General features: G+C 58.3%; 25 protein-coding genes and 3 long non-coding RNA genes across 59 annotated transcripts; 16 read left to right on the plus strand and 12 right to left on the minus strand.

Annotated features, from left to right (window-relative positions):
* The first annotated feature begins 3,393 nt into the window (after window positions 1–3,393).
* On the plus strand, window positions 3,394–23,047 carry LOC104054245 (syntaxin-1B). Its single transcript, XM_054053039.1, has 10 exons — window positions 3,394–3,479; window positions 8,053–8,127; window positions 10,174–10,273; window positions 11,232–11,306; window positions 13,760–13,833; window positions 13,917–14,025; window positions 14,114–14,187; window positions 17,433–17,570; window positions 20,436–20,546; window positions 22,933–23,047. Exons 1-10 carry the CDS (start codon window positions 3,450–3,452, stop codon window positions 23,011–23,013), a joined length of 867 nt encoding a protein of 288 aa, XP_053909014.1. The 5' UTR covers window positions 3,394–3,449; the 3' UTR covers window positions 23,014–23,047.
* Window positions 23,048–25,702: 2,655 nt separating this feature from the next.
* MAPK7 (mitogen-activated protein kinase 7) lies at window positions 25,703–44,789 on the minus strand. 4 transcript variants are annotated; one of them, XM_054053031.1, is made up of 7 exons: window positions 44,679–44,789; window positions 42,958–43,099; window positions 41,456–41,621; window positions 37,641–38,740; window positions 34,358–34,770; window positions 31,388–31,515; window positions 25,703–26,044 (listed from the first exon to the last, which is right to left on the minus strand). In XM_054053031.1, exons 2-7 carry the CDS (start codon window positions 43,097–43,099, stop codon window positions 25,897–25,899), a joined length of 2,097 nt encoding a protein of 698 aa, XP_053909006.1. In that variant the 5' UTR covers window positions 44,679–44,789; the 3' UTR covers window positions 25,703–25,896. The 4 variants fall into 4 exon arrangements, with proteins under 4 accessions (XP_053909006.1, XP_053909007.1, XP_053909009.1 ...); XM_054053032.1 differs by lacking the exon at window positions 44,679–44,789 and having other exon boundaries at window positions 41,456–41,616; window positions 42,958–43,097; XM_054053034.1 differs by lacking the exons at window positions 42,958–43,099; window positions 44,679–44,789 and adding an exon at window positions 42,784–42,798 and having other exon boundaries at window positions 41,456–41,616.
* Window positions 44,790–48,292: 3,503 nt separating this feature from the next.
* On the minus strand, window positions 48,293–97,539 carry SETD1A (SET domain containing 1A, histone lysine methyltransferase). The gene is made up of 20 exons (XM_054053027.1): window positions 97,467–97,539; window positions 94,364–94,516; window positions 90,792–90,890; window positions 87,112–87,382; window positions 85,851–85,939; window positions 83,754–83,929; window positions 81,309–82,071; window positions 79,330–79,474; window positions 78,806–79,140; window positions 76,877–77,020; window positions 73,331–73,446; window positions 71,049–71,172; window positions 70,611–70,948; window positions 66,994–67,368; window positions 66,601–66,863; window positions 57,842–57,981; window positions 57,651–57,761; window positions 55,033–55,152; window positions 51,899–52,036; window positions 48,293–48,546 (listed from the first exon to the last, which is right to left on the minus strand). The coding sequence occupies exons 2-20, from the start codon at window positions 94,499–94,501 to the stop codon at window positions 48,373–48,375; spliced, it is 4,059 nt and encodes a 1,352-aa protein (XP_053909002.1). The 5' UTR covers window positions 94,502–94,516; window positions 97,467–97,539; the 3' UTR covers window positions 48,293–48,372.
* A 3,283-nt stretch (window positions 97,540–100,822) lies between these two features.
* On the plus strand, window positions 100,823–102,073 carry LOC128850105 (uncharacterized). The gene is made up of 3 exons (XR_008447551.1): window positions 100,823–101,093; window positions 101,756–101,890; window positions 101,932–102,073. It is a non-coding gene; the product is annotated as an uncharacterized LOC128850105 (long non-coding RNA).
* Window positions 101,884–125,334, minus strand: FBXL19 (F-box and leucine rich repeat protein 19). Its single transcript, XM_054053082.1, has 10 exons — window positions 125,282–125,334; window positions 122,242–122,437; window positions 120,534–120,677; window positions 119,676–119,744; window positions 118,053–118,169; window positions 117,816–117,893; window positions 113,794–114,248; window positions 108,950–109,113; window positions 103,802–103,960; window positions 101,884–102,323 (listed from the first exon to the last, which is right to left on the minus strand). The coding sequence occupies exons 2-10, from the start codon at window positions 122,410–122,412 to the stop codon at window positions 102,019–102,021; spliced, it is 1,662 nt and encodes a 553-aa protein (XP_053909057.1). The 5' UTR covers window positions 122,413–122,437; window positions 125,282–125,334; the 3' UTR covers window positions 101,884–102,018.
* Window positions 125,335–129,053: 3,719 nt separating this feature from the next.
* On the plus strand, window positions 129,054–148,728 carry LOC128850101 (TBC1 domain family member 10B-like). The gene is made up of 10 exons (XM_054053075.1): window positions 129,054–129,494; window positions 133,414–133,513; window positions 134,823–134,930; window positions 136,760–136,866; window positions 138,476–138,590; window positions 138,698–138,763; window positions 140,707–140,896; window positions 143,989–144,143; window positions 146,395–146,553; window positions 148,409–148,728. Exons 1-10 carry the CDS (start codon window positions 129,094–129,096, stop codon window positions 148,445–148,447), a joined length of 1,440 nt encoding a protein of 479 aa, XP_053909050.1. The 5' UTR covers window positions 129,054–129,093; the 3' UTR covers window positions 148,448–148,728.
* A 913-nt stretch (window positions 148,729–149,641) lies between these two features.
* On the plus strand, window positions 149,642–160,407 carry LOC128850073 (CD2 antigen cytoplasmic tail-binding protein 2-like). Its single transcript, XM_054053028.1, has 7 exons — window positions 149,642–149,770; window positions 151,242–151,327; window positions 153,223–153,319; window positions 154,475–154,662; window positions 155,900–157,028; window positions 159,561–159,643; window positions 160,303–160,407. Exons 2-7 carry the CDS (start codon window positions 151,262–151,264, stop codon window positions 160,405–160,407), a joined length of 1,668 nt encoding a protein of 555 aa, XP_053909003.1. The 5' UTR covers window positions 149,642–149,770; window positions 151,242–151,261.
* A 470-nt stretch (window positions 160,408–160,877) lies between these two features.
* LOC128850088 (uncharacterized) lies at window positions 160,878–164,993 on the minus strand. Its single transcript, XR_008447545.1, has 4 exons — window positions 164,930–164,993; window positions 164,757–164,810; window positions 163,686–163,790; window positions 160,878–161,179 (listed from the first exon to the last, which is right to left on the minus strand). It is a non-coding gene; the product is annotated as an uncharacterized LOC128850088 (long non-coding RNA).
* Window positions 164,994–165,049: 56 nt separating this feature from the next.
* Window positions 165,050–182,666, plus strand: THOC6 (THO complex subunit 6). Its single transcript, XM_054053040.1, has 12 exons — window positions 165,050–165,264; window positions 167,155–167,219; window positions 169,276–169,379; window positions 171,154–171,191; window positions 171,295–171,343; window positions 172,822–172,890; window positions 174,170–174,269; window positions 175,283–175,332; window positions 176,219–176,281; window positions 177,158–177,268; window positions 179,510–179,638; window positions 182,451–182,666. The coding sequence occupies exons 1-12, from the start codon at window positions 165,095–165,097 to the stop codon at window positions 182,532–182,534; spliced, it is 1,032 nt and encodes a 343-aa protein (XP_053909015.1). The 5' UTR covers window positions 165,050–165,094; the 3' UTR covers window positions 182,535–182,666.
* A 917-nt stretch (window positions 182,667–183,583) lies between these two features.
* TUFM (Tu translation elongation factor, mitochondrial) lies at window positions 183,584–199,869 on the plus strand. 2 transcript variants are annotated; one of them, XM_054053004.1, is made up of 10 exons: window positions 183,584–183,729; window positions 185,380–185,529; window positions 187,955–188,121; window positions 191,504–191,608; window positions 193,951–194,115; window positions 195,379–195,511; window positions 195,888–195,992; window positions 197,296–197,447; window positions 198,199–198,318; window positions 199,674–199,869. In XM_054053004.1, the coding sequence occupies exons 1-10, from the start codon at window positions 183,690–183,692 to the stop codon at window positions 199,845–199,847; spliced, it is 1,311 nt and encodes a 436-aa protein (XP_053908979.1). In that variant the 5' UTR covers window positions 183,584–183,689; the 3' UTR covers window positions 199,848–199,869. The 2 variants fall into 2 exon arrangements, with proteins under 2 accessions (XP_053908979.1, XP_053908980.1); XM_054053005.1 differs by lacking the exon at window positions 193,951–194,115.
* A 981-nt stretch (window positions 199,870–200,850) lies between these two features.
* ATXN2L (ataxin 2 like) lies at window positions 200,851–226,764 on the minus strand. The gene is given in 24 exon segments (XM_054053030.1): window positions 200,851–200,915; window positions 201,862–201,985; window positions 201,987–202,034; window positions 202,794–202,844; window positions 203,876–203,985; window positions 205,192–205,315; window positions 205,968–206,170; window positions 207,035–207,098; window positions 207,250–207,394; window positions 208,316–208,405; window positions 210,352–210,536; window positions 212,484–212,533; window positions 213,290–213,436; window positions 213,922–214,005; window positions 214,106–214,233; window positions 215,656–215,877; window positions 215,965–216,056; window positions 217,881–218,011; window positions 219,387–219,540; window positions 220,337–220,408; window positions 222,131–222,187; window positions 222,300–222,336; window positions 224,109–224,281; window positions 226,618–226,764. Coding segments are annotated over 24 exon segments (2,688 nt in total). The 3' UTR covers window positions 200,851–200,865.
* An 85-nt stretch (window positions 226,765–226,849) lies between these two features.
* Window positions 226,850–249,668, plus strand: SH2B1 (SH2B adaptor protein 1). Of its 2 annotated transcripts, none has more exons than XM_054052997.1 (10): window positions 226,850–227,012; window positions 229,012–229,959; window positions 232,189–232,290; window positions 232,943–233,034; window positions 233,861–233,952; window positions 235,859–236,038; window positions 237,794–237,997; window positions 243,596–243,767; window positions 247,161–247,251; window positions 249,402–249,668. In XM_054052997.1, exons 1-10 carry the CDS (start codon window positions 227,010–227,012, stop codon window positions 249,624–249,626), a joined length of 2,109 nt encoding a protein of 702 aa, XP_053908972.1. In that variant the 5' UTR covers window positions 226,850–227,009; the 3' UTR covers window positions 249,627–249,668. The 2 variants fall into 2 exon arrangements, with proteins under 2 accessions (XP_053908972.1, XP_053908973.1); XM_054052998.1 differs by having other exon boundaries at window positions 237,777–237,997; window positions 249,402–249,551.
* A 5,371-nt stretch (window positions 249,669–255,039) lies between these two features.
* ATP2A1 (ATPase sarcoplasmic/endoplasmic reticulum Ca2+ transporting 1) lies at window positions 255,040–292,821 on the plus strand. The gene is made up of 23 exons (XM_054052995.1): window positions 255,040–255,213; window positions 257,174–257,191; window positions 258,245–258,327; window positions 259,710–259,814; window positions 261,913–262,051; window positions 264,231–264,311; window positions 265,381–265,466; window positions 267,355–267,652; window positions 268,967–269,133; window positions 271,354–271,442; window positions 275,141–275,243; window positions 275,351–275,482; window positions 278,206–278,331; window positions 278,417–278,635; window positions 279,887–280,222; window positions 281,982–282,202; window positions 283,483–283,685; window positions 286,754–286,839; window positions 288,045–288,178; window positions 289,772–289,889; window positions 290,534–290,651; window positions 292,363–292,388; window positions 292,687–292,821. Exons 1-22 carry the CDS (start codon window positions 255,096–255,098, stop codon window positions 292,365–292,367), a joined length of 2,985 nt encoding a protein of 994 aa, XP_053908970.1. The 5' UTR covers window positions 255,040–255,095; the 3' UTR covers window positions 292,368–292,388; window positions 292,687–292,821.
* On the plus strand, window positions 280,248–327,508 carry SPNS1 (SPNS lysolipid transporter 1, lysophospholipid). 4 transcript variants are annotated; one of them, XM_054053002.1, is made up of 14 exons: window positions 280,248–280,252; window positions 313,704–313,732; window positions 314,794–315,067; window positions 315,843–315,908; window positions 316,138–316,274; window positions 317,252–317,403; window positions 318,040–318,106; window positions 318,988–319,130; window positions 320,123–320,275; window positions 322,053–322,242; window positions 324,206–324,271; window positions 325,049–325,147; window positions 326,177–326,333; window positions 327,320–327,508. In XM_054053002.1, exons 3-14 carry the CDS (start codon window positions 314,809–314,811, stop codon window positions 327,394–327,396), a joined length of 1,566 nt encoding a protein of 521 aa, XP_053908977.1. In that variant the 5' UTR covers window positions 280,248–280,252; window positions 313,704–313,732; window positions 314,794–314,808; the 3' UTR covers window positions 327,397–327,508. The 4 variants fall into 4 exon arrangements, with proteins under 4 accessions (XP_053908977.1, XP_053908978.1, XP_053908976.1 ...); XM_054053003.1 differs by lacking the exons at window positions 280,248–280,252; window positions 313,704–313,732 and adding an exon at window positions 313,559–313,645; XM_054053001.1 differs by lacking the exon at window positions 280,248–280,252 and having other exon boundaries at window positions 313,653–313,732.
* Window positions 293,976–299,546, plus strand: QPRT (quinolinate phosphoribosyltransferase). The gene is made up of 4 exons (XM_054053007.1): window positions 293,976–294,024; window positions 295,834–296,398; window positions 299,136–299,267; window positions 299,349–299,546. The coding sequence occupies exons 2-4, from the start codon at window positions 295,838–295,840 to the stop codon at window positions 299,535–299,537; spliced, it is 882 nt and encodes a 293-aa protein (XP_053908982.1). The 5' UTR covers window positions 293,976–294,024; window positions 295,834–295,837; the 3' UTR covers window positions 299,538–299,546.
* Window positions 299,555–300,299, minus strand: LOC128850064 (uncharacterized). The gene is made up of 3 exons (XR_008447540.1): window positions 300,184–300,299; window positions 299,890–300,121; window positions 299,555–299,805 (listed from the first exon to the last, which is right to left on the minus strand). It is a non-coding gene; the product is annotated as an uncharacterized LOC128850064 (long non-coding RNA).
* Window positions 301,338–308,743, minus strand: MYL11 (myosin light chain 11). Its single transcript, XM_054053017.1, has 6 exons — window positions 308,587–308,743; window positions 306,187–306,262; window positions 304,411–304,515; window positions 303,876–303,954; window positions 302,448–302,496; window positions 301,338–301,578 (listed from the first exon to the last, which is right to left on the minus strand). Exons 1-6 carry the CDS (start codon window positions 308,620–308,622, stop codon window positions 301,474–301,476), a joined length of 450 nt encoding a protein of 149 aa, XP_053908992.1. The 5' UTR covers window positions 308,623–308,743; the 3' UTR covers window positions 301,338–301,473.
* Window positions 327,509–327,636: 128 nt separating the features above from the next.
* On the plus strand, window positions 327,637–332,762 carry LAT (linker for activation of T cells). Of its 5 annotated transcripts, none has more exons than XM_054053013.1 (11): window positions 327,637–328,281; window positions 328,663–328,696; window positions 328,771–328,820; window positions 328,882–328,973; window positions 329,739–329,776; window positions 330,301–330,358; window positions 330,435–330,468; window positions 331,279–331,332; window positions 331,690–331,737; window positions 331,904–331,950; window positions 332,638–332,762. In XM_054053013.1, exons 1-10 carry the CDS (start codon window positions 328,188–328,190, stop codon window positions 331,945–331,947), a joined length of 546 nt encoding a protein of 181 aa, XP_053908988.1. In that variant the 5' UTR covers window positions 327,637–328,187; the 3' UTR covers window positions 331,948–331,950; window positions 332,638–332,762. The 5 variants fall into 5 exon arrangements, with proteins under 5 accessions (XP_053908988.1, XP_053908990.1, XP_053908987.1 ...); XM_054053015.1 differs by having other exon boundaries at window positions 328,898–328,973; window positions 330,431–330,468; XM_054053012.1 differs by having other exon boundaries at window positions 328,898–328,973.
* Window positions 332,763–333,913: 1,151 nt separating this feature from the next.
* On the minus strand, window positions 333,914–338,215 carry LOC128850058 (serine protease 27-like). Its single transcript, XM_054053006.1, has 6 exons — window positions 337,990–338,215; window positions 337,790–337,822; window positions 337,375–337,543; window positions 336,239–336,510; window positions 335,210–335,379; window positions 333,914–334,371 (listed from the first exon to the last, which is right to left on the minus strand). Exons 1-6 carry the CDS (start codon window positions 338,078–338,080, stop codon window positions 334,123–334,125), a joined length of 984 nt encoding a protein of 327 aa, XP_053908981.1. The 5' UTR covers window positions 338,081–338,215; the 3' UTR covers window positions 333,914–334,122.
* A 4,274-nt stretch (window positions 338,216–342,489) lies between these two features.
* Window positions 342,490–350,570, minus strand: PAGR1 (PAXIP1 associated glutamate rich protein 1). The gene is made up of 5 exons (XM_054053010.1): window positions 350,473–350,570; window positions 349,735–350,138; window positions 349,204–349,286; window positions 348,766–348,954; window positions 342,490–342,628 (listed from the first exon to the last, which is right to left on the minus strand). The coding sequence occupies exons 2-5, from the start codon at window positions 350,094–350,096 to the stop codon at window positions 342,531–342,533; spliced, it is 732 nt and encodes a 243-aa protein (XP_053908985.1). The 5' UTR covers window positions 350,097–350,138; window positions 350,473–350,570; the 3' UTR covers window positions 342,490–342,530.
* Window positions 344,710–348,852, plus strand: HIRIP3 (HIRA interacting protein 3). Its single transcript, XM_054052996.1, has 4 exons — window positions 344,710–346,759; window positions 347,449–347,602; window positions 347,998–348,096; window positions 348,601–348,852. Exons 1-4 carry the CDS (start codon window positions 344,726–344,728, stop codon window positions 348,708–348,710), a joined length of 2,397 nt encoding a protein of 798 aa, XP_053908971.1. The 5' UTR covers window positions 344,710–344,725; the 3' UTR covers window positions 348,711–348,852.
* Window positions 350,571–352,041: 1,471 nt separating the features above from the next.
* TAOK2 (TAO kinase 2) lies at window positions 352,042–365,931 on the plus strand. Of its 6 annotated transcripts, none has more exons than XM_054052991.1 (17): window positions 352,042–352,167; window positions 352,838–352,909; window positions 352,987–353,088; window positions 353,569–353,614; window positions 353,700–353,796; window positions 354,307–354,420; window positions 355,244–355,335; window positions 355,418–355,593; window positions 356,234–356,389; window positions 356,804–357,034; window positions 357,302–357,655; window positions 358,129–358,257; window positions 358,636–358,839; window positions 359,552–359,791; window positions 363,369–363,668; window positions 364,138–364,269; window positions 364,983–365,931. In XM_054052991.1, exons 1-17 carry the CDS (start codon window positions 352,057–352,059, stop codon window positions 365,505–365,507), a joined length of 3,081 nt encoding a protein of 1,026 aa, XP_053908966.1. In that variant the 5' UTR covers window positions 352,042–352,056; the 3' UTR covers window positions 365,508–365,931. The 6 variants fall into 6 exon arrangements, with proteins under 6 accessions (XP_053908966.1, XP_053908968.1, XP_053908967.1 ...); XM_054052993.1 differs by having other exon boundaries at window positions 365,040–365,931; XM_054052992.1 differs by having other exon boundaries at window positions 363,369–363,581; window positions 364,087–364,269.
* Window positions 365,932–366,735: 804 nt separating this feature from the next.
* Window positions 366,736–369,837, plus strand: CDIPT (CDP-diacylglycerol--inositol 3-phosphatidyltransferase). The gene is made up of 6 exons (XM_054053011.1): window positions 366,736–366,894; window positions 367,434–367,568; window positions 368,058–368,211; window positions 368,688–368,769; window positions 369,099–369,180; window positions 369,629–369,837. The coding sequence occupies exons 1-6, from the start codon at window positions 366,840–366,842 to the stop codon at window positions 369,778–369,780; spliced, it is 660 nt and encodes a 219-aa protein (XP_053908986.1). The 5' UTR covers window positions 366,736–366,839; the 3' UTR covers window positions 369,781–369,837.
* Window positions 369,838–370,399: 562 nt separating this feature from the next.
* On the minus strand, window positions 370,400–373,937 carry LOC128850060 (microfibril-associated glycoprotein 4-like). The gene is made up of 6 exons (XM_054053008.1): window positions 373,863–373,937; window positions 373,332–373,398; window positions 372,885–373,033; window positions 372,128–372,224; window positions 371,441–371,623; window positions 370,400–370,734 (listed from the first exon to the last, which is right to left on the minus strand). The coding sequence occupies exons 1-6, from the start codon at window positions 373,866–373,868 to the stop codon at window positions 370,487–370,489; spliced, it is 750 nt and encodes a 249-aa protein (XP_053908983.1). The 5' UTR covers window positions 373,869–373,937; the 3' UTR covers window positions 370,400–370,486.
* A 150-nt stretch (window positions 373,938–374,087) lies between these two features.
* LOC104065396 (serine/arginine repetitive matrix protein 2) lies at window positions 374,088–390,198 on the plus strand. 8 transcript variants are annotated; one of them, XM_054052988.1, is made up of 13 exons: window positions 374,088–375,001; window positions 378,903–379,096; window positions 379,878–379,938; window positions 381,631–381,729; window positions 381,820–381,978; window positions 382,062–382,139; window positions 382,922–382,975; window positions 383,243–383,275; window positions 383,365–383,415; window positions 383,528–383,623; window positions 383,698–383,803; window positions 383,889–387,799; window positions 388,252–390,198. In XM_054052988.1, the coding sequence occupies exons 3-13, from the start codon at window positions 379,925–379,927 to the stop codon at window positions 390,044–390,046; spliced, it is 6,396 nt and encodes a 2,131-aa protein (XP_053908963.1). In that variant the 5' UTR covers window positions 374,088–375,001; window positions 378,903–379,096; window positions 379,878–379,924; the 3' UTR covers window positions 390,047–390,198. The 8 variants fall into 8 exon arrangements, with proteins under 8 accessions (XP_053908963.1, XP_053908955.1, XP_053908956.1 ...); XM_054052980.1 differs by lacking the exon at window positions 379,878–379,938 and having other exon boundaries at window positions 378,822–379,096; XM_054052981.1 differs by lacking the exon at window positions 379,878–379,938 and having other exon boundaries at window positions 378,822–379,096; window positions 383,537–383,623.
* Window positions 390,199–392,639: 2,441 nt separating this feature from the next.
* Window positions 392,640–395,859, minus strand: ELOB (elongin B). Of its 2 annotated transcripts, none has more exons than XM_054053053.1 (5): window positions 395,801–395,859; window positions 395,001–395,184; window positions 394,230–394,364; window positions 393,570–393,678; window positions 392,640–392,854 (listed from the first exon to the last, which is right to left on the minus strand). In XM_054053053.1, exons 2-5 carry the CDS (start codon window positions 395,181–395,183, stop codon window positions 392,742–392,744), a joined length of 540 nt encoding a protein of 179 aa, XP_053909028.1. In that variant the 5' UTR covers window position 395,184; window positions 395,801–395,859; the 3' UTR covers window positions 392,640–392,741. The 2 variants fall into 2 exon arrangements, with proteins under 2 accessions (XP_053909028.1, XP_053909027.1); XM_054053052.1 differs by lacking the exon at window positions 395,801–395,859 and adding an exon at window positions 395,642–395,660 and having other exon boundaries at window positions 395,001–395,075.
* Window positions 395,860–395,874: 15 nt separating this feature from the next.
* INO80E (INO80 complex subunit E) lies at window positions 395,875–403,278 on the plus strand. Of its 3 annotated transcripts, none has more exons than XR_008447546.1 (7): window positions 395,875–396,003; window positions 396,905–396,975; window positions 397,782–397,834; window positions 399,172–399,241; window positions 399,735–399,802; window positions 400,676–402,375; window positions 402,503–403,278. XR_008447546.1 is itself a non-coding variant. In XM_054053051.1 (6 exons), the coding sequence occupies exons 1-6, from the start codon at window positions 395,908–395,910 to the stop codon at window positions 400,762–400,764; spliced, it is 447 nt and encodes a 148-aa protein (XP_053909026.1). In that variant the 5' UTR covers window positions 395,875–395,907; the 3' UTR covers window positions 400,765–403,276. The 3 variants fall into 3 exon arrangements, 1 of the variants encoding a protein (XP_053909026.1); XR_008447547.1 differs by lacking the exon at window positions 402,503–403,278 and adding an exon at window positions 400,203–400,301 and having other exon boundaries at window positions 400,676–400,816; XM_054053051.1 differs by having other exon boundaries at window positions 400,676–403,276.
* A 638-nt stretch (window positions 403,279–403,916) lies between these two features.
* On the minus strand, window positions 403,917–409,329 carry MAZ (MYC associated zinc finger protein). 5 transcript variants are annotated; one of them, XM_054053078.1, is made up of 6 exons: window positions 409,268–409,329; window positions 406,890–407,530; window positions 406,459–406,522; window positions 405,981–406,152; window positions 404,944–405,145; window positions 403,917–404,385 (listed from the first exon to the last, which is right to left on the minus strand). In XM_054053078.1, the coding sequence occupies exons 1-5, from the start codon at window positions 409,301–409,303 to the stop codon at window positions 404,955–404,957; spliced, it is 1,104 nt and encodes a 367-aa protein (XP_053909053.1). In that variant the 5' UTR covers window positions 409,304–409,329; the 3' UTR covers window positions 403,917–404,385; window positions 404,944–404,954. The 5 variants fall into 5 exon arrangements, with proteins under 5 accessions (XP_053909053.1, XP_053909055.1, XP_053909056.1 ...); XM_054053080.1 differs by lacking the exon at window positions 404,944–405,145 and having other exon boundaries at window positions 403,920–404,397; XM_054053081.1 differs by lacking the exon at window positions 404,944–405,145 and having other exon boundaries at window positions 403,922–404,385.
* Between the last annotated feature and the right edge of the window lie 22,638 nt (window positions 409,330–431,967).

Raw genomic sequence — 431,967 nt, forward strand, 5'->3', positions numbered from 1 at the left:
CATCAGCGCCACCTTCGCCTCCTCCTCATCCTCCTCTGAGCTGCGGCTCCCGCCCTGATTTGGGGTCAAAACTCCCAGTTTAGGGTCAAAGCTCCCAGTTTAGGGGTCAAAGCTCCCAGTTTGGGGTTAAAGCTCCCAGTTTGGGGTCAAAACTCCCAGTTTGGGGTCAAAGCTCCCAGTTCGGGGTCAAAGCTCCCAGTTTGGGGGTTAATACTCCCAGTTTAGGGTCAAAGCTCCCAGTTTGGGGTCAGAACTCCCAGTTTGGGGTCAAAACTCCCAGTTTAGGGGTCAAAGCTCCCAGTTTGGGGGATCAAAGCTCCCAGTTTGGGGCTCAAAGCTCCCAGTTTGGGGGTCAAAGCTCCCAGTTTGGGGGATCAAAGCTCCCAGTTTGAGGGTCAAAACTCCCAGTTTGGGGTCAAAGCTCCCAGTTTGGGGTCAAAACTCCCAGTTTAGGGCTCAAAGCTCCCAGTTTGGGGGTCAAAGCTCCCAGTTTGGGGTCAAAGCTCCCAGTTTTGGGTCAAAGCTCCCAGTTTGGGGTCAAAGCTCCCAGTTTAGGGGTCAGAACTCCCAGTTTGGGGTCAAAGCTCCCAGTTTGGGGGTCAAAACTCCCAGTTTGAGGGTCAAAACTCCCAGTTTGGGGTCAAAAAGCCCCAATTTTGGGGTCCCCAACCCCAATTTTAGTGTCAAAACTCCCAATTTTGGGGCCGAAGCCCTCAGTTTTGGGGTTCCCAACCCCACGTTGGGGTCAAAGCTCCCATTTTTGGGGTCCCAGTTCCTATTTTTGGGTCTTCAGCCCCAGTTTTGGGTTCAAAGCTCCCATTTTTGGGGTCCATTCTCCCTTTTTTGGGGTCCCAGACCGATTTTGGGGGTCTCAAACCCCATTTTTGGGGTCTCAGTTCCTATTTTGGGGTCCTCAGCCCCATTTTTGGGGTCAAAGCCCCCATTTTTGGGGTCCCTTCACCCACTTTCACGCCCTCAGCCTCATTTTTGGGGTCCCAGATCCTATTTTTCAGTCCCCAACCACACTTTTGGGGTCCCCAACCCCATTTTTGGGGTCCTCAGCCCCATTTTTGGGGTCAAAGCTCCCATTTTTGGGGTCCATTCTCCCTATTTTGGGGGTCCACTCTCCCTTTTTTGGGGCCCCGGTCCAATTTTGGGGGTCCCGAACCCCATTTTTGGGCTCCCAAACCCCATTTTTGGGGTCTCAGTCCCTATTTTTGGGCCTTCAGCCCCATTTTGGGGTTCAAAGCTCCCATTTTTGGGGTTCCACTTCTCACTTTTGGGGCCTCAAACTTCATTTCTGGGTCCCCAGCCCCATTTTTGGGGTCCCAGCCCCATTTTTGGGGGTCTCAACCCCCATTTTTGGGGTCCCAGACCCATTTTTTTGTACCCCAAAACCCCTTTTCGGGGTCCCCAGAAACGCTTTTGGGTTCAAAGCTCCCATTTTTGGGGCCCCTTCTCCCATTTTCGCCCCCTCAGCCCCATTTTTGGGGTCCCAAACCCGTTTTTTGGGGTCCCAAACACGTTTTTGGGGGTCCCAAACCCGATTTCGGGGTCCCCAGACCCGATTTTGGGGTCCCCGGACCCGATTTCGGGGTCCCTCCCCCCCACACCTGGTTTAGCTCCCGGGTCCGATCCCGCATGGTGGCGCGCGCGGACCCGGAAATGGCGCCGGGGGAGGAGGGAGACGCTCTGCGCATGCGCCCAGGTGAGCACAGAGCGCGGGGACCGCTCTGGCTGCGCGGTCCTCCAGGGTCATAGAGAGTGGCTGGGCGCCCTCATGGTTCTATTGAAGGGGGGGGGGGGGGGAACCATAGAGATGAGCGGCAAGAGCGGCCGCAGAGAGCCCCTATTGGGGGCCGCTGTGGTCCTCCAAGGAGGGGGCGGCCCCCCCTATAGCGCCCCATAGACCCCAATAGCCGCCCTATAGCCCCCCATAACCCCCTATAGGCCCCCACAGCACTCATAGTGCCCCATAGCGCAATGGGGTCTATGGGGTTCCATGAGGTCTATGGGGTGGCTATAGGGCGCTATGGGGTCTATGGGGCACTATAGGTGACTATGGGTTCTATGGGCTCTATGGGGGCTCTATGGGTTCAATGGGGCTCTATGGGGGCTCTATGGGGCTCTATGGGTTCAATGGGGCTCTATGGGGCTCTATGGGTTCAATAGGGTCCATGGAGGACGCTATGGGGTCTATGGGGAGGTCTGGGGGGGGGGGGGTCTATAGGGCTCTATGGTTTTCTGTGGAGGGGTCTGTGGGGCTCTATGGGGTCTATGGGCGGCTATAGGGGCAATGAGCTCTATAGGGCACTATCGGGGCTCTATGGGGCGGTCTATGGGGCTCTATGGGGGATCTCTATGGGGCTCTATGGGAGGGTCTAAGGGGCTCTATGGGGCTCTGCTGGGGGTCTATGGGGCTCTATCGGGGGGGTCTAAGGGGCTCTATGGCTCTCTGTTGGGGGCTCTATGGGTCTCTGTGGGTCTCTATGGGTCTCTGTGGGTCTCTATGGGGTCTCTATGGGGCTCTGTGGGTCTCTATGGGGTTTCTATGGGGTCTTTATGGGGTCTCTATGGGTCTCTGTGGGTCTCTGTGGGTCTCTGTGGGTCTCTATGGGGTCTCTATGGGGCTCTATGGGTCTCTGTGGGTCTCTATGGGGTCTCTATGGGGTCTCTGTGGGGTCTCTATGGGTCTCTATGGGGGTTCTATGGGGCCCTAAGGGGGAGTCTATGGAGCTCTATGGGTTCACTGGGGTCTATGGGGGAGCATCCCAAGCCCCACCCACTACCCAAAGCCACGCCCCTTTCAACAAACCACGCCCCATCTCCCACAAAGCCACACCCACTTTTGCCCTTCAACCAAACCCCGCCCTCTCCCCAAACCCCGCCCCCTTAGCGCAGCCCCCTCAGCAGCATCAGGCCACGCCCCTTCCATCAGGCCACGCCTACACCGCACACACAGTACACCATCAAACCACGCCCCCTCCAAACCACGCCCCCTTAGCGCAGCCCACCCGGAGCCACAAGCCACGCCCCTTCACTAAGCCACGCCCCGACCCCCTCTTAGCGCGGCCCTGAAGCCACGCCCCTTCCCCATAACCACGCCCCTCCTCGCGCCCCGCCCCTTCGCGCGACCCCCTCAACTGCAAGCCACGCCCACTCCCTGCAAAGCCCCGCCTATTCCCCCTCAAGCCACGCCCTCATCCCGCCTTTAGCGCAGCCCCAAGCCACGCCCCTCTCCCCAGAGCCCCGCCCCCTCCCTCCAAGCCCCGCCCCCTTAGCGCAGCCCCCTCTGCGCAGCCGCCCCCCCCCGCAGCCGCAGCCGCCGCCGCAGCCCCCGCAGCTGCCGGGTCCCCCCCGAGCCCCGAAGCGCGCCTGGGGGACCCCCCCCCACGGACCCCAAAGAGCCCCCCGAAAAGGGCTGGGGGACCCCCGAACCCCCCCCCGACATGAAGGACCGGACCCAGGAGCTCCGCAGCGTGAGCGGGGATGGGGGGGGGGGGGGTATGGGGAGCAATGGGGTGCAGTGGGGAGCAGTGGGGAGCTGGGGGGTGCAGTGGGAGCTGTGGGGTGCAGTGGGTGCAATGGGTGCAGTGGGGAGCTATGGGGTGCAATGGGTGCAATGGGGAGCAATGGAGGGTGTGGGGTGCAATGAGGTCTGTGGGGTGCAGTCGGTGCAATGGGGTGCAATGGGTGCAATGGGGAGCTATGGGGTGCAATGGGGTCTGTGGGGAGATGGGGGGTGCAATGGGGAGCAATGGAGGCTGTGGGGTGCAATGGGTGCAATGGGGGCTGTGGGGTGCAGTGGTTGCAATGGGGTCTATGGGGAGCTGTGGGGTACAGTGGGTGCTATGGGGTGCAATGGGTGCAATGGGGAGCTGTGGGGTGCAATGGGGTCTATGGGGTGCAATGAGGAGCTATGGGGTGCAGTGGGTGCTGTGGAGTGCAATGGGTGCAATGGGTGCTGTGGGGTGCAATGGGTGCTATGGGCTACAATAGGGAGCTGTGGGGTGCAATGGGGTCTGTGGGGTGCAATGGGTGCAATGGGGAGCTGTGGGGTGCAATGGGGTATATGGGGTGCAATGGGGTCTATGGGGTGCAATGGGGAGCAATGGAGGCTGTGGGTGCAAAGGGGTGCAATGGGGAGCAATGGGGTCTGTGGGGTGCAATGGGGTCTGTGGGGTGCAATGGGTGCAATGGGGTGCAATGGGTGCAATGGGTGCTGTGGGGTGCAATGGGTGCTATGGGCTACAATAGGGAGCTGTGGGGTGCAATGGGGTCTGTGGGGTGCAATGGGGAGCTGTGGGGTGCACTGGAGTGCAGTGGGGGCTGTGGGGTGCAGTGGGTGCTATGGGGTGCTGTGGGGTGCAATGGGGGCTGTGGGGTGCAATGGGTGCAATGGGGAGCTGTGGGGTGCAATGGGGTCTATGGGGTGCAATGGAGGCTGTGGGGTGCAATGAGGTCTGTGGGGTGCAATGGGTGCTGTGGGGTGCAATGGGATCTGTGGGGTGCAATGGGGTCTATGGGGAGCTGTGGGGTACAGTGGGTGCTATGGGGTTCAATGGGTGCAATGGGGAGCTGTGGGGTGCAATGGGGTCTATGGGGTGCAATGGGGAGCTGGGGGGTACAATGGGGTCTATGGGGAGCTGTGGGGTGCAATGGGGTGCAATGGAGTGCAATGGGTGCTGTGGGGTGCAATAGGATCTATGGGGAGCAATGGGGTCTATAGCGAGCTGTGGGGTGCAGTGGGTGCAATGGGGAACTGTGGGGGCTGTGGGGTGCAATGGGGTGCAATGGAGTGCAATGGGGTGCAATGGGTGCAGTGGGGTGCAATGGGTGCAATGGGGAGCTGGGGGTGCAATGGGGTCTGTGGGGTGCAATGGGGTCTATGGGGTGCAGTGGGGAGCTGTGGGGTGCAATGGGTGCAATGGGATCTATGGGGAGCTGTGGGGTGCAGTGGGTGCAATGGGGTCTATGGGGTGCTGTGGGGTGCAGTGGGTGCTATGGGGTGCAATGGGTGCAGTGGGGTGCACTGGAGTGCAGTGGGGAGCTGGGGGGTGCAATGGGGTCTGTGGGGTGCAGTGGGTGCAATGGGGAGCTGTGGGGTGCAATGGGTGCTGTGGAGTGCAATGGGTGCAATGGGGTACAATAGGGAGCTGTGGGGTGCAATGGGTGCTGTGGGGTGCAATGGGTGCAATGGGGTACAATAGGGAGCTGTGGGGTGCAGTGGGGAGCTATGGGGTCTGTGGGGTGCAATGGGGTCTATGCGGTGCAATGGGAGCTGTGGGGTGCAATGAGGAGCTATGGGGTCGCTGTGGGTCTCTATGGGGTTGCTTTGGGGTCACTATGGGGCACTATGGGTCTCTATGGGGTCTCTATGAGTCGCTATGGGTCTTTATGGGGCGCTATGGGGTGCAGTGGGTGATGCTGTGGGGTCTCTGTGGGTTTCTATGGGGTCTCTGTGGGTCTCTATGGGTCTCTGTGGGGTCTCTATGGGTCTCTGTGGGTCTCTATGGGGTCTCTATGGGTTTCTATGGGGTCTCTATGGGTCTCTGTGGGTCTCTATGGGGTCTCTATGGGTCCCTATGGGGTCTCTATGGGTCTCTGGGGGTCTCTGTGGGGTCTCTGTGGGTCTCTATGGGTCTCTATGGGGTCTCTGTGGGTCTCTATGGGTCTCTATGGGGTCTCTATGGGGTCTCTATGGGTCTCTATGGGTCTCTGTGGGTCTCTATGGGTCCCTATGGGTCTCTATGGGGTCTCTATGGGTCTCTATGGGTCTCTATGGGTCTCTATGGGTCCCTATGGGGTCTCTATAGATCTCTCTGAGCCGCCATTGCTCCGCTCTATGCAAATGAGCGCACCTTTATGCAAACGAGGTCTGACGGGCGCCAATGCCGTGGGGGGTGGGGTTATGCAAATGAACTCAGCTTATGAATGGGGTGTGCGAACCCGTATGCAAATGAGGGGGGGGGGGAGCAGGGTATGAATGGGGGGGTGGGGCTGAGCCCCATTTTGGGGGTCAAACCCCCACTTTTGGGGTCAAACTCCTCACTTTGGGGTCAAAACCCCCATTTTTGGGGCCAAAGGCCAAATTTTGGGGGTCAAACCCCCCATTTTTGGGTCAAAACCCCCATTTTGGGGGTCAAACCCCTCATTTTTGGGGTCACACTCCCCATTTTTGGGTCAAATTCCCCATTTTTAGGGTCAAACCCCCCATTTTTAGGGTCAAACTCCTCTCTTTTGGGGTCAAACTCCCCATTTTTGGGTCAAACTCCCCATTTTTGGGTCAAATTCCCCATTTTTGGGGGTCAAAACCCCCATTTTTGGGGTCAAACTCCTCATTTTTTGGGCCAACGCCCCCATTTTTGGGGTCAACCCCCCCATTTTTGGGGTCAAATTCCCCTTTTTTGGGGTCAAACCCCCCATTTTGGGGTCACACTCCCCATTTTGGGGTCAAATTCCCCATTTTTGGGGCCAAACCTCCCATTTTTGGGTCAAACCCCTCATTTTTGGGGTCAAACTCCCCATTTTTTGATTCAAACTCCCCATTTTTAGGGTAAAACTCCTCATTTTTGGGTCAAACTCCCCATTTTTGGGGCCAAACTCCCCATTTTGGTGTCAAACTTCACATTTTTGGGTCAAACCCCCCATTTTTGGGTCAAAACACCCTTTTTGGGGTCAAACCTCCCATTTTTGGGTCAAATTCCCCATTTTTAGGGTCAAACTCCCCATTTTTAGGCCAAAGCCCCCCTTTTTGGGGTCAAGGCCTCAATTTTGGGGGTCAAACCTCCCATTTTTGGGGTCAAACCCCTCATTTTTGGGTCAAACTCCCCATTTTTGGGGTCACACTCCCCATTTTTGGGTCAAATTCCCCATTTTTAGGGTCAAACTCCTCTCTTTTGGGGTCAAACTCCCCATTTTTGGGTCAAAACCCCCATTTTTGGGGTCAAATTCCCCATTTTTGGTGTCAAACCCCCCATTTTTGGGGCCAAAGCCGCCATTTTGGGGCCAACACCCCCATTTTGGAGGTCAACCCCCTCATTTTTGGGGTCAAACTCCCCATTTTTAGGCCAAAGCCCCCCTTTTTGGGGTCAAGGCCTCAATTTTGGGGGTCAAACCTCCCATTTTTGGGGTCAAACTCCCCATTTTGGGGTCAAACCCCTCATTTTTTGGGTCAAACCTCACATTTTTGGGTCAAATCTCCCATTTTTGGGTCAAACTCCCCATTTTTGGGTCAAAACGCCCTTTTTGGGGGCCAAACTCCCCATTTTTGGGGCCAAACCTCTCATTTTGGGGCCAAACTCCCCATTTTTGGGTCAAACTTCACATTTTTTAGGCCAAAGCCCCTCTTTTTGGGGGTCAAAGCCTCAATTTTGGGGGTCAACCCTCCCATTTTTGGGCCAACGCCCCCATTTTGGGGGTCAAACCCCTCATTTTTGGGGCCAAACTCCCCATTTTGGGGACGAACTCCCCCATTTTTGGGCCAAAACACCCTTTTTGGGGCCAAACTCCCCATTTTTGGGGTTAAACTTCACATTTTTAGGCCCAAGCCCCTCTTTTTGGGGGTCAAAGCCTCAATTTTGGGGGTCAAACCTCCCATTTTTGGGCCAAAACTCCCATTTTTGGGTCAAAACCCCCATTTTTGGGGTCAAATTCCCCATTTTTGGGGTCAAACCCCTCATTTTTGGGCCAAACTCCCCATTTTTGGGGCCAAACTCCCATTTTTGGGGTCAATCTCCCCATTTTTGGGCCAAACTCCCCATTTTTGGGGCCAAACCCCCATTTTTGGGGTCAAATTCCCCATTTTGGGGGTCAAACGCCTCATTTTTGGGCCAAACTCCCCATTTTTGGGGCCAAACCTCTCATTTTTGGGGTCAATCTCCCCATTTTGGGGCCAAACCCCCCATTTTTAGGCCAAAGGTCCCATTTTTGGGGCCCAACCTCCCCGTTTTTGGGGTTCCCCCCAATTTCTGAGGCCAAAGGCCCCGTTTTGGGGTCAAAGCCCCCATTTTCGGGGTCCCCCTGACGCCGATCCCCCCTCCCCCCCCCCAGGCCAAGGACAGCGATGATGAGGAGGAGGTCGTCCACGTCGACCGCGACCACTTCATGGATGAGTTCTTCGAGCAGGTGCGGCCACCAGAACCCCCCATGGGGCCACCAGAACCTATTTGGGGCCACCAGAACCCTCCGTGGGGCCACCAGAACCCCCTGTGGAGTCACCAAAAGGTCTCTGGGGCCACCAGAACCCTCTCTGGGGCCACCAGAAGGTCTCTAGGGCCACCAGAACCCCTTGTGGGGCCACCAAAAGGTCTCTGGGGCCACCACAACCCCCTGTGGGGCCACCAGAACCCTCTTTGGGGCAACCAGAATCCCTTGTGGGGCCACCAGACCTCACTGTGGGGCCACCAAAACCTATATGGGGCCACCAGAACCCCCTGTGGGGCCACCAAAACCTATATGGGGCCACCAGAACCCCCTGTGGGGCCACCAAAACCTATATGGGGCCACCAGAACCCCTTGTGGGGCCACCAGAACCCCCCATGGGGCCTCCAGAACTGTCTCTGGGGCCACCAGAAGGTCTTGAGGGCCACCAGAACCCACTGTGGGGCCACCAAAAGGTCTCTGGGGCCACCAGAAACCCTTGTGGGGCCACCAAAACCCTCCGTGGGGCCACCAGAAGGTCTCCAGGGCCACCAGAACCCCTTGTGGGGCCACCAGGACCATCTCTTGGGCCACCAGAACCCCTTGTGGGGCCACCAGAACCCTCTCTGGGGCCACCAGAACCTCTTGTGGGGCCACCTGAACCCCCCATGGGGCCTCCAGGACTGTCTCTGGGGCCACCAGAAGGTCTTGAGGGCCACCAGAACCCACTGTGGGGCCACCAAAAGGTCTCTGGGGCCACCAGAACCACCTGTGGGGCCACCAGGACTGTCTCTGGGTCCACCAGAAGGTCTCCAGGGCCACCAGAACCCCCCGTGGGGCCACCAGAACCTATATGGGGCCACCAAAACCTATATAGGACCACCAGAACCGTCTCTGGGGCCACCAGAACCTCTTGTGGGGCCACCAAAAGGTCTCTGGGGCCACCAGAACCCTCCGTGGAGCCACCAAAACCTATGTGGGGCCACCAGACCTCACTGTGGGGCCACCAAAACCTATATGGGGCCACCAGAACCCCCCATGGGGTCACCAGGACCATCTCTGGGGCCACCAGAACCCCTTGTGGGGCCACCAGAAGGTCTCTGGGGCCACCAGAACCCCTTGTGGGGCCACCAGAACCTATATGGGGCCACCAAAACCCTCCATGGGGCCACCAGAACCCCCTGTGGGGCCACCAAAACCATCTCTGGGGCCACCAACACCCTCCGTGGGGCCACCAGGACCATCTCTGGGGCCACCAGACCCCCTTGTGGAGCCACCAGAAGGTCTCTGGGGCCACCAAACCCCCCTGTGGGGCCACCAGGACCATCTCTTGGGCCACCAGAAGGTCTCCAGGGCCACCAGAACCCCTTGTGGGGCCACCAGAACCCTCTCTGGGACCACCAGACCCTCTTGTGGGGCCACCAAAAGGTCTCTGGGGCCACCAGAACCCTCTCTGGGGCCACCAGAACCCCCCATGGGGCCACCAGGACCATCTCTGGGGCCACCAGAACCCCCTGTGGGGCCACCAAAAGGTCTCTGGGGCCACCAGAACCCCCTACGGGGCCACCAGGACCATCTCTTGGGCCACCAGAAGGTCTCCAGGGCCACCAGAACCCTCTCTGGGACCACCAGAACCCCCTGTGAAGCCACCAAAAGGTCTCTGGTGCCACCAGAACCCCTTGTGGGGCCACCAGAACCCTCTCTGGGGCCACCAAAAGGTCTCTGTGGCCACCAGGACCACCTCTTGGGCCACCAGAAGGTCTCCAGGGCCACCAGGACCCTCTCTGGGACCACCAGACCTCCCTGTGGAGCCACCAAAAGGTCTCTGGGGCCACCAAAACCCCTTGTGGGGCCACCAGAACCCTCTCTGGGGCCACCAGAACCTCTTGTGGGGCCACCAGAAGGTCTCCAGGGCCACCAAAACCTCTTGTGGGGCCACCAGGACCATCTCTTGGGCCACCAGAAGGTCTCCGGGGCCACCGGAAGTTGCCGGCGGCCACCGGAAGTTGGTGGTCTGTGGTTTCTGGTCAGGTGGAGGAGATCCGGGGGTGCATCGAGAAACTGTCGGAGGATGTGGAGCAGGTGAAGAAGCAGCACAGCGCCATCTTGGCCGCCCCCAACCCCGACGAGAGTGAGCGCCAACGCCGGCCCGGGGGGGACCGGAAACTGGGGGGGACCAGGGGGACAGGGAAATGGGGGGACAGGGAACCGGGGGGACGTGGGACGGGGGGACACCGGGAACCTGACGGACCAGGAACCAATCAGACGTGGGATGGGGGAACAGCAGGAACTGGGGGGACATGAAATGGGGGGACACCGGGAACCAAAGTCACCGGGAACTGGGGGGATAGGGAATTGGGGGGACAGGGAATTGGGGGGACTGGGAATTGGGGGGACTGGGAACTGGGGGGGACTGGGAACCGGGGGGGATGCGGGATGGGGGGACACCAGGAACCAAAGTCACCGGGAACCGGGGTGTCATGGGATGGGGGGACAGCAGGAAAAAGGGGGGACCAGGAACTGGGGGGACATGAAATGGGGGGACACCAGGAAGCGGGGGGACCAGGAACCGAAGTCACCAGGAACTGGGGGGACACCAGGAACTAAAGTCACCGGGAAATGGGGGGACATGAAATGGGGGGACACCAGGAACCAAAGTCACCGGGAACTGGGGGGACGTGGCCTGGGGGGACACCGGGAACCAAAGTCACCGGGAACCGGGGGGGACACACACGTGTTCCGGGGGGACACCATGAACTGGGGGGGAGGTGTTCTGGGGGGACACCAGGAACTAAAGTCACTGGGAATTGGGGGGACATGAAATGGGGGGACACCGGGAACCAAAGTCACCGGGAACCGGGGACACACACACATGTTCCGGGGGGACACTATGAACTGGGGGGACCATGAGCTTGGGGGGGGATGGTTCTGGGGGGGACCCCTGGGTGTGGGCCCCGTGTTCCGGGGGAAGACCATGAACTGGGGGGGACCATGAGCTGGGGGGGGGGGGACGTGTTCCGGGGGGGACCCCTGGGTGTGGGCCCCGCGTTCCGGGGGGGTCGGTGACGCGGGTGCGGCGCTCCCCCCAGAAACGAAGCAGGAGCTCGAGGACCTCACGGCCGACATCAAGAAAACGGCCAACAAAGTGCGCTCCAAGTTGAAAGGTGACCTCGCGGCGGCCATCTTGATTCCGTGGGGGCGGCCATCTTGGGGGGTGGCCATCTTGGGGGGCGGCCATCATGGGGTGGTGGTCATCTTGGGTGGCCATCTTGGGTGGTGGCCATATTGGTTGGTGCCATCTTGGTTGGTGGCCATCTTGGTGGCCATCTTGGTTGTTGGCCATTTTGGAGTGGCCGTCTTGGTTGGCGGCCATCTTGCTTGGTGGCCATCTTCGTTGGTGGCCATCTTGGGGCGGCCATCTTGGTTGGTGCCATCTTGGTTGGTGCCATCTTGGCTGGTGGCCATCTTGGCTGGTGGCCATCTTGGGGCGGCCATCTTGGTTGGTGGCCATCTTGGTTGGTGGTCATCTTGGCTGGTGGCCATCTTGGTTGGTGGCCATCTTGGTTGGTGGTCATCTTGGCTGGTGGCCATCTTGGTTGGTGGCCATCTTGGTTGGTGCCATCTTGGCTGGTGGCCATCTTTGGGCGGCCAATTTGGTTGGTGCCATCTTGGTTGGCGGCCATCTTGGTTGGTGGTCATCTTGGTTGGCGGCCATCTTGGCTGGTGGCCATCTTTGTTGGTGGCCATCTTGGCTGGTGGCCATCTTGGGGCGGCCATCTTGGTTGGTGGCCATCTTGGGGCAGTCATCTTGGTCGGTGGCCATCTTGGTTGGTGGCCATCTTGGTTGGTGGCCATTTTGGTTGGTGGCCATCTTGGGGTGGCCATCTTGGTTGGTGCCATCTTGGCTGGTGGCCATATTGAGGCGGCCATCTTGGTTGGTGCCATCTTGGGGCAGCCATCTTGGTTGGTGGCCATCTTGGTTGATGCCATCTTGGTTGGTGCCATCTTGGTTGGCAGCCATCTTGGTTGGTGGCCATCTTGGTTGGTGCCATCTTGGTTGGTGGCCATCTTGGTTGGTGGCCATCTTGGTTGGCGGCCATCTTGGTTGGTGCCATCTTGGTTGGTGGCCATCTTGGTTGGTGGCCATCTTGGGGTGGCCATCTTTGTTGGCAGCCATCTTGGTTGGTGGTCATCTTGGGGTGGCCATCTTGGTTGGTGGCCATCTTGGTTGGTGGCCATCTTGGGGTGGCCATCTTTGCTGGTGGCCATCTTGGTTGGTGCCATCTTGGTTGGTGCCATCTTGGGGTGGCCATCTTTGCTGGTGGCCATCTTGGTTGGTGCCATCTTGGTTGGTGCCATCTTGGTTGGTGGCCATCTTGGTTGGTGCCATCTTGGTTGGTGGCCATCTTGGTTGGTGGCCATCTTGCGGTGGCCATCTTTGCTGGTGGCCATCTTGGTTGGTGGCCATCTTGGTTGGTGGCCATCTTGGTTGGTGGCCATCTTGGGGTGGCCATCTTTGTTGGTTGCCATCTTGGTTGGTGGCCATCTTGGTTGGTGCCATCTTGGTTGGTGGTCATCTTGGTTGGCAGCCATCTTGGTTGGTGGCCATCTTGGTTGGTGCCATCTTGGTTGGTGGCCATCTTGGTTGGTGGCCATCTTGGTTGGCGGCCATCTTGGTTGGTGCCATCTTGGTTGGTGGCCATCTTGGTTGGTGGCCATCTTGGGGTGGCCATCTTTGTTGGCAGCCATCTTGGTTGGTGGTCATCTTGGGGTGGCCATCTTGGTTGGTGGCCATCTTGGTTGGTGCCATCTTGGTTGATGCCATCTTGGTTGGCAGCCATCTTGGTTGGTGGCCATCTTGGTTGGTGTCATCTTGGTTGGTGGCCATCTTGGTTGGTGGCCATCTTGGTTGGTGCCATCTTGGTTGGTGCCATCTTGGTTGGTGGTCATCTTGGTTGGTGCCATCTTAGGGTGGCCATCTTGGTTGGTGGCCATCTTGGTTGGTGGCCATCTTGGTTGGTGGCCATCTTGGGGTGGCCATCTTGGTTGGTGCCATCTTGGGGTGGCCATCTTGGGGTGGCCATCTTGGTTGGTGGCCATCTTGGTTGGTGGCCATCTTGGTTGGTGGCCATCTTGTTTGGTGGCCATCTTGGGGTGGCCATCTTGGCTGGTGGCCATCTTGGTTGGTGCCATCTTGGTTGGTGCCATCTTGGTTTGTGGCAATTTTGGCTGGTGTCCATCTTGGGGCAGCCATCTTGGGGCGGCCATCTTGGTTGGTGGCCATCTTGGTTGGTGGCCATCTTGGTTGTTGGCCATCTTGGAGCGGCCATCTTGGTTAGTGGCCATCTTGGTTGGTGGCCATCTTGGGGCGGTCATCTTGGTGGCCATCTTGGTTGGTGGCCATCTTGTTTGGTGGCCATCTTGGTTGGTGGCCATCTTGGGGTGGCCATCATCTTGGTTGGTGGCCGTCTTGGCTAGTGGCCATCATGGGGCGGCCATCTTGAGGTGGCCATCTTGCCTTCTGGCCATCCTGGTGTGGCCATTTTGGCTTATGGCCACCATCTCGGTGCCTGGAGTCTACCGGTGTCTCCGTTGATCCCCTCCCCCTTTCCCGCAGCCATCGAGCAGAGCATCGAGCAGGAAGAAGGCCTCAACCGCTCCTCTGCCGATCTCCGTATCCGGAAAACTCAGGTATTGTTTATTTTTTCACCGCCTTTCTTCGTTGTCCTCCATCTTTGCGACCTCCGGAGGTCCATTCCGCGCCTTCTCCGCAGCATTCGACGCTCTCCCGGAAGTTCGTGGAAGTGATGACGGAGTACAACGCCACTCAATCCAAATACCGCGACCGCTGCAAAGACCGAATCCAACGGCAGTTGGAGATCAGTGGGTGGCGCTGGGAATTTTGGGGGGGTGGGAAAAGGTTCCGGGGGAGGCGTTGACGCGGACGACGCCACTTCCTGTTTGCTCGTAGCCGGAAGAACGACCACCAACGAGGAGTTGGAGGATATGTTGGAGAGCGGGAAGTTGGCCATCTTCACCGATGACGTAGGGCGGCGTCCGGCGGGGGGGAAAGGGGGGGACGGACGGGAAATGGGGGGGGACCGGGAAAAGGGGGGGACCGGGGAAAGGGGGGGGACCGGGAACTGGGGGGATGTTGGATGGGGGACACAAGGAATGACGGGGGACATGAAATGGGGGGACTCCAGGAACCAGGGGGACATGAAATGGGGGGACACCGGGAAAAGGGGGGACTGGAGATGAGGGGGATGTGGAATGGGGGGACACGAGGAACCAGGGGGGACGTGAAATGGGGGGACATAAGGAAAAGGGGGGACTGGGAACTGGGGGGACATGAAATGGGGGGACACTGGGAAGAGGGGGGACATAAAATGGGGGGACATAAGGAAAAGGGGGGACCTGGAACCGGGGGGGACATGAAATGGGGGGACACCAGGAAAAGGGGGGACCGGGAAAAGGGGGGGACATGAAATGGGGGGACACGAGGAATAAGGGGGGCCATGAAATGGGGGGACAGCGGGAAAAGGGGGGACCGGGAACCGGGGGGACATAAAATGGGGGGACACCAGGAACCAAAGAAACTGGGAATGATGGGGACGTGAAATGGGGGGACACCGAGAAAAGGGGGGACTGGAGAGCAGGGGAACATGAAATGGGGGGACACCAGGAACCAGAGAGACCGGGAAGGAGGGGGACATGAAATGGGGGGACAGCGGGAAAAGGGGGGGACATGAAATGGGGGGACACTGGGAACGATGGGGATGTGAAATGGGGGGACATAAGGAAAAGGGGGGACTGGAGACCAGGGGGACGTTGGATGGGGGGACACGAGGAAAAAGGGGGGACTGGGAACTGGGGGGACATAAAATGGGGGGACACTGAGAAAAGGGGACATCGGGAAATGGGGGGACACCGGGAACCAGGGGGACATGAAATGAAGGGACACCGGGAAAAGGAGGGAACATAAAACAGGGGGACACTGGGAAAAGGGGGGACTGGGAACCAGGGGGACATGAAGTGGGGGGACGGCGAGAAAAGGGGACACCGGGAACCAGGGGGACATGAAATGGGGGGACACCGGGAAAAGGGGGGACTGGGAACCGGGGGGATGTGGGATGGGGGGACACAAGGAACCAGGGGGGACATAAAATGGGGGGACATAAGAAAAAGGGGAGACTGGAGACCAGGGGGGACATGAAAGGGGGGGACACGAGGAACGAGGGGGACGTGAAATGGGGGGACACCGGGAAAAGGGGGGACGTGAAAGAGGGGGACACCGGGAACCAGGAGGACATAAAATGGGGGGACACCAGGAACCAGAGAGACCGGGAAAAGGGGGGGACATAAAACGGGGGGACACTGGGAACCAGGGGGGCATGAAATGGGGGGACACCAGGAAAAGGGGGGACTGGGAACCAGGGGGATGTGAAATCGGCGGACATAAGGAAAAGGGGGGACCTGGAACTGGGGGGATGTGGGATGGGGGGACACAAGGAACCAAAGGGGACATGAAATGGGGGGACACCGGGAACGAGGGGGATGTGAAATGGGGGGACACCGGGAAAAGGGGGCACTGGGAACCGGGGGACATGAAATGGGGGGACGCCGCGAAAAGGGGGGACTGGAGAGCAGGGGGACATAAAATGGGGGGACACTGGGAAAGAGGGGGACTGGAGACCAGGGGGGACGTGAAATGGGGGGACACTGCGAAAAGGGGGGACTGGAGACGAGGGGGATGTGGAATGGGGGGACACCGGGAACCAGAGAGACCGGGAACGAGGGGGGGACATAAAATGGGGGGACACCAAGAAAAGGGGACATCGGGAAAAGGGGGGACTGGAGAGCAGGGGGACATAAAATGGGGGGACAGCGGGAAAAGGGGGGACTGGGAACCAGGGGGACACCAGGAACCAGGGGGACATGAAATAGGGGGACACCGGGAACCAGAGAGATCAGGAATGAGGGGGACGGGAAAAGAGGGGACACCGGGAAAAGGGGGGACTGGAGAGCAGGGGGACATAAAATGGGGGGACACTGGGAACCAGGGGGACGTGAAATAGGGGGACACTGGGAACCAGGGGGACACAAAATGGGGGGACACGAGGAACAAGGGGGACGTGAAATGGGGGGACACCGGGAACCAGGGGGACTGGGAACTGGGGGGGACATGAAATGGGGGGACACCAGGAACGAGGGGGACTGGGGAGCAGGGGGACGTAGGATGGGGGGACACCAGGAACCAGGGGGACATAAAATGGGGGGACACTGGGAACCAGGGGGACCGGGAACTGGGGGGACACAAAATGGGGGGACATAAGGAAAAGGGGGGACCGGGAACTGGGGGGACATGAAATGGGGGGACTCCAGGGAAAGGGGTCACTGGGAACCAGGGGGACATGAAATGAAGGGACACTGGGAAAAGGGGGGACGTGAAATGGGGGGACACCAGGAACCAGGGGGGACATAAAATGGGGGGACACCAGGAACCAGAGAGACCGGGAAAGAGGGGGACGGGAAATGGGGAGACACCAGGAAAAGGGGGGACATGAAATGGGGGGGACATAAAATGGGGGGACCCCAGGAACCAAAGAAACCGGGAATGAGGGGGACGTGAAATGGGGGGACACCGAGAAAAGGGGGGACTGGAGAGCAGGGGGACATAAAATGGGGGGACACCAGGAACGAGGGGGATGTGAAATGGGGGGAAACCGGAACGAGGGGGACATGAAATGGGGGGACACTGGGAACCAGGGGGACATGAAAAGGGGGGACACCAGGAAAAGGGGGGACTGGGAACTGGGGGGACATAAAATGGGGGGACACTGTGAAAAGGGGACACCGGGAACCAGGGGGGACATGAAATGAAGGGACACCGGGAAAAGGGGGGACATGAAATGGGGGGACACCAGCAACCGGGGGGGACATAAAATGGGGGGACACTGGGAACCAGGGGGACTGGGAACTGGGGGGACATGAAATGGGGGGACACCGGGAACCAAAGAAACTGGGAACGAGGGGGACGTGAAAAGGGGGGACACCGGGAAAAGGGGGGACATAAAATAGGGGGACACCAGGAACCAGAGAGACCGGGAACCGGGGGGACGTGGAATGGGGGGACACCAGGAAAAGGGGGGACCTGAAATGGGGGGGACATAAAATGGGGGGACCCCAGGAAGCAGAGAGACCAGGAATGAGGGAGACGTGAAAAGGGGGGACCCCAGGAAAAGGAGGTCCTGAAGGTTCCCCCCTGCTGTGTTTCCGGGGGTGCGCAGATCAAGATGGACTCTCAGATGACCAAACAGGCGCTGAACGAGATCGAAACGCGGCACAATGAGATCATCAAACTGGAGACGAGCATCCGCGAGCTCCACGACATGTTCGTCGACATGGCCATGCTGGTGGAGAGCCAGGTACCGCCCCCCGGGGCACCAACGGAACCCACCGGAAACCACCGGAAACCACCGGAACCCACCCTGATACCACCAGAACCCAAAAGAACCCAAAAGAACCCAAAAGAACCCAAAGGAACCAAAAAAGAACCCAAAAGAACCCAAAAGAACCCAAAAGAACCCAAAAGAACCCAAAAGAACCCAATGAGATACCACCAGAACCCAATGAGATACCACCAGAAGCCAATGAGATACCACCAGAACCCAAAAGAACCCAAAAGAACCCAATGAGATACCACCAAAACCCAATGAGATACCACCAGAACCCAAAAGAACCCAAAAGAACCCCAAAAGAACCCAAAAAGAACCCAAAAGAACCCAAAAAGAACCCAAAAGAACCCAAAAAGAACCCAAAAGAACCCAAAAGAACCCCAAAAGAACCCAAAAGAACCCAAAAGAACCCAATGAGATACCACCAGAACCCAAAAAGAACCCAAAAGAACCCAAAAGAAACCAAAAGAACCCAAAAAGAACCCAAAAGAACCCAAAAGAACCCAAAAGAACCCCAAAAGAACCCAAAAGAACCCAAAAAGAACCCAAAAGAACCCCAAAAGAACCCAAAAGAACCCAAAAGAACCCCAAAAGAACCCCAAAGAACCCAAAAGAACCCAAAAGAACCCAAAAGAACCCAAAAGAACCCAAAAAGAACCCAAAAGAACGCAAAAAGAACCCAAAAGAACCCAAAAGAACCCAAAAAGAACCCAAAAGAACCCAAAAGAACCCAAAAAGAACCCAAAAGAACCCAAAAGAACCCAAAAGAACCCAAAAAGAACCCAAAAGAACCCAAAAGAACCCAAAAGAACCCAAAAAGAACCCAAAAGAACCGAAAAAGAACCCAAAAGAACCCAATGAAACCCATTCAGATCCCCCCAAAACCCATTGAGATCCCCCCAAAACCCAACGAAACCCATTGAGATCCCACCAAAACCCATTGAGATCCCCCCAAAACCCACTGAGATCCCACCAAAACCCAACAAAACCCATTGAGATCCCCCCAAAACCCATTGAGATCCCCCCAAATCCCAACGAAACCCATTGAGATCCCCCCAAAACCCAACAAAACCCATTGAGATCCCACCAAAAGCCAACGAAACCCATTCAGATCCCCCCAAAACCCATTGAGATCCCCCCAAAACCCAATGAGATCCCCCCAAAACCCATTGAGATCCCCCCAAAACCCAACGAAACCCATTGAGATCTCCCCAAAACCCATTGAGATCCCCCCAAAACCCAACGAAACCCATTGAGATCCCCCCAAAACCCATTGAGATCCCCCCAAAACCCAACGAAACCCATTGAGATCCCCCCAAAACCCATTGAGATCCCCCCAAAACCCAACAAAACCCATTGAGATCCCCCTAAAACCCAACGAAACCCATTGAGATCCCCCCAAAACCCAACAAAACCCATTGAGATCCCCCCAAAACCCAACGAAACCCATTGAGATCCCCCCAAAACCCATTGAGATCCCCCCAAAACCCAACAAAACCCATTGAGATCCCCCTAAAACCCAACGAAACCCATTGAGATCCCCCCAAAACCCAACGAAACCCATTGAGATCCCCCCAAAACCCATTGAGATCCCCCCCAAAACCCAATGAAACCCATTGAGATCCCCCCAAAACCCAACAAAACCCATTGAGATCCCACCAAAACCCAACGAAACCCATTGAGATCCCCCCAAAACCCATTGAGATCCCCCCAAAACCCAACGAAACCCATTGAGATCCCCCCAAAACCCATTGAGATCCCCCCAAAACCCAACGAAACCCATTCAGATCCCCCCAAAACCCATTGAGATCCCACCAAAACCCAACGAAACCCATTGAGATCCCCCCAAAACCCAACGAAACCCATTGAGATCCCCCCAAAACTCAACAAAACGCATTGAGATCCCAACGAAACCCATTGAGATCCCCCCAAAGCCCATTGAGATCCCCCCAAAACCCAATGAAACCCATTGAGATCCCCCCAAAACCCAACAAAACCCATTGAGATCCCACCAAAAGCCAACGAAACCCATTCAGATCCCCCCAAAACCCATTGAGATCCCCCCAAAACCCAATGAGATCCCCCAAAACCCATTGAGATCCCCCCAAAACCCAACGAAACCCATTGAGATCCCCCCAAAACCCATTGAGATCCCCCCAAAACCCAACGAAACCCATTGAGATCCCAACAAAACCCATTGAGATCCCCCCAAAACCCAATGAAACCCATTGAGATCCCCCCAAAACTCAACAAAACCCATTGAGATCCCAACGAAACCCATTGAGATCCCACCAAAACCCAACGAAACCCATTGAGATCCCCCCGAAACCCATTGAGATCCCCCCAAACCCATTGAGATCCCACCAAAACCCATTGAGATCCCCCCAAACCCATTGAGATCCCCCCAAAACCCATTGAGATCCCCCCAAAACCCAACGAAACCCATTGAGATCTCCCCAAAACCCATTGAGATCCCCCCAAAACCCAACGAAACCCATTGAGATCCCAACGAAACCCATTGAGATCCCCCCAAAACCCACCAAAACCCATTGAGATCCCCCCAAAACCCATTGAGATCCCCCCAAAACCCAACGAAACCCATTGAGATCCCCCCAAAACCCAATGAAACCCATTGAGATCTCCCCAAAACCCATTGAGATCCCCCCAAAACCCAACGAAACCCATTGAGATCCCCCCAAAACCCAATGAGATCCCCCCAAAACCCACTCAGAACCCAACGAACCCCCGTGAGATCCCCCCAGAACCCCCTCCCCCAAGACCCGGAGTTCCCCCTGGGTGGGAACTGAGGCGGCGGCGGTGGTGGTCTTCGCTCAGGGGGAGATGATCGACCGCATCGAGTACAACGTGGAGCACTCGGTGGATTACGTGGAGCGCGCGGTGTCCGACACCAAAAAAGCCGTCAAGTACCAAAGCAAAGCGCGACGGGTGAGTGACCCCCGGAAAAGGGGGGGCTTTGACCCCAAAACGGGGCCTTCGGCCTCAGAAATGGGGGGGGGACACCCCAAAAACGGGGAGGTTGGGCCCCAAAAATGGGACCTTTGGCCTAAAAATGGGGGGTTTGGCCCCAAAAAATGGGGAGTTTGGCCCTAAAAATGGGGAGTTTGACCCCAAAAATGAGGAGTTTGGCCCCAAAAATGAGGGGTTTGACCCCAAAAGTGGGAGCTTTGGCCCCAAAAATGGGGAGTTTGACCCAAAAATGGGGAGTTTGGCCCTAAAAATGGGGAGTTTGGCCCCAAAAATGGGAGTTTGGCCCTAAAAATGGGGAGTTTGACCCCAAAAATGGGGAGTTTGACCCTAAAAATGGGGAGTTTGGCCCCAAAAATGGGGAGTTTGGCCCAAAAATGGGGAGTTTGGCCCTAAAAATGGGGAGTTTGACCCAAAAATGGGAGGTTTGGCCCTAAAAATGGGGAGTTTGGCCCCAAAAATGGGGAGTTTGACCCCAAAAATGGGGAGTTTGGCCCCAAAAATGGGGAGTTTGACCCAAAAATGGGGGATTTGACCCCAAAAATGGGGAGTTTGACCCCAAAAATGGAGAGTTTGGCCCCAAAAATGGGGAGTTTGACCCCAAAAATGGGGAGTTTGGCCCTAAAAATGGGGAGTTTGACCCAAAAATGGGGAGTTTGGCCCTAAAAATGGGGAGTTTGGCCCCAAAAACGGAGAGTTTGGCCCCAAAAATGGGGGGTTTGGCCCTAAAAATGGGGAGTTTGGCCCCAAAATGGGGAGTTTGACCCAAAAATGAGGAGTTTGATGCCAAAAATGGGGAGTTTGACCCAAAAATGGGGAGTTTGGCCCCAAAAATGGGGAGTTTGGCCCCAAAAATGGGAGGGTTGACCCCCAAAATTGAGGCTTTGACCCCCAAAATGGTGATGTTGTGGTGACGCCGCTCTCTCTTCTCCTTTCAATGCTGCACGGATGCCCTTCTTTGGTGGATTTTGGGGGTTTTGGGGGTTTTTGGGGTTTTTTGGGGGGTTTTGGTTTTTTTTGGGGAGGATTTTGGTTTTTTGTTTTTTTTTGGGTTTTTTTGTGGTGGTTTTGGTTTTTTTGTTGTTTTTTTTGTTGGTTTTTGGGGTTTTTTTTGATTTTTTGGGGGGTTTTGGTTTTTTTGGGGGGGTTTGGGGTTTTTTCTGCTGATTTTGTTGGGTTTTGGGGTTTTTTGGTTTCTTTTGTGGGGTTTTTGTGGGGTTTTTGGTTTTTTGGGTTTTTTTCTTGGTTTTTTTCTGCTGGGTTTTGGGCTTCTCTGATTTTTTTTGTGGGTTTTTCTTTTTTTGGGTTTTTTTTGTGGTTTTTTTTGTTTTTTTTTGTGTTTTTTGTGGTTTTTTGTGGTTTTTTTGTGTTTTTTTTGCATTTTTTTGCGGTTTTTTGTGCTTTTTGTGGGTTTTTTTGTTTTTTTTGTATTTTTTTGTGGTTTTTGTGTTTTTTTTGGTTTTTTTGTGTCTTTTTGTGGTTTTTTTTGTTTTTTTGTATTTTTTTTGTGGGTTTTTTGTGTCTTTTTTTTGGTTTTTTTTTTGTTTTTTTTGTGGTTTTTTGTTTTTTTTGTATTTTTTTGTGGATTTTGTGGTTTTTGTGGGTTTTTTGTGTCTTTTTGTGGTTTTTTTTGGTTTTTTTGTATTTTTTTGTGGGTTTTTTGTGTCTTTTTTGTGGTTTTTTTGGGTTTTTTTGTGGTTTTTTTGTTTTTTTTGTATTTTTTTGTGGTTTTTGTGTTTTTTTTGTTTTTTTTGTGTCTTTTTGTGTTTTTTTTGTTTTTTTTGTATTTTTTGTGGGTTTTTTGTGTCTTTTTTGTGTTTATTTTGGTTTTTTTTGGTTTTTTGTATTTTTTTGTGGTTTTTTTGTGGTTTTTTTTGTATTTTTTTGTGTTTTTTTGTGGTTTTTTGTATTTTTTTGTATTTTTTTGTATTTTTTTTTGTATTTTTTTGTATTTTTTATGGTTTTTTTGTGGTTCTTTTTGTGGGTTTTTTGTGTGGTTTTTTTTGTGTGGTTTTTTTTTGGTTATTTTTTTTTTTGGTTTTTTTGTGTTTTTTTTGGTTTTTTTTGTTTTTTTTTTCTATTTCTTTGCGTTTTTTTGTGGTTTTTTTTGTTTTTTTTCTATTTCTTTGCGTTTTTTTGTGTTTTTTTTGTGTTTTTTTTTCTATTTCTTTGCGTTTTTTTGTGGTTTTTTTGTGTTTTTTTTCTATTTCTTTGCGTTTTTTTGTGTTTTTTTGTGTTTTTTTCTATTTCTTTGCGGTTTTTTTGTGTTTTTTTTGTGTTTTTTTGTGTTTTTTTGCGTTTTTTCGGCGTTTTCGGTTGTTTTGGGGTCTCTTTTCTCCCCGCGCAGAAGAAGATAATGATCATCATCTGCTGTGTGGTGTTGGGGGTGGTTTTGGCCTCTTCCATTGGGGGCACTTTGGGGTTGTAGGGACCCCTCCCCCCTCCCCCCTCCCCCCTCCCCCTTTCCACCCCTCCCCCCAAACTCCGCTCCCCCCTCAACGCCATCACCGCCCCTCCCCCACCCCTCCCTCCTCCCCTCCCCCCTCCCCTCCCCCCTCCCCTCCCCCCCCGTTAACGAACCCTTCGGTGAATAAAGGAGGAGACCCTGCGGTGTCCGTTCCGATCCCAACGGAAAAAAGGGGGGGGGGGAAAATGGGGGGGACCTCAAAGGCCTTCAGGGGCCGTCATGGCGGCGCTTGGGGTGCGGTGACCTTCAGGGGAGGTCATGGGTTGGGTTGGGTGGACCTTCAGAGGCCATTTTGGTGGCAGTTGGGTTGGGATGACCTTCAGGAGAGGTCATGGGTTGAGTTGAGATGACCTTTGGGGGCCATTTTGGTGGTATTTGGGTCGGAGTGACCCTAAGAAGAGGTCATGGGTTGGGTTGGGAGGACCTTTGGAGGCCATTTTGGCCGTAGTTGGGTTGGAATGACCCTAAAGAGAGGTCATGGGTTGAGTTGAGATGACCTTTGGAGGCCATTTTGGCCATAGTTGGGTCGGAGTGACCCTAAAGAGAGGTCATGGGTTGAGTTGACCTTCAGGAGAGGTCATGGGTTGGGTTGTGATGACCTTTGGGGGCCATTTTGGTTGTATTTGGGTCAGAATGACCTTCAAGAGAGGTCATGGGTTGGGTTGGGAGGACCTTTGGAGGCCATTTTGGCCGTAGTTGGGTCGGAGTGACCCTAAAGAGAGGTCATGGGTTGAGTTGGGAGGACCTTTGGAGGCCATTTTGGCCGTAGTTGGGTCAGAATGACCCTAAAGAGAGGTCATGGGTTGGGATGACCTTCAGGAGAGGTCATGGGTTGAGTTGGGAGGACCTTTGGAGGCCATTTTGGCAGCAGTTGGGTCGGAATGACCTTCAGGAGAGGTCATGGCTTGGGTTGAGATGACCTTTGGAGGCCATTTTGGTGTCCATTGGGTCAGAATGACCCTAAAGAGAGGTCATGGGTTGGGTTGACCTTCAGGAGAGGTCATGGGTTGGGTTGGGAGGACCTTTGGAGGCCATTTTGGTGGTAGTTGGGTTGGAGTGACCCTAAAGAGAGGTCATGGGTTGAGTTGAGATGACCTTTGGAGGCCATTTTGGCCATAGTTGGGTTGGAATGACCCTAAAGAGAGGTCATGGGTTGAGTTGGGAGGAGCTTTGGAGGCCATTTTGGCAGCAGTTGGGTCAGAATGACCCTAAAGAGAGGTCATGGGTTGGGTTGACCTTCAGGAGAGGTCATGGGTTGAGTTGAGATGACCTTTGGAGGCCATTTTGGTGGTATTTGGGTCAGAATGACCTTCAAGAGAGGTCATGGGTTGGGTTGGGAAGACCTTTGGCGGCCATTTTGGTGTCCATTGGGTCAGAATGACCCTAAAGAGAGGTCATGGGTTGGGATGACCTTCAAGAGAGGTCATGGGTTGAGTTGGGAGGAGCTTTGGAGGCCATTTTGGTGGCATTTGGGGTGCGGTGACCTTCAGGAGAGGTCATGGGTTGAGTTGGGAGGAGCTTTGGAGGCCATTTTGGTGGCATTTGGGTTGGAGTGACCCTAAAGAGAGATCATGGCTTGAGTTGAGATGACCTTTGGCGGCCATTTTGGTGTCCCTTGGGTTGACCTTTGGGGGGCGGTTGAGTTCCACCATCGCCGTTGGACCCTCCATGGATGGAGAAGAAGGGACTCCACCCCATGAACCACCGCCCCACAACCACCCATCCGCCCCCCACCCAACCCCCCCCGGGCGGGTTAACCACCACCCAACCAGTTAACTAGTTGCTCAACTAGTTAAGGACCAACTCAACTACCCGCCCCCCCGCAAAGGGGGCGCAGGGGTTTAATGGAGGAAGTGGGGCAGGAAGTGGATCTATGGGGCAGGAAGTGGGGCGGGAAGTGGATGTGTGGGGCAGGAAGTGGATGTGTGGGGCAGGAAATGGATTTGTGGGGAAGGAGATGGATCTGTGGGGCTGAAAATGATGGATGTGTGGGGCAGGAAGTGGATCTGTGGGGCAGGAAGTGGGGCAGGAAGTGGATGTGTGGGGCAGGAAATGGATCTATGGGGCAGGAAATGGATCTGTGGGGCAGGAAATGGATATGTGGGGCTGAAAATGAGGGATCTGTGGGGCAGAAAATGGATCTATGGGGCTGGAAATGGATCTATGGGGCAGGAAATGGATCTGTGGGGCAGAAAATGGATCTATGGGGCACAAAATAGATCTGTGGGGCACGAAATGGATCTGTGGGGCAGGAAATGGATCTGTGGGGCAGAAAATGGATCTGTGGGGCAGGAAATGGATCTGTGGGGCAGAAAATGGAGCTGTGGGGCACAAAATGGATCTGTGGGGCTGAAAATGGATCTGTGGGGCTGAAAATGAGGGATCTGTGGGGCAGAAAATGGATCTGTGGGGCTGGAAATGGATCTATGGGGCAGGAAGTGATGGATCTATGGGGCAGAAAATGGATCTGTGGGGCAGAAAATGGATCTATGGGGCAGGAAATGGGTCTGTGGGGCACAAAATGGATCTGTGGGGCAGAAAATGGATCTATGGGGCACGAAATGATGGATCTGTGGGGCAGGAGATGGATCTATAGGGCAGGAAATGGATCTATGGGGCAGGAAATGGATCTATGGGGCAGGAGATGGATCTGTGGGGCTGAAAATCGATCTGTGGGGCAGGAAATGGATCTGTGGGGCAGGAAATGGATCTGTGGGGCAGGAAGTGGATCTGTGGGGCAGGAACCGATGGATCTGTGGGGCAGGAGACGAAGTTCCGAGGCGGGCGCTGAGATTGCGGCGGTGGTTCGGGGCCGGTGGTCGATGCCGTGGGTCGCGCCGTGGGTCACGCCGTGGGTCCGTCGTCGGCCAGGACCATGGGCGAGGGCAGTTGGAGGTCGCGCTGAAGGCTCTCGAGGGCGTCGGGGCTGAGGCGGTGAACCTCGAGCCAATCGGCCAAGAGCGACGCCGACAGCGGCGCCGAATCGCCCTGACTGCGGCCACGCAACGGCACTCAGCCAAACATGGCCGCCGGGAGCCAAACATGGCTGCCGGGAGCCAATCATGGCTGCCGGGAGCCAAATATGGCCGCCGGGAGCCAAATATGGCCGCCGGGAGCCACCAAACGGGGACACCAGGAGGCAAATATGGCCGCCGGGAGGCAAATATGGCCACTGGGAGGCAAATATGGCCGCCGGGAGCTAAGTATGGCCACCGGGAGCCAAATATGGCTGCCGGGAGGCAAATATGGCCGCCGGGAGGCAAATATGGCCACCGGGAGCCAAATATGGCCACCAGGAGGCAAATATGGCCGCCAGGAGCCAAATATGGCCGCCGGGAGGCAAATATGGCCGCCGGGAGGCAAATATGGCCGCCGGGAGCCAAATATGGCCACCAGGAGGCAAATATGGCCGCCAGGAGCCAAATATGGCCACCGGGAGGCAAATATGGCCGCCGGGAGCCAAATATGGCCACCAGGAGGCAAATATGGCCGCCGGGAGCCATCTATGGGGCTGAGGGATCATCTATGGGGCTGAGGGGTCAACTATGGGGCTGAGGGGTCAACTATGGGGCTGAGGGGTCATCTATGGGGCTGAGGGGTCAACTATGGGGCTGAGGGGTCATCTATGGGGCTGAGGGGTCATCTATGGGGCTGAGGGGTCAACTATGGGGCTGAGGGGTCATCTATGGGGCTGAGGGGTCAACTATGGGGCTGAGGGGTCAACTATGGGGCTGAGGGATCATCTATGGGGCTGAGGGGTCAACTATGGGGCTGAGGGGTCATCTATGGGGCTGAGGGGTCAACTATGGGGCTGAGGGGTCATCTATGGGGCTGAGGGGTCAACTATGGGGCTGAAGGGTCATCTATGGGGCTGAGGGGTCAACTATGGGGCTGAGGGGTCATCTATGGGGCTGAAGGGTCAACTATGGGGCTGAGGGGTCATCTATGGGGCTGAGGGATCAACTATGGGGCTGAAGGGTCATCTATGGGGCTGAGAGGTCATCTATGGGGCTGAGGGGTCATCTATGGGGCTGAAGGGTCATCTATGGGGCTGAGAGGTCATCTATGGGGCTGAAGGGTCATCTATGGGGCTGAGAGGTCATCTATGGGGCTGAAGGGTCATCTATGGGGCTGAGGGGTCATCTATGGGGCTGAAGGGTCATCTATGGGGCTGAGGGGTCATCTATGGGGCTGAGGGGTCATCTATGGGGCTGAGGGGTCAACTATGGGGCTGAGGGGTCAACTATGGGGCTGAGGGGTCATCTATGGGGCTGAGGGGTCAACTATGGGGCTGAGGGGTCATCTATGGGGCTGAGGGGTCATCTATGGGGCTGAGGGGTCAACTATGGGGCTGAGGGATCATCTATGGGGCTGAGGGGTCAACTATGGGGCTGAGGGGTCATCTATGGGGCTGAGGGGTCATCTATGGGGCTGAGGGGTCAACTATGGGGCTGAGGGGTCATCTATGGGGCTGAGGGGTCAACTATGGGGCTGAAGGGTCATCTATGGGGCTGAGGGGTCAACTATGGGGCTGAGGGGTCATCTATGGGGCTGAAGGGTCAACTATGGGGCTGAGGGGTCATCTATGGGGCTGAGGGATCAACTATGGGGCTGAAGGGTCATCTATGGGGCTGAGAGGTCATCTATGGGGCTGAGGGGTCATCTATGGGGCTGAAGGGTCATCTATGGGGCTGAGAGGTCATCTATGGGGCTGAAGGGTCATCTATGGGGCTGAGAGGTCATCTATGGGGCTGAAGGGTCATCTATGGGGCTGAGAGGTCATCTATGGGGCTGAGGGGTCATCTATGGGGCTGAAGGGTCATCTATGGGGCTGAGGGGTCATCTATGGGGCTGAGGGGTCATCTATGGGGCTGAAGGGTCATCTATGGGGCTGAGAGGTCATCTATGGGGCTGAGGGGTCATCTATGGGGCTGAAGGGTCATCTATGGGGCTGAGGGGTCATCTATGGGGCTGAGGGGTCATCTATGGGGCTGAGAGGTCATCTATGGGGCCGAGGGGTCATCTATGGGGCTGAGGGGTCAACTGTGGGGCTGAGGGGTCATCTATGGGGCTGAGGGGTCATCTATGGGGCTGAGGGGTCAACTATGGGGCTGAGGGGTCATCTATGGGGCTGAGGGGTCAACTGTGGGGCTGAGGGGTCATCTATGGGGCTGAGGGGTCATCTATGGGGCTGAGGGGTCAACTATGGGGCTGAGGGGTCATCTATGGGGCTGAGGGGTCAACTATGGGGCTGAGGGGTCATCTATGGGGCTGAGGGGTCAACTATGGGGCTGAGGGGTCATCTATGGGGCTGAGGGGTCAACTATGGGGCTGAGAGGTCAACTATGGGGCTGAGGGGTCAACTATGGGGCTGAGGGGTCATCTATGGGGCTGAGAGGTCAACTATGGGGCTGAGGGGTCAACTATGGGGCTGAGGGGTCATCTATGGGGCTGAAGGGTCATCTATGGGGCCGAGGGGTCAACTATGGGGCTGAGGGGTCAACTATGGGGCTGAGGGGTCATCTATGGGGCTGAGGGGTCAACTATGGGGCTGAAAGGTCATCTATGGGGCTGAGGGGTCATCTATGGGGCTGAGGGATCATCTATGGGGCTGAGGGGTCATCTATGGGGCTGAGGGGTCAACTATGGGGCTGAAAGGTCATCTATGGGGCTGAGGGGTCAACTATGGGGCTGAGGGGTCATCTATGGGGCTGAGGGGTCAACTGTGGGGCTGAGGGGTCAACTATGGGGCTGAGGGGTCAACTATGGGGCTGAGGGGTCATCTATGGGGCTGAGGGGTCAACTATGGGGCTGAGGGGTCAACTATGGGGCTGAGGGGTCATCTATGGGGCTGAGGGGTCATCTATGGGGCTGAGGGGTCAACTATGGGGCTGAGGGGTCATCTATGGGGCTGAGGGGTCAACTATGGGGCTGAGGGGTCATCTATGGGGCTGAGGGGTCAACTATGGGGCTGAGGGGTCATCTATGGGGCTGAGGGGTCAACTATGGGGCTGAGGGGTCATCTATGGGGCTGAGGGGTCAACTATGGGGCTGAGGGGTCATCTATGGGGCTGAGGGGTCAACTATGGGGCTGAGGGGTCAACTATGGGGCTGAAAGGTCATCTATGGGGCTGAGGGGTCAACTATGGGGCTGAGGGGTCATCTATGGGGCTGAGGGGTCATCTATGGGGCTGAAGGGTCATCTATGGGGCTGAGGGGTCATCTATGGGGCTGAGGGGTCATCTATGGGGCTGAGGGGTCATCTATGGGGCTGAGAGGTCAACTATGGGGCTGAGGGGTCATCTATGGGGCTGAGGGGTCAACTATGGGGCTGAGGGGTCATCTATGGGGCTGAGGGGTCAACTATGGGGCTGAGGGGTCATCTATGGGGCTGAGAGGTCATCTATGGGGCTGAAGGGTCAACTATGGGGCTGAGGGGTCATCTATGGGGCTGAGGGGTCATCTATGGGGCTGAGGGGTCAACTATGGGGCTGAGGGGTCAACTATGGGGCTGAGGGGTCATCTATGGGGCTGAGGGGTCATCTATGGGGCTGAGGGGTCAACTATGGGGCTGAGGGGTCATCTATGGGGCTGAGGGGTCATCTATGGGGCTGAGGGGTCAACTATGGGGCTGAGAGGTCATCTATGGGGCTGAGGGGTCAACTATGGGGCTGAGGGGTCATCTATGGGGCTGAGGGGTCATCTATGGGGCTGAGGGGTCAACTATGGGGCTGAGGGGTCATCTATGGGGCTGAGGGGTCAACTATGGGGCTGAGGGGTCATCTATGGGGCTGAGGGGTCAACTGTGGGGCTGAGGGGTCATTTATGGGGCTGAGGGGTCATCTATGGGGCTGAGGGGTCATCTATGGGGCTGAGGGGTCAACTATGGGGCTGAGGGGTCATCTATGGGGCCGAGGGGTCATCTATGGGGCTGAGGGGTCAACTATGGGGCTGAGGGGTCATCTATGGGGCTGAGGGGTCATCTATGGGGCTGAGGGGTCAACTATGGGGCTGAGGGGTCATCTATGGGGCTGAGGGGTAAACTATGGGGCTGAGGGGTCATCTATGGGGCTGAGAGGTCAACTATAGGGCTGAGGGGTCATCTATGGGGCTGAAGGGTCAACTATGGGGCTGAGGGGTCATCTATGGGGCTGAGGGGTCATCTATGGGGCTGAGGGGTCAACTATGGGGCTGAGAGGTCAACTATGGGGCTGAGGGGTCAACTGTGGGGCTGAGGGGTCATCTATGGGGCTGAGAGGTCAACTATGGGGCTGAGGGGTCAACTATGGGGCTGAGGGGTCATCTATGGGGCCGAGGGGTCATCTATGGGGCTGAGGGGTCAACTATGGGGCTGAGGGGTCAACTATGGGGCTGAAGGGGTCAACTATGGGGCCGAGGGGTCATCTATGGGGCTGAGGGGTCAACTATGGGTCTGAAAGGTCATCTATGGGGCTGAGGGGTCATCTATGGGGCTGAGGGGTCAACTATGGGGCTGAGGGGTCAACTGTGGGGCTGAGGGGTCAACTATGGGGCTGAGGGGTCAACTATGGGGCTGAGGGGTCATCTATGGGGCTGAGGGGTCAACTATGGGGCTGAGGGGTCAACTATGGGGCTGAGGGATCATCTATGGGGCTGAGGGGTCATCTATGGGGCTGAAGGGTCATCTATGGGGCTGAGAGGTCAACTATGGGGCTGAGAGGTCATCTATGGGGCTGAGGGGTCATCTATGGGGCTGAGGGGTCAACTATGGGGCCGAGGGGTAAACTATGGGGCTGAGGGGTCATCTATGGGGCTGAGGGGTCATCTATGGGGCTGAGGGGTCATCTATGGGGCTGAGGGGTCATCTATGGGGCTGAAGGGTCAACTATGGGGCTGAGGGGTCATCTATGGGGCTGAGGGGCCAACTATGGGGCTGAGGGATCATCTATGGGGCTGAGGGATCAACTATGGGGCTGAAGGGTCAACTATGGGGCTGAGGGGTCATCTATGGGGCTGAGGGGTCATCTATGGGGCTGAGGGGTCATCTATGGGGCTGAGAGGTCAACTATGGGGCTGAGGGGTCATCTATGGGGCTGAGGGGTCAACTATGGGGCCGAGGGGTCATCTATGGGGCTGAGAGGTCATCTATGGGGCAGAAGGGTCATCTATGGGGCTGAGGGTCCCCCTGAGGGTGGTGGAACCCCATCCCACGTGGCCTCCAACGTCCCCTTAAGGTCCCTCTGAGCCCCCCGAGTGTCCTCTGAGTGCCCCCCAAGTGCCCCCCGAGTGCCCCCCAAGTGCCCCCCTCTGCCCCCCAAGTGCCCCCCAAGTGACCCCTGCGTGACCCCGGGGTCACCTCTCCTTGGGGTCTCCGTCCATGTCGAGGGACTGAGAGAGGAACTCCTCGAGGTCGAAGCCGAGGCCGTATCCGGCGCCGCTGCCTTTGGGGGTCCCCGCGAAGACCGGCGGCAAAGGGTCCTCCACCTGCGGGGACCCCCGCGGCGCTCACTCAGCGCACACTCAGCGCACACTCAGAGCACACTCAGCGCACACTCAAACCACACTCAACTCAACCTCAACTTCCACTCAACTCAACCCCCACTCAACTCAACCCCTACTCAACCCCCACTCAGCCCCCACTCAACCCCCACTCAACTCCACTCAACCCCCACTCAACTCCCACTCAACCCCCACTCAACTCCCACTCAACCCCCACTCAACCCCCACTCAACTCAACCCCCACACTACTCAACTCCACTCAACCTCAACTCCACTCAACCCCCACTCAACCCACACTCCACTCCACTCAACCTCAACTCAACCTCAACTTCCACTCAACTCAACCCCAACGGCACTCAACCCCCACTCAACTCAACCCCAACTCCACTCAACTCCACTCCACTCCACTCAACCCCCACTCAACCCCCACTCAACCCCAACGGCACTCAACCCCCACTCAGCCCCCACTCAACTCCCACTCAACTCCACTCCACTCAACTCCACTCAACCCCCACTCAACCCCAACTCCACTCAACCCCCACTCAGCCCCCACTCAACTCCCACTCAACTCAACCTCAACTCCACTCAACTCAACTCCACCAACCCCCACTCAATCCCCACTCCACTCAACCTCAACTCAACCTCAACTCAACTCAACCCCAATGGCACTCAACCCCCACTCAGCACACACTCAGCACACACTCAGCTCACACTCAGCACACACTCAGCTCACACTCAGCACACACTCAGACCACACTCAGCTCACACTCAGCGCACACTCAGACCACACTCAGCCCACACTCAGCCCACACTCAGCGCACACTCAGCGCACACTCAGCGCACACTCAGACCACACTCAGCACACACTCAGCGCACACTCAGCGCACACTCAGCCCACACTCAGCACACACTCAGCACACACTCAGCTCACACTCAGCTCACACTCAGCGCACACTCAGACCACACTCAGCGCACACTCAGACCACACTCAGCGCACACTCAGCACACACTCAGCTCACACTCAGCGCACACTCAGCGCACACTCAGCGCACACTCAGACCACACTCAGCACACACTCAAACCACACTCAGACCACACTCAGCACACACTCAGCACACACTCAGACCACACTCAGTGCACACTCAGCGCACACTCAGCACACACTCAGACCACACTCAGACCACACTCAGCCCACACTCAGCCCACACTCAGCACACACTCAGCACACACTCAGACCACACTCAGACCACACTCAGCCCACACTCAAACCACACTCAGCACACACTCAGCACACACTCAGACCACGCTCAGCACACACTCAGACCACACTCAGCGCACACTCAGCACACACTCAGCACACACTCAGCCCACACTCAGCACACACTCAGCACACACTCAGCCCACACTCAAACCACACTCAGCACACACTCAGCACACACTCAGACCACGCTCAGCACACACTCAGACCACACTCAGCGCACACTCAGCACACACTCAGCGCACACTCAGCTCACACTCAGCGCACACTCAGCGCACACTCAGCACACAGCGCACACTCAGACCACACTCAGCACACACTCAGCGCACACTGAGCACACACTCAGCTCACACTCAAACCACACTCAGCACACACTCAGCACACACTCAGCGCACACTCAGCACACACTCAGCACACACTCAAACCACACTCAGCACACACTCAGCGCACACTCAGCGCACACTCAGCCCACACTCAGCGCACACTCAGCGCACACTCAGCGCACACTCAGCCCACACTCAGCTCACACTCAGCGCACACTCAGCCCACACTCAGCACACACTCAGCACTCACTCAGCGCACACTCAGACCACACTCATCGCACACTCAGCACACACTCAGCCCACACTCAGCACACACTCAGACCACACTCAGCGCACACTCAGCGCACACTCAGCGCACACTCAGCACACACTCAGACCACACTCAGCACACACTCAGCGCACACTCAGACCACACTCAGCGCACACTCAGCGCACACTCAGCGCACACTCAGCTCACAGTCAGCTCACAGTCAGCGCACACTCAGCACACACTCAGCATACACTCAGACCACACTCAGCACACACTCAGACCACACTCAGCACACACTCAGCTCACACTCAGCACACACTCAAACCACACTCAACACACACTCAGCGCACACTCAGCGCACACTCAGCGCACACTCAGACCACACTCAGCACACACTCAGCCCACACTCAGCACACACTCAGCTCACACTCAGCGCACACTCAGCGCACACTCAAACCACACTCAGCACACACTCAGCGCACACTCAGCGCACACTCAGACCACACTCAGACCACACTCAACTCACACTCAGCCCACACTCAGCTCACACTCAGACCACACTCAGCGCACACTCAGCACACACTCAGCTCACAGTCAGCGCACACTCAGCTCACACTCAGCGCACACTCAGCACACACTCAGCGCACACTCAGCACACACTCAGACCACACTCAGCACACACTCAGCCCACACTCAGCGCACACTCAGCACACACTCAGACCACACTCAGCTCACACTCAGCACACACTCAACTCAACCCCCACTCCACTCAACCCCCACTCAACTCCACTCCACTCAACTCCACTCAACCCCAACTGCACTCAACCTCAACTCAACCTCAACTTCCACTCAACTCAACCCCCACTCAACTCCACTCCACTCCACTCCACTCCAACTCCACTCCACTCCACTCCACTCCACTCCACTCCACTCCACTCCACTCCACTCCACCTCCACTCAACCCCCACTCCCCTCCCCTCCCCTCCCCCCCCCCACCTGGGACTTGGAGAGCTGTTGGGTGACGGTGGCCACGTCGGCGTCGGTGGCTCCGGCGCCGCCCGGAGCGTCGTTCCACCCCTCGGGCGCCGTCCAGGCCTCGGCGTTGGCGTTGGCGATGGCGGTGGCGTTGGGGTCCGTGTGGGGCGGCGGCGGCGGCGCCGTGGGTCGCGGTGGGGCTCCGTCTCTCATTTTGGTCCATCGCTCCAGGAGGTGGCGGTCGTCGTCGGTGAGGACGATGCCGCGGAGGCCATCATTGCGTCCCTCCCGGCGCTCGCGTTCCCGTTGCTTCTTCTCCCGTTCCTTCGCCCGTTCCTGGCGGCGGCGGCGCTTCTCCTCCCGTTCACGTTGGCGTTCCGCTGCCGTCACCGGCTTCCGGCATTCCGGAGCCTCCGGAGCCGCACACGGGGGCTCTGCCGGGAGGGAGGGGACGGAACCCAATGGAACCCAATGGGACTCAATGGGACTCAATGGAACTCAATGGGACCCAATGGGACCCAACGGAACTCAATGAAACCCAATGGAACCCAATGGAGCCCAATGGAACCCAATGGAACTCAATGGAACTCAATGGAACCCAATGGAGCCCAATGGAACCCAATGGAACCCAATGGAACTCAATGGAACTCAATGGCACTCAATGGAACTCAATGGAACCCAATGGGACCCAATGGGACTCAATGGAACTCAATGGAACCCAATGGAACTCAATGGGACTCAATGGAGCCCAATGGAACCCAATGGAACCCAATGGAACTCAATGGGACTCAATGGAGCCCAATGGAACCCAATGGAACCCAATGGAACTCAATGGCACTCAATGGAACCCAATGGAACCCAATGGAACGCAATGGAACCCAATGGAACTCAATGGAGCCCAATGGAACCCAATGGAACTCAATGGAGCCCAATGGGACCCAATGGAACTCAGTGGAACCCAATGGAACCCAATGGAACTCAATGGAGCCCAATGGAACCCAATGGAACCCAATGGAACTCAATGGAACCCAATGGAACTCAATGGAGCCCAATGGAACCCAATGGAACTCAATGGAGCCCAATGGAACCCAATGGAACTCAATGGAACTCAATCGGACTCAATGGGACTCAATGGAACTCAATGGAACCCAATGGAACTCAATGGAACTCAATGGGACTCAATGGAACCCAATGGGACTCAATGGAACCCAATGGAGCCCAATGGAACCCAATGGAACTCAATGGAACCCAATGGAGCCCAATGGAACTTAATGGGACTCAATGGAACTCAATGGAACCCAATGGAGCCCAATGGAACTCAATGGAGCCCAATGGACCCCAATGGAACCCAATGGACCCCAATGGACCCCAACGGAGCCCAATGGAACCCAATGGACCCCAATGGAACCCAATGGAACACAATGGAGCCCAATGGAACTCAATGGAACCCAATGGAGCCCAATGGAACTCAATGGGACCCAATGGAACCCAATGGAGCCCAATGGAACCCAATGGAACTCAATGGAACTCAATGGAACCCAATGGAACCCAATGGAACCCAATGGAACCCAATGGAGCCCAATGGAACTCAATGGGACCCAATGGAACCCAATGGAACTCAATGGAACCCAACGGAACTCAATGGAACCCAATGGAACTCAATGGGACCCAATGGAACTCAATGGAACCCAATGGAGCCCAATGGAACTCAATGGAACCCAATGGACCCCAATGGACCCCAACGGAGCCCAATGGAACCCAATGGACCCCAATGGAACCCAATGGACCCCAATGGAACTCAATGGAACCCAATGGAGCCCAATGGAACTCAATGGGACTCAATGGACCCCAATGGAGCCCAATGGAACCCAATGGACCCCAATAGAGCCCAATGGAACCCAATGGAACCCAATGGGACTCAATGGACCCCAATGGAACCCAATGGAGCCCAATGGACCCCAATGGAACTCAATGGGACTCAATGGACCCCAATGGAACCCAATGGAGCCCAATGGAACTCAATGGAACCCAATGGAACACAATGGAACCCAATGGGACCCAATGGGACCCAATGGGACCCAATGGAACCCAATGGACCCCAATGGAACCCAATGAAACCCAATGGAGCCCAATGGAACCCAATGGACCCCAATGGAACCCAATGGACCCCAATGGAACTCAATGGAACCCAATGGAGCCCAATGGAACTCAATGGGACTCAATGGACCCCAATGGAGCCCAATGGAACCCAATGGACCCCAATAGAGCCCAATGGAACCCAATGGAACCCAATGGAACCCAATGGGACTCAATGGACCCCAATGGAACCCAATGGAGCCCAATGGAGCCCAATGGACCCCAATGGAACTCAATGGGACTCAATGGACCCCAATGGAACCCAATGGAGCCCAATGGAACTCAATGGAACCCAATGGAACCCAATGGAGCCCAATGGGACTCAATGGGACCCAATGGGACCCAATGGAACCCAATGGACCCCAATGGAACCCAATGAAACCCAATGGAGCCCAATGGAACTCAATGGAACCCAATGGAACCCAATGGAACTCAATGGAACCCAATGGACCCCAATGGAACCCAATGGACCCCATTGGAGCCCAATGGAACCCAATGGACCCCAATGGAACCCAATGGAACCCAATGGAATCCAATGGAGTCCAATGGAGCCCAATGGAACGCAATGGAGCCCAATGGAGCCCAATGGACCCCAATGGAGCCCAATGGACCCCAATGGAGCCCAATGGAGCCCAATGGACCCCAATGGAGCCCAATGGAACCCAATGGAGCCCAATGGAGCCCAATGGAACCCAATGGACCCCAATGGACCCCAATGGAGCCCAACGGAACCCAATGGACCCCAATGGAGCCCAATGGAGCCCAATGGAACCCAATGGAGCCCAATGGAACCCAATGGAGCCCAATGGAGCCCAATGGACCCCAATGGAACCCAATGGACCCCAATGGAGCCCAACGGAGCCCAATGGACCCCAACGGAGCCCAATGGAACCCAATGGACCCCAATGGACCCCAATGGAGCCCAATGGGACCCAATGGAGCCCAATGGAACCCAATGGAGCCCAATGGACCCCAATGGAACCCAATGGACCCCAATGGAGCCCAACGGAGCCCAATGGAACCCAATGGGACCCAATGGACCCCAATGGAACCCAATGGACCCCAATGGACCCCAATGGAACCCAACGGAACCCAATGGACCCCAACGGAGCCCCAACGGAGCCCAACGGATCCCCAACGGAACCCCTGGGATGGGCTCATCCCCCACCTTTGCTTTTATTCCTCAGCGCCGATTTGAGCAGCGCCGCTTTCAGCGCCGCTTTGGTGTCGTCCGAGATAGCGCCGTCGCGTTTGGGCGCCGCCGCCGCCGCCACCACCGCCGCTCCTCCCGGTTCCGCCTTCACCCGCGGAGACTCCATAGGACAATCGCCACCAGCGCCGCAGCCGGGACTCGCCATATCCACATCGGCGCAACGCCAAACGGCGTCGGCCATCGAGGAGGCGGCGGTGGTGGTGTTGACGTTCGCCGCGGCGATGGTGGCATCATGGCGGCGGTCGGGCGCGAAGGCGATTTGACGCCGGATACCGTCGCGTCGGGCGTGGAAGTCCTCGATCTCGGCCACGATGGCGGCTTTGATCTCCTCTTTGGTGAGAACGCGGCGGTCGAAAGCGAAATCGAAGGCCGGAACGCATTCCGGTTCATCTTCCGGATCGTGGTATTTGGCCAAAAAGGGGTGGCGAAGGGCTTCGGCGACACCGAGGCGTTCGCGAGGATCGAACCTCAACATCCGTTCCAACAACGCCAACGCCGACGCTTCGGCGTCGCCGAAAAGGTGGCGCCACGGTACGGGCGGTCGCGGCGGAAGGCTCTGTAAGTAAGACCTCACCCTTTGGGCGCCGATGGCCGCCATGACGGAAGGCGGCGGTGTCCCCAGGACGGCCATAATGAGTTGGAGTTGATGGATATAATTCCGACCGGGAAAAAGTTGGCGCCTTCCCAACATTTCGGCGAAGATACAACCGACCGACCACACGTCGATGGCGCGGCTGTAGCGGTGGAGGGAGAGGAGAAGCTCCGGGGCGCGGTACCAGCGCGTGGCCACGTATTCCGTTAAGAAAGCTTTGGAATGGTCGGGATCGGAGCCGAGGCCGCGCGCCATTCCGAAGTCGCCGATCTTTAACTCGCAGTTCTCGTTGACCAAAAGGTTGGAAGGTTTGAGGTCGCGGTGGAGGACGTTGGCCGAGTGGATGTATTTGAGGCCGCGGAGGAGTTGGTAAAGGAAATAGCGGACGTGTTCCAAAGTGAGGGGTTGAGAGGAGTGGATGATCTGGTGGAGGTCGCTCTCCATCAGGTCCAGGACGACGTAGCTGGGGAAGGAACGGGAGATGGTCCTATGGGTTCTACCACCACTATGGAGCCATATAGACTTCACCCCACGTCTCCTTGTGGCTCATAGGAGGAGTTGGAGATGTTCCTATGGGTTCTACCACCACATAGACTCCACCCCACGTCTCCTCGTGGCCCACAGGAGGAGTTGGAGATGTTCCTATGGGTCCCACCACCACACAGACTCCACCCCACGTCTCCTCCTGCCCCATAGGAAGAGTTGGAGATGTTCCTATGGGTTCTACCACCACATAGACTCCACCCCACGTCTCCTCGTGGCTCACAGGAGGAGTTGGAGATGTTCCTATGGGTTCTACCACCACATAGACTCCACCCCACGTCTCCTCGTGCCCCATAGGAGGAGTTGGAGATGTTCCTATGGGTTCCACCACCACATAGACTCCACCCCACGTCTCCTCATGGCTCATAGGAAGAGTTGGAGATGTTCCTATGGGTTCCACCACCACATAGACTCCACCCCACATCTCCTCGTGGCTCATAGGAAGAGTTGGAGATGTTCCTATGGGTTCCACCACCCCTTTGGCCCCACATAGGCTCCACCCCACGTCTCCTCGTGGCCCATAGGATGACTTTGAGATGTTCCTATGGGTTCCACCACCACATAGACTCCACCCCACGTCTCATTGTGCACCATAGGATGACTTTGAGATGTTCCTATGGGTTCTACCACCCCTTTGGCCCCACATAGACTCCACCCCACGTCTCCTCGTGGCCCACAGGAGGAGTTGGAGATGTTCCTATGGGTTCCACCACCACATAGACTCCACCCCACGTCTCATTGTGCCCCATAGGAGGAGTTGGAGATATTCCTATGGTTCCGCCACCACATAGACTCCACCCCACGTCTCCTCGTGGCCCATAGGATGAGTTGGAGATGTTCCTATGGGTTCTACCACCCCTTTGGCCCCACATAGACTCCACCCCACGTCTCCTCGTGCACCATAGGAAGAGTTGGAGATGTTCCTATGGGTTCTACCACCACTATGGAGCCATATAGACTCCACCCCACGTCTCCTCGTGGCCCATAGGAGGAGTTGGAGATGTTCCTATGGGTTCCACCACCACATAGACTCCACCCCACGTCTCCTCGTGGCTCATAGGAAGAGTTGGAGATGTTCCTATGGGTCCCACCACCATATAGACTCCACCCCACGTCTCCTCCTGCCCCATAGGATGACTTTGAGATGTTCCTATGGGTTCTACCACCCCTTTGGCCCCACATAGACTCCACCCCACGTCTCCTCGTGGCCCACAGGAGGAGTTGGAGATGTTCCTATGGGTCCCACCACCACACAGACTCCACCCCACGTCTCCTCGTGGCTCACAGGAGGAGTTGGAGATGTTCCTATGGGTTCTACCACCACATAGACTCCACCCCACGTCTCATTGTGCCCCACAGGATGACTTTGAGATGTTCCTATGGGTTCTACCACCCCTTTGGCTCCACATAGACTTCACCCCACGTCTCCTCGTGCACCATAGGAAGAGTTGGAGATGTTCCTATGGGTTCTACCACCACTATGGAGCCATATAGACTCCACCCCACGTCTCCTCATGGCCCATAGGATGAGTTGGAGATGTTCCTATGGGTCCCACCACCACATAGACTCCACCCCACGTCTCCTCGTGGCTCATAGGAAGAGTTGGAGATGTTCCTATGGGTTCCACCACCACTATGGAGATACATAGACTTCAACCCAGGTCTCCTCGTGGCCCATAGGAAGAGTTTGAGATGTTCCTATGGGTTCCACCACCACATAGACTCCACCCCACGTCTCCTCGTGGCCCATAGGATGAGTTGGAGATGTTCCTATGGGTTCTCCCACCCCTTTGGCCCCACATAGACTCCACCCCAGGTCTTCTCCTGCCCCACAGGAGGAGCTGGAGATGTTCCTATGGGTCCCACCACCACACAGACTCCACCCCACGTCTCCTCGTGGCTCACAGGAGGAGTTGGAGATGTTCCTATGGGTTCTACCACCACATAGACTCCACCCCACGTCTCCTCGTGCCCCACAGGAGGAGTTGGAGATGTTCCTATGGGTTCCACCACCACACAGACTCCACCCCACGTCTCCTCCTGCCCCATAGGAAGAGTTGGAGATGTTCCTATGGGTTCTACCACCACATAGACTCCACCCCACGTCTCGTTGTGCACCATAAGAAGAGTTGGAGATGTTCCTATGGGTTCCACCACCACATAGACTCCACCCCACGTCTCCTCGTGCCCCACAGGATGACTTTGAGATGTTCCTATGGGTTCCACCACCACTATGGAGATACATAGACTCCACCCCACGTCTCCTCGTGGCTCATAGGAAGAGTTGGAGATGTTCCTATGGGTCCCACCACCACATAGACTCCACCCCACGTCTCCTCGTGGCTCATAGGAGGAGTTGGAGATGTTCCTATGGGTTCTACCACCACTATGGAGATACATAGACTTCACCCCACGTCTCCTCGTGGCCCATAGGAAGAGTTGGAGATGTTCCTATGGGTTCTACCACCACATAGACTCCACCCCACGTCTCCTCGTGGCCCACAGGATGACTTTGAGATGTTCCTATGGGTTCTCCCACCCCTTTGGCCCCACATAGACTCCACCCCAGGTCTTCTCCTGCCCCACAGGAGGAGTTGGAGATGTTCCTGTGGGTCCCACCACGCCGTGGACTCACACGGAGCGGAAGTCTCCGTAGGGGACGGTGGGTTTGAGGATGTCTTTGATGGCGATGATGTTATCGTGTTTGAAGTGTTTGAGGATCTTCAGCTCTCGCAGCGTCCGTTTGGCGTTGGTGACCACATCGAAGGCGTTGGGGATCTTCTTGATGGCCACCGCCTGTCCTGGAGGAGCACCACAACCAATGGGGGGGGGGGAACGAGGGCTTCTGGAACGTTCCGGAAGGGGTGGGAAGGGGGAATGAAGGTCTGGAGGGGCTTCAGAGAGGGTCGGGGGGGGTATCAGAAGGTTCTGGAAGGTTTGGGGGGGTCTATGGGGCAGTTGTGGGGCATTATGGGGCAGGTTATGGGGCTCTGTGGGGCAGAGGTTATGGGGCGCTATGGAGCACATTGTGGGGCGCTATGGGGCAGTTGTGGGGCGCTATGGGGCAGAGGTTGTGGGGCGCTGTGGGGCAGGTTATGGGGTTCTATGGGGCAGGTTGTGGGGCGCTATGGGGCAGGTTGTGGGGCGCTATGGGGCAGGTTATGGGGCTCTATAGAGCAGTTATGGGGCGCTATGGGGCACATTGTGGGGCACTATGGGGCAGGTTATGGGGTTCTATGGGGCAGGCTGTGGGGCGCTATGGGGCAGAGGTTGGGGTGCTATGGGGCAGAGATTGGGGCGTTATGGGGCAGATTATGGGGTGCTATGGGGCAGATTATGGGGCGCTATGGGGCAGAGGTTATGGGGCACTATGGGGCAGTTATGGGGTGCTATGGGGCAGGTTATGGGGCGCTATGGGGCAGGTTATGGGGCGCTATGGGGCACATTGTGGGGCGCTATGGGGCAGTTGTGGGGCGCTATGGGGCAGTTGTCGGGTTCTATGGGGCAGGTTATGGGGCGCTATGGGGTACATTGTGGGGCGCTATGGGTCAGGTTATGGGGTTCTATGGGGCAGGTTGTGGGGCTCTATGAGGCAGTTATGGGGCACTATGGGGCAGGTTATGGGGTGCTATGGGGCAGAGGTTGGGGCGCTATGGGGCAGGTTGTAGGGCGCTATGGGGCAGGTTGTGGGGCGCTATGGGGCACATTGTGAGATGATATAGGGCACATTGTGGGGCGCTGTGGGGCAGATTATGGGGCACTATAGGGTACGTTATGGGGATCTATGGGGCAGTTATGGGGCACTATAGGGTACATTGTGGGGCACTATGGGGCAGGTTATGGGGCGCTGTGGGGCAGGTTATGGGGTTCTATGGAGCAGAGGTTATGGGGCGCTGTGGGGCAGGCTGTGGGGCGCTGTGGGGCAGTTGTGGGGCGCTATGGGGCAGCAGTTGGGGGTCAGACCGGTGTCGCGGCGCCGCGCAGGGCAGGTTATGGGGCGCTGTGGGGCAGTTGTGGGGCTCTATGGGTCAGGTTATGGGGTTCTATGGAGCAGAGGTTATGGGGCGCTGTGGGGCAGGCTGTGGGGCGCTGTGGGGCACTTGTGGGGCGCTATGGGGCAGCAGTTGGGGGTCAGACCGGTGTCGCGGCGCCGCGCAGAGCTGACGACGCCGTAGGCGCCGGTGCCGATGGTTTCGATCACTTCGTATTCGTCGCCAACGTCGAAAGTGACATCGAGAGAGCAAACGCCGAGAAGGGAGAGGGGACCGCGGCGCAGCATCTGTGGGGCAGACCCATAGCGTGACCCATAGCGACCCATAGAAACCCATAGAGACCAATAGAGACCCATAGCGACCCATAGACACCCATAGACACCTTATAGTAACCCATAGAGACCCACAGAGACCCATAGAGACCCACAGAGACCCACAGAGACCCATAGAGACCCCATAGAGACCCACAGAGACCCACAGAGACCCCATAGAGACCCACAGAGACCCACAGAGACCCCATAGAGACCCACAGAGACCCATAGAGACCCCATAGAGACCCACAGAGACCCACAGAGACCCATAGAGACCCCATAGAGACCCATAGAGACCCCATAGAGACCCATAGGGACCCCATAGAGACCCATAGAGACCCACAGAGACCCACAGAGACCCCATAGAGACCCATAGAGACCCACAGAGACCCCATAGAGACCCACAGAGACCCACAGAGACCCATAGAGACCCCACAGAGACCCATAGAGACCCACAGAGACCCATAGAGACCCCATAGAGACCCCATAGAGACCCATAGCGTGACCCATAGCAACCCACAGAGACCCATAGTGACCCATAGAGACCCATAGAGACACACAGAGACCCATAGAGACCCATAGAGACCCCATAGAGACCCATAGAGACCCATAGAGACCCCATAGAGACCCACAGAGACCCACAGAGACCCCATAGAGACCCCCAGAGACCCCATAGAGACCCCATAGAGACCCATAGAGACCCCATAGAGACCCATAGAGACACCATAGAGTGACCCATAGAGAAGGGAAAGCAGCCCCCGATGCAGCATCTGTGGGGCAGACCCATAGCGCGACCCATAGAGCCTGACCCACAGAGCTCAAGCCAGTAGAGCCTGACCCATAGATCAGGGACCCACACATCCCAAGGACCCATAAGTGCCACAGACCCATAAGTAGCACAGACCCATAACCGCCACAGACCCATAACCACAGACCCATAAGTGCCACAGACCCATAAGTACCACAGACCCATAACCACAGACCCATAAGTGCCACAGACCCATAACCACGGACCCATAAGCGCCACAGACCCATAACCACAGACCCATAAGTGCCACAGACCCATAAGTGCCACAGACCCATAAGCGCCACAGACCCATAACCACAGACCCATAAGTGCCACAGACCCATAACCACAGACCCATAAGTGCCACAGACCCATAACCACAGACCCATAAGTGCCACAGACCCATAACCACGGACCCATAAGCGCCACAGACCCATAACCACAGACCCATAAGTGCCACAGACCCATAACCCCCCCCGCCCCCCCGTGGCTGTTGCCATGGTGACCGCTCCCCCCCCCCCGCCCCTCCCGGGGCTGTTGCCATGGTGACCGCTCCCCCCCCCGCCCCCCCCGTGGCTGTTGCCATGGTGACCGCTCCCCCCCCCGCCCCTCCCGGGGCTGTTGCCATGGTGACCGCTCCCCCCCCCCCCGCCCCTCCCGGGGCTGTTGCCATGGTGACCGCTCCCGCCCCGCCCCTCCCGGGGCTGTTGCCATGGTGACCGCCCCCCCCTTCCCCCGGGGTCCCCCCTCTCTCTCTCTCTCTCTCACCTCTGTTCCCCCTCTCGCGCCTCTCCCGTCCCGGAGTCGCTCCCGGATGTGGCGCCGCTCAGGCCACGCCCCCTCCTGGGCGGCTTCAGCCAATCAGAGATCAGAGCGTCTGGCGCTGAGGCCACGCCCCGTTTCCTCGTTCCGCGCCCCTGAGGCCACGCCCCCACCCCTCCCCGTTCCCGCCCAGTCAGAGCGCGTCTGGCCGCACAGGCCACGCCCACGCAGAGTTCCCGCCTAAACGAAGCCACGCCCCCCCGCCCTCCGCGCCTGCAGCCAATGAGCGAGCGACGGGCGCTGAGGCCACGCCCACCCCCGGGGCGTCTGTGGGTGACGTCAGCGGAGGAGGAGCCGCGGCGATAACAGCGGCGAGAGAGGAAGTATAGAGACCTATAGAGCCCTATAGGGACCCCATAGAGACCCATAGAGACCCCATAGAGACCCATAGGGACCCATAGGGACCCCATAGACCCCATAGAGACCCACAGAGACCCCATAGAGACCCCATAGAGACCCAATAGAGACCCATAGAGACCTATAGGGACCCATAGAGACCTCATAGAGACCCACAGAGACCCATAGAGACCCCATAGACCCCATAGAGACCCACAGAGACCCCACAGAGACCCATAGTGACCCCTAGAGACCCATAGAGACCCACAGAGACCCATAGAGACCCCATAGAGACCCACAGAGACCCATAGAGACCCCATAGAGACTCACTGAGACCCATAGAGACCCACAGAGACCTATAGGGACCCCATAGAGACCCACAGGGACCCATAGGGACCCCATAGAGACCCATAGGGACCCACAGAGACCCATAGAGACCCACAGAGACCCCATAGAGACCCCATAGGGACCCATAGAGACCCCATAGAGACCCCCAGAGACCCCATAGAGACCCATAGAGACCCCATAGAGACCCACAGAGACCCATAGAATCCCCACCCACCCCTAATGCCCCCCAAAGCCTCCAGGAGCCCTTTGACCCCCCACCATGAACCCCAAACCCTGTTTGCCCCCCCCGACCCCCACGTAACTCCCATTTCCCCCCCCAAGGACCCCATTTGCTCCCCCGGACCCCCCTTTTCCCCCACATTTGCCCCCCCCCGGACCCCCATTTGCCCCCGAAACCCCCCTTTTTCCCCCCCAGACCCCCCTTTTTGCCCCCCAGACCCCCCTTTCTGCCCCCCCAGACCCCCCTTTTTGCCCCCCCGGACCCTTTTTGCCCCCCCGGACCCCCATTTGCCCCCCAAACACCCCTTTTTGCCCCCCCAGACCCCCCTTTTTGCCCCCCCGGACCCTTTTTGCCCCTCGAGTCTCTGTCAAAGCCGGAGGCGCTTTATAAAAAGTGGGGGTCCCCCCCCATTTCCACACTATGTACAAGGGGGGGGGGGGTCCGCCATATTTACAGGGGGTTTGGGGGGGGTCTGGACCCCCCTTTGGTATTTACAGAGAGGGAGGGAAGGGGTCACGGCCCCCCCTGTCCCCCTCGGGGGTCCCCAACCCCCCCCGAGTTTCTACAAGAAACAGCAAAGGGGGGGACGGCGCGGGGTGTCATGGCCGCCGGGGGGTGTCATGGCTGCCAGGAGGGTGTCGTGGCTGCCAAAGGGGTGTCATGGCCGCCAGGAGGGTGTCATGGCCACCAAAGGTGGGTGTCATGGCCGCCAGGAGGGTGTCATGGCTGCCTAAGGGGGTGTCATGGCTGACAAGAAGGTGTCATGGCCGCCAGGTGGGTGTCATGGCTGCCCAAGGTGGGTGTCATGGCTGTCAGGGGGAGTGTCATGGCCGCCAGGGTGGTGTCATGGCTGCCCAAAGGGGGCATCATGGCTGACAAGGGGGTGTCATGGCTGCCCAAGGTGGGTGTCATGGCTGTCAGGGGGGTGTCATGGCCGCCAGGGGGTGTCATGGCTGCCCAAAGTGGGCGTCATGGCTGTCAGGGGGGTGTCATGGCCGTCAGGGGGTGTCATGGCTGCCCAAAGTGGGCGTCATGGCTGTCAGGGGGGTGTCATGGCCGCCAGGGTGGTGTCATGGCTGACAAGAAGGTGTCATGGCTGTCAGGGGGGTGTCATGGCCACCAGGAAGGTGTCATGGCCGCCTAAGGGGGTGTCATGGCTGCCAGGAAGGTGTCATAGCAGCCAGGAGGGCGTCATGGCCACCTAAATTGCTGTCATGGCTGTCAGGGGGGTGTCATGGCTGCCTAGGGTGGTATCATGGCCGCCACGGTGGTGTCATGGCTGCCAAAGGGGGTGTCATGGCCGTCAGGGTGGTTTCATGGCTGCCCAAAGGGGGCATCATGGCTGCCAAAGGGGTGTCATGGCTGCCAGGAAGGTGTCATGGCCGCCCAAGGGGGTGTCATGGCCACCAAAGGTGGGTGTCATGGCCGCCAGGAAGGTGTCATGGCTGCCTAGGAGGGTGTCATGGCCGCCCAAGGAGATGTCATGGCTGCCAAGGGGGTGTCATGGCTGCCTAGGGTGGTATCATGGCCGCCAGGGTGGTTCATGGCTGCCCAAGGGGGTATCATGGCCGCCAGGAAGGTGTCATGGCTGCCAAAGTTGGTGTCATGGCTGCCAGGGTGGTGTCATGGCTGCCAAAGGGGGTGTCATGGCCGCCAGGAGGGTGTCATGGCCGCCAGGAGGGTGTCATGGCCGCCATGTCAGCCATGACAGTTCCGCGTCAGCCATGTCAGTTCCGTGTCGGCCATGACAGTTCCGTGTCGGCCATGACAGTTCCATGTCAGCCATGACAGTTCCGCGTCAGCCATGACAGTTCCGCGTCAGCCATGACAGTTCCATGTCGGCCATGACAGTTCCATGTCGGCCATGACGGTTCCATGTCGGCCATGATGGCCACCATGATGTCCTCCACGGCCGCCATGATGGATCCATGGCCACCATCATGTCCTCCACGACGGCTCCATGTCGGCCATGATGTCCTCCACGACCACCATGATGGCTCCACGTCGGCCATGATGTCCTCCACGACCACCACGATGGCTCCACGTCGGCCATGATGTCCTCCACGACCACCATGATGTCCTCAACGTCAGCCATGATGTCCTCCACGACCACCACGATGTCCTCCACGTCGGTCATGATGGCTCCACGTTGGCCATGATGGCTCCACGTCGGCCATGATGGCTCCACGTCGGCCATGATGTCCTCCACGTCGGCCATGATGTCCTCCACAGCCACCATGATGGCTCCACGTCGGCCATGATGTCCTCCATGACTACCACGATGGCTCCACGTCAGCCATGATGTCCTCCAGGACCACTACAATGGCTCCACGTCGGCCATGATGTCCTCCACGACCACCATGATGTCCTCAACGTCGGCCATGATGTCCTCCACGACCACCACGATGTCCTCCACGACCACCACGATGTCCTCCACGACCACCACGATGTCCTCCACAGCCACCATGATGTCCTCCACGTCGGCCATGATGGCTCCACGACCACCACGATGCCCTCAACGTCAGCCATGATGGCTCCACGTCGGCCATGATGTCCTCCACGACCACCACGATGCCCTCAACGTCAGCCATGATGTCCTCCACGACCACCACGATGCCCTCAACGTCAGCCATGATGGCTCCACGGCCTCCACATCCACCCTGGTGGCCCCACGTCCATCCTGGTGGCCCCACGTCCATCCTGGTGGCCCGCGGTGACCCGGCGGTGACCCCGGGCCTAGTTGAGGGTCCCGCGGCAGCTCTCGGTGCGGCACAGGCAGGGGATTTTGGTGTCCTCGATGGGGAATTTGTAGTCGTAGGTGATCTCCTCGTTGACGCCGATGGGCTGCTTGGAGTAGATGACGATCTTCTTCTGCGCCTCAATGGTGATCACCTTCGCGTAGCAGTTGGGCTGCAACGGGCGGGGAGAGGTCAGAGGTCACCGACCAGAGGTCGGAGGTCATCAACCAAAGGTTGGAGAGCATCAACCAAAGGTTGTGGTCATCAATCAGTGGTTGGAGAGCATCAACCAAAGGTTGGAGAGCATCAACCAAAGGTTGAAGGTCATCAATGGAAGGTTGTGGTCATCAACCAAAGGTCGGAGGTCATCAACCAAAGGTTTGAGGTCATCAACCAAAGGTTGAGGGTCATCAATCAGTGGTTGGAGATCATCAACCAAAGGTTGAGAGCATCAACCAAAGGTTGGAGAGCATCAACCAAAGGTTGGAGAGCATCAACCAAAGGGTGGAGAGCATCAACCAAAGGTTGGAGAGCATCAACCAAAGGTTGGAGAGCATCAACCAAAGGTTGGAGAGCATCAACCAAAGGTCAGAGAGCATCAACCAAAGGTTGAGAGCATCAACCAAAGGGTGGAGAGCATCAACCAAAGGTTGAGAGCATCAACCAAAGGTTGGAGATCATCAACCAAAGGTTGGAGAGCATCAACCAAAGGTCGGAGAGCATCAACCAAAGGTTGGAGAGCATCAACCAAAGGTTGGAGAGCATCAACCAAAGGTTGGAGGTCATCAACCAAAGGTTGGAGAGCATCAACCAAAGGTCGGAGAGCATCAACCAAAGGGTGGAGAGCATCAACCAAAGGGTGGAGATCATCAACCAAAGGTTGAGAGCATCAACCAAAGGTTGAGGTCATCAATCAGTGGTTGGAGATCATCAACCAAAGGTTGGAGAGCATCGACCAAAGGTTGGAGAGCATCGACCAAAGGTTGGAGAGCATCGACCAAAGGTCGGAGGTCATCAACCAAAGGTTGGAGAGCATCAACCAAAGGTTGGAGAGCATCGACCAAAGGTTGGAGAGCATCGACCAAAGGTCGGAGGTCATCGACCAAAGGTCGGAGAGCATCAACCAAAGGTCGGAGAGCATCAACCAAAGGTCGGAGAGCATCAACCAAAGGTTGAGAGCATCGACCAAAGGTCGGAGAGCATCAACCAAAGGTTGGAGAGCATCAACCAAAGGTTGGAGAGCATCGACCAAAGGTTGGAGAGCATCGACCAAAGGTTGGAGAGCATCGACCAAAGGTTGAGGGCATCAACCAAAGGTTGAGGGCATCAACCAAAGGGTGGAGAGCATCAACCAAAGGTTGAGAGCATCAACCAAAGGTTGAGAGCATCAACCAAAGGTTGAGAGCATCAACCAAAGGTTGGAGAGCATCAACCAAAGGTTGGAGAGCATCAACCAAAGGTTGAGGTCATCAATCAGTGGTTGGAGATCATCAACCAAAGGTCGGAGAGCATCAACCAAAGGTTGGAGAGCATCAACCAAAGGTTGAGAGCATCAACCAAAGGTTGGAGAGCATCAACCAAAGGTCGGAGAGCATCAACCAAAGGTTGAGAGCATCAACCAAAGGTTGAGAGCATCAACCAAAGGTTGGAGAGCATCAACCAAAGGTTGGAGAGCATCAACCAAAGGTTGGAGAGCATCGACCAAAGGTTGGAGAGCATCGACCAAAGGTTGGAGAGCATCAACCAAAGGTTGAGGGCATCAACCAAAGGTTGGAGAGCATCGACCAAAGGTCGGAGAGCATCAACCAAAGGTTGAGAGCATCAACCAAAGGGTGGAGAGCATCAACCAAAGGTCGGAGAGCATCAACCAAAGGTTGGAGAGCATCAACCAAAGGTCGGAGAGCATCAACCAAAGGTGGAGAGCATCAACCAAAGGTCGGAGAGCATCAACCAAAGGTTGAGAGCATCAACCAAAGGTTGAGAGCATCAACCAAAGGTTGAGAGCATCAACCAAAGGTTGGAGAGCATCAACCAAAGGTGGAGAGCATCAACCAAAGGTCGGAGAGCATCAACCAAAGGTTGAGAGCATCAACCAAAGGTTGAGAGCATCAACCAAAGGTCGGAGAGCATCAACCAAAGGTGGAGAGCATCAACCAAAGGTCGGAGAGCATCAACCAAAGGTTGAGAGCATCAACCAAAGGTTGAGAGCATCAACCAAAGGTTGGAGAGCATCAACCAAAGGTCGGAGAGCATCAACCAAAGGTCGGAGAGCATCAACCAAAGGTTGAAGGTCATCAATCAGTGGTTGGAGGTCATCAATCAAAGGTTGTGGTCTTCAATCAGTGGTTGGAGGTCATCAACCAAAGGTTGAGAGCATCGACCAAAGGTTGGAGGTCATCAACCAAAGGTTGGAGAGCATCAACCAAAGGTCGGAGAGCATCAACCAAAGGTTGGAGAGCATCGACCAAAGGTTGGAGAGCATCAACCAAAGGTTGGAGAGCATCAACCAAAGGGTGGAGAGCATCAACCAAAGGTTGGAGAGCATCAACCAAAGGTTGGAGAGCATCAACCAAAGGTTGGAGAGCATCAACCAAAGGGTGGAGAGCATCAACCAAAGGGTGGAGAGCATCAACCAAAGGTTGGAGAGCATCGACCAAAGGTTGGAGAGCATCAACCAAAGGTTGGAGAGCATCAACCAAAGGTCGGAGAGCATCAACCAAAGGTCGGAGAGCATCGACCAAAGGTTGGAGAGCATCAACCAAAGGTTGGAGAGCATCAACCAAAGGGTGGAGAGCATCAACCAAAGGGTGGAGAGCATCAACCAAAGGTTGGAGAGCATCAACCAAAGGGTGGAGAGCATCAACCAAAGGTCGGAGAGCATCAACCAAAGGTTGGAGAGCATCAACCAAAGGTTGAGAGCATCAACCAAAGGTCGGAGAGCATCAACCAAAGGTTGAGAGCATCAACCAAAGGTTGAGAGCATCAACCAAAGGGTGGAGAGCATCAACCAAAGGTCGGAGAGCATCAACCAAAGGTTGGAGAGCATCAACCAAAGGGTGGAGAGCATCAACCAAAGGGTGGAGAGCATCAACCAAAGGTTGAGAGCATCAACCAAAGGTCGGAGAGCATCGACCAAAGGTTGGAGAGCATCAACCAAAGGTTGAGAGCATCAACCAAAGGTTGGAGAGCATCAACCAAAGGTTGAGAGCATCAACCAAAGGGTGGAGAGCATCGACCAAAGGTTGGAGAGCATCGACCAAAGGGTGAAGAGCATCAACCAAAGGTTGGAGAGCATCAACCAAAGGTTGAGAGCATCAACCAAAGGTTGGAGAGCATCAACCAAAGGTCGGAGAGCATCAACCAAAGGTTGGAGAGCATCAACCAAAGGTTGAAGGTCATCAACCAAAGGTTGGAGGCCATGAACCAAAGGTTGGAGGCCATGAACCCAAGGTTGGAGGCCCTGGAGCCAAGGTTGGAGGTCGCGGCTCGGAGGCCGTCGGCCATCTTGGGGCGGTGGCGCTCACCGTGCAGCAGTGGTTGATGAACCGCGCCAAATTGCCGCATTTGGTGGCGTCGATGATGGTGTCGTGGTCCACGCGGAAGAGGTAACTGCTGCCGATGCCCTCCTGGGCGTAGCGCTTCTCCCGCATGTCGGCCACCACCTGCTCGGGGGGGCACCAAAGGGGGGGGTTGGGGCGCTTGGGGGTCACCAGGAGGGGGTTATGGGTCAGGAGGAGGTGGTTTGGGGTCACCAGGGGTGGTTGGGGGTCACCAGGAGGTGGTTCGAGGGGACCAAGAGGGGGTTGGAGGTCATCAAGGGAGGGTTTGAGGTCACCGGGAGGTGGTTGGGGGTCACCAGGGGTGGTTGGGGGTCATCAGGAGGTGGTTGGGGGTCATCAGGAGGGGGTTGGGGGTCACCAGGAAGGGGTTGGAGATCATCAAGGGGGGGTTTGGGGTGGTTGGGGGTCACCAGGAGGGGGTTTGGGGTCATCAGGAGGGGGTTGGGGGTCACCAGGAGGGGGTTGGAGGTCATCAAGTTGGGGTTTGGGGTGGTTGGGGGTCACCATGGGGTGGTTGGGGGTCATCAAGGGGGGGTTTGGGGTCATCAGGAAGTGGTTGGGGGTCACCAGGGGTGGTTGGGGGTCACCAGGAGGTGGTTGGGGGTCACCAGGAGGGGGTTGGAGGTCATCAGGAGGGGGTTGGGGGTCATCAAGGTGGGGTTTGGGGTGGTTGGGGGTCATCAGGAGGTGGTTGTGGGTCACCAGAAGGTGGTTTGGGGTCACCATGAGTGGTTTGGGGTCATCAAGGGTGGTTGGGGGTCACCAGGAGGGGGTTTGGGGTCATCAAGAATGGTTGGGGGTCACCAGGAGGTGGTTGGGGGTCACCAGGAGGGGGTTGGGGGTCACCAGGAGGTGGTTTGGGGTCATCAAGGGAGGGTTTGAGGTCATCAGGAGGGGGTTGGGGGTCACCAGGGGTGGTTGGAGGTCACCAAGAGTGGTTGGAGGTCACCAGGGGTGGTTGTGGATCACAAGGAGGTGGTTGGGGGTCATCAGGAGGTGGTTGGAGATCATCAAGGGGGGGTTTGGGGTGGTTGGGGGTCACCAGGAGGGGGTTTGGGGTCATCAGGAGGGGGTTGGGGGTCACCAGGAGGGGGTTGGAGGTCATCAAGTTGGGGTTTGGGGTGGTTGGGGGGTCACCATGGGGTGGTTGGGGGTCACCAGAAGGTGGTTTGGGGTCATCAAGAGTGGTTGGGGGTCACCAGGAGGGGATTGGGGGTCATTAAGAGGTGGTTGGGGGTCACCAGGAGGTGGTTGGGGGTCACCAGGAGGGGGTTGGGGGTCATCAGGAGGGGGTTGGGGGTCACCAGGAGGGGGTTGGGGGTCACCAGGAAGGGGTTGGAGGTCATCAAGGGGGGGTTTGGGGTGGTTGGGGGTCACCAGGAGGGGGTTTGGGGGTCACCAGGAGGTGGTTGGGGGTCATCAAGAGTGGTTGGGGGTCACCAGGAGGGGGTTGGAGGGGACCAAGAGGGGGTTGGAGGTCACCAGGAAGGGGTTGGAGATCATCAAGGGGGGGGTTTGAGGTGGTTGGGGGTCATCAGGAGATGGTTTGGGGTCATCAGGAGAGGGTTATGGGTCACCAGGAGGTGATTTGGGGTCACCAGGAGGTGGTTTGAGGTCACCAAGAGTGGTTGGAGGTCACCAGGAGGTGGTTGGGGGTCATCAAGGGGGGTTTGGGGTGGTTGGGGGTCATCAGAAGGTGGTTGGGGGTCATTAAGAGGTGGTTGGAGGTCATTAAGAGGTGGTTGGAGATCACCAGGAGGTGGTTGTGGGTCACCAGAGAGAGGTTGGAGGTCATCAAGGGGGGGTTTGGGGTGGTTGGGGGTCATCAGGAGGGGGTTGGGGGTCACCAGGAGGTGGTTTGGGGTCACCAGGGGTGGTTGGAGGTCACCAGGAGGTGGTTGGGGGTCATCAGGAGGGGGTTGGGGGTCATCAAGGGTGGTCGGAGGTCACCAAGAGGTGGTTGGGGGTCATCAAGAGGTGGTTGGAGGGGACCAAGAGGGGGTTGGAGGTCATCAAGGGGGGATTTGGGGTCATCAAGAATGGTTGTGGGTCACCAGGAGGTGGTTGGAGGTCATCAGGAGGTGGTTGGGGGTCACCAGGAGGTGGTTTGGGGTCATCAAGAGTGGTTGGGGGTCACCAGGGGTGGTTGGGGGTCATCAAGAGGTGGTTGGAGGGGACCAAGAGGGGGTTGGAGGTCATCAAGGGGGGATTTGGGGTCATCAAGAATGGTTGTGGGTCACCAGGAGGTGGTTGTGGGTCACCAGGAGGTGGTTGGGGGTCACCAGGAGGTGGTTTGGGGTCACCAGGAGGTGGTTGGGGGTCACCAGGAGGGGGTTGGAGGTCATCAGGAGGGGGTTTGGGGTCATCAGGAGGGGGTTTGGGGTCATCAGGAGGGGGTTTGGGGTCATCAAGAGTGGTTGGGGGTCACCAAGAGGGGGTTGGGGGTCATCAAGAATGGTTGGAGGTCACCAGGAGGTGGTTGGGGGTCACCAGGAGGGGGTTGGAAGTCATCAAGGGGGGGTTTGGGGTGGTTGGGGGTCATCAGGAGGTGGTTGTGGGTCACCAGGAGGGGGTTGGAGGTCACCAGGAGGGGGTTGGGGGTCACCAGGAGATGGTTTGGGGTCATCAAGAGTGGTTGGGGGTCACCAGGGGTGGTTGTGGATCACAAGGAGGTGGTTTGGGGTCACCAGGAGGTGGTTGGGGGTCACCAGAGAGGGGTTGGAGGTCATCAAGGGGGGGTTTGGGGTGGTTGGGGGTCACCAGGAGGGGGTTGTGGATCACCAGGAGGTGGTTTGGGGTCACCAGGAAGGGGTTGGAGATCATCAAGGGGGGGTTTGGGGTCATAATGGTTGGGGGTCACCAGGAGGTGGTTGGGGGTCACCATGAGGCGGTTATGGGTCAGGAGGAGGCAGTTATGGGTCAGGAGGAGGTGGTTATGGGTCACCATGAGGTGGTTGGAGGTCACCAAGAGATGGTTATGGGTCACCAGAAGGTGGTTTGGGGTCACCAGGAGGTGGTTATGGGTCAGGAGGAGGCGGTTATGGGTCAGGAGGGGGCGGTTATGGGTCAGGAGGGGGCGGTTATGGGTCAGAGGGTACCTGTCGGACGCTCTGCCCCACGTACTCGATGACCATCTCGTCGGCGGCGATGGGTTCCAACGCAAAGAGTCCCCACTCGTGGATACGACTGCGCCCGAAGCGGAGCCGCTTCTTCCGGAACTGAGGGGAACCACATCAGCGCCGCCACGGAGCCGTGGGGGACGGATATAGGGGCGGACACACATGGGGGAGAGGGGGAACGGAGAGGGGGGAACACACGGGGAGAGGGGGAACGGAGAGAGGGGAACACACGGGGAGAGGGGAACGGAGAGAGGGGAACACACGGGGAGAGGGGAACGGAGAGGGGGGGAACATACGGGGAGAGGGGAACGGAGAGAGGGGAACACACGGGGAGAGGGGAACGGAGAGAGGGGAACACACGGGGAGAGGGGGAACGGAGAGAGGGGAACACACGGGGAGAGGGGAACGGAGAGAGGGGAACACACGGGGAGAGGGGAACGGAGAGGGGGGAACACACGGGGAGAGGGGAACACACGGGGAGAGGGGAACGGAGAGAGGGGAACACACGGGGAGGAGGGGGAACGGAGCAGAGGGGGAACACAACGGAGGAGAGGGAAACGGAGAGAGGGGAACACACGGGGAGAGGGGAACGGAGGAAGAGGGGAACACACGGGGAGAGGGGAACGGAGAGAGAGGGAACAACAACGGGGAGAGGGGAGAACGGAGAGAGGGGAAACACAACGGGGAGAGGGGGAACGGAGAGAGGGGGAACACACGGGGAGAGGGGAACGGAGAGGGGGGAACACACGGGGAGAGGGGGAACGGAGAGGGGGGAACACACGGGGAGAGGGGAACGGAGAGGGGGGAACACACGGGGAGAGGGGGAACGGATAGAGGGGAACACACGGGGAGAGGGGAACGGAGAGAGGGGGAACACACGGGGAGAGGGGAACGGAGAGAGGGGAACACACGGGGAGAGGGGAACGGAGAGAGGGAACACACGGGGAGAGGGGAACGGAGAGGGGGGAACACACGGGGAGAGGGGAACGGAGAGGGGGGAACACACGGGGAGAGGGGGAACGGAGAGAGGGGAACACACGGGGAGAGGGGAACGGAGAGAGGGGAACACACGGGGAGAGGGGAACGGAGAGAGGGGAACACAACGGGGGAGAGGGGAACGGAGAGAGGGGAACACACGGGGAGAGGGGGGAACGGAGAGAGGGGAACACTCGGGGAGAGGGGAACGGAGAGAGGGGAACACACGGGAGAGGGGAACGGAGAGGGGGGAACACACGGGGAGAGGAGAGGAGGGGACACATATAGGGGACGGACGTATGGGGGGGGACATAAATAGGGGGGACACAGATGGGGGGGACCAACAGAAGGGGGGACCAAGAGAGGGGGGACACAGATTGGGGGCGGACAGATGGGGGGGACACGGATAGAGGGACACGGATTGGGGGGGGATGGATATGGGGGGGACCGAGAGAGGGGGACACTTATAGGGGACGGACAGATGGGGAGAGGACACAGATAGGGGGGAACCAAAGGGGGGGGGGAACCGAGAGAGGGGGGAATGGATCCGGGGGGACCGAGAGGGGGGACGGACGGATGTGGGGGGGACGCAGAGAAGATGGAGAGAAGGACGGGGAAGGGAGGAGATGGAATGGAGGAGGTGGAAAAGGTGGAGGACACAAACATGGAGACCATAGAGGACACAGGAGAAGAGTGGAGAACATGGAGGCCATGGAGACCATGGGAGACCATGGAGACCACAAACATGGAGACCATGGAGACCATGAAGAACATGGAGACCATGGAGGTCATGGAGAAAATGGAGGCCATGGAGCCCATGAAGACCATGGAGCCCATGAAGACCATGGAGACCATGGAGGCCATGGAGACCATGGAGGCCATGGAGGCCATGGAGGCCATGGAGGCCATGGAGGCCATGGAGGTCATGGAGACCATGGAGGTCATGGAGACCATGGAGACCATGGAGACCATGGAGACCATGGAGGCCATGGAGACCATGGAGACCATGGAGACCATGGAGACCATGGAGGTCATGGAGACCATGGAGGTCATGGAGACCATGGAGACCATGGAGACCATGAAGACCATGGAGGCCATGGAGCCCATGAAGACCATGGAGACCATGGAGGCCATGGAGGCCATGGAGGCCATGGAGACCATGGAGGCCATGGAGACCATGGAGACCATGGAGGCCATGGAGACCATGGAGACCATGGAGGCCATGGAGACCATGAAGAACATGGAGACCATGGGAGACCATGGAGACCATGAAGAACATGGGGACCATGGAGACCATGGAGGCCATGGAGACCATGGAGACCATGGAGACCATGGAGACAATGAAGACCATGGAGACCATGGAGGCCATGGAGCCCATGAAGACCATAGAAACCATAGGAGAACATGGAGGCCACCATGGAGAACATGGACACCATGGAGCCCATGAAGACCATGAAGACCATGGAGGCCATGGGAGGTCATGGGAGACCATGGGAGCCCATGGGAGGTCATGGAGACCATGGAGGCCATGGGAGGTCATGGAGGTCATGGAGACCATGGAGAACATGGAGAACATGGAGACCATGGAGGCCATGGAGGCGGCCATGGCGGCCATGACAGACCTTGAGCTGGTTGAGCTTGAGGAGGTCGCTGTCGGGCAGCGCGGTGGCTCCGATGGCGCTCAGCAGGCGCCGCTGCTCCGACCGTCGCTCCGACAGCACTCGGTTCGACCCCTGCGGAGGAGAAGGAGGAGAAGTGGGAGGAGCCACCGCCATGATGGCGGCCATGACGGTGGGAGGGGCCATGGCGGTACCTGCGGGTCCGGGGGGTGTCGGTGCGGGCGGGGGTGGAGGTACCGCGTCTTCTCGCGGCGGCTGATGGGGTAAAAGCCTTCGGTGCGAGCGCTGCCCGTCCGGTGCGGAGCCGGCAAATGGCGGCCACCGCCGCGCGTCAGTGAGGGCGTCAAGGAGCAACATGGCCGACAGCGGGGAGAAAAGATGGCCGACAGAGGAAAGATGGCCGACAGAGGAGAGAGAGGGGAGAAAAGATGGCCGACAGAGAAGAGAGAGAGAAGAAAAGATGGCCGACAGAGGAGAGAGAGAGGAGAAAAGATGGCCGACAGAGGAGAGAGAGAGGAGAAAAGATGGCCGACAGAGGAGAGAGAGGAGAAAAGATGGCCGACAGAGGAGAGAGAGGAGAAAAGATGGCCGACAGAGGAGAGAGAGGAGAAAAGATGGCCGACAGAGGAGAGAGAGAGGAGAAAAGATGGCCGACAGAGGAGAGAGAGAGGAGAAAAGATGGCCGACAGAGGAGAGAGAGAGAGGAGAAAAGATGCCGACAGAGGAGAGGAGAGAGGAGAAAAAGATGGCCGACAGAGGAGAGAGAGAGGAGAAAAGATGGCCGACAGAGGAGAGAGAGAGAGGAGAAAAGATGGCCGACAGAGGAGAGAGAGAGGAGAAAAGATGGCCGACAGAGGAGAGAGAGAGGAGAAAAGATGGCCGACAGAGGAGAGAGAGGGGAGAAAAGATGGCCGACAGAGGAGAGAGAGGAGAAAAGATGGCCGACAGAGGAGAGAGAGGAGAAAAGATGGCCGACAGAGGAGAGAGAGAGGAGAAAAGATGGCCGACAGAGGAGAGAGAGGAGAAAAGATGGCCGACAGAGGAGAGAGAGGGGAGAAAAGATGGCCGACAGAGGAGAGAGAGGAGAAAAGATGGCCGACAGAGGAGAGAGAGAGGAGAAAAGATGGCCGACAGAGGAGAGAGAGGGGAGAAAAGATGGCCGACAGAGGAGAGAGAGAGGAGAAAAGATGGCCGACAGAGGAGAGAGAGGAGAAAAGATGGCCGACAGAGGAGAGAGAGGGGAGAAAAGATGGCCGACAGAGGAGAGAGAGAGGAGAAAAGATGGCCGACAGAGGAGAGAGAGGAGAAAAGATGGCCGACAGAGGAGAGAGAGGGGAGAAAAGATGGCCGACAGAGGAGAGAGAGGAGAAAAGATGGCCGACAGAGGAGAGAGAGAGGAGAAAAGATGGCCGACAGAGGAGAGAGAGGAGAAAAGATGGCCGACAGAGGAGAGAGAGAGGAGAAAAGATGGCCGACAGAGGAGAGAGAGAGGAGAAAAAGATGCCGACAGAGGAGAGAGAGGGGGAGAAAAGATGGCCGACAGAGGGAGAGAGAGGAGAAAAGATGGCCGACAGAGGAGAGAGAGAGGAGAAAAGATGGCCGACAGAGAGAGAGAGAGGAGAAAAGATGGCCGACAGAGGAGAGAGAGAGGAGAAAAGATGGCCGACAGAGGAGAGAGAGGGGAGAAAAGATGGCCGACAGAGGAGAGAGAGAGGAGAAAAGATGGCCGACAGAGGAGAGAGAGAGGAGAAAAGATGGCCGACAGAGAGAGAGAGAGGAGAAAAGATGGCCGACAGAGGAGAGAGAGAGGAGAAAGATGGCCGGACAGAGGAGAGAGAGGAGAAAAGATGGCCGACAGAGGAAGAGAGAGAGGAGAAAAGATGGCCGACAGAGGAGAGAGAGGAGAAAGATGGCCGACAGAGGAGAGAGAGGAGAAAAGATGGCCGACAGAGGAGAGAGAGGGGAGAAAAGATGGCCGACAGAGGAGAGAGAGGAGAAAAGATGGCCGACAGAGGAGAGAGAGAGGAGAAAAGATGCCGACAGAGGAGAGAGAGGAGAAAAGATGGCCGACAGAGGAGAGAGAGAGGAGAAAAAGATGGCCGACAGAGGAGAGAGAGAGGAGAAAAGATGGCCGACAGAGGAGAGAGAGAGGAGAAAAGATGGCCGACAGAGGAGAGAGAGAGGAGAAAAGATGGCCGACAGAGGAGAGAGAGAGGAGAAAAGATGGCCGACAGAGGAGAGAGAGAGGAGAAAAGATGGCCGACAGAGGAGAGAGAGGGGAGAAAAGATGGCCGACAGAGGAGAGAGAGGAGAAAAGATGGCCGACAGAGGAGAGAGAGAGGAGAAAAGATGGCCGACAGAGGAGAGAGAGGGAGAAAAGATGGCCGACAGAGGAGAGAGAGAGGAGAAAAGATGGCCGACAGAGGAGAGAGAGAGGAGAAAAGATGGCCGACAGAGGAGAGAGAGAGGAGAAAAGATGGCCGACAGAGGAGAGAGAGAGAAAAGATGGCCGACAGAGGAGAGAGAGAGGAGAAAAGATGGCCGACAGAGGAGAGAGAGGAGAAAAGATGGCCGACAGAGGAGAGAGAGGAGAAAAGATGGCGGACAGAGGAGAGAGAGAGGAGAAAAGATGGCCGACAGAGGAGAGAGAGGGGAGAAAAGATGGCCGACAGAGGAGAGAGAGAGGAGAAAAGATGGCCGACAGAGGAGAGAGAGAGGAGAAAAGATGGCCGACAGAGGAGAGAGAGAGGAGAAAAAGATGGCCGACAGAGGAGAGAGAGAGGAGAAAAGATGGCCGACAGAGGAGAGAGAGGAGAAAAGATGGCCGACAGAGGAGAGAGAGAGGAGAAAAGATGGCCGACAGAGGAGAGAGAGAGGAGAAAAGATGGCCGACAGAGGAGAGAGAGGAGAAAAGATGGCCGACAGAGGAGAGAGAGAGGAGAAAAAGATGGCCGACAGAGGAGAGAGAGGAGAAAAGATGGCCGACAGAGGAGAGAGAGAGGAGAAAAGATGGCCGACAGAGGAGAGAGAGGAGGAGAAAAGATGGCCGACAGAGGAGAGAGAGGGGAGAAAAGATGGCCGACAGAGGAGAGAGAGAGGAGAAAAGATGGCCGACAGAGGAGAGAGAGGGGAGAAAAGATGGCCTACAGAGGAGAGAGAGAGGAGAAAAGATGGCCGACAGAGGAGAGAGAGAGGAGAAAAAGATGGCCGACAGAGAAGAAGAGAGAGGAGAAAAGATGGCCGACAGAGGAGAGAGAGAGGAGAAAAGATGGCCGACAGAGGAGAGAGAGAGGAGAAAAGATGGCCGACAGAGGAGAGAGAGGAGAAAAGATGGCCGACAGAGGAGAGAGAGGAGAAAAGATGGCCGACAGAGGAGAGAGAGGAGAGAAAAGATGGCCGACAGAGGAGAGAGGAGAAAAGATGGCCGACAGAGGAGAGAGAGAGGAGAAAGATGGCCGACAGAGGAGAGAGAGGAGAAAAGATGGCCGACAAGAGGAGAGAGAGGAAGAAAAGATGGCCGACAGAGGAGAGAGAGGAGAAAAAGATGGCCGACAGAGGAGAGAGAGAGGAGAAAAGATGGCCGACAGAGGAGAGAGAGAGGAGAAAAGATGGCCGACAGAGGAGAGAGAGGAGAGAAAAGATGGCCGACAGAGGAGAGAGAGGAGAAAAGATGGCCGACAGAGGAGAGAGAGAGGAGAAAAGATGGCCGACAGAGGAGAGAGAGGAGAAAAGATGGCCGACAGAGGGAGGAGAGAGGAGAAAAGATGGCCGACAGAGGAGAGAGAGGAGAAAAGATGGCCGACAGAGGAGAGAGAGAGGAGAAAAGATTGGCCGGACAGAGGAGAGAGAGAGGAGAAAAGATGGCCGACAGAGGAGAGAGAGAGGAGAAAAAGATGGCCGACAGAGGAGAGAGAGGGGAGAAAAGATGGCCGACAGAGGAGAGAGAGGAGAAAAGATGGCCGACAGAGGAGAGAGAGGAGAAAAGATGGCCGACAGAGGAGAGAGAGAGGAGAAAAGATGGCCGACAGAGGAGAGAGAGAGGAGAAAAGATGGCCGACAGAGGAGAGAGAGGGGAGAAAAGATGGCCGACAGAGGAGAGAGAGGAGAAAAGATGGCCGACAGAGGAGAGAGAGAGGAGAAAAGATGCCGACAGAGGAGAGAGAAGAGAGAGAAAAGATGGCCGACAGAGGAGAGAGAGGAGAAAGATGGCCGACAGAGAGAGAGAGGGAGAAAAGATGGACGACAGAGGAGAGAGAAGGAGAAAAGATGGCCGACAGAGGAGAGAGAGGGGAGAAAAGATGGCCGACAGAGGAGAGAGAGAGGAGAAAAGATGGCCGACAGAGGAGAGAGAGAGGAGAAAAGATGGCCGACAGAGGAGAGAGAGAGGAGAAAAGATGGCCGACAGAGGAGAGAGAGAGGAGAAAAGATGGCCGACAGAGGAGGAGAGGAGAAAAGATGGCCGACAGAGGAGAGAGAGAGGAGAAAAGATGGCCGACAGAGGAGAGAGAGGGGAGAAAAGATGGCCGACAGAGGAGAGGAGGAGAAAATATGGCCGACAGAGGAGAGAGAGGGGAGAAAAAGATGGCCGACAGAGAGAGAGAGAGGAGAAAAGATGGCCGACAGAGGAGAGAGAGGGGAGAAAAGATGCCGACAGAGGAGAGAGAGAGGAGAAAAGGATGGCCGACAGAGGAGAGAGGAGGGGAGAAAAAGATGGCCGACAGAGGAAGGAGAGGGAGAAAAGATGGCCGACAGAGGAGAGAGAGAGGAGAAAAGATGGCCGACAGAGGAGAGAGAGAGGAGAGAAAAGATTGCCGACAGAGGAGAGAGAGAGGAGAAAAGATGGCCGACAGAGGAGAGAGAGAGGAGAAAAGATGGCCGACAGAGGAGAGAGAGAGAGAAAAAGATGGCCGACAGAGGAGGAGAGAGGGGAGAAAAGATGGCCGACAGAGGAGAGAGAGAGGAGAAAGATGGCCGACAGAGGAGAGAGGGGAGAAAAGATGGCCGACAGAGGAGAGAGAGAGGAGAAAAGATGGCCGACAGAGGAGGAGAGAGAGGAGGAGAAAAGATGGCCGACAGAGGAGAGAGAGAGGAGAAAAGATGGCCGAGCAGAGGAGGAAGAGAGGAGAAAAGATGGCCGACAGAGGAGAGAGAGAGAGAAAGATGGCCGACAGAGGAGAGAGAGGAGAAGAAGATGCGCGAACAGAGGAGAGAGAGGAGAAAAGATGGCCGACAGAGGAGAGAGGGGAGAAAAAGATGGGCGGAGACGCAGCGGAGGCCCAATGGGAGACTCAAAGGTCATCTAAGGGTCAAAGTAAGGGTCGACCCAAGGGTCTCAACGCTCCATACTCAACACTCGACCCCAAAGCCCATCTGGGGGGTCCCCAAAGCCCATCTGAAGGTCTCAAAAGCCCATCTGAAAGGTCCCCAAAGCCCATCTGGAGGTCCCCAAAGCCCCTCTGAAGTCCCCAAAGCCCATCTGGAGGTCCTCAAAGACCATCTGGAGGTCCCCAATGTCAACACACCCAAACACCCATGACCCAAAAACCCATCTGAAGGTCCTCAATGTCACGATACCCAACATCGAAAGACCCCAAAGCCCATCTGGAGGTCCTCAAAGCCCATCTGGAGGTCCTCAAAGCCATCTGAAGGTCCCCAAAGCCCATCTGGAGGTCCTCAAAGCCCATCTGAAGGTCTCAAAGCCTCTGAAGGTCCTCAAAGCCCATCTGGAGGTCCCAACGTCAACGATACCCAACGTTGAAGACCTCAAAGGCCCATCTGAAGGTTCCCAAAGCCCATCTGAAGGTCCCCAACGTCATGATACCCAACATCAAAGACCTCAAAGCCCATCTGAAGGTCCTCAAAGCCCATCTGGAGGTCCCCAATGTCAAACACACCCAACATCCATGACCCAAAACCATCTGAAGGTCCTCATGTCAACGATAGCCAACGTTGAAGACCCCAAAGCCCATCTGAAGGTCCTACAAAAAGCCATCTGAGGTCCCCAACGTCATGGATACCCAACGTTGAAGACCCCAAGCCCCATCTGGAAGGTCCCAAAAGCCCATCTGGAGGTCCTCAAAGCCATCTGGAGGTCCCAACGTCACCGATACTCAACATCAAAGACCCCAAAAGCCCATCTGAAGGTCCTCAACCTCAACGATACTCAACATTGAAGACCCCCAAAGTCTCATCGTGGAAGGTCCTCAAAGCCCTCTGAAAGGTCCAACCGTCCAACCGATACCCAACGTCAAAGACATCCAAAGCCCCTCTGAAGGTCCCAAACGCCCCATCTGGAGGTCCCCCAACCTCCAACGAATACTCAACCGTCGAGAAGACCCAAAAGCCCATCTGAAGGGTCATCAAAGGCCATCATGAAGGTCCTCAAAAGCCCATCTGAAGGTCCCCAAAAAGCCTCTGAGGGTCCCCAACCTCAATCAATACTCCAACATTGAAGACCCCAAAGCCCCTCTGAAGGTCGCTCAAAAAAGGCCCCTCTGAAGGGCCCAAAGCCCATCTGAAGTCCCAACCTCAGATGACAACTCAACATCGAAGACCCCAAAGCCATCTGAAGGTACCTTCAAAAGCCCATCTGAAGGTCCCCAAAGCCCATCTGAAGGTCCCAACCTCAATGACACTCAACCATCGAAGACCCCCAAGCCCATCTGGAGAGTCCTCAAAGCCCATCTGAAAGGGTCCCCACGGCAACGATACCCAACGTCGAAGACCCCAAAGCCCATTCTGAAGGTCCCCAAACCCATCTGAAGGTCCTCAAAGCCCATCTGAAAGGTCCCCAATGTCAACATCAATAGGGACACCCAACACCCATGACCCAAAAACTCATCTGAAGGTCCTCAACATCAACGATACCCAACGTCGAAGACCCCAAAGCCCATCTGAAGGTCCTCAAAAGCCCATCTGGAGGTCCCCACCTCAACGATACTCAACATCGAAGACCCAAAAAGCCCATCTGAAGGTCCCACAAGCCCATCTGGAGGTCCCCAAAGCCCATCTGAGGTCCTCAATGTCAACGATACCCAACGTTGAAGACCCCAAAGCCCATCGGGAGGTCCTCAACCCCCTCTGAGGTCCCCAAAGCCATCTGGAGGTCCCCAACATCACCAAAACCCACACCCATGACCCAAAAACCCATCTGAAGGTCCTCAATGTCAATGATACCCACATCGAAGACCTCAAAGCCCATCTGGAGGTCCCCAACGCCCATCTGGAGGTCCCCAAAGCCTATCCGGAGGTCCCCAACCTCAATGATACTCAATGTCGAAGACCCCAACGCCCATACTGGAGGTCCTCAAAGCCCATCTGAAGGTCCCCCAATGTCAACAATACCCAAGTGCTGAAAGACCCCAAAGCCCATCTGAAGATCCCAATGTCACAAAACACACCCAACACCCGTGACCCAAAAACCCATCTGAAAGGTCCACCAACGTCAACGATACCCAACCATCAAAGACCCCAAAGCCCATCTGAAGGTCCCCAAAGCCCATCTGAAGGTCCCCAACGTCAACGATACCCAACGTTGAAGACCCCAAAGCCCATCTGAAGGTCCTCAAACCCCTCTGAAGGTCCCCAAAAGCCCATCTGAAGGTCCCCCAACCTCAACGATACTCAACATTGGAGACCCCAAAGCCCCTCTGTAAGGTCCTCAAAGCCCCTCTGAAGGTCCCCAAAGCCCATCTGAAAGGTCCCAACCTCAATGACACTCAACATCAGAGACCCCAAAGCCCATCTGAAGGTCCTCAAAGCCCATCTGAAGATCCCCAAACGCCCATCTGAGGTCCCCAACGTCAACGATACTCAACGTTGAAGACCCAAAGCCCCTCTGAAGGTCCCCAAAGCCCATCTGAATGTCCCCAAATCCCATCTGAAGGTCCCCAACCTCAACGATACTCAACGTCGAAGACCTCAAAAAGCCCATCTGAAGGTCCTCAAAAAACCCCTCTGAAGGTCCCCAAACCCCTCTGAAGGGTCCCCAAAGCCCATCTGAAGGTCCCCACGTCACGATACCCAACGTTGAAGACCCCAAAGCCCATCTGAAAGGTCCCCAAACCCCATCTGAAGGTCCTCAAAGCCCATCTGGAAGGTCCCAAACGTCACCACCCACATAGGGGGCAACCCAACATCTAAGACTCAAAGCCCATCTGAAGGTCCTCAAAGCCCATCTGAGGTCCCCAACCTCAACAATAACCCACGTCCACGAAGACCTCAAAGCCCCTCTGAAGGTCCCCAAAGCCCCTCTGAGGTCCCCAAAGCCCATCTGAAGGTCCCCAACCTCAATGACACTTAACATCGAAGACCCCAACGCCCTCTGAAGGTCCTCAAAGCCCATCTGGAGGTCCCCAAATGCCCATCTGGAGGTCCCCAATGTCACAATACCCAATGCTGAAGACCTCAAAGCCCATACTGAAGGTCCCCAACTTCAACACACTCCCAAACATCGAAGACCTCAAAAGCCCATCTGAAGGTCCTCAAACACCATCTGAAGGTCCCCAAAGCCCATCTGAGGTCCCTAAGGCCCATCTGAAGGTCCTCAAAGCCCATCTGAAGGTCCCCAACCTCAACGATACTCAACATCAAAAGACCCCAAAGCCCTATCTGAAGGTCCCAACCTCACGATACTACACATCGAAGACCTCAAAGCCCATCTGAAGGCCCCAAACCCCTCTGAAGGTCCTCAAAACCCCATCTGAAGGTCCTCAAAGCCCTCTGAAGGTCCCCAAACCCCATCTGAAGGTCCCCAAACCCCCTCTGAAGGTCCTCAACCCCTCTGAAGGTCCCCAAACCCCACCCGGAGGCCCTCAAACCCCACCCGGATGTCCCCAAACCCCACCCGGAGGTCCCCAAACCCCACCCGGAGGTCCCCAAACCCCATCTGAAGGTCCTCAACTCCCACCCGGAGGTCCCCACCCGCCCCCGGTCGCCGCCGCCATGAGGATATCGGTGTGGTGCACCCAATGGGTGTCGTTGAGCCAATGAGTGCCGCTGTCCTCCTGCAGTAACCGCTCGTAGGTGACGCGCAGGAACCTCATGTCCTCAGCGTCCAACCCGGAGCTCCAAATGTCGTAGAGAATGGTCATCTGCTCGAATTCGCTGCGCGGCGGAAACTCACGCGGCGGCGTCGGTTGAGGGCCGCGCGGCCTTAACCACCTCCTCACCCCTTCTTCTTCGTCGCCGTTGTCCTCCTCGTTGTCCTCTTGGCCGCTGCTCGTCTCCTCTTACGCTCTCGCTGGAACGACGGCGGCGCCGGGCGGTGCCGTTTGCGACGCGGCGGAGGCCTTGGCGTCGGCGCGGTGGAAGGGTTTCGGGTCTCCTGAGAGGCCTCGACCACCACCGCCTCAGGGGGGCTTCGAGGACTTCGGCCACAACGGCTTCGAGCGAAGGCCTTCCGGGCCGTGAACTGCGGCGGTGGTAGAGGACAAAACCGCGGGCCGTCATGGCGTAGTTGTGCTCTGAGAGATGGGATGGAAGATGGCAGTGGGTGGTATCGTCGTCGTCATCGTCTTCCTCGCTGTCCTCCGTGGGTGAGAGCGACGGTGGCCAAGACGGCGAGGTGTGCCGCGGTGCAGGCTGGGGGTTGGTAGCCACCGCGAGCCAATTCCGTAAGGAAGTGGCTCCCAAGCGCTCGGCGTGGGCCGCGAGGGCGAGGAGGGCGGCGGCGGGGAAAATGGCGGCACCGGTGCCGGCCGCAGGGGTCTTCCATCCAAGTCTTGACCAAAAGAAGCGTGGTCGGCCGGAAGGTTCGACACCGGGCGCGGCGGCGTTGGCGTTGGCGGTGGTGTTGGCGGTGGTTGTGGGCGTCGCGGAGGGGGAGGAGGGGGGGGAGGGGGTGGAGAGGGAGGAGGAGGGGGAGGGGGAAGGGGAGGGGGGGGAGGAGGAGGAGGAGGGGGGAGGAAGGGCGGGGGGGTTCGGCCTTGCGGCGTTTCTTGGGGGGGAGGAGGAGGGGGAGGGGAGATGGGGGGCGAGGGGGAGGGGGGGCGCTGTGGGGGGGAAGAGAGAGGGTGAGAAAGGGGGGGAATGGGGGGGAAATGGGGGGGAAATGGGGGGGAAGTGGCCCAAAATGGGGGGAAATGGGAACAAAATGGGGAGAAATGGAAACAAAATGGAGGGAAATGGGTGGAAAATGACCCAAAATGGTGAGAAATGGACCCAAAATGGGGGGAAATGGACCCAAAATGGGGAGAAATGGACCCAAAATGGGGGGAAATGGACCCAAAATGGGGGGAAATGGACCCAAAATGGGGAGAAATGGACCCAAAATGGGGAGAAATGGGGAGAAATGGGCCCAAAATGGGGAGAAATGGACCCAAAATGGGGGGAAATGGACCCAAAATGGGGGGAAATGGACCCAAAATGGGGGGAAATGGACCCAAAATGGGGGGAAATGGAACCAAAATGGGGGGAAATGGACCCAAAATGGGGGGAAATGGACCCAAAATGGGGGGAAATGGACACAAAATGGGGGGAAATGGACACAAAATGGGGGGAAATGGACACAAAATGGAGGGAAATAGACCCAAAATGGGGGGAAATGGAACCAAAATGGGGGGAAATGGACACAAAATGGAGGGAAATGGACCCAAAATGGGGGGAAATGGAACCAAAATGGGGGGAAATGGACACAAAATGGAGGGAAATAGACCCAAAATGGGGGGAAATGGAACCAAAATGGGGAGAAATGGACCCAAAATGGGGAGAAATGGACCCAAAATGGGGAGAAATGGACCCAAAATGGGGGGAAATGGACCCAAAATGGGGGGAAATGGAACCAAAATGGGGAGAAATGGACCCAAAATGGGGAGAAATGGACCCAAAATGGGGGAAATGGACCCAAAATGGGGGGAAATGGACCCAAAATGGGGAGAAATGGACCCAAAATGGGGAGAAATGGACCCAAAATGGGGGGAAATGGAACCAAAATGGGGGGAAATGGACCCAAAATGGGGAGAAATGGACCCAAAATGGGGGGAAATGGACCCAAAATGGGGAGAAATGGACCCAAAATGGGGAGAAATGGACCCAAAATGGGGGGAAATGGACCCAAAATGGGGGGAAATGGGACCGAAATGGGGAGAAATGGACCCAAAATGGAAGGAAATGGGTGGAAAATGACCCAAAATGGGGAGAAATGGAACCAAAATGGGGGGAAATGGACCCAAAATGGAGGGAAATAACCCAAAATGGAGGGAAATGACCCAAAATGGATCCAAAATGGAGGGAAATGACCCAAAATGGATCCAAAATGGAGGGAAATGACCCAAATTGGATCAAAAAATGGAGGGAAATGACCCAAAATGGAGGGAAATGACCCAAAATGGATCCAAAATGGAGGGAAATGACCCAAAATGGATCCAAAATGGAGGGAAATGACCCAAAATGGACCAAAAAGTGGAGGGAAATGACCCGAAATGGATCCAAAATGGAGGGAAATGACCCGAAATGGATCAAAAATGGAGGGAAATGACCCAAAATGGAGGGAAATGACCCAAAATGGATCCAAAATGGAAGGAAATGACCCAAAATGGATCCAAAATGGAGGGAAATGACCCGAAATGGATCAAAAACGGAGGGAAATGACCCAAATGGATCCAAAATGGAGGGAAATGACCCAAAATGGACCAAAAAATGGAGGGAAATGACCCAAAATGGAGGGATATGACCCAAAATGGATCCAAAAATGGAGGGAAATGACCCAAAATGGATCCAAAATGGAGGGAAATGACCCAAAATGGATGGAAATGACCCAAAATGGATGGAAATGACCCAAAATGGATCCAAAATGGAGGGAAATGACCCAAAATGGAGGGAAATGACCCAAAATGGAGGGAAACGACCCAAACCGGATCCAAAATGGAGGGAAATGACCCAAAACGGATCCAAAATGGAGGGAAATGACCCGAAATGGATCAAAAATGGAGGGAAATGACCCAAAATGGAGGGAAATGACCCAAAATGGAGGGAAATGACCCAAAATGGATCCAAAATGGAGGGAAATGACCCAAAATGGATCTAAAATGGAAGGGAATGACCCAAAATGGAGGGAAATGACCCAAAAATGGATCCAAAATGGAGGGAAATCACCCAAAATGGATCCAAAAAGGAGGGAAATGACCCAAAATGGAGGGAAATGACCCAAAATAGAGGGAAATGACCCAAAATGGATCCAAAATGGAGGGAAAGGACCCAAAATGGAGGAAAATGACCCAAAATGGAGGGAAATGACCCCAAACTGAGGGAAATGACCCCAAACGGAGGGAACCGACGGCAATCGGGGGCTCACCCGGCTCCGGCGTTGGCGGTGGCGGTGGCTCCGGGGGTTCCTCGGCTGCGCTTTCGTCCTCGGAAGAGGAAGAGGAGGAAGAAGAGGAGGAAGAGGAAGGCGAGGAAGGGGGGGAGGAAGAGGAGGAGGAGGAAGAGGAAGAGCGGGGGGGCGAGGAGGACGAGGGGCGAGAGTTTGGAGGAGGCGTCGCTGGCGGCGCCTTCGGCATCGTCCTCCTCTTCTTCTTCTTCTTCTGAGGGGACACAAAATGGCGTCAAACAGTGTCCATCGGGGCCTCAACGTCCCCATTGTCCCCAAACCCAACATCTTTGAGGTCCTCAACGTCCCCATTGTCCCCAAACTCAACGTCCTTGAGGTCCTCAATGTCCTCAACGTCCCCATTGTCCCCAAACCCAACGTCTTTGAGATCCTCAATGTCCTCAATGTCCCCATTGTCCCCAAACCCAACGTTCTTGAGGTCCTCAATGTCCTCAATGTCCCCAAACTCAACGTCTTTGAGATCCTGAATGTCCTCAATGTCCCCAAACTCAACGTCTTTGAGGTCCTCAATGTCCTCAATGTCCCCATTGTCCCCAAACTCAACGTCTTTGAGATCCTCAATGTCCCCATTGTCCCCAAACCCAACATCTTTGAGGTCCTCAATGTCCTCAATGTCCCCATTGTCCCCAAACCCAACGTCTTTGAGGTCCTCAATGTCCCCAACGTCCCCATTGTCCCCAAACCCAACGTCTTTGAGGTCCTCAATGTCCTCAATGTCCCCAAACCCAACGTTCTTGAGGTCCTCAATGTCCCCAACGTCCCCATTGTCCCCAAACTCAACGTCTTTGAGGTCCTCAATGTCCTCAATGTCCCCAAACTCAACGTCTTTGAGATCCTCAATGTCCTCAATGTCCCCATTGTCCCCAAACTCAACGTCTTTGAGGTCCTCAATGTCCCCATTGTCCCCAAACTCAACGTCTTTGAGGTCCTCAATGTCCTCAATGTCCCCAAACTCAACGTCCTTGAGGTCCTCAATGTCCCCAACGTCCCCCATTGTCCCCAAACTCAACATCTTTGAGGTCCTCAATGTCCCCAACGTCCCCCATTGTCCCCAAACCCATTGTCCGCACCGTCCAAGGGCTCTCGGTGGCCCCGACGTGGCCCCCCCGGGGGTTCCCCCCCCTTCGGTCTCCGCCGGCGCCGGCGCTGCCGCGGTTCCTCCTCTTCTTCGGCCTCGTCCTCCTCCTCCTCTTCCTCCTGGGGGGGAAAAAAATGGGGTGTTTTGGGGGTCCCAGAGGGGTTTGGGGGGGATTTTGGGGGTCTCAGTGGGGTTTTGAGGGGAGATTGGGGTCCCTAAAGTCATTTTGTGGGGTCTCGGGGGGGGTTTTGGGGTCCCCCGAGGAGGTCTTTGAGGGCTCAAGGGTGGATTTTGGGGTCCCCGGGAGGATTCTGGGGGGTCTCGAGTGGGTTTCGGGGTATCCGGGTGGGATTTGGGGTCCCCGAGGAGGTCTTTGGGGGCTCTCAGTGCTGTTTGTGGGGGTGGGGGAGGGATTTTGGGGTCCCCGAGGTGGGATTTGGGAGGTCCTGGTACTATTTGGGTCCCCAAGCTGGGTTTTTGGGGTCCCTGAGTGGTTTTGGGGTCCTCAAGGTGGGGTTTTGGGTCTCCAAGTGGGGTTTTGGGGTCCCAGGGAGGATTCCGGGGGGGTCTCAGTGGGGCTTCGGGGTATCCTGGTGGGATTTGGGGTCCCTAAGGTGGGTTTTTGGGGTCCCTGAGTGGTTTTGGGGTCCCTGGGTGGGGTTTTGGGGTCCCCAAGGTGGGGTTTTTGCATCTCCAAGCAGGGTTTTGGGGTCCCCGGGAGGATTCCGGGGGGGTCTCAGTGGGGCTTTGGGGGATCCTTGTGGGATTTGGGGTCCCCAAGGTGGGTTTTTGGGGTCCCTGAGGGGTTTTGGGGTCCCTGGGTGGGGTTTTGGGGGGTCTTAGTGGGGTTTTGGGTCTCCAAGTGGAGTTTTGGGGTCCCCGGGAGGATTCCGGGGGGGTCTCAGGTGGGATTTCGGGTTATACTGGTGTGATTTGGGGTACACCGAAGTGGATTTTGGGGTCCCTGAGGTGTTTTGGGGTCCCTGGGGTGGGGTTTGGGGAGTCCTCAAGTTGTGAATTTGCGTCTCCAAGTGGGGTTTTGGGTCCCCAAGGGGGATCTGGGGGTGACACTGGTGGGATTTGGGAGTCCTCAAGGGTGGGTTTATGGGGTCCCTGAGTGGTTTTGGGGTCCCTGAGTGGGGTTTTGGGGGGGGTCTTAGTGGGGTTTTGCGTCTCCAAGTGGGGTTTTGGGGTCCCCGTGAGGGTCATCCAGTGGGGTTTTGGGGGGGTCCTCAGTGGGTTTTGGGGTGTCCTGGTGGGATTTGGGGTCCCTGAGTGGTTTTGGGGTCCCTGAGTGGGGTTTTGGGGTCCTCAAGGTGGGGTTTTGTGTCTCCAGTGGGGGTTTCGGGGTCCCCGGGAGGATTCCAGGGGGGTCTCAGTGGGGTTTCGGGGTATCCTGGTGGGGATTTGGGGTCCCCAAGGTGGGTTTTTGGGGGTCCCTGCGTGGTTTTGGGGTCCCTGGGTGTGGTTTTGGGGGGGGTCTTAGTGGGGGTTTTGGGTCTCCAAGTGGGGTTTTGGGGTCCCCGGGGAGGATTCCGGGGGGTCTCAGTGGGGTTTCGGGGGATCCTGGTGGGATTTGGGTCCCCAAGGTGGGTTTTTGGGGTCCCTGAGGGGTTTTGGGGTCCCTGGGTGGGGTTTGGGGAGTCCTCAAGTTGGAATTTTGCGTCTCCAAGTGGGGTTTTGGGGTCCCCAGGGGGATTCTGGGGGTGTCCTTGGTGGGATTTGGGTCCCCAAGGTGGTTTTTGGGGTCCCTGAGTGGTTTTGGGGTCCCTGAGTGGGGTTTTGGGGGGTCTTAGTGGGGTTTTGGGTCTCCAGTGGGGTTTTGGGGTCCCCGTGAGGGTCTCAGTGGGTTTTGGGGGGGGGTCTCAGTGGGTTTTGGGGTGTCCTGAGCGGGATTCGGGGGTCCCAAGGTGGGATTTGGGGTCCCGGGGTGGGTTTTGGGGTGCCTGGGTGGGGGTTTGGGGGGTCTTAGTGGGTTTTGGGGTCTCCAAGTGGGGGTTTCGGGGTCCCCGGGGGGGTCTCAATGGGGTTTTGGGGTATCCTGGTGGGATTTGGGGTCCCCAAGGTGGGTTTTTGGGGTCCCCGAAGGGGTTTTGGGGGTCCCTGGGGTGGGGTTTTGGGGTCCTCAAATTGGAATTTTGCGTCTCCAAGTGAGTTTTGGGGTCCACCCGAGGATTCCGTGGGGGTCTCAGTGGGTGTTTGGGGGATCCTGGTGGGATTCGGGGTCCCCCGGGTGGGGTTTGGGGTGCCCTGGGGGGGAAGTTTTGGGGTCACCTTCCCCGAGGGACGACTCCTCGCTGGCCTCTTCGACCTTCGCTGTCCAAGCGGAAAAGCTTCCGGCGCTTTCCGGGGGCGTCGGGACGGGGGGCCGCCGGGGGGGGGTTACTTTTCTGGGGGGGGTCAGCAGGTGGGGGCAAAAAGAGGGGGTTCCGGCAGGGGAGATCAGAGGGGGTTTAGGGGCCAAAAAGTGGGGGGATTATTTGGGGGGGGATCCAGGGGTCACAAAGGGGGGGGTTTGGGGTCAAAAAGGGAGGATGTGGGGTCAAAAAAGGGGGGTTTGAGGGGGGTCAGGGGCCAAAAAGGGGTGTTTGGGGGTGTCAGGGGTCAAAAAGGGGGTTCAGGGGCCAAAAAGGGGGGGGTTTGGGGGGCAAAAAGGGGGAGTTGGGGGCCAAAAAAGGGGGGTTTCAGGGGGCCAAAAAAGGGGGGGTTTGGGGCAAAAAGGGGGATTTGGGGGTCAAAAAGAGGGGTTTGGGGGTCAAAAGGGGGGGGTTTGGGGGTCAAAAAGGGGGGGTTTGGGGGTCAAAAAAAGGGGGGTTTGGGTCAAAAAGGGGGGGGTTTGGGGCCAAAAAAAGGGGGGGTTTGGGGCCAAAAAGGGGATTTGGGGGTCAAAAAGGGGATTTGGGGCCAAAAAGGGGGATTTGGGGCCAAAAAGGGGGGATTTGGGGGTCAAAAAGGGGGGGTTTGGGGGTCAAAAAGGGGGGGTTTGGGGCCAAAAAGGGGGGAGTTTGGGGGGTCAAAAAGGGGGGGTTTGGGGTCAAAAAGGGGGAGTTTGAGGGTCAAAAAGGGGGAGGTTTGGGTCAAAAAAGGGGGGGGTTTGGGGCCAAAAAGGGGAGTTTGGGGTCAAAAAGGGGAGTTTGGGGGTGTCATGGGGCCAAAAAGGAGTTCACGAAGGCCAAAAATAGGGGGGTTTGGGGCCAAAAAGGGGGAGTTTTGGGGGCCAAAAAAGGGGGAGTTTGGGGGGTGTCAGGGGCCAAAAAGGAGGTTCACTAGGCCAAAGAAGGGGGGGGTTTGGGGCCAAAAAGGGGGTTCAGGGCCAAAAAGGGGGAGTTTGGGGCCAAAAAAAGGGGGAGTTTGGGGGTCAAAAAGGGGGAGTTTGGGGTCAAAAAGGGGGGGTTTGGGCCAAAAAGGGGATTTGGGGGCCAAAAAAGGGGGGAGTTGGGGGCCAAAAAAAAGGGGGGCGTTTGGGGGCAAAAAAGGGGGAGTTTGGGGGTCAAAAAAAGGGGGAGTTTGGGGGGCAAAAAGGGGGGGTTTGGGGCCAAAAGAAGGGGGGGTTTGGGGCCAAAAAGGGGGGGTTTGGGGGCAAAAAGGGGGATTTGGGGGTCAAAAAAAGGGGGGGTTTGGGGCCAAAAAAGGGGTCCAAAAAGTGGGTCCGGTGTCCAAAGTGGGGTTCGGGGGGTCCAAGTGGGGTTCGGGGTCCAAAGTGGGGTTCGGGGGTCCAAAGTGGGGTTCGGGGGTCCCTCACCGTCCTCGTCCTCCTCGGGGGGGGGTCCGGCGGGCCGCGGGCGTTTCTCCTCCCCCCCCTCCGCCAGCTCCGATGGTTCTTTCCCGCTTCACCTGGAAAAAGGGGGGGGATGAAAAAAAAAAAAGGGGGGGTCAGGGGGGGCTGCACCCCAAAATAACCCAAGACACCCCCAAGATGTCCCCTTTTTTGCCCCCCCTGAACCCCCTTTTTAAACCCCCGAACCCCTTTTAGTTCCCCCCAAACCCCATTTTTGCCCCCCCAAAACCCTTCAAACCCCCTTTAAGTCCCCCCAAAACCCCTTTTATGCCCCCCTGAGCCCCCCAAAAACCCCCTTTTTAAATACCCAAAAAACCCTTTTACACAACCCAGAAACCCCCTTTTATGTCCCCCCAGAGCCCCCCAAAACTCCCTTTTTAACCCCCAAACCACCCTCTACAGCCCCCCAAAAACCCCTCTATGCCTCCCCAAAACAACCCCTTTTTTGCCCCCCCAGACCCCCCAATTTTGGGGTCCCTGGAAGAGAGGAGGCTCAGAGCCCCCCCCAGGACCCCCTTTTTTGCTCCCCCAAACCCCCCATTTTGGGGTCCCGGAAGGAAAGGAGGCTCAGAGCCCCCCCCAACCCCCCAAATTTTGGGGTCCCTGGAAGGAAAGAAAGCTCATAGCCCCCCCAAACCACCCTCTATGCCCCCCCAAACCCCCTTTATGCCCCCCAATCCCCCTTTATGCCCCCCCAAAACCCCCCATTTTTGGGGTCCCCGGAAGGAGAGGAAGCTCAGAGCCCCCCCAAACCCCCTTTTTGCCCCCCAAACCCCCCATTTTGGGGTCCCCGGAAGGACAGGAAGCTCATAGGCCCCCCCAAACCCCCTCTATGCCCCCCCAAACCCCCTCTATGCCCCCCCAAACCCCCTTTTTGTTGCCCCCCAAACCCCCCAATTTTGGGGTCCCTGGAAGAAGAGGAGGCTCAGAGCCCCCCCAAACCCCCTTTTTGCTCCCCCAAACCCCCCATTTTGGGGTCCCTGGAAGGAAGAAGCTCATAGCCCCCCCAGATCCCTTTTTTGCCCCCCCAACCCCCATTTTGGGGTCCCTGGAAGGAAAGAAAGCTCAGAGCCCCCCAGATCCCCTTTTTTGCCCCCCCAACCCCCCATTTTGGGGTCCCCTGGAAGGAGAGGAGGCTCAGAGCCCCCCCAAACCCCCTCTATGTCCCCCCAAACCCCCTCTATGCCCCCCCCAAAAAACCCCCTTTTTGCCCCCCCAACCCCCCATTTTGGGGTCCCTGGAAGGAAAGGAAGCTCAGAGCCCCCCCAGATCCCCTTTTTGCCCCCCCAACCCCCCATTTTGGGGTCCCTGGAAGGAGAGGAGGCTCAGAGCCCCCCCAAACCCCCTCTATGTCCCCCCAAAAACCCCTCTATGCCCCCCAATCCCCCTTTATTGCCCCCCCAAACCCCCCCATTTTGGGGTCCCCGGAAGGAGAAGAAGCTCAGAGCCCCCCCAGATCCCCTTTTTGCCCCCCCAAACCCCCAATTTTGGGGTCCCCGGAAGGAAAGGAGGCTCAGAGCCCCCCCCAACCCCCCCAATTTTGGGGTCCCTGGAAGGAAAGAAAGCTCATAGCCCCCCCAAACCCCCTCTATGCCCCCCCAAACCCCCTTTTTGGGCCCCCCTCAAACCCCCCATTTTGGGTCCCTGGAAGGACAGGAAGCTCATAGCCCCCCCAAACCCCCTCTATGCCCCCCCAAAACCCCTCTATTGCCCCCCAAAACCCCCTCTATGTATGTATGCCCCCCCCAAAACCCCTCTATGGCCCCCCAAAACCCCCTCTATGGCCCCCCCAAACCCCCTCTATGCCCCCCCCAACCCCCTTTTTGCCCCCCAAAACCCCCCATTTTGGGGTCCCTGGAAGGACAGGAAGCTCATAGCCCCCCCAAGACCCCCTTTATGCCCCCCCAAACCCCCTCTATGCCCCCCTAAACCCCCTCTATGCCCCCTAAACCCCCATTTTGCCCCCCCAAAGACCCCCATTTCGGGGTCCCCGGAAGGACAGGAAGCTCAGAGCGCCCCCCCCCCCATTTTTTTTGGGGTACCTTGAAGGAAGGCAGGCGCAGGGCCCCCCGCAATCCGGCGCCGCCCCCCCGCGCCCACTCCACCAACGACAGCAGCGCCGGGGGCTCCTTCGGCCTCGCTCGCTCCTTCTCCTCCTCTCCTCGCTGCCGGCTCGACTGGAACGGCTGCAGGGATTTGGGGGGGTCAGGGGGGCACCCCAAAACCATAGGAAGGCCAAGGGGAGCTTTAGGGGGCGGTTGGGGGGCTCTCAGTGCCCCCCCACTACCTCAAAAGGAGGAGGAGGAGGATGGAGCCACCGAGATAAGATGTTGCCGAGCGTTCCAAAGGGGGGCTTTTGGGGTTCCCGGGGGGGTTTTGGGGTCACTCATGGGGGGGTTTGGGGTTCCCAGGGGGGTTTTGGGGTTCCTGGGGGGGGTTTTGGGGTTCCCGGGGGGGTTTTGAGGGTCCCTGAGTGGTTTAGGGGTCCCTGAAGGGGGCGGTTCAAGGGTCGTAGTGGGGATTTGGGGTCCCCAACGCGGGGATTTGGGGGGTCTTGGTGGGATTTGGGGGGTCCTGAGGGGAATTGGGGTCCCCAAGGTGGGGATTTGGGGGGTCTTGGTGGGATTTGGGGTCCCAAGGTGGGGTTTTGGGGGGTCCTGAGGGGGTTTGGGGTCCCCGAGGTGAGGACTTGGGGGGTCTGGGTGGGATTTGGGGTCCTAAGGTGGGGTTTTGGGGGTCCTGAATGGGTTTGGGGGTCCCCAAGGTGGGGATTTGGGGGTCTTGGTGGGATTTGGGGGTTCCTGGTGGGATTTCGGGGGTTCCTGCTGGGATTTGAGGGTTCCTGCTGGGATTTGGGGGTGTCCTGGTGCGATTTAAGAGTTCCTGATGGGATTTTGGGGGTTCCTGGTGGGATTTTGAGGGTTCCTGGTGGGATTTCGGGGGTTCCTGGTGGGATTTGGAGAGGTTCTGGTGGGATTTCGGGGGTCCTGGTGAGATTTGGGGAGTCCTGGTGGGATTTGAGGGTTCCTGGTGGGATTTCGGGGGTTCCTGGTGAGATTTGGGGGGTTCCTGGTGAGATTTCAGGGAGTCCTGGTGGGATCTGAGGGTTCTTGGTGGGATCTGGGGGTTCCTGGGGGGATTTGGGGGTGTCCTGGTGGGATTCTGGGGGTTCCTGGTGAGATTTTGGGATTCCTGGTGAGATTTGGGGGTTCCTGCTGGGATTTGGGGGTTCCTGGTGGGATTTCAGGGAGTCCTGGTGGGATTTTGGGGTGTCCTGGTGAGATTTGGGGGGTCCTGGTGGGATTTTGAGGGTTCCTGGTGGGATTTTGGGGGTTCCTGCTGGGATTTCATGGAGTCCTGGTGGAATTTTGGGGGTTCCTGGTGGGATTTCGGGGAGTCCTGGTGGGATTTGGGGTGTCCTGGTGGGATTTGGGGGTGTCCTGGTGGGATTTCGGGGAGTCCTGGTGGGATTTTGGGGGTTCCTGGAGGGATTTTGGGGGTTCCTGGTGGGATTTAAGAGCTCCTGGTGGGATTTTGGGGGTTCCTGGAGGGATTTAAGGCTTCTTGGTGGGATTTTGGGGGTTCCTGATGGGATTTTGAGGGTTCCTGGTGGGATTTTGGGGGTTCCTGGTGAGATTTCAGGGGTTCCTGCTGGGATTTGGGGGTTCCTGGTGGGATTTTGAGGGATTCTGGTGGGATTTTGGGGGTTCCTGGAGGGATTTAAGGCTTCTTGGTGGGATTTTTGGGGTTCCTGCTGGGATTTTGGGGTGTCCTGGCGAGATTTTGGGGGTGTCCTCATGGAATTTCAGTGGTCGTCTCCAATCAACCCCACATTCACCCCCCAAACTGCCACCAAAAAGGGACCCTTTGAGGTTCCCGGTGGCGTTTTTCGGGGGGGGGGGGTTTTGTATTCCTGATGGAATTTTGGGGTTCAGGGATGGGGGGGGCCAATAATTTTGGGGTGCCTTTACCTTCACCTGTTCTTCTTTCCTCTCCCACCACGCGTCGAAGGCCCTGAAGGCCACGTTCTCCACCATCTTCCGGTTGAGATCCCTTTGCATCGTCGCCTTCATCTCCTGCACCAAAGCCGCCAACACCCCCTCGATGGGACCCCCAATATTTTGGGGGGGCCCCCCTTCCATCCCATAATTCCCGGGGGGGTCAGGAGGTGGTGGTGGCGGTGGCGGTAACGGTTGCGGTGGGACCGGATCGGTACCGGGTGGTCTTTCTTCAGCGTTAGGAGGGAAATGCGGAGCAACCGGGGGGTACGGGGGGGGGTTGATGGAAATGGGGGGCAAAAGGGGGACCCCCAAAAAGATTTTTCACACCCCCCCCACCACGTAAACGGCTTAAAAGTTGCGTTTGGAATTGAAAAGAAGAAGGGACCCCCCCCCAACGCCCCCCTAAACGACCTAAAAGGTCATAAAGGCTTTGGGGGGTCCCTCCGGGAGATGGGGACCCCCCTAAATCGCGAGGAGGGGGGACGGGGACGGACATGAGGGGGGGGGGGGAAGGTTTGGGGGGGCGGTTCGGGGGGGCGGGAGAAAGGAGAAAGGGGGTAACGGGGGTAACGGTGAGGGGGGCGGTTCCGGAACCCCATCGTCCTCTTCCGAGATTTCCATATCTTCGCCGGAAGAGAGCTGAAAAAAAAGGGGGGGGCGGGGGGGGGGGACCCCCCAAAAATGAGCTTTAAAAGTAAAGGGGATTCCACTCCTTAAAGTAAAGGGGAAATGTCCGTTTAAAACAAGGGGGGGGGGGGACGGTCTGTGAGGAATGGGGAACCCCCTTAAAAGAGGGGGACCCCCACCTTAAAGTAGGGGAACCCCCTTAAAGTAGGGGAACCCCCTTTAAACAGGGGAACCCCCTTAAAAGAGGGGAACCCCACCTTAAAGCAGGGGGAACCCCACCTTAAATCGGGGGAACCCCACCTTAAAGTAGGGGGAATCCCACCTTAAAGTAGGGGGACCCCTTAAAAGAGGGGAACCCCCTCTTAAAACAGGGGGAACACCACCTTAAATCAGTGGGACCCCAACTTAAAGCAGAGGAACCCCTTAAAACAGGGGAACCCCCTCTTAAAGCAGGGGGAACCCCAACTTAAAGCAGGGGGACCCCCTAAAAGAGGAGAACCCCACCTTAAAAGAGGGGAACCCCAACTTAAAGTAGGGGGAACCCCAACTTAAATCAGGGGGAACCCCACCTTAAAGTAGGGGAACCCCCTTAAAAGAGGGGGAACCCCTCTTAAAGTAGGGGGACCTCCAAGACCTCCTCAACCCCCTCCAGGACCCCCCAAGATGTCCCCAAATCCCCACCAGGACCCCCCAAATCCCCCCAAGATGCCCCCAAACCCCCTCCAGGACCCCCAAACCTCCTCAAGATGCCCCCAAATCCCCTCCAGGACCCCCCAAATCCCCTCAAGATGCCCCCAAATCCCCTCCAGGACCCCCCAAACCCCCCAAGATGCCCCCAAACCCCCTCCAGGGCCCCCAAACCCCCCCAAGATGCCCCCAAACCCCCTCCAGGGCCCCCCAAACCCCCTCAAGATGCCCCCAAACCCCCTCCAGGACACCCCAAACCCCCCCAAGATGCCCCCAAACCCCCTCCAGGACACCCCAAACCCCCTCAAGATGCCCCCAAACCCCCTCCAGGACACCCCAAACCCCCCAAGATGCCCCCAAACCCCTCCAGGACCCCCCAAACCTCCTCAAGATGCCCCCAAATGCTCTCCAGGACCCCCCAAACCCCCTCAAGGACCCCCCAAAACCCCCACCAGGACCCCCCAAACCCCTCCAAGATGCCCCCAAACCCCCTCCAGGACCCCCCAAACCCCCCCAAGATGTCTCCAACCCCCCCAAACCCCCTCCAGGACCCCCCAAACGCCCCCAAGATGCCCCCAAACCCCCTCCAGGACCCCCCAAACCCCTTCAAGATGCCCCCAAACCCCCCAAGATGCCCCCAAACCCCCTCCAGGACCACCCAAACCCCCCAAACCTCCTCAAGATGCCCCCAAACCCCCTCCAGAACCCCCCAAACCCCCTCCAGGACCCCCTAAATGCTCTCCAGGACCCCCCAAACCCCCCCAAACCTCCTCAAGATGCCCCAAACCCCCTCCAGAACCCCCCAAAACCCCCTCCAGGACCCCCCAAATGCTCTCCAGGACCCCCCAAACCCCCCCAAACCTCCTCAAGATGCCCCAAACCCCTCCAAGATGTCCCCAATCCCCCCCAAACCCCCCCAAATCCCCTCCAGGACCCCCAAACCCCTTCCAGGACCCTCCAAACCCCCTCCAGGACCCCCTAAATGCTCTCCAGGACCCCCCAAACCTCCTCAAGATGCCCCCAAACCCCTCCAAGATGTCCCCAATCCCCCCCAAACCCCCTCCAGGACCACCCAAACCCCCCCCAAACCCCCTCCAGGACCCCCCAAACCCCCCCAAACCCCTTCCAGGACCCCCCAACCCCCCCCTCCATTTCTCACCCTCTCCTGCCCGTTGGCTTTGGGCGACTCGGGGGGCTCCTCTCCCGCTCCCCCCGCGGCGGCGGTGGCGGTGGGGGTACCCCCTTCTTGCCTTCCCGCATCCGTTGGGATCCCGTTTTTAGGGGCGTCGGCATCGTCGGGGGTTTTCGGGGGGAGTTGAGGAGGAAGAGGAAGATCTTTATCGTCGTCCTCTTCGTCGGCGGGGAGGAAGGAGAAATGGGAGCGTTGTTCTTTGAGGAGAGCTTCGATGCGAGAGTCGAGGCTGCTGTGTTGGGCGAAGGGAACGCTTTCCGGGGTGGCTTCGGGATCCGGGGAACCCCCTCCTCTGGGAACGACGGGGGGCGGCGGCGGAGGCGGCAGCGGCGGCGGCGGCGGAGGGAGGAGGAGGAGAGGAGGAGGAGGAGGTTCGTTGGGAGCAGCGCCGAAGGCTTCGGGAGCCTTCAGGAGGCGAAACTCTCGCTGCTCTTGGGGCGCATCCGAAGAGCCGAAGGGGGGAAAAGATGGAGGAGTGGCGGAAGGAGCGGGAAAAGCGGCGGCCGGCGTGGAGGAAGAGGAAGAGGAAGAGGAGGAAGAGGAAGGAGGAGGTTCGTCTTCGCGTTGAGGGCGTTGGCGGCGACGGGAAGAGGAGGAGGAAGAGGATGAAGCCGAAGGTTGACGGGAATAAAGGCCGGGAGGGTCGTAGGAATACGAAAGGAAAGCTCCGGAACGGCGAGGGAACGCCGATGGCTCCGTGCGGCGCGCGGGGAAGGATTCGAAGCCGTGCCTGGAAAAGAGAGGAAAAAATGGGATTATTTTTTGGGGGAAAAAGGTGGGAATAATATAAACTACAAAAAGGCTCTTCTGGGATCTTCAAAGGTCGCTCCGGACCCCCAAAAAGTCTATCCCGGACACCCCCAAATCCGCCCCGAGGGCCTCTGGGCTCTCTCAAGATCTTCTCAATGTCCCTAAAATGGCCCCGAAATCTCTCCAGGAGACCCCAAAATGCCCTTAAAGTTCCCCAAAATCCTCTCAACACCCCCAAGACACCCCCAAACCCCCTCCAGGACCCCCCAAATCACCTCAAGACACCCCAAGATGCTCCCAAACCTCCCCAAAATTCTCTCAATCCCCCCAAGACACCCCCAAACCCCCTCCAGGACCCCCAGATCACCTCAAGACACCCCCAAACCCCTTCCAGGACCCCCCAAACACCCCCAAGATGCCCCCAAACCTCCCCGAGATCCTCTCAATCCCCCCAAGACACCCCCAAACCCCCTTCAGGACCCCCCAAATCACCTCAAGACACCCCAAGATGCCCCCAAACCTCCCCAAGATCCTCTCAATCCCCCCAAAACACCCCCAAACCCCCTTCAGGACCCCCCAAATCACCTCAAGACACCCCAAGATGCTCCCAAACTTCCCCAGGATCCTCTCAATCCCCCCAAGACACCCCAAAACTCAACCAAGACACCCCAAGATACCCCCAAACCTCCTGAGGATCCTCTCAATCCCCTCAAGACACCCCCAAACCTCCCCAGGATCCTCTCAATCCCCCCAAGACCCCCCCAAACCCCCTTCAGGACCCCCCAATTTCCCCCAAGATGCCCCCAAACCTCCCCAGGATCCTTTCAATCCCCCCAAGACACCCCCAAACCTCCCCAAGATCCTCTCAATCCCCCAAAACCCCTTCAGGAGCCCCCAAATCCCCCCCAAGACACCTCAAGACACCTCCAAACCTCCTCAGGATCCTTTCAATCCCCCCAAGACACCCCCAAACCCGCCAAGATATCCCCAAGATCCTCTCAATCCCCCCAAGACACCCCCAAACCTCCCCAAGATCCTCTCAATCCCCCCAAGACACCCCCAAACCTCCCCAAGATCCTCTCAATCCCCCCAAGATGCCCCCAAACCCCCTCCAGGACCCCCCAAATCCCCTTAAGACACCCCAAGATGCCCCCAAATCTCCCCGAGATCCTCTCAATCCCCCCAAACCCTCTCCAGGACCCCCCAAATCCCCTTAAGACACCCCAAGATGTCCCCAAACCTCCCCAAGATCCTCTCAATCCCCCCAAGACGCCCCCAAACCCCCTCCAGGACCCCCCAAATCACCTCAAGACACCCCCAAACCTCCCCAGGATCCTTTCAATCCCCCCAAGACGCCCCCAAACCCCCTCCAGGACCCCCCAAATCCCCTCAAGACACCCCAAGGTACCCCCAAACCTCCCCACGATCCTCTCAATCCCCTCAAGACACCCCCACACCTCCCCAGGATCCTCTCAATCCCCCCAAGACACCCCAAAACTCACCCAAGACACCCCAAGACGCCCCCAAACCTCCACAAGATCCTTTCAATCCCCCCAAGACCCCCTCCAGGATCTCCCAAATCCCCCCAAGATCCCCCCAAACCTCCCCAAGATGCCCCCAAACCCCCTCCGGGACCCCCCAAATCCCCCCAAGACGCCTCACCTGGCGTAAGGGGTGCTCTCGGCGGCGAAGGGGGGCGGAAAAGGGGGGGCCGGGAGGGGAAAGGGGCTGTAACCCCCCCCGGCAGTCGAGGATGGGGTAGGGGGGTCCGGGGTGCCGTTGCCCGGGGGGGCCGCGAAGGAGGAGTCGGTGGAAGAGCGTCGTCGAGGCTCGGGGGGCTGTGAAAAACAGGGGGGACCACAGAGTTTGGGGGTTCAAAATGGTTCGGGGGGGGGAAAAATGGCTCCATTTGGGGGTAAAAAGGGGTTGGGGGGGCAAAAATGGCTCCATTTGGGGGTAAAAAGGGGTTTGGGGGGGCAAAAATGGCTCCATTTGGGGGTAAAAAAGGGGTTTGGGGGAGCAAAAATGGCTCCATTTGGGGGTTCAAAATGGTTTGGGGGTCAAAAAGTGGCTCCATTTGGGGGTAAAAAGGGGTTTGGGGGGGAAAAGTGGCTCCATTTTGGGGTTCAAAGTGGTTTGGGGGGAAAAAGTGGCTCCATTTTGGGGTTCAAAATGGTTTGGGGGGGAAAAATGGCTCCATTTGGGGGTTCAAAATGGTTTTGGGGGCAAAAATGGCTCCATTTGGGGGTAAAAAGGGGTTGGGGGTCAAAAAATGGCTCCATTTGGGGGTAAAAGGGGGTTTGGGGGGGGCAAAAATGGCTCCATTTGGGGGTAAAAAGGGGTTGGGGGGGCAAAAATGGCTCCATTTGGGGGTTCAAAATGGTTTTGGGGGGGAAAAATGGCTCCATTTGGGGGTAAAAAAGGGGTTTGAGGGGGAAAAATGGCTCCATTTTGGGGTTCAAAACAGGTTGGGAAGAGCAAAAGGGCTCCATTTTGAGATAAAAAGAGGTTGAGAGGAGCAAAATGGCTCCGTTTTGGGTAAAAAGAGGTTGAAAGGAGCAAAAGGGCTCCATTTTGGGGTAAAAAGAGGTTGAGAGGAGCAAAATGGCTCCATTTTGGGGTTAAAAAGAGGTTGAGAGGAACAAAATGGCTCCATTTTGAGGTAAAAAGAGGTTGAGAGGAGCAAAAGGGCTCCATTTTGGGGTAAAAAGAGGTTGAGAGCAGCAAAAGGGCTCCATTTTGGGGTAAAAAGAGGTTGAGAGGAGCAAAATGGCTCCATTTTGGGGTAAAAAGAGGTTGAGAGGAGCAAAATGGCTCCGTTTTGGGGTAAAAAGAGGTTGAGAGGAACAAAATGGCTCCATTTTGAGGTAAAAAGAGGTTGAGAGGAGCAAAAGGGCTCCATTTTGGGGTAAAAAGAGGTTGAGAGGAACAAAATGGCTCCATTTTGAGGTAAAAAGAGGTTGAGAGGAGCAAAAGGGCTCCATTTTGGGGTAAAAAGAGGTTGAGAGCAGCAAAAGGGCTCCATTTTGGGGTAAAAAGAGGTTGAGAGGAGCAAAATGGCTCCATTTTGGGGTAAAAAGAGGTTGAGAGGAGCAAAATGGCTCCATTTTGGGGTAAAAAGAGGTTGAGAGGAACAAAATGGCTCCGTTTTGGGGTAAAAAGAGGTTGAAAGGAGCAAAATGGCTCCATTTTGGGGTAAAAAGAGGTTGAGAGGAGCAAAATGGCTCCGTTTTGGGGTAAAAAGAGGTTGAGAGGAGCAAAATGGCTCCGTTTTGGGGTAAAAAGAGGTTGAAAGGAGCAAAATGGCTCCGTTTTGGGGTAAAAAGAGGTTGAGAGGAGCAAAATGGCTCCATTTTGGGGTAAAAACACATTGGGAAGAGCAAAAGGGCTCCATTTTGAGGTAAAAACGAGTCGGGAGGAGCAAAATGGCTCCGTTTTGGGGTGCAAAACAGCCCCAAGGCGGAAAACGGGGGGCTTGGAGCACCCCAAAATTGCCCCAAATTATGCTACGCCTCTCCCCACCCCCTCCCAATATTGGGGTCCCCCCATGTGCCCTCCACACCACCCCCCTCAATTCTGCCCCCCCCAAACCCCTTAATGTTGGGGTCCCCCCCCCTTAATCTCCCCAATTTTGGGGTGCCAAGTCCCTTCCCTTGGGTTTTCAGCCCTCCCCCCATGGATTTTGGGGTCCCCCAGCCCCCACCCTTTGGATTTTGGGGTCCTCCAACCCCCTCCATGGATTTTGGGGTCCCCCCCTACCGTTTCGGGGTCCCCCTGGCCGGTGGGGACGGTTTGGGGGGTGTAGGCGCCGCTGACGATCAGCTCGTAGAGACGCAGCCGCTGCTGCCCTGCAGGGAACCCCAACATCAGCCTTCGGGGGGACCCCAAAAATGGGGATTTGGGAGGCAGGAAGGGGTCCGGGCACCCCAAAATTGGGGTTTCGGGGGGTTGAACCCCCAAAAATTGGGATTTGGGGGGCAGCAAGGAGTCAGGACACCCCAAAATTGGGGTTTTGGGGGGGGTTGAACCCCAAAAATAGGGATTTGGGGGGCAGCAAGGAGTCAGGACACCCCAAAATTGGGGTTTTGGGGGGGTTGAACCCCAAAAATAGGGATTTGGGGGGGCAGGAAGGGGTTGGTCCATTGGAAAAATGGTGGGTTTGAGTTTGTGGGTGCTCAGAACCTCCCCAAAAGGGGGTTTTTGGGGTGTAGGAGTGCCTGTAGCACCCCAAAAATGAGCCTTCTAAATGTATTGACCCCCAAAATTGGAGGTTTTGGGGTTCCGGAGTGCTCACAACGCCCCAAAAACACGGATTTCAGGAGTTGAGACGCCTCAAAACGCAGGTTTTAAGCGCTGTGGCTGCTTCCAATCTCCCCTAAATGCGGGTTTTTGGGGTGCAAGGGCGTTCCTACCCCACCCAAAGTGGGGTTTTGGGGTCCGCAGCCCCCCCAAATCAGGGTTTTGGGGTTCAGAGGTGCCCACGAGCCCCCAAACCACTGATTTTAAGCATCGCAGCACTTCCAAACACATATTTGAAGCGCTGCAGGTGCTCAGAACCTCCCCTATATGTGGTTTTTTGGGGCGCAAGGGTGTTCCTACCCCACCCAAAGTGAGGTTATGGGGTCCGCAGCCCCCCCAAATCAGGGTTTTGGGGTTCAGAGGTGTCCACGAGCCCCCAAACCACTGATTTTAAGCGTCGCAGCACTTCAAAAGGCGCATTTGAAGCGCTGCGGATGCTTAAAACCTCCCCTAAATGCGGGTTTTTGGGGTGCAAGGGTGTTTCTACCCCACCCAAAGTGGCGTTTTGGGGTCCGCAGCCCCCCCAAATCAGGGTTTTGGGGTTCAGAGGTGTCCACGAGCCCCCAAACCACTGATTTTAAGCGTCGCAGCACTTCCAAACGCGCATTTGAACTCCCCTAAATGCGCATTTTTGAGACCCAAGGGCGTTCCTACCCCACTCAAAGTGAGGTTTTGGGGTCCGCAGCCCCCCCAAATCAGGGTTTTGGGGTTCAGGGCTCACCGCGGACGTCGAGCTGCGCGTGGATGATGTTTCCCATGACGGAGGTGCGGTGAAGGTGTTTGACGGTCTCTTTGGCGGCGCGGGTGGTGGCGAAGAGGACGCGAGCCAAACCGAGGTGTTTGCGGGTTTTGGGGTGCAGGAGGATCTCCACCTCTTCCACTTCTCCGTATTTCCGGCACATTTCGGCTAAAAAGGGCTCCCGGACGTTGTCGTTGAGGCGAGCGAACGTTACCTCTTTCAGGGGGATTTGTCCCACGTAGAACTCGTCCAACTGCACCCCAAAAACAAAGAGGGGGGGGGTGAGATCAAAGAGGACCCCTAAATCCACCTCAAGTGCCCCCAAAACCAACGCAGTGGTTCTCCTAAAAGAGCGTTACAGGGGATTGAAATCGCGGAGAACGCCCAAAGATAACGGAAAGACCTCAAAATCCAACAGGGAGACCCCCAAAAAACAGCCTGGGGGGGGTGAGATCCTGGAGACCCCCAAATCTACCCCAGAGAGCCCCAAATCCACCCCAGAGAGCCCCAAATCCACCTCAAATGCCCCCAAATCCACCTCAAATGCCCCCAAATGCAGCGTTAGGGGTGACTGAGATCAAAGAGACCCCCAAATCCACCCCAGAGAGCCCCAAATCCACGCCAGAGAGCCCCCAAATTCACCCCAGAGAACCCCCAAATCCAGCGTTAGGGGTGACTGAGATCAAAGAGACCCCCAAATCCACCCCAGAAACCCCAAAATCCACTCCAGAGAACCCCAAATCCACCTCAAATGCCCCAAATCCAGCGTTAGGGGTGACTGAGATCACAGAGACCCCCAAATCCACCCCAGAGAGGCCCCAAATTCACCCCAGAGAACCCCCAAATCCACCCCAGAGACCCCCAAATCCAGCATTAGGGGTGACTGAGATCACAGAGACCCCCAAATCCACCCCAGAGACCCCCAAATCCACCCCAGAGAGCCCCCAAATCCACCTCAAATGCCCCAAAATGCGGTATTAGGGGCGACTGAGATCACAGACACCCCCAAATCCACCCCAGAGACCCCCAAATTCACCCCAGAGAACCCCCAAATCCACCTCAAATACCCCAAAATCCAGCGTTAGGGGTGACTGAGATCCCAGAGACCCCCAAATCCACCCCAGAGACCCCCAAATCCACTCCAGAGAACCCCCAAATCCACCTCAAATGCCCCAAATGCAGCATTAGGGGTGACTGAGATCAGAGACCCCCAAATCCACCCCAGGGACCCCCAAATCCACCCCAGAGACCCCCAAATCCAGCATTAGGGGAGACAGAGATCAAAGAGACCCCCAAATCTACCCCAGAGACCCCCAAATCCGCTCCAGAAACCCCCCAAATCCAGCATTAGGGGTGACTGAGATCAAAGAGCCCCCAAATCCACCCCAGAGAACCCCCAAATCCACCTCAAATACCCCAAAATCCAGCATTAGGGATGACTGAGATCAAAGAGAGCCCCAAATCCACCCCAGAGACCCCCAAATCCAGCATTAGGGGTGACTGAGATCACAGAGACCCCCAAATCCACCCCAGAGAGCCCCCAAATCCACCCCAGAGAGCCCCAAATCCACCCCAGAGAGCCCCCAAATGCAGCATTAGGGGTGACTGAGATCAAAGAGACCCCCAAATCCACCCCAGAGACCCCCAAATCCACCCCAGAGAGCCCCAAATCCACCCCAGAGAACCCCCAAATTCACCCCAGAGAACCCCCAAATCCAGCATTAGGGGTGACTGAGATCACAGAGACCCCCAAATCCACCCCAGAGAGCCCCAAATCCACCCCAGAGAGCCCCAAATCCACCCCAGAGAACCCCCAAATCCACCTCAAATGCCCCAAAATCCAGCGTTAGGGGTGACTGAGATCAAAGAGACCCCCAAATCCACGCCAGAGACCCCCAAATCCACCCCAGAGAACCCCCAAATCCACCTCAAATGCCCAAAATCCAGCATTAGGGGTGACTGAGATCACAGAGAGCCCCAAATCCACCCCAGAGAGCCCCCAAATCCACCTCAAATGCCCCAAATCCAACATTAGGGGTGACTGAGATCAAAGAGACCCCCAAATCCACTCCAGAGACCCCCAAATCCACCCCAGAGAACCCCCAAATCCACCTCAAATGCCCAAAATCCAGCATTAGGGGTGACTGAGATCAAAGAGACCCCCAAATCCACCCCAGAGACCCCCAAACCCACCTCAAATGCCCCCAAATGCAGCATTAGGGGTGACTGAGATCACAGAGACCCCCAAATCCACCCCAGAGAGCCCCAAATCCACCCCAGAGAGCCCCAAATCCACCCCAGAGAACCCCCAAATCCACCTCAAATGCCCCAAAATCCAGCGTTAGGGGTGACTGAGATCAAAGAGACCCCCAAATCCACCCCAGAGACCCCCAAATCCACCCCAGAGAACCCCCAAATCCAGCGTTAGGGGTGACTGAGATCACAGAGACCCCCAAATCCACCTCAGAGAGCCCCAAATCCACCCCAGAGAGCCCCAAATCCACCCCAGAGAACCCCCAAATCCACCTCAAATGCCCCAAAATCCAGCGTTAGGGGTGACTGAGATCACAGAGACCCCCAAATTCACCCCAGAGACCCCCAAATCCACCCCAGAGACCCCCAAATCCACCCCAGAGAACCCCCAAATCCACCTCAAATGCCCCAAATCCAGCGTTAGGGGTGACTGAGATCAAAGAGACCCCCAAATCCACGCCAGAGACCCCCAAATCCACCCCAGAGAGCCCCCAAATCCACCTCAAATGCCCCAAATACAGCATTAGCGGTGACTGAGATCAGAGACCCCCAAATCCACCCCAGAGACCCCCAAATCCACCCCAGAGACCCCCAAATCCAGCATTAGGGGAGACAGAGATCAAAGAGACCCCCAAATCTACCCCAGAGACCCCCAAATCCGCTCCAGAAACCCCCCAAATCCAGCATTAGGGGTGACTGAGATCAAAGAGACCCTCAAATCCACCACAGAGAGCCCCCAAATCCACCCCAGAGAACCCCCAAATCCACCTCAAATACCCCAAAATCCAGCATTAGGGATGACTGAGATCAAAGAGAGCCCCAAATCCACCCCAGAGACCCCCAAATCCAGCATTAGGGGTGACTGAGATCACAGAGACCCCCAAATCCACCCCAGAGAGCCCCCAAATCCACCCCAGAGAGCCCCAAATCCACCCCAGAGAGCCCCCAAATCCAGCATTAGGGGTGACTGAGATCAAAGAGACCCCCAAATCCACCCCAGAGACCCCCAAATCCACCCCAGAGAGCCCCCAAATCCACCCCAGAGAGCCCCCAAATCCACCTCAAATGCCTCCAAATGCAGCATTAGGGGTGACTGAGATCACAGAGACCCCCAAATCCACCCCAGAGACCCCCAAATCCACCTCAAATGCCCCAAAATCCAGCATTAGGGGTGACTGAGATCACAGAGACCCTCAAATCCACCCCAGAGACCCCCAAATCCACCCCAGAGACCCCCAAATCCACCCCAAAACAGCACTGGGGGGATGCAGAACCCCCAGATCTCCCACAAAAGGAGCATCAGGGGGACCCCAGAGCCCCTCAGACCATCATTACGGGTGGGAAAGAAAACGGATGAAAGAGAGGGGTTCCCCTCTTCGTTAGCATTAACGAGGGGGGCCCCCCCTTACCTTGAATTTAGGGACAGGCAGGGAGAGGTCACGGTGTTTGGCCCAAATCCGTCGCGGCCGAGGGTCCTGCACGGCACCTGCCGGGGCGAGCCCCGAGTCCTGGGGGGGAGAAACCCCAAAATCAGGGGATCAGCCCCAAAAAGGGGGGATCCGGCCCCAAAAAGGGGGGATCCAGACCCAAAAAGGGGGGATCCAGACCCAAAAAGGGAGAATCAGCCCCAAAAAGGGGGGATCCAGACCCAAAAAGGGGGGATCCAGACCCAAAAAGGGAGAATCAGCCCCAAAAAGGGGGGATCCGGCCCCAAAAAGGGGGGATCCGGCCCCAAAAAGGGGGGAGGCAGCCCCAAAAAGGGGGGAGGCAGCCCCAAAAAGGGGGGATCCGGCCCCAAAAAGGGGGGAGGCAGCCCCAAAAAGGGGGGAGGCAGCCCCAAAAAGGAGGGATCAGCCCCAAAAAGGGGGGATCAGCCCCAAAAAGGGGGGAGACAGCCCCAAAAAGGGGGGAGACAGCCCCAAAAAGGGGGGAGACAGCCCCAAAAAGGGGGGAGACAATGCCAAAAAGGAGGGAAAGAGCCCCAAAAAGGGGGGAGACAGCCCCAAAAAAGAGGAAGACAGACCCAAAAAGGGGGGATCAGCCCCAAAAAGGAGGGATCCGGCCCCCAAAAGGGGGGAGACGGCCCCAAAAAGGGGGGAGACAACCCCAAAAAGGGGGGATCAGCCCCCAAAAAGGGGGATCAGCCCCCAAAAAGGGGGATCAGCCCCCAAAAAGGGGGATCAGCCCCAAAAAGGGGGGAGCCAGACCCAAAAAGGAGGGATCCCACCAAAAACCCCCCAAAAATGAGAGGATCCCGCCCAAAAATGAGGGGATCCTGTCCAAAACACCTCAAAAATGAGAGGATCCCACCCAAAAACAAGGGGATCCAGTCCAAAACCCCCCCAAAATGAGAGGATCCAACCCAAAAATGAGCGGATCTGACCCAAAAACGAGGGGATCTCACCCAAAAACGAGGGGATCCCACCTTAAACCCCCCCAAAATGAGAGGATCCTGCCCCAAAACGAGGAAATCCCACCCAAAAACCCCCCAAAATGAGAGGATCCCGCCCAAAAACGAGGGGATCCCACCCAAAAACGAGGGGATCTCGTCCAAAAACCCCCCAAAAATGAGAGGATCCCACCCAAAAATAAGGGGATCCAGTCCAAAACCCCCCCAAAATGAGAGGATCCAACCCAAAAATGAGCAGATCTGACCCAAAAACGAGGGGATCCCACCAAAAACCCCCAAAAACGAGGGGATCCCACCCAAAAACAAGGGGATCCCACCTCAAACCCCCCCAAACTGAGAGGATCCTGCCCCAAAATGAGGGGATCCCATCCAAAACCCCCCAAAATGAGAGGATCCCACCCCAAAACAAAGGGATATCACCCAAAAACGAGGAGATCCCACCCAAAACCCCCCCAAACTGAGAGGATCCCGCCCCAAAATGAGGGGATCCCGTCCAAAACCCCCCAAAATGAGAGGATCCTGCCCAAAAATGAGGGGATCCCATCCAAAAACGAGGAGATCCCACCCAAAACCCCCAAAAATGAGAGAATCCCGCCCAAAAATGAGGGGATCCCACCCCAAACCCCCCCAAACTGAGAGGATCCTGCCCCAAAATGAGAGGATCCCATCCAAAACCCCCCAAAATGAGAGGATCCCGCCCCAAAATGAGGGGATCCCATCCAAAAATGAGGGGATCCCGTCCAAAAATGAGGGGATCCCACCAAAAACCCCCCCAAAATGAGAGGATCCCACCAAAAAATGAGGGGATCCGACCCAAAAATGAGGGGATCCCACCCAAAACCCCCCCAAAATGAGAGGATCCCACCCAAAAACGAGGGGATCCCACCCAAAAATGAGGGGATCCCACCTCAAACCCCCCCAAAATGAGAGGATCCCACCCAAAATGAGGGGATCCCATCCAAAAACCCCCAAACTGAGAGGATCCTGCCCCAAAATGAGGGGATCCCATCCAAAACCCCCCCAAAATGAGAGGATCCCGCCCAAAACTGAGGGGATCCCGCCCCAAACCCCCCCAAACGGAGAGGATCCCGCCCCAAAATGAGGGGATCCCGCCCCAAAACGAGGGGATCCCGGCCAAAAACGAGGGGATCCCGCCCCAAAACTGAGGGGATCCCACCCCAAAACTGAGGGGATCCCGCCCAAAAACGAGGGGATCCCGCCCAAAACTGAGGGGATCCCGCCCAAAAACGAGGGGATCCCGCCCCAAAACGAGGGAATCTGCCCGAAAATGAGAGGTTACCCCCCCAAACTATCCAAAATTAATGGATCTGCCCCAAAACCGACAGAATTCAGCCCGAAAATGAGGTATTACCCCTCAAAACGTCCCCAAAATGAAAGGATCTGCCCTCAAAAATGGAGGGATTTGCCCCCAAAATGGAGGGATCAGACCCCAAAATGGAGGGATCAGACCCCAAAATGGAGGGATCAGACCCCAAAATGGAGGGATTTGCCCCAAAACGGAGGGATCTGCCCTCAAAACGGAGGGATTTGCCCCAAAACGGAGGGATTTGCCCTCAAAATGGAGGGATTTACCCCCAAAATGGAGGGATCTGACCCCAAAACGGAGGGATCTGCCCCCAAAACGGAGGGATCTGCCCCCAAAATGGAGGGATTTGCCCCAAAACGGAGGGATCTGCCCCAAAACGGAGGGATTTGCCCCCAAAATGGAGGGATTTGCCCCCAAAATGGAGGGATCTGCCCCCCAAAAAGAGGTATTACCCCCTCACCCACCCCAAAATGAAAGGATCCACCCCAAAACGCATGGAATCCGCCCCAAAACGAGGGGATCCACCCCCCACACCCCCCTCCCCCATTCCCTACCTCGTTAACCTCCCTAATTATGCTCCTAATTAGCGTTAATTACCCACGACGATACCAACGCGCAGCTCTCGCCCCCCGGGGGGGGGTCAACTCCTGCCCCGTTACCCCCTTAATTACCCCCCAACCACCCCTCTATACCCTCTGCTGTTGCCCTGCCTCATTACCCTCCCTAATTAAGCTCTTAATTAGTGTTAATTACACACAAACATCACCTCATGATACCGCTACGCTACCCCAGAGCAACTCCTACCCCATTACCTCCCCTTTTACCCCCCTAATTACCCCTCCGCGCCCTCCCCTGTTGCACCCCCTGCTCCCTGCCTCGTTACCCAACCCTAATTAACCCTCTAATTAGCGCTAATTACCCACAAAGACCCTCAACCAGCGCTCCTGGAGACCAATTCCCACCCCTTTCACCCCACTATTACCCCTCTCCTCGCTTCTCTATGCCCTCCCTAATTAATTCCCCCTATCGCCCTCATTAATTAGCACGCTAATTAGCGCGCTAATTAGCACTAATTAGCACTAATCAACGCATCAATGCTAAAATATATCACATAATAGCGTTACATCACTTGTGGGGCGACTTCAACCCCTGTTACGCCCCATTACCCCCTTTTCATACCCACAATTACCCCCCCTTCGTTACTGCCTTTTTAATTAGCATATTAATTAGCGCTAATTACTCACGGGGACGCTGAAGTGGAGGCCATCGTAGCGGTAAACCTTCTGTGCGCCGCGGCGCAGCGCCGGATCCACCACGAGCTTATAGCTGCGCCACGGGGCGCCGGCGGGTCGGGGGGCTTCACCCCCCCCCTCGCCCTCCATCCCCACACATGGGCTCTGGGGGGGGGGGGAAGGGGAAAGGGGGTCACGCGCTGCCCCATAGCGACCCACAGCGACCCATAGAGACCCATAGAGACCCTATAGTAACGGCCCAGTGACCCACAGCGACTCCTCAATCCCCACATATGGGCTCGGGGGGGGGGAAGGGGGGAAAAAGGGGGTCACGCGCTGCCCCATAGCGACCCACAGCGACCCATAGAGAGCCACAGACTCCCATAGGGACCCTATAGTGACCCTATAGTGATGCCCCAGTGACCCACAGCGACTCCTCGATCCCCACATATGGGCTCTGGGGGGGGGGGGGAAAAGGGGGTCACGCACTGCCCCATAGCGACCCATAGAGACCTTATAGAGACCCATAGAGACCCTATAGCGATGCCCCAGTGACCCACAGCGACTCCTCCATCCCCACACATGGGCTCTGGGGGGGAAAGGGGGGAAAAAGGGGGTCACGCGCTGCCCCATAGCGACCCATAGAGACCCACAGACTCCCATAGAGACCCTATAGTAACGGCCCAGTGACCCACAACGACTCCTCAATCCCCACATATGGGCTCGGGGGGGGAAAGGGGTCACGCGCTGCCCCATAGCGACCCATAGAGACCTTATAGAGTCCCATAGAGAGCCTATAGTGATGCCCCAGTGACCCACAGCAACCCATAAAGACCCTATAGAGACACTATAGTGACCCATAAAGACCCCACAGACCCATAAAGACCCATAGAGACCCATAGAGACCCTATAGCGACCCATAGACCATATAGTGACCCACAGAGACCCTATAGTGACCCATAGAGACCCCATAGAGCCCCTATAGTGACCCATAGAGATCCTATAGTGACCCACAGAGACCCCATAGAGACCCATAGAGACCCTATAGTGACCCATACAGACCCATAGAGACCCTATAGTGACCCATAGAGACCCTATAGCGACTCATAGAGACCCCACAGAGACCCCATAGACCCATAGAGACCCTATAGTGACCCATAGAGACCCTACAGTGACCCATAGAGACCCTACAGCGACCCACAGAGACCCATACAGACCCTATAGTAATGTCCCAGTGACCCACAGCAACCCATAAAGACCCTATAGAGACAGTATAGTGACCCATAGAGACCCATAGACCCCACAGTGACCCACAGAGACCCTATAGTGACCCACAGAGACCCTATAGTGACCCATAGAAACCCCATAGAGCCCCTATAGTGACCCACAGAGACCCTATGGTGACCCATAGAGACCCCATAGAGCCCCTATAGTGACCCATAGAGACCCACAGAGACCCATAGAGACCCTATAGTGACTGCCCAGTGACCCACAGCAACTCCTCGATCCCCGCATATGGGCTCTGGGGGGGAAAAGGGGTCACGCGCTGCCCCATAGCGACCCACAGTGACCCATAGAGACCTTATAGAGTCCCATAGAGACCCTACAGTAATGTCCCAGCGACCCACAGCGACTCCTCCAGCCCCACATATGGGCTCGGGGGGGGGAAAGGGGTCACGCGCTGCCCCATAGCGACCCACAGCGACCCATAGAGCCCCTATAGTGACCCACAGAGACCCCACACAGACCCCATAGACCCATAGAGACCCTATAGTGACCCACAGAGACCCCACACAGACCCCATAGACCCATAGAGACCCTATAGTGACCCATACAGACCCCACAGAGACCCATAGAGCTCCTACAGTGACCCATAGAGACCCTATAGTGACCCATAGAGCCCCTATAGAGACCCATAGAGACCCTATAGCGACCCTATAGTAACTGCCCAGTGACCCACAGCGACTCCTCGATCCCCACATATGGGCTCTGGGGGGGGGAAGGGGTCACACGCTGCCCCATAGCGACCCACAGCGACCCATAGGGACCCTATAGAGACCCACAGAGACCCTATGGCGACCCATAGAGCCCTTATAGCGGCGCCCCTGTGACCCACAGCGACTCCTCCAGCCCCACACATGGGCTCTGGGGGGGCAGAGACCATCACCGCCTGCCCCATAGCGACCCACAGCCTCCTGTTCCCCCCACACCCCCTTTATACCCCACACCCCCTGTGCCCCCCATCTCCCTCCATCACCCCCAGATTCCCCCCAGACCCCCAACTCCTCCCCCAAACCAACTCCCCCCCCCAGACCCCCAACTCCCCCCCACATCCTCCTCTCTCCCCACATCCCCCCATTTGCCCTCACAGCCCCCAAACCCTCAAGTCCCCCCCAGACCTTCTTTCTCCCCCCACACCCCCCATTTCCCCTCACGCCTCTGAGACCCCCAAGTCCCCCCCCAGATCCTCTTTCTCTCCCCACACCCCCACTTCCCTCCACACCCCCATTTCTCCCCAGCCCCCCTTTCTCTCCCCACACCCCCAAGTTCCCCCCCGTCTCTCCCCACACCCCCATTTCCCCTCACATCCCCCTTCCCCCCACACGCCCAAGTTCCCCCCACACCCCCTTTCTCTTCCCACACCCCCATTTCCCTCCACACCCCCAAGTTCCCCCCCACACCCCCATTTCCCCCCAGACCCCCAAATTCCCCCCACACCCCCTTTCTCTTCCCACACCCCCATTTCCCTCCAGACCCCCAAGTTCCCCCCTACACCCCCTTTCTCTCCCCACACCCCCATTTCCCCCCAGACCCCCAAGTTCCCCCCACACCCCCTTTCTCTCCCCACTCCCCCCATTTCCCCCCTCACCCCCTTTCTCTCCCCACACCCCCAAATTCCCCCCCACACCCCCAAGTTCCCCCCACACCCCCTTTCTCTCCCCACTCCCCCCATTTCCCCCCTCACCCCCTTTCTCTCCCCACACCCCCATTGCCCCTCACACCCCCAAGTTCCCCCCCACCCCCCCTTTCCCTCCAGACACCCCCATTTCCCCTCACAGCCCCCCACACCCCCTTTCTCTCCCCACACCCCCTTTCTCTCCCCTCCCCCCCTCACCTGCCCGCTCCGCCGCCCCCTCAGCGCCGGGGGGAAGGGGGGAAGGCTCGGGGGGGGTCCCCGGTAGGTCCCGGAGGGGGGGTTCGGGGGGTCCCGGGGGTTCCGGAGGCTCCGGAGCCGCCGCTGAGTCTGAGGGAGGGGGCGGAGCCGCGCGCGCGCTCTCGCGAGACCGCGACCTCTCGTCGGCCGCCAAAGTCTCGCGAGATTTCACCCCTCCGCCCGCACTTTCGCCACATTTCTTCCCTCCCTCTCTCCCTCCCTTCGCTTTTCACCGATCCCTTTCTCTTTCACAGCGCGTTCTGCCCTACGCGATCGCTCCGGAGCTTCGCGACTCGGTAAGGAAAAAAAAAAACCCCAATACTATATTTATTGGGATTTCGTTTCAGTGACGAATCTGCCGAAGCAAAATCTACCGCCGAGCGCGCGGCGCGCACTGCGCATGCGCGGTGACCGCGCGCACCACCACCCCCCCCCGCGCGCGCCCTTAAACCCGCCGTTCGCGCTGCGCATGCGCAATCACCACATAATACACCCCCCCACCCCCCCCAGCGGCTCGGCGCGATCTGCGCATGCGCGGCGCCCGCCTGGTTCCCACGCCTTCATTCATTGAAGCCCACCCACCCCGTTCCCACGCCCCCATTGGGCCTTTCCTGCGCTGCGCATGCGCGGTGACACTCTTCACCTGCCAGACTGGGAGAGAATGGAGAGGGTGAACTGGGAGGGACTGGAGGGGTACTGGGAGGGACTGGGGTGGACTGGGAGGGACTGGGAGGGACTGGAGGGGGCACTGGGGTAGACTGGGAGGGACTGGGAGGGACTGGAGGGGGCACTGGGGTGGACTGGGAGGCACTGGGTGGGACTGGAGGGGGCACTGGGGTGGACTGGGAGGGACTGGAAGGCACTGGGATAGACTGGGAGGAACTGGGAGGGACTGGACTTCACCCCAGTGCCTCCTCCAGTCCCTCCCAGTTCATCCCAGTGACTCCTCCAGTCCCTCCCAGTGCCCCTTCCAGTCCCTCCTAGTTCACCCCAGCTCATCTCAAGACGCCTCCAGTTCCTCCCAGTGCCCCCCAGTCCCTCCCACTTCCCCTCCAGTCCCTCCCAGTTCATCCCAGCGCCCCTCCAGTCCCTGCCAGTTCACCTCCAGTTCATCCCAGTACCCCTCCAGTCTCTCCCAGTTCACCTCCAGTTCATCCCAGTGCCCCTCCAGTCCCTCCCAGTTCCCCTCCAGTCCCTCCCAGTGCCCCTCCAGTCCCTCCCAGTCCATCCCAGTGCCCTCCCAGTGCCCCTCCAGTCCCTCCCAGTCCATCCCAGCGCCCCTCCAGTCCATCCCAGTGCCCCCCCAGTCCCTCCCAGTCCATCCCAGTGCCCCCCAGTCCCTCCCAGTTCCCCTCCAGTCCCTCCCAGTCCCTCCCAGTTCCCCCCAATCAAAACACTCCTTTTATCCTTTCTTTTAATTAAAAATCCCCTCCTGGCCCCGCCCCCCGGGTGGGGGAGGGGCAGCTTTGGTCCTGGGGGGGAGGGGCGACCCCATTCCCCTCCCCCTCCCTCCCCCCCCCCCCCCCCCCCCCGCGGGGGTTCAAGTATCGAGGAGGGGGCGGGGCTTTACCGGAGCCACGCCCACTTTAGGGCCGGGCTGGGCAGAGAGCGAGGAGTGACTCGTTAAGCCACGCCCACAATCACAACCCAGGGCGTGGTTTAACCGCTTGGGGGCGTGGCTTAGGCGCCGGAGCACCTTTAAGCCAGCAGGAGGGCGTGGTTAGAGCCGGAGGGGCGTGGCTTCATCACGGGGGTGTGGTTAGGGTGTGAGGAGGCGTGGTCAAGGCGAGGCCACGCCCCCTCAGTCAGTGCATACGGTGAATAGAGGCGCTAATGGGGGGGGGGGGGGGTCTCCCAGTGCTCCCAGTATACACTGGGGGGGCTCCCAGTATCCATTGGGGGCTCCCAGTGCTCCCAGTATACACTGGGGGGGCTCCCAGTATCCATTGAGGGCTCCCAGTCTCCCCAGTGCGGTCTCCCAGTGCTCCCAGTATACACTGGGGGGGCTCCCAGTATCCATTGGGGTCTCCCAGTGCTCCCAGTATACACTGGGGGGGCTCCCAGTATCCATTGGGAGCTCCCAGTCTCCCCAGTGGGGTCTCCCAGTGCTCCCAGTATACACTGGGGGGGCTCCCAGTATCCATTGGGGGCTCCCAGTCTCCCCAGTGGGGGTCTCCCAGTATACCCTGGGGGGGCTCCCAGTCTCCCCAGTGTCCTCTCCCAGTGTCCATGAGGTCTCCCAGTATCCCCAGTACCCTCTCCCAGTTCCCCCAGTGCCCTTACTGGGCCTCCCAGTCTCCACGGCGCCTCTCCCAGTGCTCCCAGTTGCTCCCAGTTGCTCCCAGTTGCTCCCAGTGTGGCCTCCAGCCCTCCAGGAGCCTCTCCAGGACCATCAGGAGCTTCCGGAGGTCCCATCAGGAGGTTCTTGAGGTCCATCATGGTGGTCCTGAGCCTTCCAGAAGGTTCTTGAGATCCATCATGAGGTTCTTGAGATCCATCATAAGGTTCTCAATCCCTCCAGAAGGTTCTTGAGGTCCATCATGAGGTTCTTGAGGTCCATCACGATGTTCTCAATCCCTCCAGAAGGTTCTCGAGGTCCATCATGAGGTTCTTGAGATCCATCATGAAGTTCTTGAGATCCATCATAAGGTTCTCAATCCCTCCAGAAGGTTCTTGAGGTCCATCATGAGGTTCTCGAGCCCTCTAGAAGGTTCTTGAGGCCCACTGTGATGTCCTCAAGGTCCATCATGAGGTTCTTGAGGTCCATCCTGGTGTCCCTGAGCCCTCCAGAAGGTTCTTGAGGTCCATCATGAGATTCTCCAGCTCTCCAGAAGGTTCTCGAGGCCCATTGTGAGGTTCTTGAGATCCATCATAAGGTTCTCAATCCCTCCAGAAGGTTCTTGAGGTCCATCATGAGGTTCTTGTTGCCCATCATGAGGTTCTCGAGGCCCACCATGATCTTCTTGAGCTCTCCAGAAGGTTCTCGAGGCCTATCATGACGTTCTTGAAGTCCATCAAGATGTTCTCAAGCCCTCCAGAAGGTTCTTGAGATCCACCATGATGTTCTCGAACCCTCCAGAACATTCTTGAGGCCCATCAGGATGTTCTTAAGGTCCATCATGATGTTCTTGAGGTCCATCAAGATGTTCTCAATCTCTCCAGAAGGTTCTTGAGGCCCATCATGAGGTTCTCGAAGCCCATCGTGATGTTCTTGAGATCCATCAAGATGTTCTCAAGCCCTCCAGAAGGTTCTTGAGGTCCACCATGACGTTCTTGAGGTCCATCAAGATGTTCTCAATCCCTCTAAGAGATTCTTGAGGCCCACCATGACATTCTTGAGGTCCACCATGATGTTCTCAATCCCTCCAGAAAGTTGTTGAGGTCCATCAAGATGTTCTCAATCCCTCTAGAAGGTTCTCCACGCCTACCATGACGTTCTTGAGACCCATCATGATGTTCTCGAGGTCCATCAAGATGTTCTTGAGCCCTCCAGAAGGTTCTCAACGTCCATCGTGATGTCCTTGAAGTCCATTATGAGGTTCTTGAGGTCCATCAAGATGTTCTCAAGCCCTCCAGAAGCTTCTCGAGGTCCACCATGATGTTCTCGAACCCTCCAGAAGGTTCTTGAGGTCCATCGTGACATCCTTGAGGCCCACCATGACGTTCTCGAGGCCCACCACGACGTTCCCGCGCCCTCCAGAAGGTTCTTGAGGTCCATCATGAGCTTCTTGAGGCCCATCATGAGGTTCTTGAGGTCCACCATGATGTTCTCAATTCCTCCAGAAAGTTGTTGAGGTCCATCAAAATGTTCTCAATCCCTCCAGAAGGTTCTCAACGTCCATCATGACGTCCTTGAAGCCCATCATGATGTTCTTGAGGTCCATCAAGATGTTCCTGAGCCCTCCAGAAGGTTCTTGAGGCCCACCATGATGTACTTGAGGTCCATCAAGATGTTCCCGAGCCCTCCAGAAAGTTCTTGAGGCCCACCATGACGTTCTTGAGGTCCATCAAGATGTTCCTGAGCCCTCCAGAAGGTTTTTGAGGTCCACCATGACGTTCTTGAGGTCGATCATGAGGTTCTTGAAGTCCACCATGATCTTCTCAATCCTTCCAGAAGGTTCTCACGGCCCATCATGGTGTTCTTGAGGTCCATCATGATGTTCTTGAGGCCCATCAAGATGTCCTCAATCCCTCCAGAAGGTTCTTGAGGTCCATCAAGATGTTCTCAATCCCTCCAGAAGCTTCTCGAGGTCCACCATGATGTTCTCGAGCCCTCCAGAAGGTTCTTGAGGTCCATCAAGATGTTCTCGAGCCCTCCAGAAGATTCTTGAGGTCCACCAAGATGTTCTCGAGCCCTCCAGAAGGTTCTTGAGGTCCACCATGACGTTCTTGAGGTCCATCAAGATGTTCCCGAGCCCTCCAGAAGGTTCTTGAGGTCCACCATGATGTTCTCGAGCCCTCCAGAAGGTTCTTGAGGCCCACCATGATGTCCTCGAGCCCCACCGCAGGTCCCTCATGGTGCCGCAGCTCCCCCGCGCACTCCTCCTGGTGCCGGCGACGTCCGCCACTCTCCGGCGTCGTTTCCTCGTGCGAGGCTGAGCTCGGCCAGGCTGTGCCGCAGCGCTCCGAGGGGACACCGAGCGCCGTTGTCACCGTCACCGCCGTCGCCGCCGCCATCATGGCCGCCGTGGCTGAGGTCCAGCGTGGCCAAGCGCGGCGCGTGCCGCGCCACCAACCGCAGCGACGCCTCCGTCACCTCCAGGCCCGCCAAGCGCAGCTCCACCAGATTGGCCAAACGCACGCGGCCTTCGGGGGGCGCTGCGCACAACGGCGCCGTCACCCGCGCCGCCCCCGACCCCAACGGACCCTCGGGGACCCCCAAGGGACCCTCTGGGACCCCAATATCCTCTCTGTGATCCACAATGGGCCCCCAATGGCCCCTCTGGACCTCCAATGGCCTCTCTGGGACTCCAATATCCTCTCTGTGACCCCCAATGGCCCCTCTGGGACCCACAATGGACCCCCAATGGCCCCTCTGGACCTCCAATATCCTCTCTATGACCCCCAATGGCCCCTCTGGGACACCAATATCCCCTCTGTGATCCACAATGGCTCCTCTAGGACACCAATATCCTCTCTATGACCCCCAATGGCTCCTCTGTGACCCCAATATCCTCTCTATGACCCCCAATGGCCCCTCTGGGACCCCAATATCCTCTCTATGACCCCCAATGGCCCCTCTGGGACCCCAATATCCTCTCTATGACCCCCAATGGCTCCTCTGGGACACCAATATCCTCTCTGTGACCCCAATGTCCCTCCCGGGAACCCCAATGTCCCCTCTGGGACCCACAAGGGACCCCCAATGGCCTCTCTTGACCTCCAATGGCCCCCCTGAGACCCCCATAATCCTCCCTGAGACCCCCAAAGTCCCCCCTGAGACCCCCATAATCCTCCCCGAGACCCTCATATCCCCCCAAAATCCCCCCAAAACCCCCATAATCCCTCGAGACCCCCAAAGCCCCCCCCGAGACCCCCAAAGTCCCCCCTGAGACCCCCAAACTCCCCCCCAAGACCCCCATAATCCCCCAAACTCCCCCCCCAGACCCCCATATCCCCCCAAAGTCCCCTTGAGACCCCCATAATCCCCCCTGAGACCCCCATATCCCCCCAAAGTCCCCCCTGAGGCCCCCAAAGTCCCCCCTGAGACCCCCAAACTCCCCCCCGAGACCCTCATATCCCCCCAAAGTCCCCCCTGAGACCCTCATAATCCCCTCTGAGACCCTCATATCCCCCCAAAATCCCCCCCAAGACCCCCATAATCCCTCCTGAGACCCCCAAAGTCCCCCCTGAGACCCTCATATCCCCCCATAATCCCCCCCTGAGACCCCCATTTCCCCCCAAAATCCCCCCTGAGACCCTCATATCCCCCCAAAGTCCCCCCTAAGACCCCCATAATCCCCCCTGAGACCCCCAAAGTCCCCCCTGAGACCCCCAAACTCCCCCCCGAGACCCTCATATCCCCCCAAAGTCCCCCCTGAGACCCTCATAATCCCCTCTGAGACCCTCATATCCCCCCAAAATGCCCCCCAAGACCCCCATAATCCCTCCTGAGACCCCCAAAGTCCCCCCTGAGACCCCCATATCCCCCCAAACTCCCCCCCCAGACCCCCATATCCCCCCAAAATCCCCTTGAGACCCCCAAACTCCCCCCAAAGTCCCCCCATATCCCCCCAAAGTCCCCCCCAGACCCCCATAATGCCCCCAAAGTCGCCCCCCAAGCCCCCCCTCCGTACCGTGGCGGGGGTCGTGGGGCAGCAGGAGCTCTCGCAGCCGCGTGTCCGACAGCTCCGGCACCCAACGCAGATCCAAGAGCCGCAGCGACGCCAACGGCGCCGACCCCAGCGCCGACACCGCGCCCCACGAGCAGCCGCTCAGCACCAACTCCCGCAGCCCTGGCGGCACCCGCGGCCTCAGCGCCAAAACGCACCCAAACCCACCCGAAACGCACCCAAACCCACCCGAAACGCACCCAAACCCACCCGAAACGCACCCAAATCCACCCGAAACGCACCCAAACCCACCCGAAACGCACCCAAACCCACCCGAAACGCACTCAAACCCACCCGAAACGCACCCAAACCCACCCGAAACGCACCCAAACGCACCCGAAACGCACCCAAATCCACCCGAAACGCACCCAAATCCACCCGAAACGCTCCCAAACCCACCCGAAACGCACCCAAACCCACCCGAAACGGAACCAAACCCCCCCCGAAACGCACCCAAACGCACCCGAAACGCACCCAAAACGCACCCAAACCCACCCGAAACGCACCCAAACCCCCCCGAAACGCACCCAAACGCACCCGAAACGCACCCAAACGCACCCGAAACGCACCCAAACCCACCCGAAACGCACCCAAACCCCCCCGAAACGCACCCAAACCCACCCGAAACGCACCCAAACCCACCCGAAACGCACCCAAACCCACCCGAAACGCACCCAAACCCACCCGAAACGCACCCAAACCCACCCGAAACGCACCCAAACCCACCCGAAACGCACCCAAATCCACCCGAAACGCACCCAAATCCACCCAAACACACCCAAACCCACCCGAAACGCACCCAAAACGCACCCAAACGCACCCAAACCCACCCGAAACGCACCCAAACGCGCACGAAACGCACCCAAACCCACCCGAAACGCACCCAAACCCACCCGAAACGCACCCAAATCCACCCGAAACGCACCCAAACCCACCCGAAACGCACCCAAACCCACCCGAAACGCACCCAAACCCACCCGAAACGCACCCAAACCCACCCGAAACGCACCCAAACCCACCCGAAACGCACCCAAACCCCCCCGAAACGCACCCAAACCCACCTGAAACGCACCCAAACCCACCCGAAACGCACCCAAACCCCCCCCGAAACGCACCCAAACCCCCCCGAAATGCGCCCAAACCCCCCCGAAACGCACCCAAACCCCCCCGAAACGCACCCAAACCCACCCGAAACGCACCCAAACCCACCCGAAACGCACCCAAATGCACCCGAAACGCACCCAAACCCTCCCGAAACGCACCCAAACCCTCCCGAAACGCACCCAAACCCACCCGAAACGCACCCAAACGCACCCGAAACGCACCCAAACCCACCCGAAACGCACCCAACCCCCCCCGAAACGCACCCAAATCCACCCGAAACGCACCCAAATCCACCCAAACACACCCAAACCCACCCGAAACGCACCCAAAACGCACCCAAACGCACCCAAACCCACCCGAAACGCACCCAAACGCGCACGAAACGCACCCAAACCCACCCGAAACGCACCCAAACCCACCCGAAACGCACCCAAACCCACCCGAAACGCACCCAAACCCCCCCGAAACGCACCCAAACCCACCCGAAACGCACCCAAACGCACCCGAAACGCACCCAAACCCACCCGAAACGCACCCAAACCCACCCGAAATGCACCCAAACCCACCCGAAACGCACCCAAACCCACCCGAAACGCACCCAAACCCACCCGAACGCACCCAAACCCACCCGAAACGCACCCAAACCCACCCGAAACGCACCCAAACCCACCCGAAACGGAACCAACCCCCCCAAAACGCACCCAAACGCACCCGAAACGCACCCAAACTCACCCGAAACGCACCCAAACCCGCCTGAAACGCACCCAAACCCACCCGAAACGCGCCCAAACCCACCCGAAACGCACCCAAATCCACCCGAAACGCACCCAAACCCACCCGAAACGCACCCAAACCCACCCGAAACACACCCAAACGCACCCGAAACGCACCCAAACGCACCCGAAACGCACCCAAACCCACCCGAAACGCACCCAAACCCACCCGAAACGCACCCAAACCCTCCCGAAACGCACCCAAACCCACCCAAACGCACCCAAACCCGCCCGAAACGCACCCAAACCCACCCGAAACGCACCCAAACCCACCCGAAACGCACCCAAACCCACCCGAAACGCACCCAAACCCACCCGAAACGCACCCAAACCCACCCGAAACGCACCCAAACCCACCCAAATCCACCCAAAATGCAACCAAAATCGGCCCAAATCCACCAAAACCGCATCCAAACGCGCCCGAAACAGTGTTTTGGAGTGTTTTCGGGTATTTTTGCCATTTTTAGGGTGTTTGGGGTATTTTGAGGGGTGTTTTTGGGGTGTTTCAGGGTGGTTTTGGGGTGCTTTTGCCATTTTTGGGGTGTTTTTGGGTGGTTCTGGGGTGTTTTGGGGTGTCTTTGCCATTTCTGGGCTGTTTTTGTAACTTTCGGGGTCTTTTTGGTCTGGTTTTGCCGTTTTCAGGGTGTTTTGGGGGTATCTTTCCTGGTTTTGGGGTGTTTTTGCCGTTTTCGGGGTGTTTTTGGTGGTGTTTTCAGAGTGTTTTTGCCATTTTGGGGGTGTTTTCGGGATGTTTTTGCTGGTTTTGGGGTGCTCAGGGGTGTTTTTGGGGTGCTTCGGGGGCATTTTCAGGACTTTTCGGGGTGTTTTTGGGGTGTTTGGGGGCGTTTTCGGGGTGCTCAGGGGCGGTTTTGGGGCGTTTTGGGGGTTTTTGTGCTGTTTTGGGGGCGTTTTCGGGGCATTTCGGGGCATTTTTGTGGTGTTTGGGCTGTTTTTTGGGTGCCGGATTCCGTTTTCAGGGCGTTTTCAGGGTCTTTGAGCTGTTTTCGGGGTCTTTGGCCTGTTTTTGGGGTGCTAGGGTCTGTTTTGGGGCCGTTTTTGGGGTGCCGGAGGCCGTTTTCAGGGTGCTCAGGTCCGTTTTTGGGGTGCCGGAGTCCGTTTTCGGGGTGTTTGGGCTGTTTTTGGGGTGTTTTCGGATTGTTTTTGGGGTGCCAGGGTCCATTTTTGGGGTGCTGGGGGCCATTTTCGGGGTGCCGGGGTCCGTTTTTGGGGTGCTGGGGTCCATTTTTGGGGTGCCGTGGGCCATTTTCAGGGTGTTTGGGCCGTTTTCAGGGTGTTTTGGGCCATTTTTGGGCCATTTTTTGGGGTGTTTGGGGCATTTTTGGGCCATTTTTGGGGTGCTGGGGTCCGTTTTCGGGGTGCCAGGGTCCATTTTTGGGGTGTTTGGGCCGGTTTTGGGGTGCCGGGGTCCGTTTTCGGGGTGCTGCGGACCATTTTAGGGCTGTTTTCGGGCCATTTTCGGGGTGTTTGGGCCGTTTTTGGGGTACTGGGTGCCATTTTTGGGGCGTTTTCGGGGTGTTTGGGCCGTTTTCGGGGTGCTGGGGTCCATTTTTGGGGTGCCGGGGTGCGTTTTCGGGGTGTTTGGGCCGTTTTCAGGGTGTTTGGGCCGTTTTTGGGCTGTTTTAGGGGTGCCGGGCTCCATTTTCGGGGCACCGGGGTCCATTTTCGGGGCGCCGGGGGCCGTTTTTGGTGTGTTTGGGCCATTTTTGGGGTGTTTGGGGCCGTTTTTGGGGTGCCGGGGTCTGTTTTTGGGGTGCTGTGGGCCATTTTCGGGGTGTTTGGGCCGTTTTCGGGGCGTTTTTGGTGTGTTTGGGGCCGTTTTTGGGCTATTTTTGGGATGTTTGGGGCCGTTTTTGGGCCGTTTTTGGGGTGTTTGGGGCTGTTTTCAGTGTGTTTGGGGCATTTTTGGGGCCGTTTTTGGGGTGTTTGGAGCGTTTTCAGGGGGTTTGGGCCGGTTTTGGACCGTTTTGGGGGCGTTTGGGGCCGTTTTCGGGGTGTTTGGGCCATTTTTGGGATGCCAGGGTCCATTTTTGAGGTGCCGGGGTCCATTTTCGGGGTGTTTGGGCCGTTTTCGGGCCGTTTTTGGGGTGTTCAGGGGCATTTTTGGGCCGTTTTTGGTGTGTTTGGGGCCGTTTTTGGGGTGTTTGGGGCATTTTTGGGGCCGTTTTTGGGGCACTGGGGTCCGTTTTCGGGGTGTTTGGGGCATTTTTGGGGTGCCGGGGTCCGTTTTTGGGGTGCCGGGGTCCGTTTTCGGGGTGTTTGGGCCGTTTTTGGGCCGTTTTTGGTGTGTTTGGGGCCATTTTTGAGGTGTTTGGGGCTGTTTTTGGGGTGTTTTGGGGGTACCAGGGCCGTTTTTGGGGCGGTTTTGGGGCGCCGAGGGCTGTTTTTGGGGTGCTGGGGGCCATTTTCGGGGTGTTTGGGCTGTTTTCGGGCCATTTTTGGGGTGTTTGGGGCCATTTTTGGGCTGGTTTTGGTGTGCTTGGGGCCGTTTTCGGGGTGTTTGGGCCATTTTTGGGGTGCCAGGTCCATTTTTGGGGCGCCGGGGTGTGTTTTGGGGGTGTTTGGGCCGTTTTCGGCGTTTTTGGGGTGTTTGGGCTGGTTTTGGGGTGCTGGGGTCCGTTTGGGGGTGCCGGGGCCGTTTTTGGGGTGCCAGGGTCCATTTTTGGGGTGCCCGGGTCTGTTTTTGGGGTGCCGGGGTCCGTTTTCAGGCCGTTTTTGGGGTGTTTGGGCCGTTTTTGGAGTGTTTGGGCCGTTTTTGGGCCGTCTTTGGGGTGTTTGGGCCGTTTTTGGGGTGTTTTCGGGGCGCCGGGTCCGTTTGGGTGTGCCGGGGGCCGTTTTCAGGGTGCTGGGGTCCATTTTCGGGGTGCTGGGGTCCGTTTTTGGGGTGCCATGGGCCATTTTCGGGCCGTTTTTGGTGTGTTTGTGCCGTTTTTGGGCTGGTTTTGGGCTGTTTTCGGGGTGTTTGGGCCGTTTTTGGGGTGTTTTCGGGGCGCCGGGTCCGTTTTTGGGGTGCCGGGGTCCGTTTTTGGGGTGCCGGGGTGCGTTTTTGGGGCGCCGGGGTCCATTTTCGGGCCGTTTTTGGTGTGTTTGGGCCGTTTTTGGGGTGTTTGGGCCGTTTTTGGGCCGTTTTTGGGCCGTTTTGGGCGTTTTTGGGGTGTTTTTGGGGCGCCGGGGTTTGTTTTTGGGGCGCGGGGGTGCGTTTTTGGGGCGCTCTCACCGTGCAGGCGGGTGACGAGCCAGGAGAGCTGCTTGCGGGAGACGCGGGTCCAGCTGAGGTCGAGCGCCGCCGGTTGGCGCCGAACGACGCCGCTGAGCATCGGCGCCGTAATGGCCGCGCGGCCGCTCAGGTCGATGCGCGTCCACAGCCGGCGGTCGCAGCACCTGCCCGCGCACCACTGCTCCCAGTATGGACACACCGGCACTCCCAGTATGGCCCCACCGGGGCTCCCAGTATGGCTACAGGGCTCCCAGTGCCCTCCCAGTATGGCTGCAGGGCTCCCAGTATGGCCACAGGGCTCCCAGTGCCCTCCCAGTGCCCTCCCAGTGCTCCCAGTATGGCTGCAGGGCTCCCAGTGCCCTCCCAGTGCCCTCCCAGTATGGCTATGGGGCTCCCAGTATGACCATAAAGCTCCCAGTATGCCCAGTATGGCCACAGGGCTCCCAATATGGCCACACCAGTGCTCCCAGTGTGGCTATAGTGCTCCCAGTATGGCTATAGTGCTCCCAGTATGGCCGCAGGGCCCCCAGTGCCCTCCCAGTACTCCCAGTATGGCTACAGGGCTCCCAATATGGCCACACCAGTGCTCCCAGTATGGCTATAAGGCTCCCAGTATGGCCACAGGACTCCCAGTATGGCTATAGGCCTCCCAGTATGGCTATAGGGCTCTCCCAGTGCTCCCAGTATGGCTGCAGGGCTCCCAGTGCCCTCCCAGTGCTCTCCCAGTGCTCCCAGTATGGCTACAGGGCTCCCAGTATGGTCACAGGGCTCCCAATATGGCCACACCAGTGCTCCCAGTATGGCTATAGGGCTCCCAGTATGGCCGCAGGGCTCCCAGTATGGCTATAGGGCTCCCAGTATGGCCGCACAGCTCCCAGTATGGCTATAGGGCTCCCAGTATGGCTACAGGGCTCTCCCAGTGCTCCCAGTATGACCACAGGGCTCCCAGTATGGCCACAGGGCTCCCAGGGCCCTCCCAGTATGGCTACAGAGCTCCCAGTATGGCTACAGGGCTCCCAGTGCCCTCCCAGTGCCCTCCAAGTGCTCTCCCAGTATGGCCACAGGGCTCCCAGTATGGCTATAGGGCTCCCAGTATGGCTATAGGGCTCCCAGTATGGCTGCAGGGCTCCCAGTATGGCTACAGGGCTCCCAGTATGGCCACAGTGCTCCCAGTGCCCTCCCAGTGCCCTCCCAATGCTCTCCCAGTATGACCACAGGGCTCCCAGTATGGCCACAGGGCTCCCAGTATGGCTTCAGGGCTCCCAGTATGGCCACAGGGCTCCCAGTGCCCTCCCAGTGCCCTCCAAGTGCTCTCCCAGTATGGCTACAGGGCTCCCAGTATGGCTATAGTGCTCCCAGTATGGCTACAGGCCTCCCAGTATGGCTATAGTGCTCCCAGTATGGCTACAGGGCTCCCAGTATGGCTACAGGGCTCCCAGTATGGCTATAGGGCTCCCAGTATGGCCACAGAGCCCCCAGTGCCCTCCCAGTGCTCCCAGTAAGGCCCCTAAGCCCTAAAACCACCACTACGGAGCCCCATAGCCCTCCCAGTGCCCTCCCAGTGCCGTCCCAGTGCTCCCAGTAAGGCCCTTAAGCCCTAATACCACCACTACGGAGCCCCGTAGCCCTCCCAGTGCCCTCCCAGTGCCCTCCCAGTGCTCCCAGTAAGGCCCCTAAGCCCTAATACCACCACTACGGAGCCTCATAGCTCTCCCAGTGCCCTCCCAGTGCTCCCAGTAAGGCCTCTAAGCACTAAAACCACCACTACGGAGCCCCGTAGCCCTCCCAGTGCCCTCCCAGTGCTCCCAGTAAGGCCCTTAAGCACTAAAACCACCACTACGGAGCCTTATAACCCTCCCAGTGCCCTCCCAGTGCCCTCCCAGTGCTCCCAGTAAGGCCCCTAAGCACTAAAACCACCACTACGGAGCCCCATAGCCCTCCCAGTGCCCTCCCAGTGCCCTCCCAGTGCTCCCAGTAAGACCCCTAAGCCCTAATACCACCACTACTGAGCCCCATAGCCCTCCCAGTGCCCTCCCAGTGCCCTCCCAGTGCTCCCAGTAAGACCCCTAAGCACTAAAACCACCACTACGGAGCCCCATAGCCCTCCCAGTGGCGTCCCAGTGGCGTCCCAGTGCTCCCAGTAAGGCCCCTAAGCACTATTACCACCACTATGGAACCTTATAACCATCCCAGTGTCCTCCCAGTGCCCTCCCAGTGCTCCCAGTAAGGCCCCAAAGCACTAATTACGCCACTATAGAACCTCGAGGCTCTCCCAGTGCCCTCCCAGTGCTCCCAGTAAGGCCCTTAAGCCCTAATACCACCACTACGGAGCCCGTAGCCCTCCCAGTGCCCTCCCAGTGCTCCCAGTAAGGCCCTTAAGCCCTAATACCACCACTACAGAGCCCCATAGCCCTCCCAGTGCCCTCCCAGTGCCCTCCCAGTGCTCCCAGTAAGGCCCCTAAGCCCTAAAACCACCACTACGGAGCCCCATAGCCCTCCCAGTGCTCTCCCAGTGCCCTCCCAGTGCTCCCAGTAAGGCCCCTAAGCCCTAATACCACCACTACGGAGCCTCATGGCCCTCCCAGTGCTCTCCCAGTGCCCTCCCAGTGCTCCCAGTAAGGCCCTTAAGCCCTAAAACCACCACTACGGAGCCCCATAGCCCTCCCAGTGCCCTCCCAGTGCCCTCCCAGTGCTCCCAGTAAGGCCCCCAAGTACTAAAACCACCACTATAGAGCCCCATAGCCCTCCCAGTGCCCTCCCAGTGCCCTCCCAGTGCTCCCAGTAAGGCCTCTAAGCCCTAAAACCACCACTATGGAACCTTATAACCATCCCAGTGCCGTCCCAGTGCTCCCAGTAACGCCCCTAAGCACTATTACCACCACTACGGAGCCCCATAGCCCTCCCAGTGCCCTCCCAGTGCCCTCCCAGTGCTCCCAGTAAGGCCCCTAAGCACTAATACCACCACTACGGAGCCCCATAGTCCTCCCAGTGCCCTCCCAGTGCTCCCAGTAAGGCCCCTAAGCCCTAAAACCAGCACTACGGAGCCCCATAACCCTCCCAGTGCCCTCCCAGTGCCCTCCCAGTGCCCTCCCAGTGCTCCCAGTAAGGCCCATAAGCACTAAAACCACCACTACAGAGCCCCGTAGCCCTCCCAGTGCCCTCCCAGTGCCCTCCCAGTGCTCCCAGTAAGGCCCCTAAGCACTAAAACCACCACTACGGAGCCCCATAGCCCTCCCAGTGCCGTCCCAGTGCCCTCCCAGTGCTCCCAGTAAGACCCCTAAGCACTAAAACCACCACTACGGAGCCCCATAGCCCTCCCAGTGGCGTCCCAGTGGCGTCCCAGTGCTCCCAGTAAGGCCCCTAAGCACTATTACCACCACTATGGAACCTTATAACCATCCCAGTGTCCTCCCAGTGCCCTCCCAGTGCTCCCAGTAAGGCCCCAAAGCACTAATTACGCCACTATAGAACCTCGTAGCTCTCCCAGTGCCCTCCCAGTGCTCCCAGTAAGGCCCTTAAGCCCTAAAACCACCACTACGGAGCCCCATAGCCCTCCCAGTGCCCTCCCAGTGCCCTCCCAGTGCTCCCAGTAAGGCCCATAAGCCCTAATACCACCACTACGGAGCCCCGTAGCCCTCCCAGTGCCCTCCCAGTGCCCTCCCAGTGCTCCCAGTAAGACCCCTAAGCCCTAAAACCACCACTACGGAGCCCCATAGCCCTCCCAGTGCCCTCCCAGTGCCCTCCCAGTGCTCCCAGTAAGGCCCTCAAGCACTAAAACCACCACTACGGAGCCCCATAGCCCTCCCAGTGCCCTCCCAGTGCCGCCCCAGTGCTCCCAGTAAGGCCCTTAAGCCCTAAAACCACCACTATAGAGCCCCGTAGCCCTCCCAGTGCCCTCCCAGTGCCCTCCCAGTGCTCCCAGTAAGGCCCATAAGCACTAAAACCACCACTACGAAACCCCATAGCCCTCCCAGTGCCCTCCCAGTGCCGTCCCAGTGCTCCCAGTAAGGCCCCTAAGCACTATTACCACCACTATGGAACCTTATAACCCTCCCAGTGCCCTCCCAGTGCCGTCCCAGTGCTCCCAGTAAGGCCCCTAAGCCCTAAAACCACCACTACGGAGCCCCATAGCCCTCCCAGTGCCCTCCCAGTGCCCTCCCAGTCCTCCCAGTAACACCCTTAAGCACTAAAACCACCACTACGGAGCCCCGTAGCCCTCCCAGTGCCCTCCCAGTGCCCTCCCAGTGCTCCCAGTAAGGCCCCTAAGCACTAAAACCACCACTACGGAGCCCCGTAGCCCTCCCAGTGCCCTCCCAGTGCCCTCCCAGTGCTCCCAGTAAGGCCCTTAAGCACTAAAACCACCACTACAGAGCCTCATAGCCCTCCCAGTGCCCTCCCAGTGCCGCCCCAGTGCTCCCAGTAAGGCCCCTAAGCCCTAATACCACCACTACAGAGCCTCATAGCCCTCCCAGTGCCCTCCCAGTGCTCCCAGTAAGGCCCCAAAGCACTAATTACGCCACTATAGAACCTCGTAGCCCTCCCAGTGTCCTCCCAGTGCCCTCCCAGTGCTCCCAGTAAGGCCCTTAAGCCCTAAAACCACCACTATAGAGCCCCGTAGCCCTCCCAGTGCCCTCCCAGTGCCCTCCCAGTGCTCCCAGTAAGGCCCTTAAGCACTAAAACCACCACTACGAAACCCCATAGCCCTCCCAGTGCCCTCCCAGTGTCGTCCCAGTCCTCCCAGTAAGGCCCTTAAGCACTAAAACCACCACTACGGAGCCCCGTAGCCCTCCCAGTGCCCTCCCAGTGGCGTCCCAGTGCCCTCCCAGTGCTCCCAGTTGCCGTACCAGCGGCTCCAGGTGCGGCAGACGCGCATGCAGACGCAGAGCTCGCGGGCCGAGAGGTGGGCGAAGACTCGGAGCCAAAGGTCCCTTTGGAGGACGTGAGCGGCGCCGGTGGCCAACGGGAGGCGGTCGGGATCCGGCGACGCCGGCGGCGGGCGGATCACGTGACGTTCCAACCGCGCCGGCGGCCGCGGCGACGATACCAAAGGCCACGGGCGAAGGCGTCGCGACGGAGAAGGCGCCGGAAGGCCGCGAGGACAACAAATGGCGGCGGTGGCGGCGATGGGAGGGCGAGAGGGGACATCGTGGCGGTGACCGTCGTCGTCGTCGTCGTCGTCGGGAGGAGAAGAACCGCCGGAATCGGAGCCGGAGGTGGAGGTGGTGGTCGGAGGGAGGCGCTCCAGGAGGCGGCACATCTGGCGGAAGCGCTCCAGGCGTTCCCGTTGGCGCGAGAGGGCCTGAGGAGGAGTTTGGGGGCGTTCCGAGAAGGTTTGGGGCGTGAGGAGAACCTCAAAGAGGTTCTGGAGGACATCGGGAGAAGGTTTGGGGCGTGAGGGGAACCTCAAAGAGGTTCTGGAGGACATCGGGAGAAGGTTTGGGGCGTGAGGGGAACCTCAAAGAGGTTCTGGAGAAGATTGGGAGAAGGTTTGGGGCGTGAGGAGAACCTCAAAGAGGTTCTGGAGAACATCGGGAGAAGGTTTGGGGCGTGAGGAGAACCTCAAAGAGGTTCTGGAGGACATCGGGAGAAGGTTTGGGGCGTGAGGAGAACCTCAAAGAGGTTCTGGAGGACATCGGGAGAAGGTTTGGGGCGTGAGGGGAACCTCGAAGAGGTTCTGGAAGACATCGGGAGAAGGTTTGGGGCGTGAGGGGAACCTCAAAGAGGTTCTGGAGAACATCGGGAGAAGGTTTGGGGCGTGAGGAGAACCTCAAAGAGGTTCTGGAGGACATCGGGAGAAGGTTTGGGGCGTGAGGAGAACCTCAAAGAGGTTCTGGAGGACATCGGGAGAAGGTTTGGGGCGTGAGGAGAACCTCAAAGAGGTTCTGGAGGACATCGGGAGAAAGTTTGGGGCGTGAGGGGAACCTCAGAGAGGTTCTGGAGGACATCGGGAGAAGGTTTGGGGCGTGAGGAGAACCTCAAAGAGGTTCTGGAGGACATCGGGAGAAGGTTTGGGGCGTGAGGAGAACCTCAAAGAGGTTCTGGAGGACATCGGGAGAAGGTTTGGGGCGTGAGGGGAACCTCAAAGAGGTTCTGGAGGACATCGGGAGAAGGTTTGGGGCGTGAGGAGAACCTCAAAGAGGTTCTGGAGGACATCGGGAGAAGGTTTGGGGCGTGAGGGGAACCTCAAAGAGGTTCTGGAGGACATCGGGAGAAGGTTTGGGGCGTGAGGAGAACCTCAAAGAGGTTCTGGAGGACATCGGGAGAAGGTTTGGGGCGTGAGGGGAACCCCAAAGAGGTTCTGGAGGACATCGGGAGAAGGTTGGGGGCGTGAGGAGAACCTCAAAGAGGTTCTGGAGGACATCGGGAGAAGGTTTGGGGCGTGAGGAGAACCCCAAAGAGGTTCTGGAGGACATCGGGAGAAGGTTTGGGGCGTGAGGAGAACCTCAAAGAGGTTCTGGAGGACATCAGAAGAAGGTTTGGGGCATGAGGGGAACCTCAAAGAGGTTCTGGAGGACATCGGGAGAAGGTTTGGGGCGTGAGGAGAACCTCAAAGAGGTTCTGGAGAACATCGGGAGAAGGTTTGGGGCGTGAGGAGAACCTCAAAGAGGTTCTGGAGGACATCGGGAGAAGGTTTGGGGCGTGAGGGGAACCTCAAAGAGGTTCTGGAGGACATCGGGAGAAGGTTTGGGGCGTGAGGAGAACCTCAAAGAGGTTCTGGAGGACATCGGGAGAAGGTTTGGGGCGTGAGGAGAACCTCAAAGAGGTTCTGGAGGACATCGGGAGAAGGTTTGGGGCGTGAGGAGAACCTCAAAGAGGTTCTGGAGGACATCGGGAGAAGGTTTGGGGCATGAGGGGAACCTCAAAGAGGTTCTGGAGGACATCGGGAGAAGGTTTGGGGTGTGAGGAGAACCTCAAAGAGGTTCTGGAGGACATCGGGAGAAGGTTTGGGGCGTGAGGGGAACCTCAAAGAGGTTCTGGAGGACATCGGGAGAAGGTTTGGGGCGTGAGGGGAACCTCAAAGAGGTTCTGGAGGACATCAGGAAAAGGTTTGGGGCGTGAGGAGAACCTCAAGGAGGTTCTGGAGGACATCGGGAGAAGGTTTGGGGCGTGAGGGGAACCTCAAAGAGGTTCTGGAGGACATCGGGAGAAGGTTTGGGGCGTGAGGGGAACCTCAAAGAGGTTCTGGAGGACATCGGGAGAAGGTTTGGGGCGTGAGGGGAACCTCAAAGAGGTTCTGGAGGACACCGGGAGAAGGTTTGGGGCGTGAGGGGAACCTCAAAGAGGTTCTGGAGGACATCAGGAGAAGGTTTGGGGCGTGAGGAGAACCTCAAAGAGGTTCTGGAGGACATCGGGAGAAGGTTTGGGGCGTGAGGAGAACCCCAAAGAGGTTCTGGAGGACATCGGGAGAAGGTTTGGGGCGTGAGGAGAACCTCAAAGAGGTTCTGGAGGACATCAGGAGAAGGTTTGGGGCGTGAGGAGAACCTCAAAGAGGTTCTGGAGGACATCGGGAGAAGGTTTGGGGTAGAGGGGAACCTCAAAGAGGTTCTGGAGGACATCAGGAGAAGGTTTGGGGCGTGAGGGGAACCTCAAAGAGGTTCTGGAGGACATCGGGAGAAGGTTGGGGGACATTGGGGGACATTGGGGGGATTTGGGGGGACATTGGGGGGATTTGGGGGTACATTGGGGGGACACAGATAGACATTAAGAGATATGGGGGGACATTGGGGGGATATGGGGGGACATTGAGGGATTTGGGGGTCATTGGGGGGGATATGGGGGGACATTAAAGGATTTGGGGGGACATTGAGGGGACACTGTGGGACATTGGGGGATTTAGGGGTACATTGGGGGACACTGAGGGGATATGGGGGACATTGGGGGATTTGGGGGGACATTGAGGGATTTGGGGGGACATTGGGGGGACATTGAGGGATTTGGGGGTACACTGAGGGATATGGAGGAACATTGGGGTCCATTGGGGTATATAGGGGGACATTGGGGGACACTGAGGGATTTGGGGGTACACTGAGAGATATGGGGGGACATTGGGGAGACATTGGGGGGACTTTGGGGGGACATTAAAGGATTTGGGGGGACATTGGGGGACATTGGGGGGACTTTGGGGGGACATTAAAGGATTTAGGGGGACATTGGGGGACACTGAAGGACATGGAGGGATTTGGGGGTACACTGAGAGATATGGAGGGGACATTGGGGTACATTGGAAGGTATTGGGGGGCCATGGGGGGATATTGGGGGGACATTGAGGGGATATTGGGGGGATATTGGGGGACACTGGGGGGATATTGGGGGCCATGGGGGGATATTGGGGGACATTGGGGGATATTGGGGGGACATTGGGGGATATTGGGGGGATATTGGGGGGCCATGAGGGGATATTGGGGGACATTGGGGGATATTGGGGGGCCTTGGGGGGCTATTGGGGGACATTGGGGGATATTGGGGGGCTATGGGGGGACATTGAGGGACACTGGGGAGATATTGGGGGACATTGGGGGGATATTGGGGGACACTGGGGAGATATTGGGGGGACATTGGGGGATTTGGGGGTACACTGAGAGATATGGGGGGACATTGGGGAGACATTGGGGGGACATTGGGGGACATTAAGGGATATGGGGGGATATTGGGGGGACATTGGGGGATTTGGGGGGACATTGAGTGATTTGGGGGTACACTGACGGATACGGAGGAACATTGGGGTACATTGGGGGATATTAGGGGGACATTGGGGGACACTGAAAGATATTGGGGGGCCATGGGGGGATATTGGGGGACATTGGGAGATATTGGGGGGCCCTGGGGGGATATTGGGGGGCCATGGGGGGCTTTGGGGGGGTCTCACCTCGGAATCGGGGGTTCGGGGTTCGGGGGGGGCCCCCCCGGGGGGCTGCGGCGCCCCCCACGGCGCCACATCCGTTACCTGTGGGGGGGGGGGGGACACAAAAGGGGGGGACCTTCAGCACCCCAAGATCGGGGGGACCCCCAAATTAGGGGGGGGGCAAAGAAAAAGGGGGGGGGGACCCCCCCAAAAATAGGAAAGGGGGGGAGGGGAGAAGCGTCACCCCAAAAAAATCTTCACCTTTTTGGGGTCGGGGTCCCTCTTGCGTTTTGGGGGGGCCCCGTCGGGGGGGGCGCCCCCCGCTTTGCGTTTGGGGGGGGCCTCGTCTGCACCCCAACCCCCCCCAGAGCCGGGGGCCTGCGGAGAAAAGGGGGGGCAGCGGGGGGGACCCCAAAAAATAACCCCCCCAAAATGCCCCCCAGGACCCCCCAAAATCCCCCCCAAACTCCTCTGCACCCCCAAAATGCCCCCCAGGACCCCCCCAAACCCCTCTGCACCCCCAAAATGCCCCTCAGGACCCCCCAAAACCCCTCTATCCCCCACAAATACCCCTCCAGGACCCCCCAAAATCCCCCCCAAACCCCTCTGCACCCCCAAAATACCCCCCAGGACCCCCCAAAATCCCCCTCAAACCCCTCTGCACCCCAAAAATGCCCCCCAGGACCCCCCAAAATCCCCCCCAAACCCCTCTGCACCCCCAAAATGCCCTCAGGACCCCCCAAAACCCCTCTGCACCCCCAAAATGGCCCCCCAGGACCCCCCAAAATCCCCCCCAAACCCCTCTGCACCCCCAAAATGCCCCTCAGGACCCCCCAAAACCCCACCCAAACCCCTCTGCACCCCCAAAATGCCCCCCAGGACTCCCCAAAATTCCCCCCAAACCCCTCTGCACCCCCAAAATGGCCCTCAGGACCCCCCAAAACCCCTCTTCCCCCCACAAATACCCCTCCAGGACCCCCCAAAATCCCCCCCAAACCCCTCTGCACCCCCAAAATGCCCCTCAGGGCCCCCCAAAACCCCTCTATCCCCACAAATACCCCCCCAGGACCCCCCAAAATTCCCCCCAAACCCCTCTGCACCCCCAAAATGCTCCTCAGGACCCCCCAAAACCCCTCTATCCCCCACAAATACCCCTCCAGGACCCCCCAAAATCCCCCCCAAACCCCTCTGCACCCCCAAAATGCCCCCCAGAACCCCCCAAAATCCCCCTCAAACCCCTCTGCACCCCCAAAATGGCCCCCAGGACCCCCCAAAATCCCCCCCAAACCCCTCTGCACCCCCAAAATGCCCCCCAGGACCCCCCAAAATCCCTCTACCCCCCACAAATACCCCTCCAGGACCCCCCAAAATCCCCCCCAAACCCCTCCGCACCCCCAAAATGCCCCCCAGGACCCCCCAAAATCCCTCTACCCCCCACAAATACCCCTCCAGGACCCCCCAAAATCCCCCCCAAACCCCTCTGCACCCCCAAAATGCCCCCCAGGACCCCCCAAAATCCCTCTGCACCCCCAAAATGCCCCCCAGGACCCCCCAAAACTCCTCTGCACCCCCAAAATGCCCCCCCAGGACCCCCCAAAATCCCCCCCAAACCCCTCTGCACCCCCAAAATGCCCCTCAGGACCCCCCAAAACCCCTCTGCACCCCCAAAATGCCCCCCCAGGACCCCCCAAAACCCCTCTGCACCCCCAAAATGCCCCCCAGGACCCCCCAAAACCCCTCTATCCCCACAAATACCCCTCCAGAACCCCCCAAAATCCCCCTCAAACCTCTCTGCACCCCCAAAATGCTCCCCAGGACCCCCCAAAACCCCTCTGCACCCCCAAAATGCCCCCCAGGACCCCCCAAAACCCCTCTGCCCCCCACCTGCCGGCACTTGGGGCACTCCCAGCAGTTGGGGATCTCGGGGTTAATCAACGCCTCCGCGCACCCCATCTTTTTTTGGGGGGTAAAGAAGAAAGAAATTGGGGTCCCCACTAAGTTTTGGGGGTCCCCCAAATTCTTACGGGGGGTCCCCAAATAGGGGGGACGGCAAAAAGGGGACAGAAATTCCCATTTTAGGGCAAATTGGTGCAGTTTAAGGGGAATTTGGTCATTTTGGAGCGGATTTTTGGGGGGTGGGAAAGGGGGAACGCCCCAAAAATGGGGTCCTTTAAGCGGGGGGGTCCCCAAAATTGAGAAGGGGGTCCCCAAAACGAGGCAGAACCCCCCATTTTGGGGTGAATTCTGTCGTTTTAAGGAGAATTTGATCATTTTGGGGAAGAATTTGGGGATCTGAGAGGGATTTTTGGGGTGCGGGAAAGTGGGAACCCCCCAAAAATGGGGTCCTTTAAGCGGGGGGGTCCCCAAAATTGAGAAGGGGGTCCCCAAAATGAGGCAGAACCCCCCATTTTGGGGTGAATTCTATCATTTTAAGGAGGATTTGCTCATTTTGGGGAAGAATTTGGGGATCTGAGAGGGATTTTTGGGGTGCGGGAAAGTGGGAACCCCCCAAAAATGGGGTCCTTTAAATGGGGGGGTCCCCAAAATTGAGAAGGGGGTCCCCAAAACGGGGCAGAACCCCCCATTTTGGGTCGAATTCCATCATTTTAAGGAGGATTGCGGTGTTTTAAGGCGGATTTGCTCATTTTAAGGGCGATTTTTGGGGCGTAAAAGGGGTTTTGGGGGTGCAGTGAGGCGGGGAAAAAGGGGGGACCCCCCCAAAAGTGGGGTTCTCCATCTGACCTGGAGGCAGCGGGGGTGCACGATCTCCCCGCAGAGCGCACATTCCATCAGGGAGAGTTGGAAGCGCTGCTCCGAGCCTTCGGCCGCTTCCTCGCGTCCGGCTTCGCCGCAGGCGCCGCACACGGCCGTGTGGGGCAAAACGGGCTGAGGGGAACCCCGAAATCAAAGGGGGGGGACCCCCAAAATCGGTGAGGGGGGAGGGGACCCCCAAATGTACACAGCTCCCCTAAAACTACCCCAGGGATGAACCCACAAATCATTACAGAGTGCAATGAAAGAGCCTTTCGATGCCCTTCGAAGAAGCAGGAGAGGAGCGGGAAAGAAGTTGGGGACCCCCAAAATCAGCCCGGGGACCCCAAAATTAGTCCGGGAACCCCAAAGCAGCCCAGGGAGCCCCAAAAGCAAACCAGGGAGCCCCAAAAGCAGCCCAGGGAACCCCAAAAGCAGCCAAGGGAGCCCCAAATTCAGCCCGGGGAGCCCTAAAAGCAAACCAAGGAGCCCCAAAATCAGCCAAGGGAGCCCCAAAAGCAGCCCGGGGACCCCCAAAGCAGCCCGGGGAGCCCCCAAATCAGCCCAGGGACCCCCCAAACCCTCCCGGGGACCCCCAAACCACCCCAGGGACCTCTCAAACCACCCCAGGGACCCCCCAAACCACCCCAGGGACCCCTCAAACCACCCCAGGGACCCCTCAAACCCTCGCAAGGACCCCCCAAACCACCCCAGGGACCCCCCAAACCACCCCAGGGACCCCATAGGGACCCCCCAAACCCTCCTGGGGACCCCCGAATCCCCCACAGGGTCCCCCAAACCACCCCAAGGACCCCTCAAACCACCGCAGGGACCCCCCAAACCACCCCAGGGACCCCCTAATTCCCCACAGGGACCCTCAAACCACCCCAAGGACCCCTCAAACCCTCGCAGGGACCCCCCAATCCCCCACAGGGACCCTCAAACCATCCTAAGGACCCCTCAAACCACCCCAAGGATCCCCAAAACAGCTCCAAACCACACCAAGGACCCTCCAAACCACCCCGGGAACCCCTCAAACCACCCCAAGGACCCCCCAAACCTTCCCAAGGACCCCCCAAACCACCCCAAGGCCCCCCCAATCCCCCACAGGGACCCCCAAACCACCCCAGGGACCCCTCAAACCCTCCCGCGGACCCCCTAATTCCCCACAGGGACCCCTCAAACCACCCCAGGGACCCCTCAAACCACCCCAAGGATCCCCAAAACAGCTCCAAACCACACCAAGGACCCTCCAAACCACCCCGGGGACCCCTCAAACCACCCCAGGGACCCCCAAACCACCCCAAGGACCCCCTCAAACCATCCCAAGGACCCCCCAAACCAACCCAGGGACCCTCAAACCACCCCAAGGATCCCCAAAACAGTTCCAAACCATCCCAAGGACCCCCTAATCCCCCACAGGGACCCTCAAACCACCGCAGGGACCCCCCAATCCCCCACAGGGACCCTCAAACCACCCCAAGGACCCCCTAATCCCCCACAGGGACCCTCAAACCACCGCAAGGACCCCCCAAACCACCCCAGGGACCCCCTAATCCCCCACAGGGACCCTCAAACCACCCCAAGGACCCCCTAATCCCCCACAGGGACCCTCAAACCATCCCAAGGACCCCTCAAACCACCCCAGGGCCCCCCCAAACCCCTCCTGGGGCCCCCCCGAACCCCCTCTGCGGCTCACGGCTGTGCACTGTCGGAGCAGACAGGACTGTTTCATGCGCCCGGGCCCCCCGAATTTTTTCATGTCTCGGCAGAAGTGGCACTCCCCGCACTCGGAACGCAGGCAGGCCCGGCACCTCCGGCACCGCGTCCGGCGCCGCCGAGCTCCTGCCCCGGCCCCGCGGCTCCGCATTGGCCCCCGCTGCCGCTACGCCGCCCTGGGGGGGGGGAAAAAGGGGGGGGGATACCCGCGTGAGAAGGGGACCCCGAGATGGGGGGAGGTGGCGGGGGGTTTGGGGGGATTTTGGGGGGGTCCTGGGGGGCGTTTGGGGGGGAGCAGAGGGGTTTGGGGGGGATTTTGGGGGGCATTTGTGGGGAGCAGAGGGGTTTGGGGGGGATTTTGGGGGGCATTTGTGGGGAGCAGAGGGGTTTAGGGGGGTCCTGGGGGCATTTGGAGGGGGGCAGAGGGGTTTGGGGGGGATTTTGGGGGAGATTTGGGGGGACAGAAGGGTTTTGGGGGGATTTTGGGGGGTCTTGGGGGGCGTTTGGGGGGGGACAGAGGGGTTTGGGGGGGATTTTAGGGGGCATTTGTGGGGAGCAGAGGGGTTTGGGGGGATTTTGGGGGGTCTTGGGGGGCGTTTGGAGGGGAGCAGAGGGGTTTGGGGGGTCCTGGGGGGCGTTTGGAGGGGGGTAGAGGGGTTTGGGGGGGATTTTGGGGGGCGTTTGGAGGGGAGCAGAGGGATTTAGGAGGGTCCTGGGGGGCATTTGTGGGGAGCAGAGGGGTTTGTGGGGATTTTGGGGGGTCCTGGGGGGCGTTTGGGGGGGGGAAGAGGGGTTTGGGGAGGATTTTGGGGGAGATTTGGGGGGGCAGAAGGGTTTTGAGGGGATTTTGGGGGGTCTTGGGGGGCGTTTTGAGGGTGGCAGAGGGGTTTGGGGGGGATTTTAGGGGGCATTTGTGGGGAGCAGAGGGGTTTGGGGGGATTTTGGCGGAGATTTGGGGGGAGCAGAGGGGTTTGGGGGGGATTTTGGGGGAGATTTGTGGGGAGCAGAGGGGTTTGGGGGGGATTTTGGGGGTCCTGGGGGGCGTTGGGGGGGGGAAGAGGGGTTTGGGGGGGATTTTGGGGGGCATTTTGGGGGGGCAGAGGGGTTTGGGGGGGATTTTGGGGGAGATTTGGGGGGAGCAGAGGGGTTTGGGGGGGATTTTGGGGGAGATTTGGGGGGGCAGAAGGGTTTTGGGGGGGATTTTGGGGGGTCTTGGGGGGCGTTTGGAGGAGGGTAGAGGGGTTTGGGGGGGATTTTGGGGGGCATTTGTGGGGAGCAGAGGGGTTTGGGGGGATTTTGGAGGGTCCTGAGGGGCGTTTGAGGGGGGCAGAGGGATTTGGGGGGGATTTTCAGGGTCCTGGGGGGCATTTGTGGGGGGCAGAAGGGTTTTGGGGGGATTTTGGGGGGTCCTGAGGGGCGTTTGGAGGGGAGCAGAGGGGTTTGGGGGGATTTTCAGGGTCCTGGAGGACATTTTGAGGGAGGCAGAGGGGTTTGGGGGGTCCTGAGGGGCATTTTGTGGGGAGCAGAGGGGTTTGGGGGGATTTTGGGGGTTCTGGGGGGCATTTGGAGGAGGGCAGAGGGGTTTGGGGGGGATTTTGGGAGGGCAGAGGGGTTTGGGGGGGATTTTGAGGGGCATTTGGGGGGGGCAGAGGGGTTTGGGGGGATTTTGGGGGGTCCTGGAGGGGCATTTGTGGGGGGCAGAGGGGTTTGGGGGGGATTTTGGAGGGTCCTTGGGGGCATTTTGGGGGGACAGTTGGGCCAATGGGAGCGCTGGGACACAGGAATGAGGGGACATTGGGGGACACCAGAATAGGAACACAGGGGGACATTGGGGGGATATGGGGACACCAGAATGAGGGGACATTGGGGGACATCAGAATAAGAGAGGACATTGGGGGACAGCGGGACACCAGAATAGGGACACAGGGGGACATTGGGGGACCCCAGAATGAGGGGACATTGGGGGACATCGGGGGACACCGGAAGAAGGAGACATTGGGACACGGGGGGATATGGGGACACCTGAATGAGGGCTCAAGGGGACACGGGGACACCAGAATAGGGGGACATTGGGGGACATTGGGGGACACCAGAAGAGGGGGACATTGGGGGACACTGGGGGACACCAGAAGAGGGGGACATTGGGGGACACCAAAATGAGGGGACATTGGGACATGGGGGGATATGGGGAGACCAGAATGAAGGGACATTGGGGGACATTGGGGGACACCAGAATAAGGGTTCAAGGGGACAGGGGGACACCAGAATGAGGGGATGAGGGGACATTGGGGGACATTGGGGGACACCGGAATGAGAGGATATTGGGGGACATTGGGGGACAGAGGGACACCAGAATAGGGGGACATTGGGGGACATTGGGGGACATTGGGGGACACCAGAAGAAAGGGATGAAGGGACATTGGGGGACAGGGGGACACCAGGATAGGGGGACATTGGGGTACACCACAAAAAGGGGACATTTGGGGACACCAAAATGAGGGGACATTGGGACATAGGGGGATATGGGGACCCCAGAATGAGGGAACATTGGGGGACATTGGGGGACATTGGGGAACACCGGAATGAGGGGATATTGGGGGACACTGGGGGACAGGGGGGCACCAGAATAGGGGCACAGGGGGACATTGGGGGACCCCAGAATGAGGGGACACTGGGGGACACCGGAATGAGAGGATATTGGGGGACACTGTGGGACAGGGGGGCACCAGAACAGGGGGACATTGGGGGACATTGGGGGACATCAGAATGAGGGGATGAGGGGATATTGGGGGACATTGGGGGGGACACCAAAATGAGGGGACATTGGGGTACAGGGGGACACCGGAATAAGGGGATATTGGGGGACACCAAAATGAGGGGACATTGGGGTACAGGGGGACACCGGAATAAAGGGATATTGGGGGACATTGGGGGACACCGGAATGAGGCCATGGGGTGAAGGGGGACGCGGAAGGACACCCCCACCCCCCCCCGGGGGGGTTCCCCTCCCGCCGCCTCACCTGCAGCCGCGTCGCGGAGGCGGGAGCGGCGCCATAGCGGTGGTGAGGGGGGGGGGAGGGGGGGGCGGCGGGAGATGAAGGGCCCCCCCCCAAACCGCCCCCCCCCCCTTCCTCCGCCCCTCAACGGGATTGAAGGGGGGACACGGTTCAAAGAGGGGGTTCAGGGGGTGAAGGGAGGGGTGGGGATTTCCCCCCCCGTGAGAGGGGGCGAACGGCGGGAGGGCGAGAAGGGGGCGAGCCAAGATGGCGGCGGCGGCGGCGGCGCGGGGAGAACGAGGGGGACCTCCACCTCCTTGCGGCGTGCGACCATAGAGTTGGGGAAAGGAGGCGTGACCATAGAGTTGTGGGGGGAAAGTGCGTGGAAAGCAATGGGGAAAGGCGGTCCGCCGAGATGCCTAGAGAGGCAGCGTAGGGGGGGGGGGAGGCGCGTCTTGCCGCGTGCGATCATAGAGTTGGCTAAGAGGGATTTAAGCCATAGGGAAAGGGAGGTCTTCTGAGATGCCTAGAGAGGCCACGTAGTGGGGTTCTTGGCGCGTCGCAGCGCCTCCAACCATAGAGTCCGCGTAAAGGGCTTTAAGATAGAGGAAAAGACGGTTTTCCGAGGTGCCTAGAGAGGCCCTACAGGGCTTGAAGAGGAATCTCTGCTCTCCTCGAGCCATAGAGTCGCTTTAGTGTTGGGGGGAGAAAGCCGTAAAGAAACGTGGTTCAAAGGGTCTGAGCCGTAAAGTCGGTTTAGAGGGTGAAAACCATAGAGATTCCGCTGCTCTGGTCCTCCAGGCCGGCTAGAGTGGCTCTATGGGGGGGGGGGGGGGGGGGTCTGAAGAGAACTCTCTGCTGCCCTCAAACCATAGAGTCGCCTGGGAGGACTTTAAACCATAGAGTTCTGTCCTACTGAAATGCCTCAGAGCAACTCGGGGTCGGGGGAAGGTGGCTGGAGGGGGGGGTATTGGTTTGGGGGGATCCCTAGTTGGGTTTAAGGGGGATGAGAGGGGGTCGATAAGGGGGGGATGGGGATCCCTGGGAGGGTTTTGGGGGGTGGGGGTTCCTGATGGAGTCTGGGGGGGTATAGGAGGGGCCCTGGTTGGGTTTTGGGGGGCTGTGGGGGGGTGTGAGGAGTCCCTGATGGAGTTTAAGGGGGGGGGGGGGGGCGCACGAGGCGGCTCCGAGCTGAGAATGAATGGGAGACCCAGCCCCGCCCGAACACGTGACATGACGATATCTAGCCACGCCCCCTCCTCTCCCATTGACCACGCCTCTTTACCTTATATGGACCACGCCCTCTCTCTGGCCACGCCCACACCGGCGCGCGTTGATGGGCAGCGAGCGCCTTCCTCCCCCCCCCCGCGCGCGCCGCTCTGGCCACGCCTCCCTCCGCTCTGGCCACGCCCCTTCTCCGCCTTATATGGACTGCGCGCGCGTTGATTGACAGCGAGCGCCTCCCTCCCTCCCCCCCGCGCGCGCCGCTCAGGCCACGCCCCCTCCGCCTTATATGGGCCTCGGGCGCGTTGATTGACAGCGGGCGTTTCCCCCTCCCCTGCGCGCCGTTCTGGCCACGCCCCCTCCGCCCCTATTGGCCGCGCGCCGCTCTTTCCCCGCCCTTATCCCTTATATGGTCTCCGCCGCTCTATGGCCACGCCCCCTCCCCCGCCTCAGCCAATGGCGTCTCGCGCTGCGGACGTGGGGGGGGGGGAGTGTAGCTGCGCGCGCAGCGGAGGGGGGCGTGGCCTGTGGGGTCGCTCGCGGCCGCCGCCAGCGCCGAGCGCGCGCTCCCTCCCTCCCCCCCCATCGTCGTTACCATGGAAACGGCGCCCCCCGCGCCCCCGCCCCGCCCCCGCCCCGCCGCGCGCGCCGCCGCCGCCGCCGCAGGTCAGGTGACCCGCGGGGGGGTGGGGGGGAGCGGGGTCACGGCGGGGTCAGCGGGGGGGGGAGCGGCGGCGGCCAAAGAGCGGGAGGGGCGCGCGGCGGCCATCTTGGGGTCAAAGGTCGGCGGAGAGGGGGCAGAAGTGGCCACTAAAGGGGAGATGGTGGCTACTGAAGGGCCAAGAGGGGCTACGAGGGCCGTGTCAGCCATCTTGGGGTCAAAGGTCACCGTTGAGGGGGCAGAAGTGGCCACTAAGGAGGTGATTGTGGCTACTAAAGGGGCAACGGTGGCTACTGAGGGGGCAGTGGTGGCTACTAAGGGGGAGTTTGTGGCTACTGAAGGGCCAAGAGGGGCTGTGGGGGCCGTGTCAGCCATGTTGGGGTCAAAGGTCAGCGTTGAGGGGGCAGAAGTGGCCACTGAGGAGGTGATTGTGGCTACTAAAGGGGCAACGGTGGCTACTAAAGGGTTAATGGTGGCTACTAAAGGGGAGATTGTGGCTACTGAAGGGCCAAGAGGGGCTTTGAGGGCCGTGTCAGCCATCTTGGGGTCAAAGGTCACCGTTGAGGGGGCAGAAGCGGCCACTAAGGAGGTGATTGTGGCTACTAAAGGGGCAATGGTGGCTACTAAGGGGGAGATTGTGGCTACTGAAGGGGCAACAGTGGCCACTGAGGGGCCAAGAGGGGCTGTGAGGGCCGTGTCAGCCATCTTGGGGTCAAAGGTCACCATTGAGGGGGCAGAAGTGGCCCCTAAAGGGACAATGGTGGCTACCAAAGGGGCGGCGGTGGCTACGGAAGAGTCGGTGGTGGCCACTGGAGAGGCCCTGGTGGCCACCACGGGGCGGTCGGGAGCCAACGTGGAGGCAGAAGCCACTGAGGCACCAACGGTGGCCAACATGGCGTCGGCGGTGGCCACCGTGGAGCCGGGAGGTGGTGGGAGGCCATTGGTGGCCACCGCGGCCTCAACGGTGGCCAATGCGGGGCCGACGGTGGCCAAAGTGGAGCTGGGACCTGCCGCCATCTTGACGTCGGCCATCTTGAGGCCTTCCGGGACCCTCAATGGGTCAACGTCGGCCACTTCGGAGCCAACGGAGAGCGTTCCCACATCAACAATGGCCGTCTCGGAGCCAACGGAGAGCGTTCCCACATCAACGTCGACCATCTCAGCGTCGGAAGCCACCACCGCCTCAACGTCGGCCACTTCGGAGCCAACGGAGACCCTTCCCACGTCAACGACGGCCGTCTCGGAGTCAATGGAGACCCTTCCAACCTCAACGTCGTCCATTTCGAGGTCAACGGAGACCCTTCCGACCTCAACGGTGGTCATCACAGTGCCAGAACCCACCACCACGTCAACGTTGTCCATCTCGAAGTCAACAGAGATCCCTCCAACCTCAACATCGTCCATCTCGAAGTCAACGGAGACCCTTCCAACCTCAACGTCGTCCATCTCGAAGTCAACGGAGACCCCTTCAACCTCAACATCGTCCATTTTGAGGTCAACGGAGACCCTTCCGACCTCAACGGTGGTCATCACAGTGCCGGAATCCACCACCACATCAACGTTGTCCATCTCAAAGTCAACAGAGACCCTTCCGACCTCAACATCGTCCACCTTGAAGTCAACAGAGACCCTTCCGACCTCAACAGTGGTCATCACAGTGCCGGAATCCACCACCACATCAACGTCGTCCATCTCGAAGTCAACAGAGACCCTTCCAACCTCAACGTCGTCCATTTCGAGGCCAACAGAGACCCTTCCGACCTCAATGTTGGACATCTCAAAGTCAACGGAGACCCTTCCGACCTCAACAGTGGTCATCACAGTGCCGGAATCCACCACCACGTCAACGTTGTCCATCTCAAAGTCAACAGAGACCCTTCCAACCTCAACATCGTCCACCTTGAAGTCAACAGAGACTCTTCCAACCTCAACGTCGTCCATCTCAAAGTCAATGGAGACCCCTTCAACCTCAACATCGTCCATTTCGAGGTCAACGGAGACCCTTCCGACCTCAACGTTGGCCATCTCGGCGTCGGACCTCACCGCCACCTCGACGTCGGCCACCTCGGAGCCCTCCCCGGTGGCCGTTTTGGGCTCTTTGGGCGAGCAGAGGCTGTTGGGGGCCAACGGGCAGGGTCGGGGCTCGCGGGGCAGCCTGGGGCCGGGGATCCCTCCTCCCGGCGGAGGAGACCTGGACTCGGTCAGCGTCTTGTCGGGGACCTTGGAGTCCTTGGCCGGTTCCTTCGCCGACGACATCAGCTCCGTGGGCTCCGATTCCGAGGCTGCGGCGCCGTCCTTTCGACGCACCGACCGCTACGGTTTCCTGGGGGGCAGCCAGTACAGCGAGGCGCTGTGAGTAACCCTGAAACGGGGCGCTTTCACCCCAAAAGTGGGCTCTTTCACCCCAAAAATGGGCTCTTTTACCTCAAAAATGGGCACTTTCGCCTCAAAAATGGGCACTTTCGCCTCAAAAATTGGTTGTTTACCTCAAAAATGGGCTCTTTCACCTCAAAAATGGGCACTTTCACCTCCAAAATGGGTTCTTTCGCCCCAAAAATGGGCTCTTCCATCCCAAAAATGGGCTCTTTCACCTCAAAAGTTGGTTCTGTACCTCAAAAATGGGCACTTTCGCCTCAAAAATGGGCTCTTTCAACTAAAAAATGGGCTCTTCCATCCAAAAATGGGCTCTTTCACCTCAAAAGTTGATTCTTTACCCCAAAAATGGGCTCTTTCACCTCAAGAATTGGTTCTGTACCTCAAAAATGGGCTCTTTCACCCCAAAAATGGGCTCTTTCACCTCAAAAGTTGGTTCTGTACCTCAAAAATGGGAACTTCTGCCCCAAAAACGGTCTCTTTCACCCCAAAAATGGGCTCTTTCACCCAAAAACGGTCTCTTTCACCTCAAAAATGGGCACTTTCGCCTCAAAAATTGGTTCTTTCAACCCAAAAATGGATTTTTCATCTCAAGAATTGGTTCTTTACCTCAAAAATGGGCTCTTTCACCCCCAAAACTGATCTCTTTCATCCCAAAAATGGGCTCTTCCATCCAAAAATGGACACTTTCACCTCCAAAATGGGGTCTTTCACCTCAAGAATGGGCTCTTCCATCCAAAATCGGGCTCTTTCACCTCAAAAATGGGCTCTTTCACCTCAAAAGTTGGTTCTGTACCTCAAAAATGGGCACTTTCACCTCAAAAATGGGCTCTTTCATCCAAAAATGGGCTCTTTCACTTCAAAAGTTGGCTCTGTACCTCAAAAATGGGCTCTTCCGCCCCAAAAATGGGCTCTTTCGCCTCGAAAATGGGCTCTTCCATCCAAAAATGGACACTTTCACCTCAAAAATGGGCTCTCTCACCTCAAGAATTGATTCTTTACCTCAAAAATGGGGTCTTTCACCCCAAAAATGGGCACTTTCACCTCTAAAATGGGGTCTTCCATCGAAAAATGGGCTCTTTCGCCTCAAAAGTTGATTCTTTACCCCAAAAATGGGCTCTTTCACCTCAAAAGTTGGTTCTGCACCTCAAAAATGGGCACTTTCACCTCAAAAATGGGCTCTTTCACCTCCAAAATGGGCTCTTTCACCTCAAAAATGGGCTCTTTCACCTCAAAAATGGGCCCTTCCATCCAAAAATGGGCTCTTTCACCTCCAAAATGGGCTCTTTCACCTCAAAAATGGGCTCTTCCATCCAAAAATGGGTTCTTTCACCCCAAAACTGGGCTCTTTCACTTCAAAAATGGTTGTTTCACCCCAAGATCGGGCTCTTTCACCCAAAAATGGGTTCTTTCACCTCAAAAATGGGCTCTTTCACCTCAAAAGTTGGTTCTGTACCTCAAAAATGAGCTCTTTCACCCCAAAAATGGGCTCTTTTACCTCAAAAGTTGATTCTTTACCCCGAAAATGGACTCTTTCACCTCAAAAGTTGGCTCTGTACCTCAAAAATGGGCTCTTTCGCCTCAAAAATGGGCTCTTTCACCCCAAAAGTGGGCTCTTTCACCTCAAGAATTGGTTCTTTACCTCAAAAATGGGCTCTTTCACCCCAAAATGGGCTCTTTCACCTCAAGAATTGGCTCTGTACCTCAAAAATGGGCACTTTCACCCCAAAAATGGGTTCTTTCACCCCAAAAATGGGCTCTTTCACCTCAAGAATTGGTTCTGTACCTCAAAAATGGGGTCTTTCACCCCAAAAATGGGCTCTTTCACCTCAAAAGTTGGTTGTGTACCTCAAAAATGGGCTCTTTCACCTCAAATATGGGTTCTTTCACCTCAAAAATGAGCACTTTCGCCTCAAAAATGGGTTCTTTCACCTCAAAAATGGGCTCTTTCACCCCAAAAATGGGCACTTTCGCCTCAAAAATGGGCTCTTTCAACCCAAAAATGGGCTCTTTTACCTCAAAAGTTGGTTCTGTACGTCAAAAATGGGCACTTTCACCCCAAAAATGGGTTCTTTCACCCCAAAAGTTGGTTCTGTACCTCAAAAATGGGAACTTCCGCCCCAAAAATGGGCTCTTTCATCCAAAAATGGGCTCTTTCACCTCAAGAATTGGTTCTGTACCTCAAAAATGGGCTCTTTCATCCCCAAAATGGGCTCTTTCACCCCAAAAATGGGCTCTTTCACCTCAAAAGTTGATTCTTTACCCCAAAAATGGGCTCTTTCATCCCCAAAATGGGCTCTTTCATCCAAAAATGGGCTCTTTCGCCTCAAAAGTTGATTCTTTACCCCAAAAATGGGCTCTTTCACCTCAAAAGTTGGTTCTGTACTTCAAAAATGGGCACTTTCGCCTCAAAAATGGGCTCTTTCACCTCAAAAGTTGGCTCTGTACCTCAAAAATGAGCACTTTTGTCCCAAAAATGGGCTCTTTCACCTCAAAAGTTGGCTCTGTACCTCAAAAATGGGCACTTTCACCCCAAAAATGAGCACTTTTGCCCCAAAAATGGGCTCTTTCACCTCAAAAGTTGGTTCTGTACCTCAAAAATGAGCACTTTCACCCCAAAATGGGCTCTTTCACCCCCAAAATGGGCTCTTTTACCTCAAAAGTTGGTTCTGTACCTCAAAAATGGGCTCTTTCGCCCCAAAAATGGGCTCTTTCATCCAAAAATGGGCTCTTTCACCCAAAAATGGGCTCTTTCACCCAAAAATGGGCTCTTTCACCCCAAACTCGGACTCTTTTACCTCAAGAATCGGTTCTTTACCTCAAAAATGGCCTTTTTCACCCCAAAAATGGCCTTTTCCCCCTCAAAATGGCCTTTTCTCCCCCAAAATGGCCTTTTTTTCCCCCAAAATGGCCTTTTTTCACCTCAAAAGGCTCTTCTTCCCCCCAAAATGGCCTTTTTCTCCCCCCAAAATGGCCTTTTTCACCCCCAAAATGGTCTCTTTCCCCCCCAAAATGGCCTTTTCCCCCCCAAAAATGGCCTTTTTCCCCCCCAAAATGGCCTTTTTCACCCCAAAAGGCTCTCTTTTTCCCCCCAAATGGTCTCTTTCCCTCCAAAATGGCCTTTTTTCACCCCAAAATGGCCTTTTTCACCCCAAAAATGGCCTTTTCCCCCCCCAAAATGGTCTCTTTCCCCCAAAATGGCCTTTTTCCCCCCAAAATGCTCTCTTTTTCCCCCCAAAATGTCTTTTTTCCCCCCAAAATGGCCTTTTTCACCCCAAAAGGCTCTCTTTTTCCCCCCAAATGGTCTCTTTCCCTCCAAAATGGCCTTTTTTCACCCCAAAATGGCCTTTTCCCCCCCAAAATGGCCTTTTTCACCCCTAAAATGCTCTCTTTTCCCCCCAAAATGGCCTTTTTCACCCCCAAAATGGTCTCTTTGCCCCCCAAAATGGCCTTTTTCCCCCCCAAAAATGGCCTTTTTCACCCCCAAAATGGCCTTTTTCCCCCCAAAATGGTCTTTTTCCCTCCAAAATGGCCTTTTCCCCCCAAAATGGTCTTTTTCACTCCCAAAATGGCCTTTTTTCACCCCCAAAATGGCCTTTTTCTCCCCCAAAATGGCCTTTTTTTCCCCCAAAATGGCCTTTTTTCACCCCAAAAGGCTCTTCTTCCCCCCAAAATGGCCTTTTTCTCCCCCAAAATGGCCTTTTTCACCCCCAAAATGGTCTCTTTCCCCCCCAAAATGGCCTTTTTCCCCCCCAAAAGTGGCCTTTTTCCCCCTAAAATGGCCTTTTTCCCCCCAAAATGTCTTTTTTCCCCCCAAAATGGCCTTTTTCCCCCCCAAACGGTCTCTTTCCCCCCCAAAATGGCCTTTTTCACCCTAAAACGCTCTCCTTCCCCCCAGGCCGAGTTCGGTGCCGGTGGACGTCGCGCGGCAGCGGGAGCTGAAGTGGCTCGAGATGTTCAACCATTGGGACAAGTGGCTCACGCGCCGATACCAGAAGGTGGGGCTGCCCCACGGCGAGGGCCCCGACCCATAGCGGGGGGGGCTGGGGGGGGCCCTTCTGCCCCATAGAGCCATCTCGGGGGGGTTTTCTGCCCCATAGATGGGTTTGAGAGGGTTCTTCTGCCCCATAGATGGGTTTGGGAGGGTCTTTCTGCCCCATAGAGTGATCTTGGGGGGGTTTTCTGCCCCATAGATGGGTTTGAGGGGGTTCTTCTGCCCCATAGATGGGTTTGGGAGGGTTCTTCTGCCCCATAGATGGGTTTGGGAGGGTCCTCCTGCCCCATAGAGTGATCTCAGGGTGTCCTTCTGCCCCATAGATGGGTTTGAGGGGGTTCTTCTGCCCCATAGATGGGTTTGGGAGGGTCTTTCTGTCCCATAGGGTGGTCTGAGGGTGTTCTTCTGCCCCATAGATGGGTTTCAGGGGGTCCTCCTGCCCCATAGAATGATCTCAAGGGGTCCTCCTGCCCCATAGATGGGTTTGAGGGGGTCCTTCTGCCCCATAGATGGGTTTGAGAGGGTTCTTCTGCCCCATAGATGGGTTTGGGAGGGTCCTCCTGCCCCATAGAGTGATCTCAGGGTGTCCTTCTGCCCCATAGATGGGTTTGAGGGGGTCCTTCTGCCCCATAGATGGGTTTGAGAGGGTTCTTCTGCCCCATAGATGGGTTTGGGAGGGTCCTTCTGCCCCATAGAGCGATCTCAGGGTGTTCTTCTGCCCCATAGATGGGTTTGAGGGGGTCTTTCTGCCCCATAGTTGGGTTTGAGAGGGTTCTTCTGCCCCATAGATGGGTTTGGGAGGGTCTTTCTGCCCCATAGAGTGATCTCAGGGTGTTCTTCTGCCCCATAGATGGGTTTGAGGGGGTCCTTCTGCCCCATAGAGTGTTCTCAGGGTGTTCTTCTGCCCCATAGATGGGTTTGGGAGGGTTCTCCTGCCCCATAGAGTGATCTCAGGGTGTTTTTCTGCCCCATAGATCGGTTTGGGAGGGCCCTCGTGCCCCATAGACGGGTTCCGGGGGGCCCTCGTGCCCCATAGATGGGTTCTGGGGGTCCCTGGTGCCCCATAGATGGGTTCCGGGGGTCCCTGGTGCCCCATAGATGGGTTCCGGGGGTCCCTCCTGCCCCATAGATGGGTTCTGGGGGTCCCTCCTGCCCCATAGATGGGTTCCGGGGGTCCCTCGTGCCCCATAGACGGGTTCTGGGGGTCCCTGGTGCCCCATAGACGGGTTCCGGGGGTCCCTCCTGCCCCATAGCGGGCCCTGCGGCCCTGACGGGGTGTCGTGGGCCGCGCCGTGGGTCGCGCCGTGGGGCAGGTGAAGCTGCGGTGCCGCAAGGGGATCCCATCGTCGCTGCGGGCCCGAGCCTGGCAGCTCCTCTCCGACAGCAAAGCGCGGCAGGAGCAGAACCCGGGGCTCTTCCAGGTCAGGGGTCAGCGGGGGGTCAACGGGGGTCAATGGGGTTCAATGGAGGTCAATGGGGTCAATGGAGGTCAATGGGGTCAATGGAGGTCAATGGGGGTCAATGGGAGTCAATGGGGGTCAATGGGAGTCAATGGAGGTCAATGGGGGTCAATGGGGGCAATGGGGGTCAATGGAGGTCAATGAGGGGCAATGGAGGTCAATGGGAGGCAATGGGGGTCAATGGGGGGCAATGGGGGCAATGGAGGGCAATGGGGGTCAATGAGAATCAATGGAGGTCAATGGGGGTTAATGGAGGTCAATGGAGGGCAATGGGGGCAATGGGAATCAATGGGGGTCAATGGGGTCAATGAGAGTCAATGGGGGTCAATAGGGGCAATGGGGGGCAATGGGGGCAATGGAGGTCAATGGGGGGCAATGGAGGTCAATGGGGGCAATGGAGGTCAATGGGGTCAATGAGGGGCAATGGAGATCAATGGGGGTCAATAGGGGGCGATGGGGGCAATGGGGGGCAATGGGGGTCAATGGGAGTCAATGGAGGTCAAAGGGAGGCAATGGGGGTCAATGGAGGTCAATGGGGATCAATGGGAGGCAATGGGGCAATGGGGTCAGTGGGGCAATGGAGGTCAATGAGGGGCAATGGGGTCAATGGAGGTCAATGGGGGCAATGGAGGTCAATGGGGGTCAATGGAGGTCAACAGGAGGCAATGGGGGCAATGGGGGTCAATGGGAGTCAATGGAGGTCAATGGGGGGCAATGGAGGGCAATGGAGGGCAATGGGGTCAATGGGGGCAATGGGGTCAATGGCGGTCAAGGGGGTCAATGGACGTCAGTGGGGTCAATGGAGGTCAAGGGGGTCAATGGAGGTCAATGGGGGCAATGGAGGTCAATGGGGGTCAATGGAGGTCAATGGGGGTCAGTGGGGGGCGATGGGGGTCAATGGGAGTCAATGGGGGTCAATGAAAATCAGTGGAGGTCAATGGAGGTCAATGGAGGTCAATGGGAGTCAATGGACGTCAGTGGGGTCATTGAGGGGCAATGGAAGTCAATGGGTGCAATGGAGGTCAATGGGGGTCAGTGGGGGTCAATGGAGGTCAGTGGGGGTCAATGGGGGCAATGGAGGTTAATGGGAGTCAATGGAGGTCAATGGGGTCAATGAGAGTCAATGGGGGTCAATGGAGGTTAATGGAGGTCAATGGAAATCAATGGGAGTCAATGGAGGTCAATGAGGGTCAATGGGGGGCGATGGGGGTCAATGGAGGTCAATGGGAGTCAATGGGGGTTAATGAGAATCAATGGAGGTCAATGGGGGTCAATGGAGGTCAATGGAGGTCAATGGAGGTCAATGGGAGTCAATGGACGTCAGTAGCGTCAATGAGGGGAAATGGCGGTCAATGGGGGCAATGGAGGTCAATGGGGTCAATGGGGGTCAATGGAGGTCAATGGGGGCAATGGGGGTCAATGGGGGTCAATGGAGGTCAATGGGGGCAATGGAGGTTAATGGGAGTCAATGGGGGTTAATGGAGGTCAATGGGGGCAGTGGAGGTTAACGGAGGTCAATGACTGTTAATGGAGTTAATAGAGGTGAATGGGTTTAGTGGAGGTCAAGAGGGTCAATGGATGTCAATGGAGGTCAGTGGAGGTCAATAGAAGTCAATGGAGGTCAATGAAAGCCAATGGGGTCAATGGAGTCAATGGAGGTCAATGGGGTCAAAGGACATCAATAGAGGTTAATGGAGGCCAATGAAGGTTATTGGGGTCAGGGGAGGTCCCGGGGGGGTCACTGGGGTCCCGGGGGGGGGTCAGGTGCGTCGGCCATTGTCGTTGCTCAGGAGTTGGAGCGCCAGGCGGGCGAGCGGCGCTGGTTGGACGCCATCGAGAAGGACCTCCACCGGCAGTTCCCCTTCCACGAGATGTTCGCCGCCCGCGGGGGGCACGGGTAGGACCGCCCACTTCCGGGAAACGACACGCCCACTTCCGGGAAATGCCCCGCCCACTTCCCAGAAGAGGCACGCCCACTTCCTGGAAGAGCCACATTCACTTCCTGGAAGCCACACCTATTTCCGGGAATCACCAAATCCACTTCCCAGAAGCCACAACCACTTCCAGAAACGCCCCGCCCACTTCCCAGAAGCCACACCCACTTCCGGAAACGCCCCGCCCACTTCCCAGAAGCCACACCCATTTCCCGGAACCCCCAAATCCACTTCCCAGAAGCCACAATCACTTCCGGGAAGAGCCATTCACGCTTCCCGGATGCCACGCCCACTTCCGGGAAGGAGCCATGCCCGCTTCCCGGAAGCCACGCCCACTTCCGGGGAACGCCCCTCCCACTCCCGGGTGGGGCATTTGGCTCCTCCCCAATTTGGTTGCCCACTTCTCCCTTTTGGTTGCCCACTTCCGGTAGCTCCTCCCCCTTCCAGTAGCCCCTCCCCTGTCCCAATAGCCCCTCCCAGTAGCCCCTCCCCCATCCCAGTAGCCCCTCCCCCATCCCAGTAGCCCCTCCCCCTTTCAGTAGCCCCTCCCCCTCCCAGTAGCCCCCTCCTCCTCCAGGTCGCCCCCTCCCTTTCCCAGTAGCCCCTCCTCCTTCCCAGTTGTCCCCTCCCCCTTTCTGGCCCCTCCCCCATCCCAGTAGCCCCTCCCCCTTTCAGTAGCCCCTCCCCATCCCAGTAGCCCCTCCTCCTCTTGGTCGCCCCCTCCCTTTCCTGGTTGTCCCCTCCCCCCTTCCTCCCCCCTCCCCCTTTCTCCCCCCTCCCCCCTTTCTCCCCCCTCCCCCTTTCTCCCCCCTCCCCCCTTTCTCCCCCCTCCCCCCTTTCTCCCCCCCTCCCCCCTTTCTCCCCCCTCCCCCTTTCTCCCCCCTCCCCCTTTTCTCCCCCCTCCCCCCTTTCTCCCCCCTCCCCCTTTCTCCCCCCTCCCCCCTTTTCTCCCCCCTCCCCCCTTTCTCCCCCCTCCCCCTTTCTCCCCCCTCCCCCCTTTTCTCCCCCCTCCCCCCTTTCCCCCCCTCCCTCCCTTTCTCCCCCCTCCCCCCTTTCTCCCCCCTCCCCCTTTCTCCCCCCCTCCCCCCTTTCTCCCCCCTCCCCCTTTCTCCCCCCTCCCCCCTTTCTCCCCCCTCCCCCCTTTCTCCCCCTCCCCCCTTTCTCCCCCCTCCCCCCTTTCTCCCCCCCTCCCCCCTTTCTCCCCCCTCCCCCCTTTCTCCCCCCCCTTTCTCCCCCCCTCCCCCCTTTCTCCCCCCTCCCCCCTTCTCCCCCCTCCCCCCTTCTCCCCCCTCCCCCCTTCTCCCCCCTCCCCCCTTCTCCCCCCTCCGCCCTTTCTCCCCCCTCCCCCCTTTCCCCCCCTCCCCCCCTTCTCCCCCCTCCCCCCTTCTCCCCCCTCCCTCCCTTTCTCCCCCCCTCCCCCCTTTCTCCCCCCTCCCCCCTTTCTCCCCCCTCCCCTCTTTCTCCCCCCCTCCCTCCCTTTCTGCCCCCTCCCTCCCTTTCTCCCCCCTCCCCCTCTCCTCCCGGTAGCCCATTCCCCTCCCCCAGTAGCCCCCTTCCCCTCCCCCCCCGCAGGCAGCAGGACCTCTACCGCATCCTCAAGGCCTACACGGTCCTTCGGCCGCAGGAGGGGTACTGCCAAGCGCAGGCGCCGGTGGCCGCCGTCCTCCTCATGCAGATGCCCGCCGAGGTGGGGGCGGTGGCCACTGGGGGGGGGGCTCGGGGTGGCCACCGAGGGGTGGGGGTTAAAGGAGAGGGGGGAGGGATGGATTCTTACTCCTCTCTGTGTTTTCCCAGCAAGCGTTTTGGTGCTTGGTGCAAATCTGCGATAAATATCTGCCGGGGTATTATAGCGCCGGATTGGTGAGAGGATGGGGGAGGGGGAAAAGATGGCGGACGGGGGGGGTGGGGGGTGATGGGGGGCAATGGGGGGCAATGGAGGGCAGTGGGGGTCAATGGGGGTCAACAGGAGGCAATGGGGGGCAATGGGGGTCAATGGAGGTCAATGGAGGTCAGTGGGGGCGATGGAAGTCAATGGGAGTCAATGGAGGTCAATGGGGGCAATGGGGATCAATGGGGGTCAATGGAGGCGATGGGGGTCAATGGAGGTCAATGAGGGTCGATGGGGGCCAATGGGAGTAATGAGGGGCGATGGAGGGCAGTGGGGGGCAATGGAGGTCAATGGGGGTCAATGGAGGGCAATGGGGGCAATGGAGGGTAGTGGGGGTCAATGGGAGTCGCTGGGAGTCAATGGAGGTCAATAAGAGTCGATGGGAGTCAATGGGGGTCAATGGGGGTCAATGGAGGGCAATGGGGGCAATGGAGGGCAATGGGGGCGATGGGGGGCAATGGGGGGCGATGGGGGTCAATGGAGGTCAATGAGGGTCGATGGGAGTCAATAGGAGTAATGGAGGTCAATGGGGGTCAATGGAGGGCAATGGGGGGCAATGGAGGGCAATGGGGGGCGATGGGAGTCAATGGAGATCAATGGGGGCAATGGGGGGCAATGGGGGCGATGGGGGGCAATGGGGGTCAATGGGAGTCAATGGGGACAATGGAAGTTAATGGGGACAATGGAGGTCATTGGGAGGCAAAGGGGGGCAATGGAGTCAATGGGGGTCAATGGGAATCAATGGGGGTCAATGGGAGTCACTGGGAGTCAATGGAGGTCAATGGGGGTCAATGGGAGTCAATGGGAATAATGGAGGTCAATGGGGGTCAATGGAGGGCAATGGGGGTCAATGGGGATCAATGGAGTTCAACAGGAGACAATGGGGGTCAATGGGAGACAATGGGGGTCAATGGGAGTCAATGGGGGGCAATGGGGGCAATGGGGGCAATGGAGGTCAATGGAGGTTAATGGGGAGCAATGGAGGTCAATGGGGTCAATGGAGGTCAATGGGGGTCAATGGGGGTCAATGAGGGTTAATGGGAGCCAGTGGGGGCGATGGAGGTCAATGGGGGTCAGTGGGGGTCAATGGGGGGTGATGGGGGCAATGGAGGTCAATGACGGTCAATGGGGTCAATAGGGAGCAATGGGAGTCAATGGGGGTCAGTGAGGGTCAATGGGGGTCAATGGAGGTCAATGGGGGGCAATGGGAGGCAATGGGGGCGATGGAGGTCAATGGGGGGCAATGGGGATGATGGGGATCAATGGGGGTCAATGGGGTTCAATGGAGGGCAATGGGAGGCAATGGGGGTCAATGGAGGCGATGGGGGTCAATGGGAGTCAATGAGGGTCAATGGAGGTCAATGGAGGTCAATGGGGCAGTGGAGGTCAATGGGGTCAATGGGAGGCAATGGGGGTCAATGGAGATCTCTGGAGGTCTCTCTTGGTCCCCATTGGCCAACATTGGCCGCCGGTGGTCAGTGGAGGCCTCTGGAGGTCCCCGTTGGCCGTTGTTGGCCCCTGGAGGCCCCTGGAGGTCACTCTTGATCCCCGTTGGCCAACGGCAGCCATTACAGTAGAGGTCCATGGAGGTCACTCTTGATCCCTGTTGGCCAATGATGGCCAATGGAGGTCAACGGAGGTCACTGATGGCCACTGGTGGCCACTGGAGGTCCCTCTTGGTCCCCGTTGGCCAACGATGGCCAATGGAGGTCAACGGAGGTCACTCTTGATCCCCGTTGGCCAACGGCGGCCATCACAGTAGAGGTCCATGGAGGTTCCTCTTGGTCCCCGTTGGCCTCTGGAGGCCCCTGGAGGTCCCCGTTGGCCCCTGGAGGCTCCTGGAGGCCCCTGGAGGCCTTTGGAGGTCCCCCGTTGGCCCCCGGTTGTCCGACGCGGTGTTGGGCGTTGCCGGCAGGAGGCGGTGCAGTTGGACGGGGAGGTGTTTGTGGCGCTGCTGCGCCGCGCGGCTCCGGGCGCTCACCGGCACCTGCGGCGCCTGCGGGTGGAGCCGCTGCTCTACCTCACCGAGTGGTTCATGTGCATCTTCGCCCGCACCCTGCCCTGGGCCGCCGTCCTCCGCGTCTGGGACATGTTCTTCTGCGAGGGTACGGCCGCCACCTCCCTCCACCTCCACCTCCACCTTCCGCCTCCTCCTTCCGCCTTCAATTTCCTCCTTCCGCCTTCGATTTCCTTTTTCTTTTCCATTGTTCTCCTCTTTCATCTCCATCTTCATTTCCATCTTCATCTCCATCTTCACTTCCATCTTTATCTCCATGTCCATCTTCATCTTCTTCTTTACTTCCATCTTCATCTCCATCTTCATCTCCATCTTCACCTTCATCTTCATCTCCATCTTCATCTCCTCCTTTACTTCCATCCTCACTTCCATCTCCATCTCCATCTCCATCTCCATCTTCACCTCCATCTTCACCTCCATCTCCATCTTCATCTCCATCTTCATCTTCATCTTCATCTTCTCCTTTACTTCCATCCTCACTTCCATCTTCATCTCCGTCTTCATCTCCATCTCCATCTTCATTTCCATCTTCATTTCCTTCTTCATCTCCATCTTCATCTCTGTTTCCATCTTCATCTTCATCTCCATCTTCAGCTCCATCTCCATCTTCACTTTCATCTTCATCTCCATCTTCACCTCCATCTTCATCTCCTTCTTCACTTCCATCTTCACTTCCATCTTCACCTCTATCTTCATGTTCTTCTGCGAGGATATGGACACCACCACCTCCTTCCACCTTCTCCTTCCACCTTCCATTTCCATTTCCTTGTTCGTCGTTCTCCTCTTTCATCTCCATCTCCATCTCCATCTCCATCTTCATCTCCATCTTCTTCTTTACTTCTATTTTCACCTCCATCTTCATCTCTATCTTTGCTTTCATCTCCACCTCTATCTTCCTCTTCATCTTCATCTCCTTCTTTACTTCCATCCTCACTTCCATTTTCATTTCCATCTTCATTTCCATCTCCTTCTCCATCTTCATCTCCATCTTTATGTTCTTCTGCGAGGGGCACCACCTCCTCCTTCCATCTCCACCTCCACCTTCTCCTTCCACCTTCCATTTCTGTTTCTTTCTTTGTTGTTCTCCTCTTTCGTCTCCATCTCCGTCTTCATTTCCTTCTTCATCTCCATTTTCACCTCCATCTTCACCTCCATCTTCATCTCCTTTTTCACTTCCATCCTCACTTCCATCTCCATCTCCATCTCCATCTTCATCTCCATCTTCACTTCCGTCTTCATTTCCATCTTCATTTCCATCTCCATCTTCATCTCCATCTTCGTGTTCTTCTGTGAGGGTACGGACACCATCTTCTCCTTCCACCTCCTTCTTCCACCTTCTCCTTCCACCTTCCATTTCCATCTCCTTCTTCGTTGTTCTCCTTTTCCATCTCCATCTTCACCTCCGTCTTCACCTCCATCTTAATCTCCATCTTCATTTCCGTCTTCGTCTCCATCTCCATCTTCATCTTCTTCTTTATTTCCATGTCCATCTCCATCTTCACCTCCATCTTCACTTCCATCTTCATCTTCATCTTTATTTCCATATTCACTTCCATCTTCACTTCAATTTTTGCTTCCATTTCCATCTCCATCTTCATCTCCTTCACCTCCATCTTCATCTCCATCTTCATGTTCTTCTGTGAGGGTACGGCCACCACCACCACCTCCTTCCATCTCCACCTCCACCTTCTATTTCCGTTTCCTTCTTCGTTGTTTTTCTCTTTCTTCTTCATCTTCATCTCCATCTTCACTTCCATCTTCATCTCCATCTTCATCTCCATTTTCATTTCCATCTCCATCTTCATCTTCATCTTCACTTCTGTTTTCACCTCCATCTTCATCTTCTTCATCTTCTCTTTCATCTTCTTCTTCACCCCACATCCATGTCTCTCACCATGTTCTTCACCCCATGTCCTCATCCCTCACCCCGTATCCACGTCCTTCACCCCATATCCACGTTCCTCAGCCCACATCCATGTCCCTCACCACGTTCTTCACCCCATATCCCCATCCTTCACCCCATATCCATGTTATTCACCCCATATCCTCGTCCCTCACCACGTTCTTCACCCCACATCCATGTTCCTCACCACGTTCTCCATTCCATATCTCCATTTTTCACTCCATATCCACGTCCTTCACCCCATATCCGCGTTCCTCACCCCACATCCATGTCCCTCACCGTGTCCTTCACCCCACATCCATGTTCCTCACCCCATATCCCCGTTCTTCACCCCATGTCCATGTTCCTCACCCCATATCCACGTTCCTCACCCCACATCCATGTTCCCCACCCCATATCCATGTTCCTCATCGTGTTCTTCACCCCATATCCTCATCCCTCACCCCATATCCATGTTCCTCACCATGTTCCTCACCCCACATCCATGTTCCTCACTGTGTTCCTCACCCCACATCCCCATCCCTCACCCCACATCCATGTTCCTCACCATGTTCCTCACCCCATATCCATGTTCCTCACTGTGTTCCTCACCCAATATCCTCATCCCTCACCCCGTATCCATGTTCTTCACCCCACATCCATGTCCCTCACTGTGTTCTTCACCCCATATCCATGTTTCTCACCATGTTCTTCACCCCACATCCATGTTCCTCACCCCATATCCATGTTCTTCATCCCACATCCACGTTCCTCACCATGTTCTTCACCCCATATCCTCATCCCTCACTCCATGTTCTCATCCCTCACCCCACATCCATGTTCCTCACCCCATATCCCCGTTCCTCACCCCATATTCACGTTTTTCACCCCACATCCATGTCCCTCACCACGTTCCTCACCCCACATCCACGTTCCTCACTGTGTTCTTCACCCCATATTCTCATTCCTCACCACGTTCTTCACCCCACATCCACGTCCCTCACCCCATATCCATGTTCTTCACCCCATATCCATGTCCCTCACCACGTTCCTCACCCCACATCCGTGTTCCTCACAGTGTTCTTCACCCCATATCCATGTTCTTCACCCCACATCCACGTTCCTCACCCCATATCCATGTTCCTCACCGTGTTCCTCACCCCATATCCTCGTCCTTCACCCCACATCCATGTCCCTCACCACGTCCCTCAGCCCATATCCCCGTCCCTCACCCCATATCCCCGTCCCTCACCCCATATCGATGTCCCTCACCCCACCTCCGTGTCCCCCCGGCGCAGGGGTGAAGGTTCTGTTCCGGGTGGCGCTGGTGCTGCTCCGCCAGGCGCTGGGATCGGCCGAGAAGCTGCGGAGCTGCCCCGGAATGTACGAAACCCTGGAGAGGCTCCGCAGTGTCCCTCCGCCCGGCCTGAGCGACGACAGCCTCGTCCTGCAGGTGGGGGACAGCGCGGGGACAGCGGGGGACAATGGGGGACAATGGGGACATTGGGGACAATGGGGGCGTTGGGGACAATGGGGGCGTTGGGGACATTGGGGACAATGGGGGCATTGGGGACAATGGGGGCGTTGGGGACAATGGGGGCGTTGGGGACAATGGGGGCATTGGGGACAATGGGGGCGTTGGGGACAATGGGGACAATGGGGACAATGGGGGCGTTGGGGACAATGGGGGCGTTGGGGACAATGGGGACAATGGGGACAATGGGGGCGTTGGGGACAATGGGGGCGTTGGGGACATTGGGGACAATGGGGGCGTTGGGGACATTGGGGACAATGGGGGCGTTGGGGACAATGGGGACAATGGGGGCGTTGGGGACATTGGGGACAATGGGGACAATGGGGGCGTTGGGGACATTGGGGACAATGGGGACATTGGGGATATTGGGGACATTGGGGATATGGGGGACATTGGGGGACATTGGGGATATGGGGGACATTGGGGACATTGGGGACATTGGGGACATTGGGGATATGGGGGACATTGGGGACATTGGGGACATTGGGGACATTGGGGATATGGGGGACATTGGGGACATTGGGGGACATTGGGGATATTGGGGGACATTGGGGACAATGGGGGCGTTGGGGACAATGGGGACATTGGGGACATTGGGGACATTGGGGATATGGGGGACATTGGGGGATATGGGGGACATTGGGGACATTGGGGGATATGGGGGACATTGGGGACATTGGGGATATGGGGGACATTGGGGTCAATGGGGACAGTGGGGACATTGGGGACATTGGGGGATATGGGGGACATTGGGGGACATTGGGGACAATGGGGGCATTGGGGGACATTGGGGGACATTGGGGACATTGGGGGACAATGGGGGGACATTGGGGAGATGTGGCCACCAACTGCCCCTCATCCCCCCTCCCACCCACCGTGTCCCCCCATTTCCTCCCCAATGTCCCCCCAATGTCCCCATCTCCCCCCAATGGTGTCCCCAATGTCCCCCAATGTCCCCATCTCCCCCCAATGTCCCCCCAATGTCCCCCAATGTCCCCATCTCCTCCCGATGGTGTCTTTGTGTCCCCCCAATGTCCCCCAAATGTCCCTCAATGTCCCCATCTCCCCCCAATGATGTCCCCGTCTGCCCTAATGTCTCTCCAATGTCCCCCCAACGTTCTCATCTCCCCCCAATGATGTCTCCGTGTCCCTTCAATGTCCCCATGTCCCCCCATGTCCCCTCAATGTCCCCTCAATGTCCCCATCTCCCCCCATGTCCCCTCAATGTCCCCCCAATGTCCCCATCTCCCCCCAATGATGTCCCATCTCCCCCCATGTCCCCCGATGGTGTCCCCAATGGTCCCCCAATGTCCCCGTGTCCCCCCGTGTCCCCCCAATGTTGCCATCTCCTCCCCCAATGTCCCCCCAATGTCCCCCCAACGTCCCCATCTCCCCCTAATGATGTCCCCAATGTCCCCCCGATGTCCACATGTCCCCCCGTGTCCCCCCAATGGTGTCCCCAATGTCCCCCCAACATCTCCATCTCCCCCAATGATGTCCCCATCTCCCCCCATGTCCCCCAATGTCCCCCCAATGTCCCCATCTCCCCCCAACGATGTCCCATCTCCCCCCATGTCCCTCGATGGTCCCCCCATTGTCCCCCCAATGTCCCCCCATGTCCCCCCAATGTCCCCCCAATGTTCCCATCTCCCCCCAATGATGTCCCCAATGTCCCCCCAATGTCCCCATCTCCCCCCGATGGTGTCCCCAATGGTCCCCCAATGTCCCCCCAATGTCCCCATCTCCCCCCAATGTTCCCCCAATGTCCCCTTCTCTCCCTGATGGTCCCCCCCATGTCCACCCATGTCCCTCGATGGTGTCCCCAATGTCCCCCCAATGTCCCCATCTCCACCCCAATGATGTCCCATCTCCCCCCAATGTCCCCATCTCCCCCCAATGGTGTCCCCCAATGTCCCCCCGATGTCCCCATCTCCCCCCAATGTCTCCCCAATGTCCCCATCTCCCCCCGATGGTGTCCCCATCTCCCCCCATGTCCCTCGATGGTGTCCCCAATGTCCCCCCAACGTCCCCATCTCCCCCCCGATGATGTCCCTGATGTCCCCATGTCCCCCATCTCCCCCCGTGTCCCCCCCGCGGGTGTCCCCAATGTCCTCCCAACGTCCCCATCTCCCCCCGATGTCCCCCATCTCCCCCCCCGTGTCCCCCCCAGGTGTCGTCGGTGCCCCTCTCGGAGGCCCTCTTGGAGCGGGTGACGTCTCTGCAGTTGCGCCAATGGCGTCAGACCCGGGGGGAGCTGCAGCGGCCGCCGCCCCCGCGGCTCCACGGCGCCCGGCACATCCGGCAGCAGCGCCTCGCCGGGGCCGAGCAGGTGGGGAGGGGGGCGAGGGGGACCGGGGGGGTCAATGGGGGTCAACGGGGGTCAATGGGGGTCAATGGGGGTCAATGGGAGTCAATGGGAGTCAATGGGGTCAATGCAAATCAATGGGGGTCAATGGAGGTCAATGGGAGTCAATGGGGGTCGATGGGAGTCGATGGCAGTCAATGAGGTCAATGGGGGTCAGTGGGGGTCAATGGGATCAATGAGGTTAATGGGAATCAATGGGAGTCAATGGGGATCAATGGGGGTCATTGGGAGTCATTGGGAGTCAATGGGGGTCAACAGGGATCAATGAGAATGGGAGTCCATGGGGTTCAATGGGATCAATGGGGGTCAATGAGGTTAATGGGAGTCAATGGAGGTCATTGGGAGTCAATGGGGGTCAATGGGAGTCAATGGGATCAATGGGGGTCATTGGGAGTCAATGGGGATCAATGGGGGTCATTGGGAGTCAATGGGGGTCAATGAGGTCAATGGGGGTCAATGGGGTCAATGGGAGTCAATGAGAATCAATGGGGGTCAGTGGGGCTCAATGGGGGTCATTGGGAGTCATTGGGAGTCATTGGGGGTCAATGGGGGTCAATGGGGTCAATGGGAGTCAATGGGGGTCAATGGGGGATCAATGGGAGTCAATAGAATCAATGGGGGTCAATGGGAGTCAATGGGGGTCAACGGGGATCAATGGGGGTCAATAGGAGTCAATGGGATCAATGGGAGTTAATGGGGGTCAATGGGAGTCAATGGGGGTCAATGCAAATCAATGGGAGTCAATGGTGGTCAACAGGGGCCAGTGAGAATCAATGGGATCAGTGGGGGTCAGTGGGGGTCAATGAGGTTAATGGGGGTCAATGCAAATCGATGGGGGTCAATGAGAATCAATGGGAGTCAATGGGGGTCATCGGGAGTCAATGCAGTCAATGGACGTCAATGTGCTCAATGAGGGTCAATGGGGGTCAATGAGAATCAATGGGGGTCAATGGGGTCAACAGGGTCAAAGGGGGCAATGAGGGAAAAGGTGGTCAATGGAGGCCAATGGGGGTCAATGGGAGTCAATGGGAGTCAATGTGAATTAATGGGGATCAATGGGGTCAATGAGGGTCATTGGGAATCAATGGGGGTCAATGGGGGTCAGTGAGAATGGGGGTCAATGGGGGTCAGTGGGAGTCAGTGGGGGTCAATGGGGGTCAATGAGAATCAATGGGAGTCAATGGGGGTTGAGAATGGGGGTCATTGGGGGTCAATGGGGTCAATGAGAATCAATGGGGATCAATAGGGGTCAATGAGGGTCAATGGGGATCAATAGGGGTCAATGAGGGTCAATGGGGTTCAATGGGAGCGATTGATCGATAGAGACAATGTGATTGATTGGCAGCCGATAGGAGTGATTGATTGATACCTGAGATCCATTGATAGCGGTGATCAATTGATAGATGGGATGGATCGATAGATGGGATCGATCGATAGATGGGATTGATTGATAGTGGGGATCAATTGATAGATGGGATCAATTGATAGATGGGATCGATTGATAGCTCGGATCGATCGATAGATGGGATTGATCGATAGATGGGATCAATTGATAGCGGGGATCAATTGATAGATGGGATCAATCAATAGCTCGGATCGATTAATAGAGGGGATCAATTGATAGTGGGGATTGATTGATAGATGGGATTGATCAATACCTCAGATTGATTGATAGTTGGGATTGATTGATAGTGGGGATCAATCGATAGCTGGTATTGATCAATCGATAGCGGGGATCGATAGCTTGGATTGATTGATTGATGGTGGGGATCGATTGCTGATACCGATCGATTGATCGATTGCCTCTTCCGATCGACAGCTCCGGGAGAGCATCGCGGCTCCTATTGACGACCCTTGATTGATCGATCGATCGATCGACAGCCCCCATCGACACTCCAACCGCCGTCGCCGCCTCCGATCGATCAATAGCTCCCGACTGCCCTCATGGAACTGATAATTGATTAATTGATTAATTGATTGACGGCCCACGAGGATCGATTGACGGCTCCGGGAAGGATTGGCAGCGGCGATCGATCGATCGATCGATCGATCGATTGATTAACAGCTCCGAGATTGGCAACTCCAGCATTGATCGACAGCTCCGGGATCGATTGATTGATGGATTGATTGATTGATTGATTGACGGCGTCCGTTTATTGACTTCTGTTATTGCTTATCGGCCCTATTGATTGATTAACAGCCTCGTTAATTGATTGATTGATTGATTGATTGCCCCGCTGATCGATTGGCAAACCCATTGATCGATTCACAGCCTCATTGATTGATCGATTGATTGGTCTGACGCCCCCATTGATTGATTGACAGCCCCATTGATCAATGAACAGCCCCACCGATCGATTGATTGATTGATCCAACAGCCCCATTGATTGATTTATTGATCAATTGGTCGATTTATTGATCGGCATTGCCATCAATTGACAGCGCCATTGATTGACGGCCCCATTGATTGATTGATTGATCGATACCACCATTAACTGATAGCCCCATTGATTGATTTATTGATCAATTGGTCAATTTATTGATCGTTATTCCCATTATATGGCAGCGCCATTGATTGATTAATTGATTGACAGCCCCATTGATTGACTTATTGATCAATTGGTGGATTTATTGATCGTCATTGCCATCAATCGGCAGCGCCATTGATTAATTGATTGATTTATTGATCAATTGGTTGATTTATTGATCGTTATTCCCATCAATTGACAGTGCCATTGGTTGATTAATTGATTGACAGCGCCATTGATTCATTTATTGATCAATTGGTGGATTTATTGATCAGCATTGCCATCAATTGGCAGCGCCATCGATTAATTGATTGATTTATTGATCGACCGACGGCCCCATTGATTGATTTATGGCCTCATTCGATCCATTAATCGATTCATTTCCCCTCTATTTAAACCCCTTTTTCCCCCCTTTCCTTTTTGCTCCAAAAACGCCCAAAATGCGGTTTTCAGCGCCGCTTTTATTCCTTCAATGAATGAATTTGGCGGGAAAATAGGGGAGGGGGAGGAGAGGAGGAGGGGGCGTCGCGCTGCGATGACGTCACGCCCGCGCGCCGCCTACCGCCGCCACTTCCGGTTCGCGCCACTTCCGGTTCGCGCCATTTCCGGCCCGGCCGTTCCCGCGCGCGGAGGCGAATGAGGGACGCGGGGCGGTAATTAAGGGCTTAAAGGGGGGTTTTAATTAAGGGGTGTGGGGTTAATTAAGGGGGGGCTTAATTAGGGGGGGGCGTTAATTAAGGGGGGGGACGCGCGTCAGCGGGTGAGCGGCGCTAATTAAGGGTAATTAGGAGCGGGGGGGGCGGGTTTGTGGGGGTTAATTAGGGTAATTAGTCGGCGTTAATTAAGGGAGGGGGTGGGGCCCTGCTGGGGGGTTAATTAGCGCTAATTAAGGGCGGCGTTAGGGTGAATGAGGGGTTAACGGCCGCTAATGGGGGCTTTGGGGGGGAGTTAATTAGCGGGTGTTAATTAGTCTTAATTAGTTGATTTAATTAACTTAACCCTTAATTAGTTAGTTTAATTAACTTAACCCTTAATTAGGGTTGATAATGGGGGTTAATTAGGGGTTAATAATTCATTTGGGTTCTCGGAGGGGGTTAATTAGTGGATGTTAATTAAGGGAGGGGATGTTGGGGGTGGGTCGTGGGGGTTAATTAGCGCTAATTAGGGCTGACGTCGGGGGTTTGGGGGCTTAATTAGAGAAGGTTAATGAGGGCCGTTAATAGCTGTTAATTGGAGAGGGCGTTGGGCTCGTTGGGCTCATTAATGGGTTAATTAGCGTTGATTAGGGTAATGGTGGGTGTTAATTGGGGGCTGATAACGAGGGGCGTTCATTAAAGCCCTTAATGGGTGTTAATTAGCATTTGTAGTGGGGTTAATTAGTGCTAATTACTCATGTTTAGCTTTATTAGAGGCCAATGGGCTGATAACGAGGCTTGGGAGGGTTAATTAGGGTAATTAGTGGGGTTAATTAGAGTTATTAGTGGGGGTTAATTAGAGTTATTAGTGGGGGTTAATTAGAGCTATTAGTGGGAGGTTAATTAGAGTTAATAGTGGGGGTTAATTAGAGTTATTAGTGGGGGTTGATTAGGGTTATTAGAGGGGGTTAATTAGAGTTATTAGTCGGGGTTAATTAGAGTTATTAGTGGGGTTAATTAGGGTTATTAGTGGGGTTAAGTAGAGCTATTAGTGGGGGTTAATTAGAGTTATTAGTGGGGGTTAATTAGAGTTATTAGTGGGGTTAATTAGGGTTATTAGTGGGGGTTAATTAGAGTTATTAATAGAGGTTAATTAGAGTTATTAGTGGGGGTTAATTAGAGCTATTAGTGGGGGTTAATTAGGGTTATTAGTGGAGGTTAATTAGAGTTATTAGTGGGGTTAATTAGAGTTATTAGTGGAGGTTAATTAGAGTAATTAGTGGGGATGAATTAGGGGTCAGGAGGGGTTAATGAGGGCTAATTAAGGTGGATCGATGCGGTTAATTAACGCTAATTAGGGCCGATAATGTGGTTATTGGGGGCTGTTCCGGGGTTGGGGGTTAACGAGCGCCGCTAATGAGGTTCGGGGGGGGGGGGGTGGGGGGAGGGGTTAATGAGGGGTTTGATTAATCTCGGGTTCCTTAATTAGGCACTAATTAAGCTCCGGCCATGGCGAAGCGACCGCTGCCGAGCTGGGAGGAGGGGGAGGGGCCGGAGCCGCCCCCCAACAAGAGGGTGAGGGGGGGCGCTGTGGGGCACTGTGGGGCAGTTGTGGGTCACTATGGGTCCCCTATGGGGCACTATGGGGCGTTGTGGGTTCTCTATGGGTCACTTGTGGGTCGCTATGGGTCGCTGTGGGTCGCTATGGGGCAGTTATGGGTCACTGTGGGTCCCCTATGGGGCACTATGAGGCAGTTATGGGTCCCTGTGGGTCACTATGGGTCGCTGTGGGTCACTGTGGGGCACTTGTGGGTCGCTATGGGGCGGTTGTGGGTCACTATGGGTCACTGTGGGTCCCCTATGGGTCACTATGGGTCACTGTGGGTCCCCTATGGGTCACTATGGGGCGGTTGTGGGTCACTTATGGGTCACTATGGGTCGCTGTGGGTCGCTATGGGGCAGTAATGGGTCACTATGGGGCGGTTATGGGTCAATGTGGGTCACTGTGGGTCCTCTATGGGTCACTATGGGGCAGTTATGGGTCACTTTGGGTCCCCTATGGGTCACTATGGGGCAGTTGTGGGTCACTGTGGGTCCCCTGTGGGTCACTATGGGTCACTGTGGGTCCCCTATGGGTCACTATGGGGCAGTTATGGGTCACTATGGGGCAGTTATGGGTCACTGTGGGGCAGTAATGGGTCGCTATGGGGCAGTTGTGGGTCACTATGGGTCACTGTGGGTCCCCTATGGGTCACTATGGGGCAGTTATGGGTCCCTATGGGTCATTGTTGGTCCCTTATGGGTCACTATGGGGCGGTTGTGGGTCCCCTATGGGGCACTATGGGGCAGTTATGGGTCCCTATGGGTCACTGTGGGTCCTCTGTGGGTCACTATAGGGCAGTTGTGGGTCACTATGGGTCGCTGTGGGTCTCCTATGGGTCACTATGGGGCACTATGGGTCCTCTATGGGTCACTATGGGGCAGTTGTGGGTCACTATGGGTCGCTATGGGTTGCTGTGGGTCGCTATGGGGCAGTTATGGGTCACTATGGGGCAGTTGTGGGTCACTATGGGTCACTGTGGGTCGCTGTGGGTCGCTATGGGTCACTTATGGGTCTCTATAGGTCACTATGTGTCCTCTATGGGTCGCTGTGGGTCACTTATGGGTCTCTATGGGTCGCTATGGGTCACTTATGGGTTGCTGTGGGTCACTATGGGTCACTTATGGCTCGCTATGGGTCGCTGTGGGTCGCTGTGGGTCCCCTATGGGTCGCTGTGGGTCTCTATGGGTCGCTGTGGGTCTCTATGGGTCACTTATGGGTCGCTGTGGGTCGCTATGGGTCACTGTGTGTCTCTATGGGTCACTATGGGTCACTTATGGCTCGCTATGGGTCGCTGTGGGTCTCTATGGGTCACTTATGGGTCGCTATGGGTCCCCTATGGGTCGCTGTGGGTCGCTATGGGTCACTTATGGGTCTCTATGGGTCACTATGGGTCACTTATGGGTCACTGTGGGTCACTTATGGGTCTCTATGGGTCACTATGGGTCACTTATGGGTCACTTATGGGTCGCTGTGGGTCACTTATGGGTCGCTGTGGGTCTCTATGGGTCACTTATGGGTCGCTGTGGGTCCCCTATGGGTCACTTATGGGTCGCTGTGGGTCACTTTTGGGTCACTGTGGGGCAGTTATGGGTCGCTGTGGGTCACTATGGGTCCTCTATGGGTCGCTATGGGTCACTTATGGGTCGCTGTGGGTCACTTATGGGTCACTTATGGGTCTCTATGGGTCGCTATGGGTCACTTATGGGTCGCTGTGGGTCCCCTATGGGTCGCTGTGGGTCACTGTGGGTCACTTATGGGTCACTATGGGTCTCTATGGGTCACTTATGGGTCGCTGTGGGTCACTATGGGTCACTTATGGGTCACTATGGGTCGCTATGGGTCACTTATGGGTCGCTGTGGGTCGCAGGGCCCCGGCAGCCGCTTTCCCGCACAGACGTCTCTCGACAGCAGCGAAGAGGAGGAGGAGGAGGAGGAGGAAGAGGGGCTGTGGGGCGGCCTTGAGGGTGAGAGGGGCTGTGGGGCAGCTGTGGGGCAGCTGTGGGGCAGCTGTGGGGCAGCGGCGGCCCATATGGGGCGGATGGGGGCATATATGGGGCGGATATGGGGCTGATGGGGCGGATGTGGGGCTGATGGTGGTGGATATGGGGCAGATATAGGGCTGATGGCGGTGGATGTGGGGTGGATGTGGGGCAGCTATGGGGCTGAAGAGGGGGCTATGGGGTGGATATGGGGCTGATGGGGGCATATGTGGGGCAGCTGTGGGGCGCGATGGGGTGGATCCGGAGGGCTATGGGGCAGCTGTGGGGCTGATGGGGGGGTTTTGGGGGCGCTATGGGGTGGATATGGGGCTGATGGGGCGCTATGGGGCAGATCTGGAGAGCTATGGGGCAGCTGTGGGGCACTATGGGGCAGATCTGGAGGGTTATGGGGCGCTATGGGGCAGATCTGGAGAGCTATGGGGCAGCTGTGGGGCGCTATGGGGAAGATATGGAGGGTTATGGGGTGCTATGGGGTAGGTTTGGAGGGCTATGGGGCAGCTGTGGGGCGCTATGGGGCGGATATGGAGGGTTATGGGGCAGTATGGGGCAGATCTGGAGGGCTATGGGGCAGCTATGGGGCGCTATGGGGCAGATATGGAGGGCTATGGGGCAGCTGTGGGGCGCTATGGGGCAGATATGGAGGGTTATGGGGCGCTGTGGGGCAGATATGAAGGGCAATGGGGTGCTATGGGGCGCTATGGGGCAGCTGTGGGGCGCTATGGGGCAGATCTGGAGAGCTATGGGGCGCTATGGGGCAGATATGGAGGGTTATGGGACGCTGTAGGGCGCTATAGGGCGGATACAGTGCAGACTGCAGGGCAGGTGTGGGCGTGGCCTGAGCGGAGGAGGCGTGGCTTACAGCGAGCGGAGGGCGTGGCCTAACGGGAAGGGGCCGCGGGCTGACGGAGTGGGCGTGGTTTTGCTGAGAAGGGGTGTGGTCAGAACGAGGCGCGGTGGGGCGTGGCTTGAGGGGAGGAGGCGTGGCTTGGCGTGAACGAAGCGCGCTGTCTAACGGGGGCGTGGTGTGCCATGAAAGGTGGGCGTGGCCTGAGAGGGTAAAGAGAAGCGTGGCTTACGCGGGGGGGGCGTGGTTTACGCGGGCGGAAGGGCGTGGCTAAGGCGAGGTGGGCGTGTCCTCAGGGCAGGAAGCGGCTCCGGACGAGGCGGCGCTGGGGGAGGGTCCGGTGCCGTTAACCCCTTTTAACCTGGAGGAGGAGTTGGGGGAGGGGCGCTTCGACCCTCAGGGGCACTTCCTGCCGCGGGGGGAGGGGCAGCCCCGGGACCCCTGGCTGGAGGCCATCGAGGGGGTGAGATTTTGGGGGGGTCACCGACCCCTGGGGGGGGTTAGGGGCGGTTGAAGGGGGAGTTTGGGACCCCTGGAGGGGATTTGGGGGGGCAATGGGGGGGGAATTGGTCCCCTGGGGGGGATTTGGGGGGGTTGGAGGGGGGATTTAGGACCCCTGGGGGGGATTTGGGGGGGGTTCGGGACCCCTGAAAGGGATTTGGGGGGGTCTGGGACCCCTGGGGGGGATTTGGGGGGGGTAATGGGGGGATTTGGGGGGGTTGGAGGGGGGGTTTAAGACCCCTGAGGGGGATTTGGGGGGGTCTGGGATTCCTGGGAGGGATTTGGGGGGGTTGAGGGGGGGGGGGTTTGGTGCCCTGGAAGGGATTTGGGGGGGTCTGGGAGCCCTGGGGGGATTCGGGGGGGATTTGGGGGGGTTCGGGACCCCTGGGGGGGATTTGGGTGGGATTTGGGGGGGGTTCAGGACCCCTGAAAGGGATTTGGGGGGGCAGTGGGGGGGTCTGGGACCCCTGGGGAGGGTTGAAGGGGGGGTTTGGGACCTTTGGGGGGGCAATGGGATGGGGGATTTTCCCCTGCAGGGGATTTGGGGGGGTTTGGGACCCCTGGAGGGGATATGGGGGGGCAATGGGGGGTGTGGGATCCCTGGGGGGGGGATTTGGGGGAGATTTGGGGGGGCGTAGGACCCTTGGAGGGGATTTGGGGGGGCAATGGGGGGGGAATTGGTCCCCTGGGGGGGATTTGGAGGGGCAGAAGGGGGGGTTTGGGATCACTGGAGGGGATTTGGGGGGGCAATGGAGGGGTTTGGGACCTCTGGAGGGCATTTGGGGGAATGGAGGGGGGGGCTGGGACCCCTGGAGGGGATTTGGGGGGGCAATGGGGGGGTTTAAGACCCCTGGAGGGGATTTGGGGGGGCAATGGTGGGGTTTGGGACCCCTGGAGGGGATTTGGGGGGGCGGAGGGGGGGTTTGGGACCCCTGGAGGAGATTTGGGGGGGCAATGGGGGTGTGGGACCCCTGAAGAGGATTTGGGGGGGCAGAGAGGGGGTGTGGGCGGGGTCAGGATGGTGATGAGGTTCACAAAGTGGACATTTTGGGGGTCCGGGGGGGGGTCCTGACTTCCTTATGGATATTTAGGGGTGCGCGGGGGGGGGTCATTGTGTTTAGGGGGTACACAGAGGGAATTGGGGGTGGTTATGGGGGGGTCTGTGTGTTTTTAACCCCTCCCATTCCCCCCCCCCACAGCTGCCGATCCGCCCCCGCGTTCCCCCCCGCGCCGTTCCCGCGCCGGAAGTGGTGGAGGAGGAATCTCCGCCGCCGCTGCGGGAATTGCTGAGAGGAGCGGTGGAGCTGCTGCGCCCCGGGGAGAGCGTCGGGGGGGCCCTGCGGAGGCTCGGGGGGCGGGGCCAGGGCCCGAAGGGGCGGGGCCAAGGCCCAAAGGGGCGGGGCCAAAGCGCCAAGCGACTCTCAGAAGGGAAAAGGGGGCGTGGCCAAAGCCCCCAGAAGGACTGTGAGGGAGAAAGGGGGCGTGGCCACAGCTCAGACCATGAGGGAGATGAGTTAAAGGGGCGTGGTCAGGAAAGGGGGCGTGGCCACAGCCCGCAGTCAGACCGTGAGGGGGATGAGCAAAGGGGGCGTGGTCATAAAAGGGGGCGTGGCCACAGCTCAGATCATGAGGGGGATGAGCTAAGGGGGCGTGGCCATAGCCCACAGTCAGACAGTGAGGGGGATGAGCTAAGGGGGCGTGGTCATAAAAGGGGGCGTGGCCACAGCCCGCAGCCAGACCATGAGGGAAAGGGGCGCATGCGCAGCGCTTTAATAGATGCAAATGAGAGCGATGGGCGTGGCCTTGAGGAAAGGGGGCGTGGCCAGAGCGCTGGGGAGAGAGAGGGAAGTGAGGCCGAGTGCCGTGGGCAGGAAGGGAGGGGGCGTGGCCATGATGCTGAGGGGCGGGGCCAGAGCCCCGAGTCCATAGGTGGCGATGAGCCAGGGGGGCGTGGCCAGAGCCCCGAGTCCATAGAGGGTCATGAGCCGAGGGGGCGTGGCCAGAGCCCAAAGTCCATAGAAGGGCGTGGCCAGGACTCAAAGGGGCGTGGCCAGAGCCCCCATTCCGCAGCACTGGAGGCAGAAGGGGAGGGTCCCAGGGAGCCGAGGGGGCGTGTCCAAGGCCCGAGGGGGCGTGGCCAGTGGCAGCCCCGCCCCCGGCCCCCCCCGGAGCTGGAGGCTCTGTCGGCGTTGGCCGATGGCCTCGTGGCTCACGGACTCTTCGGGATCTTCCAGGAGACGCGGGAGAGGTTGGAGCTGCGCCTGCGGGGGCTGCGGCACCACGAGGAGGAGGGGGGGGACGGCGACGAGGAGGAGGAGGAGGAGGAAGGTGAGTGGGAAATGGGGGTTCAGGGGGGCTCTGGGGCTGATTTGGGGTCTCTGGGGGCTCATTTGGGGGTTCTGGGGGGGCTCTGGGGGCTGATATAGGGTCTCTGGGGGCTGATTTGGGAGCTTTTGGGGCTCATTTGGGGGTTTTGGGGTTCTGGGGGGCTCTGGGGGCTCATTTGGGGCCTTTTAGGGCTCATTTGGGAGTTTGGGGGGTCTCTTGGGGCTCATTTGGGGGTTCTGGGGGCTGATTTGGGGGTTTTTGGCTCTTTTGGGGGGCTCTGGGAGCTCATTTGGGGGTTTTGGGGCTCATTTGGGGTTTCGGGGGGGCTCTGGGGGCTGATATGGGGTCTCTGGGGTCTCATTTGGGGTCTTTTGGGGCTCATTTGGGGGTTTTGAGGCTCATTTGGGGGTTCAGGGGGGCTCCGGGAGCTCATTTGGGGCCTTTTAGGGCTCATTTGGGGGTTCTGGGGGGGCTCTGGGGGCTGATTTGGGAGCTTTTGGGGCTCATTTGGGGGTTTTGGGGTTCTGGGGGGCTCCGGAAGCTCATTTGGGGCTTTTTAGGGCTCATTTGGGGGTTTGGGGGGGCTTTGGGGGCTTATTTGGGGGTTCGGGGGGATCTGGGGGCTCATTTGGTGCCTTTGGGGGCTGATTTGGGGCATTTTGGGGGTTCTGGGGGCTCATTTGGGGCCTTTTAGGGCTCATTTGGGGGTTTGGGGGGGCTTTGGGGGCTCATTTGGGGGTTCTGGGGGGCTCCGGGAGCTCATTTGGGGCCTTTTAGGGTTCATTTGGGGCTTTTTAGGGTTCATTTGGGGAGGCTCTGGGGGCTGATTTGGGGCCTTTGGGGGTTCAGGGGGGATCTGGGGGCTCATTTGGGAGCTTTTGGGGCTCATTTAGGGGTTTTGGGGGTCATTTGGGGGTTCTATGGGCTCATTTGGGGGTTCAGGGGGGTCTAGGGGCACCTTTGGGGGCTCATCTTGGGGTTTTGGGGGGACTCTGGGGGCTTATTTGGGGTCTCTTGGGGCTCATTTGGGGGTTCTGGGGGCTGATTTGGGGGTTTTTGGCTCTTTTGGGGGGCTCTGGGAGCTCATTTGGGGGTTTTGGGGCTCATTTGGGGTCTCTGGGGGTCATTTGGGGGTTTTGAGGGCTGATTTGGGGGCTTTGGGGGCTCATTTGGGGGTTCGGGGGGGTCTCTGGGGGCTCATTTGGGGTCTTTTGAGGCTCATTTGGGGGTTCGGGGGGGGCTCCGGGAGCTCATTTGGGGCCTTTTAGGGCTCATTTGGGGGTTTGGGGGGGCTTTGGGGGTTCAGGGGGCTGATTTGGGGGCTTATTTGGGGGTTCTGGGGGGATCTGGGGGCTCATTTGGGGTCTTTTGGGGCTTCGGGGGTCTCTGGGGGCTCCTTTTGGGGTTCAGGGGGGCTCTGAGGGCTCATATTGGGCCTTTTGGGGCTGATTTGGGGGTTCAGGGGGGCTCTGGGGGCTGATTTGGGGTCTTTTGGGGCTCATTTTGGGGTTCAGGGGGGCTCTGAGGGCTCATTTTGGGGTTCTGGGGGCTCATTTGGGGTTCAGAGGGTGACGTTGGGGTTTTGGGGGGTCTTTGGGGGTTGATTTGGGGGCTACGGGGGATCTTGGAGGGAAGATTTTGGGGTTCAGAGATTGATTTTGGGGTTTGGGGGAGATCTGGGGGCTGATTTGGGGTCTCTGAGAGCTCATTTGGGGGTTCAGGGGGGCTCTGGGGGCGCATTTGGGGGTTCGGGAGAGCTTTAAGATATGATTTTGGGGTTCAGGAGGTGATTTTGGGGTTTAGGGGGAGCTTCAAGGACTGATTTTGGGGTTCAGAGGGTGATTGTGGGGTTTGGGGGAGTCTCTGAGGGCTGATTTGGGGGTTCAGGGGGGTCTGGGGGCTGATTTTGGGGTTCAGGGGGTGCCTTTGGGGCTGATTTGGGGGTTCAGAGAGTGTCTTTGGGACTGATTTTGGGGTTCAGGGGGGTCTTTGGGGGTTCAGGGGGGGCTCTTTGGGGTTGATTTTGGGGTTCAGAGGGGGTCTTCGAGGCTGATTTTGGGGTTCAGAGGGGGTCTTTAGGGTTGATTTTGGGGTTCAGAGGAGCTCTTTAGGGCCGATTTTGGGGTTCAAAGGGGTCTTTGGGGCTGATTTTGGGGTTCGGGGTCTTCGGGGCTGATTTTGGGGTTCAGAGTGGTCTTTGGGACTGATTTTGGGGTTCAGGGGGGTCTTTGGGGCTGATTTTGGGGTTCAGAGGGTGTCTTTGGGGCCGATTTTGGGGTTCAGAGGGGCTCTTTAGGGCCGATTTTGGGGTTCAGAGTGGTTTTTAGGACTGATTTTGGGGTTCAGAGTGGTCTTTGGGGCCGATTTTGGGGTCCAAAGGGGTCTTTAGGGTTGATTTTGGGGTTCAGAGTGGTTTTTAGGACTGATTTTGGGGTTCAGGGGGGGTCTTTAGGGTTGATTTTGGGGTTCAGGGGGGGCTCTTCGGGGCTGATTTTGGGGTTCAGGGGAGGCTGATTTTGGGGTCCCCCTCAGGTCCGGTGCTTTGGGAGCTGCAATGGGGGGAGGGGGCGGGAGAACCCGGAACCTTCGGCCCCTTCAGCAGTGCCCAAATGCAGGTGAGGGGGGACCCCAAAACTAAGGGGGGGACCCCAAAAGTAGAGGGGGACCCCAAAAATAGGGGGGAGAGGGGCTCAAAATGGGGCAAAAAGGGCTCAAAATGGGGCAAAAAGGGCTCAAAATGGGGCAAAAATGGGGCGTAAGGGTTAAAATTGGGGGGGGTTAAGGGTGGAGGGAGGAGCTTAAAGTGGGGGGGAACCCCAAAAACTGAGGGGGAACCCCAAAAAGTGAGAGAACCCCAAAAAAAACTGAGGGGGAACCCCAAAAAACTGAGAGGGAACCCCAAAAAACTGAGAGGGAAGCGCAAAAAATGGCGGAGGGACCCCAAAAAGTGAAAGGGCTTAAAGTGGGGGGCAATGAGCTGAAAGTGGGGGGCTGGGGGTTAAATTGGGGGGCCCTAAAGGTGGGGGGAGGGGTTTAAAGGCGGGGGGACCCCAAAAAACTGAGAAGGGAGGGGGTGGTGAAAGGGGGGGACACCCCAAAATCTCCACTATTAAAGCGCTGCGGAGGGAGGAAAAGGCGATGACTTTTGGGGGTCGCCCCCCCCCCCTGTTTTCTGCCTTTTCCTTTCTGATTTTGGGGGTGTCCGGGGGGGTTTTGGGGTACCTGAGGGGGGGAAGAAGGTTTTGGGGACCCCCTGACCCCCCGTTTCTTGCAGGAATGGGCGGAACAGGGGTACTTTTTGGGGGGCGCTCGGTGCCGCCGTCTCCCTCAGGGCCTCTTCTACGACTGTTCTCGCGTCGACTTTCAGCTCTACACATAAGAGGGGGGGAACCCCAATATTTTTGGGGGGGTCCCCCCCTTTTTTTGGGGGGGACCCCCGAATTTTTGGGGGGGGTTGGGGGGGGAGCAGGAAAAAGGGGGGGTTTGGGACCCCCAGAAGTGTTTTTTGGGGGGGAATTAAAGGCGAAAAGGAGCTGAACCCCAAAATGTTGTTGTGTTTGAAATGAAAAGGGGGACCCCAAAAGTGGGGGGGGGGCAAAAAGAGGGGGTGGGGGGACCCCAAAAGTGAGGGATGGGGTAAAAAAGGGGGTGGGGGGACCCCAAAAGTGAGGGGGGGGCAAAAAGAGGGGATGGGGGGACCCCAAAAGTGAGGGGGGGGCAAAAAAAGGGGGTGGGGGGACCCCAAAAGTGAGGGGGGGCAAAAAAGGGGGTGGGGGGACCCCAAAAGTCCAACTTTCTCCCCTTTATTGGTGTTTAATGGGGGGTTTGGGGGGTCCTGGGGGGGTTTTGGGGAGGAGGGGACCCCAAAAATGGGGTGGGGGGACCCCAAAAGTGCAGCCCCGCCCCCCCTTGGTTTTTAAGGGGGGGTTTGGAGGGAGTTGGGGGTCAGAAGAGGGGGTTCGGGGCCCCCCCAAAGCCCCCCAAGTTGACGCTGAGGCCGTTGTGGGCAGTTGGGGTTTATTGGGGGGCTCAGAGGGACCCCCAACACAGCCGAGGGGGCGGGGCTTGAGGGAGGGGGCGGGGTCTGAGGGAGGGGGCGGGGCCTGAGGGAGGGGGCGGGGCCTGGAGAGTGACGTCAGAGGAGGGGAGGCCTGCGGGGAGAGAAAAGGGGGTGAATGGGGGGGGGGGGGTCTGCCCCATAAGTGCCCCCCAACTGCCCCATAGATCGCCATTCCCTGACCCATAAGTGCCCTCTCAGCCCCATAGATCCCTCCGTGCCCCATAAGTGCCCTCTTAGCCCCATAGATCCCTCCGTGCCCCATAAGTGCCCTCTCAGCCCCATAGATCCCTCCGTGCCCCATAAGTGCCCTCTCAGCCCCATAGATCCCTCCGTGCCCCATAAGTGCCCTCTCAGCCCCATAGATCCCTCCGTGCCCCATAAGTGCCCTCTCAGCCCCATAGATCCCTCCGTGCCCCATAAGTGCCCTCTCAGCCCCATAGATCCCTCCCTGCCCCATAAGTGCCCTCTCAGCCCCATAGATCCCTCCCTGCCCCATAAGTGCCCTCTCAGCCCCATAGATCCCTCCGTGCCCCATAAGTGCTCTCTCAGCCCCATAGATCCCTCTGTGCCCCATAAGTGCCCTCTCGGCCCCATAGATCCACTCCTGCCCCATAAGTGCCCTCTCAGCCCCATAGAGCCCTCCGTGCCCCATAAGTGCCCTCTCAGCCCCATAGATCCCTCCGTGCCCCATAAGTGCCCTCTCAGCCCCATAGATCCCTCCCTGCCCCATAAGTGCCCTCTCAGCCCCATAGATCCCTCCGTGCCCCACAAGTACTCTCTCAGCCCCATAGATCCCTCCCTGCCCCATAGCTCTGCCCCACAGCTCTGTGCTCTGCCCCACGGCTCCGCCCCATAGCTCTCTCTGCCCCACAGCTCTCTGCCCCACAGATCTCTCTGTGCCCCACAGCTCTCTCTGCCCCACAGCTCTGCCCCATAGCTCTCTGCCCCATAGCTCTGCCCCACAGCTCTCTCTGTGCCCCATAGCTCCACCCCATAGCTCCCTGCCCCACAGCTCTGCCCCATAGCTCCCTGCCCCATAGCTCTCTGCCCCATAGCTCCCTGCCCCATAGCTCTGCCCCATAGCTCTGCCCCACAGCTCTCTGCCCCACAGCTCTCTGCCCCACAGCTCTGCCCCATAGCTCCCTGCCCCATAGCTCTGCCCCATAGCTCTGCCCCACAGCTCTCTGCCCCACAGCTCTCTGCCCCACAGCCCTCTGCCCCACAGCTCCGCCCCACAGCTCTGCCCCACAGCCCTCTGCCCCATAGCTCTGCCCCATAGCTCTCTCTGTGCCCCATAGCTCCGCCCCATAGCTCCCTGCCCCACAGCTCTCTGCCCCATAGCTCCCTGCCCCATAGCTCTGCCCCATAGCTCTGCCCCATAGCTCTGCCCCACATCTCTCTGCCCCACAGCTCTGCCCCACAGCTCTCTGCCCCACAGCCCTCTGCCCCACAGCTCTGCCCCACATCTCCCTGCCCCACAGCTCTGCCCCATAGCTCCGCCCCATAGCTCCCTGCCCCATAGCTCTGCCCCGCAGCTCTCTCTCTGCCCCACAGCTCTGCCCCATAGCTCTCTGCCCCATAGCTCTCTGCCCCACAGCTCTGCCCCACAGCTCTCTGCCCCATAGCTCTCCGCCCCATAGCTCTCTGCCCCACAGCTCTGCCCCATAGCTCTGCCCCACAGCTCTCTGCCCCACAGCTCTCTGCCCCACAGCTCTCCCCCATAGCTCTGCCCCACAGCTCTCTGCCCCACAGCTCTCTCTGCCCCACAGCTCTCAGCCCACAGCTCTCAGCCCCACAGCTCTGCCCCACAGCTCTGCCCCACAGATCTCTGCCCCACAGCTCTGCCCCACAGATCTCTGCCCCACAGCTCTCCGCCCCATAGATCTCTGCCCCGTAGCTCTCTCTGTGCCCCACAGCTCTGCCCCACAGCTCTGCCCCACAGATCTCTGCCCCACAGCTCTGCCCCACAGCTCTGCCCCATAGCTCTGCCCCATAGCTCTCTGCCCCATAGCTCTCTCCCTGCCCCATAGCTCTCTGCCCCATAGCTCTGCCCCATAGCTCCCTGCCCCATAGCTCTGCCCCATAGCTCTGCCCCACAGCTCTCTCTGCCCCATAGCTCTGCCCCACAGCTCTCTCTGCCCCACAGCTCTCCGCCCCACAGCTCTCCGCCCCACAGCTCTCTGCCCCATAGCTCTCTGCCTCATAGCTCTGCCCCACAGCTCTGCCCCATAGCTCTCTCTCTGCCCCACAGCTCTGCCCCACAGCTCTCTGCCCCATAGCTCCCTGCCCCACAGCTCTCTGCCCCACAGCTCTGCCCCATAGCTCTCCGCCCCACAGATCTCTGCCCCATAGCTCTCTGCCCCATAGATCCCTGCCCCATAGCTCTCTGCCCCACAGCTCTCTGCCCCACAGCTCTGCCCCATAGCTCCGCCCCACAGCTCTGCCCCATAGCTCTCTCTGCCCCACAGCTCTCTCTGCCCCACAGCTCTCTGCCCCATAGCGCTGCCCCACAGCTCCGCCCCACAGCTCCGCCCCACAGCTCTGCCCCATAGATCTCTGCCCCATAGATCCCTGCCCCATAGATCTCTGCCCCACACCTCGGGAAGCCGTTGCCGCTGTAGCGGTGGTCGTGTTGTGCTCCGAACGCCCGGAGCCGCGCGGCCGCCATCGCCTCCGGCAGCGCCTGCTTGGGGGGGGGCTCCCTGCACCAGTATAGACCAGTATAAACCAGTATGGACCAGTATAGACCAGTATGGACCAGTACGGACCAGTACGGACCCCCACGGGCCGTTACAAACCAGTACAAACCAGTATAGAGCACTCTAAACCAGTATACGTCGACGTAGGGCAGCGTTCGCCCACCCGGCAATTCCCAGTATGGCCCAGTGCCTCCCAGTATGGCCGAAAGGGGCTCCCAGTATGGCCCAGTTCACCCCCAGTATGGCCCCAGGGGTCCCAGTGCCTCCCAGTATGACCCAAGGGAGCTCCCAGTCCCCCCAGTTTGACCCAAGGGGGCTCCCAGTCCTTCCCAGTTTGACCCAAGGGGGCTCCCAGTCCTTCCCAGTATGACCCAAGGGGGCTCCCAGTGCCTCCCAGTATGACCCAAGAGGGCTCCCAGTCCCTCCCAGTATGACCCGAGGGGGCTCCCAGTCCCTCCCAGCCCCCCCAGTATGACCCAAGGGGGCTCCCAGTCCCTCCCAGTGCCTCCAAGTCTGACCCAAGAGGGCTCCCAGTGCCTCCCAGTATGACCCAAGGGGGCTCCCAGTCCTTCCCAGTCCCTCCCAGTCTCCCCAGTATGACCCAAGGGGGCTCCCAGTCCCTCCCAGTCCCCCCAGTATGACCCAAGGGGGCTCCCAGTCCCTCCCAGTCTCCCCAGTATGACCCAAGGGGGCTCCCAGTCCCTCCCAGTCCCCCCAGTATGACCCAAGGGGGCTCCCAGTCCCTCCCAGTCCCCCCAGTATGACCCAAGGGGGCTCCTAGTCCCTCCCAGTGCCTCTCAGTCCCTCCCAGTCTGACCCAAGAGGGCTCCCAGTCCCTCCCAGTCCCTCCCAGTGCCTCCCAGTATGACCCAAGAGGGCTCCCAGTCCCTCCCAGTGCCTCCCAGTATGACCCAAGGGGTCTCACAGTCCCTCCCAGTGCCTCCCAGTCCCTCCCAGTGCCGCACTCACCCCTCTCCCGCCGCTCTTCGCCGCTTCCCGCCGGGCCCGAGGAACCGGGGGGCGCTGGGGGGGGGGGGGGAGGCGCGGGGTGAGGCGGATCCCCTCCGCCCCCCCCCCCACCTCCAACCCCCCAAAATCCCCTTTTTTCCCCCCAAAACCCTCTGCCCCCCCCATCCCCTCACCCCCCGCCTCCTCCCGCCGCCTCCATCCGCGTCGCTGCCAAAATGACGTCACAGCGCCGCGCCGGCTCTCTTTAACTGCCTGTGACGTCATCACTCCGCGCCACCACCACCACACGGGTTTCCCGCCCCGCTGACGTCACTGCGCGCGCGCCGGAGAGCGCCGCGATGGCGCCGAGCGGCGATGGCGGCGGCGGCGGTGCCGAAGCGCTGTCGGTTCCCGGCGGAGTCCGGAGGGCGCGGCAGCTGCTGCACATGAGCGTCCTCGCCCAGAGCCCCTCGCCCTGCGGCCGCTTCCTCGCCGCGGGCAACAACTACGGCGAAGTGGCCGTGTTCAGGTACGAGAGGCGCCGCTCCGACCCGAAAACCTCCGCGCTTTGCGCCCAAATCGCCCTTTTCTCGCGCAAAACCGGCGCTTTCCCACACGAATCCCTCTTTTAACACTCAAATCCCCACTGTTCCCACGCAAAATCGCCCTTTATCCGCACAAAATCGCCCTTTTCTCACGCACAACCGACGTTTTCCCATTAAATGCCACTTTTAACACCCAAATCCCCCTCTTTACCCGCGCAAAATCGCTTTTTTCCACACAAAATCGCCCTTTTCCCACGCAAAACAGACATTTCTCCACACGAATTCTCCTTTTTACACCCAAATACACCTTTTTCGCACACAAAATCCCCTTTTTCCCGTGCAAAACCGACATTTTTCCACACGAATCGTCCTTTTTGCACCCAAATCCCTTTTTTCCCCGTGCAAAATCGCCTTTTTTCTACACAAAATCGCCCTTTACTCGCACAAAACCAACGTTTTCCCACACAAATCGCTTTTTAGACCAAAATCCCCCTTTTTACACCCAAATCCCCCTTTTTTCCACGCAAAATCACCTTTTTTCCACACAAAATCACCTTTTTTCCACACAAAATCACCTTTTTTCCACAAAAAATCACCTTTTTTCCACACAAAATCGCCCTTTTCTCGTGCAAAACCGACGTTTTCCCACACAAATCCCGCTTTTAACACCCAAATCCCCATTTTTCCCCACACAAAATCGCCCTTTATCCGCACAAAATCGCACTTTTCTCACGCAAAACCAACGTTTTCCCACACGAATCCCTCTTTTAACACTCAAATCCCCCTCTTTACCCACGCAAAATCGCTTTTTTCCACACAAAATCGCCCTTTTCTCACGCAAAACCGACATTTTCCCACAGAAATTGCCCTTTTTACACCCAAATCCCCCTTTTTCCCACGCAAAATCGCCCTTTTTCCGCACAAAATGGCCTTTTTTCCCCACTAAATCGCTCTTTTCTCATGGGAAACCGACATTTTCTCAGGCAAAAACCAACGTTTTCCCCACAGAAATCGCTTTTCAAACCAAAATCCCCCTTTTTGCACCCAAATCTCCCTTTTTCCGACGCAAAATCGCCTTTTTTTCACACAAAATCGCCCTTTTCTCACGTAAAACCGGAGTTTTCCCGCAGGAATCACCCTTTTTACCCCAAATCCCTCTTTTTTCTCGTCCAAAATCGCCTCTTTTCCACACAAAATCGCCCTTTTCTCACTCAAAACGGACATTTTCCCACACAAATCGCCCTTTTCACACCCAAATCCACCATTTTTCCACAAAAAACGCCTTTTTTCCACACAAAATCGCCCTTTTCTCACTCAAAACGGACATTTTCCCACACAAATCGCCCTTTTCACACCCAAATCCCCCTTTTTTCCACAAAAAACGCCTTTTTTCCCCCCCAAAATCCCCCTTTTCTCACTCAAAGCGGACATTTTCCCACACGAATTCTCCTTTTTACACCCAAACTCTCCGTTTTTACACCCAAACCGCTTTGTTTCCACAAAAAATCGACGTTTTCCCACGCAAAACCGACGTTTTTCCCACACGAATCAGCATTTTTCTGCCCCAATCCCCCTTTTTCACGTAAAATTCTCTTTTTTTCCACACGAAATTCTCCTTTTCCCACCCAAATCGCCCCTTTTTGACAGGAAATCCCCCTTTTCCATGGAAAACCTCTGGTTTTTCCACACAAAATCCCTCTTTTTCCATGCAAATCCCCCATTTTTTCACCCAAATCCCCCATTTTTTCACCCAAATCCCCCGTTTTTTCACCCAAATCCCCCGTTTTTTCACCCAAATCCCCCGTTTTTTCACCGCAATCCCTCTCTTTTCCCAAAAAAACCCCTTTTCTCCTGAATTCCGTGTTTCCCGGCAGCCTCTCGGCCGCCCTCAGCGCGGAAGCCAAGGAGGAGAGCAAACGTCCGCAGGGGCTGCTGCAGGGTGAGGAGCGCCTTCGGAGCGGAACGCGGGATTCGGGAGCGGAAAAGGGGGGATTTGAGGGGAAAAGGGAGGATTTGGGGGGAAAAAGGGGGGGATTTGGGGGCAAAAAAGGGGGATTTGGGGGGAAAAAGGGGGGATTTGGGGGGAAAAAGGGGGATTTGGGGGAAAAAGGGGGATTTGGGGGAAAAAGGGGGTATTTTGAGGGTAAAAAGGGGGATTGGGGGGGGAAAGGGGGATTTGGGGGTAAAAAGGAGGATTTGGGGGGAAAAAGGGGGGATTTGGGGGGAAAGGGGGATTTGAGAGGGAAAAGAAGGGATTTGGGGGGAAAAAAGGGGATTTGGGGAGCAAAAAGGGGGATTTGAGGGGAAAAAGGAGGATTTGGGGGGAAAAAGGGGGGATTTGAGGGTAAAAAGGGGGATTTGGGGGAAAAAGGGGGGATTTGAGGGGAAAAAGGAGGATTTGGGGGGAAAAAGGGGGGATTTGAGGGTGAAAAGGGGGATTTGGGGGGAAAAAAGGGGGTAATTGAGGGTAAAAAGGAGGATTTGGGGGGAAAAAGAGGGGATTTGGGGGGGAAAGGGGGATTTGGGGGGAAAAAGGGGGGATTTGAGGGGAAAAAGGAGGATTTGGGGGGAAAAAGGGGGGATTTGAGGGGAAAAAGGAGGATTTGGGGGGAAAGGGGGGATTTGGGGAGCAAAAAGGGGGATTTTGAGGGCAAAAAGGGGGATTTGGGGGGAAAGGGGGAATTTGGGGAGCATAAAGGGGATTTGGGGGCAAAAAGGGGGGGTTGGGGAGTAAAAAGGGGGATTTTGGGGGGGGGCGGGGGTATTTGAGGGGAAAAAGGGAGGATTTGAGAGGGAAAAGAGGGGATTTGGGGAGCAAAAAGGGGGATTTGGGGCGGAAGGAGGTTTTGAGGGGGAAAAGGGGTTTTTTGAGGGGAAAAAGGGGGATTTTGAGGGGGAAAAGTGGGATTTTGAGGGGGAAGTGGAGATTTTGAGGGGGAAAAGTGGGTTTTGAGGGAGAAAAGTGGGTTTTGAAGGGGTAAAGTGGGATTTTGAGGGGAAAAAGGGAGTTTTGAGGGGGAAAAGGGAGATTTTGAGGGAGAAAAGTGAGTTTTGAGGGGGAAAAGGGAGATTTTGAGGGGGAAAGGGGGTTTTTGAGGGGAAAAAGGGGGATTTTGAGGGGGAAAAGTGGGTTTTGAGGGGAAAAGTGGGGTTTTTTGGGGAAAAGGGAGTTTTGAGGGAGAAAACTGAGTTTTGAAGGGGAAAAGGGAGTTTTGAGGGAGAAAATTGGGTTTTGAGGGGGAAAAGTGGGGTTTGAGGGGGAAAAGGGAGTTTTGAGGGGGAAAAGGGGGATTTTGAGGGGAAAAGGGGGATTTTGAGGGAGAAAAGGGGAATTTTGAGGGGAAAAGGGGAATTTTGAGGGGGAAAAGGGAGTTTTGAGGGGGAAGAGGGGAATTTTGAGGGGGTAAAGTGGGTTTTGAGGGAGAAAATTGGGTTTTGAGGGGGAAAAGGGGGATTTTGAGGGGGAAAAGTGGGGTTTGAGGGGGAAAAGGGAGTTTTGAGGGGGAAAAGGGGGAGTTTGAGGGGAAAAGGGGGATTTTGAGGGGGAAAAGTGGGTTTTGAAGGGGAAAAGTGGGTTTTGAGGGAGAAAATTGGGTTTTGAAGGGGGAAAGGGGGGGTCTGAGGGGGAAAAGGGAGTTTTTAGGGGGAAAAGGGGGATTTTGAGGGGGAAAATGGAGATTTTGAGGGGGAAAAGAGGGATTTTGAGGGGGTAAAGTGGGTTTTGAGGGGAAAAAGGGGAATTTTGAGGGGGAAAAATGGAGATTTTGAGCGGGAAAAGTGGGTTTTGAGGGAGAAAATTGGGTTTTGAAGGGGAAAAGGGGGACTTTGAGGGGGAAAAGTCATTTTTCTGGGGGAAAAGGGTGTTTTGAGTTGGAAAATGGGGGTTTTGAGGGGGAAAAGTGGGTTTTGAGGAGGAAAAGGGGGATGTTGAGAGGGGAAGAGGGGGATATTTGTGGGGGAAAAGATGGCTGCCACGTCCGCCGCTGCCGTTCCAGCCCATTCCGGCCCCGTTTACGCCCTGGCCTCCACGGAGCGGCTCCTGCTCAGCGCCAGCGACGGCGAAGTCAAGGCCTGGGCCTGGTCCGAGCTGGGCAAGAAGGTGGGTGCCCCCCCATTTCGGGGGGCCCCCAGTCCCGTTCTGGGGTCCTCCTCATTTGGGGGCTTCCCAGGCGCCATTTTGGGGTCCTCGGGCCCTGTTTTGGGGGTCCCGTTTCCTGTTTTGGGCTCCCCAGTCCCGTTTTGAGGGTCTGTGGCTTCTATTTTGGGGTCCCTTCTCCCATTTTTGGGGTCCCTTTTCCCATCTGGGGTCCCTTTTCCCATTTTGGGGTCCCTTTTCCCATTTTTGGGGTCCCTTCTCCCATTTTGGGGACCCTTTTCTGACTTTTGGGGTCTCTTTTCCCATTTTTGGGGTCCCTTCTCCCATTTTGGGGTCCCTTCTCCCATATTAGGGTCCCTTTTCCCATTTTTGGGGTCCCTTCTCCCATTTTGGGGACCCTTTTCCGACTTTTGGGGTCTCTTTTCCCATTTTTGGGGACCCTTTTCCCATTTTTGGGGTCTCTTTTCCCATTTTTGGGGTCCCTTCTCCCATTTTGGGGTCCCTTTTCCCATTTTTGGGGTCTCTTTTCCCATTTTTGGGGTCCCTTTTCCCATTTTTGTGGTCCCTTCTCCCATTTTGGGGTCTCTTCTCCCATATTAAGGGTCCCTTCTCCCAATTTGGGGTCCCTTTTCCCATTTTTGGGGTCCCTTCTCCCATTTTGGCGGTCCCTTCTCCCATATTGGGGTCCCTTTTCCCATTTCTGGGGTCCCTTCTCCCATTTTTGGGTCCCTTCTCCCGTATTGGGGTCCCTTCTCCCATCTTGGGGACCCTTTTCCCATTTTTGTGGTCCCTTCTCCCATTTTGGGGACCCCTTTCCCATTTTGGGGGTCCCTTTTCCCATTTGGTGGTCCCTTCTCCCATATTGGGGACCCTTTTCCCATTTTGGGGGTCTCTTCTCCCATTTTTGGGGACCTTTTTCCGATTTTTGGGGTCTCTTTTTCCATTTTGTGGTCCCTTCTCCCATTTTGGGGTCCCTTTTTCCATTTTTGGGGTCCCTTCTCCCATATTGGGGACCCCTTTCCCATTTTTGGGGTCCCTTCTGCCATATTGGGGTCCCTTTTCCCATTTTTGTGGTCCCTTTTCCCATTTTTGGGGTCTCTTTTCCCATTTTTGTGGTCCGTTTTCCCATTTTGTGGTCCCTTCTCCCATTTTGGGGTCCCTTTTCCCATTTTTGTGGTCCCTTCTCCCATTTTGGGGACCCTTTCCCATTTTTGGGGTCCCTTCTCCCATATTGGGGTCCCTTCTCCCATTTTGGGGTCCCTTTTCCCATTTTTGGGGTCCCTTCTCCCATTTTGGGGACCCTTTCCCATTTTTGGGGTCCCTTCTCCCATATTGGGGTCCCTTCTCCCATTTTGGGGACCCTTTTCCCATTTTTGGGGTCTCTTCTCCCATTTTTGGGGTCCCTTTTCCCATTTTTGGGGTCCCTTCTCCCATTTTGGGGTCCCTTCTCCCATTTTTGGGTCCCTTCTCCCATTTTAGGGGTCCCTTCTCCCATATTGGGATCCCTTTTCCCATTTTTGGGGTCCCTTCTCCCATTTTTGGGTCCCTTCTCCCATTTTGGGGTCCCTTTTCCCATTTTTGGGGTCCCTTCTCCCATTTTGGGGTCCCTTCTCCCATTTTAGGGGTCCCTTCTCCCATATTGGGATCCCTTTTCCCATTTTTGGGGTCCCTTCTCCCATATTGGGGTCCCTTCTCCCATTTTGGGGGTCCCTTCTCCCATTTTGGGGTCCCCATTTTTGGGGTCCCCCCCCATTTGGGGCTCACCTTTGTCCCCCAGGGTTGCCGGGAGCTCTGGACCCGCCGCCCCCCCTGCAGGTGAGTGGAGGGCCCCCCCCTCTCCTCAGGGCCCCCCAAAAGTGGGGCTGGAGACCCCCCCCGAGCCCGGGGACCCCCAAATCTGAGCCCTTCCCCCCCGCAGGAGCAGCCTGGAGGTGCCCGAGGTCAACGCCCTGGAGGTCGGCGCCAGGGTGAGCCCCAAGTGACCCCTGAATGACCCCTGAGTGACCCTCCTTTGACCCCCGTACCCCCGAGGGACCCCATGTGACCTGATGTGACCCCCAAGTGATCTCTGTGACCCCCTAAATGACCCCGTGTGACCCCTGTGTGACCTCTATATGACTCTGTGTGACCTCTGTGATCCCCTAAGTGACCCCCATGTGATCTGTGTGACCCCTAAGCGACCTCTGTGTGACCTCTGTGATCGCTAAGCGATCCCTGTGACCCCTAAGTGACCCCTGTGTGACCTTTTCAGCCCCCTAAGTGACCCCCATGTGATCCCTGTGACCCCCATGTGACCCCAAGTGACCTCTGTGTGACCTCTGTGATCGCTAAGCGATCCCTGTGACCCCTAAGTGACCCCTGTGTGACCCCTGTGACCCCATGTGACCTCTGTGACCCCTAAGTGACCTCTGTGTGACCTCTGTGACCCCATGTGACCTCTGTGACTCCTAAGTGACCTCTATGTGACCTCTGTGATCGCTAAGCAATCCCTGTGACCCCTAAGTGACCCCTGTGTGACCCCATGTGACCTCTGTGACCCCTAAGTGACCTCTGTGTGATTGCTAAGTGATCCCTGTGACCCCTAAGTGACCCTGTGTGACCCCATGTGACCCCTGTGACCCCCAGTGACCTCTGTGACCCCAAGTGACCTCTGTGTGACTTCTGTGATCGCTAAGCGATCCCTGTGACCCCTGTGTGACCCCCAAGTGACCTCTGTGTGACCTCTGTGATTGCTAAGTGATCCCTGTGACCCCCAAGTGACCTCTGTGACCCCTAAGTGATCTCTGTGTGACCTCTGTGATCGCTAAGTGATCCCTGTGACCCCATGTGACCTCTGTGACCCCTAAGTGACCTCTGTGTGACCTCTGTGATCGCTAAGCAATCCCTGTGACCCCTAAGTGACCCCTGTGTGACCCCTGTGACCCCATGTGACCTCTGTGACCCCTAAGTGACCTCTGTGTGACCTCTGTGATCGCTAAGCGATCCCTGTGACCTCTAAGTGACCTCTGTGTGACCCCCAAGTGACCTCTGTGACCCCTAAGTGACCTCTGTGTGACCTCTGTGATCGCTAAGCAATCCCTGTGACCCCTAAGTGACCCCTGTGACCCCATGTGACCTCTGTGACCCCTAAGTGACCTGTGTGTGACCTCTGTGATCGCTAAGTGACCCCTGTGTGACCTCTGTGACCCCCAAGTGACCTCTGTGTGACCTCTGTGATCGCTAAGCGATCCCTGTGACCCCTAAGTGACCCCATGTGACCCCATGTGACCTCTGTGACCCCTAAGTGACCTCTGTGATCGCTAAGCGATCCCTGTGACCCCTAAGTGACCCCTGTGACCCCCAAGTGACCTCTGTGTGACCTCTGTGATCGCTAAGCGGTCCCTGTGACCCCTAAGTGACCCCATGTGACCCCTGTGACCCCCAAGTGACCCCCGTGTCCCCCCAGGAGTCGCTGGTGCTGGCGGGGGGCGACGGCGCCGTCCGCGTCCTCGACCTGGAGACGGGGACCTTCACCGTGAGGGGGGACACGGGGGGGATATGGGGGGATATGGGGGGACATTGGGCGGATATTGGGGGATATGGGGGGATATTGGGGGATATTGGGGGACATTGGGGGGATATTGGGGGGATATGGGGGGATATGGGGGGACATTGAGGGGGTATGGGGGGATATGAGGGGATATTGGGGGATATGGGGGATATTGGGGGATATGAGGGGACATTGGGGGATATTGAGGGGATATTGGGGGATATTGGGGGATAGGGGTGAATATTGGGGGGATATGGGGGGATATTGGGGAGATATTGGGGGGATATTGGGGGGATATGGGTGAATATTGGGGGATATGAGGGGATATTGGGGGACATTGGGGGGATATTGGGGGGATTTGAGGGGATATTGAGGGGATCTGAGGGGATATTGAGGGGATATTGGGGGATATGAGGGGATAATGGGGGACATTGGGGGGATATTGGGGGATATGAGGGGATATTGGGGGGATATGGGGGGATATTGGGGGATATTGAGGGGATATGGGGGGATATGAGGGGATATGGGGGGACATTGGGTGAATATTGGGGGGATATGGGGGATATTGGGGGGATATTGGGGGACATTGGGGGGATATTGGGGGGATATGGGGGATATTGGGGGGATATGAGGGGATATGGGGGGATATGGGGGAATATGAGGGGATATGGGGGGACATTGGGTGAATATTGGGGGGATATGGGGGATATTGGGGGGATATGAGGGGATATGGGGGGATATGGGGGAATATGAGGGGATATTGGGGGACATTGGGGGGATATTGAGGGGATATTGGGGGGATACGGGGGGACATTGGGGGGGTATGAGGGGATATTGGGGGACATTGGGGGGATATTGGGGGATATGAGGGGATATTGGGGGGATATTGGGGGACATTGGGGGGATATGAGGGGACATTGGGGGATATTGGGGGATATTGGGGGGATATGAGGGGATATTGGGGGACATTGGGGGGATATTGGGGGGACATTGGGGGATATTGGGGGATATTGGGGGGATATGAGGGGATATTGGGGGGACATTGGGGGACATTGGGGGGACATTGGGGGTCACGGGGACACACGAGGCACAGAGCCCTTTCCCCGCGCCGGTGACAAGAGAGGGGGGGACACAGATGGCACTTGGGGACATTTGTGGGTGTTGGCACAACCCAATGGGTGTTTTGGGGACCCCCCCCCCCCATCTTGGGGACACCTTTTTGGGGGGGGGGGGGCGCTGTGACATCGCTGTGTGTCCCCAACAGCACGAGCTGAGGGGACACCAGGACTACGTCCACTGTCTGGCGCTGAGGGGACCCCACCAGTGTCTGTCGGGGGGCGAGGACGGCACCGTGCGACTTTGGGGTGACCCCGAGTGTCCCCAAGTGTCCCCAACACCCCCCAAAGTGTCCCCAACGCCCCCCAAAGTGTCCCCGAGTGTCCCCAACCACCTCCTGTCACCCCAACTCCGACCCCCTGTGTCCCTCGTGATCTTCCTCATCCCCCCTGTGTCCTCCGGGTGTCCCCCATTGTCACCCCCTGTGTCCCCAAGTGTCCCCAACACCCCCCGAAGTGTCCCCAACACCCCCCAAGTGTCCCCAACACCCCCAAAGTGTCCCCGAGTGTCCCCAACCACCTCCTGTCCCCCCAACTCCGACCCCCTGTGTCCCTCATAATCTTCCTCATCCCCCCCTGTGTCCTCCTGGTGTCCCCCATTGCCACCCCCACGTGTCCCCAAGTGTCCCCAAAGTGTCCCCAACACCCCCAAAGTGTCCCCAAGTCACCCCGAGTGTCCCCAACACCCCCTGAGTGTCCCCAACCACCTCCTGTCCCCCCAATTCCGACCCCCTGTGTCCCTCATGATCTTCCTCATCCCCCCCGTGTCCTCCTGGTGTCCCCCATTGTCACCCCCAAGTGTCCCCAACACCCCCCCAGTGTCCCCAACACCCCCCAAAGTGTCCCCAACACCCCCCAAAGTGTCCCCAAGTGTCCCCAACCACCTCCTGTCCCCCCAACTCCGATCCCCCTGTGTCCCTCATGATCTTCCTCATCCCCCCCTGTGTCCCCCTGGTGTCCCCCATTGTCACCCCCAAGTGTCCCCAACACCCCCCAAAGTGTCCCCAACACCCCCCCGAGTGTCCCCAAGTGTCCTCAACACCCCCCAAGTGTCCCCAACTCCTGTCACCCCCCACGTCCCCAAGTGTCCCCAACCCCAGACCCCCCCCCAGTGTCCCCCCCAAACCCCTCATGCCCGCCATGTCTCTAACCCGCTGACCCCCCCCGATGTCCCCAACCCCCCCCTGTGACCCCCACATGTCCCCAAGTGTCCCCCAAACCCCCCTCTCGGTGACAACCCCCCCCTTCTCTTTCCCCCCCAGATCTGCGCAGTGGCTCTCAAGTTCAGGTCATTGAGGTGCACAAATACCCGGTGAGGCCACGCCCCTTCCTCTTAGGCCACGCCCCCTATTTAGACCACGCCCCTTTTTCTCAGGCCACGCCCCCTTCTCAAACAGACTGTGTCCCCCCTTTCTATGCGGTGTCCTTATTTTCAGGCCACGCCCCTCCGCTCAGGCCACGCCCCCTCCTCTTAGACCACGCCCCCTTCTCCAAACACACCGTGCTCCTCCCTTCTATGCAGTGTAGTTACTCTCAGGCCACGCCCATCCCCTCAGGCCACGCCCCCTCTGGCCACGCCCCCTCCCCTCAGCCCTCACTCCCAGTCTCCCCAGTATGACCCCAGGGGTCTCCCAGTCCCCTCCAGTATGGGCCCTGGGGTCTCCCAGTCCCTCCCAGTATGACCCGAGGAGGCTCCCAGTGCCTCCTAATCAGGCCCAGTGCCTCCCAGTATGACCCGAGGGGGCTCCCAGTGCCTCCCAGTATGGCCCAGTCTCTCCCAGTACAGCTCCAGGGGGTTCCCAGTGCCCCCCAGTATGACCCAAAGGGGCTCCCAGTGCCTCCCAGTCCCCACCAGTATGTCTCCAGGGGCTCCCAGTGCCTCCCACTTCCCCCCAGTATGGCCCAAAGGGGCTCCCAGTGCCTCCCAGTCCCCACCAGTATGTCTCCAGGGGCTCCCAGTGTCTCCCAGTTGGGCCCAGTGCCCCCCAGTACGGCCCTGGGAGCTCCTAGTTCTCCCCAGTATGGCCCCAGGGGCTCCCAGTGCCTCCCAGTTCCCCCCAGTATGGCCCCAGTGCCTCCCAGTCCCCCCCAGTATGGCCCCAGGAGCTCCCAGCTCCCCCCAGTATGACCCAAGGCGGCTTCCAGTGCCTCCCAGTATAGCCCAGTACAAACCAGTCCCCCCTTTTTCCCCCCTCCAGGAATGCAGCCGCCCCCAGTACGGCAAATGGATTCGCTGTTTGGCCACCGATTCCGACTGGATGGTGAGGGGGGGGGGGGGCAAGTGGAGGAGGAGGGCAATTGGGGGGGTTGGGGGGCAATTGGGGGGCAATAGGGGGCATTGGGGGGGCAATAGGGGGTAATTGGGGGGGCAATAAGGGGCATTGGGGGGGCAATAGGGGGTAATTGGGGGGGCAATAAGGGGCATTGGGGGGGCATTGGGGGCATTGGGGGGGCAATAAGGGGCATTGGGGGGCAATAAGGGGATTGGGGGGGCAATAAGGGGCATTGGGGGGGCAATAAGGGGGTAATTGGGGGGCAGTTGGGGTTGGGGGCACTTTGGAGGAGTTGGGGGGCAATAGGGTGGCTTTGAGGGGGCAGTTGGGGAGATTTTGGGGGGCAATAGGAGGGATTGGGGGGACAGTGAGGGGTTTTGAGGGGGCAATTGGGGGGTGGGAGGGCAATAAAGGGGTTATGGGGGCAATTGGGGGGCTTTGAGGGGGGCAATTGGGAGTTGGGGGGGCAGTGGGGGGGTACTTTGGGGTCCCTCTCCCCCCACGCTGAGGTTTTGGGGGGGCAATAGGGAGGTTTTGGGGGGCAATAGGGAGGTTTTGGGGGGCAATAGGGGGGATTTGGGGGGGCAGCGGGGGGGTACTTTGGGGTCCCTCTCCCCCCCGCTGAGGTTTTGCGGGGGGCAATAGGGAGGTTTTGGGGGGAATAGGGAGGTTTTGGGGGGCAATAGGGGGTGAGGAGGTACTTTGGGGTCCCTCTCCCCCCGCTGAGGTTTCGGGGGGGGCAATAGGGAGGTTTTGGGGGGCAATAGGGAGGTTTTGGGGGGCAATAGGGGGGATTGGGGGGGCAGTGAGGGGGTACTTTGGGGTCCCTCTCCCCCCGTGCTGAGGTTTTGGGGTCCCCCCCAGGTGTGCGGGGGGGGCCCCGCGTTGACGCTGTGGCACCTGCGCTCCGTCACCCCCACCACCGTCTTCCCGCTGCCGCCGTGCCAGCACCACGTGCTCTTCCACCAGGACCTGGTGAGCCCCCAGTACAGACCAGTACGGACCAGTATAGACCAGTACAGACCAGTATAGACCAGTACAGACCAGTACAGACCAGTATGGCCCAGTATAGGTTAATGGAAGCCAATAGGACAGCGTAAAGCTCCATAAACCGATATAAACCATTAGAAGACAGCGGTAATCAGTGTAAATCAGCCCAGTATAGACCAGTAGGGACCAGTACAGACCAGTAAGGACCAGTATAGCCCAGTAGAAACCAGTACAGACCAGTATGGGTTCATTCAAGCCCATAGGACAGCGTAAAGCTGCATAAAGTGATATAAACCATTAGAAAACAGTGGTAATCAACATAAATCAGCCCAGTATGGACCAGTACAGCCCAGTAAGGACCAGTGCAACCCAGTAGAAACCAGTATAGCCCAGTAGAAACCAGTACAGCCCAGTATAGCTTAATTGAAGCCAATAGGACAGCGTAAAGCTGCATAAAGTGATGTAAACCACTAAAAGGCAGTGGTAATCAGTGTAAATCCGCTCAGTATGGACCAGTACAGACCAGTAGGGACCAGTATAGCCCAGTAGAAACCAGTACAGTCCAGTATAGCTTAATTGAAGCCAATAGAACAGCGTAAAGCTGCATAAAGTGATGTAAATCACTAAAAGGCAGTGGTAATCAGTGTAAATCAGCCCAGTATGGACCAGTATAGACCAGTACAGACCAGTACGGACCAGTATAGCCCAGTAGAAACCAGTACAGTCCAGTATGGGTTCATTCAAGCCAATAGGACAGCGTAAAGCTGTATAAACCAATATAAACCATTAGAAGACAGTGGTAATCAGTGTAAATCAGCCCAGTATAGACCAGTAGGGACCAGTACAGACCAGTAAGGACCAGTATAGCCCAGTAGAAACCAGTACAGACCAGTATGGGTTCATTCAAGCCAATAGAATAGCGTAAAGCTGCATAACCCATATGAACCATAAGAAGACAGTGGTAATCAGTGTAAATCAGCCCAGTATAGACCAGTACGGACCAGTACAGACCAGTACAGACCAGTAGGAACCAGTATAACCCAGTAGAAACCAGTACAGTCCAGTATAGTTTAATTGAAGCCCATAGGACAGCGTAAAGCTGCATAAACCAATATAAACCATTAGAAGACAGTGGTAATCAGTGTAAATCAGCCCAGTATGGACCAGTAAGGACCAGTACAGACCAGTAAGGACCAGTATATCCCAGTAGAAACCAGTACAGACCAGTACAGCTTAATTGAAGCCAATAGGACAGCGTAAAGCTGCATAAACTGATATAAACCATTAGAAGACAGCGGTAATCAGTGTAAATCAGCCCAGTATGGACCAGTATGGACCAGTATAGATCAGTACAGCCCAGTAGGGACCAGTATAGCCCAGTAGAAACCAGTACAGTCCAGTATAGGTTAATGGAAGCCAATAGGACAGCGTAAAGCTGCATAAACTGATATAAACCATTAGAAGACAGCGGTAATCAGTGTAAATCAGCCCAGTATGGACCAGTACAGCCCAGTAAGGACCAGTACAGCCCAGTACAAACCAGTACAGCCCAGTATAGCTTAATTGAAGCCCATAGGACAGCGTAAAGCTGCATAAACCGATATAAACCATTAGAAGACAGCGGTAATCAGTGTATATCAGCCCAGTATGGACCAGTACGGACCAGTAAGGACCAGTACAGACCAGTAGAAACCAGTATAGCCCAGTAGAAACCAGTACGGCCCAGTATAGCTTAATTGAAGCCAATAGGACAGCGTAAAGCTGTATAAACCCATATAAACCATTAGAAGACAGTGGTAATCAGTGTAAATCAGCCCAGTATGGACCAGTAGGGACCAGTATAGACCAGCGCAACCCAGTAGAAACCAGTATAGCCCAGTAGAAACCAGTACAGTCCAGTACAGGTTAATTGAAGCCCATAGGACAGCGTAAAGCTGCATAAACCAATATAAACCATTAGAAGACAGCAGTAATCAGTGTATATCAGCCCAGTAGGGACCAGTAGGGACCAGTACAGACCAGTAAGGACCAGTACAGCCCAGTAGGGACCAGTATAGCCCAGTAGAAACCAGTACAGTCCAGTACGGGTTAATTGAAGCCAATAGGAGAGCGTAAAGCTGCATAAACCAATATAAACCATTAGAAAACAGTGGTAATCAGTGTATATCAGCCCAGTAGGGACCAGTATGGCCCAGTTCATCCCAGTAAGGGTGTGGTTTCCGGCAGGTTCTGGCGGGGGGTCCAGGCCCGGCCCTGCATCAGCTACAGCTCAGCGGAGACCTCCGAGCGCGCGTTCCCTGTTCACCGCCGGCCCTGCGCTGCCTCTGCCTCCACCAACGCTCCCCCGAGCACCGCGTGAGCCGCGGGAACAAAGGGGTTAACGGGGCGGGAAAGGGTTAAATGGGGGTAAAAGGGGGGCAGGAAGGGGTTAAATGGGGGTAAAGGGGGCAGGAAGGGGTTAAATGGGGGTAAAAGGGGGGCAGGAAGGGGTTAAATGGGGTAAAAGGGGGGTGAGGGGGGCAGGAAGGGGTTAAATGGGGGTAAAAGGGGAGAGAGGGGGGCAGGAAGGGGTTAAATGGGGGTAAAAGGGGGGTGAGGGGGGCAGGAAGGGGTTAAATGGGGGTAAAAGGGGGAGAGAGGGGGGCAGGAAGGGGTTAAATGGGGGTAAAAGGGGGAGAGAGGGGGGCAGGAAGGGGTTAAATGGGGGTAAAAGGGGGGAGAGGGGGGCAGGAAGGGGTTAAATGGGGGTAAAAGGGGGAGAGAGGGGGGCAGGAAGGGGTTAAATGGGGGTAAAAGGGGGAGAGAGGGGGGCAGGAAGGGGTTAAATGGGGGTTAAAGGGGGGCAGGAAGGGGTTAAATGGGGGTAAAAGGGGGGAGAGAGGGGGGCAGGAAGGGGTTAAATGGGGGTAAAAGGGGGGTGAGGGGGGCAGGAAGGGGTTAAATGGGGGTAAAAGGGGGGCAGGAAGGGGTTAAATGGGGGTAAAAGGGGGGAGAGAGGGGGGCAGGAAGGGGTTAAATGGGGGTAAAGGGGAGTGAGGGGGGCAGGAAGGGGTTAAATGGGGGTAAAAGGGGGGCAGGAAGGGGTTAAATGGGGGTAAAAGGGGGGAGAGAGGGGGGCAGGAAGGGGTTAAATGGGGGTAAAAGGGGGGTGAGGGGGGCAGGAAGGGGTTAAATGGGGGTAAAAGGGGGGTGAGGGGGGAAGGAAGGGGTTAAATGGGGGTAAAAGGGGGGCAGGAAGGGGTTAAATGGGGGTAAAAGGGGGGTGAGGGGGGCAGGAAGGGGTTAAATGGGGGTAAAAGGGGGGAGAGAGGGGGCAGGAAGGGGTTAAATGGGGGTAAAAGGGGGGAGAGAGGGGGCAGGAAGGGGTTAAATGGGGGTAAAAGGGGGGAGAGAGGGGCAGGAAGGGGTTAAATGGGGGTAAAAGGGGGTGGGAGGGGTTAAAGGGGTGGGGCTTAAAGGAAATGGGAGGGGCTTAGTGGAGTGGGAGTGGCTTAGCAGAGTGGGGGCTTAATGGAGTGATAGTGGCTTGGCAGAGTGGGAGGGGCTTAGTGGAGTGGGAGGGGCTTGGTAGAGTGTGTGAGGCGTAATGGAGTGGGAGTGGCTTAGAGTGGGTGCTTAGTGGAGTGGGCGGGGCTTAATGGAGTGGGAGTGGCTTAGAGTGGGTGCTTAGCGGAGTGGGAGGGGCTTAGTGGAGTGGGAGGGGCTTAGCAGGGGGCTTAATGGAGTGGTAGTGGCTTAGTGGAGTGGGCGGGGCTTAGTGGAGTGGGAGGGGCTTAATGGAGTGGGAGTGGCTTAGAGTGGGTGCTTAGTGGAGTGGGTGGGGCTTAATGGAGTGGGAGTGGCTTAGAGTGGGTGCTTAGTGGAGTGGGAGGGGCTTAGCAGAGTGGGCAGGGCTTAATAAAATGGGGGTGGCTTAGCGGACTGGGCGGGGCTAAGTGAGTGGGTGGAGCTTAATGAGTGGGTGGGGCTTAATGGAGTGGGTTGGGCTTGTGGGGGGCAGTGGGTTTTGGGGTGTTCCCTTCCCCTCCGCCATTTTGATGGGGTCCAGGAGGGCAAACGAGGGGTTCGGGATGGGGTTTTGGGGCTAAAAATGGAGATTTTGGGGCTAAAGTTGGGGGTTTTGGGGCTAAAGTTGAGATTTTGGGGCTAAAGTTGGATTTTTGGGGGTAAAGTTGGGGATTTTGGGGCTAAAGATCGATTTTGGGTCTAAAGTTGGAGATTTTGGGGCTAAAGTTGGGGATTTTGGGTCTAAAGTTGGGGATTTTGGGGCTAAAGTTGGATTTTTGGGGGTAAAGTTGGGGATTTTGGGGCTAAAGTTGGGGATTTTGGGGCTAAAGATGGATTTTTGGGTCTAAAGTTGGGGATTTTGGGGCTAAAGTTGGGGTTTTTGGGGGTAAAGTTGGGGTTTTTGGGGCTAAAGTTGGGGATTTTGGGGCTAAAGTTGGATTTTTGGGGCTAAAGTTGGGGATTTTGGGGCTAAAGTTGGGGATTTTGGGGCTAAAGATGGATTTTTGGGTCTAAAGTTGGAGATTTTGGGGCTAAAGTTGGATTTTTGGGTCTAAAGTTGGAGATTTTGGGGCTAAAGATGGATTTTTGGGTCTAAAGTTGGGGATTTTGGGGCTAAAGTTGGGGATTTTGGGGCTAAAGTTGTATTTTTGGGTCTAAAGTTGGAGATTTTGGGGCTAAAGTTGGATTTTTGGGTCTAAAGTTGGAGATTTTGGGGCTAAAGTTGGGGTTTTTGGGTCTAAAGTTGGATTTTTGGGTCTAAAGTTGGGCATTTTGGGTCTAAAGTTGGAGATTTTGGGTCTAAAGTTGGAGATTTTGGGGGCAAAGTTGGATTTTTGGGGCTAAAATTGGGAATTTTGGGTCTAAAGTTGGGGATTTTGGGGCTAAAGTTGTATTTTTGGGGCTAAAGTTGGGGATTTTGGGTCTAAAGTTGTATTTTTGGGGCTAAAGTTGGGGATTTTGGGTCTAAAGTTGGAGATTTTGGGTCTAAAGTTGGAGATTTTGGGGCTAAAGTTGGGGATTTTGGGTCTAAAGTCGGGGGTTTTGGGGTCTAAAGTTGTTTCTTTGGGTCTAAAGTCGGGGTTTTTGGGTTTAAAGTCGGGGTTTTTGGGTCCAAAGTTGTTTCTTTGGGTCTAAAGTGGGGGTTTTGGGGTCCCCTCAGGTGCTGACGGTGGGTGGGAACAGCCCCAAGATCGATGTCTTCACCAATCTCGGTTATCGCGCCTTCTCCCTCGCCTTCGCCTGAGCGCACCCCAAAACCCCCCCGGGACCCCCAAAATCCCCCTCAGGACCCCCAAATTCCCCCCGGGACCCCCAAATTCCCCCCAAGATCCCCAAATCCCCTCCAAGACCCCCAAAATCCCCCCAAAGATACCCAAAATCCCCCTCAAGATACCCAAAATCCCCCTCGGGACCCCCAAAATACCCCCCGGGACCCCCAAAATCCCACCCCAGGACCCCCAAATCTCCCCCCGGACCCCCAAAATCCCCCCCGGGACCCCCAAATCCCCCAACAGAGCCCTCAGCGGCGTTTGGTTTGTATTTCTCGGTGTCGTTTGTTCCTTATGGGGGAATCGGGATATGGGGCAGCCGTGGGGCAGAGCTTGGGGGGGCTGTGGGGCAGGATTTGAGGCTATGGGGCGGGATTGGGGCTATGGGGCAGCCGTGGGGCAGGATGTGGGGCAGAACCTGGGGCTATGGGGCAGGATTTGGCGCTGTGGGGCAGGACTTGGCGCTATGGGGCAGCCATGGGGCAGGATGTGGGGCAGAACTTGGGGCTATGGGGCAGGATTTTGTGCTATGGGGCAGGATTTGGGGCTATGGGGCAGCCGTGGGGCAGGATGTGGGGCAGGACCTGGGGCTATGGGGCAGGATTTGAGGCTATGGGGCAGGATTTGGTGCTATGGGGCAGCCGTGGGGCAGGATTTGAGGCTATGGGGCAGCCGTGGGGCAGGATGTGGGGTAGGATTTGGCGCTATGGGGCAGCCGTGGGGCAGGATTTGGGGCTATGGAGCAGGACTTGGCGCTATGGGGCAGGATTTGGGGCTATGGGGCAGGATTTGAGACTATGGGGCAGGATGTGGGGCAGGATTTGGCTCTATGGGGCAGGACTTGAGGCTATGGGGCAGGATTTGGCGCTATGGGGCAGGCGTGGGGCGGGCTCTGTCCCCCGGGACCTCCGAGCGGCCATCGAGTCGCGAGGGCGGGGCCAGAGCGGCGCGCGGGGCTGGGTTGGGGGGGGGGCGGTGTGTGTATATCAGGGTCGGGTGTGCGATTAAACCATAGAGTCGTGCGGGCGGGGCCAGAGCGGCTCTATCGCTTTCCTCTCCTATTTCCGGTTCCGGCCGGAAGTCGAGGGGGAGCGGAGCGGCTTCCGGCGGGTCTCGCGCGGGCAGAAGCGATGGCGGCGCTGCTCGGGGGGGCGCGGGGCGCGCTGGCCGGTACGGGGCGGGGGGAGGGGAGGCGGAACGGGGGGTGCGGGGGGAGAGGAGAGGGGAGGGGGGGGAAGGGAGAGGGGGGGTCAAGGTCATGGGGGGAAGGGGTCATCCCGGCCACGTGACCCGCGTGTATTTCCCCCCCGGGGTCACCCTTTTGGGGGGGCTCCTGCCCCTCCCCCACCCTCTTACCCCCCCCCTTCACCCCCTCCCCCACTTCATTAAATCACTATCAGCCCCTCCCCCACCCAATTAACCCCCCTTATGCCCCTCCCCCACCCAATTAAGCCCCCCTTATGCCCCTCCCCCAATTAATTAACTCCCCCTTGTGCCCCTCCCCCACTTAATTGTACCTTTTTAGCCCCTCCCCCTCCCAATTAACCCCTTTTAGCCCCTCCCCCACTTAATTAACCCCTCGTTGTGCCCTTCTCCCACCTAATTAAGTCCCATTTCAGCCCCTCCCCCACTTAATTATGCCCATTTACCCCTCCCCCACCCAATTAGGCCCCTTTTTACCCCCTAATTAACCCCCTTTTACCCCCTCCCCACCCAATTAACCCCCTTTTAGCCCCTCCCCCACTTAATTATGCCCATTTACCCCTCCCCCACCCAATTAAGCCCCTTTTTACCCCCTAATTAACCCCCTTTTACCCGTCCTCCTCCCAATTAACTCCTTTTACCCCTCCCCCACTTAATTGACCCCCTTTTACCCCTCCTCCTCCCAATTAACCCCTTTTTACCCCTAATTAACCCCCTTTTACCCCCTCCCCACCCAATTAAGCCCTTTTTACCCCCTAATTAACCCCCTTCCACCCCCTCCCCCACCCAATTAAGCCCCTTTTACCCCTCCCCCTCCCAATTAAACCCCTTTTTACCCCTAATTAACCCCCTTTTACCCCCTCCCCCACTTAATTAACCCCCTTTTACCCCTTCCCCCACCCAATTAAGCCCCTCCCAACTTAATTAACCCCCTCTTACCCCCTCCCCCACCCAATTAAGCCCATTTTTACCCCCTAATTAATCCCCTTTTACCCTCTCCCCACCCAATTAACCCCCTTTTACTTCTCCCCACTTAATTAACCCCCTTTTACTCCTCCCCCACCCAATTAACCCCCTTTTTACCTCCTAATTAACCCCCTTTTACCCCCTCCCTCTCCTAATTAAGGCCATTTTTCCCCCTCCCCTCCCAATTAACCCCCTTTTTACCCCCTAATTAACCCCCTTTTACCCCTCCCCACTTAATTAACCCCCTTTTACTCCTCCTCCACCCAATTAACCCCCTTTTTACCTCCTAATTAACCCCCTTTTACCCCTCCCCTCCCAATTAATCCCTTTTATCCCCTCCCCCACCCAATTAAGCTCCTTTTTACCTCCTAATTAACCCCCTTTTACCCCTTCCCCTCCCGATTAACCCCCTTTGATCCCCTCCCCCACCCAATTAAGCCCCTTTTTCCCCCTAATTAATCCCCTTTACCCCCTCCCCCTCCTAATTAAGGCCATTTTTCCCCCCTCCCCCACCCAATTAAGGCCATTTTTCCCCCCTCCCCCCCCCAATTAAGGCCCTTTTTCCCCCCTCCCCCCCCAATTAACCCCCTTTCTCCCCCCCCTAATTAACCCCCGCCCCCCTCCCCTAATTAACGGCGGGTTAACGAGCAGCCGTGGGGCGGCGCTGGGCGGCGGCGCGAGCGCTGTCGGCCGAGGCCAAAGCGAAGGCGTCGTTCGTCCGCGACAAACCGCACGTCAACGTGGGAACCATCGGACACGTCGACCACGGCAAAACCACCCTCACGGCCGCCATCACCAAGAGTGAGCGGGGGAGGGGCCTAGGCGGGAGGGGGAGGGGCTTAGATGGGAGGGGGAGGGCTTAAATGGGCAGGGGAGGGGCTCAAAGGTGAGAGAGAGGGGCTGAAATGGGAGTGGAGGGGCTGAAATGGGAGGAGGAGGGGCTTAAAGCTGAGAGGGAGGGGCTTAAAGCTGAGAGGGAGGGGCTTAAAGAGTGGGGGAGGGGCCCAAAGATGAGAGGGAGGGGCTTAAATGGGAGTGGGAGGGGTTTAAAGCTGAGGAGGAGGGGCCCAAAGATGAGAGGGGGGCTTAAATGGGAGGGGAGGGGCTCAAAGATGAGAGGGAGGGGCTTAAATGGAAGGAGGAGGGGCCAAAGTTGAGGAGGAGGGGCTTAAAGCTGAGAGGGAGGGGCTTAAAGGGGAGGGGCTCAAAGATGAGAGGGAGGAACTGAAATGGGAGGAGGAGGGGCTTAAAGCTGAGGGGGAGGGGCCCAAAGATGAGAGGGAGGGGCTGAAATGGGAGTGGAGGGGCTTAAATGGGAGGAGGAGGGGCTTAAAGCTGAGAGGGAGGGGCTTAAAGAGTGGGGGAGGGGCTGAAACGGGAGGGGGAGGGGCCAACCTTGAGAGGGAGGGGCTGAAATGGGAGGAGGAGGAGGGGCATAAAAGGGCAGGGGAGGGGCTCAAAGATGAGAGGGAGAAGCTTAAATGGGAGGAGGAGGGGCCAAAGTTGAGAAGGAGGGGCTTAAATGGGAGGGGAGGGGCTCAAAGATGAGAGGGAGGGGCTTAAATGGGAGGGGAGGGGCTTAAATGGGCAGAGGAAGGGCTCAAAGATGAGAGGGAGGGACTTAAATGGGGGGAAGTTGAGAGGGAGGGGCTTAAATGGGAGTGGGAGGGGCTTAAAGCTGAGAGGGAGGGGCTTAAAGAGTGGGGGAGTGGCCCAAAGATGAGAGGGAGGAGCTTAAAGGGAGGGGAGGGGCTTAAATGGGGGGGGCTTAAAAGGGCAGGAGAGGGGCCCAAAGATGAGAGGGAGGGGCTTAAATGGGAGTGGGAGGGGCTTAAAGCTGAGGGGGAGGGGCCGAAAGATGAGAGGGAGGGGCTTAAATGGGAGGAGGAGGGGCTTAAAAGGGCAGGGGAGGGGCCCAAAGATGAGAGGGAGGGGCTTAAATGGGAGGAGGAGGGGCTTAAAGCTGAGGGGGAGGGGCCCAAAGATGAGAGGGAGGGGCTTAAATGGGAGGAGGAGGGGCTTAAAAGGCTTTCACTGCTGTTTCGCCCCTTTTCTCCCCCCTTTTCTCCCCCCTTTTCTCCCCCCTTTTCTCCCCCCTTTTCTCCCCCCCTTTTCTCCCCCCTTTTCTCCCCCCTTTTCTCCCCCCTTTTCTCCCCCCTTTTCTCCCCCTTTTCTCCCCCCTTTTCTCCCCCCTTTTCTCCCCCCTTTTCTCCCCCCTTTTCTCCCCCTTTTCTCCCCCTTTTCTCCCCCCTTTTCTCCCCCCTTTTCTCCCCCCTTTTCTCCCCCCTTTTCTCCCCCCTTTTCTCCCCCCTTTTCTCCCCCCTTTTCTCCCCCCTTTTCTCCCCCCTTTTCCCCCCTTTTCCCCCCCCTTTTCTCCCCCCTTTTCCCCCCCTTTTCCCCCCCTTTTCTCCCCCCTTTTCTCCCCCTTTTCCCCCCCTTTTCTCCCCCCTTTTCCCCCCCCTTTCCTCCCCCCCGTTCTCCCCCCTTTTCTCCCCCCCTCTTCTCCCCCCCTCTTCTCCCCCTGTCTCCCCCATTCCCCCCCCTTTTCTCCCCCTTTTCTCCCCCTTTTCTCCCCCTTTTCTCCCCCCTTTTCCCCCCCTTTTCTCCCCCCTTTTCCCCCCCCTTTTCTCCCCCCTTTCCTCCCCCCCCTTTTCCCCCCCTTTTATCCCCCCCTTTTCTCCCCCCTTTTCTCCCCCCTTTTCTCCCCCTTTTCTCCCCCCTGTCCTCCCCCCTTTCCTCCCCCCTTTTCTCCCCCCTTTTCTCCCCCTTTCACCCCCTTTTCTCCCCCTTTCACCCCCTTTTTCCCCCTTTTCTCCCCCTTTCACCCCCTTTCTCCCCTTTTCTCCCCTTTTCACCCCCTTTTTCTCCCCTTTTCCTCCCCTTTTCACCCCTTTTCACCCCTTTTTCTCTCCTTTTCACCCCTTTTCACCCCCTTTTCTCCGCTTTCTCCCCCCTTCACCCCCTTTCTCCCGTTTTCACCCCCTTTCTCCCCCCTTTCACCCCCTTTCTCCCCCATTTTCACCCCCTTTCCCCCTTTTTCTCCCTTTTTTGCCCCCCGGCTGCCCATTTGCCTCCATTTTAACCCCCTTTTTTCTCCCTTTTTTCCCCCCCCCATTTTCCCCCCCTTCCCCCCCATTTTCCCCCCCTTCCCCCCCATTTCTCCCCCCTTCCCCCCCATTTCTCCCCCCCTTGCCCCCCATTTTCCCCCCCCCTTTCTCCCCCCCAGTCCTGGCGGAGTCGGGCTCGGCGCGGTTCCGCCCTTACGAGGACATCGATTCGGCGCCGGAGGAGCGAGCGCGCGGCATCACCATCAACGCGGCTCACGTCGAGTACGAGACGCCGGCGCGGCACTACGCCCACACCGACTGCCCCGGCCACGCCGACTACGTCAAGGTAGGGGGCACCCCAAAAACCCGCTGACCACCCCCCCAGAGCACCCCAAAACCCGCTGACCACCCCCAGACCCACGGAACCCCAAAAAACCCAACCTTAGGCCCCAAAAAACCCAACTTTAGACCAAAAAATCCAACTTTAGACCCAAAAACCCCAACTTTAGACCCCAAAACCCCGACTTTAGGCCCAAAAAATCAACTTTAGACTCAAAACCCCAACTTTAGACCCAAAAACTCAACTTTAGACCCAAAACCCCCAACTTTAGACCCAAAAACCCCAACTTTAGACCCAAAAACCCCAACTTTAGACCCAAAAACCCCAACTTTAGACCCAAAATCCCCGACTTTAGACCCAAAAACCCCAACTTTAGACCCAAAATCTCCAACTTTAGACCCAAAAAACCCAACTTTAGTCCCAAAACCCCGACTTTAGACCCAAAAACCTCGACTTTAGACCCAAAAACCCCAACTTTAGACCCAAAAACCCCAACTTTAGACCCAAAACCACCAACTTTAGACCCAAAAACTCAACTTTAGACCCAAAAACCCCAACTTAAACCCAAAAAACCCAACTTTAGACCCAAAAATCCCAACTTTAGACCCAAAAATCCCAACTTTAGCCCCAAACCCCCGACTTTAGGCCCAAAAAATCAACTTTAGACTCAAAACCCCAACTTTAGACCCAAAAACTCAACTTTAGACCCAAAACCCCCAACTTTAGACCCAAAAACCCCAACTTTAGACCCAAAAACCCCAACTTTAGACCCAAATCCCCAACTTTAGACCCAAAAACCCCAACTTTAGACCCAAAAACCCCAACTTTAGACCCAAAACCACCAACTTTAGTCCCAAAAACCCCGACTTTAGACCCAAAAATCCCAACTTTAGACCCAAAAACTCAACTTTAGACCCAAAAAACCAACTTTAGACCCAGAAAATCCAACTTTAGACCCAAAACCTCCAACTTTAGACCAAAAAATCCAACTTTAGACCCAAAACCCCCAACTTTAGACCCAAAACCCCAACTTTAGACCCAAAAACCCCAACTTTAGACCCAAACCCCCCAACTTTAGACCCAAAAAACCCAACTTTAGACCTAAAATCCCGACTTTAGACCCAAAATCCCAACTTTAGACCCAAAAAACCCAACTTTAGACCCAAAACCCCGACTTTAGACCCAAAAATCCAATTTTAGACCCAAAAACCCAACTTTAGACCCAAAAACCCCGACTTTAGACCCAAAACCCCGACTTTTGACCCAAAGAAACAACTTTAGACCCAAAACCCCCAACTTTAGACTCAAAAATTCCAACTTTAGACCCAAAAACTTCAATTTTAGACCCAAAAATCCAACTTTAGTCCCAAAAATCTCAATTTTAGACCCAAAAACTTCAATTTTAGACCCAAAAATCTCAATTTTAGACCCAAAATCTCAATTTTAGACCCAAAAACCCCGACTTTAGACCCAAAAATCTCAATTTTAGACCCAAAACCTTCAATTTTAGACCCAAAACCCCCAACTTTAGACCCAAAAATCCAATTTTAGACCCAAAAATCCCAACTTTAGACCCAAAACCCCGACTTTAGACCCAAAAACTCAACTTTAGACCCAAAAACTCAACTTTAGACCCAAAAACTCAACTTTAGACCCAAAACCCCCAACTTTAGTCCCAAAAATCCAATTTTAGACCCAAAAATCTCAATTTTAGACCCAAAAATCCAATTTTAGACCCAAAAACTTCAATTTTAGACCCAAAATCCAATTTTAGACCCAAAAACTTCAATTTTAGACCTCAAAATCCCAATTTTAGACCCCAAAATCTCAATTTTAGACCCAAAAATCTCAATTTTAGACCCAAAAACTTCAATTTTAGACCCAAAAATCTCAATTTTAGCCCCAAAACCCCAACTTTAGCCCCGAAAACCTCAGTTTTAGACCCAAAACCCCCCTAATTTCAGACCTTAAACCCCGACTTTAACCCCAAACCCCCAAATTTCGCTCCCAAGAAGAGCCCCAAACCCCAAAACCACAATTTTCGACCCAAAAAGCCGAACTTTAGCCCCAAAATTTGCAATTTTAGTCCCCAAAAAAACCGCTTTGGAGTCAAAACCTCAAACTTTGGGGCCAAAAACTTCAACTTTAGCCCCAAAAATAGCCCCAAACCCTAAAAAGGGTTGAAAAGCCCTCAAATTCAGCCCCTGAACCCCCAATTTTAGCCCCAAAAAACGCCCAAAAGTAAAAAAAAGGGCGTTTTAGACCCAAAAAAATTCACTAAAATTAAAAATTTCAATTTTAGACCCAAACTTTGTAAATTTTGACCAAAAAAAACCAACTTTACCCTCAAAAAAACGCCTCAAACCCAAATTGGAGACCCAAAAACCTGAATTTTAGCCCCAAAAATCAACCGAACCCCCAAAAAAGGTAATTTTAGGTCCGAAAAACCCCAATTTTAGACCCAAAATTTCAATTTTAGACCCAAAATTTCAATTTTAGACCAAAGAAGCCCAATTTTGGCCTCAAAATCCCAAACTTTCGCCCCAAAATCCCAAACATTCGCCCCAAAATCAACTTTCACCCCAAAACCCTCAATTTTCGCCCCAAAACCCTCAACTTTCGCCCCAAAAACCCCAACTTTCACCCCAAAAACAGAGCCCTAAAGCCCAAAAGAACCATTTTAGCCCCAAAACCCGCCATTTTGAACCCAAAATCCCCCATTTTGAGCCCCAAAATCGCAGCCCGACCCCCCCCGTACGCCCTCCCCGACGGTGTCAACATGGAGGGGGTACCCCAAAACCCCTCAGGGCACCCCAAAACCCACTGCCCCCCCCCCTTTTTCCCCTCTAAACCCCAACTGCCGCCTCAGCTCCCGCCGCCATTTTGTGTTCTTCCCCCTTCCTCATTTCCTCCCCCATTTTGGGGTCCCCCTTTCACTTAGGGGTCTCCCCTTCATTTTAGGGGTCCCCCCGCCATTTTGTCCCCCCCTTACTTTGGGGTTCCCCCATTTTCCCCCCTAAACCCCAACTGCCGCCTCAGCTCCCGCCGCCATTTTGTCTTCTTCCCCCTTCCTCATTTCACCTCCATTTCGGGGTCCCCCCTTTCACTTAAGGGCCCCAATCCCACACTTAGGGGTCTCCCCCTCACTTTAGGGGTCCCCCCGCCATTTTGTCCCCCCCAAACTTTGGGGTTCCCCCCTTTTCCCCCCCTAAACCCCAACTGCCGCCTCAGCTCCCGCCGCCATTTTGTCTTCTTCCCCCTTCCTCATTTCTCCCCCATTTTGGGGTCCCCCCTTTCACTTCGGGGTCTCCCCCTCATTTTAGGGGTCCCCCCCGCCATTTTGTCCCCCCCCTTAACATTGGGGTCCCCCCCTTTTCTGCCCCCCCAGAACATGATCACGGGCACCGCCCCCCTGGACGGCGCCATCTTGGTGGTGGCGGCCACCGACGGTCAAATGCCCCAAACGAGAGAGCACCTCCTGCTGGCGAAGCAGGTACGGCGCTATGGGGCAGAGCTGTGGGGCAGGGAGCTATGGGGCAGGGAGCTATGGGGCAGGGAGCTATGGGGCAGAGCGCTATGGGGCGGAGCTATGGGGCACCTCCTGCTGGCGAAGCAGGTACGGCGCTATGGGGCAGAGCTGTGGGGCAGAGCGCTATGGGGCAGAGTCTATGGGGCAGAGAGCTATGGGGCAGGGAGCTATGGGGCAGGGAGCTGTGGGGCAGAGCTATGGGGCAGAGCGCTATGGGGCACCTCCTGCTGGCGAAGCAGGTGCGGCGCTATGGGGCAGAGCTGTGGGGCAGAGCTATGGGGCAGGGATCTGTGGGGCAGGGAGCTATGGGGCACCTCCTGCTGGCGAAGCAGGTACGGCGCTATGGGGCGGGGATCTATGGGGCAGAGAGCTATGGGGCAGGGATCTATGGGGCAGGGATCTGTGGGGCAGAGCGCTATGGGGCAGGGAGCTATGGGGCACCTCCTGCTGGCGAAGCAGGTACGGCGCTATGGGGCAGAGCTATGGGGCAGGGAGCTATGGGGCAGAGCTATGGGGCACCTCCTGCTGGCGAAGCAGGTACGGCGCTATGGGGCAGAGCTATGGGGCAGAGATCTGTGGGGCAGAGCGCTATGGGGCAGGGAGCTATGGGGCAGAGATGTGGGGCAGAGCTATGGGGCAGAGATGTGGGGCAGAGAGCTATGGGGCAGAGGTGTGGGGCAGGGAGCTATGGGGTAGAGAGCTATGGGGCACCTCCTGCTGGCGAAGCAGGTACGGCGCTATGGGGCAGAGCTATGGGGCAGAGATGTGGGGCAGAGCGCTATGGGGCGGAGCTATGGGGCAGAGCGCTATGGTGCAGAGCTGTGGGGCAGGGAGCTATGGGGCAGGGATGTGGGGCACAGAGAGCTGTGGGGCACAGAGAGGTGTGGGGCAGAGAGGTGTGGGGCAGAGAGGTGTGGGGCAGAGCTATGGGGGAGAGATCTATGGGGCAGAGGTGTGGGGCAGAGAGCTGTGGGGCAGGGATCTATGGGGCAGAGCTGTGGGGCAAATGTGTGGGGCAGGGATCTGTGGGGCAGAGAGCTGTGGGGCAGAGCTGTGGGGCAGAGAGCTATGGGGCAGAGAGGTGTGGGGCAGAGAGGTGTGGGGCAGAGAGCTGTGGGGCAGAGCTGTGGGGCAGAGAGCTGTGGGGCAGAGAGAGAGCTGTGGGGCAGAGGCAGCGGGGGGGATGTTGGTTTGGATCAAGATCTGTGGGGCTGGGGGTGGATCTATGGGTCCGGATCCGGATCTATGGGGCAGAGGAGGCCCCTGTGGGTCGCGCTATGGGTCTGCCCCACATCCTGCCCCATAGATTGGGTCAGAACCCGTGGTTTTAAGGCATAAAGATGGCAGCTGTGGGTCTGGATTGGGATCTATGGGGCTGGGGGTGGATCTATGGGTCCGGATGGGGATCTATGGGGCAGAGGGAGGCCCTGTGGGTCGCGCTATAGGTCTGCCCCACATCCTGCCCCACATCCTGCCCCATAGATCGGGTCAGAACCCGTGGTTTAATGCATAAAGATGGCAGCTGTGGGTCTGGATTGGGATCTGTGGGGCTGGGGGTGGATCTATGGGTCCGGATGGGGATCTATGGGGCAGAGGAGGCCCCTGTGGGTCGCGCTATGGGTCTGCCCCACATCCTGCCCCACATCCTGCCCCATAGATTGTGTCAGAACCCGTGGTTTAAGGCATAAAGATGGCAGCTGTGGGTCTGGATTGGGATCTGTGGGGCTGGGGGTGGATCTATGGGTCCGGATGGGGATCTATGGGGCAGAGGAGGCCCTGTGGGTCGCGCTATGGGTCTGCCCCACATCCTGCCCCATAGATCGTGTCAGAACCCGTGGTTTAAGGCATAAAGATGGCAGCTGTGGGTCTGGATTGAGATCTGTGGGGCTGGGGGTGGATCTATGGGTCCGGATGGGGATCTATGGGGCAGAGGAGGCCCTGTGGGTCGCGCTATGGGTCTGCCCCACATCCTGCCCCATAGATCGGGTCAGAACCCATGGTTTAAGGCATAAAGATGGCAGCTGTGGGGTTGCGTTGGGATCTATGGGGCTGGGGGTGGATCTATGGGTCCGGATCGGGATCTATGGGGCAGAGGAGGCCCTGTGGGTTACGCTATGGGTCTGCCCCACATCCTGCCCCACATCCTGCCCCATAGATCGTGTCAGAACCCGTGGTTTAAGGCATAAAGATGGCAGCTGTGGGTCTGGATTGGGATCTATGGGGCTGGGGGTGGATCTATGGGTCCGGATGGGAATCTATGGGGCAGAGGAGGCCCCTGTGGGTCGCGCTATGGGTCTGCCCCACAGGTGGGGGTGGAGCACGTGGTGGTTTACGTGAACAAAGCGGACGCGGTGGCGGACGCGGAGCTGCTCGACCTCGTGGAGTTGGAGGCGCGGGAGCTGCTGCGCGAGTTCGGCTTCGACGGCGACAACACCCCCGTGATCCGCGGCTCCGCCCTCTGCGCCCTCCAGGTCTGCCCCATAGCGCCCCATAGCTGCCCCACAGCGGCCCCACAGCTGCCCCATAGCGGCTTCGCCTCCTGCCCCACACGTTTGTCTCTCTCAGGAGTGGCTGTTGCTGCGCAGTGAGGCCGTTGGCGTCATCCCTGCCCCATAGCGGCCCCATAGCTGCCCCATAGCTGCCCCATAGCCGCCCCATAGCTGCCCCATAGCGGCCCATAGCGGCCCCATAGCTGCCCCATAGCGGCCCCATAGCTGCCCCATAGCTGCCCCATAGCGGCCCCATAGCTGCCCCATAGCTGCCCCATAGCTGCCCCACGGCTGCCCCATAGCGGCCCCACACTCTGCCCCACACTCTCCCCACACTCTGCCCCACACTCTCCCCACACTCTGCCCCACACTGTGCCCCACACTGTGCCCCACACTGTGCCCCACACTGTGCCCCACACTCTCCCCACACTCTGCCCCACACTGTGCCCCACACTCTGCCCACACTCTGCCCACACTCTGCCCACACTCTGCCCCACACTCTCCCCACACTCTGCCCCACACTCTGCCCCACACTGTGCCCCACAGCTGCCCCACACTCTGCCCCACACTCTCCCCACACTCTGCCCCACACTCTGCCCCACACTCTCCCCACACTCTGCCCCACACTCTGCCCCACACTCTCCCCACACTCTGCCCCACACTGTGCCCCACACTCTCCCCACACTGTGCCCCACACTCTGCCCCACACTCTCCCCACACTCTGCCCCACACTCTGCCCCACACTCTGCCCCACACTCTGCCCCACACTCTGCCCCACGCTGTGCCCCACACTCTCCCCACACTCTCCCCACTCTCTGCCCCACTCTCTGCCCCACACTCTGCCCCACACTCTGCCCCGCACTCTCCCCACACTGTGCCCCACACTCTGCCCCACACTCTGCCCCACACTCTGCCCCGCACTCTCCCCACACTGTGCCCCACACTCTGCCCCACACTGTGCCCCACACTGTGCCCCACGCTCTGCCCCACACTCTGCCCCACACTCTCTGCCCCACACTCTCCCCACACTCTGCCCCACTCTCTGCCCCACAGCTGCCCCACACTCTGCCCCACACTCTGCCCCACAGCTGCCCCACATCTCCCCCCAGGGCCGCGACCCCGCGCTGGGGCTGCAGTCGGTGTTGCAGCTCCTCTGCCCCACACTCTGCCCCACACTCTGCCCCACACTCTGCCCCACACTCTGCCCCACACTCTGCCCCATAGCTGCCCCACATCTCCCCGCAGGGCCGCGACCCCGCGCTGGGGCTGCAGTCGGTGTTGCAGCTCCTCGACGCCATCGACCGCCACATCCCGGTGCCCGCGCGGGACCTGCAGCGCCCCTTCCTGCTGCCCATCGAGGCCGTGCACTCCATCCCGGGTACTGCCCCATAGCTGCCCCATAGCTGCCCCATAGCTGCCCCATAGCGGCCCCACAGCGGCCTCTGGAGGGACCCAGAGCCGCCCCATAAGTGCCGACTCCATAGGTTGAGCCATAGCGAGGATGGGGAGGTGGGAGGGTGCGGTTCTGCCCTATAGCTGCCCCATAGCTGCCCCATAGCTGCCCCATAGCTGCCCCACGGCTGCCCCATAGCTGCCCCACAAGTGATGGCTCCAGAGGCCGAGAAATGATGATGATGGGGAGGTGGGAGGGTGCGATTCTGCCCCATAGCTGCCCCATAGCGGCCCTATAGCTGCCCCATGGCTGCCCCATGGCTGCCCCACGGCTGCCCCACGGCTGCCCCACGGCTCCGCAGGCCGCGGGACGGTGGTGACGGGGACGTTGGAGCGCGGAACTCTGCGCAAAGGCGACGAAGTGGAGATCCTCAACTACAACCGAAACCTCCGCAGCGTCGTCACCGGTGAGCGACCGCCCCATAGCGACCCATAACTGCCCCATAGCGACCCCCAAGTGACCCATAGCGACCCATAGCTGCCCCATAGCGACCCATAGCGACCCATAACTGCCCCATAGCGACCCACAAGTGACCCATAGCGACCCATAGCGACCCACAAGTGACCCATAGCGACCCATAACTGCCCCATAGCGACCCCCAAGTGACCCATAGCGACCCATAGCGACCCATAGCGACCCATAGCGACCCATAGCGACCCCCAAGTGACCCATAGCGACCCATAGCGACCCACAACTGCCCCATAGCGACCCCCAAGTGACCCATAGCGACCCATAGCGACTGCCCCATAGCGACCCACAACTGCCCCATAGCGACCCCCAAGTGACCCATAGCGACCCACAACTGCCCCATAGCGACCCCCAAGTGACCCATAGCGACCCACAACTGCCCCATAGCGACCCATAGCTGCCCCATAGCGACCCCCAAGTGACCCATAGCGACCCATAGCGACCCATAACTGCCCCATAACGACCCATAGCGACCCACAACTGCCCCATAGCGACCTACAAGTGACCCATAGCGACCCATAGCGACCCACAAGTGACCCATAGCGACCCATAACTGACCCATAACTGACCCATAGCGACCCCCAAGTGACCCACAACTGCCCCATAGCGACCCATAACTGCCCCATAGCGACCCCCAAGTGACCCATAGCGACCCACAACTGCCCCATAGAGACCCCCAAGTGAGCCATAACTGCCCCATAGCGACCCCCAACTGACCCATAACTGCCCCATAGTGACCCATAGCGACCCCCAAGTGACCCATAACTGACCCATAGCGACCCATAACTGACCCACAGCGACCCATAGCGACCCCCAGCTGACCCATAGCAACCCACAGCGACCCATAGTGACCCACAACTGCCCCACAGCGACCCATAGCGACCCATAGAGACCCACAGAGACCCCACAGAGACCCCATAGAGACCCATAGAGACCCCATAGAGACCCACAGAGACCCCACAGAGACCCCATAGAGACCCATAGAGACCCATAGAGACCCATAGAGACCCACAGAGACCCATAGAGACCCACAGAGACCCCATAGAGACCCCATAGAGACCCATAGAGACCCATAGAGACCCCATAGAGACCCACAGAGACCCACAGAGACCCATAGAGACCCCATAGAGACCCATAGAGACCCCATAGAGACCCACAGAGACCCCATAGAGACCCATAGAGACCCCACAGTGCCCCATAGCGCCCCATAGCGCCCCATAGTGACCCATAGCGCCCCGCAGGCATCGAGATGTTCCACAAGAGCCTGGAGCGCGCCGAGGCGGGGGACGCGCTGGGGGCGCTGCTGCGGGGGCTGCGGCGCGAGGAGCTGCGCCGGGGGTTGGTGATGGGGCAGCCCGGCAGCCTCCGGGCCTACAGCCGCCTCCAGGCGCAGGTACGTGTGGGGCAGCGTGTGGGGCAGCTGTGGGGCGGGTGTGGGGCAGAGTGTGGGGCTGGGAGGGGGCGGACTCGAGGGTGTTCATGGGTGATGGATGGCGGGACCGGGGTGACTTGTGGGGCTCGATGTGGGGCAGCCGTGGGGGGGACATGAGGCAGGGTGTGGGGCAGTGTGGGGCAGAGTGTGGGGCAGCTGTGGGGCGGATATGGGGCAGCTGTGGGGCAGAGTGTGGGGCTGGGAGGGGGCGGACTCGAGGGTGTTCATGGGTGATACATGGTGGGACCAGGGTGACTTGTGGGGCTGGATGTGGGGCAGCCATGGGGCAGCCATGGGGGGGGATATGGGGCATCTGTGGGGCAGAGTGTGGGGCAGCTGTGGGGTGGATATGGGGCAGCTGTGGGGCAGAGTGTGGGGCTGGGGGGGGGCGGACTCAAGGGTGTTCATGGGTGATGGATGGTGGGACCGGGGTGACTTGTGGGGCTGAATGTGGGGCAGCCGTGGGGGGGACGTGAGGCAGGGTGTGGGGCAATGTGGGGCAGAGTGTGGGGCAGCTGTGGGGCGGATATGGGGCAGATGTGGGGCAGGATGTGGGGCTGGGAGGGGGCGGACTCGAGGGTGTTCATGGGTGATACATGGTGGGACCAGGGTGACTTGTGGGGCTGGATGTGGGGCGGCTATGGGGCAGCTGTGGGGCGGCTATGGGGCGGCTATGGGTCAGCTATGGGTCAGCTATGGGTCTGCCCCCCAGGTGTACATTCTGACCCCCGGCGAGGGCGGCCGCCATCGGCCCTTTGTGTCGAACTTCAGCCCCGTTCTGTTCTCCCAAAGTTGGGACATCGCCTGTCGGATCCTCCTGCCCCACGGCAAGGTACGCCTGCCCCATAGCCTGCCCCATAGCGACCCATAGCCTGCCCCATAGCGACCCATAGCGACCCACAGCCTGCCCCATAGCGCCCCACACTGCCCCATAGCGACCCACAGCCACCCACACTGCCCCATAGCGACCCACACTGCCCCATAGCGACCCACAGCCTGCCCCATAGCGACCCACACTGCCCCATAGCAACCCACAGCGACCCACACAGCCCCATAGCGACCCACAGCCTGCCCCATAGCGACCCACAGCGACCCACTCTGCCCTATAGCGACCCACAGCGACCCACACCGCCCCATAGTGCCCCACACGCTGCCCCATAGCGACCCACAGCCTGCCCCATAGCAACTCACAGTCTGCCCCATAGCGACCCACAGCCTGCCCCATAGCGACCCACAGTGACCCACACTGCCCCATAGCGACCCACATGCTGCCCTATAGTGCCTCACACTGCCCCATAGCGTTTCACACGCTGCCCCATAGCGACCCACACAGCCCCATAGCGACCCACACTGCCCCATAGCGACCTACAGCGACCCACACTGCCCCATAGCGACCCACACGCTGCCCCATAGCGTTCCACACGCTGCCCCATAGCTCCCCACACCACCCCACAGCTCTGCCCCACATTCTCTTTGCTCGCTGCCCCCTATCCTACAGCCACCCCACACTGCTGCCCCATAGCTGCTCTGAATCCTCCCTGCCCCACAGCTGCCCCCTATCCCTCCCCTGACCCACATCCCTGCCCCATAGCTACCCTTATCCCTCCCTGCCCCATGGCTCTGCCCCATAGCTGCTCTGAATCCTTCGTGCCCCACATCCCTGCCCCACAGCTGCCCCCTATCCCTCCCCTAACCCATAGCTCTGCCCCACATCCTTGCTCTTCCTTCCTGCCCCATATCTCTCTCCTGCCCCACACCCCTGCCCCATAGCTGCTCTGAATCCTCTCTGCCCCACATCCCTGCTCCCTATCTGTCCCCTGACCCACATCTCTGCCCCATAGCTGCCCCCTATCCCTCCCCTGACCCACAGCCCTGCCCCATGGCTCTGCCCCACATCCTTGCTCTTCCTTCCTGCCCTATATCTCTCTCCTGCCCCACACCCCTGCCCCATAGCTGCTCTGAATCCTCTCTGCCCCACAGCTGTCCCCTGACCCACATCCCTGCCCCACAGATGCTCTCTATCCCTCCCTGCCCCACACCCCTGCCCCACAGCTGCCCTCTATCTGCCCCCAGACCCACATCCCTGCCCCATGGCTACTCCTATTCCCTCCCTGCCCCACACCCCTGCCCCATAAGTACCTTTATCCCTCCCCGCCCCACACCTCCGCCCCGCGCTGTGCTGCTCAGGACCTGGTGATGCCGGGGGAGGACGCGGCGCTGACGCTGCTGCTGCGGCAGCCGATGGTGGTGGAGCCGGGACAGCGCTTCACTCTGCGCGACGGTTCGCGCACCATCGGCACCGGCGTCGTCACCCGCGGCCTCAGCGCCGAACCCGGCGACCAGGACGTCAACTGGGGCTGAGGCCGCGATGGCGGCGATGGCGGTGACGCCACCGCCATGGCGGCCACGGAGACGACACCGCGACGGCGGCCATGGCGTCACCCAACGTGGGGACATCGTCACTTGCGGTGACGTCACCGACGCGACGGTGATGACATCGACGGTGATGACACAAAACTATCGCCGTGTGAGCGGCGTCACCGCAGTGTCGCGACGTCAACGGCACCGCCATGACATCACCCATGGAATGATGACATCACCCATGGAATGATGACATCACCCAACGCCACGACATCACCCACAGAACGATGACGTCATCCGATGCGATGACATCACCTGCGGAGCGATGACATCACCAAATGTCATCACCCACAAAATGATGACATCGCTGATTGGATGATGACGTCACCCACAGAGTGATGACGTCACCCATGGAATGATGACATCACATTCAATGATGACATCACCCACAGTTATGACGTCATCCATGGAATGATGACATCATCAAACGCGATGACATCACACACGGAACGATGACATCACCCACAAAGTGATGACATCATCCAACGCGATGACATCACTGAATGTGATGACATCACCCATGGAACGATGACATCATTCAATGTGATGACATCACACACAGAGCGATGACATCACCGTCTCAACATGGCGGCCGCGATGATGTCATCAGGGCCGCGATGACGTCATCCCCCCTCTGTGACGTCACAGCAGCTGTGGGTGGGGGAGGGGCCGTTCCCCCTCCCCCGATGGAACTTTCGCGACGGAGAAGAAAATTCAATAAAATATTTCTCTTTTTTTTCAGTGGAATTTTGGTTTTTTTGGAATTTTTATTATTTTTCCGCCTTTCGGCCCCGATTCGCCCCTCCCCCCCCTATAAATAATAGAAAAGGCCCCGTCCGGGGGGGGGTGGGGGGAGGGGAGGGTGGGGGAGGGGAGAGGGTTCTGCTCCCACCGCCCCTCCCCCCACCACCCCCGCTCCAGGGTGGGGGAGGGGCGGGCGCCGCTGCCTCAGTTTCCCTCAGTTTCCCGGCGGGTGGAACGGGAGCTGCTGCGGGGGGTGAGACTGGACTGGGGGGGGGGGAGAGAAAGAGGGGGGAGTCAGTGATGGGGGGGAACCCCACAAATGCTCCCTGTGACCCCCAAGTGCCCCCCAACACCCCCCCAGACCCACAAGTGACCCCCCAAGTGCTGTCTTTGCCCCCCAAGTGCCTCCCAGACCCCAATTCTGCCCCCCCACAGCCCTCTCAGTGACACCCCGGGAAGCCCCCCAAGTTCCATTCCCCCAAGTGACCCCCCCAGACCCCCAAGTGCTCCCCCAAACCCCCCCCAAATCCCTTCCCCACAAATGACCCCCCTAAAACCCCCCACCCTCCTAAATGCCTCCCCCGACACCCCCCAAGTGACCCCCAGGGACCCCCCCCAAGTCCCAGCCCCCCAAGTGACCCCCGCAGCCCCCCAAGTGACCCCCTCAGACCCACAACTGACCCCCCCGAAACCCCCCACCCCCCTAAATACCTCCCCAGACACCCCCCAGCCCCACAAGTGCCCCCCCCCAAGTGATCCCCCCAGCCCCCTAAGTGACCCCCAGGGACCCCCCCAAGTCCCAGCCCCCCAAGTGACCCCCGCAGCCCCCCAAGTGACCCCCCCAGACCCACAAGTGTCCCCCCCAAAACCCCCCATCCCCCTATATACCTTCCCAGACACCCCCCAGCCCCACAAGTGCCTCTTTAAAGGCCACCCCCAGCCCCCCAAGTGACCCCCAAAGACCCCCTAAGTCCCTTCCCCACAAATGCCCCTCCAGACCCACAAGTGACCCCCCCAGCCCCACAAGTGCCCCCCCAAAGTCCACTCCCAGCCCCACAAGTGCCTCCCAGGGACCCCCCCCCAGGTCCCAGCCCCCCAAATGCCCCCCCCCAGCCCCCTAAATGCCCCCCCAAAGGCCACCCCCATCCCCCCCAGTGCCCCCCAATCCCCCCCAGTGCCCCCCCCAGCCCCCCAAGTGCCCCCCCCTCACCCTGGTGGTGGCCGAGGTAGGGGAATGGGGGTCCGGCGGGGGCGACGCCGCTCTGGGGGGGCCCCTGGTGGCTCTGGGGGGGCGGGGGGTGCAGCAGCATCACCTGCGGGGGGGGAGGGGCGGCCCCGCGGGGGGGGGGGGGGGGGCGCCCCCAGACCCGCCTGCAGCTGCGCCTGAGGGGGGGGAGGGGAGGGGGAAAAAGGGGGGGTCAGAGCCCCCCCCAACACGCACAGCCCCTCCCCCACACCCCCCCAAACCCCACTCACCCCCATTTCCCGTCCCCCTCCCCCACATATTCCCCCATTTTTATCCCTCCCCCACCCCATGGGGTACCCTCTACACCCCCATTTTTACCCCTCCCCCACCCCTCATCACCCCAATATCCCCCTTTCGCCCCTCCCCCACCCCAATATCCCCCCTTTTCCCACTCCTCCCCCCCATATCCCCCCATTTTTACCCCTCCCCCACCCCCTGTCCCCCCAATGTCCCTCGTTTCACCCCTCCCCCACCCCAATACCCCATTTTCTGCCCCTCCCCCACCCCACAGCCCCCCCATATCCCCCATTTTTCCCCCTCCCCCACCCCATATCCCACTGTACCCCCTCTTTCCCGCCCCTCCCCCACCCCATATCCCCCCTCACCCCCATTTCCCGCCCCTCCCCCCCCGTACCCCCTCTTTCCCCACCCCATATCCCCCACGTACCCCCTCTTTCCCCACCCCCCTACCCCATATCCCCCCCGTACCCCCATATCCCCCCCAGTACCCCCTCTTTCCCCCCCCATTTCCCCCCCGTACCTCCTCTTTCCCTGCCCCCCCACCCCCATTTCCCCCCTCTTTCCCCCCCATTCCCCCCCTCACCCCCATACACCCCCGTACCCCCTCTTTCCCCCCCATATCCCCCCCGTACCCCCTCTTTCTCCCCCCCCCCCACCTGGGGGCCGTAGCTCGGGAGGCTCTGCAGTGCGTACAGTCCGGGGGGGCCCTGGGGGGGGGGGGAGGGGAGGGGTGAGACCCACGGAGCCCTCCCCCAACACCACTGCCCCCCAGTGCCCCCCAGTGCCCACCAGTCCAGCCCAGTGCCTCCCAGTGCCCCCCAGTGCCCCCCAGTGCCGCCCAGTCCCTCCTAGTCCAGCCCAGTGCCCCCCAGTCCAGCCCAGTGCCCCCCAGTGCCCCCCAGTGCCTCCCAGTGCCCCCCAGTCCAGCCCAGTGCCCCCCAGTGCCCCCCAGTGCCTCCCAGTCCAGCCCAGTGCCCCCCAGTGCCCCCCAGTCCAGCCCAGTGCCTCCCAGTTCAGCCCAGTGCCCCCCAGTCCAGCCCAGTGCCCCCCAGTGCCTCCCAGTGCCTCCCAGTGCCCACCAGTGCCCCCCAGTGCCCACCAGTGCCTCCCAGTGCCCCCCAGTGCCTCCCAGTGCCCCCTAGTCCAGCCCAGTGCCCCCCAGTGCCTCCCAGTCCAGCCCAGTGCCCCCCAGTGCCCCCCAGTCCAGCCCAGTGCCTCCCAGTTCAGCCCAGTCCACTCCCAGTCCCATCTTATCCCCTCCCAGTCCTATTTTAACCCCTCCCAGTCCCTCCCAGTCCCTTCCAATCCCTTCCAATCCCCTCCCAGTGGCTCCCAGTCCCATCTTATCCCTTCCCAGTCCCTTCCAATCCCCTCCCAGTCCCATTTTATCCCCTTCCCAGTCCCTCCCAGTCCCATTTTAACCCCTCCCAGTGCCTCCCAGTCCCATTTTATCCCCTCCCAATCCCATTTCATCCCCTCCCAGTAGCTCCCAGTCCCATTTTATTCTCTCCCAGTGCCTCCCAGTCCCATCTTATCCCCTTCCAGTGCCTCCCAGTCCCATCTTATCCCCTCCCAGTCCCTCCCAGTCCCCTGTTATCCCCTCCCAGTCCCTCCCAGTGGCTCCCAGTCCCTCCCAGTGGCTCCCAGTCCCATTTTATCCCCTCCCAATCCCCTCCCAGTCCCTCCCAGTCCCTCCCAGTGGCTCCCAGTGCCTCCCAGTGGCTCCCAGCGCCCTCACCTGCGCGGGGGGGTGCGGGGGTGCTCCGGGCTGGGAGCCGGTGGGCGTCGGGGGGGGCTGTGGGTGCAGGGGGGCGGCGTGGGGGGAGGGGAACGGCTGCGGCACCGCGGCTGCGGGGGAGGGGGAGGGGCGGCAGTCAGAGAGGGGGAGGGGCCACGGCGGGGGGGAGGGGCCATGGCGGGGGGAGGGGCCACGGCGGGGGGAGGGGCCAGAGGGGCCCATAGTTAATTGGGGGAGGGGCCCAAAAGTGGGGGAGGAGCCATAAAGAACCATAATGGATTGGGGGAGGGGCTATGGGGTGTGGGAGGGGCCATAGGGGTGGGGGAGGGGTTATATGGGGTTCCCACGGGTGGGGGAGGGGCCATAGGGATCCATAGTTAATTGGGGGAGGAGCTATGGGGTGGGGGAGGAGCCATGGGGGTGGGGAGGAGCCATGGGGGACCATAATGGATTGGGGGAGGGGCTATGGAGGTGTGGGAGGGGCCAGAGGGGATTCCCACGGGTGGGGGAGGGGCCATAAGGGTCCATAGCTAATTGGGGGAGGGGCCATGGGGGTCTGTAGTTAATGGGGGGAGGGGCTACGGGGTGGGGGAGGGGCCATAGAGGACCTTAATGAATTGGGGGAGGAGCCGTGGGAGTGGGGGAGGGGCCAGAGGGGGTTCCCACGGGTGGGGGAGGGGCCATAGGGGTCCATAGTTAATGGGGGGAGGGGCTATGGGGGTCCATAATGGATTGGGGAGGGGCTATGGACATGGGGGAGGGGCTATGGAGGTGGGGGAGGAGCCATAGATAACCATAATGGATTGGGGGAGGGGCTACATCGGTGGGGGAGGGGTCATAGGACTCCATAGTTAATGGGGGGAGGGGCCATAAGGGTGGGGGAGGGGCTATGAGGGTCAGGGAGGGGCCAGAGGGGTCCATAGTTAATTGGGGGAAGGGCCCAAAGGTGTGGGTGGGGCCACAGAGGACCGTAATGGATTGGGGGAGGGGCTATGGAGGTGGGGGAGGGGCCAAAAGGGTCCCTAATGGATTGGGGGAGGGGCTATGGAAATGGGGGAGGGGCTATAGAGGTCCCTGGGGGTCCATAATGGATTGGGGGAGGGGGGCCATAAGGTGTGGGGGAGGGGCCATGGGGTGGGGGAGGAGCCAAAAGGGTCCATAATGGATTGGGGGAGGGGCTATGGAGGTGGGGGAGGGGCCAAAAGCGTCCCTAACGGATTGGGGGAGGGACTACGTAGGTGTGGGAGGGGCCATAGAGATCCATAACGGAATTTGGGGGGTTGGGGGGAGGGGAGGGGAGGAGGCTCTCCTCTCACCGTAGAGGGTTCCGGGCTGTTCCGCGGCGCCGGCGGGGGAGGGGAACGGCGGTGGTGCCGAGGAGGGGACGATGGCAGGGGGGGGCAGGCGGGGGCTGCCGGGCAGCAGCGGCGCGAAGACGGGCTGGGGGAGGGGCGTCAGCACCCCAAAAACGACCCTCCCCCACCCCAAAAGACCCCTCCCCCACCCCATTGCCCCTCCCCCACCCTCCTTTCTGCCCCTCCCCCACCCTTTTTGCCCCTCCCCACCCTCAGTTCTTTCCCCTCCCCCACTCCATAGCCCCTCCCCCACCCCAAAGGCCCCTCCCCCACCTTTTTTGCCCCTCCCCCACCCCAAACCCATAAGGGGAGGGGTTCGATTTGTGCCACTCCCCCCACTTTTGCCCCTCCCCCACCCCTATAGCCCCTCCCCCACTCTCTAAGTTAATTGGAGAGGCGTTTAATCGGTGCCCCTCCCCCACTTTTGCCCCTCCCCCACCCCCAAACCGCCCCTCCCCCACTCTTTTACCCCTCCCTCACCCTTTTCTCCCCCTCCCCCACCCCATGGCCCCTCCCCCACCCCAAAACCACCCCTCCCCCACCCCATGGCCCCTCCCCGACGATCAAATCTTCCCCTCCCCCACCCTTTCTACCCCTCCCCCTCCTCCAAATCCCCCTCCCCCACCCCATAGCCCCTCCCCCACCCTCCTTTTTCCCCTCCCCCACCCTTTCTCGCCCCTCCCCCACCCCATAGCCCCTCCCCCACCCCATAGCCCCTCCCCCCCCCCGTTTCTCACCTGGTTGGGGTAGTGGGGGAGGGGCTGCACGAGGGGGGGCTGCGCCCCATAGGAGATGTAGGAGGAGTAGGGGGGCGGGGGAGGGGCGGCGGCCGCCAGCACGGGGGGGGGAGGGGCGGCACCGCCCCCCGCCGCCTGCACCAGGGGGGGAGGGGCCGAGGCGGGGGGGAGGGGCTGCTCCGAGCGAGGGGGGGGGAGGGCGCCTGTAAAGGAGGGGGGGGGGAGGGGTCAGAATCGGCCCCCACCCCCCCCAAAATAGGGGTGGGGGAGGGGCTGTGGGGGTGGGGCTGTGGAGTGGGGGAGGGGCAAAAAGTGGGGGAGGGGCACTGATTGAACCCCTCCCCCCATGGATTTAGGAAGTGGGGGAGGGGCTATGGGGGTGGGGGAGGGGCTATGGGGGTGGGGGAGGGGCAAAAGTGTGGGGTGGGGGAGGGGCATAAAGGTGGGGGAGGGGCGAAAGTGGGGGAGGGGAACGAATGGAACCCCTCCCCCCATGGATTTAGGGAGTGGGGGAGGGGCTATGGGGGTGGGGGAGGGGCTATGGAGTGGGGGAGGGGCACTGATTGAACCCCTCCCCCCATGGATTTAGGGAGTGGGGGAGGGGCTATTGGGGTGGGGGAGGGGCAGTTTGAGGGCGGGGGAGGGGTAAAAGGGTGGGGGAGGGGCAAAAAGTGGGGGAGGGGCAAAAAGTGGGGGAGGGGCACTGATTGAACCCCTCCCATTATGGGTTTAGGGGTGGGGGAGGGGCTATGGGGTGGGGGAGGGGTAAAAGTGGGGGAGGGGCATGAATGGAACCCCTCCCCCCATGGATTTAGGGAGTGGGGGAGGGGCAAAAGGGTGGGGGAGGGGAAAGAATTGAGGGTGGGGGAGGGGCTATGGAGTGGGGGAGGGGCACTGATTGAACCCCTCCCATTATGGGTTTAGGGGGTGGGGGAGAGGCTATGGGGGTGGGAGAGGGGCAAAAAGTGGGGGAGGGCCACTGATTGAACCCCTCCCCCCAATGGATTTAGAGAGTGGGGGAGGGGCTATGGGGGGGAGGGGCTACGGAGTGGGGGAGGGGCACTCACCTTTCCCTCCCCGGAACTTTCCGGGCTGCGACGCCGACACCGGATACGGAAACATGGGAGGAGCCTGAGGGGGGGGAAAGGGGTGAGACCCCATTTTGGGGAGGTGGGGGCGCCCCCGACCCCCCTGTACCCCCACTTTTGGAGGGGCGTTGACTCCCTTTTGGGGGGTTCCTGCCCCTCCTCCTCCCCCCCCCCATTTTCGGGGTGCCGCTCACCTGCACGTGCAGTTGGGGGATGTAGGAGATGTAGGGGGGACCATAAAGTGGGGTCCCCCCCTGCCCGGCGGCCGCCAGCACCCCCAAAGCGGGGCTGGAGTGAGCGCGGGGGCCCGGCGAGGCGGGGGGGGGCGCCCCCCTTGTTCTGAGAGGGGAGAAAGGGGGGTGAGGAGGGGGACCCCAAAACACCCTGAACCCCGAACCTCTTTGCCCCCCCTAAACTACACCCTTCTCCCCATCAGAGCCCCCCAAAACGCACCCTAAAATCAGAGACCCCCCAAAATACCCCCTCTGAAACCCCCAATTGCACCCCCAAATCCTTTTACCCCCCCAAACCCCCCTGTACCCCCACAAATTGCCCCCTTAGCCCCCCAAAAACCCCTTTTAACCCCCCCAAACCCCCTTGTCCCCCCCCAAATCGCCCCCCAAATCCCCTTTTATACCCCCAAACCCCTCCATCCCCCCCAAATTCCCCCCTTAGCCCCCCAAAAACCCCTTTTAACCCCCCCAACCCCCCTATCCCCCCCAAATCCCCCCTCAGCCCCCACAAATCCCCTTTTAACCCCCCCAAATCCCCTTTTGCCCCCCCAAACCCCCCTGTCCCCCCCCACATCACCCCCCAAATCCCCTTTTAACCCCCCCAAACCCCCCTTGTCCCCCCCAATCGCCCCCCAAATCCCCTTTTGCCCCCCCAACCCCATTTTGCTCCCCCAAACCCCCCTGTCTCCCCCCAATCGCCCCCCAAATCCCCTTTTGCCCCCCCAAACCCCATTTTGCTCCCCCAAACCCCCCTGTCTCCCCCAAATCGCCCCCCAAATCCCCTCTTGCCCCCCCAAATCCCCTTTTAACCCCCCCAAATCCCCCTGTCCCCCCAAAATCGCCCCCCAAATCCCCTTTTAACCCCCCCCAAACCCCCCATACCCCCCCAAATTCCCCCCAAACCCCATTTTGCCCCCCCAAATCCCTGCTGTCCACCCCCAAATCCCCTCAACCCCCCCAAATCCCCTTTTAACCCCCCCAAATCCCCCTGTTTGCCCCCAAATTGCCCCCCCAAACCGCATTTTGCCCCCCCAAACCCCCCCTCACCACGGCCAGGAGGGGTTTGGAGGGGTTGAACTCCTTCGCGTTGGGGTTCAGCGTCGACTTTTTCACCTGCCTAAAGGGGGGAAATCGGGGTTCGGGGGGGTCCAAACCCCACAAGTGTCCCCCCACAATCCTCCTGCACCCCAAAAACCCCCCAAATCCTCCACTTTTCACACCAAACCCCCCCAATTCCCCCTCTTTTCAAAGCAAAGTTCCCCCTAAACCTCTCTGTCCCCCCAAATCCCTCCGTTTCACCCCAAATCCCCCTTTTCACCCCAAATCCCCCCCTTTCACCCCCCATTTCACCCCAAATCCCCCCTTTCTCCTCTCAAATCCTTTCCCCCAAACCCCCATTTTACCCCAAATCCCCTTTTTCCCCCAAACCCCCCCATTTCCTCCCATATCCCTTTCCCCCCTTTCCCCCCAAATCCCCCTTTTCCCCCTTTGTACCCCTTTTTCCACCATTTTCCCTTTTCCCCCTATCCACCTTTCCCCCCCAATACCCCCTTTTTCCCCCATTTTCCCCCCAATCCCCCCTTTTCCCCCCCAATCCCCCCTTTTCCCCCCCAATCCCCCCCAATCCCCCCTTTTCCCCCCAATCTCCCCCAATCCCCCCTTTTCCCCTTTCCCCCCCAGCCCCCCCTTTCCCCCCATTTTCCCCCCCCTTTCCCCCCAATCCCCCCATTTTCCTCCCTCTTCCCTCCCAATCCCCCCCTTTTCCCCCAATCCCCCCCTTTTCCCCCCCAATCCCCCCCTTTTCCCCCCCAATCCCCCCATTTTCCCCCTTTCCCCCCTTTTCCCCTCCAATCCCCCCCTTTCCCCCCCTTTCCCCCCCATTCCCCCCCAATCCCCCCTTTTCCCCCCCTTTTCCCCCCCATTTTCCCCCCCTTTCCCCCCCTTTCCCCCCAATCCCCCCATTTTCCCCCCCTTTCCCCCCTTTTCCCCTCCAATCCCCCCCTTTTCCCCCCCTTTCCCCCCATTCCCCCCTTTTCCCCCCCTTTTCCCCCCAATCCCCTTTTCCCCCTCAATCCCCCCATTTTCCCCCCCTTTCCCCCCTAATCCCTCCGTTTTCCCCCCCCTTTCCCCCCCAATCCCCCCTTTTTCCCCCCCTTTTCCCCCCCAATCCCCCCCTTTCCCCCCCCTTTTCCCCCCCAATCCCCCCCTTTCCCCCCCCTTTCCCCCCCAATCCCCCCATTTCCCCCCTTTTCCCCCAATCCCCCCTTTTCCACCCCCTTTACCCCCCAATCCCCCCTTTTCCCCCCAATCCCTCCTTTTCCCCCCTTTTCCCTCCCAATCCCCCCTTTTCCCCCCTTCCCCCCCAATCCCCCCCTTTTTCCCCCCCTTCCCCCCCAATCCCCCCATTTCCCCCCCTTTCCCCCCCAATCCCCCTTTTCCCCCAATCCCCCCCATTTCCCCCCCTTTTCCCCTCCAATCCCCCCCTTTTCCCCCCCTTTCCCCCCCATTCCCCCCTTTTCCCCCCTTTTCCCCCCCAATCCCCCCCTTTTCCCCCCCTTTCCCCCCCATTCCCCCCCAATCCCCCCTTTTCCCCCCCTTTTCCCCCCAATCCCCCCCTTTTCCCCCCCAATCCCCCCATTTTCCCCCCCTTTCCCCCCTAATCCCTCCATTTTCCCCCCCTTTCCCCCCCAATCCCTTTTCCCCCCCATTTTCCCCCCCAATCCCCCCAATTCCCCCTTTTCCCCCCCTTTTCCCCCCAATCCCCCCCTTTCCCCCCCCAATCCCCCCTTTTCCCCCCCTTTTCCCCCTAATCCCCCCCTTTTTCCCCCCAATCCCCCCATTTTCCCCCCCTTTTCCCCCCCAATCCCCCCTTTTCCCCCCCTTTTCCCCCCCAATCCCCCCCTTTTCCCCTCCAATCCCCCCCTTTTCCCCCCCTTTCCCCCCCATTCCCCCCCAATCCCCCCTTTTCCCCCCCTTTTCCCCCCCTTTTCCCCCCCAATCCCCCCCTTTTCCCCCCCCAATCCCCCCCTTTCCCCCCCCAATCCCCCCCTTTTCCCCCCTCACTCGGCCACGGGTCCCTCGTTGTTGTTGTTGTTGTCCTCCTCCTCCTCATCATCGTCGTCCCCCTCCCCGTCCCCCTCCCCCCGCGCCGGGGGGGTCCCCGGGGGGGTCGCGGCCCCTCCCCCATCCTCACTGCCCCCACGTGGGGGGAGGGGCTCGGGGGGCGCCGCGGGGGGCGGGGCCTGCAGCTGGGGGGCAGCGACCCATAAGTACCCGCGGCTGCCCCATAGCGACCCCATAGCGACCCACAAGGACCCACAGCTGCCCCATAGCAACCCCACAGTGACCCATAAGTACCCGCGGCTGCCCCATAGCGACCCCACAGTGACCCACAAGTACCCACAGCTGCCCCATAGCGACCCACAGGGACCCATAAGTACCCGCGGCTGCCCCATAGCAACCCACAGTGACCCATACGTACCCACGGCTGCCCCATAGCGACCCCCCAGCGACCCATAAGTACCCGCAGCTGCCCCATAGCGACCCCACAGTGACCCATAAGTACCCGCGGCTGCCCCATAGCGACCCCACAGGGACCCATAAGTACCCGCGGCTGCCCCATAGCGACCCACAGTGACCCGTAAGTACCCGCGGCTGCCCCATAGCGACCCACAGTGACTCATAAGTACACACAGGGACCCATGACTGCCCCATAGCGACCCCCCAGTGACCCATAAGTACACACAGGGACCCATGACTGCCCCATAGCGACCCCCCAGTGACCCATAAGTACCCACAGGGACCCACGGCTGCCCCATAGCGACCCACAAGTACCCACAGGGATCAATAGCTGCCCCATAGCGACCCACAGTGACCCATAAGTACCCGCAGCTGCCCCATAGCGACCCACAGCGACCCATAAGTACCTGCGGCTGCCCCATAGCAACCCATAAGTACCCACAGGGATCAATGGCTGCCCCATAGCGACCCACAGCGACCCATAAGTACCCACGGCTGCCCCATAGCAACCCCATAGGGACCCATAGGGACCCACAGCTGCCCCATAGTGACCCCCAGCGAACCACAAGTACCTGAAGCTGCCCCATAGCAACCCCATAGGGACCCATAGGGACCCATGGCTGCCCCATAGCAACCCCCAAGGACCCATAAGTACCCACAGGAACCCACAGCTGCCCCATAGGAACGTGACAGCGACCCCTAAGTACCCACAGGGACCCACGGCTGCCCCCTAGCGACCCACAAGTACCCAGAGAGATTGATGGCTGCCCCATAGCGACCCATAAGTACCCACAAGGACCCATAAGTACCCGCGGCTGCCCCACAGCGACCCCACAGCAACCCATAAATACCCACAGGGACCCACGGCTGCCCCATAGTGACCCATAAGTACCCAGAGGGATCAATGGCTGCCCCATAGTGACCCATAAGTACCCAGAGGGATCGATGGCTGCCCCATAGCGACCCCTAAGTACCCAGAGGGATCGATGGCTGCCCCATAGCGACCCATAAGTACCCAGAGGGATCAATGGCTGCCCCATAGCGACGCCCCAGTGACCCATAAGTACCCACAGGGATCGATGGCTGCCCCATAGCGACCCATAAGTACCCACAGGGATTGATGGCTGCCCCATAGTGACCCATAAGTACCCACAGGGATCAATGGCTGCCCCATAGCGACCCATAAGTACCCACAGGGATTGATGGCTGCCCCATAGCGACCCATAAGTACCCACAGGGATTGATGGCTGCCCCATAGCGACCCATAAGTACCCACAGGGATTGATGGCTGCCCCATAGTGACCCATAAGTACCCAGAGGGATCGATGGCTGCCCCATAGCGACCCATAAGTACCCACAGGGATTGATGGCTGCCCCATAGCGACCCATAAGTACCCACACGGATTGATGGCTGCCCTATAGTGACCCATAAGTACCCACAGGGATTGATGGCTGCCCTATAGTGACCCATAAGTACCCACAGGGATTGATGGCTGCCCCATAGTGACCCATAAGTACCCACAGGGATTGATGGCTGCCCCATAGTGACCCATAAGTACCCACAGGGATTGATGGCTGCCCCATAGCGACTCATAAGTACCCACAGGGATCAATGGCTGCCCCATAGCGACCCACAGTGACCCATAAGTACCCACGGCTGCCCCACAGCGCCCCACCTTGAACTGAGCCCCGAACTGGCGCAGCTCATCCAACTGTGACCGCGGCTCTGGGGGGGGAAAAAGGGGGTTCAGAAGGGGGTGTCAGCCCCTCCCCTCACCCCAAGCCCCGCCCCCATTTTAGCCCTGCCCCAATCCAAGCCCCTCCCCTTTCCCCTTTAACCCCCATTTAACTCCTCCCCATTTCACCCCTCTCCTTTAACCCCTCCCCTTCCCATTTAGCCCTTCCCTCTCCCCATTTAACCCCTCCCCCTTTGCTTAGTCCCTCCCCCTCCCCATTTAGCCCCTCCCCCTCCCCATTTAACCCCCCCTTCCCATTTACCCCCTCCCCTTTTACCCCCTCTCCCCTTTAACCCCTCCTTTCTCCCATTTAACCCCTCCCCTCTCCCATTTAACCCCTCCCCATTTAACCCCTCCCCCTCCCCTTTAACCCCTCCCCCTCCCCCTTTAACCCCTCCCCCTCCCCCTTTAACCCCACCCCTCTCCCATTTAACCCCTCCCCATTTAACCCCTCCCCTCTCCCATTTAACCCCTCCCCATTTAACCCCTCCCCCTCCCCTTTAACCCCTCCCCTCCCCTTTAACCCCTCCCTCTCCCCTTTAACCCCTCCCCCTCCCCTTTAACCCCTCCCCTCTCCCATTTAACCCCTCCCCTCCCCATTTAACCCCTCCCCTCTCCCATTTAACCCCTCCCCTCTCCCATTTAACCCCTCCCCTCCCCATTTAACCCCTCCCTCTCCCCATTTAACCTCTCCCTCTCCCCATTTAGCCCCTCCCCTCTCCCATTTAGCCCCTCCCCCCTCTCACCCTGGGGGATCCCCTCGGTGGGGGGAGGGGCGGCGTCCTTGGGGGGGGAGGGGGGCGCGGGGGGGGGCTCTGGTGGGGGAGGGGCGGCCTTGGGCGAGCGAGGGGGGAACAAACGCCCGGGGGGGGGGGGAAAAAACCTCATTAAGTCTCTTAATTAACCCCCCATTTAATTACCCCCTCATTAAAACCCTCCCTTCACATCTCCCCCTCCCCCCCCATTTCCCCCTCATTAACCACTAACTAAGCCCCTCCCACCACCTCCCTCCTCCTCATTCCCCCTCATTAACCGCTAATTACCCCCTAATTAACCCCTCCTCACCTGCACAGGGCCCCTCCCCCGCTCTGCCCCCCCTTTTACCCCTCCCCTCCATCATTAACCACTAATTACCCCCAATTAAGCCCCTCCCACCACTTCCCTCCTCCTCATTAACCACTAATTAGCCCCTAATTAGCCCCCCCTCACCTGCACAGAGCCCCTCCCCCACTCTGCCCCCCCCTTATTGTCCCTCTTCCTCCATTATTAACCCTTTATTACCCCATTTCCCCCCCTTTCCTCCCACATTCGCCCCCCCAAACCCCCCATTTCCCCCCTCATTAACCACTAATTAGCCCCTAATTAGCCCCCCCCTCACCTGGGCCGGGCCCCTCCCCGGCTCTTGCCCCCCCTTTGCCCCCCCTTGATGGTCTCTGGGCTTTGGGTGACGTCCGGGGGGGCCCTAAAAGACCAAAAGGAGAGGCAGACGGGGTGATTAAAATAAGGGGGTGTCAGGATTTGGGGGTACCCCCCCTCTGCCCCTCCCCCACCCCCCTCCTCACCTCCATTGACGCCATCCGGGTGGGGGGAGGAGGGGGGTCGGGGTCCCCCCCGAGAGGGGCCGCAGCGCAGAGACCCCCCCCCACCGCCCCCCCGAATCCGCTGCGGCAGCGGCGACGGCTTCGGGTCCCTGGGGGGGGGAAAAAAGGGGGTTCAGGGGGGGTTAAAGGGGATTTGGGGGGGTTATGGGGGGGCTGGAAAGGGATTGGGGTGATTTTGGGGGGATTAAAGGGGTTTGAAGGGGATTTTGGGGGTTATGGGGGGGCTGGAAGGGGATTGGGGTGATTTTGGGGGGATTAAGGCCCATTTTGGGGTGTTTAAGGCTGATTTTGGGGTGTCTTAGGCCAATTTCAGGGTGTCTTTGGTCAATTTCGGGGTGATTTAGGCTGATTTTGGGGTGTTTTAGGGCGATTTTGGGGTGGTTTAGGCCTATTTCGGGGTGCTTTACGCCGATTTTGGGGTGCTTTAGGCCGATTTCGGGTCGATTTAGGCCCATTTTGGGGTGTTTAAGGCTGATTTTGGGGTGTCTTAGGCCAATTTCAGGGTGTCTTTGGTCAATTTCGGGGTGATTTAGACCAATTCTGGGGTGCTTTAGGCCGATTTTGGGGTGATTTAGGCCTATTCCGGGGTGCTTTAGGCCGTTTCTGGGTCGATTTAGGCCGATTTCGGCCTATTTTGGGGTGATTTAAGCCGATTTTGGGGTGCTTTAGGCCGATTTCGGGGTGCTTTAGGCCAACTTCGGGTCAATTTAGGCCTATTTTGGGGTGCTTTAGGCCAATTTTGGGGTGGTTTAGGCCAATTTTGGGGTGTTTCAGGCCAATTTCAGGGTGATTTAGGCCCATTTAGGAGTGTTTTAGGCCGATTCTGGGGTGTCTTAGGCCAATTACGGGGTGTTTTAGGCCAATTTTGGGGTGCTTTAGGCCTATTTTGGGGTGCTTTAGGCCTATTTCGGGGTGCTTTAGGCCTATTTCGGGGTGCTTTAGGCCTATTTCAGGGTGCTTTAGGCCGATTTTGGGGTGTTTTAGGCCGATTTTGGGCTGATTTAGGCCTATTTCAGGTCAATTTAGGCCGATTTTGGGGTGTTTTAGGCCAATTCCGGGGTGATTTACGCCCATTTAGGGGTCTTTTAGGCCGATTCTGGGGTGTCTTAGGCCAATTTCGGGGTGTCTTAAGCCAATTTTGGGGTGTTTTAGGCCCATTTTGGGGTGCTTTAGGCCCATTTCGGGTCGATTTAGGCCCATTTCGGGTCAATTTAGGCCCATTTCGGGGTGTTTTAGGCCGATTTTAGGCCAATTTAGACCAATTTCGGGGTGATTTAGGCCAATTTCAGGGTGATTTAGGCCAATTTCGGGTCGATTTAGGCCCATTTCGGGGTGTTTTAGGCTGATTTTAGGCCAATTTAGACCAATTTCGGGGTGTTTTAGGCCAATTTCGGGTCGATTTAGGCCAATTTCGGGTCGATTTAGGCCCATTTTGGGGTGTTTTAGGCCCATTTCGGGGTGTTTTAGGCCCATTTCGGGGTGTCTTATGCCGATTTCGGGGTCCCCCTCACCGCTGCGTCCCCGCGGCGGGGCTGTCGCGCCCGGAGCCGTGGGGGGCGCTGGGCGGGAGGAGCCTCTGGAGCCCTCCGCCCGTTTCGCCGCCGCCGCCGTCCTCCTCCTCCAGCGCCAAACGCAGGCGATAGTGGGGGCAGCTCTCGATCTCCCGCGCCAGCGCCGCCGCCCGCGCCTCCCGCTGCCGGAACGCCTCCGAGTTCTCCTTCTCCAGCGGTACCCTGAGAGGATTTGGGGGAGTCGGGAGGGGGGGGTTTTGGGGGGTACATCCCCCCCCCCCTTCGGCCTCCCCGGGGACTCCCGCGTACGTGTAAGACGCCAAACTGCTGTCGTAAGTGGTTTTGACGCCGTAGTTCTCTTCGTTGAACTTAAACATCTCCGCCGGGTCCCAACCGTTGGACTTCCGGGAGAAAATGGGGATGAGGGGGGGACCCCGGCACCCCAAACGCCTCAAAACGACCCCAAAATCCACTCCCGTCGCCCAAAAACCCCTCAAACTCTGCCAAAATCCACTTCTGTTGTCCCAAAATCCCTTAAACTCCTCCCAAAATCCCTTAAACTCCCCCCAAAATCCCTTAAACTCCTCCCAAAATCCCTCAAACTCCCAAAAATTCCCTCAAACTCCCAAAAATTCCCTCAAACTCCGCCAAACTCCACTTTTGTTGTCCCAAAACCCCTTAAAGTCCTCCCAAAATCCCTTAAAGTCCCAAAAATTCCCTCAAACTCCGCCAAACTCCACTTCTGTTGTCCCAAAATCCCTTAAAGTGCTCCCAAAATCCCTTAAAGTCCTCCCAAAACCCCTTAAACTCCCAAAAATTCCTTCAAACTCCACCAAAATCCACTTTTGTTGTCCCAAAGTCCATTAAACTCCTCCCAAAGTCCCTTAAAGTGCTCCCAAAGTCCCTTAAAGTGCTCCCAAAATCCCTTAAACTCCTCCCAAATTCCCTTAAACTCCCAAAAATTCCCTCAAACTCCGCCAAACTCCACTCCCGCTGTCCCAAAATCCCTTAAACTCCTCCCAAAATCCCTTAAACTCCTCCCAAAATCCCTTAAACTCCTCCAAACTCCACTCCCATCGCCTCAAAACCTCTCAAACGCCCCCAAAACCTCTCCTTTTCCCCCAAACCCCCTCAAAATCACCCCAAAATCCCTCAAACTCCGCTTTTACTGTCGCAAAAGGGCTTAAACTCCCGCGAATTCCCTCAAAATCACTCAAAGTCCCCCCAAAACCCCTCAAAGTCCCCCAAACTCCACTCCCGTCACCCCAAAGCGCCTCAAAGTCCCCCCAAAACCCCTCGAAGTCCCATAGACTCCACTCCCGTCACCCCAAAATGCCTCAAAATCCCTCCAAAGCCTCTCAAAGTCCCCCCAAAACCCCTCAAAGTCCCCCCAAAACCCCTCAAAGTCCCCCCAAAACCCCTCAAAGTCCCCCAATCTCCATTCCCGTCACCCCAAAGCGCCTCAAAATCCCTCCAAAGCCTCTCAAAGTCCCCCCAAAACCGCTCAAAGTCCCATAAACTTCACTCCCGTCACCCCAAAGTGTCTCAAAGTCCCCCCAAAACCCCTCGAAGTCCCCCCAAAACCCCTCGAAGTCCCATAAACTCCACTCCCGTCACCCCAAAGTGCCTCAAAATCCCTCCAAAGCCTCTCAAAGTCCCCCCAAACCCCTCAAAGTGCCCCCAAAACCCCTCAAACTCCCCCAATCTCCACTCCCATCACCCCAAAGCGCCTCAAAATCTCTCCAAAGCCTCTCAACTCCCCCCAAAACCCCTCAAAGTCCCCCAAACTCCACTCCCGTCACCCCAAAGCGCCTCAAAATCCCCCCAAAACCCCTCGAAGTCCCCCCAAAACCCCTCAAACTCCCATAAACTCCACTCCCGTCCCCCCAAAGCCCCTCAAACTCCCCCCAAAACCCCTCAAACTCCCCCCAAAACCCCACTCCCGTCACCCCAAAGCGCCTCAAAATCCCTCCAAAGCCTCTCAAAGTCCCCCCAAAACCCCTCAAAGTCCCCCCAAAACCCCTCAAAGTCCCCCCAAAACCCCTCAAAGTCCCCCCAAAACCCCTCAAACTCCCATAAACTCCACTCCCATCACCCCAAAATGCCTCAAAATCCCTCCAAAACCTCTCAAACTCCCCCTAAAACCCCTCAAACTCCCCCCAAAACCCCTCAAAGTCCCCCAAACTCCACTCCCGTCGCCCCAAAGCCCCCCAAAGTCCCCCCACCAGGTCGGAGTCGAGGTCGTAGTCGTCGCTGCCGCCTTCGCCGCCGTCCCAGCGCTCCAACACCTTCTCGCGGTGCTCGCGGTGTTCGCCGTTCACCCGCAGGCTCGCGATGGCCGAGTCCGTGAATTTGTCTGGAAAATGGGAAGGGGGGAGGAAAAAAGAGGGGGGTCAGGGGGGGTCCCAGCCCCCAGAATTCCATAAAATAGCCAAATTCCATCATTTTGGGTGAAATACCGAAGGCGCTGCGCTTCTTCCCACCCTCAAAAACCCCAAAAATACCCAAATTGTGACTTTTTTGGGACAGTAAAGGGGAATTCTGCCCTTCCCCATCCGCCAAAACTCCATAAAACGCCCAAATTCCATCATTTTCAGCTTCGGGAATGGCTCAGCGACCGTTTACTCTCCCTCCGCTCCCCAAAATCTACACGAAATTCCCATTTTTAAGCGTTTTTGGGGCTCAAAGGAGAATCGGTGATCTCTAATTCCTCCTCAATTCCCCAAAAACCCCACGAAATTCCCAATTTTTGGCGCTTTTGGGGTTCAGAGATATTCAATAATCCCTTATTTTTCAACAGCTCTCCTAAAATCACTCAAAATTCACAATTTTTGGAATTTCAGAATTCAGAAAACATCCAATTGTTTATAATTTTTCTTCTACTTCCCAAAAATTATGTGAAATTCCCAATTTTTGGCGCTTTCAAAACTCAACAATCCCTAATTCTCCCCCAACACCCCAAAAACCACCCCGAATTCCCAATTTTTAGCACTTTTAGTGCTCAAATTACGATCGACGCTCTTCAGTTCTTCACTTATTCCCCAAATATTACCTAAAATTCCCAATTTTCAGCACTTTTAGGGTTGAAAAACCAATCAATAATCTCTAATTCTCCCCCAACTCCTTTAAAACCACGGGAAATTCCCAATTTTTGCTATTTTCAGGGCTCAAAAAGAAAACCCAACGCTCCGTAGCTCTTCTGCTCCCCAAAAACCACCCGAAATTCCCAATTTTTGATACTCCCAAACCTCAATATAAAATTAAGGATCGATAATTTTTCTCCTACTCCGCAAAATTCAACAAAATCCCAAATTTTTGGTAATTTCAGAGCTCAGGAAAAATTCAACGGTCTTTAATTCCTCCTTTTTGTCCCAAAAACTATGTGAAATTCCCAATTTCCGGCACTTCCGCGGCTCACATAAACCTCAGTGATCCCTAATTCTTCCCCAATTCCTCCAATTCCACCCAAAATTCCCAATTTTCAGCATTTTTGGGGTTCAGATAAAAACCAGCGACCCTTTAATTTTACTCTACTTCCCAAAATCCGCATAAAATTCCCAATATTTCCCATTTTTTGGGATTCCGGGCGGATAAACGCTATCTCATCCGACTCCGCTCGAACCGCCCGGAATTCCCGTTTTTCGGCGCTTTTCGGTCACAAAGCGCTCGCGTCGCGACCCCCAAATCGCCGTTTTCCGGTGTTTTTTGGGGTGTTCCCCCCTTTTTCCCACCTCTGGAGGCGAAGGCGAGGTCGACGTTACGGAAGCGCAGGAGGACGAGGTCCGGAGCGCGGAACACCATTGTGTCGACGATGTCCTCGCGGCGCGGGGGGCGCCCGGCGGGGGAGGCGGCGCGGCGGTGAACCGCGTCCAGCGCCACCTCGAACTGGGGTGAAGAGAACCAAATAGGGGTTCAGGGGGGACCCCAAAATGGCGGGGGGGGGGGGATGGAATGAGGGGAACTCGAAATCGGGAGGGAGGGAGCCAAATTCAGGGGATAAAGGGGGATATGGAATGCGGGGGGACCCGAAATGGGGGGGGCAGCGGGTACACAGAATAGAGGGGACCTAAAATGGGGGGGACCCCAAAATGTGGGGGGCAGGAGGGGCGCGGTATGAAGAGATGTGAAATGGGGGGGTCAGGGGATGAGGGGTGAAATGGGGGGGTCAGGGGATGAGTGGGGACCTGAAAAGGGGGGGATCAGTGGGTATACAGAATAGGGGGGACCTGAAATGGGGGGGATCAGAGGAGGAGGGAATGCAGAACAGGGGGGGACCCCAAAATGTGGAGGGGAGGGGGGGATGGAATGGGGGGGACACAAAATGGGGGGGGTCAGGGGAGAAAAGAAACCAAAAAAGGGAGAAACGACCCAAAATATGGGGTTCCGGGGAGGGAAAGAAGACACACGCACCCCCAAAATTGGGGTCGAAACAAGAGAGGACTAAAATGGGGGGATCAAAAGTGAGAGGGGACCCCAAAACAGGGTAGGAACCTAAAATAGGGAGAACCTGACATGGGGGGGAGACTCTGAAAGGGGGGGGGATGTCAAGGGGACTCCGGGGAGGGGGCGTGGCCTGAGGGAAGAAGAGAGGCGTGGCCTGAAAAGAGGGGGCGCGGTATGATTGAATGAGGGGGCGTGGCTTGGGGAAGGGGCGTGGTTTGGGAAGGGGGCGTGGCCTGACCTTGGCGCTGAGGGTGCGGAAGATGCCCTCGAAGGCGGCGCCACCGCGAACCTGAACCTCACACGTGGAGCCCTGAGGGGAGAGATGGGGGGCAGTGGGGGGTCAGACCCACAGCTGCCCCATAGCACTGACCCCAGACCCATAGCACTGACCCATAACATCAACCCCAGACCCATAGCACAGACCCCAGACCCATAGCACTGACCCATAACATCAACCCCAGACCCATAGCACAGACCCCAGACCCACAGCTGACCCATAGCACAGACCCCAGACCCATAGCACTGACCCATAACATCAACCCCAGACCCATAGCACAGACCCCAGACCCACAGCTGACCCATAGCACAGACCCCAGACCCATAGCACTGACCCCAGACCCACATCCGCCCCATAGCATCGACCCCCGACCCACATCCGCTCCATAGCACTGACCCCAGACCCACAGCCGACCCATAGCACCGACCCCCAACCTACATCCACCCCATAGCACAGACTCCAGACCCACATCTGCCCCATAGCACACACTCCAGACCCATAATAGGAACCCGAACCCCACATCAGAAGTCCCAGACCCATAGCTGCCCCACAGGAGAGCTCCTAGACCCCCATCTGCCCCATAGCACAGACTCTAGACCCATAACAGGAGCCCCAGACCCATTACAACACCCCCAAACCCATAGCAGCCCCCTCAGCCCCATAGCAGCACCCCGTGCCCCATAACCAACCACACAGTGGTGCTTCCAGACCCATAGCAGCCCCATAACCAGCCCCACAGCAGTCCTTCCAGCCCCATAGCACCCCCCAACACCATAATCAGCCCCATAGCGGTGCTCCCAGACCCATAGCAGCCCCCCTCAGCCCCATAGCGGTGCTCCCAGCCCCATAGCAGCCCCCTCAGCCCCATAGCAGCCCCCCAACCCCATAATCAGCCCCATAGCGGTGCTTCCAGCCCCATAGTAGCTCCCTCAGCCCCATAGCAGCCCCCCCAGCCCCACAAGGAGCCCCATAGCGGTGCTCCCAGCACCATAGTAACCCCATAACAGCCCCCCCAAGCCCCATAGCATCCCCCCCAGCCCCACAAGGAGCCCCATAGCGATGCTCCCAGCCCCATAGCAGCCCCATAGCAACCCCCTCAGCCCCACAGCAGCCCCATAGCAGCCCCCCCCAGCCCCACAAGGAGCCCCACAGCGATGCTCCCAGCCCCATAGCAGTCCTCTCAGCCCCATAGCAGCCCCCCCAGCCCCATAGCAGCCCCATAGCGTCCCCCCCAGCCCCACAGCAGCCCCCCCAGCCCCACAAGGAGCCCCATAGCGATGCTCCCAGCCCCATTGCAGCCCCCCAGCAGCCCCCCCAGCCCCACAAGGAGCCCCACAGCGATGCTCCCAGCCCCACAGCAGCCCCCCCAGCCCCACAGCAGCCCCATAGCAATGCTCCCAGCCCCATAGCAGCCCCCCCCAGCCCCATAGCAGCCCCCTCAGCCCCACAGCAACCCCATAGCAGCCCCCTCAGCCCCACAAGGAGCCCCATAGCGATGCTCCCAGCCCCCCCAGCCCCACAGCAGCCCCCCCAGCCCCACAAGGAGCCCCACAGCGATGCTCCCAGCCCCATAGCGTGCCCCCCAGCCCCATAGCAGCCCCATAGCAGCCCCCTCAGCCCCACAGCAGCCCCATAGCGTACCCCCCAGCCCCACAGCTGCCCCATAGCAGCCCCCCCCAGCCCCACAGCTGCCCCATAGCGTCCCCCCACAGCCCCACAGCTGCCCCACAGCTGCCCCATAGCGTCCCCCCTCACCACGCCGGCCGTCAGGATGTGCAGCATCCGCGAGTTGTTGTAAACGCCCTCAAACACCTGCGGATTCGGGGTGAAAACCCCACAATTTAGGACCGTTCAGGGACACCTCCACACCCTCGCGGGCAGGGGGGGGCCCCAAAAGCCTCCCCCCAACTTGGGGGGCACTCACCGGCACTTGGGGGGGGCCCTTCCCTGTACTCTGACCCCTAAAATGAAACAAAGTTGTTAACAATACGGTTCACGAACGAAAGAGAGTTCTTTGGGGTGGGGGGAGATTTTGGGGCCCCCCCAAAACAATCTGGGGGACCCTTAGGAGCCCCCAAACACCCCCCATATCCACTTCTTCCCCCCCAAAAACACCCCCTCTTCCCACTTAGGGACCCCTCGACACCCCCCAAATTGATCTTTAGAGCCCCCAGAACCCCCCCAACCCCTTTTACTCCCCATATCTGCCCAACCCAACCTCTCTACACCCCCAAACGTGCCCCTTCTCCCCCAAACACCCCAAAACTGACCCTTAGAGCCCCCCCAGGACCCCCCCAACCCCCTTAACACCCCCATAACCGCCCTCCCATTCACCCCAAAGGCCCCATATCTGCTCCCTTTACCCCAGTGACTGCCCCCCAACTTCTTTCACCCCCCCCCCCATATCTGCCCCCCTCCCCCCAAACTGACCCTTAGAGCCCCCAGGAACCCCCAAAACCCCCTTAACACCCCCAGAACTGCCCCCCAACCCCCAAACTGACCCTTAAAGCCCCCAGGAACCCCCTTGACCCCCCCATAACTGCCCCCTGCCCCCCATATCTGCCCCCCAAACCCCACTAACTGCCCCCCAACCCCCAAACTGACCCTTAGAACCCCCAGGAACCCCCTTGACCCCCCCATAACTGCCCCCCTCTCCCCAATATCTGCCCCCCAAACCCCACTAACTGCCCCCCAACCCCCAAACTGACCCTTAAAGCCCCCAGGAACCCTCTTGACCCCCCCATAACTGCCCCCCTCACCCCAATATCTGCCCCCCAACCCCCAAACTGACCCTTAGACCCCCAGAAACCCCCAAAACCCCTTCATAACCGCCCCCACCCCCCAATATCTGCCCCCCACACCCCACTAACTGCCCCCCAACCCCTTCCACCCCCCCACATCTGCCCACCCTCCCCCTCAAACTCACCCTTAGAGCCCCCAGGACCCCCCAAAACCCCCTTAACCTCCCCATAACTGCCCCCCTCCCCCCAAAACTGACTCTCAGAGCCCCCAGGAACCCCCCAAAACCCCCTTAACCTCCCCATAACTGCCCCCCTCCCCCCAATATCTGCCCCCCTCCCCCCAAACTGACCCTTAGACCCCCAGAAACCCCCCAAACCCCTTCATAACTGCCCCCCATCCTAATAAATGCCCCCCAACCCCTTCCACCCCCCCACATCTGCCCCCCCTCCCCCCCAAACTCACCCTTAGAGCTCCCAGGACCCCCCAAAACCCCCTTAACCTCCCCATAACTGCCCCCCTCCCCCCAATATCTGCTCCCCTCCCCCCAAACTGACCCTTAGAGCCCCCAGGAACCCCCCCACAACCCCTCTGCCCCCCCATATCACCCCCCCCCCCCCCTTATTACCTGGGTCCTCCGCTCCCCCCTCCTCCTCCTCCGCCCCCTCCTCCTCCTCCTCCTCCCCCCCCCGCCCCTCCCCCAGCGCTGAGGCCGCCGTTGGGCGGAGGGGAAGGGGGGGCGGGAGGTGGGGGCGAAGGGGGGGCTTTCCTGGCGGGGGGGGGCGGCGGCAGCGGCTGCTTCAGCATCGCGGGGCGCGGGGGGGAGAAAAGGGGGGGGGAAGGGGGGACTTGGGGGAGAAGGGAGGGGGGGGGGAAGGCGGAAGGAGTCGCGGAAGGAGACGCCGCCGCGGGGAAGGGGAGGGGGGAATGGGGGGGGGGGAAAGGGGGGGCCTAAAAAGGGAGGAGTGAAGCGGCTCCTCAGCGGCCGCCTCACCGCCGCGTCTCCTTCCGCCGCCCCGAGGGCGCGTGCGCGGGCGAGTGAAGCGCCGGCTCGGGCCGCCTCACAGCCCCCCGCGGCGCCCGGCTCCTTCCGCCTCTTGCGCACAATGCGCGTGCGCGGAGGGGAGGGAGGAGGAAAAAGTGCGGCGCTCCTCCTCCTCCTCCGCCCTAAACGCGTCTCCTTCCGCGCGGGAAGTGAAGCGCCGCCGGGGTTCGCATCACACCCCGCCTCCCGCGCGTCTCCTTCCGCCGCGCTCCTTTTTGACCCCAAATCCTTCCTTTTTCACCCAAAATCTCTCCTTTTTGACCCCGAATCCCTCCTTTTTGACGCAAAATCGCTCCTCGTCGGCTCAAAAATACTTCCTTTTCCACCCCAAAGCCCCTCCTTTTTTGACCGCGAAATCCCTCCTCTTCGACCCCAAAATCCCTCCTTTTTGACCCCAAAATCCCTCCTTTTTACCCCTATTTTCAGCCGCTTTCACTTTATGAAACCTTAGAGCCCCCTCCGACACCCCCATATCCTCCCCAAAACCCTCAGATCCCCCTTTTCCCCTTTTTAACCCCAAATCCCTCATTTTTGACCCAAACCCCCTCATTTTTACCCAAAATCCCTCATTTTTGACCCAAAACTCCTACTTTTTCAACACATTTTGCTGCTCCAGTATCGCTTTACGAAGCCTTCGCCCCCTCCGACACCCCCATATCCCCCCCGAAACCCTCAGATCCCCCTTTTCCCCCTTTTTTACCCAAAATCCCTCCTTTTTGACCCCAAATCCCTCTTTAACCCAAAATCCCTCATTTTTGACCCCAAAACCCCCTCATTTTTGCCCAAATCGTTCGTTTTTTCACCGATATTTCTCCTCACTCTCTTTTTATACCGTTTTATTCCTTTTTTCAGACCCCTCCGATGCCCTCGGAGGTCTCAGAGCCCCTCTTGAGACCCCCCCTAAAAGTCTCCAATCCCCCCTTTTTCTGACCCAAAATAACCCCTTTTTCACCCAAATCCGTTTCTCCATGAGCTTTTCCGTTCCTTTTCTTCGCTTTCGGAACTGCTCTGAACCCCCAATGCCATCACAGCCCCCCCCATATCCCCCCCATATCCCCCATTCCACCCTTTCAGCTCCCCCCAAATTCCCTACGCACCCCCATATATGCCCGAAGACCCCCATCACCCCACAGACACCCCCAAATCCCCCTATGCCCCCCATATTCCCCCCCCAGGACCCTCTCCAGCCCTTCAGCCCCCCCAGATCCCCCCCAAATCCCCCTATACCCCCCATATTCCCCCCTCCAGGACCCTCTCCAGCCCCTCAGCCCCCCCCAGATCCCCCCCTACACCCCCCATATCTCCCTAAGATCCCCCCAAATTCTCCTACACTCCCCATATCACCCCCCCAGGACCCTCTCCAGCCCCTCAGCCCCCCCAGATCCCCCCCAAATCCCCCTATGCCCCCCATATCATCCCTCCAGGACCCTCTCCAGCCCCTCAGCCCCCCCAGATCCCCCCCTACACCCCCCATATCTCCCCCAGATCCCCCCCCAAATCCCCCTATACTCTCCATATCGCCCCTCCAGGACCCTCTCCAGCCCTTCACCCCCCCCAAGATCACCCCCAAATCCCCCTATACCCCCATATCGCCCCCCCAGGACCCTCTCCAGCCCCTCAGCCCCCCCAGATCCCCCCCTACACCCCCCATATCTCCCCCAGATCCCCCCCAAATCCCCCTAAACTCCCCATCACCCCCCCAGGACCCTCTCCAGCCCTTCAGCCCCCCCCAGATCACCCCCAAATCCCCCTATACCCCCCATATCGCCCCCCCAGGACCCTCTCCAGCCCCTCAGCCCCCCCAGATCCCCCCTACACCCCCATATCTCCCCCAGATCCCCACCCAGATCCCCCTAAACTCCCCATCACCCCCCCAGGACCCTCTCCAGCCCCTCAGCCCCCCCCATACCCCCCATATCTCCCCCCAGAGTCCCCCTAAACCTTCTACACCCCCACACCATCCCCCAGACTCTCCCTACACCCCCCACATCACCCCCTAAACCCCTCCTACATCCCCCAACCCCCCACGCAGCCCCCCCAAATCCCCCCTACCGCCCCCCGAGACCCCCGTATCACCCCCCAAGACCCCTCTCCAGCCCCTGAGCCCCCCCCAGATCCCCCCCAAATCCCCCTACACCCCCCATATCTCCCCAAGATCCCCCCAAATTCTGCTACACCCCCCATATCACCCCCCAAGGACCCTCTCCAGCCCCTCAGCCCCCCCCCACCTCCCCCTCTCTCTCTCTCTCCCCAAACCCCCTCCACGCCCCCAACAACGCTCTCCCACCCCCCAAAATAATAAGTCCCTCCCAGAAAAATAGTTCCCCCTCCCATGAAAGTAGTCCGGCCGCGCGCGCTGCGCATGTGCACGCCGGGATGAGGCGGCGGGGGGGGGGAGAGAGAAGCACAAAGGCGGATGCGTGCGAGCGCGCGGCGAGCGCGCATGCGCAGAACCCACCTTCCCACCTCCCCTTTTACCGCCGCGGAGCTGCGCATGCGCAAAGCGCCCCGCCCGCGTCTCTATGGTTCCCGCGGAGGGGGGAGTGGTTGGGAGAGGGGGAGGGGATAGAGCGGCGCGCGCGGGGCGGGGGTACGTTCTAGGCATCGCGGAGGACTTTCCGCTTTGTGGCCGGCGCGGGGCTCACCGGAAGCGGAAGCGGCGGCCTCGGAAGTGGAAGGAGGAGGGGAAAGGGAAGGGAGGGAGGAGGAGGTGAAGGCGGAGGAAGAAGAAGAGGAGGAGGAGGAGAAGGGAAGAAGGGGAGGAAGGAGGGGGGGGTCTGCGTGCCCCCCCCCCGCCCCGTTTGCACTCGGGAAGCGGCGACGCGGGAGCCGGGGCGGGGCGGGGCCGCCATGGTCAGTGGGGGGAGGGGGGAAAGGGGGGGGCTCCGGGGCAGATATGGGGAGCCCGGGGGGGATATTGGGGTGATGGGGGGGATATTGGGGTGTTCAGAGGGATGGGGGAGCTCTGGGGGGGATATTGGGGTGTTCAGAGGGATGGGGGAGCTCTGGGGGGGATATTGGGGTGATGGCGGAGATGGGGGCAGATATTGGGGTGATGGTGGGGATCTGGGGGGGATATTGGGGTAATGGGGGGGCTCTGGGGGGGGTATTGGGGTGTTCAGAGGGATGGGGGAGCTCTGGGGGCGATATTGGGGTGATGGAGGGGCTCTGGGGGCAGATATTGGGGTGTTCAGAGGGATGGGGGCTCTGGGGGCAGATATTGGGGAGATGGGGGATCGGGGGGGATATTGGGGTAATGGGGGGCTGTGGGGGCGATATTGGGGTGATGGGGGGCTCTGGGGGCGATATTGGGGTGATGGGGGGCTCTGGGGGTATATTGGGGTGATGGGGGGCTCTGGGGGCAGATATTGGGGTGATGGTGGGGATCTGGGGGGGATATTGGGGTAATGGGGGGGCTCTGGGGGGGTATTGGGGTGTTCAGAGGGATGGGGGGCTCTGGGGGCAGATATTGGGGTAATGTGTGAGGTGGGGGGCTGTGGGGGGATATTGGGGTGATGGGGGGCTCTGGGGGGGATATTGGGGTACTGACAAGGCTCGTAAATTGGATGTTGGGGTGCTGACAGCATCGTGGGTTGGGTATTGGGGCGATGGGGGCGTGATGGGTTGGATTTTGGGGCGCTGGGGGTCACGGGTCGGATACTGGGGTACTGAGCGGTCATAGATTGGATGTTGGGGTGCTGAGGGCATCACGGGGTGGATATTGGGGTGCTGGGGGGGTCGTGAGTTGGATTTTGGGGTGCTGGGGGGCACGGGTTGGATAACGAGGTACTGACAAGGGTTGTAGATTGGCTGTTGGGGTGTTGGGAATATCATGGGGTGGATTTTGGGGTGCTGGGGGGGTCATGAGTTGGATTTTGGGGTGCTGGGAGTCACGGGTTGGATACTGGGGTACTGAGAAGGTTCGTAGATTGGATGTTGGGGTGCTGACGGCATCATGGGGTGGATTTTGGGGTGCTGGGGGGGTCATGAGTTGGATTTTGGGGCGCTGGGGGTCACAGGTTGGATACTGGAGTACTGACAAGGGTCATAGGTTGGATGTTGGGGTGCTGGGGGGCATCATGGAGTGGATATTGGGGTGCTGGGGGGGTCATGGGTTGGATTTTGGGGCGCTGGGGGTCACAGGTTGGATACTGGAGTACTGACAAGGGTCATAGGTTGGATGTTGGGGTGCTGAGGGCATCACAGGGTGGATATTGGGGTGCTGGGGGGGTCATGGGTTGGATTTTGGGGTGCTGGGAGTCATGGGTTGGATATTGAGGTACTGAGAAGGGTCGTAAATTGGATGTTGGGGTGCTGAGGGCACCATGGAGTGGGTTTTGGGGTGTTGGGGGGGTCATGAGTTGGATTTTGGGGTGCTGAGAGCATCGTGGGTTGGATATTGGGGTGCTGGGGGGTCATGAGTTGGATTTTGGGGTGCTGAGGCTGTTGCAGGTTGGATATTGGGGTGCTGGGGGGGTCATGGGTTGGATTTTGGGGTGCTGAGAGCATCGTGGGTTGGATATTGGGGTGCTGGGGGTCATGGGTTGGATACTGGGGAACTGAGAGGGGTTGTAGATTGGATGTTAGGGTGTTGGGAATATCATGGGGTGGATTTTGGGGTGCTGGGGGGGTCATGGGTTGGATCTTGGGGCGCTGAGGCTGTCGCGGGTTGGATTTTGGGGTGATTGATGTTGAATATTGAGGTGTTGGAGGAATTATGATTTGGCTTTTGGGGCGCTTTGGGGGTTCACGAGATGATTTAGGGCCTATTTTTGGGGGGGCTGTGGGTTCCCAACGTTTCCCACCCCCCCCCCCCGCCCCCTCTTTTCCCTCTTTTTTCCCGGAATTCCAGGTGACGCGGAGCGCGGCCGCCCCCCCCCCCAGGCTCTTCCTCCTCCGCCCGTTGGGTTCCACCATGAACGGTACCGAACCCCAACCCCTTCCCGATTCCTTCCCGGAAAACTGCCCGGAATTTTCCGCTCCGTCTCCGGCAACGCCGGGATGGCGGGAATTCTGCGAGCTCCACGCCCGCGCCGCCGCCCGCGACTTCGCCCGCCGTTACCTCGCCTTCGTTAGCGCTCACCCTCACCTCCTCGCCGCCGCTTCCGAGGTCGCCTTTTCCCGTCATTTCGCCCGCTATTTCCTGGAATACTTCCAAGCCGAAGTCTCCCGCGCTTCCGGGGACCCCCAATCTTCACCCCTTCCATCTCGCTGCCCCCCTTTTCCGGTACCGTTACCGCCGCCGCGAGCGCCGTCCGAAACCGGCAGCGAATCTTCCTCGGCCGCCGCTTCTCCGTGCGATCCCGTTTTTCCGCAATCGCGAAGTTCCGAGGATTTAGGGCCCGGGGGGGGGGTCCCCATTTCCTCATCGCCTCCGGTGAAATCGAAGCTTCGGAAGCGCTTTTCCTTGAGGAACGTCGGGAGAAGCGTTCGGGGGATCCTTCAGTGGAGAGGAGGAGGAGGAGGAGGCGATTCCTCACCCCCTTTTCCCACCAACTCCAACTCCAATTCCTCAGGGGGGGCCGCGGGGGCGCCCCCGGATCGTTGGAGCCAACGCTTGGAACGTTTGCGTTTGGGGCGACCCCCGGGACCCCCGAAACGAGAAGGGGTTTTGAGTTTTTGGGTGGCGGAAGATGGCGACGGAGGAGGAGGAGGAGGAGACGGCGAAGGGGATCTGGAAATGGGGGCGACGGCCACCATTTGGGGGGGCGGCGGAGGGGGGGGGCGATGGCAGCGCTGTCGCCTTCTCCTGCGTCCCGGCGGTGACGGAGCCGGCTTGGAGATCTACGTGCCCCCCAAGGTGGGGGTTTTGGGGGGGGCCTGAAGGGGTTGGGGGGGGTCTTTGGGGGCGTCTTGAGGGGATTTGGGGGGGCCTGAAGGGGTTGGGAGGGTTTTTGGGGGTGTCTTGAGGGGGTTTGGGGGGGGCCTGAAGGGGTTGTGAGGGTTTTTGGGGGTGTCTTGAGGGGATTTGGGGGGTTTGAAGGGATTAGGGGGACCTGAAGGGGCTTGGGGGTGCCTTTGGGGGCGTCTTGAGGGGATTTGAGGGGGCCTAAAGGGGTTGGGGGGGTCTTTGGGGGCGTCTTGAGGGGATTTGAGAGGGCCTGAAGGGATTGTGAGGGTCTTTGATGGTGTCTTGAGGGGATTTGAGGGGGTCTGAAGGGGTTGTGAGGGTCCTTGGGGGCGTCTTGAGGGGATTTGGGGGGGCCTGAAGGGATTGGGGGGGGCTTTGGGGGGGCCTAAAGGGATTGGGAGAGTCTTTGGGGGGATTTGAGGGGGTCTGAAGGGGTTGGGAGGGTCTTTGGGGGCGTCTTGAGGGGATTTGGGGGGGCCTGAAGAGATTGGGAGGGTCTTTGGGGGGATTTGGGGGGGCCTGAAGGGATTGGGGGGTCCTGAAGGGGTTTGGGGGTGTCTTTGGGGGTGTCTTGAGGGGATTTGGGGGGGCCTGAAGGGGTTGGGGGGGTCTTTGGGGGGATTTGAGGGGGTATGAAGGGGTTGTGAGGGTCTTTGGGGGTGTCTTGGGGGGATTTGGGGGGGCCTGAAGGGGTTGTGAGGGTCTTTGGGGGCGTCTTGAGGGGATTTGGAGGGGCCTGAAGGGGTTGTGGGGGATTTTGGGGGTGTCTTGAGGGGATTTGGAGGGGCCTGAAGGGGTTGTGGGGGATTTTGGGGGTGTCTTGAGGGGATTTGGGGGGGCCTGAAGGGGTTGTGAGGGTCTTTGGGGGCGTCTTGAGGGGATTTGGGGGGGCCTGAAGGGATTGGGAGGGTCTTTGGGGGCATCTTGGGGGGATTTGGTGGGGTCTGAAGGGATAAAGGGGGTCTTCGGGGGTGTCTTGAGGGGATTTGGGGGGGTTTGAAGGGGTTGTGGGGGATTTTGGGGGTGTCTTGAGGGGATTTGGTGGGGTCTGAAGGGATAAAGGGGGTCTTCGGGGGTGTCTTGAGGGCATTTGGGGGGGTCTGAAGGGGTTGTGGGGGTCTTTGGGGGGATTTGGGGGGGCCTGAAGGGGTTGTGGGGGTCTTTGGGGGTGTCTTGAGGGGATTTAGGGGGGCCTGAAGGGGTTCGGGGGATCTTCGGGGAGATTTGGGGGGGCCTGAAGGGGTTGTGGGGGTCTTTGGGGGCATTTTGGGGAGGCCTAAAGGGGTTGTGGGGCTCTTTGGGGGTGATTTGAGGGGTCTGAAGGGATTGGGGGGGCCTGAATGGGTTTGGGGGGGTCTTTGTGGGTGCCTTGAGGGGATTTGGGGGGGCCTGAAGGGATTAGGGGAGTCTTTGGGGGTGTCTTTGAGGGGATTTGAGGGGGCCTAAAGGGGTTGGGGGGGTATTTGGGGGCGTCTTGAGGGGATTTGGGGGGGTCTGAAGGGATTGGGGGGGCCTGAAGAGGTTTGGGGGTGTCTTTGGGGGCGCCTTGAGGGGATTTGGGGGGGCTTGAAGGGATTGGGGGGGGTACTTTGAGGGGTTTCAGGGACCTTGAAGGGGTTCGGGGGGACCTTGAAGGGGTTTGGGGGGGTCTTGAAAGGGTTTGGGGGGTCCTTTAGAGATTTAGGTTGAGTTTTGGGGAGTCATAGAGGGGTTTGGGGGGACCCTGAAAGGTTTGGGGGTGCTTGGGGGGAGTTCTTGGTGAATCTCAGGGGGGGTTTAAGGAAGTTTGGGGGCGACTTTGAGGGTTATGGGAGGGTTTCGGGGGGTTCCGAAGGATTTGAGGGGGATTTGGGGGAGTCTTGAAGGGGTTTGGGGGGGACTTTAAGGGTTTGGGGGGGTCCTGGGAGGATTTGGGGGGGCTTAGAGGGAGCCTTTGAACGGCTCAAGGGAGTTTTTTGGGGTGCTGAAGGGCTTTAGGGGGATTTGGGGGGGTCATTTGAAGGGGTTTGGGAGGGGCTGAAGGGGTTTGGGGGGGTCTGAAGGGGTTTGGGGGGGTCTGGCAGGGTTTTGGGGGGGTCTGGCAGGGTTTGGGGGGCTGTGGCAGGGTTTGGGGGTGTCTGGCAGGGTTTTGGGGTGACCCTTTGCGGCACTGACCCCCCACTTTCCCCCCCCCCCCAGGCCCCCCAACCCCGGCTGCGTCTGCCCCGCTCGGCGTTGGGGGGCGCGCGCCCCGCTACCCCCCTGGAGACCCCAGCGCGGGAGCACACCTTCCTGCTGCGGGTGAGACACCCCCCCCTTCAGATCTTGGGGTACCCCCTCCCCCCCAAATTCTGGGGGTCCCCCATTTTCATGGGGACCCCTTTTTTTCACCCCAATTTGCTCATTTCTATGTATTTCACCCCGATTTTGTGATGCTTTGAGAGCCCTCTCCCCGTTTCGGGGGGACCTCCTTATTTTGGGGGTGCTCCCCCTTTTCTATCAGGACCCCCCCAGTTTTCCACGGGGGACCCCGAAATGTGGGGGTTCCCCTTTTCCGTGGGGACCCCCCCTTTTTCACCCCAATTCCCTTCTCTCATATCTCCACCTTTCAATTCCCATTAAGTCTCCCTTATACGTGGGGTCCCCTCCCATTCCATGGGGGTTCCCCTGTTTTGGGGGGACCCCCCCTTTCCTATAGGCCCCCCCCATTCTTATAAGCCCCCCCTTTTTCTATGAGGACCCCCCCATTGCATGAGGAACCCCCCAAAACTTAGGGACCCCCCCTTTTTTACCCCTTATCGTCTTATTCTGTCGCATTTGCCTCCGTGGGATCCCCTCTTTTTGCCCCCCCCCCCCTTTTTGGACCCCTTTTTTTTGTGGGGATCCCCTCTTTGCTCCCCATATTCTTATTGCCCCCCCAAATCTAACCCCCCCCCCAATTTTGCCCCCCCAGACGGTGTCGGGATCGGAGCTGCTGTTCCAGGCTGGAGACGCTCGGCAGCTGCGGGGGTGGCTCGGGGCGCTGCGGGAGTGGGGACCCCCGGGGTGAGCACCCCCAAATCGAGGGGGGGGGTTTAGAACCGATTTGGGGGGGTTTAGCCTTAAAATGGGGGGGGGTTAAGGTTTGGGGGGGGAGGTTTGACCGCAAAATGGAAGGGGTACCCCTAAATTTGGGGTGATTTGGCTCTAAAATGGAAGGGGCGCCCCAAAATTGGGGGTGATTTGGCTGTAAAATGGAAGGGGTGCCCCAAAATTGGAGAGGTTTAGTCCTAAAATGGAAGGGACACCCCAAAATTGGAGAGGTTTAGCCCTAAAATGGAAGGGGTACCCCTAAATTTGGGGTGATTTGGCTGTAAAATGGAAGGGACACCCCAAAATTGGAGAGGTTTAGCCCCAAAATGGAAGGGGCGCCCCAAAATTTGGGGTGATTTGGCCCTAAAATGGAAGGACACCCCAAAATTGGAGAAGTTTAGCCCTGAAATGGAAGGGGCGCCCCAAAACTGGGGGGCTTCGGTGCAGAAATGGGGGGGCCCTGGGGATTCTGTGGGAGCGGACACCCCTAAAATGGGGAGGGGGGGGTTAATGTGGGGGTTCAGCCCCCAAATGGGGGCGTTTACCCCTTAATCGGAGTGGTTTAACCCCAAAATTTTGGGGGGGTCCCACCGAAATCGGGGCGGGAACCCCAAAAAAAGAGGGATTGAACCCCAAAAAGGCAAAGGATTGGGGGAGCGCCGTCGAATTGGGGGGGGAAAGGGGGGGTTAATAGGGAGGGGGTCCCATTTTTGAGGTGTTTCACCCCGGTTTTTTTGCTCCCCCTTTTTTTTGGGGGGGGGGTCCCCTAATTCCCGTTTTTCCGCTTCGCCCCCAAAAGGGAGGACGCGGAGCCCCCCCCGAGCGTCGACCCCCCCGAGAGCGGCGCCGGACGGGAGCAGCCGGGAGACAGCGCCGAGCTCCTGGCACAAGGTCACCCCCAAATCCGCCGAATCCCTCGGAATTCCGCCAAAACCCTCGGAATTCCGCCAAATCCCTCGGAATTCCATCAAAATCCCTTCAAATTCCGTCAAAATCCCCTCAAATTCCACCAAATCCCTTCGAATTCCCCCAAATCCCTTGGATTTCCACCAAAATTCCTTCAGATTCCACCAAAATCCCTTCGAATTCCACCAAAATCCTTTTGAATTCTACCAAATCCGTTCAAATTGCACCAAAATTCCTTCAAATTTCACCAAAATCTTTTCGAATGTCACCAAAATCCCTTCAAATTTCATCAAAATCCCTTCAAATTTCACCAAATCCATTCAAATTGCACCAAAATCCCTTCGAATTCCACCAAAACCCCTTCAAATTTCACCAAAACTCCTTCGAATTCCACCAAATCCGTTCAAATTGCACCAAAATCCTTTCTAATTCCACCAAAATCCCTTCAGATTCCACCAAAATGCCTTCAAATTCCACCAAAATCCCTTCAAATTTCACCAAATCCCTTCGAATTCCACCAAAATCCCTTCAAATTTCACCAAAATCCCTTCAAGTTTCACCAAAATCCCTTGGAATTCCACCAAAATCCCTTCAAATTTTACCTAAATCCCTTCAAATTCCCCCAAAATCCCTTCAAATTCCACCAAATCCTTTTCGAATTTCACCAAAATCCCTTCAAATTTCATCAAATCCATTCAAATTGCACCAAAATCCCTTCAATTTCCCCCAAATCACTTCGAATTCCACCGAATCCCTTCAAATTCCACCAAAATCCCTTTGAATTCCCCCAAAATCCCTTCGAATTCCCCCAAAACCCCTTCAAATTCCACCCAAATCCTCTCAAATTCTCCTCAAATCCATTCAATTCCTAAAAACTCTCCGTAAAAGGTTTCAAATCCGCTTCAAATCTCCTCCAAATTTGCCTCATAATCATCAAATTGTCTTCCAGAAGTTCTCAAATGTTTTCAGATCTCTCCAAAGTTCCCTCAAATTTCTCCGAAATTCTCTCAAATTCCCCCAAAAACCTTAAATTGTTTCCAACTCTTGAAAATTGCGCTTAAAATCTCTTAAATTCATCTCAAATCCTCTCCAACCCCACCTCAAAATCACGAAATTCTCGTCCTGAGCTTCTCAGATCCCTTCACGTCGCCCAAAATCCACTCAAATCCCACCAAAATCCCCTCAAATTTCACCAAAAACCCCAAATCCCTTCAGACTTCTAAAAATCCCACCAAAAATCGCTTAAATTCCCCCCAAACCTCCCTAAAAATCATCAAATTTTCTCTTTAAACTTCCCAAATTTTTTTCAGACCGTGCAAAACCCCCTAAAATTGCTCCAAAAATCCTCTGAAATTTCCCCAAACCTCTCTCAAATTCCTCCCAAACCCGCAAATTTATTCAGACTTCTAAAAATTCTTCCTAAAATTTCCTGAATTTGCGTCAAATTTCCGTCAAAATCACCAAATTCCTTTCCCAAACTTTCAAACCCTTTCGGATTCCCCCAAAATCCTCTCAAATTCCCCACAAATCCCTTCAGATTCCGGAAAATCCTACCTAAAATCTTTCAAATCTATTTCAAACCTTCACAAAATTTACTTCAAAATCATCAAATTTCCTTCTGAAATTTGAGAAACGCTTTCAGACGCCCCAAACCCCCCCGAATTCTCCAAAATTCTTCTCAAAATTTCTTAAATTTGTCTATTTTTCCTTTCCAAAGGTTTTCAAATCTTTTGAGATGTTCTAAATTTCACGAAAATTTTCTAAATTCATTTCAAAATTTCTGAATTTCTTTAAAATTCCCAAAATTTACCTCCAAACGCCCCCAATGCTTTCGTTTTTCCCCCTAAATCCTCCTGAAATGCCCCCCGATTTCTTTTTGCCGCCCCCCCAGGTGCGTACGGGGGTCTCTCCGAGCGCCCCTCGGCCTCAGTTTCCCCCACTTCCGCCTCCCGCCGGGGCTCCGTGGAGCTGCCGCCCCCCCCGGAGCTGCCGCCCCGCGTTCCCATCGAGGAGGCGCCCTTCGCTCCGGGGTTACTCCACGCCCCCTTTCCCGACCCCCCCGACGGAGCAGGTGAGGGATTTGGGGGGGCTGCACCCCCAATTTAGAGGGGGGGGTTATCCCTGGGGTTGGGGGGGGGGGTGTGAGGGGCTGAACCCCCGTTTTGTGGGGGTTTGGAGGGCTGCACCCATGTTTTGAGGGGGCGTAGGGCACCGGGCTCTGTTTTGGGGGGTGCACCCCCTTTTTGGGGGGTTTAGAACCCCGTTTTGGGGGGCTCTGGAGCAGCTGCACCCCCATTTCGGGGAGGTTTTGGGGTGCTTTGGAGCGGCTGAAGCCCTATTTTGGGGTTCAGGAGGAGACCGAACCCCCCCATTTCCCCTCAAAGTCTTTCAGATCCCCCCGTAGGGACCCCCAAATCCCCCTCTGGGTTCCCCCCAGTTCCGTTGGAGCCCCAAAACCCCCTTTTAGCCCCCCCAAACCCCCTCGGTGCCCCCCTTCTCCACGTCCCCCTGGTTCCATGGGACCCCAAAATCCCCTTTTAGCCCCCCCAAACCCCCCGGCGCCCCTCTTCTCCACGTCCCCCCAGTTCCATGGGACCCCCAAAATCCCTTTTAGCCCCCCAAAACCCCCTTTAGCCCCCCCAGACACCCCCAAACCCCCCTGGTACCCCTCTTCTCCACGTCCCCCTGGTTCCATGGGACCCCCAAAACCCCTTTTAGCCCCCCGAAACGCCCCCAGTGCTCCTCTTTTCCGTGTCCCCCTGGTTCCATGGGACCCCAAAACCCCTTTTAGCCCCCCAAAAACTCCTTTAGCCCCCCCAGACACCCCCAAACCCCCCTGGTATCCCTCTTCTCCACGTCTCGTTGGTTCCATGGGACCCCAAAACCCCTTTTAGCCCCCCAAAACCGCCTTTAGCCCCCCCAGACACCCCCAAACCCCCCTGGTACCCCTCTTCTCCACGTCCCCCTGGTTCCATGGGACCCCCAAAATCCCTTTTAGCCCCCCCAAGACCCCTTTTAGCCCCCCCAGACCCCCCAAATCCTCTCGGTGCCCCTGTTCTCCACATCCCCCTGGTTCCATGGGACCCCAAAACCCCTTTTAGCCCCCCAAACCCCCCCAGTGCCCCTCTTCTCCACGTCTCCTTGGTTCCATGGGACCCCCAAAACCCCCTTTAGCCCCCCTAAAACCCCCCCAGTACTCCTCTTCTCCACGTCCCCCTGGTTCCATGGGACCCCAAAACCCCTTTTAGCCCCCCAAAAACCCCTTTTAGCCCTCCAAACACCCCCAGTACCCCCTTTCTCTATGTCTCCTTGGTTCCATGGGACCCCAAAACCCCTTTTAGCCCCCCCAAACCCCCCCAGTGCCCCTCTTCTCCACGTCCCCCTGTTCCATGGGACCCCAAAACCCCTTTTAGCCCCCCAAAAAACCCTTTTAGCCCCCCCAAACCCCCCCGGTGCCCCTCTTTTCCACGTCCCCCTGGTTCCATGGGACCCCAAAACCCCCTTTAGTCCCCCAAACCCCCCTGGTGCCCCTCTTCTCCACGTCCCCTGGTTCCATGGGACCCCAAAACCCCTTTTAGCCCCCCCAAACCCCCCCGGTACCCCTTTTCTCCACATCTCCATGGTTCCATGGGACCCCAAAACCCCTTTTAGCCCCCCCAAACCCCCCCGGTACCCCTCTTCTTCACGTTTCTTTGCTTCCGTGGGACCCCCAAAATCCTTTTTAGCCCCCCCAGACCCCCAAGCTCCCCACTTTGTGCCCCGAACCCCCCCCGTTTCCCCCCCCTGACCCCCCGTTGCCCCCCTGGCAGGGCCGTTCCTCTTCCAGGGGGAGGCGGGGGCCGAGGGGGGGGACGCCCTGGAGCACCCCCTCTCCGAGTACCCCTGGTTCCACGGGACGCTGTCGCGGCTGAAGGCGGCGCAGTTGGTGCTGGCGGGCGGCGCCGGGAGCCACGGCGTCTTCCTGGTGCGGCAAAGCGAGACGCGGCGCGGGGAGTACGTCCTCACCTTCAACTTCCAGGGGAAAGCCAAGGTACGGGGCGGGAAACGGGGAGGAAACGGGGAGGAAATGGGGTGAACGGGGGGGAAATGGGGGGAATGGGGGGGGAAATGGGGTGAATGGGGGGGGAAATGGGGTGAATGGGGGGGGAAATGGGGAGAATGGGGGGGAAATGGGGGGAATGGGGGGGAGAAATGGGGAGAATGGGGGGAATGGGGGGGAAATGGGGAGGAAACAGGGAGGAAATGGGGAGAATGGGGGGGAAATGGGGAGGAAATGGGGAGGAAATGGGGTGAACGGGGGGGAAATGGGGGGAATGGGGGGGGAAATGGGGAGAATGGGGGGGAGAATGGGGGGAATGGGGGGGAAATGGGGAGAATGGGGGGAATGGGGGGGGAAATGGGGAGGAAACAGGGAGGAAATGGGGAGAATGGGGGGGAAACGGGGAGGAAACAGGGAGGAAATGGGGGGAAGGGGGGGGAAATGGGGAGAATGGGGGGGGAAATGGGGAGAATGGGGGGGGAAATGGGGGGAATGGGGGGGAAATGGGGAGAATGGGGGGGAAATGGGGAGAATGGGGGGGATGGGGAGAATGGGGGGGAAATGGGGAGAATGGGGGGGGAAATGGGGAGAATGGGGGGGAAATGGGGGGGAAACGGGGAGGAAACAGGGAGGAAATGGGGAGAATGGGGGGGAAACGGGGAGGAAACAGGGGGGAAATGGGGAGAATGGGGGGGAAATGGGGAGAATGGGGGAATTTGGGGGGGAAATGGGGAGAATGGGGGGGGAATGGGGAGAATGGGGGGGGAATGGGGAGAATGGGGGGAATGGGGAGAATGGGGGGGAAATGGGGAGAATGGGGGGAATGGGGGGGAAATGGGGAGAATGGGGGGAAATGGGGAGAATGGGGGGGAATGGGGAGAATGGGGGGGAAATGGGGAGAATGGGGGGAAATGGGGAGAATGGGGGGAATGGGGAGAATGGGGGGAAATGGGGAGAATGGGGGGAAATGGGGAGAATGGGGAGGAAACAGGGAGGAAATGGGGAGAATGGGGGGGGAAATGGGGAGAATGGGGGGGAAATGGGGAGAATGGGGGGAAATGGGGAGAATGGGGGGGGAAAGGGGGAGAATGGGGGGGAAATGGGGAGAATGGGGGGGAAATGGGGAGAATGGGGGGGAATGGGGAGAATGGGGGGGAAATGGGGGGAATGGGGGGGAAATGGGGAGAATGGGGGGGAATGGGGGGAATGGGGAGAATGGGGGGAAATGGGGAGAATGGGGGGAAATGGGGAGAATGGGGGGGAATGGGGAGAATGGGGGGGGAATGGGGAGAATGGGGGGGGAATGGGGAGAATGGGGGGGAAATGGGGAGAATGGGGGGGGAATGGGGAGAATGGGGGGGAAATGGGGAGAATGGGGGGGAAATGGGGGGAATGGGGGGGAAATGGGGAGAATGGGGGGGAATGGGGGGAATGGGGAGAATGGGGGGAAATGGGGAGAATGGGGGGGAAATGGGGAGAATGGGGGGGAAATGGGGAGAATGGGGGGGGAAATGGGGAGAATGGGGGGGAAATGGGGAGAATGGGGGGAAATGGGGGGAATGGGGGGGAAATGGGGAGAATGGGGGGGAATGGGGGGAATGGGGGGAAATGGGGAGAATGGGGGGGGAAATGGGGAGAATGGGGGGGGAATGGGGAGAATGGGGGGGGAAATGGGGAGAATGGGGGGGAATGGGGAGAATGGGGGGAAATGGGGAGAATGGGGGGAATGGGGAGAATGGGGGGAAATGGGGAGAATGGGGGGGAAATGGGGAGAATGGGGGGGAAATGGGGGGAAATGGGGAGAATGGGGAGGAAACAGGGAGGAAATGGGGAGAATGGGGGGGGAAATGGGGAGAATGGGGGGGAAATGGGGAGAATGGGGGGAAATGGGGAGAATGGGGGGGGAAAGGGGGAGAATGGGGGGGAAATGGGGAGAATGGGGGGGAAATGGGGAGAATGGGGGGGAAATGGGGGGAATGGGGGGGAATGGGGAGAATGGGGGGGAAATGGGGGGAATGGGGGGGAAATGGGGGGAATGGGGGGAAATGGGGAGAATGGGGGGGGAATGGGGGGAATGGGGGGAAATGGGGGGAATGGGGGGGAAATGGGGAGAATGGGGGGGAATGGGGGGAATGGGGGGAAATGGGGGAGAATGGGGGGAAATGGGGAGAATGGGGGGGAAATGGGGAGAATGGGGGGGGAATGGGGAGAATGGGGGGGGAAATGGGGAGAATGGGGGGAAATGGGGGAGAATGGGGGGAAATGGGGAGAATGGGGGGGAAATGGGGAGAATGGGGGGAAATGGGGAGAATGGGGGGGAATGGGGAGAATGGGGGGGAAATGGGGAGAATGGGGGGGGAATGGGGAGAATGGGGGGGAATGGGGAGAATGGGGGGGGAATGGGGAGAATGGGGGGGGAAATGGGGAGAATGGGGGGGAAATGGGGAGAATGGGGGGGGAATGGGGAGAATGGGGGGGGAATGGGGAGAATGGGGGGGGGAATGGGGAGAATGGGGGGGAAATGGGGGGAATGGGGGGGAAATGGGGGGAATGGGGGGAAATGGGGAGAATGGGGGGGAAATGGGGAGAATGGGGGGAAATGGGGGGAATGGGGGGGAAATGGGGGGAATGGGGGGGGAAATGGGGAGAATGGGGGGAATGGGGAGAATGGGGGGAAATGGGGAGAATGGGGGGGAAATGGGGAGAATGGGGGGAAATGGGGAGAATGGGGGGGAAATGGGGAGAATGGGGGGAAATGGGGAGAATGGGGGGGAAATGGGGGGAAATGGGGAGAATGGGGAGGAAACAGGGAGGAAATGGGGAGAATGGGGGGGGAAATGGGGAGAATGGGGGGGAAATGGGGAGAATGGGGGGAAATGGGGAGAATGGGGGGGGAAAGGGGGAGAATGGGGGGGAAATGGGGAGAATGGGGGGGAAATGGGGAGAATGGGGGGGAAATGGGGGGAATGGGGGGGAATGGGGAGAATGGGGGGGAAATGGGGGGAATGGGGGGGAAATGGGGGGAATGGGGGGAAATGGGGAGAATGGGGGGGGAATGGGGGGAATGGGGGGAAATGGGGGGAATGGGGGGGAAATGGGGAGAATGGGGGGGAATGGGGGGAATGGGGGGAAATGGGGGAGAATGGGGGGAAATGGGGAGAATGGGGGGGAAATGGGGAGAATGGGGGGGGAAATGGGGAGAATGGGGGGAAATGGGGGAGAATGGGGGGAAATGGGGAGAATGGGGGGAAATGGGGGAGAATGGGGGGAAATGGGGAGAATGGGGGGGAAATGGGGAGAATGGGGGGAAATGGGGAGAATGGGGGGGAATGGGGAGAATGGGGGGGGAATGGGGAGAATGGGGGGGGAAATGGGGAGAATGGGGGGAAATGGGGGAGAATGGGGGGAAATGGGGGAGAATGGGGGGGAAATGGGGAGAATGGGGGGGAAATGGGGAGAATGGGGGGAAATGGGGAGAATGGGGGGGAATGGGGAGAATGGGGGGGGAATGGGGAGAATGGGGGGGGAATGGGGAGAATGGGGGGGAATGGGGAGAATGGGGGGGGAATGGGGAGAATGGGGGGGGAAATGGGGAGAATGGGGGGGAAATGGGGAGAATGGGGGGGGAATGGGGAGAATGGGGGGGGAATGGGGAGAATGGGGGGGGAATGGGGAGAATGGGGGGGAAATGGGGGGAATGGGGGGGAAATGGGGGGAATGGGGGGAAATGGGGAGAATGGGGGGGAAATGGGGAGAATGGGGGGAAATGGGGGGAATGGGGGGGAAATGGGGAGAATGGGGGGGAATGGGGGGAATGGGGGGAAATGGGGGAGAATGGGGGGAAATGGGGAGAATGGGGGGAAATGGGGAGAATGGGGGGGGAATGGGGAGAATGGGGGGGGAAATGGGGAGAATGGGGGGAAATGGGGGAGAATGGGGGGAAATGGGGAGAATGGGGGGGAAATGGGGAGAATGGGGGGAAATGGGGAGAATGGGGGGGAATGGGGAGAATGGGGGGAAATGGGGAGAATGGGGGGGAATGGGGGGAATGGGGGGGGAAATGGGGAGAATGGGGGGAAATGGGGAGAATGGGGGGGAAATGGGGAGAATGGGGGGGGAATGGGGAGAATGGGGGGGAAATGGGGAGAATGGGGGGAAATGGGGAGAATGGGGGGGAAATGGGGAGAATGGGGGGAAATGGGGAGAATGGGGGGGGAAATGGGGAGAATGGGGGGGAATGGGGAGAATGGGGGGAAATGGGGAGAATGGGGGGGAAATGGGGAGAATGGGGAGGAAATGGGGAGAATGGGGGGGAAATGGGGAGAATGGGGGGGGAATGGGGAGAATGGGGGGAAATGGGGAGAATGGGGAGGAAATGGGGAGAATGGGGGGGAAATGGGGAGAATGGGGGAGAATGGGGAGAATGGGGGGAAATGGGGAGAATGGGGGAGAATGGGGAGAATGGGGGGAAATGGGGAGAATGGGGGGGAAATGGGGAGAATGGGGGGGAAATGGGGAGAATGGGGGGAAATGGGGAGAATGGGGGGAATGGGGGGAATGGGGGGGAAATGGGGAGAATGGGGGGGGAAATGGGGAGAATGGGGGGAATGGGGAGAATGGGGGGAAATGGGGAGAATGGGGGGAAATGGGGAGAATGGGGGGAAATGGGGAGAATGGGGGGGAAATGGGGAGAATGGGGGGGAAATGGGGAGAATGGGGGGGAATGGGGAGAATGGGGGGAAATGGGGAGGAAAAGGGGGGGAAATGGGGAGAATGGGGGGAATGGGGAGAATGGGGGGGAATGGGGAGAATGGGGGGGAAATGGGGGGAAATGGGGGGGAAATGGGGAGAATGGGGGGGGAAAGGGGGAGAATGGGGGGGAAATGGGGAGAATGGGGGGGAAATGGGGAGGAAACGGGGAGGAAACGGGGAGGAAATGGGGAGAAGGGGGGGAAATGGGGAGAATGGGGGGGAAATGGGGAGAATGGGGGGGAAATGGGGAGAATGGGGGGGAAATGGTGAGAATGGGGGGGAATGGGGAGAATGGGGGGGAATGGGGGGAAATGGGGAGAATGGGGGGGAAATGGGGGGAATGGGGGGGAAATGGGGAGGAAACAGGGAGGAAATGGGGAATTTGGGGGGGAAGAGAGGGGGAATTTGGGGAATCCCTATTGATTTTGGGGGGATCCCTATTGATTTTGGGGGAATCCCTATTGATTTTTGGGGGAATCCCTATTGATTTTGGGGGAATCCCTATTGATTTCTGGGAGAATCCCTATTGATTTTTGAGGAACCCCTATTGATTTTTGGTTAATCGCTATTGATTTTTGGTTAATCCCTATTGATTTTTGGGGTAACCCTATTGATTTTTGGGGAACCCCTATTGATTTTCGGGGTAACCCTTGGATTAGTTGATAAATTCTTGTTGGATTTTGGGGGATCCTTACCGGATTTGGGGGGGAAAAGGCTGGAATTGGTTGGGAAGTGCTCTGGAATTGTCGGGGAGGCGCCGGGGTGGGATTTTGGGGGTGACGCGGGGTCCCCAAAGGCCGTGGTGGGATTTTGGGGGTGACGCGGGGTCCCCGTCAGCACCTGCGGCTGTCGCTGAACGAGGAGGCGCAGTGCCGCGTGCAGCACCTCTGGTTCCGGAGCATCTTCGATATGCTCGAGCACTTCCGCGTCCACCCCATTCCCCTCGAGTCCGGCGGCGCCTCCGACGTCACTCTGCTCAGCTACGTCGTCGCCTCGCAACGGCCCCACGGTGAGGGGGGGACACCCGCGGGGGGGACACACGGGGCGCCGGGAACACCCATGGGGGCACCCGGAACGTCAGGAACACCCATAGGGACACCCAGAACACCCATAGGGGCACCCATAGGGACACCCGGAACATCGGGAACACCCATAGGGACACCCGGAACACCCACAGGGACACCCAGAACATCAGGAACACCCATAGGGACACCCAGAACATTGGGAACACTCATAGGGGCACCCATGGCAGCACTTGGGGTGCCAGGAACACCCATAGGGACACCCAGAACACCCACAGGGGCACCCAGAACACCCGCAGGGACACACAGAACGTCGGGAACACCCATAGGGACACCCATGGCAACACTTGGGGTGCCAGGAACACCCATAGAGACACCCAGAACGTCAGGAACACCCATAGGGACACCCAGAACACCCATAGGGGCACCCAGAACACCCACAGGGGTGCCCAGGGTAATACTCGGGGTGCTGGGAACACCCATAGGGACACCCAGAACATCGGGAACACCCATAGGGACACCCAGGACAACACCCGGGACGCCAGGAACACCCATAGGGACACCCGGAACACCCACAGGGGCACCCAGAACATCAGGAACACCCATAGGGACACCCATAGGGACACCCATAGGGACACCCATAGGGACACCAGGAACATCGGGAACACCCATAGGGGCACCCAGAACACCCACAGGGGCACCAGGAACACCCGCAGAGACACACAGAACGTCAGGAACGCCCATAGGGACACCCAGAACACCGGGGACACCCATAGGGACACCCAGAACACCCATAGGGGCACCCAGAACATCAGGGACACCCAAAACACCCACAGTAACACCCAAAACACCCACAGGAACACCCAAAACACCCATAGGGGCACCCAGAACACCCACAGGAACACCCAAAAGACCCACAGGGGCACCCAGGGCAACACTCAGGGTGCCAGGAACACCCATAGGGACACCCAGAACGTCAGGAACACCCATAGGGACACCCAGAACACCCACAGGGGCACCCATAGGGACACCCGGAACACCGGGAACACCCACAGGGGCACCAGGAACACCCGCAGAGACACCCAGAACATCAGGAACACCCATAGAGACACCCAGAACACCCACAGGGGCACCAGGAACACCCATAGGGACACCCAGAACATCGGGAACACCCATAGGGACACCTAAAACACCCATAGGGACACCCAGAACATCGGGTACACCCATAGGAACACCCATGGCAACACTTGGGGTGCCAGGAACACCCATAGAGACACCCAGAACATCAGGAGCACCCATAGGGGCACCCAGAACACCCATAGGGGCACCCAGAACGTCGGGAACACCCATAGGGACACCCAGAACACCCACAGGAACACCCATAGGGACACCCAGAATGTCGGGAACACCCATAGGGGCACCCAGAACATTGGGAACACCCATAGGGGCACCCAGAACATCGGGAACACCCATAGGGACACCCAGAACATTGGGAACACCCATAGGGGCACCCAGAACATCGGGAACACCCATAGGGACACCCAGAACATTGGGAACACCCATAGGGGCACCCATGGCAACACTTGGGGTGCCAGGAACACCTATAGAGACACCCAGAACACCCACAGGGGCACCCAGAACATCGGGAACACCCATAGGGACACCCAGAACACCCACAGGGGCACCCAGAACACCCGCGGGGACACACGGAACATCGGGAACACCCATAGGGACACCCATGGCAACACTTGGGGTGCCAGGAACACCCATAGAGACACCCAGAACATCAGGAACACCCATAGGGACACCCAGAACACCCATAGGGACACCCAGAACGTCGGGAACACCCATAGGGACACCCAGAACACCCACAGGAACACCCATAGGGACACCCAGAATGTCGGGAACACCCATAGGGGCACCCAGAACATTGGGAACACCCATAGGGGCACCCAGAACATCGGGAACACCCATAGGGACACCCAGAACATTGGGAACACCCATAGGGGCACCCAGAACATCGGGAACACCCATAGGGACACCCATGGCAACACTTGGGGTGCCAGGAACACCTATAGAGACACCCAGAACACCCACAGGGGCACCCAGAACATCGGGAACACCCATAGGGACACCCAGGACACCCACAGGAACACCCATAGGGACACCCAGGACACCCATAGGGACACCCAGAACATCGGGAACGCCCATAAGGACACCCATAGGGACACCAGGAACATCGGGAACACCCATAGGGACACCCGGAACATCAGGAACACCCATAGGGACACCCAGAACACCCATAGGGACACCCGGAACATCAGGAACACCCATAGGGACATCCAGAACACCCACAGGAGCACCCATAGGGACACCCAAAACACCCACAGGGGCGCCAGGAACACCCGCAGAGACACCTGGAACACCAGGAACACCCATAGGGACACCCAGAACATCGGGAACACCCATAGGGACATCCAGAACATCAGCAACACCCATAGGGACACCCAGAACACCCACAGGAACACCCATAGGGACACCCGCAGAGACGCCCAGAACATCATGAACACCCATAGGGACACCCAGAACACCCACAGGGACACCCAGAACATCGGGAACACCCATAGGGACACCCAGAACACCCATAGGGGTGCCCAGGGTAACACTCGGGGTGCTGGGAACACCCATAGGGACACCCAGAACGTCGGGAACACCCATAGGGACACCCAGAACATCAGGAACACCCATAGGGACACCCAGAACGTTGGGAACACCCATAGGGACACCCAGAACACCCATAGGGGCACCCAGGACAACACTCGGGGTGCCAGGAACGCCCATAGAGACACCCAGAACGTCAGGAACACCCATAGAGACACCCAGAACACCCACAGGAACACCCAGAACACCCACAGGGGCACCCAGGGCAACACTCAGGGTGCTGGGAACACCCATGGAGACACCCAGAACACCCATAGGGGCACCCATGGCAACACCCGGGGTGTCAGGAACACCCATAGGGACACCCAGAACATCGGGAACACCCATAGGGACCCTGGGAACACCCACAGGGGCACCCATGGCAACACCCGGGGTGCCGGGAACTCCCACAGGAACACCCGGAACACCCACAGCAACACCCGCAGTGCCGGGGAAACCCAGAACCCTCCAACCTCTGCCGTGTCCGTCTGTCCCCGTCCCTGTGTCCATCCGTCCCCTCCGACCTCTCCCGCGTCTGATTGTTGTCTGTCCGTCCGCTCTCTACGTGTCCGTCTGCCCCTCTTCTCCGTCCCCCACCTCTTTCTGTCCCCCCACCTCTTTCTGCCCCCCCCACGTCTGTCTGTCCCCCCCTCACGCGTCCGTCTGTCCGTCCCGCGCAGGCCGGGATCGCTCTGGGAGCCGCTCGGCCGATCCGGATCCGCGCAGCCCGGATTCGCCCCCACTTCTCTCCATCGCTGCCGCCGACTGTTTGTGAGTGAGGGGGGGGACCCCCAAAACCCACCCGGGCACCCCAAATCCACCTAAACACCCCCAGAACCCACCCAGACACCCCGAAAGTCACCCGGGCACCCCCGAAATCCACCCAGACACCCCCAGAACCCACCCAGACACCCCAAAACTCACCCGGGTACCCCCAAAATCCACCCAGGCACCCCAAAACTCAGCCACGCACCCCCAAAATCCACCCAAATACCCCCAGAAGCCACCCAGACACCCGAAAACTCACCCAGGCACCCCCAAAAGTCACCCGGGCACCCCCAGAACCCACCCAAACACCCCCAGAACCCACCCAGACACCCCAAAACTCACTCAGGCACCCCCAGAGCCCTCAGAGACACCCCAAAACCCACCCAGACACCCCAAAAGTCACCCAGGCACCCCCGAAATCCACCCAGACACCCCCGGAACCCACCCAGACACCCCAAAACTCACCCATGGACCCCCAGAACCCATCCAGACACCCCAAAACTCACCCGGGCACCCCCAAAACCCACCCAGACACCCCCAGAACCCACCTGGGCACCCCCAGAACCCACCCAGACACCCCCAGAACCCACCCGGGCACCCCCAGAACCCACCCGGGCACCCCCAAAACTCACCCGGGCACCCCCAAAATCCAGCCAGACACCCCCAGAACCCACCCAGACACCCCAAAACTCACCCATGGACCCCCAGAACCCACCCAGACACCCCAAAACTCACCCGGGTACCCCCAAAACCCATCCAGACACCCCAAAACTCACCCGGGCACCCCCAAATCCACCTAAACACCCCCAGAACCCACCCGGGCACCCCCAAAATCCACCCAAACACCCCCAGAACCCACCCAGACACCCCAAAACTCACCCAGGCACCCCCAAAAGTCACCCAAACACCCCCAGAACCCATCCAGACACCCCAAAAGTCACCCGGGCACCCCCAAAATCCACCCAAACACCCCCAGAACCCACCCAGACACCCTAAAACTCACCTGGGTACCCCCAAAATCCATCCGAACACCCCCAGAACCCACCCAGACACCCCAAAACTCACCCAGGCGCCCCCAAAATCCACCCAGACACCCCCAGAACCCACCCAGACCCCCCAAAACCTACCCAGATCCCCTCAAAAGCTACCCGAGACCCCCCCAAAACTCATTCAAACCACCTTAACCGCCTCCCAACTCCATCCTGAGCCCCCCCAAACCGCTTCTGACCCCCTCAAGCCCCCCCAAACCCCTCTCTGAGCCCCCCCAAACCGCTTCTGATCCTTTCTGAGCCCCCCCAAACCGCTTCTGACTCCCTCAAGCCCCCCCAAACCCCTCTCTGAGCCCCCCCAAACCGCTTCTGACCCCCTCAAGCCCCCCCAAACCCCTCTCTGAGCCCCCCCAAACCGCTTCTGACCCCTTCAAGCCCCCCCAAACCCCTCTCTGAGCCCCCCCAAACCGCTTCTGACCCCCTCAAGCCCCCCCAAATCCCTCTCTGAGCCCCCCCAAACCGCTTCTGATCCCCTCAAACCTCCCAAACCCCTCTCTGAGCCCCCCCAAACCGCTTCTGACCCCCTCAAGCCCCCCCAAACCGCTTCTGACCCCCTCAAGCCCCCCCAAACCCCTCTCTGAGCCCCCCCAAACCGCTTCTGACCCCCTCAAGTCCCCCCCAAACCGCTTCTGATCCCCTCAAGTCCCCCCCAAACCGCTTCTGATCCCCTCAAGACCCCCCGAACCCCTCTCTGAGCCCCCCCAAACCACTTCTGATCCCCTCAAGCCCCCCCAAACCCCTCTCTGAGCCCCCCCAAACTGCTTCTAACCCCCCCAAACCCCTCTCTGAGCCCCCCTGAACCGCTTCTGACCCCCTCAAGCCCCCCCAAACCCCTCTCTGAGCCCCCCCAAACCGCTTCTGACCCCCTCAAGCCCCCCCAAACCCCTCTCTGAGCCCCCCCAAACCGCTTCTGACCCCCTCAAGCCCCCCCAAATCCCTCTCTGAGCCCCCCCAAACCGCTTCTGACCCCCTCAAGCCCCCCAAACCCCTCTCTGAGCCCCCCCAAACCGCTTCTGACCCCCTCAAGCCCCCCCGAACCCCTCTCTGAGCCCCCCCCAACGACCCCTCTCCCCTAACGCCGTTGCCCCCCCTCTTTTTCCCCAGAGCCGAGCACCTCCCGTAGCGGCTCCGAGGCGGAAGAGGAGGCGGAAGGAGCCCCAAATCACTCAGGGGGGGAGCACCCCGATATCCCCCCCCCCACTTCAAGTTTCAGACCTCATTTTGGCCCCCGTTCTCCCAGTTTGGCCCCCGTTCTCCCAGTTTGGCCCCCGTTCTCCCAGTTTGGCGCCCCCTTCTCCCAGTTTCCCCCCCCTCCTCTCCCAGTTCTGACCCCCTCCCACCACGGTACGGCCCCCCCCGAGGTACGTTACAGCCCCCCAAAAACACTACAGGGATGGGAGTGGATCGATCCCACCCCCCCCCCCCCAAATTCCCACTCCCGAGGTTTATTTTTCTAAGTTGGGGGGGGGGGGTGGGGGGGGGGTCTCAAAGCCCCCCCAAATCCAACTGTCCCCCCCCCTTTCCAGCCCCCCCAGTTCGGGTTTGTTTGTACAGAAACCGCGGGCGTATTTTGAAAGAAAAGTTGAAAATGCACATTTTTGGCCTTTTTTTTGGGGGGGGGGGGGACCCCAAATTTAGGGGGGAGCTGCGCCGAGGGTGGGTTTGGGGGTACAAGGTGTGATTTTGGGGGTCTTGGTTCCCGTTTCGGGGTCTTGGTGCTGGTTTGGGGGGACCCAGAGCCCTGATTTGGGGGTCCGGGTCGCAGTTTTGGGGGTCTGGGTTGCAGTTTTGGGGGTCCTGGTCTCCATTTTGGGGGTCTGGGTCGCAGTTTTGGGGGTCCTGGTCTCCATTTTGGGGGTCTGAGTCCCAGTTTTGGGGGTCTGGGTTGCAGTTTTGGGGGTCCTGGTCTTCGTTTTGGGGGTCTGGGTCCCAGTTTTGGGGGTCCTGGTCTCCATTTTGGGGGTCTGAGTCCCAGTTTTGGGGGTCTGGGTTGCAGTTTTGGGGGTCTGAGTCCCAGTTTTGGGGTCACCGCCCCCACTTCGGGAGTCCCGGACTCATTTTTGGGGTCTTGGTTTCCAGTTTAAGAGTCCCGGTCCTCATTTTGGGGTTACAGACAACACTTTGGGGGTCCCGGTCCCACTTTTGGGGTTACAGGTTCCGTTTTGGGGGTCCCGGTCCCACTTTTGGGGTTACAGGTTCCGTTTTGGGGTGACAAAGCGCAGTTTGAGGGTCGGGGTGTCCATCTAGGGGTCGCGGACTCCAGTTTGGGGGTTCTGATCTCCAGTTTGGGGGGTTCTGGTCTCCAGTTTGGGGGTTCAGGTCTCGTTTTGGGGGATCTCCTTCCTAGTTTTGGGGTGCTGGTCTACATTTTGGGGGTTCAGGTCCCAGTTTTGGGGTCCGATTTCCCAGTTTGGGGGTCCTGGTCCCAGTTTTGGGGGTCCGAGGTCCCAGTTTTGGGGCTCCTGGTCTCTATTTAGGGGTCACAGGTCCCAGTTTGGGGGTTCTGATCTCCAGTTTGGGGGTCACAGACCCCAGTTTGGGGGTCCTGGTCTCCAGTTTGGGGGTCACAGACCTCGGTTTGGGGTCCCCGGTCTCCGTTTTGGGGCTCCCACCCCGGTTTTTAGCGGCTCTGTCCCCGTTTTGGGGAGTCCAAGCTTCAGTTTTGGGGGTCCTGGACCCGTTTTGGGGGTGCATGGCCTCATTTGTGGGATCCCACCCCCGTTTTGCGTCTCCTGATCTCATTTTTTGGGGGTCCCATCCCCATTTTTGGGGGTCCCATCCCCATTTTTGGGGTTCCTACCCCGTTTTTGCCCCCCTTACCCCCATTTTTGGCCCCCCCACCCCTATTTTTGGGGTCCCATCCCCATTTTTGGGGTTCCCGCCCCATTTTTGCCCCCCTTATCCCCATTTTTGGGGGTCCCATTCCCATTTTCGGGGTTCCAGCCCTTATTTTTGGCCCCCCCACCCCTATTTTTGGGGGTCCCATCCCCATTTTCGGGGTTCCAGCCCTTATTTTTGGCCCCCCCGCCCCTATTTTTGGGGGTCCCATTCCCATTTTTGGGGTTCCCGCCCCATTTTTGCTCCCCTTACCCCTATTTTTGGGGGTCCCATCCCCATTTTTGCCCCCCCTTGCCCCTATTTTTGGCCCCCCCGCCCCTATTTTTGGGGCTCCCATCCCCATTTTCGGGGTTCCCACCCCATTTTTGGGGTCCAACCCCCATTTTCAGCCCTCTCACCCCCACTTTTACCCCTCCCCTCCCATTTTTCACCCCCCTCCTCCCATTTTTTGCCCCCCCCCCCCATTTTTACCCCCCCTCCTCCCATTTTTTGCCCCCCCCAGCCCCTATTTTTGGGGTCCCCCGCCCCTCTTCGGGCCCCCCCGCCCCGTTTCGGGGTGCCCCCCCCGCAGCTGTCGCCGGGCTCGGTTCCCGCAGCTGCTGCCCCCCCCTTTTCCCCCCCCCAAGAGGGACTATTTTTGGCCCCCGCAGCCCTCGGGGCCCCTTTTAGGGTAAAGCCTGGAGCAGCCCCGCCCCCCCCCCCCAGGGTCACCCCCAATTCCCACCCCCCCCCCAAAACCCCCATAAGCCCCCCCCAAACCCCATGAGCCCCCCTAAAACCCCTTCAGAGCCCCCCCAAACCCTGTCCTGCCCCCCCCCAATTCCCAACCTCCCGACTCCCCCCCCCCCATGATCCCCCTCACCCCCAAATTTACACCCCCCGACCCCCCCAAAACCCTCCCAGGACCCCCCAAAACTGATCCGGACTTCCAAAGCCCCCCCAAATCTATCCTTCCTTCCCCCCCATTCTATGGGTCAGGGGTCCCCCTTTGTGCCCCCCCCCATTCTATGGGTCAGAGGTCCCCCTTTGTGCCCCCCCCCCCAATCTATGGGTCAGAGGTCCCCCTTTGTGCCCCCCCCATTCTATGGGTCAGGGGTCCCCCTTTGTGCCCCCCCCCCATTCTATGGGTCAGGGGTCCCCCTTTGTGCCCCCCCCCCCAATCTATGGGTCAGAGGTCCCCCTTTGTGCCCCCCCCATTCTATGGGTCAGGGGTCCCCCTTTGTGCCCCCCCCCCATTCTATGGGTCAGGGGTCCCCCTTTGTGCCCCCCCCCCATTCTATGGGTCCCCCTTTGTGCCCCCCCCCCATTCTATGGGTCAGGGGTCCCCCTTTGTGCCCCCCCTTTCTATGGGTCCCCCTTTGTGCCCCCCCCCATTCTATGGGTCAGGGGTCCCCCTTTGTGCCCCCCCCCCCATTCTATGGGTCAGGGGTCCCCCTTTGTGCCCCCCCCCCATTCTATGGGTCCCCCTTTGTGCCCCCCCCCATTCTATGGGTCAGGGGTCCCCCTTTGTGCCCCCCCTTTCTATGGGTCCCCCTTTGTGCCCCCCCCCATTCTATGGGTCAGGGGTCCCCCTTTGTGCCCCCCCCCCCCCCATTCTATGGGTCCCCCTTTATGCCCCCCCCATTCTATGGGTCAGGGGTCCCCCTTTGTGCCCCCCCCCATTCTTTGGGTCTGGGGTCCCCCTTTGTGCCCCCCATTCTATGGGTCCCCCTTTATGCCCCCCCATTCTATGGGTCAGGGGTCCCCCTTTGTGCCCCCCCCCCCATTCTATGGGTCAGGGGTCCCCCTTTGTGCCCCCCCCCATTCTATGGGTCAGGGGTCCCCCTTTGTGCCCCCCATTCTATGGGTCCCCCTTTATGCCCCCCCATTCTATGGGTCAGGGGTCCCCCTTTGTCCCCCCCCCCATTCTATGGGTCAGGGGTCCCCCTTTGTGCCCCCCCCCCATTCTATGGGTCAGGGGTCCCCCTTTGTGCCCCCCCCCATTCTATGGGTCGGGGTCCCCCTTTATGCCCCCCCCATTCTATGGGTCAGGGGTCCCCCATTGTGCCCCCCCCCCATTCTATGGGTCAGGGGTCCCCCTTTGTGCCCCCCCCCATTCTATGGGTCGGGGTCCCCCTTTATGCCCCCCCCATTCTATGGGTCAGGGGTCCCCCTTTGTGCCCCCCCCCCATTCTATGGGTCAGGGGTCCCCCTTTGTGCCCCCCCCCCCATTCTATGGGTCCCCCTTTGTGCCCCCCCCCATTCTATGGGTCAGGGGTCCCCCTTTGTGCCCCCCCCCATTCTATGGGTCAGGGGTCCCCCTTTGTGCCCCCCCCCCCATTCTATGGGTCAGGGGGTCCCCCTTTGTGCCCCCCCCCCATTCTATGGGTCAGGGGTCCCCCTTTGTGCCCCCCCCCATTCTATGGGTCAGGGGTCCCCCTTTGTGCCCCCCCCATTCTATGGGTCAGGGGTCCCCCTTTATGCCCCCCCCCCCCATTCTATGGGTCCCCCTTTGTGCCCCCCCCCATTCTATGGGTCAGGGGTCCCCCTTTGTCCCCCCCCCCCCCCGCTATTCGCGACACCGAATCCGTGTTTACGCAGTTGGGGGGGGGGGATCCAGTTTCGGGGACCCCAGCGGGGGGGGGGGTGGGGGGGTGGGGACACTTGGGGACACATTTGGGGGGGGGGGTTGAGGGGGGGCCCCATTCCTCCCTGTCCGTCAGCGCCAGAAATAGCCCCGAGGGGGGGGGGGGGGGGCACAAAAGGGGGGGGGGGTAAAGGATTGGGGGGGTCATTGGGGGGGTTATGGGACACCGGGGGACACTGGGGGGGGGGCAGGGGTCGTGGGAGGTGACAGGGGACATGGGGGGGGGGTTATGGGGGGGTTTGATAGGGGGATATGGGGGGGCTATGGGACCCCCAAAGGGGTCACAGGGGTTTTGGGGGGGGCTATGGGATCCCCCAAGGGGGTGACATTGGGATATGGGGGGGCTATGGGGTGTGGGGGGGGGGTTATGGGACCCCCAAGGGGGTGACAGGGGATATGGGGGGGGGTTATGGGGAACATTGGGGGGCGGCTATGGGGTGTGGGGGGGCTATGGGACCCCCCAAGGGGGTGACGAGGGCCACCAGGGGGGTGACAGGGGACATTGAGGGGGGCTATGGGGTGTGGGGGGGGCTATGGGACCCCCAAGGGGGTGACAGGGGACATTGGGGGGGGGTTATGGGACCCCCCAAGGGGGTGACACGGGATATGGGGGGGCTATGGGACCCCCAAGAGAGTGACACGGGATATGGGGGGGCTATGGGACCCCCAATGGGGTGACAGGGGATATTGGGGGGTGACGAGGGGACCCCCAAGGGGGTGACGAGGGCCACCAGGGGGGTGACAGGGGGATAGTGGGGGGGTTATGGGGGACATTGGGGGGCGGCTATGGGGTGTGGGGGGGGTTATGGGATCCCCAAGGGGGTGACAGGGGACATTGGGGGGGGCTGTGGGACCCCCCAAGAGGGTGACAGGGGACATTGGGGGGGACCCCCCAAGGGGGTGACAGGGGTTATGGGGGGGGTGACAGGGGACATTGGGGGGGGGTTATGGGACCCAAAGGGGGTGACAGGGGACATTAGGGGGTGACGAGGGCCACCAGGGGGGTGACAGGGGACATTGGGGGGGTTATGGGGGACATTGGGGGGGGCTATGGGGTGTGGGGGGGCTATGGGACCCCCAAGGGGGTGACAGGGGACATTGGGGGGGACCCCCCAAGGGGGTGACGAGGGCCACCAGGGGGGTGACACGGCCACTGTCGGAGGGTGGGGAGGTGCCAGGAGCCGGGGGGGGGGGTGGGGGGGGTGGCCCCGAGTGACGTCGGGGGGGTGTCGGGGGGTGGGGTGTGGGGGTACCCCCTGATAAGCCCCCGCGGTGTCCCCCCCTCGGCGCCCCCCTCGGCAGCGGTGACGGGGACGGTGGCAGCGGGGGCCGCCATGGAGAACGCCCACGCCAAGAGCGTCGAGGAGTGCTTGGCCTATTTCGGGGTGACCGAGAGCGTCGGACTGTCCCCCGAACAGGTGAAGAGGAGCCTCGAGAAGTACGGACACAACGGTCAGTGCGGGGGGGGGGGGCACCCCCGGGGGGGGGGGGACATGGGGGGCATTGGGGGTATTGGGGGGCAGTGGGGAGATGGGGGACAATGGGGTATTGGGGGGCATTGGGGAGATGGGGGTATTGGGGGACATTGGGGTATTGGGGGGCATTGAGGAGATGAGGGACAATGGGGACATGGGGGGACAGTGGGGTATTGGGGGGCATTGGGGGGCATTGGGGAGATTGGGGTATTGGGGGCACAACGGTCAGTGCGGGGGGGGGGGGGGCACCCCCGGGAGGGGGGGACATGGGGGGGCATGGGGGGTATTGGGGGGCAGTGGGGAGATGGGGGACAATGGGGTATTGGGGGGCATTGGGGAGATGGGGGACAATGGGGACATGGGGGGAGATGGGGGACATTGGGGGACATTGGGGTATTGGGCATTGGGGATATGGGGGACATGGGGACAATGGGGGACATTGGGGGACATTGGGGTATTGGGGGGCATTGGGGAGATGGGGGACAATGGGGACATGGGGGGAGTTGGGGGGCGATGGGGGTATTGGGGGGAGATGGGGAGATGGGGGGCATTGAGGTATTGGGGGGCATTGGGGAGATGGGGGACAATGGGGACATGGGGGGAGATGGGGGGCATTGGGGGGCATTGGGGGGATGGGGACAATGGGGGGCATTGGGGGCGATGAGGGTATTGGGGGGCATTGGGGAGATGGGGGACAATGGGGGGGCATTGAGGGACAAGGGGGGGACATGGGGGGACATTGGGGTATTGGGGGGCATTGGGGAGATGAGGGACAATGGGGGGCATTGGGGAGATGGGGGACAATGGGGACATGGGGGGACAGTGGGGGGACAATGGGGTATTGGGGGGCAGTGGGGAGATGGGGGTATTGGGGGGCATTGGGGAGATGGGGGACAATGGGGTATTGGGGTATTGGGGGGCAGTGGGGGGACGTGGGGGGGACAATGGGGGGACATGGGGGGCATTGGGGGGCATTGGGGGGCATTGGGGAGATGGGGGACAATGGGGGCAATGGGGAGATGGGGACATGGGGGGGCATTGGGGACATTGGGGGACATTGGGGGTCAGTGTGGAGATGGGGGACATTGTGGGATATGGGGGGACATTGGGGGACAATGGGGACATTGGGGGAGATGGGGGGACATGGGGGGACAATGGAGGACATTGGGGGACATTGGGGGAGATGGGGGACAATGGGGATATTGGGGGGTATTGGGGACAATGGGGAGATGGGGGACAATGGGGGGACATTGAGGGATATGGAGGGACACTGGGGGACATGGAGGGGATGAGAGTATTGGGGGGCATTGGGGAGATGGGGGGAGATGGGGGACAATGGGGGGACATTGGGGAGATGGGGGACATTGGGGGACATGGGGGGAGATGGGGGGACATTGGGGACATTGGGGACATTGGGGATATGGGGACAATGGGGGACATGGAGGGAGGTGGGGGATGTGGGGGGGACAATGGGGACATGGGGACAATGGGGAGATGGGGGGACATGGGGGGCATTGGGGGACATGGGGGCAGATGGGGGACAATGGGGACATTGGGGGAGATGGGGGACAGTGGGGAGATGGGGGACAATGGGGACATGGGGGGACAGTGGGGAGATGGGGGGACATTGGGGGACATGGGGGGACATGGGGGGAGATGGGGGACATTGGGGGAGATGGGGGGAGATGGGGGTATTGGGGGGTATTGGGGACATGGGGGGAGATGGGGGACAATGGGGGGACGTGGGGGACATTGGGGGAGATGGGGGACATTGGGGACATTGGGGACATTGGGGGACATTGGGGATATGGGGGGAGATGGGGACATTGGGGGGACATTAAGGATGAGGGGGACATTGGGGGGACATCTTGGGGACATTGGGGGGGGCAGTGCCACCGCGTTGGTGTCCCCAATGTGTCCCCTCTCGGTCCCCACAGAGCTCCCGGCTGAGGAAGGTGAGAGCGTTTCGGGGTCCCCCAAATGTCCCCCAATGTCACCAAATCCCTCCCCCCCCCACAAATGTCCCCCAAATCCCCCCAATGTCCTCAAATCCCCCCCCAAGTGTCCCCAAATCCCTCTGAAACGTCCCCAAATCCCCCCGAAATGTCCCAAATCCCACTGAATGTCCCCAAATGTCCCCCAAAATGTCCCCAAATCCCCCCGAAATGTCCCCAAATTGCACTGAATGTCCCCAAATGTCCCCCAAAATGTCCCCAAATCCTCCTAAAATGTCCCCAAATGTTCCCAAATCCCCCCTGAATGTCCCCAAATGTCCCCCAAAATATCCCCAAATCCTCCCTGAAATGTCCCCAAATGTCCCTGAGTGTCCCCAGATCCCCCCTGAAATGTTCCCAAATCCCCACAAATGTCCCCGACGTCCCTGAAATGTCCCCAAATCCCACTGAATGTCCTCAAATGTCCCCAAATCCCCTCTGAAATGTCCCCAAATCCCACTGAATGTCCCCAAATCCCCCCCGAAATGTCCCCAAATCCCCCCCGAAATGTCCCCAAATCCCACTGAATGTCCCCAAATCCTCCCGAAATGTCCCCAAATGTCCCTGAGTGTCCCCAAATCCCCCCTAAAATGTCCCCAAATCCCCCCGAATGTCCCCAAATCCCCACAAATGTCCCTGAATCCCACTGAATGTCCCCAAATGTCCCCAAATCCCCTCTGAAATGTCCCCAAATCCCACTGAATGTCCCCAATGTCTCCCAAAATGTCCCCAAATCCTCCCTGAATGTCCCCAATGTCTCCCCAAAATGTCCCCAAATCCTCCCTGAATGTCCCCAAATCCCCCCGAAATGTCCCCAAATGTCCCCAAATCCCCACAAATGTCCCTGAATCCCTCTGAAATGTCCCCAAATCCCCCCCAAAATGTCTCCAAATGTCCCCAAATGTCCCTGAATCCCTCTGAAATGTCCCCAAATGTCCCCAAATCCCCCCAAATGTCCCCAAATCCCCCCCGCGATGTCCCCAAATCCCCCCCCGCGATGTCCCCGTCGCGCAGGGAAGTCCATTTGGGAACTCGTGGTGGAGCAGTTCGAGGACCTCCTGGTGCGCATCCTCCTCCTGGCGGCCTGCATCTCCTTCGTGAGTGGGGACACGGCGTGGGGACACGGGGACATCGGGGTGGGGTTGGAGAGGGGGTTGGGGACATGGGGATGGGGTTGGGGACACGGGGATGGGGTTGGGGACATCTCGGTGGAGGTGGGGACGTGGGGATGGGGTTGGAGATGGGGTTGAGGACATGGGGACAGCGTTGGGGACATGGGGACGGGGTTGGGGATGGAGTTGGGGACATGGGGATGGGGTTGGGGACATCTTGGTGGAGGTGGGGACGTGGGGACGGGGTTGGGGATGGAGTTGGGGACACGGGAACAGCGTTGAGGACATGGGGATGAGGTTGGGGACAGTGTTGGGGACATGGGGATGGGGTTGGGGACATCTTGGTGGAGGTGGAGATGTGGGGATGGGGTTGGAGATGGGGTTGAGGACATGGGGACAGTGTTGGGGACATGGGGATGAGATTGGGGATGGGGTTGGGGACATCCCGATGAAGGTGAGGATGTGGGGATGGAGGTGGGAACAGCGTTGGGGACATGGGGATGGGGTTGGGGACATCTCAATAGAGGTGGGGACGTGGGGATGGGGTTGGAGATGGGGTTGAGGACATGGGGATGGGGTTGGGGACATGGGGATGGGATTGGGGACATCTGGATGGAGATGGGGACGTGAGGATGGGGTTGGGGACATCTTGATGGAGGTGGGATGTGGGGATGGAGGTGGGAACAGGGTTGGGGACATGGGGATGGGGTTGGGGACACAGTTGGGGTCATCTCAATGGAGGTGGGGATGTGAGGATGGGGTTGGAGATGGGGTTGGGACATGGGGACAGGGTTGAGGACATGGGGATGAGGTTGGGGACATCTCGATGGAGGTGGGGACGTGGGGATGGGGTTGGAGATGGGGTTGAGGACATGGGGATGGGGTTGGGGACATCTCAATGGAGGTGGGACGTGGGGATGGAGGTGGGAACAGCGTTGGGGACATGGGGACGGGGTTGGGGACACGGGGTTGGGGTTGGGGACATCTCGGTGGAGGTGGGGATGTGGGGATGGGGTTGGAGATGGGGTTGAGGACATGGGGATGAGGTTGGGGACAGTGTTGGGGACATCTCGATGGAGGTGGAACGTGGGGATGGAGGTGGGAACAGCGTTGGGGACACGGGGACGGGGTTGGGGACAGCGTTGGGGACACGGTTGGGGCCATCTCGATGGAGGAGGGAGGGCCGCGTGGACGGAGCCACGTGGGGGGCGGTGGTGGCGGCGGTGTCCTTGGAGGTGACCTCGGGATCCGGTGTCGGCTCCGGTGTCGGCAGCTGCTCCTCGGGGGGGGGAGGGGGGGAGGTGACAGCTGAGCCCCCCGCGGTGTCCCCCCCGTGTCACCGCGTCCCCTCCGCCCCTGTCCCCAAGGTCCTGGCGTGGTTCGAGGAGGGCGAGGAGACCATCACGGCCTTCGTGGAGCCCTTCGTCATCCTCCTCATCCTCGTGGCCAACGCCGTGGTGGGCGTCTGGCAGGTGAGGGGACAGCAGAGGGGACAGCGGGGACAGGGGGGACAGGGGGGACATTGGGGACAGGGGGGACAGAGGGGACGGGGGGGACATTGGGGACAGGGGGGACAGGGGGGACAGGGGGGACAGGGGGGGACATTGGGGACAGAGGGGACAGAGGGGGACATTGGGGACAGAGGGGACAGGGGGGGACATTGGGGACATTGGGGACAGGGGGGACAGGGGGGACAGGGGGGGATATGGGGGACATTGGGGACAGGGGGGACAGAGGGGACAGAGGGGACAGAGGGGACATTGGGGACGGGGGGGACAGTGGGGACAGGGGGGACATTGGGGACATTGGGGACATTGGGGACAGGGGGGACATTGGGGATATGGGGGACAGAGGGGACGGGGGGACAGGGGGGGATATGGGGGATATTGGGGACATTGGGGACATTGGGGGACATTGGGGATGTTGGGGATATGGGGGACATTGGGGACAGAGGGGACATTGGGGACATTGGGGATATGGGGACAGGGGGGACATTGGGGACATTGGGGGACATTGGGGGACAGGGGGGACAGAGGGGACAGGGGGGACATTGGGGACATGGGGGACAGTGGGGGACATTGGGGACATCAGGATGGACGTGGGGACACGGGGATGGATGGGGGACACGGGGACAGACGTGGGGACATCAGGGTGGACGTGGGGACATTGGGGACATCAGAGTGGACGTGGGGACATCAGGATGGGGTTGGGGACATCAGGATGGACATCAGGATGGACGTGGGGACGTCAGGATGGACGTGGGGATGGGGTTGGGGACATCAGGATGGGGTTGGGGACATCAGGATGGACGTGGGGATGGGGTTGGGGACATCAGGATGGGGTTGGGGACATCAGGATGGGGTTGGGGACGTCAGGATGGACGTGGGGACATCAGGATGGACATGGGGACATCAGGATGGACGTGGGGACATCAGGATGGACATGGGGACATCAGGATGGACGTGGGGATGGGGTTGGGGACATCAGGATGGGGTTGGGGACATCAGGATGGGGTTGGGGACGTCAGGATGGACATCAGGATGGGGTTGGGGACATCAGGATGGGGTTGGGGACATCAGGATGGACGTGGGGACATCAGGATGGGGTTGGGGACGTCAGGACGGACGTGGGGACACGGGGGTGGAGGTGGGGACAGGGTTTGGGGACACCTGGGTGGGGTTGGGGAGGTGGCGGTGGCACTCGAGGGCGGGGGGACGTCCCCACAGTTCTCCCTGACGTTCCTTTGGTGTCTTCCGATGTTCTCGTTGTCTCCTGGTGTCCCTCTGGTGTCCCTCTGGTGTCCCTCTGGTGTCCCTCTGGTGTCCCTCCGGCCCTCCTCGATGTCCCCTGGATGTCCTCCCTGACGTCCTTCACGTCCTTCAATGTCTCTCTGATGTCCTCTCGTTGTCCCCGTGGCCTTTCTAATGTCCCGTTGGTGTCCCTCCACGTTCTCACGGTCTTCTCTGATGTTCCTCGATGTCCTTCCACCTTCTCCTGATCTCCTCTGACCTTCTCCTGATGTTCTTCACCATCCCTGTGATGTCCCCGATGCCCCTTTGGTGTCCTCCAACCTTCTCCTGATCTCCTCTGACCTTCTCCTGATGTTCTTCACCGTCCCTGTGATGTCCCTGATGCCCTTTTGATGTCCTCCAACCTTCTCCTGGTCTCCTCTGACCTTCTCCTGATGTTCTCCACCATCCCTGTGGCTCTCCCTGACGTCCCCATGGTGTCCCTTGACGTCCCCGTTGCCCCCTTGATGTCCTCCAACCTTCTCCTGGTCTCCTCTGACCTTCTCCTGATGTTCTCCACCATCCCTGTGGCCCTCCCTGACATCCCCATGGTGTCCCTTGATGTCCCCGTTGCCCCCTTGATGTCCTCCAACCTTCTCCTGGTCTCATTGGACCTTCTCTTGATGTTCTCCACCATCCCTGTGATGTCCCCGATGCCCCGTTGATGTCCTCCACCCTTCTCCTGGTCTCCTCGCCCCCTCTGCCGCTGTTCCCCGCGGTCCCCGCGGTGTCCCCGACGTCCCTGTGGACCCCCCGGTGGTGTCCCCGGGATGGGGGTCAGGAGCGGAACGCGGAGAACGCCATCGAGGCCCTCAAGGAGTATGAGCCGGAGATGGGGAAGGTCTATCGCTCCGACCGCAAAGCCGTGCAGCGCATCAAAGCGCGAGACCTCGTCCCCGGGGACATCGCCGAGGTGGCCGGTGAGGAACCCACCAGGAACCCCCAGGAACCCCCCAGGAGCTCCCAGTATCTCCCAGTAGCTCCCAGTAACTCCTCAGGAGCTCCCAGGAACCCCCCAGGAGCTCCCAGGAACCCCCCAGGAACCCCCCAGGAACCCCCCAGGAACCCCCCAGGAACCCCCAGGAGCTCCCAGTAGCTCCCAGTAACTCCCCAGTAACTCCCCAGTAGCTCCCAGGAACCCCCCAGGAACCCCTCAGGAGCTCCCAGGAACCCCCCAGGAACCCCCAGGAACCCCCCAGTAACTCCCAGTAACTCCCAGTAACTGTTGGGACATCCCAGTAGCTCCCAGTAACCCCCAGTAACCCCTCAGGAGCTCCCAGGAACCCCCAGGAACCCCCCAGGAACCCCCAGGAACCCCCCAGGAGCTCCCAGGAACCCCCCAGGAACCCCCAGGAACCCCCCAGGAACCCCCCAGGAGCTCCCAGGAACCCCCCAGGAACCCCCCAGGAGCTCCCAGGAACCCCCCAGGAACCCCACCAGGAGCTCCCAGTACCTCCCAGTAACTCCCAGTAACCCCTCAGGAGCTCCCAGGAACCCTCAGGAGCTCCCAGGAACCCCCCAGGAACCCCCAGGAACCCCTCAGGAACCCCACCAGGAACCCCTCAGGAGCTCCCAGGAACCCCCAGGAACCCCCAGGAACCCCCCAGGAGCTCCCAGTAGCTCCCAGTATCTCCCAGTAACTCCCAGTAGCTCCCAGGAACCCTCAGGAGCTCCCAGTAACCCCCAGTAACTCCCAGTAACCCACAGGAGCTCCCAGTAACCCCCAGTAACCCCCCAGTAGCTGTTGGGACGTCCCAGTAACTCCCAGTAACCCTCAGGAGCTCCCAGTAACTCCCAGTAGCTGTTGGGACATCCCAGTAGCTCCCAGTAACCCCCAGTAACTCCCAGTAACCCTCAGGAACCCCCAGGAGCTGTCAGTATCTCCCAGTAACCCCCAGTAGCTCCCAGTAACCCCCAGTAACTCCCAGTAACCCTCAGGAACCCCCAGGAGCTGTCAGTATCTCCCAGTAACCCCCAGTAGCTCCCAGTAACCCCCAGTAACTCCCAGTAACCCTCAGGAACCCCCAGGAGCTCTCAGTATCTCCCAGTAACCCCCAGTAGCTCCCAGTATCTCCCAATAACTCCCAGTAACTCCCAGTAGCTGTTGGGACGTCCCAGTAGCTCCCAGTAACCCCCAGTAGCTCCCAGTAACCTCCAGTAACTCCCAGTAACCCTCAGGAGATGTTGAGAGCTCCCAGTATCTCCCAGTAACCCCCAGTAATCCCCAGTATCTCCCAGTAACTCCCAGGAGCTCCCAGTTATCTCCAGTAGCTGTTGGGATGTCCCAGTAGCTCCCAGTATCTCCCAGTAACCCCCAGTAACCCCCCAGTAGCTGTTAGGACGTCCCAGTAGCTCCCAGTAACCCCCAGGAACCCCCAGTAACTCCCAGTAACCCCCAGTAACTCCCAGTAACTCCCAGTAACCCCCAGTATCTCCCAGTAACCCCCAGGAGCTGTTGGGAGCTCCCAGTAGCTCCCAGTCCCCCCCAGTTTCCTCCCAGTCCCTCCCAGTAACCCCCAGTTTGCTCCCAGTCCCTCCCAGTCCCCCCCAGTTTGCTCCCAGTCCCTCCCAGTCCCCCCCAGTTTGCTCCCAGTCCCTCCCAGTCCCTCCCAGTCCCTCCCAGTCCCCCCCAGTTTCCTCCCAGTCCCCCCCAGTTTGCTCCCAGTCCCTCCCAGTCACCCCCAGTTTGCTCCCAGTCCCTCCCAGTCCCTCCCAGTCCCCCCCAGTTTCCTCCCAGTCCCCCCCAGTTTGCTCCCAGTCCCTCCCAGTCCCTCCCAGTTTCCTCCCAGTCCCTCCCAGTCCCCCCCAGTTTCCTCCCAGTCCCCCCCAGTTTGCTCCCAGTCCCCCCCAGTCCCCCCCAGTTTGCTCCCAGTCCCTCCCAGTCCCCCCCAGTTTCCTCCCAGTCCCCCCCAGTCCCCCCCAGTTTGCTCCCAGTCCCTCCCAGTCCCCCCCAGTTTCCTCCCAGTCCCTCCCAGTCCCCCCCAGTTTGCTCCCAGTCCCTCCCAGTCCCCCCCAGTTTGCCCCCAGTCCCCCCCAGTCCCTCCCAGTCCCCCCCAGTTTGCTCCCAGTCCCTCCCAGTAACCCCCAGTTTGCTCCCAGTGGGCGATAAGGTCCCGGCCGACATCCGGATCATCTCCATCAAATCGACCACACTGCGGGTGGACCAATCCATCCTTACTGGTGCGGACTGGGAGCACTGGGAGGGACTGGGAGGGGGGATGGGGAGCACTGGGAGCACTGGGAGGGACTGGGAGGGACTGGGATGGACTGGAGGAACTGGAAAAGGCCGGGACAGAGTGGGATGAACTGGGACATACTGGGATGGACTGGGATGAACCGGGGTAGACTGGGAGGGACTGGGATGGACTGGGAGGGACCGGGATGGACTGGGATGGATTGGGATGGACTGGGATGGACCAGGATATACGGGGATGGACTGGGGTGAACTGGGACAGACTGGAATGGACTGGATTGGACTGGGATGGACTGGGATGGACTGGATTGGACTGGGATGGACTGGGATGGACTGAGGTGGACTGGGATGGACTGGAATGGACTGGGATGGACTGGGATGGACTAGGATGGACTGGGGTGAACTGGAATGGACTGGGATGGACTGGGATGGACTGGAATGGACTGGGATGGACTGGGGTGGACTGGGATGGACTGAAATGGACTGGGATGGACTGGGACGGACTGGAGTGGACTGGGATGGACTGGAATGGACTGGGGTGGACTGGGACGGACTGGAGTGGACTGGGATGGACTGGAGTGGACTGGGACGGACTGGAGTGGACTGGGATGGACTGGAATGGACTGGGGTGGACTGGGACGGACTGGAGTGGACTGGGATGGACTGGAGTGGACTGGGATGGACTGGGATGGACTGGGATGGACTGGGATGGACTGAGGTGGACTGGGATGGACTGGAGAGACTGGGATGGACGGGGATTGTCGGCGACGGACTGGTCTGAACTGGTTTGAACTGGTGTGAACTGGTCTGAACTGGTGTGAACTGGTGTGAACTGGTCTGAACTGGTCTGAACTGGTGTGAACTGGTCTGAGCTGGTGTGAACTGGTGTGAACTGGTGTGAACTGGTTTGAACTGGTGTGAACTGGTCTGAACTGGTGTGAACTGGTGTGAACTGGTGTGAACGGGTGTGAACTGGTGTGAACTGGTCTGAACTGGTGTGAACTGGTCTGAACTGGTCTGAACTGGTGTGAACTGGTGTGAACTGGTGGCGCTCAGGGGAGTCGGTGTCGGTGATCAAACACACGGATCCGGTGCCGGACCCGCGCGCCGTCAACCAGGACAAGAAGAACATGCTCTTCTCCGTGAGTCCTCCCAGTCCATCCCAGTGCCTCCCAGTCCATCCCAGTCCATCCCAGTGCCTCCCAGTCCATCCCAGTCCATCCCAGTCCGTCCCAGTGCCTCCCAGTCCATCCCAGTCCATCCCAGTCCATCCCAGTCCATCCCATGTCCCCACATGTCCGCACATCCCACCCCATGTCTTGTGGTGTCCCTCATGTCCCACTGAACATCTCCTGGTGTCCCTCCATCCCACACGATGTCCTCCACATCCCATCCCGTGTCTTCTGGTGACCCTCACGTCCCACCAGGCACCTCCTGGTGTCCCTCCATCCCACCCAAAGTCCTTCATATCCCATCCTGCGTCTCCTGGTGTCTCCACATCCCACCACGTGTCTCCTGGTGACCCTCATGTCCCACTGAACATCTTCTGGTGTCCCCACATCCCACCAGATGCCTTCTGGTGTCCCTCCATCCCACCCAAAGCCCTCCACATCCCATCCCATGTCTCCTGGTGACCCTCCATCCCACACGATGTCCTCCACATCCCACCAGACGCCTCCTGGTGTCCTTCAATCCCACCCAAAGCCCTCCACATCCCATCCTGTGTCTCCTGGTGACCCTCGTGTCCCATCAGACCCCTCCTGGTGTTCCTCCATCCCACCCAAAGCCCTCCACATCCCATCCCATGTCTCCTGGTGTCCCTCCATCCCACTCAATGTCCTCCACGTCCCACCAGACGCCTCCTGGTGTCCCTCCATCCCACCCAAAGTCCTTCATGACCCACCATGTGTCTCCATGACCCATCCCATGTCTCCTGGTGGCCCTCATGTCCCACCAGATGCTTCCTGGTGTCCTTCAATCCCACCCAAAGCCCTCCACATCCCACCCCGTGTCTCCTGGTGTCCCTCCATCCCACCCAAAGCCCTCCACGTCCCACCAGACCCCTCCTGGTGTCCCTCCATCCCACCCAAAGCCCTCCGTGTCCCACCAGACCCCTCCTGGTGTCCCTCCATCCCACCCAAAGTCCTCCACATCCCACCCCGTGTCTCCACGTCCCATCCCGTGTCTCCTGGTGACCCTCCATCCCACTCAATGTTCTCCACGTCCCATCAGACCCCTCCTGGTGTTCCTCCATCCCACCCAAAGCCCTCCATGTCCCACCACGTGTCTCCTGGTGACCCTCCATCCCACCCAAAGTCCTTCATATCCCATCCCGTGTCTCCTGGTGACCCTCATGTCCCACCAGACACCTCCTGGTGTCCCTCAATCCCACCCAAAGTCCTTCATATCCCACCCCGTGTCTCCACGTCCCATCCCGTGTCTCCTGGTGACCCTCATGTCCCACTGAGCGTCTCCACGTCCCACCAGACACCTCCTGGTGTCCTTCAATCCCACCCAAAGTCCTTCATATCCCATCCCGTTTCTCCTGGTGTCTCCACATCCCACCACGTGTCTGCTGGTGACCCTCATGTCCCACTGAACATCTCCTGGTGTCCCCATGTCCCACCCAAAGTCCTCCACGTCCCACCATGTGTCTCCATGACCCATCCCATGTCTCCTGGTGACCCTCCATCCCACCCAATGTCCTTCGTGTCTGACCATGGGTCTCCTGGTGTCCCTCCATCCCACTCAATGTCCTCCACGTCCCACCAGACACCTCCTGGTGTCCCTCCATCCCACCCAAACTCCTTCATATCCCACCACGGGTCTCCATGTCCCATCCCGTGTCTCCTGGTGTCCCTCACGTCCCACCAAATGTCTCCACGTCCCACCACGTGTCTTCTGGTGACTCTCATGTCCCATCCAATGTCCTCCACGTCCCACCAGATGCCTCCTGGTGTCCCTCCATCCCACCCAAAGCCCTCCGTGTCCCACCCCGGTGGTCCCCCCACCTCCTCCTCCTCCTCCCAGGGCACCAACATCGGAGCGGGCAAAGCCGTGGGCATCGTGGTGGCCACGGGGGTCAACACGGAGATCGGCAAAATCCGGGACGAGATGGCGGCCACCGAGCAGGACAAGACGCCGCTGCAGCAGAAGTTGGACGAGTTCGGCGAGCAGCTCTCCAAGGTCATCTCCCTCATCTGCGTGGCCGTGTGGCTCATCAACATCGGGCACTTCAACGACCCCGTCCACGGCGGCTCCTGGATCCGCGGCGCCATCTACTACTTCAAGATCGCCGTCGCCTTGGCCGTGGCCGCCATCCCAGAAGGTCTCCACAACCCATCCCTGACCTCCTGTGGCCTCCAGAACCCATCCCTGATCTCCCGATGGTCTCCAGAACCCATCCCTGATCTCCCGATGGCCTCCAGAACCCATCCCTGATCTCCCGATGGCCTCCAGAACCCATCCCTGACCTCCTGTGGCCCTCAGAACCCATCCCTGACCTCCTGTGGCCTCCAGAACCCATCCCTGATCTCCTATGGCCTCCAGAACCCATCCCTGATCTCCCGATGGCCTTCAGAACCCATCCCTGATCTCCTGTGGCCTCCAGAACCCATCCCTGATCTCCTGTGGCCTCCAGAACCCATCCCTGATCTCCTATGGCCTCCAGAACCCATCCCTGATCTCCTATGGCCTCCAGAACCCATCCCTGATCTCCTATGGCCTCCAGAACCCATCCCTGATCTCCCGGGGCCTCCAGAACCCATCCCTGATCTCCCATGGCCTCCAGAACCCATCCCTGACCTCCTGTGGCCTCCAGAACCCATCCTTGATCTCATGGGGCCTCCAGAACCCATCCCTGATCTCCTATGGCCTCCAGAACCCATCCCTGATCTGCTATGGCCTCCAGAACCCATCCCTGATCTCCCGATGGTCTCCAGAACCCATCCCTGATCTCCTGTGGCCTCCAGAACCCATCCCTGATCTCCTGTGGCCTCCAGAACCCATCCCTGATCTCCTATGGCCTCCAGAACCCATCCCTGATCTCCTGTGGCCTCCAGAACCCATCCCTGATCTCCTGATGGCCTCCAGAACCCATCCCTGATCTCCTGTGGCCTCCAGAACCCATCCCTGATCTCCTATGGCCTCCAGAACCCATCCCTGATCTCCTATGGCCTCCAGAACCCATCCCTGATCTCCTATGGCCTCCAGAACCCATCCCTGATCTCCCAATGGCCTCCAGAACCCATCCCTGATCTCCCGATGGCCTCCAGAACCCATCCCTGATCTCCCGATGGCCTCCAGAACCCATCCCTGATCTCCCGATGGCCTCCAGAACCCATCCCTGATCTCCTATGGCCTCCAGAACCCATCCCTGATCCCCGATGGTCTCCTAACGTCCATCTTTGATCCCCAATGGTCTCCTAATGTCCATCCCTGATCTCTGATTGTCTCCTAACGTCCATCCTTGGTCCCCGATGGTCTCCTAACGTCCATCCCTGATCCCCAATGGTCTCCTAACGTCCATCTCTGATCTCTGATGGTCTCCTAACGTCCATCTCTGATCCCCGATGGTCTCCTAACGTCCATCCTTGGTCCCCGATGGTCTCCCCCGTGGGGCTGATGGACCTCCTCCGGACAGGGCTGCCGGCGGTCATCACCACCTGCCTGGCGCTGGGGACGCGGCGCATGGCCAAGAAGAACGCCATCGTCCGGAGTCTGCCCTCGGTGGAGACCCTCGGCTGCACCTCCGTCATCTGCTCCGACAAGACCGGCACTCTCACCACCAACCAGATGTCCGTCTGCAAGGTGGGCGCTCCTCCAGGAGCCCCTCAGGTCCCTTTGGACCTCCAGGAGCCCCTCAGGTCCTTCAAGGACCTCCAGGAACCCCTCAGGTCCCTTTGGATCTCCAGGAACCCCTCAGGTCCTCTCGGTCCTTCAAGGACCTCCAGGAACCCCTCAGGTCCTCTTGGGTCTTCAAGGACCTCCAGGAGCCCCTCAGGTCCTCTCGGTTCTTCAAGGACCTCCAGGAGCCCCTCAGGTCCCTTTTGATCTCCAGAAGCCCCTCAGGTCCCTTTGGACCTCCAGGAACCCCTCAGGTCCTCTTGGGTCTTCAAGGACCTCCAGGAGCCCCTCAGGTCCCTTTGGATCTCCAGGAACCCCTCAGGTCCTCTTGGGTCTTCAAGGACCTCCAGGAGCCCCTCAGGTCCTCTCAGGTCTTCAAGGACCTCCAGGAGCCCCTCAGGTCCTCTTGGGTCTTCAAGGACCTCCAGGAGCCCCTCAGGTCCTCTCAGGTCTTCAAGGACCTCCAGGAACCCCTCAGGTCCTCTTGGGTCTTCAAGGACCTCCAGGAGCCCCTCAGGTCCTCTCGGGTCTTCAAGGACCTCCAGAAGCCCCTCAGGTCCCTTTGGATCTCCAGGAGCCCCTCAGGTCCTCTTGGGTCTTCAAGGACCTCCAGGAACCCCTCAGGTCCCTTTGGACCTCCAGGAACCCCTCAGGTCCTCTCAGGTCCCTTTGGACCTCCAGGAACCCCTCAGGTCATCTTGGGTTCTCGAGGACCTCCAGAAGCCCCTCAGGTCCTCTCAGTCCTTCAAGGACCTCCAGGAACCCCTCAGGTCCTCTCAGGTCCTTCAAGGACCTCCAGGAGCCCCTCAGGTCCTTCAAGGACCTCCAGGAACCCCTCAGGTCCCTTTGGATCTCCAGGAACCCCTCAGGTCCCTTTGGACCTCCAGGAGCCCCTCAGGTCCCTTTGGATCTCCAGGAACCCCTCAGGTCCTCTCGGTTCTTCAAGGACCTCCAGAAGCCCCTCAGGTCCCTTTGGATCTCCAGGAACCCCTCAGGTCCTTCAAGGACCTCCAGGAGCCCCTCAGGTCCTCTCGGTCCTTCAAGGACCTCCAGGAACCCCTCAGGTCCTCTCAGTCCTTCAAGGACCTCCAGAAGCCCCTCAGGTCCTCTCGGTCCTTCAAGGACCTCCAGAAGCCCCTCAGGTCCCTTTGGATCTCCGGGAACCCCTCAGGTCCTCTCGGTTCTTCAAGGACCTCCAGGAACCCCTCAGGTCCTCTCGGGTCTTCAAGGACCTCCAGAAGCCCCTCAGGTCCTCTCGGTTCTTCAAGGACCTCCAGGAACCCCTCAGGTCCTCTCGGTCCTTCAAGGACCTCCAGAAGCCCCTCAGGTCCTCTCGGTCCTTCAAGGACCTCCAGAAGCCCCTCAGGTCCTCTCAGGTCCTTCAAGGACCTCCAGGAACCCCTCAGGTCCTTTTGGATCTCCAGGAACCCCTCAGGTCCTCTCGGTCCTTCGAGGACCTCCAGGAACCCCTCAGGTCCCTTTGGATCTCCAGGAGCCCCTCAGGTCCTCTCGATCCTTCAAGGATCTCCAGAAGCCCCTCAGGTCCCTTTGGACCTCCAGGAACCCCTCAGGTCCTCTTGGGTCTTCAAGGACCTCCAGGAGCCCCTCAGGTCCTCTCGGTCCTTCAAGGACCTCCAGGAACCCCTCAGGTCCTCTTGGGTTCTCAAGGACCTCCAGGAGCCCCTCAGGTCCCTTTGGATCTCCAGGAACCCCTCAGGTCCTCTCGGTCCTTCGAGGACCTCCAGGAGCCCCTCAGGTCCCTTTGGATCTCCAGGAGCCCCTCAGGTCCTCAAGGTTCTCCAGGAACCCCTCAGGTCCTCTCGGTCCTTCGAGGACCTCCAGGAACCCCTCAGGTCCCTTTGGACCTCCAGGAACCCCTCAGGTCCTCTCGGGTCTTCAAGGACCTCCAGGAACCCCTCAGGTCCTCTCGGGTCTTCAAGGACCTCCAGGAACCCCTCAGGTCCTCTCAGGTCTTCAAGGACCTTCAGAAGCTCCTCAGGTCCCTTTGGATCTCCAGGAACCCCTCAGGTCCTCTCGGTTCTTCAGGGGTTCTCCTCCAGGAACCTTTCAGATCCCTTTGGGTCCTCCAGGAGCTCCTGAGGTCCTCTTGGGGGGGTTCTCCAAGGTCCTCCGGGAGCCCCTGATGGACCTCTGTGACCTCTTTTGTCTTCTCCCCCACGGCAGATGTTCATCGTGGACAAAGTGGAGGGCGACGTCTGCTCCCTCAACGAGTTCTCCATCACGGGTTCCACCTACGCCCCCGAAGGAGAAGTGTGAGTGGCTCAGCCGCGGGGGGACCTCGCGGTGGCCTCGGGGGGACCTCGGGGGGACCTCGCGGTGGCCTCGGGGGGACCCCGGGGACCTCAAGAAGTTCTGGAGGACGTTGAGGCCTTCAGTGAGATCTTGAAGGTCCCCTGAGGGTGTGGTGGCCCTCAGGAGGTCCTGAAGGGCGTGGGGACCTCAGGAGCTCCTGGAGGACATCGAGACACCCATGGAGACCTCAAGAAGTTCTGGAGGACGTTGAGGCCCTCAGTGGGATCTTGAAGGTCCCCTGAGGCCGTGGTGGTCCTCAGGAGGTCCTGAAGGGCATTGGGTGCTCAAGGGGACCTCAGGAGCTCCTGATGGACATCAGGGCATCCATGAGGCCTTCAAGAAGTTCTGGAGAACATTGAGGCCCTCAGTGGGGTCTTGAAGGTCCCCTGAGGCCGTGGTGGCCCTCGGGAGGTCCTGAAGGGCATTGGGCACTCAAGGGGACCTCAGGAGGAGGTCCTCCTCAGGAGCCCCTGGAGGACATCAGGGCACCCATGAGGCCTTCAGGAAGTTCTGGAGAACATTGAGGCCCTCAGTGGGATCCCGGAGGTCCCCTGAGGCCGTGGTGGCCCTCAGGAGGTCCTGAAGGGCATTGGACACTCAATGGGACGTTGGGCACTTAAGGGGACCTCAGGGCCTCCTGGAGGACATCAGGGCACCCATAGGGACCTCAAGAAGTTCTGGAGAACATTGAGGCCCTCAGTGGGATCCCGGAGGTCCCCTGAGGCCGCGGTGGTCCTCAGGAGGTCCTGAAGGACATTGGGCCCTCAGGGGACCTCAGGAGCTCCTGATGGACATCAGGACACCCATGAGGCCTTCAAGAGCTCCTGGAGGACATTGAGGCCTCCAGTGGGATCTCGGAGGTCCCCTGAGGCCGTGGTGGCCCTCAGGAGGTCCTGAAGGACATTGGGCACTCAGTGGACCTCAGGAGCTCCTGGAGGACATTGAGACACCCATGGGGACCTCAAGAAGTTCTGGAGGACATTGAGGCCTCCAGTGGGATCTTGAAGGTCCCCTGAGGCCGTGGTGGCCCTCAGGAGGTCCTGAAGGACATTGGGCACTCAGGGGACCTCAGGAGCTCCTGATGGACATCAGGGCATCCATGGGGACCTCAAGAAGTTCTGGAGAACATTGAGGCCCTCAGTGGGATCCCGGAGGTCTCCTGAGGCCGTGGTGGCCCTCAGGAGGTCCTGAAGGACGTTGGGCACTCAGGGGCTCCTGATGGACATCAGGACATCCATGAGGCCTTCAAGAGCTCCTGGAGAACATTGAGGCCCCCAGTGAGATCTCAGAGGTCCCCTGAGGCTGTGGTGGCCCTCAGGAGGTCCTGAAGGACGTTGGGCACTCAAGGGGACGTTGGGCACTCAAGGGGACCTCAGGAGGAGGTCCTCCTCAGGAGCTCCTGGAGGACATCAGGGCATCCATAGGGATCTCAAGAAGTTCTGGAGAACATTGAGGTCCCCAGTGGGATCCCGGAGGTCCCCTGAGGCCGTGGTGGCCCTCAGAAGGTCCTGAAGGACGTTGGGCACTCAAGGGGACCTCAGGAGGAGGTCCTCCTCAGGAGCTCCTGGAGGACATCAGGGCACCCATGAGGCCTTCAAGAAGTTCTGGAGAACATTGAGGCCCTCAGTGGGATCCCGGAGGTCCCCTGAGGCCGTGGTGGTCCTCAGGAGGTCCTGAAGGGCGTTGGGCACTCAAGGGGACCTCAGGAGCTCCTGGAGGACATCAGGGCATCCATAGGGACCTCAAGAAGTTCTGGAGGACATTGAGGCCCCCAGTGAGATCTCGGAGGTCCCCTGAGGCCGTGGTGGCCCTCAGGAGGTCCTGAAGGGCGTGGGGACCTCAGGAGCTCCTGGAGAACATCAGGGCACCCATAGGGACCTCAAGAAGTTCTGGAGGACATTGAGGCCCTCAGTGGGATCTCAGAGGTCCCCTGAGGCTGTGGTGGCCCTCAGGAGGTCCTGAAGGACGTTGGGCACTCAAGGGGACCTCAGGAGGTCCTGATGGACATCAGGACACCCATGAGGCCTTCAAGAGCTCCTGGAGAACATTGAGGCCTCCAGTGGGATCTCGGAGGTCCCCTGAGGCCGTGTGGCCCTCAGGAGGTCCTGAAGGGCATTGGGCACTCAAGGGGACCTCAGGAGGAGGTCCTCCTCAGGAGCCCCTGGAGGACATCAGGGCACCCATGAGGCCTTCAAGAAGTTCTGGAGAACATTGAGGCCCTCAGTGGGATCCCGGAGGTCTCCTGAGGCCGTGGTGGCCCTCAGGAGGTCCTGAAGGACATTGGGCCCTCAGGGGACCTCAGGAGCTCCTGATGGACATCAGGACACCCATGAGGCCTTCAAGAGCTCCTGGAGGACATTGAGGCCTCCAGTGGGATCTCGGAGGTCCCCTGAGGCCGTGGTGGCCCTCAGGAGGTCCTGAAGGACATTGGGCACTCAGTGGACCTCAGGAGCTCCTGGAGGACATTGAGACACCCATGGGGACCTCAAGAAGTTCTGGAGGACATTGAGGCCTCCAGTGGGATCTCAGAGGTCCCCTGAGGCCGTGGTGGCCCTCAGGAGGTCCTGAAGGACGTTGGGCCCTCAGGGGACCTCAGGGCCTCCTGGAGGACATCAGGGCACCCATGGGGACCTCAAGAAGTTCTGGAGGACATTGAGGCCCTCAGTGGGATCTCGGAGGTCCCCTGAGGCCGTGGTGGCCCTCGGGAGGTCCTGAAGGACATTGGGCACTCAGTGGACCTCAGGAGCTCCTGGAGGACATCGAGACACCCATGGGGACCTCAAGAAGTTCTGGAGGACATTGAGGCCTCCAGTGGGATCTTGAAGGTCCCCTGAGGCCGTGGTGGCCCTCAGGAGGTCCTGAAGGACATTGGGCCCTCAGGGGACCTCAGGAGCTCCTGGAGGACATCAGGGCATCCATGGGGACCTCAAGAAGTTCTGGAGAACATTGAGGCCCTCAGTGGGATCCCGGAGGTCTCCTGAGGCCGTGGTGGCCCTCAGGAGGTCCTGAAGGACGTTGGGCACTCAGGGGCTCCTGATGGACATCAGGACATCCATGAGGCCTTCAAGAGCTCCTGGAGAACATTGAGGCCCCCAGTGAGATCTCAGAGGTCCCCTGAGGCCGCGGTGGCCCTCAGGAGGTCCTGAAGGACATTGGGCACTCAAGGGGACCTCAGGAGCTCCTGATGGACATCAAGACACCCATAGGGACCTCAAGAAGTTCTGGAGGACATTGAGGCCTCCAGTGGGGTCTCAGAGGTCCCCTGAGGCCGTGGTGGCCCTCAGGAGGTCCTGAAGGGCATTGGGCACTCAAGGGGACCTCAGGAGCTCCTGGAGGACATCAGGGCACCCATGGGGACCTCAAGAAGTTCTGGAGAACATTGAGGCCTCCAGTGGGATCCCAGAGGTCCCCTGAGGCCACGGTGGCCCTCAGGAGGTCCTGAAGGACATTTGGCACTCAAGGGGACCTCAGGAGGAGGTCCTCCTCAGGAGCTCCTGGAGGACATCAGGGCACCCATGAGGCCTTCAAGAAGTTCTGGAGAACATTGAGGCCCTCAGTGTGCTCCCGGAGGTCCCCTGAGGCGGCGGTGGCCCTCGGGAGGTCCCGTGCTCCTCTGGGTGGTGGTGTCCCCGTGTCCCACGTCCCCGCGTCCCCCCAGGCTGAAGCAGGAGAAGCCGGTGAAGGCCGGGCACTTCGATGGGTTGGTGGAGTTGGCCACCATCTGCGCCCTCTGCAACGACTCCTCCTTGGACTACAACGAGGTGAGGGCAGTGGTGGCCCTGGATGGACCTCTCCGGGACCTTTTCCGTCCCCCCGGGGGAGGTGACCTTCTCTGGGGGGGTTCTCCTCCTCCTCCTCCTCCTCGCAGGCGAAGGGCATCTACGAGAAGGTGGGAGAGGCGACGGAGACGGCGCTCACCTGCCTGGTGGAGAAGATGAACGTCTTCAACACCGACGTCCGGAACCTCTCCAAAGTGGAGAGGGCCAACGCCTGCAACTCCGTGAGTCCACCCGGGGCCACCGGGGCCACCATGGCCACCACCGGGGCCACCTCCTGGGCCACCTCCTGGGCCTCCTGGGCCACCTGGGCCACCTCCTGGGCCACCTCCTCATCCCCTTTGGCCTCCTAAGACCTTCTCCATGGGTTCTTTGTTCCTCCATGGCCTTCTAAGACCCTCTCCATGGGTTCCTCAGCCACCTCTGAGCTCCTGATGTCTTCTCCATGGGTTCTTTGGTCCCCTGTGGCCTCCTAAGACCCTCTCCATGGGTTCTTTGGTCCCCTGTGGCCTCCTAAGACCCTCTCCATGGGTTCCTCAGCCACCTCTGAGCTCCTGATGTCTTCTCCATGGGTTTCTTGGTCCCCCTTTGGCCTTCTAAGACCCTCTCCATGGGTTCTTTGTTCCTCCATGGCCTTCTAAGACCCTCTCCATGGGTTCTTTGTTCCTCCATGGCCTCCTAAGACCTTCTCCATGGGTTCTTTGGTCCCCCGTGGCCTCCTAAAACCTTCTCCATGGGTTCTTTGTTCCTCCATGGCCTCCTAAGACCCTCTCCATGGGTTCCTCGGCCACCTCTGAGCTCCTGATGTCTTCTCATTGGGTTCCTTTGTCCCTTGTGGCCTTCTAAGACCCTCTCCATGGGTTCTTTGGTCCCCCGTGGCCTCCTAAGACCCTCTCCATGGGCTCCTTGGTCTCCTTTGGCCTTCTAAGACCCTCTCCATGGGTTCCTCGGCCACCTCTGAGCTCCTGATGTCTTCTCATTGGGTTCCTTGGTCCCCCTTTGGCCTTCTAAGACCCTCTCCATGGGTTCTTTGTTCCTCCATGGCCTCCTAAGACCCTCTCCATGGGTTCTTTGGTCCCCCATGGCCTCCTAAGACCCTCTCCATGGGTTCCTCAGCCACCTCCAAGCTCCTGATGTCTTCTCAGTGGGTTCCTTGGTCCCCCGTGGCCTCCAAAAACCCTCTCCATGGGTTCTTTGGTCCCCTGTGGCCTCCTAAGACCCTCTCCGTGGGTTCCTCGGCCTCCTCCGAGCTCCTGATGTCTTCTCAGTGGGTTCCTTGGTCCCCTTTGGCCTTCTAAGACCCTCTCCATGGGTTCTTTGTTCCTCCATGGCCTTCTGAGACCCTCTCCATGGGTTCTTTGGTCCCCTTTGGCCTTCTAAGACCCTCTCCATGGGTTCTTTGGTCCCCCATGGCCTCCTAAGACCTTCTCCATGGGTTCTTTGGTCCCCCATGGCCTCCTAAGACCTTCTCCATGGGTTCTTTGGTCCCCTTTGGCCTTCCAAGACCCTCTCCATGGGTTCCTCGGCCACCTCCGAGGTCCTGATGTCTTCTCAGTGGGTTCCTTTGGTCCTCTTTGGCCTTTTAAGACCCTCTCCATGGGTTCTTTGGTCCCATTTGGCCTCCTAAGACCCTCTCCATGGGTTCCTCGGCCTCCTCTGAGCTCCTGATGTCTTCTGATTGGGTTCCTTGGTCCCCTTTGGCCTCCTAAGACCCTCTCCATGGGTTCTTTGGTCCCCTGTGGCCTCCTAAGACCCTCTCCATGGGTTCTTTGTTCCTCCATGGCCTTCTTAGACCCTCTCCATGGGTTCTTTGGTCCCCCATGGCCTTCTAAGACCCTCTCCATGGGTTCTTTGTTCCTCCATGGCCTCCTAAGACCTTCTCGTTGGGTTCTTTGGTCCCCTTTGGCCTTCTAAGACCCTCTCCATGGGTTCTTTGTTCCTCCATGGCCTCCTAAGACCCTCTCCATGGGTTCTTTGTTCCTCCATGGCCTCCTAAGACCTTCTCGTTGGGTTCTTTGGTCCCCTTTGGCCTCCTAAGACCCTCTCCATGGGTTCTTTGGTCCCCCGTGGCCTCCTAAGACCCTCTCCATGGGTTCCTCTCCACCTCCGAGCTCCTGATGTCTTCTCAGTGGGTTCCTTGGTTCCCCATGGCCTTCTAAGACCCTCTCCATGGGTTCTTTGGTCCCCTTTGGCCTTCTAAGACCCTCTCCATGGGTTCTTTGGTCCCCTTTGGCCTCCTAAGACCCTCTCCATGGGTTCTTTGTTCCTCCATGGCCTCCTAAGACCTTCTCGTTGGGTTCTTTGGTCCCCTTTGGCCTCCTAAGACCCTCTCCATGGGTTCTTCAGCCACCTCTGAGCTCCTGATGTCTTCTCAGTGGGTTCCTAGGTTCCCCGTGGCCTTCCAAGACCCTCTCCATGGGTTCTTTGTTCCTCCATGGCCTCCTAAGACCCTCTCCATGGGTTCCTTGTCCACCTCTGAGCTCCTGATGTCTTCTCGTTGGGTTCTTTGGTCCCCTTTGGCCTCCTAAGACCCTCTCCATGGGTTCTTTGGTCCCCCATGGCCTCCTAAGACCCTTTCCATGGGTTCTTTGGTCCCCTGTGGCCTCCTAAGACCCTCTCCATGGGTTCTTTGGTCCCCCATGGCCTCCTAAGACCCTCTCCATGGGTTCTTTGGTCCCCCGTGGCCTCCTAAGACCCTCTCCATGGGTTCTTTGGTCCCATTTGGTCTCCTAAGACCCTCTCCATGGGTTCTTTGGTCCCCCATGGCCTTCTAAGACCCTCTCCATGGGTTCCTTGGTCCCCCGTGGCCTCCTAAGACCTTCTCCGTGGGTTCCTTGGTCCCCTGTGGCCTCCTAAGACCCTCTCCGTGGGTTCCTCGGCCTCCTGCCGTTGTCTTCTCCTGGGGTTCCTTGGTGGCCTCCCGTAACCACGTCCCCCCTCCCCGCAGGTCATTAAGCAGCTGATGAAGAAGGAGTTCACCCTGGAGTTCTCCCGCGACCGCAAGTCCATGTCGGTCTACTGCTCGCCGGCCAAAGCCTCTCGCGCCGCCGTGGGCAACAAGATGTTCGTCAAGGTGGGCCTCCATCCCCACGTCCATCCGTCCCTCCATCCCCTTTTTCCACCTCCTTCTCCGTGACGGAGCGGTGTCCTCCTGGCAGGGAGCGCCCGAGGGCGTCATCGACCGCTGCAACTACGTCCGGGTGGGAACCACCAGGGTCCCCCTGACGCCGTCCGTCAAGGAGAAGATCTTGGCCATCATCAAGGAATGGGGCACCGGGAGGGACACTTTGCGCTGTTTGGCCTTGGCCACGCGCGACACTCCCCCCAAGAAGGAGGAGATGATCCTGGAGGACTCCACCAAGTTCGCCGAGTATGAGGTGAGGGCATCTCGGGGGGGTTCTGGGGGGGTCCCACCACAGCTCCGGTGGCCTCAAACGGTCCACTCTGGGTGGTTCCGCCTCATCTTCTGGGGTCTCGGGGGGGTTCTTGAGAGGTTCGGACGGTCTTGGGTGGTTCTTGGTGGTCTGGGATGGTTCCTGAGTGGTCTCCGACCCCTCTTTTGGTGCCTCCAACCCCATTTTTGACACCTCCAACCCCTCTTTTGGTCCCTCCAACCCCTCTTTTGATGCCTCCAACCCCTCTTTTGGTCCCTCCAACCCCTCTTTTGATGCCTCCAACTCCTCTTTTGGTGCCTCCAACCCATTTTTGGTCCCTCCAACCCCTCTTTTGATGCCTCCAACCCCTCTTTTGGTCCCTCCAAACCCTCTTTTGATACCTCCAACCCCTCTTTTGATACCTCCAACCCATTTTTGGTGCCTCCAACCCCTCCTTTGATGCCTCCAAACCCTCTTTTGATGCCTCCAACCCCTCTTTTGATGCCTTCAAACCCTCTTTTGGTGCCTCCAAACCCTCTTTTGATGCCTCCAACCCCTCTTTTGATGCCTTCAAACCCTCTTTTGGTCCCTCCAACCCCTCTTTTGGTCCCTCCAACCCCTCTTTTGGTCCCTCCGACCCCTCTTTTGGTCCCTCCAACCCCTCTTTTGGTGCCTCCAACCCCTCTTTTGGTCCCTCCAAACCCTCTTTTGGTGCCTCCAACCCATTTTTGATGCCTCCAACCCCTCTTTTGATGCCTCCAAACCCTCTTTTGATGCCTCCAAACCCTCTTTTGGTGCCTCCAACCCCTCTTTTGATACCTCCAACCCATCTTTTGGTCCCTCCAACCCCTCTTTTGGTCCCTCCAACCCCTCTTTTGGTCCCTCCAACCCCTCTTTTGATACCTCCAACCCATCTTTTGGTCCCTCCAACCCCTCTTTTGGTCCCTCCAAACCCTCTTTTGATACCTCCAACCCATTTTTGGTGCCTCCAACCCCTCTTTTGGTGCCTCCAAACCCTCTTTTGATGCCTCCAAACCCTCTTTTGGTGCCTCCAACCCCTCTTTTGATGTCTCCAACCCCATTTTTGACATCTCCAAACCCTCTTTTGATGCCTCCAAACCCATTTTTGACATCTCCAAACCCTCTTTTGATGCCTCCAAACCCATTTTTGGTGCCTCCAACCCCTCTTTTGATGCCTCCAAACCCTCTTTTGGTCCCTCCAACCCATGTTTGGTGCCTCCCGTCCCACCGCAGACGGACTTGACCTTCGTGGGCTGCGTGGGGATGTTGGACCCTCCTCGGAAGGAGGTGATGGGCTCCATCCGGCTCTGCCGCGACGCCGGCATCCGCGTCATCATGATCACGGGGGACAACAAAGGCACGGCCATCGCCATCTGCCGCCGCATCGGCATCTTCAGCGAGGACGAGGAGGTGACCGGGCGCGCCTACACGGGACGGGAGTTCGATGACCTCCCGCCGGCCGAGCAGCGCGAAGCGTGTCGCCGCGCCTGCTGCTTCGCCCGCGTCGAGCCCACCCACAAGTCCAAGATCGTGGAGTTCCTCCAGTCCTTCGATGAGATCACCGCCATGGTGAGGGGCTTAGGGGGGGCGGGGGGCGGCCATCGGACGTGGGTTTGGGGGTCCACCACCCATCGGACGTGGGTTTGGGGGTCCACCACCCATTGGACGTGGGTTTTGGGGGTCCATCAGGGATCTGACGTGGGTTTTGGGGGTCCACCACCCATCTGACGTGGGTTTTGGGGGTCCACCACAGATCTGATGTGGGTTTTGGGGGTCCACCACAGATCTGATGTGGGTTTTGGGGGTCCATCATGGATCTGATGTGGGTTTTGGGGGTCCATCATGGATCTGACGTGGGTTTTGGGGATCCATTATGGATCTGATGTGGGTTTTGGGGGTCCATCATGGATCTGACGTGGGTTTAGGAGCTCCATCGTGGATCTGATGTGGGTTTAGGGGGTCCATCATGGATCTGATGTGGGTTTGGGGGTCCACCACCCATATGACGTGGGTTTAGGGGTCCATTGTGGATCTGATGTGGGTTTAGGGGTCCACCACAGATCTGATGTGGGTTTTGGGGGTCCATCATGGATCTGACGTGGGTTTGGGGGTCCATCACGGATCTGATGTGGGTTTTGGGGGTCCATCGTGGATCTGACGTGGGTTTAGGGGGTCCACCACAGATCTGATGTGGGTTTTGGGGGTCCATCATGGATCTGATGTGGGTTTAGGGGGTCCATCATGGATCTGACGTGGGTTTAGGGGCTCCATCGTGGATCTGATGTGGGTTTTGGGGGTCCACCACAGATCTGATGTGGGTTTAGGGGGTCCACCACAGATCTGATGTGTGTTTTGGGGGTCCATCGTGGATCTGACGTGGGTTTAGGGGGTCCATCATGGATCTGATGTGGGTTTGGGGGTCCACCACAGATCTGATGTGGGTTTTGGGGGCCCATCATGGATCTGATGTGAGTTTAGGGGGTCTGTCATGGATCTGATGTGGGTTTTGGGGGTCCATCGTGGATCTGATGTGGGTTTTGGGGGTCCATCATGGATCTGATGTGGGTTTTGGGGGTCCATCGTGGATCTGATGTGGGTTTTGGGGGTACATCGTGGATCTGATGTGGGTTTTGGGGGTCCATCACGGATCTGACATGGGTTTGGGGGTCCATTGTGGATCTGATGTGGGTTTTGGGGGTCCGTCGTGGATCTGACGTGGGTTTTGGGGGTCCATCACGGATCTGATGTGGGTTTGGGGGTCCACCACCCATCTGACGTGGGTTTAGGGGGTCCATCGTAGATCTGATGTGGGTTTGGGGGTCCACCACAGATCTGATGTGGGTTTTGGGGGTCCATCACGGATCTGACGTGGGTTTAGGGGGTCCATCATGGATCTGACGTCCTTTTGGAGCTCCACCACCCCTCTAGAATGGTTTGGGGAGGATCTACCACCCATCTAACACGTGTTTTGGGGTCCCACCATGGCTCTAACGTCCTTTTGGAGCTCCACCACCCTCCAGGTTGGGTTTTTGGGTGGATCCAACACATGTTTTGGGGTCCCACCATGGCTCTGACGTCCTTTTGGAGCTCCACCACCCTCCAGGTTGGGTTTTGGGTGGATCCAACCCATGTTTTGGGGTCCCACCATGGCTCTGACGTCCTTTATGGGGTCCCACCATGGCTCTGACGTCCTTTTGGAGCTCCACCACCCTCCAGGTTGGGTTTTGGGTGGATCCAACACGTGTTTTGGGGTCCCACCATGGCTCTGACGTCCTCCTGGGGTCCCACCACTCCTGGGGCTGAGGCGGTTGTCCTCTCTCCGTGTCAGACGGGGGATGGGGTGAACGACGCTCCGGCGCTGAAGAAGGCGGAGATCGGCATCGCTATGGGCTCCGGCACCGCCGTGGCCAAAACGGCCTCCGAGATGGTTTTGGCCGACGACAACTTCTCCACCATCGTAGCGGCGGTGGAGGAGGGCCGCGCCATCTACAACAACATGAAACAGTTCATCCGCTACCTCATCTCCTCCAACGTCGGAGAGGTCGTCTGGTGAGACACCAGTGACTCCCAGTGCCTCCCAGTGCCCTCCCAGTTCCCTCCCAGTGCCCACCAGTGCCTCCCAGTTCCCTCCCAGTCCACCTGATGGTCCTCAGTGCCTCCCAGTGCCCACCAGTGCCCACCTCATCTCCTCTAACGTCGGAGAGGTCGTCTGGTGAGACACCAGTGACTCCCAGTGCCTCCCAGTGCCCACCAGTTCCCTACCAGTGCCTCCCAGTGCCCACCAGTGCCTCCCAGTGCCCACCAGTGCCTCCCAGTTCCCTCCCAGTTCCCTCCCAGTGCCTCCCAATCCCTCCCAGTGCCCTCCCAGTCCCCTCCCAGTCCCCTCCCAGTCCCTCCCAATCCCCTCCCAATCCCCTCCCAGTCCCTCCCAGTCCCTCCCAGTCCCTCCCAGTCCCTCCCAGTCCCTTCCCAGTCCCCTCCCAGTCCCTCCCAGTCCCTCCCAGTCCCTCCCAGTCCCTCCCAATCCCCTCCCAGTCCCTCCCAGTCCCTCCCAGTCCCTCCCAATCCCCTCCAATCCCCTCCCAGTCCCTCCCAGTCCCTCCCAGTCCCCTCCAATCCCCTCCCAGTCCCTCCCAGTCCCTCCCAGTCCCTCCCAGTCCCTCCCAATCCCTCCCAGTCCCTCCCAGTCCCCCCCAATTCCCTCCCAGTCCCTCCCAATCCCCTCCCAGTCCCTCCCAATCCCCTCCCAGTCCCTCCCAGTCTCTCCCAGTCCTTCCCAGTGCCCCCCCAGTCCCTCCCAGTCCCTCCCAATCCCCTCCCAATCCCCTCCCAGTCCCTCCCAGTCCCTCCCAATCCCTCCCAATCCCCTCCCAGTCCCTCCCAGTCCCTCCCAGTCCCTCCCAGTTCCCTCCCACTCCCTTCCCAGTCCCTCCCAGTCCCTCCCAATCCCTCCCAGTGCCCTCCCAGTCCCTCCCAGTCCCTCCCAATCCCCTCCCAGTCCCTCCCAGTCCCTCCCAATCCCCTCCCAGTCCCTCCCAGTGCCCCCCCAGTCCCTCCCAATCCCCTCCAATCCCCTCCCAGTCCCTCCCAATCCCCTCCCAGTCCCTCCCAGTCCCCTCCCAGTCCCTCCCAATCCCTCCCAGTCCCTCTCAGTCCCCTCCAATCCCCTCCCAGTCCCTCCCAATCCCCTCCCAGTCCCTCCCAGTCCCTCCCAGTCCCTCCCAATCCCCTCCCAGTCCCTCCCAATCCCCTCCCAGTCCCTCCCAGTCCCCCCCAATCCCCTCCCAGTGCCTCCCAGTGCCCCCCAGTACCGCGGTGCCTCTCCCCAGTATCTTCCTGACGGCGGCGCTGGGGCTGCCGGAGGCGCTGATCCCGGTGCAGCTGCTGTGGGTGAACCTGGTGACCGACGGCCTCCCGGCCACCGCCCTGGGCTTCAACCCCCCGGACCTGGACATCATGGACAAACCTCCGCGCAGCCCCAAGGAGCCGCTCATCAGCGGATGGCTCTTCTTCCGATACCTCGCCATCGGCGGTGAGGCCCGCGCCGCGCACAACGCGCCTCCGCGGTGGTGGTGGTGGGTCCATCCGTACCTCCGTCGTGGTGGTGGTTCCATCCACGCCTTCGTAGGGGTGGTGGTTCCATCCATAGCTTCATGGTGGTGGTGGTTCCATCTCAACATCTATGATGGTGGTGGGTCCATCCACACCTTCATAGTGATGGTGGTTTCATCCATACCTTCATAGCGGTGGTGGTTCCATCCATACCTTCATAGCGGTGGTGGTTCCATCCATACCTTCATCATGGTGGTGGTTCCATCCATACCTTTATAGTGGTGATGGTTCAGTCTTGAGCTCTATGATGGTGATGGGTCTGTGCACACCTTCATAGTGATGGTGGTTCCATCCACGCCTTCATAGCGGTGATGGTTCCATCTCAACGTCTATCATGGTGGTGGTTCCATCCACACCTTCATAGCGATGGTGGTTCCATCCACACCTTCATAGCGGTGGTGGTTCCATCCAAACCTTCGTAGTGGTGGTGGTTCCATCCATACCTCCGTAATGGTGGTGGTTCCATCCACACCTCCGTAATGGTGGTTGTTCCATCCATACCTTCATAGTGGTGGTGGTTCCATCTTGAGCTCTATCGTGGTGGTGGTTCCATCCACACCTTCATAGCGGTGGTGGTTCCATCCATACCTTCATAGCAATGGTGGTTCCATCCATACCTCCGTAGCGGTGGTGGTTCCATCTCAATGTCTATGATGGTGGTGGTTCCATCCATACCTTCATAGTGATGGTGGTTCCATCCACACCTCCGTAATGGTGGTGGTTCCATCCAGATGTTCATAGTGGTGGTGGTTCCATCCACACCTTCATTGTGGTGGTGGTTCCATCCACACCTTCATGGTGGTGGTGGTTCCATCCATACCTCCGTAATGGTGGTGGTTCCATCTCAACGTCTATGATGGTGGTGGTTCCATCCACACCTTCATAGTGGTGGTGGTTCCATCCACACCTCCGCGGCGGTGGTGGGTCCATCCGTACCTCCGTCGTGGTGGTGGTTCCATCCACACCTTCATAGCGGTGGTGGTTCCATCCACACGTTCATAGCGGTGGTGGTTCCATCTCAACGTCTATGATGGTGGTGGTTCCATCCATACCTTCATAGTGGTGGTGGTTCCATCCACACCTTCATAGCGGTGGTGGTTCCATCCATACCTTCATAGCGGTGGTGGTTCCATCTCAACATCTATGATGGTGGTGGGTCCATCCATACCTCCGTAGCGGTGGTGGTTCCATCCACACCTTCATAGCGGTGGTGGTTCCATCCATACCTTCATAGCAATGGTGGTTCCATCTCAACCTCTATCGTGGTGGTGGTTCCATCCACACCTTCGTAGTGGTGATGGTTCCATCCATACCTTCACAGCGGTGGTGGTTCCATCCATACCTTCATAGCAGTGGTGGTTCCATCCATACCTTCATAGCGGTGATGGTTCCATCCATACCTTCATAGCAGTGATGGTTCCATCTCAACATCTATCATGGTGGTGGTTCCATCCATACCTTCATAGTGATGGTGGTTCCATCCACACCTTCATAGCGGTGGTGGTTCCATCCATACCTTCATAGTGATGGTGGTTCCATCCACACCTTCGTTGTGGTGGTGGTTCCATCCATAGCTTCATAGCAGTGGTGGTTCCATCCACACCTTCATTGTGGTGGTGGTTCCATCCACACCTTCATAGCGATGGTGGTTCCATCTCAACGTCTATCGTGGTGGTGGTTCCATCCATACCTTCATAGCGGTGATGGTTCCATCTCAACGTCTATGATGGTGGTGGTTCCATCCACACCTTCGTAGTGGTGGTGGTTCCATCTCAAGGTCTATGATGGTGGTGGTTCCATCCACACCTTCGTTGTGGTGGTGGTTCCATCCATACCTTCATAGCGGTGATGGTTCCATGTCAACGTCTATGATGGTGGTGGTTCCATCCACACCTCCGTAGTGGTGGTGGTTCCATCTCAACATCTATCGTGGTGGTGGTTCCATCCAGACCTTCATAGCGATGGTGGTTCCATCCATACCTTCATAGCGGTGGTGGTTCCATCCATACCTTTATAGTGGTGATGGTTCAATCTTGAGCTCTATCATGGTGATGGGTCCGTGCACACCTTCATAGTGATGGTGGTTCCATCCATACCTTCATAGTCGTGGTGGTTCCATCTCAACATCTATCATGGTGGTGGTTCCATCTTGAGCTCTATGATGGTGGTGGTTCCATCCATACCTTCATAGCGATGGTGGTTCCATCTCAACCTCTATCGTGGTGGTGGTTCCATCCACACCTTCGTAGTGGTGGTGGTTCCATCTCAACATCTATGATGTTGGTGGTTCCAACCATACCTCCATAGTGGTGGTGGTTCCATCATCTTGAGCTCTATGATGGTGGTGGTTCCATCCCAACATCTATCATGGTGATGGTTCCATCCACACCTTCGTAGTGGTGGTGGTTCCATCTCAACATCTATGATGTTGGTGGTTCCATCCATACCTTCATAGTGATGATGGTTCCATCCACGCCTTCATAGCGGTGGTGGTTCCATCCACACCTTCATAGCGATGGTGGTTCCATCCATACCTTCATAGCAATGGTGGTTCCATCCACACCTTCATAGTGATGGTGGTTCCATCCACACCTTCATGGTGGTGGTGGTTCCATCTCAACATCTATGATGGTGGTGGTTCCATCCACACCTTCATAGCAATGGTGGTTCCATCTCAACCTCTATCGTGGTGGTGGGTCCATCCACACCTTCATAGTGATGATGGTTCCATCCATACCTTCATAGCGGTGGTGGTTCCATCCACACCTTCATAGTGATGGTGGTTCCATCCACACCTTCACAGTGGTGGTGGTTCCATCTCAACATCTATGATGGTGGTGGTTCCATCCACACCTTCACAGCGGTGGTGGTTCCAGATGGTCACAGTGGCCTCTTGGTTGTGGATCTCCACCGCGGTCCCTTCTCGACCTCCACGTTGGTCCCTTGGTGGCCCGTGGTGACCTCACGCCGTCGCTGTCCTCTCCCCAGGCTACGTGGGCGCCGCCACCGTGGGCGCGGCCGCTTGGTGGTTCCTCTACGCCGACGATGGACCCAACGTCAGCTACCACCAACTGGTGAGGACCAGCCCCACCGGGAGGTCCCCGGGGGCCTCGTGGGCGCCCCGACGGCCTCGTGGTGGCCCCAAGGTCCTCGTGGTGGCCCCAAGATCCTCGTGATGGCTCTCCCATCCCCACGGTGGCCCCAAGGTCCTCGTGGTGGCCCCAATGTCCTCGTGGTGGCCCCAAGATCCTCGTGGTGGCCACACTATCCCCATGGTGGCCCCAAGGTCCTCGTGATGGCGCTCCCATCCCCATGGTGGCCCCAAGGTCCTCGTGGTGGCCCCAAGGTCCTCGTGGTGGCCACACTATCCCCATGGTGGCCCCAAGGTCCTCGTGGTGGCTGCACTATCCCCATAGTGACCTCAAGGTCCTCGTGGTAGCCCCAAGATCCTCGTGATGGCGCTCCCATCCCCATGGTGGCCCCGAGGTCCTCATGGTGGCCCCAAGATCCTTGTGGTGGCCGCACTATCCCCATAGTGACCTCAAGGTCCTCGTGGTGGCCCCAAGGCCCTCATGGCAGCTCCACCATCCTCGTGGTGGCCCCAAGGTCCTCGTGGTGGCCCCACCATCCTCATAGTGACCTCAAGGTCCTCGTGGTGGCCCCAAGGTCCTCGTGGTGGCCCCAAGATCCTCGTGATGGCTCTCCCATCCCCATGGTGGCCCCAAGATCCTCGTGGTGGCCGCACTATCCCCATAGTGACCTCAAGGTCCCCGTGGTAGCCCCAAGGTCCTCGTGGTGGCCCCAAGATCCTCGTGATGGCTCTCCCATCCCCTTGGTGGCCCCAAGGTCCTCGTGGTGGCCCCAATGTCCTCGTGGTGGCCCCAAGATCCTTGTGATGGCTCTCCCATCCCCATGGTGACCCCGAGGTCCTCGTGGTGGCCCCAAGATCCTCGTGATGGCGCTCCCATCCCCATGGTGGCCCCAAGGTCCTCGTGGTGGCCCCACCATCCTCATAGTGACCTCACGGTCCTCGTGGTGGACCCAAGATCTTCATGGTGGCCCCACCATCCCCATGGTGGCCCCAAGGTCCTCGTGGTGGCCCCACCATCCTCATAGTGACCTCACGGTCCCCGTGACGGCCTCAAGGTCCTCCCCGTGACCTCAGGTTCCTCCCGGTGACCCCAAAGTCCGGACCTTCCGTCTCCCCCCCGTGACCGCGGTGACCTCCCGGCCGTGGAGGTCCTCGCGGTGGTGGTGACGGCGGTGCCGTTGTCCCCAGACGCACTTCATGCAGTGCACGGAGCACAACGCCGACTTCGAGGGCCTCGACTGTGAGATCTTCGAGTCTCCGGTGCCCATGACCATGGCCCTCTCCGTCCTCGTCACCATCGAGATGTGCAACGCCCTCAACAGGTACCGGGCCACCACCTCCACCTTCTCCTCCACCTTCTCCTCCACCTTCTCCTCCTTCTCCTTCTCCTCCACCTTCTCCTCCACCTTCTCCACCTCCACCTTCTCCTCCACCTTCTCCACCTTCTCCTTCTCCTTCACCTTCTCCTCCTCCACCTTCTCCTCCACCTTCTCCACCTCCACCTTCTCCTCCTCCTCCACCTTCTCCTCCACCTTCTCCTCCTCCTTCTCCTTCTCCTCCTTCTCCTCCTCCTTCTCCTCCACCTTCTCCTCCTTCTCCTTCTCCTCCTCCTCCACCTTCTCCTCCTTCTCCTCCTCCTCCACCTTCATCTCCTCCACCTCCTCCTTCTCCACCTCCTCCTCCTCCTCCACCTTCTCCTCCTCCACCTTCTCCTCCTCCACCTTCTCTTCCTTCTCCTCCTTCTCCTCCACCTTCACCTTCACCTCCTCCTCCTCCTCCACATCCTCCACCTTCTCCTCCTCCTCCTTCTCCTCCTCCTTCTCCTTCTCCTCCTTCTCCTCCTCCTTCTCCTCCACCTTCTCCTCCTTCTCCTTCTCCTCCTCCTCCACCTTCATCTCCTCCACCTCCTCCTTCTCCACCTCCTCCTCCTCCTCCACCTTCTCCTCCTCCACCTTCTCCTCCTCCACCTTCTCTTCCTTCTCCTCCTTCTCCTCCACCTTCACCTTCACCTCCTCCTCCTCCTCCACATCCTCCACCTTCTCCTCCTCTTCCTTCTCCTCCTCCACCTTCTCCACCTCCTCCTCCACCTCCTCCTCCACCTTCTCCTCCTCCTCCTCCTCCACCTTCTCTTCCTCCACCTTTTCCTCCACCTCCTTCTCCACCTTCTCCACCTTCACCTTCTCCACCTCCTCCTTCACCTCCACCACCTTCTCCACCACCTCCTCCTCCTTCACCTCCTCCTTCTCCACCTCCACATCCTTCACCTTCTCCTCCTCTTCCTCCACCTTCTCCTCCTCCACCTTCTCCTTCTTCACCTCCTCCTCCTCCACCTCCACATCCTCCACCTTCTCCTTCTCCTCCTTCTCCTCCTTCTCCTTCACCTTCTTCTCCTCCTCCACCTTCACCTCCTCCATCTCCTCCTTCTCCACCTTCTCTTCCTCCACCTTTTCCTCCACCTTCTCCACCTCCACCTTCTCCTTCTCCACCTTCTCCACCTCCTCCTCCTCCTTCTCCTCCACCTTCTCCTCCACCTCCTCCTTCTCCACTTCCACATCCTCCACCTTCTCCTTCTCCTCCTTCTCCTCCACCTTCTCCTCCACCTTCTCCTCCTCCTCCTCCTTCTCCTCCTCCTCCTTCTCCTCCACCTTCTCCACCTCCTCCTCCTCCTCCACCTTCTTCTCGTCCTCCTTCTCCTCCTCCTCCTTCTTCTCCTTCACCTTCTTCTCCTCCTCCACCTTCACCTCCACCTCCTCCTTCTCCACCTTCTCCTCCTCTTCCTTCTCCTCCTCTTCCTTCTCCTCTTCCACCTTCTCTTCCACCTTCTCCCTCCTCCTCCTCCTCCTTCTTGACCACCTTTTCCTCCTCCTCCATCTCCTCCTCCTCCTCCTCCACCTCCATCTCCTCGTGTCCCTCAGCCTCTCGGAGAACCAGTCGCTGGCGCGGATGCCGCCGTGGGTGAACATTTGGCTCGTGGGCTCCATCTGCCTCTCCATGTCCCTCCACTTCGTCATCCTCTACATCGACCCCCTGCCCGTAAGGCCCTGGTGGCCACCGGGCCGGTGGCCGTGGACCTGGGGATCGTGGGGGTGGTGGCCATGGAGAGGTTGATGGTGGCCATGGGGGTGGTGGTGGTGGTCCTGGGGATGGTGGTGGCCATGGAGAGGTTGGTGGTGGCCATGGAGTTGGTGGCCATGGAGATTATGGTGGTGGCCATGGGGTGGTGGCCATGGAGAGGTTAGTGATGGTCCTGGGGTTGGTGGTGGCCATGGGGTTGGTGGCCATGGAGAGGTTAGTGATGGTCCTGGGGTTGGTGGTGGCCATGGAGAGGTTGGTGGTGGCCATGGGGTTGGTGGCCATGGAGATGATGGTGGTGGCCATGGGGTTGGTGGCCATGGAGAGGTTAGTGATGGTCCTGGGGTTGGTGGTGGCCATGGAGAGGTTGGTGGTGGCCACAGGAAGTTGGCGGCCATGGGGCTGGAGGTCGTAGGGTTGATGACCAAAGGGGTTGGTGGCCATGAGGGTTCAGGCCATGGGGGTTTTGGTGGCCACGGTGGGGTTTTAGTGGCCACAGGGGGGTTGTGGTGGACACGGAGGGTTGTGGTGGACACGGAGGGTTGTGGTGGCCACGGAGGGGTTTGTGGTGGCCCCTCTGACCCCACGGTGTCCATCCCCTCCAGATGATCTTCAAGCTGACGCCCCTGGACCTGGCGCACTGGTTCATGGTCCTCAAGATCTCCTTCCCGGTCATCCTGCTGGACGAGGCCCTCAAGTTCATCGCCAGGAACTACCTGGAGGGTGAGCGGCGTTCCCGAGTCCCATCCCCGGTCTGTGGCCACCGCCGTGGGTTCCATGGGCACCTCCATCTCCGTCCCCTCCACCATCTCCCATCCGATCTCCTCTCCGTCCCCTCCACCATCTCCGATCTCCTCTCCATCCCCTCCACCATCTCCAATCTCCTCTCCATCCCCTCCACCATCTCCGATCTCCTCTCCATCCCCTCCACCATCTCCCATCTCCTCTCCGTCCCCTCCACCATCTCCCATCTCCTCTCCATCCCCTCCACCATCTCCGATCTCCTCTCCATCCCCTCCACCATCTCCGATCTCCTCTCCATCCCCTCCACCATCTCCAATCTCCTCTCCATCCCCTCCTCCATCTCCGATCTCTCCATCCCCTCCACCATCTCCGATCTCCTCTCCATCCCCTCCACCATCTCCGATCTCCTCTCCATCCCCTCCACCATCTCCGATCTCCTCTCCATCCCCTCCTCCATCTCCGATCTCCTCTCCGTCCCCTCCACCATCTCCGATCTCCTCTCCATCCCCTCCACCATCTCCCATCTCCTCTCCATCCCCTCCACCATCTCCCATCTCCTCTCCGTCCCCTCCACCATCTCCCATCTCCTCTCCATCCCCTCCACCATCTCCGATCTCCTCTCCATCCCCTCCTCCATCTCCGATCTCCTCTCCGTCCCCTCCACCATCTCCCATCTCCTCTCCATCCCCTCCTCCATCTCCGATCTCCTCTCCATCCCCTCCACCATCTCCGATCTCCTCTCCATCCCCTCCACCATCTCCGATCTCCTCTCCATCCCCTCCACCATCTCCGATCTCCTCTCCGTCCCCTCCACCATCTCCCATCTCCTCTCCGTCCCCTCCACCATCTCCGATCTCCATCTCCATCCCCTCCACCATCTCCAATCTCCTCTCCATCCCCTCCACCATCTCCTGTCCGATCTCCTCTCCATCCCCTCCACCATCTCCGATCTCCTCTCCGTCCCCTCCACCATCTCCGATCTCCTCTCCGTCCCCTCCACCATCTCCCATCTCCTCTCCATCCCCTCCACCATCTCCGATCTCCTCTCCATCCCCTCCACCATCTCCGATCTCCTCTCCATCCCCTCCACCATCTCCCATCTCCTCTCCATCCCCTCCTCCATCTCCGATCTCCTCTCCGTCCCCTCCACCATCTCCCATCTCCTCTCCATCCCCTCCTCCATCTCCGATCTCCTCTCCATCCCCTCCACCATCTCCGATCTCCTCTCCATCCCCTCCACCATCTCCGATCTCCTCTCCATCCCCTCCACCATCTCCGATCTCCTCTCCGTCCCCTCCACCATCTCCCATCTCCTCTCCGTCCCCTCCACCATCTCCGATCTCCATCTCCATCCCCTCCACCATCTCCAATCTCCTCTCCATCCCCTCCACCATCTCCTGTCCGATCTCCTCTCCATCCCCTCCACCATCTCCGATCTCCTCTCCGTCCCCTCCACCATCTCCGATCTCCTCTCCGTCCCCTCCACCATCTCCCATCTCCTCTCCATCCCCTCCACCATCTCCGATCTCCTCTCCATCCCCTCCACCATCTCCCATCTCCTCTCCATCCCCTCCACCATCTCCCATCTCCTCTCCATCCCCTCCACCATCTCCCGTCCCACCTCCATCTCCGTCCCCTCCTCCGTCTCCATCTCCTCGTGTCCATCTCACCTCCATCTTCTCGTCCCCAGCGTGACCTCCTGCTCCTCGGCCTCAGGTACCATCATGGCCGCCACGGGGAGGGGGGGGGAGGGAGGAGGGGGGTGGGTGGGTGATGAGGTCATGTGACCCAGGGATGACGTCACACAACGTCACATCGCCCAGTGACTTCACACAGTGGGCGTGGCCCGAGAGGTCATGTGACCAGGCTGTGATGATGTCACATGACCCGGCAGGGGTGGGGAGGTCATGTGACCAGGTGGGGGGGTGTTGTTGGTGTCCTGTGATGGGGGGTGGTGGTGTCACGTGTCCCCAGGGGAGGTCACCTGACCCACCCCCTCCCCTCCCCCCCACAGCCGACACCGAGGACGTCCGGAAGAAGCGGAAATGACCGCGGAGCCGCTCGGCCGCCCCATAGCGCCGTGGGGCAGCCCCACAAGTGCCTGCAGGGAGCTGCTGCCCTGACCCATAGCGCCGTGGGGCAGCCCCACAAGTGCCCGCAGGGAGCTGCTGCCCTGACCCATAGCGCCGTGGGGCAGCTCCTGTCTATGGGGCAGCCCCACAAGTGCCATGGGGGGAGCTGCTTCTCTGCCCCATAGCGCCGTGGGGCAGCTCCTGGCTATGGGGCAGCCCCACAAGTGCCGTGGGGGGGAGCTGCTTCTCTGCCCCATAGCGCCGTGGGGCAGCTCCTGTCTATGGGGCAGCCCCACAAGTGCCATGGGGGGAGCTGCTTCTCTGCCCCATAGCGCCGTGGGGCAGCCTCTGTCTATGGGGCAGCCCCACAAGTGCTGTGGTGGAGCTGCTTCTCTGCCCCATAGCGCCGTGGGGCAGCCTCTGTCTATGGGGCAGCCCCACAAGTGCCTGCAGGGAGCTGCTGCCCTGACCCATAGCGCCGTGGGGCAGCTCCTGGCTATGGGGCAGCCCCACAAGTGCCTGCAGGGAGCTGCTTCTCTGCCCCATAGCACCGTGGGGCAGCTCCTGGCTATGGGGCAGCCCCACAAGTGCCATGGGGGGGAGCTGCTTCTCTGCCCCATAGCGCCGCGGGGCACCCCCTAAGTGCTGTAGGGCAGCCTCTTGCCGTGGGGCAGCCCCCTAAGTGCCGTGGGGCGGAGCCCCCTCTGCCGTGGGGCAGCCCTGAGCGCTATGGGGCGGCCCCCTTAGTGCCTTGGATCCCTCTTCCTCGCTGTGGGGCAGCCCCTAAGGGCTATGGGGCAGCCCCCTGCAGTGGGGCAGCCCCATAGCGCTGTGGGGCAGGCGGTCGCCATGGGGCCCCCTTGTTGTGGGGTGCCCTCTAAGTGCTATGGGGTGCACCCCCTTACTTATGGGGCGCCCTCGAAGTGCTCTGGGCCCCCCCCGCTATGGGGCAGCCCCACGGCGGTGCTTATTTATTGCCAATAAAGGGAACCCAAACCCCCCCCCCTTCAGCCTCGTTTTGGGCCCGGGGGGCGGGGCCAGAGGGAAGGGGCGTGGCCAGTTGTGTGGGCGTGGTCTGAGCGGCGAGGGGGCGGGACCAATAGGTTTACTATGACCGATGGGCGTGGTCAATAGAAAGGGGCGCGGCCAAACGGTCTTATTCCGACCAATAGGGGTTAAGGGGCGTGGTCAGCGCTGGCCACGCCCCCTTCAGGCCCCCCTCATTGCCCCCCACACTCCCCCCTCGGTCCCCATTCGCCCCCCAAGTCCCGGCAGTGCAGGTGAGGGGGGACCCAGCGCCCCCCCCTCTGCCCCATAGCGAGTGGGGGGGGGAGGAATCGGCCCCACTTGGGGGTCAGAGACCCACTGCGGGGGGGGGGAGGGGCTGAGGACGTGGCGGGGGGGACTTTGGACCGGGGGGAGGGGAGGGGAGGGGGGATGTGGGGCAGGACCCACATATGGGGGGGGATGTGGGGCAGGGGGGACTCCAGGGTGAGCCCCCACACATGGGGAGGGATGTGGGGCAAGATGTGGGGCAGGGGGAGCTATGGGGCAGGGAGGGTGTGGGGCAGGACCCACATATAGGGGGGGATGTGGGGCAAGGGGAGCATCTATGGGGCGCAGCGGTCTGTGGGGCGGGATCCACATATGGGGGGGGGAATGTGGGGCGTGGGGATGTGGGGCAGGACCCACATATGGGGTGGGCTGTGGGGCAGGGGGAGCGTCTGTGGGACAGGACCCACATCTAGAGGGGGATGTGGGGTGGGACCCACATATGGAGGGAATGTGGGGCGAGGGGACGTCTATGGGGCAGGACCCACAGAAGGGGGGTCTGTGGGGCAGAATGTGGGGCAGAGAGGGTGGCTGTGGGGCAGGACCCACGTGTGGGGGGGCTGTGGGACGGGGGGGATGTGGGGTGGGACCCACACCCCAGCGGGGAGGAGATGTGGGGCAAGATGTGGGGCAGACGGAGCGTCTATGGGGCAGGACCCGCACATAGGGGGTCTGTGGGGCACAGTGTGGGGCAGGGAGTGGCCATGGGGCAGGACCCACACGTGGAGCGCTGTGGGGCAGGGAGGCATCTATGGGGCAGGACCGTGGGGCCCAGTGTGGGGCAGGGGGAGCTATGGGGCAGGACCCACACCTGAGGCCGCTCTGGCCCCGCTCTATGGTTTTCTCTGGTCCTCCAGAGCGCTGGCGCCGCTCTGCCCCCCCCCTCAATGGTCCTGGTGGTGCTCTGGCCCCTCTTTCCCACATCTCTATGGTCCTTCCTGACCCTCGAACCCCTCTGTCCCCTCTTTCTTCGTCTCTATGATCCTTCCCATGTCTCTATGATCCCCCCCCCATGATTAGAGCCACTCTGTCCCCTCTTCCCTCATCTCTATGATCCTTCTCATGTCTCTATGATCCCCCCATTACTACAGCCACTCCGTCCCCTCTTCCCTCGTCTCTATGATCCCTCTCTTGTCTCTATGATCCCCCCCATGACTAAAGCCACTCTGTCCCCTCTTCCCTCGTCTCTATGATCCTTCTCTCATCTCTATGATCCCTCCCATGTCTCTATGATCCCCCCCCATGGCTACAGCCACTCTGTCCCCTCTTCCCTCATCTCTATGATCCCTCCCATGTCTCTATGATCCCCCCCATGATTAGAGCCACTCTGTCCCCTCTTCCCTCGTCTCTATGATCCCTCCCATGTCTCTATGATCCCCCCCATGACTACAGCCACTCTGTCCCCTCTTCCCTCATCTCTATGATCCTTCTCTCATCTCTATGATCCCTCCCATATCTCTATGATCCCTCCCATATCTCTATGATCCCCCCCCATGACTACAGCCACTCTGTCCCCTCTTTCCTCATCTCTATGATCCCTCCCATGACTAGAGCCACTCTGTCCCCTCTTCCCTTGTCTCTATGATCCTTCTCTCATCTCTATGATCCCCCCCATGTCTCTATGATCCCCCCCATGACTACAGCCACTCTGTCCCCTCTTCCCTCGTCTCTATGATCCCTCCCCGTGACCGACACCCCTCTGCCCCTTCTTCTCCTCGCCTCTATGGTCCCCCCCACCCCTCTCCTCTCCCCCACAGCCCCATGGCCGCCCTCTCCCCGGACCTGTGGGCGCAGCTGCCGCCCCACAAGCTCCGCTCTTTGGCCCGGGCTTGGTTGGACGAAGACTCCCCCTTCCCCGACGCGGCGTCGGCGGCCGTGGGTCGCTCCCCGCTGCGAGCCGAGCTGCTTTGCAAGTCTCCGGGGGTGATGGCGGGCGCCCCCTTCGCCCAGGCCGCCTGGGAGGAGACGGGGTGCGCCGTCACCTGGTTGGTGGCCGACGGCCACCGGTTGCCCCCCGGCAGGACGACGGTGGCCACGGTGGAGGGTCCGGCGGCCGCGGTGCTGGTGGCCGAGCGGACGGCCCTCAACGCCGTGGGGCGGTGCAGCGGGGTGGCCACGGCGGCCGCCAGGGCGGTGGCGGTGGCCAAAGGGGCCGCGTGGCGGGGAATGGTGGCCGGGACCAGGAAGACGACGCCGGGCTTTCGTTTGGCCGAGAAATACGCTTTGGCCGTGGGGGGAGCCGAGAGCCATCGCCACGGCCTTGGAGGGGGCGTCCTCCTCAAGGACAACCACCTGGCGGCCGCCCGCGCCCCCCTCGAGAAGGTGGGGGGCGGGGAACCCCCATTGGGGGGAAAGGGGGGGATGGGAATGGGGGACGGACCTCAAAATGGGGGGGGGGAATGGAGGGGGGACCTCAAATTGGGAGGGAATGGGGGAGAAAATGGAGGGGGGACCTCAAATTGGGGGGAAATGGGGGGACAAAATAGAGGGGGGACCTCAAATTGGGGGGGGAAATGGAGGGGGGACCCCAAATTGGGGGGGGGGGACGTGAATTGGGGGAAACGGGGGGATGGGAATGGGGGACGGACCTCAAAATGGGGGGAGGAATGGAGGGGGGATCTCAAATAGGGAGGGAATGGGGGAGAAAATGGAGGAGGGACCTCAAATTGGGGGGAAATGGGGGGAGAAAATAGAGGGGGGACCTCAAATTGGGGGGGGAAATGGAGGGGGGACCCCAAATTGGGAGGGAATGGGGGGAGAAAATGGAGGGGGGACCTCAAATTGGGGGGGGGGGGACGTGAATTGGGGGAAACGGGGGGATGGGAATGGGGGACGGACCTCAAAATGGGGGGGGGAAATGGAGGGGGGACCTCAAATAGGGAGGGAATGGGGGAGAAAATGGAGGGGGAACCTCAAATTGGGAGGGAATGGGGGAGAAAATAGAGGGGGGACCTCAAATTGGGGGGGGAAATGGAGGGGGGACCCCAAATTGGGGGGAAATGGGGGGAGAAAATGGAGGGGGGACCTCAAATTGGGGGGGGGGGGAACGTGAATTGGGGGAAACGGGGGGATGGGAATGGGGGACAGACCTCAAAATGGGGGGAGGAATGGAGGGGGGACCTCAAATAGGGAGGGAATGGTGGAGAAAATGGAGGGGGGACCCCAAATTGGGAGGGAATGGGGGAGAAAATGGAGGGGGGACCCCAAATTGGGGAGGGGGGACATGAATTGGGGGGAAATGGGGTGATGAGGGGGGGGGAAATGGGGGATGGACCTCAAAATGGGAGGGAAAGGGGGAGAAAATGGAGGGGGGACCCCAAATTGGGGGGAAATGAGGAGGGGGGACATAAATGGGGGGGATGGGGGGAGGGACCCTAAAATGGGGGGGGTGGAAATGGGGGAAGGACCTCAACTGGGGGGTCAATGGGTGGAGTTGGGGGTCAATGGGTTGAGGTGGGGGTCAGTGGGAGGGACCCCAACTTGGAGGTCAATGGGGGGGACCCCAACTTGGGGGTCAATGGGTGGAATTGGAGGTCAATGGGGTGGACCCCAACTTGGGGGCCAAATGGGTTGAGGTGGGGGTCAATGGGGTGGACCCCAACTTGGGGGCCAATGGGTGGAGTTGGGGGTCAACGGTTTGGGTTGGGGGTCAATGGGGGGGACCCCAACTTGGGGGCCAATGGGTGGAATTGGAGGTCAACGGTTTGGGTTGGGGGTCAATGGGGGGGACCCCAACTTGGGGGTCAATGGGTGGAGTTGGAGGTCAATGGTTTGGGTTGGAGGTCAATGGGGGGGGACCCCAACTTGGCGGTCAATGGGTGGAATTGGGGGTCAATGGGGGGGACCCCAACTTGGGGGCCAATGGGTGGAATTGGAGGTCAACGGTTTGGGTTGGGGGTCAATGGGGGGGACCCCAACTTGGGGGCCAATGGGTGGAGTTGGAGGTCAATGGGGGGGACCCCAACTTGGGGGTCAATGGGTGGAATTGGAGGTCAATGGGGGGGACCCCAACTTGGGGGTCAATGGGTGGAGTTGGAGGTCAATGGGGGGGACCCCAACTTGGGGGCCAATGGGTGGAGTTGGAGGTCAATGGGGGGGACCCCAACTTGGGGGTCAATGGGTAGAATTGGAGGTCAACGGTTTGGGTTGGAGGTCAATGGGGGGGACCCCAACTTGGGGGTCAATGGGTGGAGTTGGAGGTCAATGGGGGGGACCCCAACTTGGGGGTCAATGGGTGGAGTTGGAGGTCAATGGGAGGGACCCCAACTTGGGGGTCAATGGGTGGAATTGGAGGTCAACGGTTTGGGTTGGGGGTCAATGGGAGGGACCCCAACTTGGGGGCCAATGGGTTGAGGTGGGGGTCAATGGGGGGGACCCCAACTTGGGGGTCAATGGGTGGAGTTGGAGGTCAACAGGTTGGGTTGGGGGTCAATGGGGGGGACCCCAACTTGGGGGCCAATGGGTGGAGTTGGGGGTCAATGGGAGGAATCCCAACTTGGGGGTCAATGGGTGGAATTGGAGGTCAACGGTTTGGGTTGGGGGTCAGTGGGGGGGACCCCAACTTGGGGGCCAATGGGTGGAGTTGGGGGTCAATGGGTTGAGGTGGGGGTCAATGGGGGGGACCCCAACTTGGGGGCCAATGGGTGGAGTTGGGGGTCAATGGTTTGGGTTGGAGGTCAATGGGGTGGACCCCAACTTGGGGGTCAATGGGTGGAATTGGGGGTCAACGGTTTGGGTTGGAGGTGAATGGGGTGAACCCCAACTTGGGGGCCAATGGGTGGAGTTGGAGGTCAATGATTTGGGTTGGGGGTCAATGGGGGGGACCCCAACTTGGGGGTCAATGGGGGGGACCCAAACTTGGGGGTCAATGGGTGGAGTTGGAGGTCAATGGTTTGGGTTGGGGGTCAATGGGGGGGACCCCAACTTGGGGGCCAATGGGTGGAGTTGGGGGCCAATGGGTTGGGTTGGGGGTCAATGGGGTGGACCCCAACTTGGGGGCCAATGGGTGGAGTTGGGGGCCAATGGGTGGGTCCGTGGGGCGCCCCCCATCTCCCCGCAGGTGGTGGGAATGGCGCGCGGCGCCGGGGGCTTCACGCAGCGCCTGACGGTCGAATGCAGCTCCATGGCCGACGCCGTCCGCGCCGCCAAAGCCGGAGTGGACATCGTCCTCCTCGACAACTTCACCCCCCAGGTTCTGCCCCCTAAGTGTGGGGCCGGAGAAGATGTTGGGGTGGGGCCGCCCCACGGACTGACGTTGCCCCCCACCCCGCAGGAGCTCCACGAGGCGGCGGCGGCGGTGAAGGCCACCGACCCCCGGGTGATGGTGGAGGCCAGCGGGGGGATCGACCTGGAGAACCTGCCCCGCTTCTTGGGGCCCCACATCGACGTCGTCTCCATGGGGTGCCTGACCCACGGCGTCAGCTCCCTCGACTTCGCCCTCCGCGTCGTGGACCAGCCCTGAGCGACCCACAACCGTCTGCCTTCATGGGACCCCCCGAAACCCTCCGGGGGACCCAATCCCACCTCGAGGAGATCCCCAAATCCACCATGGAGACACCAAAACCCTTGGTGTGACCCTATCCCACCTCAAGGAGACCCCAAAATCCACCATGGAGACCCCAAAACCCTTGGTGTGACCCTATCCTACATCAAGGAGACCCCAAAATCCACCCTGGAGACCCCAAGATCCACCATGGAGACCCCCAAATCCACCCTGGAGACCCCAAAATCTACCATGGAGACCCCCAAATCCACCCTGGAGACCCCAAGATCCACCATGGAGACACCAAAATCCACCCTGGAGACACCAAAACCCTTGGTGTGACCCTATCCTACCTCAAGGAGACCCCAAAATCCACCATGGAGACCCCCAAATCCACCCTGGAGACCCCAAAACCCTTGGTGTGACCCAATCCCACCTCAAGGAGATCCCAAAATCCACCCTGGAGACCCCAAAACCCTTGGTGTGACCCTATCCTACATCAAGGAGACCCCAAAATCCACCCTGGAGACCCCAAAATCCACCATGGAGACCCCAAAATCCACCTTGGTGCCCCCAGAACCCTTGGTGTGACCCTATCCTACCTCAAGGAGACCCCAAAGCCCACCCTGGAGACCCCAAAATCCACCCTGGAGACCCCAAAACCCTTGGTGTGACCCTATCCTACATCAAGGAGACCCCAAAATCCACCCTGGAGACCCCAAGATCCACCATGGAGACCCCCAAAACCCTTGGTGTGACCCTATCCTACATCAAGGAGACCCCAAAATCCACCCTGGAGACCCCAAAATCCACCATGGAGACCCCCAAAACCCTTGGTGTGACCCTATCCTACCTCAAGGAGATCCCAAAATCCACCCTGGAGACCCCAAGATCCACCATGGAGACCCCCAAATCCACCCTGGAGCCCCCAAAACCCTTGGTGTGACCCTATCCTACATCAAGGAGACCCCAAAGCTCACCCTGGAGACCCCAAGATCCACCCTGGAGCCCCCAAAACCCTTGGTGTGACCCTATCCTACCTCAAGGAGACCCCAAAGCCCACCCTGGAGACCCCAAAATCCACCATGGAGACCCCAAAATCCACCCTGGAGACCCCCAAAACCTTTGGTGTGACCCTATCCTACATCAAGGAGACCCCAAAGCCCACCCTGGAGACCCCAAAATCCACCCTGGAGACCCCAAAAACCCTTGGTGTGACCCTATCCTACCTCAAGGAGACCCCAAAATCCACCCTGGAGACCCCCAAGTTCACCTTGGTGACCCCAAAACGTTTGGTGGGATCCCATTCCACCTCGAGGCAACCCTAAAACCTACTCTGGAGGTCCCAAAACCTCATCCTACATCAAGGGAACCCCAAAATCCCCTTTGGTGTCCCCCAAACTCACCCTGGAGATCCCCAAGTTCAGCTTGGTGACCCCAAAACCCTTGATGGGACCCTATCCCACCTCCAAGGGACCCCAAAACCCACCTTGGAAACCCTAAAATCCACCTTGGTGACTCCAAAACCCTTGGTGAGCCCCCAAAATCCACCTTGGAGATCCCCAAGTTCACCCTGGTGACCCCAAAACCCTTGGTGGGACCCTATCCCACCTCCATGGGACCCCAAACCCCAACCTTAGCGACCCCAATACCCTTAGCGAGACCCCAACCCACATCAAGAGGACCCCAAAAACCCACCTAGAAGACCCCAAACACCCACCCTGGAAACCCCGAAGTTGAGGTTCTCCTTCCTGAACCCCAAAATACAGACGCGTTCGCTTCCAAAAAAAAAAGAGAGATGTTTTATTCCCAACCGAACCCCAAAAGGAAGGTTGGGGGGGCGGTCCAAGAGGCCAGGTGGGACCCCGAGGTCACCCGGGGGTGGGGCGGTCCCCAAAATATTTTGGGGGGCCCCTCACTCGCCCTCTTTGTCCTCGCCGTGGGTGATGATGTAGCAGATGTTCTTGTAGTCCACGTTTCCGGCCACGTCGGGGGGGAAGGCGGCCCACATGTTCTTGATCTGGGGGGGAACACCCCGAAAATCAAGCAGGGGACCCCCCCAAAAAATCAAGGGTTGGGGGAACACCCCAAAAATCCAGGGGTCTGGGGGCCAAATGGGGGGTTCCCACCCACCTCTGGGACATGGAGGATACCGACGTCTGCCCCGTTGTGGGGTGGAAGGGGTTAACGGGAGTGGGGCAGAGGGGGGATTTGGGGTGAAAAAAGGGGGATTTGGGTCAAATAGGAGGATTTGGGGTGAAAAGGGGCGATTTGGGGTGAAAAGGGGCGGTTTGGGGTGAAAAAGAGGGGGGTTTGGGGGGCAAATAGAGAGTTTTGGGGTGCTTTTGGGGGTCACTTGGGGGGAAAAAGTAGGGTTTTGGGGTACAAGAGGGGGATTTGGGGTCGCGGGGTGGGGATTTTGGGGTCCAAGAGGGGGGTTTTGGGGTGAAAAGGGGGGTTTTGGGGTACAAGAGGGGGATTTGGGGTCCCGGGGTGGGGGTTTTGGGGTCCAAGAGAGGGGTCTTGGGGTGAAAAGTGGGGTTTTGGGGTACAAGAAGGGGATTTGGGGTCCCAGGGTGGGGATTTTGGGGTCCAAGAGGGGGGTTTTGGGGTGAAAAGGGGGGTTTTGGGGTACAAGAAGGGGATTTGGGGTCGCGGGGTGGGGATTTTGGGGTCCAAGAGGGGGGTTTTGGGGTGAAAAGGGGGGTTTTGGGGTACAAGAAGGGGATTTGGGGTCACGGGGTGGGGATTTTGGGGTCCAAGAGGGGATTTTTGGGGTGAAAAGGGGGGTTTTGGGGTACAAGAGGGGGATTTGGGGTCGCGGGGGGGAATTTTGGGGTCCAAGAGGGGGGTCTTGGGGTGAAAAGGGGGGTTTTGGGGTCCCCTCACCTCCTCGGGGGTGAAGCGATCGCACTGGGTCGTCAGGAGCTCCTCCAGGCTGGGGGGGAGGGAGGGGTGAGAGGTGCCTCCCAGTGCTCCCAGTGCCCCCCAGTTCCCCCCAGTTCCCTGTTCCCGGTCCTCCCAGTGCCCCCAGTTCCCCATTCCCAGTCCTCCCAGTCCTCCCAGTGCCCCCAGTTCCCCATTCCCAGTCCTCCCAGTGCCCCCAGTTCCCCCCAGTGCCCTGTTCCCAGCCCTCCCAGTGCTCCCAGTTCCCCCCAGTTCCCTGTTCCCAGCCCTCCCAGTGCTCCCAGTTCCCCCCAGTTCCCCATTCCCAGTGCTCCCAGTGCCCCCAGTTCCCCATTCCCAGCCCTCCCAGTGCCCCCAGTTCCCCCCAGTGCCCTGTTCCCAGCCCTCCCAGTGCCCCCAGTTCCCCCCAGTTCCCTGTTCCCAGTCCTCCCAGTGCCTCCCAGTTCCCCCCAGTTCCCTGTTCCCAGTCCTCCCAGTGCCCCCAGTTCCCCCCAGTTCCCTGTTCCCAGTCCTCCCAGTACCTCCCAGTTCCCCCCAGTTCCCTGTTCCCACTCCTCCCAGTGTCCCCAGTTCCCCCCAGTTCCCCCCAGTTCCCTGTTCCCAGTCCTCCCAGTGCCCCCAGTTCCCCATTCCCAGTCCTCCCAGTGCCCCCAGTTCCCCCCAGTGCCCTGTTCCCAGTCCTCCCAGTGCTCCCAGTGCCCCCAGTTCCCCCCAGTTCCTTGTTCCGAGCCCTCCCAGTGCCCCCAGTTCCCCCCAGTTCCCTGTTCCCAGCCCTCCCAGTGCTCCCAGTTCCCCCCAGTTTCCCCAGTTCTCTGTTCCCAGTCCTCCCAGTCCTCCCAGTGCCCCCAGTTCCCCCCAGTTCCCCGTTCCCAGTCCTCCCAGTGCCCCCAGTTCCCCCAGTTCCCTGTTCCCAGTCCTCCCAGTGCCTCCAGTTCCCCCCAGTTCCCTGTTCCCAGCCCTCCCAGTGCCCCCAGTTCCCCCCAGTTCCCTGTTCCCAGCCCTCCCAGTGCCCCCAGTTCCCCCCAGTTCCCCCCAGTGCCCTGTTCACAGCCCTCCCAGTTCCCCCCAGTTCCCTGTTCCCAGCTCTCCCAGTGCCCCCAGTTCCCCCCAGTTCCCCATTCCCAGTCCTCCCAGTGCCCCCAGTTCCCCCAGTTCCCTGTTCCCAGTCCTCCCAGTGCCTCCAGTTCCCCCCAGTTCCCTGTTCCCAGTCCTCCCAGTGCCCCCAGTTCCCCCCAGTTCCCTGTTCCCAGTCCTCCCAGTGCTCCCAGTTCCCCCAGTTCCCCATTCCCAGTCCTCCCAGTGCCCCCAGTTCCCCCCAGTTCCCTGTTCCCAGTCCTCCCAGTGCTCCCAGTTCCCCCCAGTCCCCTGTTCCCAGTCCTCCCAGTACCTCCCAGTTCCCCCAGTACTCACAAGCTCTTCTTGATTGACCCTTTCCCGTCCGGGTCCAGGACCTTGAACGCCCCCATGATCACATCCTCAGGGTCGGCGCCTGCAGGCACTGGGAGTTACTGGGAGCACTGGGAGGGCTGGGAATAGGGAACTGGGGGGCACTGGGAGGGCTGGGATTGGGGTACTGGGGGAACTGGGAGGGCTGGGAACAGGGAGGGTTGGGATTGGGGCACTGGGGGAACTGGAATCGGGACACTGGGCAAACTGGGAGAGCTGGAATCGGGGCACTGGGCAAACTGGGACCTGCGGGGGAAGGGGGGGGCAGTATTTCCTGCTTTGGGGTGGCACTTCCCGCCTTGGGGTGGCATTTCCAGGTGGAGGGGGTGACACTTCCTGCTTCCTATAGGACTTCCTGCTTCCTATAGGACTTCCAGCGTGGGGGATGGGACTTCCTGGGTGGCATTTCCGGGTTGGGGGGTGTGATTTCCGGGTGGGACCGGAAGTGCGAGGCGGAAATTTCCGGGTGGACCCGGAAGTGGGGGGGGGGGGGGCTGACCCTTGAGCTTCTCCCCGAACATGGTGAGGAAGACGGTGAAGTTGATGGGCCCCGAGGCCTCTTTGATCATGGCGTCCAACTCCTCGTTCTTCACGTTCAGGCGCCCTGCGGCCAGTTAAACCAGTACCACACCAGTTAGACCAGTACGACACCAGTTAAACCAGTTAAACACCAGTTAAACCAGTTAAACACCGGTTAAACCAGTAACACGAGTGCTCCCAGTGCTCAAAAACCAGTTAAACCAGTGACACCAGTGCTCCCAGCTCCTCGTTCTTCGCGTTCAGGCGCCTGGCGACCAGTTAAACCAGTTAAACACCAGTTAGACACCAGTACGACACCAGTTAGACACCAGTTAGACACCAGTTCGACCCGACAAACACCAGTTCCACCAGGGAAACCAGCGACACCAGCGCCCAAAAACCAGTTAAACCAGTGACACCAGTAAAACCAGTGCCCTAAACCAGTGAAACCAGTGACACCAGTGCTCCCAGCTCCTCGTTCTTCGCGTTCAGGCACCCGGCTACCAGTTAAACCAGTTAAACACCAGTTAAACCAGTTAAACACCAGTTAAACCAGTAACACCAGTTAAACCAGTAACACCAGTGCTCCCAGTGCCCAAAAACCAGTTAAACCAGTGACACCAGTAAAACCAGTGCTCAGAAACCAGTGAAACCAGTGACACCAGTAAAACCAGTGCCCTAAACCAGTTAAACCAGTGACACCAGTGCTCCCAGCTCCTCGTTCTTCATGTTCAGGTACCCGGCGACCAGTTAAACCAGTTAAACACCAGTTAAACCAGTTAAACACCAGTTAAACCAGTAACACCAGCGCTCCCAGTGCCCAAAACCAGTGAAACCAGTGACACCAGTGCCCAGAAACCAGTGAAACCAGTGACACCAGTGAAACCAGTGACACCAGTAAAACCAGTCCCCTAAACCAGTTAAACCAGTGACACCAGTAAAACCAGTGCTCAGAAACCAGTGAAACCAGTGACACCAGTAAAACCAGTGCTCAGAAACCAGTGAAACCAGTGACACCAGTAAAAATAGTGCCCTAAACCAGTGAAACCAGTGACACCAGTGAAACCAGTGCCCTAAACCAGTGAAACCAGTGAAACCCCAATGCCACACCAGTTAAACCAGTTAAACCAGTGACACCAGTGCTCCCAGCTCCTCGTTCTTCGCCTCCAGCCACCCTGAGCCAGGTAAAACCAGTTAAACCAGTTAAACCAGTGACACACCAGTTAAACACCAGTTAAACCAGTGGCACACCAGTTAAACCAGTTAAACCAGCGGCACACCAGTTAAACCAGTTAAACCGGTGACATCGGCGCCCAAAGCAACCACCAAAACCAGTGAAACCAGCACTCCCAGTGCCTCCCAGTGCTCCCAGTACCCTCCTCCTCCCTCTTAAGCCCCTCCCCTTTAGGCCCACCCCCTTCTGCCCAAAACCAGTGCTCCCAGTGCCCCGAAACCAGTGCCTCCCAGTGCCTCCCAGTGCCCCGAAACCATCCCTCCCAGTGCCTCCCAGTGCCTCCCAGTGCCTCCCAGTGCCTCCCAGTGCCCTGAAACCATCCCTCCCAGTGCCTCCCAGTACATCCCAATCCCTCCCAGTACCCTCCTCCTCCTTCTTGGGCCCCTCCCCTCTAAGCCCCACCCCTTCTGCCCCCAAACCATCCCTCCCAGTGCCTCCCAGTGCGTCCCAGTGCCTCCCAGTGCCCTGAAACCATCCCTCCCAGTGCGTCCCAGTGCCTCCCAGTGCTCCCAGTAAGCCCACCCATGGCGGCGAAGGTCTCCCGAAGGTCATCTTTGTCGATGATGCCATCGCGGTTCTGGTCGATGACGGTGAAGGCCTGAGGAGCAAAGGCTGATGGGAAGGGGCAAACTGGGAGCACTGGGAGGCAGCGGGGGGGGCACTGGGGGGAACTGGAGGGAACTGGGAGGCATTTGGGGGGTACTGGGAGGCACCGAGAGGGAACTGGGAGGCATTTGGGGGGTACTGGGAAGCACTGGGAGGGAACTGGGAGGCATTTGGGGGTACTGAGAAGCACTGGGAGGGAACTGGGAGAACTGGGAGACAGTGGGGAGGACCGGGGAGGCATTTGGGGGGTACTGGGAGGCACTGGGAGGGAACTGGGAAGCACTGGGAGGGAACTGGGAAGGAATAGGGAGGCATTTGGGGGGTACTGGGAAGCACTGGGAGGGAACTGGGAGGCATTTGGGGGTACTGGGAAGCACTGGGAGGGAACTGGGAAGGAATGGGGAGGCATTTGGGGGTACTGGGAAGCACTGGGAGGGAACTGGGAAGGAACGGGGAGGGAACTGGGAAGGCACTGGGAGGCATTTGGGGGTACTGGGAAGCACTGGGAGGGAACTGGGAGGCATTTGGGGGTACTGGGAAGCACTGGAAGGGAACTGGGAAGCAACTGGGAGGCATTTGGGGGGTACTGGGAAGCTCTGGGAGGGAACTGGGAAGCACTGGGAGAGAACTGGGAAGGAATAGGGAGGCATTTGGGGGTACTGGGAAGCACTGGGAGGGAACTGGGAGGCATTTGGGGGGTACCGGGAAGCACTGGGAGGGAACTGGGAAGGAACGGGGAGGCATTTGGGGGGTACTGGGAAGCACTGGGAGGTAATTGGGGGGTACTGGGAAGCACTGGGAGGTAATTGGGGGGTACTGGGAAGCACTGGGAGGGAACTGGGAGCACTGGGGAGGAACTGGGGAGGCATTTGGGGGGTACTGGGAAGCACTGGGGGTGAACTGGGAGCACTGGGAGGCAGTAGGAGGGAACTAGGGGGGCATTTTGGGGGAACTGGGAATGGTGGGAGCAGGGTGCTGGTGGGACTGGGATTACTGGGAGCACTGGGATCCCCGCTCTGGGGGGTTACTGGGAGCACTGGGATCCCCGCTCTGGGGGGTTACTGGGAGCACTGGGATCCCTGCTTTGGGGGGTACTGGGAGCACTGGGATCCCCGCTCTGGGGGTTACTGGGAGCACTGGGATCCCCGCTTTGGGGGGTTACTGGGAGCACTGGGATCCCCGCTCTGGGGGGCTACTGGGAGCACTGGGATCCCGCTCTGGGGGGCTACTGGGAGCACTGGGATCCCCGCTCTGGGGGGCTACTGGGAGCACTGGGATCCCCGCTCTGGGGGCTACTGGGAGCACTGGGATCCCCGCTTTGGGGGGTTACTGGGAGCACTGGGATCCCCGCTCTGGGGGTTACTGGGAGCACTGGGATCCCTGCTCTGGGGTTACTGGGAGCACTGGGATCCCCGCTTTGGGGGTTACTGGGAGCACTGGGATCCCCGCTCTGGGGGTTACTGGGAGCACTGGGATCCCCGCTCTGGGGGTTACTGGGAGCACTGGGATCCCGCTCTGGGGGCTACTGGGAGCACTGGGATCCCCGCTCTGGGGGTTACTGGGAGCACTGGGATCCCGCTCTGGGGGCTACTGGGAGCACTGGGATCCCCGCTCTGGGGGGTTACTGGGAGTACTGGCATCCCCGCTCTGGGGGGGTTACTGGGAGCACTGGGATCCCCGCTTTGGGCGGCTACTGGGAGCACTGGGATCCCCGCTCTGGGGGGTTACTGGGAGCACTGGGATCCCCGCTCTGGGGGGTTACTGGGAGCACTGGGATCCCCGCTCTGGGGGGCTACTGTGAGCACTGGGATCCCCGCTCTGGGGGGTTACTGGGAGCACTGGGATCCCCGCTCTGGGGGTTACTGGGAGCACTGGGATCCCCGCTCTGGGGGGTTACTGGGAGCACTGGGATCCCCGCTTTGGGGGGTTACTGGGAGCACTGGGATCCCCGCTCTGGGGGGGTTACTGGGAGCACTGGGATCCCCGCTCTGGGGGGTTACTGGGAGCACTGGGATCCCCGCTCTGGGGGTTACTGGGAGCACTGGGATCCCCGCTCTGGGGGGTTACTGGGAGCACTGGGATCCCCGCTCTGGGGGTTACTGGGAGCACTGGGATCCCCGCTCTGGGGGTACTGGGAGCACTGGGATCCCCGCTCTGGGGGGTTACTGGGAGCACTGGGATCCCCGCTTTGGGGGTTACTGGGAGCACTGGGATCCCCGCTCTGGGGGTTACTGGGAGCACTGGGATCCCCGCTCTGGGGGCTACTGGGAGCACTGGGATCCCCGCTCTGGGGGTTACTGGGAGCACTGGTTTCACCTCCTTGAACTCCTGGATCTGGGTTTGGTCGAACATGGAGAAGACATTGGAGCTGCCCTCGGCCGCGCGGCGCTTCGCCTTCTTGGGGGCCTGATTTGGGGTGAAAAACGGCGATTTTGGGTCCGGGGGGGGAATTTTGAGGTAAAAAAAAAGAGCAATTTGGGGTTCGAGGGGGAAATTGGGGGTGGAAAAGGGGTATTGGGGGGGAAAAAGGGGGGTTTGGGGGGGGAAAAAAGGGGGGTTTTGGGTCCCAGAGGGGAAGTTTTGGGGTAAAAAAGGGGGATTTTGTGTTCAGAAGAGAAAGTTTTGGGGTAAAAAAGGGGGATTTGGGGTTCAGGGGGGAAATTGGGGGGGGGAAGGGGTATTGGGGGGAAAAAAGGGGGGTTTGGGGGGGAAAAAAGGGGGGATTTTGGGTTCAGAAGAGAAAGTTTTGGGGTAAAAAAGGGGGATTTGGGGTCCAGGGGGGATTTTGGGGGGTATAAAGGGGGATTTGGGGTTCGAGGGGGAAATTGGGGGGGGGAAGGGGTATTGGGGGGAAAAAGGGGGGTTTGGGGGGGAAAAAAGGGGGATTTTGGGTCCCAGAGGGGAAGTTTTGGGGTAAAAAAGGGGGATTTGGGGTCCAGGGGGGGATTTTGGGGGGTAAAAAGGGGGATTTGGGGTTCGAGGGGGAAATTGGGGGGGGGGAAAGGGGTATTGGGGGGGAAAAAGGGGGGTTTGGGGGGAAAAAAAGGGGGGTTTTGGGTCCCAGAGGGGAAGTTTTGAGGTAAAAAAGGGGGATTTGGGGTTCAGAAGAGAAAGTTTTGGGGTAAAAAAGGGGGATTTGGGGTCCAGGGGGGATTTTGGGGGGTATAAAGGGGGATTTGGGGTTCGAGGGGGAAATTGGGGGGGGGAAGGGGTATTGGGGGGAAAAAGGGGGGTTTGGGGGGGAAAAAAGGGGGATTTTGGGTCCCAGAGGGGAAGTTTTGGGGTAAAAAAGGGGGATTTGGGGTCCAGGGGGGGATTTTGGGGGGTAAAAAGGGGGATTTGGGGTTCGAGGGGGAAATTGGGGGGGGGGGAAAGGGGTATTGGGGGGAAAAAGGGGGGTTTGGGGGGAAAAAAAAGGGGGGGTTTGGGTCCCAGAGGGGAAGTTTTGAGGTAAAAAAGGGGGATTTTGTGTTCAGAAGAGAAAGTTTTGGGGTAAAAAAGGGGGATTTGGGGTCCGGGGGGGATTTTGGGGGGTATAAAGGGGGATTTGGGGTCCAGGGGGGGATTTTGGGGGGTATAAAGGGGGATTTGGGGTTTTAGGAGGGGATTGGGGGTAAAATGGGGGCGTTGGGGAGGGGAAGGGTTTGGATGGGGTTAAAGAGGGGATTTTTGGGGTAAAAAAAGGGGGATTTGGGGTCCAAGAGGGGGATTTGGGGGCTCAGGGGAGGGGGGTGGGGGGAAAGAGGGAGGTTTGGGGGTCCCGGGGGAGGATTTCAGGGAGAAAAGGGGGGGATTTGGGGGTCCAAAAGAGGAATTTGGGGGTCCAAAAGAGGGATTTGGGGGTTCAGGGGGGACTTTGTGGGGGGAAAAAAGGGGTTTCAGTGCAGGATTTGGGGTCCCGGGAGGGATTTTGGGGGGAAATGGGGGATTTGGGGGTCCAAGATGGGAATTTGGGGAGAAAGGGATTTTTTGGGGGGAAGAGGAGGGAATTTGGGGTCAAAGAGGTGGATTTTGGGGGTCCAGAGGTGGGTTTTTTTGGGAAAAGGAGGGATTTGGGGGTCCCAGGGAGGGTTTTTTTGGGGAAAAGGAGGGATTTGGGGGTCCCGGGGAGGGTTTTTTTTTGGGGAAAAGGAGGGATTTGGGGGTCCCAGGGAGGGTTTTTTTGGGGGAAAGGAGGGATTTGGGGGTCCCAGGGAGGGTTTTTTGGGGGAAAAGGAGGGATTTGGGGGTCCCAGGGAGGGGTTTTTTTGGGAAAAGGAGGGATTTGGGGGTCCCGGGGAGGGTTTTTTTGGGGAAAAGGAGGGATTTGGGGGTCCCAGGGAGGGTTTTTTTGGGGAAAAGGAGGGATTTTGGGGGTCCCGGGGAGGGTTTTTTTGGGGAAAAGGAGGGATTTGGGGGTCCCAGGGAGGGTTTTTTGGGGAAAAGGAGGGATTTGGGGGTCCCAGGGAGGGTTTTTTTGGGGAAAAGGGGGGGATTTGGGGGGGAAAAGGGGGGGATCTGAGGGTCCCACTCACCATGTTGGGGGTCCGTTCCCCCCTCGGACCCCGCGGGGCTTTTATGGCCCCCGGGGGGGGGGGGGAGGGGCGGGGGGGGAGGGGCCGCGCTCGAAATAGCGACCACAGCTGTGCCCCTCCCCCCCCCAGTGACACCAGTGACACCAGTGAAACCAGTGACACCAGTGACACCAGTGACCCAAAACCAGTGACACCAGTGACACCAGTGACACCAGTACCCAAAAACCAGTGACACCAGTGACCCCAGTGCCCAAAAACCAGTGACACCAGTGACACCAGTGCTCTAAAACCAGTGAAACCAGTGACACCAGTGACACCAGTGACCCAAAACCAGTGACACCAGTGACACCAGTGACACCAGTACCCAAAAACCAGTGACACCAGTGACACCAGTGCTCTAAAACCAGTGAAACCAGTGACACCAGTGACACCAGTGACCCAAAACCAGTGACACCAGTGACACCAGTGCCCAAAACCAGTGACACCAGTGACACCAGTGCCCAAAAACCAGTGACCCCAGTGAAACCAGTGACACCAGTGACCCCAGTGCCCAAAAACCAGTGACCCCAGTGAAACCAGTGACACCAGTGACACTAGTGCCCAAAAACCAGTGACCCCAGTGAAACCAGTGACACCAGTACTCTAAAAACAGGGAAACCAGTGACACCAGTGACCCCAGTGCCCAAAACCAGTGAAACCAGTGACACCAGTGACCCCAGTGCCCATAACCAGTGAAACCAGTGACACCAGTGACCCCAGTGCCCAGTGCCCTAAAACCAGTGAAACCAGTGACCCCAGTGAAACCAGTGCTCTAAAACCAGTGAAACCAGTGACACCAGTGACCCCAGTGCCCAAAAACCAGTGACACCAGTGAAACCAGTACCCCAAAACCAGTGTGACCAGTGTGACCAGTGCCCCAAAACCAGTGAAACCAGTGAAACCAGTGACTCCAGTGTTCTAAAACCAGTGAAACCAGTATGCCCAGTGCCCCCAAACCACTGATCCCAGTGCCCCCCCGGGTCCCCCCTCGCCCCTCCCCCCTCCTCTCGGATTCCCTTATCAGGACAAGAGATAAAAATATCCCCCCCCGCCCCTCCCCCCCCCCCACACCTGCCGCACCCCTCCCCCCCCCCGCCCAAACCAGTGACCGAAAACCAGCGATCCCAGTGCTCCCAGTAACCCAAAACCATGGATCCCAGTGCTCCCAGTGCCCCAAAACCATGGATCCCAGTGCTCCCAGTGCTCCCAGTGCCCTAAAACCAGCGATCCCAGTGCTCCCAGTGCTCCCAGTGCCCTAAAACCAGTGCTCCCAGTGCTCCCAGTAACCCAAACCCATGGATCCCAGTGCTCCCAGTGACCGAAAACCAGCGATCCCAGTGCTCCCAGTAACCCAAAACCATGGATCCCAGTGCTCCCAGTAACCCAAAACCATGGATCCCAGTGCTCCCAGTAACCCAAAACCATGGATCCCAGTGCTCCCAGTAACCCAAAACCATGGATCCCAGTGCTCCCAGTGCCCTAAAACCACAGATCCCAGTGCTCCCAGTAACCCAAAACCAGCGATCCCAGTGCTCCCAGTGCTCCCAGTGCCCTAAAACCATGGATCCCAGTGCTCCCAGTAACCCAAAACCATGGATCCCAGTGCTCCCAGTAACCCAAAACCATGGATCCCAGTGCTCCCAGTAACACCAATCCAGCGATCCCAGTGCTCCCAGTGCTCCCAGTGCCCCAAAACCATGGATCCCAGTGCTCCCAGTGCCCTAAAACCATGGATGCCAGTGCTCCCAGTAACCCAAAACCATGGATCCCAGTGCTCCCAGTGCTCCCAGTGCCCTAAAACCAGCGATCCCAGTGCTCCCAGTGCCCCAAAACCAGCGATCCCAATGCTCCCAGTAACCCCAAAAGCAGGGATCCCAGTGCTCCCAGTAACCCCAATCCAGCGATCCCAGTGCTCCCAGTGCTCCCAGTGCTCCCAGTGCCCCTAAACCACAGATCCCAGTGCTCCCAGTGCTCCCAGTGCCCTAAAACCAGCGATCCCAGTGTTCCCAGTAACCCCAAAAGCAGGGATCCCAGTGCTCCCAGTAACACCAATCCAGCGATCCCAGTGCTCCCAGTAACACCAATCCAGCGATCCCAGTATTCCCAGTGCTCCCAGTGCCCCAAAAGCAGCGATCCCAGTGCTCCCAGTAACACCAATCCAGCGATCCCAGTGCTCCCAGTGCTCCCAGTGCCCCAAAAGCAGCGATCCCAGTGCTCCCAGTAACACCAATCCAGCGATCCCAGTACTCCCAGTGCTCCCAGTGCCCCAAAAGCAGCGATCCCAGTGCTCCTTTCCATCCCCTCCCAGTTCTTCCCAGTACATCCCAGTCCCTCCCAGTTCATCCCAGTCCCCTCTCAGTCCCTCCCAGTTCTTCCCAGTACATCCCAGTCCCTCCCAGTTCATCCCAGTCCCCTCTCAGTCCCTCCCAGTTCATCCCAGTCCCTCCCAGTCCCCTCCCAGTTCATCCTAGCTCCCTCCCAGTCCCCTCCCAGTCCCCTCCCAGTTCATCCCAGTCCCTCCCAGTCCCCTCCCAGCCCCTCCCAGTTCATTCCAGTTCGTCCCAGCCCCTCCCAGTCCCTCCCAGCCCCCGCCCAATCCCCTCCCAGTTCATCCCAGTTCATCCCAGTTCATCCCAGTCCCCTCCCAGCCCCTCCCAGTCCCTCCCAGTCCCCGCCCAATCCCCTCCCAGTCCCTCCCAGTCCCCGCCCACTCCCCTCCCCCTCCTCCCTCCCCTCCCACACCCGCAAGTGCCGGGCGGTCACGTGGCCCGCGGAAGCCGCGATCACGTGTTCCGGGTCCCGCCGTCACGTGACGCGGGGAGGTCAGTCACGTGGTCGCCGCTGCGCTCGCGGCCGCAAAGAGAACCGGGGGGCAGCGGGGGGGGGGGCGCCACGTGACCCGGAGTCACGTGAGATGGGGGCACTTATGGGACTGAGGAGGCCGCTATGGGGCTGAGGGGGGACCAAAATGTGGGGCTGGAGGTGTGAAGGAGGCACTTGTGGGGCTTGAGGAGGCGGAATGTGGGTCTGGGGGGGCACTAATGGGGCAGGGGAGGCCGCTGTGGGGCTGCAGGGGTTGAGATGTAGGGCTGAGGGTCACTTATGGGGCGGGAGGGGCCGCTGTGGGGCTGGGGGAGGGTCTGAGGAGGCGAGGTGTGGGGCTGGGAGTCACTTATGGGGGAGGGGAGGCTGCTATGGGGCTGGGGGGGTCACTTATGGGGCGGGAGAGGCCGCTATGGGGCAGGGGGAGGGTCTGAGGAGGCGAGGTGTGGGGCTGGGAGTCACTTATGGGGGAGGGGAGGCTGCTGTGGGGCTGCAGGGGTTGAGATGTAGGGCTGAGGGTCACTTATGGGGCGGGAGGGGCCGCTGTGGGGCAGGGGAGGGTCTGAGGAGGCGAGGTGTGGGGCTGGGAGTCACTTATGGGGGAGGGGAGGCTGCTGTGGGGCTGGGGGGGCAGATGTGGGGCTGGGGGGGTCACTTATGGGGCAGGAGAGGCCGCTATGGGGCTGGGGAGGGTCTGAGGAGGCGAGGTGTGGGGCTGGGAGTCACTTATGGGGCAGGAGAGGCCGCTATAGGGCTGGGGGGGCAGATGTGGGGCTGGAGGGAGAAATGTGCGGCTAGGGGGACGCTTATGGGGCTGGGGGGCAAAATGTGGGGCGGGGGGGTCACTTATGGGGCAGGGAGAGTAAAATGTGGGGCTGTCGGGGGGGCGCTTATGGGGCAGGAGGGGGCCTGGGAGAGGAAGATGTGGGCCTGAGGGGGCACTTGTGGGGCAGGGGCAGCATCTGTGGGGCACTTGTGGGTTAGAAAGGGGCACTTGTGGGTCAGAAGGGGGCACTTATGGGCCACTTGTGGGTCAGAGGGGGCTACTTATGGGTCAGAAAGGGCCTCTTGTGGGTCAGCGGGTTGCACTTCTGTGTTATTGGCTGCGCTATGGGGCAAGTGCCAACAGGTGGGTTGTGCCCCATAGCGCGGCCGCTGCCCCATGGCGTCGGGCGGCGAGGAGGAGGAGGCGGCCGCTCTCTGCCCCCCGGTTCTGCCCCCCGGCGAGGAGCCTGGGGCCCCACAGCTCTGCCCCCCATCTCCACTGCCCCACGGCGTCTCCTGCCCCACGGTGCTACCCCACAGCGTCTCCTGCCCCACGGCGCTGCCCCACGGCGTCTCGCCCGCCCGCGCCCACCTGACGGTGCTCGTGCTCTGCTACATCAACCTCCTCAACTACATGGATCGCTTCACCGTCGCCAGTCAGTGGGGCAGCTATGGGGCGAGGGGGGGGGGCTGTGGGGCAGAGGAGGCCGCTATGGGGTGGAGGGGGCGGTTATGGGGCAGGAGTGTGGGGTGGGGTCGAGAGACGAATGGATTGAGGTGACTTCATGGGGCAGGGGGTGATTCTGTGGGGCAGGGAGTGGCGCTATGGGGCTGGGATGGGGGGCTGCTATGGGGCAGGGGGATGGTTATGGGGTGGAGCTGTGGGGTAGGGGGAGAGGGATGGATTGGGGTGGATTGAGGTGATTCTGTGGGGCAGGGGGGGATTCTATGGGGCTGTTATGAGGCAGGGAGGGGTGGAAGGAATGGGGAGGGATGGATTGGGGGGATTCTGTGGGGCAGGGAGTGGCGCTATGGGGCAGGGGAGGCCGCTATGGGGCAGGGGGAGCAGTTATGGGCCAGCGATGTCAGGAGAGGGATGGATTGGGGTGATTCTGTGGGGCAGGGGGGGATTCTGTGGGGCAGGGAGTGGCGCTATGGGGCAGGGGAGGCCGCTATGGGGCAGGGGGAGCAGTTATGGGCCAGCGGTGTCGGGAGAGGGATGGATTGGGGTGATTCTGTGGGGCAGGGGGGGATTCTGTGGGGCAGGGGAGGCCGCTATGGGGCAGGGGGAGCAGTTATGGGCCAGCGGTGTCAGGAGAGGGATGGATTGGGGTGATTCTGTGGGGCAGGGGGAGATTCTGTGGGGCAGGGAGTGGCGCTATGGGTCAGGGGAGGCTGCTATGGGGCTGCCCCACATCTCTCCCCCTTCAGGTGTCCTGCCCGATGTGGAGGATTACTTCGGCATCGGGGACAGCAGCTCGGGGCTCCTCCAGACAGGTCTGCCCCACACTTGGGGGGCTGCCCCACACATGGGCCACGCTATGGGGCTGCCCCACACTTGGGGGTTGCTCTTTGGGTCCCAATTCCCCCCTCTGGGTCCATTTCTGCCCCCTTTGCATACGTTTTGCCACCTTTGTTCCCTGCTCCGCACGTGTGGGGCTGATCCTATGGGTCCTGCCCCACATGGGGGTGACGCTATGGGTCCTGCCCCACACTTGGGGGGCAGTGTTCATCTCCAGTTACACTGTCCTGGCCCCTCTCTTCGGGTACCTCGGCGACCGGCGCAGCCGACGGCGACTCCTCGGCCTCGGCCTCGGGCTCTGGTCGGCCGTGACGCTCGGCAGCAGCTTCGTCCCCAAGGAGGTGTGGGGCAGCTATGGGGCAGCTGTGGGGCAGCATGTGGGGCTGGGAGGGGAACGACTCAAGGGTGTTCATGGGTGATGGATGGTGGGACCGGGGTGACTTGTGGGGCTGGATGTGGGGCGGATATGGGGCGGCTGTGGGGCAGGATGTGGGGCAGCCGTGAGGGAGATGTGGGGCGGATATGGGGCAGATGTGGGGCAGGATGTGGGGCTGGGAGGGGACGGACTCAAGGGTGTTTATGGATGATGGATAGTGGGATCTGGGTGACTTGTGGGGCTGGATGTGGGGCAGCCGTGGGGCAGCCGTGACCCCGGTTGACCTCAGCAGCCCCTTGGCAGCCATATTTGAGTATTTGACCCCTGACAGCCATTGGGTGATGTTTGAAGACCACGGGTTGACTATGAGTTGACGTTCTTGGACCATTAGTTGACCTCTGGTTGATCTCTGTTGACCCTCTGTTGACCCTTGGCAGCCATATTTGACCCCTGGCAGCCATTGGGTGACATCTGAAGACCATGGGTTGACCATGGGTTGATGTTCCTTGACCATTAGTTGAAATTCCTTGAGTGTTGGTTGACCCGGGTTGACCACGAGTTGACGTTCCTTGACCGTTGGTTGAGGTCAGTTGACCCCGGTTGACCTCAGCAGCCCCTTGGCGGCCATGTTTGACTCCTGGCGGCCACCGGGTGACATCTGAAGACCATGGGTTGACCATTGGTTGACGTTCCTTGACCGTTAGTTGACGTTCTTTGACCGTTGGTTGACGTCAGTTGACCCCGGTTGACCTCAGCAGCCCCTTGGCGGCCATATTTGACCCCTGTCAGCCATTGGGTGACATCTGAAGACCATGGGTTGACCATTGGTTGACGTTCCTTGGCCGTTGGTTGACGTTCCTTGACCGTTAGTTGACATTCCTTGAGCGTTGGTTGACCCGGGCTGACCCTGGGCTGACCCCGGTCGGCCATCTTGCCCCACAGCGGTTCTGGCTGCTGCTGGTGGGCCGGGGGCTGGTGGGGGTGGGCGAGGCCAGTTACTCCACCATCGCCCCCACCCTCATCGCCGACCTCTTCGCCGGAGCCGCCCGGAGCCGAGCCCTCGGCGCCTTCTACCTCGCCCTGCCTGTTGGGAGGTACTGGGGGGCACTGGGAAGGGACTGGGAGGGGACTGGGGGGCACTGGGAGGAGATTGGGAAAGGCTGGGAGGGGATTGAGGGGCACTGGGGAGCACTGGGAGGGGATTGGGGGAACTGGGAGGGACTGGGAGTGGATTGGGGGGCACTGGGAGGGGATTGGGGGAACTGGGAGGGACTGGGAGTGGATTGGGGGGACTGGGAGGGCACTGGGAGGGGATTGGGGGCACTGGGAGGAGATTGGGGGAACTGGGAGGGACTGGGAGCAGATTGGGAGGGATTGGGGGGGACTGGGAGGGATTGGGAGGGCACTGGGAGGGGATTGAGGGGCACTGGGGGGCACTGGGAGGGGATTGGGGGAACTGGGAGGGCACTGGGAGGGGATTGGGGGAACTGGGAGGGCACTGGGAGGGGATTGGGGGGCACTGGGAGGGCACTGGGAGGGGATTGGGGGGCACTGGGAGGGGATTGGGGGGCACTGGGAGGGACTGGGAGGGGATTGGGGGGCACTGGGAGGGGATTGGGGGGCACTGGGAGGGAGTGGGCGGGGCCAAGTGAAGGCTTAGGGTGGGGACTGGGGGGACACTGGTTTGTACTGGGCCATACTGGGCGGGTGGTCACGTGACCCTCCCGCAGCGGCCTGGGCTTCGTGGTCGGAGCCAAAGTGAAGGAGGCAGCGGCCGATTGGCGCTGGGCCCTGCGGGTACGACCAGTTCAAACCAGTTCAGACCAGTAACCCAGCCCGGAGCCCCCAGAGCTCCCAGTGCCCCAAAACGAGCGATCCCAGTGCTCCCAGTAACCCCAAAAGCAGCGATCCCAGTGCTCCCAGTAACCCCAAAAACAGGGATCCCAGTGCTCCCAGTAACCCCAAAACGAGCGATCCCAGTGCTCCCAGTAACCCCAAAACGAGCGATCCCAGTGCTCCCAGTAACCCCAAAAGCAGGGATCCCAGTGCTCCCAGTTCACACCAGTGCTCTCCCAGTCCCCCTCAATCCCCTTTTAAGCCCCTCCCAGTGCCCCAATATAAGGGATCCCAGTCCCCTCCCAGTCCCCCCCAGTCCCCTCCCAGTCCCATTTACTCCCTCCCAGTCCCCTCCCAGTCCCCCCCAATTCCCTCCCAGTCCTCTTCCAGTCCCATTTACTCTTTCCCAGTCCCCACCAGTCCCCTCCCAGTCCCATTTACTCTTTCCCAGTCTCCTCCAGTGCCCTCCCAGTCCCATTTACTCCCTCCCAGTCCCCCCCAATTCCCTCCCAGTCCTCTTCCAGTCCCATTTACTCTTTCCCAGTCCCCACCAGTCCCCTCCCAGTCCCATTTACTCTTTCCCAGTCCCCACCAGTCCCCTCCCAGTCCCATTTACTCTTTCCCAGTCTCCTCCAGTGCCCTCCCAGTCCCATTTACTCCCTCCCAGTCCCCCCCAATTCCCTCCCAGTCCTCTCCCAGTCCCCCCCAATTCCCTCCCAGTCCCCTCCCAGTGCCCCCCCAGTCCCATTTACTCTTTCCCAGCGCCCCCCCAGTCCCATTTACTCCTTCCCAGTCCCCCCCAATTCCCTCCCAGTCCCCTCCCAGTCCCGCTGTCCCCGCAGGTGACGCCAGCGCTGGGTGCCCTGGCACTGGTGTTACTGGTGTTACTGGTGGCCGAGCCGCCCCGGGGGGTCCTGGAGCCGCGGGCCCCCCCGCCCGTCCCCCGCCCCAGCTGGGCCACTGACCTGCGCCTGCTGGCCACCAAGTGAGCACTGGGAGGGACTGGGAGGGACTGGGAGGGAGTAAATGGGAGTGGGGAGCACTGGGAGGGGATGGGGGGGACTGGGAAGGAGTACATGGGACTGGGAGGGGACTGGGAAGGAGTAAGTGGCTCTGGGAAGGAACTGGGAGGGGATATGGCGGGAATGGGGGGAACTGGGAGGGGAATGGGGGGAACTGGGAGGGATTGGGAACTGGGAGGGGATATGGCGGGATTGGGGGGAACTGGGGGGGGGATTGGGGGGAACTGGGAGGGATTGAGGGGAACTGGGAGGGATGAGGGGGAACTGGGGGGAACTGGGAGGGGATATGGTGGGATTGGGGAGCACTGGGAGGGATTGGGGGGAACTGGGAGGGGATAGGGCGGGATTGGGGGGAACTGGGGGGGGATTGGGGGGAACTGGGAGGGGATATGGCGGGATTGGGGGGAACTGGGGGGGGATTGGGGGGAACTGGGAGGGATTGGGGGGAACTGGGAGGGGATATGGTGGGATTGGGGGGAACTGGGAGGGATTGGGGGGAACTGGGAGGGGATATGGTGGGATTGGGGAGCACTGGGAGGGATTGGGGGGAACTGGGAGGAACTGGGAGGGGATATGGTGGGATTGGGGAGCACTGGGAGGGATTGGGGGGAACTGGGAGGGGATATGGTGGGATTGGGGGGAACTGGGAGGGACTGGGGGGAACTGGGAGGAGGCTGTGAAGGAGTAAATGGGACTGGGAGGGGACTGGGAGCAACTGGGAAGGAGTAAATGGGACTGGGAGAGACTGGGTAGAAATGGGACCCTTGACCTTTAACCCCTGAGGTGACATTTAACCCCTTAGTGCCCAGACTGGAGCCCAAATGGCCCCCAAGGGTGACCTTTAACCCCTCAGTGCCCACATGGAAGTGCCCAATGGCCCCTGAAGGGGAAGGGGGGTGTCGGGCGGTGGGGACGGGGGTGTCCCCGGGGGTGACAGTGTCCCCGCTGTCCCCAGCCGGACGCTGGTGCTGTCGACGTTGGGGTTCACGGCGGTGGCCTTTGTCACCGGAGCGTTGGCCCTTTGGGGTCCCGCCTTCCTCTACCGCAGCCGAGTGGCCGCCGGGAGGGGCCCGGCCTGCGGGGGGGGGCGCTGCGAGAGGGACGAGAGGTGACGAGGGGGGTGGGGGACAGTGGGGGGGGTCGGGGACAATGGGGGGGTTTGGGGACAGTGGGAGGTTGGGGGAGTTGGGGACAGTGGGGGGGTTGGGGACAATGGGGGCATTGGGGGGTTTGGGGACAGTGGGGGGGTTGGGGACAATGGGGGGGTTTGGGGACAGTGGGGGGGTTGGGGGTTTGGGGACAATGGGGGCATTGGGGGGGTTGGGGGCATTGGGGGCGTTGGGGACAATGGGGAGTTTGGGGACAGTGGGGGGGTTTGGGGACAGTGGGGGAGTTTGGGGACAATGGGGGCATTGGGGACAGTGGGGGGGTTTGGGGGCATTGGGGGGTTTGGGGACAGTGGGGGGGGTTGGGGACAATGGGGTCATTGGGGGGTTTGGGGTCATTGGGGGGTTGGGGACAATGGGGGGTTGGGGACAATGGGGGGGTTTGGGGACAGTGGGGGATTGGGGACAATGGGGGCATTGGGGGGTTTGGGGGCATTGGGGGGTTTGGGGACAGTGGGGGGGTTGGGGACAATTGGGGGTTTTGGGGACAATGGGGGAATTAGGGAGTTTGGGGGCAGTGGGGGGTTTGGGGACAGTGGGGGGGTTGGGGACAATGGGGGCATTGGGGGATTGGGGACAATGGGGGGGTTGGGGACAATGGGGGCATTGGGGGGGTTTGGGGACAATGGGGGGATTGGGGACAATGGGGATGTTGGGGGGATTGAGGACATTGGGGACAATGGGGGCATTGGGGACATTGGTGACATTTGGGGGCATTTTTGGTCCATTTTGGTCCGTGTTGGATCATTTTGTTGAATTCGGTCCATTTTGGGGCCATTTTGGTCCATTTTGATGCCATTTTGGGGCCATTTTAGTCCCTTTGAGTTCACCTTTGGTGTCAATAAGGATCATTTTAGTGCGCTTTGGGGCTATTTTGGGCCATTTTGATGCCATTCTGGTCCTTTCTGATCCCTTTTGGTCCACTTTGGTGCCATTTCGGTCCATTCTTGGTCCCTTTTGACACCCTTTTGATGCCGTTTTGGTCCATTTTGATGCCATTTTGGTCCATTTTGATGCCATTTTGGTCCATTTTGGTCCATTTTGGTCCATTTTGATCCATTTTGATGCTGTTTTGGTCCATTTTGATGCCGTTTTGGTCCATTTTTGGTTCATTCTGGTCCATTTTGATGCCGTTTTGATCCATTTTGATGCCGTTTTGATCCATTTTGATGCCGTTTTTGTCCATTTTGATCCATTTTGATGCCGTTTTGGTCCATTTTGATGCCGTTTTGGTCCATTTTGGTCCATTTTGATCCATTTTGGTCCATTTTGATGCCATTCTGGTCCATTTTTGGTCCATTCTGGTCCATTTTGATGCTGTTTTGGTCCATTTTGGTCTATTCTGGTCCATTTTGATGCTGTTTTGGTCCATTTTTGGCTGCGTTTTGGTCCATTTTGGTCCATTTTGATGCCGTTTTGGTCCATTTTGATGCCGTTTTGGTCCATTTTGATCCATTTTGATGCCGTTTTGGTCCATTTTGATGCCGTTTTGGTCCATTTTGATCCATTTTGATGCCGTTTTGGTCCATTTTGATGCCGTTCTGGTCCATTTTTGGTCCATTTTGATCCATTTTGATGCCGTTTTGGTCCATTCTGGTCCATTTTTGCTCCGTCCTGGTCCGTTTTTGGCTGCGTTTTGGGTCCGTTCTGTGCATCCGGGGGGTCCCGGCCCCCCCTGTCCCCCCTGTCCCCCCCCCTCAGCGTCCCCTGTCCCCCCAGCCTGGTGTTCGGGGCGCTGACGTGCGGCGCGGGGGTCCTGGGGGTGGCGGCGGGCGTGGAGCTGTCGCGACGGCTGCGGTCTCGGACGCGGCGTGGGGACGCGCTGCTGTGCGGGGGGGGGCTCCTGGCCAGCGCCCCGTGCCTGCTCGCCGCCCTGCTGGCCGCCCGCCGCGCCCCCAACGCCGCCTACGTGAGTCGGGGGGGCACTGGGAGGGACTGGGAGGGACTGGGAGGGGATTTGGAGAGGATTGGGGGGACTGGGAGGCACTGGGAGGGGATTTGGAGAGGATTGGGGGGACTGGGAGGCACTGGGAGGGGATTTGGAGAGGATTGGGGGGACTGGGAGGGGATTTGGAGAGGATTGGAGGGGACTGGGAGGGACTGGGAAGGACTGGGAGGGCACTGGGAGGGGATTTGGAGAGGATTGGGGGGACTGGGAGGGCACTGGGAGGCACTGGGAGGGGATTTAGAGAGGATTGGGGGGACTGGGAGGGCACTGGGAAGGACTGGGGAGGACTGGGAGGGGATTTGGAGAGGACTGGGGGCACTGGGAGGCACTGGGAGAGACTGTGCAGGACTGGGAGGGGATTTGGAGGGGACTGAAAGGGACTGGGAGAGGATTGGGGGTACTGGGAGAGACTGGGAAGGACTGGGAGGGGATTTGGAGAGGATTGGAGGGACTGGGAGGGCACTGGGAGAGACTGTGCAGGACTGGGAGGGGATTTGGAGGGGACTGAGAGGGACTGGGAGAGGATTGGGGGTACTGGGAGGGACTGGGAGGGGATTTGGAGAGGATTGGAGGGGACTGGGAGGGACTGGGAAGGACTGGGAGGGGATTTGGAGAGGATTGGGGGCACTGGGAGGGCACTGGGAAGGACTGGGAGGGGATTTGGAGAGGATTGGGGGGACTGGGAGGCGCTGGGAAGGACTGGGAAGGACTGGGAGGGGATTTGGAGAGGATTGGAGGGGACTGGGAGGGACTGGGAAGGACTGGGAGGGCACTGGGAGGGGATTTGGAGAGGATTGGGGGGACTGGGAGGGCACTGGGAAGGACTGGGAAGGACTGGGAGGGGATTTGGAGTGGACTGGGGGGACTGGGAGGGCACTGGGAGGGGATTTGGAGAGGATTGGGGGGGACTGGGAGGGCACTGGGAGGCACTGGGAAGGACTGGGAGGGGATTTGGAGGGGACTGGGAGGGACTAGGAGGGCACTGGGAGGTACTGGGAAGGACTGGGGGGACTGGGAGGAGATTTGGAGAGGATTGGGGGGACTGGGAGGGCACTGGGAGGCACTGGGAGGGGATTTGGAGAGGATTGGAGGGGACTGGGAGGCACTGGGAAGGACTGGGAGGGGATTTGGAGAGGATTGGGGGGACTGGGAGGGCACTGGGAGGTACTGGGAGAGACTGGGAAGGACTGGGAGGGGGTTTGGAGGGGACTGAAAGGGAGTGGGAGGGGATTGGGGGCACTGGGAGGCACTGGGAATGACTGGGATGGGACTGGGAGGGTACTGGGAAGGGACTGGGGTGAACTGGGAAGCACTGGGAGGGGACTGGGAAGGACTGGGATCGTTTGGGGTTCTTTCAGGTCACTTTGGGTCATTTGGGGTGATTTTGGGGTCATTTTGGGTGAATTTTGGGTGAATTTTTTGGGTCGTTTTGGGAGTTTTGGTCATTTTGAATGATTTTGGGTCCTTTTGGGTCATTTGGGGCAATTTCAGGGTCACTTTGGGTCATTTGGAGCTATTTTGGGTCATTTTCAGTCATTTTGGGGTTATTTTGGGGGGATTTTTGGTCCATTTGGGTCCATTTTGGGGGGGATTTTTGGTCCATTTGGGTCCATTTTGGGGTCATTTGGAGGCATTTTGGGTACATTTGGGGCAATTTAGGGATGTGAGGGGACATTTGGGGACAAGGGGGGGTGACTTGGGGGTCACGGGGTCACTTGGGGGTCACGGGGTCACTTGGGGTCAAGCAGGAGCCCCCCCAGGCTCCCTGGGACAAGGGGGGGGGGGGCAGCGGGAAAAGGGGGGGGCGGGAGCGACATTTGGGGACATTTGGGGACATTTTGGGGTCGGGGGGATACAAGGGACCCCCTCGTCCCTCGTGACCCCAAAATGTGTTGAATTAACCCCAAATTCACCCCTTTTTTAGGTCTTCATCTTCCTGGGGGAGGCGCTGCTCTCCCTCAATTGGGCGCTGGTGGCTGATATCTTACTGGTACGGGGGGGGGGGCACCCCAAAAAGGGACCCTGAGGACCCCCAAAAAGGGACGAAAATGACCCAAAAAGGGACAGGAACACCCCAAAAGGGACCCCAAAAAGAGGGGGGGGGGCAGGGACCCCCCCAGGGCACAGGGGGGACCCTGAAAAGGGACCCCAAAGGGGACGAAAAGGGACCCAGAAAGGCCTGGGGGGGAGGGGGGGGTGCGAGGAGCCTCCCGGTTCATCCCAGTTCATCCCAGTTCCCTCCCAGTTCCCTCCCAGTGCTTCCCAGTGCATCCCAGTGCCTCCCAGTTCATCCCACTTCATCCCAGTCCCCTCCCAGTGCCTCCCAGTCCCCTCACAGTGCTTCCCAGTTCATCCCAGTTCCCTCCTAGTGCCTCGCCCTTCATCCCAGTTCCCTCCCAGTGCCTCCCAGTCCACTCTCAGTGCTTCCCAGTTCATCCCAGTCCCCTCCCAGTGCTTCCCAGTTCATCCCAGTTCCCTCCCAGTGCCTCCCAGTCCCCTCTCAGTGCCTCCCAGTTCATCCCAGTCCCCTCCCAGTGCTTCCCAATTCATCCCAGTTCCCTCCCAGTGCCTCCCAGTCCCCTCTCAGTGCTTCCCAGTTCCCTCCCAGTTCATCCCAGTCCTCTCCCAGTCCTGCCTAGTCTATCCTAGTCCCCTCCCAGTCTATCCCAGTCCCCTCCCGATCCCTTCGACTCCCTCCCAGCCCCCTCCTAGTGCTCCCAGTTCATCCCAGTTCCCTCCCAGTGCTCCCAGTTTGCCCATTTGCCAGGACGTGGTGGTGCCGTCGCGGCGGGCGACAGCCGAGGCGCTGCAGATCGTGGCCTCGCACTTACTGGGGGACGCTGGGAGCCCCCTGCTCATCGGAGTGGTGCGTACTGGGAGCACTGGGAGGCACTGGGAGGGGACTGGGATGGGGAAAGGGGGACTGGGACGGACTGGGGGACGCTGGGAGCCCCCTGCTCATCGGAGTGGTGCGTACTGGGAGCACTGGGAGGCACTGGGAGGGGACTGGGATGGGGAAAGAGGGACTGGGACGGACTGGGGGACACTGGGAGCCCCTGATTGTCGGGGTGGTGCGTACTGGGAGCACTGGGAGGCACTGGGAGGGGACTGGGGCGGACTGGGAGGGGATTGGGATGGGGAAAGAGGGACTGGGACGGACTGGGGGACACTGGGAGCCCCTGATTGTCGGGGTGGTGCGTACTGGGAGCACTGGGAGGAACTGGGAGGCACTGGAAGCGCCCTCCTCATCAGGATGGTGGGGACTGGGAGCACTGGGATTGCTGGGTTTGGGTTACTGGGAGCACTGGAGTCACTGGTGGGGCCCTTTCTGGGTTACTGGGAGCACTGGTACGGCTGTTTCTGGTTACTGGGGTTACTGGTATGGCTGTTTCTGGGTTACTGGGAGCACTGGGCTTACTGGTATGGCCGTTTCTGGGTTACTGGGAGCACTGGGCTTACTGGTGTGGCCGTTTCTGGGTTACTGGGAGCACTGGGCTTACTGGTATGGTCCTTTCTGGGTTACTGGGAGCACTGGGCTTACTGGTATGGCCGTTTCTGGGCTACTGGGAGCACTGGGCTTACTGGTATGGCCATTTCTGGGCTACTGGGAGCACTGGGCTTACTGGTATGGCCGTTTCTGAGTTACTGGGAGCACTGGGCTTACTGGTATGGCCGTTTCTGGGTTACTGGGAGCACTGGGCTTACTGGTATGGCCGTTTCTGGGTTACTGGGAGCACTGGGCTTACTGGTATGGCCGTTTCCGGGTTACTGGGAGCACTGGGCTTACTGGTTTTGCTGGTTTTGAGTACTGGGCTTACTGGTTTGGCCCTTTCTGGGCCCCTGGGTGGGGCGGGGCGTGGCTCCCAGTGCCCTTACTGGTGTGACTGGGGGGCAGGTGAGCGACGCCCTGCAGGGGGGGTTCCCGGGGGGTCTCGCCCCGGCCCCCGCGCTGCTCCGCGCGCTGCTCCTCGCCCCCTTCGTGGCCGCCCTGGGGGGCGCAGCCTTCCTCGCCGCCGCCATCGTCCTCCCCCACGACCGACGCGCCGCCAGGGGTGAGACGGACCCCAAAAACAACGGTTTTTACCCCAAATTCCCCCCCGAAACTCCCTTTGTCGCCCCAAAACCTCCGTTTTTCACCCTAATCCCCCCAAAACTCCCTTTGTCACCCCAAAACCCCCATTTTTCACCCTAATCCCCCCAAAACCCCCACTTTTCACCCCCCAAAACTCCCCTTTTTGACTCCAACCCCCCTTTTTTTAAGCCCAAACGCCCCCCAAAACACCTCAACCCCCCCCAAAACTCCCTTTGTCACCCAAAACCCCCATTTTTCACCCTAATCCCCCCAAAACCCCCATTTTTCACCCTCCAAACTCCCCTTTTTGACTCCAACCCCCCCTTTTTTAAGCCCAAACACCCCCCCAAAGCACCTAAACACCCCCAAAACTCCCTTTGTCACCCCAAAACTGCCTTTGTCACCCCAAAACCCCCACTTTTCACCCTAATCCCCCCAAAACTCCCTTTTTCACCCCAAAACCTCCATTTTTCACCCCCCAAAACTCCCCTTTTTGACTCCAACCCCCCCTTTTTTAAGCCCAAATGCCCCCCAAAACACCTCAACCCCCCCAAAACTCCCTTTGTCACCCCCAAAACCCCCACTTTTCACCCTAATCCCCCCAAAACTCCCTTTGTCACCCCCAAAACCCCCACTTTTCACCCCCCAAAACTCCCTTTGTCACCCCCAAACCCCCACTTTTCACCCTAATCCCCCCAAAACTCCCTTTTTCACCCCAAAACCCCCATTTTTCACCCCAACTGCCCCCAAAAGTCCCCTTTTGACCCCAACATCCCCTCATAAAAAACCCCAACCCCCCTCTTTTCACCCCAAAACCCCATTTTTGACCCCAAACCCCCACTTTTTGATTCCAACCCCCCCAAACCCCCCTTTTTCACCCTAAATCCCCCCCATAAACACCCCCAAATCCCCCTTTGTCACCCCAACCCCCTCAAAACTCCCTTTTTTTCACCCCCCTCCCCCCAGGCCTGGATGCTGATGATGTCATCGATGACGTCACCGCCCGGCCCCGCCCCCCGAGCGCGGGGGGGGGCAGCAAATAAACCTTTGGAGCCACAAGAGCCTCGAGTCCTCCGTGACCCATAGATCTGCCCCATAGATCTGCCCCATAGAGCACCCTGGGACCCATAGAGCTGCCCCATAGATCTGCCCCATAGAGCAGCCTGGGACCCATAGCTCTGCCCCATAGAGCAGCCTGGGACCCATAGATCTGCCCCATAGATCCCCTGGGACCCATAGATCTGCCCCATAGAGCAGCCTGGGACCCATAGATCTGCCCCATAGATCCTGACCCACAGGTCCCTGCCCCATAGATCCTGTAGGACCCATAGAGGCCCTGGGACCCATAGATCCTGACCCACAGGTCGCTGCCCCATAGATCCCGTGGAACCCATAGAGCCCCCGGGACCCATAGATCCTGCCCCACAGATCCCCTGGGACCCACAGATCTCTGCCCCATAGATCCAGGCCCACACTTCCCTGCCCCGTAACAGCCTCTGCCCCACACGCTTCCCAGCCCCACAGCGGCCTCTCCACCCCACACATCCTGCCCCACACTTCCCCGCCCCACACATTTCCTGCCCCACGGCGGCGCCCGCAGCTTCCTGGGGGGGGGGGGAGGGAGGGGATGTGGGGCGCCCGCGCCCCATAGCGAGCGGGGCAGAGGCGGCGGACGCAGGTGTGGGGCAGGGATCTCCACTTATGGGGCAGGGAGGTGGGTCTGGGTCCCCACTTGTGGGGCAAGGGGGGGGGAGATGTGGGGGTCCCCAACTTGTGGGGCAGCAACCCCAGCCCCACGGCTGCCCCCTAAGCACTGCTCTTTTCCCCCAGCCCCATGGAGGCTCCTCTGCCCCATAGCGGCCTGTGGGGCCTGGCCCTGCTGCCCCCCACCCTGCTGCTCGCGGCCCTCTGCGCCCGCTGCCGCCGCGGTGACTTGGGGGGCACTTGTGGGGCGGGGGGGGGACTATGGGGCAGGGAGGGGGAAGATGTGGGGCAGTTGGGGGGCTTTGGGGGCAGCTGTGCGGCAGGGAGGGGGAAGATGTGGGGCTGGGGGTCACTTGTGGGGCAGGGGGAACACTTGTGGGGCTGAGGGGGTCATTTGTGAGGCTGGGAGGGTCACTTGTGGGGCAGATGGGCACTTGTGGGGCTGGGGGGGGTAGGGGAGGGGGAAGATGTGGGGCTGGGAGGCACTTGGGGGGCAGGAGGTTGGGGAATGTGGGGGCCACTTGTGGGGTACTTGGGGGGCAGGAGGTTGGGGGGTTTGGGGGCCACTTGGGGGGGCCCCTGACTCCCTTCCCCCCTCCCCTCAGGTTATGGGGTGCAGGTCGACAACTACGAGTACAAGTGAGTGGGGGGGGCACTTGGGGGGCAGCTGTGGGGCGCTGTGACCTCCAAGTGCTGCCCCCCCCCCCCCCCAGGCCGCCCCATAGCGTCGCCCCCTCCAGCTTCATCGTCATGGGCCCCCGATGTGAGTGACCCATAGCTGCTGACCCACAGGGCCCCGGCTCGTAGCAGCCTCTGCCCCATAGATTCTCTGCCCCATAGATCTTGCCCCACATCTCCCCCCAGACCCCCCCAACCCACAGCCGCCGCCCTGGGGACCCGAAACCCGGCAACAGCCGTGAGTGACTGGAGGGGGACTGGGAGGGACTGGGATGGACTGGGATCAACTGGGAAGGGACTGGGATGAACTGGGAAGGGACTGGGAGGGGACAGGGGGGGACTGGGATGAACTGGGAAGGGATTGGGAGGGGACAGGGAGGGACTGGGATGAACTGGAAGGGAACAGGGAGGGACTGGGATGAACTGGGAAGGGATTGGGAGGGGACAGGGAGGGACTGGGATGAACTGGGGGTACTGGGATGAACTGGGAAGGGATTGGGAGGGGACAGGGAGGGACTGGGATGAACTGGGAGGGGACAGGGAGGGACTGGGATGAACTGGGAAGGGATTGGGAGGGGACAGGGAGGGACTGGGATGAACTGGGAGGGGATAGGGAGGGACTGGGATGAACTGGGAAGGGATTGGGAGGGGACAGGGAGGGACTGGGATGGACTGGGGGCACTGGGATGAACTGGGAAGGGATTGGGAGGGGACAGGGAGGGACTGGGATGAACTGGGAAGGGATTGGGAGGGGACAGGGAGGGACTGGGATGGACTGGGGGCACTGGGATGAACTGGGAAGGGATTGGGAGGGGACAGGGAGGGACTGGGATGAACTGGGAAGGGATTGGGAGGGGACAGGGAGGGACTGGGATGAACTGGGAGGGGACAGGGATCAACTGGGGGTACTGGGAGGGGACTGGGATCAAGTCGGGGCACTGGGAGGGGTTGGGGGGTGAGTCACTGTTTCTAACTGGTTTGAACTGGAAGCACTGGTTTCCAGCTCCCCCCACCCTCCCCGAGGATCGAGTGCCGACGCCGGTGAGTGCGGGGGGGGCGGCCCCGACCAGTCCTGACCAGTCCCTCCCAGTTCATCCCAGTTCATCCCAGTCCTCCTCAGTGCCTCCCCAGTCTCTCCCAGTCCCTCCCAGTTCATCCCAGTTCATCCCAGTCCCCCTCAGTGCCTCCCCAGTCCCTCCCAGTTCATCCCAGTCCCCCTCAGTGCCTCCCCAGTCCCTCCCAGTTCATCCCAGTCCCCCTCAATGCCTCCCCAGTCCCTCCCAGTCCCTCCCAGTGCCCCTCAATGCCTCCCCAGTCCCTCCCAGTTCCTCCCAGTCCCCCTCAGTGCCTCCCCAGTCCCTCCCAGTTCATCCCAGTCCCCTCCCAGTCCCTCCCAGTCCCCCTCAGTGCCTCCCCAGTCCCTCCCAGTTCATCCCAGTCCCCCTCAGTGCCTCCCCAGTCCCTCCCAGTTCATCCCAGTCCCCCTCAATGCCTTCCCAGTCCCCCTCAGTGCCTCCCCAGTCCCTCCCAGTCCCTCCCAGTTCATCCCAGTGCCCTCCCCGCAGGTCCTCCCCCTCCCCTCGAGGACGACTATACGAACGACGCTTACGTCACGGGTTATGTGTGAGTGACGTCACGGCCCCGGCCCCGCCCCTCCCCCGCTTGGCCCCTCCCCCACTCTCCCCTCTCTTCCAGGCAGGTCCTGCCGGAACCGGAAGGGGCGGGGCCAAGCGGTGAGACCCCTCCCAGTTCAAACCAGTTCACCCCAGTCCCTCCCACTCCCATCCCAGTTCACTCCAGTCCATCCCAGGTCGCCCCGGTCCAAACCAGTCCAAACCAGTTCATCCCAGTCCCTCCCAATCCCCTCCCAGTTCATCCCTGTGCCTCCCCAGTTCATCCCAGTCCCCTCCCAGTCCAAACCAGTTCATCCCAGTCCAAACCAGTTCATCCCAGTCCCCTCCCAGTCCAAACCAGTTCATCCCAGTCCCTCCCCAGTTTATCCCAGTCCCCTCCCAGTCCAAACCAGTTCATCCCAGTCCCCTCCCAGTCCAAACCAGTTCATCCCAGTCCCTCCCCAGTTTATCCCAGTCCCCTCCCAGTCCAAACCAGTTCATCCCAGTCCCTCCCAATCCATCCCTGTGCCTCCCCAGTTCATCCCAGTCCCCTCCCAGTCCCCTCCCAGTCCAAACCAGTTCATCCCAGTCCAAACCAGTTCATCCCAGTCCCTCCCAATCCCCTGCCGGTTCATCCCTGTTCCTCCCCAGTTTATCCCAGTCCCCTCCCAGTCCAAACCAGTTCATCCCAGTCCGTCCCAGTCCCTTCCAGTCCCCCCTGACCCCCCCCCAGTCCATCCCAATCCCTTCCCAGTCCACTCCCAGTCCCTTCCCAGTTTACCCCACTGCCTCCTCCGGTCATCCCAGTCCACATCACTTCATCCCAGTGCCTCCCAGTTCAAGCCAGTCCACTCCCAGTCCATCCCAGTCCCTTCGAGTCCCCCCCCCGATTCCTCCCAGTCCCTCCCAGTTCATCCCAGTGCCTCCCAGCACCCCCCAGCGAGGAGTACGAGAACCTCCCCGATGACCGGAGCGACAGCCGAGGTGAGACCCCATCCTACTGGGAGGGACTGGGATGAACTGGGAGAGCTGGAAGGCATTGGGAGGGACTGGGAGGGCACTGGGATGAACTGGGGGGGTACTGGGATGAACTAGGAGGTAACTGGGGCGCACTGGGAGGGACTGGAGGGCACTGGGATGAACTGGGGGGGTACTGGGATGAACTAGGAGGTAACTGGGGCGCACTGGGAGGGACTGGAGGGCACTGGGATGGACTGGGGGCAGTGGGATGAAATGAGAGGGACTGGGATGAACTGGGAGCACTGGGAGGGATTGGGAGGACTGGGAAGCACTGGTCTGAACTGGGAGCACTGGTCTGAACTGGGAGCACTGGTTTCTCAGCCGACAGCCTGGAATACATCAACCTCCCCCCGCCCGGATCCGCCCCCGGTGAGACCAGAGACCCCCCCAGTGCCTCCCAGTGCCTCCCAGTGCCTCCCAGTACCCCCCTTTTACCCCCCCCCCATTTTTATCCCCCCATTTTGGGTCCTCCCCCCCCTTCCCCCCCCCCCCATTTTGGGGTCCCCCCCTTTCACCCCCCCTTTTCGCCCCCCAGCGAGTGAGAGCGAGGACGGGGCCCCCGACTACGAGAACCTCTAATAGGTACGACCCCAAAATCCCTCTTTTTCGCCCCAAATCTCTGTTATTCTCCTCCTTTTTACCAAAAATCCCCGTTTTTTTACCTCAAAATCCCTCTTTTTTACCTCGAAAATCTCCCTTTTTCTCCCCAAATCCCCCCCTTTTCACCCCAAAATCCACCCTCTGCCCCATAGATTCCCCTCCGGACCTATAGATATGGACCCACAGATCTGCCTCTGCCCCACAGCTCCACCTCCGCCCCATAGATCCCGACCCATAGATTCCACCGCTGCCCCATAGATCATCCCCTGCCCCATAGATCATCCCCTGCCCCATAGATCCAGACCCATAGATCCCCTCCTGCCCCACAGATCCCTGACCCACAGCTCCACCTCCACCTCACAGATACGGACCCACAGATTTCCCCCCCGCCCCATAGATTCCCCCCCTGCCCCATAGATTCACCCCTGCCCCATAGATTCCCCCCCGCCCCATAGATTCACCCCTGCCCCATAGATTCCCCCCCGCCCCATAGATTCACCCCTGCCCCATAGATTTCTCCCCCCCTGCCCCATAGATCCAGACCCACACATCCTCCACTGCCCCATAGATCCCCTCCTGCCCCACAGATCCACCTCTGTCCCATAGATCCAGACCCACAGATCCCTGCCCCACGGATCGCTGCCCCACAGCTCTGCCTCTGCCCCATAGATCCAGACCCAGAGCTCCCCCCCACATCTGACGCAGCCTGAGAGGGGCCCTGCCCCACGGATCCTCCGCCCTGCGGCGCCGGACCCACACCTTCCCCCCTGACCCCCAATAAACCTGTGCCCCACAGCCAGAGCCATTCCGTGGGGCCGGGGGGGCACTTGTGGGGCAGATGTGGGGCTGTGGGAGGCACTTATGGGGCTGGGGGGGGCACTTGTGGGGCAGCTGTGGGAGGCACTTATGGGGCGGGGGGGCACTTGTGGGGCAGAGGTGGGGCTGTGGGAGGCACTTATGGGGCGGGGGGGCACTTGTGGGGCAGATGTGGGGCTGAGGGATCCATTGGTTCCTCTTGACCCCCTTTGGCCACCATTGAAGACATTTGGCCACCGTTCATCCCCATTGGACACCATTGGTTCCCCTTGACCCCATCGACCCCCCTTGACCCCATTGACCCCTCGTGGCCACCATTGACTTCCCGTGGCCACTGTTGCGTCCCCTTGGCCACCATTGAGTCCCTGTGGCCACCATTGGGTCCCCTTCACCCATTGACCCCCCGTGGCCACCGTTGACCCCCATGGCCACCATTGACCCCCCATGGCCACCGTTGGGTCCCCATGGCCACCATTGGTTCCTCTTGGCCACCATTGAGTCCCTGTGGCCACCGTTGGGTCCCCGTGGCCACCATTGGTTCCCCTTGGCCCCATCGACCCCCCTTGGCCCCCATTGACCCCCCATGGCCACCGTTGACCCCCCTTGGCCACCCTTGAGTCCCCATGGCCACTGTTGGGTCCCCGTGGCCACCGTTGGTTCCCCTTCGCCCATTGACCCCCCTTGGCCACCATTGAGTCCCCGTGGCCACCACTGAGTCCCTGTGGCCACCGTTGGGTCCCCGTGGCCACCGTTGGGTCCCCATGGCCACCGTTGGGTCCCCGTGGCCACCATTGGTTCCCCTTCACCCATTGACCCCCCCTTGGCCACCATTGACCCCCCGTGGCCACTGTTGGGTCCCCGTGGCCACCACTGGTTCCTCTTGGCCACCATTGAGTCCCTGTGGCCACCGTTGGGTCCCCATGGCCACCGTTGGTTCCCCTTCACCCATTGACCCCCCTTGGCCACCATTGAGTCCCTGTGGCCACCATTGGGTCCCCTTCACCCATTGACCCCCCCATGGCCACTGTTGGGTCCCCGTGGCCACCGTTGGGTCCCCATGGCCACCGTTGGGTCCCCTTCACCCACTGACCCCCCCTTGGCCACCACTGAAGACGCGTGGCCACCGTTCATTCCCATTGGACACCATTTGTTCCTCTTGACCCCATTGAGTCTCCTCGGCCACCGTTGAGTCCCCTCGGCCACCGTTGGTTCCTCTTGGCCACCGTTGAGTCCCCTTGGCCACCATTGGCTCCTCGTGACCCCCTTGGCCCCACAGAGTCCCCATGGCCACCGTTGGTCCCTCTTGGCCCCGTTGCCCTCCCGGTACCCTCCATCGCCTCAGAAGGCCATGGAGATGCCTCCAGCCAGCAGGACGATGGCGATGGCGGCCGGGCGGGCGCGGGCGCGGCCGTTGGTGGGGACGAAGGCGACGCCGTCGGCACGCTGCCGGATCCAGCGGGCGTAGGAGCTGACGCGGGTGTAGACCCCCGGGCGGTTGGGGACGGCGCAGCCCTCGCCCCAGCTGACGATGCCGGCCAGGACCCAGCGGGATCCGGCGCGGCACACCAGGGGACCGCCGGAGTCACCCTGCGGACGAGGATACCTTGGAGACCGGGGGCCACCGCCGGGGCGCCTTGGCCACCAGTGGATCCCCTTGGCCACCAGTGGATCCCCTTGGCGACCATTGGATCCCCTTGGCCACCATTGGATCCCCTTGGCCACCATTGGATCCCCTTGGCCACCAGTGGTTTCTTTTGGCCACCATTGGATCCCCTTGGTGACTATTGGTTCCTCGTGGCCACCATTGGATCCCCTTGGCCACCATTGGTTCCCCTTGGCCACCATTGGTTCCTCGTGACCACCATTGAGTCTTCTTGGCCACCATTGGATCCCCTTGGTGACCATTGGTTCCTCATGGCCACCATTGAGTCTTCTTGGCCACCATTGGATCCCCTTGGCCACCGTTGGCTCCCCTTGGCCACCATTGGCTCCCCTTGGCCACCATTGGTTCCTCGTGGCCACTATTGGCTCCCCTTGGCCACCATTGGTTCCTTGTGGCCACCATTGGATCCCCTTGGCCACCATTGGTTCCTCGTGGCCACTATTGAGTCTTCTTGGCCACCATTGGATCCCCTTGGTGACCATTGGATCCCCTTGGCCACCATTGGATCCCCTTGGCCACCATTGGTTCCTTGTGGCCACCATTGAGTCTTCTTGGCCACCATTGGATCCCCTTGGCCACCATTGGCTCCCCTTGACCCCATTGGGTCCTGGTGGCCACCATTGGGTTCCCTCAACCCCATTGGATCTTCCTGACCCCACCGACCCCCCCTTGACCCCACTGGATCTCCTTGGCCATGGTTGGTTCCTCTTGGCCCCCCGCGACCCGCCATGTTCTCGGCCCCCCCGGTGACCCCTCCCTCACCTTGCAGGTGTCCTTGAGGCCCTCGGCGTAGCCGGCGCACATCATGTCGTCCTGGATGCGCCGCGGCGGCAGCGAGCGGCCCATGTCAATGCCGTAGAGGCGGCGGCAGGTGTCCTGCGCCATGATGGGCACCTCCAGCTTCTGGAGACGGCGCGGCGACGGCAGATCCTCTGGGCACCGGGAGGGTGGGGGATCAGGGGGCGACCAGGGACCCCGTTGGGACCCCATGGCCGTGGTTGGGACCCCATTGGCTCCTCTTGACCCCATGGATCTCCTTGACCCCACTGGAGCTTCTTGGCCCCATTGAGTCCCCTTGGCCCCATTGGGTCCCTATGGCCATGGTTGACCCCCATTGGATCCCTTTGGCCCCATTGGGTCCCCATGGCCGTGGTTGACCCCTCATGGATCCCTTTGACCCCGTTGGGTCCCCATGGCCATGGTTGACCCCCCATGGATCCCTTTGACCCCGTTGGGTCCCCATGGCCATGGTTGACCCCCCATGGATCCCTTTGGCCCCGTTGGGTCCCTATGGCCATGGTTGACCCCCCATGGATCCCTTTGACCCCATTGGGTCCCCATGGCCATGGTTGACCCCCCATGGATCCCTTTGGCCCCGTTGGGTCCCCATGGCCGTGGTTGACCCCCATGGATCCCTTTGACCCCGTTGGGTCCCCATGGCCGTGGTTGACCCCCCATGGATCCCTTTGACCCCATTGGGTCCCTATGGCCATGGTTGACCCCCCATGGATCCCTTTGGCCCCATTGGGTCCCTATGGCCGTGGTTGACCCCTCATGGATCCCTTTGACCCCATTGGGTCCCTATGGCCATGGTTGACCCCTCATGGATCCCTTTGACCCCGTTGGGTCCCTATGGCCATGGTTGACCCCCCATGGATCCCTTTGACCCCATTGGGTCCCTATGGCCGTGGTTGACCCCCCATGGATCCCTTTGACCCCGTTGGGTCCCCATGGCCGTGGTTGACCCCCCATGGATCCCCTTGGCCCCGAGGGGTCCCCGTTGCCCCTCACCGCCCTCGCGGATGTCCCCCCAGCCGGTGGCCACGCAGCGGGTGCCGGGCGGGAAGCGCAGCTCGGCTCCGGGCAGGCAGACGGGCAAGATGGCGTCGGAGAAGGCGACGGGCCAAGCCAACTGGGCCAAAGCGATGTCGCCGCTGGTGGCCTCGCCCGCGTAGGCGCTGTGGGGCAGAACCCTCCGCAGCGGCACCGCCTGCCCCGGCCCGGGGGGCCCCGACAGCTCCCGCACCCCCAGCAGCACCGAGTACGCACTGGGGTCGCGGCTCCTGGGGACACGGGGGAACTTGGCCACCGCGGATCGCGCCGTGGGTCCCACCGCCCCATAGCCCCGTGGAGATCCATGGGTGGGGCCACCAACCCATCCCTCTGCCCCATAACCCCGTGGAGACCCCATAACTGGTCCCACCAACCCACCCCTCTGCCCCATAGAGACCCCATAACTGGTCCCACCAACCCACCCCTCTGCCCCACAGAGACCCCATAACTGGTCCCACCACCATGTTCCCCACCCCATAACTCCATGGAGACCCCATAACTACTGCCACCACCCCACCCTTCTGCCCCACAGCCTCACAGAGACCCCATAACTGGTCCCATAGCCCCACAGAGACCCCATAACTGATGCCACCACCGCATCCCTCTGCCCCATAACCCCATGGAGACCTCACAACTGGTCCCACCACCAGGTCCCACCATCCCATAACCCCATGGAGGCCCCAGAACAGGTCCCACTAAACCATTCATCTGCCCCACAGCCCCACGGACACCCCATAACTGGTGCCACCACCCCATCCCTCTGCCCCATAACCCCATGGAGACCTCACAACTGGTCCCACCACCAGGTGCCACCACCCCATAACCCCATGGAGACCTCATAACTGGTCCCGCCACCAGGTCCCACCACCCCACAGCCCCACGGAGACCCATAACTGGTGCCACCACCCCATCCCTCTGCCCCATAACCCCATGGAGACCTCACAACTGGTCCCACCACCAGGTCCCACCACCCCATAACCCCATAACTTCTCCTCCCAACCCATCCCTCTGCCCCACAGCCCCATGGAGACTCCATAACTGGTCCCATAGCCCCACAGAGACCCCATAACTTGTCCCCCTGCCCCCCAACTCACGCCTGGAAGCAGTGGGCGGCAGTGAGGACCCACTGTGGGGCCACCAGAGAGGCGCCGCAGACGTGGGTCCCGCGACGCTGGAGGCTGCCCTGCCACGGCCACTCGTCCGCCCCCGCGTCCTCGCCCCCCACATTGCGCAGCAGCCCCGTGGGGTGCGGGCGGCCGCAGGCTGGGGGGCACATCGGGGGGTGGTGGGACTTGGGGGGCAGTGGGGACATTGGGGGGCAGTGGGGACGTTGGGGGCAATGGGGACATTGGGGGCGATGGGGACTTGGGGGGCAATGGGGACTTGGGGGGCAGGGAGGGACTTGTGGGGCTGGAGGAACTTAGGGGGCGATGGGGACAATGGGGACTTGGGGGGCAGGAAGGCACTTAGGGGGCAGGGGGTCACTTATGGGGCAGGGGAGGCACTTACCCAGCTCTGTCCTCGTCAGCTGAGAGTGGTCACCTGGGGGGGGAATCAGTGGGGCTGCCCCATAGAAAGGGGGGGAGCCCAATCTCTGCCCCACAGAAGGAGGAGGACCCCAATCTCTGTCCCATAGAGATAAGGGGACACCGCAATCTCTGCCCCATAGCCTGAAGGAGGCTGAGGCTTCCCTGACCCATAGATCCTACCTTTGTCGCTGTGGGTCCGGTGGCAGCCGTGGGCCCCGACCCGTGGGGCAGAGAGGAGGAGGAGGAGGAGCAGGAGGTTGGGGGTCCCCATGGCGGAGCTCGGGCCCCCCAAGAGCTGCCGCCCCACGGCGTGGGAGCGGGACTGGGGCGCCGTGGGGCGCGGTTGGCTCAGCCGCTTCGCCCCCGCACCATGGGGCGGGCGTGGGGCAGGGTGGGGCAGGGTGTGGGGCAGGGTGTGGGGCAGGGCGTGGGGCTGGGGTCAAGGCAGGACAGGGAGATGGGGGGAGGGCGTGGGGCTATGGGGCAGGCAGGCATCTATGGGGCAGTGGGGGATCTGTGGGGCAGTGGGGGATCTGTGGGGTAGAGACATGGATCTGTGGGGCAGGTTATAGGGTAGAGTGGGGTCTGTGGGGCAGGAGTGGGGCTTTGGGGCAGGGGATGGATCTATGGGGCAGAGACATGGATCTATGGGGCAGGTGTGGGGCTATGGAGCGGGGGGGATCTGTGGGGCAGAGGCATGGATTTATGCGGCAGGAGTGGGGCTATGGGGCAGGCATGGAGCTATGGGGCAGAGTATAGGGCAGAGACAGGTGTCTATAGGGCAGGCGTGGGGCTATGGGACAGGTGTGGATCTATGGGGCAGGTTATAGGGCAGCATGGGGTCTGTGGGGCAGGAGTGTGGCTATAGGGCAGAGACATGGATCTATGGGGCAGGCATGGGTCTGTGGGGCAGGGGTGGATCTATGGGGCCAGTTACGGGACAGAGATGTGGATCTATGGGGCATGAGTGGGGCTATGGGGCAGGGGGTGGATCGGTGGGGCAGGCTATAGGGGAGAGTGGGGCCGTGGGGCTATGGGGCAGGGTATAGGGCAGACACATGGCTTCTGTGGGGCAGGAGTGGATCTATGAAGCAGGGGATGGGTGAGGAGCTGGGAGGCAGGCTTGGATCTGTGGGGAAGGGCGATGATCTATGGGGCAGGAGTGGGGCTATGGGGCAGGTAATAGGGCAGGACATGGATCAATGGGGCAGAGCACCTGTCCGCCCTTCTCAAAAAGGCGCCGGCCACACACAAAATGGCACCGGCCATACCTTCTCAAGATGGCGCCAACAACACACAAAATGGCGCCGGCCGCACTCAAGATGGCGCCGAGTCGATATTTTTAAAATGGCGCGGGCCACACACAAAATGGCGCCAGATAGCCCTTCTCAATATGGCGTAGGCAACACACAAGATGGCGCCTGCCGCACTCAAGATGGCGCTGAACCGCCATTTAAAAATGGCGTCTGTCACACACAAAATGGCGCCGGACAGACCTTCTCAAGATGGCGCTAGACACACACAAAATGGCACCGGCCATCCCTTCTCAAGATGGCGCCAAAAACACACAAAATGGCGCTGGCCGCACTCAAGATGGCGCCGAGCAGACATTTTTAAATGGCGCGGCCACACACAAAATGGCTCCAGATATCCCTTCTCAATATGGCGTTCGCAACACACAAGATGGCGTCTGCCGCACTCAAGATGGCGCTGAACCGCCATTTAAAAATGGCGTCTGCCACACACAAAATGGCGCCGAATAGACCTTCTTAAGATGGCGCCGGACACACACAAGATGACGCATGCCACACTCAAGATGGCACCGAGCAGACATTTTAAAAATGGCGTCGGCCACACACAAAATGGCGCCGAATAGACCTTCTCAAGATGGCGCCGGACACACAAAAAATGGCGCCGGCCACACAAAAAATGGCGCCAATCTGCCCTTCTCGAGATGGCGCCGACACCACACAAAAATGGCGCCGGCCGCACTCAAGATGGCGCCAAGCCGTCCTTCTTAAAATGGCGCCGGCCACACTTAAAATGGGGCCGGGCTGCCCTTTTCAAGATGGCGCTAGTGACACTCAATATGGCGTCCGCCCCGCCCTTTTTAAGATGGCGAAGCCACACACAAAATGGCGCCGGCAACATTACTAAATGGCGCCCTCCTCAAGATGGTGCGGGCCCCACCCTACCAGGTAGAAACGCGCAGCCGCCAAGAGGAGGAGAGTTAGGATAATGCGCTCCTGTCCCTCGTCTGACCGACCCAACCCCTCTCTAAAAGTTGTTCTCGGCTGATACACCTGTACAGTACAATGCAGTGCAATAAATACACGCGTGTTTGGGGCCTGTGCGCGCGAGTTCGGCCCAGAACGGCCCCTCGCACGCGGCTCCAGAACTCTCCTTGGCTGCAGAGTTCACTCCGCAACTCTGTTTCAGAGACCCCGTCGGGGGGCGGGGGGGGGGGCGGGGGGTGCACCGCGGGACTTTGTGGGTAAGAGCTGCCCTTTCCTCGGGTTCGGCCCCTGCCGCCTTGTTTACTCCTAAAATTACCTCAGAATTAACGCCCCTGGGACCTTTCCCTCCCGGCTCTCCCCCGAGCTGCCCACAGGTGATTGATCGCTGCTCTCTCCCTTGGGGGATGCTGAGTTATGAGTGATTTTATTGGAATCGAAACAATGAGCGTCGCATTCGTTATCGGGGATTCTTCTAAAGGGGTTATTAAAAAAGGAGGGGAGTGACCCTCAAGGATTTTAAGATTTAGCCAAAATTTGTTGTGTGATCTCCACAGGGAGAAGAGAAGGAGGACTTAAAGGTATGTGAAGAGAAGAGAGATTTAGAAGGTAAGTGAAGAGGAGGAGAAAGAAGGAAGGTTTAAAGGTAAGTGAAGAGAAGAAGGATTTAAAAGGTAAGCGAAGAAAGGCTTAAAAGGTACCTGAAGAGAAGGAAAGAAAAGGTTAAAGTAGTCATCATCAATGGTTGTGTCTGAGGTTTAACCAACAAAAGCCTCTGATTTGTCAATTTGTGTTTGGTTTTGCTGATAAACAGCTACAAAAATCAGAATTTTGGGTGGTGGACGCATTATTCTCAATTTTCGATCCACCTTTAATGCGGTCGATGATGGCTTTGTGACAATAAACTGCCCAGAAGGGCAAAAAAAGGCGTATTTTTCTTTAAATCCCCCTTGATTTTAAACTGTGGGAAACAATTGGAGGTGCATCAGTTTTTCTAAGTGCCAAATTCACCAAAACCGTGGGGAGGAGGGGATGGGGTGGAACGATTGGAATGGGAAAAAGGAGGAGTAGAGTTGAGGGTAAAAGCCCCAACAGTTAATTGAAGTTTTTGAGTTCGGCTCTCGTCAGCGCTCCCTTCAAAACTGGAATAGCTGAGGAAGCTCAGAGTATTGGGGGTCAAAAGGGGGGTGTGGGGGGTCAAAAAGGGGGGGTTGGGGGTGGAAGGGGGGGGTTTGAGGTCAAGAAGGGGGGGGTTGGGGTCAAAAGGGGGGATTTTGGGGTCAAAAGGGGAGGTTTGGGGGTTAAAAGGGGATTTTGGGCGTCAAAAGGGGAGGTTTGGTTGTCAAAAGTGTTTTTGGGGTCAAAAAGGGAGGTTTGGGGTTAAAAGGGGATTTTGGGTGTCAAAAGGGGAGGTTTGGTGGTCAAAAGTGATTTTGGGGTCAAAAAGGGAGGTTTGGGGGTCAAAAGGGGAGGGGGTCAAAAAGGGGGCTTTGGGGGTCAAAAGGGGGCTTTGGGGGTCAAAAAGGGGGGGGTTGGGGGTCAGAAGGAATGGAAGACCCATTCCACTGAGAATGGGAGAGCGGGAAGGTATCCACCCAATAAGAGGCGATTAAAGTATTATTCCAAGGAATAATACCAAGGTTTGGGGTCCCAGCAGTCGTATCTTCGCATCGAGGGCCCCATTTCCTCGCAAACACTGTTCATCGAGTCAGGACGGGACTAAACTTTCCCAACAGAATTGAGCTCTTTGTCTCGATGGGTTTATTTTGCATTTATTGATAACTGAATTTTTGTTGTTTTCTCGCACGATAAATGCGTTTATCCAGGTGGAAGGACTTTTTTTTATATACTCTTCTAGTTTTAGGCTGAAGGATCAGTTCTGTGACGAGACGCTCCGCTGGAAGCCTTCAGGAATCGGGGTGATGAGCGGCCAAACGTAGAGATCACCTATTTTCAGGAAGCCATGGGTCACCGTTGTAGCTGTCCGCAGAAGGAAACGCTCCCAGTGAACCTTAGACACAAGTTTAAGGTTATTAACGTGGACGATGATGGTAACGAACTGGGTTCTGGCATCATGGAACTCACCAATATAGAACTAATTCTGCACACGGGTAGAAGGGACTCTGTCAGATGGCATTACCTCTGTCTCCGGCGCTACGGCTGCGATGTCAACCTTTTCTCTTTCGAAAGCGGCCGTATGTGTCAAACCGGAGAAGGGATTTTTGCCTTCAAATGTGCCCGCGCGGAAGAGATGTTTAATCGGTTGCAAGAAATACTGCGGAATAATAACATCAACGTGGTGGAAAAAGCAGTAATAGAAAGGAATGCTCGTCAAACCGAACCGGAGGCTCCCAAGTTCTTTCGAAACCTGAAGTATCCGAGTTTCAGACGCCGGCGATCCGATGACGAATGTGTTGAGTTGGAAGAGAGGAGGGAATCCAACAACCCTCCACCGGTCGCTCCGCGACGTCCAAGCAGCTCCGAGCTCTACGTGAATATGGGCGCTGGAAGAGCGGCTCTGTCGTCGAGCGGGCAGAGAGACACCGGTGCTCGTAGGAAGACGAGGCGTGACGGCGCCGACCGTCCTGCGGGAGCCACGGAGGAGAAAAGAGATATTTTATAGAGCTTTATTTCTTCTCTACAAAAGGCCTAAACTGCGGCAGAATCGCCGCCAAATTGTTTATTTGTTAATTGTTTGTTTACGAAACATTTACCTCGCGGTGACCTCGTTTTGTGCGGCTCAGGGAAACGTTGGCTTTAATGGCGGCATTAATCGTTTTAGGGTTATTATTGTATACGATGTTTAAGTGGTTCGGGATTGTTATTCTTTTACATAGTGTTTAAGTGGTACAGGATTGAATGTTTATAATGTTTAAAAGGTTTGGGATTATTCTTGGGTGTAGTGTTTAAATGTTTATGGATTCTTATTGTTTACAATATGTTTAAATGGTTCGGGATTCTTATTGTATTCTTATTGTATATTGCATATACATATGTGTATGTATATACATATATATATTGTATATATATAAACATATATACAATATGTTTAAATGATTCAGGATTAGTGTATATATATACACTGTTCTTATTGTTTATAATGTTTAAATGGTTCAGAATTCTTATTGTTGTATATAACGTTTAAATAATTTAGGGTTCTTATTGTATATAATGTTTAAATGGTTTAGGATTATTGTTTATAATGTTTAAAAGGATCAGGATTATTTTATATAGGGTTTAAATGGTTCAGGATTATTGTATATAGGGTTTGTTCTTTATATACACTGTTCTTATTGTTTATGATGTTTAAATGGTTCAGGATTCTTATTGTTGTATATCGTGTTTAAATCATTTCGGGTTCTTATTGTATATAATGTTTAAATGGTTCAGGATTATTGTTTATAATGTTTAAATGGTTCAGGGTTATTGTATATAGGGTTTATTCTTTATATACCCTATTATTGTTTATAAGGTTTAAATGGTTCAGGATTCTTATTATTGTATATTGTGTTTAAATAGTTTAGGGTTCTTATTGTATATAATGTTTAAATGGTTTCGGATTATTGTTTATAATGTTTAAAAAGATGAGGATTATTTTATATAAGGTTTAAATGGTTCAGGATTATTGCGTATAGGGTTTATTCTTTATATACACTGTTCTTATTGTTTATGTTTAAATGGTTCAGGATTCTTACTGTTGTTTATAATGTTTAAATAGTTTAGGGTTCTTATTGTATATAATGTTTAAATGGTTCAGGATTCTTGTTTATAATGTTTAAATGGTTCGGGATTATTGTATATAGGGTTTATTCTTTATATACACTGTTCATATTGTTTATAATGTTTAAATGCTTCAGGATTCTTATTGTTGTTTATAGTGTTTAAATCATTTCGGGTTCTTACTGTATATAATGTTTAAATGGTTTCGGATTATTGTTTATAATGTTTAAAAGGATCAGGATTATCTTATATAGGGTTTAAATGGTTCAGGATTCTTTTTTATGATGTTTAAATGGTTCAGGGTTATTGTATATAGGGTTTATTCTTTACATACACTATTATTTATAATGTTTAAGGGTTGGTAATCCTAAAGAGTTCAGGATTCATATTGTTTACAATGTTTAAATGGTTCAGGATTATTGTGTATAGGGTTTATTCTTTATATACACTGTTCTTATTGTTTACAATGTTTAAATGGTTCAGGATTATTACTGCTTATGATGTTCAAACGGTTTAGGGTTATTGTATCTCGTGTTTAAATGTTTATGTGTTGGGGAAACGAACAATTACAAAGAATGGAAAAAGCTGTGAGAGATTGGAGAGGGGTAAATAGTTATAATTCTTGAGAAAAATTATGTTCTGTAGGCAAAAGAATTGTCTTAGGATAAAGGAGAAGGGGGGGATTGAAAGAAGTCATTTGTTATAAGTTTCAATGTTTATAATATAAAGTTTCTGTGGTTTTGGAACTGTTTCTGTGGTTTTATAAGGGCAGCCCTTCTCAAGATGGCGCCCTTGCGCGGCCAGACCTCCCAAAAATGGCGGCCAGAGAGGGGCGCACCCGGAAGCGGCCATGGCGGCGCGGGGCATTGTGGGAATCTGGGGGACCCGCGCTGTCCGCATCCCCCCCACACCCCCCCCGTAACCCCCCCCCCGGGCCCGAATTTGGGGCAAAAAAGGGCAAAATGGAGAGCGAGGAGGAGGAGGAGCCGCAGAGCAACGGGGTGAAAGAGGGCGGGATCGGGTCTGGGGGCGGGGCGAGCGAAAAGTGTATGAAATTTGGGGTGAAAAAGGGCGAAATTGGGGCTGAGGAGGAGAACAAAAAATGTGTGAAAATTGGGGTGAAAAAGGGTAAAATTGGGAGCGAGGATGAAGATGGGAGTGAGGAGGAGGAGGAGGAGAGGAAGGCGCCTCCCAGAAACGGGGGGGGAAAGGGCAAAAATGGGGGGAAAAGGGAGAAAACGGAGAGCGAGGAGGAGGAACGGACAGTGCAGAAAAATGGGGTGAAAAGGGGCAAAATAGAGAGCGAGGGGGAGGATGAAGAGGAGGATGAAGAGAAAGAGGAGCTGCCCCGGAAAAATGGGGTGAAAAGGGGCAAAATTGGGACTGAGGGAGAGAAGAACACAAAATCTGTAAAAATTGGGGTGAAAAAGGGTAAAATTGTGAGCGAGGATGAAGATGAGAGTGAGGCGAGGAAGGTGCTGCCTTCCAAAAATGGGGGGAAAAGAGGGAAAATGGAGAGCGAGGAGGAGGAGATCCGGAAAAATGGGGTGAAAAAGGGGAAAGTTGGGAGAGAGGGGGAGAATGATAAAAAATCAGTGAAAATTGGGGGGGAAAGGGGCAAAATGGAGAGCGAGGAGGAGGAGCTGAGCCGGAAAAATGGGGTGAAAAAGGGCAAAACTGGGAGCAAGGGCGAGGAGAAAATGGGGGGGAAAAATGGGGTGAAAACGGAGAGTGAAGAGGAAGAACGGGCAGCACAGAAAAATGGTGTGAAAAGGGGGAAAATTGAGAGCGAAGAAGAGGAGGAGGAAGAGCTGCCCAGAAAAAATGGGGTGAAAAAGGGGAAAATTGAGAGCGAAGAAGAGGAGGAGGAAGAGCTGCCCAGAAAAAACGGGGTGAAAAAGGGGAAAATTGGGAGTGAGCGAAAGAATGATAAAAAATCAGTGAAAATTGGGGGGGGAAAGGGCAAAATTGGGAGCGAGGATGAAGATGAGAGTGAGGAAGAGGAGGAGAGGAAGGCGCTGCCTTGCAGAAATGGTGGGAAAAAGGGCAAAAATGGGGGGAAAAGAAGGGAAATGGAGAGTGAGGAGGAGATCCGGAAAAATGGGGTGAAAAAGGGGAAAGTTGGGAGAGAGGGGGAGAAGGATAAAAAATCAGTGAAAATTGGGGGGGAAAGGGGCAAAATGGAGAGTGAGGAGGAGGAGGAAGAGGAGGAGGAAGAGGAGAAGGAGCTGAGGCAGAAAAATGGGGTGAAAAAGCGTAAAATTGGGAGTGATGAGGAGGAGGAAGAGGAAAAGGAAGATGAAAGTGAGGAAGAAGAGGAGGAAAAGGAAGATGAAAGTGAGGAAGAAGAGGAGGAAAAGGAAGATGAAAGTGAGGAAGAGGAGGAGGAAAATGAAAAGCCACTACGGAAAAATGGGGTGAAAAAGGGCAAAATTGGGAGTGGGACCAACCACCAAAAAAAGCTGCTGAAAATTGGGGGGGAAAAGGGCAAAGTGGAGAGTGAGGAGGAGGAAGATGAAGAGGAGGAGGAGGAGCTGAGCCGAAAAACTAGGGAGAAAAAGGGCAAAATTGGGAGTGAGGAGAAAATGGGTGGGAAAAACAGGGTGAAAATGGGCAAAAATGGGAGAGAGGGGAAAAAAGGGGGGAAAATTGAGGGGAAAAGGAGGAAAATGGAGACTGAGGAAGAGGAGGAGGAGAGTGAGGAGGAGGAGGAAGAACGGCCAACACGAAAAAACGGTGTGAAAAAGGGCAAATTTGGGACTAAGAGCGAGAAGAAAAGCTCAGTGAAAATTGGGGGAGAAAAGGGCAAAACAGAGACCAAGGAGGAAGAGGAGGAGGAAGAGCGCCCGGTGGGAACATCCAGCAGCGACTCGGAGGACGAGCGGCCGCTGGCGGAATGGGTGAAAAACCAGACGGATCGGGCAAAACCGTCGACGAAGAGGAGGCGGCGGGAATCGTCTGGGAGCGACAGCCGGGAGAGGAGTCCCCCCCGCAAGGTTTGGGGAGAATCTGAGCATTTTCAGGGGGTTTATGGGAAAAAAAATTGGGGGAAATGGGGAAATTTTGAAAATTTGTAAAAATTTTGAAAAAATTTAAGCAATTTGAGTTCTTGCATTTTTAAATTGAAATTTTCTTGGTGGGTTTTGAAAAGTGATTTTGGTTTTGGGGTCCCTTTTGGTTTTACCATTTTGGGGGGGGGTCTTTTGTGTTTTGGGGTCCCTTTTGGAGATTCTTTATCATTTAAGGGGTCTTTTGCTGTTTTAGGGCTCCTTTGGGGGTTTCTTTATCATTTTGGGGGGTTCTTTGCTGTTTTGGGTATCCTCTTGGGGGTTCTTTGTCCATTTTGGGGATTCTTTCCCATTTCAGGGCTCTTTCAAGGCCATTTCAAGGGAGGTTCGTTCTCATTTTGGGGGTTTCTCTGGGCTGTTTCAGGCCTCCTTTTGAGGGTTCTTGGCCATTTTGGGGCTCCTTTGCGGGTGTTCTTGGTCATTTTGGGGTTCCTCCTTGGAGTAATTACCATTTTGGGGAGTTATTTGCCATTTTGGGCCTCCTTTTGGGGGTTCTTTATTTTTTGGGGTATGTTCTTGGCCATTTCGGGGCTTCTTTTAGAGATTCTTTATCATTTTTGGGATGTTCATGGCTGTTTCGGGTCTCCTTTTGGGGTGTCCCTGCCACTCTCCCCCAGGTTTCGGGGGACCCTCCGGCTGTGCGGCGCCTCAAGCGCTACCTGTGGGCATGCGGCGCGCGCCCCAACTACAAGCGGCTGCTGGGGGGCTGTCGGACTCGGCGTGAGCAAGTCGGGGTGCTGCAGGGGGAGCTGCGTGCCCTCGGCCTCACTGGTGATGGGGGTGTTTGGGGGGCTATAGGGTGATTTAGGGGGGACTGTGAGGGGTTTGGGTGGGATTGTGGGGCTATAGGGTGATTGGGGGGGCTGGGAGGGGTTTGGGGGTATTTGGAGGAGGGAATTGGGGCTTGGGGGGGCTGTGAGGGATTTTGGGGGTGTTTGGGAGGACTGGGGGGCAATTTGAGGGAGTTGGAGGGATTTGGGGGTGTTTTGGGGGGACTGGGGGGATGGGAGCAGTCTTGGGGGGGCTATGGGGGTTTGGGGGGATTTGGAGGGGGGGCTTTGGGGTGTTTTGGGCATGCTAGGGTTGATTTTTGGGGTGCCAGGGGGGATTTCAGGGCCTGGAGGATGATTGGGGGGGGGCAGGGGCTGATTTTGTGGGTCCCCCAGGCACCCCATCCCTGGCGCGGTGTCGCCGGCTGCGCCGCCGGCGGGAGGAGGCGGCAGAGCTGGCAGCGTTGGACATGTCCAACATCATCGTTAGCACTGGTAATGAACACACACCTAAAACCCACGCCCTGCACCCCAAAAACCTCCACCCGCACCCCAAAACCTGCCCCGCCCCCCCCAAAATCCCCCAACCCACCTCTACATACCCAAAATCCCCCAAATCCCAACTTTTCTCCGTTCTAAAACCATTATTTTGAGCACAAACTCATTTCTTTACCTCAAAAGCCAACCCCCTGCACCCCAACCCCCCCGTACTCCAGCCACGCACCCCAAAACACCCTCAACCCCCCGTACACTAAACTCCCTGCATCCAACCCTCCCCATACACCCCAAAATCCCCTCCTGCACCCCAAAACCCCCCCTGTACCCTAATCTCCCTCTGTCCAAACCCCCTCCCGCACCCCAAAATCCCTCCTCGCACCCCAATTCCTTCCCCATACATCAAACCACCTGCATCCAACCCCCCCAGTAAACCCCAAACCCCCGTCCCTGCACCCCAAAATCCTCTCCCGCATCCCAAAACGGCCCTGTTTGCCCACGCAGGCCGCCCCCGCCGCGGCTGCACCCCCCGCAGCCCCCCCAGACCCTCGCCCCCCGCCATGGACTGGTCCCACCTCCGCGGCATCATCAGCTCCGACGGAGACAGCGACTGAAAACCAGACTCGTTTTTTGGGTCTAATTCAAAGGACTTTTTGGTCTAATATTTACGTTGGCGCAGGAAGATTCCGGGAGGGCGTTTTTGGGGCACTGGGGTCGTTTTGGGGGGGTCATCACCCTCCAACTGGAAGAGATCGCGACCCGTGCGCAGGATTTGTTCCTCCAGCTTCTTGTGCCGCTTCATATCCGACAAAACCTTGTCTAAGCGTGCCTCGCGCTTCTGGCCCCGCGACGGTGGCCCTGGGGGGGCAAAAAGGGAGGATTTTGGGGGGCGAAGGGCAGATCTGGGGAGGATTTGGGGGGCAGGGGGTCTGGAGTTTGGGGGGAAAAAGGTGATTTTGGGGGTATTGGGGAGTTTGGGGGGCAGGTTTGGGGAGGTTGTGGCTTCCTGATAAGCCCAGAGTTCCCGCCCGTGGTTCATTCCTCATCGTTAGATAATGAGGAGGGTTAATAAAGTAATTAATCCAAATCAACTGGCGTGCAATTAACCTGGGGTGCGGCGGCGGTCGATGAGGGCGCTTTTGGGGGGCGCTGGCTCGTCCTCGAAGTCGAACTCAGTGGGGACGGGGGGTCTGGGGGACAAAGAAAGGAAAAACACTTGGAAAGGAGACAATTTGAGCCAGTTTTTGGCCATTATAGCCATATTTTGGCCACTTTTAGCCAACTTTGGCCATTTTTGGCCACTTTTAGTCATTTTTTTGGCTAATTTTGACCTTTTGTGGCTAGTTTTTAACCATTTTGGCTGTATGTAGCCATTTTTTTGGCCACTTCTGGCCATTTCTTAGCTAATTTTGGCCAATTGTAGCCATTTTTAACCATTTTTGGCTATCTGTAGCCATTTTTGGCCATTTTTAGCTATCTGTAGCCAATTTTTTGGCCATTTTTAGCCAATTTTAGCCACTTTAGCCATTTTTTTGGCCATTGTTGGGCATTTTTGGCCATTTTTTGGGTAATTTTTAGCCATCTTTTGACTGATTTTGGCCATTTTTAGCCCTGAACAGTGGCAGCTTTTGGTCCTACTTGGCCTCCTCCTCCTCCTCGCTGTCGGGCTGCCCGGCTGAGCCGGCGTCCTCCTCGCTGTCAGGCTCCGGCGTGGGCGCTCGGCGTGGCAGCGGCGGCCGTTGGAGCGCGGGTGCGTGCCCGGTGCCGAGGAGCTCGTAGAGGCGCCGGATGGCGTCGGGGGGCGGCAGCCAGGCTTCGCCGCCATCGCCTTCACCGTCGCTGCTGGCTACGACCCAGCCTTCCTCATCCTCCTCTTCCTTGGCTCCTTCCGCCTCGGGTGCCACGGGCTGAGATTCGGGCAGTGGCGCCGAGGAGGCGTCGTCCACGGCGAGCGAGCGCAGCCCCGACGTCACCTCGGCCGCTGCGCCCGACGCCTCCATCTGCCGCGGCCCTGGCAGGACACGGGGCCACCAGATGAGGGCCTAAGGTGACCGAGGGCCACCAGGTTAGGCTTTGGGCTACCAGTTTAGGTCCTGGGGCCACCAATATAGGTCTTAAGGAGACCAAAGGACACTAAATTAGGTCCTGGGACCGTTAATTTAGGTCCTGGGGCCACTGATTAGGTCCTAAGGTGACCAAGGGCCACCAATTCAGACTTTAGGCCACCAGTTTAGGTCCTGGAGTCACTAATTTAGGTCACGGGACTAGTAATTTAGGTGCTAATGTGACCAGTGGCCACCAATTTAGGTCCTGGGGCCACCGATTCAGGTCCGGGGCCACCAGTTCGGTCCCCCCACCCCTCCTCCCCTCACTCACCCCTGGGATCGAGGCTGGGGTGAGGGGGGTGGGGGGGGCAGGGCCGGGACCCCCCTCAGCTCCCGGGCGCCGCCATCTTGGCTGCGGAGGCTGCCCCGCCCCCCACTGCGCATGCGCAGAGCAGCCAGGCCGCCCCACCTGCCGTGGGTCACACGCGTTGCCCCTTTAAGACGCGTTGCCCCTTTAGGACTCCCCCACCCCATTGCCCATTTAAGAGCTTTGTGGCGCTATTTGTTGCCGCTTTAAGAAGCCCTGGCACTGCCCTATCGCCCCTTTAAGAACTGGTGGGCTCCACTTTTATCCCTATAAACCTCTGTGGGTGCTACCCATTGCACCTGTAAGACCTTGTGGACCCTTTAAGACCCTGAGTTCCACCTTTACCCTTTTAAGCCTCCGTTGCCCCTTTAAGCGTCCCCCCCCGCTCTCCCATTGGCCGCGCGCCAAGCTCCGCCCCTTCCCGCTCTTCCCCCTCCACTTCCGGCCGCGCCGCGGGCGCCATTTTGGCCGCTGAGGCAGCGGCGAAGCTCGTTGGCGGCCACGGTTCCGTCCCCCCCCCTCGGCCCCGCCCCCCCCGCGGCGCTTCGGGGCTGAAACCGCGGGATCCTCGGCGGGGCCGGAGCTGGGGGGGGGCGGCCCCGAGCGGAGACGGTGAGAGAGAGCAGGGGGGAGGGGGGAAGGGCTGAGGGGCAGAGGGACTTGTGGGGCAGGGCTTGGAGTCCTGCAGCGCTTGTGGGGCAGAGCCCGAGCCTCTGGGGCGCTTGTGGGGCAGAACTTGGACGTGTGGGTCTTCTTGGTCACTTGTGGAGCAGAGCCTGGGCCTCGGCCGCTTATGGGCAGAGGAATCGATGGGGCAGGGTTGTTTGTGAGGCAGAGACTGAACCCCTGGAGCGCTTGTGGGGTAGAGCTTGAAGCTGTGGGGTCTGTTGTGGGGCAGGGGGACTTGTGGGGTAGAGCCTGGACTTGTGGGACAGGGCCTGGGCCTCTGGATCCGCTGGAGCACTTGTGGGACAGAGCTTGGACGTGTAGGTTTCCTTGTTCGCTTGTGGGGTAGGGCTTGGGCTTTTTGGGGCACTTGTGGGGCCGAGGGGCCTATGGGGCAGAGACAGGGCCTCTGGGGTGCTTGTGGGCCATCTATGGGACACGGTGTGGGGTCCTGAGGTGTTTGTGGGGCAGGGCTTGGACCTGTGTGTCTCTTTGGTCACTTGTGGGGCAGGGCCTGCGCCTATGAATCTCGTGTGGGACTTGTGGGGCAGAGTCTGTGCCCCTGGATCACTTTTGGGGCAGGACCTGGGCCACTTGTGGGCCTGGGGTCACTTGTGGGGCTGGGCCTGGAGCTCTGAGTCACTTGTGGGGCAGGACCTGTGCCTCTGGGTCACTTGTGGGTCTGGGTCACTTGTGGGTCTGGGTCACTGGCAAGGCTGGGTGTGAGCCATTTGTGGGGCAGAGCTTGGAGTTCTGAGTCACTTGTGGGGCAGAGCCTGCTCCCCCGGCTCACTGGTGGGTCCGAGCCGTGCCCTAGGGGCTGAGCTATGGGGCCAAGTTGAGCCTTGGCACCCTGCCCCACAGATTCCGTGGGTCACAGCGATGCCGTGGGGCGGGCGGGCGGGGGCTGAGCTGTTCTGCTCCGACGACCCCGAGCAGCGCTTCGGCGACCTGCGCGAGATCGGCCACGGCAGCTTTGGCGCCGTCTACTTTGTGAGTGACCCATGGCTGCCCCACAAGTGCCCCTGCCCCAGTGCTGCCCCACACATTCCCCCCAACCAGCTCTGGATCAACCCCTGTGCCCCACAGCTGCCCCATGGCTGCGGGTCCTTTCTTTATAGCTGCCTGCTGAGGGTTTCTGAGCAGTCTATTGCCCCATAAGTGCTTCTGACAAACTTCTTGCCGCATAGCTGCTCCCAAAGTGCCTCCCAACCACTCCTCCTTACCCCTTTTGGCCCTCCAACTGCCCCTTCCTGCCCCACAGCTGCCCCCTAAGTGCTCCCAACTCCGTCCGTGTTCCACAGCTACTCCCTAAGTGCCCCCAACTTCCTACCCCATATCTGCCCCGTAAATACTCCTTCCTGCCTCTGAAGAGCCCCCAGCTACCCCTTCCTTACCACTTCCTGCTCTCCAGCCACCCCCCCTGCCCCACAGCTGCCCCCTAAGTGCCTCTAACCACTCCTTTGTTCCCCTAAGTGCCCCTCAACCACCCTTCCTTGTCCCCTCCCTGCCCCCTGTCAGCCCTTTCTTGCCCCCCAACTGCCCCTCCCTGCCCCACAGCCACCCCCTGAGTGCCCTCAACTCCCTCCCCGCCCCACAGCTGCCCCCTAACTGCCCCCCTTGCCCCATAGCCGCCCCATAGCCACCCTTCCCTGCCCCACAGGCGCGGGACATGCGGACCAACGAGGTGGTGGCCATCAAGAAGATGTCGTACAGTGGGAAGCAATCTAACGAGGTGTGGGGCAGGGGGGCAGGCGGGTGCGCCCCACGGCACCCTCCCCGCCCTCTGCCCCACACGTTCCCGCCCCACAGAAGTGGCAGGACATCGTCAAGGAGGTGAAATTCCTGCAGCGGCTTCGGCACCCGAACACCATCGAGTACAAAGGCTGCTACTTGCGCGAGCACACGGCCTGGGTGAGCCTGACCCACAGATGGGGGGCGCGACCCATAGCAGGGGGGGTTGGGGCGCATAGAAAGGGGTTGGGAGCCTTAGATGTGGGGTGTGAGACCCGTGTGTGTGGGGCTGCGGGTGTTTGGAATGCATAGCTGAGCTTTGGGACCCACATGTGTGGGGTGGGGGGTGTTGGGACCCATAGATGTGGGGCAGAGAGCATTGATGGACTCACACATGAGCTGTGGGACCCACAGGTGTGGGGCAGGGGGGTTTGGGACCTGCAGATGGGGCTTGGGCCCCATAGGTGTGGGGTAGGGGGGTTCTGTGACCCACAGCAACGGTGTAGGGAGCACTTGTGGGGAGCACAAGCCCCATAGTGGGGCCTCACGTTGGTCAGGAACCACCCCACCGACCCACTGGCGGGGCAGCTGTGGGGCAGAGCCATCCCCCTGACCCACTTGGGGGCAGCTGTGGGGTAGATGTTGACCCCTTTCCTGCAGCTGGCTATGGAATACTGCCTGGGTTCGGCCTCGGATCTGCTAGAGGGTGAGTGCGGCACCATGGGGTAGTGCTATGGGGCAGTGCTGTGGGGCAGCCCCATAGCTCCTGCCCCACTTCTCTGCCCCCTAAGTGCATAAGAAGCCGCTGCAGGAGGTGGAGATCGCGGCCATCACCCATGGGGCGCTGCAGGGCCTGGCCTACTTGCACGCCCACAACATGATCCACAGGTGCGTTTGCCCCATAGCAACCCACAGCTGCCCCATAGCCTGCCCCAGGGTGCCCTGACCCACAGCGTTCTTGGAGCCAGGCACTCGCTTTGCTCCTCGGGTGCTTCTTTTCTTTGTGCTGCCCTAACTCAGCTATGGGGCTGCCCCATAGCACCGCACACTGCTCCTCGGCTGCCCCATAGCGTCCCACTCTGCCCCATGGCTGCCCCATAGTGCCGGGCATTTCATGCTACGTAGTGTCTGCCCTATATCTGCCTCACTAGTCTCTACCCCACAGCTCCCCAGTGATTCCCTCTCTGCCCCACTGACCCCCTTGTGCCCCACTGATCCCCATTGATTCTGTCTCCCCACCGCATGGTTCCCCGCCCCACGGCTCCCTCTCTGCCCCACAGCTCCCCTGCCCCACTGCTCCCCTCTCTGCCCCACTGAATCCTACTGCTACCTGTCTGCCCCACTGCTCCTCTCTTTGCACCACGGCTCCCCTGCCCCACGGCTGCCCCACACACACAGGGACGTGAAGGCGGGGAACATCCTGCTGGCGGAGCCGGGGCAGGTGAAGCTCGGGGACTTCGGCTCGGCCGCGCTCAGCGCCCCGGCCAACTCCTTCGTGGGGACGCCCTACTGGTGAGCCCCACGGCGCGGGGGGCGCGAGGGCCCTGCCCCACAGAGAGCCCCAGCTTGGGGGGTGGGGCTGCGGAGAGACCCCATCCCACAGGGACCCACAGTGTGGGGGGCGTGACCCACCGATGCTCCTGACTTGGGGGGCTGGGTTGCACCTCATGCCCCACGGACCCCCCTGCCCCACTGATTCCTGCCCCGCCAAGTCTCACCAATCCCCATTGCTCCCTGCCCCATGGCTCCCCATTCGTTCCCTTCCCTGCCCCACTGATTCCCCCCTGCCCCAGGGCTGCTGCCCAGTTGATCCCCACTGATTGCCCCTGCCCCACTGCTCCTCATTGATTATCTCTGCCTGCCCCACTGATCTCTCCCAACTTGTGGGGCTGGGCTGCACCTCATGGTTCACTGAGCCCCACTGATTCCTGCCCCATTGATCCCACCCACTCATCCCCTCTCTCTGCCCCACTGATCTCCCCTGCTGCATTGATTCCACTGATCTCCCGCCCCACTGATCTCCTGCTCCATTAATCACCATCGATTCATACCTGGTGCATTGATCCCACTGATTGTCTCTGCCCCACTGATCTTCCCTACTGATCTGCTCCGTTGATCCCCACTGATTCGTGCCCCACTGGTTTGTGCCCCACTGATCTCCTGCCCCATTGATCCCCACTGGTTCGTACCCCACTCATGTCCCACCCTACTGCCCCGACCTGCCTGATCCCCCCCCTGCCCCACAGCTCCTGCCCCACTGACCTTACTGATCTTCTGCCCCACTGATGGCACTGATTCCCTTCCTGCCCCCCTGTCCCACGGCTCCCGCCCCCAGGATGGCCCCCGAGGTGATCCTGGCCATGGATGAGGGTCACTACGACGGCAAGGCCGACGTCTGGTCCTTGGGCATCACCTGTATCGAGCTGGGTATGACCCCCCGCCTCATGGCCGCGCCCCACAGCCGCCCCCCACGGCCGCCCCATGGCGCTGACCCCCACTGTCCCCACAGCCGAGCGGAAGCCGCCGCTGTTCCACCTCAACGCCATGAGCGCGCTCTACCACATCGCACAGGACGCGGCGCCGGCGCTGCAGGCCGGGCCCTGGTCCCGCAGCTTCCGCGCCTTCGTGGCCGCCTGCCTGCAGAAGGGCCCGGCCCAGCGCCCGCCCTCCCACGGGCTCCTCCAGGTGGGTCCGCAGCCGCGTCTTCTCCTGCCCAGCCTACGGCCACTCGGCCCAGGGAGCCGTTCATTCGCGTCCCTGTGGACTCTGAGACGTTCCCGTGCCCATACGGACATTGGAAGCTTCTTATCTCCCATCTGTATGGACCTGCAGATGTTCTCTTGCCTGTCCCAAATCCATACGGGTCTGGAGAGCTTTTTCTCCCCATCCTGTGTCTCTGGGGACCTTGTACCTGCCCAGCCCGTGTCCATAGAGACCTTGAGATCATTTCGTGTCCATTGCATATCAGTATGGGTCTTGGGAGCTTCTGATTTCATGTCCATGTGGAGCTTAAGAACTTCCTCTTCTCATTTCACGTCCATGTGGGGCTGGAGAGCTGCTTATTTCACGTCTCTGTGGACTTTGAGAGTTTCTCCTGCTCATTCCACATCTGTGTGGGCGTTGGGACTTTCTCTCCTTTTTGTTTTGTGTCTATATGGACCCTGAGATCTTCTCCAGCTCATCACATGTCCGTATGGACCTTGAGCTCTTTCCCTGCCACATCTGTTGGAGTCTTTTTGTGGTCATCCCACGTCTATATGGACCTTGAGGTCTACTCCTGCCCATTCTGGTGGCCCCTGGTCCTCACCTTGTCCCCATGTCCCAGCATCCCTTCCTGCTGCGTGAGCGACCTCCGCGCGTGGTCCTGGACCTGATCCAGAGGACCAAGGACGCCGTCCGGGAGCTGGACAATCTCCAGTACCGCAAGATGAAGAAGATCCTCTTCCAGGAGGCCCCCAACGATCCCGGCGAGGACGACGAGGTAAGGAGGGGCCTGGGGCCTCCAAACCACCCCGCGTCAACTCCAAGACCCCATTGACCCCATGAGTGCTGTCCAAGGCCTCGTTGATGCTCAGGTCAACTCTACAGCTTGGTTGACCCTATAGGTCCTTTCCAAGGTGCTGTTGACCCCATAGATCATGTCCAAGACTTCTTTGATGCCATAGGTGCTCTCCAAGGCCTCGTTGACCACCACGTCAACCCTATGGCCAGGTTGACCCCATGGGTCCTCTCCAAGGCCACACTGATCTCCAGGTCAACCCCATGGCCTGGTTGAACCATGAATTGCCCCCAAGCTCCTCATTGACCTCCCTCGTCCCTCCTGGGCTCCTGGTTGTCCCCCCTCGGTCCTCCCCACGCCTGTTGTCCCCTCCTGACCTTCTGGTGGCCCCACCAGGAGCCAGAGCCGTTCCTGCGGCGGGCGGGAAGCCTGGAGAGCAGCCACTCGCTGCCCAGCACGTCCATCAGCGCCTCCAGCCAGAGCAGCAGCGTCACCAGCATGGCCGACGAGGACCAGGAGGACCACGAGGTGGAAGAGGAGGACCAAGAGGAAGGGCCGGACTCAACCATGATGCAGGAGGGAGAGCACACAGTCACGTCCAACAGCTCCGTCATCCAGCGCCTGCCTGTGAGTGGGGACCAGGGGGTGTCCCCAGGGGGTCCCACCTCCCTCGTGATGGTTCCTGTTGGGGTTCCATCACCCCAAGGATGTCCCGATGGTGCCCCATCACTCCCACAATGGCTTTTGTTGAGTTCCCGTCCCCATAAGGATCTCCCGATGGAGTCCCACCTGCCCCGTGATGGTTCCTGTTGGGGTTCCATCACCCCGAGGAGGTCCCGATGGAGTTCCACCGGCTCTCTGATGTTTCCTGCCCTTCTCCGTTTGCTTCTCCAGGCTCCAGACGGCTACGACTCGTCTCCTTCTCCTCCTCCTCATCTTCCTCCTCCTCCTCCTTCTCCTCCCGGGGCTCCTCCTGGCCGCCGGCCCCTCCCCCACCACTTCTCCACCATCCGGACGGCGTCGCTGGTGACACGGGAGCGGGAGGCGGCACTGCGCGAGCAGCTCAGCGGGTACCAGCGCATGAGGCGCCACCACCAGAAGCAGCTGCTGGGCCTGGAGAACCGTCTGCGGGCAGAATTGGCCGAACACCAGGGGCGTCTGGACCGTGAGCTGGAGAACCAGCGGGTGGGAGCGGCTGCCGAGGCCGAGAAGCTTGTCAGGAGGCACCAGGCCATCGCCGAGAAGGAGGTGGGCGCGGAGGGCCCCTGGGAGGTGGATGGAGGTGGGGTTGGAGGAGCATTGAGGGGTGGAGATGTGGCCAGGGGTCACCAAGAGGGCGTGGGGATGGAGAGGAAAGGGACTGGGTGGATGAAGGTGGGCCTGAAGGAGGTGGGGGTGGAGTTTGAGGAACATCAAGGGGTGAGGAGATGGTCAGGATGTGCCAGAAGACCTTGGAGGTGGAGGTGGCAGGGTCTGGGTGGATGATGTTGGGATGGGAGTAGGCGGAGATGCGGTTTGAGGAACGTCAGGGGGTGACAACATGGCCAGGAGGCACCAGAAGATCTTGGGGATGGAGATGGGAGAGACTGGGTGATGAAGAAGGGACTGGAGAAGGGGAAGTTGAGGTTGGAGGAGGTAGAGATGGAGTTAGAGGAACGTCAAGGATGAGGAGGTGGCCGGGAGGCCCCAGAAGACCTTGGGGTGTCCATGTATCCTGTCAGGCGAAGGCGGCGCTGGGTGAGGAGAAGAAGTTCCAGCAGCAGCTGCTGGGGCAGCAGAAGAAGGAGCTGGGGCAGCTCCTGGAGGCGCAGCGGCGGCACTACCGGCTGCGGAGGGACCAGCTGAAGGAGGTAACCCCCAAAACAGCCCCGAGGCAGCCCAGAAATACCACAAATACCAGAAAACGGCCCCAAACTGTCCCCAAAACACTCCAGAAACGCCAAAAATACTCTAAACCAGCCCCAAAACAGTCTGAAACCACCCCCGAAACGCCTAAAATAGCCCAAAACAGCTTAAAACATCAGAAATACCCCAAAGAAGCCCCAAAACTACCGAGCGCAGCCCCAGAGCCCCTCAGCACCCCAAAATCGCCCCAAATGAGCCCAAAATGCCCCTCAGGGCCCCCCGAATCCTCCTTCCTCCCACTCAGCCCCACACATCGCATCCCCCCGAGCCCCCCAAGTCCCACCCTGCTCCTCCCGCCCCCCAAGCGCGCCCCTGTCCCGCAGGAGCTGCAGGACGAGCCCGCGGCGCCGCGCCGGGAGCGCCAGGAGCGGCTGCAGCGGCAGAAGGCGACGCTGCAGCAGCTGCAGGCGCAGGAGGAGGCATCGCTGCTTTGCCGCCAGCGCCGCGACTTCCACCTGCAGTGTCGCCAGTACAAGCGCAAGATGCTGTTGGCGCGGCACAGCCTCGACCAGGACCTGCTGCGCGAGGTGTGACCCATGGCGCCGTGGGGCAGGGAGGGAAGCCTCGGGGCTGTGGGGCGGAGAGTGCCTGGGACTGTGGATCTATGGGGTGGAGACTCCTTGGGGCTGTGGATCTGTGGGGCAGAGAATCCGTGGGGCTGTGGATCTGTGGGGTGGAGATGCCTTAGGGCTGCAGATCTATGGGGTGGAGATTCCTTGGGGCTGCGGATCTGTGGGGCAGGGAATGCCTGGGGCTGTGGGGCAGGGAGTCTTTGGGGCTGTGGGTCTATGGATCCGTATCTATCGCAGTCGACGAAGGAGGAGGAATGCAGGGAATCTCTGGGGCAGGGCTGACTCCGTGGGGCAGGCCATGGCCAGATCTATGGGGCAGAGCTGACTCCGTGGGGCAGGCCATGGCCAGATCTATGGGGCAGGGCTGACTCTGTGGGGCAGGCCATGGCCAGATCTATGGGGCAGAGCTGACTCCGTGGGGCAGGCCATGGCCAGATCTATGGGGCAGGGCTGACTCCGTGGGGCAGGCCATGGCCAGATCTATGGGGCAGAGCTGACTCCGTGGGGCAGGCCATGGCCAGATCTATGGGGCAGAGCTGACTCCGTGGGGCAGGCCATGGCCAGATCTATGGGGCAGAGCTGACTCCGTGGGGCAGGCCATGGCCAGATCTATGGGGCAGAGCTGACTCCGTGGGGCAAGGCCATCCATGGGTCGCCTCCCGTGCAGGAGTTGACGAAGGCGCAGTCGCAAAAGGAGCAGGAGTGTGCGGCGCTGCTGCGGCAGCACGAGGCCACGCGGGAGCTGCAGCGCCGCCATCTTGCCGCCCTGCACCGCACGCGCTGCGACCTGGCGCGGCTGCAGCACCAGAGCGAGCTCGCCAACCAGCGTGACTACAACCGGCGGCGCCACCAGGAGCTGCGGCACCAGCACGCCGCGCAGGCGCGACAGCACCCCAAGACCCTGCGAGTAGGTGCCCCACGGCGCCCCACGGCCCCGCGCCTCGCCCCCCTCCTCCCTCCCCTCCTCTGCTCCCTCCTTGCTGTTGCTGTCGCTCTCCGACCCTCGCCTGCCGCTCTCTTTGCCTTCCTGGCGGCGCTTTGGGTGGAAAAACAAGGATTTTGGGGCTGGGGAGGTGATGTCCATCTCCCCGCTCCCCCTCGCCTCGCTCCCCTCGTCCCTCACATCTTCTGCTCCGCTTTCGCCCTCGCTGTCGCCCTCCGCCCCTCACTCCTTGCTCTTTCCGGCCTCCTCGCAGCCCTTTGGGTGGAAAAACAAGGATTTTGGGGCTCCCCTTGCGCAGGTGCCACATGGCGCCCCGCGTCCCCTCTTGTCCCTCCCCTCCTCTGCTCCATCTTGGCCCTTGCCGTCGCCCTCCATCCCTCGTTCCCGGCAATTTGCGGCCTCCTGGCGGCCCTTTGGGTTGAGAAGCAAGGATTTTGGGGCTCAGCCACCGCCGCCCGTCTCCGCAGCTCCCCTCTGCTCCCCCACGTCCTCTGCTCCATCTTGGCCCTCGCCGTCGCCCTGCGCCCCTCGCTCCCGGCGCTCTTGGGTCTCCTGGCCGCCCTTTGGGTGGAAAAGCAAGGATTTTGGGGCTTCCTTTTGGCGCTGGAAGGAGGGGCGCTGGCGTATGGCCTCCTGCTCCGCTCGGGGGCCGCGTCCCTGGCGCCGGTGTTGGCGACGGGGGCGGTTGTGGGGCTGAGCGCGCAGCGCCGCCGGCTCTACGTGCCGGTGCTGGTGCTGGCGGCGCGGCTCTGGGCGTCGCCGTGGCTCTTCGTGCCGCTGTACGGTCTGGGCGCTCTGGCGCGGGGGGCGCTGGGGACGCTGCGGCGCCGCGCTCAGCGGCGCTGGGTGCGAGGGCTGCTGGCACTGCCGCCGCCGTGCTTCCGCCTCCTCTGCCACCTCGGTTTCGCCTCCGAGCGAGCCCTTTTCCTTCTCTTCCCCAAAACCAACAAAACTGCCTTCAGGTCGCGGCTCCCGGTGCTGCAGCGGCGCCGGCAGCGAGCCCCGGGGCTCCTCCACCGACATCTTGCCTGGATCCCCCTTTTTGACCACTTCCCCCTCTTTTTTGACCATTTTTCCTCCATTTTTTCTCACTTCACTCGGGTTTTTTCCCGCTTCACCCCTCTTTTTTCCCGTTTCACCCCCGTTTTTGCCCATTTCACCCCTATTTTTTCCCGTTTTCCCCCTCTCTTTGCCTATTTTACCTCTCCTTTTGCCCATTTCCCCCCAGCTGTTCCCTGTTTCCCTTCCATTTTTGCCCATTTCCCTTCCAATTTTGCCCATTTCCCTGTTTTTTCCCATTTCTCCCCCTTTTTCTCATGTTTCAAACCCTTTTTTTCCCATTTTTGCACCCTTTTCTCCTGGTTTCCCGCCCTTTCCTCCCGGCCCCTCCCCTTCCTTTCCCGCTTCCCGGCCCTTTTTGCCCGTTTCCCCCTGTTTTTGCCCCAAAAGGTGCCTCAGGTTCGGCCCAGCCGCATCCCCCGCCCGGCCCCGCGCCCCCGTTTTGGGGAGGGGAAGCGGGGACCCCCCTTGGCCGCCCCACAGCGACCCTGGAGGTGACAGCGGCCACGGGGGGGCACAGACCCCCTCAGGGGCAACCACCCCACTTTTGGGGTGAAAACACCCAGGTTTGGGTCAGGGAACCCACTTTGGTGGCAAGAACCCCCCCTTTTTGGGGTGTGAACCCTCCATTTTGGGGCGAGAACTCCCCTTTTTGAGGCGTGAACCCCCCCTTTTTGGGGTGTGAACCCTCCATTCTGGGGTGCAGAGCCCACTCTGAGGGCAAAACCCACCATTTTGGGGATGAGGAACCCCCTTTTTGGGGTGAAAACCCCCACTTCTGGAGTGCAGAGCCTACTCTGAAGACAAGAACCACCACTTCTGGGGCAGGGACCCTCCATTTTGGGGTGCAGAGCCCCTTCTGAGGACAAAACCCACTACTTTGGGGATGATGACCCCCCTTTTTGGGGCAAGAACACCCTTTTTGGGGTGCAGAGCCCACTTTGGAGACAAGAAGAACCACTTTTGGGGTCAGGGACTCCACTTTTGGGGCAAGAACCCCCTCATTTGAGGCACAAACTCCAGTTTTGGGTCAGGGACCCCCATTTTTGGGGCAAGAACCGCCCTTTTTGTGGTGCAGAGCCCGCTTCGAGGGCAAGAACCAACACTTTTGGGGTGCAGGGACCCCCCTAAAAGCACGGACCCTCACTTTTGGGGCAAGAAGCTCCCTTCTTGGGTCAGGGACCTCCCCATTTGCAGCAAGAACTCTATTTTGGAGTGTAAACCCCTCTTTTTGGGGCAAGACCCCCCACTTTTGGGGTTCTGGGACACCCCTAAAAGCATAGACCCTCACTTTTGGGGCAAGAACCCCCGCTTTTGGGTCAGGGACCCCAATTTTGGAGCATGAGCCCTCCTTTTTGGGGCTAGAACTGCTTTTTTTGGGTGCGGGACCCCCCTATTTTTGGCAAGAACTCCACTTTTGGGGCCAGGAACCCCCTTTTTTGGGGCCAGGAACCCTCTTTTTAGGGCAAGAAACCCCCCGAGAGCATGCCCTCCCATTTTTGGGTGTGATACCCTTCTTTTTGGGGTAAGAACCTCTCTTTTTGGGTGTGAACCCTGATTTTGGGGTCTCCCAGCCCCCCCCCCCCCGCTGCTCCCCTATTTATTGCCCTTTGGGGGGGTCCCCATTTTGGGGTCATTTTCCCTTTTTTTGGTTTTTTTTCCCCCCTTTTTGGGGTCATTTTTCCTTTTTTTTTTTCCCTCCCCTTTGGGGGCGTTCCCCCTTTTTTGGGGGGGTCCCTATTTTGGGGTAAAAAGCTGGGATTTTGAGGAGTTCCCCCCTCAGAGTCCCGCTCCGAGGGTGCAGGCTGGGATTTTGGGGCCGTTTCCTCCGTTTCCATCGTTTTGGGGTTGTTTTGGGGGGGTTTGGGGATTTCTGTTGGTTTTATTTTCTGTTAAATACATGGATTTTGAGCAAAATCCCGGCCGTTTCCATTGGTCCCGTTTTGATTTGGGGGGGTGGGGTCACCCATGGGTGGTGGGACTCCATGGTGGGGTCACCCATGGGTTCTGGGGTCACCTATGGGTGGTGGGACTCCACAGTGGGGTCATTCCATGGGTTTTGGGGTCACCCATGGGTGGTGGGACTCCATTAGGGGTCACCTGTGGGTGTTGGGGTCATCTCCTGGGTGGTGGGTCAGTGGGAAGTATCTCCGTGGAGGGGGAGGGGTTCATCTCTGGGCTGTTGAGCTTCTTCCGTGGGTGGTGGGGCTCAATGGAGGGGTCACCCATGGGGTGGTGGGACTTGGTGACAGGGTCACCTCATGGTGGGGACGTGGGATGGGCTCCTCCATGGGTGCTGGGGTCACCTTAGGGGGGTGGTGGGACTCCATGGTGAGGTCACCTCATGGTGGGGATGGGACATAGGATGGGTTCTGCCATGGGTGCTGGGGTCACCTGTGGCTGGTGGGACTCCATGGGGTGGTGGAAGTGGGGTGGGGTGGTGTCCCCTAACCCCACCGCCCTCCTTCTCTCGCGGCCGCAGTCCAAGGAGCTGCAGATCAAGAAGCAGTTCCAGGACACCTGCAAGATCCAGACGCGCCAGTACAAGGCCCTGAGGACCCACCTCCTGGAGACCACAGCCAAGAGCCACCACAAGGCCCTGCTCCAGCGCCTCAAGGAGGAGCAGACACGCAAGCTGGCCGCCTTGGCCGAGCAGTACGACCACAGCATCAGCGAGATGCTCGCCAGCCAGGCCGTAGGTGCCACCACGGGGGCCAACGGGGACCAAGAGGGACCAACAGATCCATGGGGAACCCAACGGGAACCTAAAGGGGACCAAGAGGTCCGTAGGAAACCAACAGAGATCAAGAGGGACCAGGAGATCCATGGGGACCCCAATGGGGACCAGGAGGGACCATCGAGGCCACGGGGACTCAATGAGGACTAAGAGGAACCAAACAGATCTATGGGAAATCTAATGGGGACCCAACTGGGACCAAACTGGGACCAAGAAGTCCATGGGGAACCCAACGGGGACCAAGAGGGACCAAGAAGTCCATGGGGAACCCAGTGGGGACCAACAGGGACCCAATAGATCCATGGAGAACCCAGCGGGAATCCAATGGGGACCAAGAGGGACCCAGTGGGGACCAAGAGATGGGTGGTGAGCCCCCCCAGGAGATGCGGAACCCCTGGAGAACCCTCCTTCTCGGTCGATGAGGTTTTGGATCTCTCCCACCCCATCTTTGTTCCCCCTCCAGCTCCGGCTGGATGAGAAGCAAGAAGCCGAATGCCAGGTTCTCCGTCTCCAGCTGGAGCAGGAGCTGGAGCTCCTCAACGCCTACCAGAGTAAGATCAAGATGCACACGGAGGCCCAACACGAGCGGGAGGTCCAGGAGCTAGAGCAACGTCTCTCCATCCGCCGCGCCCTCCTGGAGCAGCAGGTACCAAGATGGGGGTCACAGGGACCTCTGTGTGGATCTTGGTGGCCTTGGGGTCTTCTCCATGGAAGCTGGGGGAGGTTCGGTGGTCTCCAAGGGTGGTCTGGGGGGATTCCTGCAGGGGTTTGGGTGGTTTGAGGGCTCCTTGTGGAGAACTGGGGTGGGATTGAGGTTCTTCAAGGACAATTTGAGGGGTTTTGAGGTTCCTCAAGGACAGTTTGGGTGGTTTGGGGGTTCCTCAAAGACAATTTCGGGGATTTTGAGGTTCTTCAAGGACAATTGGGAGGCTTTTGGGATTCTTCAAGGACAATTTGGGTGGGTTTGAGGTTCTTCAAGGACTTGGATATTCTTAGTGGGAATTCCGGTGATTTTGGGGTCTTTTGCTGGGATTTTGGTGTCATTTGTTGGAATTTTGGGGTTGTTTGCTGGGAATTGGGTTCTCTTAGCGGGAATTTTGGTGATTTGGGGGTCTTTTGCTGGGATTTTGGGGTCGTTTGCTGGAATTTTGGGGTTGTTTGCTGGGAATTGGGTTCTCTTAGTGGGAATTTTGGTGATTTGGGGGTCTTTTGCTGGGATTTTGGGGTCATTTGCTGGGATTTTGGGGTCTTTTGTTGGGATTTCAGGTCTTTAGCTGAGATTTCGTGTCTCCAGTTGGGGTTTTGGGTTCTCTTAGTGGGATTTTTGGTGATTTGGGGCTCTTTTGCTGGGATTTCTAGTGTTTTTCTGGGTTGTTTGCTGGGATTTGGGGGTCTCTTTCCGCCCCTCTCCCTCAGATCGAGGAGGAGCTGCTGGCGCTGCAGTCGGAGCGCTCGGAGCGGATCCGGGCGCTGCTGGAGCGCCAGGCGCGGGAGCTGGAGGCCTTCGACGCCGAGAGCCTGCGGCTGGGCTTCAGCGGGATGGCGCTGGGCGGCCCCTCGTGCCCCGCGGCCCCTCGGCGGCCCGTGCCCCGCAGCGGCTGCCCCTGGACCCACGGGCCGCCGCTGGCGAACGCGCCGCTGGCCACGCCCCCTTCGGGCTTTCCCGCGCTCTTAGCCACGCCCCCTCCTCTGGCCGCGTCCCACCCCGCGCTCTTGGCCACGCCTCCTGCCGCCCTCCCCTCTGCTGTGACCACGCCCCCTCCGGCTTTCCCCGCCCTCTTGGCCCCGCCCCCCGGCGCCAGCCCGCAGCCCCCCCGCAGGGGAGGGGACGCGGGGGGTGGGGGCAAAGTGACACTAATTGGAGGGGGAGGAGCCCAAAAGTGACATTAATTGAGGGCGGACGCCCCGAATTGGGGAGGTTTGACATCAAAAACTGGTTCTGATTTGGGGAAACACAGCCAAAAATGACCCCAAGTGGGGGAAGCACCCCAAAAATGACCCCAGTTGGGGTGAGGAGACTCAGAATCGCCTCTAATTTGAGGGGGGCACCCCAAAATGAGCCAAATTGGGGTGAAGGGACCCCAAAAATACTCGAATTGGGGTGAAGGGACCCAAAAAATGGGGGGGATACTCCAAAAGTGACCTCAATTGGAGTTGGGGCCCAAAAATGTCCCTAATTGGGGGGGGTCACCTCAAAAATGACCCAAACTGGGCTGAGGGGACCCAAACTGCCTCTAATTTGGGGGGGACACACCCCAAAAATAACCCGAATTGGGTTGAGGGAACCCAAAAATCGACCCTAATTGGGGGGGACACCTCAAAACTGACCCAAAATGGTTGGGGACCCAAAAAGTGACCCAAATTGGGGTGAAGGGACTCAAAAATCTACCAAAATGGGAGGGCACCTCAAAATGACCATAATTGGGGGGCAAAACTGCCCCTAATTGGGGCAAAACCCCTAAAATGGACCTTTTTGGGGTGAAAGGGGCCCTGAAATCACCCCTAATTTGGGGGAGGAGCCCCTCAAAGCAGAGAATTGGGGGAGGGAACCTCAAAACCTGACATTTTGGGGGGGGGGGGGGGGCAAAGTGAACTGTGTTTTGAGGAGAAATGCCTCCAAAATTGATATTTTATGGTTGGGGGAGACCCAAAACCTCTTATAATTGGGGAGGTTGCCTCAAAACCCGCCAATTATGGCTAATTAGGGTGCCCCAATCACTGTTAATTAATATGAGGAGGGAACCCCTCAATGTCGGGGCCCCAAAAACAGCCCCCCCGCACTGTGTCGGGGGGGGGCGGTCATTAGTGAGATTAATGAATAATTAATGAAGATGGTAACGATTAAAGAGGCTCCGCTCTGGGTTTGGGGGTGGGGGGCGTTAATTAGGAGCTTTATTAGTGCCCGGAGGACGGTAAATCCCCTCATCATGAACCGGGGGTTACTGGAATGGGCCTGGGGGGCACTGGGGGTTACTGGTGGGGCACTTCGCCGTACTGGGAGGCACTGGGGGTTACTGGTGAGGTGCGGGGACGGCGCTACTCAGTAATGAATGGACCCGGTAGGAGGGGCGTGAAATGACGTCATAGGGCGGGGCTTGAGCGCCCCTGAGGGCAGACGGAAACGAGGCTCTGGCGCCGCTGATTGGCCGCGCGGGTCTGTTTCCGTGTCACGTGACCGGCGCGGGCGTTAAAGGCGCCGCCGCGGGTCTGGGGGTGATGGCGAAGGGGGAGAAGGAGGTGAACGTGTTCCTGTTCGTGCCCAACCTGATCGGTGAGGGGACGGGGAGGCACTGGCGGGCGATGAGAGGGGACTGGGGCGAATTGGGACGGACTAGTAGGCCCTGGGAACCACTGGGAGAGACTGGTGAGGGATGGGAGGGTACTGGGATGGACTGGAGGGCATCTGGGAATCACTGGGACGGGACTGAGGCGAATTGGGATGGACTAAGAGGGACTGGGAGGCACTGGGAGAGACTGGAGAGCACCTGGGAACCACTGGGATGGGACTGAGGCGAGTTTGGATGGACTAGGAGGGACTGGGAAGCACTGGGAGGGACTGGAGAGCAACTGGGAACCACTAGGAGGGGATGAGAGGGCATTAGGGTGAATTGGGATGGACTGGGGGGCCCTGGGAACCACTGGGAGGGAACTGGTGGGGAATAGGATAGACTGGAGGGCAACTGGGAACCACTGGGAAGGGATGGGAGAGACTGGAGGACAACTGGGAACCGTTGAGAGGGACTGGTGGGGGATGAGGGTGGGGGTATTATTGCTTGTTACTGGTTCTTACTGGGAGGCACTGGGGGCCAGGCTATGCCCGGGTGGTGCTGGCGGCCGCCGCCTTTTACCTGATGCCGCACTCGCCGGGGCCGGCGGCCGCCTGCTATGTCCTGAGCGCCGCGCTTGATGCTGTCGATGGCCACGCCGCCCGCGTCCTGGGGCAGGGTGAGAGGACTGGGAGGGGCTATGGGGGACTGGAAGGGGACTGGGATGCACTGGAGGGAATTGGCAGGCACTGGGAGGGGATTTGGGGGCACTGGGAGGTACTGGAGGGGATGGGGACGGGACTGGGAGGTACTGGGTCCCCTGCCCCATAGTGGGTCACCCCTGCCCCATAGCTTCCAGCCTGTGGCAGGTCCTCCCTGCCGCCCACAGCGGCTCCCACCTCTAGCGGGTGCTTCCTGCCCCATACTGTGCCCCACAGTGGGTGCTCCCTGCCCGACAGCAGGGGCTCCCAGCCCTGGCAGGTTCTTTCTGCCCCACACAGTGCCCCATAGTGGGTCCTCCATGCCCCACATGGTGCCCCACATCCGCCCCCGCTCATGGCACGTTCCTGGCTGGGGGCGATGCTGGCCATGCTGATGGACCATAGCTCCCAGCCCCGTCGCAGGTGCTCCCAGCCCCACACGGTGCCCCACATCCCCCCCCGCACAGGGTCCCGGCTGGGTGCCATGCTGGACATGCTGACGGACCGGCTGTGCTCGCTGTGCCTGCAGCTCAACCTGTCGCTGCTCTACCCTCGCGCCGCACCCCTGTTCCAGCTCAGCATCGCTGCCGACATCGCCAGCCACTGGCTGCACATGCACTGGTGGGCGGGGCTAAATGGGGCGGAGCCTCGGGGCGGGGCTTAGAGCAGGGACATCAATTGGTTGTGCTGGGTGGGGCGGGGCTTAGGCAGGGATGCCCATTGGCTGTAATGGGAGAGGGCGGGGCTTAGAGCAGAGGCACCCATTGGTTGCAATGGTCAAGGGGCGGGGCTTAAGGCCAGAGAGGGCGGAGCTGAGAGCAAGGGTGTCTATTGGTTGCAATGGGAGGGGGTGTGACCTGAATTTGTGGGCGGGGCTTGTAGTGAGGGTGTGGGCAGTGAGTCAAATAGGGACAGCTGTTGACTGTGCGCCAGGAGTGGGTGGGGCCTAATGAGGGGGCGTGGCTTCCTCATCCCCTTGGCTAGGCTCCAGGAGTGGGAGGGGCTTGTGAGGGGTGGGGACTGAGATGGGGCGTGGTTTCCGTGGTGTGGGCGGGGCTTGGGCGATGAGGGCGTGGTCTGACATGGTCCCCTTCCAGCGCCACCCTGCAGGGCGGGGGCAGCCACAAGAGCGTGGGGGGAGAGGGGCCATCCGTCCTCCGCCTGTACTACAGCTCCAGGGTGAGACTGGGAGCACTGGGAGGGGGTGGGGGGCACTGGGAGGGGAGTGGAGGGAACTGGGAAGGGAGTGGGAGGGACTGGAAGAGGTTAGGGAGTTACTGGGGGGACTGAGAGGGTCTGGGAAGGTACTGAGTTGAGGGGGGAGTGGGAGTGGATTGGAGTGGGCTGGAGGGGCATTGGGAACACTGGAGAAACTGGGAGGGGAGTGGAGGGACTGTGAGGAACAGGGAGGGATTGGGGGGCACTGGGATGACCTGGGAGGATGGGGGGGGGTTAATTGGGAGGCACTGGTCTGAACTGGGAAGCACTGGTTTGAAATTGTGCTGCAGCCATTGCTGTTTCTGCTCTGTGCTGGGAACGAGGCCTTTCTGTGCTGCCTCTTCCTCGTCTACCACTGGGAGGGACCAACTGGTGAGACTGCGAGGGGCTGGGGGGAGGCTAGCAGGGCACTGGGAGGCCCTGGGGGTTACTGGTAGGGTACTGGGGGGCACTGGTGGGTTGCTGGTGGGGCACTGGAGATTACTGAGAGGAACTGGTTGGGTGCTGGGAAGCACCAGTTGTTACTGATTGGGCACTGGGAGGCCCTGGGAGTTACTGGTTGGGCACTAATTGGGCACTGGGGGTTAGTGGTGGGGCAGTAGATTGCATTATGGGTCACTGGGAGGGCACTGGGAGGGGCCAGGGGTTACTGGTGGGGCCCTATGGATTACTGGTGGGTCACTGGGAGGCCCCGTGGGTTACTGGAGGGGCACCGGGGGGTCCTCAGGGTTACTGGTGGGGCCCTGGGGAGGCTGCGGGGGGGGCTGTGGGGTTACCTGCTGCTCCTCCCTGGTCCTTACTGGTGCGTACTGGTGTGCAGTGGTGCCAGGGGGACCGGGGCTGTTCCGGGCCGGGCTGCTCCTCGCCGCCCCCATCGCCGCCATCAAGCTGGGGGTGACGCTGGTGCAGCTCGGGGGGGCCGCGCAGCGCCTGGCGGCCATCGACCGCGCCGAGTACCGCGCACGCCAATAAACCAGAGAGCCCGCACTGGAGGCACTGGGGACACTGGGGGGGGAAGAATAAGGGACTGGGAGAGGATTAGGGGGAACTGGGAGGGAGAAAAAGGCACTGGGAGGGGATTAAGGGGAACTGGGAGGGAGAAAAAGGCACTGGGAGGGGACTGGGATGCACTAGGAAGGGTTTTGGGGGAGGCATTGGGGGGACTGGGAGGGATTTGGAGAGCAAAAAAGGCACTGGGAGGGGAATGGGGGGAAGTGGGAGGGGATACAGGGGGACTGGGAGGGACTGGGAGGGACTGCAGCTGTGGTGGCCGCAACCCCCTGAGCTGTGGCTCCACCGCTGGCTCGTTAGGACCGCAGCCAATTCATGGCAGAGGGGTTAATTACAGAGTAGGGGAGGGGTCACCTGACCTCCATCCAGGTCATCTCAGTGGCCACCAAACCCCCCCAAGATGTGGCTTCACCATTGGCTCGTTAAAACCTTGGTCAATTAATGAAGGGGGTTAATTATGGGGTGGAGGATGGGCCACATGACCTCCATCCGGGGCACCAAGCCCCTTGGTGACCACTCTTGTGGTGGCCACCAAACCCCCTAGAGCTGTGCCTCCGCCTTTGGCTCACGAAGACCTTGGCCAATTAACAAGGGGGTTTAATTGTGATGGAGGAGGGTTCAGATGGGGGTTGGTGAGACAAGAGGTTGGGGAAGGTCCTGGTGGTCCTCAGAGGCGCCGGATCTTCATCTCGCTCTTCTTGAGGGAGTAGTAGAAGCCCTTCCACTGGGCCCAGTTGATGCCATTGGCATAGGAGAGGTGAGCACCCCCCAGGTAGAAGCCGTTGAGGTTGGAGAAGTGGCAGCTCTTGAACCACCAGGCGCCTGAGGAGAGCGCAGCGCAGTTCTGCACGTAGAGGTCCTGGTCGCGGTCGAAGGTGGAGAACTTCTGCCCATTGTGGTAGCTCAGGGAGTCGCCTGAGAGGGAAACGGGGAGGACCTCAACGGGGCATCCACCTCCCTCTGGTGGCCCCCAGCATGGCCGCCATGGAGCCAGTGTTTTCTCCCCATGGACCATGTTGACCTGGTGGACCCCTGTCATGACCTACATTGACTTGGTGGCCCCTCCCTGTGGTTCTTGTTGATCTTCAACCTCTTCCCCATGGTCTGTGTTGACCTTCCATCCCCTCCATTGCCCTGGTGGCCCCTCCCCATGGTTGACATTGACCCACCATCCCCTCCCTGTGCCCCGTGTTAACTTTCAGCGCCCTTCCTGTGGTCCATGTTGACCTGGTGTCCCCTCCCCATGCCCCATCTTGACCTTCCACCCCCTCCTCATGAGTTACATTGACCTTCCAGCTCCTCCATTACCCTGGTGGCCCCTCCTCATGGTTTGTGTTGACCCTCAACTCCTTCCCCATGAGTCATCTCGATCCTCAACCCCCTCCTTTGACCTGGTATCCTCTCCTCGTGGTTGATGTTGACCCACCACCCTTTCTCTGTGCCCCACGTTGACCTTCAACCTGCTCCATTGACCTTCAGCCTCTTCCCCGTGCCCCACGTTGACCTTCAACCCCTTTCTTGTGCCCCATGTTGACCTTGTGGCCCCTCCCCGTGGTCCACCTTGACCTCCGACCCTTGCCCCGGTGCCCCCTGATGTGGGTCGCCCCCCCTGTGCTGTCACCGGCGCCGCCGTCGACGAAGGCCCCAACGTGCAGGGTGTAGCCGTCCTCCTCGGCGCTGATGGCGTGGGGTGAGAGCGAGAAGGTCCCGTAGGTGGCGGCCGCCGTGTTGTTCTCGAAGTCCTCGAGCTCCACCCGCAGCTCATAGCGGCCCTGCAGCGTCAGCAGGTGCAGCGCCTCCAGCCCTGGGGGGCGGCCGTGGGGCAGGATGTGGGGCAGGGAAGGGGAGATGTGAGGTGGGATCTGGATGAGATGTAGGGCAGGGGAGGACGTGGGGTGGGATGTGGGGCAGAGGGGGGGATATGGGGCACTGTGGAGCGGAGTGTGGGGCAGAGAGAGGTGGGATGTGGGGCAGGGAAGGGGGAGCTGTGGGGCAGGATCTGGGGGCTACTGGGAGGGGCAGTGGAGGGCTAAGCAGCCTGTACTGGTTCCTACTGGGGGCTGCTGAGGGACATCAGGAACCCCTGCGGGTGGCTGGGGGGGGCGGCCCTGGGGGTTCTTGGCTGCTGCTGGTTCAAACTGGTTTATACTGGTTCAAAACGGTTGCTGTTGGTTTATACTGGGCCATACTGGGGGCTGCTGAGGGACGCCCTGGCGGGGGCTGGGAGGGAGCTGAGGGGGGGGGGCCCTGGGGGTTTCGTGGGTGCTACTGGCTTCTATTGGTTTATACTGGTTTGAACTGGGCTGACCAAGCCAGTACTCGCCGTCGGCGCGGCCGAAGCCGTGTCTGTAGTCGTTCCAACCCCGGAAAAAGCTGACGGAGCCGTTGAATCGCTTCTGGAAAACCTGGAGGGGAAACCAGTATAGGAAACCAGTATGGGGGGGGGAGGGCAGACCAGTATGGGAAACCAGTACCAGTGGGGGGGGGGGAGGGCAGACCAGTATGGGAAACCAGTACCAGTGGGGGGGGGGGGGGGGAGGGCAGACCAGTATGGGAAACCAGTACCAGTGGGGGGGATGGGGTGGGGGGCAGACCAGTATGGGAAACCAGTACCAGTATGGAGGGGGGGGGGGGGGCAGGCCAGTATGGGAAACCAGTACGGGGCTGGGGGGAGGGCAGACCAGTGTGGGAAACCAGTAGGGGGGGGGGGGGAGGGCAGACCAGTATGGGAAACCAGTACCAGTATGGGGGGGGCGGGGGCAGGCCAGTATGGGAAACCAGAACCAGTATGGGAAACCAGTAGGGGGGGGAGGCAGACCAGTATGGGGGTCCCACTGTGTATGGACTAGTATGGAGGGGGTCAGACCAGTATGGGGCTCCCAGTATGGGGGGGCATTAGTAAGGGGGGGGGTAACCAGTATGAGGCTCCCAGTGTGTGTGTGGGGGGGGTGTTGAGGGGTTCCCAGTTTGAGGGGAACGGGGATGTGGTTTTGGGAGCAAATCTCGGGTTTTTGGGTGCAAATCCCAGGTTTTGGGGGGGTGTGCCGGGTTTCGGGGTCCCTCACGGTCCAGACGTGTCCCTGGGTGCTCATGTCGCAGAAGACGGGCCGCGGGGCGCCCCCCGGGGACACCAGGTAAACGCCGTCCGCCCGCGCCCCCGCCGCGAAGACGTCCTGGCAGTCCCGGGGCGGGGGCGGCGCGCAGCCCAGCGGCTCTGCGGGCGACAGTCGCGACAGAGTCCCCGGCGGCCCCAGCACAAAGCCCAGCCCGGCCCCGGGGAATCGTGGCTCCCAGCAGGACCGGTGTCTCCAGCCCAGTGCTCCCAGTATGCCCAGTGTCCACAGCCCAAGTCCATCCTAACCCCCAGTATCCCCATCCTCTCCCTTCCCAGTCCCACGCCATCCCCCACCTCCCCTCCCAGTCCCCCCCCCCCAACCCGTCCCATGCCATCCCCCCTCTTCCCTTCCCAGTCCATCCCAGTAACCCCCCAACCCCTCCCAGTCCCTGCTCACCATGGGGGCCGATGGGCTGCCCCTCTCCCAGTGCCACCAGTGCCACCAGCACCCACAGACCCAGTGCCTATGGAGGCCATAGGGGGTTAGGGGGGGCCTGTAGGGCCCTATAGAAGGTCGGGAAGCCTATAGGGATCTATGGGGGGGGGTCTATAAGGGCCATACAGGGAGTCGAGGTGTCTATAGAGACCATATTGGGGGGATAAAGGGGCAGATTGGGGGGGGGGGTGGTGCCTATAGGGGCTGAGAGTGCCTATAGGGGCCATATAGGGGGATGACAGACCTATATAGGGGGGATAAGGGTGTCTATAGGGAACATAAAAGGGAGGGGAGGGTGCCTAGAAAGGGCGTATAGAGGCGGTGAGAGTGCTTATAGAGGCTGGGCGTATCTGTAGGAGCCATATAGAGGGATGATGGACCCATGTAGGGGGCTGAGAGTGCTTATAGGGGCCGTATAGGGGATGAGGGGATTCTGGGGGTGTCAAGGGGCCCGGGGGTGCCTATGGGATCCATAGGGTGGGGCGCCCGTACCTCCATGGCGCTGCAGCTGCTCCGTCGGCTACGAGGGCTGGGGGGGGGGGCCCATATAGGGGTGGCTGGGATGCCTGGGGCCCTATAGGGGGGCGCCTATAGGGGAAACAGCCTGGAATGGGCCCTGCTATAGGGGACAGGGCTGCAATGGGCTCTGCTAGAGGGAATAGGGGCCCAGCTATAGGGGACAGACGAGGGTGGGCTCAGCTATAGGGGACAAGGGGCTGGAATGGGCTCAGCTATAGGGGACAGGGCTTGGATTGGCTCTGCTAGAGGGGACAGAGTAGAATGGGCCTTGCTATAGGGGCTGGAGGCTGGGATGGGCTTTTCTGTAGGGTATCAGGGGGATAAGCTCTGCTATAGGGGCTGAGATGGGCTTTTCTATAGAGAACAAGGGGCCCTGCTATAGGGAATGGGGGGAACAGGCTTTGCTATAGGGGACAGGGGCTCTGCTGTAGGGGATGGGGCTGGGATTGGCTCTGCTATAGGGGAGAGGGGGGATGGGCTTTTCTATAGGGGACAAGGGGCTCTGCTATAGGGGACAGGGCTGAGACTGGCTCTGCTGTAGGAGCTGGGGGCTGGGATTGGCTCTGCTACAGAGAACAAGGGCTCTGCTATAGGGGATGAGGAGGATGGGCTCTGCTATAGGGGACGAGGCTGGACTGGGCTGTTCTATAGGAGAAAAGCCTTTGGCGCCCCCTATAGGCCTGTATGGGGGGAATAAATTCAGCCCTCTGCCCCACAAGATGGCGGCCGCACGCGGGGAACGCTGGGAGTTGTAGTCCCGCCGTCCTCCAGTTCTCCGGTAAGGCATGGCGCACAGGACTACATTTCCCATCGTCCCCTCCGCCGCCAGGACAACCGGCTTCGATAAGATGGCTGCCGAGTGCGGTGCATTGTGGGAGTTGTAGTGCAGGCGTCCACAGTAGCTTATTGAGCGAGGCGGACTGGGACTACATTTCCTGTCGTGCGCCGCGCAAGCTCAGCGGCCCCGCCCGCAGCCGGAAGCAGAGGTGGGGGGCGCGCGTGGCGTCGCCCTTTTGCGTTTTGGAGTCCGGGTGCTCGGCCGCGGCGGCAGCGAGAGCGACGGAGGGAGAAAGAGGCGGCTAGGAATCCCCGACTGGGCCCCAGCGGAGCCGGTGAGGCCCGAGGGGACCCAGGGAGGGGGGCGCGGGGCCGCCATTTCACCCCTTTTGACCCGCGGGGATTGGGGGGGCGAGGCCCTCGTGGCGAGGGCGGGGGGAGGGGGGAAATGGCGTTTGTGAGGGGAAAAAAAGGGATTTTTTGGGCATAAAGGAGGAAGTTGTGAAGGGAAAAGGTGGTTTTGGGGTAAAAGCTTGGAGGTTACGGCGGGAAAAGGGGAGATTTTGGGGGAAGTGGCGTTTTTGGGGATTGTGAGAGGAAAAGGGTTTTTTTTGGAAAAAGTAGGGGATTGGGGGTTTTGTAAGGGGAAAAGGTTCTTTTTGGAGAAAAAGTGGAGTTTTGGGGGGTTTTGTGAAGGAATGGATTTTTGGGGGGAGAAAACGGGGGTTTGGGTTGTTCTAGAAAAGGAAAAGTTTTTTTTTTTTGGGAAAAAGCGAGGGGTTATGGGGGTTTTGTAAAGGGAAAAGGTTTTTTCTTGGGGGAAAAGTGGAATTTCGAAGGGTCTTATGACTGGAAAAGTTTATTTTTAAGAAAAATAGAGGTTTGGGTGTTTTTCGTAAGGGAAAAAAGTATTTTTGGGGAAAAAATGGAATTTGGGGTGTTTTCGTAAGGGGAAAAGGTTTTATGAGGGGGAGCAAAGTGGCATTGTAGGTGGTTTTATAAGGCGAAAAATTTTTTTTTGGGGAAAAGTGGAGGTTTGGGTAGTTTTAAAATGGTAAAGGCGGGTTTTCTTTTGGAAAAAGTGAGGTTTTGGAGGGTTTCATGACGGGAAAATGGATCTTGGGGAGCAAGAACGGATCGTCGGGGGCTAGGGCAGAAAAAGTTGGGCTTTTTTTGAGAAAAATGAGAGGTTTCGGCGTGTTTATGGTGAGGGTTTTTTGGGGAGGGAAAGTGGGTTTCAGGTTGCTTATGATGGGAAAACATTTTCGGGGAAAATGTAGGGTTTTGAGGGCTCATGGTATAAAACAAGGTTACTTTTAAGAGCGAAAGGTTGTTTAAGGGGTCTGTGAGCGGAAAAATTGGGTTTTGGGGCAATAGTAAAGGGGGAAAAGTGAGGATTGGGGAGTTTTGATGGGAAAAGAGGTTTTTGGGGAGAAGTTTCTAAGAGAAAAGAGAGTTTAAGGGGGTTTGTAAGAAGAAAAAGTCGGGGTTTGTGAGGAAAAAGGTTTTAAGCGATTTTTAAGGGGAAACCGGCTATTTTCAGGGAGGTTGTGAGGGGAAAATTGAGGGGTTTGTGAGGGAAAAAGGATTTGGGGGGATGGAAAGGAAAAATTCGGGTGTGGGTCAGGTTTTGAGGGGAAAAAGGGTGTTTTTGAGGGGTTTATGAGGGAAAAGTGGGTTTTGGGGGGAGCAGCGAGGGAAAAAGTGGACATTTGATGGGAAAAGAGGGTTTTTTTGTTTATTTTTTTTTTTTACGAGAAAGGGGAGAGAACTTGATGGGTTTGTGAGGGGAGAAAGTGTTTTGGGGGGAATTTTGAGTGGAAATAAGGGTTTTGGAGAAGTTATGACAAAATAATGGAGGTTCTTGAGGGAAATTCTGCGGGGTAAGAATTTAGGGGGGTTGTGAGAAAGTGAGAGTTGGGATTTTGAAGAAAAGAGTTTTTGGGGGGTGTCTGTAGGTTTTTTAGGCGTTTGAGGGAGACAGTGGGGTTTTGTGAGAGAAAAAATGAGCTGTGGGTTATAGGGTTTGATTCCGCAGAACAAGGAAGTAAGTGTTTTTTAAGGAGGTTGCGAGGAAGGAAAGTGAGAATTTGTGAAGGAAAAAGATGATTTTTAGGCAAAATTTTGAGAGAAAAAGGGATTTTGAGGAAGTAAGTTTCTAAAAGAAAAGGGATTGGGGGGATTTATGAGGAAAAAATGGGGGTTTATGAGGGAAAAAGGGTTTTTTTTTGGTAATTTTGAGGTGAAAAGGTTTGGGGGAAAGTTTTGAAGTGAGGAAGTGTTTCTTAGGGAGGCTGAGAGGGAGACAGTGGGATTTTATAAGGAAAAAAGTGGGCTTGGAGGGGGAAGGGGGGCTTTTATGGAGTTTTGGATTGAAAAAGCTGGGGTTTACAAGGGGAAAAAGATGTTTTTTGGGGAAAAGGGAGGTTTTAGAGAGTTTGTGAGGGAGGAAGATGGGTTTGGGGTAGTTTTGGGGGAAAAGGGGTTTTGTAGGGATTTCATGAAGGAAAAGGGCTTTGGGGGAATTTCTAAGGGGGAAAAGGATGTTGGAGGGTTTGTGAAAAGAAAGTGGAGTTTTGTGAGGAAAAGAGTGGGAGATGTGAGGAAAAAGGAATTTTTAGGGAGCTTGTGAGGGAAAGCGCTTATGGGGTTTGAGGGAAAAATTCAAAGTTTGTAAGAGAAATGGGGTTTTAGGGAGTTTGTGAGGAGCAAAAAGTGAGTTTGCAGAAAAAGATGATTTTGAAGGAAGGTTTGAGGGGAGGAAGGGGTATTTAGAGAGTTTGTGAAGGGAAAAGTACGTTGTAAGGGAGAAGGATATATTTTTGGCGTGGTTTTGACAGAGTTGGTGAGGGGGAAAGTTTTGGGAGGAGTTTTTGAGGGAAAAAGGTTTTATTTAGTGAGTTTGTAATGGGATTTTTCAGAGCTGGTGGGGAAAAGTGGGAGTTTGGGAGAGTTTTGATGGGAAGAGAGTTTTAAGGTAAGTTTTTATAGGGAAAATGGGGTTTTATGTAGTTTGTGAGAATTTAAGGAAAAAGGAAAGGCTTATTTTTAAGGAAGTTTTGGTGGAAAATGTGTTTTTTAGGTAGTTTTGAGGGGGAAAAGTGGAGGTTTGGGGGAGTCTTGGGGAGCGAAAGAAGTTTTTGAGGGGATTGTAACAGGAAAAGTGGGTTAATTTGGATGGAAAATGGGATTTGGGGGTTTTCAGGGGAAGAGTTTTATTTGAGAGCTTTATGAAGACGAAAGGGGGAGTTTGTGAGGGAAGAAGGGAGGCAATGGAGTACTTTTGAGAGAAAAGAGTTTTTAAGGGGCTCATGAATGGAAAAGTGGGTGTTTTGAGGAAAAGAGTGGGTTTTGAGGGTGAAAGTTGGAGAGGTTGGGCATTGTGAGATGGGAAGGTTTTTTGGGAGATGTGAGGAGGATAAGTGGCTTTTTTGGAGTGAAAAGAGGGAAATGGAGGGAGGAACGGGGCACTTGGGGGTTATGAGGGGAAAAGGGGGGGTTGAGTTGGAAAAATGCTTTTTTTGGGAGTTAGAGGAGGAGTGGGGCGTGAAGAGAGAAGTTTTGAGGAGAAAAAAGGTATGATTGGGAAAAGGGGGTGGGGGAGGTATGGAGAGCAGGAGAGAAAAAGGAACAGAGAGGGAAGGAGTTTTGGGGGAAGGTCGAAGAGAAAAAGGGTGCAGGGGATGCAATTAAGGGGGAGAATTGAGGTGGGAGAAGGGGGTGCAGAAGGGAGAGGGGGACAATTGGGAGTGGAGGTGGGGTGCGAGGTGGGGAATGGAGGTGCAGGAAGGGGGTGGGTAGGAGGTGCAAGGGAGTGGAAAGGGGGTGAAAATAGGGTGCAAGGGAAGGTCATGAGGGTGGAAATGGGGTGCAAGGAGAGGAATGGGGGTGCAAAGGAGGAGAATGGGGGTGTAGGAAGGGGGTGCAAGAGAGGAGGGAATGTGGGTGTAGGAAGGGGGTAAAAGTGGTAAAAGGGGGAGGGTAGCAAGGGTGGAAATGGAGTGGAAGGAGGGGAATGGGGGGTACAAGGGAAGGGAATGAGGGTATAGGAAGGGGTCGGAAGGAGTGGGGGTGGAATCGGGGTGCAGGGGAAAGGAGTGGGGTAAATGGGGTGCGGGGGGGGTGGGGGGTCCCTGACAGCAGGCCCCCCCGCAGGGGTGAGGAGAGGCGCCCGCCATGTACAATGGGATAGGGCTGCCGACGCCGCGGGGCAGCGGCACCAACGGCTACGTCCAGCGCAACCTCTCGGCCCTGCGGCACAAGAAGGAGCAGAGGGGGGGCAGCGGGGAGGCCCCCCCGGGCGAGGAGGAGCTGCGCAGGCTGGAGGCCAGCCTGGCCAAGAAACCCAACCCCGAGATCCTGGACCACCAGCGCAAGAGGAGGGTGGAGCTGAAATGCCTGGAGCTCTCCGAGCTGATGGAGGAACAAGGGTGAGCCCCCCAAAAACGGTCCCCTGCATCCCAAAATACACCCTAAACAGTGCCCTCACCCCTCCCCCGGTGCTGGGAGCTCTGCGAGCTGATGGAAGACCAAGGGTGAGCACATAAAAATAGCCTGTCTAGCCCCAAAAAAATGGTCCCCTGCATGCCCGCCCCCCCCCACGGCCCCAGTCCCCCTGCCCAGTGCCTGGAGCGCTCCGAGTTGGTGGAATGATGGAGGAACAGAGGCGAGCTCTCCCCCAAACAGCCCCTTGCACCCCGAAAACACCCCAGACACACTGCTCTTGCCTGGAACTCCCTGAGCTGGTGGAGGAACGAGCGTTAGGCCCCCCAAAAGAGCCTCTCCAGCCCCAAAGCCACCCCTTTTCACCTCAAAACCCCCCTCAAACGCACTTCTCCGGTGCGTGGAACACCCAGAGCTGATGGCGGAACTATGGTGGTGCCCCGCAAAAGAATCTTTCCAGCCCCCAAACGATCTCTTTGTGCCCCAAAACCCACCTCAAACACCTCCCCAGTGCCTGGAACACCCTGAGCTGATGGAGGAACTATGGCGGCCCTGCTCTAAAAAGAACCTTTCCAGCCCTAAAACCGGGCTCCCTAGTGCCTGGGACACCCTGAACTGGTGGAGGAGCAAGGAGGACCCACACAGAATGGTTCTTCGTGCCCCAAACCCACCCCTTTGCCCCCCAAGAAACCTCCCTCTGCTGCTTGGAGCTCCGAGGTGCTGGAGGAACAGGGGGGAGCCCCCCTGAACCCCCAATCCCCCCTGCAGACCCCAACCCCCCCAGCCCCCCCTGCTGCCTGGAGCTCTCCCAGCCGATGGAGGAACAAGGGTGAGGCCCCCCAAAACAACACTCCTGCACCCTGAAAATTTGCCTTGCAGCCCCAACCCCCCCGGATCCCTCAAGCTGCTGTCCCTGCACCCCCATAAAACACTCTGGATCCCCAAAACTCCTTGCTGTGCTCTCAGAACCCACCCCGGGGTACCCTAAATGCCCCCTTGAACCCCCAGAAATGCCCTGGGCCCTCCCTAAATACCCCCCTGTGCCCCCCGAACCCCCTGCTGGGGCCCCCCACAAAACCCTCTGTTCCCCCTGTCTGGGCACCCCAGACAGCCCCCTGCACCCCCAGAAATGTCCTGGGCCTACCCAAATACCCCCTTTGCTCACCAGAACTCCCTGCTGGGGCTCCCCTAAAACCTGCTGGGCCCTCAGACCCTGCCCCCCCGCCCCGGGTCCCCCAAATGCTTCCCTGGCCCCCCCAGATACCCCGTTGGGCTCCTCAGATCCCCCTGGGACCCCCCAAATGCTTCCCTTCCTTATATCTCCAGAAATGTCCTGGCCTGCCCTAAATACCTCCCTTGGGGCCCCACAAACGCTTCCCTGCGCCCCAAGATTCCCCCTGAGGCCCCCGGTCTCCCACCTTGGTGCCCTGAACACCCCCCAGAGCACCCCCGGGCGCTCCAAACTGCTTGGTTCCCCCATCTAAACTGTCCCCTTCCCCCTAAAAATCCACTCTGGGCCCCCGAGAACCCCACCTGCGCCCCCCAAAACCCCTGCTGTGCCCTGGGAACCCACTGTGGGCCCCCAAACGCCCTCTCCAGGGTACCCTGAACACCTTCCTGTGCCCCTAGAAGCCCCGTGGGTGCCCTTAACACTTCCCCCTGCACCCCAAAAAACTTCTCTCGGTGCCCCTGGGCCCCTGAACTCTCATTTCCGAACTCCCCTGGCTCCCTAAACACCTGGCCTGGAAAACTGTTCCCAGTGCCTGCACTGTTCCCCGGTGTTCCCCAATCCCTCATCCTTGCGCCTTCAGATTTCTTCCCCCCGGATCCCTACAAACCCCCATACTTGCAATCCCGGATCCCTCCCCTGGATCCCCAGATCCCTCCCCTGGATCCCCCAGATCCCACTCCTGCATCTCCAGACCCACCTGGATCTCCCAGTTACTCATCCCGCATCCCAAAATGCCCCTGGATCCCCAAATCCTCCCTTGTCTGCACCCCAAAATCCCCCCCACCCCTCTGAATCCCCAAACCCTCTGTGTCTGCACCCCCAAATTCTCTCCCTGGACTTCCAAAAGCCCTCCCTGGATCCCAGGCCCCGCCCCCCCCCCCCTTCACCCTTAAACTGTCTCTTACTGCCTTAGATGTCCAGTTTCCCCTCTCCTGACATCTCAAATGCCCCCTGAATCCCATCCCCCCAAACTCCCCCCAGCTCCCTGAGACACCCCTGGATCCCCAAATTCCCCTCTCCTGCCCCCTGGATCCTAAATGCACCCCCCCCCCCCTTACCTCCAAATGCCCCTGGATCCCAAATTTCCCCTCTCCTGCCCCCCCAAATCCCCCCTAGATCCCAAATGCCCCCCATTTCCACTTCCATTTCCCCCTGGATCCCAAATTTCCCCTCTCCTGCCCCCCCAATCCCTCTTGGCTCCCCGCTTTCCCCCTTCCCATGCCCCCAAACCCCCATGGATCCCCAAAACCCCTCCCTGTGCCCACCTAAACCCTGCTTTCCACCCCCTAGCTATGCCGAGGGGGAGATCCAGGAGAAGGTGGCCACCTTCCGCATGATGCTGCTGGAGCAGGACGTGGCGCTGGGCGAGCCGACCGACCAGAAACCCACGTGAGCACCCCAACAAAATCTTCTGCACCCTCCTCTTGCCCCTCACTCACCCCCCCATCCTGCTAACGAACCCCACTTCGTCCACCGCAGGGTGACCGAGACCCACCAGGTGGCGGAGGCTAACGAGAAGAAGAACGAGCGCTTGCGTGCGGCCTTTGGCATCAGCGAATCCTACGTGGATGGCAGCTCCTTTGATCCCGCTCGCCGCGCCAAGGAGGCGGCGCCCCCAGAACCCCCTAACCCTATCAGGTATGCGCCGTGGGGCTTGGGGGGCGGGGAGGGGGGCCCCCAAAAGTTTCCCTGCTAACGAGGCGCCCTCGTTCTGTCCACAGTGCTGCGCGAGAGTCGTCCAGCTCCCGCTCGCCATCGCCCAAGCAGAAGAAGAAGAAGAAAAAGAAGGATAGGGGCAGGTATGGGATGATTTTTGGGGCTTGGCAGATTATTTTTGGGGTTCAGGGGGGTCATTTGGTAGTGTTAGTGGGGTGAGGGAGTGGTTTTGGGGTTCTTGGTGGATTGAGGAGGACTTCAAGGGAAGTTTTTGGGTACAGGGGGTCATTTATGGGGGTTCATGAAAGTGTCTTGGGGCTTCAGGGTGGTGGTCTCAGCACACAGAAAGGATGTTGGTGTGGGGATGGTTTAGGGGTTCATGGAGGTGGTTTGGGGGATTTGGGATTCAGGGTGGATTGAGGTGAGTTTGGGGTGGTTTGGGGGTTAAAGAGGCGGGTTTTGGGGTACAGAAGGCATTCAAGAAGGGGTGGTTTTGGGGCTAAAGGCGGGGTTTAGGGTTCAGGGGATGGTTTTGGGGTACAGAAGGGGTTTAGGGTTTCAGGTGTGAATTGAGAAGGGTCCCAGGGTGCAGTTGGGGGGGCTCAAGGGGCGATCGATTTTGGGGTTTGGAGGGGGTGGCTTGAGTGGGTTGGGGGAAGGTTTTGGTGTGCAGAGGGGTGTGTTGAGTTTTGGAGGTTTTGGGGTTCAGGGGTAGGTTGAAGGGAGTTTGTGGTGCTTTTGGGCCTCAGGGAGGATTGGGAGGGGTTGCAGTGCATGGGGGAGGTCACAGGATGCGTTTTGGGGTGCTTTGGAGGGTTTTGGTGTCTGGGATGTCTGGAGGAGGGCATTGGGTGGGTTTGGGGATTCGGGGGGGGGGGTGTCGGTGTTGGGGTGTAGCGCACTGATTGCCCCTCCTCCCCCCCAGGTCTGCCAGTCGCTCCGGGGAGAGAAAGAAGAGCTCGAAGAAGAAAAAGCACAGGTGGGGGCGGGGCCAAAGGACACTAAATGGGATTGGGAAAGGGGCGAGGCCAAAGGGAAGGGGCAGAGGCATCCGCAGGAACCAGGGAGGGCCAAAAGGGCTGCAGAGGGGCTGAGGCAGGGGGAAAGGCCAAGGGATATAAGGACTGAGAAGGGATTGAAGAGTAAGGATCGGGATGGGGCCAAGGGGACTGAGCTGGGGCCAGAGGATGTGGAGGAGACGTGGCCAAGGCTCAGCTCCTCCTCAACTTGTCTTCCTCTCCCTCAGGACTGAGTCTGAGGGCAAGAAGCGGAAGCACCGGTAAGGGGGTGGGTGGGTTGTCTGCCTTGAAAGGGGGGGTAGGGGTTGAGGCTTTGATGATGTCACTGATGACATCATGGCTCCCCCAGGTCTCCCAGCCCCAAGGCCAAACACAAGGCCAAAGAGAAGAAGCGCAAGAGGTGAGGTGCCGCCCCTTCAGCCTGTGGCCCCCTCCCCGTGCTGGTGGGCCCTTGGCGTTGGTGGCCCCCGGCCCCTGCCACATCCCCCCCTCAGCCTCTCTCCAACCCCCAGATCCACCAGTGAATCGGCATCGCAGAAGAGCCGCCGGGAGGAGCGCTCCACGTCCCCGGCCGGCTCCTCCTCGTCCTCCGCCTCCTCCCGCAGCCGGTGAGTGTCGCCCCTTCCTCAAAAATGCCCGACCCCACCCAAAACCACCCCACCAACCCCCCCCCCCACCGCAGGTCCCGCAGCGCCACCGCCCCGAAGCCCCCGACCCCCACCGTCGGCCGAGAAAAGGAGGAACCGGCTCCGGCATTGGCACAGCCGGGCCTCGCTGCCACATCGGAGGTGAGCCCCGGGGCGGGGCAGGGCCTGGGGGGGCCCCTCGCTCCCTGCCACTGTTCTCACCTCCCTTCTTTCTCCTTTTTTCCAGGGAGCGCCGGAGCCGGAGCCGCAGCAGCCCCCGGCGTCCCCGCCGGCCGCCCCTGCCGTCGAGGAGTCCCAACCGGCGGAGCCGCCCGTGAGCGCAGCGGCACCCCCAGAGCCGCCCCCTGCTGCCGCCCCCCCCGACCCCCCGCGTGCAACCTCACCCACCCGCCACTCACCCTCCCCGCTGCCGGAGCCGCCGCCGCTGCTGCGCCGTGCTACGTCTAGCCCGTCACCACCGCGGCGCCCCAAAACTCCCCCGGCTCCGGCATCGCGGCGTGACCGCTCCCCGTCTCCCCCAAAACGCTCCCGCACCCGTCGTGACCGCTCCCGTTCCCGCTCGCCACCTGGCACTGGTGGGAGCCGCCGTGCTCGCTCACGCTCGCGCACACCACCGCGCCGCCGCTCGCGCACCCCACCACGCCGCCGCTCCCGCAGCCGCCGCCGCGGTCGCTCCCGGTCCCGCACGCCGCCCCGGCGCCGCTCCCGGTCCCGCACGCCGCTCTGGCGCCCCAACTCCACCAGCCCCATCCGCCTGCCGCCACGATCGCGGTCTCGCACGCCACCGCGCCGCAATAAATCGCGCTCGCCCACACGCCGCGGCCGCTCCCGGTCCCGCTCCCCTCGCCGCGCTTGGTCTCGCAGTCGCACCGGCGGGCGCTGGGGCCGCTCGCGGTCACGCTCCCCAATCAGGCGCCGCTCGCGATCCCGATCCCCGGTGCGCCGCCGCTCCCGCTCCACGCGGCGCCGCTCCCGCTCCACGCGGCGCCGCTCCCGCTCCCGCACGCCTCGGCGCGGCCGCTCCGGTTCCACGCCACCACGTCGCAGCCGCTCGCTCTCCTCACCAGATCGGCGTCGGCGTGGGCGCGGCTTAGGCCGGCGCAGCCGTTCTGACTCGTCTCGGCGTGGCGGGCGCCGTAGCCGCTCACTCTCCTCCCCACGGCCCAAGAAGCGGGCGCGCGCCTCATCCCGCTCGCCCTCGCGCCGGCGCCGCCGCAGCTCCACCGCGTCCCCTGCGCCGCGCAAAGCCAAGAGCCCCTCGCCCTCCCTGTCGCCCCCCAAGACTAAGGCCCCCACCCCTCCTCCTGTTCTGCCCGCGCCACCGGCACGCCCCAAGTGGGTGCCGATTGCTGAGCTGCACCCGGCAGCACCGCAGCCCCCACCCAGCCTCGCCAAACCCAACGCCGAGACCAAGCCAGCAGCGCCCAAGTGGGTGCCGATCGGCGGAGCACAACCTGTCCCCCCAGGCACCGAGGCAGCTGCCACCCCTGTGACACCAGCAGCGACGCCAGATCCAGCTAAAGCAGCTGCTGAGGGGAAGGTGGCGACGCCTGTCAACACCGAAGCCACCTGCGGCGTCAAAGCGGCAGCGACTAACGAGGTGAAGCCGGCTGCTCCGGCGCAGCCCAGCGTCACCAAAGCAGCGGCTGCGACAGAGGCGAAGCCGGCAACTGCGGTGCAGCCCGGAACCACGAAACCAGCAGCTGCTACAGATGCGAAGCCAGTGACTGCGGCACAGCCGGCTGTTACCAAACCAGCGCCTGTTACCGATACAAAGCCAGTGCCTGTGGCCCAGCCTGGAGTCACCAAACCAGTGCCGCAAGCGGAGGTGAAGCCGGCACCTACATCGCAAACCAGTGTCACCAAACCAGCAGCACCACCCCAAATGGCACCGCAGCAAAACCTCGGCAAACCAACGGCAGCAGCTCTGCCGTCGCCACCCAAACCAGGAGTTGCCGAGATGAAACCATCGGCACAGCTGGGCGTGAAAGCAGCTGCGTTGGCACAGCAGAGCTCGGGGAAGCCACCAGGAACACCGCCGGCAGCTGGAGTGCCCAAAGCTGCACCGGCCACTGAGGTGAAAGCGGCTCCACCGCAAAGCCCCAAACCAGCGCCCACCGTCGAGGCAAAACCAGCAACTCCGGCATCCCCGAATGCTCCCAAACCTGCGCCCTTGGTGTCTCCGAACCTGCTGAAGTCGGCACCAGCTGCCGAAGCAAAGCCAGCAATGCCGGCCCAGCCACCCGCCACCAAACCAGTGCCCGCCGAGGTGAAAACAGCAACGCCAGTGTCGCCGTCTGGTGTCACCAAACCAGCTCCAATCGCTCCACCAACGCCGACCGTCACCAAATCTCTAGCACCCTCACCGCCTGCGCTAAGTCCGTCCAAGCCGGCGCCTACCAGAGCCGTGCCGAATGCCACTGGCAAACTGGCCACCCCACCACCACCACCTCCGGGCCTGCCGCGCGTGCTGAGTGCTGGGCTACGCACCGCCGCACCGGGAAAGCTGCTGCCGGCCTCGCGCCTCAGCCTCCCATCCTCGCCTGTCGCTGGCTCAGTGCTGCCACCCGCCAGCCATGCCAAACCGCTGCCGCGCCTGCTCCCTGCACCCAAACCGCAGCCGCTCGTCGCCACTGCCGCCCCACGCCCACCGGAGCAGCCCCGTGGGCCCTCGCCCCCACGCCTCAGCCGCGCCACCGACACTGCTGCTACCCCACGCCACGAGGACGAGGCCGGGCAGCCGGTGTCACCGCCGGTCCTGGAGAAGATGGCGCCGGAGCAGCCGGAGCCACCCAAGGGCACTGATGCCGTCACTGTGGCCAACGCCATCACCAAAGCCACGGTGGCCGCTGTCACTGGAGGCGCTGCTACAGTCGCCACTGCCCTGAGTGTCACCAGTGCCACCACCAAGGCCACTGTGGATGCCAAGGCTACCGCGGGCGCTGCTAACACCATAGACGCCACCACCAAGGCCAGTATGGATGTCCCCAAGGCCACTGTGGCCTCTGCCACCGCAGATGTCTCCAAGGAGGTCCCCAAGGCCACTGTGGCCACTGCAGGTGTCACCGTGGCTGCCAGTGTGGTCACCAAGCCCGTTGTCACCGCTGCTGCTGCTGTGAATGCTACCATTAAGGTCGAGGCCGTCAGTAGTGCCACTGGTGCTGCTGCGGGGGCCGTTGTCACCAGTGTCACCAGTGGTCCCAGTTTCACCGCGGGCTCTGTTGTCACCGCAGGCGCCAGTGCCACCACCAGTGCTCCCAGTGTCACTAGGGCTGCTGTGGACTCCAGTGCCGCCGCCATCGCCACCAGTGCTCCCAGTGTCACCAGGGCTGCTGTGGATTCCAGTGCCACTCCCACTGTCACCAGTGCCGCTCCCGTGGCCGCCAGTGCTCCCAGTGTCATTAGAGCTGCTGTGGACTCCAGTGCTCCTACAGTCACCAGAGCTGCTGTGGACTCCAGTGCTCCCAGTGCCGCTAGCGCCACTTCGGCCACCAGTGCTCCCAGTGCCGCCACTGTCACCATCACCCCTGTGGGCACCAGTGCTCCCAGTGTCACTGTGACCCCTGTGTCCACCAGTGCTCCAATTACTTCCAGTACCAGCGGTGTCACCGTGACCCCCGTGACCACCAGTGCTCCCAGTACTCCCAGTCTGAGCAGCATCACCGTGACACCTGTGGACACCAGTGCTTCCAGTACTGCTAGCGTCACCGTGAGCCCCGTGGACACCAGTGCTCCCAGTATTCCCAGTACTGGTAGCGTCACTGTGACCCCTGTGGACAGTAGTGCTCCCAGTGTCAGCAGCATCACCGTGACCCCCAGTGCTCCCAGTACCACCTGTGTCCCTACGCCCCCCGCAGACACCAGTGCTCCTACTACCACCAGCGATGGCCCCGCTCCGATGGACACCAGTGCTCCCAGTACCACCAGTGACACCGCCTCCCTGTTGGACACCAGTGCTCCTAGTGCTGTCCCTGCCCCGGAGAAGCAGAGCTCGTCCTCATCCTCATCATCCTCCTCTTCCTCCTCGTCCTCGTCCTCCTCTTCCTCCTCCTCCTCTTCCTCGGATTCCGACTCCGGCTCTAGCTCCTCTGAGTCGGGGCCCCCCTCGCCGGCTGCGCCTGATGCCACCACCACAGAGTAAGGGCCCCTCGCTGTCCCCACGGTGTCCCCAGGGCTTTTGTGTCCCCATTCCCGTGTCCCCAGGGTTCCCGTGTCCCCATTCCCATGTCCCCAGGGGTTCTGTGTCCTCAGAGTTCCGTGTCCCCATGCCTGTGTCCCCAGGACTCCCGTGTCCCTTGTTCTTGTCGTATGTTCTGTGTTCCCTACGGTTCCATGTCCCTATTCTTGTGTCCCGTGGGGTTTCATGTTCCCCAGTCCCGTGTCCCCGAGGGTTTCAGGTCCATAGGACTTTTTTCCCATGGGGTCCCATGTACTACATGTTCGGTGTTGCCATTCCTGTGTCCTCAGGGGATCCATGTCCCACATTCACACGTCCCCAAGATTTTTGTGTCCCCATGTTTCTGTATCCCCAGTCCTGTCTGCCCCCATGTTCCGTGTCATCCCATGTCTCCAATCCTGTGTCCCCACAGGTCTGTGCCGCCGGCTTTGCCGCCCTCAGCGCTGACTTCAGACACGACCACGCCTCCCTTGGCCTCGGCGCCCTCAGAGCCATCGGTGCCTGCCGCGGTGCTGCTGACGGCCGAATCCCGTGAAGGCCGTTCCCGCCGCAAGCGCCGCCGCTCCAGCTCCTCCTCTTCCTCCTCCTCCTCCTCTTCTTCTTCCTCCTCTTCCTCCTCCTCCTCTTCCTCTTCGTCTTCGTCTTCTTCCTCCTCCTCCTCATCCTCCTCCTCTTCCTCTTCCTCCTCCTCCTCCTCCTCTTCATCCGCTGCCTCGGCTGCTCCAGCTCCTGCTGCCAAAGCCTCACGGTACATGGAGACCCCGCAACCCCCGCCCACCACCCAAACCCCGCCCACTCCTAACCAAACCACACCCACCTCTACCCAAGCCACGCCTGCTCCCATACAATCAACGGTCGCTCAGGCCGCGCCCACTTCCTCTCAAACCACGCCCACCGCGGCGCAAACCGCGTCCATCCCATCGACAACACAGGCGGTGACCACGCCCACATCTACTCAAGCCCAGCCCCTTTCCACCCAGGCCACGTCCACGTCCTCACAGACCACACCCACGTCCTCCCAGGCCACGCCCACCACATCCCAGGCCACGCCCACGTCGCTGTTGTCGCTGACGCCCAAGGGTGGCTCGACGCCGCTGCCCCGCCTGCCCGGCTCCCTCTTGGCCCTCCCGGCTGCCCGCGGGCTGCGCCCCTCACCGCGGCCCCCGGGTTCCCTGCTGGCCCTCACCCCGCCACGCGGATCCCCACGAGGCCCTTTCCCTCTGCTCAGCGCTCGTGGCGCCTTCGCCCGTGCCGCCTCCCCGTTCCTGGCCACGCCGGCTCGCGGCGGCAGCTACCCCCGCACCCCAAATTCCTCCCCGTTCTTCCAGCGGGGCGGGAGTGGCATCGGGAGCGGTGGTGGTGGGGTGTGTTCTTTCCCAACCGGACGCTTGGGTTCCTGCATCCATCGTTTCCAGGGAAACGTGGGGATGGGGTGCGCCGGACGCCTGGGTGGCTGCCTGCACCGTTTCCATGGTAACGGTGGGTTGGGCTGTAGCGCCGGGCGGGTGAATCCCTGCATCCATCGCTTGGGAAGCGGCACCGGGTGTTGCTACCACCGTGCCGGCGGCTCCCCTGCGCCCCAGCGCTCCCCGTCCCCCTTTGCCATCACCCCGGCCATGGCCTCTCGTATGGCCCAGTATGGCACCACCGGCTCCCAGTACAATACCGGCACTTCCCAGTATGCCCAGTACGCAGCGGGGAGCTCTCAGTACAGCGTCAATGCTGCCCAGTACGGTGTCGGCGCCGCCGGTGCTCAGTACAGCTCCCAGTACAATGCCCAATATGGCACCGGGGCACAATACCAGTATGCCCTCAGCTCCCAGTATGCCACCGGCACAGGCACTGCCCAGTATGCCCAGTACGCCCAGTATAGTGCCCAAAGCGGGGACGGCACCCAGTATAGCGCTACAGCAGGAGGGGACACCACCCAATATGCCTCCACCGCCGCCCAGTATGCGGCCAGTGCCGCCCAGTACGCAGCCTCAGGGGCTGGCGTGGCAGCCAATGCGGCGGTGGCAGCAGCAGCCGCCGGGACGGGGACGGATGCCTCCCAGTACGCAGCTCAAACTGGGGCCCAGTACAGCACCACTGGGGCTGGTGCTACCTGGGGGGAGGTGGCCCAAGAGGCCACTTGGAGCACGGGGACGGTGGCCAGCGGCACTGGCACAGGGGTGACCTGGGGGTCCTGGGTGTCCCCTGCCCAATAGCACCCACACTCTGCCCCACACATTTGGGGCAGCCCCAGGGCCGGAGACGAAGGCAGAGCTTTCACCCCCACCCCCTTCCCTCCCCACCCCTCCCCCGAGTCCCAGAGGAGGTGAGGAGCTGTGGGGTGGAGCCGTGGGGAGAACGATGTGGATCGGGGTGGGGGGGTGAGGGGGGAGGCTGATCTAGGGGGGAAATGGTACTTGGGGGGCAGATGTGGGGCTGTGAGGGTCACGTTGTGTCCACTTGGGGGGTAGAGCTTTGGGGTGAGGGTTTTTACTTGGGGGTGGCAGAGCTGTGGGGCTGAGGGATGTTGTGTCTACTTGAGGGGTAGGGCTGTGGGGTGAAGGTTTTTTACTTGGGGGGGGGGGGGGGGGCAGACCTGTGGGGCTGAGGGGTGTTTGACCTACTTGGGGGGCAGAGCTGTGGGGTGAATGTTTTCACTTGTGGGGTGGGGACCTGGGGGTCCTGAGTGTCCCCCGCCCCATAGTGCACACTTTGCCCCACATGTGTGGGGCAGCCAGAGGCGGAATCAGAGCTCTCCCTCCCCCCCCCCCCATGGCTGAGGAGGAGGTGAGGAGCCGTGGGGCTGCACCGTGGGGTTGGGGGTGGCACTTGGGGGGCGGATCTATGGAGTGGTTGTGGTCACTTGTGGGGCAGAGCTCTGGGGCTGGGGGAGTGTTTTACCCACTTTGGGAGGCAGAGCTGTGGGGTTGGGGGGGGTTGAGTTGTGGCTTCTTGGGGGGGAGAGCCATGGGGGGATTGTGGTCACTTGGGGGGCAGTGTTGTGGGATTAAGGGGGTGTTTTACTGACTTTGGGAGGCAGAGCCATGGGGTTCGGGGGGGCGGGGGTCGAGTTGTGGCTTCTTGGGAGGCAGAGCCGTGGGGGGAATGTGTTCACTTGGGGGGGAGAGCTGTGGGGCTGGGCGGGGTTGAGTTGTGGCTACTTGGGGGGCAGAGCCGTGGGGTGAATGTGGTCACTCGGGGGACAGAGCTGGGAGGTGTTTTGCCCACTTGTGGGGGAGAGATGTGGGGCTGGGAAGGGGTTTATCCACTGGAGGGCAGAGCTGTGGGGCTGGGGAGTTTGTGGTGTGCCTGGTTGTGGGGCAGAGATGTCACTTGGGGGCAGAGCTATGGGGGGGGTGGTGGAGTTGTTCCCACTTGGGGGGCAGAGCTGGGGCTTGACTTGGGGGTCCTGGGTGTCCCCCACCCCGTAGCGCACACTCTGCCCCACATGTGTGGGGCAGCCAGAGGCGGAGTCAGAGTTCTTTTCCCCCCCTATGGCTGAGGAGGAGGTGAGGAGCCGTGGGGCGGTGCTGTGGGGCTGGGAGGGCACTTGGGGGGCAGAGTTGGAGAGGGTTAGCACTTGGGGGGCGGATCTAGGGGGTGATTGTTGTCACTTGGGGGGCAGAGCTGTGGGGCTGGGGAGGGTATTTTACCCACTTGGGGGGCAGAGCTGTGGGGCTGGGGAGGGTATTTTACCCACTTGGGGGGGCAGAGCTGTGGGGCGGGGGGGGCAAGTTGGTCTCACCTGGGGGGCAGGTCTGTGGGGCCCAAAGTATCCAGTTAGGGGGCAGATCTATGGCGTGTGGGGGTGCTGCCACTTATGGGGTAGCCGCACTCGCTCACATTACGGGGCAGGGGGGTCATTTGCAGACCAGATGTGGGGCACGTGGGATTGAGGGAGTTACGGGGCTGTGGGGTAGGGAGGGAGGGGGGCTATAGGGGGTTGGCTGTGGGGCTGGGAGGGAGGCTGTGGGGCTGGTTGTGGGGCAGGGATGGGGTTTATGGGGCTGGGAGACAGCTGTGGGGCAGGGACAGAAGCTGTGGGTCTGGCTGTGGGGCAGGGATGGAGGCTGCGGGGCAGGGGCGCTCTGAAGCTGGTTATGGGGCTTGGGGGGAGCTGTGGGGCTGTGAGGCGAGCTGTGGGGCAGGGAGGGCAGCTATGGGGTGCCTTCTTCTCCGTGGGGCAGCCGTGCCGGGGGCGATGGCGTTGCCGTGAGGCGGCAGCAGCAGCACCGAGGACGCAGCCGGCCGGTAGGTGTGGGGCAGAGCCGCAGCCGTGGGGTACAGCCGCCCCCAGCCCCGCCCCCTCCTTTGAGCCCCTCCATCTAACTCCGCCCCTTGCTTCAAGCCACGCCCACCCCTTCTATTCCCGCCCGTTTCCCTTCAGACCGCGCGCCGCCCCCCCCCCCCCCCCCCCCCCCCCCCGCGCGCTTTTGTCCTCGCGTTTGTTCGTTTTAAAGAGAAAGAAAACTGCGGTGTCTGTGTGATCGAGGGGGGGGGGGGGGGGGGGGGGGGGGGGGGGGGGGGTGCTCGAGAGGGCACGGCCGGGTCACGTGAATGGAGGGGGTGGGGCCTTGCTGAGGGGTGGGGCGTGCCCAGTGCCTCCCCGAATCTGCCCCATGGGGACCCCCAAGACCATCCCACCCCACAGAGCCCCGTGGGACCCCACACCCATAGGGATCCCCTCAGGGACCCCCAAAGAACTATATAGTCCCAGAGTCCCATGAAAACCCCACAGGGACCTCTTAGAGACCCATAAAGACACCCCCATGGCGTTTTGTGTCCCGGGTGGTTCCATGTTCTCCCATGTTCTAAGCATGTTATTTATTCCCCATGTCCCAAGCATGTTCTCCCATGTTCCTCCCTATCCCCCCCCATGTTCCAGGCGTGTCCACACGTGTCGGGGTGCGTTCAGGGCAGGGGGGGCTCTGGGGCGCCGCCTCCGCCCTCCTGAGGTTTCATCACATCAGGGAGTTCAGGGGGCGATGAGAAGGGGTCGATGCGCAGCACCTCAAAGCCGGACCCTGTGGAAAGGGGAAACCAAAAACCCCTTGTTTCAACCCAAAATCCACTGAGACCGCCAGAGCGGACCCAAAAGCGTGTTTGCAACCAAAACCCACTCTTTTCCACCTAAATCCCCCCATTCATCCTAAAATCCGTCCCTTTCAACCTGAAAAAAAGGTATTTTACCTCAAAACCCCACAGAGACCCCAATATCCCACCAGTTCATCCCAAAATGCCCTCATTTTACTCTGCAAAGCCCCTCATTTCACCCCAACCTCTATTTCACCCCAAAACCCCACAGGGACCCCAGACCTTGTAACACAAAATGCCTTCATTTCACCCCAGAATACCCTTGTTTTACCCCAAAATCCTCCCTTTCGCCCCCCAAAAGAATTTATTTCACCTCAAAACTCCATAGGGACAAAATACCCCCATTCACACCAAAATCATGTAGTTTCACCTGAAAGTGCCCTTATTTAAGCTCCAAAACCTCTCACCCCTAAAAAGAACTTATTTCACCCCAAAACCCCACAGGGACCTCAAAATCCCCTTATTTCACTGCAGAACCCCATTTTTTTCACCCCCAAACCCCTCATTTCACCCCAAAATGCTCCCCTTTCTCCCCCGAAAACCCCTATTTCACCCCAGAACCCCCTCATTTCACCCCCAAAACCCCTTTGCTGTGGGGCAGCCCCTGAGGTCCCTCCCAGCATCCCCGCTATGGGGCAGCCCCACCTGGGCAGCGCAGCGCCAGCCCCACGGTGGCCGGGGCCTGTGGCCGAGCCGTTTGGCTGGTGAAGCCGCAGTCGCCAAGAGTCTGAGCGTCCTCCAGCAGCTGCTCCTCCTGCGGGGCAGACCCACAGCAACCCATAGCGACCCATAGAGACCCATGGCAATCCATAGAGGTCCTATACGGAGCCATAGCAACCAATAGGGACTCACGGGGACTCCATAGAGACCCATAGGGACCCACAGAAAGACAGTGCCTCATAGGGACACACAGCTATCCCACAATGACCCCCAGAGTAACATATAGAGACCCCCAGGGACTCCCCCAGGGACGCAGAGTGACCCCATAGAGACCCCAATGAGACACACTGGGACACATCGAGACCCACACAGACCCCATAAGAGACCCACAGTGCGAATCATAAAGATCCATAGGGACCTCATAGGAACAAGAGAGATCCAGAATGACTCAGAGATCCATAGGAACCCCACAAGGATCTATAGGGACCCACAGCGACCCACAGGGACCCATAAGGATGCCATAGGGACCCCATAGGGACCCATAAGGCCTATAGAGACCCACGGGGACCCCATAGGGACCCACAGCACGACCCACAGAGACCCACAAGGACCCATAGAGACTCCACAGGGACTATAGAGACCCACCTTGTAGAGGCGCTGCTCCTCGGGTGGCCGCTTGAGGATCCCCTCCACGATACGCTTCAGCTCCAGGACTGTGCTTGACTCCTTGGCGTCCGTGAAGATGGTCGTCTTGTGGCGCCGGATCATGAGGAACACGTCCTGCGGGGTGGGTCAGTCAGTTTGGGACTGGGGCTAGTGGGTTAGGAGCTAATCAGAACTAATGATCTGGGGGCATGACTAGTCAATTACGGGCAGCGGCTAGCTAATTGGAAGCCCTAGGTAGTGATGTGGGCACATGGCTAGTGAGTTTGGGGACCACACAGCCCCATCCCTGCCCGACAGATCCATGTTCTGCCTCATAGAGCCACCCCTTGCCCCACAGATCCACATCCTGCCCCACACTTTGCCCTGTAGATCCATGTCCTGCCCCAGGCCCTGCCCTACAGCTGCCCCATAGCCTCACCCCCTGCCCCACAGCTGCGCCGCATCCCCACAGATCCACTTTCTGCCCCATAACCCGCCCTACAGACGGGCTGTCACTCCACAGCCCCACAGATCCACCCCACAGACCCACCCACAGCTGCACACCCTGCCCCATGGAGCCGTCCTGCCCCACAGCTGCCCCATAGATTCACGTACTGCCCTATAAATCCACGTCCTGCCCCATAACCCGCCCTACAGACGCATTGTCACCCCACAGCTGTCCCGTAGCTCCCCCCTGCCCCAGAGCTCCCCCCTGCCCTAGAGCTCCCCGCCCTTGCCCCACAGCCGCCGCACATCTGCCCCTATTCTCACCATGGCGTCCGCTCCGGCCCCGCCAGGTCCGCCGCGATCCCAGCAGTCCCCGCGGTGGGAGGTGCGGGGCTGGCACTGCGCAAGAGCACAAAACCCACCTTCCATATTGGGGAGGTCAGACTGGATGAGGGCGCCATCTTGGGAAGCTCCAACAGACACCATTTTGTGTGTGGAAGGCGCCATCCTGGAGAGGGCAGCCAGACGCCATTTTGTGTGGCCGCCGCCATTTCGGGAAGGGCAAACGGGGGGGACCCAGGCGTGCAGGCCCCACAAAATCAGGGCGCCCCATAGATCCATAGCTGTCCCATAGACACATATTCTGCCGCACAGATCCATCCCCTGTCCCATATAGCCACACCCTGCCCCACAGCTGCCCAATAGATCCACGTTCTGCCCCATAGACCACAGTCTGCCCTATAACTTCCCCCATTGCCCCACACCGTGCCCGACAGATCCACTCCCTGCCCCACAGCTGCCCCATAAATCCATCCCCTGCCCCATAGACCCACCCCCTACCCCCCCACCTGAGGACCAATGGGAGGCTGTGAACGGGAAGGTGGGCGGGGCTTGTCTCACTCTCAGCCAATGGGGAAGCGCGGGGGGCGGGGCTTGCACAGCACTAAGCCAATGGGAGGGTGCACCTTCTGTATGAATGGGGAGCGGCGAGTGGGCGCGGCTTGAGCAGCGAGAGCCAATGGAATACGAGAGGGGCGGGGCTTTGGATAATTTTTTTAAGAGGCTCGGTAGTGGGCGGGGTTTAAGACTCGTGAGCCAATGGGGGCGTGGTGGGCGGGGCTTACCCGCGCGAGACAATGGGAAGCTGCGCGTGGTGGGCAGTGGGCGGGGCTTGTCTCGCGCGCAACTGAGGCGGAGCGCCGATCCCGCCCCACGTGATGTTACGCGGGCGATGGCGGCGCTGAACGGGGCGGTCGAGGCGGAGGGCGGCGGCGGCTGCAAACGGCGATACCGGGCGCTGAAGAGGCGGCTGCGGCTGCTGCTCTACGTGAGCAAGAGAGGGCGGGAAAGGGGGTGAAAAGGGAAAAATGGGGGGAAATGAGGCGAACAGGGGTGACGATGGGGTGAAGCGGGGAAAAAGTGAGGCGAAAAGGGGCAACAATGGGTCGAAAAGGGCAAAGATAGGGCGGAAAGGGGTGGAAATGGGGTGGAAAGGGCAAAATGGGGTCAAAAGGGGAAAAGGGAGGCAAAAAAGGGCAAGGATGGGGCAATAAGGGCAAAGATGGGGCAAAAGGGGCAAAGATGGGGCAAAAAGGGCAAAATGGGGTGGAAAGGAGTGAAAAAAACCTAAGATGGGGTAAAAATGTGGTGAAAAAGGGAAAATTATGTTGTAAAAGGGAAAAATGTGGGCTGAAATGGGGAAAATAGGGTGAAAAGAGGCAGAAATGGCATGAAAAGGGGAAAAAGGGAGGCAAAAAGGGGCAAAGGTGAGGTGGAAAGAGCAAAAATGGGGTGAAAAAGGGCTAAGATGGGGTAAAAATATGGTGAGAAGGGAAAATATGGTGAAAAAGGGGAAAATGTGGGGTTAAATGAGAATGGGGTAAAAATGGGGTGAAAAAGGGCAAAGATTGGGTGAAAGGGGGGATAAGGGCAAAAAATGGGGTGAAAAACAGAAAAGTGAGGTAAAAAAGGGAAAATTGGGGTAAGAAAGGGGTGAAAATGGCAAAAGTGGGGTGAAAACCAGCAAAAATGGGGGGTGATGGGCAAAAATAGCAAGAAAGGGGGGGGGAAACAGCAAAAATGGGATGAAAGCCAGCAAAAATGGGGCAGAAAAAGGGAGGGAGGGGGCAAGAATGGGGTGAAAAAGGGCAGAGATAGGCTGAAAAGGGCGAAAATTGAGTAGAAACGGCAAAAATGGCCCATTTTTATCCCCCCTTTCTCCTATCCAGGAGCAGGAATGCTTCCAGGAGGAGCTGCGCCGCGCCCAGCGTAAGCTCCTGAAGGTCTCGAGGGACAAAAGGTACCAAAAAACACCCAAATTAACCATATGTGCACCTCCAAAACTGACCTCCCACCTACAGCCCCCAAGAGCCCCCAAAACCACTTCTGAACTCCCTAGAGCCCCTGAAAAACCCCTCCCAAGTCCCAGAGACGCCCAAAACCACCTCTGAACTCCCTTAGAGCCCCCCAAAACTCTCTCTTTCCCCTAGTCCCCCAAAACCCCCCTCACAGCCTCCCAAAATGATTTACGCCCCCACTGCCCCCCAAAAAACCCTTTCTACCCCAAAAAAACTTCTCTTAAATCCCCTCCCAGCCCCCCTAACACCTTAAACCCACCCAGCCTCCCCCACAGTCCCCCAAAATGCTTCACTCCCCCTGAGCCCCTCAAAAATGCCTCTTACCCTCCAGTCCCAACCCCCCTGTTAAAGCCCCCTCAAAACCCCTCCCAAGCCTCACAGCCCCCCAAGACCACATCGTGACCCCTAGAGACCCCCCCAAACACTTCTTAAACCCTCCTACCTCCCCCGACATTACTCTGAAGTGCTTTATGCCCTCACAGGCCCCCAAAAACTGCTCTTAAACCCCCCAGTCCCCCAAAACACCTGTCACAGCCCCTTAAAATGCTTTATTCCCCCTGCACAGCACCCCAAACCATTTCTTGTCACCCGCCAGCACCCCAAAAATCCCTCTGAACTCTCCATGAGCCCCCCAAAACCATCTCTTACCCCCCACAGCACCCTAAAAATGTCTTAACCCCTCCCCAACCCCCCCAAAGCAGCCCTCAAAAGCCCCCCCCAAATCCCTGGGGGTCCCTTTCCCCCCCAGTTTCCTCCTGGACCGTCTGCTGCAGTACGAGAACGTGGATGACGATTCCTCCGGTAACGAACTAGTTAAAACACCTTGGTTTTGGGGTAGAATACCTGAGTTTCAGACTAAGACCAGAATTTTGGGGGTAAAAACCAGAATGTTTGGGGTAGAATTCCTGTATTTTATGAGTAAAAGCCAGAGGTTTGAGGTAAAACTAAAAACTTTGGATGGGAAACACCTAAATTCTGGGGTAGAATCCCTGATTTTTGGGGTAAAACCCGGAATTCTGGGATATAATCTAGAATTCTGTGGTAAACCCATTTTTTGGGGGTGTAAAAACAATTTGCAGTAAAATAGAACAGGGGTTTTGGTTAAGAACGTAAAATTTTTGGGTAACCCTGGAACATTTAATTAAAAATCAGAATTTCAAGGTTAAAATCAGGAATTTGAGCTAAAAACTAGGGTTTTTTTGGGTAAAACTCAGAAAATTTGAGGTATAACTCAGAAATTTTGGATAGGAAAGACCAAAATTCAGGGTAAAACCCCACGTTTTGGGGTATAATCCAGAATTCTGTGGTAAACCACATTTTCAAGGGGTAAAACCAGTTGTGGGGTAAAAAAACCCCAGTGTTTGGGGGGGATAACCTAGAATTTTTAGGTAAAAACGCAAATTTTTGAGTAAAAATCAGAATTTTGAGGTAAAATGAAACATTTTGGATGGGAATCTCTGAATTTTGGTGTGAATTCCCTGAAGTTTGGGGTAAAACCAGAATCTTGAGGTAAAAACTATTTTGGGGCAAAAGACAAGAGGTTGGGGGAGGGGGGAGAATGTTGGGAGGAAAAGCAGAAATTTTGGGAAAGGAAAAAATTAATTTTGGAGAAGGAGCAGAACTTGCGGAGATTTTTGTGGCAAAGAAATTGATATTTGGGTGAAAAAAGATAAGAATCTTGAAGTAAAAACTCTACAATTAGGAGAACCCACTCCATTTTTGGGGGAAAGATGTGATTTTTAGGGGAAATAGAGAATTTAGAGGAGGAGGAAGAAAAAGGCAATTATTGGGGAAATCAAACAATTTTTGGAGGGAGCAAATTTTCAGGAAAAAATACAATTTTGGGGAAAGTGAAGCAAACTTTTTTTGCTGGAAAGGTGAGAGTTTTGGGGGGAACAGAATTTGGGGCAAGAAGACTACAAAATTGGTAGAAAAAAAATTAAGTTTTAGGCAAAGCACTCCTTGATTTTTGGGAGAAAGGTGGTAAAGGGGGAAAGCCACAATTTCAGATAAAACCACAGCAATTTGGAGTAAAAATAAGGATTTGGTGAGAAATAGGATTTGAGGGGGTGTGAGGACAAGAGGGCAATGACCCCCACCCACAAGGTTTTAACCCTCTTCCCTTGTTTTTGCCTCAGATTCAGAGGCAACAGCATCGTCTGAGAACAGTGACGGGGAGGGGGCGAAGGAGCCGACACCTGCCAAGAGGTAAGATGGCGGCTGCCAGCACTTAAGATGGCCGCCAGTGCTAAAGCCAGGGGCTGCCAGCATCCAAGATGGCCACCCCTCCTTGGGGCTGGGTGTGGCCTTAAAATAGGGGCTGCCAGAATTTAGGATGAGGCCTACAGTGCTGGGTGGGGTCGTAAAATGGCTGCCAGCATTCAGTGTGGCTCTGCCAGCAGCCAAGATGGTGTCTGCCACCGCTCAACATGGCTGCCAGAGCAGGTGGGTGGGGTCTCAAGATGGCTGCCACCAGGGGTGCTGCCATCATCTAAAATGGCCACTGCCAGCAGCTAAGATGGGCACCCAGGCCAAAGGTGTGGCCCTAAAATGGCTGCTACCACCACTCAGGATGGCGGCCCCCATGGGGTCCCAAAATGGCTGCCCCCGAGGCTAGGCGGGGCCCTAAGCGTGGGTGCCGCCATCATCCAAATGACGCCCACCTGGCCCTGCCTCCCATGCTCTCTCTCTCCCCCCGCAGGTGCCACTCGCCCTCCCCGCCCCCACCTGCCCCCCCCCCTGCCCCGGCCTCCTCCGGCGCCCTTTGTGGTGAGTGACCCACAGCCTGCCCCGTAGCGACCCACAGCCGGCCCCGGAGCGACCCATAACCTGCCCCATAGAGACTCATAGCAATCCATACCGCCCCACAGATGCCCCATAACTACCCCATAGCCCCAGCCCCACATCCTGCCCCATTACTGCCCCATAGAAACCCTATTGCTGCCCCATAGACACGCCATAGCTGCCCCCCCAGCCCCATAACCAATCCCATAGCCTCATCTCCAGCCCCATAACCACCCCCTAACTTCACACCGTGCCCCATAGTCCCAGTCCCATAACCACCCCATAGCCTCACACCCTGCCCCATGACCACACCATAGGCACCCCACAGTCATCCCCCCCAGCCTGCCCCTCTGCAGGGGGGCCCCACTGACACCTTCCCCCCCAGGTGGGGTCCCCCCCCTTTTCCCCGTTCCCCCCTGAGCCCCGGCCCCCCCGGCCCCGGCCTGGCCCCACACGACGCCACCGCGGCTCCCGGCGACCCACGGTAACAGGGGCATTTGGTGGGGAAATGGGGGACTTGGGGGGCACTTGTGGGGTATTTGAGGGTCTGGGGTGAGGCATCTGTGGGGCATCTAAGGGGTCACTTAGTCACTTAGTCTAAGGGGTCACTTGGTTATCTAAGGGGTCACTTGTGGGGCTGGGGAGGCACTTATGGGGCTGGGAGGGCACTTTGGGAGCCATATGGGTTAGTTGGGGGGGCGCTTGTGGGGCTGGAATGGGGGTAATTGTGGGTCTGAGGGGTCACTTGTGGGGCTGGGGGGCACTTTTAGTGCCATATGGGGTACTTGTGGGTCACTTGTGGGTCTGGGGGGTCACTTGTGGGGCTGGGGGGTCAGTTGTGGGTCACTTTTGGGGCAGACGGCGCTGGCGCCCCCCGAGCCGCCCCCAACACTGCCACGGCGGCTCCTGAGCGACGGTCCCGAGGGCAGCGACGGCGATGGCGGTGATGGCGACAATGAGGATGATGACAACGGCGATGATGAGCTCGTCATTGACATCCCCGAGTGAGGCAGTGATCGGCTGTTGATTGGCCATTGATCGGCGATCGATGGGCGATTGGCAGCCCCGAGGGATGGACTGGGGGGACTCAGCCCCGAGGGATCGATTGAGTGATGGATTGAGTGATTGACAGCTCCAGGTGATCGATTGAGTGATCGACAGCCCTGAGTGATCAATCGAGTGATTGAATGATAGCCCAGAGTGATCGATTGAGTGAATGACATCCCTGAGTGGCCAGTGGATTGAGTGATTGGCAGCCCCAGAGTAATCGAGTAGCAATGAATTAGCGATCGATTAACACCAGTTTGGGGAAAAAAACCAGAATTTCATAGAATCATGGAACCATAGAATAGTTTGGGTTGGAGGGATGTTAAAGCCCATCCAGTTCCAACCCCTCTGCCACTGGATCAGGCTGCCCAAGGCGCATCCAACCTGGCCTTGAACACCTCCAGGGATGGGGCAGCTACAGCTTCCCTGGGCAGCCTGGGCCAGTGCTTCACCCCTCTCATGGTGAAGAAATTCTTCCTTATGTCCAGTCTAAATCCACCCCTCTCCAGTTTATCCCTGTTCCCCCTGCTCCTATCCCCGCAAGGCTTTACGAACAGCCCCTCTCCAGCTTCCTCATAGCCCCTGCAGGTCTCCTCCGAGCCTTCTCCAGGCTGAACAGGCCAAACTCTCTCAGCCTGTCCGCCGTGCTCCAGCCCTCAGATCCTCTTTGCAGTCCCCTCTGTTCCTGTTCCAACAGCTCCATCTCCTTATGATGAGGATTCCAGAACTGGACACAGGACTCCAGATGAGGTCTCACTAGAGGGGCAGAATCCCCTCCCTCCTGGCTGCGCTTCTTTTGATGCAGCCCAGGAGACGGTTGGTTTCTGGGCTGTGAGTGCACGTTGCTGGCTCGTGTCGAGCTTATCAACCAGCGCCCCGAGTCGTTCTCAAGGCTGCTCTCCATCCCATCATCCCCCATCCTGGATTGAAACTGCCCTGACCCAGGTGTAGGACCTTGGCCTCGTTGAACCTCATAAGGTTCTCCAGCCCCACTTCTCCTGCTTGTCCAGGTCCCTCTGGATGACATCCTGTCCTTCTGGTCTGGCAACTGAACCACTCAGCTTAGTGTCACCTCCAAACTCGCTGAGGGTGCCCTCGATCTCGCTGTCAGTATCATTGATATTGATATTGAACAGCACCGGTCCCACAGGGACCCCTGAGGGACACCACTCGTCACAGATCTCCCTCTGGACGTTGAGCCATTGGCTCTTTGAATATGACCATCCAACCAGTTTCCTACCCACCACCCACTGAATCCAGATGTCTCCGATTTAGAGAGAAGGATGTTGTGGGGGATCGCCTCAAAGGCTTCACAGAAGTCCAGACAGATCACATCTCTTGGTTTACCCATCTCCACTGCTGCGGTTACCCCATCCTAGAAAGCCACCAAGTTGGTCAGACAGGACTTTGCCCTGGTGAAGCCACACTGGCCGCCATTCATGGCCTCTCTGCCCTCCACGGGTTTTAGCAGAGCTCGGAGGATCTGTTCCATGAGCTTCCCAGGCACACAGGTGAGGCTGACAGGTCGGTAGTTCTCAGGGTCATCTTTCCCACCTTTTTTAAAAATGGGGACAGTGTCGCCCTTCTTCCGATCACCGGGGAGTTCTCCTGACTGACGGTACTTTTCAAATATCACAGAGAGTGGCTCGGCTGCCGCGTTTGCCGATTCCCTCAGGACTCTGGGATGCCTCTCATTAGAGATGTTCAGGCTCCTCAGGTGGTCACGAACCTGATCGTCCTCTACTGTGGGAGGGGGTCTCCCTGCCCCCCATCCCGGTCCCTGATGCCCCTCGAGGGGTGAGGAGAACGGTTATCAGTGAAGTCTGAGGCAAATAAGTACCTCAGTGTTCTCGCCTGGTGATACGTGATCTTCCTCTTGATGGACGGACCTGTAGAAGCCCTTCCCGTTAGTCTTTGCTTCCCTTGCCAAGGTCCGCTCCAGCTGCGCTTTCCTGAGTTCATCCCTGCTCACCGGGGCGGCGTCTCTACGCGCGTCCCAGGTTCCTGTCCCTGCTTGCACCGCCACGGCAGCTCCTTCTCCTTTAGTTTGACCAGCCACGCCGGTCCCTTCCCGGGGAATTTGGGGGAAAAAACCCAAACATTTCAGGTGGGAAAAATGTGGGGGGAAAAATGGTGTCAAGAGGGGAAAATGGGGTTTTCTGTGGAAAAAAAAAATGAATTTTGTGGGTTGGAAATATAAAAATGATAAGTTTTGGTCGAAAAATGGTGGGGTTTGGGTGAAAATGATGGAAAGTGAGAGAAAAAATAATTGGGAGGAAAATTGGGGAAGAAGCCCATTTTGGGGGGAAAAGAGGAATTTGGGGAAAAATCAGCTTTTTGGGGTAAAATGTTACTTTTGGGGAAAGGGAGAAATCTCTGAAAGGAAAATTAAATTTTTGAAGGGAAAAAACCATAGTTTTGAGGGAAATGAGGGGGGAAATGGAATTTTGAATGAAGATTTAGGAGGGAAGGGGGGAGGGATGGAATGAGGGGGGGAAAAGGCAGATTTTTGAGGGGAAAAAAAACAATTTTGTGGAGAAAATGATAAATTTGTGGAGAAAATGATCGACTTCGGAGGGGAAAAAGTGGAATTTTGGTCAAATGTAAAAAGGGGGAAAACCGCGATCTTGAGAGGAAAAGCCCAGAAATGGGAGGGAAGGCGGGGGGATGGGTGGGCGATGACATCACGGCTCTGGCCCCGCCCCCAAAGGCAAGGAGGGGTTTCCCGCCAAGGGGAGGGGGCGGGGCCGGACACCATGTGATCTCCCAACCGCAAAAGGCAGAGCCCTGCCCCTCCCGTCACGTGACCCCCAAATGGGGCAGCTCGCGACGTGACTCCACAAACGCTACGCCCCCTGTCGCCCATTCTCAACCCTTGACCCCTCAACTCCCCCTTCCCCCATTCATAAAGGAAACGGAGCCCGCGTCTCTCAAAGCCGCGCCCGCTTCCCCTCTGGGACCCCTTAAGCCCCAACCCCTTCCATTCCTAAGGGCAGAGCCCCGCCCCTTCTGCCCACGTGACACCAAGCACCGCTCTCTCTCATTCATAAAGGGGCGGAGCCATGTCGGGAGTTGAGGGTTTTTATTGGGCCCCCCTTGGCCCCGTCCCCTTCTATGGGGCAGCACCGCCCCACAGCGCCGTGGGGCATGAATGGGGGCATCGTGGGGCAGGAAACCGGGGGAGAGGGAACGACGTGGGGCAGAGCTGCTCCATAGCGCCGTGGGGTAGGGACGGGGGCTGCGTGGGGTAAGGGGGAGGCAGAGCCGCCCCACAGCGCCGTGGGGCAGGGAGGGTCCTCGACGCCGTGAGGCTCCTGAATCCGTGGGGCGGGGAGGCCGCCGGCCTTGTTGCCGTGGGTCAGAGCCACCCCACAGTGCCGTGGGGCAGGGAGGGCTGTCGTCATCACCGTGGGTCACGCCATGGGTCGCTCACCAGGCAGGGCCGGCACTGGGCGCCCCCTCGAGGGGCAGTGCTGGGGCGGGGGGCGCAGGGGGCGCCATGGGGCAGGGCTCGGCCGAGCCTGGGGGGAGCCCTGTGACCCACAGTGACCCACACCCTGACCCGCAGTGACCCCACCCTGCCCCATAGCAACCCAGAGTGACCCCCAGGGAACCCATAGCGACTCAAAGGGACCCCAGTGACCCCACTCTGTCCCACGGCCATCCCACAGTGACCCACAGCGACTCCACCCTGCCCCATAGCTACCCAAAATGACCCACAGCAACCCAGAGAGACCCCCACCCTGCCCCATAACCACCCCACAGCCCCCCTAAAGCCTGCCCTGCCTTTCTCACTATGGGGCAGCCCCCCCTCCCAAGGCTCTATGGGGCACAACTGCCATGCTATGGGGCAGACAGGGCTGTATGGGGCAGGAATCTCACGTTATGGGGCAGACAGGGCTCTATGGGGCAGGATCCTAGGCTCTATGGGGCAGACAGGGCCCTATGGGGCAGGACCCCAGTCTCTATGGGTCAGAAAAGGCTCTATAGGGCAAGCCCCCATGCTCTATGGGTCACCTCTCTCCCGACCCCTGCTATGGGGCTGCCCCACACGCACCTCCCCCCGCGCCGGGCCTTGCCTGTGGGGCCCTCAGGGCTGTGGCGTGTGGGGTGCGGGGCCATCGCCGTGGGGCACGGCACCGCCGTGGGTCTGGAGGTGCCCCCCAAGCTGGGCTGGGGTCTTGCAGTGAACCCCGCAGAGGCGGCAGCGCAGTGGGGCGGGGGGCAGCGCGCCGTGGGTCTGCCCCACATGCGCCCGCAGCTGTGCCGCCGTGGGGAAGCCTGGGGACAGACCCACGGCGCCGTGGGGCAGCAGCCTGCAGAGCCTGCGCCCCACAGAGCCTCTGCCCCATAGAGCCTGGGGGTGTGGGGTAGGGACCCATAGAGCCTGGGAGCTGTGGGGCAGGAGCGGTCTGCCCCATAGATTTGGGAGCTGTGGGGCAGAGCCTATGGAGCCTGGGGCTGTGGGGCAGCAACCCCTAGAGACTGGGAGCTATGGGGCAGGAGCCTGTGCCCCATAGAGCCTGGGACTGTGGGGCAGGGACCCACAGAGTTGAGGAGCTATGGGGCAGGGACCCATAGCGCCTGTGCCCCACACACCCCCTGCCCCCTAGCACCGGGGTTGGTGCCTCTGCCCCCCATCCCTGCCCCATAAAAAGCAGCGCCCCATAGTGCCAACCCCTTCCTGGGCTCCACACCCCACACCCTGCCCCATAGTGCCCCACACAGAACACCCAATACCCCCTCATGCCACTCCATTGCCTTAAACCCACTCTCCCTGCCCCAAATCAACACCACAAACCCAATCCCCTCTCTGCTCTCCCTACCCCACACCCCTGCCCCATAGTGTCCCCATATCCCTGCCCCACAGAGAGCACTCAACCTCCCCCTTTACCCAGCCCCACTGCCCCAAACTCGTTCCTCCTGCCCCACAGCACCCTCCCTGCCCCACACCCTGCCCCACAGCCCCCCATATCCCTGCCCCGTGGCTGCCCCACACCGTGCTCCACATCCCTGCCCCACAGCACCCCGCAGAAGGCCCAAACCTCCCCGTCCCCAACTCTGTGGCCCCAAACCTGCCCTCCCCCCCCCATGGCTGCCCCATAGCGCCCCACACCTTTGTCGCAGAGGGCGCAGGCATGGCCAGGGCCCTGCCCATGCACCTTCATGTGGTCGGCGATGTAGGCGGCACTCAGCAGCTTCCCGCAGACGTGGCACGGCACCTTCTCCTCGTGCCGCACCGCGTGTGCCCGCAGCCGGTCCTTGGTGGCGAAGGCAGCCTCACATGTCTGGGGGGAGAGAGACGGGGCGCTATGGGGCAGCCATGGGGCAGAGGGGAGCTGGGGGGTGCTTTGGGGCCATAGCTGGGCCCTAGGGGCCTTGCATGTGTGGGGTGAGAGGGGATGCTATGGGGCACCCATGGGGCAAGCAGGGGTGTGTGGGGTGCTATAGGGCAGTTGGAGCCCAGAACGTGCTGTGGGGCAGCTTGAGCTCAGGAAATGCTATAGGTCGCTGTGGCCCCTATGGGGTAGGCTATGGGTCACCTATGGGTCTCTAGGGGTCCCTATGGGGCTATGGGTCGCTGTGGGTCGCACCTGGCACTTGAAGGGCCGCTCCGTGCTGTGCACCTGCCGCACGTGGCTGTTGAGGTGGTCAGGCCTGGGGGAGGTCAGACCTGGCTGCTCCCAGTGCTCCCAGTTCATGCCAGTCCCCCCCAGTCCCTCACTGGGAGAGGCTCTTGCCGCAGTGGCTGCAGCCGTAGGGCCCCCCAGTCCCTCCCAGTCCCTTACAATTCCCTCCCAGTGCCCACCATTTCCCCCCCAGTGCCTCCCAGTCCCTTCCCAGTCCACCCCATTTTCCTCCCAGTTGCCCTTTTTTCCCTCCTAGTGCCTCCTAGTTCCTCCCAGTCCCTTCCAGTTCCCTCCCAGTGCCTCCCAGTCCCCCCTGGTTCCCTCCCAGCACCTTCTAGTCCCCCCTATTTCCCACCTAGTGCCTCCCAGTCCCCCCCAGCGCCCCTGCGGCTCACCGGGAGAAGCTCTTGCCGCAGTGGCTGCAGCCGTAGGGCTTGTGGACGGCGCCGTCGTGGCAGCGCACATGGTAGCTCATGCGGTCCTTGCGCTTGAAGCGCTGCTGGCAGACGGGACACTGGTACGGCTTCTCGTCTGAGTGCGACAGCTTGTGCCGGTTGAGGTGGTAAACATCGCGGAAGGCCTTGCCGCACATCTCGCAGGCGTGGCTCTTGCGGGCGCGTTTTGGTAACGCCGAGGAGGATGGAGCTGCCGCCGAAGAATCGGCTGCCGGCGCCGCCAAGCCAGAGACGCTCAACAAGCTGAGAGGAACCATGGTGGGCATCTTCATGGGCGCTGGGCGCGGCGGGCGGGCACCGCTGTGGATGGCCTCATGCCGGCGCAGGTTGTAGCCGTTCTTGAACTCCTTGGCACAGAGCGAGCAGATGTATGGGCCTTTGCTCTTGGATTTGCGCGGTGGCGCCGGCGGTGGCGGAGGAGGAGGAGGAGGTGGTGGTGGTGGTGGGACGGGATCGGGTGCTGCCACAGCAGGTTTGAGCGCAGCGGCGTCCACCGTGGTGGCGTCCGGCGGCGTGGGGAGAACCGGGAGCAGCTCCACCTGCAGCGGCTCCGCTGACGGCGCCGGAGGGGGTGCCGCCGCCTGAGGAGACACCAGGACCAGCAGCTCCAGCGCCCGTGGTGGCACCGGGGCCACCAGAACCAGCAGCTCCAGCACCTTCTCGGCACAAGAGCCACCAAGACCAACGCTTGCATTACTCGTGGTGGCACCAGTATCACCAGTTCCATCTCTTCCGTCACTCATGGTGGCACCAGTTATCGCCAGTTCCAACTCCTCCATCACTATTGGTGTCACCAGTATCACCAGTGCCAACGTCACCGGGTGTCACCATCCCCACCAGCGCAGCTCCAAGTTCCAGCTGCGCCACCAGTATGACCAGTATCACAACTGCGAGCACCACCAGTGCCCCCAGTATGGCCAGTATAACCCTGCCCTCACCCCCCAGTAACAACACCACTACAACCACCACCAGTGCTCCCAGTATGACCAGTACGGCCACGTGAGGATGCGCACTGGTGTCCCCATTCCCTCCAGTGCCACCAGTATTCCCAGTATCACCACTGTGAGCATCACCAGTGCCCCCAGTGTGGCCAGTATCACCCTGTCTCTGCCCCCCAGTGCCCCCAGTATGACCAGTATAACTCTGTCTCCTACTACCCCCAGTGCCACCAGTGTACCCAGTAACATCAGTATCCCCACTATAACCACCACCAGTGCTTCCAATATGACCAGTATGACCCTGTCCCTGCTCTCCAGTGCCCCCAGTGTGACCAGTACAGCCACTGTGAGCTTCACCAGTGCCCCTAGTATGACCAGTATAACCCTGTCTCCACCCCCCAGTGACACCAGTGGCCCAGTATCATCAGTATAATCCTGTCTCCACCTCCCAGTACCACCAGTATGCCCACTGTGAGCATCACCAGTGCCCCCAGCACTCCCAGCATGACCAGTCTGACCCCGTCTCCACCCCCCAGTGACACCAGTGCTCCCAGTATGACCCTGGTTCTGCTCTCTAGTGCCACCAGTATGACCAGTATAACCCCAGCACTCCCAGTACGGCCACTGTGAGCATCACCAGTGCCACCAGTGCTCCCAGTATGACCAGTATAACCCCGTCTCTACCCTCCAGTGCCACCAGTGTCTCCAGTAACATCAGTGTCCCTACTACAACCACCACCAGTGCTTCCAATATGACCAGTATGACCCTGTCTCTGCTCTCCAGTGCCACCAGTACTCCCAGTATGACCAGTATAACCACGTTTCCACCATCCAGTGCCACCAGTACTCCCAGTACCACCACTGTGAGCATCATCAGTGCCCCCCGTATGACCCATATGGCAAGTATAACCCTGTCTCCGCCCCCAGTGCCACCAATATCCCCATTGTGAGCATAACCAGTGCCCCAGTGCTCCCAATATGACCAGTATAACCCTGTCTCCACCCCCCAGTGACACCAGTGTCCCCAGTATCACCTCATCTCTGCCACCCAGTGCCATCAGTATTCCCACTGTAAGCATCACCAATGCCCCAGCGCTCCCAGTATCACCAGTATAACCCTGTCTCTGTCCGCCAGTGCCACGAGTGTCCCCAGTAACACCAGTATCCCCACTGCGAGCATCACCAGTGTCCCAGCACTCCCAGTACCACCAGTATAACCCTGCCCCCGCCCCCCAGTCCCCCCAGTGCTCCCAGTACGGCCCTCTGAGCATGCGCACTGCCTCCCCATCCCCTCCAGTCCCCCCCCCATCGCTCCCAGTCCCCCACTGTCCCCGCCCCCCCCCATTGCTCCCAGTAGAACACCCCCCCCCGGGGCGGTACCTGGAAGATGAAGCTGCTCCAGTTCGCGGGGTCCATGGCGGGGCCGGAGGGGGGCGAGGAGGGGGGGGGAGGGGGGCGAGAAGGGGAGGGGGGGAGGGGCGGGGGGGGCGCGCGCGCAGAGCGAGGGGAGGGGGAGGGGCGGGGGGAGGGAGCGGTCTGAGCCCCCGCCCTGCGCGCGAGCCCCTCCCCGCCGCCGCCCCGAATGGCGCCGCGCCCCGTGCCGGCCCCGCCTTTAGGGGGGCGGGACAGGGGTCACGTGACAAAGAGGCGGGACACGCCCCTACCGCGCGCCGCTAGAACCACATGACCCCGCCCGCCGCGCCCCCCCCCGCACTTTACTCCGCCTCCCGCGCGCGCCCCTCGAGTCACGTGACGCCCGGCCGGCGCGAGCGCCACGCAAATCACGTGACCCTGCCCAGACGCGCCGACGCCGACTTTAAAGGAGTCACGTGATCGAGAGGACGAACACGCCCCCTCCCGCGCCGCTTGGATCACGTGACCCTGCCCAGCCGCGCGCCCCGCGCTGTCCGCTCCTTTATAGGGGCGGGGACACGCACGGAGGGAAACGCCCCCTCCCGCGTGCCGCTCGAAACACGTGACTCCGCTCCCCGCGTTACTCCACCGCCCACGCGCCACGGGAATCACGTGACCCACACCGCACCCTGCCTTTAAAGGGCCGGGCGGGGGTTACGTGATGAAGGGGAATGACACGCCCCCTCGCGCTCCGCGATAACCACGTGACCCACAGCCACGCCCACGGGCTTCCTCTCCAGCGCTCGCCGCGAACCACGCGACCTCCGCGTGACCTCGCATGCCCCCGCGAACCACGTGACCCCCATCCAGCCACGCCCCCGCTCTCTCTTACCCCCTCGCGTGCCACGTGACCCACGTGACCCCGCCTTCCGCGCGCTACTTGAACCACCTTATCCCGCCCCGCTCGAACTTTCCCCCCTCCCCCGTCGCTTCCTGCCTTTTTTCACCATAGGTTCTCGCCGCCATTTTGTTGTGCGGAGGCCATTTTGTGCTACGAGAGTGCAGTCTAATTCCCCCCCATTTCCCGCCTTTCTGCTCCCCCTCGCGCCGTGGGGAGGAGGGAGGGGGGAGTTCACCGCTAATGATGGGGGGTTGGGGGGACTCTGGGTTCGGGGGTGTGTGAGAGGCTTTCAGGGGATGTTTTGGGGCAAATTGAGTGGTTTTGGAGGTTCTTTGGGAGGGTTTGAGGGGGGTGTGATAGATAATCCAGACCTAAACAGGATTCCAATCAAAGCCCACAATTTATTAAATAAGTAGAGGCAGGCAAACAGCGCTGGGTGCGCCGGGAGTCTACGCTCAACCAAGATGCACACCGTGCAAAACAAGGTAACTTCTTTTATAGCTTAGCTTTAGTTACATGTTCATAATGGGCGTTTTTCCCTTACAAACTCTCCACCCCTGGGTTGCGCAGGCGTAGTAGTTCTTCTAGAAACTTCTCCGGTGATCGAGAGATCTTCTATATAATGATTAAGTCCCTTACTACCCATGCGCAGTAACAGTAATTTTATGCAACACAAACAGGTTCAACAGAAAAACACAGCAGACCCTTTTTTTCCCAAATAGAAACTTCATACATACCATCCTGCTCTCCCTAAGTTTGCGGTTATACAAGGACAAACAGAATAGCTAAAGATTACATATCACCCTGTGGTGCCAGCATTGCTCCACACTGACACGAATCAGGTGAACACATTTCACAATCCCCCATTTTCTTTTTTATAGTATCGATTCGTGTCTTTGCTTCTAATCAAGTCAATATTCGCCGAATTGGTATCAATTCTGGATCTTCTTTTGCCTTTAATATCATCAGGGAATGAGTTTCCTCTTTCCCTGATTCTGGATCAATAGGTATTGCAGTTATCTGCATTCCTCGTATAACCGAGTGTATTAGTCTAGTAAAACAAGGTATTAAACATGGAATTAACAATCCTCCACATATCCCCAATACTACCATCCCAATTTTAGTAAGCCAGTTTTATAAACATTTCCCATAATGCCTCTAGATTGATTCCATTCCAAGTCTGAACTGGGACATGTGCAATTTTCTTCATTTCTCTTATTAGTTCACGTACAGCTTCTCCTTCATCATTAATTTCTAAACAACAATTACTAAGGTTAAATTTTCCACAAACACCCCCTTCTTGTGCTAGCAATTAATCTAAAGCTAAGCGATTTTGATACAAAGCAGTTCTCATCTTGGTGTTTTGTTTTGCAATTAGTCCAAGTGCATCTCCAGTTTTATTTACAACTATTTCTACTACAGCTTGTAATCTAATTATTCTATTTAACATATATATTGGTGTCCTATAGCACCAGGACCCATCTTCTGCCCATGTAGCTGGATCAGAGTAGGCAATAATTCTCTCGGGAGGCCATTCATTATCTTTCCAGTTTCCGATTTGTAGGCTTCGTTTATGGCCCTGATTTATAGGTAACAGGAAAAAACTTGGCCTTATAGTTCCTAATACACAGGATCTCACCCAATTTTTTGGCAAACATGCATAGGCTAGATTACCACAAATCCAATAATGTCCTTCAGGAGTTGGCCGGCCTTTTGGTATGTTTTTCGCATTGGTCCAATTCTTAAATTGCCCATTCATCTTCAGTGGGTTTCCCCACTCATCCCATTTATTCTGAATTTCATTCCATAGGTAACCTCTTTCACACTCCAGATTACCTACTTGTTTTTCATCTTCTTTTAAATTTTGCCAATAAATCCTCCCAATTATACTTGTTTGGAGTATCCATTCTTGTTTCCTATTACCTTTTTCCCATTGTTTTCCATACTCGGGGATCACTAATGTTGCTTTCCATAGCCTCCCACGGCCATCGTTCACCTTGATTTGTCCCACCACAAACATAACAATTAGTGACATTCAATGACTTAGCAATGTTTTCAGCCAGATTTACAAATAAATTCTTAGCAGCTGTGGGAATTTCATATTTTACTCCTGTCTCTATTTCATGATAAAATGAATTAAACAATAACCGGTGTTGTATCAACTCTCTAGATTTTTCTTTAATTATTATCTGTAAGACAGCTCCCGGGTCTTCTTCAGGTCCATAAATCAATAGTCCAATTCTTACATCTTGCTGTTTCCATTGTTCTGGATTCCAAATAGTCAGATTAACAGGGTTACAAGAATGAGCTGTGCAGTTGGGGAGGGCTAATCCTTTTCTTATCTCTGCTTTTGATTCGGTACCCCTGCGTTGTTGAGGCCATCCCCATCTAGGAGCTGTACTCCAACAGGCGCAATTCCATCCAGTGCCTCCACAATCGTAATAGCTCCTGGCAATCTCATCTAAATCACTGATATAACAATTGGAGGGTGGTGACAACTTAGGCCTGGGGCATATATACTTCTCACTTTTGCTATAATATTTTCTCCAGCCCATGTTTCTGCAATTAGAATACGGATCATCATCAATAGCGTCACATGCGTCAAAAGTCACCGACACTGGGGTATTTAAATTGGCTATAACTTTGCTTGTTCCAATCGATCTACCTCCTTCAGAATTTTTCCTTGTTTCTATCCAATACCGTTAGGGCAGTTCTTTTGGATCATAACATACAGTTCTGTTCCCTTCTCTACACAGAGCATATTGGGTTAGGTTATGAATACAACTTCCCATTTTTTGGCCTTTACAATCATAAATAGTGTGATAAACCAAGGTCTGAGAGCTTACTCGACCCTCCTAGCAGTCACTACGCATTGACTACAGTTTCTTTGCCATAACCAGAGCCCAGGAGCTTACCCCAAGTAGGACTAGAAGAGGTCCGGTCAAGGCCATAGTGATCGGCGGTCACAACCCGAAGGGGTTGCAGCCCTTGGCAGACTTTTTTAAGCCGCACCACCTGTACCCCTCCGGTCTTGCCCTCTTCCTTAACCTCTCAAGGGGTAATCTTTAATCAAGGAACACTCTCTGGTTAAACTGACAACAATAAAACCTAACCCACAGTAGGTTATGTAGGAGGTTGGTGGCCCCACAGCGAATGCACAAAAACCCTAAACCATTTCTTGGATCAGTACACTTTGCCCTTAAATAAACAACCCCGTTTGCACAATAGACACGCACTGGCCCTCCTCCCATTCACTAACATATTACTTCAAAAATATTCCTGTCCATTAATTCTACAGGAGTAGTTATAATGAAATTCCCATAGCGACTTAGCTTATGCTCCTTGATAAAGGCCTCTTTAAGTTCTTCTGATGGTTAGCTTAGTTTCTCCAGGCTCAGAGGTGACTCCACTCCTTCACTGGACCTTTCACTCGTGACACATGGGTCCATCCTTTTTCAGCAGTTCTCACAGCCGTTTCTGTAGCTAATAAGACAAGAAAAGGTCCCTCCCAGAGGGGAGATAAGGTTTCCTCCTTCCATGTATTTATCAGAACCTTATCTCCCGGTTTTAACTGATGAATTGCAAATCCCAGTGGTGGTGTTTGAGCCATCATCCTAATCTCTCTCAACTCTTTTAATCTTTTTCCAAGAGTTACTATATATTTTTGAATGCTATGATCTTCAACTACATTGTTCCCCAGAGGCATCCCTTGGGAATAGGGCATGCCATATAACATTTCATACGGCGATAATCCAGTTTCACTGTGTGGCTTAGTTCTTATGTTTAATAGTGCCAACGGTAAGCATTTTGTCCAGGGCATCTGTGTCTCAATCATTAATTTAGCCAGTTGCTGTTTTATTGTTTGATTCATTCTTTCTACTTTCCCCGAGCTTTGTGGGTGCCACGGAGTGTGATATTCCCACTGAATACCTAATGATTGACATAATAATTTTATTATTTTAGAAGTAAAGTGTGTGCCTTGATCAGAATCAACGTACTGGATTATCCCGTATCTACGTATTAAGTGCTCTAATAAAAATTTTACCACCATCTGGGCCGTAGCCCGCGCTACAGGGTAAGCTTCTACCCATCGTGTTAAATGATCCACTATTACCAATAGGTATTTTACCCTCCCGACCTTGGGCAATTCAGTGAAATCAACCTGTACTTTTTCGAAAGGTCTGTAAGTGGTTTTTCTTCCTCTCATGGCTGCTTGTCGAAACACTTTCTTGTTTATCTTTTGACAAGTTAAACATCCTTGTGTAATTTGCTTTGCTATTTCAAAAATCCCAATACAGCCGAATTGTTTAAGGAAATGGTCGCTTAATGTCTTTGTACTCCAATGTATTTGCGTATGTAATCACTCTAATATAGAACAATACCCCACGGGTTTTTTTATTCCTGCCCAATCTTGAGTAAGAACTCCATATGCTGTCTGGTTTGATGTATTCACAAAAAGATAAAAAGGTTTTTCTAGGTCTGGGAGGCTCAATACAGGTGCTTGTATTAATGTCTTTTTTATTTCCTCGAATTTCTGATCATCCTCTATGAACCACCTAAGTTGGTTATTCGTTAGCTTTTCATAAAGGAATTTTACCTTTTCACTATAATCTTCAAGCCATGGCCTACAGTATCCTAATAATGCCAATATTTGCCGAACCTCTTTTTAGTTTTTGGAGGTCTTAAGGATAAAATTCCAGATACCCTGTCAGGATCTAGCTTCTTCCTTCCCTTACTCAGCCAATGTCCCAAGTATTTTACCTCCTGTTCTACAAACTGCAGCTTTGATCGGGACACCTTCAATCCCTTCTCCCCTACAATGTTTAATAGTTTAATGGTGGCTTCTCGAGTCTCCCCCTCGGTTTCTCCTGCTATTAATAAATCATCTACGTATTGCAATAATTTTCAGCTCCTGTATCCACTAAAAATAAAACTCCTCCTTATGGGGACCTATTAATAATTTTATCAAGGGCTCTGTTGATGTGAGAGTCCCCAAAAGATATAGCCCCTGACACCCCTGTTCTTCTTTAAACATTTTCTCATCTTGTCCTCGCTTACGACAGTTCCTCTGAACATGTCCCCTCTTGTTACAGTAGTAACAGATGGGAATTGTGAATATCTCTCTCTGAGGCTGTCTCCTGGGTGTCTGCTCTATTCTTTTTTCCCTTTTCTCCCCAACCACAGTCTTATTTTTCTGACTTTCTCTCACAGCTGCTACAAAAATTTTTGCTTTTGCTTTTTGTTTTTCTTCATCCCTCCTAACATAGACCTTCTGGGCCTCTCTGAGTAACTCCTCTAATCCTCTTTCTTGCCAATCTTCAAGTTTTTCTAATTTCCTTCCTATATCTCCCCAGGATTGGGCTACAAATTGGGTTCTAAGGAGTGCGGTCCCCGCTACTGTATTCAGATCAATACCAGAATACATTTATAGGCTTTTCCTTAACCTCTCCAACCATTCTGTTGGAGATTTGTCTTTTTCTTGTAGTTCATTAAATGCTTTATTAATGTTTTGTCCTCGGGGAACCACTTCCCTTGTTCCCTGTATGATTAATGTTCTCAAATCCCTCATGTTTTGCCTTCCTTGGGGTTGTTGGTGATCCCAGTGAGGGTCCACATTTGGCCATTTCTGATCTCCTGGGGGTCCCGCCTGATTCTGTCTTTCCCAAATTCTCATTCTAGCTTGTCTAATCATTCCCCGTTCCTCAGCAGTAAATAAGATCCCTAAACTGGATTGTATTTCTTCCCAGGTATAAGTATTGGGACCTAAGAATTGGTCTAATTTTTCAGCTACTCCTAGGGGATCATCTAGTAGGGTCCCCATCTCTTTCTTGAAATTCCTTACATCTGCGGTATTTAATGGGACTGCCACAAACCCGATGCCTCCCTGATTACCTCCAAGGGGTACCTCTCGTAAGGGATATAGAGAAGCTCCCTCAGATGCGGCAGTCCTACTTCTTGTACATAAAGCTGGAAGTAGATCTAATTCCAGTGCTGTTGGTGGTGGAGGCAGGGGTAACGATGACTCTGGTGGAGATACTACAGCCGCTAGCGGGGGAGTCACCGGAGGTGGATTGTTAAAATATGGAGGCGGTAAGTTATCCAGTGGCTCCCATTTATCCTCTTTTTCCCCCTCCTTTTCCATTCTTATCTCCCTCTTTTTCCTTAAACTTTTCATCTGTTTTTAATGTAATTATTGAGGCTGGAAAGGGACGTGAAGTCCTAATCCATAATCCTGCATAATCACTTTCTTCCTGACTAAAAGGTTCCTTTGAATTAACATAAGTGTTTAAAGCCTGGCAAATCCAGTCTTCAAAAGATCCAAAAATAGGCCAAAAAACGTGTGGTTTTAAAGGTTCCTTTGGCCACTCAATCATACAATATTGAATCACTTTTAATTTACTTTTTCTTTTTCTGGGGCCTCTTTTATTCCAATTCCTAATCATTATCCCTAATGGACTTTCTGGTGGTATATCTGGTAATTTGCTCCCTTTCTTCTGGTCCTGGGTCTTCGATTTTGTCTGACTCATCTAGGAATTTTATTGTGGCAATTACTATAGCCCTTGGTTACCGGTAAGAGTGTCTTACAGGGGGGTTAGGACCTATCACCCACCCACGAATCCTATAGGAATCGCTTCGGTCCTTCACCGGCCAAGTCCCTCGCGGGAGATTGGAACCGCGGTTAGAAGACCTCCACAATCGCTTCGGAACCAGGTTCCGTCTCAATCACACTCTTACACACACAGGCAACCGAATCCCACCCAACCGAACGGGGGGATTCATGGAGGGGGTTGAGAAGATTCCAGGAGGTGTTTTGGGGGAAAATTAGGTGTTTTGGGGTGTTTCTGAGGGGGTTGAAGCCGGGGATTCACGAGGTGGGAGGTGAGAAGGTTCGGGGGGGTGGGTTTGGGGCAGATTGAGTAGTCTTGGGGTGCGTTTCAGGGGGGTTTGTGGGGAGGGGGTTGAAATGGTTCCAGTTTTTTTTTAGGGGAAATTGGGTGGGTTTGGGGTGTTTTTGGTGGGTTTGAGGGGGGTGAGAGAATTCCAGGAGGTGGTTTAGGGGTGCTTCTGAGGGGTTTGAGGGGGGGTCATGGAGTGGGAGGTGAGAGGGGGGTGTTTTTGGGGCAGATTGAGTAGTTTTGGGGTGGTTTTTTCAGTGTTTGGGGGGGAGGGTTATAGAGAGGGGGTTGAAAGGGTTCCAGGAGGTGTTTTTTGGGGGAAAATTGGGTGGTTTTGAGGATGTTTTTGGAGGTTCTTTGATGGAAGGCGTGTTCACAGAGAAGGTTGAAAGGATTCCAGGAGCTGGGTTTTTTTTAAACTGTTTTTTTTGGGGTGTTTTGAGGGTTCTTCGGGGGCTTTGAGGTGGAGATGCATGTGTGTGTGTGAGAGAGAGGCTTCCAGGGGTTGTTTTGGGGGGAAGATTAGGTGTTTTGAGGGTATCAGAGGGTTTGGATGTCTCAGGGCTGTGAGAATGAATCACTGAATTTTGCTCTTTAATTATCTTGTTGTATTAATTAGACATGATCTCCAGACAGTGACGAAGTACCCGGAAGGACAAACGCACTCTCAGAGCTCTGAGAACCCATCGACACGCTTTGTTGTCTCACAAGACGCTGCAGTTTTGGTCAGAAGACAACCTGAAGGTTCTCTAGGTGTGGTCGAAGAAATTTTGAGGATTTTTTTGTCTGAAAGTGGTAGATCTTTGGGGAGATGAAGGGCGTCTTGAGACAGGGTGTCTGATTTGGTGCCAGATTGTCCAATAAAAAGCCTTTTCTTTGAAGACTTGTCCTTTTTGAGTTTTTTTGAGATTGAGTGTTTTCTCCCAACTTGGGGCTGGTTTGGAATCAGGTTTAGGTTCTTGGAGTCCCCACAAAGCCATGGTGGAGCCCTTCTAACCAAGGTTCCGTATCTCCACAAGGGTTGGAAGTGGAAGGCCCCCCTAGAGCCCCCTGGGACCCCTTTAAGGCCTTCCAGGACCCCTCAAGGACCCCTCTAGAGACTCATGGGACCCCTTTAAGGCCTTCCAGGACTATTCCAGGACCCTCTGGACCCATCTAGAGTCCCCTGGGGCCCCTTTGAGCCCTTCCAGGACCTATCTAGGACCACCAGGACCCCTTTTAAGACCTGCAAGACTCCTCTAGAGCCCCAGAGGACCTTTTTAAGGTCTTCCAGAACCTTTTCCCACCAGTCTTACCATCACATACAGCCATGTGTTTTGTGTAGTCGTCAGGCTAATATATCCATGCTGACAAGTACGATAAAGCTAGCGTAGAGAAACTAAAAATGAAAGCAGACCCCAGACATAAGAGGAAAGGCTGTGAAACTCCTATATTTACATCAAGTACAGACACAGTCTTTTATCAGCTGAGTTGCACCCCTTCCTCTCACAGAACTAACTCAACATGATCACTGCTGCAACATCATTAGACGGCTGCCACTGCAGGGATCTGTGAATCCCAGGCATGTACAAAAAGCAAGTCCTGTGCTGGGGTCACAGAGCGCTGGGGCAGAGAGGGAAAGAGTGGAAGAAAATACCCTAAAGCTCTGCCACGTTAGACATCCTGATGATATCAACACACGAATCTTTTCAGAAGCTTAGAAGAAAATTTCAGAGCAAATAGGAATCTTATAAAACCACGTGGGTACATAAAGAGGAGCTGACTTGTTTGAGAAGCACAAGTGACTGGTTTAAAAAAGAGAGGCGTTAGGAGCCACGCAGACAGACAGAGGATTAAAAAAAAAAAGGGCAGGGATTAGCAGAAAAGATCAGAAATACCAAGATGAGCAAGAAAGGGTCCTGTCAAGGTACAGAGTGAAATGGAAAACTAGAAGTGAGCAATACAAAGGGATAGGGAGAGAAAGAGCAGAACGGAAAGAGAGGAAGGCAAGGGACTCGCAGGCACAGAGGAAAAAAAAGAACTCCGGGGATCAGACCAGTGACATTTTTGGGAAAAAGAGAAGGAAGCAGACTGGGACAAAGATGGAAAAGGAAAAAGGTGCTGTGGGTGCAGGACAGAGACAGAAGGTTTGAAAGAAAAGGGAGAGGAAACAGAACAGAAAAATAAAAGAAGAGGGGTACAGGAAAACCAAGGGAAAAAAAGGAGTACAACAGCACTGTAAATACAAGGAACTAAGAAGTCCAACCCTAAAACGTTCAATACCTAGTCCCATCGCTGGCTCAAGGTTGTATTGAAAGAGCATACACCGTTATTTCTGCCAATATCCCTTTTTTGTATTCAGCACTTTTCTTGCTGTGAATGGAAGGCAGAGTTAATACCATCCACCTGCTCCCCAGGCCCTATTTATGCCTTTGAGGGGTTTGCCCCACCCTGTTCCCAGGTGGTGGTTGTGGAGGCTCAGGGGTATATAAGCCACAGGCCTTCCCTCAGGAGGTCACTCAGCTTCTGATCATCTTTGAGATCAGTGCTCTGCTCTTCTTTCAAGTGTTTGCTGCTTTTAAGCATGCTAAGCTATTTTAGCATTTTTTTTTTTTAACATCTATTAGAGAAGTAGAGGCATACGTTGGAGGTAAGAGCTTTGAGAGGAGTCCAGGCCAAGCAACGTATACAGCTGTAAGTATATTTTCTATGTGCCAGGAACGTGTTTGTTTTTAAGTCAGTAATTTTTTTACTGGGTGTTGGAGATGACAAGATGTTTTAATAGTTGGGTTTTTTATTTTTATTCTAGGTGCTTTGCCTTTGCTTAGAATTTCTGATTATGAGATGATTTGTTGCTATTCCTCATTCCATGTGATATGGTGCATTGGTGCTAAAGCCTTTGCAGTTTGTAACAGACACTGTAGGTTATAATAATCTGGAATTCAGTTTGTCAGCCTACAGTGGGAATTTGAGTCTGTGGAATGGCAGAAGATAGAAGTGGCCAGCAGAACACAAGGAAGGGTTCAGAAGCACAGTTCCCAAGGAACAGCAACACAGAAAGGTAAGGGAGTTCAAATATAGGGCAGGTCCTGTTTGGAAGGAGGAGGCTTCCCTCTCTGGCCATTCAGGAGTGGAGAAGGACTAATGGTTTAGGACTGGGGGATGCTTGGGAAAGGGAGGTGGGTTCGTTGGTCTTTCTCAGGTTGGTTTTCAGTCAGATGTAAGTGCCATTCAGCCTTGCCCTGTTCTAGTCTCTCTGCAGATGGTGGGATGAACGATGAAGTTTGACACGCATGGTGTGGATCATCTGGACCTTAATGCAGCAATTGTCTGGTTTGCACGTAGGATGAGTCTGATCTTGAAAAGCATCAGCTACACTAAAAAACGTAATCTTCAGGGCTCTGAGACCTCCGCTCCCCTGTGCCTTCTACTTACTGTGTTCCCTAACAGACTTCTTTGTATCCATCTGAATGTCAGAGACCTGGCTGCTTAAAGGTATGGACTTGGTGCTTATGTGCAATACAGGATTTTGTCCCTACTTTCCTTTCAGTTTCTCAGGAAAGAGAATGGATATTATTTTCACTTGTAACAGTTAGTACCTGAGCAACTCTTCCTCATCTGGTCTGTGGGCACACGAGCCTCCCTTATTAGCAGAGTTCTGGATTTTTCCTTAACTTACCAGTGAAGTTTGCTCTAGTATCGGTCACAGCAGTTGTCACCTCCTCCTTGTTACCCATTGGGGGTTTTTTATGGTCATTGAGTTTCCAGTTTAGGCCTTTCGGTAGTCAAATCACAACATTTTGAGTTTTTCCATTGACTGACTGCCTCTGTAATTCCTTTAGAGTCTTTCTAAATTATTGGCTTCGAGTGCCTCTCACCACTGTTGCATTGGGCTTCTCATCTTATCTGCTTTGTCTTTTGGGCTGTCTCCATCGCTGCATAGTGAGTGTCCTGTGTTTTTATGCCTTCTGTGTCTATCACCTTTACTAGATTTCAGCTAGAATATTTTTGCAAGTTTTTTGTTCAGTCGTGTGACTGAAGTCGGGTAACTTCCTAACATCTGGATCCCCACGGCTCGCCTTTCTTTTGTCCTGGATATTGCCACTGTATTCCTATGAAGGGAGCGGTGGGGAGAGGGAAGCAGACCGCATAGAATTCTGGGGCACCGGTAAGCTATTCAGGCTTATTCTAATCATTGTGGGGCTGACGGTGAGATGGAAGTTCAGTATGTCTCTAAGAGCAAAGCATTAAATGGTAACTCTGTGAAGTATTTACCTTTGGTTTTGAAGTACAGAGCAGGCCACCTTAGAAACACGAAGAGCATCTGAGATGAGCTGGGTACTAGGGAGAAGGAGAACAGGAAAGACTACTCACAACGACAGTGACTTTCTCTTGTTATCTTAGTTGGCTGAGGTGATAACAGCTGCAGCATCTGACATTAGAAGCAGAACAGAGCAAGTGAGTGAACAACATGGCAGTTGGGCAGAGCAAGTTGTTCTGGGAGACACAGACGCTGAGCAGTGCAATGCTGACTGTCGGCACAGTTTTAGTTCTCCATTTGCTTATCTGGCAGATGGGAAAGAGGATCCTGTTAACTGTAGGATCACCCCACATATCTGATGCTGTTGCAGTTTTTTTCTGCTGAGAATGACTCCTGGCCCTCTCAAAGTTAAGTTGAGGTACCAGGGCTGGGGTGGGCTATGGCAGAGGGGAGAAGGTTGGGAATAGCAGGGAGGTAGTTTTAGTAGTAACACAGGGAGAGGGCCATGCAGGAACAGTCCTCTTTGGGCAGGTAAAGGCAGAGGGGCCTACTTCTCAGCCCAAAGCTAGCGTGGGCAGGGCAGTTCCAGCCCGTGTCTGTTGTCGTCTAGTTTCTGGAGTCTGTGTACCACGTCTTAAGTTTTCTCCAGGTCTTGATGTCTCCTTTGCACTCAAGGCATGCTGGACGTGCCTTGGGCACCGTGTCTAGGGTCCCGAATGCTTGTACTCATCAATGCAGTGTCGATCGGGCACTGCTCTTCTTGCACCGCAATCCTAAAGCGTGGATCGGTCTTGTGTTTTGGAAGGTTGTGGTCAGATGTCTCTTTTGCCACGGCCTCGCAGCCTGCGTTGGCATCAGTGTTCGTTAGTCATCCATTTTCTTGGATGCCTGTTCTGGGATTTGTGCCGTGCGTCCTCTGCATCTTTGGGTCTTAAAACGGGGCTTCCTGCCCGTGTCTGTCGTCTAGTTTCTGTAGTCTGTGAGCCACGTCTTAAGTTTCCTGCAGGTCTTGATGTCCTCTTTGCACTCAAGGCATGCCGGACGTGCCTTGGGCATAATTGATGAGCAAAAGCAGACAAGGGGGATTGGGAGTGTTCGTTAGAGCTTGGCGTTCTTTGCCTTGAAGACCTTGGAAGTTGATAACGAAGGAGCCAGCTAGCAGAACTTTACTGATAAGGGGGCATTGGAATGCAGAAAGCTGTCTGCATTTGGTTCAGGAGTTTGAAAGCAGCCGGAGGAGACCGAGTCCGTGCAAAGTTCAAAAAGAATAGTCATCCTGAGGAAGACTTCCTACCTAATCTCCAAGACCCTGGCCCACGACCTTCAGGAGGCACTATGCAGGCGTGAGACTGGAGTGAACTTTCCAGAATTAATTATAATACGAAGTGGGGAAAGGGTACGAATATGTAGTAGGCGCCTATGCATGTCTTTACACTATAAGTAGCTGCTTGTTAAGCTATACGGTGTGCAAGCTAGGAGGAGGAGAACCCCCTTGCACCCCAGCGCTGGAAATAAACATACCTGCTTTATAACTCATTTTGGGTTATAGGGTTTGATTCCGCAAAACACTTTGGCACCCCCGATGGGACACCCTCTCTGCCCGGCTGCAGGATCGGTGGGGAGTGGGACATTCTAAGGCGCGCCCCGGTAAGCTGTTTGTCCGGAGAATCTCCCATCTCTACACGATCGCTGCAGGGGGAGAGACGGCCCACCAGCAGGCGGACCAGGTATGTGATTTATGTATGATATGATAGGATAATTTGGATTTACCCGCAGGGTAGTAGCGGATGAGTCTGTAAATTGTGGATGGGACGCCTCACGTGGTGACAAAAGGTTAGGATCACTTTGCCGAGACCCCGTAAGTCCATGAGGGGAGATATGAATCCCCTACTTGCGCAGGGTGAGGAGGTGGCACTGCCCTCCCCTGGGTAAAATAGGAAATTCGCTGTTGTGGTCTGGTATGGGTGCTCCCTGCTGTGATAGCAGGGCACCAGGTAAAATATCATCCCAAGAATCTTGTTAGACGGAGATGCAGAGTGAGGGATTGTGGTATAATCCCAAGATTCTCGTTAGATGGAGATGCAGAGTGAGGGATTATGGTATTGTAGATAAGATATTATAGTAGGATATTACTGTGAATTGTTTTCCTTGCTAAGGAAGCAGGAGTGCACCATATGAGATACCTATTGTCTTCTACACCTGTTGCAAATCTTCAGTATCAGTACTGTGTATATTTTAATCGTTAAGAACTGTGTATATTTTAATACACAGTACTGTGTATATTTTAATCGTTAAGAACTCATTTTAAACTTCTCCTGTGTTGTGGAGTGTTTGTATGCGAGTGCGTGGTTGCGTGAGACGCGCAACTGAGCACGAAGCGAGTGCGGAGTTCCGATCCGCGGTTCTGCTCTCCTGCGAAGGAAGCAGCCGGAGACGAACGAAGCGAGCGATCACTGCTATATGTCGTGTGTTTCATGTCATAAGTATACTCTGTGAATTGTTTGACGTATAACAGAGTACCAGCAGAATTGAGAGGGATAGCTTACCAGGGGACGTTCTTCCTCAGAGGTGGACTGAGCTCAAAATGTTGAAAGACTGCCAAACTGGTTAGAAGCCACGTTTCTTGATCCTAGGAATGTACCTGCGAAGCCTTTTAATTCTAAATGTCCGTTTAGCCAGCAGATGGGTATATTTACCTCAGGTCTTTGGAATGGAAGGCTGCAAAGAATGAAATTTCATAATACCTAGCATAGAAGAAGGGGGGAAAAATGGAGAAAAACGGGAGAAGTGGTTGAGAGTGCCCCTCCCTTCCCCCCCCTTCCTGGTATTCGAGTTATGTGAGTTAGGTGCTCTGTGTGAGTTAACAATTCACCTCCCAGAATGTGAGTTAAGTGCTCTGTGTGAGAAAAAAGAATAATTTGGAAGTGTAAAAGCAAAAGGTTTGCGTGGACAGGGGCCTAGAATTCTGCAGGCTGCAGGAATGGATCAGATTTGGTGTTTGGACTATCGTGAAGTTTTAATTTGCTACTCAGGTTGGGATCGCTCTGTCCTGAGTGTCTGTAATCTGTAGATGGGAATTGTTGTTGTTCCTAGTCTAAGTCCCTGAGAACTTAGAGACGGGACACTTGTAAGTGTTTAAATGATTTGTGGAATTTGGAGAAAGGTAGAGTCCGAAGGTAGTATGACGGGCAAGAATTTCCTCAGGCGAGCCCGTTAGGATGCGTATTACAGCACTGGAAGGAATCGGCTGGGGGGAGCCGGAGGCTCAATGAGTAAGAAGAGGATCACAGTACCGTTTTGCAGCTAATCTTTTTAAAGAGAAGGAAGTGGAATGAAGTGTTTTTAACCCTCCGAAACCATCGGGAGTGGCAAAGGGACAGTGGGATTTTGAGTCGGCATCTGCGATCGTTGGCCATCCCTTTTCTTGGATCCCTGTTCAGTGCATCCTCTGTGCCTTTAGCTCTTTCAATGGGGCTTCTTGCACGTTCATCCTCCCAGTTGCGGCCATATCTCTTTGTAACGAGACATGTTCTTTCGCTTTTCCAGGGCTGCCATAGATGCTTCCTCATAGCCCTGTACATCGTCTTGCTCAATGACGTGTCTGGTCCAGGAGTCATTCTTCTTACAGTGAATTTTCTTTTGTCCCTGGTTCACGACATCGGACTTGCGTGTGGTGTTCTGTGTATATTTTGTCTGGCTGGAGCCGCTCTGCCCGGTGCATGGAGGTGATAAGAGTGAGCAGAGGTACAAGGGCAAGATTGTGCGGTTAATATGCTGATAGGCCTAAACCTTGCAGTCTAGGGGCATCCCGTACGTTGCAGAAGAAGTAGTGGGCAGTCTACGCTTTAGGGTAGTATCTGAGAATGTCTCATTTTCTTTTGCAGGTGCCACATGCAGCCTCAGAGGGGCAAAGCTTCATGCAGGCAAATGGTCTGAGGTGAGGGTGTTGTGTCTAAACAGGTGTCTCAGAGCTAAATTTTACAGACCAACTCAGCTGAGCATTTCTATTTGATTTCGCAGGCGCCATGCGGGCTGCCTTTGGAATAGGAAGAGCGTCTGAGGTGAGCTGGGTAATGGGAGGGATGGAGCACGGGCCTGTCGATTTCTCATAAGCTGGGCGCTGTGTAGCACAATGCTGACTGCTGGCACTGTGTTTCCTGTTCTGTCTTCTTGCAGATGAAGAGAAACCTGTTGACCGCAGGATTATCCCAGACAGCAGATGTGACTTGAGCCGGTTCTGCCCAGCACAGCTCAGGCTCTTTGACCTCTGAAAGCTAAGTGGAGTGACTAGGGCTGGGGTCGTGCTGGGAAGAGGGGAGGTGATTTGTAATAGCAGGGAGCGGTTTTAGAAGTAGCATAGAGGAGAGAACTGTGCGGGAAGTGTCCCCTTTGGGCAGACAAAGGCAGAAGGAGCTCCTTTTCAGTCTAAAGCGATCATGTGTTGGGCAGAGTGGCTCCAGTCTGTCTGTGTTGTTGTCATTTATGTAGTCTATGTCCTGTGTCTTAGGTCTTTCACAGGTCTTGATGTCCTGTTTGTGCTAGAGGTACGCTTGGGCATCATCTCTAGGGTCTCAAGTGCCTGTACTCATTGTTCCCGTGCCAATTGTGCGCTGCTTGTCTTACATTGCTGTCTTACAGCATGCATGGGTCTTGCTTTCTGGAAGTTTCTGGTCAGTTGTCTGTTGTGGTGGCGTTGCAGGCCACGTCAACTTCTCTGATCGAGCGCTTGCTTGCACTTCCTTGTATCCGTCCCCTCTTCTGGGGCTTCTTCTATGCATCCTCTACATTCTAAGGTCTTTAGGCACCACTTCTTGCACGTGCATCCTCCCACTTGTGGCCATATCCCTTAGTAAGGGGCCACGGTCTTCCACTTTTCTGGGGCTGCCGCTGAGACTTCCTCGCAGCCCGCAGGTATTCTTGCCCTGTGGCATCTCTGGTCTGGGGGTCATTCTCCGCAGAGTTTTCTTTTGTCTCCGGTGTGTCGTCGTTTTTTTTATGTGCAGTGTTGTTCCATATGTTTGTCTGGTCGGAGCTGCTCTGCCCGAGGCAAGGAAGTAATAATTGTCAACAGAAGTATATTAGTAAGGTTCTATGGTTAATGTGCCGATACGGTCCGTGCTTGTAGCCTAGGCTCATACAGTACACTGCCCATCGAGTAGCCATAGATGCAACTACTGAGGAAAGTAGTTTCTGCCTGGCTCTGCAGCTACAGGGGGGATGAGCAAGGCTGTGTGGGATAAACCATTGAAGTGGTAGCAAAGCAGATCATAATCAAGGGTGTTATTTATGGTATGTGTGGGACTTAACATTTGGGTTTGGTTGGGGTTTTTTTGCTTGCTTTTTTCTCTGCCCGCTTGTAGTGTGAAAGAGGGTTATTATCAAATGGAAACAAGATGTCTGGAATTCTTAAGCTACTGCTGAGTATTGAGATGACTTACTCAGTATTGTTTTTCAGATGCAGGAGGACAACCTGTGTGCCGAATGGTGATTGCTAGGCAAGGAGAACGCAAGCATCAAATGCATGCAAGCAAGCCAGCCGTCGGAGCATGCGAGTCCTCGATACGTCCAGGCAAGCCAGCCCTCGGTGCAAGGAACCCAGCATTTGTGTGCAAGCTAGGCCTCGGTGCGTGCACTTAAAACAAGGACTTGGTGCAAACAAGCCAACCCTTGGTGCGTACACTTAAAGCAAGGACTTGACGCGAGGGCTTAGTGAAGCCGTGTAATCACTCAATGCCAGCTCTTGCCAGGGAGAAGTTGATGCGGGCATGTAAACAAGGCAGCCACCCAGCCTTCAGTGGGTGCACTTGATGTCAGCTAGCCCTTGGTGTGTGCAGACAAGCAACCACTTGCTGCCAAGACTGGATGCCAGACAGCCCTTGATGCCTGCCTGCCCGCCTGACAGCGAGGACTTTGGTGCACGCCCTTGATGCCTGCCTGCCTGCCTGACAGTGAGGACTTTGGTGCACGCCCTTGATGCCTGCCTGCCCGCCAGCTAGTTCTTGGTGCGTGCACTTGATGCCTGCCAGCTTGTCCTTGGTGCATGCCCCTGAAGCAGTGAGGACTTGGCTCCTGGCTTGTGACGTATGAATTTTATGTATGCAAACAAGTCATCGGCGCTCACCTGTGGGCAAGGATGTGATGGAAAAAGTTCGTGCAAGCAAGGACTTGATGCAAGCCTGGCCTTAGTGCATGCATGCAAGCAGGAATGGCCTTGATGCCTGCCAGCATGGATGCAAGCATGGATGCAAGCAATTATTTCACTTGTGCAGGCGAGACCTTGATGTCTTTATGCAAGCAAGCTAGCGATGGAAGAACTTGATGCAAACTCAAGGTGCCGGCAAGGACTTGAAGCACAGCCTTGATGCATGCATGCAAGCCAGCCCCAGGTGGAAGCGAAGACTTGAAGCAAGAATGCCCTTGGTGCCTAAAAGGAAGCACTTTGCATCTGTGCAAGCATTTGATGTGTCTGAATGCATCTAGGGAGGAATGTGAGCGTGTGTGTAGGTGGATGAGTGACTGGGGCTGTAGAGGTGGGAGTCACTTATTGTTGTGCTCTTTGAGGTTGTATGTGGAGTAGAATATCTTGCTATGCAGGCAGTTAGCACAAAGAAATTGAACGTAGAATTAATTTTTTTTTTTTCCCGGGTCCTGGCCAGTCTACAAGGTGATGATCATCGCCAAGGTTTGGGCGCAGGCCGAGCCGGGACTGGGTTTTTTTGAGGCAGGGCAAATTTTTGAGGCGCCTGGGAACACAGTTCCTAGGGAGCCGTGCAGCCTAGGGGTGATGGTTGTTGTGGCTGGCAGGTGGTGGCACGCATGGGCTGGGAGGGAGGAGCGGTTTATGTGGCAGGGATTGCCTGTGTGGTTGGGGGGGTGGTGGGGTTGCTTCTGAGGTTGTCTGTGTAGTGTTTAGCTTTGCAGGTACTTAACCTTAAAAAAAAAATAGAATAAAAAAACCCCAGCTGGGGGATTTTTTTTTTTTCCCCCAGCTGGGTTTTTTTTCCCCGGTCCCGGCCGGTCTGCGAGGCGATGATCATCGCCAAGGTTTGGTCGCAGGCCGAGCCGGGACTGGGTTTTTTTTGAGGCAGGGCCAAATTTTGAGGCACCTGGGAACACAGTTCCTAGGGAGCCGTGCAGCCTAGGGGTGATGGTTGTTGTGGCTGGCAGGGGGTGGCACGCATGGGCTGGGAGGAAGGAGCGGTTTATGTGGCAGGGATGGCCTGTGTGGTTGGGAGGTGGTGGGGTTGCTTCTGAGGTTGTCTGTGTAGTGTTTTGCTTTGCAGGTACTTAACCTTAAAAAAAAATAGAATAAAAAAACCCCAGCTGGGGGATTTTTTTTTTTTTCCCCCAGCTGGGTTTTTTTTCCCTGGTCCCGGCCGGTCTGCGAGGCGATGATCATCGCCAAGGTTTGGGCGCAGGCCGAGCCGGGACCGGGTTTTGTTGAGGCAGGGCCAAATTTTGAAGCACCTGGGAACACAGTTCCTGGGGTGTGCTCCCCTGGAATGTGGTAATAGTTCGTTATGGTGGGCAGGTAGGTTTGGTATATTGCAGTTGAAGGGTTGGGTGAGTCAGTCCTGCTGGCTACTGTTGAGGAGAACTAGATTGTAATAAGTTAACTATAAATTTGATGTCTTTAAGGGGGGGTTGTAGTTGATAGTATAATTATATGAAATAATAATTTAAAAAAAGCAGATCTGACTTTTGAGGGCCCACTGAGGTCTGCATAGCTTTCTCTCTTTCTGGCTTGAGAGACTAGTTCTGGCTAAGATGTTGCTTCAATGATGGAGGCTTGATCGTGTGTACTGCTGGGGTGAGAGATGTGGAATAGGCTGTAATTACTGTGCTGAGAAGTCTGGAACAGGAAAAGTAGGTAAGTCTAGGGGGTTTGGGATTTTTTTTCACTCCTTGGCAGTTCTGCCTCGGGACGGCCGGAGGAGTCGCCGTGGAGCCGCGCCTCGGGACGGCCGGAGGAGTCGCCGTGGAGCCGCGCCTCGGGACGGCCAGAGGACTTGCTAAAAGCAAACATTGTTCAGAGGTATAGTTAAGAGTGCTGGTGCAACTTTAAGTCATTGTACTTTCCTGTGAGGTTCCCGGTACCTGCCTGGTAAAAAAGCTAGTAATGTTGAAGTTGAAATTTCATGTGTAGTTTTCAGTGTAACTGTCGTACAGTAGTGTTTTGAGTATAACTTGTATTGACAGTAGCTCTAATGGGTGTAACTTGTACCGTGTGTGATTTTATAGTATTTCACAGTTTTGAGTAGAATTTGTATTGAGCCTACAATTTTGAATTTAGCTATTGTAATCAGTCTGTGTCGAGTTTACCTCCATTGCATTATGTCGTATTGAATAATGGTACTGTCTTGCATAGCGTTTAGTCGTGTCTTACTCTCTCGTGTTGTATCTCACTCCGCAATCTAGCGTGTAGCGTTTTGTAGTCTCAAACTGTTTGACTGTGCTGTATAGTCTTTGGCATCTAGCTCTGTAATGTCGTGTCGGGTCTAACTCTGATGTATTGTGTCTAACTAATGTTGTCTGACTTTGTAATGTTGCAATGTGTTGCATCTAACTAACGTTGTACCACGTTTAACTATGTAATATTGGATCATGTCTAACTAGTGTTGCATCTAATTATAACTTTTGTGCCTAACGCTAATGTTGTCTTGCATTGGACTCTAGTGTTGCATCACGTGTAACTCTAATGTTGCGTCGGGTCTGACCGTACTGTTGCGTCTAACTCTGTAAGGTTGCATTGTGTCTGTGTGGCATCCCACTAATGTTGCATTGTATCTAACTCTGTAATGGAGTGTTGTGTCCAACTAACGTTGTCTAAAGAATGTTGCGTCGGGTCCGGCTGTACCGTTTCAACGAACTCTGTAAGGTTGCATCTAACTCTGTTGTGTGGCATCCAACTCTGATGTTGCACTGTGTCTGACTCTGTAATGGAGTATCGTACCTAACTCTACTGTTGTGTCAAAGTCTGTAAGGTTGCATTGTGTCTAATTCTGTCTTGTGGCATCCAATCCTAAGGTTGCATTGTATCTAACTCTGTAATGTACTGTTGCGTCTAACTCTAACATTGCATCAAACTCTGTAATATTGCACTGTGTTGGGGCTGACTATTGTTGCATTGTGTCTAGCTCTGTTGTGTGGCATCCAACTCTAACGTTGCATTGTATCTAACTCTGTAACATAGCGTTGCCTCTAATTAATGTTGTGTCACCTCTAACTCTGTAATGTTGCGCTGGATATGACTACTGCTGCGCCTTGGGCTCTGTAATGCGTTGCCTTGCACCTTAGACTCTGTAACAGGTTGCCATGCGTCTTGGACTCTGTAACAGGTTGCTTTGCGCCTTAGACTCTGTAACAGTTTGCCTTGCGTCTTAGGCTCTGTAACGCGTTGCCTTGCACCTTGGACTCTGTAACGCGTTGCCTTGCGCCTTGGACTCTGTAACGCGTTGCCTTGCGCCTTGGACTCTGTAACGCGTTGCCTTGCGTCTTAGGCTCTGTAACGTGTTGCCTTGTACTCTGTAACACATTGTCTTGTGCCTTAGACTCTGTAACAGGTTGCCTTGCGTCTTAGACTCTGTAACGCATTGGCTTGCGCCTTAGACTCTGTAATGTGTTGCCTTGTGCCTTAGGCTCTGTAACAGGTTGCCTTGCGTCTTAGGCTGTGTAACGCGTTGCCTTGCGTCTTAGGCTCTGTAACAGGTTGCCTTGTGTCTTAGGCTCTGTAACGCGTTGCCTTGCGCCTTAGACTCTGTAACAGGTTGCCTTGTGCTCAGACTCTGTAACAGGTTGCCTTGTACTCTGTAACGCGTTGGCTTGCGCCTTAGACTCTGTAACAGGTTGCCTTGTGCTCAGACTCTGTAACAGGTTGCCTTGTACTCTGTAACGCGTTGGCTTGCGCCTTAGACTCTGTAACAGGTTGCCTTGTACTCAGACTCTGTAACAGGTTGCCTTGTACTCTGTAACAGGTTGCCTTGCGCCTTAGACTCTGTAACGCGTTGCCTTGTGTCTTAGACTCTGTAACAGGTTGCCTTGCGTCTTAGACTCTGTAACGCGTTGGCTTGCGCCTTAGACTCTGTAACGTGTTGCCTTGCGTCTTAGACTCTGTAACAGGTTGCCTTGTGTCTTAGGCTCTGTAACGCGTTGGCTTGCGCCTTAGGCTCTGTAACGCGTTGCCTTGCGTCTTAGACTCTGTAACAGGTTGCCTTGCGTCTTAGACTCTGTAACGCGTTGGCTTGCGCCTTAGACTCTGTAATGTGTTGCCTTGCGTCTTAGACTCTGTAACAGGTTGCCTTGTGTCTTAGACTCTGTAACAGGTTGCCTTGCGTCTTAGACTCTGTAACGCGTTGCCTTGCGCCTTAGACTCTGTAACAGGTTGCCTTGTACTCAGACTCTGTAACAGGTTGCCTTGTACTCTGTAACACATTGCCTTGTGTCTTAGACTCTGTAACAGGTTGCCTTGTGCCTTAGACTCTGTAACGCGTTGCCTTGCGTCTTAGACTCTGTAATGTGTTGCCTTGCGCCTTAGACTCTGTAATGTGTTGCCTTGCGCCTTAGACTCTGTAACGCGTTGCCTTGCGTCTTGGACTCTGTAACGCGTTGCCTTGCGTCTTAGGCTCTGTAACGTGTTGCCTTGCGCCTTAGGCTCTGTAACAGGTTGCCTTGTACTCAGACTCTGTAACGC

This window comes from Cuculus canorus, chromosome 38 (assembly GCF_017976375.1).
Source record: "Cuculus canorus isolate bCucCan1 chromosome 38, bCucCan1.pri, whole genome shotgun sequence".
Classification (NCBI taxonomy): Eukaryota; Metazoa; Chordata; class Aves; order Cuculiformes; family Cuculidae; genus Cuculus; species Cuculus canorus.

Coding starts and splice junctions, on each gene's coding strand:
- TAOK2 (XM_054052989.1), top strand. CDS start 352,057: ATGCCGTGGGGCGGGCGGGCGGGGGCTGAGCTGTTCTGCTCCGACGAC. Junction 352,168..352,837: donor GCTTTGGCGCCGTCTACTTT/GTGAGTGACCCA, acceptor CCTGCCCCACAG/GCGCGGGACATGCGGACCAA. Junction 356,390..356,803: donor ATCCCGGCGAGGACGACGAG/GTAAGGAGGGGC, acceptor TGGCCCCACCAG/GAGCCAGAGCCGTTCCTGCG.
- MAPK7 (XM_054053031.1), bottom strand. CDS start 43,099: ATGCTGCGCCGCGGTCCCCTCTCCCTTCTCGGCGTTTGCTCTCTCGAT. Junction 38,741..41,455: donor TACGGAGACTTCCGCTCCGT/GTGAGTCCACGG, acceptor TTCCTTCCCCAG/CTACGTCGTCCTGGACCTGA. Junction 26,045..31,387: donor GACGGAGACCCCAAGGAGAG/GTGACCCCGGGG, acceptor GCGTGGCCGCAG/TCAGGGCGATTCGGCGCCGC.
- THOC6 (XM_054053040.1), top strand. CDS start 165,095: ATGGCGCCGAGCGGCGATGGCGGCGGCGGCGGTGCCGAAGCGCTGTCG. Junction 174,270..175,282: donor CGGCACCGTGCGACTTTGGG/GTGACCCCGAGT, acceptor TTTCCCCCCCAG/ATCTGCGCAGTGGCTCTCAA. Junction 177,269..179,509: donor TGCTCTTCCACCAGGACCTG/GTGAGCCCCCAG, acceptor GGTTTCCGGCAG/GTTCTGGCGGGGGGTCCAGG.
- MYL11 (XM_054053017.1), bottom strand. CDS start 308,622: ATGTTCGACCAAACCCAGATCCAGGAGTTCAAGGAG. Junction 306,263..308,586: donor AGATCCAGGAGTTCAAGGAG/GTGAAACCAGTG, acceptor TTTGCTCCTCAG/GCCTTCACCGTCATCGACCA. Junction 301,579..302,447: donor ATCGCTTCACCCCCGAGGAG/GTGAGGGGACCC, acceptor GTTCCCCCCCAG/ATCAAGAACATGTGGGCCGC.
- FBXL19 (XM_054053082.1), bottom strand. CDS start 122,412: ATGCGGAGCCGCGGGGCCGGGGCAGGAGCTCGGCGGCGCCGGACGCGG. Junction 119,745..120,533: donor TGCACCCCCGCTGCCTCCAG/GTCAGATGGAGA, acceptor CCCCAAAAAAAG/ATGGGGTGCGCGGAGGCGTT. Junction 114,249..117,815: donor CCCGAACCCCCGATTCCGAG/GTGAGACCCCCC, acceptor ACTCCTCCTCAG/GCCCTCTCGCGCCAACGGGA.
- QPRT (XM_054053007.1), top strand. CDS start 295,838: ATGGCCGCCCTCTCCCCGGACCTGTGGGCGCAGCTGCCGCCCCACAAG. Junction 296,399..299,135: donor CCCGCGCCCCCCTCGAGAAG/GTGGGGGGCGGG, acceptor ATCTCCCCGCAG/GTGGTGGGAATGGCGCGCGG. Junction 299,268..299,348: donor TCGACAACTTCACCCCCCAG/GTTCTGCCCCCT, acceptor CCCACCCCGCAG/GAGCTCCACGAGGCGGCGGC.
- MAZ (XM_054053078.1), bottom strand. CDS start 409,303: ATGGACCCCGCGAACTGGAGCAGCTTCATCTTCCAG. Junction 407,531..409,267: donor GGAGCAGCTTCATCTTCCAG/GTACCGCCCCGG, acceptor GTGTCTCCTCAG/GCGGCGGCACCCCCTCCGGC. Junction 406,153..406,458: donor AGCGGCCCTTCAAGTGCCAG/GTGCGACCCACA, acceptor CTCTCCCCCCAG/ACATGTGAGGCTGCCTTCGC.
- LAT (XM_054053012.1), top strand. CDS start 328,188: ATGGAGGCTCCTCTGCCCCATAGCGGCCTGTGGGGCCTGGCCCTGCTG. Junction 330,359..330,434: donor GCTTACGTCACGGGTTATGT/GTGAGTGACGTC, acceptor TCTTCCAGGCAG/GTCCTGCCGGAACCGGAAGG. Junction 331,738..331,903: donor CCCGCCCGGATCCGCCCCCG/GTGAGACCAGAG, acceptor TTCGCCCCCCAG/CGAGTGAGAGCGAGGACGGG.
- LOC128850058 (XM_054053006.1), bottom strand. CDS start 338,080: ATGGGGACCCCCAACCTCCTGCTCCTCCTCCTCCTCCTCTCTGCCCCA. Junction 337,544..337,789: donor GCTGACGAGGACAGAGCTGG/GTAAGTGCCTCC, acceptor TGTGCCCCCCAG/CCTGCGGCCGCCCGCACCCC. Junction 336,511..337,374: donor GCCGCCCACTGCTTCCAGGC/GTGAGTTGGGGG, acceptor CCGTGTCCCCAG/GAGCCGCGACCCCAGTGCGT.
- SPNS1 (XM_054052999.1), top strand. CDS start 313,770: ATGGGGCTGAGGGGGGACCAAAATGTGGGGCTGGAG. Junction 316,275..317,251: donor GCAGCTTCGTCCCCAAGGAG/GTGTGGGGCAGC, acceptor CTTGCCCCACAG/CGGTTCTGGCTGCTGCTGGT. Junction 326,334..327,319: donor CGACCGACGCGCCGCCAGGG/GTGAGACGGACC, acceptor CCCTCCCCCCAG/GCCTGGATGCTGATGATGTC.
- PAGR1 (XM_054053010.1), bottom strand. CDS start 350,096: ATGGAGGCGTCGGGCGCAGCGGCCGAGGTGACGTCGGGGCTGCGCTCG. Junction 348,955..349,203: donor CGACCGCCGCCGCACCCCAG/GTTAATTGCACG, acceptor TTGCCCCCCCAG/GGCCACCGTCGCGGGGCCAG. Junction 342,629..348,765: donor CGGAATCTTCCTGCGCCAAC/GTAAATATTAGA, acceptor TGGCTCCCGCAG/GACGGTCGGCGCCGTCACGC.
- CDIPT (XM_054053011.1), top strand. CDS start 366,840: ATGGCGAAGGGGGAGAAGGAGGTGAACGTGTTCCTGTTCGTGCCCAAC. Junction 368,212..368,687: donor CACTGGCTGCACATGCACTG/GTGGGCGGGGCT, acceptor GTCCCCTTCCAG/CGCCACCCTGCAGGGCGGGG. Junction 368,770..369,098: donor GCCTGTACTACAGCTCCAGG/GTGAGACTGGGA, acceptor ATTGTGCTGCAG/CCATTGCTGTTTCTGCTCTG.
- HIRIP3 (XM_054052996.1), top strand. CDS start 344,726: ATGGAGAGCGAGGAGGAGGAGGAGCCGCAGAGCAACGGGGTGAAAGAG. Junction 347,603..347,997: donor GCGTGCCCTCGGCCTCACTG/GTGATGGGGGTG, acceptor TGGGTCCCCCAG/GCACCCCATCCCTGGCGCGG. Junction 348,097..348,600: donor CAACATCATCGTTAGCACTG/GTAATGAACACA, acceptor TTGCCCACGCAG/GCCGCCCCCGCCGCGGCTGC.
- SH2B1 (XM_054052997.1), top strand. Junction 229,960..232,188: donor AGATCTACGTGCCCCCCAAG/GTGGGGGTTTTG, acceptor CCCCCCCCCCAG/GCCCCCCAACCCCGGCTGCG. Junction 236,039..237,793: donor CGACCCCCCCGACGGAGCAG/GTGAGGGATTTG, acceptor TTCCTCTTCCAG/GGGGAGGCGGGGGCCGAGGG.
- LOC128850060 (XM_054053008.1), bottom strand. Junction 372,225..372,884: donor CCCAGGGACACGTCTGGACC/GTGAGGGACCCC, acceptor TTTCCCCTCCAG/GTTTTCCAGAAGCGATTCAA. Junction 371,624..372,127: donor CGACGGCGAGTACTGGCTTG/GTCAGCCCAGTT, acceptor GCCGCCCCCCAG/GGCTGGAGGCGCTGCACCTG.
- INO80E (XM_054053051.1), top strand. CDS start 395,908: ATGGCGGCGCTGAACGGGGCGGTCGAGGCGGAGGGCGGCGGCGGCTGC. Junction 396,976..397,781: donor AAGGTCTCGAGGGACAAAAG/GTACCAAAAAAC, acceptor TTTCCCCCCCAG/TTTCCTCCTGGACCGTCTGC. Junction 397,835..399,171: donor CGTGGATGACGATTCCTCCG/GTAACGAACTAG, acceptor TTTTTGCCTCAG/ATTCAGAGGCAACAGCATCG.
- LOC128850073 (XM_054053028.1), top strand. CDS start 151,262: ATGGCGAAGCGACCGCTGCCGAGCTGGGAGGAGGGGGAGGGGCCGGAG. Junction 151,328..153,222: donor AGCCGCCCCCCAACAAGAGG/GTGAGGGGGGGC, acceptor TGTGGGTCGCAG/GGCCCCGGCAGCCGCTTTCC. Junction 159,644..160,302: donor TCAGCAGTGCCCAAATGCAG/GTGAGGGGGGAC, acceptor CGTTTCTTGCAG/GAATGGGCGGAACAGGGGTA.
- ELOB (XM_054053053.1), bottom strand. CDS start 395,183: ATGGCGCCTTCCACACACAAAATGGTGTCTGTTGGAGCTTCCCAAGAT. Junction 394,365..395,000: donor GGGCCGGAGCGGACGCCATG/GTGAGAATAGGG, acceptor CCCACCCCGCAG/GACGTGTTCCTCATGATCCG. Junction 392,855..393,569: donor GCTGGCGCTGCGCTGCCCAG/GTGGGGCTGCCC, acceptor CCCTTTCCACAG/GGTCCGGCTTTGAGGTGCTG.
- LOC128850101 (XM_054053075.1), top strand. CDS start 129,094: ATGGAGACCCCTTCAACCTCAACATCGTCCATTTCGAGGTCAACGGAG. Junction 129,495..133,413: donor AGCCAGTACAGCGAGGCGCT/GTGAGTAACCCT, acceptor CCTTCCCCCCAG/GCCGAGTTCGGTGCCGGTGG. Junction 134,931..136,759: donor AGAACCCGGGGCTCTTCCAG/GTCAGGGGTCAG, acceptor GTCGTTGCTCAG/GAGTTGGAGCGCCAGGCGGG.
- ATP2A1 (XM_054052995.1), top strand. CDS start 255,096: ATGGAGAACGCCCACGCCAAGAGCGTCGAGGAGTGCTTGGCCTATTTC. Junction 275,244..275,350: donor CCTCCTTGGACTACAACGAG/GTGAGGGCAGTG, acceptor TCCTCCTCGCAG/GCGAAGGGCATCTACGAGAA. Junction 278,636..279,886: donor CCAAGTTCGCCGAGTATGAG/GTGAGGGCATCT, acceptor GTCCCACCGCAG/ACGGACTTGACCTTCGTGGG.
- LOC104054245 (XM_054053039.1), top strand. CDS start 3,450: ATGAAGGACCGGACCCAGGAGCTCCGCAGC. Junction 14,026..14,113: donor CCAACGGCAGTTGGAGATCA/GTGGGTGGCGCT, acceptor GTTTGCTCGTAG/CCGGAAGAACGACCACCAAC. Junction 14,188..17,432: donor TGGCCATCTTCACCGATGAC/GTAGGGCGGCGT, acceptor GGGGGTGCGCAG/ATCAAGATGGACTCTCAGAT.
- SETD1A (XM_054053027.1), bottom strand. CDS start 94,501: ATGGAGGGCGAGGGGGGGGGTGAAGCCCCCCGACCCGCCGGCGCCCCG. Junction 90,891..94,363: donor GCCTCCACTTCAGCGTCCCC/GTGAGTAATTAG, acceptor TCTCCCCCCCAG/GACTCGGGGCTCGCCCCGGC. Junction 85,940..87,111: donor CGCGCAGCTCGACGTCCGCG/GTGAGCCCTGAA, acceptor GGTTCCCTGCAG/GGCAGCAGCGGCTGCGTCTC.
- TUFM (XM_054053004.1), top strand. CDS start 183,690: ATGGCGGCGCTGCTCGGGGGGGCGCGGGGCGCGCTGGCCG. Junction 195,993..197,295: donor CCTCCGCAGCGTCGTCACCG/GTGAGCGACCGC, acceptor AGCGCCCCGCAG/GCATCGAGATGTTCCACAAG. Junction 198,319..199,673: donor TCCTCCTGCCCCACGGCAAG/GTACGCCTGCCC, acceptor TGTGCTGCTCAG/GACCTGGTGATGCCGGGGGA.
- LOC104065396 (XM_054052980.1), top strand. CDS start 378,843: ATGTACAATGGGATAGGGCTGCCGACGCCGCGGGGCAGCGGCACCAAC. Junction 382,140..382,921: donor AAAAAGAAGGATAGGGGCAG/GTATGGGATGAT, acceptor CCTCCCCCCCAG/GTCTGCCAGTCGCTCCGGGG. Junction 382,976..383,242: donor TCGAAGAAGAAAAAGCACAG/GTGGGGGCGGGG, acceptor CCTCTCCCTCAG/GACTGAGTCTGAGGGCAAGA.